The 550,728-nt window shown below is 32.7% G+C and overlaps 249 protein-coding genes, 9 non-coding genes and 3 pseudogenes across 258 annotated transcripts in view, besides 11 other annotated features; 135 read left to right on the top strand and 126 right to left on the bottom strand. All coding sequences in view use genetic code 12, as the record gives it.

Moving 5' to 3' along the window:
• CD36_21710 (Steryl ester hydrolase, putative) overlaps positions 1–663 on the top strand; it is a gene marked incomplete at both ends in the record, with an annotated part of 1,704 nt that extends 1,041 nt beyond the window's left edge. Inside the window, one exon of the mRNA XM_002418604.1 lies at positions 1–663. This exon is cut by the window's left edge and continues 1,041 nt beyond it. Within this exon, the coding sequence (XP_002418649.1) occupies positions 1–663 (663 nt within the window).
• Positions 664–1,545: 882 nt separating this feature from the next.
• CD36_21700 (Uridine nucleosidase) lies at positions 1,546–2,538 on the top strand (the record flags this gene model as incomplete). Its single annotated transcript, XM_002418603.1, has 1 exon — positions 1,546–2,538. One exon carries the CDS (start codon positions 1,546–1,548, stop codon positions 2,536–2,538), a length of 993 nt encoding a protein of 330 aa, XP_002418648.1.
• A 101-nt stretch (positions 2,539–2,639) lies between these two features.
• CD36_21690 (Phosphoglycerate mutase, putative) lies at positions 2,640–3,362 on the bottom strand (the record flags this gene model as incomplete). The annotated part of the gene is made up of 1 exon (XM_002418602.1): positions 2,640–3,362. One exon carries the CDS (start codon positions 3,360–3,362, stop codon positions 2,640–2,642), a length of 723 nt encoding a protein of 240 aa, XP_002418647.1.
• Positions 3,363–3,731: 369 nt separating this feature from the next.
• Positions 3,732–5,198, bottom strand: CD36_21680 (acyltransferase, putative; the record flags this gene model as incomplete). The annotated part of the gene is made up of 1 exon (XM_002418601.1): positions 3,732–5,198. The coding sequence occupies one exon, from the start codon at positions 5,196–5,198 to the stop codon at positions 3,732–3,734; it is 1,467 nt and encodes a 488-aa protein (XP_002418646.1).
• A 1,237-nt stretch (positions 5,199–6,435) lies between these two features.
• CD36_21670 (Vacuolar aspartic proteinase, putative) lies at positions 6,436–7,695 on the top strand (the record flags this gene model as incomplete). The annotated part of the gene is made up of 1 exon (XM_002418600.1): positions 6,436–7,695. The coding sequence occupies one exon, from the start codon at positions 6,436–6,438 to the stop codon at positions 7,693–7,695; it is 1,260 nt and encodes a 419-aa protein (XP_002418645.1).
• A 738-nt stretch (positions 7,696–8,433) lies between these two features.
• CD36_21660 (conserved hypothetical protein) lies at positions 8,434–10,650 on the top strand (the record flags this gene model as incomplete). Its single annotated transcript, XM_002418599.1, has 1 exon — positions 8,434–10,650. One exon carries the CDS (start codon positions 8,434–8,436, stop codon positions 10,648–10,650), a length of 2,217 nt encoding a protein of 738 aa, XP_002418644.1.
• A 315-nt stretch (positions 10,651–10,965) lies between these two features.
• Positions 10,966–12,912, bottom strand: CD36_21650 (Heat shock protein; the record flags this gene model as incomplete). Its single annotated transcript, XM_002418598.1, has 1 exon — positions 10,966–12,912. The coding sequence occupies one exon, from the start codon at positions 12,910–12,912 to the stop codon at positions 10,966–10,968; it is 1,947 nt and encodes a 648-aa protein (XP_002418643.1).
• Positions 12,913–13,504: 592 nt separating this feature from the next.
• Positions 13,505–14,545, bottom strand: CD36_21640 (conserved hypothetical protein; the record flags this gene model as incomplete). Its single annotated transcript, XM_002418597.1, has 1 exon — positions 13,505–14,545. The coding sequence occupies one exon, from the start codon at positions 14,543–14,545 to the stop codon at positions 13,505–13,507; it is 1,041 nt and encodes a 346-aa protein (XP_002418642.1).
• Positions 14,546–14,889: 344 nt separating this feature from the next.
• CD36_21630 (Trimethyl guanosine synthase, putative) lies at positions 14,890–16,335 on the bottom strand (the record flags this gene model as incomplete). The annotated part of the gene is made up of 1 exon (XM_002418596.1): positions 14,890–16,335. One exon carries the CDS (start codon positions 16,333–16,335, stop codon positions 14,890–14,892), a length of 1,446 nt encoding a protein of 481 aa, XP_002418641.1.
• A 260-nt stretch (positions 16,336–16,595) lies between these two features.
• On the bottom strand, positions 16,596–19,232 carry CD36_21620 (Protein involved in DNA replication, putative; the record flags this gene model as incomplete). The annotated part of the gene is made up of 1 exon (XM_002418595.1): positions 16,596–19,232. One exon carries the CDS (start codon positions 19,230–19,232, stop codon positions 16,596–16,598), a length of 2,637 nt encoding a protein of 878 aa, XP_002418640.1.
• Positions 19,233–19,538: 306 nt separating this feature from the next.
• CD36_21610 (Nucleolar complex protein, putative) lies at positions 19,539–21,230 on the bottom strand (the record flags this gene model as incomplete). The annotated part of the gene is made up of 1 exon (XM_002418594.1): positions 19,539–21,230. One exon carries the CDS (start codon positions 21,228–21,230, stop codon positions 19,539–19,541), a length of 1,692 nt encoding a protein of 563 aa, XP_002418639.1.
• An 899-nt stretch (positions 21,231–22,129) lies between these two features.
• CD36_21600 (Phosphatidylinositol 3-kinase, putative) lies at positions 22,130–29,578 on the bottom strand (the record flags this gene model as incomplete). Its single annotated transcript, XM_002418593.1, has 1 exon — positions 22,130–29,578. The coding sequence occupies one exon, from the start codon at positions 29,576–29,578 to the stop codon at positions 22,130–22,132; it is 7,449 nt and encodes a 2,482-aa protein (XP_002418638.1).
• A 249-nt stretch (positions 29,579–29,827) lies between these two features.
• CD36_21590 (actin-related protein, putative) lies at positions 29,828–31,087 on the bottom strand (the record flags this gene model as incomplete). Its single annotated transcript, XM_002418592.1, has 1 exon — positions 29,828–31,087. The coding sequence occupies one exon, from the start codon at positions 31,085–31,087 to the stop codon at positions 29,828–29,830; it is 1,260 nt and encodes a 419-aa protein (XP_002418637.1).
• Positions 31,088–31,470: 383 nt separating this feature from the next.
• Positions 31,471–33,117, bottom strand: CD36_21580 (Subunit of the cytosolic chaperonin Cct ring complex, putative; the record flags this gene model as incomplete). The annotated part of the gene is made up of 1 exon (XM_002418591.1): positions 31,471–33,117. The coding sequence occupies one exon, from the start codon at positions 33,115–33,117 to the stop codon at positions 31,471–31,473; it is 1,647 nt and encodes a 548-aa protein (XP_002418636.1).
• Positions 33,118–33,750: 633 nt separating this feature from the next.
• On the top strand, positions 33,751–34,122 carry CD36_21570 (DNA-directed RNA polymerase I, putative; the record flags this gene model as incomplete). The annotated part of the gene is made up of 1 exon (XM_002418590.1): positions 33,751–34,122. One exon carries the CDS (start codon positions 33,751–33,753, stop codon positions 34,120–34,122), a length of 372 nt encoding a protein of 123 aa, XP_002418635.1.
• Positions 34,123–34,203: 81 nt separating this feature from the next.
• CD36_21560 (Deoxyhypusine hydroxylase, putative) lies at positions 34,204–35,160 on the bottom strand (the record flags this gene model as incomplete). Its single annotated transcript, XM_002418589.1, has 1 exon — positions 34,204–35,160. One exon carries the CDS (start codon positions 35,158–35,160, stop codon positions 34,204–34,206), a length of 957 nt encoding a protein of 318 aa, XP_002418634.1.
• A 235-nt stretch (positions 35,161–35,395) lies between these two features.
• Positions 35,396–37,090, bottom strand: CD36_21550 (conserved hypothetical protein; the record flags this gene model as incomplete). Its single annotated transcript, XM_002418588.1, has 1 exon — positions 35,396–37,090. One exon carries the CDS (start codon positions 37,088–37,090, stop codon positions 35,396–35,398), a length of 1,695 nt encoding a protein of 564 aa, XP_002418633.1.
• Positions 37,091–37,330: 240 nt separating this feature from the next.
• On the bottom strand, positions 37,331–38,212 carry CD36_21540 (conserved hypothetical protein; the record flags this gene model as incomplete). Its single annotated transcript, XM_002418587.1, has 1 exon — positions 37,331–38,212. One exon carries the CDS (start codon positions 38,210–38,212, stop codon positions 37,331–37,333), a length of 882 nt encoding a protein of 293 aa, XP_002418632.1.
• Positions 38,213–38,805: 593 nt separating this feature from the next.
• On the top strand, positions 38,806–39,246 carry AnqutE (3-dehydroquinate dehydratase, putative; the record flags this gene model as incomplete). Its single annotated transcript, XM_002418586.1, has 1 exon — positions 38,806–39,246. One exon carries the CDS (start codon positions 38,806–38,808, stop codon positions 39,244–39,246), a length of 441 nt encoding a protein of 146 aa, XP_002418631.1.
• Positions 39,247–39,723: 477 nt separating this feature from the next.
• On the top strand, positions 39,724–40,716 carry CD36_21520 (6-chlorohydroxyquinol-1,2-dioxygenase, putative; the record flags this gene model as incomplete). The annotated part of the gene is made up of 1 exon (XM_002418585.1): positions 39,724–40,716. One exon carries the CDS (start codon positions 39,724–39,726, stop codon positions 40,714–40,716), a length of 993 nt encoding a protein of 330 aa, XP_002418630.1.
• Positions 40,717–41,424: 708 nt separating this feature from the next.
• CD36_21510 (succinyl-coa:alpha-ketoacid-coa transferase, putative) lies at positions 41,425–42,927 on the top strand (the record flags this gene model as incomplete). Its single annotated transcript, XM_002418584.1, has 1 exon — positions 41,425–42,927. The coding sequence occupies one exon, from the start codon at positions 41,425–41,427 to the stop codon at positions 42,925–42,927; it is 1,503 nt and encodes a 500-aa protein (XP_002418629.1).
• An 867-nt stretch (positions 42,928–43,794) lies between these two features.
• CD36_21500 (transcription factor with zinc cluster DNA-binding motif, putative) lies at positions 43,795–46,518 on the top strand (the record flags this gene model as incomplete). Its single annotated transcript, XM_002418583.1, has 1 exon — positions 43,795–46,518. One exon carries the CDS (start codon positions 43,795–43,797, stop codon positions 46,516–46,518), a length of 2,724 nt encoding a protein of 907 aa, XP_002418628.1.
• A 223-nt stretch (positions 46,519–46,741) lies between these two features.
• Positions 46,742–47,536, bottom strand: CD36_21490 (conserved hypothetical protein; the record flags this gene model as incomplete). Its single annotated transcript, XM_002418582.1, has 1 exon — positions 46,742–47,536. One exon carries the CDS (start codon positions 47,534–47,536, stop codon positions 46,742–46,744), a length of 795 nt encoding a protein of 264 aa, XP_002418627.1.
• Positions 47,537–49,356: 1,820 nt separating this feature from the next.
• Positions 49,357–50,658, top strand: CaTPK2 (Catalytic subunit of cAMP-dependent protein kinase (PKA), putative; the record flags this gene model as incomplete). Its single annotated transcript, XM_002418581.1, has 1 exon — positions 49,357–50,658. One exon carries the CDS (start codon positions 49,357–49,359, stop codon positions 50,656–50,658), a length of 1,302 nt encoding a protein of 433 aa, XP_002418626.1.
• Positions 50,659–51,033: 375 nt separating this feature from the next.
• CD36_21470 (DNA-directed RNA polymerase II subunit 9, putative) lies at positions 51,034–51,372 on the bottom strand (the record flags this gene model as incomplete). The annotated part of the gene is made up of 1 exon (XM_002418580.1): positions 51,034–51,372. The coding sequence occupies one exon, from the start codon at positions 51,370–51,372 to the stop codon at positions 51,034–51,036; it is 339 nt and encodes a 112-aa protein (XP_002418625.1).
• Positions 51,373–51,944: 572 nt separating this feature from the next.
• Positions 51,945–52,472, top strand: ScMNP1 (putative mitochondrial 54S ribosomal protein MNP1; the record flags this gene model as incomplete). The annotated part of the gene is made up of 1 exon (XM_002418579.1): positions 51,945–52,472. One exon carries the CDS (start codon positions 51,945–51,947, stop codon positions 52,470–52,472), a length of 528 nt encoding a protein of 175 aa, XP_002418624.1.
• A 242-nt stretch (positions 52,473–52,714) lies between these two features.
• CD36_21450 (conserved hypothetical protein) lies at positions 52,715–53,452 on the bottom strand (the record flags this gene model as incomplete). The annotated part of the gene is made up of 1 exon (XM_002418578.1): positions 52,715–53,452. One exon carries the CDS (start codon positions 53,450–53,452, stop codon positions 52,715–52,717), a length of 738 nt encoding a protein of 245 aa, XP_002418623.1.
• Positions 53,453–55,420: 1,968 nt separating this feature from the next.
• Positions 55,421–57,802, top strand: ScAFT2 (transcriptional activator, putative; the record flags this gene model as incomplete). Its single annotated transcript, XM_002418577.1, has 1 exon — positions 55,421–57,802. One exon carries the CDS (start codon positions 55,421–55,423, stop codon positions 57,800–57,802), a length of 2,382 nt encoding a protein of 793 aa, XP_002418622.1.
• Positions 57,803–58,153: 351 nt separating this feature from the next.
• On the bottom strand, positions 58,154–59,890 carry CD36_21430 (manganese transporter, putative; the record flags this gene model as incomplete). The annotated part of the gene is made up of 1 exon (XM_002418576.1): positions 58,154–59,890. One exon carries the CDS (start codon positions 59,888–59,890, stop codon positions 58,154–58,156), a length of 1,737 nt encoding a protein of 578 aa, XP_002418621.1.
• Positions 59,891–61,011: 1,121 nt separating this feature from the next.
• Positions 61,012–61,749, bottom strand: CD36_21420 (conserved hypothetical protein; the record flags this gene model as incomplete). Its single annotated transcript, XM_002418575.1, has 1 exon — positions 61,012–61,749. The coding sequence occupies one exon, from the start codon at positions 61,747–61,749 to the stop codon at positions 61,012–61,014; it is 738 nt and encodes a 245-aa protein (XP_002418620.1).
• A 2,062-nt stretch (positions 61,750–63,811) lies between these two features.
• Positions 63,812–65,578, top strand: CD36_21410 (serine/threonine protein kinase, putative; the record flags this gene model as incomplete). The annotated part of the gene is made up of 1 exon (XM_002418574.1): positions 63,812–65,578. The coding sequence occupies one exon, from the start codon at positions 63,812–63,814 to the stop codon at positions 65,576–65,578; it is 1,767 nt and encodes a 588-aa protein (XP_002418619.1).
• Positions 65,579–66,075: 497 nt separating this feature from the next.
• On the bottom strand, positions 66,076–66,882 carry CD36_21400 (replication factor A protein 2, putative; the record flags this gene model as incomplete). Its single annotated transcript, XM_002418573.1, has 1 exon — positions 66,076–66,882. One exon carries the CDS (start codon positions 66,880–66,882, stop codon positions 66,076–66,078), a length of 807 nt encoding a protein of 268 aa, XP_002418618.1.
• A 652-nt stretch (positions 66,883–67,534) lies between these two features.
• CD36_21390 (conserved hypothetical protein) lies at positions 67,535–70,027 on the top strand (the record flags this gene model as incomplete). Its single annotated transcript, XM_002418572.1, has 1 exon — positions 67,535–70,027. One exon carries the CDS (start codon positions 67,535–67,537, stop codon positions 70,025–70,027), a length of 2,493 nt encoding a protein of 830 aa, XP_002418617.1.
• Positions 70,028–70,154: 127 nt separating this feature from the next.
• CD36_21380 (conserved hypothetical protein) lies at positions 70,155–71,564 on the bottom strand (the record flags this gene model as incomplete). The annotated part of the gene is made up of 1 exon (XM_002418571.1): positions 70,155–71,564. One exon carries the CDS (start codon positions 71,562–71,564, stop codon positions 70,155–70,157), a length of 1,410 nt encoding a protein of 469 aa, XP_002418616.1.
• Positions 71,565–71,919: 355 nt separating this feature from the next.
• CD36_21370 (fatty acid desaturase, putative) lies at positions 71,920–73,500 on the top strand (the record flags this gene model as incomplete). The annotated part of the gene is made up of 1 exon (XM_002418570.1): positions 71,920–73,500. One exon carries the CDS (start codon positions 71,920–71,922, stop codon positions 73,498–73,500), a length of 1,581 nt encoding a protein of 526 aa, XP_002418615.1.
• A 266-nt stretch (positions 73,501–73,766) lies between these two features.
• On the top strand, positions 73,767–74,306 carry CD36_21360 (conserved hypothetical protein; the record flags this gene model as incomplete). Its single annotated transcript, XM_002418569.1, has 1 exon — positions 73,767–74,306. One exon carries the CDS (start codon positions 73,767–73,769, stop codon positions 74,304–74,306), a length of 540 nt encoding a protein of 179 aa, XP_002418614.1.
• A 27-nt stretch (positions 74,307–74,333) lies between these two features.
• On the bottom strand, positions 74,334–75,341 carry CD36_21350 (quinone oxidoreductase, putative; the record flags this gene model as incomplete). The annotated part of the gene is made up of 1 exon (XM_002418568.1): positions 74,334–75,341. The coding sequence occupies one exon, from the start codon at positions 75,339–75,341 to the stop codon at positions 74,334–74,336; it is 1,008 nt and encodes a 335-aa protein (XP_002418613.1).
• Positions 75,342–75,711: 370 nt separating this feature from the next.
• CD36_21340 (RNA binding protein, putative) lies at positions 75,712–76,491 on the bottom strand (the record flags this gene model as incomplete). Its single annotated transcript, XM_002418567.1, has 1 exon — positions 75,712–76,491. The coding sequence occupies one exon, from the start codon at positions 76,489–76,491 to the stop codon at positions 75,712–75,714; it is 780 nt and encodes a 259-aa protein (XP_002418612.1).
• Positions 76,492–76,654: 163 nt separating this feature from the next.
• On the bottom strand, positions 76,655–77,731 carry CD36_21330 (box C/D snoRNA processing protein, putative; the record flags this gene model as incomplete). Its single annotated transcript, XM_002418566.1, has 1 exon — positions 76,655–77,731. One exon carries the CDS (start codon positions 77,729–77,731, stop codon positions 76,655–76,657), a length of 1,077 nt encoding a protein of 358 aa, XP_002418611.1.
• A 213-nt stretch (positions 77,732–77,944) lies between these two features.
• Positions 77,945–78,760, top strand: CD36_21320 (ribosomal protein L9, putative; the record flags this gene model as incomplete). The annotated part of the gene is made up of 1 exon (XM_002418565.1): positions 77,945–78,760. The coding sequence occupies one exon, from the start codon at positions 77,945–77,947 to the stop codon at positions 78,758–78,760; it is 816 nt and encodes a 271-aa protein (XP_002418610.1).
• Positions 78,761–78,970: 210 nt separating this feature from the next.
• On the top strand, positions 78,971–80,152 carry CD36_21310 (conserved hypothetical protein; the record flags this gene model as incomplete). The annotated part of the gene is made up of 1 exon (XM_002418564.1): positions 78,971–80,152. One exon carries the CDS (start codon positions 78,971–78,973, stop codon positions 80,150–80,152), a length of 1,182 nt encoding a protein of 393 aa, XP_002418609.1.
• A 139-nt stretch (positions 80,153–80,291) lies between these two features.
• On the bottom strand, positions 80,292–81,462 carry CD36_21300 (conserved hypothetical protein; the record flags this gene model as incomplete). Its single annotated transcript, XM_002418563.1, has 2 exons — positions 80,292–81,345; positions 81,413–81,462. 2 exons carry the CDS (start codon positions 81,460–81,462, stop codon positions 80,292–80,294), a joined length of 1,104 nt encoding a protein of 367 aa, XP_002418608.1.
• A 230-nt stretch (positions 81,463–81,692) lies between these two features.
• Positions 81,693–82,385, bottom strand: CD36_21290 (hypothetical protein, yeast conserved; the record flags this gene model as incomplete). The annotated part of the gene is made up of 1 exon (XM_002418562.1): positions 81,693–82,385. The coding sequence occupies one exon, from the start codon at positions 82,383–82,385 to the stop codon at positions 81,693–81,695; it is 693 nt and encodes a 230-aa protein (XP_002418607.1).
• Positions 82,386–82,758: 373 nt separating this feature from the next.
• Positions 82,759–84,315, bottom strand: CD36_21280 (conserved hypothetical protein; the record flags this gene model as incomplete). Its single annotated transcript, XM_002418561.1, has 1 exon — positions 82,759–84,315. The coding sequence occupies one exon, from the start codon at positions 84,313–84,315 to the stop codon at positions 82,759–82,761; it is 1,557 nt and encodes a 518-aa protein (XP_002418606.1).
• Positions 84,316–85,604: 1,289 nt separating this feature from the next.
• On the bottom strand, positions 85,605–87,155 carry CD36_21270 (conserved hypothetical protein; the record flags this gene model as incomplete). The annotated part of the gene is made up of 1 exon (XM_002418560.1): positions 85,605–87,155. One exon carries the CDS (start codon positions 87,153–87,155, stop codon positions 85,605–85,607), a length of 1,551 nt encoding a protein of 516 aa, XP_002418605.1.
• An 883-nt stretch (positions 87,156–88,038) lies between these two features.
• CD36_21260 (adenine aminohydrolase, putative) lies at positions 88,039–89,106 on the bottom strand (the record flags this gene model as incomplete). Its single annotated transcript, XM_002418559.1, has 1 exon — positions 88,039–89,106. The coding sequence occupies one exon, from the start codon at positions 89,104–89,106 to the stop codon at positions 88,039–88,041; it is 1,068 nt and encodes a 355-aa protein (XP_002418604.1).
• A 521-nt stretch (positions 89,107–89,627) lies between these two features.
• Positions 89,628–90,521, bottom strand: CD36_21250 (spermidine synthase, putative; the record flags this gene model as incomplete). Its single annotated transcript, XM_002418558.1, has 1 exon — positions 89,628–90,521. One exon carries the CDS (start codon positions 90,519–90,521, stop codon positions 89,628–89,630), a length of 894 nt encoding a protein of 297 aa, XP_002418603.1.
• Positions 90,522–91,160: 639 nt separating this feature from the next.
• Positions 91,161–91,940, top strand: CD36_21240 (conserved hypothetical protein; the record flags this gene model as incomplete). The annotated part of the gene is made up of 1 exon (XM_002418557.1): positions 91,161–91,940. The coding sequence occupies one exon, from the start codon at positions 91,161–91,163 to the stop codon at positions 91,938–91,940; it is 780 nt and encodes a 259-aa protein (XP_002418602.1).
• A 931-nt stretch (positions 91,941–92,871) lies between these two features.
• CD36_21230 (sterol o-acyltransferase 2, putative) lies at positions 92,872–94,701 on the top strand (the record flags this gene model as incomplete). Its single annotated transcript, XM_002418556.1, has 1 exon — positions 92,872–94,701. The coding sequence occupies one exon, from the start codon at positions 92,872–92,874 to the stop codon at positions 94,699–94,701; it is 1,830 nt and encodes a 609-aa protein (XP_002418601.1).
• Positions 94,702–96,084: 1,383 nt separating this feature from the next.
• On the top strand, positions 96,085–97,602 carry CD36_21220 (conserved hypothetical protein; the record flags this gene model as incomplete). The annotated part of the gene is made up of 1 exon (XM_002418555.1): positions 96,085–97,602. The coding sequence occupies one exon, from the start codon at positions 96,085–96,087 to the stop codon at positions 97,600–97,602; it is 1,518 nt and encodes a 505-aa protein (XP_002418600.1).
• Positions 97,603–97,849: 247 nt separating this feature from the next.
• CD36_21210 (conserved hypothetical protein) lies at positions 97,850–98,611 on the top strand (the record flags this gene model as incomplete). Its single annotated transcript, XM_002418554.1, has 1 exon — positions 97,850–98,611. The coding sequence occupies one exon, from the start codon at positions 97,850–97,852 to the stop codon at positions 98,609–98,611; it is 762 nt and encodes a 253-aa protein (XP_002418599.1).
• Positions 98,612–98,758: 147 nt separating this feature from the next.
• Positions 98,759–99,409, bottom strand: CD36_21200 (GTP-binding protein, putative; the record flags this gene model as incomplete). Its single annotated transcript, XM_002418553.1, has 1 exon — positions 98,759–99,409. The coding sequence occupies one exon, from the start codon at positions 99,407–99,409 to the stop codon at positions 98,759–98,761; it is 651 nt and encodes a 216-aa protein (XP_002418598.1).
• A 767-nt stretch (positions 99,410–100,176) lies between these two features.
• CD36_21190 (aldo/keto reductase, putative) lies at positions 100,177–101,136 on the top strand (the record flags this gene model as incomplete). Its single annotated transcript, XM_002418552.1, has 1 exon — positions 100,177–101,136. The coding sequence occupies one exon, from the start codon at positions 100,177–100,179 to the stop codon at positions 101,134–101,136; it is 960 nt and encodes a 319-aa protein (XP_002418597.1).
• A 393-nt stretch (positions 101,137–101,529) lies between these two features.
• On the top strand, positions 101,530–102,927 carry ScPRB1 (cerevisin precursor, putative; the record flags this gene model as incomplete). The annotated part of the gene is made up of 1 exon (XM_002418551.1): positions 101,530–102,927. One exon carries the CDS (start codon positions 101,530–101,532, stop codon positions 102,925–102,927), a length of 1,398 nt encoding a protein of 465 aa, XP_002418596.1.
• Positions 102,928–103,513: 586 nt separating this feature from the next.
• On the top strand, positions 103,514–104,110 carry CD36_21170 (flavodoxin-like reductase, putative; the record flags this gene model as incomplete). The annotated part of the gene is made up of 1 exon (XM_002418550.1): positions 103,514–104,110. The coding sequence occupies one exon, from the start codon at positions 103,514–103,516 to the stop codon at positions 104,108–104,110; it is 597 nt and encodes a 198-aa protein (XP_002418595.1).
• Positions 104,111–104,553: 443 nt separating this feature from the next.
• On the bottom strand, positions 104,554–109,215 carry CD36_21160 (GDP-GTP exchange factor, putative; the record flags this gene model as incomplete). The annotated part of the gene is made up of 1 exon (XM_002418549.1): positions 104,554–109,215. One exon carries the CDS (start codon positions 109,213–109,215, stop codon positions 104,554–104,556), a length of 4,662 nt encoding a protein of 1,553 aa, XP_002418594.1.
• Positions 109,216–111,501: 2,286 nt separating this feature from the next.
• CD36_21150 (conserved hypothetical protein) lies at positions 111,502–112,113 on the bottom strand (the record flags this gene model as incomplete). Its single annotated transcript, XM_002418548.1, has 1 exon — positions 111,502–112,113. A coding segment is annotated over one exon (612 nt), but the record flags the coding sequence as incomplete, so codon positions are not given.
• A 418-nt stretch (positions 112,114–112,531) lies between these two features.
• CD36_21140 (exo-1,3-beta-glucanase, putative) lies at positions 112,532–114,103 on the bottom strand (the record flags this gene model as incomplete). The annotated part of the gene is made up of 1 exon (XM_002418547.1): positions 112,532–114,103. One exon carries the CDS (start codon positions 114,101–114,103, stop codon positions 112,532–112,534), a length of 1,572 nt encoding a protein of 523 aa, XP_002418592.1.
• A 903-nt stretch (positions 114,104–115,006) lies between these two features.
• Positions 115,007–118,438, top strand: CD36_21130 (fork head like transcriptional regulator, putative; the record flags this gene model as incomplete). Its single annotated transcript, XM_002418546.1, has 1 exon — positions 115,007–118,438. One exon carries the CDS (start codon positions 115,007–115,009, stop codon positions 118,436–118,438), a length of 3,432 nt encoding a protein of 1,143 aa, XP_002418591.1.
• Positions 118,439–118,770: 332 nt separating this feature from the next.
• On the top strand, positions 118,771–119,628 carry CD36_21120 (macropain subunit, putative; the record flags this gene model as incomplete). The annotated part of the gene is made up of 1 exon (XM_002418545.1): positions 118,771–119,628. The coding sequence occupies one exon, from the start codon at positions 118,771–118,773 to the stop codon at positions 119,626–119,628; it is 858 nt and encodes a 285-aa protein (XP_002418590.1).
• Positions 119,629–120,417: 789 nt separating this feature from the next.
• Positions 120,418–120,918, top strand: CD36_21110 (60S ribosomal protein L11; the record flags this gene model as incomplete). The annotated part of the gene is made up of 1 exon (XM_002418544.1): positions 120,418–120,918. The coding sequence occupies one exon, from the start codon at positions 120,418–120,420 to the stop codon at positions 120,916–120,918; it is 501 nt and encodes a 166-aa protein (XP_002418589.1).
• A 1,855-nt stretch (positions 120,919–122,773) lies between these two features.
• CD36_21100 (conserved hypothetical protein) lies at positions 122,774–123,574 on the top strand (the record flags this gene model as incomplete). The annotated part of the gene is made up of 1 exon (XM_002418543.1): positions 122,774–123,574. One exon carries the CDS (start codon positions 122,774–122,776, stop codon positions 123,572–123,574), a length of 801 nt encoding a protein of 266 aa, XP_002418588.1.
• Positions 123,575–123,621: 47 nt separating this feature from the next.
• CD36_21090 (pre-mRNA-splicing factor, putative) lies at positions 123,622–124,002 on the bottom strand (the record flags this gene model as incomplete). The annotated part of the gene is made up of 1 exon (XM_002418542.1): positions 123,622–124,002. The coding sequence occupies one exon, from the start codon at positions 124,000–124,002 to the stop codon at positions 123,622–123,624; it is 381 nt and encodes a 126-aa protein (XP_002418587.1).
• Positions 124,003–124,248: 246 nt separating this feature from the next.
• Positions 124,249–125,847, top strand: CD36_21080 (conserved hypothetical protein; the record flags this gene model as incomplete). Its single annotated transcript, XM_002418541.1, has 1 exon — positions 124,249–125,847. One exon carries the CDS (start codon positions 124,249–124,251, stop codon positions 125,845–125,847), a length of 1,599 nt encoding a protein of 532 aa, XP_002418586.1.
• A 45-nt stretch (positions 125,848–125,892) lies between these two features.
• CD36_21070 (conserved hypothetical protein) lies at positions 125,893–127,164 on the bottom strand (the record flags this gene model as incomplete). The annotated part of the gene is made up of 1 exon (XM_002418540.1): positions 125,893–127,164. One exon carries the CDS (start codon positions 127,162–127,164, stop codon positions 125,893–125,895), a length of 1,272 nt encoding a protein of 423 aa, XP_002418585.1.
• A 326-nt stretch (positions 127,165–127,490) lies between these two features.
• CD36_21060 (conserved hypothetical protein) lies at positions 127,491–128,732 on the top strand (the record flags this gene model as incomplete). The annotated part of the gene is made up of 1 exon (XM_002418539.1): positions 127,491–128,732. One exon carries the CDS (start codon positions 127,491–127,493, stop codon positions 128,730–128,732), a length of 1,242 nt encoding a protein of 413 aa, XP_002418584.1.
• A 453-nt stretch (positions 128,733–129,185) lies between these two features.
• CD36_21050 (conserved hypothetical protein) lies at positions 129,186–129,881 on the top strand (the record flags this gene model as incomplete). Its single annotated transcript, XM_002418538.1, has 1 exon — positions 129,186–129,881. One exon carries the CDS (start codon positions 129,186–129,188, stop codon positions 129,879–129,881), a length of 696 nt encoding a protein of 231 aa, XP_002418583.1.
• A 391-nt stretch (positions 129,882–130,272) lies between these two features.
• CD36_21040 (conserved hypothetical protein) lies at positions 130,273–132,780 on the bottom strand (the record flags this gene model as incomplete). The annotated part of the gene is made up of 1 exon (XM_002418537.1): positions 130,273–132,780. The coding sequence occupies one exon, from the start codon at positions 132,778–132,780 to the stop codon at positions 130,273–130,275; it is 2,508 nt and encodes an 835-aa protein (XP_002418582.1).
• Positions 132,781–135,430: 2,650 nt separating this feature from the next.
• CD36_21030 (integral membrane protein, eisosome component, putative) lies at positions 135,431–136,375 on the bottom strand (the record flags this gene model as incomplete). The annotated part of the gene is made up of 1 exon (XM_002418536.1): positions 135,431–136,375. One exon carries the CDS (start codon positions 136,373–136,375, stop codon positions 135,431–135,433), a length of 945 nt encoding a protein of 314 aa, XP_002418581.1.
• Positions 136,376–138,284: 1,909 nt separating this feature from the next.
• CD36_21020 (D-lactaldehyde dehydrogenase, putative) lies at positions 138,285–139,331 on the bottom strand (the record flags this gene model as incomplete). The annotated part of the gene is made up of 1 exon (XM_002418535.1): positions 138,285–139,331. The coding sequence occupies one exon, from the start codon at positions 139,329–139,331 to the stop codon at positions 138,285–138,287; it is 1,047 nt and encodes a 348-aa protein (XP_002418580.1).
• Positions 139,332–140,050: 719 nt separating this feature from the next.
• On the bottom strand, positions 140,051–141,202 carry CD36_21010 (oxidoreductase, putative; the record flags this gene model as incomplete). Its single annotated transcript, XM_002418534.1, has 1 exon — positions 140,051–141,202. One exon carries the CDS (start codon positions 141,200–141,202, stop codon positions 140,051–140,053), a length of 1,152 nt encoding a protein of 383 aa, XP_002418579.1.
• Positions 141,203–141,963: 761 nt separating this feature from the next.
• On the bottom strand, positions 141,964–143,970 carry CD36_21000 (copper amine oxidase, putative; the record flags this gene model as incomplete). Its single annotated transcript, XM_002418533.1, has 1 exon — positions 141,964–143,970. The coding sequence occupies one exon, from the start codon at positions 143,968–143,970 to the stop codon at positions 141,964–141,966; it is 2,007 nt and encodes a 668-aa protein (XP_002418578.1).
• A 4,174-nt stretch (positions 143,971–148,144) lies between these two features.
• Positions 148,145–148,792, top strand: CD36_20990 (conserved hypothetical protein; the record flags this gene model as incomplete). The annotated part of the gene is made up of 1 exon (XM_002418532.1): positions 148,145–148,792. One exon carries the CDS (start codon positions 148,145–148,147, stop codon positions 148,790–148,792), a length of 648 nt encoding a protein of 215 aa, XP_002418577.1.
• A 1,230-nt stretch (positions 148,793–150,022) lies between these two features.
• On the bottom strand, positions 150,023–150,859 carry CD36_20980 (acetate transporter, putative; the record flags this gene model as incomplete). Its single annotated transcript, XM_002418531.1, has 1 exon — positions 150,023–150,859. One exon carries the CDS (start codon positions 150,857–150,859, stop codon positions 150,023–150,025), a length of 837 nt encoding a protein of 278 aa, XP_002418576.1.
• Positions 150,860–155,879: 5,020 nt separating this feature from the next.
• CD36_20970 (serine/threonine-protein kinase, transcription and stress response, putative) lies at positions 155,880–158,009 on the top strand (the record flags this gene model as incomplete). Its single annotated transcript, XM_002418530.1, has 1 exon — positions 155,880–158,009. The coding sequence occupies one exon, from the start codon at positions 155,880–155,882 to the stop codon at positions 158,007–158,009; it is 2,130 nt and encodes a 709-aa protein (XP_002418575.1).
• A 470-nt stretch (positions 158,010–158,479) lies between these two features.
• Positions 158,480–159,310, bottom strand: CD36_20960 (exosome 3->5 exonuclease complex component, rRNA processing, putative; the record flags this gene model as incomplete). The annotated part of the gene is made up of 1 exon (XM_002418529.1): positions 158,480–159,310. One exon carries the CDS (start codon positions 159,308–159,310, stop codon positions 158,480–158,482), a length of 831 nt encoding a protein of 276 aa, XP_002418574.1.
• Positions 159,311–159,565: 255 nt separating this feature from the next.
• On the top strand, positions 159,566–161,251 carry CD36_20950 (pre-mrna-splicing factor, U4/U6-U5 snRNP complex component, putative; the record flags this gene model as incomplete). The annotated part of the gene is made up of 1 exon (XM_002418528.1): positions 159,566–161,251. The coding sequence occupies one exon, from the start codon at positions 159,566–159,568 to the stop codon at positions 161,249–161,251; it is 1,686 nt and encodes a 561-aa protein (XP_002418573.1).
• Positions 161,252–161,547: 296 nt separating this feature from the next.
• Positions 161,548–164,889, top strand: CD36_20940 (valine--trna ligase, mitochondrial precursor, putative; the record flags this gene model as incomplete). Its single annotated transcript, XM_002418527.1, has 1 exon — positions 161,548–164,889. One exon carries the CDS (start codon positions 161,548–161,550, stop codon positions 164,887–164,889), a length of 3,342 nt encoding a protein of 1,113 aa, XP_002418572.1.
• Positions 164,890–166,718: 1,829 nt separating this feature from the next.
• Positions 166,719–166,885: a mobile genetic element.
• Positions 166,886–167,401: 516 nt separating this feature from the next.
• Positions 167,402–168,655, bottom strand: CD36_20930 (conserved oligomeric Golgi complex component, putative; the record flags this gene model as incomplete). The annotated part of the gene is made up of 1 exon (XM_002418526.1): positions 167,402–168,655. The coding sequence occupies one exon, from the start codon at positions 168,653–168,655 to the stop codon at positions 167,402–167,404; it is 1,254 nt and encodes a 417-aa protein (XP_002418571.1).
• Positions 168,656–170,739: 2,084 nt separating this feature from the next.
• Positions 170,740–172,910: a mobile genetic element.
• Positions 172,911–174,317: 1,407 nt separating this feature from the next.
• On the bottom strand, positions 174,318–177,464 carry CD36_20920 (SR-specific protein kinase, putative; the record flags this gene model as incomplete). Its single annotated transcript, XM_002418525.1, has 1 exon — positions 174,318–177,464. The coding sequence occupies one exon, from the start codon at positions 177,462–177,464 to the stop codon at positions 174,318–174,320; it is 3,147 nt and encodes a 1,048-aa protein (XP_002418570.1).
• Positions 177,465–183,410: 5,946 nt separating this feature from the next.
• CD36_20910 (plasma membrane permease, glycerophosphoinositol and glycerophosphocholine uptake, putative) lies at positions 183,411–184,976 on the top strand (the record flags this gene model as incomplete). The annotated part of the gene is made up of 1 exon (XM_002418524.1): positions 183,411–184,976. The coding sequence occupies one exon, from the start codon at positions 183,411–183,413 to the stop codon at positions 184,974–184,976; it is 1,566 nt and encodes a 521-aa protein (XP_002418569.1).
• A 644-nt stretch (positions 184,977–185,620) lies between these two features.
• On the bottom strand, positions 185,621–186,370 carry CD36_20900 (mannose-containing glycoprotein, cell wall constituent, PIR family member, putative; the record flags this gene model as incomplete). The annotated part of the gene is made up of 1 exon (XM_002418523.1): positions 185,621–186,370. The coding sequence occupies one exon, from the start codon at positions 186,368–186,370 to the stop codon at positions 185,621–185,623; it is 750 nt and encodes a 249-aa protein (XP_002418568.1).
• Positions 186,371–188,085: 1,715 nt separating this feature from the next.
• Positions 188,086–191,754, top strand: CD36_20890 (ER membrane ion transporter, putative; the record flags this gene model as incomplete). The annotated part of the gene is made up of 1 exon (XM_002418522.1): positions 188,086–191,754. The coding sequence occupies one exon, from the start codon at positions 188,086–188,088 to the stop codon at positions 191,752–191,754; it is 3,669 nt and encodes a 1,222-aa protein (XP_002418567.1).
• Positions 191,755–191,892: 138 nt separating this feature from the next.
• CD36_20880 (conserved hypothetical protein) lies at positions 191,893–192,861 on the bottom strand (the record flags this gene model as incomplete). The annotated part of the gene is made up of 1 exon (XM_002418521.1): positions 191,893–192,861. The coding sequence occupies one exon, from the start codon at positions 192,859–192,861 to the stop codon at positions 191,893–191,895; it is 969 nt and encodes a 322-aa protein (XP_002418566.1).
• Positions 192,862–193,399: 538 nt separating this feature from the next.
• CD36_20870 (mitochondrial thiamine pyrophosphate transporter, mitochondrial carrier family member, putative) lies at positions 193,400–194,305 on the top strand (the record flags this gene model as incomplete). The annotated part of the gene is made up of 1 exon (XM_002418520.1): positions 193,400–194,305. The coding sequence occupies one exon, from the start codon at positions 193,400–193,402 to the stop codon at positions 194,303–194,305; it is 906 nt and encodes a 301-aa protein (XP_002418565.1).
• Positions 194,306–194,337: 32 nt separating this feature from the next.
• Positions 194,338–195,645, bottom strand: CD36_20860 (conserved hypothetical protein; the record flags this gene model as incomplete). Its single annotated transcript, XM_002418519.1, has 2 exons — positions 194,338–195,516; positions 195,583–195,645. 2 exons carry the CDS (start codon positions 195,643–195,645, stop codon positions 194,338–194,340), a joined length of 1,242 nt encoding a protein of 413 aa, XP_002418564.1.
• A 287-nt stretch (positions 195,646–195,932) lies between these two features.
• tRNA-Ile (AAT) lies at positions 195,933–196,019 on the bottom strand. Its single transcript has one exon. It is a non-coding gene; the product is annotated as a tRNA-Ile (tRNA).
• Positions 196,020–196,349: 330 nt separating this feature from the next.
• CD36_20850 (de-n-glycosylation protein, putative) lies at positions 196,350–197,531 on the bottom strand (the record flags this gene model as incomplete). The annotated part of the gene is made up of 1 exon (XM_002418518.1): positions 196,350–197,531. The coding sequence occupies one exon, from the start codon at positions 197,529–197,531 to the stop codon at positions 196,350–196,352; it is 1,182 nt and encodes a 393-aa protein (XP_002418563.1).
• Positions 197,532–197,760: 229 nt separating this feature from the next.
• CD36_20840 (trna (guanine-n(1)-)-methyltransferase, putative) lies at positions 197,761–198,726 on the bottom strand (the record flags this gene model as incomplete). The annotated part of the gene is made up of 1 exon (XM_002418517.1): positions 197,761–198,726. The coding sequence occupies one exon, from the start codon at positions 198,724–198,726 to the stop codon at positions 197,761–197,763; it is 966 nt and encodes a 321-aa protein (XP_002418562.1).
• A 248-nt stretch (positions 198,727–198,974) lies between these two features.
• On the bottom strand, positions 198,975–200,333 carry CD36_20830 (RTA1-domain protein, putative; the record flags this gene model as incomplete). Its single annotated transcript, XM_002418516.1, has 1 exon — positions 198,975–200,333. The coding sequence occupies one exon, from the start codon at positions 200,331–200,333 to the stop codon at positions 198,975–198,977; it is 1,359 nt and encodes a 452-aa protein (XP_002418561.1).
• A 971-nt stretch (positions 200,334–201,304) lies between these two features.
• Positions 201,305–202,687, bottom strand: CD36_20820 (RTA1-domain protein, putative; the record flags this gene model as incomplete). The annotated part of the gene is made up of 1 exon (XM_002418515.1): positions 201,305–202,687. The coding sequence occupies one exon, from the start codon at positions 202,685–202,687 to the stop codon at positions 201,305–201,307; it is 1,383 nt and encodes a 460-aa protein (XP_002418560.1).
• A 1,356-nt stretch (positions 202,688–204,043) lies between these two features.
• Positions 204,044–204,859, top strand: CD36_20810 (annotated as a pseudogene).
• Positions 204,044–204,859: a sequence feature (oxidoreductase, degenerate fragmented pseudogene, putative;~Similar to S. cerevisiae GRE2;~In S. cerevisiae, NADPH-dependent methylglyoxal reductase (D-lactaldehyde dehydrogenase); stress induced (osmotic, ionic, oxidative, heat shock and heavy metals); regulated by the HOG pathway).
• An 848-nt stretch (positions 204,860–205,707) lies between these two features.
• On the top strand, positions 205,708–206,442 carry CD36_20800 (ethanol metabolism and heat shock tolerance protein, putative; the record flags this gene model as incomplete). Its single annotated transcript, XM_002418514.1, has 1 exon — positions 205,708–206,442. One exon carries the CDS (start codon positions 205,708–205,710, stop codon positions 206,440–206,442), a length of 735 nt encoding a protein of 244 aa, XP_002418559.1.
• Positions 206,443–206,799: 357 nt separating this feature from the next.
• Positions 206,800–207,387, top strand: CD36_20790 (ethanol metabolism and heat shock tolerance protein, putative; the record flags this gene model as incomplete). The annotated part of the gene is made up of 1 exon (XM_002418513.1): positions 206,800–207,387. The coding sequence occupies one exon, from the start codon at positions 206,800–206,802 to the stop codon at positions 207,385–207,387; it is 588 nt and encodes a 195-aa protein (XP_002418558.1).
• A 1,571-nt stretch (positions 207,388–208,958) lies between these two features.
• On the top strand, positions 208,959–211,499 carry CD36_20780 (serine/threonine-protein phosphatase B-type regulatory subunit, putative; the record flags this gene model as incomplete). Its single annotated transcript, XM_002418512.1, has 1 exon — positions 208,959–211,499. One exon carries the CDS (start codon positions 208,959–208,961, stop codon positions 211,497–211,499), a length of 2,541 nt encoding a protein of 846 aa, XP_002418557.1.
• A 1,406-nt stretch (positions 211,500–212,905) lies between these two features.
• IMD1 (inosine-5'-monophosphate dehydrogenase) lies at positions 212,906–214,756 on the top strand (the record flags this gene model as incomplete). Its single annotated transcript, XM_002418511.1, has 2 exons — positions 212,906–213,356; positions 213,642–214,756. 2 exons carry the CDS (start codon positions 212,906–212,908, stop codon positions 214,754–214,756), a joined length of 1,566 nt encoding a protein of 521 aa, XP_002418556.1.
• A 223-nt stretch (positions 214,757–214,979) lies between these two features.
• CD36_20760 (calponin homolog, putative) lies at positions 214,980–215,546 on the top strand (the record flags this gene model as incomplete). Its single annotated transcript, XM_002418510.1, has 1 exon — positions 214,980–215,546. One exon carries the CDS (start codon positions 214,980–214,982, stop codon positions 215,544–215,546), a length of 567 nt encoding a protein of 188 aa, XP_002418555.1.
• A 299-nt stretch (positions 215,547–215,845) lies between these two features.
• CD36_20750 (66S preribosome component MAK16) lies at positions 215,846–216,799 on the top strand (the record flags this gene model as incomplete). The annotated part of the gene is made up of 1 exon (XM_002418509.1): positions 215,846–216,799. The coding sequence occupies one exon, from the start codon at positions 215,846–215,848 to the stop codon at positions 216,797–216,799; it is 954 nt and encodes a 317-aa protein (XP_002418554.1).
• A 393-nt stretch (positions 216,800–217,192) lies between these two features.
• Positions 217,193–218,905, top strand: CD36_20740 (4-hydroxyphenylpyruvate dioxygenase, putative; the record flags this gene model as incomplete). Its single annotated transcript, XM_002418508.1, has 1 exon — positions 217,193–218,905. The coding sequence occupies one exon, from the start codon at positions 217,193–217,195 to the stop codon at positions 218,903–218,905; it is 1,713 nt and encodes a 570-aa protein (XP_002418553.1).
• Positions 218,906–219,186: 281 nt separating this feature from the next.
• On the bottom strand, positions 219,187–221,310 carry CD36_20730 (nuclear regulator/transcription factor, cyclic AMP (cAMP)-dependent protein kinase (PKA) signal transduction pathway, pseudohyphal differentiation, putative; the record flags this gene model as incomplete). Its single annotated transcript, XM_002418507.1, has 1 exon — positions 219,187–221,310. One exon carries the CDS (start codon positions 221,308–221,310, stop codon positions 219,187–219,189), a length of 2,124 nt encoding a protein of 707 aa, XP_002418552.1.
• A 4,967-nt stretch (positions 221,311–226,277) lies between these two features.
• On the top strand, positions 226,278–227,885 carry ScAVT1 (aminoacid vacuolar transporter, putative; the record flags this gene model as incomplete). Its single annotated transcript, XM_002418506.1, has 1 exon — positions 226,278–227,885. One exon carries the CDS (start codon positions 226,278–226,280, stop codon positions 227,883–227,885), a length of 1,608 nt encoding a protein of 535 aa, XP_002418551.1.
• A 391-nt stretch (positions 227,886–228,276) lies between these two features.
• CD36_20710 (RNA binding protein, putative) lies at positions 228,277–231,540 on the bottom strand (the record flags this gene model as incomplete). Its single annotated transcript, XM_002418505.1, has 1 exon — positions 228,277–231,540. One exon carries the CDS (start codon positions 231,538–231,540, stop codon positions 228,277–228,279), a length of 3,264 nt encoding a protein of 1,087 aa, XP_002418550.1.
• A 4,077-nt stretch (positions 231,541–235,617) lies between these two features.
• CD36_20700 (GTP-binding nuclear protein, Ran family member, putative) lies at positions 235,618–236,262 on the top strand (the record flags this gene model as incomplete). The annotated part of the gene is made up of 1 exon (XM_002418504.1): positions 235,618–236,262. The coding sequence occupies one exon, from the start codon at positions 235,618–235,620 to the stop codon at positions 236,260–236,262; it is 645 nt and encodes a 214-aa protein (XP_002418549.1).
• Positions 236,263–236,705: 443 nt separating this feature from the next.
• CD36_20690 (U1 snRNP U1C (U1-C), putative) lies at positions 236,706–237,179 on the bottom strand (the record flags this gene model as incomplete). Its single annotated transcript, XM_002418503.1, has 1 exon — positions 236,706–237,179. One exon carries the CDS (start codon positions 237,177–237,179, stop codon positions 236,706–236,708), a length of 474 nt encoding a protein of 157 aa, XP_002418548.1.
• A 358-nt stretch (positions 237,180–237,537) lies between these two features.
• Positions 237,538–238,230, top strand: CD36_20680 (conserved hypothetical protein; the record flags this gene model as incomplete). Its single annotated transcript, XM_002418502.1, has 2 exons — positions 237,538–237,555; positions 237,922–238,230. 2 exons carry the CDS (start codon positions 237,538–237,540, stop codon positions 238,228–238,230), a joined length of 327 nt encoding a protein of 108 aa, XP_002418547.1.
• A 340-nt stretch (positions 238,231–238,570) lies between these two features.
• On the top strand, positions 238,571–239,761 carry CD36_20670 (conserved hypothetical protein; the record flags this gene model as incomplete). Its single annotated transcript, XM_002418501.1, has 1 exon — positions 238,571–239,761. The coding sequence occupies one exon, from the start codon at positions 238,571–238,573 to the stop codon at positions 239,759–239,761; it is 1,191 nt and encodes a 396-aa protein (XP_002418546.1).
• CD36_20660 (conserved hypothetical protein) lies at positions 239,753–240,910 on the bottom strand (the record flags this gene model as incomplete). The annotated part of the gene is made up of 1 exon (XM_002418500.1): positions 239,753–240,910. The coding sequence occupies one exon, from the start codon at positions 240,908–240,910 to the stop codon at positions 239,753–239,755; it is 1,158 nt and encodes a 385-aa protein (XP_002418545.1).
• A 217-nt stretch (positions 240,911–241,127) lies between these two features.
• On the bottom strand, positions 241,128–241,643 carry CD36_20650 (conserved hypothetical protein; the record flags this gene model as incomplete). The annotated part of the gene is made up of 1 exon (XM_002418499.1): positions 241,128–241,643. The coding sequence occupies one exon, from the start codon at positions 241,641–241,643 to the stop codon at positions 241,128–241,130; it is 516 nt and encodes a 171-aa protein (XP_002418544.1).
• Positions 241,644–242,026: 383 nt separating this feature from the next.
• Positions 242,027–244,213, top strand: CD36_20640 (DNA licensing factor helicase subunit, putative; the record flags this gene model as incomplete). Its single annotated transcript, XM_002418498.1, has 1 exon — positions 242,027–244,213. One exon carries the CDS (start codon positions 242,027–242,029, stop codon positions 244,211–244,213), a length of 2,187 nt encoding a protein of 728 aa, XP_002418543.1.
• Positions 244,214–244,306: 93 nt separating this feature from the next.
• Positions 244,307–244,706, bottom strand: CD36_20630 (small nuclear ribonucleoprotein sm d2, putative; the record flags this gene model as incomplete). The annotated part of the gene is made up of 2 exons (XM_002418497.1): positions 244,307–244,640; positions 244,702–244,706. 2 exons carry the CDS (start codon positions 244,704–244,706, stop codon positions 244,307–244,309), a joined length of 339 nt encoding a protein of 112 aa, XP_002418542.1.
• A 197-nt stretch (positions 244,707–244,903) lies between these two features.
• CD36_20620 (cleavage and polyadenylation factor specificity complex subunit, putative) lies at positions 244,904–247,267 on the bottom strand (the record flags this gene model as incomplete). The annotated part of the gene is made up of 1 exon (XM_002418496.1): positions 244,904–247,267. One exon carries the CDS (start codon positions 247,265–247,267, stop codon positions 244,904–244,906), a length of 2,364 nt encoding a protein of 787 aa, XP_002418541.1.
• Positions 247,268–247,615: 348 nt separating this feature from the next.
• CD36_20610 (conserved hypothetical protein) lies at positions 247,616–248,575 on the top strand (the record flags this gene model as incomplete). The annotated part of the gene is made up of 1 exon (XM_002418495.1): positions 247,616–248,575. The coding sequence occupies one exon, from the start codon at positions 247,616–247,618 to the stop codon at positions 248,573–248,575; it is 960 nt and encodes a 319-aa protein (XP_002418540.1).
• Positions 248,576–248,804: 229 nt separating this feature from the next.
• CD36_20600 (3-phosphoserine transaminase, putative) lies at positions 248,805–249,983 on the top strand (the record flags this gene model as incomplete). Its single annotated transcript, XM_002418494.1, has 1 exon — positions 248,805–249,983. One exon carries the CDS (start codon positions 248,805–248,807, stop codon positions 249,981–249,983), a length of 1,179 nt encoding a protein of 392 aa, XP_002418539.1.
• A 180-nt stretch (positions 249,984–250,163) lies between these two features.
• Positions 250,164–252,128, top strand: CD36_20590 (mitochondrial GTPase, putative; the record flags this gene model as incomplete). The annotated part of the gene is made up of 1 exon (XM_002418493.1): positions 250,164–252,128. The coding sequence occupies one exon, from the start codon at positions 250,164–250,166 to the stop codon at positions 252,126–252,128; it is 1,965 nt and encodes a 654-aa protein (XP_002418538.1).
• A 76-nt stretch (positions 252,129–252,204) lies between these two features.
• CD36_20580 (threonine dehydratase, mitochondrial precursor, putative) lies at positions 252,205–253,923 on the bottom strand (the record flags this gene model as incomplete). The annotated part of the gene is made up of 1 exon (XM_002418492.1): positions 252,205–253,923. One exon carries the CDS (start codon positions 253,921–253,923, stop codon positions 252,205–252,207), a length of 1,719 nt encoding a protein of 572 aa, XP_002418537.1.
• Positions 253,924–255,059: 1,136 nt separating this feature from the next.
• Positions 255,060–256,208, top strand: CD36_20570 (conserved hypothetical protein; the record flags this gene model as incomplete). Its single annotated transcript, XM_002418491.1, has 1 exon — positions 255,060–256,208. The coding sequence occupies one exon, from the start codon at positions 255,060–255,062 to the stop codon at positions 256,206–256,208; it is 1,149 nt and encodes a 382-aa protein (XP_002418536.1).
• Positions 256,209–256,747: 539 nt separating this feature from the next.
• Positions 256,748–261,061, top strand: CD36_20560 (sulfite reductase [nadph] beta subunit, putative; the record flags this gene model as incomplete). The annotated part of the gene is made up of 1 exon (XM_002418490.1): positions 256,748–261,061. One exon carries the CDS (start codon positions 256,748–256,750, stop codon positions 261,059–261,061), a length of 4,314 nt encoding a protein of 1,437 aa, XP_002418535.1.
• Positions 261,062–261,915: 854 nt separating this feature from the next.
• Positions 261,916–262,755, top strand: CD36_20550 (26s proteasome 19S regulatory particle non-ATPase subunit, putative; the record flags this gene model as incomplete). The annotated part of the gene is made up of 1 exon (XM_002418489.1): positions 261,916–262,755. The coding sequence occupies one exon, from the start codon at positions 261,916–261,918 to the stop codon at positions 262,753–262,755; it is 840 nt and encodes a 279-aa protein (XP_002418534.1).
• A 303-nt stretch (positions 262,756–263,058) lies between these two features.
• CD36_20540 (conserved hypothetical protein) lies at positions 263,059–264,663 on the top strand (the record flags this gene model as incomplete). The annotated part of the gene is made up of 1 exon (XM_002418488.1): positions 263,059–264,663. One exon carries the CDS (start codon positions 263,059–263,061, stop codon positions 264,661–264,663), a length of 1,605 nt encoding a protein of 534 aa, XP_002418533.1.
• A 34-nt stretch (positions 264,664–264,697) lies between these two features.
• CD36_20530 (chromosome segregation/replication protein, putative) lies at positions 264,698–265,639 on the bottom strand (the record flags this gene model as incomplete). Its single annotated transcript, XM_002418487.1, has 1 exon — positions 264,698–265,639. One exon carries the CDS (start codon positions 265,637–265,639, stop codon positions 264,698–264,700), a length of 942 nt encoding a protein of 313 aa, XP_002418532.1.
• Positions 265,640–265,803: 164 nt separating this feature from the next.
• CD36_20520 (conserved hypothetical protein) lies at positions 265,804–266,850 on the top strand (the record flags this gene model as incomplete). Its single annotated transcript, XM_002418486.1, has 1 exon — positions 265,804–266,850. The coding sequence occupies one exon, from the start codon at positions 265,804–265,806 to the stop codon at positions 266,848–266,850; it is 1,047 nt and encodes a 348-aa protein (XP_002418531.1).
• Positions 266,851–266,854: 4 nt separating this feature from the next.
• Positions 266,855–268,060, bottom strand: CD36_20510 (exopolypase, putative; the record flags this gene model as incomplete). The annotated part of the gene is made up of 1 exon (XM_002418485.1): positions 266,855–268,060. The coding sequence occupies one exon, from the start codon at positions 268,058–268,060 to the stop codon at positions 266,855–266,857; it is 1,206 nt and encodes a 401-aa protein (XP_002418530.1).
• Positions 268,061–268,329: 269 nt separating this feature from the next.
• Positions 268,330–270,597, bottom strand: CD36_20500 (dolichyl-phosphate-mannose--protein mannosyltransferase, putative; the record flags this gene model as incomplete). The annotated part of the gene is made up of 1 exon (XM_002418484.1): positions 268,330–270,597. One exon carries the CDS (start codon positions 270,595–270,597, stop codon positions 268,330–268,332), a length of 2,268 nt encoding a protein of 755 aa, XP_002418529.1.
• Positions 270,598–270,932: 335 nt separating this feature from the next.
• CD36_20490 (conserved hypothetical protein) lies at positions 270,933–274,046 on the bottom strand (the record flags this gene model as incomplete). The annotated part of the gene is made up of 1 exon (XM_002418483.1): positions 270,933–274,046. One exon carries the CDS (start codon positions 274,044–274,046, stop codon positions 270,933–270,935), a length of 3,114 nt encoding a protein of 1,037 aa, XP_002418528.1.
• Positions 274,047–274,246: 200 nt separating this feature from the next.
• CD36_20480 (thiamine kinase, putative) lies at positions 274,247–275,164 on the top strand (the record flags this gene model as incomplete). The annotated part of the gene is made up of 1 exon (XM_002418482.1): positions 274,247–275,164. One exon carries the CDS (start codon positions 274,247–274,249, stop codon positions 275,162–275,164), a length of 918 nt encoding a protein of 305 aa, XP_002418527.1.
• A 298-nt stretch (positions 275,165–275,462) lies between these two features.
• On the bottom strand, positions 275,463–277,616 carry ScFAA2 (fatty acid activator [2], putative; the record flags this gene model as incomplete). Its single annotated transcript, XM_002418481.1, has 1 exon — positions 275,463–277,616. One exon carries the CDS (start codon positions 277,614–277,616, stop codon positions 275,463–275,465), a length of 2,154 nt encoding a protein of 717 aa, XP_002418526.1.
• Positions 277,617–277,872: 256 nt separating this feature from the next.
• On the top strand, positions 277,873–278,239 carry CD36_20465 (annotated as a pseudogene).
• Positions 277,873–278,239: a sequence feature.
• A 499-nt stretch (positions 278,240–278,738) lies between these two features.
• tRNA-Met (CAT) lies at positions 278,739–278,812 on the top strand. Its single transcript has one exon. It is a non-coding gene; the product is annotated as a tRNA-Met (tRNA).
• A 175-nt stretch (positions 278,813–278,987) lies between these two features.
• On the top strand, positions 278,988–280,253 carry CD36_20460 (N-acetyltransferase, putative; the record flags this gene model as incomplete). The annotated part of the gene is made up of 1 exon (XM_002418480.1): positions 278,988–280,253. The coding sequence occupies one exon, from the start codon at positions 278,988–278,990 to the stop codon at positions 280,251–280,253; it is 1,266 nt and encodes a 421-aa protein (XP_002418525.1).
• Positions 280,254–280,265: 12 nt separating this feature from the next.
• Positions 280,266–281,696, bottom strand: CD36_20450 (conserved hypothetical protein; the record flags this gene model as incomplete). Its single annotated transcript, XM_002418479.1, has 1 exon — positions 280,266–281,696. One exon carries the CDS (start codon positions 281,694–281,696, stop codon positions 280,266–280,268), a length of 1,431 nt encoding a protein of 476 aa, XP_002418524.1.
• Positions 281,697–281,955: 259 nt separating this feature from the next.
• Positions 281,956–283,782, bottom strand: CD36_20440 (concentrative nucleoside transporter 2, putative; the record flags this gene model as incomplete). Its single annotated transcript, XM_002418478.1, has 1 exon — positions 281,956–283,782. The coding sequence occupies one exon, from the start codon at positions 283,780–283,782 to the stop codon at positions 281,956–281,958; it is 1,827 nt and encodes a 608-aa protein (XP_002418523.1).
• Positions 283,783–285,539: 1,757 nt separating this feature from the next.
• CD36_20430 (peripheral membrane protein, vesicular trafficking, putative) lies at positions 285,540–291,077 on the bottom strand (the record flags this gene model as incomplete). The annotated part of the gene is made up of 1 exon (XM_002418477.1): positions 285,540–291,077. The coding sequence occupies one exon, from the start codon at positions 291,075–291,077 to the stop codon at positions 285,540–285,542; it is 5,538 nt and encodes a 1,845-aa protein (XP_002418522.1).
• Positions 291,078–291,637: 560 nt separating this feature from the next.
• ScLAS1 (bud formation and morphogenesis protein, putative) lies at positions 291,638–293,104 on the bottom strand (the record flags this gene model as incomplete). The annotated part of the gene is made up of 1 exon (XM_002418476.1): positions 291,638–293,104. The coding sequence occupies one exon, from the start codon at positions 293,102–293,104 to the stop codon at positions 291,638–291,640; it is 1,467 nt and encodes a 488-aa protein (XP_002418521.1).
• A 692-nt stretch (positions 293,105–293,796) lies between these two features.
• On the top strand, positions 293,797–294,951 carry CD36_20410 (peroxisomal Acyl-CoA thioesterase Tes1p, putative; the record flags this gene model as incomplete). The annotated part of the gene is made up of 1 exon (XM_002418475.1): positions 293,797–294,951. One exon carries the CDS (start codon positions 293,797–293,799, stop codon positions 294,949–294,951), a length of 1,155 nt encoding a protein of 384 aa, XP_002418520.1.
• Positions 294,952–296,270: 1,319 nt separating this feature from the next.
• Positions 296,271–297,251, top strand: CD36_20400 (Acyl-CoA thioesterase Tes2p, putative; the record flags this gene model as incomplete). The annotated part of the gene is made up of 1 exon (XM_002418474.1): positions 296,271–297,251. The coding sequence occupies one exon, from the start codon at positions 296,271–296,273 to the stop codon at positions 297,249–297,251; it is 981 nt and encodes a 326-aa protein (XP_002418519.1).
• A 500-nt stretch (positions 297,252–297,751) lies between these two features.
• On the top strand, positions 297,752–298,648 carry CD36_20390 (Acyl-CoA thioesterase Tes3p, putative; the record flags this gene model as incomplete). Its single annotated transcript, XM_002418473.1, has 1 exon — positions 297,752–298,648. The coding sequence occupies one exon, from the start codon at positions 297,752–297,754 to the stop codon at positions 298,646–298,648; it is 897 nt and encodes a 298-aa protein (XP_002418518.1).
• A 724-nt stretch (positions 298,649–299,372) lies between these two features.
• CD36_20380 (Acyl-CoA thioesterase Tes4p, putative) lies at positions 299,373–300,269 on the top strand (the record flags this gene model as incomplete). Its single annotated transcript, XM_002418472.1, has 1 exon — positions 299,373–300,269. One exon carries the CDS (start codon positions 299,373–299,375, stop codon positions 300,267–300,269), a length of 897 nt encoding a protein of 298 aa, XP_002418517.1.
• Positions 300,270–300,692: 423 nt separating this feature from the next.
• Positions 300,693–301,751, top strand: CD36_20370 (Acyl-CoA thioesterase Tes5p, putative; the record flags this gene model as incomplete). Its single annotated transcript, XM_002418471.1, has 1 exon — positions 300,693–301,751. One exon carries the CDS (start codon positions 300,693–300,695, stop codon positions 301,749–301,751), a length of 1,059 nt encoding a protein of 352 aa, XP_002418516.1.
• Positions 301,752–302,022: 271 nt separating this feature from the next.
• On the top strand, positions 302,023–304,119 carry CD36_20360 (homotypic vacuole fusion and vacuole protein sorting (HOPS) complex subunit, putative; the record flags this gene model as incomplete). Its single annotated transcript, XM_002418470.1, has 1 exon — positions 302,023–304,119. One exon carries the CDS (start codon positions 302,023–302,025, stop codon positions 304,117–304,119), a length of 2,097 nt encoding a protein of 698 aa, XP_002418515.1.
• A 221-nt stretch (positions 304,120–304,340) lies between these two features.
• COX9 (cytochrome c oxidase subunit 7a precursor (ec 1.9.3.1) (cytochrome oxidase polypeptide viia)) lies at positions 304,341–304,526 on the bottom strand (the record flags this gene model as incomplete). The annotated part of the gene is made up of 1 exon (XM_002418469.1): positions 304,341–304,526. One exon carries the CDS (start codon positions 304,524–304,526, stop codon positions 304,341–304,343), a length of 186 nt encoding a protein of 61 aa, XP_002418514.1.
• A 366-nt stretch (positions 304,527–304,892) lies between these two features.
• On the top strand, positions 304,893–305,174 carry CD36_20340 (cytochrome c oxidase polypeptide viii, mitochondrial precursor, putative; the record flags this gene model as incomplete). Its single annotated transcript, XM_002418468.1, has 1 exon — positions 304,893–305,174. One exon carries the CDS (start codon positions 304,893–304,895, stop codon positions 305,172–305,174), a length of 282 nt encoding a protein of 93 aa, XP_002418513.1.
• A 279-nt stretch (positions 305,175–305,453) lies between these two features.
• On the bottom strand, positions 305,454–307,889 carry CD36_20330 (cleavage and polyadenylation factor (CF-IA) component, putative; the record flags this gene model as incomplete). The annotated part of the gene is made up of 1 exon (XM_002418467.1): positions 305,454–307,889. One exon carries the CDS (start codon positions 307,887–307,889, stop codon positions 305,454–305,456), a length of 2,436 nt encoding a protein of 811 aa, XP_002418512.1.
• A 774-nt stretch (positions 307,890–308,663) lies between these two features.
• Positions 308,664–309,837, bottom strand: CD36_20320 (conserved hypothetical protein; the record flags this gene model as incomplete). Its single annotated transcript, XM_002418466.1, has 2 exons — positions 308,664–309,619; positions 309,696–309,837. The coding sequence occupies 2 exons, from the start codon at positions 309,835–309,837 to the stop codon at positions 308,664–308,666; spliced, it is 1,098 nt and encodes a 365-aa protein (XP_002418511.1).
• Positions 309,838–310,504: 667 nt separating this feature from the next.
• Positions 310,505–311,806, top strand: CD36_20310 (isocitrate dehydrogenase [nadp], mitochondrial precursor, putative; the record flags this gene model as incomplete). Its single annotated transcript, XM_002418465.1, has 1 exon — positions 310,505–311,806. The coding sequence occupies one exon, from the start codon at positions 310,505–310,507 to the stop codon at positions 311,804–311,806; it is 1,302 nt and encodes a 433-aa protein (XP_002418510.1).
• Positions 311,807–315,671: 3,865 nt separating this feature from the next.
• CD36_20300 (transcription factor, putative) lies at positions 315,672–317,411 on the top strand (the record flags this gene model as incomplete). The annotated part of the gene is made up of 1 exon (XM_002418464.1): positions 315,672–317,411. One exon carries the CDS (start codon positions 315,672–315,674, stop codon positions 317,409–317,411), a length of 1,740 nt encoding a protein of 579 aa, XP_002418509.1.
• Positions 317,412–317,788: 377 nt separating this feature from the next.
• Positions 317,789–320,104, top strand: CD36_20290 (conserved oligomeric golgi complex subunit, putative; the record flags this gene model as incomplete). The annotated part of the gene is made up of 1 exon (XM_002418463.1): positions 317,789–320,104. One exon carries the CDS (start codon positions 317,789–317,791, stop codon positions 320,102–320,104), a length of 2,316 nt encoding a protein of 771 aa, XP_002418508.1.
• On the bottom strand, positions 320,097–321,377 carry CD36_20280 (diphthamide biosynthesis protein, putative; the record flags this gene model as incomplete). The annotated part of the gene is made up of 1 exon (XM_002418462.1): positions 320,097–321,377. One exon carries the CDS (start codon positions 321,375–321,377, stop codon positions 320,097–320,099), a length of 1,281 nt encoding a protein of 426 aa, XP_002418507.1.
• A 206-nt stretch (positions 321,378–321,583) lies between these two features.
• CD36_20270 (protein SHQ1 homologue, putative) lies at positions 321,584–323,110 on the top strand (the record flags this gene model as incomplete). The annotated part of the gene is made up of 1 exon (XM_002418461.1): positions 321,584–323,110. One exon carries the CDS (start codon positions 321,584–321,586, stop codon positions 323,108–323,110), a length of 1,527 nt encoding a protein of 508 aa, XP_002418506.1.
• A 45-nt stretch (positions 323,111–323,155) lies between these two features.
• On the bottom strand, positions 323,156–324,601 carry CD36_20260 (hypothetical integral membrane protein, conserved; the record flags this gene model as incomplete). Its single annotated transcript, XM_002418460.1, has 1 exon — positions 323,156–324,601. One exon carries the CDS (start codon positions 324,599–324,601, stop codon positions 323,156–323,158), a length of 1,446 nt encoding a protein of 481 aa, XP_002418505.1.
• An 878-nt stretch (positions 324,602–325,479) lies between these two features.
• CD36_20250 (conserved hypothetical protein) lies at positions 325,480–327,117 on the bottom strand (the record flags this gene model as incomplete). The annotated part of the gene is made up of 1 exon (XM_002418459.1): positions 325,480–327,117. The coding sequence occupies one exon, from the start codon at positions 327,115–327,117 to the stop codon at positions 325,480–325,482; it is 1,638 nt and encodes a 545-aa protein (XP_002418504.1).
• A 2,079-nt stretch (positions 327,118–329,196) lies between these two features.
• CD36_20240 (Golgi matrix protein involved in the structural organization of the cis-Golgi, putative) lies at positions 329,197–330,549 on the top strand (the record flags this gene model as incomplete). Its single annotated transcript, XM_002418458.1, has 1 exon — positions 329,197–330,549. One exon carries the CDS (start codon positions 329,197–329,199, stop codon positions 330,547–330,549), a length of 1,353 nt encoding a protein of 450 aa, XP_002418503.1.
• A 587-nt stretch (positions 330,550–331,136) lies between these two features.
• CD36_20230 (replication factor C subunit, putative) lies at positions 331,137–333,858 on the top strand (the record flags this gene model as incomplete). Its single annotated transcript, XM_002418457.1, has 2 exons — positions 331,137–331,184; positions 331,246–333,858. 2 exons carry the CDS (start codon positions 331,137–331,139, stop codon positions 333,856–333,858), a joined length of 2,661 nt encoding a protein of 886 aa, XP_002418502.1.
• A 615-nt stretch (positions 333,859–334,473) lies between these two features.
• On the top strand, positions 334,474–335,811 carry CD36_20220 (mitogen-activated kinase kinase (MAKK), putative; the record flags this gene model as incomplete). Its single annotated transcript, XM_002418456.1, has 1 exon — positions 334,474–335,811. One exon carries the CDS (start codon positions 334,474–334,476, stop codon positions 335,809–335,811), a length of 1,338 nt encoding a protein of 445 aa, XP_002418501.1.
• Positions 335,812–336,920: 1,109 nt separating this feature from the next.
• On the bottom strand, positions 336,921–337,862 carry CD36_20210 (hypothetical zinc finger protein, Candida conserved; the record flags this gene model as incomplete). Its single annotated transcript, XM_002418455.1, has 1 exon — positions 336,921–337,862. The coding sequence occupies one exon, from the start codon at positions 337,860–337,862 to the stop codon at positions 336,921–336,923; it is 942 nt and encodes a 313-aa protein (XP_002418500.1).
• Positions 337,863–340,246: 2,384 nt separating this feature from the next.
• Positions 340,247–340,579, top strand: CD36_20200 (conserved hypothetical protein; the record flags this gene model as incomplete). Its single annotated transcript, XM_002418454.1, has 1 exon — positions 340,247–340,579. The coding sequence occupies one exon, from the start codon at positions 340,247–340,249 to the stop codon at positions 340,577–340,579; it is 333 nt and encodes a 110-aa protein (XP_002418499.1).
• Positions 340,580–340,744: 165 nt separating this feature from the next.
• On the bottom strand, positions 340,745–341,995 carry CD36_20190 (ribosomal biogenesis protein, putative; the record flags this gene model as incomplete). Its single annotated transcript, XM_002418453.1, has 1 exon — positions 340,745–341,995. The coding sequence occupies one exon, from the start codon at positions 341,993–341,995 to the stop codon at positions 340,745–340,747; it is 1,251 nt and encodes a 416-aa protein (XP_002418498.1).
• Positions 341,996–342,509: 514 nt separating this feature from the next.
• Positions 342,510–344,051, bottom strand: CD36_20180 (integral nuclear/ER membrane protein, putative; the record flags this gene model as incomplete). Its single annotated transcript, XM_002418452.1, has 1 exon — positions 342,510–344,051. One exon carries the CDS (start codon positions 344,049–344,051, stop codon positions 342,510–342,512), a length of 1,542 nt encoding a protein of 513 aa, XP_002418497.1.
• Positions 344,052–344,839: 788 nt separating this feature from the next.
• GWT1 (GPI-anchored wall transfer protein, putative) lies at positions 344,840–346,306 on the top strand (the record flags this gene model as incomplete). The annotated part of the gene is made up of 1 exon (XM_002418451.1): positions 344,840–346,306. The coding sequence occupies one exon, from the start codon at positions 344,840–344,842 to the stop codon at positions 346,304–346,306; it is 1,467 nt and encodes a 488-aa protein (XP_002418496.1).
• Positions 346,307–346,839: 533 nt separating this feature from the next.
• On the top strand, positions 346,840–348,132 carry CD36_20160 (oxysterol-binding protein, putative; the record flags this gene model as incomplete). Its single annotated transcript, XM_002418450.1, has 1 exon — positions 346,840–348,132. The coding sequence occupies one exon, from the start codon at positions 346,840–346,842 to the stop codon at positions 348,130–348,132; it is 1,293 nt and encodes a 430-aa protein (XP_002418495.1).
• Positions 348,133–348,581: 449 nt separating this feature from the next.
• Positions 348,582–349,353, top strand: CD36_20150 (60S ribosomal protein L33; the record flags this gene model as incomplete). Its single annotated transcript, XM_002418449.1, has 2 exons — positions 348,582–348,600; positions 349,049–349,353. 2 exons carry the CDS (start codon positions 348,582–348,584, stop codon positions 349,351–349,353), a joined length of 324 nt encoding a protein of 107 aa, XP_002418494.1.
• Positions 349,354–349,656: 303 nt separating this feature from the next.
• On the bottom strand, positions 349,657–351,168 carry CD36_20140 (FAD-dependent oxidoreductase, putative; the record flags this gene model as incomplete). The annotated part of the gene is made up of 1 exon (XM_002418448.1): positions 349,657–351,168. The coding sequence occupies one exon, from the start codon at positions 351,166–351,168 to the stop codon at positions 349,657–349,659; it is 1,512 nt and encodes a 503-aa protein (XP_002418493.1).
• Positions 351,169–351,874: 706 nt separating this feature from the next.
• CD36_20130 (mRNA 3'-end-processing protein, putative) lies at positions 351,875–352,525 on the top strand (the record flags this gene model as incomplete). Its single annotated transcript, XM_002418447.1, has 1 exon — positions 351,875–352,525. The coding sequence occupies one exon, from the start codon at positions 351,875–351,877 to the stop codon at positions 352,523–352,525; it is 651 nt and encodes a 216-aa protein (XP_002418492.1).
• Positions 352,526–352,606: 81 nt separating this feature from the next.
• Positions 352,607–355,255, bottom strand: CD36_20120 (golgi transport complex subunit, putative; the record flags this gene model as incomplete). Its single annotated transcript, XM_002418446.1, has 1 exon — positions 352,607–355,255. One exon carries the CDS (start codon positions 355,253–355,255, stop codon positions 352,607–352,609), a length of 2,649 nt encoding a protein of 882 aa, XP_002418491.1.
• Positions 355,256–355,530: 275 nt separating this feature from the next.
• CD36_20110 (splicing endonuclease, putative) lies at positions 355,531–356,382 on the top strand (the record flags this gene model as incomplete). The annotated part of the gene is made up of 1 exon (XM_002418445.1): positions 355,531–356,382. The coding sequence occupies one exon, from the start codon at positions 355,531–355,533 to the stop codon at positions 356,380–356,382; it is 852 nt and encodes a 283-aa protein (XP_002418490.1).
• Positions 356,383–356,572: 190 nt separating this feature from the next.
• On the bottom strand, positions 356,573–359,443 carry CD36_20100 (peptide-n4-(n-acetyl-beta-d-glucosaminyl) asparaginase amidase n, putative; the record flags this gene model as incomplete). Its single annotated transcript, XM_002418444.1, has 1 exon — positions 356,573–359,443. One exon carries the CDS (start codon positions 359,441–359,443, stop codon positions 356,573–356,575), a length of 2,871 nt encoding a protein of 956 aa, XP_002418489.1.
• A 1,731-nt stretch (positions 359,444–361,174) lies between these two features.
• On the bottom strand, positions 361,175–363,985 carry CD36_20090 (vacuolar protein sorting-associated protein vps35 homologue, putative; the record flags this gene model as incomplete). The annotated part of the gene is made up of 1 exon (XM_002418443.1): positions 361,175–363,985. The coding sequence occupies one exon, from the start codon at positions 363,983–363,985 to the stop codon at positions 361,175–361,177; it is 2,811 nt and encodes a 936-aa protein (XP_002418488.1).
• Positions 363,986–364,769: 784 nt separating this feature from the next.
• CD36_20080 (myb-like transcription factor, putative) lies at positions 364,770–366,608 on the bottom strand (the record flags this gene model as incomplete). The annotated part of the gene is made up of 1 exon (XM_002418442.1): positions 364,770–366,608. One exon carries the CDS (start codon positions 366,606–366,608, stop codon positions 364,770–364,772), a length of 1,839 nt encoding a protein of 612 aa, XP_002418487.1.
• Positions 366,609–372,691: 6,083 nt separating this feature from the next.
• On the top strand, positions 372,692–372,773 carry tRNA-Ser (AGA). Its single transcript has one exon. It is a non-coding gene; the product is annotated as a tRNA-Ser (tRNA).
• A 448-nt stretch (positions 372,774–373,221) lies between these two features.
• Positions 373,222–373,434, bottom strand: CD36_20070 (diphthamide biosynthesis protein, putative; the record flags this gene model as incomplete). The annotated part of the gene is made up of 1 exon (XM_002418441.1): positions 373,222–373,434. One exon carries the CDS (start codon positions 373,432–373,434, stop codon positions 373,222–373,224), a length of 213 nt encoding a protein of 70 aa, XP_002418486.1.
• Positions 373,435–374,357: 923 nt separating this feature from the next.
• Positions 374,358–374,978, top strand: CD36_20060 (40S ribosomal protein S8; the record flags this gene model as incomplete). Its single annotated transcript, XM_002418440.1, has 1 exon — positions 374,358–374,978. The coding sequence occupies one exon, from the start codon at positions 374,358–374,360 to the stop codon at positions 374,976–374,978; it is 621 nt and encodes a 206-aa protein (XP_002418485.1).
• A 1,492-nt stretch (positions 374,979–376,470) lies between these two features.
• Positions 376,471–377,373, top strand: CD36_20050 (glutamine amidotransferase, putative; the record flags this gene model as incomplete). Its single annotated transcript, XM_002418439.1, has 1 exon — positions 376,471–377,373. One exon carries the CDS (start codon positions 376,471–376,473, stop codon positions 377,371–377,373), a length of 903 nt encoding a protein of 300 aa, XP_002418484.1.
• A 169-nt stretch (positions 377,374–377,542) lies between these two features.
• Positions 377,543–381,559, bottom strand: CD36_20040 (conserved hypothetical protein; the record flags this gene model as incomplete). The annotated part of the gene is made up of 1 exon (XM_002418438.1): positions 377,543–381,559. One exon carries the CDS (start codon positions 381,557–381,559, stop codon positions 377,543–377,545), a length of 4,017 nt encoding a protein of 1,338 aa, XP_002418483.1.
• A 3,120-nt stretch (positions 381,560–384,679) lies between these two features.
• Positions 384,680–385,729, top strand: CD36_20030 (oxidoreductase, putative; the record flags this gene model as incomplete). The annotated part of the gene is made up of 1 exon (XM_002418437.1): positions 384,680–385,729. One exon carries the CDS (start codon positions 384,680–384,682, stop codon positions 385,727–385,729), a length of 1,050 nt encoding a protein of 349 aa, XP_002418482.1.
• A 141-nt stretch (positions 385,730–385,870) lies between these two features.
• Positions 385,871–386,887, bottom strand: CD36_20020 (NADPH-dependent methylglyoxal reductase, putative; the record flags this gene model as incomplete). Its single annotated transcript, XM_002418436.1, has 1 exon — positions 385,871–386,887. The coding sequence occupies one exon, from the start codon at positions 386,885–386,887 to the stop codon at positions 385,871–385,873; it is 1,017 nt and encodes a 338-aa protein (XP_002418481.1).
• A 339-nt stretch (positions 386,888–387,226) lies between these two features.
• Positions 387,227–387,799, bottom strand: CD36_20010 (damage response protein, putative; the record flags this gene model as incomplete). The annotated part of the gene is made up of 1 exon (XM_002418435.1): positions 387,227–387,799. The coding sequence occupies one exon, from the start codon at positions 387,797–387,799 to the stop codon at positions 387,227–387,229; it is 573 nt and encodes a 190-aa protein (XP_002418480.1).
• A 55-nt stretch (positions 387,800–387,854) lies between these two features.
• Positions 387,855–388,979, top strand: CD36_20000 (U1 small nuclear ribonucleoprotein, putative; the record flags this gene model as incomplete). Its single annotated transcript, XM_002418434.1, has 2 exons — positions 387,855–387,857; positions 387,951–388,979. 2 exons carry the CDS (start codon positions 387,855–387,857, stop codon positions 388,977–388,979), a joined length of 1,032 nt encoding a protein of 343 aa, XP_002418479.1.
• Positions 388,980–389,267: 288 nt separating this feature from the next.
• On the top strand, positions 389,268–390,401 carry CD36_19990 (Ran-binding protein, putative; the record flags this gene model as incomplete). The annotated part of the gene is made up of 1 exon (XM_002418433.1): positions 389,268–390,401. One exon carries the CDS (start codon positions 389,268–389,270, stop codon positions 390,399–390,401), a length of 1,134 nt encoding a protein of 377 aa, XP_002418478.1.
• An 80-nt stretch (positions 390,402–390,481) lies between these two features.
• Positions 390,482–391,281, bottom strand: CD36_19980 (methyltransferase, putative; the record flags this gene model as incomplete). Its single annotated transcript, XM_002418432.1, has 2 exons — positions 390,482–391,172; positions 391,232–391,281. The coding sequence occupies 2 exons, from the start codon at positions 391,279–391,281 to the stop codon at positions 390,482–390,484; spliced, it is 741 nt and encodes a 246-aa protein (XP_002418477.1).
• Positions 391,282–391,712: 431 nt separating this feature from the next.
• CD36_19970 (chromatin assembly factor 1 (CAF1) subunit, putative) lies at positions 391,713–393,011 on the top strand (the record flags this gene model as incomplete). Its single annotated transcript, XM_002418431.1, has 1 exon — positions 391,713–393,011. One exon carries the CDS (start codon positions 391,713–391,715, stop codon positions 393,009–393,011), a length of 1,299 nt encoding a protein of 432 aa, XP_002418476.1.
• A 109-nt stretch (positions 393,012–393,120) lies between these two features.
• CD36_19960 (ATP synthase subunit, mitochondrial precursor, putative) lies at positions 393,121–393,822 on the bottom strand (the record flags this gene model as incomplete). Its single annotated transcript, XM_002418430.1, has 1 exon — positions 393,121–393,822. The coding sequence occupies one exon, from the start codon at positions 393,820–393,822 to the stop codon at positions 393,121–393,123; it is 702 nt and encodes a 233-aa protein (XP_002418475.1).
• A 223-nt stretch (positions 393,823–394,045) lies between these two features.
• Positions 394,046–394,489, bottom strand: CD36_19950 (conserved hypothetical protein; the record flags this gene model as incomplete). The annotated part of the gene is made up of 1 exon (XM_002418429.1): positions 394,046–394,489. One exon carries the CDS (start codon positions 394,487–394,489, stop codon positions 394,046–394,048), a length of 444 nt encoding a protein of 147 aa, XP_002418474.1.
• Positions 394,490–394,657: 168 nt separating this feature from the next.
• On the top strand, positions 394,658–394,912 carry CD36_19940 (conserved hypothetical protein; the record flags this gene model as incomplete). Its single annotated transcript, XM_002418428.1, has 1 exon — positions 394,658–394,912. One exon carries the CDS (start codon positions 394,658–394,660, stop codon positions 394,910–394,912), a length of 255 nt encoding a protein of 84 aa, XP_002418473.1.
• Positions 394,913–395,069: 157 nt separating this feature from the next.
• CD36_19930 (ubiquinone biosynthesis methyltransferase, mitochondrial precursor, putative) lies at positions 395,070–395,993 on the bottom strand (the record flags this gene model as incomplete). The annotated part of the gene is made up of 1 exon (XM_002418427.1): positions 395,070–395,993. The coding sequence occupies one exon, from the start codon at positions 395,991–395,993 to the stop codon at positions 395,070–395,072; it is 924 nt and encodes a 307-aa protein (XP_002418472.1).
• A 331-nt stretch (positions 395,994–396,324) lies between these two features.
• On the bottom strand, positions 396,325–397,839 carry CD36_19920 (pyruvate kinase, putative; the record flags this gene model as incomplete). Its single annotated transcript, XM_002418426.1, has 1 exon — positions 396,325–397,839. The coding sequence occupies one exon, from the start codon at positions 397,837–397,839 to the stop codon at positions 396,325–396,327; it is 1,515 nt and encodes a 504-aa protein (XP_002418471.1).
• A 1,579-nt stretch (positions 397,840–399,418) lies between these two features.
• Positions 399,419–399,850, top strand: CD36_19910 (mitochondrial DnaJ homolog, putative; the record flags this gene model as incomplete). Its single annotated transcript, XM_002418425.1, has 1 exon — positions 399,419–399,850. The coding sequence occupies one exon, from the start codon at positions 399,419–399,421 to the stop codon at positions 399,848–399,850; it is 432 nt and encodes a 143-aa protein (XP_002418470.1).
• A 295-nt stretch (positions 399,851–400,145) lies between these two features.
• Positions 400,146–403,622, bottom strand: CD36_19900 (peroxin, putative; the record flags this gene model as incomplete). The annotated part of the gene is made up of 1 exon (XM_002418424.1): positions 400,146–403,622. One exon carries the CDS (start codon positions 403,620–403,622, stop codon positions 400,146–400,148), a length of 3,477 nt encoding a protein of 1,158 aa, XP_002418469.1.
• A 578-nt stretch (positions 403,623–404,200) lies between these two features.
• Positions 404,201–404,288: a mobile genetic element (partial).
• A 586-nt stretch (positions 404,289–404,874) lies between these two features.
• Positions 404,875–404,963: a mobile genetic element (partial).
• A 342-nt stretch (positions 404,964–405,305) lies between these two features.
• On the top strand, positions 405,306–405,392 carry tRNA-Ile (AAT). The gene has a single exon. It is a non-coding gene; the product is annotated as a tRNA-Ile (tRNA).
• Positions 405,393–406,372: 980 nt separating this feature from the next.
• Positions 406,373–407,224, bottom strand: CD36_19890 (60S ribosomal protein L31; the record flags this gene model as incomplete). Its single annotated transcript, XM_002418423.1, has 2 exons — positions 406,373–406,657; positions 407,171–407,224. 2 exons carry the CDS (start codon positions 407,222–407,224, stop codon positions 406,373–406,375), a joined length of 339 nt encoding a protein of 112 aa, XP_002418468.1.
• Positions 407,225–407,667: 443 nt separating this feature from the next.
• Positions 407,668–407,969: a mobile genetic element.
• A 1,028-nt stretch (positions 407,970–408,997) lies between these two features.
• On the bottom strand, positions 408,998–410,422 carry CD36_19880 (conserved hypothetical protein; the record flags this gene model as incomplete). Its single annotated transcript, XM_002418422.1, has 1 exon — positions 408,998–410,422. One exon carries the CDS (start codon positions 410,420–410,422, stop codon positions 408,998–409,000), a length of 1,425 nt encoding a protein of 474 aa, XP_002418467.1.
• Positions 410,423–410,726: 304 nt separating this feature from the next.
• On the top strand, positions 410,727–411,161 carry CD36_19870 (conserved hypothetical protein; the record flags this gene model as incomplete). Its single annotated transcript, XM_002418421.1, has 1 exon — positions 410,727–411,161. The coding sequence occupies one exon, from the start codon at positions 410,727–410,729 to the stop codon at positions 411,159–411,161; it is 435 nt and encodes a 144-aa protein (XP_002418466.1).
• A 292-nt stretch (positions 411,162–411,453) lies between these two features.
• On the bottom strand, positions 411,454–412,566 carry CD36_19860 (conserved hypothetical protein; the record flags this gene model as incomplete). Its single annotated transcript, XM_002418420.1, has 1 exon — positions 411,454–412,566. The coding sequence occupies one exon, from the start codon at positions 412,564–412,566 to the stop codon at positions 411,454–411,456; it is 1,113 nt and encodes a 370-aa protein (XP_002418465.1).
• Positions 412,567–415,031: 2,465 nt separating this feature from the next.
• CD36_19850 (conserved hypothetical protein) lies at positions 415,032–416,627 on the top strand (the record flags this gene model as incomplete). Its single annotated transcript, XM_002418419.1, has 1 exon — positions 415,032–416,627. The coding sequence occupies one exon, from the start codon at positions 415,032–415,034 to the stop codon at positions 416,625–416,627; it is 1,596 nt and encodes a 531-aa protein (XP_002418464.1).
• Positions 416,628–417,170: 543 nt separating this feature from the next.
• On the top strand, positions 417,171–418,589 carry CD36_19840 (aminotransferase, class III, putative; the record flags this gene model as incomplete). The annotated part of the gene is made up of 1 exon (XM_002418418.1): positions 417,171–418,589. One exon carries the CDS (start codon positions 417,171–417,173, stop codon positions 418,587–418,589), a length of 1,419 nt encoding a protein of 472 aa, XP_002418463.1.
• A 144-nt stretch (positions 418,590–418,733) lies between these two features.
• Positions 418,734–419,711, top strand: CD36_19830 (conserved hypothetical protein; the record flags this gene model as incomplete). The annotated part of the gene is made up of 1 exon (XM_002418417.1): positions 418,734–419,711. The coding sequence occupies one exon, from the start codon at positions 418,734–418,736 to the stop codon at positions 419,709–419,711; it is 978 nt and encodes a 325-aa protein (XP_002418462.1).
• A 461-nt stretch (positions 419,712–420,172) lies between these two features.
• Positions 420,173–421,183, top strand: CD36_19820 (DNA-directed RNA polymerases I and III subunit, putative; the record flags this gene model as incomplete). Its single annotated transcript, XM_002418416.1, has 1 exon — positions 420,173–421,183. The coding sequence occupies one exon, from the start codon at positions 420,173–420,175 to the stop codon at positions 421,181–421,183; it is 1,011 nt and encodes a 336-aa protein (XP_002418461.1).
• A 582-nt stretch (positions 421,184–421,765) lies between these two features.
• CD36_19810 (conserved hypothetical protein) lies at positions 421,766–423,481 on the top strand (the record flags this gene model as incomplete). The annotated part of the gene is made up of 1 exon (XM_002418415.1): positions 421,766–423,481. One exon carries the CDS (start codon positions 421,766–421,768, stop codon positions 423,479–423,481), a length of 1,716 nt encoding a protein of 571 aa, XP_002418460.1.
• A 271-nt stretch (positions 423,482–423,752) lies between these two features.
• On the bottom strand, positions 423,753–425,630 carry CDC7 (cell division control protein, putative; the record flags this gene model as incomplete). Its single annotated transcript, XM_002418414.1, has 1 exon — positions 423,753–425,630. The coding sequence occupies one exon, from the start codon at positions 425,628–425,630 to the stop codon at positions 423,753–423,755; it is 1,878 nt and encodes a 625-aa protein (XP_002418459.1).
• A 472-nt stretch (positions 425,631–426,102) lies between these two features.
• On the top strand, positions 426,103–427,325 carry CD36_19790 (mitochondrial 37S ribosomal protein MRPS35; the record flags this gene model as incomplete). The annotated part of the gene is made up of 2 exons (XM_002418413.1): positions 426,103–426,591; positions 426,870–427,325. 2 exons carry the CDS (start codon positions 426,103–426,105, stop codon positions 427,323–427,325), a joined length of 945 nt encoding a protein of 314 aa, XP_002418458.1.
• A 447-nt stretch (positions 427,326–427,772) lies between these two features.
• Positions 427,773–428,414, top strand: CD36_19780 (protein ERP3 precursor homologue, putative; the record flags this gene model as incomplete). The annotated part of the gene is made up of 1 exon (XM_002418412.1): positions 427,773–428,414. One exon carries the CDS (start codon positions 427,773–427,775, stop codon positions 428,412–428,414), a length of 642 nt encoding a protein of 213 aa, XP_002418457.1.
• Positions 428,415–428,752: 338 nt separating this feature from the next.
• CD36_19770 (phosphatidylinositol N-acetylglucosaminyltransferase subunit, putative) lies at positions 428,753–429,373 on the top strand (the record flags this gene model as incomplete). Its single annotated transcript, XM_002418411.1, has 1 exon — positions 428,753–429,373. One exon carries the CDS (start codon positions 428,753–428,755, stop codon positions 429,371–429,373), a length of 621 nt encoding a protein of 206 aa, XP_002418456.1.
• Positions 429,374–429,654: 281 nt separating this feature from the next.
• Positions 429,655–432,693, bottom strand: CD36_19760 (importin beta-2 subunit, putative; the record flags this gene model as incomplete). The annotated part of the gene is made up of 1 exon (XM_002418410.1): positions 429,655–432,693. The coding sequence occupies one exon, from the start codon at positions 432,691–432,693 to the stop codon at positions 429,655–429,657; it is 3,039 nt and encodes a 1,012-aa protein (XP_002418455.1).
• Positions 432,694–433,238: 545 nt separating this feature from the next.
• Positions 433,239–435,872, bottom strand: CD36_19750 (conserved hypothetical protein; the record flags this gene model as incomplete). Its single annotated transcript, XM_002418409.1, has 1 exon — positions 433,239–435,872. One exon carries the CDS (start codon positions 435,870–435,872, stop codon positions 433,239–433,241), a length of 2,634 nt encoding a protein of 877 aa, XP_002418454.1.
• A 5,536-nt stretch (positions 435,873–441,408) lies between these two features.
• On the top strand, positions 441,409–442,728 carry CD36_19740 (aspartate aminotransferase, cytoplasmic, putative; the record flags this gene model as incomplete). Its single annotated transcript, XM_002418408.1, has 1 exon — positions 441,409–442,728. The coding sequence occupies one exon, from the start codon at positions 441,409–441,411 to the stop codon at positions 442,726–442,728; it is 1,320 nt and encodes a 439-aa protein (XP_002418453.1).
• A 247-nt stretch (positions 442,729–442,975) lies between these two features.
• tRNA-Gln (TTG) lies at positions 442,976–443,063 on the top strand. The gene has a single exon. It is a non-coding gene; the product is annotated as a tRNA-Gln (tRNA).
• Positions 443,064–443,236: 173 nt separating this feature from the next.
• Positions 443,237–443,484: a mobile genetic element (partial).
• Positions 443,485–443,594: 110 nt separating this feature from the next.
• On the top strand, positions 443,595–444,599 carry CD36_19730 (ribosome biogenesis protein, putative; the record flags this gene model as incomplete). Its single annotated transcript, XM_002418407.1, has 1 exon — positions 443,595–444,599. The coding sequence occupies one exon, from the start codon at positions 443,595–443,597 to the stop codon at positions 444,597–444,599; it is 1,005 nt and encodes a 334-aa protein (XP_002418452.1).
• A 446-nt stretch (positions 444,600–445,045) lies between these two features.
• On the top strand, positions 445,046–448,147 carry CD36_19720 (nuclear pore protein, putative; the record flags this gene model as incomplete). Its single annotated transcript, XM_002418406.1, has 1 exon — positions 445,046–448,147. The coding sequence occupies one exon, from the start codon at positions 445,046–445,048 to the stop codon at positions 448,145–448,147; it is 3,102 nt and encodes a 1,033-aa protein (XP_002418451.1).
• Positions 448,148–448,225: 78 nt separating this feature from the next.
• On the bottom strand, positions 448,226–448,612 carry CD36_19710 (DASH complex subunit DAD2 homologue, putative; the record flags this gene model as incomplete). The annotated part of the gene is made up of 1 exon (XM_002418405.1): positions 448,226–448,612. The coding sequence occupies one exon, from the start codon at positions 448,610–448,612 to the stop codon at positions 448,226–448,228; it is 387 nt and encodes a 128-aa protein (XP_002418450.1).
• A 221-nt stretch (positions 448,613–448,833) lies between these two features.
• On the top strand, positions 448,834–450,198 carry CD36_19700 (conserved hypothetical protein; the record flags this gene model as incomplete). The annotated part of the gene is made up of 1 exon (XM_002418404.1): positions 448,834–450,198. The coding sequence occupies one exon, from the start codon at positions 448,834–448,836 to the stop codon at positions 450,196–450,198; it is 1,365 nt and encodes a 454-aa protein (XP_002418449.1).
• A 109-nt stretch (positions 450,199–450,307) lies between these two features.
• Positions 450,308–451,255, bottom strand: CD36_19690 (thymidylate synthase, putative; the record flags this gene model as incomplete). The annotated part of the gene is made up of 1 exon (XM_002418403.1): positions 450,308–451,255. The coding sequence occupies one exon, from the start codon at positions 451,253–451,255 to the stop codon at positions 450,308–450,310; it is 948 nt and encodes a 315-aa protein (XP_002418448.1).
• A 364-nt stretch (positions 451,256–451,619) lies between these two features.
• Positions 451,620–451,817, bottom strand: WHS11 (white colony protein, putative; the record flags this gene model as incomplete). Its single annotated transcript, XM_002418402.1, has 1 exon — positions 451,620–451,817. One exon carries the CDS (start codon positions 451,815–451,817, stop codon positions 451,620–451,622), a length of 198 nt encoding a protein of 65 aa, XP_002418447.1.
• Positions 451,818–452,709: 892 nt separating this feature from the next.
• On the bottom strand, positions 452,710–453,381 carry CD36_19670 (conserved hypothetical protein; the record flags this gene model as incomplete). The annotated part of the gene is made up of 1 exon (XM_002418401.1): positions 452,710–453,381. One exon carries the CDS (start codon positions 453,379–453,381, stop codon positions 452,710–452,712), a length of 672 nt encoding a protein of 223 aa, XP_002418446.1.
• A 219-nt stretch (positions 453,382–453,600) lies between these two features.
• Positions 453,601–455,625, top strand: CD36_19660 (pumilio-family RNA binding domain-containing protein; the record flags this gene model as incomplete). The annotated part of the gene is made up of 1 exon (XM_002418400.1): positions 453,601–455,625. The coding sequence occupies one exon, from the start codon at positions 453,601–453,603 to the stop codon at positions 455,623–455,625; it is 2,025 nt and encodes a 674-aa protein (XP_002418445.1).
• Positions 455,626–455,643: 18 nt separating this feature from the next.
• Positions 455,644–456,906, bottom strand: CD36_19650 (peroxin, putative; the record flags this gene model as incomplete). Its single annotated transcript, XM_002418399.1, has 1 exon — positions 455,644–456,906. One exon carries the CDS (start codon positions 456,904–456,906, stop codon positions 455,644–455,646), a length of 1,263 nt encoding a protein of 420 aa, XP_002418444.1.
• Positions 456,907–457,140: 234 nt separating this feature from the next.
• Positions 457,141–460,521, bottom strand: CD36_19640 (cell division control protein, putative; the record flags this gene model as incomplete). The annotated part of the gene is made up of 1 exon (XM_002418398.1): positions 457,141–460,521. The coding sequence occupies one exon, from the start codon at positions 460,519–460,521 to the stop codon at positions 457,141–457,143; it is 3,381 nt and encodes a 1,126-aa protein (XP_002418443.1).
• Positions 460,522–460,768: 247 nt separating this feature from the next.
• Positions 460,769–461,887, bottom strand: CD36_19630 (oxidoreductase, putative; the record flags this gene model as incomplete). The annotated part of the gene is made up of 1 exon (XM_002418397.1): positions 460,769–461,887. One exon carries the CDS (start codon positions 461,885–461,887, stop codon positions 460,769–460,771), a length of 1,119 nt encoding a protein of 372 aa, XP_002418442.1.
• A 611-nt stretch (positions 461,888–462,498) lies between these two features.
• On the bottom strand, positions 462,499–463,818 carry CD36_19620 (alkylphosphocholine resistance protein, putative; the record flags this gene model as incomplete). Its single annotated transcript, XM_002418396.1, has 1 exon — positions 462,499–463,818. One exon carries the CDS (start codon positions 463,816–463,818, stop codon positions 462,499–462,501), a length of 1,320 nt encoding a protein of 439 aa, XP_002418441.1.
• Positions 463,819–464,153: 335 nt separating this feature from the next.
• Positions 464,154–465,464, top strand: CD36_19610 (eukaryotic peptide chain release factor subunit, putative; the record flags this gene model as incomplete). The annotated part of the gene is made up of 1 exon (XM_002418395.1): positions 464,154–465,464. One exon carries the CDS (start codon positions 464,154–464,156, stop codon positions 465,462–465,464), a length of 1,311 nt encoding a protein of 436 aa, XP_002418440.1.
• Positions 465,465–465,597: 133 nt separating this feature from the next.
• Positions 465,598–467,874, bottom strand: CD36_19600 (ATP-dependent RNA helicase, putative; the record flags this gene model as incomplete). Its single annotated transcript, XM_002418394.1, has 1 exon — positions 465,598–467,874. One exon carries the CDS (start codon positions 467,872–467,874, stop codon positions 465,598–465,600), a length of 2,277 nt encoding a protein of 758 aa, XP_002418439.1.
• Positions 467,875–468,077: 203 nt separating this feature from the next.
• CD36_19590 (conserved hypothetical protein) lies at positions 468,078–469,064 on the top strand (the record flags this gene model as incomplete). The annotated part of the gene is made up of 1 exon (XM_002418393.1): positions 468,078–469,064. The coding sequence occupies one exon, from the start codon at positions 468,078–468,080 to the stop codon at positions 469,062–469,064; it is 987 nt and encodes a 328-aa protein (XP_002418438.1).
• A 315-nt stretch (positions 469,065–469,379) lies between these two features.
• CD36_19580 (ferric reductase transmembrane component precursor, putative) lies at positions 469,380–471,629 on the bottom strand (the record flags this gene model as incomplete). Its single annotated transcript, XM_002418392.1, has 1 exon — positions 469,380–471,629. One exon carries the CDS (start codon positions 471,627–471,629, stop codon positions 469,380–469,382), a length of 2,250 nt encoding a protein of 749 aa, XP_002418437.1.
• Positions 471,630–472,583: 954 nt separating this feature from the next.
• On the top strand, positions 472,584–472,982 carry CD36_19570 (sulfiredoxin, putative; the record flags this gene model as incomplete). The annotated part of the gene is made up of 1 exon (XM_002418391.1): positions 472,584–472,982. The coding sequence occupies one exon, from the start codon at positions 472,584–472,586 to the stop codon at positions 472,980–472,982; it is 399 nt and encodes a 132-aa protein (XP_002418436.1).
• A 640-nt stretch (positions 472,983–473,622) lies between these two features.
• CD36_19560 (glucose n-acetyltransferase, putative) lies at positions 473,623–475,050 on the top strand (the record flags this gene model as incomplete). Its single annotated transcript, XM_002418390.1, has 1 exon — positions 473,623–475,050. One exon carries the CDS (start codon positions 473,623–473,625, stop codon positions 475,048–475,050), a length of 1,428 nt encoding a protein of 475 aa, XP_002418435.1.
• A 300-nt stretch (positions 475,051–475,350) lies between these two features.
• CD36_19550 (hypothetical membrane protein, conserved) lies at positions 475,351–476,220 on the top strand (the record flags this gene model as incomplete). The annotated part of the gene is made up of 1 exon (XM_002418389.1): positions 475,351–476,220. The coding sequence occupies one exon, from the start codon at positions 475,351–475,353 to the stop codon at positions 476,218–476,220; it is 870 nt and encodes a 289-aa protein (XP_002418434.1).
• Positions 476,221–476,722: 502 nt separating this feature from the next.
• CD36_19540 (Rho family GTPase, putative) lies at positions 476,723–477,445 on the top strand (the record flags this gene model as incomplete). The annotated part of the gene is made up of 2 exons (XM_002418388.1): positions 476,723–476,753; positions 476,844–477,445. 2 exons carry the CDS (start codon positions 476,723–476,725, stop codon positions 477,443–477,445), a joined length of 633 nt encoding a protein of 210 aa, XP_002418433.1.
• Positions 477,446–477,532: 87 nt separating this feature from the next.
• On the bottom strand, positions 477,533–477,982 carry CD36_19530 (early meiotic induction protein, putative; the record flags this gene model as incomplete). Its single annotated transcript, XM_002418387.1, has 1 exon — positions 477,533–477,982. One exon carries the CDS (start codon positions 477,980–477,982, stop codon positions 477,533–477,535), a length of 450 nt encoding a protein of 149 aa, XP_002418432.1.
• Positions 477,983–478,408: 426 nt separating this feature from the next.
• Positions 478,409–478,481, bottom strand: tRNA-Thr (AGT). The gene has a single exon. It is a non-coding gene; the product is annotated as a tRNA-Thr (tRNA).
• Positions 478,482–478,506: 25 nt separating this feature from the next.
• Positions 478,507–478,579, bottom strand: tRNA-Thr (AGT). The gene has a single exon. It is a non-coding gene; the product is annotated as a tRNA-Thr (tRNA).
• Positions 478,580–479,180: 601 nt separating this feature from the next.
• CD36_19520 (mitochondrial 54S ribosomal protein YmL10/YmL18) lies at positions 479,181–480,032 on the top strand (the record flags this gene model as incomplete). Its single annotated transcript, XM_002418386.1, has 1 exon — positions 479,181–480,032. The coding sequence occupies one exon, from the start codon at positions 479,181–479,183 to the stop codon at positions 480,030–480,032; it is 852 nt and encodes a 283-aa protein (XP_002418431.1).
• Positions 480,033–480,075: 43 nt separating this feature from the next.
• On the bottom strand, positions 480,076–480,888 carry CD36_19510 (mitochondrial morphogenesis protein, putative; the record flags this gene model as incomplete). Its single annotated transcript, XM_002418385.1, has 1 exon — positions 480,076–480,888. The coding sequence occupies one exon, from the start codon at positions 480,886–480,888 to the stop codon at positions 480,076–480,078; it is 813 nt and encodes a 270-aa protein (XP_002418430.1).
• A 425-nt stretch (positions 480,889–481,313) lies between these two features.
• On the top strand, positions 481,314–482,303 carry CD36_19500 (casein kinase II subunit alpha', putative; the record flags this gene model as incomplete). Its single annotated transcript, XM_002418384.1, has 1 exon — positions 481,314–482,303. One exon carries the CDS (start codon positions 481,314–481,316, stop codon positions 482,301–482,303), a length of 990 nt encoding a protein of 329 aa, XP_002418429.1.
• Positions 482,304–482,506: 203 nt separating this feature from the next.
• CD36_19490 (actin-binding protein, putative) lies at positions 482,507–484,345 on the bottom strand (the record flags this gene model as incomplete). Its single annotated transcript, XM_002418383.1, has 1 exon — positions 482,507–484,345. One exon carries the CDS (start codon positions 484,343–484,345, stop codon positions 482,507–482,509), a length of 1,839 nt encoding a protein of 612 aa, XP_002418428.1.
• Positions 484,346–485,661: 1,316 nt separating this feature from the next.
• On the top strand, positions 485,662–486,090 carry CD36_19480 (conserved hypothetical protein; the record flags this gene model as incomplete). The annotated part of the gene is made up of 1 exon (XM_002418382.1): positions 485,662–486,090. One exon carries the CDS (start codon positions 485,662–485,664, stop codon positions 486,088–486,090), a length of 429 nt encoding a protein of 142 aa, XP_002418427.1.
• Positions 486,091–487,120: 1,030 nt separating this feature from the next.
• Positions 487,121–487,987, top strand: CD36_19470 (complex III subunit cyt1, putative; the record flags this gene model as incomplete). The annotated part of the gene is made up of 1 exon (XM_002418381.1): positions 487,121–487,987. One exon carries the CDS (start codon positions 487,121–487,123, stop codon positions 487,985–487,987), a length of 867 nt encoding a protein of 288 aa, XP_002418426.1.
• A 1,081-nt stretch (positions 487,988–489,068) lies between these two features.
• CD36_19460 (myo-inositol transporter) lies at positions 489,069–490,733 on the top strand (the record flags this gene model as incomplete). Its single annotated transcript, XM_002418380.1, has 1 exon — positions 489,069–490,733. One exon carries the CDS (start codon positions 489,069–489,071, stop codon positions 490,731–490,733), a length of 1,665 nt encoding a protein of 554 aa, XP_002418425.1.
• Positions 490,734–491,140: 407 nt separating this feature from the next.
• On the top strand, positions 491,141–493,387 carry CRK1 (Cdc2-related protein kinase, putative; the record flags this gene model as incomplete). The annotated part of the gene is made up of 1 exon (XM_002418379.1): positions 491,141–493,387. The coding sequence occupies one exon, from the start codon at positions 491,141–491,143 to the stop codon at positions 493,385–493,387; it is 2,247 nt and encodes a 748-aa protein (XP_002418424.1).
• A 137-nt stretch (positions 493,388–493,524) lies between these two features.
• Positions 493,525–493,595, bottom strand: tRNA-Gly (GCC). Its single transcript has one exon. It is a non-coding gene; the product is annotated as a tRNA-Gly (tRNA).
• Positions 493,596–494,109: 514 nt separating this feature from the next.
• Positions 494,110–494,361: a mobile genetic element (fragment of copia-like Pol ORF).
• Positions 494,362–494,893: 532 nt separating this feature from the next.
• tRNA-Asp (GTC) lies at positions 494,894–494,965 on the top strand. The gene has a single exon. It is a non-coding gene; the product is annotated as a tRNA-Asp (tRNA).
• Positions 494,966–495,094: 129 nt separating this feature from the next.
• CD36_19440 (NADPH:adrenodoxin oxidoreductase homolog, mitochondrial precursor, putative) lies at positions 495,095–496,543 on the top strand (the record flags this gene model as incomplete). The annotated part of the gene is made up of 1 exon (XM_002418378.1): positions 495,095–496,543. One exon carries the CDS (start codon positions 495,095–495,097, stop codon positions 496,541–496,543), a length of 1,449 nt encoding a protein of 482 aa, XP_002418423.1.
• A 359-nt stretch (positions 496,544–496,902) lies between these two features.
• Positions 496,903–501,708, top strand: CD36_19430 (protein RLR1 homologue, putative; the record flags this gene model as incomplete). Its single annotated transcript, XM_002418377.1, has 1 exon — positions 496,903–501,708. One exon carries the CDS (start codon positions 496,903–496,905, stop codon positions 501,706–501,708), a length of 4,806 nt encoding a protein of 1,601 aa, XP_002418422.1.
• A 95-nt stretch (positions 501,709–501,803) lies between these two features.
• CD36_19420 (transcription factor IIIA, putative) lies at positions 501,804–503,033 on the bottom strand (the record flags this gene model as incomplete). Its single annotated transcript, XM_002418376.1, has 1 exon — positions 501,804–503,033. One exon carries the CDS (start codon positions 503,031–503,033, stop codon positions 501,804–501,806), a length of 1,230 nt encoding a protein of 409 aa, XP_002418421.1.
• Positions 503,034–504,307: 1,274 nt separating this feature from the next.
• Positions 504,308–505,693, top strand: CD36_19410 (LAS seventeen-binding protein 3, putative; the record flags this gene model as incomplete). Its single annotated transcript, XM_002418375.1, has 2 exons — positions 504,308–504,354; positions 504,433–505,693. The coding sequence occupies 2 exons, from the start codon at positions 504,308–504,310 to the stop codon at positions 505,691–505,693; spliced, it is 1,308 nt and encodes a 435-aa protein (XP_002418420.1).
• A 60-nt stretch (positions 505,694–505,753) lies between these two features.
• On the bottom strand, positions 505,754–506,611 carry CD36_19400 (hypothetical protein, C. dubliniensis-specific; the record flags this gene model as incomplete). The annotated part of the gene is made up of 1 exon (XM_002418374.1): positions 505,754–506,611. The coding sequence occupies one exon, from the start codon at positions 506,609–506,611 to the stop codon at positions 505,754–505,756; it is 858 nt and encodes a 285-aa protein (XP_002418419.1).
• Positions 506,612–506,734: 123 nt separating this feature from the next.
• CD36_19390 (lipase, putative) lies at positions 506,735–508,006 on the bottom strand (the record flags this gene model as incomplete). The annotated part of the gene is made up of 1 exon (XM_002418373.1): positions 506,735–508,006. The coding sequence occupies one exon, from the start codon at positions 508,004–508,006 to the stop codon at positions 506,735–506,737; it is 1,272 nt and encodes a 423-aa protein (XP_002418418.1).
• A 631-nt stretch (positions 508,007–508,637) lies between these two features.
• Positions 508,638–509,960, bottom strand: CD36_19380 (mitochondrial rRNA methyltransferase; the record flags this gene model as incomplete). Its single annotated transcript, XM_002418372.1, has 1 exon — positions 508,638–509,960. One exon carries the CDS (start codon positions 509,958–509,960, stop codon positions 508,638–508,640), a length of 1,323 nt encoding a protein of 440 aa, XP_002418417.1.
• Positions 509,961–510,206: 246 nt separating this feature from the next.
• On the bottom strand, positions 510,207–510,869 carry CD36_19370 (imidazoleglycerol-phosphate dehydratase, putative; the record flags this gene model as incomplete). The annotated part of the gene is made up of 1 exon (XM_002418371.1): positions 510,207–510,869. The coding sequence occupies one exon, from the start codon at positions 510,867–510,869 to the stop codon at positions 510,207–510,209; it is 663 nt and encodes a 220-aa protein (XP_002418416.1).
• Positions 510,870–511,197: 328 nt separating this feature from the next.
• On the top strand, positions 511,198–512,589 carry CD36_19360 (mitochondrial inheritance component Mdm10p, putative; the record flags this gene model as incomplete). Its single annotated transcript, XM_002418370.1, has 1 exon — positions 511,198–512,589. The coding sequence occupies one exon, from the start codon at positions 511,198–511,200 to the stop codon at positions 512,587–512,589; it is 1,392 nt and encodes a 463-aa protein (XP_002418415.1).
• Positions 512,590–512,834: 245 nt separating this feature from the next.
• CD36_19350 (mitochondrial 37S ribosomal protein MRP51) lies at positions 512,835–513,902 on the top strand (the record flags this gene model as incomplete). The annotated part of the gene is made up of 1 exon (XM_002418369.1): positions 512,835–513,902. One exon carries the CDS (start codon positions 512,835–512,837, stop codon positions 513,900–513,902), a length of 1,068 nt encoding a protein of 355 aa, XP_002418414.1.
• Positions 513,903–513,985: 83 nt separating this feature from the next.
• On the bottom strand, positions 513,986–517,450 carry CD36_19340 (SWR1-complex protein, putative; the record flags this gene model as incomplete). Its single annotated transcript, XM_002418368.1, has 1 exon — positions 513,986–517,450. The coding sequence occupies one exon, from the start codon at positions 517,448–517,450 to the stop codon at positions 513,986–513,988; it is 3,465 nt and encodes a 1,154-aa protein (XP_002418413.1).
• Positions 517,451–518,013: 563 nt separating this feature from the next.
• Positions 518,014–518,091: a mobile genetic element (partial ORF2).
• A 211-nt stretch (positions 518,092–518,302) lies between these two features.
• On the bottom strand, positions 518,303–520,951 carry CD36_19330 (N-rich kinase, putative; the record flags this gene model as incomplete). Its single annotated transcript, XM_002418367.1, has 1 exon — positions 518,303–520,951. The coding sequence occupies one exon, from the start codon at positions 520,949–520,951 to the stop codon at positions 518,303–518,305; it is 2,649 nt and encodes an 882-aa protein (XP_002418412.1).
• Positions 520,952–521,618: 667 nt separating this feature from the next.
• Positions 521,619–523,271, bottom strand: CD36_19320 (hypothetical integral membrane protein, conserved; the record flags this gene model as incomplete). Its single annotated transcript, XM_002418366.1, has 1 exon — positions 521,619–523,271. The coding sequence occupies one exon, from the start codon at positions 523,269–523,271 to the stop codon at positions 521,619–521,621; it is 1,653 nt and encodes a 550-aa protein (XP_002418411.1).
• A 1,069-nt stretch (positions 523,272–524,340) lies between these two features.
• CD36_19310 (cell division control protein, putative) lies at positions 524,341–525,168 on the top strand (the record flags this gene model as incomplete). Its single annotated transcript, XM_002418365.1, has 1 exon — positions 524,341–525,168. The coding sequence occupies one exon, from the start codon at positions 524,341–524,343 to the stop codon at positions 525,166–525,168; it is 828 nt and encodes a 275-aa protein (XP_002418410.1).
• Positions 525,169–525,209: 41 nt separating this feature from the next.
• Positions 525,210–526,781, bottom strand: CD36_19300 (nuclear pore complex component, putative; the record flags this gene model as incomplete). The annotated part of the gene is made up of 1 exon (XM_002418364.1): positions 525,210–526,781. The coding sequence occupies one exon, from the start codon at positions 526,779–526,781 to the stop codon at positions 525,210–525,212; it is 1,572 nt and encodes a 523-aa protein (XP_002418409.1).
• A 1,043-nt stretch (positions 526,782–527,824) lies between these two features.
• On the top strand, positions 527,825–529,864 carry CD36_19290 (annotated as a pseudogene).
• Positions 527,825–529,864: a sequence feature (in-frame stop codons;~Similar to C. albicans LPF29;~Similar to C. albicans FGR51;~possibly Candida-specific;~Similar to a C.albicans gene family identified as FGR (filamentous growth regulator) genes; designated FGR1, FGR2, etc.).
• Positions 529,865–530,679: 815 nt separating this feature from the next.
• CD36_19280 (protein ure2 homologue, putative) lies at positions 530,680–531,705 on the top strand (the record flags this gene model as incomplete). Its single annotated transcript, XM_002418363.1, has 1 exon — positions 530,680–531,705. One exon carries the CDS (start codon positions 530,680–530,682, stop codon positions 531,703–531,705), a length of 1,026 nt encoding a protein of 341 aa, XP_002418408.1.
• A 318-nt stretch (positions 531,706–532,023) lies between these two features.
• On the top strand, positions 532,024–533,049 carry CD36_19270 (U3 snoRNP protein, putative; the record flags this gene model as incomplete). The annotated part of the gene is made up of 1 exon (XM_002418362.1): positions 532,024–533,049. The coding sequence occupies one exon, from the start codon at positions 532,024–532,026 to the stop codon at positions 533,047–533,049; it is 1,026 nt and encodes a 341-aa protein (XP_002418407.1).
• A 518-nt stretch (positions 533,050–533,567) lies between these two features.
• On the top strand, positions 533,568–535,571 carry CD36_19260 (amino-acid permease, putative; the record flags this gene model as incomplete). Its single annotated transcript, XM_002418361.1, has 1 exon — positions 533,568–535,571. One exon carries the CDS (start codon positions 533,568–533,570, stop codon positions 535,569–535,571), a length of 2,004 nt encoding a protein of 667 aa, XP_002418406.1.
• A 642-nt stretch (positions 535,572–536,213) lies between these two features.
• CD36_19250 (mitochondrial import inner membrane translocase subunit, putative) lies at positions 536,214–536,678 on the bottom strand (the record flags this gene model as incomplete). The annotated part of the gene is made up of 1 exon (XM_002418360.1): positions 536,214–536,678. The coding sequence occupies one exon, from the start codon at positions 536,676–536,678 to the stop codon at positions 536,214–536,216; it is 465 nt and encodes a 154-aa protein (XP_002418405.1).
• A 1,637-nt stretch (positions 536,679–538,315) lies between these two features.
• CD36_19240 (dual specificity protein kinase, putative) lies at positions 538,316–540,706 on the top strand (the record flags this gene model as incomplete). Its single annotated transcript, XM_002418359.1, has 1 exon — positions 538,316–540,706. One exon carries the CDS (start codon positions 538,316–538,318, stop codon positions 540,704–540,706), a length of 2,391 nt encoding a protein of 796 aa, XP_002418404.1.
• An 809-nt stretch (positions 540,707–541,515) lies between these two features.
• On the top strand, positions 541,516–542,325 carry CD36_19230 (DNA-directed RNA polymerase II subunit, putative; the record flags this gene model as incomplete). Its single annotated transcript, XM_002418358.1, has 1 exon — positions 541,516–542,325. The coding sequence occupies one exon, from the start codon at positions 541,516–541,518 to the stop codon at positions 542,323–542,325; it is 810 nt and encodes a 269-aa protein (XP_002418403.1).
• A 444-nt stretch (positions 542,326–542,769) lies between these two features.
• Positions 542,770–545,700, top strand: CD36_19220 (U5 small nuclear ribonucleoprotein component, putative; the record flags this gene model as incomplete). The annotated part of the gene is made up of 1 exon (XM_002418357.1): positions 542,770–545,700. One exon carries the CDS (start codon positions 542,770–542,772, stop codon positions 545,698–545,700), a length of 2,931 nt encoding a protein of 976 aa, XP_002418402.1.
• Positions 545,701–547,125: 1,425 nt separating this feature from the next.
• Positions 547,126–550,167, bottom strand: CD36_19210 (SWI/SNF complex component SWI3, putative; the record flags this gene model as incomplete). Its single annotated transcript, XM_002418356.1, has 1 exon — positions 547,126–550,167. One exon carries the CDS (start codon positions 550,165–550,167, stop codon positions 547,126–547,128), a length of 3,042 nt encoding a protein of 1,013 aa, XP_002418401.1.
• Between the last annotated feature and the right edge of the window lie 561 nt (positions 550,168–550,728).

The following is a 550,728-nucleotide window of genomic DNA, read 5'->3' as shown; positions in this document are numbered from 1 at the left end:
TATAAAAAAGTGTGGCATTTTTGTTTTATTTTCAATATGAGTTATGCATCGGTTGAACTAATGAAATACTACTTGTCGAAGCATTCCGATTGTGGGTTTACCACTTTGTTACAACCAAAAGCTGCTTATGCTAGCGATGCCCATTTTACAGAGAATGTCACTGACGACAAAAAGAGTTATTTCCAATTTGATGCTACGTGGTTCAATGGCGTTAGGGTTCCCATGATTGTTTTTACCGGCGATGAGGACTTTTTAGTAGACGGAGCAAAGGTCGTTGCACATATGAGAAAGTATGAACCTGGATATAGAGAAGGCGGTAATTTGGAGACTGTAGCAATCCCCACTTATAATCATCTTGATATTGTATGGGCAGAAGATGTCATTGGAACTATCGGATATACTATATGCAAAAAGTTAAAACAATTGAACGCCTGTAATATTCAACAGGAGCTCAAGTTGGAAGGGCAGGTACCTGGTATGGCCAATGAAGAAGGATCTTCAAACGATCATCACCAACAAGAAGAGGAGGTTTTGAATGAAAAGATACAGCTGGTAACCGAGGATGTACACGACACTGAACTAATGATTAAGATAAAGCACAGTATATCAGCAGATATTCCACTCACAGAAACTAGAAAACTATCCACAACTGAAGTGTTCTAAGAACTGAAGTACATTGTAACGAAAATCTAAAAAAAAAAAAAAGAAAAAGATTGATAAAACAGTACAATGATATTGAGTATTGAAATGTATGTTACATTATGTCTAATTATTTATTTATTTATTTATCAATTAATGAAGATGTTATTCTTTCCCCATCTTTTTTTTTTTTTATGTATGTGTAAGGTGTCATTAAACTTTAATAGAAGACAAGAAAAAAATGATACTTTGGAGGTGTTCTGTGCAACGATTGGAACTATAAGTAGTAAAAGTTGATCACTATAGCGGGTATGCTTGTCATTGTTGAATCTTTATTGTGGATACGGTTTCATTTGGTTGTGATGCCATTTTTCATTGGTGCATCTGTGGCATATGTAATCATTGTGGTCACTTGTTGTAACACCATTATTATATCAATTTAATTGAAATACTTTGAATGGAAAGAGTTTGGAGTCTTAGTGCTAGCTGAAGTGGTGGGTATAGTATCAGGTCATTAAAAAGTGAAGACTACTTTCGCATTTTTAACAGTCATTGCATATGAACATACCCCACACATTACATAGACATATATCTGTATCTAGGCAAATAAATGCAGGAAAAGCATCAGTAAGAATTATGTCATATTTACATAACGGTTAAGAACTGAGGCTGTAGCTAGACGCATCCGACCAAATACTTCGCAGCATCTTGCAACTATTGAAACCTGTTTTGCGGAGATACTCTAACAAAACAAAAGCATCATGTTTTTATTCAGATCGACAGAATATAAAAGCGCTTGTATTTGTTGTGTTGAAAAAAAAGAAATGTGTAAATGAAAAACTATAACAAAACAAAAAACCACGTTATTTTCCTTTAAGTAACGTTTTTCTCTTTATCCAAATACCAATGACAAAACAGCCCATTCCAATTTGGTTAGACTGTGATCCAGGAAACGATGATGCGTTTGCTATCTTGTTATCCTTGTTTGATAGTCGATTCCAGCTTTTAGGTATTTCCACAGTCCATGGAAATGCTCCAATTAGTATGACGACACACAATACATTGGGATTACTAGACCTATTACAAGTCCATAATAAAATTAAAGTTTATAAGGGAGCCGAATTTCCACTCAAAGTCCCTTCTAAATTTGCTTTGGAAGTACATGGCAAGAATGGATTAGCTGGTATTGAATTTCCCGAGAACACAGTCAATGAAATTACTCAAGATATGGATTGCATTGAAGCTATGAAACAAGCAATAGACTTAAATTCTGAAAATGTCAATCTTGTATGCACGGGTACATTAACAAATGTTGCCAAGCTAATTACAAAATACCCAGATGTCAAGTCAAAGGTTAAGTGGGTCTCCATTATGGGAGGGAGCTTTGGTTTTGGTAATGTTACTCCCTACGCTGAATTTAACTTTCATACTGACCCCCATGCAGCTAAACTAGTAATCCAGGAGTTAAGTAACAAGGTAATTTTATCCCCATTGAATTTTACCCATAAAGTCATTGCCACCCCAGAAATTAGGAAACATATGTATGAAGATAATAACGAAAAACGAAATTCACCAATAAGGAACGTTTTTTTTCGTATCTTGACATTTTATTACAAAGTATATGCTGCAAACGGGTTTTTGGAAGGTCCTCCAATACACGATCCATTAGCTGTTTATAGTTTGTTGCCATTTATCAATTCATTTGAACAGTACGGATATAGCTGTGTGCAAAAGAATATTGACGTTATTACTGAAGGGGTTAGATTAGGTGAATCAGTGATAATTGAAGGAGGGAATACAAATAATGGAGTTTATATTGGTCAAGGAATAGATAATAAAAAGTTCTGGGATAGCGTTTTATTGGCTCTTCTAAAAGCGGATTTACATGCTAAAAGTTGATAGATAGAAATGGGATAAAAAAAAAAAAAATGTAGTTATAATAATAGAGTGTATGGTTTGATTTGTAATTAAATATGTAAAAGTTTATGTTTTTCTAAATGTTAAATATCTGCACCTTCTTCCTCAATCGGGACTGTAAATGCCCCAGCCAAATAAATTGCAGGTTCATCGACATTGTGATGTTGATAACTTAAAACACCAACACCACCAGCGTCCAAAATCAATTGCGGGTTGGTACTTAAATCACGCTTAACCCATCTTGCAACAAGACATCTTAATATGTGTCCATGAGCAACAACAATGATATCAGATGCTACTCCTTTGGCAAGAGCTTCACGATGAATTTTTTGGATTTTCTCAATAAAACGATCCAATCTTTCTGCAACTTCAAAATGCTGTTCACCCCCTTCACACCCTTTACCCCAAATAGTCCATTCCAGGTCCTTATCCAATCCTTTTTGTTTTCTCAATTCAATAATTTCATTGGTTTTTAAACCTTCGTATTCACCATATTCCCATTCTCTTATATCTTCTTCAATTTCAATGGGGATTTTGGCTCTGACTTCTGGGTCAACTTCTTCTAATAACAATTCCGAGGTGTGTTGTGCTCTTTTCCTTGGAGAAACGAAAATATGAGTTAAATTCTCCGGTTTGATCATTTGCAAGTTACCAGAACCAATAAGACCTTTACCAGTGTTTCTCATTTGTTTGACACCAAATGGAGTCAAGTCAAGATCGGTTCTCGAAGTATACTGTCCACTCTTGGACCATTCAGTTTGACCATGGCGGACAAAAATTAATCTTGGACAAGGACTTTTCGTCATTATATGGTTTCTTTCTAGCTTTATGAAGAATTGGAGTACGAGTGGAAAGAAATCTTAAAAAAAAAGAACACTCTCTGTAGCACGTTGGAGAAGTAAAAAAAAAAAAAAAAAAAACTGGACAAAAAAAAAAAAATATGGTGATGGTGAGGTTGCAACATTTTTTAATTGGCAGCATCACCTGCCATGTTGTTGTTCTTATCTAGGCCAAAAAAATATCCTTCACACATTCACATACTTTACATCAACATTAAGTTGGTCTAAGATCATTTTGTTTACATACAGTCGATGCCATAAATAGCTTTCAATATATGTTTATTTGAATATGTTGAAATACGATTTAAGGCACATACCTCTCTATCAACAACCAGACTACTCGTCAACCAACATACCATTGACTAATCTATCATACTTCCAACTTGTTTCAGAAATATCAACTGGTAGCTCAACTATACTTTCTTTGTCAACGTCGTATTGGTTTAAAACTGTCAATAATTTGCAAACAGGCTCGACGTACCATCTATCACCATTGATAGCAAACCAACCCAAGTGGCCACCAACACTAGTTGTAATTAAACTGACATATGGATTCAAATCCACTTCTGAAAAGGGTAAAGATCTAGACCCGACAACTGGGTCGTCCAAAGAACTTAAAATGACCATGGGCACTCTCACCTTTAGTAATCTTTGAATAGGACTTGCCTTTCTGTAGTATTCATCGGCGGAATTCAAACCAAACATTTTTGCAGTAAACTTGTTATCGAATTGCTTTAAGAATTTAATTTCATTTCGAGTGGGGTCTTCTTTATATTCCTTGACCAAATCATTAGCCAATAAAATGTGATGATTGTTTAACAATTTCAACAAGTTGTTTGCCATCGTGGGAGAATAAATGTAATGACCAATAACAGACTCACGCAACTGGAAACTTCCATCCACAAAGTCCCAGGGACATCCAATTGCCACCGACCCTTTAATCTGAGGACTTGCGTAGGCTCCTTCTTGTCCTAAATAATTTGCAAGTATTGCGGCTCCCAATGAAAACCCCATCAAGAAAACTCTTTTCCGGGGCCACCTTTTTGAGACGATCTCATTGATCACATACCTCACATCATTTGTCCACAACCCATTATACAATTGAGGTGATGTAATTGTGTGGTTGGCACATCCACGAGAATTAATAACGACGGCATCGAATCCAAAGGATGGATCGATGATTTTATCAACAACTGCTCGCAAGTACGCTTCATAGGACCCTCCTGACAACCCATGCAAAATGATCAATAGAGGCTTCTCGTCATCACCGATCAAATCTTCATTGGGGTTTTTGTATTCTGTACGGGGTGGAAGTGGCCTTGTTTGGGATTCTGGCTTGTATTTTTCATGGTTTAAATCTGGACCAAGTGCCGGATCCACGGCATAATCTAAAGCAATGGTACTTTCGCCTTTCCATTGATCATAATACAACTGATCTCCATTGGGCAAAGTGTAGGTCTTATTTTCAACAGTTATGATTTCTCTTTTGTAATGAACTTTATGTTGATTTTCAAATTTGTTTAAGGCGGTATATGCTGTTTGTGTATGACCCGATGAAAGCAATGGATTCACAAAAAAAGAATATTTGGAGTTGAACTCAGGAACAGCAGCTTGAATCATTTCAGGTATAGAATTAGGCAAATCATTATCCGTCTCCTGAGATGCTTTCTTTGGCTTGAACTTGTTTATCAAATTTGAAGTTGTGGCGATATTAGTTTCCTGAGATGAGTTTGAACGGGGTTTAAATTTAATAGGATTTTTTGAAAAGTGACTTTCTACTCTCGAGACAAAAAACCCTGACATTTTGCTTGCAAACGGTGAGTACAATAAACTAATGATTAAATTGAACCTAATATGAACAATATTGAACTTCTAATCAACCGAAAGCTGAGATACTAAAAAAAAAAAAAAATCAAAAAAATCGAATGTATGAAAAGAAGAGGTCATGATTTGCTTGTGATTGAATCAAAAGATATCAGTGAAGTAAAAAAAAAAAAAAAAAAAATGGGTCTGCCGGAAAAATGCACAAAAAGAAAGTCTTCTTTTTATGTTTTAAATCCGAGTCAACTACTCAATCATTAATTGTAGTATAATGTCTAAAAAAAAAAAAACCACATAAATAGCCATAAATGTGATATAAGTTGAATCTAATGTTATTGACCACTCTGATGTTGTCTAAAGATATTGATGGTGTAGGTCACATATGACGAAGGTACTTTCCACAGAGAATCACAACTCCATTTACCAATTATAACACTAGCAAATGTGAAGTCGTGTTGTGAGTGAATTGATTGCTCAGATATGCGACACTTTCTGGTCTCTCTTCCAATCATTTCATTTAAGGCCTAAGACAAGGAAAATTGTGAAAAAAAAAGCTACTCATCCAGTAGTCCATGTGGAGTTTTTTAGTTTTCCAATACGAGTTAAGATATTTCAGTACTTTCTGATTCTACTTGGTTTTGTAGTAATCATAAATCCAAATTGGGGCTAATTGTTTCCTTATCGAGAAAGCGAAAAGCAAACGTCCTTTGATAGTGGTTATGGCAACATTACACTACCACTGAATTGGTCAATGAGCTAAAGGCTACACAGTTAATGTTAGTGGAGAAATAAAACTACCATGATTGCCACGACTTCTCCAACCCATACTTTGATTTCAACACTTGTGTTTTTCTTTCTTGTAGTTTGCGTTGTTTGTACTCTAGTATTACTTCTAGTTGCTATGTTAGTAATATTTATTTTAATCGCCATTTTTCTTGTATCTTCCCCCACCAATGAAACCACCACACAAAACCGCAAAAGATATGTGTCAGTTTGCGTGCACAAATTTCAAAATTTTGCCTCTCAAATTTGCTCCTTTTTGTTTCGTTCCACACTTGCCTTATCCATAGTCGCTTATCCCCTCGCCCCCCCTTCTTTATCATTTCTTTCTTTCTTCCTATCTCACACACACTCTCTCTTTCAAAAAGTCAAAAAAAAAAGAGCTTTCTATATATTTCACTTTTCTTTTGTAGTACACCAATTAGCAGACAACAACATCATGCAGTTATCCTTGTCTGCTTTAACAACCGTAGCATTAACTTTGACTTATTCCTTAGTTGATGCTAAGGCCCATAGCATCAAATTATCTAAATTGTCAAATGAGGAAACTTTAGATGCCTCGAACTTTCAAGAATACACCAATTCATTGGCTAACAAGTACTTGAACCTTTTCAATGCCGCACACGGGAATCCTTCTAACTTTGGTTTACAACACGTCTTGACCAACCAGGAAGCTGAAGTTCCTTTTGTCACCCCCAAGAAGGGAGGTAAATATGATGCTCCGTTAACAAATTACTTGAATGCTCAATATTTCACAGAAATCCAAATTGGTACACCAGGTCAGCCATTTAAAGTTATCTTAGATACTGGTTCGTCAAATTTGTGGGTGCCTTCCCAGGATTGTACTTCTTTAGCATGCTTTTTACATGCCAAATATGACCATGATGCATCCTCCACCTACAAGGCTAATGGTAGTGAATTCTCAATTCAATATGGGTCTGGTTCTATGGAAGGTTATATATCCCAAGATGTTTTGACTATTGGTGATTTGGTTATCCCTGGTCAAGATTTTGCCGAGGCTACTTCCGAACCAGGTTTGGCATTCGCATTTGGTAAATTTGATGGTATTTTGGGATTGGCTTATGATACTATTTCGGTCAATCATATTGTTCCACCAATCTATAACGCCATTAACCAAGGCTTGTTAGAGAAACCGCAGTTTGGTTTTTACTTGGGCAGTACTGATAAAGACGAAAATGATGGTGGGTTAGCTACATTTGGTGGTTACGATGCTTCATTGTTCCAAGGCAAAATCACTTGGTTGCCAGTCAGAAGAAAAGCTTACTGGGAAGTGTCATTTGAAGGTATTGGGTTAGGGGATGAGTATGCTGAATTGCACAAGACTGGTGCTGCCATCGATACCGGTACTTCTTTGATTACTTTGCCATCATCATTGGCTGAAATTATCAATGCCAAAATTGGAGCAACTAAGTCTTGGTCGGGTCAGTATCAAGTTGACTGTGCTAAAAGAGACTCCTTGCCCGATTTAACTTTAACTTTCGCTGGTTACAACTTCACTTTAACTCCATATGATTACATATTGGAAGTGAGTGGATCATGTATTTCAGTGTTCACGCCAATGGATTTCCCAAAACCAATTGGTGACTTGGCCATTGTTGGTGATGCTTTCTTGAGAAAGTACTACTCCATCTACGATTTGGACAAGAATGCTGTTGGTTTAGCACCATCCAAAGTTTAGGCTGTATTGTGAGCGTCTGTGTGTTTTTCATGCGTATCATTCACCAGCATTCATATAATTTGTTAATTGCAGAATAAGAATTATTTGGCTTTATTATACTTTTAAATAAAATATGTATAGAAAAAATGAGTTTTCAAAAGGATTAACAAAACCTAATTCACTTCTTTTTTTTTTTCTTTTTCTCTATCGTTTCCAAATACAGATTTAGAAATGGCCTGTGAAAATAGAACCAAGTAAAGACCCGGCTTGGAATAAATCGTAATCAACCATAGAATAGATATTATTTAAAGTTAATAAGATGAAAAGAGGGATGGCTGGCTCATCAGAACTTTCCTGTGATCTACCAAGTGGTAGCGCCATTCATAGCCAGCCATTTTATTTTTTCTATTGGTTATGTACGAAGATTTGCGATTTATAAGAAATTAATGATCGGATCAAATCGATTGTGGACCTGTTTTTTTGTGTATTTGCTGGTGATGCCATACTTTTGGTGGTTATCTTACTTTAATATTACACTTGTGTTTCGTTCATACCTGTGCAAGTATCCGTTTCGTCAAAAATTTAACACTTGATTGTGTGAACATTGGTGTTCTTTTTTTTTTTTTTTTTTTTTTTTTTTTCTATTTTTTTCTTTGTTACATACTTTTCTTTTGCAAAGTTATCACCGACAATCATCTTTTGTCATCGTCTAATTGCCTACAGTTAACATTCTTTAGGAAAAGTAAATTATTTGTTGACATGACGATACAAGCCCTGTCACTGAACACCCTTGTTCAATATAAAAACAACACACAAGAATCATGGAACAAAATTACAAAATCAAATAGAGAATCAAATTCCCCAGTAAAACCGGCAGCTAATTTGGACCTACCGCCGCTTCCTCCACTTCCACCGTCGACTCCTCCCAATAATATAACTACTAATAGCTCGACCCAACCCACAATGAGTCGAGCTTCTTTGAACCGTTTAGAGGTTGAATCAGGCTCAAGCAAATCATTACCGATTTCATTTCCTTATTACTTTTTGGACCAAGGTGACCCACAAGATACTTTTAATTTATGGCAAAGGCAAGACGATTTGTTAACTAATACTAGCGATAGAAGAGAAGAGAATCCACCATTAAAATCACACACTCCCCAAGTTTACACAGAAAGAATCGAAAACACCAGGAAATTGAACAACGACGAGGTTTTCAACCCAGTACCTAAAAGATTCTCACAATTTATCATTGATCAACAAAACCCATACGTTAGTCAGAGATTGGACAATTTATCCACCGTCTCTCCTTCAATGCAAAGTGATAGACATATAATGAGAACCTTGACTCCGTTAACAGGTGCAAATAAAAAGCAGACTGGGCTGCTGGTAATGAATCCTGAACGACAGGAGAATGATAGTAAAAAGACTTCCGACCAATTGACACCACCACGAAGAGAAATATCTGACTCTATGGGCTCTCAAGCCACAATCTTTTCCACGAGACAAGAATTACACAATGTTCCCTTGGTCAATAGAGGTGTGAAGAAAAGCAACACTTTATTCCGAAGAAAGAATAAATCCAAGCGTACTAGTAATGTTAGAGTCCAGACATCATCAAGTGAAGCCTCGAATCTTACAAGAAAGAATGCTATAAGGTCAAAACAAGGAAGTTGGTTATACAGACTTAAAGTGCGTCTCCAAAGAATAGTAGCTAAATTCAAGTTTTATAGTTTCAAAGTATCTTCAAGAAGATCAGCCAGTATTAGGCGATCAAAGTCGACAAAATTGGTCCGGAAACTTCGAGAGAACCCCCAAAACAGAGACATAAAAAGAATTCAAAGTATACGTGCGTCATCGTCGCGTTTTAACCATATTTCAAACCCATTAACTAATCCACACTTGGGGAAACAACCTGTTTTCAAAGTTGCTACCATCGATGACAACTTGAAATATTTAGCAGGGGCACCCAGGGATATTAGTTATTTAGAAAACTACAGGAGAGAATCACAAGCGAAATTGAATCATTTATCAGAGTATATTCAACAACAAGAACAGGATTATATGCAAAATATGGTGGATAATCAAGCGGCTAGTCAAACAAGCAAGCTGATTTTACCATCTCCAGACTTTAATGATACTCGAAGCGAATTATTAACTGAGTCAGTAACAACTCATGTTAAGACAATAGACGAGCCCCCGTCCAGACAACCCCCGTTGCCTCCGCCACATTTAGATAACAGTTTCAATAGTATCAATGTCAACAGCCGCAATGTGTCCTTAGCACAACAACAACGTAAATTGCTGCATCAGTTGCACCAGAAATCACAAAATGGAATTAGACAGTATGAAGTTGCGGAACTATGGAATAGTTATTTAAAACAAGTACTATTTAAAAGAATCCAATTGCGACAAGAAATAAATATGTTTCAGAATTTTATGGCTACTTTGGCTACTTCCAACAATCAACCAAACATAAAACACATTATTGCTGAGTCAACAGTTGGGTCATCGTCATATAATGAATCTTTTATACTGGCACCACTTAAATCCATGAAAGGTGAGAAATCAATTGTTTCTTCATATTCCAGCCATAGTGCAACACACAAGTCCAATTATTCGTCATCTGACAGACAAGATGCTGATTCAATATACACCACTGGATCCACTGAATCTAATCAGGAGATGAAAGATCCGAATTACGAGGACGAGGAATTCAACAAAAAGGTCTTGAATAGAAGATCAATGTTGGGTGAGATGTTAGAGTATCTGTCGGAGGAAGAGGAAGATGAGAATTTTGAAGATCACGAATCAATTTCATCATTACAAAAAACGTATTCCGTTGTTAGCAGTGGCAAGAATTCCGATGTCTTGATGAAAACCTATGGTACTGTAATTAGAAGAAGTAATTCAAAACTCAATTCACCGTTGAAAAGATCATTTGGTTTGAATCATAGTCTAAGTTCTATAGTTAGTTAAATGAGATAAATTCTAATTCTAATAAATAAAATTCTGTTTTCTTTTTTTTTTTTTAAAAAAAAAAAAATCTTTTATTTACATTCTTTGTAATTCGGTTAAATAATGGTGACTTATATACAAGAATACTATATTTTGAAGCATATGGAAACATGATAGTCAAAGGTAGAAAAATGGAAAGAAAGATTCGATTATAACAACAAATATATATACAAAATTGAAAAAAAAATGTTAGTGTTCTACCTCTAATATCACATGTAGTAAACCCTTTGAAGTTTCAGTTATTGTGACACATGCAGGACAAACCTTCAATCACATTTAGTTCTTTGGTTGTTCAGAAGAGCCAGATGATTCACCACCGTCTTTGTACAAGTCTTTGAAAAGGTTGATGGCTTCGTTTTGCAATTCTTCGGTCTTTTGCTTCAATTCTTCTGGTGAAACTTCTTCACCGGCTTGTGCTTTCAAAACAATTTCTCTCAATTGTTGTATTTGATCTTGAACTTTTTGAACAGCTTCACTGGACAATTTTTCTTTGTGTTCATTCAATGAGTTTTCAGTATCGTTACATAATTGATCAGCTCTGTTGGCAGATTCAATGGCTTCTCTTCTAGCCTTGTCTGATTCAGCGAATTTTTCAGCATCGTTAACCATTTTTTCGATTTCGGCATCGGACAAACCGGAAGAACCAGCAACTGTAATAGAAGCATCTTTGTTGGTGGCCTTATCACGTGCAGAAACTTTAATAATACCATCAGTGTCAATGTCAAAAGTGACTTCAATTTGTGGAACACCCTTTGGAGCTGGTGGAATACCAGATAAAGTAAAGTTACCAATCAATTTATTGTCTCTGGTTAATTCTCTTTCACCTTGGAACACTCTGATTTCAACAGAAGTTTGACCAGCAGCAGCAGTAGAGAAGATTTGAGACTTTTTGGCTGGAATAGTAGTGTTTCTAGAAATCAATCTAGCAAAGACACCACCCATGGTTTCGATACCCAAGGACAATGGGGTAACATCTAACAAAACAACATCCTTAACTTCACCAGCTAAAATACCACCTTGAATGGCAGCACCCATAGCAACAGCTTCATCAGGGTTGATACCTTTGGATGGTTCTTTACCGAAAATAGATTTGACAGTTTCAACAACCTTTGGCATTCTTGACATACCACCAACAAGGATAACTTCAGAAATGTCAGAAGTAGATAAACCAGCATCCTTCAAAGCCTTTTTACATGGTTCAATGGTTTTCTTGATCAATGGTTCAACTAATTGTTCAAATTGAGCTCTTGAAATCTTTTGGTTAATGTGTTTTGGACCAGAAGCATCAGCAGTAATAAATGGCAAGTTGATTTCAGTTGATACAGTAGAAGACAATTCGATCTTAGCTTTTTCAGCAGCTTCTCTGATTCTTTGGATGGCCATCTTGTCTTTTTCTAAGTCGATACCAGATTCCTTCTTGAAGGCATCAACAATGTATCTAACTAAAGCGATATCAAAATCTTCACCACCCAAATGAGTATCACCATTGGTAGATTTGACTTCGAACACACCAGCACCAATATCTAAGATGGAAACATCAAAAGTACCACCACCCAAATCAAAGACAGCAACAACTTCACCATCTTTCTTTTCTAAACCATAGGCCAAGGCAGCAGCAGTTGGTTCATTGATAACTCTCAAAACATTCAAACCAACAATTTTACCAGCATCCTTGGTGGCTTGTCTTTGGGCATCATTGAAATAAGCTGGACAGGTGACAACAGCACTGTTAACCTTCTTGCTCAAAGCAGCTTCAGCGGTTTCCTTCATCTTGTTCAAAATGAAACCACCAATTTGTTGTGGGGAATATTGTTCACCTCTAGCTTCTAACCAAGCATCACCATTGCCGTGTTTGACAATTTTGTATGGAACTTGGTTAATATCTCTTTGGACTTCTGGGTCTTCGTAACGACGACCAATCAAACGTTTGGTGGCAAACAAAGTGTCACTTGGGTTGACAACAGCTTGACGTTTGGCAGGAATACCAACCAATCTTTCACCATCTTTAGTGAAAGCAACAATCGATGGAGTAGTTCTTCCACCTTCTGAGTTTTCTAAAATCTTTGGGGTCTTACCTTCCATAACAGCAACAGCTGAGTTGGTAGTACCTAAATCAATACCAATAACTGGACCGGTTGGAGCGGCAGTAGTGGATTGAGCACGAGTAAGTGCTTTAGGGAATTGACGACTAATATTCTTCAAGGAATTTCTAGCTGATAACATTTTCTTGAATTAATAGCTTTCTTTAGTAAAAAAAAAAAAAAATATGTTCAAGTAAGTAATACCTAAACTAATAAAGAAAAATGTATGTAAAGTGAAATGGAAAAGAGAAAAACAAAAAATTTCAACTGGTTGGAGTTTGGGGCAGCAAAAGTGAAAATTTTTATATTCGTGAGAAGGAAAAAAATGATGGAACTTTATGGAAAAAAAAAAAAAAAAATGTATAGCATCGTCGTCGTCGCCAAGTATATTAGACTTGGTGCATTTTGCACGACTAGTCTCAATTCCGAACTGTGGTAGTTGGACAATTGAGTGGCAAGTACAGCGTCACGTGCCCATAGGACAGGTTCTGACCATCCCCATCAAGTTCCGGAATGATTAACCGAACTAATATGCATTAATTAATATACAATTGACTAAAAACAACAATAACAAAAAAAATCAGTATACTACAGAGGGATGAGATACAGTACAATAGAAGGTAATAGAACAAAAAATAGTCAAGAATCAATAAAAGGTTTAACAAGAAATTTATAGTTTTAGTGGCAAAAAAAAAAAAAAAAAGAGTACCACTAATCAAACTGGAATCTTCTTTTTAAGATTGAAGATCGTCAGGCAAGTGACCATTCATCAACCAGGTTAATGACTTGTCCTTGCGGAAACTTTCAAGATATTCAATAATATCATCGGCACTCTTACCGTATTTGACCATACCTCTTTGAATGGCGTCACATAACTTCTTTCTTCTTTGAAATCTTTTTGATTCTTTGGATCTTGAATCTCCTCTCCATTCGCTCTTTCCATACTTTTCGTCTAATTCGCATAATGGTTCTTGTCCTTTATAGCCTTTGAAAAACTCATCATATATTTCCCTTACGTTTGTAGGATTGTGCACAAACGTGATATGTACTTTTCTGACAGGTGAAGACTTTGGCCTTGTGGGATCACCTTTGAGTCCTGTATTGTCGGACTTTCTCCTAGATTGTTTCTTGTTTGGTTTGCTCACTCTTGGCTGGGACAGAGATGCAATTCCAAGTGGTTCATTTGATTGAGAATGAGCCTGTGCTTGCTGAACTGCAGCAGTTGCGACAGCTACCTGGTGCAAAGCTGGATCCATATTACTTTCTAATTGACTGGAGATTTCCTGCAGCATATGAGAAGTTCTTTGAGAATGATGCTGTTGATGTTGGTTTTGGTTTTGGTGTTGATGTTGATGTTGATGTTGCTGGTGGTGCTGTTGGTGTTGTTGGTGATGTTGAAGTGATTGCTGCTGATTTTGTTGACGAGGTTGCTGGCGTTGCTGGGAGTTAAGTAGCTGCTGTTGTGGTGGTGGTTGTGGTTGACCAAGTGCATGATGAGATGTTAACTGGTCTACTTGTCTTTGAAGGTCTCCAACATCAACATCCTCTTGAAGTGCCTGTAATGTGTTGAGAACAGCTTCATCTTGCGATTTTTTTTCCAACAAATTGCTAATTAAAGTGGTTACCTTATCGATCTTTGAGTTTTGATAGTCAATGTATTGTTTCAATAAAACGATTTCTTGTTGTAATTCAACAATTTTTTCATTGTCTATATTCAATTGTGAGGTAACTTTATCAAGTTTACTATCGAAATATGCAATTGTTTCTGAGTCCATGATGGAAGGTGAGACTGACTCCAAATTATTTTAATACTAAATGAAAGCCGAATGGAACCAAGTGGATAACTTCTAGGTTTAAAGTAGATGTTGTTGTTGCAAAATGTCGGACGATGGGGTATTGGGAAAAGATGTCTCGTTGTTGTTGTTGTGTAATGTCTTACTCGACAAACATTTTGTTAAAAAAGGAAAAAAAAAAAAAAAAATTCAATGTGAGTTGATTGAATGAGGGAAAGACTAAGAGAGAAAAAAAAAAAAAAAAAGACAAATATCATTTGTTGAACAAATTCGTTTATATGCAGATCTCTAAATATTATATGGAAAACTGGTTTCCTCACAAAGCTTTAAACTTTGTCATCACTTTCATAGTCCTCTAAAACCTCTTCAAATTGAAATGTACTCCCTGAATTTACGTATTCTTGTATAATTTTCTGTAATTCTTCTTCAGACACCTTTTTGGTTGAATCTTTGCCTTTCTTTCTCAGCTTTGGTTTGTTGTTGACATTATCATCGCTAGCGGGGTCGTTTTCACTTTTGCTCTCGCTACCAACTTCATGCCCTGTGTCATCACTATCTTCAGTCATATCTTCATCGTTGTTGCTGTCCTGACGATAATCATATGAGGCATTTGTGGTACGTTCAACCATTTCGTTTTCACTAATTTGAATTTCATCTGAACAAATTCCATCGCTTGCATCACCTTCATCTTCTTTATCATTAAACATACTATCAAAATTCTCTGTTAGCTCCTTGCCTATCAATGCTAAAATTGCAATAATTCTACCATCTGAACGAAGATGGACAACTCGACACTTCCCTTCTTTACCAAAAGTTTTCAATACTGCTGTTTTAAGTTGTTTTAAGTTCAGCAGTCGCGGTAGGTATAACCCAACATTATTGGTGTATTGCTTTATCTGCTTTAGCATTCTTGTAATAGGAAATGGTTCCATTGAATTCAAGTCAAACACCTTTCGATTATAATTTGTTCCACCCCAAGGCGGAGAACTAAAAACAAAATCAAATTGTACTTTCTCTTCATTTTCAAAGCGGCGAATGCTCTCGGGAATCCAAGCTATGTTTATATTTCCATCCTTCAATTTGCTGACTTCATTCCAATCGGCTTCAATCATCCAGACATTATCTTGAACACCATAAACATTGCAGTTGTGTTCTGTACAATATAGATTTATGGGATTTATATCAAGAGCACCAATGTGGTCAAAAAGCTTAGCAAATTGTATAGTATTCCCTCCTCCTCCACAACATAGATCCAACCCTGATGTAGCATTGGGCAATAAATCGCGAAATAGACCTGCTGTATATTTGGCAATGGATTCTGCCGTTACACTATACCATAATTCGGATGATAAGTATATCCCTTCATCAAATTTTTCAAATAATGCATACCTTCTTTTCCAAAATTTCTTGACTGGTGCTGGAAGAGTATCAACTGTATGGGTCAATAATTCACCTTGATACCTTTTAAATCCTTCCTGAGACGTCTCGGATGGTAAAATGTACTGATTATAACTTAGAGGATCATAATCATAGGCTAGCGGAGCAGGAGATTTTTTTTCTTCGTTGTGAGGTGTTATTTGGGTTTCCTGTTCTATTCTATGTAGTTCTGAATTTCCAGTATTCTGCTTTCTGGTTTTCTTCTTCTTTTTCCTCTTCTTTTTGCGTTTTTTGGTTACTTTATTTGCTTCGAGATTGATGGGAATAGACTGAGGTAGCAATTTGTTATCTGTCGCATTATCATCTGCAGCGAGGTCGTTATTGGTACCATACATCGATGGTGTTATATAAATGTGTTAAGCAAGCAGATCGTATGCTTTCTAAAACCGTTCAAGAATCAATGGTTCCAAACACTTCTATTATTTCATGCTCACTCGAGAAGAGGTTGAAAAAAAAAAAATGTCAGAATCTTGCAAAATCAAAACAATACAATTTCATAATACAATTATAAAAAAAAAAAATACATAAACCAGACTATAACATACACATAAAATTACAAATCCCATACTCATCTACTTTATTTTAGCCTGCTTGCTTAAATTTTCCAAATCTTATCACTTTCTAGATAAAATTTGTTTTCAGAACTCATCACCTCAAATCCAGCAGTCAACTCTTGCTCTGAGAAAATGTCTTCTTGTTCCATTTGTTCATTGATAGCACGAGTAACATCACGATAGTTTGCCACAGCCTGTTCGTTTGCAAATAATGAAGAACGTGACACCTGGGCTAGTATTCTCTTGAAAATATTCAATCTTTCAATGCTGATTGCATTTGTGTTGGTAGATGATACAATGTTGCTTGATGATCTCTCTGTCAATGGCTGCAAATACTGTTGTTGTTGTTGTTGAGATGATGACAAATGGAATTGCTCCAATTCCTCACCAACTCCATCGTCATCTCCATCGTCTCGGTGTCCAAGTGGTGGCTCGGGTGTCGGCGAAGGAGATGCTTGTTGTTGTTGCTGTGGAGGCTGTGTTTGAGCTGCGGTTCTAGTTCTTCTAGTACTTTGTCTAGGAATTATTTCATCGTCAGATTTTTCCATTTCCGCGTCGGATTCCTCTTCCTCCTCTTCCTCTGAGTCCACTATGTTGGCAGTCTTTTGTCTCTTTTTTGTCTTCTTGGCTACTTCTTTGAATAATGCATATCTCAATAACTCTTCAGCAACCTTTGCATCTTTCACATCAACGGTTTTGGATAAACGGACTTTTGCGTGAGCTGTGGCTAAACGAATCAATGTCTCTAAAGTTCTTGCTGTTATTGGAGCAGTATTTCTTTGGTTGTTACCTATCAAATCGTTTCTCAAGGAGGAATATGTACTAACAATGTAGTCGGACGCACCTTTCGTCAACACGGGTTGCACTCTTTGCTTGGCGTACTGGACATATTTTTTCAAGAATGGAATTGAAAGAATATTATTCGTCTTTTTGTTTTGAATACCAGCATGCAATAATGTGTTGAATTTTTCAAACATCGGTTGTTCTAATAACTCTTGTTCGTTGGTTTCATCATCTCCGACAGCCAATGTTACTGCTGACTTTTCTCTGATTGGTTCTCCCTCCATCAATCCAGGTGGAACAAACCTGTGCATTCTTAAAACATGTTCAGAAATGACCCTGTCTCTTGTTGGGTTAACATCATCTGTGACCACAAATAGCAAATCAAAACGAGACAATAATGAATCGGGCAACGCAATGTTTTTGTGTGGATCTTTATGGACATCGTACTGTCCAAAAACAGGATTAGCCGCAGCGATGACTGAGCAACGAGCATTTAATGAAGTGTGAATACCAGCCTTAGCAATAGTGACTGTCTGTTGTTCCATCACCTCGTGAATGGCCACTCTATCAATATCTGACATTTTATCAAATTCATCAATACAAACAATACCTCTGTCAGCCAATACCATTGCACCAGCCTCTAATCTTCTTTCTCCTGTTTCCTTGTCAGTGGTGACAGCTGCCGTTAAACCTACACCTGATGATCCTCTACCAGTGGTGGCAATAGCCAACGAGGCAGTGTTCAACACAAACCGCAAAACCTGTGATTTGGCGGTGGATGGGTCACCAACCATCAAAATATTAATGTCACCTCTCAAGTGTGTACCATTGTCTAAGTTTTTCTCAACACCACCCATCAACATAAGCAAAACAGCTTTCTTGATATACTCAAACCCATAAATTGAAGGAGCCAACGAACGGGATAAAATATCAAAAATCTTTCTATCCTTTGCAAGTTTATTTATATTTCTAATATCTTGATCAGTTAACTTTTCTTGAGAAGCAACCCCAGTTGATCTGGCATGTAGCAAGTAGACAGAATTACTCAAAACAACTGTTTTGAAAGAAGAGCTATTGTTTGCGGCACCCCCTAAGGCACGATATACACCAACAATTTGAACACGATCACCTGGTTTTGTCAAATCCACCAAATCATCATCCAAAATAACGTCAACCGATCTTGGTAATTGACCTGGAGGTGCTGTTTCTGGCATTTCTTGTACAGAAATCTTCTGATAATCTCTGTAAGTGGAATAACCGTATTCTGTAGTTAATTTGTTACCTTCCATATCTTCAGTTGGATATATAGCCGGAGTTGCAATTGCATCAAAAGATGTTGTTTGGTCACGGTATTCACGTGCATAAAATCTCCCTGTCTTTTCAGCATAATGAACCGATCTTATAACCTTTGGTCTTACCAATGAAGCTCTAGTCACAATACCTTCGATGGAAACCATTTTGGAAAGAAAGCTGGAATCAATCGATCTAGGAGTAAGTGAGTGTCCTCCAAAAGCTCCTTTAAATGATAAATAATACTGTTGATTGGGGTCATAACTATCATGTGGAAAGCTTGGATCCTGTGGGTCGTAAATAGCCAAAACCGTGTCTCTTAAAGCTCTTTCGCAAGCTGGTAGATAGTCAGCTGGTTGGTTGAGCAACCCTAACCAAAATTCTCTGTCAAACTCTCTTATCTCATCAATTGAAACACTTAATCTAAACTTGCTTTTGATTAACATATCTTTGATAATGGATCTGTAATCTATACCTGTATTAGAATCAATTCGATCTAAAAACTCTTGAAATCTCCTTACTCTATCACCAAAGATGGCATCAAGTGGTTGAGTAGTATCATCTTGATCAGCTGTAGATGGTGGATTCAAAAATCGGTCATCCATTATTAATTAAAGTGTTTGAATAGTATAAAGAATAAAGAAAAGTAAACAAAAAAAAAAAAATAAATAAATCCAAAAAAAAAAGGAAAAAGTATAAGATATAATTGTGGGAAGCTTTCGTGGTCAAGAAAAATAAAAAATTATTTTTTTTCCCATTTATTTCTCATCCCAAGACGTGTCCCATTAGATTTCCCAAAAGAGACAAATTAAAAGGTGCGTGTACTTTCTTTGTAAATTGTTGCCCTACACACTCCAGTCGTGTCATTACCGGCTTTGTATCACAACTGTATAAATATCTTACATTGCAAATTAAACTAAAGTCCACCCTTCTAATAACAGATTTTTGCTGCCATTGTTTGGAGCATCAAGTACTTTATCAAACTCTTCGAACTCTAAAGCTGAGTTTTTATCTTTGAATTTTCTATCATACTCGCTTTGTAACAACGAATTATAACTCCAATCCAAGAAATCCTCCATGTTGTAGCTTGGTTTCCTGAAAGGCTCACCAAATATTTTCGCCAAGGTCGCAACGTTAGGATGGTAGTGTGTCATTAAAGTATCTAACTCCCATAGTGACGACTTGATGGCCTCAGTATGCAAAGGGTTTTTTTCTTCGCTGTTGAACGGATCTTGGTAACCAGTTTCCGTATCTTCCCTGTGCAACATGATCATACAAGTGGGGTGTTTTTTCAATAAATTGTATATAAATGGTATGATGATAACAACCCCCGAAGCACTTGCAGCTAACGATATTCTGGCTAACTTTTTAATAAATGACGCAACCAAATTGGCTGATAAATGAGTTGAGCTTAAAAACAAATCGCATAAACGGAAAAACCTTGAACGGTACTTTGTATATAAAAGCTCTGGCGTCAACAACGAATATAACTTGGAATAAAAGTCTGGATACTCCAAATTATAACTTTTCATCAACTCATACAATGAATTTAATGCTAGTATGGGAACAATTAAATCGTCAGTAAGATCATAACAATCAGTCAAAAAATCCATCAATGCTTGCGGTTGGGACATATATGGTATTATTCTCTTGTGTAAGATCATTAATACTGACTTGTACTGTTCTTGTGACAAAGGATATGATAGCATTGCAATTACTGATTTTTGGAATTGTGACTTGAACAAAGTGTGTTTGTACAATGAAGAAGGCAATTTTCCTTCCTTATTGGGTGCAATCCAAAGTGGTTCATCCTCTAATGTTTTTTCGTTGAATAATAAACCCTTTCGTAAAATGGTTAAAAAATTGGCAAAAACAAGCTGCAAATCTTTTTCAGACTTTTCTTGCTTCCATTCATTCAATACTTCTGACAAATTGTTGTAAAAGTAAAATTGTAAGTCCCAATACTTTTGAAGCTTATCAAGAAATTCCAAAATAATAAAATTTTCGGAAGTACCATCAAACAGAACTTTCCCATTTTTACTATTCAAAATGCTTTCAATTAATGACTTGTAAGACTGAGTAGGGAAGAATATCACTTCTGATGTTGACGATTTACGTTGACTTTCTGACTTAATGAAATTCAAAATGATGTCAAGCAAATCCAACTGTAATGAAGTCGGACCAGCCAATTTGTCTTTAATAAACCCACAAATAATGTCTTTGAAAGTTGTATATTTTTCCAGTAACCATTTGATGATTATTTTTTTATCCTCGGAAAGGGCAGATCTATCACTGTTACCACCGTTCGAGATTATTTCATCATTAATTTTATTGAAATTTCTGTAAAGTAAAAGTGCTAGCTTACGGGCTGTATTTTCAACATCGGAATCAATGTTTTTAATCAATTTCGTTTTTATCAATTTGAATTGTTCTAATAATGGAACTAAGTTGTTAAATTTTAGTGATTCATCGATTTCATTACTCAACTTGGTTAGTTCTTCCAAAGATAATAAAGTATCGGGATCCTTTTGCGGGATTATGGCCCTCACTTTTTTATTTTTAGGCTCAACACCACCTTTCACAGATTTTCTTTTCGGAGCCATGATGTTATTTGCTTTTGGTTGTTTGAATGTAAATAGACTAGAAGAATCTTAGGGTTTTGGTATTATGGATTTACTTGTAGAAAAGGAAAAAAAAAAAAAAAATTCGGTCTACATCCTGAATTTTCAGATGAGATGTTCTTGAACAAATGTGCACGACTTGCAGAGTGTATAAATATAACTTGATAGAAGAAGAAATTTTTTTTTTAACAGTTTTTTTTTTTCCCCTTTTTTTCTTTCTTTTCTTTGTATGACCTTCCAAGTTTTATACTTACATGATGAAATCTCGCGTTATCTTCAACGATTCGGCCCTTCTATTGACTGGTTTTCTTTTATGAGAAGTTGAGTTTTTTTCGGAAGATTCCTTTTTGTAAATTTATGGGGAAACTGGTTGGTAGAAAATGACTTGACCGTCAGGGTAATGAAGTTGATGAAGGTGTCTGGCGCAACCATTATCTTGTTACATATATTTCAGACGCTAAGGAGAACTTCTGACCTAGTTGATTCTTGTTAAGGTTATACCGACGTTATAGAGCATATGACTTAAATGTGTGTGTTAGATGTTGCGTCAACATCAACTGTAGCAAATTGATCTTCTCCTTCTTTTTTGTTGGCATAAAACAAGTGTCCTATTACTCTGTACATACAATCTTGCACATTTTTCAAAACGCATTAGAAGAGATGATTCAAGGGTGTTTGAACATACTACTGACTAACTATCGAGTCTATCAGTATTTTTCTTTTTCTTTTTTTTTTTTTTTTTGCAAAATTTCTTCCCAATTTACAACAATATTTTCAAACCAATTTGAACTACGGTATCAATTTTTACAATAGTTATATAACAATTCTTTATATCAAATAGTTACACATATCATACTTAACCGCATCTAACACAATTCAACCTACCAGAATGAACACCAACCAATATAATGTTGACACAAATTTTCAACACTCGTGGCTTGTTGAATCAACTTATCGACTTGAGTAGGCACATCCAATCCCCTTAACCGTTTTATATCGTTACCAGTTAACTTATCGGTAATACGTTTCAACACTAGCGCAGCCCTGGCATTCCTTATTTCCAACTCATTTTGTTTTTGCAACCTTACAGCTTCTTTTTCATCAATCTGTCCTCTCCGTAATAACTCTGCAGTGTTCACTTGTGGGACTCGTATACCCGTTGATTCAGCCAACGCCTTTGTTGGGAAATCAAACCCCCAATTTATCAAAGGATCATAAGCAAATGCTTCTAATATTGCCATTAGAGACTCTTTATTATCACGCAACACTCTCATGACATGTTCACATGTAATTCTGAAAGACCCCTCAATTCCACTAACTTCCATGGCGTAATTAAGCATCCTCGTCAATCTAAACGGTACTCTCTCTGGATACTTCTCACGTAATATTGCTGCCTCAAAACAGTCCCCAAAATCAATATGGATGACTTTCCCTGTAATACGGTCTAACATCAAATTTGACGGATGCCTGTCGCCCAAACCTAATATGTACCCAACCATAGACATTACAGCTAGTGATCTCGTGTATGTTGTTCTACGGTCCAACCAGGCTTCGGATGATTTAGATTTGAGCCATAACACTTTGTACAAATCCTGACCCTTACAATTATCCATCGCACTTGTAAATACTTCCACTTTTTGCAACAACGTCAATAAGTCATAGTCAGGCGCCATTTGCAACAAAAGCCTGTGTTCAATATTTAACATTATACTTCTTGATTCACGATACCCTTTAATCAAAACATGGAAAGTGTCACTATTTGGAACCCAACCTAACAATCCCACTTTTGGTGATAATGGAATAGCAGGATATTGCTGTATATCCAAATGTCTCTTGAAACATTCCGGATCATTTACCAACAACGTATTAACCAAACCAAACAATTGCATCACTAAATTGTCCTGTCTGATATCTTCATGCCCTTTCAAAGCATATTGATAGTCTTTACCATCACTTCCCCTACAGGATAATTTTCTAGGTCTTTGTTTAGACGAAATAATCGAAAAGGTTGGATCAAACTTAACTATCCTGATTACAGGCTTACCAGCTTGGTAAGTACCTGGCACAGCTAATTCCAAATCTTGGGCGTGCTCCAAGTCCGGAGACACATATTGCAACTCAAGACTAGCCAACAGTTGCACCTGCTTGCTTATTCTTCTGAAAACATTGTAGTATATATCCCATGCCTGATTCAAATTAGTTATATCTTTAGTTCTTCTAAAGTTGAGTACCCACTCATACGCGTCTGTCAATTCCCTGCCGAAAGCATTGGCAAAAGCTTGTTCTCGCATTGTTTCTGGTCCCTTTTGCAACAATTGGTGTAATGGTTCCAATGTTTCAAACATCTTCTCCGTATTGTGCTCGCCAAAGAAAAACCTGCTAGCATCTTCCAATGCATCATGCCATTGTTCGTGCCACAAAACAGCAACTCGGATAAGTTCTCGACTCACCAATTCTGCTTGATCCACCAAGCTAGGAGAGTGCACTCTCATTTTTTCAATGATGGACTGAGCTGCCCTTTTACGGCTTGTTGACTCAGAAGTAATCGCAACAGTCAAAGGATAAACTAATGCTTGTGGATGTGCTTTACCCAAATCAGTCAATAAAGCAAATAAGGAGCGACTCACTATTTCGTTAGGTTGATGGATCCGAGAAATCAATTGTGGTATTACTTCCAACCAGTTATCAATTTTTACCATATTAAACCCTTCTGTCATGGCCTTGGCTGCCTCAGGAATTCCACCAAATTTAAACCACAATGTAAGTAGTCTCAACATATCTTGAAGAGAGTTTGAATTAGATAATGCAATAGAATGAAAGAACCCTTTGATAGACGGTATGACATGTCTTTGAACAGCTTCAATTGGTATAATATTAGCTTGCTGCTGCTGCTGCTGCTGTTGTTGTTGTTGTTGTTTTTGCTGGTCAGTTTTTTTCAATTCGGAATGGCCATCCTCAATAGAACCATTGCGTTCGTCTTGTAAGATCTCTATTTTATTGTTGGCTGACGTGCTTTGACTAGTGTACAAGGAGATAACCTCAAAATTTGCCAATGCCCAATTATGCCAGGCCTTATACCATTTATTGTCAAAATGGGTTGCCAATAAATATGCACCCAAAATAATCTCCGAAGTCTCGGATCTCCAATTGCTATTTAATGCAATTTGCCATTCACCTTGCTTCAAGAAACACCTTGCCAACAATTTAGTGTATTCTTCAACATGCCTTGGAATACCTGGACCCTCAGAAGGTAATGGTTGAGTAATCAAATCATTTGGATTCAACCCTAAGTCTTGGGACATCCTAGTGGTAAAATCCACTAAATGACGCAAAGCCTCTGGCCTCTGGCCCTTGGCCCACATATACTTCAATTGAGCGTAAACAACTTGAGGAGGAGCTCTTGATGGATTTTCCGGAGATCCTTCTTCTAATAATAAATTCAAGGATTTCTCTGCCAAATTCAATCTTCCAGATTTTCTGCACAAATTGGCAAATTTGATCCACATATCCATGTCTTGTTTTGGTTTGATCACCAATGCTCTAACTTTCAACATTCTTTGCCATATATCCACGTTTCTTTGGCATCCCAATAGTCTTGTATTCCAAGTTTTGCGCATGACAGCTCGCTTTTCAGACCCTTGTGGCAAACACTTGTATTTGATAATTTCTTCCAACTCTGCAAGCATTTGAACTCGCACAACAACTCCATAGGCACGATTGTAACTTTCACTCACCAAAGCAGTTATTTCCGTCACAAGCAAATCTCTCGCTTTCAAAATATGCACTGAAGCATCATCAAAGTTATTTCTGTGGAGACTTAAGATAGCATTGAAAAAAGCCTTATCCGGTGATTCCGCTTTCATGACTTTAATACATGCATCCATTCTGTCCCACTGACTCAATCCCCAAGCTGCTGCTGCTGCAAGCGGTGCAACACTTCGTTTGATTTCGCTAGATGAACTATCCCATTTGCTTCGAGCTAGTTCTGATAATTGCTCCCACTCACCTAAAGCATGTAAACACCTCATTTTACCAATAGTAATTTCCATATTGTCTGGCTCGATTTTTTCTCTTTCGTTGTATGCTTTCAAAGCGTCGTCCCAACGTTGCAATTTCTCATACCAAGTTTCCTTCAATTGCAAATCATGGTGCAATTGTGCATGTTTTAAAATACCTATGGCAGCATCCGATTGTTGCAATTGATTATTGATACTAATCAACGATTCAATTGTGGGCGTTGTAGGTTGATCATAAAACTCCAATTCCTTATAATGTAAAGCCTTTGCAAACGCATGGGCACGTTGTGCATATTGACCCAATGTAGAAATCGCAATTGGAAGTGGTTTATCATCATGTTCCATAAACTCAGCTAGATTCAATAATGTTTGATGTATTTCGGGAGGATTGCTTGGTGATGAAAGTGCAATAAAAAACGATTCCACCAATTCCTCTTTATGCTGAGAATATAGCTCGCTCCAGCAACTAGCAAAACTAGCATTGAAAAGGTCTTTTGCAAGTGGGTAATAATCTGATGCCAATCCAGCACACGCCCTGATGGCATGAGAGGGACTCTGAAGCAAAAGTTCCTTACTCAACCTACCAATCCACTCTTGCCAATCTTCTTTAGTTCTTCGTTGGCTTACATCCCAAGCTGCCTTTAACGATGCTTGATTTACAGGCAATTTCTTAGACGGCATATCCGTATCTGCAACATCATATAGACTATAATCATAATCTTTGTAAATATCCAAATGTAGTGGTAATGGGTCTCCACCAATCAATTTTCCAACCAATTGCTCAAACTTGACTGCATGGATATTTTTCTGCAACAAGGTCTTTTTAATCACAGGGATAAAAACAGTAAACTCGGGACCCAACTGAACCAACATATATGTCAAAGTGTTTATGCATGGCTCGCGAAGCTCAATACTCCCTTGACCAAGAATTCTTAATATTGGATGGATAATTCTAGATGCCATATCGTTCAACATAACATTTTTCGATAACCTTCCTATAGTCTCAATTGCTGCTCTGCGCAATTCGACGGGACCTGTTTCAAATAGCCTAACGATATGTGGTACAATTATGTCGACAAATTCTTCGATATTACTTCCAAAAACAACAAAGCTTTTCAAAACATGCAAAGACGGGGAGCGTTTGACAGATTTATCTTCTTCAAAAACCCCAATCATTAGTGTCAAGACTTCAGGTAAATACATTTTGAACTCTCCATCCAAAGCACGCGACACAGATTGAACCACGTTAATTATTGTCACTTGAATATTCAACTGAGAGCCAACATTAAAGAACTCCTTTATGACTTTGAAAATATCATCTAAAAATGGTCGAATATGTTGTTTGACAATCAAAACAATATCTCCTAGCTGTTGGAAATAAAATTTTAACATAGATAATTGACAAGTATGCATAACATTAATAATTCCTGGAATGATTTGGGGCAAGAACGCTACACACCTCAAGCCCAATGTTTGAAAAATATACATTACAGCCTGAATAACCTTTGTATGGTGGATACTTAAGGATGGATCTTTTAATATTTTCATCAAGTTAGTAATTGCCACTTTAGGGTAATACTCTTCGTTGGAAGGTGACATTCCCTGCATTAACAAGGCCACATCTACTGGTGGCGCATTTTGCTCAACCGGTATATTCTTGGAGTTTTGTTCGACTTCCCTATGTTTGTAAGGATCAAGTGCCCCCAAAATACCCAACAATCGGACTGTTTCTCTCTTGATATCTGGAGAGGTCTCCAGTTTTAGTATTGCTACTAACATCCCTAACAACTGAGGATAATCAAGCAAGGGTTGAATGACATATCCTGAAGAAAATGCTAGTTGGCCCAAAGTCCTCAATGCCGCATCCCGTTTGTAAGATGAACTTTGATCTTGGAAAGTATCTAGAATTAACGGCATCAAGTCGGGGATAAATGGTTTGAGATCTTCACCACCGACCACCGACAATTCCCCCAAACATTTTATTGCACTAGAAGCTACGGAGGAGCTCAAATCCTTGGCCTTGGGAAGCAAAGCATCAACTATAGGCTTCACATATGGTCTGGTTAATTCCTTTGAATTGCTAATAAGTAAAGACAACAAAATTGCGCTTTCTTCCTTTTTTCTACTGGTGGTAGAATACTCTAATTTGGATAATAGCTGAATAAGGGTCTTTCTTAAGGATGGAACAATATATGCTGGATTGATGCACGACAATCTCCCCAAAATCTGTATAGCTACTTTTCTAACACCGAAAACCTCATCATTCAATGCAATGAACAATAACCTCACATTATTAGCTTGCGATAATTGTGGATCAAAATTTCCAGCTTTTATTAAGCAATTTAAACCTGCCAATCTAATTTCAGGAACTGGGTCAGTAATAGAAATAGACACCAATTTACCTAAAACTTCGTTTACAGTATTCAATGCATTAACACTGACTTGTTGACATATTGGATCTTTAATGAATATTTGGCACGACGTAACAGTTGCAGTAAGACGCACTTTTGCGTTGTTGTGTTCAAGGTACGTGATAGTGCAGTACCTGACAAATTCATTTAACTGATAATTTTCAAATTTGAAAAATGCTAACATTTCTAAAGCTTGAATCAATATCTTACTATCAAGTTTTTCATACTTTTCCTGATTCATCAAAATAGTGTTAGCGCTCATTCCCGTGTCTCTAGATATCATGATCAATCGGCAATCTCTGGCAAGCGAAGTATTGACCTTTATAGTCCCAAATGGCGATCCAGGTGGTTGAAATCCCTTACCAGACAAAACTAAACTTAGCAAGTTCAATAATTTTTCATTTATCAAGTTTGTTAATGTTGGAATGTTTTCTATCAAAATTTGAAGGACATCTTGCATGTGCTTTGATAACGAGCAGTTTGCAAACATCATATCCAAAATATCTCTTTGCAAGTGCTTTGTCAATGCTGGCCCTACTGCTATAGATAATTTGCTGATACAATAAAAAATAGCAGGTTCAGTCTCTTTTCTGCTGGCCGTGTATTTTGAACCTGACGTCAAGGATGCAATGTTGGTTGTGCTGATATTTGGGGATTCATTTGAAGCAGCCTTGGCCAAAATCAGCTGTACCACTGCAGTAGAAGTATACGATAAGCCTTCTCTAATATTATCCAATATTGCATCTAAATAAGTTGCAATTTGATTACCAACTTCCAAAGCAATCAATCCTATGCTTTTGAATATAGCGCTCTTATCAGCATTCGCTGTCTCGTTATTCTGAGCTTTATATTTCTTCAACTGTGACAAATAATAATACAATGTTCGGTGCAAATACTTCTCAACAAACAATTCTGTGTTTACCTTGCACAACAAAGGGAATATGTTTGTTAGCTCTTGTCTTATGATTGCAACTTTGTGGTTTTTGTACAAATATGTATTCTCATAAATCTGTTCAAATCGTGACACAATAAACGGATCTTTAAAATATTTGAGTAACTCACGGTACGTCAATAAAGATCCATGTATGTTTTCAGTAGACTGTCCGCTAAATGTGATATTGTATGAGGAGCTGGAATCAGCTCCATCAGTGGCGTCGTTTTCATTAAGTAACCTTGATGCCAGATCAATCATGCGTTTGATCCAAAACGAGCGTGCGTTAACGTCTCGATCATAAATGATATGCATGCATTTTTCAAGTGCTATAGCAGCATCTTCACGAACAATCAACTTATGGTCCCTTAAGGGTGTCCACAAATTTTCCAAAACTTGATTAATCAAAGGATACAATAAAGTGGGAGCATTATCTGCAAGTGCAGTAATGATCAATATGGCTGCATGCCGTCTATTCTCGTGTTGTTTGCTATCGCTCTGTAGCCATTCAATAGCTCTTTTGGCTTCGAAATCAACAAAATCTCCAGTGAGATTTCCCCCTAGAGTGGCTAGCTTACCCAAAGTACGAATTGCTTGTTTCATAATTACTAAATCATTGGACAATATCAAAGAACCAAGATAGTTTGAAAATCTTGCTGTTTTGCCTGCATTTTCTTTCCCCACTCCCGAGTCAAATTCAATCAATGAATTTAGCGCTGCTATACCACCTAATATCTCAGCAGTCTTTTCACCATGCAATAAATCAAATATGGTCTTGTTGATGTCGTTGTTATACCTGTTAAACTGTTCGGAGGATAAGTCTCGTGCAATTGAAGATAAGTAATTGTGTAGTTCCTCTGCGTACTTTGATCTCTCTTCTTCAGAGGTCGAAGTAAGCCCTCTGAATATCTCTGTTAGAGCAACACCATCAACCACTTGAAGCTGTGCAGATGTAGATGTAGATGCTGACATTGATTAAGATTTTGTTCCTTTTAGTTAATGTTTCTATCAAAGCTTGAAATATTATCTATTGGTGGTGATAGGTTTTTTTTTCCCTCCTTTACATCGTCACCCAAATTCACCCAACAGATTGACAGGAAAAAACCAAACATGAAAAAGAAAAAGTTTCATTCTGCGCACGACAGCTCCGGTCTATTCAATATTATCATATTATAACTACTACTTTGTATACTAAAAACAAACGATAGACTATACAAATATTTAAGGTACTGAAAATAAAGAAAAGTTTCTAACAATACTTGGTCCGTATTCGTCGTAGTCACTTTTCGTGTAGCAATAACTCTTAAATTCCGATGTTTGTGCTAAAAGAGACCCACCAAACCAAACTGCGTTTCTTTGTTTTTTGTGAGAGATAACTTGAACATCAACACCAGTACTTTGCAGCCCACTTAACCTTTCACTAAGTTGGATTCTCTCAGAGACTATGCTCTTCAAATCTCTCTGTAATCTCTTACCAAAATCCTTGAACATAGTTGATCCTCCAGACAAGACAATATTCTTGTACAACTTTTTACGAACATCTATTGGTGATGCTTGAATCACTTGGTCGACAACGGTAGGTAATGGAGTCAAGAAATCAGACGAACAGATTTCCGGGTTAAAAAATATCTCTGGGGCCAAAAATCTTTCATATCCAACATCAACGGTATTTCTCTTGTTCTTATCTGTGTACTCAACTATGTATTGAGCAAATTTTTCCTGTGGATACTGATCGAATCTGCTAAACTCTTGAACAATATCCGGACAGACATAACAAAACTCTTGTTTTATCTTTTCTGCAGTTTGCAAACTTGTGTCAGGTTCACCACGATCTCTTAGCAATTGTTGGATGAACAAAGTGATATCTCTACCTGCGAGTGGAATGTTCTTAATGGCGGCACCAATCACATACCCTTCGGCAACAGGGATAACGTGGGTCACCCCATCACCAGAATCGATAACGGTACCACTTAAAGATCTATCTTGAACCTTTGGTGAAGTCCACGAAGCAGCCAATGCTAAAACTGCTTGCACGGCAATGTATAACCCAGCACAATTGAAAGACTCAAACATAATTTCGGCAGTGCTTTCACGATTTTCAGGAGGGTTCAAAGGAGGTTCAGTTAACAAAAAATAATGATCTTCTGGTTCACATCTCAAATACTTGAAAATAGAGCTTTCCCAAAACCGTTCCATTTGGTCCCAATCTTCAATTTGTCCATGTTTGATTGGATAATGCAAGCCATATTGGGAGCCACTTGCTGCTTCTAATGCCTCGTCACCAATATAAAAGTCCAAATCCTCTAAACCTCTTTTTGATGCCAAGCTCGAACCGCGAGGCCCCTTTCCTGCTTTAGATGATGCAGATGAGGTTGCAATTGCTGTTGGGAAAACAAACGAAGGAGAATCGTTTCCGGCGAATCCTAATTTTGTCAAGCCAGTACCGTTGTCCATGACAACTGCAGGTGTGTTCATACTCATTGCTATATATGTATATGTGAACCTTCCCTATTCTCTAAATATTTCAAAAATCTAAAATAAAAAAATCAATCAATATGATATGATATAATTAATTGACAATTGTATGTTTGTTTTTTGTTGAGGTTCCAGTTTAATTGATTGTGATTGCTGATTTCCCAAGGTTTTTTTTTTTTCGAGATTTCCACCTACTAAACTTCCTTGTTCTCTCTTTTTCTTTTTTTTTTTTTTTGGCTGTGTAGCTCCAAGAATTCTCAACATGGCATGCAAACACGACCAGTTTTTAATGTCCTACTTGATTCCAGAAAGGTATACCAATACTGAATATTAATTGACTAAACACTTTATACACACAACACATTCATGTAGTAAAAAAAACAATCAAACTAATACTCATCCTTTCCGCTAATGATAACATCATTTATTTTTAAAATCATTCTCGTTAATTGGGTGGCCAATAACAATTGTTGTCTCTTTCCGATCAATGGATCAATGACGAATAATTCCTTCATATCATTAGTTCCCTTACCAAGGCAGTCAACACCTAAATGTGACGAGTTCTCGTTAACCTGCTTGGATTTCAAAGCTGATAAAGTTTCAATTGGATCTAAACCGGAATTCTCGGCCAATGTCATGGGAATCGTATCTAAGGCTGTTGCAAACGCTCTGAACGCATACTGATCAATACCCTTTTGTCTGTCCGCAGCCTCAGAAACTGCCAATGAACATGTCAACTCGGCAGCCCCACCACCGTAAACAACTCTGCTATCTCTCACCAAGTTACGCACAACACAAAGAGAATCGTGTAATGCTCTAATACCTTCAGCAGCAATCATTTCATTTGATCCTCTAATAAAACAAGTCACAGCTTTTGTATTTGAGCATTCTTCAATAACCAACATACGGTCCTTGGTGGTTCCAAACTCCAACTCCCTAATGACACCAGCGGTACCTAACTTATCAGCGGTTAAATCCTCAAAACGAGGAACAATACGACCATTTGTAGCAATAGCCAATAATTCTAGTTCTGAGCCACCAATCCATCTTATGGCGTTTAATCCGTTGGCTAAAAGCAAGTGGTTGGCTTCGTCGTCGAAACCCCATTGACAGGCAACAACATTTGCTCCTGATTGCTTCACTGCATCTATCATTTCTTGGAACTTTTTCTGTTCGTATTCTTGTAAAACCTTAAACTCTTCTACAGTGGAAATATCCAACTTGTGTTTGGTTTTTGGTTTGGGCGGTTCAAACGGACAGGTCAAAATAGCAATTTTGCAATCTCTCACTTCTTTTGGCATTTGTGGGTGAGAAAAGTCTTTATCCAATAAAACACCTTTAATCAACGAGGAATCTTCAATTGAACCACCGACTTTCTTTTCCATTTTGATTAATTCAAAATCGACATCCTTTCTATCCAAATCAGCAACTTCCAAAACAGCATCAACAGCCATATTGGCAAAATGGTCATGGGCTTTGGAAACTATTTTTGATCCAAGAGATGTTTTTGCTGCTCTTAAAAGATTTTCCTTGTCCTCTATCAATATATTATCAGCCACGGTGTTCAAATGTTCAACGGCAATTCTGCATGCCTCGTCGAATCCATTTGCGATCTTGATTGGGTGAATACCTTTATCAATCAACTCTAAGGCTTGATCCAATAATGCGCTTGCTAATACCACAACTCCAGTAGTACCATCTCCAATTTCATCGTCTTGTGATCTGGATAACTCGACTAATAACTTGGCAATTTGGTTTTCCAAATCCATTTGGGATAAAATTGTAGCACCGTCATTTGTAATAGTGATTTCACCATCTGGACTTATCAAAATCTTATCAAGACCTCTAGGTCCCAATGATGTCTTGACAATAGATGCCACTGATCTAGCTGCAAGAATATGTGATCTTGTTGCTTCAATTCCGTGTTTTCTTTCCTTTTTACCTTGATCTCTCACTATAATGAACGGTCTACCCATTTCATCTTGCGCAACAATTGCATTACTTAAATCAGGCATTCCCTGTGGTGCACGAGCCATATTGTCTATAAATAAGATGTGGAAATCGTTTTCTGTTTGATGATGCTGAAGTAGTTTCAGAATATCAAAGTGAAGAATTTTTTTTTTTTTTTTTGTAAGACTTGCTTTTTGGTGAATTTTTTTTTTTTTTTTCTCGTTCTTTCTGCTGGCGGTTTGGCTTCTTGAATGTTCTACATACACACAAAGTACTAGAAACAGATGTGAAATCGCCAGGATACCGAAACTATGTCAAGCTTCTGGTTTACCAGAGTTTTGTCTCGATAGAGTAGATGAATTGCATAATGTAGGTGTTAAGTTTGGTGATGTATCAATAAAATTCAGCGAGTTTGCATATTAATGAAAGACCATTCTTACACGACAAACGAAAGTGGCTCTAAATCAAAGTTTGTGTATTCTATTAAGATGTTTTATAGTATAGTAAACTCATAGACAGTTCATGTAGCACTTTTGGTGATGCTTTTGGTTGAACAAATAGTATTTAATCCATGCTTGTTGGTCTAGTTGGCATCTAACTTCATTATCAAGCTTTATACCTCATCGAGCGAGGCTAAAAAAAAAAAAAAAAAAAATCAAATAATAATTCAACACACCATTTATCTTCTATAATCTCATATTCGGTTAAAACCATTAGACATGTCGGTAGTTGGATCTTTAATATTTTGTAACTATTGTGGTAATTTGCTAGATTCTCACAGCTCCTCATCTGATATAAAATGTACTGTCTGCTCAGCAGCTTATCCCAAATCAAAATTTGCTAATTTAAAAGTCGTGACGAAATCATCAGACGATGCCTTCCCATCCAAATTAAAGCTGGCCAGGTCTGTTGTGAAAACTTCTTTAAAGAAGGATGAGCTAGACGAAGGTGCAACAATCAAAGAAAAATGCCCTAAATGTGGGAACGAAGAAATGCAATATCATACTTTACAATTAAGATCTGCAGATGAGGGTGCTACTGTGTTTTACACATGTACCAACTGTGGGTACCGTTTCAGAACTAACAATTAGGGTGTGTGCTTTATAGACTATATATTATTTATCTAAATAAAAGCCATAAAGACAATACATTATGCATGACAGAGACCATGTTTATTTTACTGTTGCATATTCTAGCTCATTGGAGTTTTCATATTCATACATATCTAATGCAACAATTGCAGAGTCTCTAACCACTGGCTCAGAATCATTAAGGAATGATTGCAATACTGGCAAACATTCGTCAGTGGCAATTGAACCCAACGCTTCAGCAGCTTCATGTCTCACCATTCCTGCTTGTGATTCATCTTTTAGGACCTTGATTAATGAAGGAACGGTGACAGGATTACACATTTGACCAAAAACATAAGCTATTTCATGCTTGAATAAAGCACTTGGATCATCAAAACCAGAAGCCAAGGCTAAGCATGCCTCATCAGTACCGATGTCTCTCAATCTAAACATTGCTCTATATCTTTCAAACAATGGCTTGTCTTGGTCATTTAAGATTTCCTTCAACTTTTCTACTTTAGATGTGGAGTCATTTGTGGCCAAAGGTGGTGCTGGGTCTATCGATGTGTACAATGATTTCTCCAAAACTTCACTTTTTGCCTTTTCTGAGTTTTCCCAGTGTATTCTCTCAATGGCCAACTCACAAGTTTGTCTAATTTCCAAGGAAGGATCATCCTTAAAATACTTTTCTAACAATGGTAAAGATTCTTTATCACCAAGAGCACCAAGCGCTTCGGCAGCCTCGTGTCTAACCATACATTGCTGGTTGTCGTTTTCCAACACTTCACGTAAAAATGGGGCAGCATATAAATCTTTAGTTTGGCCCAAAACGTAAGCAACTTCATGCTTTAATAATTCAGATTCATCGTTAAAACATTCGGCAATGTACTTGATTGCTTTGTGAGCTTTTTCTTTATCTGAATGCTCACTTCCAACAGACTTTAAGTTGAATAAAGCTCTGTACCTATTAGCCAATTTGGTATCTCCTGTTTTATTGATGAGAATATCTCTCAATTCTTCTAAGGAAGCAGCGTCGATGTTAACTTCGTCTGTGGACATTGGTAACCGTTGTTGGTGATGAGTAGAAGTAGGTGGTGTGTTGTGAAAAATTTAGTTCTTTTCTCTTTTTTTTTTTTTTTTCTTTTTTTTTTTACAGCCTTGGTGGTGATGATGATGTCTATACGAGACAAAAGAGATTTCTTTTTTTCCTGAAGCTAAGACCTCCCCTACACGGATATCCAAAATTTTAAAAAAGATCTATCGTAGAGATATCTATTCTTTAACGTCTATATAACTACTTATTTAATAACTGCACCACTTTTTTAATATCACCATTTATAACTACTGTGTTCTCTATATTGTCCAAAGGAACAGTGCTAGAGGGACCCATTCCAACTCTAATTAATTTAAAGTTAGCTGGATACCTCTCCACTTTATCTTCATTCGGCCATCTAAGCACACTTGGCGTGTTTAACCCCACTCCCAATTCCAATATGACTGCTTTTTTATTGGTGTTAATAATTCTGTTCAACATCTCATTGTAATTGTTTCTTTCATTTTTCACAATTGCTGAATTAAAATAGTTCCCCATTCGCAAGAACATAGTCATTTCAGACCCACAGTAATGGCATCTAGGAATTTGATCTTTGGAGGTTAGCGGATATTTGTCAACCATTTCATCCATTGATCTATAAGCATCAGGGCGACAGTTTTTCAGGCACTGGATATTAGCATAGTTTCCCTGTACGGTTAAAACTCTATCTTTTTCAAATCCATTTTTAACGAAAAACCCATCTGCATTAGATGTAATAACAAATGAGTCCTCAAATTGCATCAAAAGACCCAAAAGTTTTTGATACGTATCATTTGGTCCCCATTTTTTGTAAAGATTGGTGTAATGATAAATAAAGAAATTCCAAAAATCTAGCTTAGAGGGCCAGGGAAATCCGATTGTTCCATACAACGATGTGATTCCATACTTAAGAAACGGGTTATACTCTCTTTGGAAAAGTGCCTTAGATGAGTAGTCCAATCCTTCGCTTGCAGAAAGTCCTGCGCCAGCACTGATAATCAAACAATCAGCTTCTTGCAACCATGCTTTTGCCTTATCTAAATTGAGATTAGTTGGGGCATCTGATTCGAGCGAAATTTGAGACGAGTCCCGAGGAAGCACTTGCAAATTATTTTCATAAACTTCTTTATCTTCATTTGAAAACACATTGAACACAATATGCTTGATAGTTGAATTTGGATGCGTTTTCAAATAATCATGTACTGTGTTTATGGCAATCGTACTTGCTAACTCTTTTGGGAACGCAAACAATCCAGTGGAAACACAACAAAATGCAATAGATTTATCTTTCTCATCGTTCAACATTTCCAATGCTTCCAAACTTGATTGATAGCAGCTTGCTAATTGTTCTTGCTCTCTCTTTGTGACACTCTCATTATGAATAATAGGACCAACAGTGTGAATAACATACTTTGCTGGCAAATTAAAGCCAGGGGTAATTTTGGCTGAACCAGTAGGTTCAGATTTGCTTTGCATCAAATTATAACATGCTTGTCTTAAATCAGGTCCAGCAGCAATGTGAATAACATTGTCAATACATTTGTGTCTTGGTTGAAAGCATCCTAACAAGGTCAGATTTGCTGCATTCACTATCGCAGTGACGTCTGTTAAAGTGGTTATATCTCCCTTCCATAAGGATACAGTTGCGTTGGCCATATTGTAATTATTGGTCAATGATTGCACTGATGTGTGTAATTTGTTATCATTCTGCCAACGGATTAGCTTGTTGATCTCTGAGTTGATTTCTTCGGGTAAAGGAGTATTTGGATATCTTTCACACAACAAAATTCTAATTATTTCTTGTTGGTTGTAACTTTCCATTTGCAGTAAGGTACTGCGTGAACAATGTGACTTCAAGTGGGCGTTATTGCTCTCTTTGATCAAAAACTGTAAAATCTCTATGATATCAACAAACATTTGTTTAGCTTGATTAGTAGGTTGCAAATTTCGACCATGATGTTTTCCTGTTTACATTGTGTGTTTATATATTGTGCAAGTGGGTTTCGAAAATTTCAGCTTACAAATTGATTTTAGTAATCCTGGTTCATACGGATCTGCTTATGTAATGTGGAGCATTGCTGACAAATCGGAAAAATATTTATCCTCGCACAAAAAGAAAATAATATTAAAAAAACGAAGAATCTTTCTATACTGTGACTATTCTAACAATTGTTTGACTTCATTTGTGGCATTTTCCTTTTCAAAATCTGGTCTCAATTTTTCATAGCCATCGACCGTTCTGCCGTAGGTGATACCACCCAATCTGCTAACTGGCTTTAGTTTGCCAATGTCAAGATTATTCAAATCTGAATTGATAACATCTTCTCTAACATGAAAATTCACACCTTCGACAATACACAAAACACCAGTAGCTCTATTGGGATCGGTTTTGGATTTCCATTCATGAGATGTAATCAATTTTGCTTCAATGGAAAATGCTGATTCTGCAACGTGTTGTGGCTTTACTTTTGCTGATTCCAAAGGAGTCAATCCAGAAAGTTTCCATTCATCGACTCCCGGTGGAGCGTTTGTTGAACAATAATTGGCTGCTTCAACAAACCATTCACTGATAATATTAATTGTCAATTCTCCAGTCTCTAAAATGTTTTTGCATGTATCCTTTGGATTTTCTTTCCCACAGGAAAACCCCAATGTAAAAATGGGTGGGTCGTGGTTCACAAATGTAAAGTATGAAAAGGGGGCCAAATTGCGTTCGCCATTCTTGGATACTGTAGACACGAAACCAATTGGTCTAGGAACAACTGCACTGATCAATGTTTTGTAATTATCAACGGGGTTTCTGCCCTCTCCGTAAGGGTCAATTTCCAATTTCTTGTACTCTTTCCATGCTGGGTCGTTGGCCCCTGATCCAACTTTCCAGTCTTTGTTTGGGATCTGGGTGTAGGTCCAAGTGTTTTCAAAATCAAATGATGGGCGGGAATTTTCAACTTTGTTGAAATCAGGATGTGGGTTCCGTTTCACTTGATTTTCTAATCCGAATCTCTTAGGTTCTTCCTTTGGTTTCTGTGAGTTTGTCATGTTGGACTTGTGGTTGACAGAAGATGTAATAAATTGTCGAACATTCAAAAAATGTGGGAATTGTCTCAATTTATTTAGCCTCACTTGTTGGAGAAAACTACTTGTGGTTATTCCGGAAATAGTAGAAAACCGATTCATCATAGTCTTATGCAAAATGCGGGGGAGGGGAGATGTGGAAATACTGTAAAATATTGTTAATTAGTACGGAAAAAAATAAGATCAAACGAATCACCACATAAATCCAATGGTTGGAGATGGTTTGGTGAAATTGTGTAGTTTTCTTTCTCTTGAATATATATTGATAAAGCCCGGAGTTACGTATCAGATTTCTGTTCTTAAAACAAAAGAAAGAGTTGGATTGCTTTCTGACCGAAGGTAATTAATTGGATGAGGGATTTTTCTTCATTTGTGTGTTACATACACTTTTCGTGCTGAACTATGAGTGAATCTCACTGGACCGCTTTGGTCGTTCTACCAGAAAAACCGAAAAAAAAAAAGTGAAACAAGACTGAAAAATCACTCATTCAAGAAAGTTTCCCCATCTATCACTACATCACACAATCGGCTAACTCAATACTATTAAATAATACAAAATGGTCAAGAAAGTACTTCTCATCAATGGACCCAATCTTAATTTATTAGGTACCAGGGAGCCTGAAAAATATGGTACCACATCTCTTTCGGATATTGAACAAGCTGCTATTGAACAAGCAAAATTGAAAAAGAATGATTCTGAGGTCTTGACATTTCAAAGCAACACAGAAGGTTTTATAATTGATAGAATACATGAGGCAAAACGCCAGGGGGTTGGTTTTGTTGTGATAAATGCCGGTGCTTATACACATACATCTGTTGGAATAAGAGATGCGTTGTTGGGAACAGCAATCCCATTTATTGAAGTGCACATCACCAATGTTCATCAAAGAGAGCCATTCAGGCATCAAAGTTATTTGAGTGATAAAGCTGTTGCTGTTATATGTGGTTTAGGTGTTTATGGTTACACGGCAGCAATTGAGTATGCGTTAAACTATTAGACAGTACATTTCGATTTGCAACGGAGTGCAGGAACCTATAATACACAGAGGTTATATGACGATCTTTGATTTTTGTATATTTCCCCGTTTTCTCTTGTAGTAATTTCTTGGTTTCCTTAAAGTGAAGATTGATCAAAACGAGTTAAGCAAAAAAAAGAAAATGAGGAGAGCTAATTATTAGTAATTGAATTGCCGAACGTACCATTCCCAGCCGGTGTTCTCCATTTTTAATGCTACTTTTATTTTTTTAAAAAAAGTACATCTAAATACATCACTGCTATTGGAAATCAATGCTTGCTTCGGAAATAGATAAATTCATTTGAATTCACTGTACCAGTGCCATTTCAAATTTTGTATATAAATTCAAGCTAATGGCCGATCCAACTCACCTCAGAATCACCAGTAAGCAATACATATAGTTTCATCTTTTTGATTTTTTTTTTTTTTTTTTTACATTTTCTAGGATAGTTTGTTACCATGATTGCTCCTAATACAAGTACTCCAGTTGTTGCTGAGATGAGTGATGAAACAATTACCGCAAATACCATTGCTGTGAATTCGCAGCACAAGAGTATGAGATTGTTTTTCGTTTTGAATACGTTGGTCCAACATTTGCATGATTTTGCTAAAGAAGTCAGGTTAACAACAGAAGAATGGGAAGAAGGTATCAAATTTTTGACAGAGTGTGGTCACATCACTACAGATATAAGACAAGAATTTGTTTTATTGTCTGATGTTTTGGGCTTTTCGGTATTGGTGGACAGTATCTCCCATCCAAAGCCAGATAATGCCACCCTCGGGACATTATTGGGACCCTTTCACACACATGATGCTGAAATCAAGGTGAACGGAGATACCATTGTTTCAGAGGGCAAGGGCGAGCCTTTATTGATTGAAGGGAAATTGACTGACACTAAAGGTAATCCTATATCAGGAGCCACCATCGATCTCTGGCATTGCGACAAGGATGGATTCTATGATACACAGTATGAGGATCGTGAGAAGGCAGACTTGAGAGGAATCATCAAAACTGGAGGAGATGGATCATTTACCATTAAAGCATCAAAACCAGTACCATATCCTATTCCAAGTGATGGTCCAGTGGGTAAACTTTTGAAAAAAATCAACCGTCACCCATATAGGCCAGCCCATATTCATTTTATAATTGAGAAGCCTGGCTATGACAAACTAATTACAGCCTTGTACGAAAGAGGTGATCCTTATGAAACATCAGATGCAGTATTTGGTGTCAAGTCAAAGTTGTTGTACACGTTAGGTAGAGTTGGAAAGGAAAAATCAAAACAATATAATATGAGTCCAGATGATTGGTATTTGAATTGGGACTTTAAGATTATTACTGATAAAGAATCACGTGAATTGGTTTATGAAAAAAATAAAAAGGCTGTTGGTTCAAATAACAATTTAGTTCTCAATGAAAATGGTTTACCTGAGATGGCACCGTTAGATTGAATAGATATCTGATATAGTTTGAGATGAGTATTCGCAAGTTGTTTTGTTTTGCTGCGAAAAACTAATGAATGTATGCTAGTATTGGTTTTTCCTTGAAATTTTAATTTCTCAAATTTTTGGTGTAAAATATTCCGCAAAAAATATAAACAATCTAGGAACTCCATTATCAAGAAACTCTTCCGTGACTGTAGAAGCTAGAGTCTTTGCAAATATCAATTTAGTCATTTTTTTGTAGACTATTAACATGAAGGCTATACATACCGCTACAGTAATCTAAACAATTCACACTTAACCATGATTTACCGAAGTAAGAATTTGGGAGAACTTAGTAAAACACAAAGTATATTATGAATTAGTCATTCCATCATCTTTACTTCTTTTATCTCGATATCTACAATTATTAATTCAATATTGGCTAATTTTGGTCATATATTTATTTTATCTACTCCTAGAGCAAAAGCTAGCCACTACCCCGTTGTGCGCACACGAACATGTCAAGTTTTTTTTTGTATTTCCGATGAAAACTAATGATATTTCCAGACTCCAACGGAAGTATGCGTGAGTTTTCCGAACCATTATGAAACTATATCTTACCCCAAATTTAGGCCAGGCTATATAAATACAAGAATGATCGTCTTCATTTTACAACATGAGAACAATATTCTGGTGTGCAAACCATTATTTGTTACTTTGACAAGCTAGATCGTGATGAAATTGTTAGCCAAGAAAAGCACATTCCTTGTTAGATTTGTTTCTACTTCCCGACCAAAATCAAAAGTTGTAACCACAACCGATGAAGCCCTTCAAGGGATTGGATCCAATATCACTTTGTTATCGGGAGGATTTGGTCTTAGCGGTGTTCCAGATACAATTATAAATGCAATGGTAAACCACCCAGCAATAAAGAATGTAACTGCTGTTTCTAATAATGCTGGCTTGGATGGCAGAGGGTTATCCCAACTATTAGTGACGGGACAAATTACCAAAATGATCTCTAGTTATATTGGCGGGAATAGAACATTCGAAAAGCTATATCTTACTGGTCAAATTGATCTAGAGTTAACCCCACAAGGTAATTTAGCAGAGCGTGTTCGTGCTGGTGCAGCAGGCATTCCTGCTTTTTATTCATCTGCTGGGGTGGGCACCTGGTTAGAAGAAGGGAAATTACCAGTGAGGTACGACAGCACGGGTGAAAAAGTGTTGAAAACTAGTGATCCTCGTGAAGCTCGTGAATTCAATGGAAGAAAGTATTTACTTGAACCTGCTATTCAAGGAGACGTTGCTATCATTAAAGCATTCAAGGCTGACACAATGGGAAATTGTTGGTTTCGAGGAGCTGCAAGAAACTTTAACTCGGTTATGGGCAGAAATGCAAGATTGACGGTCGTCGAAGCTGAGCACATTGTTGAGCCAGGTGAAATTGCTCCTGAGGATGTCCATTTGCCAGCCATTTATGTTGACAAAATCATCCAATCGACTACACCAAAGGACATTGAATTATTTACCTTTTCAGACGAAAAAACTGATAATGACAATAAGCAAAAACTGGAAGTGGAATTGAAACGAGCAAAAATAGTGAAAAGAGCAGCCCAAGAATTTGAGGATGGATTGTTTGCCAATTTAGGAATAGGTATGCCCACGTTGGCACCAAACTACTTGCCCGACAACATTCATGTTACTTTACAGTCCGAAAATGGTATATTAGGATTAGGTTCGTATCCCAAGAAAGGTGAAGAAGATCCAGATTTAATCAATGCTGGTAAAGAAACAGTCACATTAGCACGTGGTGCTTCATTGTTTGGGTCTGAGGAATCTTTTGCAATGATTAGAGGTGGAAAGATTGATTTGACAATATTAGGTGGTTTGCAAGTTTCATCCAAAGGCGATTTAGCTAACTGGGGATTACCCGGACGGGTAAAAGGTATGGGTGGTGCAATGGATCTTGTTAGCAATCCATCTGCCACGAGGGTAGTTGTAGTCATGGATCATGTAGACAAGAAAGGTAGACCCAAAATTCTCGAGGAGTGTCAATTCCCATTGACTGGTAAAAGATGTGTTTCTAGGATCATCACTGACTTAGCTGTATTTGATATCGTTGATGGAAAGTTGATTCTTATTGAAATTGATCCCGAAACAACCGTTGAAGAAGTTGCTTCCAAAACCGGGGCCAAATTCGAAGTTGCAAAAGATTTGAAAAAAATTGAGGTTTGAAAAAGATGATGATGGTTTTAGTTGCTAAAAGAAAAGAACAAGTTATCTGAAATAAATATTGCATCTATTTTTGATAGTAGAAGTAACTGTAGATCTTATCCAATATTGGAAATTACAATTCTCGTATTTGTTACACAACATTCATAGAGTTCCGCTCTTGCTGATACCCATTTCTATCGTTTTATTTATCCAATACAATACTGCTTTCATGAGAAAGCTTATTGTAACTTGACAGAACAACTAGCACATGCAACATAGCTTATGGGATTTTGAGCACCTAATCAAATGAAAAACCAAGAAAAAACATAAGAAAGGGGTTATGTCAAAATATTCACATATGCTAATCGCTGTTTAAAGTGTGTTATCTGTGATTGTCTCAATGGAACGGACTAGACATTGCTTTTTGGCCACCTACCGAAGACTCTAATAGTCATTTTTTTTAAAAAAATTTGTTTTGCAGTCTAATAAGTAACATATAATCAAGATGGATAAAATAGCTGATGATGTTGGTAACATTACCCCCCACCGATTCCAAATTTCTTTTTGTAACTCTTTAACACCACAAATCATCATTAAGTCCAAAAAAAAAATGCACAAAATCTAAAGATTTCACTCTTTGCTTTTCTGCCAGAAATAATAATAATGAAATATTATCAACAATGAATTTTCGAGAGAACTATTGTTAATTTACTGTTTTAACCATCACATCTATTTTGCTTCCCTATCCTTTATTTTTACATTTTGTTTAGATCACATACAATTTAAACATACTTTGATAAAGACTTCCAGTGATACTTGCCATTTTTTGTTTTATTTATATATTTTCTTCTCATAAATAATCTTACAAAATTAGAAAATAACCACAGTATGCTGGAATCAGAGGATCCAAGCAAGAAAAGAAAAAGAATAAGACGAGCTTGTGATTTTTGTCGTTCAAAAAAGGCCAAATGTGATGGTAAGTCATCAGTTTGTTCAAACTGTCTTACAAATAAAGAGGAATGTGTTTATTCCCAGCCAATGAAGCGAAGAGGCTTGCCAACAGGATATACACATGATTTAGAAAAGAGAGTCCGACTATTTCAAGGATTGGTAGTCCGGTTGTGTGAAGATAAATATATTCAATCACGAGTAGAGATTATTCTAAATGAGGGATCATTGGTGGATGATCTTGTGGAACTAGAGAAATCATGGAGCAGTATTAACATTTCCCAACTCTTCGATCAAGTTGCATCACAGAATAATTCGAGAAACAATAATGCTAAATTTGCAATTCACAAACCAACACCAACTCTATCCGATTCATCACCTGTATCAATATTGGATAGCAACCCGCAATCGACAACACTGCAATGCCAAGTTTGTCAACAGAGTCAAGATAGGAAATCTAGGAAAATACATACACCAGATCCACGGCAAGCAATTTCCGCCTCACTGTCAACATCGTTAACAACAACAGTAACGGCAGATTGCAATCTTAATCCAGTTAACGCGAATAATAGACCCACTTCGTTATATCCCAGCGCACCTAGTCCTTTTGTTAATGATCTGTCTTTTTTTCTAAACTATGATGTCTTTCAGTTTATTTCTGATGAGATTGAAGGTGTCGAAAACCCTGAAAGCTGGGAACCGGTGGCCTTGCAATATCATGGATTGTCTTCAATAATATCTGGATTCACCAATAAAGTTGTACAGCAATACAATAGTAAATTGAATAATGTTTTTAAAAACCCTTTCCGAGTGGGTTCCATTTTCAATATTTCTTCATTTGCCATAAATGCAAGTATGACCAATAAATTTCAAATGCCAAAGGAGATATTCCAATTTCCCACAAACATTAGGGAGCTTGTTGATATTCATTTCCAAGTCCATCAATGCTATATTCCGATGCTAGATCGTGTTTCCTTAATACGGCATGTGAATTATCTACAACTGTTGCCAGAACATAAAAGATGTCTGATGGATGGTAATATTCTTGCCTTGGTGTGGGCGGTGGTTGCCCTAGGTGAGTTTAGTAGTATTGGTGGAAGTGTTAAACAGTCACTGATTTTTGCTAAAAATGCCATTATGGCACTTGAAAACTCGTTTACAACTACAATTGAAACCATACAGGCAATGATTACTCTTGGATTGGTCTATTACCACTTAGGTCAATGGGACTTTTCATGGGTATTGATTTCGTCAGGCACAAGAATGGCCATTGATGTTCGACTAATGCGAAATGCATCAGACGAAGACAATCCCAGGGTTCAAAGCAGCGCCAGTTTGAATAACATTATTAGACAAAGAACTTGGGCGACAGTATATTATGTCAATACTTTGCTATGTGCCAGAATGGGGAGATCTCCTGTAGTGAGAGCTCTGGATTGGCCTGTTCCAGAGATTAACAATGATGGATGGGAAGAGTGGCTGCCTTGGGAATGCTATTATGCACCAAATGATCTCAAATTAGAGAATGGCAAGTTTTTATCCACGTTCAATGAAACCCTCAAAGGTGTCTATATTTTAAATTTAGCGATTACATCTACGATTGATACTTCTAGAGGCTATTGTCAAAATGGAGAGGTAAAGTCAGAACTCAAAATTAATTATGATGACAGACAGAATTCAAATAATATGACTTTAGAAATGTTTAATGATATGATAGATGTGTGGATGAGTCAATTACCTGAATGCTTTAGAGATGACGATTCCAATACTCGATTAAAGTCGCCATTAACCACTATATTGATATTACTACGTGGACTAATCTGGTGTGTTCTAGCTGTTCGGTTAAGCTCTCTCAAACCTAATAGTGAAATTAAGGATCAAATCATTCAATTTAGAAATCAAAAGTACACGGAAGCGATTGTGGCAATGAAAAAATGCATCAATGAAGACAGCAAGAATATTTGGAAACATTATTTCTTATTTGATTATTTCTTAATAATGACATTTAATTTCCCAGATATGATGGATTTTGAATCTGAATTTATGAAATATGCCCACATTCAAGAAATGAAAAATATTCTTATTAGTTGTTCGGAAACTTCGATTCCTTGTAGTATATGTTGGGACTTGTTTAAAATTATGAAGAATGGGACCAATCAAAAGGACTCTTCTAAACTTCATGATACACCCAAAGCACAAGAATCTCCCACAATAGCTAATTTGCTTAATGATCAGGCTGAAACAGAAATAGTTGGACCTCAGCCACAGGCAGAAGTACAACCAGTTTCATTAGTACCACCAACGGCACCAGAAGTTACGACAGATCTGTCGTTAGCTTCATTAGCACCAGTGCAAGCACCTGGGCAAGCACCCGGGAAAGTGGCTGTATCAGCACTACCAATATCATCATCGGGAATTGTTCCGTATACTTCTCATGATAAAAACTGGGTAAATCAATTTACTCCATCAACATCCATGTTACAAGAATTACATCAAGCACAACCTCAACAAATACATCTGAACCCAAATTTCAATCAGCATCACAAGTATTACCCACAACAAGTACTACAAGAAGAACCAGTTCAGCTGTCGTTGCACGTGAATCAAATTAAACATGAAAACACAAATTGGTCATTCAATAACCATAATCCCAATGCAAAGTAGGATATCCAATCCACCATTTCATAGTTTCTAAAAAGGTCAACCAAGAAATAAATGTAAACAAGTTTATGTTATTCTTCTTGGAAGAATATTTGAATCAACGTGTATTGATATTTAAAAGAATTAGTACGATTTAAGAAAGTGGTGTTACAAAAAAAAAAAATAAAGTTATAGAGACGGGTATATATATATTTATTTATTCATTTATAATAAATCAAGTCACTCATCAACCATACAAGCCTTGTTCCATAGCATTAGGAACTGGTTTACTACCATATACTCCAGACCAGCTTATTGGTCTCACCCACTTTTCAACCTTTGGTAACAGTAATACACTATTTACTTTGTTTGCCAAATTTTCACCATCGTATAAGTTGTCACCTTCATAAACATAACTAACCAAAAGACTAATTGCAACATCTTTAAACTCATTTCCATGACTCTCAGTTCCATTATTAGATAAATGAAAACTATCAAGAAGGCATCTGACATATTTTGAATTGCGATTGTCTTCATGTTCATTTGTGGTAGATTTTTCTTTACTCAATTTCATCGATTCCAATGATTCACTCAACAAATCTTCTTTAGTGTACAATTCAATATCACCACTAGATACATGCTCTACCAACCCAGCGTCCAGAGAATCCAAAATTAATATTCTATCGAATTCGTTTGATTTGATAAAGGGAATGATAATTTTAGACACGTATAACTCGGTATGGTTTGGTATAATGGGTGCCCGTTGTTGAATCAATGTTAAATTTAAATCTTTATTATGATAGACTTCAGCTGCATGGGAAATTCCCAGTTCACGTTTTGTCACATAATCGATTGGAGAAGCAAATGGATATAAATATAAATCATCCAAACTGTCAACTAACCTCAATTTATGTGTGTAAATCAACAAGTCTACAGCAAATTGTGGTACATTTCCAATTGAGATTGAAGGAATTATTAAAGTAGAGTGCTTAAAATCAGAATTAGATACCGTCCTCAATGAGATGCCAGATGTGGATTTCATGGTTAAAAACTATCTGGTGTGTTGTGATAGATCAATGCTTGTATTCAACTATGAAGGAAAAAAAAAAAAAAAAAGAAGGGATCATTTTTAACTGTTTTTTTTTTCCCCGATTGGGTTTTGCCATTCGTGTTTTGAATTTTCGCAATATTGGTATTTGTTGTATTTTACACGATTGTTGGTGATCTGTAACACATGATTGAAGAAGTTGTATATTTCAGCTATTTTAAGTACTTGATTGGACACTAAGATAAAATGTAAGTTCTGTTGTTTTTAACCTAACACAACTTATAATATATGTGTATATCTATGGTGTTTTTCAGATAAAGTTACCACTAGCACAAACTGTATGTGGGATGCCATATTGCCCAACGACAAGATACCAAAACATTAAAACCAAGCACATAGTTGTTTATCGTAAGTGTACATTGGGAATTGTCGTTAACTCCCACACCACTAGTTCTTGCTGTCACTGATCTTTACCAATATGGTAGCGCTGCAAACTATATAACACATAATGTGATGTGATTAGTGTCAGCCCACTAAGGGAAGCGACGTAGAAGAAGACAAATTGTGGAACACAAATTCCATTTTGAAAACAAAGCTAGCATCTTTGTGGTTTGGTACACGCCAATTATAATTTGATGAAACAGGAAAGTCCAATTGAGTTGGGTTCCAAAACAAATAAAGTTTGTTCCTTAATCTCGAGATCCGCATACGTTTAACATCACTGGTGGTAACACCAAGGTTTATTTTTATAAAATAGACTTTTTCTCTCTTCTGGTTCTTCTTTTCTTTGTTTTTTAAGTTTCTAGAAGAATCAACTGTTGCGAAGAAGAAGATGTTGCCAGCCAACAGCCACAAATACAATGTTTATCGGTACGAACCTAATAATTAAGATATTTACATGGAAACAAAAAGAAAACAAAGTTTAAACCGTCCGCTGCGTCTTGATGAGCAGTTTGAGTATTCAAAGTATCAACAAAATCAAATAAGAGCCGTCTTGTTTTCATTCTGTATTTTTTTACGTCTTATATTTCCCAACCCCTTTTTTTTAGTCTTGTTTGGGAGAAGCGAGGGGGGGGGGGGAGGAGGAAAAACCTGCCATAATAAAAGTTATCATGGTGTCCTGTATTTTTATCTATACATTTTGATTTTTTTTTTTTTTGGGAATCTCACAAAATGAGTAGGAAGGAAGGAAAAAAAATGGAATAGAAATAAATTGCTGAATTTCAAGTTCCATTCCCACAAATATTAATTGTTCACCCCCCTCCTCCATGCCATACTAGTCTCATAATTTTTTTTTTTTTTTTATAATTCCTAGTTTTTTGTCTTTCTTTTTTTTTCTTCCTTTTAATCATATATCTAGAACTTTTCAATTTCCTGTGTTTTCTTTCAAGTTTGATATATCAATTGATCTAACTAGCTATTCCAGGTTTTGTGTTGTTAAAAATCCAGAACTTCAATTGTTTCAATTACTATCCAGCAAAAATCACCTTGTCATTGTTTGTGTATCATTTTTGCCTAGATAACAAACTCCCAATTGAGTTCAACCAAAGTACAAGTTGTATACTTTTACCACGTTATATCGAAGTATTTGCTACAGTACTTGACATATATCAACGTATCATTATCAGGATTCCAGGTTAGTTTAGTTTATAATTTCCAATTGCCCAGGTATTGGAATCAACATTTCCTGACTTGTAAGTGAACACAAAGCAAAAGACAAAGAAGAATCACCCACCCACCCACACAATTTCCATTCCACTTTTTCTTTTTTTGGTTTTTTTTTTTTTTGGAAAAAATATCCTTCCCCCTTTTTGATGGTGAATCTTTTGAAGAAACTTCATATCACCAAGCTGCATCAACTGAATCATTCCAATTCGGACAGTAATTCCATAAACTCAACTACATCAATGGACACACATCAACAACAACAACAACACCAACCGCAGCAGCTTTATCCGGGAGAACAAATAGTTCATCCTGCTGCAGCCCAAACTGGACAGAATACTACAAATGTGACAGCGGTGACCAGTTCCAACATTACCGAATCTGCTACATCATCACTCTATTCTCAACAATTGCTGCATACTGATGTTACCAAATCAGCTGCTGAAGAAGCCATCAAAAGATCTTTGTTGCCTGAACGCTCTACTATTTCAAAGGGGAAATACTCTTTGACTGATTTCTCAATTATGAGAACTTTGGGAACAGGTTCCTTTGGTAGAGTACATTTAGTAAGATCAGTTCATAATGGTAGATATTACGCTATCAAAGTGTTAAAGAAGCATCAAGTTGTGAAAATGAAACAAGTTGAGCATACAAATGACGAAAGAAGAATGTTGAAGTTAGTTGAGCATCCCTTTTTGATTAGAATGTGGGGAACTTTCCAAGACTCTAAGAATTTATTTATGGTTATGGATTATATTGAAGGAGGAGAATTATTTTCGTTGTTAAGAAAGTCACAAAGGTTTCCTAACCCAGTAGCCAAGTTTTATGCTGCAGAGGTTACGTTAGCTTTAGAATATTTACACAGTCATGATATTATTTATCGTGATTTGAAACCAGAAAATATATTATTGGATAGAAATGGTCATATAAAGATTACCGATTTTGGATTTGCCAAAGAAGTTAGTACGGTTACATGGACGTTATGTGGTACCCCAGATTATATTGCACCAGAAGTTATAACAACCAAACCTTATAACAAATCAGTAGATTGGTGGTCATTAGGTGTATTAATTTTTGAAATGTTGGCAGGTTATACACCATTTTACGATTCAACTCCAATGAAAACTTATGAAAAAATTTTGGCGGGAAAAATACATTATCCAAGTTTTTTTCAACCTGATGTGATTGATTTGTTGACTAAATTAATAACTGCTGATTTGACAAGAAGATTGGGTAATTTGATTAATGGACCAGCAGACATTAGAAATCATCCTTGGTTTCTGGAAGTGGTGTGGGAGAAATTATTGGCCAAAGACATTGAAACTCCTTATGAACCACCAATTACAGCTGGTGTTGGAGACTCGTCGTTATTTGACCATTACCCAGAGGAACAATTAGACTACGGAAGCCAAGGAGAAGATCCTTATGCTCAATATTTCCTCGACTTTTAGATGAATGAATAAATGAGTAAATGATAAGGATAGTATTCAAAAGATATAAAACCTATTAGCTTGAGAATGAAATCTACGTTTAAGTATTATTAATGCACTTTAATTTTTTTTTTTTGTTTTGTTATAACCTGACTGTCTTATTATATTGAGCCTTTGCTTCCTTCCTCCTTTAGTTTTCAACTTTCTTTGCCTTTATGTATCTATATTAAATGTACAAAATATGCAAGATATTGTAATTATCTTGTTCTTATAACCTACCCCTCCCAAAAAAAAGAAAAATCTGCTACCTCCTTGTATTCAACAGATACGTGGAATAATAGTAACAGAACTATTAATACACTTTAGCCAAAATCATTATCTTTGAACAAGAATTATTTATGCCTGGAAAACATGTTTACAATTCAAACAAACAAAAAACAAGATCATACTTGTATCTTTTCTTCGTTGTTGACTTTGGAAAAACACACATTCATGATGTCCACAATCCGGACATTCTTTATCTGATCGAGGTAAAGTGGGATCATTCCCAATATCTTCAACAACACCTGCAGTAGCACCTATATTAGTAATCAATTCATGACGATAAACTTTAGGGTTTTCTGCTAATTCAGTGTATCCACAATTACGACATGCATAAAGTAATCTTTGACCTTCTTTATCTTCTTTAGGATATAACATATTATTGCATTCTGCACAAAATCTAAAGGATGCCATATTTGATAACTGATCTATTCTTTTTTTTTTTTTTCTTTATTTATTCTCCCTGTCCCAAGAAGAGTCTAAAGTGTGATAGCAAGGTTGTAAGGTATATATTTATACAAGGAGATAAACAAACAGATTGCCATTTGTGTGAATATTGAAATTTATTTTCCCACCAAAGAAAGAAAAAAAGAAGAAGACACAATTGTAGATGTTTGAGCGATTTACACGACCTAACTTTGGTTGTGTTTGATATTTCGAACTTGACTTGATACGGGTCTATTTAATTACTTTTAATGGCCCAAGTAAATAGACAACCTGTTGTAATTGAGAGTGTAGAAAGTGTTCTGTTTAGCAGGTTTCAATTTGAATTATCTCTGTGGACCAACCATTCTTAAACTTCATGAAGAAGGTCGTGTTGGGTTAACAAATCAAATCTCTGTCGATTTGTTTTTCAGTAAGCAAAAATTTTTTCACCAGCTCCACTAGGAAAAGAAAAAAATTGAAAAAACTCTTTTATAAAACTCGTTCATAACAAACCTGTTTTCCAGTTCGTGTTTTAAACATATTCCATATTACTTTGAGTCATGTCTGCCGCCATAATTCGTCAAACTATAAGACCAGTTTTGAGATCAGTGTCTTGCAAAAGAATTGCCATCACTGCCTTACGTTATAACTCCACTGCTGCTGAACCAGCCAAAGCTCCAGTTGATGCTAAGATTACTACCATAGTGGATCAAATTTCAACTTTGACTCTTTTAGAAACTTCACAATTGATCAATGAATTAAAAGAAAGATTGAATATTTCTGATATTTCCTTACCAGTTGGTGGAGCTCAAGCAGCCCCAGTTGCTCAAGCAGCACCAGTTGAAGAAGAAGTTAAAGAAGAAGTTGAAGAAAAAACCATATTTTCCATTAAATTAGAATCTTTCGATGCTAAATCGAAACCTAAGATTATTAAAGAAGTCAAAGGAATGTTAGGTTTATCATTAGTTGAATCTAAGAAATTTGTTGAAAGTGCTCCAAAAATATTAAAAGAAAATGTTGCTAAAGAAGATGCTGAAAAGATTAAAGCCACTTTGGAAGGATTAGGTGCTAAAGTTTCATTGGAATAGACAATTAGAATATTGTCTAGTAGAGTAAAGCAAAAGCATAGAGGTAAAAAGGAAAAGAGTCCATATAATTCTTGCATGACTCTTTTTAAGAAAATATAATAAGAATAATAAAAAACTAAAAAGAAAAAAAAAGAGAACTTTATACATATTAGCTTCTATTTCTTGTAAATATACAAAAACATTAATTTATCGAAATTTCAAAACTATACTTTGAGTTTGTTGATTGATTCACGTTTAATTATTTAGTTAAATGAATTATTTCTCAATTGCAGTTGACTATTTTTTTGGCTCAAATTTAAATGGACTTGTAAATTAGGAGTACTTAACCTATTGCTCAAAAACATCGACGGTAGTCTTGATCGTCCTGGAGACAAAGAATGTGATGATCCATTGTAAATTAAATCTTGCGATTCATCTTCTTCAAATTCGCTTTCATCAGAGCAACTCTTTTGGTCTTGGTCTGGTAAAAGCATTCTGTTGATATCTTTTGATCTTCGATTAGCGGCAACTTCAAACATTGATTGGGTAGAAATTGATGGGGATAAGTTCGATACCCTATCGTGGAAAATTCCATATTTCCTGATTTGAAGATTTGGCGTACTGATGTGAGATCTTCCTGGGGTACGCAAGTTTGACAACGCTGGAAATGATAACAGTGGTTGTGGGTGCAGTTGTGGTAGCTGCTGTGGTCGTGGGAATAGACCTTGTGTCAGCTGTTGTTCATTTGAAGTAATTGCCATAATTAAGTTTTTATAGCTATTCACCAAACGAGTGCATTTGTTTATGAATTCGGTAGATAGTTGATTTGTTCGAAGAATAATCATATCAATTGTCATGCGAAACAATTTGACTAATTCTTGTCGCTGTATTGAAGTGAGTGTGGCTAATGATTCGGTGATTGATATCAATTGATTTAACCGACTGATCAATTGAGTACCATTATTATCTTTTTTGGGTGGAAATATTGTTGGTCTGGCCATTTGGGAATACTGATGGTGGCTGTTGTTCAAATACAAATACGACCAAAAAAACAAAAAAAAGACGATAAAAAATAAGTCTCAAAACAAAAACAAAAAACCCTAAAAGAAAGGAATCCTCTGTCAAATTTAAGAAGACAGGGTCAGTTGATAGTTTAAACACAAAAACCTTCGTTAAGTTCAATTAAATAATATCGAATACTGCAAAATATTTGTTTCTAGAGGAGAACAGTCAGTGATAGTTGGATTTTCTTTAGAGATATAGACAACCAGAAGGAACTCGATTATATGACGAGAGCCTGTGAAAGTATATCACAAGGGTTATGTAGCACTAAATCTAGTCCTATCAATATGTCTATACAAATCGAAACAAACCGTATCATTAAATATGGAATTGTTTAACTTGATATAATGTTTAATATGATCAATGGGTAAACAAATAAATCTCATTCAAATACTGTTGGGTTGTTCAAGAATTAATTTACCCCCTTTGACATTAATTCCGTTCTAACGAATTGGTACTAAATTTCGCCTCCTTGCTTTTGTTTTTTTTTTTTTTCAGCTTTCTGTAAGATGGGTTAATTAATTTTTCTAATAGAATTTATGTTATTGTATATTGATATTCACTTTTAATAGCAAATGAATGGAAGGTAAAAACAAAACAAAAAGGATCTTGTTGTTCATTTCCCATTTAATGAATTTTAGGTTAAAGTTACTGTTTTTGGTCTCAATTCATTAAAAATTGTAAGTAAATATCTATTTAGTTGATTCTAATTTTCAAAACCAAAAACAAAAACAAAAAAAGATCTATATTATCCAAGCCTATCGCATATCTTGTCTAGTTTATTACCAATTTGCTTTTTGAACCAGGACGTAAATACCCTGCATTTGATGGTTGATTTTCTTGTCAAATTGGAAGTGGAAAAATAATTACACGGAAAAACGCTTAACATTCTTTTTTTCTTATTTCCTCTTTGCTATTTCCTACTTCTCCTCCTCCTCGTTTCTATTATTTTGTGCTTCTGCAACATGATGATCAAATTTAGTTTGCTTGAGACACCACAATGTTGATATATATTTGATAATTCAATTATTGCTACGATAAACAATAATAATTAAATGAAAGCAACACTTTGATATTAAGTCTTCTGCTCCCCCTTCCTTTTCCCTCCTTCAATTGCTTTCATTATAAATAAGTAAACAACAACAAATTGTTGACCAATAGAATAAACGTTTTACCATCGTACTATTAATGGTTCTTGTGTCAATAATAATAAAAGCCTTTAAACCGAACCACCATCAGACCAAAAAAAAAAAAAAATTACAACTAAAATATTGAACAGCAAGAATCTACACTCTACGCACACACAAAAAACAACGTTGTTTTAGTTACTATTTTCTTTTTGTTTTTTTCTCTTTCTCGCTCTCTTAGTTCACTGTGTCTTTTTGGTTATATACTTGCGCTTTCTATTTCATTTTTTTTTTTTTTTTTTTTTGGTTTTCTTTTTCATTTTCATTTTGAATAGTATCAACTTCCACCCATAACATAATTTGTTCAAAACCCATCTTTTTTTTTTTTTTTGATTTCTAATATCAAATTGAATCAAGTTATTTCTACATATTTCTATATATATGTATATTGGGTGGTGTTTGAATCAAAAGGAATTGTTCAAATTGAAAATCGCAACACTGTACAAAGGTTGATATTTATCTATCGCATTCACATAAATATCTAGTTTCTGTGATTTCAACCTAAGTTGTTTGCACCTTGGTAGTCTCCAGTTATACAATCATACTTGCTTAAGTTGTATAACCTGTGCAGAAATAGAAATAACCATTTCTCCGGATCAAGACATTTGCATCAGTCCACCACGATTAAGAAAAAAAAAGAGACCAATATATATCATAAGTTTCCTAACAGCAAATACATAAGTGACATTGAATTCTGCCGAATTTTTAATAGCAATTTAAATGACTGATAGAGTCATTCATCGAGTATCCCTTGATGATTTGAAATTGGAGTGTCAAAAATTTGACTCCAAGGATGATATCAAACCATGGCTACAAGACAATCTACAATCTGCTAAAGGCATCAATGTGGTTATAGAGCGATCTGATACTTCAAAAATAATCTTCAAATGCAAAAATAAGGAAAAGAAAACAAAAATTGTGGAGTCTAAGAAACCTTCGTCTAAAACGATAATTCGAAAGCATACTAGTTGTCCTTTCAAAATTAGAGCCAACTATAGTGTGAGGAATAAAGTTTGGACATTACTGATAGTCAGCGACGAACATGATCACGTGGTAGACCTCCCACGACTGTATGTCAATAAGAATTCAATAAGTAATACCATATCAGAGGCTTCTTTGAATGTGACTGATTCGTTATCAGCGCCTGTGACTGTGCTAGCTTCTAGTGCACCGAGGTTGAATAAGAAAGGATTAAAACCGAAATCAGCAAAGATCAATAACTCCATAGTGACATCGTCCCCGCCCAATGGTCTGGTTAAACGAAATGAAAATATGGATGCATCTAATATTTCCCATAAAAAGACGAGGAATCCAGCTAGGAAATCGTCTTCACAAAGTACCAGGAGTTCACTGAGTAGTGATGGAAGTTCTATAGCCAGCTTTGGATCTACAACCTCCCAATCTAGTCTGTCGTCCATATCAGAAAGCTATAAGGGCCAAGCTCCAACATCTATGGGTCTGATGATAGTTCAGGAAAATTTAAGTGGAAAGAAATCGAAACCTGTTACAACCCACCCTGTGAAAAGGAAAAATACAAAAACAAGTACTTTAAAGAAAACCAAAAAATTAAAACCAAATCCAATTGTTGTTTCTCCCATTGAAGAAGACCTGAGTTTAGATGGATTTGATGACGCAGCCATCAACCTACAGCGACCGCAATCACTACAATCTCCTTTATCTCAATTAGTACAGAATCAAGATCCTATTTCTTTGGAACAAAACACCGAGGTACCTACAACTTACCCTCAGCAAAGACATTCAAAACAACTGCCGTCATTATCGAAAAAAAATCAACACCAAGATATACCACTTCAACCACAAGAACACAGTAGGACTTTGCAAAATTTCCCGTTGAACCAATTTAATACTGCTCAAATTCTCCAGAATGTACAACAAATAGTTAGGGAAACAGTGAAACTGGAGATTTTGGACAGTCCAAATATTGACAATACTTATAAAACTGATATGATGGATTCGTTTGTCTCTCTGGTCATTTTGGATTATAAAGACTATTTGAGCTCACAATTTTTGTTTTCGTTGAAGCAAAACCTATACGATAGACGAGAAGCTACTCATGCCAGTGTTGGGCTTGAACAAAACGGTTCCAATGAAAACCTTTTTGATGAACAATCACATCAGAAGCACAATCAACAACACAATGAAAATCAATTTCTGTATCAGCAGCAAATCCAAAGCCAGCGACAGAATCAAAATCAAACTCAAACTCAAACTCAAACACCAGGACAAAATCAGAATCAAAACGATGGTCAACCCCAAATTCCTATACAAAGTCAAACTCCACAGGATCGTAAATCTGCCATGCAACAAAATTGGCTTCCAGGCTCAACGCCTGGAGTTGGTGGGTTGATCAGATTGTCACCATTGCTTAACGATAATGATAATAATGAGTATGCTGCAGTAGCGGCAGCGGCAGTAGTTGGATCAAACTCGGGTAATCCAAGCGCTAATTCTTTGGAAAATTTCACACATTTACCAGGGATTAATTCCAGTACACTAAACTATTTAATGCAATTACCACATCCTTCTACAAATTCAAACTCAGGAATGGTCTCGGCTAGTCAGCCTTCTTCTTCAATGTCGTTGCAAACACACCAGGGGCTACAACAGCAGCAGCAACAACAACAACAACCGATGTTTTCTTTGCAGAATCTGGGGCAACAGTTACCCCCATTGAGTTCGATACCTAAGTTACCATCAAGTAATAACGCTAACGTAAATTTGAATCCATCAAGTACATTACCACATCCATTGAACAATCCTGGTCCAACCCTAAATCCTTCGTCATTATTAAAATCTACATCCAGAAATAGTACTAATTCTGGAAATAATAATATCAATAATATCAATAATAACAGTAATAGTGCGTTTAATAGCATTTTTTTAAATTCATCAATAACTACTAATCCTGCATTTATCTTTAATAGTCATACCAATCCTACTAATCCCAACCAGAACATGGTTAATTCTATGATGACAACAAATCTGAATAAAGATGGTACTTCTACTGGTAATAATAACAGTAGTGGTAATACAGGTAACAATTTGTTGAATGATATGCCTAATTATGGACCTGGTTGGTAAAAAAATAAATATATCAGAGACAATATTTAAGAGTGGGTTTTTATTTTTATTTTTTTTTTTTTTTCCATTTCAATTTCAATTTCATTTCTTCTTGTGTTAATTTTATGTGTATTTAATATATAATTTGTATTTTGATTAATTTGATTTGTTTTTAATTCAAATCTATATATATATATATATATATATATGTGTGTGTGTGTGTGTTTGTATATATATACATATGAGTAGTCTGATTATATTTTTTATATTTTTGCTTTACTTCCAACGAGGGAGGGTTTAGTTTTTCATCTTTTACAATATAGAGACATAAGACTAGCTGTATGACTAGGGTTATATATATTCTTGGTATATTTATCCAGATACACCATTCTTTGCCATTTCGTAAATTGCATAAACATTCAATGTGGAAACAAAAAACCAAATCACAACAGCAACAATTGAAGTAATCCAATTGTTTGTCATATATTTGTATCTTTTGGTAGAACCATTAGTTTCTTGATCGTTCGCTTCTTCTTCTTCTGCAACACCATCAACTTCATCATTTTCATCTAATTGCACTTTCATGATTTTTTTAGAGCAAGTGAAATAAATCAAAGGAGCAGTCAATGGAGGTAATAAAATGGATATAACCACTTGAGAAATATTTAAAGCTATACCTAATCCATTTCTTCCAATACAAACAGATATAATCAAACATGGGATAATAGAAATACCTCTTGTCACTAATCGTCTTAACCATGGTTTTAATGTCCAATTGATATGTCCTTCACTGACAATTTGTCCAGCAATAGTACATACTATACCGGCACTTTGACCACTGGCCAATAATGCCACCATGAAAATAGTACCGACGGCTGGTGCTAATGAACGACTCAATAAATCATGAATGGTGTATAAATCAGCATCTATGGCTTCTTCTGTACCGTACAATGTTGACCCTGAGACTATCAAAATTGCTGAATTGACAAAAAGGGCCAATGTAATTAAAGTGATAGTCAATTCTATTATAGAATATTTTAAGGAATATTTAATCGATTGATAGGATGGTTTATAATAATGATAAAAATAATCAGCTTCTTTTTCATACATTGATACTTTGACATTACTGTTGTCATTCTTTTTCTCTGATTGTATAGTTGTTGGTGTTGTTATCGTTGATGATTCGATAACTGGTAATTGTGATTGATCAGTTTTGTTGACAATATCATCCAAATTTACATATCCATGTTTGACATCAAAATCCCGTAATCGAGGCTGAACTAATCCAGAACCCAAAAATAACGAATGAATCATCACGGTAGATCCAATGATAGAAGTTGCAATGGTCATCCCATTACCATCAAACATTTGTTTTGAAGGAACGAATCCCCGGAAAATATCCTTTGCACTAGCATGTATTTGCGACAATTCAACAGCAAAACAAACAACCACAACCATAACCAATGCTCCAACTGCATATTCAAAAATTTTAACAAACTTCATCAGAGAAGTATCAGCACGATATGCCATAAGAACAAACAACACATCAATAATAGTGATTACTACCCCGGCAGGTAACGGAATCTTCAACAAAATATTCAAAGCAATGGCCGACCCAATGACTTCAGCAACATCAGTGGCAATGATGGCACATTCAGCCAAAAACCACAAGACCCAATTTAATTGTTTGGGTAAATATTCTCGACAACAACGAGCCAAATCATACCCTGTCACTGAACCTAATTTTATACAAAGACTTTGTAAAAATATAGCAATGACATTAGATAAAAACACAATGAATAATAAAGAATATTCATTGGATGCCCCAGCAGTGATCCCTGTTGCATAATTACCAGGATCCATATAAGCAACACTGATTAACATTCCCGGACCAACAAATGATCCGTATTTTTTAAGTACACTTTTGGATCTATTAACAACATATGCAAATGTGGAACTGTCTTTACTAATAACACTGTTGTTTTCGTTTTTCCTATAACGAGAAGTAGTTTGATTTAATGCTGTAGTAACTCCAGTAGTGGAAATGGTGGTGGTATCGTTATGTTTTGGTCTTACACCTGTTGGTTCGTTTGGAGAATTAGTTGTCATTTTGTAAAATGTTGCAGAAAATTCTTGTTATTTTTGGAATATTTATCACTAGTATGCTCTGATGAAATAAAATCTTAGACCATGAATATTTGTAAATTATAGTTACAAAGAATATTTATAATAGTATTTGAGTTGGAATTTAAGAACTTCGAAAACTGGTGTTATATATATATATATAATGTCCCAGCATAAAAAAAAACGAAAAAAAAAAAAAAAGAGATCTAAACGTATACTGTTCCGGTTTTTTTTCGAAATGAGGAGGAGTGGTTAAATCCAAAATGAGAAGAAGAGAATTTGCGCACAAAAAAAAAACGTTATTGTTCTGCCAAGTCGGATAAACAAACAAACAAACAAAGCACAGTTGAGATTTCAATCTGATTACTCTTGTTAGTGGCATAGTAAGTTCAAGTGTAGACTCGTTATTACTTGAAAGTCCTCTTTTTCAGCACACAAAGCTTACAATGGAAGAAGTTTTTTTATGGTGTTTTTGTGGGTTCCGTTTATCCGATCATCGAAATGAGTTTTGATTTGTCATTTCAATGTCAACAATCGAAATGTCTAGAGTCAATCAGATCATGAACTATGTGTATGCCAATTCAAGTTTAAGTTGAACGTTAATGTGTATCAATAATCAATTTTTGCCAGACAGTGCTTGTAGAATACTGATATTTTCTTGACAGCAACGGTGTTCTATTGTCCATTTTTCTAGTGATGTAATGTAAATGGTGGTTATAAAACAAATACAACATATGTATAGTTCTAAAGGAAATGCTCGGTGTTGCTTTGGTGACAATATAAACATGGATTGCAGTAAATGCGTACGCATATCTACAGCAGTGTGGGCTAATGAAATGTGATTTCTTTCGTTAATCATCAGTGGTTTATAAATTATTGTTGCAGATGTGCACACTTGAATTGTGAAAGTTGATCAACAATTTCGCATCTTTTTCGCAACAAAACTTGGACAACTTTTTGTTTACATCAACTGGGGTGGCGGAAAACTATCGAATTGATGGTAACAAGCAAACAAGACAGATATTTTATCCATCAAGCTAGACATTTATTCTAAAAGTATACAAAAATCTAAAACTATTCTAAAGAAGAAAACCTATTTCTCTCCACTAATTTTCAACAAAATCAGAAATTTTCTTTTCACCATCAATGATCTTACTCACTTTATTTAAAATATCTTGGAAATCATTGAATTCAGTATAAGGAATTTTTTCACGAACACAATATTTGATCAAATCTTTTCCATGTTTAGCAAATAATAAATCTGTTTCCTTGGCAGCACTTAAATCGCTTACACCATCACCATTGTAAAATAAAGTAGGTCTTGGTGTATCGGCATCACCTGCGTATCCATGACTAGTCAAATATTCTTTAATTGATTTTGCCTTGTCATGACCAAAACCCGATTCAGGGTCTTTGAATACAATCTCCCAATTGTCACCATCGACACGAACATCATTACTAATGATGTCAATAGTTTTGATTGCTTCTTGACCAATTAATTTTTCCAACAAGGCATAGATAATTGGCTTCATACCAGAACTAATCACAATAATGGGGATACCCTTTGATTGACAATATTGATAAAAATCTTTGAAACCGGGATCCAATTGAACATTTTGTAATAAGATTTCAATACATTCATCAAATGGCTTATTAATTGATGCTAACATTTCTTTGAATCCATCTCTAAATGATTGTTTCTCTTCCAAAATTTTATCGTTAATTATCATACGGTTATCATATCCCATACCAATATTGTCGGTAAGATAATCATTGGAATCTTGTAAAGTGATAGTTCCGTCCCAGTCGGAAAACACAATTGCTGGTGGTAATGAAGTTGACATTGTTTAAATTGTTGATATTGAAGCTAAATTTTTCCTTTTTGCCAATGACAATAATGCAAGCAAAAAGCAACAAAAATTGTGTTAAAAGAAGGTTTGTTGAAAAAAAAAAAAAAAAAGGACTCCTAAGTCCCACCGAATTCACAACATATCGGCGAACTTACAACACCAGCATTATTTGCCATGTGTACACTACATGAGCACGTGATGGACACGTATATTGTAACCAACCAAGTTACAAGTATATATGCATTTTTTAATAAGGTATAAACAACTCCAAATATAAAGAGAAGATTCATCAACAGATCGAGCCTCAAATGCACAAAGTTGGATAAGTTATCAGCTTAACCCCAGATATTCTTTTTAAACATAATATAGGAATTTGTATTGTGTTTAATTCTAAATTAGTGAATTTTTGTATCGTTCATAGAAGAGGTATTATTATTCTTGTATGTGTAAATCTGGATTTTCAAGAATCTTGGAATGTGATGTCATAATTCATCTGCCAAGATAATAAACACTTTATCTAGTTTTTTAGAAAAAAAAATTAGAGCGACATTGTTAACATCATCTTTAGAGATTGACATTTAGTACCAATAAAACCATATTCCTGTCAGATTTCACTTTCTTTTTACATGCCAACAATCCCAAAGAAATAGGCGGCTGAAATAGTGGAATATCTCTAAAGTATTAAGTACTTTCCTCCTATGATTCTGATTTGTTAAGAACTTTTTCTTTGTACTATTAGCACATGCGTATTTCTAGTTCTTGGGAACACGTTTTAGTGACCAATAGCATAAACCATTCGTCCTTTGTTTGTTGTAAGGGGGAAGGAAGATAAAGAAAATCCCAGATGTTCCGATAACATTGATTCTGATTTCTCTGGTTTCAACTGACGTAATAGCTAAAACAATCCTGCTGTATATTGGAAATGACGTCCTAGTAACAAGCAAAAAAAAAAAAAACCATTTATTATATAGAAATACAAAGAAACAATACACGTTTCACAATAAATCGCATTTGAACGGTATCGCCTCCCCAACTAAAATAAACCTAGAATGGCATTAAACTTTTGCTTTTGTACCAAAAATTTCTCTACAAAAATTCAAACTCTATAAACGTGAACGTCTATTGTAAGATGAGGTTGAAACGATTTCACAATTGTTGTAGTACACATGTGATGGATAACATTGTTTTAACCTAAGTTATACCTACAAAAAAAAAGAAATTTTAGCCACATATTTGAAATGAAATTGAGTCATTGAGTATGTGCTTTTCAGCATTTGATTGCTCTTCCTTAGCGAAGCCATGAGTAATAAATGTGTGAACTATAGATGTCGCGAACGACATCTAAAGCCCAACCAAATATTCAGTCTAAAATTTAATGCTTATTTGCGCAGAGGGAGAACTTCATATTTGCAAAGTTTTTGTAGTAATTACTTCTCTACTTTGGCCAACTACAAATATAGTCACCATAAACTTTGTAAATACTAATTGTTTTCAGGTTTTATTACAGTTTATTTTTATATAACGTCATAAAGTGTGTATCTGCTACCAAAAAAATAACAAATTTGAAACAAGGACACAGACACACACCCACAGACATCAAGTTAACATACATAATTTATCATCTTCATCTCAATTAACTAGTGCAAGATAGACACCGATACACATACACACATACGCAATCTACACACAAAACAAGGACAACGGCAGCAAATATAAACCAAAGAAAAAAAAAAAAAAAGAGCAAAAGCAAAAGCAAAAGCAAACCAAAGCAAAAAAATATAATACAATAGAAACAAAAGAGAAAAAGAGAGAAAGTGTGTGTGTATGTGAAAGAAAGAGAACCAGAACGAAAAAGACAGAAAAAAAAAATTCAATCAGAACAAGAAATAGGAAGAAGAGTTAATATTTTCTATTCTTCTGTTATCAACAACACACAATTATCTTTTTGTTTTCTTTTTTTCAAATACGTTTTGCTGGTGTTAATTCTATAGTTCATATATTTATTCCTAGTTACACTATCTGTGATTGTTTTATTGCCCCTTAAACAAAACTAGTCATGTTTGAGAATCTCAAAGCTTTTATTAGACACGGGAAGCAAGCCAATGATATGAAAAGGAAACAGCAGCAACAGCCGCAGCAATATCAGCAACCGTTTAGCACCTCCACTGCCAATGAAAATCCATTTCAACAAGCTTCCAACGAAATTCCAGACAGTATTAATGTTATCACTCCCAACGATATCATAAACGAGTATCAACAAACAGAACAGGAACCACAACAATACTATCCGCAACAACAACAAGACGCTTATCAAAACGAAACCCAATTCCAACAACAACAACAACAACAGGGGGTATATACCAACTATAATCAATCGGATGTTACTCTCGGTGACAAAAACGCAGATTATAGTAAAGTAGCCCTGCAACTTGTTGAAGAAGAAAATGAACAGAGAAAAAAATCAGTCAAATATCCAAACTTAGAAAACTATCAAATATTAGACCAAATGGGTGAAGGTGCCTTTTCAGTTGTTTACAAAGCCAAACACTTGTCGACCGGCAAAGAAGTTGCTGTCAAGATTTTGCGTAAGTTTCAAATGGACCAGGCTCAGAAGCAGGCTGTGCTAAAAGAAGTCACTATTATGAGGCAGTTGAACCACCCAAATATTGTTAGATTTATTGAGTTTATCGACTCCCCCACATACTATTATATTGTTCAAGAATTAGTTCCTGGTGGTGAGATTTTTACCATGATTGTAAAGTATACTTATCTTTCTGAGGATCTATCACGTTGGGTGATTACTCAAATTGCTCATGCGATAAGATATTTACACGAAGAAGTTGGTATTGTTCACCGTGACATTAAGCCAGAGAATTTATTGTATGTACCTATTGAATTAAAACCAAGTGCCAATCCTATAGCCAAATTGAGAAAATCTGATGACCCAAACACTAAATTGGATGAAGGTGAGTTTGTGAATGGGGTTGGAGGCGGTGGAATTGGCACTGTTAAATTAGCAGATTTTGGATTATCGAAACAAATCTGGGAGCATAATACCAAGACACCTTGTGGTACTGTTGGATACACTGCTCCAGAGATTGTTCGTGATGAGCGCTACTCAAAGGAAGTTGATATGTGGGCATTAGGATGTGTATTGTACACATTGTTATGTGGATTTCCACCATTCTACGACGAGAGAATTGAAACATTGACTGAAAAAGTAGCTAAAGGTGAATTTACGTTTTTGAAGCCATGGTGGGATGAAATAAGTGATGGTGCCAAGAATTGTGTTGGTAGATTGTTGACTGTGGACCCGAAAAAGAGGTACACCATTGATGAATTTTTACAAGATCCTTGGATGCAACAAGCTTCCCTTAGTCAGCAACCACAGGTTCCTATACCTGTTGCCAACCAATACCCACCAGTCACAAAAGCTGCCCATCCTATACAGGTTGCCAACAATAGATACTCCAAGAAGTTTAGATCTACCAATTCCGATTTATATTCTCCTGCTGCTGTTGCTTTGCGTGATGCATTTGATATATCTACTGCGGTCCACCGTATGGGTGAAGAAGCGGCTTTGCAAACTAAAAAGCAGGCCCCAATTGAAGGTTTGATTGAAGAAGAGGAAGAGGAGCACGAAGAAGCTGTTAGCAAGGATGGCAGAGTTGTACAGGATAAGTACAACCAAGTTCCAAGAACTCATCGCCATAGACATCATTTGAAAAATAACAACAACTCGAAAGCTTTTGATTTGAATCTCGGAGGTGCGTCGATAATAGAAAGGAGAAAGAACAAACAGATCCCCATTCAAAGCAGCTAGTAAAAGAAAATAAAGAAAGAAAAAAAAAAAAAAGAAATATACGTATTTATAGTAATTAATGAATGTGTGTTTATTAATGGTCTTGTGTATATACTTTATATCATTGTATGAACTTATATATACCTTTCTCGATAATTTGATAGCATAATCTTTAGCCCAAGCAAATTGGAAGACAGTGCAATAGTATCACAACTTTTTACTATCACCCACGATATAACTTCTTCTTGAATACTAAAGTCCATGCTAGTGATTCGACATTAACATTGACCTTTCTAGCACATATTTCACTAGGCGAGCTATTAACAAAAACTACAATAGAGATGTTTGCTACTGCAAATACTGTGGAACAGAGAATTGCCATTAACAAGATATCTGCTCAAGTAGAATTAGTCCTCAAACACAATTTATGGTCCAACCCAGTTGAAAATTCCAAAATAATGATTTCTTTATTCTTTTTAAAAAATTATACAAATAACCATAGTAGCACAACATACAACTCAAAGACAGACATAAGCGTTATCATCATAACCAGCAAAAACTTTGCCTTCTTCAAGCAATTTGCCAACATGCAAAAGACATTCTTCTTTAGTAATATTCAATTTTTCAATAATGTAGTCAACTGGAACACCTGCTTGCATGGTATTACTGCTTTCTTTCAATACTGCGAACACCTGGTCCGTCATTGACCCTGTACCTTTTGAGTGAGTAGTTGGGTTATCCACAAACAATCCGCTACCAGCACTGGTGGTAGCATTTGTTGTTTGTCCACCAGCACCAGTTGTCGAAATACCTTGAGCTTTCAAATGGTGCTCAATTGCACTCAAATGGTGATACACAATTTGATTGCTGTCAGTTATTGGGGAAATAGACGCATTCTGGACAGTTTTACGATTGCTAAACTGTTTCAAAGATCCACCCACAAAAACATATTTATCTTTCAACTCACTGTACTTTTGGCATTCCTCGTCGGCCGTGCTGATGGCTTCATCCACCCACTTACGTACATCAATAGACCCAGTTCCGTCTTCAATAGTCACCGAAATAGATGCATTCATATTTTCAACTTTACGTACAACACCAACAAATGAAATCATATTTAATTCGACATTATTAACTTTGAACTCGGCGTCTGGGACTGGTTGTGTCGCATCGTTGATTTGTTTGATTGTTACAGGGGTCAAACTCTGTCTAACTTGGGTTGCTGTTTGACGCTGCGATGATCCAGCATGCTCAGTAGTAAAACCACCTTGAGATGTATTGTTGAACCCTCCACCATGATAATTATCGAATCCAAAATCTGACATGATTGACTAGTCTCTGTTGAAATTATTGTTTGAATAAAAAATGGTTGCGGGTCAGACGCGTATTTACATGAACTGAGTTTTTTTTTTTTTCAAGAGGAAGCGTCTTTGGTGTTTTTCAAGAGAAGTCGTGTTCGGACTCAAATATGAGATGGTGTAGTTTTAACAACAACAAGATTGAAATCAAAAGCCTAGTGATGATTACACTTCGAGTAAAAAGTATTGATTATTGTAAAAATCTAAGTTGTGGTAATTTGAAAAAGAATGAACTGAATATTGAATACTCCAATGATCATTATACCTCTATGTTTCGGTACATTTAAATGTATTGATCAAATTTGCCATACGTTTGATTGATACTGTGTAGACACGGTTTGATTGTGCTATTCCCCTCCGTTTCTAAATATCTATATAAATAAACTAACATTATCTACGACATCAGTATCTAACTTCAACCAATAAGGTGCTGTAGACTATATGATTGGCGAATGGTTTGCACTTCATATTCTTTGTACAGTTCTTTCTTTTTTTTTTTTTTTTGTCTTGAAACTTCTAAACAAAAAAGAAAACAGAAACCAACAGATAACTCTAGCTATACTGGTAATTGAGTTTTATAAAATAATTATTATTTGCTATATCATCGAACTGAGATATAATGGATGTTCATATAGACCCTGAAGTGAGTAAACACCAGGAGATAATTGATGCTATTACTAGTGCAACTACTGCCTTAAGTCAAAGATCACCAGAAACACCAGCAAATCAACAACACGCTGGATTAACTGAAAAAGAAGACAGTACTCACAAAAATAATGAACTAAGTTACGAGTTTATTAATGAGGAGCAAAATAAAAATGAATCCACTGAAACTGCCGAAGAAGCTTTACATATGTTACTTAATGAACACCATGCCGACAGAGAAATATTCGAAGACCTTAATCAGAGCCATTCAGACATCCAAAAGCCTCCTATTAACAAAGAAGACGAATCGAAACCTTCCGAAGTGAAACTTGTATCATACGACCCTGATTCAAAACCACCTCGTTTAGGAAGACCACGACGCAACATAACAAATACCTTAGCTCCACCAGAATCATCCTCATCGAAGAATTATAACGAAGCAGTGATGTCTAAGTTCAGATTAGATTCCCAGCCAATTGAAGGCCCTGGATCACGTGGGGGCAAAGGAGGTCGAAAAAGTCCTAAAGGTAGAATCACTTCTGCATCAATTAGAAAAAGGACTACCCAATCTACTTTAAACTTTAAACCTTTAGGAGATAGCAATACAAAGTCCATTTGTCTCAGTCTAAGTAATGATGATACAAAAGACCATGAAAAAATTGACGAACAAGGGGAAGGATCTCAGACAAAATCGCCAAAGTTGATTTTAAAGCTTAATTTAAAGAAGCAGGTACCATCATCAAATAATCGTACAGCTTTATTGGAACAAAAGTCTGATTCGCTGAGTACATCAGTGAAAAATCTATCTTCAAATACAACGGGAATAAGTACCAATAAAAAGACAAGATACCCTCAAAAAGCTAGCAGAACAACCGTTTTGAACAATAAAAATAAGATTACTCGACAGTTACCAGGTCCTCTTGTTGGTTTATATTATGACTTATACGATGATGGTTTGGTTGACAAATATTTTGACGCTAAACATGAAAAAATTGCCCTTGGATATCCCGTTGCTAAGGCTCCATATGCCAATGACATCGTATTCATAATATCTTTTCTTTCAAAATTTAAAGCGATTATACCCACTGATAATATTGGTCCTCAAAATTTTGAATATGGCTTAAGCTTACCACTATTTGAGGAAGATTCTGAGTATGAAACAACAAACTACGTCAAGCGACATCAAGAAAATGAAAATGATGATTATGATCTGAAGTTTGTTTCGTCAGAAATGCAGGCATTATTTAAGAAATTACTTGGGTTGGTTTTGAATAGGAAAAAGCCAGTTTCTTCGCACATGAAGGCAATTCAAGAATTAAAACCGCAGAGTGTTAATTTAGGATTACCAAAGGAATGGAAGGTTTTAAAGCGCTCTGATAAAAACAACCAAGATGATCTTGATCAGGGACCTCCAGTGGACCCTTCTAACCCTGAAATTTTATTAAATAAACTTCCGGAAAGTGACAATTGGTTGATAATTTTTAATCCATTCTACACTCAGGAATTTGAGGCTCACGGTTTAGCAGGGTTGGAGAACCCGTTGGATAGATTGGTGATGTTGCGTACTCTAGTACACTGGGCACTAGCGAACTCGGAAGCTGTCAAGAGAGAGATTACTTCCAGTGTTCAACAGCAAGATATTCCAGGAGATAAGGATACTTACTATGCAGCAAGAGCCATTCTCAATGGGTTTAAGGATGCTCAGGAAGCAAAAAGGGTGGCTGAAACAAAGCTAGCTAAAAGAAAATCCGAAGAAGAGATTCGATATATTGACCCAACTTCTGACCCTATGGCTCATCCTTTTAAACTTCGATTAAACGAACAGATCGCAGGTGATTGTGGGTTTGGTATAGGAAGGTTTTATTTATGTCATATGGCCGATGATTTTAATGGAGGGTTGGCGTCGGTAAAGAAGATGAATAGCACATGGAGTGGCTCAGCTGGTTTGTCTGGTCCTTTACCATCACCCTTTAAATTATATGTTCAGGATGTTCACCAGATGTTAACAGAATCTTTGGTTGTTTCTGGCGTTGAGTTTAATGAAGATGGTGTAGAGCTTCCCTCTTCATTCAAAGAAACCGATGAAAGTGAATATTGGTACGAAGTAGCATCAAATAGTGCCGAGCTTCAGGATTTCATTCACTATCTTGAGTCTAGATTGTCTTTGAAAGAGAGAGCAGAATCACCAATCCCAATGGCCTCGATCATCTTTAAACCAGTTGTACAATTGCGTGATTACTTGTCAGCCTTACTACCATTAATTCAAAAACAAGAAGAATTGTTACAAACAAAGAGATCGACAAGAAAGAGACCAATAGATTATAGTGATAGACGTGCTGCTGCAAAATATGGTGATGTATTTGAAGGAGACGAATACATTGATGCCAACGACAATGACGATGACAATTATATGGAGGTTGAAGGATCTCCTGGTGGTGAAGATGAAGATGAAGAGTATTTGGATTAGTAAATGTTGTAATTATATGAATCACAATTTGATACATTTTTTTTTTAAGAGAACCCGTTTATTTAAAGTTGTAATAAAATAATACAAGATAGAACCTATATAAGGGTGCTTTAACATACTCTTTTAATTAAAATTTGTTTGAGCCTAACAAAAGTTCGATTTTTTCCTTGATGAGATTTTCATTTTCCTCGAAATACTTGGCTCTTCTAACGACTTCCTCATCGTACCCTTCATCACTTTTTAAGGCTTTCAATGTTTCGGCTTGGCTTTCAACCCAGTTCTCTATAAACTTCACTGGATCATCACTCAATTCTCTATAGAATTTTTCCCTCAGGTTTGCATTCTGCAAAGCTATTATCGCCAAAGATATTCTTTGATCTAATTGCAGAATAGTGGAGTCAGCCTTAGCCAAGTTTTCAAATGCAGCCTTGTTCACATCGAGCAACTCCTTCTGTGCCTTCAAAATATCGAGTGGCAATTCAACAGGTATATCCAAAACGACGTTACCCAAGGTTGTCGATTTTCTGGTGTCCACTTCATAGTCTATGATGATAGGTTCACGTGGTACAAAATGTGCTTGGGTTAATTTATAAAGTTCCGGGAATTTAAACGTCTTCACTTTAAACAATTCAAACAAGAGATCATCTGCTTCAATCAATGTTAAATCGTCGTCAATGGCATCCTTGTCATCCGCTGGGTTGGGCAATGTGGTAGTTTCTACTGCAGCTACCTCGGTGAAGGCAGTACTTTTTTTGAATAGACCTTTGAATAAAACATATTGCCAAACAATGTATAACAATTCTTGTTGTGAGCATTCTTGCTTACCAACAAACCTAGACATTTCCTCTGAAAGCTTGAGACTGTTTGAATGGTTTTTCACTAGCAAAGCGATTTTTGACTTGATATTGAAAATACCGTTTCTTTTGATATCCAATCCATCAAAACTAACGCTAGCAGGCGGCTTATTGGCATTGAGGCCATCATCTCTCCATTCTATGATATGAGATTGAGACTCTTGAATGTTAGGGTAATCCTCATTTGGAAGCAAATCAACCGAAATTGCTGATAAAAATGAACTAAACTTGAATGTTTCATCAATTTGCTGTTGCTCCTCAGGATTATCACTAATGAATTTGCCCTCTATGCGCAACGTCCAAGATGATTCAGCCACAGTGGGGTCGGGAACTGGTAATCCTCGTTGTTGTAATAACTGTTTTTGCCATGGCTGGTTTTCACAGGTATTGTAAATGAAAATTCTCAAAACCCCTGTAGATGGTCTGTATTCGTGCGGATGGATCGACTTTTGTTGTATCGCTTGGAAATCTAAGGACTTTCTAGCAATAAGCAAATCCAATTTTTTCTCTGCTTCCTGTAATCTTTTATATTCTCCTAAATTGCTTATTTTGTCATATAACTGAGTTGGAATAATAATATCTGTTGGTTGATAGGAAATGGTTGGCACAGCAGCAGCATTTGGTCTTGGTTTGTTGACCGGTGGAGGATGGTGTGGCACTTGCTGTGGTGGTATCAGTTGCATCTTGGGTTATCTTTTATTTGATGTTGTCGGTTGACTCAAGTATTTTGGATTGATACTTTAAAACAACCCAGACTAATCTCTTTACTGTTTATACTATGAAAACTATTGGGGTTTTTTTTTTCTTGTTGGTGCTTGTTTTTTTTTTTTTTTTCAGTGGTTGTTGTTGTTGTTGTTGTTGTTTCTAATAAATCTTTCAAAGCTTCTCGTTTCTGAACATCAGTACACGAACCGTATATTCTGTTAACATCACATTCACTAAAAAGATGTGAATCAGGAGAACTCTAAAAAAAAACGAGAGCAACATTATAACACCAGCAGCCACTGTGTTTGACAGGCAAAGAGCTTATTCTTAGAGATGTCTAAGCATTCAGAAGATCCAAGCAAGGGAGTGAAGGTACAAAAGAGGAAAGTTGCTTCTAGTGCATCAACCTCGTCGCTGTCTTCCACACATCAGCAGTTAATGAATCAAGCTACGAAAATGAAGAGAACTAAGATAAATGAAATGAAGAAACAGAAACAGGATTTTTTTAAACGAATAAACTATAGCCATTTGTTTACTGTTGTTGTGCTACCAGTATTGGCGGTTTTGTATGTGGTCCTTTGTAAACAAAGCATCGTTCCTGAGAATGAAAAAACGTTATACTTCACATGTATATATTATAACATTACAATGTTGGCATTCACAAGTGGCTATCACAAGTACTTTGCCCACAATTCCTTTAAAGTAAAAATTGAGATATTGAAGTATTACTTTTGCATTTTTGGAAGCAGCTGTGGACTAGGATCAATTCGATGGTGGGCAGGATTGCATAGGGCACATCATCATTTCACTGACGACACAGAACGAGACCCGTACCTGATTAAAAGAGGATTTTTGTTTAGTCATTACGCATGGCTACTTAAGAAACCTAAGCTCACAAAGTTTTATTTGGATTTCTTGGAACAGGAATTTCCAGAGCATCCAGAAAACCAGAAAGTGGAAAACGAAATTATTTTAGACAAAGAAATGGACACTGAATACAATGTTGAAGATATCATTAGACAGGATTACGATGAAAGCTTACGAAATCTTTTGATGTGGCAACAAAAGACTTATTTATTTTGGTTTTTCGTTACCACCATATTGATACCAGCCTTTATTACGAAATACGTTTGCGACGATTCGATAGTACATGGAGTTTTGTATCCCGGCGTTTTGCGCATGTTTTTATGTCAACAATCATTATTAAGTACAGAGTCAGTTTGCCATTTAAAGAGAATTCATGTAACAATTCCCACACAACCTTTTAACGACAAGAACTCTTCGACTAATTGCAACAATCCACTAGTATCTTTCTTAACGTATGGACAATCGCACCAGAACTATCATCATGAATTTCCACATGATTACCGTGTTGACAATAGTTATTTAACTTATGACCCTACAAAATGGTTTATTTGGGTTTTGGAGAAGTTGGGTGCAGTTGACGAGTTATCTCGGACTCCTGACAACTTGATTGTGCAGTTGAAATTACAACAGCAACAGCAAATTATTAATAGAACAAAGAGTCAGCTAAACTGGGGTACGCCAATTTCCAAGTTACCATTAATTTCACCAACTGATTTCAAAAAGATCATATCGTCAACCTCGAACAAGGATCGCATTTATATAGTTATCCAGAATATCATTCATGATATAACTCCATTCATGGACCAACATCCTGGTGGGGTTGCCCTTTTGAAAGCTTCACATGGAAAAGATGCTACAAAGGCTTTCTATGGTGGTGTTTATGGCCATCTGACTGCTGCAGTGAATTTATTAGCAACAATGAGAATTGGTGTCTTGGATGATGGTGATCACGAAGAAGTTTGGAGACGGGTTGCAAGAGAAGAAAGTGAAGTGTCGAATTCGACTGACTCTAGACCAGGCAACCATCACACTGCTGAAGCAGCATAGTTTAATTGGTGATATATACTCTAAACTGCTCTATAGATTAATGAATAATTATAATGTCAATAACATAGAACCAGCTGTTGGTATATTTTCTGCATGTCACGTGCATTGTAGGAATTAGTTAAAAAAGAAACTACCAATTAAACAAACAATCTTTCAGAGCATCCACAAAAAAAGAAGAAAAAGAAAAAGAGGTTTTGGTACATATAGAAGTTCATTCTCCAGTTATAATCAATAGCCTTTTTCTTCTCTACCACATATTTCAAGTAATGTCAGCAACTCCATTCTTATTCCAAACAAAAGATTATAGGGGTGCCACGATTGAAGATTTGAATATTCCATTAGCTGTTTCAATAAACCCCACCACTTCCATATATGAAGCAATTGGAATAGCTTTTGAGAATGAATTCACATATTTGCCAGTAATTCATGAACGCACAAAGAGATTATTAGGAGTAATAAATATTGAAGAATTGAAAAACAATGGAGATAGGCTAAATAGGAGTGTGCTTGCTCCAATAGTGAAAAGCTATATGATTTGGTTTAATCAATCTGCTAAAAGAAAGTACGAACAAGAGAATAAAGAAGTGTTATCTTCTAATAGAACTGCTCCCAAAACCACTATCTTGAAACCAAGAGGTAAAAAATATGAGGTTTTAACGCCATTGACGCCATTAGAAAAGCTAGCAGAGTTTTTTAATCTGAGAAACTATTTTGCCATAGTTACTAATGGTCATGGCGATTTTGTCTATGGAGTTGTTACTCCTCAAGATTTGATGCAGTACGAACAGTCAAGACCTAAATTGTAATTACATAAATATTTAAATATACTTGAACTATTGAGAAATCTTTAATGTCAACTTACCAGTGGTTTTTCTGCCTTCCAAATCTTTTGCAGCTTGAACATAATCTTTCAAATCGTAGGTCTTGAAAATATCAAACTTCAACTTACCGCTTTCAAATAACTTTAACAATTCTGTTGAGTAATGTTCCCATTCCTCAGCATTTCCAATATATGCAAACAACTGGGGTCTTGCAAGTTTGATATTCTTGGGGGAAAGAATAGATAATGGGAATGGGGTGACTGGTCCAGATGCATTTCCATAACTAATAAACGTGCCTTTTCTTTTGATTGAGTTCAATGAAATGTCAAAAGTATCTTTCCCCACAGAATCAAACGAAGCAGCAACACCTTCTCCATTAGTAATTTCCTTGACTTTCCCAAGAACGTCATCGGTTGTTGAGTTTATTAAGAATTCTGCTCCCAACTCTTGAGCTATTTTCAATTTCTCTGGTGTAGAGGCAACGGCAATCACATGGGCTCCGAGTTGTGAAATCAATTGAACTAAAATCTTACCAACCCCACCAGCAGCTGCCCAAACAAGAATATAGTCATCCTTTTGTACCTTGTAGGCTTCGTTAACGAACGTCAAAGCTGTTAAACCTTGTAAAAATAATGACCCGTAAATCTTCAACTCTTCATCGCTTGCGTTGTCTGATAACTTTATATACTTGTAGTTATCGTCTGTGATTTTAGTGTATTGGGCAAATGTGTTGGGGGATAAATACGCAATTTTGTCTCCCACTTTCAAAGTACTGACATCAGCTCCAACTGCAACAACCTGACCACTGGCTTCTCTTCCAAAAACATAAGGTAAACTTGCTTTGTAAATTCCTTTTCTGAAATAAGCTTCAATAAAATTAACGCCAGCATAAAAGTTCTTCACAATTATATCATGAGACGATTCAATCTTTGGAGTTGGAAAATCTGAATATTCAATTACATCATAATCACCGTTTTCTCGATGAAGAACAACTTTCTGGGTTTCGGGTAAAGTGGACATTTTTGACAATTGAGTTAGATTTAAAGAAATAAAATATTTGTTTTTTAAAAAAAAGAAGAGTAAAAGTGTATACTTAAATATAAATTTGAAGTTGGAGCGAAGTAAATTAAAAATATGGGGGCTTTTACTAAATTGATTAATAAGCACATACTTACTATGCGAAAAACTGTGGATTTTTTCCTTACTGTTCTTACAAACTTCGCTACCAAATGTATACTTCTAATACAGATATTTCAATGTTAAGTTTAAAAACATATAAGCTAAAAGCATCACATTGGTGCCACACCCAATTCAGGAAGTCTTAATACACCTATTGTTTCGTAAACTACAGTGAGGTTATACTCTTTTTGAGGTGTGACTCTTTTTTGTCTCACGGTTTGGTCACTTTATGTGGTTTATTCTTTCTTTTATTTCCCTTCCCTGTACTCGCCTTAGAGGTCTTTGTTACCAATAAATTATTCTTTTTTGCACTTTCAGCCAACTTCCGTTCTACTTGATCTCCATGTCGGGACTTTTTCCCATCAATAGTCAGGTCTTTGAATGCATAATTGATGGTAATTTTGTTATTCATCAAAATAGTGTTATTCATTTTTTGTATGCATAAGTCACTGCTTTCAAAGTCATCATACGTAAGAAACCCGTGTCCCAAAGAGTGGCCCTCTGAATCGCGTCTAATTATTGGGTTTCGTATAAGGGTTCCAAACTTACTAAAGGTATCCATCAAAAAAGATTCATCAACCAAGGGATTAAGATTGTTGATAAATAGCTTAGCTCCAACATCTATGTAATTCGGATTGATCAAATTTGATTGTACAAAAGTTCCTATTGTTTGATTGTTTGTGCTGTTTGTTGGTGCCAGAGACTTGGCATCAATTCGTTTCAATTTCAAAGCTTTTCCATAAAGTCTTACTCCCCGTAGTATATCCATTGTATATTTGGCATCTGCTGAGTTTTTGAATTCGACAAATCCGTACCCTTGGTGCGTTTTTAATATACGATCCTTTGGCATATTTATTGATTTGATGGGACCAAACTGGATGAATAACTCATACATTAGCAACTCTGTAACTTGTGGATCAATATTTCCAAAATATAACGATGCTTCTATATTCCTATCAGAGTCTAGTCTCTTTCTGAAAATTGTGGACATTCTCCGCTTATTGGTTGTGTTATGTGCTTAGAAGATGTGTTTGTGGAAGAGAAATGAAAAAAAGAAACAAGATCTAAAAAATGTTTAATCGATGGAACTCAAAGGTCGTGCGATCATTTCAAGTTTAGTTGGCACTATATAATATCAAGTATTTTACATATATTCATGGCTCTTCTACAACCTCGCTAGATCCTATCTCTTCTATTATTGGTTTCAGATCGGATCTAGTTTCAAAAAATGTCTGCGAAAAAGGTGGTAATTTCAGAGACGTCTCTTCCGGAGCAGAATCAGAGTCATTATCTTCATCCGAACTGTCTCCAACACTACTGGTATCACTGTCACTATCACCATCATCCGAGCTACTAGACTCATCTGTACTTGATCCAGTGGCATCATCATCTTCCTCGTCAGCTAATTGAAACTCGTCTATTATTCTATCTTGTAAACATTCATCATTTGCAGTAACATATATGGTAGGATACTCAAGTACAATTTTATCTTTCAACACGTCAGATATCTTTTCCTCGCTATTCAATCGTATCATTTTATTCTTGTGTATTACATCATGCAAATAGAACTTTAAATGGCTTTTTTCCACGGGCTGGTTGAGCTTATTATTGATAATATTCATTGGCACAGAGTCCTGCAAAATCAATGACTCCTTTAATCTGTAGCTTATAAATTTCGTCATTTGTTCGCCTTGGTCATTTAACACTATCCATTCTATGGTCCACACAAAGGAATTTAACTTTTTATCAAACCCAGTTTTGTTTGTATTTGACCTTGACATGCCGATGGGTAACAGGACTATTAAGGTATTTTCCCGTTTGATGCTGATGGTGGGCTCATTAAGAAAAACTTTTTTCACTGCCATTATTCGTTTATCGGTATTATCTTCATCATTACGTTTATGTCTCTTATTGCCTGGGGCTCGCAGTTGATTTCTGGTACGTTTAAACACATTCTTCGCCAGCTTCACTATATCCTCCTTCCCAACATGTATTTTCCTATCCACGTTGTTTAGGAAGTTATAGTCTCTATTTAAATGAACTGGATCAGATGCTAACTCACTTCGGTTCAAGTATTTATTAGAATCCACTTTCCCTGTACAATCTCTTTCGTATTTATGTTTATTGTAACACTGTAATGAGCATGTTTTTATTTCACATGCTGGACATGTGTATTTAGACTTGTTTTCGTGACATATCGTGCAAACGGTATTTTCTTCTCCAAAATCCATCGATAAAAACTGAATGTAAGCAAGTCGATGAGCCATATCAAAAAGCAAAGAAAAATACAATATTATGTGTGTGTATTCCTCTCGCTTTCACCAAACCAGAAACTTGACAAAAAAAAAAAAAAAAAAAAAAGAAAGGCCCATAGAAAATTTTTCTTTTATTTTTTTCAAAATAGGTCGAGTACTTCAGGTGAACATTTATCCCACACATTAGCAATGTTAAATTCTACGATAAGAAGTTCCTTGTTCTCAAGAAATTATGGTGTGTTGAACTCCATTAGAAATTACAGACCAGGAAGGCCAAAGAAAACTGTATCGAAATATGTTCAAGTACAATTATTACAGGACATACCACATGTTGGGGTCAAAGGTGAAATCAAACTTGTTAAACCAGGGTTTATGAAGAATTATTTATATGTTGCTAACAAAGCATGTTATGTAAATGCAAATTGTCCGCCAAAAATACCTGTTGTTGAACCTGAGGTAGAAGCCAAGAAAGAAAAAGTTAAAAAGACAAAACCAGAAGAAGAAACTGTTAACGAAATTGTCGAAAGTGCTGAAGAGACAGAGCCTACAGCCATGTCATTGGAAGAATTGTCGTCATTATTTAGTTCCATGAAAAAGACATCTACTAAAAAATCATCAAACAAAGTAGATAAACAAGACTTGCAAGTACAAATCAGTGATTTGAAATCAGATATCGCTAATGATGCTGGAGGAAACTTTGTCCACCCAGGACAAGAACTCGATGACACCAAATTTGATAAGATCTATGAGATTTCCGACAAATTACCAAAATTAATAACTATCGATGCTAAAGAATTGCCTTTTGGCAAAGATGTGGTTGTGCAAACCATAACAAAATTAACTGGCGAATCCCTTGATGGGGAAATTGCTGTATCTTATTTAGACACACCAGAAGAAACGTTATCGGAAATAACAGATGTTGGTAGATATCAAATTAAACTCATATCCGCAGATGGAAAAGATTTTGTTTTGCAAACATTAGATATTGAAGAAGTGTCAAAGTAATTGTATATATATGACATAACATAATAGGAGTACTTTTGTTACAATGTATATAGTTTGATGGAATAGAAACTAGATCATATTTCAGAAATTGTTGTACGAGCATTTGTAATTGATTTGATGCGATTCTATCTAGTCTTAGTTTTTTTTTTTTTTTTGTTTAATTTTTTGCCATTTCTTTTTTAAAATAATTTGGATATCTTGTTTAATATCATGGCACTACAGTACAGCCCAGCTAAATCATCAAAAGTTTCGAAGCGACCTCTGACAAAGTCACCTGTAAAGAAATTTCAAAAGGATGTTCGAAAGATACTTTTACCATCTACAAAAATTTACAAAGATGCGGTGTCTAAACAGAAACTGCAATCATCAACTACCCAAGACGACAGTAAGCTTACGATTAAAGATTACAATGTACGGTTAGACTATCAGCAATATTCAGGAAAGGATATTATGGTGGCAATAGATACTATTTTAGACAATAAATGGGCTGAAAATACAAATTTACATAATCGATATCCTACTAAGCAAGGTACACTAGAAGAACGAATTTTCGGGCTACGGGGGTTATCAAATACTGTGAAAACGGATATATTGAAATTCAGACGAAACCTACCTATGGACTTGGTTACAACTACACAATTATATTCTATATTTTTGAATGAAAGTAACACGTTTGTTGATAAATCGTTGGAGTCACACATTCTACTGGGTGAACTCAAGAAAATAGTGATTAGTAATGCTGCTCCGGTTATCCTGAGATCGGTGAATAAATTCCAACTGGGAAAAGTAACATATGGGTTTGAAAACGTTGAACTAGTTGTAAAGGCAGATTCATATTTTCTGGTTATAAGTAGTATGCGAGATGTGTTGGAACAAGAGCTTCAAAATAATCAATTACCTGGAGTTTTACAGAATAAGAAAAAGAGTTTGATTTCCAGTTTGGACAGGTTGCTGAGATATTTGAAGGAATATCCAACTGCTTTGTATATATCTAATTGTGTAGATAATGGTGGTTTTACAGATGAGGAAATAACTCACTTAGTAAACACAGGATTTGTTACTTTAGCTTCAAATCATTTGATTGAAATTGAGGCAAACATATACTCAATTTCGTATCCTGGATGTGGGACTTATTTAAAGTTGGTGAACTCTGGCCGTTCGTGGTTGGTGAAAGTCTTGGGTAAAAACAAACACAAGGAACTTTTGGAAGACCAAATCATATCCAAATGGGAAGGTGTGAATGCATCTGGTGAATCCAAAATGAACAATTTCAGATCTCCCTTTTTTGGATATGATTTAAATTGGGTTTTGGCAGATGCCTTGGGGGCAGGGGTAGTTGAAGTTTTTAACACGCCTGTGGGAAGAGGTTGGAGGCTAACTGGAAAGATATAATGAATACACACAATAATGCTTATAATGTTATATTATATAAAAAAAGAAAACAGTAGGCCGATTTATATGATATCTACGTACAGAATAACAAAGCAACACTGCCAACTTCGAGTTGTTTTGATGTGCACAAGAGCACCCTTTACATCTTAATTCTCTGTTTCTTTTGCATTTTCTTTTGTCTTCTTTCGGCAGCTTTTTTCTCTGCTTTAAGCTGTTCTTCTCTAGACATGTTTCTTAATCTATCACGTTCTTGTCTTTTTAATTTGGATTGTTCTTCAGCTAATTCTTCCTTTTTGAGTTCTTCTTGGATCTTTTTCAATTTATCGATTTCTGCTTCTCTTGTCTTGACTACTTTCTTAAGGGCTTCTGGTTTGAAAGTAATGGCACCATCAGCCAACTTATCAACCAAATTGAAAACTGCATCCAACACAGCACTCAACTGTTTCAAGTCGTTTTGGGAAGTAATGGCCTTAACACTAATAACAATTCTTCTCCTTGGCATCAATTCTCTCAATGACTCTGGCTTTTCAACTGCTTGATCAGTCAAAGCAATGTATTTTATATAATTAGCACTTTGTAATGTCAAACTATTTCTCAATTCAGGTGTTGTGATTTTTTCTTGAAATTCATTAGTTTCACTCATGTAAACAAAACTCTCTGGTAAGTTTGGAGAATCGGTGGTTTTACACAAGGATAAAAAGTAATTGAATTTTCTGGCATCGTTCATCCCTAATTTGGAAACAATAGCAGAAATGAAATTGTCATATTGGGCCAGTGGAGTAATAATAATTTCCGCTTTGTCTTCTGGGGCAACAACATTACCTGTGAAAAAGGAAAATCCTGTTTCTAAAATCCAAAGAAATATGTTTTGTCTTGGAACCAAACTAAAGTTAATATTAACGGTTGCAACATTAACTCTACCGGTGGCATAGGAAGAATAATTCTCAGAATTGTCTTTGATGTACAATTGGTCTTGACCAACACCATATTGGAAAAATTGCTTGGTCATGACTTCAGAAATACCTGAAAGAAATCTGGTCACAATGGATTTGTTATATAAATCACCAGCTTTGTAAATAAGCGAAAAGACTATGATAAATCCTAAAGTGAAAATTTCTAAACTCCAGTCTCTAATTTGAAGACGTTGCAAAACAGTCATGGCATTTAATTCATCCAAGGTGTAATCTTTAGCACTATCGAATCAAGGCGGGGTTGTTAGTAACAATTCCCAGTATTTCAATTGAATATATACTCACGTACCCTTGTTGGGCAACTATTGGAAGTAGCCTATTTAACATATCGTAAATCATGGTCTGGTGTTGAGTCAATGAAGCTTGGATACGAAAAGTACTGAATTCTGTTTGAAAAATTCTCCCGAAAATTTTTCTGGTGAACAAAGATTGTTGTTGTTGAACCTTTTGTGAGGGAGAATCTTTGGAGTTGATTTTTCTTTTTGGGCGAGTTGCTTCGTAGGTTTATGACACAACATTACAAAATTATTATTGATAAATAGTCTATACAATTGTAAAACTAACAATCCCTATTCTTTTCTTCTTTTACTTGAAGGTTCCTGTCCATAGTTTGAGGTATCTTGGTCTTGTTTGTACAGACTCATACCTTCATGAACAGCATTTTTAACCAAATCCCTCAATGCTTCCTCCGGATTATCACTTTCCAAAATAGCTTGAATTTTCTTTCTTCTTTCTTCTAATTCCTCTGGTGATAGTTTTTCTTCGCCGTCTTGTGCTGGTTCATTTTCCAAACTATATCTGATTTGGTGGCCATCAATATTTCCTGGAACAGGTAATGATTCTATAAACTCGTTGGCCTTGATTTCTTCTTCACTAACAGCAGGTTTATCATGAGCCAATGTTTTCAAGTATTGTGCTACTTCTGGGAATTCATCCTCCTCTTCAATGTATTGTTGGGCTGTTAACCCATCATTGTTTTTGATTTTATAATTGGCTCCTAATTTCTCCACCATATATTTTGCTGTTTCAACTTCCTCAACATGGTGCAAAGGTGTATCACCTTCGTTGTCCTGGACATTTATATCACCTCCCTTCTCTATTAAGTACTGTAATAAATCGACGTGGCCATATGAGGCGGCTGCATGTACAGCAGTATATCCATTTGGATCCTTTGAATTTGGGGTATACTCATTAGAGTCAATGTATTGCTCGACTATTTGTCTTTGATTATCAGCAGCTGCTATCCATATATTAGAGACCATCTTGATAACGAGCAGATGTCTTTGTTTGGTTGTTTCTCACTAATATGTTTGGAGATGAGTTGGAATTCTGGATGTATTTTTTTTTTCTTCTTGTTGTCACACAAAAACCTGTCAAATCCTTAGTTATATGTTTACTGAAATATCGAATTCAAAAAAGTGTCTTAATATTACTATATAAAGTTTTACAAGAATCGAATAAAAATGATCTGAATAAAAAGGCAACGGATATATAAATTGATGAAAAAAGTAGTTCAGCAAAAAGAAAATGTAAACCACTAGGAATTGCAAATTTTTCATACGATAAGAATTAAACAAATAAATAAGTAATAACAGTAAACATTAAGAATTTAATAGCAGCACAATGTGAACAAAACTAAAAGTTAAATTCGGACTCATTATCATTATCAAATCTTGTGTGTTGTTTATCGTTATTATAAACTGGGTATGGAGGCTCGTCTTTTTTGTCTTGTTGTGTGATGCCAAATGGTTGTGGTCCTGTGTCTTCTGTAGAACTGGACACTTTTTCTTTGACTCCACCAAAGTCCCATTCTTGAGAATCAATATCTTCAAAGTAGTCATCCTCGTCTTCATCAAATGCCAGTTCTTGATCTTCGTGGCCGTACGCTGGATGGCGATTTGGTGTGGCATTTCCGTACTCTGCTCTTCCACGAAGTTTTCCATATGTTTCTGGTCTGTCTCTATGGAACCCGTCTTCTTCTTCATCAGAGGATGGGTAGTAAGTTTGCTCAGCAGTAACAATAGATCTAACTGCGGCAGGCAATACATCTGGACGATAGAATCTGAGATCCACTCTACCAACGATGTAGAGTACATTGATAATGATTTCAAAAATCCCCCAACAAATGTACATAAACCATATGTTTGCCGCTGAACTTGCGTGTACAGATTGTCTTGCTTGGAAAACAACTATACATCTACCAATGTCACCAATTAAGATCAATAAAGTGGTGATAATTAATAATCCCATAGAGACATTGTGTTTCAAGTCACCTCTCTGGTTAGATAAGCCTTTAACCTGTTTGAAATGGTGATGAGTAGCAGCAATAACACGAGTGGCGTGTCTGTGGTTGGAGTTTCTTTTCATGAATGAAGCTTCTGCTTTCTGGGCTGCATTTTTTTCAACAAAATAGAATGGGGCAAAACTTTCAATCCACCATGGTTGGTAAGTGTATCTGAGCTCATCCTTTTTTGTTGGCAACCAGAAGGATAACCCAATCAATGCCACTGCGGTTAAACTGTAAGCAATAACCAAAACTGCTGTGAATTGTACAGTTTTGATCCAAGAACGGTAGGACCACCAACTTAAGAAATTCAAGTATGGCACAAACGAGGCCAAAACTGTAACTGCAACCAAAACGGTAACAAATGAATACAACGAAATCATAAAGAACCAGAATAATTTTCTGGAACCACCAACAGGATGTCTCCAAGTGAAAAGACGTTGAGCTAATATCAAGTTTGCGGATACAATCACCACTGCAGGAACAATTAAAAACACTTCTGAGGTTAAGCCAATCGCAACCAAAGTCTGATCAGTACCCCATTTGGCTCTCAAGGCAAACCCAACAACTTTCATCATACTGTACACAATCCAAATATATGAAAGATAAAAATGATGGCCCCTCGACGTATTAATTATTAGAATGGCAATGTGAATGAGCATAATTATACCGAATATGACTGCAAATACAATCGACGGAGCGATATCTGTTTTGGTGGGGTAGGAACCAAATAAATTGATCTGGGTGCCAACATTGTAATCAACAACGGCAGAAGGAATGTTTGGGCCTAACAAATTGTGGGCCTGGTCAACCAACTTTTTGATACCTGTTCCTGTCGTAGCTCCATTGTTAATACTATATAAAAGAGCCATGAGCCCTTGTGTAGCACTATAATCTGAAACCACCATTTTGAAAAAAAAAAAAAAAAACCTCTTGTGATGACGATGAATAGAACTGAAAGTTCAAATGACTAATGTGGTTGATAGATAAGTAAAGTGAATTGGAAGGTTAATCAAAAGAATGAAAAGGAAAAAGAAGAAAAAGAAAAAAGTGGTTAGATGTGGTGAATTTTGTCTTTAGGATGGTATTTGTTTCTTGAACTCGAAATCTGTTTAAGTAAAGAAATATCAAAATAAAAAAAGCAGATTGTATAGTGAAACACTAGTATTACTCAAAGAAGAAATGTAGTGAGATATATCAGATTTTTAATTTATACAGAAATCTGTAGATATTCAAAGTCTTTGTGGGATATATAGTCTTTACTAAATTGGAGAAATTATACCAAGACTAGGAAATGGGTTAATTTAGAGTGAGGGTTTTCTTAATTAGGTGAAAACAAGAATAATAATAACAAAAAATAGAAGAATAACTGCGAAAAAAAAGAAAAAAGAAATAAACAAAAAACCAAATCATGGTTTGCCCCACTTAGATTCTACATCACAACTGATTTCAAGGAGAAGAGAACATGTAATATCATAGTGATAATAGTTTAAGCTATCCCTTATTTAAGCATTTCTATTTTCCTTCATTTAGTTGTAATTTGATGGAAGAATTCAAGATTCAAATGGGTGTTTCCATACCTATGTATGTTGCTCTTTCTATATCATTATGCCACTTGGAAGGCTTCTTTTGATAGTAATCACTAATATTATTATTGTTGTTGTTGTTGTTGTTGTTTATTGTACTCTTTTAATCGAGAAAGATCTTGCTCTGTTGAAGAAATTAGATGAGATTTTACTTTTTTTTCATGTCGTTTTTACTCAAAACAGTTAATTACCCAATTGGGAAATGATCCCACCAAAAAAAAAAAAAAAAAAATATTGTCAACTCAAGAGGGGTTAAATTAAAATTATATTTTGTTGTCGTCGCTACCATGCCCCATGGTTTCTAATTAATTGATAATTAAATAGTAGACTATAGTAGTACAGTGTATTGAATTGAATTAAACTTGCAACAACAAGAAATGAACTTTTTGTCAAAATTGTATATCAGACAAGTATTTTTTTACATTGTTTCTAAAGTCGGAAAAGAGGACAAAGAGAACCAATATCAAGATTATAATCTCACCCAAACTTTTCTCTAATGGCTGAGTTAAAAGCCATCCAATGATCTTTATATACTAAGACTGACCAGCAGAGATAAGTAACATCAGTTATGTTTTGCAACCCAAACTGTTAAAATTGTAGTGAAGTAATAGTTAAAATTGAAATTCCATGTCTGATAGCTTTTCATTTGGAAATTTGATAGATTTGCTGCTTTGAGTTTGGGTTGGTGGGCTTGTTTTCTTCTCCCATTTAGAAGAACTGTTGACAAAAGATTGATCCGAACTTGTATTAGTTATGTCTTTTTTGACTTCTCCAAAATCCCATTCATTTAAGTCAATATCATCAAATTCTTCTTCATCAAGAACCAGCTTTTCATCCTCTCTAAATCCAGTAATGTGTTTACCATATACATGCTGGTTCTGGTATTGTTGTCGTTGTGGGTGGGGAATATCAACCATTTCAGGTTTATAGCAGTCATCATCGTTTTCATCACTTTCATTGTCTGAAGGGTAGTATGATTGTTGGGCGGTGATGATAGCTCTAACTGCTGCTGGTAATATATCAGGACGATAAAATCTAAGATCGACTCTGAAAACAATGTAAAGGATACTGATTATGCTTTCAAATACTCCCCAACATACGTATCCAAACCAAACACTTTCAGCAGAAGAAGAAACTTTGTGTCTTCTTGCTTGGAATACGACTATTGCTCTGACTATTGAACAAAATAAAATCAATATTGTAGAGACGATTAATAATCCCATAGACACATTATGTTTGAGGTCACCTCTCTGATTAGACAATCCTTTCACCATTTTAAAATGATGGTGAGTTGCAGCAATAACACGGGTAGCGTGTCTGTGGTTGGAGTTTCGTTTCATAAATGTTGCTTCTGCTTCCTGTGCTGCTCCCTTTTTCACAAAATAAAAGGGTGCAAAACTTTCAACCCACCACGGTTGATAAGTATACCTGTTCTCATCTTTCTTAGTGGGTAGCCAAAATGACAAACCAATCAATGCCACGGAGGTAAAACAGTATGCTAAAATTAACACCGCAGTAAATTGGACTACTTTTATCCACGACTTGTATGACTTCTCACTCAAGAAGTATAAATAAGGTACAAACGATGCCAATATTGTGATTGCAACAACTACCAAAACCATCCCATATGTAGCAAACATGAATCCCCAAAATAATTTCCTTGAGCCTCCAACAGGATGTCTCCAAGTAAACAAGCGTTGAGCTAATATCAAGTTTGCGGATACCATAACGAATGTTGAAACAATAAGGAAAACTTCAGATGTCAATCCACATTTGATCTTGAGTATATCAGTCGCCCATACTGCTCTTAAAAGAAACCCAAGAAATTTCATAATACTGTAAAATATCCATACATATGAAAGGTAAAAATAATGACCCCTTGATGTGTTGATGCAAAGAATGATTGTGTGAACAATTGTAAAGACTCCAAATAATACTGTGAATACAATTGATGGGGCCAAATCAGCATGTGTTGGATAACCTCCAAAAAGATTGTTCAATGTGTCAACATTGTAAGATATGAGTTCAGCAGGTAATTTCTTTCCTATCAAATTTTGAGCAAACCCCACTAGAGGCATAATTCCTGTTCCTTCAGCAGCACCATTATTAATACTGAGAACAAGATGGATTAATCCTTCTGATACTGAATAATCGTCTGTCATTCTCTACCAATTAGTACAATAAGACTTGATTGCAGAATAGAAAGGTAAAAAAATTTTATTTTTAACCGGATTTCCTTTAGTTCTTAAATTCATTTCTGAAAGTGAATTCACCCTTATCATGCTACCATCCTAATTCCTGGTGGGGTTATTGACATAAAAGTCTTCATTAAAATCTGGAGTAACCATGAAATAGATAAAGAAATCTCCATAAAGATCGGCATTCAATTCCAAAAAAAAAAAAAAAAAAAAACTAAAAGTCGAATCATTTGTAATGGTTTAAGAAATTACCAATATCTTTAGTCATGAGGGGAGTTTCTAGAAAATATGGACTAAATCCAATGAGGAGAAATATAAATTCTGTGAATGCACATGATGTGGATCTTATATGTATGTTATTATCAGTTTCTTAATAGCGAGTACCTCACATAATTGGAAATATAGTTCCTTATAATATTGTAAAATCCTTCCAATCATTATCCTCCCTCACTTTGAAAGTGATATATGGGAGTGTAACTTGTGGTGAAAAAGTATATTTTGAACATCACTAGTATCATTTGCAACAATCTAGGACTCAACAAAAAAAAAAGCACCCACGGAGTTAACATAGATTGAAATTCATCAGTTTTGCAATAACTTATCCCAACAAGGAAGCAAGCAAAATATGTCTAAAAATTCAACTAACCATTTTATGGGTATAGTGGGGTTTTATTTAATTCTTCAAGAACACTTGTTATGCTTGTAGTACAGCGTGTATTATTTAAGGAATGACGCAGACTAGTACATGGGAATAATATCCGACTATATAGTTCTACAAATTTAAATTATTACAGCTGTCTATATTACTTTCTATAATAAAACCTTTTATATATTTATCTCCAAAGTGTTAACCTTCAATTTTATATTTTTTGTAAACTTCTTCAACCAAGTTGATCAATTCATTTTTTCTTTGGTCATCACACCATGAACCGTTGATTCCATTTAATGCAATTATTCTCCATTGGTCTTTAGTAAACCCAAATCTCGTGTGGACAGCTTTATAATTGTCTAGTATGTATCCACCAAAATAAGCAGGGTCATCTGAATTTATGGAAAATGGCACGTTCATTTGGAAAAACTTATCGATTGGTAACTCTTTAACATCTTTAACCACTTGCAATTTGACATTTGATAATGGACACAAAGAAAGTAAAGTTTTCTGTTCTGCTAATCTCTTCATTAACTCTTCATTTTGATGAGAATTGACACCATGATCAATTCTAGAAACATTCAACAAATTCAATGCATCACTGACAAAAGTATGATCTCCTTCTTCACCAGCATGAGCAGTTAACCCAACTTGAGGAAAATTATTTTTGATATGAGCATAGCATTCAGTAAACAAATTAGGTGGGAATGGTTTTTCACTGGAATCTAATCCTAATCCATGAATAATACCACTTTGGTAATATTTAGAAGCTGAATGAATGGTTTGTAACCCATTTTCGGCTGGTAAATGTCTCAACAAACACATGATTAATTTATTGGTAGTACCGTATTTGATATTAGCATCTTTACATGCACGATTGAAACCTTGAACAACAACATCAATATCTATGTTTCTTTCAACATGACCTTGAGGGTCGAAAAAAACTTCTGAATGAAGACATCCATCAGCATGAGCTTTAGCAAAATAATCCATGGCTAAATCGTAGAAATCGTTTTCAGTAATCAAAACACCCATCCCAATATAATAATGGTCTAAGAAATCTTGTAAATCAGCAAACCTGTTATATCTGTCATTACATTCTTCGACAGTTTTTGGGAATGTTTGAGGTAATGTGATGTTATTTCTTTTTGCTAATTTGAACAATAATGATGGTTCTAAAGTACCTTCCAAATGAACATGATGTTCACATTTAGGTAATTCTCTAAGGAAATTTTCCATATGTTCTGAGCATTGGTATTGGGCCATATTGAAGGTATTTTAAAATTAAACAAACCAAGAAAAGAAAAGAATAAAAATAAGTCAATTAAATAATTGAAAAACAAAAAAAAAAAAATATGTGATACTAATTTCGTATTTAGAAATCGAAGACCATATCTCTGAATTAACGGTTGTTTTTTTTTTCGTTCTTTTTCTTTGGTGTCAGATTTGCATCGCATCTCAAATCGAAACCAAATATGAGATTTTGTAACTTGTTCCGTCGGAATAGCCTCGACCAGATTTTGATTCGGTAATCATGTCGAGTGTTACCCATCTAAACACTTTTTCAAAATAAACAGTGCTGGAATCATTAATAATCACCAGATAGAGGTTTCTTTCATTAATCCTGATCCAACAAGATATTACTAAATTCGCTGTCAGAGAGAAGAAAAAAAAAAAAAAAAAAAAAAAAAAAACGAAACATTCCAATCAGAAATTTACTATCATTGAATAGATACTATCATAAATAAGTAAAAAAAAAAAGTCTAAATCTTAATTAATGATCATAATTAGTCCTTTTTGTTCAAAACTTGATCGGCCCAAGTTGGCAAAACAAATGCAGCTTCATGAATCTTTTTGTTGTAGTATTTCAAGTTTTTAGCCACAAATTCATCGGTCCAATCAAATCTGATTGGTTTAGAAACATCAGCATTTGGATCTTTGGAACAAACCATAAAACCAATTGAACCTGATGGGTAAGTTGGGATCATAGTGTAAGCGTATTCAGCAACTGGGAAGATTTCATTACAGTCTTTCTTCAATTTAGAAATGATATCCATATGAATCCACATGTTTTCTGCTTGGGTAGTAATAACACCTTTTTCAGTCAAAGCATCTTTCAATAATTGAAAGTATGGTTTTTGGAAAAGTGATTCTGCTGGACCTTCTGGATCAGAAGAATCAGTGATAATAACATCAAATTGATTTTTGTATTCTTCCAAAAATTTGAAACCATCACCAATATGAACTCTAGTTCTTGGATCCTCATAAGATTTGGCCATGTTTGGCAAGTATTTTTTGGAAACTTCAATGACAGTTTCATCAATGTCACAAAGCCAAGCTTCTTCAATTGATTCATGCTTCAAGATTTCTCTTAAAACACCACCATCTCCACCACCAATGACAAGAGCTTTCTTGGGATTTGGGTGAGAGTTTAAAGCCAAATGAGTAATCATTTCTTGATAAGAGAATTCATCACGTTCAGTGACCTGAATACAGTTATCCAAAACTAAAACATTACCATAGGTAGTTGATTTGAAAACTAAAACATCTTGGTATTTAGATTTTTCAACGTGAAGTACTTTTTCAACTTTTAAAGACATGGCTTGACCAGGCCACATGGTATCGGAGATTTCAGCAAACCATCCATCTTTGATTGCAGGATGGGTTAATTCTTGAGCCATTGTAATTGTTAGGTGTTCAAAGTTATTAAGATAAGAAGACAAATATAAGGAATCTTTAAAACTTGACCTTGGATAGAAAAAAAAAAAATTTTTTCAGAATAGTAATTGGAAAACAAAGATTTTTACTAATCACAAAATTGAAAAAAAACTTCTGCATAATTTGAAAGTTAGCAAGACACAACAGAACAAAGCGAAAAAAAAAAGGTTGGAGAAAAAGATTCACTTGGTCGTGTGTTCGAGGATATCAGTTCTTATTTTAATTCAACTGAATGGGTGCTTTTTCTGGGGGATTTGGACCAATTTTGTAAACAAGTTGTTGGTAATTGAGGGTTCATAATGATCTTCTAATCAGTTATAACCTTTAGTAATGTGTAGATGACATATCATGGAAGATATTACTTTTTTGAGCCAGAATTATATACCAAAAACTGCCAAAAAAAAAAAAAAGATCAGTTTTAAAAGAATCATGAGGCTATTTAGATTTCTTTTTAGGCAACAAAAGAACTTCTAGCTTTATTCCAAGTTTATGTAAACATTCTTGGTGGAAATTATTATTTGATTGTTGTTATTATTAGATTGATTTGAAAAATCCAGTTTTTCCTGTATATAGTCCAGTAAAAAATTGGAGAAAAATTTCCCATGAGAAAGAGTTCAACTATCTTCTCTACAGTGACAACTACAACAGTCCAAAGTGAATCTAATATGTCAGCTGCTACCCCACAAAAAGATTCTTCTGAATTGAAGTTATCGCCGAACTCCCAACTTAATGGATTTGAATGGTGGAGAAGAACCCTTCTGTACCAAACCGGGTTAGGATTAAGTCCCGAAGAAAAAGCACAGTATGAGTTTGATTACAACAATAGAAATCTTGAGGAGAAATGCCAGCAATGCAACGAGTATCGTAATTGGATGTTAGAATATTCTCCTTCGGTTTTATTTATGATGGATCATATCAAAAAATTAACCAAGGACAAGCAACCAATAATAACCAAGGAAAATATTACTTGTGATGTGTGCGATTTCACAAAAGGTGGTGGATTTCATCCTAATGAAGGGATATTATTGTGTGCCAATTGGATAAGAAATAAGTGGCAATTGGAAGATATCCTAACCCATGAGCTAGTTCATGTTTATGATTACTTGAAGTTTGATCTCGATATGAACAACTTGAGACATCATGCGTGTACGGAAATTAGAGCTTCTATGCTTAGTGGTGAATGCAGAATTTGGCAAGAAATCAAGAAAACCGGGTTGGGGAATTTTGGAAAGAAATTTCAGGATTGTATCAAGAGACGTGCTGTTTTATCTGTCTCCAGTAATCCGATTTGTAAATCACCCGAAGAGGCAGAAAAAGTAGTCAGCACAGTTTGGAATTCATGTTTTAACGACACAAGACCTTTTGAGAGAGTCTATAAATAGAGTAGAGAGAATTAGAAATTAGACCTTGTATATAGTAATAGATATAGGTTGGATAATCGGAATATTGTGCTGCCAAATCTTTTCCGGTGGCGAATTGTAAACGTCATATTAAGTGAACATAGGTTTTGTGTAATTTAATCACACACACTCTCAAATACAAACTTAGACTGTATCTATCAAATCGTTTAAAACAAAGAGTGTCATGGAATCACAATTTCTCTTTGTTGTATATACGGAGAGGAGTATAATATAAATCGGATAATTGTATTTTCCCACCCCCCCTTTGAACAAGATCCGTAAATACCAAAATTCAAAGCTGACATGCGTTTCGGTTTCTTTTTTTTTTGCTATAGGGGTGAAAAGGATATAAATGGTCTGTTGAAACAGTTATCCGGTGGTCACTTTTTTCTCTCGTTCCCGAAACATCCTTTTGGTTTGGATGTTTCAGAGGAGATTGATAAACGATATCCTCTGAATCATATAAATGCAAAGGCAAAATCTCTTTTTTATTAAATAGGAGTAAAGAAGCAAAGAAAACAAGCGAGTTCAGAATCTTTTCACTATCCATTACCTACTACATATACGATATTAATAAACAGTACCAGAAGCAACAGATTATTTTTACTAATTTGTCACAGTCCGTTCCAATTTAAACTCCGATAGCAACTATTTTACTGTTTTTTTTTTTTGTAAAACGGTTCCAACTACTTTTTTGTCATTTTTCTTATATATACAGGATTTCTTTATTTTGTATTTTTTTTTTTTTTTGAGTTGCCCTAATCAGCACCGCCAATTGAACATCAGGCAACTGACATCTACAACATATACGCATCATATATTATAAAGTCCAATTGCAAAGACAGAACAACCCTCGGCAACTCTTCTAACCATTTGCCACATCAATTAGTAATCAGGTTTCCTAAAAGTGATCATGGGGAGAACAAACACGCTGGAGCACTTGAACGCTATCTCAGATAAGAATGCCAGAAGGAAATCTTTGGCATTGGACAACGAATATCATAGCAATTCTTCTTCCGAAGATGATAGCGCCAAGGTCGAGCTTTCATATACCGTTCCCGACAAGGATGGCATAATTCAGCAGGAAACTACAACTTCAGTAGAGGAGGTTATCGCTGTACCAACCACTGAGCAAAATGAGTTACGATTAAGGAAACAAAAAAGTAACAACCAAGACTCACCTGCTGACTTAAATGGAGTTATAGTTGATGTTTCAAAAAGAGAAAAGGTTTTTCTAAAAAGGAAAAGACAAATTGATAGCAAACATGCATCTGACAAATCCAAATACTTATCTAGATTCAATGACATCACGTTCAAAGCAAAATCTTCGACCATTTTTGAATCTGATGAATTTTATAAAACTGATTTTTTTGGAATGTATGTTTTGTTTTGGTTGGCGACAGGTTTTGCTATGGTAAACAACTTTATTCATACATATTTTGAAAACTCAACCCCAATTTTGCAATGGACAGTGGTAAAGGTGTTTAAACGAGATTTATTTAAAGTTGGGTTAGTCGATTTGGCAATGTATTTATCAACCTATTTTGCCTTTTTCGTACAATATGCTTGCAAAAATGGGTATTTATCGTGGAAAAAGGTTGGTTGGTGGCTACAGGCAGCGTTTGACGGGTTGTTCTTATTTTTTTGGTTATGGATAGCTCTGGAGTATTGCTTAGATTTCCCATGGATTGCCAAAGTGTTTTTAGTGCTCCACAGTTTAGTATTTATTATGAAGATGCACTCCTACGCGTTTTACAATGGATATCTCTGGCTGATTTACAAGGAGGGGTTATTTTCAGAGAAATATCTTGAGAAATTGAAACATGGAAAAGTCAAGTTACCAAAAGGACACACTAAAAAAGAAACAGAGAAAGTGCTCCAGGAAAGCATAGCCTTTACCAAATATGAATTGGAATATCAAACTCATGCCACTACTGAGAATCCTGAGGATCATCATGTATTTGATCTAGCCCAGACAGATAAGTCAATTGCCAAACTACAGCAAGAAGGGTTGATCAGATTCCCACAGAATATAACTTTGTTCAATTATTTTGAGTACAGCATGTTTCCAACATTGGTGTACACTCTAAATTTTCCGAGAACAGAAAGAATCAGATGGTCCTATTTTTTTGGTAAATTGTTTGGGATTTTTGGCATTATTTTCTTGATGATTCTTATCTCTGAGAATAATTTGTATCCCATAGTTCTTAGATGTGAAGTTGCACGCAAATTACCAGTACTGGAAAGAATCCCACAGTATTTCTTTCTATTGATGGATATGATTCCCCCATTCTTGATGGTATATTTGTTTACATTCTTTTTGATTTGGGATTCAATTTTGAATGCTATTGCCGAGTTGTCGAGATTTGCCGATCGTGATTTTTATGGGCCATGGTGGTCATGCACTGATTTTTCAGAGTTTGCCAATCAATGGAATCGTTGTGTTCATAAGTTCCTCTTGAGGCATGTGTACCATTCTAGTATCAGTGCACTTAATGTCAATAAGCAACTGGCGGCAATAATCACATTTTTGTTGTCCAGTTTAGTACACGAACTTGTGATGTACGTCATCTTTGGAAATTTGAGAGGTTATTTGTTATTGTTCCAAATGTCACAGATACCATTGATAATTATGAGCAGAAGTAAATTTATGAAGGATAAAAAGGTGTTAGGTAACATAATTTGCTGGTTTGGGTTTATCAGCGGTCCAAGTATTATTTGTACACTTTATTTAGTGTTTTAGGATGTGTGGGTTGGTGAATTTTTTGTTTACACCAGAAGTTAGGGCTTATTACACAACATATCAGAGTAATGCTTTTTGTTTATGTTTAGCGTCTACATATTAAGGTTTATTTTACCCCTTTTAAGTACAGGTTTATTTTGCTTTTAGGAAACGAAAAGTTTAAATTACTACTTTCTTTTTGTAAATCAGAGTCGTTAGGAAATATCAAAAGTTTGTTTTAATTAATGAACCCTTTTTGGAGAAAAGTCATCCGTCAAAAAAAAAAAAAAAAAACGAAAGAAACGAAAGAAACGAAAGAAAACTCTAAAGTAACGATAGTTTAAAGTAATACTGTCAATACGATCGGCAACATTTGTTTGAACATGGAATTGAAGTTTTTTACAGAATCTTTAACTTTCAATCGATATTTGTTGTATTAATGGTATTGCTGATTTTATAAACTATCTACATCAAATTCGTAACGTTCTTTCTACATCAGAAATTTGCCGACACGTCTATGGTACAAGCGTTCCAACAAAACTCAAACTGTTTGTTAGTGATTTACATAAGCCTCCAATGTAATAGATTTGTCAAGTTATAATATTGGATCATGAATGCTGCTGTTGAAGAAATCCACGTTGACTCATCAAGCATGATGTACTAACTTTTGTCTCCCAACTTGTCAGGTATATTTGTGACATATTGTGTACTGTCCCTTAAAAATGTCAAACTTCAAGATTGGCCAAGAAACACTAAATCAGATTGGCATCAATTCGACAGTGCGGTTAATTAGTTGTCAGTCCCCATAATTTAAATGAAGGGAAAAATTTTTATTTTTTAGACTTTTTTGTTATTTACCTTTCGAAATTCATAAAGATTGCCTAGTTAGGAAATCATTCAAACTGATTTTAATTCTTACAGAACCGTTTAACTAATAATTATGTCTAAAAAATTGTGAACCGCACACAAACGGTTGGACTATCTCTGTTCATTTAACCGATTTGGTAGAATTTTGATACTGGAAAGGCCAAAAAGAATTTTTTTTTCTTTCTTTCACATGCAATACATGTTTAACTACTAGGTTTCAATTGTTTTGTTATCAATACTTCTGGAATTATTGTAAGTTTAAAACTTTTATGCACCTGCTAAGCTCAATCAATATAGTATCTGAATAAGTACGCTATTATAAATGAAGACGATGCTGCCATTATATTAATATTCTCTTTTTTTCCATTTTTCGTTTTAAAAAAAAAAATACTCGAATGCTGGTACCATTTATAAACCATCTTAAAGTATTATTTGATCAGTCTCTGTCTACCGATTTGGTCCAATTCTATCCGATTAATCATCCATAAAAAAATAAGACCAGGAAACTGACAAATATTAATTCACAAGAAGTATAAAATGAGTATTGACTATGGGAGTGACGACCCATATTCTGCTACTAGAGGGTTATTGGAATTATTACTTCACGTATTTGAAAATCCCGATAGAGGCACTGGTGCCTATGTTACTGTCGCCAGAGGGAAAAACCTTGTTGGAGAAAATTTACCTCCAATTTTCATTCATAATGTCATGGGGAAGCAATTCAATTTACTTGGGAAGTACCCTCTTCACAATGATGTAGCACCCCTGATATTATTTGCCTGTATATTTCTTGTTATTTCAGTTATACATTTTGTTGTTTTTCTGATCAATTACAGTAGAGGTCATTATTTTATGTTGAATCTTGTATGGGCTTTTACCATGATGATAAGAATGTTATCATTTATATTGCGAGCTACCTGGGCTGTCAACATTGTCAATGTCAAAGAAGGTATTGCTGGTGAAGTTTTCTTTGTCATACCGAACGTGTTATTAGTATCTACCAATTTGATATTGGCACAAAGACTTTTCACATGGAGGCATCCTGTTGGAGGAACAAGGAAACTATTCTGGGTATTTATGATCTCGCTGTATTTGCTGGCAGCCATAATACTTGCAGTAGCTATTCTAGCTTCAGCAATTCCTTACATGTATTACTTATCAACAAAAAGATTCTTTGTCTACATTAATTTAAACCGTTGGGCATCTATTATGGTCATAGTTTATTCTTTGACAGCAACTTCGTTGATTGGTTTGTCACTTTGGTTACCAACGAAAAAAGATGAAAATAGATATACTTATCAACCGTGGTGGATCGAGAGTTTTGCACCCTTTTATTTTATTAAAAAGGGGGCAGCACAGGAAGCAGAAGCAACATTTATGAAACGAAACTCCAACCACAGACACGCTACCCGTGTTATTGCTGCAACTCACCATCATTTTAAAATGGTGAAAGGATTGTCTAATCAGAGAGGTGACCTCAAACATAATGTTTCGTTGGTGATCATTATAATTTCTACTGTATGCTTATTAATTGCTTCCATTCTTCGTTCTATAGTTGTGTTCCAGGCAAGAACTAATTTCAAAAGTGGACCAGCTTCTGAGCCAGTTTCAATGTATTTTGCTTGGGGTGTATTTGAAGTGATTGTCAACCTTGCCTACATTATAGGAAGAGCTGATTTAAGGTTCTACAGACCAGACAGATTGCCAAAGAAAGTTCGAGCTATTATAACTGCCGAGCAGACGGCTGTAGTAAGTTCTGCAGAAAGTGAAGAGGAAAATGAAGAAGAAGATGATGATGAAGATTATGAAGAGTACGCGGATTATGAAGACGGAAATCAAGACGAATATGCATCTGAATTCCCTGATGATGAGCTTTATTTTAAGAATCCCGCAGTGGGTCGAGAATCTGATAGTGGCTTGACACCAGTGAATAACAACTTTGAAAAGAACTACAGTACAGATTCATACGGATACAATACCCCAAACACTTTTCTTCAATCACCACATGTTGGGAAACCAACACCATATCCCGATAATGATGAATTTAAATTTTAGAACTACAAACATATAGATATATATCTACACTGAATAGGTGCAAAATTAATTAATAGTACAAGTAATACGAGAAAGGGTTGTTGCGGTTGTTTTACTTTGTGGGTAGAGGTCGTGCGATGTTACACAAAACCGCTCAAGAGGCTGGTTCTTGAACCACGGGTCTTCCCTGAAATTTCAGTTTCATCTGTAAACAAAAATTAAAGAGAAAAAAAAGGATACATACATCAAGGGGTGCCTTGTCTAAATAATGACGGAGGTTTTTAACAGAGGAGCTAAATTATTTGACGATAATAATCAACGTGATTACAATCATGCCACCGATTCCGAGTATAAACGGTTAAGAAGTGAGGCTGATAGATTATTTCAAAAAAGACAACAGTTGAGTCAACAATCACAAAGTGCATACAAACAAGGTGATGGTCAAAAGGCACACGATTTGAGTGAAGAGCTGAAACGCATTTTAGCTCAAGCGGAGGAGTGTAATCGTAAAGCTGCTGAGTACGTTTTCCGTGAAAATAACGAGGATAGTGGACCAGATGAAATTGATTTGCATGGTTTATATGTCAAAGAAGCTGAATGGATTTTAGAGAGAAGAATTTATTATGCTGTCAAAACAAATCAATCCCATTTGAATGTTATTGTTGGTAAAGGATTACACTCATCCAATGGAGTTGCCAAGATTAAGCCTGCAGTCGATGAGTTATGTGATCAAGTGGGATTAAAACATTACATAGACAAAAAGAATTCCGGGGTGTTGGTTATTGATTTGAAAGGTGTTAATCTTGATAGACTTCCAAGCTCATGGGCTCAAGGAACAACTAATGTCGCTCCACCTCAACAAGCTTATCATGGAACTGGCCAACCACAATATCATCAACAACCAGGACAACAATCACATAACCAATATCAACAACAACAACACCACCAACAACAACAAGACATTAAAACTGGTAATGATTTACTTGATATGGTTCTTAAGATTGTCTGTGGTTGTCTCAAGAGTAAATAAAAGAAAGAAAAAAACGATACTTGAAATTAAAGTGTGTATTAGATTTAAATAAAAAATAATTAAACGAATTCCAATGAAGACGCGATATCTATTTGTTCTCTTTCTTCGCCTGTGTGCTTTTTGTTAATGTTGTCATTTACTAACTTCTCAACAACCACATGCACTTGCTTCTGAGTCCAAATGGATATTTATGGCATCATTATAATCGTCATTTACATCATTGCCATTAGAGGCATTTAATTCTTCTTGTTGCAATGCCATTTTGGCAATCACTTCAAAGGCAGCTTCAACATTTACTCCGTCTTTGGCACTGGTTTCAAAAACAGGATAGTTTAAACCACCCATTTGGTTGTTTGTGATGTTGTTCAACTTTTTAGATAATGAGGGTATTTTTTTAGAATCATCAACATCAATTTTATTACCTATTATAATAAATGGGAAATCTTGAGGATTAGATACATTTGATTGAACCAAAAATTCATCTTTCCAACTGGTCAAGTTGTTCAATGACTTTTCGTTCGTTACATCAAAACATAACACACAACAATCAGCCCCTCTGTAAAATGCAACACCTAAACTTTGAAATCTCTCCTGACCAGCGGTATCCCAGATTTGTAATGTGACCAGTTTGTTATTGTCAATGGTGATCTCTTTAGTTAAAAAATCAGCTCCGATAGTCGCTTTATATTGATGGGAAAATTTGCTATTAACAAATTGTTGCATAAGTGATGTTTTACCAACACCAGAATCTCCTAATATGATGACTTTCAATAATGTTTTCTTTCTAGATGATGACATTGGGTTTTTAAATGTATATGGAAAATAAATTAAATAAACTGTATCGTTCAACGATATAAATAGTCAGCCTTTTAATTATCTCAATGGTTAATTTATTTTTTATCTTGGGTCCTTTTTTTTTTTTTGGTTGTTGTTGTTGTTGTTGTTGTTATTCTCTCTCTCTTTGTCAATTGTTGACGACACACACACCTGAGTAAGTTAAATGTAGGAAATGTAAGATTGATTATCTGCAGGATACAACAGGTTTTTTTTACCTCCCAACAACAACTGCAACTTCAAATATGGAACTGAATAATAAAAAAATTGGTCGGCTTTGACAAGATCAAGTTTTGGTAGTATCAATTTCAATTGTATGTTTGTATGGCATATAATGTTTAAAGTTGTAGAAATATTAATCAATATTAATGACCAAGCATTATTTTAGAAGACATTGTTTCATACATTCTATCCTATCATTGGTGTTGTTGCCTTCACTGGATAGGAGGAGGACCAATATTTTGTTGGTGTCACAAATGTGAGATGTATATGTTTAGTCAGCATCAAATTAGTGCATCAATTTCATGAAGAATTACGTAATTTCAAGTAATCAACGGTATTTGCATAATCTTGATGTGCTTCATTTTTTTTTTTTTTTGCCACAATTACCGAAGCTTGCTATATATAAACCAACAATATTGTTCAAATTATTTTCCTTTCTTTATGTTTCTATCTCTTTTTCTTTATTCCTATTTTTTTTGCTATAGTAATCAGAGTATTATCAAATAACCATGTCAAACTTAACTTCATCAATTCAATTGACTAGACAATCTACTTACAAATTAAACAACGGGAGCCACATTCCTGTTATTGGATATGGTACTTATTTATTAGATCGTTCTCAGGCTGCTGACTTGACTTATGAAGCTTTGAAAGATGGGTATAGACACATTGATACTGCACTTGCTTATCGTAATGAAAAAGAAGTTTCTCAAGGTATCAAGAGATTTTTGGATGATCATCCTGAAGTCAAAAGAAGTGATATTTGGTTTACTACCAAAATTGACAATCAATCACAGGGATACGAAGAGACAAAAAAAGCCGTTGAAAGAATTAAGAATGATGTTAAAGATAACATTGAGTATGCTGATCTTATTTTGATCCATTCTCCGTTAACTTCTAAGGCTCAACGTTTAGGCACCTATCAATATTTGCAAGAACTTGTTTTGAATCCAACTGACTCGCCATTGATTGTAAAATCTATTGGCGTCTCAAACTATGGTGTTGATCATTTGGAAGAATTGTTTAATTGGGAAGGGTTTTTGATTAAACCAGTTCTTAATCAATTGGAATTGCACCCATGGTTACCAAGATTGGAATTGAGAGAGTACTTGTACAAGCACGAAATTTTGGCTGAAGCTTATTCCCCGCTTACTCAAGGGTACAAATTGGATGATCCAGAGTTATTATCCATTAGCAAAGAATCTGGCTTAAAACCAGCTGAAATATTGCTCAAATGGTCATTCCTTCAAGGATTTATTGTTTTAGTCAAGAGTGATAAACCAGCAAGAATTCAGCAGAATTTGGATATTTTACCACAAGGTAAGAAAGATGATGATGAATTACAAGAGGGTGTGAATTTAGGTGTGGTTAGTTTGAATCCAGATATTATAGAAAAATTGAACAAACCAGAATCCCATGTGGTTTTGACTTGGGGAGGAAAAGATCCAACTCTTTTCAAAGGTGCATGAGCAGGATCAACCATATTTAGGAAGACATTTTATATAGAGACAATTAATTTAAAGCATCGAAAAGGATTTTAAACCCAATAGCAGATATCATGAGGTATGTGTAGAGGGTAATTACCAGCATTGATAAGGTAGGTCGTGTGAAGGAAGGAAAGTGCAAAAAGATAGGAGAGACAAAGGCAAAGAGTCACACTAAAAAAAAGTAACCACACATTTGCAAAACCGAGAAACAATCTCCTATCTTAAATTCTCTCTCTTAGTATTGTTGAGGCTTTTATATGCAACCACTCACCAACTATAAAACCCCACTCTAAAACAGAACAAAAAAAAAGAGACAGTTAAACCAACTTCTTCTTCTTCTTCATTCTCTTTATCTTAGTTTATTCTAATCAAACGATGAGGGTAAATAATATTATTTCGTTTACTGCAGTGGCTTCTACAGCTGTTGCTTTAGTGATTCCAGATATCACTTCATTCTTTAGCAGTTTTAATCAAATTTTGATCCCACACCATCCACAAGCGCCATTGATCAATCAAGATCAGCATTTACCTTCACATGACAAAGAACAAAATACTAAACCTAGTATTCTTTCTAATCCCTTGAATAAAATAATTCCAAATCATTATATTGTTGTTTTGAAAGATGATTTATCTCAAGCGCAGTTTTTGCAACACCAAGATTGGGTTCAAAAGGAACATGTTTCTATTTCCAGTTGCAAACTGGAGGTCAACAAAAAACCTTTGGAATTTTTTCAAATTGATAATTTTGTTAAAGGTTATACTGGGTTTTTCACTGAAGATTTGATTAACAAGATTTTGGAATTGCCGGAAGTGGCTTTTGTTGAAAGAGATTCTATTTTCCATACTGTTGAGTTTGATATCCAAAAAGATGCTACCTGGGGTATCTCACGTATTAGTCATCGTGAAAATATTGATGATGGGAAATATTTGTTTGATAATGATGGAGGCAGGGGAGTCACTGCGTATGTCATTGATACTGGTATTAAAGTTGGTCATCCTGATTTCGAAGATAGAGCCCAATGGGGTGCTTCAATAGCTTTCCCTAATATTAAGCAAGATTACAATGGTCATGGTACTCATTGTGCTGGTACAATTGGTTCTAAAACATATGGTATTGCTAAAAATGTCAACCTTGTAGCTGTTGGTGTGATGAACATGTTGGGTGCTGGATCGACATCTGACATTATTAAAGGAATTGAATTTGTTGTCAAACTGCATCAAGAAGATGTGAGAGCAAAGAAGAAAGGTTTTAAAGGTTCTACAGTCAATATGTCAATTGGTGGTGGTATTTCTGATGCTTTAGATTTGGCGGTTAATGCTGGTACTAAAGCTGGATTGCATATTTCTGTTGCTGCTGGTAATGACAATGCCGATGCTTGTCAATATTCACCAGCAAGAGCAAGTGGTCCGATCACTATTGGAGCAACAAATATTCGTGATGAAAAAGCTAGTTTTTCCAACTGGGGTAGTTGTGTTGATTTATTTGCTCCTGGTGAAGACATTGAGTCTACTTTTATTTGGTCCGACACCACTGTTATGTCAGGAACGTCGATGGCTTCTCCACATATTGCTGGATTATTGTCTTATTATTTATCGTTACAACCAGATATTACTTCAGAATTCTATACTCAAGCTATTGAACCAGCTGATTTGAAGAATAGATTGATCAAATATGGTACTAAAGGAGTATTGACTGGATTGGATTCTGTTAGTCCAAATATTTTAGCATTCAATGGTGCTGGTGGTAACTTAACCGAGTTCTGGAGTTTATAAATAGAAAAATAATAAATAGGCGTATATAATCAGTATAAAAAAGGGGAGAATTAGATTTGTGTTTTGTTAATTGTATGAGTTATATTTAAGAAGGGGTGATGTTGATGTGGTAAACTCATCTAAATTTCAATACCTCTTGGGTTATGATAAATTACAGTTTTTTTTTGAACTCTACTAATCGACAATGCTTTCTCCTCTTCCTTTCTCCTTTTCAAGTGAATTTACTAAAGAAAGCCTTTCCTTTACCAAAAAGTATGTAATTATCTAATTATTACTAAAATGAGACCTTTTTAGTTTGGGACCCGTTGTGTGCACAACTCTTTTTTTTTAGGGGTAGACGAATCGACCATTACAAGAAAATTAATAATAATAGCAATCAAAAGAGAACCTATACACACAACAGACACAGACGGACATGCAATGGTTGCCAAAATCCTAATACAGTTGAATTCCAATTGAAATTCCTCCCCTTGTTCCCCCCCCCTACCAAAAAAATTTGAACAAACTATAAATAGTTGCAGATATATTCCAAACTTTTTCTTTCTTGATTTATATTCAATTTAATTAACAAGAACAACTAGCACAAATGGCACAAGGAAAAGTAGCAATTATTATTTATTCATTATATCATCATGTTTATGATTTAGCTTTAGCAGAAAAAGCTGGGATTGAAGCTGCTGGAGGTAGTGCTGATATTTATCAAGTTGCTGAAACATTATCTGATGATATATTAGCTAAAATGCATGCACCTGCTAAACCAGATATTCCAATTGCTACTCATGAAACTTTAACTCAATATGATGCATTTTTATTTGGTATTCCAACAAGATTTGGTAATTTCCCAGCACAAATTAAAGCATTTTGGGATAGAACTGGAGGTTTATGGGCTAAAAATGCTTTAAGAGGTAAATATGCTGGAGTTTTCGTTTCTACTGGTACTCCAGGAGGTGGACAAGAAACTACAATTATTAATAGTTTAAGTACTTTAGCTCATCATGGAATTATTTATGTACCATTTGGTTATGGATATCCTGGTATGACTGATTTAGAAGAAGTTCATGGTGGTTCTCCATGGGGAGCTGGTACTTTTGCTTCAGGTAATGGATCAAGAAAAGTTACTGATTTAGAAAAAGCTATTGCTAAACAACAAGGTGAAGATTTTTTTAAAACTGTTTTCAAATGAACAAGGGAAGGAGGTATGAAGTTATGATTGGTATATATATATATATATATATATCTATAATCAGAGTAGCTTAGTTTTTTTTTTTTGTATATGTTTAAGCTTAACGAATAAAAAGTCTGGTATTTTTTTAGACAGCTCAATAGTTTCCTCATGGTCATCATCAAGACTATTGGTTTTGCTGCAATCTCGTTGTTGCAACCGACCAACCAGTCACAAAAAAACCTGTTGATACTTGCAAATACATAAAAACAATTAACGTATTACATTATAAAAAAAATATTAAATGGTATATATATAATTATAAACGACATCAAAAAAAAAAAAGAAAGAAAAAATCATTCCATTAATATTATTAGTTGTTGTTGTACTGCTGGTATTAGATTTATGTATTATTATTATTATTATTAATTGCAGTGTGGGTAGCAGTATTAGCAGTGGTAGCTTTATTTTTGATTACATTGAATACAATATTTCATTTCATCTTCGTCCAAACTTTTAATATAAAGACATTTTGATAATAAATCTGGTTGAACATTAAATTGATAATTACTTGACCATTCAATACATTGAGATAATGATTTAACAATATGAACTGAAGTTCTAAATTTAGCAAAATTAATTAAAGTTTCTAATTCATTATTTTCTTTAATTATACTTACTCTTTCAGCATTAAAAGTTAAATCACTTAAATATAATCCAACAAATGGTATACAACCTTTAGATGGTTTAATTTGATTTATAGTTAATCTAATATTTAAAAAATTTTTTAAAGGTGAAGCTAATTCTTCAAGATTTTTTAATAATAAAATATCACCAGGAATTAAATCTTTCCAAGTTTGTTTTAATTTTTGAATTCTTTGAGAAGTTAAAGCAAGTATAATTTGCATTAATGTAGCAAAATTTTGTAATTCTAAACAATGTTGAGCAATATGAATAAATCTTGATATTAAATGAATTCTTTCTTTTGGTGATTGAGTTAATAAAATTTCCGAAATTATCCAATTTACCATTAAATTAAATCTTGCAATTACTAAATTAACTCCTTTGTTTTGTATATAATAATCATCATTAACAATAATTTCTAACCAACTATTCACAGGAGTTAATTCTTTATTCCATTTTAATTCAATTAAATCTTTCCAATCAATTTCTTGTAACATATCTTTCTCAATCATGGTGAAATGATCAGCTAATGACCGTGAATCATACGATAAAACAAATGATATATGAGCATCATTAAACATAACATTCAGTACTGATAATAAATCACTCGAAGGAGCATAATTGTCCAAAATGATTTTCGGTGATTGATATTCAGGTGGAGTAGAATCAATATTTCTTGTTGGTTGTTGGAAATCAAATGTATCCATAATATTACTTCCATTGTGATTTTGCTTTGGTTGTTGCTGTTGTTGTTGTTGTTGTTGGTACTGTTGACTATTACGTGGAGTTGAAGTTATAGGATCAGATTCCGTCACATCTGAACTTGAATTTCTACGACTCATTTTGATTGGTGTTAATGGGGCATCAATTTGAGATATTTCAATACTTGTGGTACTAAGTCCAATTGCATCTTCAGTATTTGCATTATTAATTTCATTTAAAATATCTTCAGTATCATCAATTTGTGGTTCCACATATTCATGCTCATTTTCTTCATCTTCATCTTTTCTTTTTAAAGTCAGTTTAGATGATGATTTTCCTTCCAATTTATGTAATGCATATTGAATGGGGTCTTCAGTAGAAAGCATGGTTTCATCAGGAATGGCAGCTAATTCTTTTAATGCATAACTACTTATACCAGGTATAGCCACTGAATTATTACTAGAACTAGTAAATGCTGTTGATTGAGTTGATTCTTTATTAACAGTTCTAACTGAACTTTTCCGACTTTTCAAAGCTAATGAAAAAATCGAACTATTACCTCCATCTCCTGATGACAGTTTTGAATGATTACAATTAGTAACACCATCAACAATGGCAATATGTTCATGAAATGGTAATTCAGTTAATGCACATAAAGTACTGAATCTAACACTTTTCCTTGATCCTCTAGAAGAACTATGACGAGATAAATGACTGGAACTAACAACTCTAACAGCATTTTCTAAACTAGTAACATCACCTGCACCATCGCCTCCTCCTCCTCCTCCATTAGCTACTACTGAACGAAGATTATTAAACCCAGTTTTCTTTTTCAATCCATTATATTCGGTATTTTCAACTTTAAAAGAATTTGATTCATTGAAAACAGAAAATGCTGAATCATAACTAACGTATGATTTTATTGAATCTCGTTTAAATGCTGATCCATTAGAATTTTTCGACCAAATAGAAAGTCGTTTATTGTTGTTATTATTATTGAATCCATTACTAATGTTGGCATTTTCACAAAAACTTATTCTTTTCGGTTTTACCAGTTGTGGACTCATGGCTATACCTAATTCTTCAATTTCAGCATCATATTGAGTAATATTACTAGGAGTAGAAATAGATGACGTTTCATGTAATCTATTATGGGATTGTTGGAAACTGAAATTAGGTTCAGAATAATCCCCCTGTTGCAGTTGAAGTTGTTTTTTATCATTGCTATAGTTGGTAGTATTGGTGTTGGTTTCATGCAGAAAATCAAATCCTTCAAATTCTTCTTCTAATGGAGTTTTTTCAATTGATCCATCTAAATTAATATTCTCTTCGTCATTCCAATTAATACTTGTAGGACTTTGAAATGAAGATTCTTTTGAATTTTCATTTTCATTTTCAATTTCAATTTCATCAAGTAAATAACTTGTAGAAATATTTCTTGGAACTTTGACTGAATGACTATTATCAGTATCATTAACAAGATTATCAATTTTAACAATATTCAAATCTGATAAATCATTAATATCCATTTCAGTTTCATCTACTCCTCTTGTAGGAGAAACTTCTATAGGTTGTAAATCAACTTCACTTTTATCACCTCTATCTATTCCCATTCCCATTCGATCTGGCCTATCTTGTCTAGCATTTGCTATTTCATCATCATCATCATCGTTGTTATTGGTATCTTGATAATTCATCTCATGAATAACACTACTTGATTCACTACTAATATAATATCGAATCAAATATTCCAATTCATCAATTATTCTTGCACTTAAAACATCTACTCGTTTGCCAATTATTGTTTTTTCATTCATTACATTCATGGCATTATTTATTAGTCTATCAAGATCTTCAGTAGATGGTTTGGTTGACATGGTTCTATTAATTGGCATTTCTGATGATGAAGATGCAGATGCTGCTTTATGAACAATCAATGATTTTTTCCAATTATCCATTAATTTTCTAATGGACCCTCTTCTATTTAAATCTTCATTTTCAGTTCTAATAGAATTACTCGATGATGGTGGTTGAAATTGAGGATGATACATTTTTGGTGGTGTCATAGATGATTGAATATCATCAATTAATGGTCCTTCCATTTTCTTCACAGGGGTTGGTGGCACAATCACTGTTACTTTGGAAGTTGGTAATTTAATATTCCCATTAGTAGAAAAACCAACTTGACTATATCTTTTTGATTCTGAAAATTGTGATTCTGGAGATTTATCGTTTACGTCATCAACATCAAAATTGTCCTCTTCCAATTCATCATTTTCTTTTGTTTCCCCCTCTTGTTCTTGTTCTTCTTCTGCTACTGCTACTGCTACTGTTCCTGTTCCATCAAAAACTTTCAGAATAGTGGTTGTTTTTTTCAAATCAAGTGATGAATCTTTGATATTCATATGATTATGTCTTTTAGATTGCATTAATGCACGTTTATTTGATTTCAGACGCAACTTTGTTGGAGTTGTAGGACTAGGAATATTTGCAAGATTGGCATTCGACATTAAAGGAGATTTTGGTACATTAAATGAACTTGAAAATGTTGGTGATTTAAGTAATTTCTTTTGTTGTTGTATTGCCTTGATTTTATTATTAATAGAAACTCTTGATGAATGATGATGTAAAAGTAAATTATTGATTGAAAATTGGGGGTTTTCTTGAGAATTACTACTGGTATCGTCAAATATCAACATTTTGTGTTGTATCTTTTGGTCATATAAAGAAAGCATGGCTGATCGACGATATGATGGATTTGATCGAATTGATGCTTCAGTATTTGATTTGGATAATTTTTTAATATTATTTAAAGTCGATGTTAAAGGTAAAGTATAACTGTATGCACTATTATTAGTCAACATGGAATGTATATCAAGATCCAAGAGCCAAAACTCATTAATGATTTTTAACCAATGGATTTTCAAATCTCCAAGAATTTTCATAGTAAATAAGTTATGATGGTGGTTTGGTGATTCTGTTTTTGGGGTTGATTCTTGTTGAGAAATTAAATTAGATTCTAAAGTGATTTTATTTATGGTATTGGTAAAATAATCACATAATTCATTATTATTATTAAAATCATCAACAAAATAATTAATAATCCAATGTCTTAAAACAACAAATGTTCTTACCAATACTAATTTCCCAATTTTTATATTATCTTCACTCACAGAATTGATATATTGTAAAGCCCAAATTAATCTTGTAAGTAATAGATTCATAATTTCATTACTATTACTAAACATTCGGTAAGTAAGGAAAAAATCACAGATTAAACTATAATCAATAATCTCAGGTGAAGTCATTTGAATAACAAGAGCCTTTATGGTGGCATGATTAATTAATTCGGGATTGAATTCATCATATTTTACTAAATCTTCATTATCATTGGTGGTAGGTAAACAGGGGAATATTCTTTCATCGTCAAATATGGATTCATTATGTTTATTATAATAAAAATCCGGGTGAATATTAATTTGTTGATGAAGTTGATGTTCCTGAAGATTATGTTCATTATAACAAGTTGATGCTAATGTCGAAAGTATGTCATGAGTTTCTACTTGTTCTGGAGTTTTAAAAATAGATTCAGACTGTAGGTTTTCTTGAATATTATCTTGTATTTGGTTGTCGTGTTTGATGTCTTGTCCTGATGATGGCAGTTCAAGATTGTTTGGTTCTTCTTTGTTGTTACCAATATCACCAGTGAGATTGGTTGGTTCTAGATTATCTTGAGTCATTGAATGTGGAAGGGTGGGAAGAACTAAAAGTTGTTGGTTATAATACAAAAAATCAATTGATAATGAATAAAATTAAATTGATGGGATTAAGATATAAACAAAACAAAAAACAACTATTAATTGGAAATTAGTTTGATGAATAAGAATTAAATGATCAAAAATATAAACAAGTTAATTGTAACAACAACGATGAAGGGAAGGAAGAAACACACACACACACACAGAGTGAGACACAGATAGTTGGATACTATTTCAATAATAATAATATAGAAATATAGAAATATTTAAAAAAGTAAGAAAAATTTTTTGAGGTTTTTTTCTTTTTTTTTTTTTTTCGTTCTTCGTTTTTTGTAATAGTTGTTGTTTTTGTTTTGTTTATTGTTTGTTGATGGTTTGTACATTGTTACACTAAAATTAAATTACACACACAACACACACAGAGTATCTCTTTTCTAATTGGCTTTGGAGTTGAAATGAAATATTCAACGGAATATTCTTTCTTCCTGTCTCTCTCTCTCTCTCTCTTTCTTTCTTTTTGGGTTGAAGAATATGATATGGAATCACTCTCCTGGTTTTTAGTTAGTTGTACTCGTTAATTTTTTTACTGTTCCTAGAGTAACAATTAATGACTTAGTTAATTGAAATTGATAGTTCAACTCTTTCATCGTCTCATATAGATGATAGGATGTGATTGGGGGGTAAAGGGCACTTCAGAGTATTATAGATTCATTGGTGGTAACATTACTACTACGATCTTATCAGATTTGTGTTATAATAGTAACTATAGGAATTAACTAATGCGATTTTTAGTGAATTCTACAACTAATTTGAAGAATGATACAGACTGTATAATGTATATTAATGAGAGGAAGCAGAAGAAGAAGAAGAAGAAGTGTAAGCAAGCAAGATTATTATTGACATGATTAATTGAACACAAAATTAAAATATGAAAATGTGAAAATGTAAACAAAGAAGGAAAAAAAAAAAAAAAAAAAAATGTCGCCCGGGTGAGACGCGAAAAGAAAAAAATTTAATTGCAAATAAATTAACGACATTTGTTAGTGTGTGTATGTGTGGGAATAATGTCGTCCTTTCTTTTCTAACATTCTTCTTTTTTTTTTTCAATTAATTGTGCCATATTCTTTAAACACTTATCCTTAAGCCATGTGTTGATTCGAGTCTTCCTCAATTATATATATCCACAGTTTAAACTAATTACACATTAATATTTAGGAAATGACGAGGCTAATAAACTCAATTGAGTATGATAAATATATCTTTGTTGTTGTAGTTTAATTTCTGGAGAATAGATTTTTGTTGTTCGAAGAGGTTGAAATATTGTTGATTGACTATTATTATAATTATTTACACATTTTTTAAACAATTTTTGACGAGCGCAATAACAACAATAATAATAATGTAATCGGATTAAATTCTTGTGAAGGCGTTCAAAAGAATATAAATAAGCTACCTACGTACCACCATATCTTAATGCAAGTTAATTATTATGTGTAATTTGTAAATCTTATTTATCAAATGCATAATGTTCCGTTTGACCATTTTAAAAGTGGAAGAATAACAGAGAAAGAAAGAAAGAGCTCCCTCAACCAATCAAAAGTTAATACAACTTTGTGTGTGTGATTTAATCGGTTTTTTTACGCTCTTGACTGTTCCCCTTCGTTTTTCTTCTTGATCTGATTCAGGGACTACTACTGTATTAATTGAATACATTGAAAGAGTTGAGTTTTAGTGGGGAGTTTGGAATTTTTTCATTTTTTTTTTTTTTTTTAGTTCTTTCAATTCAATCATTTCTGTGGCTATATCTGTTTTGGGAAAGACAATTACCTAAATAAGATTACTAACTAACTAACTAACTAACTAACGAACTGACTGACTACGACATACATACATACATACATATAATTTTCTGTTGTAATTAACACTACTTTTTTTTTTATTATTTCTTTGTCTCTCGGCTTAATCTCTCTCACACATAATTCTCGGCCGAAGATTAATCAATTGATCCAAACTGGGTTAGTTGCAAACACCTGGATTTCTTTATCTATATATTACAATATCCATTCTATACATATTATCATTATGGACTATACAAACGGTTCTATCAATTCAATGTATATGTTGTGATAATTAACCACTCCCCCACAAAAAATTACTCCAACATCAAATGTGAAATCTATTCTTTATTCGGCTTCTTTTTTTTTTTTAAGACTCCTGATTTCATTCTTTATCTTTGATTAAATAATTCTTTGCATTGATTTAAAATATCTATTGGTGATTATTATTATTATTATTATTATTATTATTTTGTAAATTTTGTTGAATCATATTCTTTAAAGATGAAAAATTAGAATCTCTAATTTTTAAAGCATTTTGGAAAATTATACTTTCTTGTTTCATAATTTGTTTAATACCACTAGCTTTTGTAGGATTAGGAATATGATTTTTATTGATTTTTTTATTAATAAATATGGAATTATCAATTTTTTCTCCTTCTCTTGATTGATTAATTTGTTGTTGTATTGAATTATTATTTGTTGTTAAAGGTAGATTAGTTAATAAATCATCTAATTTTGGTTTTAATTGTTCTCGAGCTTTTCTTTTCCTTCTTCTTAATGATGATTTACTGATTTTAATTGAATCATCAATTAATTTATTAACAAATTTATCAGATTTCACTTGTTGTTTTTCTTTTTTAGTACTTTTAGCTAATTTTAAAAAAGGATTTTCATGATATGATGATGATATTTCTGATGTGTTAGTAGTGTTATTGTCATTGTTGTCATTGGCTATTTCTTGTTTAAATTGGGATATTCTATCTGATTGTGATCGTTTAGAAGATTTGTCTCTTAATGAACTTTTCTTTTTAATACCTGCCTGTCATTAAAAAGTTAGTATAACTATTAATTTATAATTAGTTAATAGAATAATAGATAGTTCGTATTACATACCATTGTGAGTGTATTGTAGGTGTTAGAAATAGATAGATAAATAGAATGAGTGGATCTTGCGATGATATTAATTTTTTTTTTTTTTTTTTTTTCCCTTTGGGATGTATTATTTTTTTGTAATATGGTGTGTGCACGTGATTGTTAGCCAGACACTAATAATCCCATATAATATATAATATAAACAGATTTTTGCATTTGCACCCATTATAACAACATTCAACTTTGAATGAGTATTTATATGTGTTATAATCTCATTCTACAATGAGAATTATTCAATTGTATTTAGAATATTGGATTGTTTCTTTTCTTTTGTTTTTCTTTTCTTTTCCTTTTCTTTCTTTTTTCAGCTAAAAAATTAACAAAAAATATATAAATATAAACTGCCATAAAAAATTACTTCCAAAATTTATAATTGAACAATTGTTTTTCTTTGAACTAGAACCAGTAGTAGTATTAGTATTAGTACTATAATCAAACTTTTGTTCTATCGATTCTTGTTCACCAACATATTTTGGTAAAGTTTCTTGAAAATCGATATTCAGTAAACCAAACCCATCCTCTTCTTCTGGTGATTGTGATTGTTTATCATCATTTGTAGATTTATATTGAAATAATGGATTAGGTAACATTTTCAATTCATTCAATCTTTTCATATCCCAATCCAATGTTGATTCAGTTTTCCAACACCAAAAAATCCATCCGTTACCTTTTTCTTCAAAAGTATAAAATTGTTCTTTTAAAAATATCATTGTATCAAATTTATACATTAAATTATTTGGATCATCATGACCTTGACAAGTTTCATTCCGGTTTAATTGTGATGGTTGATTTTTTTCAAAACTACCATCCCATCTTGAACCTTTACCAACTCCATTTAAATATTTAGTACAATCTGTAAGAGCACCAGAAAATTCCCCTACTATACTACGATGACCAGATTTATTAATACTTTCACCTTGATTTTTAATACTTTGTAAATGTTGTTGTAAATTTAAATTTATTTGCCAATCAGAAAATACCTCATATAAATGATGATCTAAAATATATTCTCCTGGGAAATCTTTCCAAGATTCAATATTTAAAAATGCATCATGAAATACTAATTTTGCTTTTATATTTTTTTTAAATGCTGTTTCAAGACAATAAATATAAAATTTCAGTAATTTTTCTTTATTTAATAAAATTCCTAATGGTTCATTAACTAATTGAATAGAATGGATAATTGAATTATTACCATATTTATTTAAAATATAATCAACTAATCGATAAGTTAAATTCATATTAATTTCATTTTCTAACCAAGTGGGAGTTTCAGTATATAAACCAGAATTATCAAAACCATTTTGTGATCCTGGTAATCCATGTAATCCAATTTGAATTAATAAATTATATTTATTAGCCCAATCAATGGCTAAATCTAAATATTTTTCTTGACCTTGAATATAAGGATCATTAGGTAATAATTCAAATGCCCAATATCCAATTGGTATTCTAATTAAATTTAATTTTAATTGAGAAATTTGTTTAAAATCTAATTCATTATAAAATTTTGACCAATGATTTTGTAAATAATTTGAACCATTAATATTACCTAATGATGAAGTTAAAGTATATTCATCAATTGGAATAGGTTTTGAATAATCACGTTCAACATTTTCATAAAGTGATGGAGTTATCCAAGGTTCAGTTACTAACCAACCTCCTAAACTAACTCCATATATTTTTTCAAGTTTATCATTATAAACTGATGGCATGGTTTGATACAGATGATTAATCATGTTTTCAAATAATACCGGGTTATTATTCAAATATTCATTTTTATCATTGAATCTGGTATCAGATATTTGAAGAAAGTATAACATTAAAATTAATACTAATAAAGGTAAAGATACAGATGTAGATGTAAAAGATCTGAACATCTTTTAGTTTATCAATTATATTATCGGAAGTTGGTGATGATGAAAATACTCTATTCTATTAGTTTTTATTAATATAAAAAAAAAGTGCAGTTTTGAGGAAGCACTGTTATTTGAAATAAAAAGTATATTTAAATTGGGTATCTGTTAATCTTTATAATTGGTTGTTTATTGTGGTTTCTTTAATTTTGAATATTGTTTATTCAGTTTTCAGTTTTTTTTTTTTTTTGCAGCAACAACAAACAAACAAACAAACAAACAATCAATATTTTTTGGAGGGGTACACAAATGAAAAATTCAAATTTTCTTTAATTACATTTGAGGAAACTATTAAGAAATATCTTTAATCTTGATATTTCCATATCTCAAGTAATAAGTCAAATATGAGGAAAGGGATGTCTTCTTTTCTTAGGGGTTTGTTGTTAGAGATAATATATCTTCTATATTATATCTATTGTTAGTGGGTTTGTGTGGGTATGTGTGGGTGTGTGGGTATGGTGTGTGTGTGTGTGCCCAAGTAAAAAAAAAAAAAAAATAGTTCTGTCTTTCTCTTCTTTAAAATGAAATCACAACAATTCAATTCCAATTCAATTCAATTCAAACGAAAAAAACGAGTGAAACTAATTTAATCAAACAAATCTCATCTCCCTTCCAGTTATATTCATTCCTATACATAACATTAATCAATAAGAGAGATACACCCATCTTCCTCCTTTACTAGATATCATTTATTCAATTCTTTATATCTTATAGAATTTTACCTACATTTTCACCAACAACATTTTCTTTGTTTTTTTTTTTTGAATGAATATTTGATTAATTTTCCTTTAAATACCATTATCACACAAACTATAAACAAAAGGAAATTCTTTTTAATATAAACTGATTATATTATTATAAATAACCATGAGTCATATAGATGGTGATGATCATATGACCCAAAATCTTATGGATTCTCTACAATCTAAAGATAATGATTTATCACTAGTAACATCAAATACCCAAATCCCTGATGTTGAAGTTGCCAATTTGACTCATGACACTGATGAAATTAATCAACTTTTTGATACTGCAACTACTACGGTTCTTCCAGATAACAACAACAACAACAACAACAACAACAACAACAACAACAACAACAACAACAACAACAAGAGCAACAAACCAATAAGTACTCAAGAGTTACATGAAGATGATCCTAAAGCAGTGCCGAAACACAAATCCACTACTTCAAACGAAGAATCAACTTCCAATAGCAATTCTGTATCTCCTAAACTCATTCCAAATGATGGGAAATCAACCCCTACAACCCAAAAAGAACTAAGGCGGAAATCAACTTTTGTTCCTGTGACATCAGATTCCAAACTGTTAGAACCATCAGAAGATGATAACACTAATTCAAGAATTTCAGCTTATGCAAGATTAGATTTTGAAAATTTCACATTTTTCGTTCAAACTTTGCAAGTAGTATTAGGAAGAAAATCAAATGATGAAACATTACAACAAAATGTCGATGTTCATTTATCTTCTAAAAAAGCCATTTCTAGACGACATGCAAAAATATTCTATAATTTTGGAACTCAAAGATTTGAAATCTCAATATTAGGTAGAAATGGTGCCTTTGTTGATAATGTTTTTGTTGAAAAAGGTTTAACAATCCCTTTGACAGATGGTAATAAAATTCAAATTGGCGATATCCCATTCAAATTTGTGCTACCTTCCAATGAACCAAATGAAGAAAATAACAATCAAAATTCTTCAGAAAAACAATTCAATCCATCTGATGCTATTAATTTAAGATCAAATTTATATTCAAAATCTTCCAGTCCTCAATCATCACCGAAAAAGAAAGTCCAGGTTTCCAAAAAAGTGAAGAAAGAGTCTATAAGCGCGTCTGATACTGCAAAGGAAACAAAACCTACACCAGGACCCGCTACCACTGCTATATCCCCCAAATCATCATCATCTCCAGCTACATCAACTACCACATCCACAACCACAGCTTCGACTTCGACTTCTGCGACTGCGCGGAAAAATTCAATCAATAGAAGGAATTCTCTACTAAAAATTAGACGATTATCAAATGCTAGAAGAAAATCGTTAGCAGCCAATGATGAAATTAACGAATTATTGAAAGATTTAGGTGTTACATCGATTGACGCAATAAATGAAGAGGATTCTGAATTATTAGATGCACAAATCCAAAGTTTATTAGATGAAGATAGTGAAAATTTGGGTGGAATAGAAGATAGTTTAATGAAGTTGGCTGAATTTAATGAATCAGCTATTGATGATGGCGATAATGATGAAGACGATAAGAACAACAACGATAATAATGACAATAATGATCAACCAGATATAGACGGACTTGTGAAATCCATGGAACATGATGCTATTGATGATGAAATCAAAGCAATAGATTCAAACTTGACTTTATTAGATGATGAAATTGCTAAATTGACACCTCTTATTAATGATACTAATCAAGGGTTATTAGAAGAAAAAGAAACTAAAAAGAAACAATTGGAAGAAGAAAAACGAAAGAAACAATTACAACAATTACAACATAAGAATTCATTGGCGAAATTTCCTCGTCGATCAGCACCACTTATGGGTAAACCTGCATCAATTCAACCACCGGCATCATCATCAATATATAGTCGTATCAATGGATTAGATAAGATTGGCAAAATAGTACCACCACGTCCACCACCACCAAAATTGATGGCTCCTGTGTTACGAGTTACAGCAGAACCATCAGCTATACGATCTCGACCACCTCTTCGTGCCATCACCGTTAGTGACTCATCATATATTGCTACTTTTTCCTATCCTAAAACAATTGAGGAACCTTCAAAATATCCTAAACCTAAATTGAAAAAAGAACATCACAAGAAACAATCCAAGAAAGTTTATTCTCTTGATGAAATACCAGAACCATATCGTTCGAAACCAAATATTGCTTTCCAAACCATGATTACTAATGTTTTGAAAACTGAAGCAGCAAGAAATGGATTAACCATCAATGAAATAACTGAAGCCATTAAAGAAGTATATCCATATTATAAATATTGTACTGATGGTTGGCAATTTTCTATTAATCATTGTATCAAATTCACTAAGATTTATAAACGACTTCAAAAAAGAGGTTCGGAATGGTTATATGCCATGGATGAACTTTATATAAATGAACGTGAAAATATTAGAATTAAACAAAGAGAAATGGCTAAAGCTAAGGCTAAAGCTGAGGCGTTAAGACAAGAAGAAATCCGACAACGTCAAAGATTAGAAGCACAAAAGGCATTACCTCATAATATTGTTGGAAGAAATTTTGCTCTGCCTTATCCTAACACTAGAGTTCCACCAAATCAATACAACCAATTTTCCCCGTCTTCTTCTTCTTCATCATCATCATTATCAAATGGTCAATATGGATCAACAACAATGGTGGGAGGAACATCACCTCAAACAGGCACTATTAGAGCTCAATTAGCAGCTGTAAGAGGGAATACAAATACACCTCTGTCTCCAAATCCTTCATTACCAGCCATGAATGATCCTAAAACTAAAAAATCATTAGAATATTTACAAAAGGAATTATTTACATTATACAAGGCAAGGAAATTAACTTATGACACTCAAACGGCAACATCACTTATCACTAAAGCAGTTGCTACCACTATTGCTCAAGTTAATAGTATTGGTGCTAAAGCAGGAGCCGGTGATAATGCATTAGTATTTTTGGTGGAAAGAGCCCCTGAAAAAGTTAGTAAAATTTTAGATATTGCATTAACAAAATCAATTAAAGAACATGAAGGAATTGCTTCAAAATCACCAAGTCAACCAGCAACACCTGGAATGAGACCAGCACAACTCACCACCACAACTTCGCAAACAACAACACCACAAACCAGTAATGTGCAATCACTTCCTATAAAACCACCAATATCAACTCCATTACCACAACAAGTTAGTGGGGTAGTTAACCTTCCAGGGCCAATTGCATCACCAAATATAGGAGTAACTAGTGGGTCTGGTAATTTAGGTACACCAACACCAACTACTAGTGTTACACCTGTTATGCAACTGCCACAAAAGCCGGTATCACCAGTGACTGTACCTGTGCCTTCAGCTCCTTTGGCAAGACCACCACTGTTTGGGAAGCCACCAGGATTGAAACCAGATTCATTAGGTCGTCCTAAAGCATTTGGGAAACCACCAGGTGCTGGTAGTTCATTATCTCGTCCACCTACATTTTTATCCAATAAACCAAGTTATAAAAGAGAACTTGAAGATGAAGAGAATGATCAAGCTAATAAGATTGCCAAAACAGAATAAAAAAAGCGAATAAATTATTTATTATATATTGTATATGTATGTATTTTTTACTATTTATATAAGTCTATGCTATTACTCTATAACTTTCAGTTTGTAACGTGGATACAGTGTTTGTAAATATTGTGTGGAAGACACTACTTTCATGCGTATAACTCAAACATCACCAATTTCATTCTTTTTTTTTTTGGTGGCAACAAATAAATAATTAACTGAGAACTAGTTCATAATCTAAACAACATTTGAATCTAGATATTTATCATTCAATTGGAATTAAAAAAGGAAAAAGATACAATTTATAATAACAATCAAATATACACTTACACATATTTACAATGAATAGTATTGCTCAAAGATATAGTCATGCCAATCAAAATGTTATTGTCAAAGAAATAAATTCCGTTCATGAATCACTTTCATCACCATCAAATATTCCTCAATTAGAATTATCACCATCAATTGCTATCCCACCAATTTCTCAACCTACAGATTTTTTAAGAGCTCATACTGATGATTCAGTTAATCCAGATTGTAAAATCAAAATTGCTCATGGTACAACAACTTTAGCATTTCGTTTCCAAGGTGGGATTATTGTTGCCGTTGATTCTCGTGCTACAGCTGGGAATTGGATTGCTTCACAAACTGTTAATAAAGTGATTAGAATTAATCCATTTTTATTGGGTACTATGGCTGGTGGAGCTGCTGATTGTCAATATTGGGAAACTTGGTTAGGTACTCAATGTAGATTACATGAATTACGAGAAAAGGAAAGAATTTCTGTTGCTGCTGCATCAAAAATTTTAAGTAATTTAGTGTATCAATATAAAGGTATGGGTTTAAGTATGGGGACTATGATTTGTGGTCATACTGCTAAAGAAGGTCCTACTATATATTATGTTGATAGTGATGGTACAAGATTAAAAGGGGATGTGTTTTGTGTTGGATCAGGTCAAACTTTTGCTTATGGGGTTTTAGATTCAGAATATAAATGGGATTTATCAGTAGAAGATGCTTTATATTTGGGTAAAAGAAGCATATTGGCTGCTACTCATAGAGATGCTTATTCTGGTGGTTCAGTTAATTTATATCATGTCACTGAACAAGGTTGGACTTATCATGGTAATTTCAATGTTGGTGATCTCTTTTGGGAAGTTAAAGAAAAGGAACAATCATTTGTAAATGTAGATGGTTAGAGTAAGTTGATTGTATGAAAATGTAAGCTCAATTAATATAAAATTTATAAATTTCATTGATAAGAATAAACTGGGAAAGTTGGTTAGTAAAGAGAGAATATATACATTGTGTCACGTGATTAGGGTTGAGAAGCCCTAACTGGACGCACGTGATAGAAATGTATAGACTCCTGCACATATAATTTTTATACTGAAAATTTGTTAGTGAGACGATGTGCTGCTCACACACACTTTACCTCCATACTGAACTATGTCGCACTAACAAACTCTTTTTCACACTATACACAAAAAAAATCTTTCTTTTGAAAAGTTTCAAAAGGTTCCCTTTTTTTACAATAGTATATCCATACAATAACTGCCAAAGATGGTATGTCCAAGTGTTTAAAAGATCAAAATGTTTTGTTTTAATTGGAAATTATGTGATAATAAGAATAATATGGTTTGAAGACGTGGACAAAGAGAGAGACAGAGAAAAGACAGAATGGATTGGGAGATGGATATAACTGGATTTTTCAAGATTTGGGAGTTAATTGAGTCAAATGTGAAAAGATTAAATACAACAACTAGTTGGAATTATAATGAATGAATGTAAGAATTACGATTATCAATTACAGTCAACGATTTGAATATTTGCCATACAAAATACCAACTCATATTATAGAATACCCATGATTAAACTTAATGATATCCAATTAAAAACAAAAATAAGACAATCTTCATCTCATATATATCAACAAAATACTAACTTACCTTTTTTTTTTTTAATAGTCTGACAAATCCCAAAATGTTATGCGTGAATTACGTATTGAAAAATTAGTTTTAAACATTTGTGTTGGTGAATCCGGTGATAGATTAACCAGAGCCTCCAAAGTTTTAGAACAATTATCTGGTCAAACTCCAGTTCAATCTAAAGCTAGATACACTGTCAGAACTTTCGGTATTAGAAGAAATGAAAAAATTGCTGTCCATGTTACTGTCAGAGGTCCAAAAGCTGAAGAAATCTTGGAAAGAGGTTTGAAAGTTAAAGAATATCAATTAAGATCTAAAAATTTCTCTGCTACCGGTAACTTTGGTTTCGGTATTGATGAACATATTGATTTAGGTATCAAATATGATCCATCTATTGGTATTTACGGTATGGATTTCTACGTTGTTATGGGTAGAGCCGGTGCTAGAGTCACCAGAAGAAAGAGAGCTAGATCTACTATTGGTAACTCTCATAAAACTAACAAAGAAGATACCATCCAATGGTTCAAGACCAGATACGATGCTGAAGTTTTGGAAAAATAAATTTAATGTATTAAATTGGTGTATAATAATAATAAAAATATATAAATAGTCATTGGTTTATTAATTTCTTTTTCAAAATTGTTGTCTGGCGTTTTTGTAAGAGGTGGTGGTAGGGTTTGTTTTGGGTGATGTGGTAGATGTTGAATGTTTTGTAAATGTATAATTTGGGTTTTTGCTGGCATTGTAGGGTTGAGGAAACGTAGATAAATTTGCAACCCGTTTTTTTCACTCCCAGTTTTTGACTACATTCGAACAACTACGTGGACTCATATTTGCATTGCAACATTCAAAAGAAATTTAGTAGTCTACTACTCCCTTAGTGTAGTCTGCTAGTTTTATTAACAAGATCATTTCACGTGGAGCAACTACAGTAAAATATTTACCACGTTTCTTTTAAAGATATTAAGCACGAAATACTATTCTTTTAAAAAAAGCGCAACCAACACAAGATATGATAATTGCAAGAGTCGGGGAACCAAATGATTAGACCACTTATCGGGGTTACATTTGAATCAAGAGTGAATAATAGCAACAGTGATTCGGCTCAAAACAAGTCCATATTTTACGGTACATGCGTCAATGGCAATCTATTCATACGGCACTGGTAGCACGTATAAAGAAAAGCATTCCGTGCTATCCTGCCATCCATGCCGATGCCGGTCGCTAGGCCTCAAAACATAAAAAACAAAGAGATGGGCAAAAATTTTTGGTTATCAAAGAAGGAATACATTTTTGATGCCGCTCGATTCGTGGCCAATTTAGTTATACACAAAATATATCACACAAAAGATGATTGCTTCTTTTATGGCATTTCCAAGATCATTCTATACAGCTACTCCAAGTTTAAGTTTTATAAGTGCTGAACATGTTGGTTGTAAGCTAGGAAGAATTCAAGTATCAACTGAATTGTTGTTTTTATAGCTTTCCAAAGCATAACTTTATGTCAAACCATATTTTCTCAAAAGCTTTGTCCCTTGCATTCAAGAAAAAAAGGTAAAATTTGACTACAGTAAACAAATTTATCTGATACGATTTAAACAGATTTGGTTGGTTCGTTGGTTGATTTTATCGATGAATGGAACTAACTAAATCAATTTGAATTAGTTAGTTAATTAATTGCCCTGAGAACGGAATTTCCGATTTTGACAGGCGGGAACGGCCCTTCCAAATTTAGCACCATTGAGGTTATCGAATTAAAAAAAAAAACGCAAAGCTACGAATTGCAAATCAATCCGTGCCAACACAAGGATTTCATAACAGAAGGCGCAGTATGTCTTTGTAAATATTTATTATAAGATTGATAAATTTGAAATTTAAGACAAAAACAATAGCCACAATTATTGCTTTGTTGTTTAATATCTTGTCTCCTAAATTGTGGAATCGGGTGAAATGGGTGTGGAGTTGGGTTCTTATCAATTCGTAAAGCCTTCTCCAGTTGTCTTGTCTTTTTTTTTTTTTTGAAGAAACAATGTGGAAGGTGGGGGGTTGCATTAAATTTTAGTACTCTTCAATTTTAATCTCTGCTTATAAACCATTATTCCCCCTTTTTGTTATTTCAAGCTCCATTCATTAACTAAAGACAAAGTTAGTAACTATGTGTGTGTGAGGCAAAAATCAACTTTACTAAAAAAAAAATTTAAGTAACAAGAAAAAAAAAAAGCATTGAAATGCCTTTCAGTCTCTTTATTAAATTTTCTTCTTAAATCCCAACATTACTAATACTTTCCCTTTCTTATTATTAGAGGGACTAGTTATTATAAATATTTGTTAATATTCCTTTTTTCCTATCATTCCAGAAGATTCATATTAGCTCTTTTTTGGATTATTCAATTATTAATATTACCTAATTAAAATTATGGTGACAATAAACTATGAACCTTTAGAACATTTACCTCATATTGATGAGAATATTAGTCCTGAAGAAAGATCACACGTTGAGCAGTTGATTCGATTAGAATTGGCAAATCAATTTAATAATAACATTCAACATATCACTCATAATGATCAGGTTATGGCCAACCCAAATATACTACTAGAACAACAACAGCAACAACCGCAACAGCAGCAGCAGCAGCAACAAGAACCATTAGTGCCGACACCTATGCATCCTTTAGTTGATCAGCTTTTACCTCTAAATCAAAATATACAACCAACTTCAATAATGCAATTAACTCAAGAACGTTTTGAAGAAGAATTTGGTGATGAAGACGACTATGATGAAGATGATGACGATGACAAGCATTTACCTCCAGGTATCGATTTAACCAAATATACCCAATTCAATATAACATCTCCTTTAGATGAGGAAGAGAACTCATCTATTCTAGATAACAATAATCAACAAATTAATTATACCAATTTATATACCACATTAGGACATTCAGCATTACAGCATAGAAATTTAGAATTATTATTGCGAAATCAAAATGATTTGAATCAATTACAACAACAAGATTTGGCAAGATTGGAAGAATTAAATAATGAATTAACTAAAAATATCAATAATAAAAGAAGTATGGTTGATGAATTGATAACAAATCGTAAGAGACGTCAATTGAATGATTTAAAACCACTACAGGAAGAATATGAACAATGTTGGAAACAAAGTATTAATACAGCTATAGAATCATCCATTAACTCTATGAACCAGAAATAAATTATACATACATCTATAAATACATACAATGACTTTTGAACTCGTTTTTAAAAACTTTGTAGACTTGATTTATTATTATTATTATTATTATTATTATCTTTCTTTTTCATATAAATCATATCAGTTTTAGTACCACCAACATTTATAATTCTTGGACATCCTTCTCGATGTTTTTCTAATCTTACACATTCAAGACAATAATAAGCGGGAACTCCATTTTCATTATTTTCTCCTAAATTATTAGCACATAATATACATTTATTAGAAAGATGACCTTGAGAACAATCTTGACATATTCTAACTTGTTCAGTAGGTTTAACAAATGAATCACAAATTGGACATTTCCCATCACAATTTGAACATAATAATCCTATTGATTTACCAGGTTGTTTCATACATTGAATTAAATCATATTGATGTCGTGACATAATGGGTTATGGGGTGATAGTGGTGGTTGTGGTGCTGGTTACACTTGTGTGTTGGTTCCAAAAACGTAAGTGAATAATAAAATTCTGTGTCCTCCCTGTTAAATATTTTACATGGTTAGTTTTTTTTTTTTTTTTTGCCATTGTTAATACCAACTGTTCTTTTCTTTCTTTCTCCTGTCATTTACTCTAAGTACAATACAAGTTAAATTCTTGATATATCTTTTCACAAAAAGACTCCTGACAATAATGGATAAAACTAATTTGAAAGAATCATCACTATCAGAAGAGTGTATGATTTGTTTAGAATCAATTTCTCCATTTGATAAAGTTGGTAAAGTCCCCTGTTGTTCCACAAAAATGTACCATGATCAATGTATACTTCAATGGTCTCAAAAGTCCAATAGTTGTCCAACGTGTAGAAACCGTTTCCATAAAATTGAAATATCAATGCATAATAAAATAATCAATAGTATTGCCATTAAAGATAAGTTACTACCTAATCCAGCAATAAATGATATACCGTCTCAATATATTATTAATGATCGAATACTATCGGCAATAACAACAAACAGAACCATCACTACATCAATAGCAGAAGAAGTAGAAGAAGAACTTATTGAAGGTGTTTGTTATATATGCTCGATTAATTCAAGAAATGGAATTATTTGTCAAAATTGTGGATGTAATTTCCATTTAAATTGTCTTGGGGTTATAGAAGTTAATGATTTATTTACATGGTGTTGTCCCATTTGTGATTGCAATCAAGAAACTTGGGTTCCACGACGGACAAGAAGGATAACACCTTGGTTAGAGGTTGATCATCAAGAATCACGTGGTTCAAGACGATCGAGGAATACTAATGGATTGGTAATACATAATGATAATGATGAATTAGATGTTGACTTTTTATATAATAATGATTATAATGATGATGGGAGTAATGGGGGGATTTTAGAAAACTCATTGCATAGACAATATCATGTACATCTGCATCATAATCCAGTAATAAATGGGGGTGTTATATCAAGAAGAGAACAAAGACAAAGAGAACAACTTACAAATGAAGAAGTCCAATCATGGGAAATATTTGATGAAGCTCGGAAGAATAGTGAAATAGTACAACACGTCGGTACAAGTGAATCTACCAATACCACTTGTTCTAGCAACGCCCCATTTCTTGGAAGTCTGAATGAAAGAACTGTTACTCGACAAAGGCGAAAACGGAAAAAAGTGACCCCAATAGAGACTATTACTTCTACCTCTAGTGGTATGAGCACAATATCAAGTGATGGCGGCAGTAGAATATCACAACTTATAGATCAAGTGAAAACATCTAATGGAAAAGTATCAACAACTTATAATCAACAAATATCACCGCCACCACAAAAACAACAGCGTGCATTGTTGGTGACTCCTCTGGCATCTACTACATATTACCCTCAGTCATCATCAGACTCGCCAATGTCAGTCTCTCCTGCTGCTAATAGTCCTATGGAACTGGTTTCTTATTCTAGTGATGACAATGATTATACTAGACTGCAACAACAACAACAAATGTCATTGCTGAATCAATTTAGGAGAGAATTAACATTAGATCAAAAAGTTGAAATTCAGAAACATATACGAAATAAATTGAGACCGAAATATAAACCTAATGAAATCAATAATAATACGGACAATAATAGTAGTGAGATTATAACTAGTGAAGAAGATTATATTAAAATCAATAAAACCATATCAAGGAAAATTTATAATTATATTTTAAAACAAAAATTGAATGAAATTGATGAATTTTTCACAAATCAAGATAAATTACGAAATTTAATTGATAAGTATATAGAATAATGAGGTTAATATATATATATATATGTATGTATATCATCTGTCCATTTATCTTCTTCTTGGACCTTTTGGTTTATTAAATTTCAATCCATTTTTAGAAGATAATGATGAATTGGTAGTGGTTGTATTTGCAGAAGATAAGGAATTGGTACTACTATTGTTATTAGTATTATGAATTAATTCTTGAGATTCTTGTAATTGACTCAATTCAATTTCATCTAAATCTCCAACTTCGATATTTTTATCAATAGTAACAATACCAACATCATCATCGACATTATCCCCATCATTTGAATTAATCTGAGTTGTGTTTTTTATCAATTGATTTAAATGATTAATTAAACTGTTTTTGAATGATGCATAAATCATTCTATCTTTTACTGATGATCCTGATGGACAAGAATATATAAATGCCAATTTCCCAATTTGATAATTATATAAAATATATTGTGGAGAAATTCGTGTTGATGATGATGATACGTTCAAAGTATCAATCAATTGATCAATTTCAATTTGAGTATCAATTGACTTCAAAGTTAATAATTCTTTGGTGGTATCAATATTAAAAGAAAGTAATGATTTATTATTTTTATTATTATTATTATTGGATTCAATTGAAGAATTTTCAATTATTGATTGTAATTGTTCAGTTAATTCTGGAGTGAATTTATACAATATATCTTGATTAGTATTACCACCACCACTGCTACTACCAGTAGTAATAGAACTATCATCAGTCATTGATGGCAATTTTTTCTTAAATCCATGATGATTCGTTGTATAAAGTGATAAATTATTTAATTTTTGTAATGTAATTTCATCCTCTGTCAATAATGAAGTTTCATCATCTTTATTGGTACTAGATTTGGAATCACCACCAATTGATTTAATGAAATAATCTAATGTCAATTCGTCTAATTCTGTCCAAGCAAATTTTTTCAATAATTTATTACCTCCTAAACTTGTAATTAATGAATTTTTCGTTGATGCATAAAGCATTTTTTGTTTAATTGGAGCTACATCAGGTATAAAACTAATGAAATATTGATCAGAATTATAAGATATTATAATATATGAAGGATGAGGAAATTCTTGGGAAATTTGATTAATTAATTTTTCAAATATTGGTTCAAGAATTGTGATATCTTTGGTGGTGGTGGTGGTGTTGGTGGTGCTACTGTCAGATCCAGTGATAATTTGATCAGGAATCAATTCCGTGGAATCAGATGAAATCTTAATAATTAATGCTGAATTAGGAGATAAATTTTTATAGGCATCATTTAATTGTGATGAAATAGTAATACCTGATTGAGTTGACATGATTTATATAGAAATGGCAATTGTTAGAGTTGGATAAAATCGTTCAAATTTTGAATATTGAATATAGTTGTTCAACTGTTCGTGATTAGTTGTTGGTCGACTTTCCTCAGTGGTTTGAAATTTTGTGTCAAGTAAATTATTAGGCGTGTAAAGGTTACCAAAAACCCATTTGTTTTTTTTTAATTAGGTTGCCAAATTGGTTCAGATTATAAACAAATCACCCTTCAATTCTTTCTCCTCCAATGATGATGATGAAATTTAATAAAAACTTATTCTGTTTTGTAAATATCAAGTATAAACACCCTGGTTGGTTTAGCTGTGTGTGAATGGGATTATTTGATTTGTTTCCATTCTCAAAGGGAGGTGGAGCGGTAACAGAAACTACAATAGGTACTAATATTCCAACATATGATTCAACAAAAGATTCTATAAATTTACAAGTCAAATCATTATTATATTTATTTAAAAGATTGAAAATCAACAAATTAGCACCATTTTTGAATCGTGAAAATAATTATGAATTGAAATATTTTGGAAATACAACTATTAATGATATTAATCCAATGTATAAAAAATTGGATAAAATTTATGATTTAGAGAATTTTTTACAAATTTTAATTTATCAAGATGAATATAGAATATTAGTTGATTTTATAAAGAATAAATTTCGATCTTTATGTTTTATGACAGAATATCCTTATGGTAAGGTTCTAGAATCAACCCTGTCGCCAACAACTAATAATTTCCCCCAATTTGTTGATGATGATGATAGTTGTAAAAATTTCAAATTCGTTTTATTCCCATTGAAAAATGTTACAATTGAACAAATGATACAAATATTAACTAAGTCAGATATTTATATTGAACATAAAAATGTATCATCTCTGAAACGATATCTGATTGCCATGGAATCAATTAATGATGTGTTAAATTTAAATGGACAACAATCTAAAAATGGTACCACATTTGATATTACCATGAATGAAAAGAATCAAATAGTGAGACAATATTTAATCAAATTGGCCATTCATATTCAATTAACAAGAATATATCAAGAATATATAAAGCAACATCCAATAGTGATAACGAAAGATCCTTTTATGACACCTCCATCTTCACCAACCAAGAAACAAAGTCTTCTGTCAATTTCACCAAATAAAAAAACACCCACAATAAGAAAATCAATGTCAAACTTAACCCTAAACCTCAATGGTAACTCCAATACTACTAGTGTTAGTTATAGTAAAGCACCCTCAATACCTTCATCACCAATAAAGTTAAGATCTAAAACCTCAATGAATAAATTAAACAGTAAACCATCAATACTGAAAATGAAATTAGAGGAATTATATAATCCTGTGGCATCACCTCGTGGGAAGATAAAGCAAGATAAACCAGATTATAATAATGGAAGTGGTAAGAATACCAGTTCAGAAAATTATGATATTGATATTGAGATTGATAATAAAGAAAATTTTCGTTGGGATGTCTATAATAAATGCAAATTAGCAATTTTGGAAAAATTAAAAATTGAAAAATCCAGAATTAAAGAAAGACTTGTTGTTTAATTTATTATTGTTGTTGGCAAGTTAGTGAGGTTTTTATTTAGATAATTTAATAAGTGGGAACTTGACGTTGACAAATATTTATTCATAGATATATATATATCTATATTGAAAATTTAATATCAAAGAAGAAACATTGGCAAATAATTACACTTAAAACTGTTGTACAATAAGATAAATTTCAATTATTTATTATTCTAATAGTATACTTGATTAACAGATTGTGCTCCAGTTGAAGCTTTTAATGGTTGTAAATTTTGATTTGTATTGTTCTGTATGTGCAATGCTACCAAATGAGAATTCAACCTGTATAAAAAATGTTAACCAAAGAATTCTCTCAAATATCATCAACAAATTATCAAATCAATTTAAACAGAGAAAGAAAAAGATCCCACCAAATATTATCTTTACATTCTTCCTTGAAATATATAATCACAACTTTCCCGCCCCGCCCCAATGTCAGCAATGATTCCATTAAAACAAATAAATTTTAATAAGAATTCAATATTTGCTAAGACTCTAATACTATCAAAAAAATTTTCCAATAGTTCTTTATCAATGTTTCAAAAACCTCATCCTGAACAAATATTACGACCACCACAAAATAAATCCCAAACTCCATCGACTAATCCTGCTGATATTTTAAAAAAAAATGATATTTTAATGTATTCTACAAAACCTATAAATTATATTGAATCAGTTACGAAAAATGGATTTCATTTATCTAATAATTTACTCATTGAATCGAAATTAAACACCATCCCACAAATAAATCGTTCCACTAATGGTAGTACTAGTAGTATTGATAATGATAATGCCATTGGATTAATGTTATTACATTCAGAAGCATTTGAAATAAAATTAAATTCTAATACAATAAATATAACTAATGATTGGTACGTTGATTTTATTATGGATGATGATAATAGTATTATTAAAATATTTGAATTAATTCATCCAAAACCAGAAATTTTGATTGTTGGATTAGGTAAAAAATCTCGAATGTTATCAATTAATAATAAAAATTTTTTTTCAAATTTAGGTATTCAATTAGAAATTACAAATTCTAATAATGGAGCTAAAATTTTTGATTTATTAGCAACTGAACGTCCTAATGTAATTGGTGCATTATTATTACCACCAAATATATAAATGAACCTTTAAAATTATATCAAAGGATTGTATGAACATACTTGTGTATTTATTTATTTATTTATTTATTTATAATATTAATATGTATATAAAACAAAAACAAATATAAATGTAAATGTAAATGTAAATGAATGAAACTAATAAAACTAATTGATATAAATATCAGAAATCAAATCAAACCAGAACAAAACTAAAACTAAAACTAAAACCAAAATGAAAAAAAAAAAATCATGAATAATAAGTATTAATAATACCTTTTAATATAAATAATTCAATAAAATATATCTAATCTTTCCAAGAACCCAAAAAAAAAAAAAAAAAATAAAAAAACCTCGAAAATTTTCCCCCTATTGAACTCAACAACCTTTGCCTCTCTCTCTGATATTCACATTTATTCATCATATTGAGGAAGATTATTATTAGTAGCAGTTGCACCAGATCGTGATTGACCAAATTGAATACCATTATGAAACATAGACATTCCTTGTGGTGTATTACCATAATTATATAATCCATCAGGTGAAGTTCCTTGACTACTATTACCATTACTACTACCACTACCATCACCACTAGTAGCAGTAGAAGAACCAATATTACTCTCACTAATGGTAGTGGTATTGTAAAATTGAGGAGTATAATTAATCACACCTTGATGTTGAGGAGTCGACATTGTCATTGTCATTAATGGAAATTGTGAAGCAATAAATTGTACTGATTGTTGTTGTTGTTGTTGTTGCTTGCCTGGAGGTGGCATTGTACTATTACTAGGCCCATCTTGTGTAGGTATCATCAGAATAATTTGTTGCAGTTGTTGTTGTATCTGTTGTAGTTGTTGCATTTGTTGTATTTGTTGTATTTGATGTTGTTGCTGCTGTTGTTGTTGTAGTAGGAAATAATTGGTTTGTGGTGATGGTTTTTCAAATATTTTATCTAATAAAAACTTGGAATTCGGCGTTGATGATAATCCACCAAATTCAAATGATGAATGATCAGTAGTAATGTTAAAATGACTAGTATTCATACTGTTATTACCTGCAGATATTATACTACTATGATCTTTAGAACTATTCATAGTTATATTGTGATCTTGTAATGATGACAGTTGATGAGTTAATTGTGGAGTTGTAGTTAATGTCGGTGCTTGTGATTGTGCTGGTGGAGGCGGTAGAGACTGTGTTGATTGTTTGGATACAATTCTTTTATCAGATTTATTATTATCTGTTTGTAGTTGTTTCTCTTTTTGTTTCTGTTGTTGTTGTTGTGGTGGTGGTGGCTGATGTTGTTTCTTTTGATCGTCATCTTTAGTATTCCTCTTTTTCTTATTCATTAATGTATGCACATCAGTCAATACAATTTGGAATTTATTCATACCTGCTTGCATTTTGGCTTTATTTGCCGCTTTTTTCTTATTGTTCTTAAAATTGAGAGTTGTTTCTGTCGATTGTGATTCTGATGCTGATGCTGATGCTGATGCTGGTGGTTGTGGTGCCAGTTGATGGTTTTTTGTTTTATTCTTCGATTTATCACTTGTTTTATTATTGGTTTTGTTACCACCATTGTTATTAAAATGACTAAACAAATTTTGATTACCATTAATTGAATTAGATTTCTTTTCTGAAAATACCCCCATTATTGGTTTTTTAGGTAAATTCTTTGCTGGTGTTGGACTTGGTGGAACCATTAGAGGTTCATCATCATCTTTGTCATCGTCAATATCAATAACAACACTACTTTTCCCCTTGTTGTCATCATTATTTTTATCTTCATCTTCGTCACCTTTGGCAGGACTAGAAATAATAATTGTTGATGGTGAACTTGCTGCTAATAATTTTTGCTTGGCTGGTGTTTGAAATTGAATTTTTGGTTTATTGCTGACATCTCGAAGTACTTTGGATGGTGTTTGTAAGAATGCCTTCTTATCAAAATCTTCATCGTCATCTTCTTCTTCTTCTTCTTCATCGTCTTCTTTTTCTACTTCGATTTCAATTTTCTTTTGAAGCACTGTCAATTTATTATTCTCTAAATTTGGATTTTGATTTTCTTTGTCATTTTCATTGCTCATATTTTCATTTCCATTTCCATTTCCTATTGCTTCATTTTGTAATTCAATTTCATTCTTTTCTGCCTTTGTAGTAATACTTAATTTATGAGGTTGTCTAGGTGGAGTATCAAGTAAAGCTATTGATCTTTTAGTGGCACTTTTCAAAGGATCTTGTAAGATTTTCTTATTGGCAACATTATTAAGATTGAATTTTGAAGGAGTAATAGCTTGAATATCTTGATTTAAAGAAAGATTTAGATTATTGTTATTATTAGTAGTAGTATTACCATTATTCATACCAAATCTAATTGGTGAATCAATATAAAAATCATTTGTATTTTGAAATATTCTTTCATGATAAGGAGTGAAATTAGGGTTGAATTGATTTGCTGATGTAGCACTGCCCAAAACATTAATATTATGATTTATAAAAGGAGTTAAACCAAACCCTTGAAAATCTAAATCATTTATAGACGTGTTGCCGTTGTTGTTGTTGTTGTTGTTGTTGCTGTTGCTGTTTGAAAATACAAGTTTGTTTGGTGTTGAATTAAATAATAATAATTGTTCACTAGAATAAGTTTTTGAAATTAAAGGTGTCCACCCACTCAAGTTTAATGATTGGTTAATATATTTCGATGCTGATGCAGTTATGGATGGTGTACCCATTGTAAATTGTTGCTGCCCCTGTTGTGTTTGTTGTTGTTGATTCTTCAAAGATAATGATGTTGATGATTTGGTTAATGGAATAGATGAGATTTTGTTATGTAAAGGTGTTTGAGTGGAAATTATAGGTTTCTTATTATCATAATCATTATCATCCCTGGCTGGGGAGGAGCGTAGAAACTCACTAGTTGACATGTTTTATTGTTTATTATTGTTGTTGTTGTTGTTGTGGTGGTGGTATTAAGTCTATGTGTACAATCCTGAGAAATAATTATTCAAAATATATAAACAAAATATTAGGTTCAACGAATGATAGGAATAGAATATCCAAAAGTAATCAAATGGTTGGAAACGACAGAGGATGCAGAGGAAGAAGAAGAAGAAGAAGAAGTAAACAAATAACAAAATGTGAGAATCACGAAATTGTTAAGGCAAAAGAAGAAAGAGAAAGTGAGAAGAAGAAGAAAAAAAGTCGTGGAATTTTGTTTTGAATTTGTTTTGGAATTTGTTGTTTGTTTGTTTTGGTGGTGAAGGGGCGCGGTAGTCGCGGTAGCTGCAACGGTGGGCAGAACTAATCGCGGTAATGATAAGTAGATTCTTAGATTGCTTTTAGGGAAATATCTTCAATACCAAATACTACACATTCAATAGAAGAAATAAAATTCTTCTTTTAGTTCAACACTTGTATAGATTGTACCTCACGTGGGTTGTTAAGGGGGTCGTTTATTGGCTGAAATTCATCTAAACTGGGCGGATGGTTGGGCGGGCGAGGACAGAATGAACAAGAATCATCACCACCATTATTACCATTACCAGCTCATAAATAAAAATACACAAAATAGCAATAACAAATCTTGAGCAAGAATTTTTAAACTAGAACTAAATGTGCTTTAGTCTGTTTATTTGTTTGTTTGTTTGTGTATTCATTTTTTGTCTTTATGAATTTCAGTTACAAAATGTTAAGAAAAATAGGTCTTGGTTCTTTGGTTGTATTTTCTTGAAGTGGTCATTCTGGAGGAATAACATCTTGGTTTGGGTTAGTATTTAACTTTTGTGGTGTTAATACTGTAGAGAATTAGCCACAACCGATAACTTCCTGGAGATAATAGGAACTCGCATACTTGATTTCTTATAGATACGATTGGGTTACTCATAACTTTTCTAAAATGGAGAGATAATAACCTTGACAACATGAAATAGAGTACTACTTAATTGCATTGTTGAATGAACAATGTTGATGTAATAATCTGTCTACTTTTCTGCTTTGTTCTAAAAGTCATCTATTCATAATTATTAATTGTTGAGTTTAAACGACAAGTCAGAAGTAGTAGTAACAATAATACTATGACTTTCTATTTCCCTGAGTGAAGACAGTTTAGGATTCATTTGTAGTAATAATAACAATGTATGGTTCCTAAATTATTAACTAAACTTCACAATCACTTGTTTTGTCTGTTCTAATTGAATTTTGTATATATCCTTATAATGTTTATACTTTCTTAAATCAGGTTTGATTATCAGTAGAAACGGAAGAATGGTTGGTTGGTATATAGTGTTGTAATAAATCACTTGTTGAACATGGCAAAAAACATCGGAAGGTTGTGTATATAGAACAAGCAAAATGCTTCTATTGCATTTGTAGAATGTTCATTCATTCATTCCAACTTTGTTTGAATCGGAGTTCCTTTCTTATTTGTTTCGGTAATTTCTTTATAATTAGTTAGTTAGTTAGGTTTAACAATAATAATTTCTTTCTTTCTTTCTTTACATTGTGGTGGAAGAATTTCAAAAACAAAATCACAAAATTAAGAGAAATTGTAAACAAATACTGCATATTAAGAGATGTAAATTTCAAATTTTTCGCGTTTTTGTGTAACTTTGGTTTTCTCTTCATCCTCCCCCCCCCCCCTGAAGAGATTTTCCTTCGTACAATACTGGGAGCTATTTGGTAGATTCGATTTGATATGATTTGATTGGGATGGAAATAGTAGATAGTTAATGAATGATCACCCGTAATGAATTAATCTATATTAGGTTTAATCGGATTATTGGTTCGAATGTCTAGTGATGTAGAGTCAAGGGGTACGACAACTATAGAATAATGTAAGACTACATATGATTCATTTGCTAGTTATCTAAGGTTGGGCATGTATTTCAAAGGTAAAATCAAATATCTACCTTACTTAATTACAGTAAATGGAAAACTGTAGAAAAAGACTTCATATGGTAGCGCCATTTCACGTGACTTGTATATGTGAAAAAAAAAAACATTTCTTAATAATTTGGTAGTTTTTTTTTTTGGTAGAAAAACCCACATTTGGCAACTTTTAAGAGATGAACAACATCAAACAAATTTAATCCTGTAGTTTTCTAATCAGGGTTGCATTATTGGAATTCTTAATTTCTCAATATTTTACAATTACAAAGCACCCAGAAGTTAGACTCGATACAAAAGCATATAATTATTAGAAGAGGATAGAGAAGTTGGAAATGGAAACTAATTACTTTGGTGGCGTTGGAACATCCCTCTAGAAAAACAAGATAATACATAATAATTAATACTATTAATATCGCTATCAAATGTTAAATAAAAAAAAAAAAGGAACAAGATAGATAGATAGATAGAAAGCAAGAATTCAAACAAAAATGAAACAAACAAAAAAAATAGTTAAAATATCAAAAAAAAAAAAAAAAAAAAGTAAAGAAAACTATCAATATCAGTATCATCAGTACTTTATTTTTTTTTTTTCTATTTTCAAGAACAAAATTGAATACTATAACCCAAAAAGATAAGGGGAACTTTTTTTTTTTTAAAAAAAAAAACTCAAGAGTAACTTTTTTTTTTTTAAGCAGCAATTTTAGCTTCAACTTCATCGAAATCTTTTTCAGCAATTCTCAAATTTTCAGCTTCATTAGCCAATTCATCATCTTCATAAGCACCTTCTTCTTCTTCTTCATCATGAGCAGCTAAAGATAAAGTTGGACGAACAACAGCAGAATCAAAAGTCCAAGAAGCTAAAGCATTTTCAGCATCAATAATGATTTGTTTAGAAGCTTCATAACCATCATAAGCTGGTCTAGTTTCACCTGGAGTAACTGGACTTTCATCTAATAATTCTAATAAAGCTTTACCATAACCAGCAATTAAAGCAATTTTTTCAGCGTGTTCTCTAATAGAATCAAATTGATAATTAAAAGCAGTTTTCAATTTTTCTCTAGTAATATTACTCAATTGAGCTTCAGCAACTAAAGATTCAGCTTCAGCTCTAACTAATTCTTGTTCTAAAACATTAATTTTTGGAGATTGAGGATCTTTATATTTCAAATAAGCAATTTGATCAGTAATTTTTTGTTTTCTTTCTCTACTTGGTTGAACTGAACCTTCAATATCTCTAATAGATTTCAAAGTGATTCTATATTGATCATATCTATCGATAAATTGATCTTCCAATTCACCAACTTCATAGATTAAAACCCCCAATTTATCAGTGATATCACTAATATCATCTTCATTGGCTTCACCCCATAAAGATAATTGTTTAGCAACATCTTTTCTTTCACGAGAAGTGATTTCAATTGATCTCATTAAATTTTTTTCCATTTTAATTAAAATTGCCAATTTTCTTGACAATTCTGGACCTAAAGCCCCAGCAGCTTGTTTACGGAAAGTATGACTAATGGATCCTTTACCAAAAAATTTAGATTTGGTAGATGATGGTGGAGGAGGAGGAGCTTGTAATTGAGATGCAGTTGGAGCTCTAGTGGATCTTAAAGAATAAGTTCTATGCATTGTTTAATATTGGGCAATATGATGGATGGATGGAAGAAGGGATTGGACCGTAAAAGGGTGTAATTAGAATTGATAAGATTTAAAATAAAATAAAAGAAAAGAAAATATATATAAAAAAAAAAAACAAGTAATTTTATATTAAATATAATAGAAAAGAAAAGAAAGAAAGAAAGAAAAAAAAATTTTTGGGGAGGAAAGAAAGAGGAGGGGGGTGGAGGAAGGAAGGAAGGAAAAAGGAATGGTTGGTTGGTTAGGGCGTCCACTTAATTTCTCTCTCTCTTTCAGAATTAAATTTCTTGGTGGGATTTTTGGGGAGTGAGGTGAATTCCCGGCTGATTAAAATGAAATGATTAAATTTTCAAGCAATCAATCACAAATTCTTTTTTTTTTTTTTTTTTTTTTTTTTTTCGTTTCCAGTGACGAGAGAAAGAAAGACATAGAACAATCACAAAATACATTATATTTAACCATCAGACACGCCCGACAGAACACACACACACGCACATATCATCAAAAAGAAATAATTAGAATTGTGGTGGTGAGAATTTCAGCCAGCCAGCCATCTTTTTTTTTTTTTTTATTTAGTTTAATTTACTTCAACACTGTTGCTGCTGCTGCTGCTGTTGCTGCTGCTGCCAAACTTCTTCGTAATCTATCAAAATTTCAAACACCATCTTTTGAAGCCATGTGTGTTATGAGTTCAATGACTTCAAATCCTTCATAACCCCCCCCCCAGGTATCATCACATCTACAAATATTACTTGATTGTTCTAATCAATTTTGTTATTGTGGTTTCCAAGATTACAATTCCCCCCTTCTTCTTCTTCTTCTACATTGTCCACACCTTTTCTGTTTATTGTTGGATAACAATTGATTAATTAGCAATTTAATTTGGTGGAAGTTTCTTTACACATATCTTTTCAATCTTGTTGATCATGGAAGAAAGGGAGAGAATTCCAAACTAGAAAGAAGAATACAAAATTTGAAAATTTCTTCTTCAACTGAAACAGGAAAGTTATTTTCTTAGTTTGGTTTGTAGAATGCTTTTTTTTTTTTTTTAAAAAAAAATAAAGAAATATTAGGAGAGGCGGCGTCAACATCGTGATTTGTAAATCTGTCTAATATTTCTTATCCGTTTAACTAGATAATTTGGTCTCTCTTAATTAATTAGATGATTATTAAGGTATTATCAATTAAATCTGGGACCTGAGTAAAACAATCATATTCAAGATTATAAACTCTTTCTTTAGACTTGTAATTTCTTGATACTAAAACTTCTGGAAATTCAGTCAACACCAAGTAAGAAAATAACAGATGATATCAAGACAAATGGGCGTATAATTGGGTTAATGTTTTCGCACAAGAAGGAAAACAATTCATTCCTTCATTTTCTTTCCATTTATGAAATTTCACTTTGTCAATACATTTATTTTTTTGTCTTCCCCGCCACCCACCAACAACAACAACAACACCGCGTCGTTATTCACAACTTACAACCTCCAGGGTTTTCGATTTCAAACCAAATATATTACCAAGACTAATAACGTGTAGCGATAATCTCTTCAGTTTTCGTTAATAAACTGGCCACCCATCAATGTCAAGAACTCTATCATTTAAGTTTACTACTTTTTCTCTCTTCTTCAATTCCAATTTGGTAATGCTTTGATTCGATTTTAAACATTAAGTAATTTAACAGTCATGTGATTCTCCCAAAATATAAGAAGCTTATGGACAACGATAGACCGATCAACCTGTCAAATATTTGAATTTCATAGAGTAGTTTTCTATTTACCAAAATAACCCCCACAAACACTAATACGATATTGACATACAATACTTTGCACATATTAACATATAATATTAAAGATAAAAATTACTAACGACACAACAACAACAACGACAAAAACTTTCAAATTAATTGATTAACAGTATCAATTATACTTTTTTCCAATGGAATATATTCAAATCCAAGAATTTTTTCAGTTTTAGTACTATCAACTCTCCAAGGATAATTTGCAATTTGTTCTTCACTTTTAACAACATCACCTTCAGGAATATCCAATGAAGGGAAATTCTTTTTAATTAAATGAGCAATTAATTCTTTAGTGAAAATTTCATTATTTAAAAGTAATCGTTGACCAATAGTATTATTATTTTCAAAGGCAAGAATATGAGCTTTAGCAACATCACGAGCATCAATAAATGAAGCCACAAACGAAGGAATTGAATCATTTGATTTCAATTTCAAAATTGAATTAACAATTTCTGCTGAAGATCTTAATACCGCTGATTTATCTTTAATACCAAAAGCTTGAGGTCCAAATACAAACAGAGGATTAACTACTGCAAGTTTAAAATTTATTTGATTGTCATTCCCACTTTGTTCATCAATAAATTTCCAAACTTCTCTTTCTGCTAAAGTTTTAGAAGCATAATAAGCAATAATTGGATTATCAAGACCTTGTTCAAAAGTAATTGGATTCCAATCTTTTTCCAGGATTATTTTAAGTTCAGTTTGTTCATCTCCAAATGGTTTAATAGCAGCAATTGATGAAGTTATAACTACTCTTTTAATATTATCATTACCATATTTTTTAATTGATTGTAAAACATTTTTTGTCCCATCAATAGCTGGATTTAAAATATCCCGTTCAATATTATCAGTAGGAAATGGAATTGGTGAAGCCGTATGAATGAAAATACTAATTTCTTTATGATTTTGTAAAATAGAATCAAATGCTCCAAATGAAGTAAGACTTTCCACTATAACATAATCAAATTTAGCAGTACCAGTAGAATCTTGATGATGAGCAGTAATTAATTCTTTCAATTGTTCACCTTTAGTATGAGAACGAACTGATCCAATCACTGAATAACCTTTAGATAATAATTGTTTAATAATATGTTGAGCAATATATCCAGTTGCTCCTGTGATAAAAACTGTTTCTCCAGACATTTGTTATAATGAATTTGATAAGTTAAATTAAATTAAAAGAAGAAAGAGAAAATTAAAAAACCACAAGATATTTGCAACGGCTTTTATATAGTTGAAAAGAAATAAACTCCTTGTTTGATTGTTTTACTTTGCCCTCCCCACCACCCCCTTCACTCCCTTCACTCCTTTTAAAAAAAAACTTTTGCCGTTGAATCCATTTAGTTCTTTGTTTGTTGCCAACACCACCACCACCACCATTCCATCAATTCGTCATTTATTATGATTGTGGTTTAACATCCACAACGTGTTTGTATGTATGGAAGTATGTCAACCTTTGGTTATTTAGCCTTATAATTAGTAAGCAGACATTTACGAATTTATAATTACAATAAAGAATATAAACGGAAGTAAAATAGAAAAATAACAACACAACCATTAGCATGTTCATACATATCTGTAAATTCCTAATTACGTTTAATGATAATTTGATTGCCACATTAAATTAAAATGCAAGTGCCAGGAGTTAACATCGGAGTTTATATATCCCTGAACGGACTTACTTACTTACTTACTTACTTACTTACATACATACATACCTCAACTAAAATTATAACCAATATGACCTACCTACAAATTCTATACCAATTACTTCTTCTTCTTCTTCTTCTTCTTCTTCTTTTTGATGTATTAATATATTCTTTATAGACTTTAATTTTTTTTTTTTTTTTTTTTTTTTTAATTTACAATTTACATTGAGAAGATTCTTTATTTTTAGCTTCAAGGATTTGATTAACTGAATCAATCACACTTTTTTCAATTTCAATATATTTATCACCGAAAATAGTTTTAGTTTTAATAGTATTCCAAGAATTTTTTAAATTTGATTTATTAATTTCACCTTTAATAAATTCACCTTTTGGTAAATTCAATTGAGGAAAATTTTTATTAATTATATTAAGTAATTTTTGATCATTATAAAAATCTTGAATTAATAATAATCGTTTATTTTTAGTTTTTTCAGAATTTTCAAATGCTATAATATGAGCTTTAGCAACATCTCTAACATCAATAAATGTATTTATTAATCGAGTTGATATTTTAACTTTATTTATATCATTGGTTGGTAAATTTAATAATCGAACAATTTCTTGTGATGAAGTATTCAATTGTAAATTCTTCTTCTTCTTGTTATTGTTATTATTATTATCATATTCAATATTAATGGGGAATGCTTGAGGTCCTAATACCATTCCTGGATTAATAGTTGTTATATTAAATTTTGGGGTTTCAAATTTTTCAAATTTCCAAACTTCTTTTTCAGCAAAAGTTTTCGAACCAAAATATCCATAAACAGGATTTTTCAATGCCATTTCCCAAGTAATTGGATTCCATGAATTTTCATCAATTATCAATTCTAATTTAGAATCATTATTTTGAGGAAATTTCTCAAATTTCTCAAATTTCCCAAATTTCCCTACAGCAACTACTGATGAAGTAATTACTACATGATTAATATTATGACCATATTTTTTAATGGCTAATAAAGCATTTTTAGTACCATTAATTGCTGGAATTAATAATTCTTGTTCAATATTTTCTGCTTTAAAATGGAATGGTGATGCTGTATGTATAAAAATTTCAATTTCAGGATATTTTTGTAATACATTATCAAATGCTCCTAATAATGAAATATCTTTAATAATTATATAATTAAATTTACCATTTTTAAATGATGATAAATTAGATTTAATTGATTCTCCTTTAATAATGGATCTTACTGATCCAATAACATTATATCCTTTTATAATTAATTGTTTGATTAATTCTTGAGCAATGAATCCAGAAGCACCAGAAACAAATACTGTAGTAGATGGTTTAATTTTATCAGTCATGAAAAAAAGATGGATATGAGAATGAATGAAAAAAAAAAATAAAAGTAAGGGAACAAACATTCAATTAATGTAATAGTAGGATATTGGTTATTATTTATAAATGTTGATTTGGTTGAATAATTATCACATTCATATTTTATTATTAATTAATTAAGAATAAGTTTTTGTGTGATGAAATTAAAATGTGAGAGAAGAATAAGAAGAAGAAGAAAACGAAAAAGAAGAAGAAAAAGTGTGGAGTAAATAGAACAACAACAATAACAAGGATTATAAACGATACAACACAAGTAAAATAATAATATGATAAACCAATCAAAATCAATTGTACTAAATTGATTGATTATTGATTAGTCTGATCGTTATTGAGATTACTTATTTAACCTGGTTATGTTTAAACTTTTGTTTATATGGTATCTCTAAACTGTGATTACATTTAACCAAACCAATTCAAAGTTAGATACTCTATATCATCTTACAACCATTAAAGATTGGTTAACATAATAGAAAACCGACTCAATCTTACTAGATTTAAGCGTATTCGCTTGAAACACCCAGAAATTTGACACTTTTTTCTCGTTGGTGTTCTTTTTTTTTTTTGGCTGCGAAAATTCGGTCCAATATTCTTTAAAAAAAAAAAAAATTCGTGAAAATAAATCGTATTCAATAATAATATTAAATAAACACATATTATACTAAAAGTAAATAAACAAATATTAATTAACAACAATAACAACAACAACAACCCACCACATCACATCAATTTAAATCTTATTTTTACAACAAGCTTTTTCATTATTATTATCAGCCACCAACACTGATTTATTAAATCCATTATTTGATTGAGGTAAATCTAAAGCAGGATTTCTATCAAAGAAATTAGCTGGAGCCAATTGAATATTATGAGTTTCTACTGGCATAACTGGGAAATCTTCAACTCTTGGAATATGAGTAAAACCCATAGTTGCCCAAACAACAATATCATCATTTCTAACTGAATCAATTCCATTAGCCCATTCAGTTATACCAGTATCAATTTTACTTTGATTAGTAAATTCTCCAGCGGCAAATAATTGATGATCTTTATATTTAGTCACCCAAACTTGTTGAGTAGCAAATTTTGCTCGTTTAGAATTAAATGAATCAGGATCAGCTAATAACATTTGTCTAGCTGGCATATTAATTTTATAACCAACAGGAGTTTTCGATATTGGATTAATAATATTTTCATTAATGATTTTATAAGTTCTATTATCAAATGGAGCTTGTTCAATATATCCTGATTTTTCAACAAAATGTCTATCAGTAACAAATCCAATTCCATAAGGATTAAATTCATCTCGAGGTAATTTAATGGCATCATCATAAACAACTGAATTCAGATGACCATCAATGGCAGGATCAATTCTAAAATTTAAAATATGTTGATGATAAGCTGCCATAACATTTGGACCAACAATTGTACCCCAAGGAACTTTAACATTTTCATCAATTGGCATAGTTGATAAAATCCCTGTAGCTCTAACTTCAATATCAATAGATCCATCAGTAACAAATTTCAAATTAATAATATATTCATAATTAGCCACCGTAGCAATAGTTTGAACAATAAAAATTCTTTTCCTAGCAACAACAGCATTATCAGTACGATAATTAACATGTTTATATAATAATCCATCATCTTGTTCATGCATACAAACCGTATTAGGAATTATAAATGGTTCACCATTACTATGAATACCATGACCATCTAAATATTTAATAACTCCTAAACAATCACAACCTAAAGCTAATTTATTACCATTAACTCCAAATCCACAATCACCTAAATCAAATGCTTGTTTTCTATGATAAGGAGCTCTTGGATCACCATAAGGAACTGTCATTTCTGATAAAGAAATTCTATAAAAAGTTTGTCTACCTTTAAACCAACAATCATAAATAGCAAAACCTTCTCTTGAATTTGGTGATACTCTAAATTCCCAACCTTGCCAAATAACTTTATTATTATCAATAATTTGAAATGATGGACCTTCAGGTTGTGAAATCAATAATGGTTTAACATTTCTCATTTTAGTTTCACCATTTAAATCAGGATGATATTGAACACAAGGAACTTGTTGCCAAGGACCAGTTGGAACAGTTTTATGATCAAATCCACCAGGTAAATAATCAATACGAATGAATTTTTTGGTAAAACATTCAAATACTGGAGAAAATTTTAATGGTAATGAATAATGATTAGATTCACTATGACCATTTCCAGCTAATACATACATATAAAATTGAATTAATGGTCTTGATTCATTAATATCATCAGTAGCATAAATCCAAGGATCATTTCTAACTGAATAACCTGAAGGTAATTTCAATTTATCAATTTCTGCTTTAACAATTGGATGATTATTACAATATTCTTCCCATTCCATCATATCATCAGGTAATAAAGGTCCAATAATTCCTTTTGGTAATTGAATTTTTGTAATAATATGACCAATAGTAACATTAACTAAAGCTTTATTAAATTCCATAGTATTAGTATAATAATATAAATATAAAATTCGAGGAATTTTTGGTAATGATAATCCTTCTCTTTCAGCAATAATATATTGTTTCATATCTTTTTTAGGTGGATCAACTCGATCAATTTGAACAAAATGAACATTAGCTGATGCTGGATAAGCATCTTTAACTAATTTAGAAGCTAATCTAATTTCATAATCTTTAACTGGTTGGAAAGGATGAATAGTTGATGATGATGATGATGACATGGTTATGTTTAATATTAATGAATAATTAATTAATTAAAGTAAAAAAAGTAAAAAAAGTAAAAGAAAGAAAGATCTCCTAAAATAGAATCAAGTTATGAAGAATTGCATAACTATTTATAGATAAATTTTGAAAAAAATAAAAAAAAAAAAGAAAACGGTTCATAATCCCATATCAATCTATCAATCAATCTATCAATTTATCTATTGGTGGTTATATTATCAAAACTGAAAAAAAATGTTTTAGTCCATACAAAATTGTTAATACTATAATGAGTCTCTTGAAAACTCAATGTATGAGTGTGTGTGTGTGGTTATCGGTTCGACGTTCCCAATTAGGAAGGTGGGATCTTATACTCCAAAAACAGATAAAGATTGCGCATTCTATCCTCCTCCTCCTCTTCCTCCTCTTCCTCCACCCAAATCTTAACTGAAGTAGATTCGCTTTTTTTTTTTATTGTATTGTATTATATTGTATTGTATGGGTAATAGAGATATCAGAGAGAGTCATAAAGTATTATTCTTATTATTATTACATATTATTATATATTATTAAACATCCCATTCCTTTGTTTATGCACATCTCTATCATTAAATTGATGAAAACATAATTTTTGATAGTAGTAGTATACTATACTGATTATCTAATAATAATGTTATTCTTTTTCTAATCCATTTATCGTAAGATGAGGACGGGGACGGGGACGGGGATTAGTTGATTAATAATATTATATTATCGGTTCTAATATCCTAATTTTCTTTCATTGATGGAGAGTTATTGATATACAATAGTGTATATATATACATATATATATATTATTTATGTAAATTGATGTATAATTCTGACAAACCCTTCTTCCCCCTCCCCCCCCACCACCCACTTTAAAGATAAGAATTGGTTTTTTATTTGTATTGAGAGATTGACTCCGACAGTACTTGATTAGTTAGTTAGTTAGTTAGTTAGTTAGTTTGTTTGTTTGTTTGTTTGTTAGTTTTTTTTTCACTTCTTATTAACTTGTTTAAACATACTTGTTTAAACAGAGTCATATATATATATATATCACCAACCAACCACACCAATAAGAAATTAGAAAAGTAAATCAAATTGCAAAAAAAAAGCGAATCTAAAGCGCATCTTGAATTACCCAATTTGAAAAAAAAATAAAATCATTAAAGAAAACGGCAAAAAATAAAACTAAAAAAAAAACTAGCCAACCAATAAAATACGGCAAAAACTTTTTATTGGATATTACACCATGATTTATTTATTAAATATTGACATTAATGGAGCGCAAAATAGTTTGAAAGGAATTCAGAGGTTATGTTTTTATTGATAATGAGATGATTTATTACATGATTAATCTTAGAAGAGAGACAAAGTATTTTTTTATTTTTTATGTTTTTTTTTATTTTTTTATTTTTTTATTTTTTTTTTTCAAACTTAGCTCTCTCTCTCTTTCAAAACAATCTTCTTTAAGGTTGATGGTTTTTAACTTCTTCTGGTAATAATATTAATAATTAGATAAATTAATTGAAATATTAAGTAATTGACAAAACAACAATAGTGGAAAACTTGTAAACTCTCCTCTCCTTTTATCTCTTCTCTCATCTTTTCTCTCTACCAAAGATAATTAAATATAATTGAGAATTCTAGTTGGTCAAAAGTTTGGTTCAAAATCTGAGTATTATAAAACAACAACACGCAACACACAACAGCAGCAGCAGCAGAAAGCAAGCAAGCAAGCAAGCACCAATATAATAGTAGCTAGCTAGCTTGTTTGCTTGTTTTCTTGCTTTATAAATCTACATTTTAAATAAATATTGTGAAATTTTTTTTTTTGATAAAATAAATAAAAAACCAGTTTATAAAACATATATTAAAAATCTCTTGATATATATATAAAATAAAATAAAAATGTCAATTTCTAAAGAATTGACTCGCTAGATTATTATTATCATTATTATTGTTAATAATAGTAATAATAGTAATAATATTAATAAATTAGTAAGTAACTATAGTTAAAACTAAAGTAATTAAAAATAAAATGAGGAAGATGCTTGAAAAAAAAAAGACTTTAAGATGGGGAAAAATTATTACCAATAAGCTAAAACATTTAACATTTTCACAAATGGATTATTATTATTATCAATGAAATGTAATTTAATCTTTCTTAAAAAACAATTAAAAAGAATAAAAGAATAAAAGAATAAATGAAAAAAAAAAAAAAAGAAAGGGGAATTTCATCCAATTTAAATAGTATTTGGGAACACTAATAATAATAACCTTTCTCGATCTCCTTGGGTTTCAATTTATGAGTATTGTTGTTGTTGTTGTTGTAAGGAGACAAGATGGGAGAGCGGAATCGGAATGGAAATGGGAATCACCTGATTACATTTAATTAAAGAATAAACAAATAAACCAACTATGCAGGCGAATGGGCGGGCAGGCGGCCAATTATAAATTAACATGTACCATCATAATCATCATCATCATCATTAATATTAATATTAATATTCTTGGAAATAAATTAAAGAGTTTGACAACTATTGCCGATGAAGCTATATTTTTATTTTTTTAAAATTGGACAGAAAGAGAGAAAGAGAGAAAGAGAGAAAGAGAAAGAGAGAAAGAGAAAGAGAAAGAGAAAGAGAAAGAGAGAAAGAGAAAGAGAAAGAGAGAGAGAAATTGTTTGAAATTTATTTATGTAAATTATTCATGATTAAATGAAACTAAAATAAAAAAAAGAGAGAGTAAGAGTAAGAGTAAAAGAGAAAGAAGAGAGGGGGGGATTATAATGGTTGCAATTTTAAGTTGCAGCAACTTACAATTTCTCTCTTTCTCTCTCCCTCTCTCTCTTTTTTTCTATAATAAAAATTAATAATGAATTTGATTGCGAAAAAGGGGAAAGGGGGGTGGACGGACGGAAGACTATTTTACTTCCTATAAGATCTCTTCTTATTTCAATCTACGCAATTCTGATTCAAAGTTCCAAAAAAAAAATTTATGAAAATTTATAAGTTGTTTTATTCAATATTTGCTATTAAGAGAAATACCTTGAAAATGAAAATAAGAAAAAAAAAAAAAAGCACTCATAGTGGTTTTAATTTAATATTTGTAATTTCTATTATTATATATATAGAAGTAAGTAATGAAAGTTAAAGTCTAGTTGTTAAAAGCTCAATTTTACAAACCAAAATAAGAAAAGAAGAAAATAAGAAAAAAAAGAAAAAGAAAAAGATGAGATAAGGAGGTGAAATAACTCTCCCCTTCCAATATATATATATATATATATGTGTGTTTGTACTCTTCATGACTATCTTAAATTTCTTCTATTTAGTAAAAGAATTTTATCAATTGATATCTCTCCCCCCCCACCTACTCTTCTTTTCCTTTTATTATCATTTAATTAAATATAGTTAAATGATCATCAGAGAGTTTAACAATCTTGACAAATGACGTAATATGATCAATAACAAAGAAGTATATATATATAGATAGATAGAAGAGATTAAGATCATATTCATTCATTGTGTTTAATCCGTCCACCTCCCCACCACCAATGTCAATACACTTTAATAAAGACAATTTATCTATCAATTGGAAGTTTTTTTAAAATGAATTTGGGGTGTTGATGATTAGTAAAAGATTCATATAGGGATAGGTATAGGGATAGGGGAAGGGATAAAGAGAGAAGGGTGTTAATCATGGCGGGGAAGATGGACCCAACAGTGTTAAAGTAATGGAAGTCCTAAGTTTAAGATGAAAAAGAAAGGGGTGGGTAGGGGGAGGGGTGGTGGTATGGTATAATATTAATACCCAACTATATTAAGTGGTTGCTTTTTTTTTCTCTTGTTCTTTTGTTGGGGAAAAGGAAAAGAAAAAGAAAAGTCTATAACAGGAGTGGCACGTGACTGGAGACCAATTGATTTGAGATTGAAAGATTGCACTCAGAAGAAGAAGAAGTGGCCTCGGAATTATTTAAGTGTTGTTGGGGACTTTTCTTTTATTTTCTTTTATTTTTGTTCAACAATTCTTTTTTTGGTTTTTCCTTTTTTTCTAATATCTTTCCTTTTCAACAACAATTTATAAATATCTTTAATAAAGTAAAGTAATTCAATATCATATCATTTCATATCATTTCATATCATAAATTCATTATTCTATCTTATTCAAATAATGATGTCAAGAAAAGCTTCTAGGAATCCTAAATTATATGTTTCAGCATTAATAGCCACTTCAGCAATTGCCATAACCTATAAACTATATTCCACTTATTTCACTACAACTTCTACCACTAATAAACAAGATGGAAATTGTGAATTAGAATTGAAATCAAATTCAAATTCAAATTCAAACTCAAATTCAAATTCAAATTCAAAAAAATTTACAATATCAAAACGATATTATAATAAATCAATTGTTATTACTTTATCATCAACATTTTTATCATCTAATTTACCATTAAATGATATATTAATAAATCTGGAAAATATGATATTTATAATCCCACCAAATTTAAATGAAGATGATTTACCTCCAATAATTGAACAACAACAACAACAACAACAACCTACTAATAATAATAATGTATCATTTTATAAAAATGATAAATCTAATTATAAATTATTAAAATGTTCAAATTTTCAAGGTTATTTACAAATTTTAAAAAATTTAAAACCAGATTTATTATTATTATGTAGTGATGATTTAGGTATAAATTTTAAAAATTTACAATCAGATTTATTAAATAATTTAAAATTGGATTTTATTAATATTGATCAAAATATTGATGCATTAATTCAACTTGAATCAATATTTGATTAATAAGTAAAAAGAAAGAGAAAAAGAAAGAGAAAGAGAAATGATATAAAGGATCATTTCAATTTATTTATTAAACATCATTGGATTTGAAAAAAAAAAAAAAAAAAAGAAAGGAAACAGAATATATCACATACAATATAGTATATAATACAAGTATATATATATATATATATATATATTTAAGTATAAAATTAAATTCAAATCATATAATAATATTAAGTAGATTCTTGGGATACAACATATAATAGAACACGTGTAAACAAATGATATTAGTAAGGCAAGATATATATTTATATATATATATATATATATATGTCAACCACCATCCATTCTGAAAAAGAAAACAAAAAAGGTTGAAATTAAATATAGTTAAACTCCTTTCAAGTTGTATATATGTATATGTATATATATATATATATATCTACTAATATTGTATTAATCTCCATCAAACGTTTATCCTCACCCTCCACCATCACCATCACCCGCATACAATAAACAATTACTAACTAACTAAGTAACCCCACCCCCACAAATTAAAAAAAACAATTGAAAACTAGTAATATATACACGACCAATAATATGAAAAACAATGAAAATCCCCAATTCATCAATTGAATTTGATATCTTAATTTACACCTACTCACCCAGCCACCCACTTATCAACTAACTAACTAACTAACTAACTAACTAACTAACTAACTAACTGGCAATATTTCCCTCCCTCCCTTCGTTCGTTCGTTCGTTCGTTCGGCCCGCATAAACACTAGTTTATATATCTCTGTCAATGTCTCTTTCTCTCTCTCTCTCTCTCTGTCAATGTCTCTCTCTCTCTCTCTGTCAATGTCTCTCTCTTAATCTCTCTTTCTCTCTCTGTCGGAGTTTCTAATTGCTTTAAATTTTGGTAAACTACTCATTTACCAAAAACAACTTCTACACTTAAATAAACTTATTTAACCATTGACTATTATGTATTATTATTATATAAATTAAAAAATAAAAAAAAAACGGGATAATATGGGATAAAATGGGATAATATGGGGGGGGGGGACTAATAATTATAAATGAAAAAAAAAAAAACAAAAACAGTGGGAACCATAATAAATAAAAAACAAAATAAAATAAAAAAAAAGGACATCATTATTATTATACAATCAATACCAGTATTGATTTGTTTTAGTAAATCTTATTGATTTGTTTTAGTAAATCTTATTGATTTGTTTTAGTAAAACTTAATTATTTATTTTTTCTTGTTGAATCTTGTAAATCTGGTAATGGAATAGCTTTAACAGTAATATAACTATTTTGAGGATTAGCAATACCAGCATAAGCATTATACCAAGCCACAAAAGCTGTAATTAAACCAAATACACCTCCAGCTTTTTTAATTGCCACTTTACCAGTAAAATCAGAAATTGCCAATAATAAAAATGTAATACTTAAAAAGAAAAATATTAAAAAAAATGCTACTGTTGATTTAACTGTTAAAAGCATTAAAAAAAATGTGAAAATAAACCAACCAATTAAAAATATTCCAACAGCATAATGCATTTCTTCAATATTATTAATATAAGCTGCTTTAATACCAAATGAATCAACTTGAATAGCTGCCCATGCTCCCCAAAATCCTCCATATGAACTTAATGCAACTCCACCAAATGTATTACCAACTGCCAATTCAAACATTCCTGCCACTAATTGAGCCGCACCACCATAAAAAAATGCTAACCCCACCACTATATTAGGAATAGTAACTCCTCTAGCTTCACAATTAATTAAACTTAAAACAAATGTTGTTAAAGCAAAAGCAGATAAACCTAAAGGAGCAGGATTAGCAAAATCATTTTTAGGTGGAGGAGCTAATCCTGGATTTAAAGTACCACCAAATGCTTCAACTAATTCTGAACGTAAATATTTTTCATTACCAAAAGTAACATAATCACCATCAGTTTCAATTTTAGTAATTGGATGATGAGGATCATAAGGTGAAGAATTGGAATTGGAATTGTTTCCTTTATTTTCAATAATAAGATGATGATCTTGTGGTTGTTGATTTTCTAAATCAGCTGACATGATTGATAAATATTAAATATAGTTAATTAATTGTTATTGTAGTTATTGTTATTGTTATAGTTGTAGTTGTTCTAATGTCTATTTTGATTATTTTTTGTTTTTTTTATCTATCTATCTATCTTGTTGTTTGTTGAAGATAATTCCAAAAAAAAAATAAAAACCAACTTGAACGTTATAAATATATATATAGAGTTGTTTAAAATAATAAAACAAATAAATTGAAAAAAAAAAAAAAAAGAGAGAAAGGAAAGGAAAGGAGAGGAATTGAATGATGTTTTTATAGTCTTGTTTCCACAAAAGGAACAAGAAGAAAGAAAGAAAGAAAGAGGGTGGTGGTTGAGGTGGTGGTGAAGAAATAAAATGAAATGAAATGAAATGAAATGCAAGTTCAAGTGTGGGTGAGAAAGAAAGAAAGAAGTCACCACAGAATTAAAATAAACCAGATGGTTTTTTTTTCATTCTTTGTGTTTGTTGGTTGAGAAAAGAAAAGAAAAGAAAAATTTCTTGGGTATGCTGCGAAAAGCAACGCCGCAAAAAAACAAGAAAGAAACAAGAAAGAAAATAAGACAATTTTTTTTAATTTTCTTTTGTTGGACAAGACAAAGACAAAGAGAAGAAGTGAAGAAGAGAAGAGAAGAGGGGGTTGGGAGGGCTTTCTTTTTTTTCCTTTTCCATTTCCATTTCCTTTTCCATTTCCTTTTCCTTTTCCCATTAACAGATCTTTACTGTTGAAAGGAAGGGTGGGGATATATTCTTTCTCCATCTCTGCTCTGTCTTTATGGAAATACAGAAAAAGTATTGATTGAGCTTTTTTAAGTTCTTTTTGGCTGGATATTGCTACTACTACTACTATGTTATAAATTTGTCTGAAAATCTCGTACAAAATTTAGATACATTTAAACGAGACACAACAACACCGCCGCCGGTGAAGCAGAACAAGACCGACGGATTATTATTAGTATTATTTTTTTTTATATATCGTTTATGTACTAAAAAAAAAGTGTCTGAATTTCAAAAAATAAAAACCCAACCACCCAACAACTACTAATACTACTAATACTACTACCCCAATTGTATAATCGTTTACTATACTTTTCATAAATCATCAACACAAGTTTACCAAAGATCTATCCAACTGACCATTCTCACCCCCCCCCCCTGTTATTAACCAATTGGTTATTAATACATGTTCAACTAATGAGAATAAAAAAAAAGAAAAAAGTAAAGTCCGAGAACAGCAGACCTAAAAAAAAAAAAAAAAAAAAGAGAAAAAAATACACAAACAGTTGCGGGGTTGAAAAAAAAAAACAAAAAAAAAAAATTTTCTCCTTCTAATCGCCTCATCTCAAATTGTCTTACAAAAAAAGGCATTTATTTGAACTCATTGGTTGTGAGTGGTTGTGAGCGGGTGGTGGGTGGGTGGTTGTAGACACATACTAATAATGTATTGTTAAACAATTTGAAACTAAATCCATCCATTGATTAAGGATATATTGAAATGTCATGGATGGATGGATGGATGGATGGATGGGATGTGTAAATATTACGTCACAATTGTATCTCTTTTCAAGTCAGCCAGTAAAAAACGATTGATAATAAACTAATCAAAGTAAAGACCAGAAGAAAAAAAAAACTATTTTTCTACTCAATAGTAGTGATTGTTTTTAAGTATTTAATTACTACCATCAATTATTAATTCATTTCACCCTCAAAAAGAAAGGGGAATCAAGTTTTATGATTTTGACTAAAATTCAAAATTTAGTCAACCAACTCGAGAGATGGTAGTGGTGGCAAGTGGTGGTGGTGGTGGCAAGTGGGAGTTTTGTTTATTGAAACATTATCATTATCATCGGTGATTAATACGCCTCCCATGTATGTATGTGTGTATATGTGTGGGTGTGTGTGTGGCGTAAACAAGATAAACAATGAGCTACCAAGATCATCATTACTAACTTTACACATGAAAAGTAATTTTTTCCATTTTCCCAACAGTGTACCATCATATCATATCAGGCAAAAGAAGTTATTTGAATCAGAATCATCAATGTAAAAAACACTATTGGTCTTTAAAGAAACAAAAAAAAAAAAAAAGAGGAGGACAGGTGGGGGAGGAGGAGGAGCCAAGGTAAATATATAAAAAATCAGACATTTAGCGGAAATACGAGACATAATTTCAAAACTCCGAAAAGAACAACAATTAATCTTCTTCTTCTTCTCAGAAAAATCTTTATAAAGTTACACATAATATGATATAATTATATTGATGATAATAAATAATAATAAATAATAGAATCATATATTTATATATTTATATAAGTAAGATAAATTTTAAAATATTGTCGTAATTATATTTAGTATAAGGAAAGGATGAGATATATATGGTACGATTTAATACTTTAAAAGAAAGAGAGAGAGAGAGTGAGAGAGAGAGTGAGAGTGAGTGAGTGTGTGTGAGTGTGTGTGTGTGTATGGGAATGTGGGGGGAGGGAGGGAGTCAGAGAGGAGGATTTTAACCATTATTGTCTGAATGAAATCCAATTATAAATTACTTTAATAAAATTGATTAGTTTATAAGGGAAATAAGAGCTACACAAGAAGAAGAAGAAAAAGAAGAAGAAGAAGAAGTAAGATGATGATGATGAAGAAGAATTTATTCAAATACCAAGAAAATTCTAAATTTTTTCAAAAATTTTTAACAAAAAAAGAAGAATTTGATTTGTGGAGAAATAAAGAAAGAAGTATATACATACAATGAATGAATAAAGGAAAGTTCTTCTTCTTCTGGTATACCCCACCACCCACCATCACCAACACCACCCGGAGTTTCATTCTAAATAATAATATGGGGTAATTCATCTCTTTTAACAACTATTGCATGCATACATACGTTTGTTCTATTTTACGATAGCAACATACCACAACCAACCAATACACATAGAACTTGGTTCGACATGCAAAAACAACAACGGGGGGGGGGGGGGGGAAGATAAGGAAACAGGAAATACTAGAAATACTAAATCGATCAATATCCTTCGTTTCTTCCTTCCTTCGTTTCTTCCTTCGTTTCTTTCTTTCTTTCTTTCTTTCTTTCTTTGTGTGTGTGTGTGTGGGGTTAATAATAATAATATCTACAACTTTTGTTTCCCATCAACTTTTCTATTTTCATTACGTATATAGAATACATGGCCAAAAAAAAAAAAAAAAAAAAAAAAAATAAGAAAATAGATTTCCCTTCTATTTTTCTTTCTCTAATAATATTCTATATTCTAATTATTATTAGTTTTTGGTATTAGTAAATCCAAAATTTGTCTTTTGCAATCATCATAATCATCATAATCATCATAATCATCATCATCATCAATATATTAGATAATTCAATATGTTGCTACCAATTGGGAGGGGAGGGAGGGAGGGTTGTTTCTTTTAAATAGTTTTAGTAATTAGTGGTTGGATAACGGGGGAAAATAATGGAAAAAGTTGAGTTGCTAACAATTTTATTAGTAGTCTTTTTTTTTTTTAATGTTTTGCAATTAATTTTTTTTTGAGGTAAAAGATTTTATTATTACAGAAATATTAATAGTATTTCCGAAATTTTTTTTTTTTCTTTTTCTTTTTTTTTCTTTTTGGTTCCATCCAAACAAAAATACTTTCATATCAACTCGATCTTTTCTCTCTCCATCAAATTGATTTTTACTTTATTCTTATTCCGATTAAGTTGATTATAGTCACTTTATTCATATTACTTAATCGAAATTATCAAGAGTCAAAACAATTTTCCTTCTCTCTCTCTCGTTTGCCTTTGTTTTTTTCAGTGAAACCCTTTTTATTAAATGATATTTTTTGGTGGGTGTACAAAGAATAGAGGGATCATCATTTAATCCCTTTATAAAACAATCATATATTAACATTATTAACATTATCAACATTATCAACATTTTTGTCATAAATTTAACAGGAATTTTATTGGCTTTTTCCCAGTACACTTTCAAGTATTTTGTTTATCACGTGACTCAAATCATAATATAAATCATACATTATTCAAGTTTTAGATTTGCTTCTTTTAACTTTTCTTTTTTATGATCTACAAAGAGAAGTTATTCAATTCTTCTACTACTGCATGACAAAAAAAAAAGAAAAAACACCACCACAACCACCAGAAGTCAGAATAATGTATAGATTACTAAGAGATGGGCATGATGTTTAAACCAATTTTGAGTGGTTTATATTTGACAATCTAAATCTAGCAAAAACCACAACAAAGCCTGATTAATTTACATAATCTTTTTTCATATTAAAGTTAAGTAAATAGTTGTATGACTTCTTCTTCTTCTTCTTCTTTAGTTTCTCTTCTTTTAATTGTTTCGGTTTTAGAAAAAAAAAGGAGGTTTAATATATTTACCTAATTAGGATGAAATGTAAATAGAAAAGAGATCAAAAAAAAAAAAAAAAAAAACAAGCAAACAATGAAACCTCCTTTTTTTTTTGGTTTGTTTAGTTGTTTCTCTTTCGCTTTGGCTTTCGCTTTCTAGTTTGTGGAAATTTCAAGTTGTTTCTTTACAACAACAAGTTACTTACAACCAACATACTAGAACAACTGATTCAATTTAAAAGATCAACAATATCCACTTTCTCATCAACAACAACTTCCCACTTTTTCTTTTTTCCTTTTTTTTTGTTTTTTTTTTCCTTCCTACCTTCCTTCCTTCCTTCCTTTTAGTTTGTTTCTGTCTTGTTTAACTTTCATCATTAGTTTATTCATTTCATTCAATAGTGACAAATCAACTCAACTCAAATCAACTCAACTCAACTACTATATTCCAACTTAGAAGAAGCCTAACAAGAAAAAAGAGAGAAAAAGAAAAAAGACATTTATAAATAATCAACATTTGCTTCTTCCATTTCCATTTCCATATCAAAATTTTTCTTCTTCTTCTTTTTTAACCTTCTTTCTTCCACAGAATATTATTATTGTTTTTATTATTATTCATTACCCTTTCTAGTTCCATATAACATACCTACCATGACTAGTTTTTTCAATAGATCACCAAAACATCAATCTCATCATTATCAACAACAACAACAACAACAACAACACCAAGATGTTACTGACATTTCATATTCAATGGAAAATGTCTCTATTTCAAGTAATGCAATGATGGATATTGATACTAGTTATCGTTCATCTAAGCCTACTTTTAACAATCCTCCTCAACAACAACAAGTACAAAACAATTTGTTTAATAAAGAAAATATTACTCCTTTGAATTCACCAACAAAATCAATATTACATAATTCACCACAAACCAAATCATCTACTTCACCTCAACATTTATATAATAAATTGGTAAATGCCAATTATAATGGTAATTCACCACAACCACCACTGCATCAACAGCAACAGCAAAATAACAATCGAGCATTACAAAACAATATTAATCAATTACAACCACCATTAAATAAAAGATATAAATTAACTGAAGAAGAATTTTATTCCAAAGCCAATAGTGCTAGAACTAAAAGATTAACTTCAATTGCTCAATTATATTTTTTAGATTATTATTGTGATATGTTTGATTATGTTATTAATCGTCGAGAACGAACTTGTATAGTTGAAAAAAATTTATTAACTGATCCAATTTATAAAAATGATATTATTAAACAACAATTTGAATGGAAAAATTATATTGGTAGAGAACGAGCATTATTACGTAAACGAAGATTAAAACCTAAACATAAAGATTTTGAAATGATTACTCAAATTGGTCAAGGAGGTTATGGTCAAGTATTTTTATCAAGGAAAAGAGATACTAGAGAAATTTGTGCACTTAAAATTTTAAATAAAAAATTATTAATTAAATTAGATGAAACAAGACATGTATTAACTGAACGAGATATTTTAACTAATACTAGAAGTGATTGGTTAGTTAAATTATTATATGCTTTCCAAGATCATGAAAAAGTTTTCCTTGCAATGGAATTTGTTCCTGGTGGTGATTTTAGAACTTTATTAAATAATACTGGTTATTTAATTCCCCCTCATGCAAGATTTTATATTAGTGAAATGTTTGCTGCCGTTAATTCATTACATGAATTAGGTTTTACTCATCGTGATTTAAAACCAGAAAATTTTTTAATTGATTCAAAAGGTCATATAAAATTAACTGATTTTGGTTTAGCTGCTGGTACTGTTTGTAATGATAGAATTGAATCAATGAAAATTAAATTACAAAATTTACAAAATTTAAATGATTTTAATGAACCAAATTCAAATTCAAATTCAAATGATAATGGTTATCAAGTACCTTCAAGTTTAATTTATGAACGTCAAAAAATTTTCAAACAAAGTCAACAACAACAACAAAATTCTAATAATACTACTGCTAATTCTATAGTTGGATCACCCGATTATATGGCATTAGAAGTTTTAGAAGGGAAAAATTATAATTATACTATTGATTATTGGTCATTAGGTTGTATGTTATTTGAAGCATTATGTGGATATCCACCATTTTCTGGTTCAAAACAAGATGAAACTTATTATAATTTAAAACATTGGAAAACTTGTTTAAGAAGACCACAAACTAAAGATGGTAGATATGTTTTCAGTGATCGTACTTGGAATTTAATTATTAAATTAATTGCATCACCAAATAATCGATTACAAAATTTTAAACAAGTTCAACAACAAAATTATTTTAATGATATTAAAGATTGGAATAATTTACGATTGAAAACTCCTCCATTTACTCCTCAATTGGATAATGAAGAAGATGCAGGATATTTTGATGATTTTGAAGATGATGAAATGATGATGAAATATAAAGATGTATTTGCTCGACAAGAACAAAATGAACAATTATTAGAAAAATCAAATAATAATAATGAAGGTATTACCACTATTAATACCAAATTTGGTAAACGATTTAATGGATCAAAATTTAATGATAATTTTATTGGATTTACTTTTAAACATAAATCAAATCCCAATAATAAATTTACTAATGGTAATACTAATCGATATGCTAACAATAATAATAATAATAATAATAATAATTATAATAATAATAATGGTGAAATAAATTTATTAAATATGGTAGAAAATGGAAATTCTCGATCAAGTAGATTAAATCCATTAGCTACATTATATTAAAAAAAAAAAAGTATCTTTGGGGAGGGAGGAGTTGATTAGTTAGGTATTATAGTTTGTTATAAGATTTGTAAAACTTTTTTTTTAAAAAAAAACAATAAAAGAGATTTGTTTAGCTTAGTTATATATATATATATGTAAATATGTAAATATTTAAATATTTAAATTTACCCCCTTTTTTTTTGGGGGGGGGGGGAATGGTTCATTTATATCATATGTTTATGGTCTGAGAGTATCAAAAGATGGAAAAAAAGGTTAGACACATAAATGATATTGTAATTAAAGTACATTTTTGAAATCCAATTGAATCTTAGTAATCAATAAACAATGACTTTACCAGTAATTCAATAACTGAATATGAACATGAACATGGACCTGAACATGAACATGAACCATCTCATTTCAAGCAACAACCAAACATTTTAATCAATTACTCCTCCCCCCCCCTTTTCCCCCTTTTCCCCTTTCTTCATTTATTCTTCTCTTTCTTGTTTCCAAATATAATCATTATTAATTTTATCATTAATAAATTGACGATGAATATTATTATGAAATTTTTCCACTTGATTAATACTTTTATCTAATACATTAAATAATTGTGATTCATTAAAATTTCCTTGACTTTCTAATAATAATAATTTATCAACTTTATTTTGTATAATTGAATAACAACATAAATGAATCGAATCATAATCTTGTAAATCATATTTAAATTTATATTCATATTCATATTCATATTCATTTTTTTCAAATGGAATAATTAAATTTCCTTGATGATCAATAATTATAATTATACTAACAAATGAATAATTCATAGCAATATTAGCATCAATTAAAGCAAAATAACAACAATTAATTAATGCATTTAAATCAAATAAATTTGTCATCATCCCATTACTACTATTACTACCACCATTACTATTATTATTTGATATTAAAAATTGAATTGATATTTGAATTAATTGACGAGGATATTTATAATTTATAATGATATTATTTTGTAATATTGATCGTAATTTATTTTCTAATAATTTTTCTTTTGTTGTTGATAATCCTATTGATGGATAAATATTGATTTCTAAACTGGCTCGATTAGGTAATTCTTGTCGTTGTTTAGGTTCAATAGGTCCATTAATTGATGTAATTAATTTAATAATACTATTATCATCGGTAGTAGTAGTAGAAGAAGAAGAAGTAGAATTGCTATTGTTGGAGTCATTGTTGTTGTAGATTGATAATTCTGCTGATCCATCAGCATTATCTATTATTGAAGTTCTTAATCCTATTGAAGAAGACGTAAGCATTGTGGAAGTTGGTTTTTTGTTAGTGGTGAATGAATGAATGAATGAATGAACAAAGTCTTTTATAGTTTTGATAATGTGATGTTGGTGAAAGAAAGAAAAAAAAATTTGGTGATGAGTTTGAGAAAGAAAGAAGAAAACAAAAAAAAAAAAAAGCAACTTTGAATCGTACTAAGATTAATTGCAATGATATAAACGCCAACCCAACCCAACCCAACCCAACCCCATCATTATCTAAGTTTATAGATTATCCCTCCAATGTCAACAGATTATGAACAAGATTTATTAGATGATTTAGATAGTTCTAATGATGAACAAGAAGAATTACAAGAGACAAATAATCAAGTCGAACAACAAGATGTGGATAATTCTATTGATTTTAATATTCAATTACAACAATTAATTGAATCTAATTCTTCAAATATCATTAATGATTTAATTGAACCAGATATTGAAAATTTAAATGATAATGATTTAATTAAATTATCAAAAATTTATCCATTAATTCCTCAATTAAAACAAAAAATCATTCAATATTCTAATGAACAAGAATTAGATTATTTAGAATTAATAGCATCAACATTATCCAATAATAATAATAACAACTTTAATGATAATTCTCAAGAATATAAATTTATTTTATTAATTAATGAATTATCAACAATTATTAATAATGAAATTGATCGATTTCATACATTAATTAAATTGAAATATAATTTAATTTTCCCAGAATTACAATCATTAATTATTAATAAAATTGATTATATCAAATTAATTAAAATTTTTAAACAAGATTTATCTAATATAAAATCTTATGAATCACAAATGAAATTAATTATTAATAATGAAAAAGTATTAGTTATTATAATGGCAGCATTACATCAAGTATCAAATAATAATTCCAATAACCTACTATCAAATCAAATTATGAATAAAATTTTGTTAGCCATTAATATAATTGAACAATTGAATGATTTATTACAATTATTATCCAATTTCATATCAGATAAATTAGCCAAATTTGCTCCTAATGTATCTGCCATTGTTGGTCCAATAACAACTTCACAATTATTAATTGCTACTGGATCATTAAAACAATTAGCATTAACTCCTTCATGTAATATTGCTTCCTTGGGAGTAAGAGATTTATCCACTAAAAAAAAAAATTTGGACCATAATTCTCATAGTAAAAATGTTAGACAAACAGGTTATATATATCATAGTGAATTGATAAAATATATCCCAATAGATATAATTCGATCAGTAATGAGAATAATTAGTGGGAAAATTGTTTTAGCAGCAAGAATTGATTTATCTAAATCTAATCCAAAAGGTGAATTAGGTGAGAAATATAAACAAGAAATTTTAATTAAAATTAATAAATTATTAACTCCACCTCAACAAACAATTGATAAATCATTACCAAAACCAATTGAAATGAAATCTAAAAAGAGAGCTGGAAGAAAATATCAAAAATTACGAGCTAAATTTGAAATGTCAGAATTAAGAAAAGCTCAAAATAAATTACAATTTGGTAAACAAGAAGATACCATAATAAATGGATTAGGTGAAGAAATTGGTTTAGGAATGATAAAATCTGGTGGTAATGGGATATCTATATCATCAGGAAGAATTAGAAAATTACCCACTGGCAATAATAATAATAATAATAATAATAATAATAATGGTAAAAGTAACACCACTAAAAATAATCTTAATGTATCGAAAAATATGATGAATCGATTAAATGAAAAGAAAGAAATTAATCCTATTAAAGCATTTGATGAATTTAATCTTGAATTGTTTTTCAAACCAGAAAAGACCACACTTGGAACTTCATCAGCAATTACTAAAACCAATAATAATAATAATAATAATAATGATGATGATGATAAACTGACTCATTCTAATAAATGGTTGAATGGATTTACCAATAAAAAATAATCTTTCTTTGTAGAAGAAGTAATGAATATAAACATTTCTTATTAATAGGAAATATATAAATAATTAGGTTGATAACTTTTGCATATGTGGTTTGTTTAGAATGAATAAATGAGTCAAATAGATTTTCGCAATCATCACCAGAAGTTAGACCACTCACACTCTCACATACAGACCAATAAATGCTAAAGACAAAAAAAAAAAAAAAAAATTTTTTTCACGAAAAACTTTCAAACCAACTTTTATAAATCTTTTTCTTATTTCTTTCTTTCTTTCCTTCTTTCTTGGTTTAGATTTATATGCTTTATAGTAGAAATCTACTCTTATCAAGATTAATATCACCATCATTATCCTTATTATTTAAAAGAAGAGTTGATTTTTGTATAAGAAAGTTATCATCATCAATTATTACAAATAACATGAGTGACTCATCAACTAATCCACCACCAGCTGCAACACAACCTGCTGCTGCTGCTGCTGCTGCTGCTGTTGCTGCTGAAGAAGGCCAACCAAAACAAAAAACTGCTAAAGAATTAGAAAAGGAAAGAAAGAAAGCTGAAAAATTAGCAAAATTCAATGCTAAAAAGGCCAAACAAGCAGCTGAAGCTAATAATAAACCTAAAAAGGATCAACAAAAAGATGATAAAAAGAATAAAAAAGTCAAAACTCCGGAAACTATTCCTGAATTTATTGATAAAACAATTCCTGGTAATAAGAAAATTTTGGTTTCATTAGAAGATGAATCATTTAAAGCTTATAATCCAAAAAATGTTGAAAGTTCATGGTATGCATGGTGGGAAACTCAAGGATTTTTTGAACCAGAATTAACTGCTAATGGAGAAATTAAAAAAGAAGGATGTTTTTCAATTCCTTGTCCACCACCAAATGTTACTGGTGCATTACATATTGGACATGCTTTAACTGTTAGTATTCAAGATACTTTAATTAGATGGAATAGAATGCAAGGTAAAACTACTTTATTTATCCCGGGATTTGATCATGCTGGTATTGCTACTCAATCAGTTGTTGAAAAACAAATTTGGTCTAAAGAACAAAAAACTAGACATGATTATGGTCGAGAAAAATTTATTGGAAAAGTTTGGGAATGGAAAGAAGAATATCATCAAAGAATTAAAAATCAATTTAAAAAATTGGGTAGTTCTTATGATTGGTCAAGAGAAAAATTCACTTTAAATCCTGATTTATCTCAAGCCGTTACAGAAGCATTTGTTAGAATGCATGAAGATGGAACTATTTATCGTGCTTCAAGATTAGTTAATTGGTCAGTTAAATTAAATACCGCCATTTCAAATTTAGAAGTTGATAATAAAACTATCCCTGGTAAAACTTTATTATCTGTTCCTGGTTATGATTCTAAAATTGAATTTGGAACTTTAACTTCATTTTCTTACCCTGTGATTGATAGTGAAACTAATGAAAAATTAACTGTGGCTACTACTAGACCAGAAACCATTTTTGGTGATACTGCCGTTGCTGTTCATCCTAAAGATCCAAGATATACTCATTTACATGGTAAATTTGTTCAACATCCATTTTTAGATCGTAAATTACCAATTATTTGTGATGGTGAAACTGTTGATATGGAATTTGGTACTGGTGCCGTTAAAATCACTCCAGCTCATGATCAAAATGATTATAATACTGGTAAAAGAAATAATTTAGAATTTATTAATATTTATACTGATGATGGATTATTAAATGAAAATTGTGGACCTAATTGGAAAGGAATGAAAAGATTTGATGCTAGATATAAAGTTATTGAACAATTAAAACAAAAAGGATTATTTGTTGATCAAAAAGATAATGAAATGACAATTCCAGTTTGTTCAAGATCAGGTGATATTATTGAACCATTATTAAAACCACAATGGTATGTTGATCAAAAACAAATGGCTAAAGATGCTATTGAAGTTGTTAAACGAGGAGAAATTGTTATTAATCCAAAAACTTCTGAAGCAGAATATTTCCAATGGTTAGAAAATATTCAAGATTGGTGTATTTCTCGTCAATTATGGTGGGGTCATAGATGTCCAGTTTATTTTGTTAATATTGAAAATGAAGAAATTCATGATAAATTAGATAATAATTATTGGGTTGCTGGTAGAACTGAAGAAGAAGCTTTCCAAAAAGCTCAAACAAAATTCCCTAATAAAAAATTCATTTTAGAACAAGATGAAGATGTTTTAGATACTTGGTTTTCATCTGGATTATGGCCAATTTCTACATTAGGTTGGCCTAATGAAACTAAAGATATGGAATTATTTAATCCAATGTCAATGTTAGAAACTGGTTGGGATATTTTATTTTTCTGGGTTTCAAGAATGATTTTAATGTCAATTAAATTAACTGGTAAAGTTCCATTTAAAGAAGTTTTTTGTCATTCATTAGTTAGAGATGCTCAAGGTCGTAAAATGTCGAAATCTTTAGGTAATGTTGTTGATCCATTAGATGTTATTAATGGTATTCCATTACAAGGATTACATGATAAATTATTAACCGGTAATTTAGACCCTAGAGAATTGAAAAAAGCCACTGAGGGACAAAAATTATCTTATCCTAATGGTATTCCAGAATGTGGTACTGATGCTCTTAGATTTGCTCTTTGTGCTTATAGTACTGGTGGTAGAGATATTAATTTGGATATTTTAAGAGTGGAAGGTTATCGTAAATTCTGTAATAAGATTTATCAAGCCACTAAATTTGTATTGGGGAGATTAGGTCAAGATTATATTCCACCAACTACAAGTGAATTAACTGGTAAAGAATCATTAGTGGAAAAATGGATTTTACATAAATTATCTCAAGCTGCTAAATTAACTAATGAATCATTAGAAGCACGTAATTTTGGTGATGCAACAAATCATATTTATAATTTCTGGTATGATTTATGTGATGTTTACATTGAAAATTCCAAGAGTTTAATTCAAGATGGTACACCAGACCAAAAGAAATCTGCTCAAGATACTTTATATACTTGTATTGATGGTGCCTTGAGATTAATTCATCCATTTATGCCTTTTATTACCGAAGAAATGTGGCAAAGATTACCAAGACGTGAACCAGAAATTATCAACAATCTTAAAACCATCATGAAAGCTCCATATCCAGTTTTCCAATCTGAATTTGATGATATTAAATCTTTAGAAGCTTATAATTTGGTTTTAGATATCACGAAAGGAGCAAGATCATTATTATCACAATATAATATTTTAAAGAATGGTCAAGTTTATGTTGAAACTAATAATGATGAAATTTATAAAATTGCCAATGAACAACAAGATTCAATTGTTTCTTTAATTAAAGGTGTGGAAAAAATCACTGTGGTTAAAACTTTAGATCAAGTTCCTTCTGGTTGTGCTTTACAAGCCATTGGACCTGATTGTACTGTTCATGTATTAGTTAAAGGACAAATTGATTTAGATGCTGAAATTGCTAAAGTTGAAAAGAAATTATCTAATGTTTTAGAACAGAAAAAGAAAACTGATGAATCAATTAGTAAATTCACAGAAAAGACTAAACCAGAAGCTAAAGAATCTGCTTATAAAAGATTAGAAAAACAAACTGCTGAAATTGAAGGTTATGAACAAACTATTGCCATTTTAGAAAAATTGAAACTTTAAAACAAGTAGTTAGTAGATAATTGTTAGAATGTTTGTGTGTGTGTAAACTATACAGAGTTTGATTTGTAAATATGTGTTTAGAAATGGATTTTTTTTTTTATGAAGAAATGGTTTAGAGATGGGGTTTTTTTTTTTTTTGGTTTATCTATATTTTGATGATGATAAAAGCAATGTCCGGGTAAATAAAGTAGTGTGAACTTGGATAATAGCAATGATGTAATTGTTCCAATTGATAGAACAATAAGAAGGTTGAAAAATGATCTTGATAATTGTGCTATGTGAGAACACAAAAGTTTATTAAGGAAACAAATCTATAAAAGAGAAGAAGCAGAAGTTCTGAAGTGTTTGTGTTAATTAGTTGACGATAGAAAGAGTGAAGTGAAGCGTAATCTGTTTTGAGTAGCACAGTTAGCACAGCAATTTCAGAAGTCTGAGTGATTTAAAAGCGGTCACAAAATTAACTAAATTGGAGAATATTAGTAGTGGTGGTGATAGTAACAATAAGCGCCCCTTTTCGGTGTAAGATCTGAAATTGGCGCCGCTTTTGGATGGATGAATTACGCTTCCCCTTTGGTTGTTGTTTTGACGCAATTTCATGTTGGGTCAATTCCGAACCCCCGTCTTTCAAAAGAAAACTATAAATTGACCATTGATTCCTCCACCAATTCAAATTTATTTTATTCTATTTTCTTTTTCTTCTCCTTCTTCTTCTTCTTTATATACTACTACACAATATTAATTAACGATGGATAACTTTATTAAACAAGGTCAAGATTTATACAAGAGTGGTAAGATCACCAATGAAGATCTTAAAGATGCTGGTGCTGCTTTCTCCAGTAAAGATGGTGGTGATTTCGCTTCTAAAGCTAAGAAAGCTTACTCTGAATATCAAGAAAACCATAAAGGTGATAGTGCTAAGAAAGATGACTCCAAAAAGGAAGAATCCAAATAAATCAATTCCTATAATTTTAATGATTTGGAGTATTAGCAATTGAGAATTGAGAATTGGCAATTGGTTATACTTCTTGAATGTATCTTGTTTATGTATTTATATTTATAAATATACATAAATTATAACTACAATTGACTTAATGTAAGCTAGTAATTGAGTTATCAAAATTTATCAATTGACCTTGAAATTGATCATGACTCAACAAAATTGATGTTGGCAATGATTCTTGGAATTCGTTGATACGAGGAATCGTTGACATTGCAATCTTTTACCAACAAATTTCAAGTATTTAACACACTAAATTAATTGATGAAACAATTTATTAAAATGAAATTCTTTTCCATATGTATAGCGGTTAAATGAATTTCTATTATTTGTAGTTGCATACACGACCTGGGAAATTTTTATGGTGCTACCACTTTATAGAAGATATTTAGAGATAAACGTTGAATATTAGATTCCCCAAGATCCAAAGATATCAAACTTCTGTCGATTTTGGTGTTATAAACAGAAAAGAGAGGGGTTCTTTCAAAAGAATAACTGTAGAGCTTTACTACTACCGACAATTGGAAGTGGGAACAACCACAACACTTGATTGTTTTTTTTTTTTTTTTCAACTTGACCTGGCAACGGAGACGCGTGTAGAATGATGATACACTAAATTAAAACGGGTGAGAAGTATTTTTATTGGAAAATCCTTATAATTTAACATTAATATATAAAAGGGATGAATATTCCTTCCTTTTTCTTCCAAAAAAAAAAATGAAATCTTGATAAAAATTTTTACATTAACCAACAGTCGAAATTCGCATTCTTCTATTAACACCTGTGCTTCATCTATCACAGCCAAGCCTAGCTTATTGTTTTCACTCCAGGGTGTGATGTTTAAACTACGTTAATAGCTTGTATTTTGTCTAGTTAAGTATATACCTATATCTTAGTTGACGGCAAGGGCGTCAGGGAGAGTATGATGATACTCAATAGTCCGATAACCAAGAAGCCTTTAACCAGACTAGGTTTGGCGTTGTTCCTTACTACCTCACACAGGGTAGTTTTCAATTAATCACTTTTAAAGTGTATTGATTGTTTATTAACAAGTTTAGATCTAGCTAAAAATTCAATAGCTCTTTCAAGAGCAATTGTGTTCTTGATTCATATGTATATATATATATTGTGAATATAAAGTATCAATTATTGTTATTGTTATTGTTATTGTTATAAACGCATATATGTATATATATATATATTGTAGAGGATTCGGTTTTATCCATTTCCTTTGCATGACCTGAATGAATACAATTGTTTATCACTTCCATTCACAGTTTACCCTTTATTTTTTTTCAATGAATGAACTATCCAAAGATATTCAAAACAAGGAACGATTGAATTGATAGTCAAGTTCTATCTATTAATATGTACATATTCTGCATTGTTCATAATCTGAATCATTTGTTTTAAAATGGACTGAATTATTTCATAAATCTTACATACTTTTAAAAATAATTGTAGTTCTAATCAAATAACTGCTCCCCCCCCCTTTATAAATCCTTCTCTCTTTAATTACCTATTCTTAATCTTTACTTTAGATAAATTCCTTAACCAATCTGATTCAGGTATAAGATCATCACATACCAATTCTAATAAAATTATAGGTTCGAAATCTAATCCAAACCCAGTCAATGATCGACAAAGATAAATCAATTGTAAAATCAATCCATCTATTGAACTTTTCAATTCAAATTCCGATTCAATAGAATCATCAATTTTCTTAGTTTTGATATCAGGTAAATACTGTTTAAATTCTTGACATAAAAGTTTAACTAAACTTTGAATAAATTGATTTATCAAAATGATTTGTTTCTGTTTCTGTTTGTGTTGACTTTTATTTTTATTTTTGAAAATTATATTATATATGGATAATGAATTAAACATAAATTCACGGTATATTTCAATATATCTTTTCAAATATGTTAATTTATTGAATTTTATTAATGGTTTTAAACTGGAAATTTCATTAATAATAAATTTAAATCTTGAATTTAAAAAGATTTTTATTAATATTGATTCATTATCAATAATTTGATTCTCATTATCATCAAATAATTTATGTAATATTTGAAATATTTTTAAAATATGATTTTGTTTTAAATTGGTGTTTAATAATTTAATTAAACCTTTAATCATCACTTTCAATTCATAATCAATTTGTTCATTTATGGTTTTAAATAATGTGATTTTAGGATATCTAATCATTAAACTTTGAATATAAGTTGAAATTTCTAAACTTTCTTGATAATTCCCTTGTAATATACATAATTTACATAATGTTGGTAATTCCAAAATATCCAAAACTGAATCAATATTATTTAAAATGGTATTATTTATACTAACATTGGTTTTTAAATTAAAATGATTTGAGGTTGATAAATCGATTCTAAATTCACCAGTTATACTTTTCACTAAATTTTCAGTATGGTGACTGTATTCTTTAGTTATTTGATGATTGATAAATTGTAAATCATTACTAATATCAATAATTAAATCTCGATTACTATTGGTGATTGTACTAAGTTTGGCGTTGATTTCATGTTGAGACATATCCAATTCGGCAATCTCTTCAGTTAATGTTTTTTTGTGATATGATGATTCACCAGAAGCAGTAGTATATGGATCAGTTGATAACAAATCGTCATTGACTAATAATTCCAGTAAATATTTTTCTGCATCTTGAGCGAAAGTTGAATCCAGATTCAACAATTGAATATATTCGTCATCTAGTCCTTCTTGTAATGTTTCTAAAAGTAACAGACTCATTTTGATGAACAAATGATGGTGAATAATATATTCTTTATTCGGTTGTGTTGATGTTTTGGTTTTTTTTGTTTTTTTTTTTTTTGACAACAAAATTTCTATGATTTAAAGTCGTGCACTGCTAATATATCAAAAGATGCAAAACAGTATTCTTTTGGTAAACCACAACCAACGCTGGTCATTGGGTTGAGTCATAATAGAAAGGAAATAAGATGTTTCAACCCTAAAGAGTAAGCTGAATTTATAACTATAGACTATTTTACAATGTAGTTGAATATTATACTCTAATCATTCATATACTAGTAACTTGTACTCAAAATGCTAAACTCTATAAAAGGTAAGTAGTACTGTATAACTTAGATTTAAAACCTGCTACAAAATACTCTTAATATGCTCTCACTGATGGGAGCAGAAAATTTGAATATCTAATGACTTCTATCTCTACTCACCCAGTGTTAAAGAAACAAACAAATTCATGGGTGATCACACTAATTTAGAAATCTCTGGAAACAAAACCAAATATAACAAGGCCATTCTGGTACAAATAATCACTTTTTTAAAAAAAAAAAAATGGCACTTGAATTTGAATCCAAACTTAAACAAAAGCGGGAAACCATTTTACTCACAGAAAGAAAACAAAACAGATGTAGAATTTAATTTTTATTTCAAGGATAGTCAGGGGAGGAGGAATTAAAAAAGTATTTATAGTCTAGCTATTTGGGAATTCATACAAGAAGGTGTAGAACTTTAAAATGAACAACAACAACAACAACAACAACAACAACAACAACACTCATCTTTATACTATGTATCTAAACGTGTTCTATTAAAACAGAAATAGTATTCAAGCCAATTCTTGTTTTAGAATTGTTTTTTCTTGGGTTTCAGAATAATTTTGCCGTGTTGGTGATACGAGGCCGATTTTTTTTTTGTACTTTCTTCTGTTGTTATTGATGGTGGTGGTAGTGGTGGTATTAAGATTTAGATCAACCTAATGTTTGAATAAACTTTAAATTAATTACAAATATTTTTCTGGAATTGATGTCTTTTACATTTTCCTACCCTCTAGACCTAGAAATAAATTTTAAATAGAAATGTCGGAGTTGGATGACTTTATAGACAAATCAATCGACTTAGATAATCAATTGAAGGAGATGGGTATGAGAATAGACTATTCAACGGGTGAAATCACCAAAGATGGAATTTCATATATTCATGACCTCAAAAGTTCAAGTACCGAAGCATTAATGAATGATTTAACTAAAGGGATCTTCAATTTAATCAGAAAATATTATTGGCATGATTCTTGATTATGTTAATCAGATGGATATTATACATCTAGCATTAATCCATAGATCATTTCGTGAAATATGCAAAAAGAAATTAAGGGAAAACAATTTGTGTTTATTTCTTTGATGACGTTTCATTTTTGCTACCCAAATATTGGTATTTACCGGTGTATACCAATTATTACTTTTGTCCATGAACAGGCATTTACCAACAACTATTTCGTCAAAATGATGGGAATCCCAAATATATTAGGAATATATATATTTCCAAAACATATCATATGATTTATTGCAACGTATAATACAAAGCAAACAAATACAACAATTAAATTGTGATATCAATTTTGGTGCAATAATTGAAACCTATCATTTGTTGTGGTTATCAAATTATCAAAATAAGACTAAGCCAACAAGGTTAATTTTGAATGATGAGATGAACCTTCAATTGAGCAATTATCCATTAGAATTAATTAAAGAGTTGGGAGTTGTATTGTTCTATTTCTATTATGACTCAAGAGAGACTTTCATTGATTGGAAAAATGTCCAAATTTGAAAAAACTCATATTGATTTTAATCCTCCAATGTTTTGCTTAACAAAACCGTTAGATATTTTGGATTTACATATTCGATATGACTATTATGAGATACACATAATGTCTGGAAACTTCAATGTACGAAAAAATTTAAAAAAAAAAAAAAAAAAAAAAAAATTAACAATTTATAGCGTCAGAAGATCATTTTCTATGGCACCAATAATTCAAAATGCTGACAAATTTACTTCATTCAAGAGTTTCAATAGATGCTATCTATTTTGGCGGTGAATTGACAGAAAATTGCCAATGGCGATAACATGCATATTTGAGCATAAGAATTCTGCATGTTGTACTCCTTTTGTTTACATTTTTTTGTTTACATTTTGCTTACCTCCAAAATATCTTTCATCCCTTGCTCTGTCCTTTTTCTTCTTCATGATGATAAATGCCAGGCTGGCGTGACCTCAATTATTTTCCTCTCACCACCACTTTTTTCTCCTTCTTCTTTCACCATTCGTTCATCAATCCATCAGTTTCCATCATAAATCAATCAAATAGTTACTGCTACTGGGATTGCAGATACTTTAAGTCATGATATGTATGATTAATACCCTTGTTTTTGAAGATTTGTGCTTACTAACTAACTAATATAGATGAGTTATTGATTTTTGTTTGACCAGTAGGTGTCAAACTTTTGGAATTGCTATTTGGTGAGTTATAATAATTCAAGAATGGTGTACTTCTATTTGACAATTTCTGTCGGATGTTATTGCTCAAATTGCTTGATGCTAAAGTGGGTTTTTATGTTGAGGATTGAATAGCGAGTGGCATGTTCATTATCCATGAAATCTTATTATTAGGGCTGTTGAGTGGATCATTTAACTTGAATTGGACAGGGGCTTAGGGCTATTAATTTGCATTTACTTGAAGTTATGGTATGATCTAAACTAGTTTTCCACTTCAACAATTACAGATAGATAAATTGTTAGTGTGATGTACATTTTCCAGCCAATTTGGATTTATGATTCAATATCAAGGGCACAAACGAGTTTTTATAAAGTATATACTTGTTTATAGAGGTTTTGTATTCAATGAGATGAATTTAAGTTAATGATTTGATCATAATTAATGTGTCATATCACATAAAGTAGCCTAAGGTTTCTCACGGTCACAAGAACGCTGCTGTGGAATACGAGGAATACCACTGCAACCGTGGTGATTCCTATACTCAAACAAGTTTAAACCATCAACAAAATCAAAGTGAAGCTGCGAATGAAAACAATATCAACAATGTATTTGCTGTGAAAAAAAGAAACAGAAAAGAATCCATAAAAATAAACTGTCCAGCAAAAATCATAGTTCAGCAGAAACATAAAGGGGAACAGTGGTTTGCTGATTGGATTTATCACCATAACCATGATTTTTCAAATAGCTACTACCATAATAGTCGGCTAAGCAAAAAATTGGTTAATTCAATGTTGGATCCAATTTACAGAAGTTGCCAAAATGTGGCTCTGAAATTAAAACAAATTGTAGTTTTTGAAGACAAGCAGCGACCAAAGGCCACTCATGACCTGATAATAAAAGACTTGCAGCATATTTTATTCAATCCAGAAAATACTGAAAATGATATCCAAAGTTTTCTTAATAAATATGCATCTTTTGAAAGATTTATAACCTATTTTAATTGAGCTGCTCACTTCACTGCCACCTCCACATCACAATACAACAGCTTTAGCAATTCACAATACAGCAGCCTCAACAAGTCAGAATATGCTGAATATATCAAGAATAAGTGCAGATAACTTTGAGAAACTCGATGATATGGAGAACGGTCTCCCCCAACTATGCGAATTAATTGCTGATATTAAAAGACGAAAGCTATACGAAAAAAGCTAGTTCAATGATATTTACATAACGTACCTTGTACTTAAGAAAGATTTGAAACATTTATCTTCTGGCAAGAGAAACTTATCATATACTAACAAGTCAGAAAAACGAAGGAGATTAAATGAATGAGTTGTTCTTATTATTTTATATAAAGTTTGATTTTATATGTAGTTGTTTGTTTTATTGAGTATAAATTATTAAGACTTGAAGTGAGAAGCCGAAGAGATGGGGCCGAGTTCAATTCTCTAGTGCGAGGAAGTAGTACCACTTCGACCTAGAGTTGTCGACCTAGGCAAAGATCAAGGGATAAAGAATCCAAAAAAGGAAATTTAGGGGAGGATAATTGCATATTTTTTCTATTTATAGTAATAGAAATACTAATTTCGAACCGGCTCCATACATATTTTGCAGTAGAAAAGATGACTCTTTATTGAATTTTCTTCCTAAACTAGTAACTGACAATCTGAAAATCACACGAGAAATATGCATGCAGTAATTAAAAAAAAAAGAAATTCCTGTCAATTCACCGCCAAAATAGATAGCATCGTTTCAATACATATTTTGTATCAATTGCCACAAAATTAAAAAGAAACTCATTAAGAGAAATTGGTGTTCTTGATTATTTGGATTCATTTAAAGACATTTATCCAGTTTTATTATATTATAAAAACTCATTAACATCAATTTTTGAAAATGAAGATTATATTCAGACTAATTTTATTGATTGAACAATCGCTAGGAATCATAGTGTGAATATTGATTTGAATCTTATCGAGTTTTCAAAATTGGAATTTGTTGTCAGATGCCGTAGAATTATGTTGGCGGAGAGAAGTGGTATTATCCTTCAATTTGTTCCTGTTGAGTAATATCCAGAGCAAGAATATGAATCTTTATGGGAATCATAATAACTACCACAAATTAAAAATGTATCAGTTAATGAAACTTATTTATTTAATTACTAACTGATAAATTTAAAATATCAACCATTAATCTTCTCTCTTATATTTATTAGCAATTGCTCAATAATATACATTTAACTACTGAGTCTAAATAGATGAAACTCTTTACAAGATATCATTAGTATTTAAGAGAGACAAACTTTAACACATCAACCAACCAACCAACCAACCAAGTGGTATAATTGTATAGTTATTGTCCAATGTACACGACAGGTTGTCTTGCATACTGTAATTTTGTGCTTATGCACTACCTACCTGTACGTCTTTTTTTTTTTTTTTTTTTTTTTTTTTTTTTTTTTTTTCTCTCTCATTCGTTCTTCGCACCTTCATGATGGAAAATCCACCAGATTATAAATATTTACAAATTTCTCAATCATTCAATCTTTGATTTTGTTTGAAAGGGTTAGATAACCACAAACGTATAACCAGTGAATTCGTCAATTATAGTTGTGATGTATAATTTTTTGAAAGGACCCATGGTGTCGGTGTGAACTCTTTGCAGACTTCTAGTTGCAACTACAACTATTTAAAATGATGGTTCCAATGTCATTTTAAATGATATTGAGAATCTGATACTAATTAATTAACTAACGTATTATTCACTTTATGAGTGTTTAATATTTCCTTAAGATAGGATACCAATTCTTTAGAAATTGGTCTCTAGTATATATATATATATATATTAATACATGTTTCAGGTATAGTTAGTTTTTTTTTTTTTTTTTTTTTTTTTTATTAACAAATGAAAAGATATTGTAGTTTCTTTTTGGATAAATAACATCTTGTAATAGAGTGTTCATTCACAATCTTGTCTAAACCAGCAAAAGGAATTATAATTTAAATAATAATATAGTCTTTGGTTGCAAAAGATGTAAATTTAATCAATAACAGTTATTGATTGAAAAACAATTAAACAACTAAACATATGTATGTATGTATATATATATATATACTTATAATTGTAAATCAAATCGCAATATAGTCCTTAATAGTTTTATATTTTACATTCACAAGTATAACCTGGTAAATCATCATGACAATTTGGTAAATTCTTCAATATATTTTCCAATCCAACACCAACACCACCACCACCACCACTAGTAGTAGTAGTAGTAGTAGTACTATTATTAAACCAAGGATGTTTTAATAAAGAATTAGCATCATATCTTTCATTTAAATCATATTTTAAACATTTTAAAATCAAATCACAAATTAAATCAACTTCATAATCATTTTTATTAAATTTATATTTTTCAATTAAAACATCTTTTAATTTCCAAATTTTCAATTGATCAATATTTTTAAAAATAATTTTCAGTTGATTTAATTTAAAAAATTTCCCAGTTAATTTACAATTTAATAAATAATTATCATTAGGAAATTCACCTAATAATTCAACAATTTGAGCTAAATGATCTTCATCTTTATCAAAAAATTTCCCATCATGAGGATCAAATAAAAAATCTCCAGTAATTAATTCAAATATTATACAACCAATTGACCATAAATCAGTCAGTGACCCCCAAGATTTATATTTTAAAATGATTTCTGGTGATCGATATTGTCTAGTTTGTATTTGATTAGTAAAATGTTCATCAACAAATGTTGCATTACCTAAATCAGCAATTTTAATCGATATATTATTAGTATTATCATCAATTAATTCTTGATTTTGATCTTGATCTTTTTTGTTGTTGTTATAATCAAAGAATGAAAAATTTCTTGGACTAATGGCTTTAGAAATAGATTTTTTCCTTGGTTTAGATTCACAACAATTAAAATTTACATCTTTAAATATTGAATCAGATGATATTGATGAACTTAATGGTTTAGAACATCTAATTGGTGATTCATATTTACCAACAATTGAATTTTTCAGTTTTTTATAAAAATATGATGATTGTTGTGAACTATTTGAAGTTGTTGATAATGTTCTTATATGACATGAAGATGAACAACAATTAGATTTTTGTTGTTGTTGTTGTTGTTGTTGTTGTTGTTGTTGATTATGATAATGTTGATTTATTTGTTTACTCAGACTTCTTCTTCTTCTTCTAGTTGTTGTTGTTGTGGTGGTGGTGGTTGCAGTTGTGGTTGCAGTTGTGGTTCTTGAACATGTACTCATTAATGATGCTTTTCTACTTGATAAACTAGCTCTAAATTTAGATAATTTTTCATCTTCAATAGTACGAATTAATTTATTTATATCTTTAATATCAATTAAAATATTTTCTGGTTTTAAATCAGTATGAATAACTCCACAATGATGCATATAATCAATAGCTAATAACATTTGTTTAACAATTTGTTTAACAATATGTAATGGAATTCCTCCAACAGTTTTTGAAGTTTCAATTAATTTCATTAATGATTGAGAATTTAATGATTTGATTTTTTTATCTAAATCATCTTCCCATGAATCTACAGTTGTAGTTGATTCATTATCTTGATTTGATATTGAAGATTCAATTAAAAAATCTTCTTGAGGATTTGAATTTAATGATGATGATGATGCAGTAGTTATTGATGTTTGTCCAGTACCATTGTTATTGTTATTGTTATTTATTGTGAAATTATTATTATTATTATTATTATTATTATTATTATTATTATTATTATTATTATTATTACTTGTATCATTATTGTTATTGTCATTATTCTTATGGGTATCTTTCTTATTGTGAAGACCTAAACTAAGCATTGATTTAGTACTTTTCTTCCAATTTTTAGTATCCCATTTACTAAATTTCATTTGCTGTTGTTGTTGTTGTTGTTGTTGTTGTTGTTGTTGGCTTCCATCACTTTCTTCAGCACTTTCTTTACGTTTAATTTCAGAATTGATATTACGATATAATCTTTTATAACGATAAATTAAATTTAAAACATTTTCACCCAAAATTTCAAACACCATACATATATGAATTCCATTAGGTCCAGAAATTTCAAAATCATCTTTCAATTGCATTACATGATTATAACCAGGATGTGATTTATTATCATTTTTAAAATATAAAATATTTTTATTTGGGATATGATGATTATTATGAATTGGATCATTTAATATATTCATAATTTTAATTTCATCTCTTGCCGCTTCAATATAATTTTTATTTGATTTAACAAATTTAATCGCCACATAATATTCATCAGTATCTGGTACTGGTACTGATATTGATGATGATTCTAAATCATTCAGTAATAAAGTACCATTATATCTTGATTTAGCTAACCAAACCGTAGAAAAATGTCCCCAACCTAATTTACGTAAAATAATATATTCTCGATTAGGTATTTTTTTCGAATAATAAATTTCTCCTTTAGAAACAGGATGATAACCACCAGTTCGATAATCTTCATGTGATTCTTCAGATTTAGGATCATAATTAAGATCAGATTCCAGATCAGATAAATAAGCAATTTCATCATCTTCTTCTTCCTCTTCTTCCTCTTCTTCCTCTTCCTCCTCCTCTCCTTCTTCATCAATTTTAACTTCAATTTCTCCTTCAAGAGCTGTTATGGAAGGATTTTTGACATGAGGATTGGTAGAATGAATATGAGGTTGATTATTGGAAAATGAACCAATTCGTAGTAAACTTTTCAAGTTTGGACGAGATGAGGAGTTTGAAGGTGTTGGTGTTGATTGTCGGGAAGTAATACTAGCTAAAGTTCTTGGAGATGTAGGTGAATGTTGTGATTGTGAATGTAGTTGTGGTTGTGGTTGTAGTTGTGGTTGTGGTTGTGGTTGTGGTTGTTGATTATTGATATGCTTTTTATTACGTGATTGTGAGTTTGTATTTAGTTTGAAAAGAGATGATGCCTTTTTAAGAGCTGATGTTGATGATGATACTTTCTGTTGTTGTAGTGGTTGTGGTTGTGGTTGTGGTTGTGGTTGGAATTTTGTTTGAAATTGGGAAGAAGGATTTGAAATAAGAGGTGTGTGTTCTTGTTGTTCTTGCAACTGTGGAGCTATATTTGTTGTTGTTGTTGTTGTTGTTGTTGTTGTTGGTGTTGGTTGATATCTACTTTCAATAGTCATTTCACTATTAGCAAGTGATATTACTTCAGTGGAAAAATCTTCCACTTGAGTATAACTGGAATGATGAGTAGTATGATTTGAAGGTGAATTATCAATAGCTAACATAATGATAATTAGGGTTTTTAGTTAAAAAAAAAAACAAGAAAAAAAATTTTTGGGCAAGATGAGGAAACTAATAAAAGATTGTTCTTGTATTCTTTATATGAATATATGTAACATTAAAAGTACAAATAAACCAAAAAAAAAATAAAAAAAAAAGAAGTGGAATGAAGGTTTGATTGAATCAAGAAAGAATAACAAAATAAAATTAAAGTAGAAACAAAAAGAGAGAGAGGGAAGGAAGGAAGGAAGGAAAATAAAACAAGTTGAAATTAAAGATATATATAAAAATTGTGGATTTAGTATACATATATTAGATATGAACTATGTATGGTATGTTGTGTAAAACTCTTTTGAAAAATAATTAACAGGGAAAACGGAGAAATTTTCTTCTTAAAACAAAAAAAGCAAAAAAGCCAAAAAGAAAAAACTTTACACAAAATAAAAGGGGGCAAACCGGAATTTAAATTAAATTAAAATCAACAACCATTAGTTAAAAAAGTAATTGTGGATGTTGTTGTTGTTACGCAGCTTTTCTTTTTGTTTTTTTGATTTTTTGATTTTGGACAAAATTATTTGTTTCTGTCATCTTTACACTACCACTTCTAGACTTTTTTATCTAATCTCTTTCATAACATAAATCTCCAATTGATTATAATTTTAATATCCTCTTTTTTTTTTTTTTTTTTTGGTACAAGGATGGCACTTAGCTGTTATGAAAATAATACAGATTGTTGTTTACAAATAAAAAAACAAACAGCCACCACCACCACCACCACCAATTTAATAGCAAAATTGTGAATGGGGGGTTAGATTTTTTTGGTGGTGCTGATGGTGATGGTGGTTCCTCACATGGTAGTGCAAAACACCACAGAAAACATAAAACATAAAAACAAAAAAAAAAATAAAGTCATCCATTACGTAACACAAGATATTAAGTTTGATTTCTAAAATGGTGTGGTTTCATTATTGCTTTGAATGATGATGATGATGGCTTTGGCTTTTAATTTAAATTTATGTTCAATCTATTCAAAGTTTTAGTAGAATTGCTGGTCATTACTTACCATTATCATATTTTTTGTTAATAAAAATGCCTAGTGGATTTAAAGTGTAGAATCAATTTCTGGTGGGGTGGTGAGGGTGGTGGTGGGTGGAGATTTTATATGGAGAACGGAAATGTCGCAATTTTGTTGATGCCAAAACAAATCAGAAAGACGTGACATCTTAAGAAAAGCTAATGATTTGTTGAAATAAGGAAGGAAATAAGAATACAATGGGAATAGAATAGGTACACGACATTTTGTGTACCTGTCATGGGCATTCCTGTACCTAAATATATATTTCCTTGCTGATTATAGTTACGATTGTGGGTGGTGGTGGTGGTGGTAGCGGTGGTGGTGGGAAATAGATAGCTGGCGGCGGTAATCGCCACACCCAGTAGTTTGATTTTTTTTTTTTATTTTTTCATCTTATTGTCACGTTGAGATGAAATCTTTCGCGCCGGTTGACAAAGAGATTTACGGCGATGATGGATGAAATAAAACGACAATACAACAACCATACATTCAGGATAAACATTTATCCCTTGAGCTTGAACTTGAGCTTGAGCTTGAGCTTGGTGTAACCCAACACAAACATTAATAAAACCAATTTCTCCTCCTAAACTCTATAGCAATGGTTCCATTACCCCCCAATCATTTTGAAATAGGGTTTTTAAGAGACTTTTAGGTTTGAAGAATCACCCAATAATTTCCATCTAAAATTGATTCATCTCCACTCTCTATATCTCGCTCTTTCTTCCCCCTCCTTCCCCCCCCCCCCCTTAATCGACAAAACTCGTTAGGGGTATAATAATACAAAGGTGGAGCGAAGGCGGCGGTTAGATACATATTTTAGCCTTAGCCTAGACAGATTAATGTACCATATCGAAAAAAAAAAAGGAAAATTATAATACTATAATATAATATAATACTACTAAACAATTTTGTCCATTAAAATATATGTTGATGCGTTCTGTTTCCTAAAATTGTTATTTCACGACATCACGACATTTTATTTCATGGCCAATAATCTATCAACAACAAAAAGAGCACAACAACAACAACAACAATCCTAGGAATTGTGGGACAAATAATTTTGTCAACTGATATAGATAAAAATCATGACATTTATGTGTGTATGTATGTATATTATTTTCTTTCTTTCTTTATCTAATTTGGATTGATTTGAGGAAATATATTTTGTGGTGGTTACATTTATTATTATTATCTAAATCAAATCGTAAATTAATTGACAAAAAAAAAAAGAAAGAAAGAATAATAGAACAACAACCAAAAAATAAAATAAAAAATAAAAAAATGCCGTTCGTTGGCACTAGTCACGTGTGAGGCATTTTGTTTTTTCTTCTACTTCTTCTCCTCCTTCCTTCCTTCCTTCCTTCCATGTCTGGCCCCATTATATATGGAACCCAACAAATAATTCTCAAACATATTCTCTCTCTTTTTTTTTTTTTTTTTTACTCCACTTTCATTAATGCATCAATAATGTAATCATACGTCATTTGTGGTGTTACAACAACAACAACAACAACAACAACTTAATAAACTTGATCAGAGAATATTCAAGACAAAAACAGATTAATCATTATTACTATCCTATCCTATCCTATCCTATCCTATCTATCATTTGAAAATATTAATTTGAGCCAAGCTTTGGAATGGCTTCTTCTTTTTTTTTTTTTTTTTTTTTTTTTTTTTTTTTTTCTAACAAACTGTGGATGATTGGATAGAAAATATATTTCCCGAATAAATATCGGCAATACAACAACCGTTGTTGTTGTTGTTAATAAATCATGAATCGTTGAAAGAGATAAGACAATGAAAAAAAGGGAACAACAAATGAAAAAAATCGCCGTAAGGGATTACGTAATTGTTAAACAACTCTCTCACACACACATACATACATACATACATACATACATACATACATACATACATACTTTTTCACTCGTGTAAAGTTGTTATTATTGTTGTTGACCCGTTTTTCTTTTTTCTTTTTTCTTTTTTTTTTTTTTTCTTTTTGTTCTTCTTCTTCTTCTTCTCCGTACCACCGTTTCCTGTATTATTAATCTAATCAAATCGATCAAGAAATGATTTTGATTGGGTCGAGTGGTACCACCACCAACACGCCGCGGGGGGAAAAAAAAAAAAAAATTTTTTCGGACTAATTTCCACACACAAACCACACACACAAACCACACACACAAACAACTGCCGAAGTTTCCGATTCAACCTAGTCCTTTACAACCAAAAGTATTACCACTTTTAAACAAATGTAACGTAACAAATATACATATATACATATATATATATATATATAGATAGACTGTAATCATAATGGTTTAGATTGATCCAATTATGATATTCTTGAAATCGGTAAATGACGGTTGAGGATTGGTGGTGGTGGTGGTGGTGTGTGTGTGTGTGGGCTATTAATTTTAATGTATACACAGTTTTAATAATAGATTTCCATTTATTCAAAGTGTAAGATATTCGGATTTTGAAAACTCTATAATTTAAATGATCTTGAAAAAAAAAAAAAAAAAAAGAAGAAGAAAATCAAAAGATTGTACGCCTAATTCTTCGGATCAATTATTTTTTTTTTTTAGTCTTTATTGTGTTGTTATACTTTTACTACAAAGTTGCAAATTTGGATTTATTTTTCGCAACAAGTCTTGACCCAAGAAAGAAAAAGAAAAAAAAGAAGAAAAAAGAAAAAAGAAAAAATCATCATGTAGTTATTTATTAATTTCCTATTAAATTTGAAATACTAAAATTGATGTTGATTTTCTTTTTTGAAATTGGTAGATGTTACATTATTCTGACCTCATCACATCACATCACATATCATCATATCTCATCTCATCTCATGTCGGTTTTGTTACAGGGTTCATTAATGTTACATTTTTCTATTATTTCATAATTGTCTCTTCTTGGTAAATTAGAAATATTTTTTTTTTTTTTTCAGCACATCATTATTATACTAACCCAAATGATTAGCGTTTCATTACTTAAAAAGATTATCTAACATATATATATATATATATATATCTTTTTCTATTTTATGTTAGACCTTAAAAAGTTGATTTGCTCTTTTTAATAGTGTTACTTTGACCACATTGTACTTAACAAAAAAAAAAACTGCCCACTTACTATTGTGTTCTTGTCACAAGCTACTCTTATTGTAAACAACACACGAGTTATATACTTTGTACTTTGGTTTATGAATGGAAATATAAATTGAAAATTATGCCAATAATCTCATGATCTGTAAATTGAGAGGTTAAAGAAGAAGATTGGAGAAGAAGATTGGAGAATCCAAATATGACAATAGGTTAACCGGAATGATTTTAGTCGATGATATACGAATAGTTTCTTAATTCTTTATTGGGAATATTAATTAAATAATAATATTGTATAATAGATTATTGACCCACATGGTTCAATGGAAAAGATAATCAATTCACAATAATCACAATAATCACAATTTTGATTTTAGATCTTTTATAACAATACAAATATAATTATTCTAGTTCCCTCGGAATAATAAAAAACATAGAAGTTAGACAATCAATAAAAATATCCATATATTAAAGTCAACGTGTTATAACATAAAAATTCCAAATCCATAAAGCTTAATAATTGGCAATCTTGCGATAGACTAGACTAATTGTATTCTATTTTGTTTTATTTTATTTTATTTCTTTTTTTCGAATCTGACTTTAATTTCTGGTGTTTATTTGATTATTTGTTTATTCTAATTCACGGCTTTATAACACTAAAAAAAAAAAAAAAAACGGGATATGAAAAATTCTTTTCTTGTTTTTTTTTTTTTCTTGGATTGACATTTGACAGGAAAAAACGTCTAATTTCTATTTTTGCAACAACAACAACAACAACAACTACAAACCACAATAGTCGTATAAGATTTATACAGTTTAAATATACTTGGTATTCATATATATATATAATAGTTAATAGATTTCTAATATTAAACCCAAGTCTATCTGATATTGATGATTATTTAAATTATATATATGAACCAACAGGAGCACACGTGTGTGTTCTATATATATATATATATATATATATTTTTGCATTGTTTGACAAATTTCAAACCTTCGAACCGAAATTTATAGATAACGCACAAAGGGGTAATATTTAAAGAGAAAGAGAGAGAGAAATAAAAAAAAAAAAACAAACAGGACATAGACACATATTGAAGAGGAGCAGCAGGAGCAACAGGAGCAGCAGGAGTTGTTTAAATTATGAAATTTGTCTAAAAAAAAAAAAAAAAAAAAAAAAGAATAGACCTAAATGACAAACGCTCAAAAACCTTTTTGTTAATTAATTATCCCTAATTGGATAATATCGGGAAGAATATGCAATTACCAAAATTTCTTAATTGGATCAAACAATAAGTATAAGGAAATTGTGTTATTCATATACACACACGGCACAAAAACAGTTTATATTATGTAAATGATGGAAAAATATATTTATACATGCATGCTCTTAAACAACAACAACAACAACAAGAACAACAACAACGTGGGGATGTTGTGCAAAAGTAGAATAAAATCACCGAGATCATAGTGGTAATTCATCTAGGAACAGTTTTGAAATTTTGATTTCCTTTCTCTTCTATTATCCTTTATTGTCGTTACAGGAGGAGGGATCTGCTCTACATTGTTTGATTCAAATCAATTCCCATTAAATAATGTTATACTGGATTAACTTACGAAAATTATTACATTACTTTTTTTTTTTTTATTTATTTATTTAAATAGATTGTCATATCTCTGAAAATTATCTACTTCTAATCTTCCTTTTTGTATTTCATCACAATCATTGATCTCGCCCCCCCCCCCCCCCCTCCTCCTCCTTTACTATCATGAGTGATCTTGTTAAATCATCTGAAGTTATTGAAACTACTGAAGTCCCACATAATAATAATAACAATAATAATAATAATAAAAGACATTTTAAATATGATTCTGAACAACGTAAACAAAGATTAGCTGGTGGTGTTAAATTAAAAGATGCTTTAATGATTTTATGTGCTGGATTTGCTTTAATTTCCGATGGATATCAAAATAATGTCATGTCAATGATGAATAAAGTATTTGCACTTGAATATCCTAAAGAATATACTGCATCATTATCAACTCAAGTTTCTAATGCATCTTTAGTAGGAACAATATTTGGACAAGTGATTATTGGATTAACTGCTGATTATATTGGTAGAAAATGGTCAATTGTTACTGCTACATGTTTTTTAATCTTTGGTACAATGATGTGTGCTGCTTCTCATGGTAAAACTATTAATGGAATGTTTTGGATGTTGACTATTTTCCGTGGAGTTACAGGATTTGGTATTGGAGCAGAATATCCATCTTCTTCTGTAACCGCAAGTGAAGCTGCTAATGAATCAGTGAAAAAACGTGGTGGAGCATTTATATTGGCAACTAATTTACCATTATCATTTGGTGGTCCATTTGCTTTATGTATTTTTTTAATTGTTAATCGAATTTGTGGTAAACATTTAGATGCCATTTGGAGAACTATGTTTGCTATTGGATGTTTTTGGCCCCTTTCAGTTTTTTATTTCCGATTGAAAATGGTGACTTCGGAATTATATACTAAATCAGCTATAAAACAACGTGCTCCTTATTGGTTAGCTCTTAAATATTATTGGCCTCGTTTAATTGGTACTTGTGTTGCTTGGTTCTTATATGATTTTGTTACTTTCCCTAATGGGATTTTTTCAGCTGGGATTATTTCTAATGTTGTGCCAACTCTGGAAAAAAATAATTTAGAAAAAATTGCTGAATGGAATTTACTTTTAGGTACCATTGCTCTTCCTGGTGTATTTATTGGTGCTTATGTTGTTGATATTTTGGGTCGTAAATATACTATGATGATTGGATTTTGTGGATATATTGTTTTTGGATTAATTGTTGGATGTGCATATCATCAAATTAAACCCATAACCGGATTATTCATTGTATTTTATGGTTTAATGATGAGTTGTGGTAATTTTGGTCCCGGTAATAATATGGGGTTAACATCTTCAGAATCATTTGCTACTCCAATTAGAGGTACCGCTTATGGTATATCAGCTGCTATTGGTAAAGTTGGTGCTGTTGTGGGGACTAAAACTTTTAGTCCAATTCAAAAAAATTTAGGTGATAAATGGACTTTTATTATTGCTGCCATTTGTGGATTAGCCGGAGTTTTAGTAACATTTATTTTTATCCCTCATTTAAAAGATGAAGATTTATTAGAAGAAGATGTTAAATTTAAAAATTATTTGATCGATAATGGTTGGAAAGGTAAATTTGGTATTCAAGAATACGATGAAGAAGAAGATTTGGAAGGTAGTGGTGAAGAATCTTCCGATGGTGAGATTATCAAAAATAGTGATAATATGGAAAAAGTGGATGCAGCATTAAAATAGGTTTGAATCAACTTCCCCCCTTCCCCCCTTTTTTTTTTCTTTTGGTTCACTTTCCAATATACTTAATGTACTAATAGATATTATTGATTAATTGAGTTGATATGAATAATTATGTGGTATACTCGCTTGCTCTTGTAAGTTCACAGATTTTTGATTATTCAACTTCTGGTGTAGTGTATTGTGATTTCGTTATTAGTCACCATTGGAGGTCGTAGTTTGGACAAGCTTGTTGAATTAACGTCATTTAGTAGATAACATTGTACTACACACGGTTGGTGCTGGTAAGTAATCTCGCACGTCAACAATTTTTTTGCAGCTTAAAATAAATAGGAGTAACCTTACAAAATCAAGCACAAAATTTTTAGATGTAGTAAGTATTCATATATTTCGTTACAAACTAATAAAATACTATAAAACACCTAAAAAATTTTAACCCTGAAAAAAGAGTTGAGCCGAAAAAATAGAAAGTAAAATCATTTCTACCAATGAACAAAGGTATCACTTTTCAATTAGTATGAAACGAAGAAATAAAATCAAAATTTTGAACCGAAAATTTCTAGAAAAGAATGCAAAAAAAAAAAAATAAAATAAAATCAACCCTTTATTTGAGGACAAGTTATTCTAAATCCAAATTGGCACGAATTTTACCAAGATGTATGCTTCTTCTTCTTTTCTTCTTCTTCTTCTTCTTCAAATAAAATAACAATGATTTCAATTTCCTTACATTTGGAATCAATGGCAGAATTATATAATTTGTAAGTACCACAATCATCAACTGGACATTCCCAGAAATCAGTACAACCATCAAGAGCTAACAATTTAACACAATCTTTTTCAACAATTGACCAACCACAAGTATATAAGGCATCCTTTTGAACTGGATTATCAAATTGGAATTGATGATTGGAAACAATTGAACCAATAGCTGAACGTTGATCTTTCAAAACACCATCACATAAAGTAAAATGATCTTGACAGAAAGATTTCTCAATAGTACAGTAATCACAAGTAGGAGTTTCACATGGTTCTTCAACTTCACCACGTTTATATCCCTTTTTTTTGTGTTCATCATCACAATCTTCATCACATTCGCCGTCGTCACCACCACTCCAATAAGTTTTACTTGGACGTGGGGTTGGATAAATAACTGGTTCGGATTTGCAGTTGCAATCAACTTTCTTATCATTACGTTCCAATTGACCATCATCAACTTCATAAACTAAATAAATGATATCTTCATCACATTTTTCTCTGACTCCTAAAGCAAACTCATAATCAACAGTTTCAACCCCAGTAACTTCAGTATGTTCTGGTTTATAATAAGTAGGACTGGAAATACCAGCTTGAACCATAGCAATTAATGGCAAAGATAAAGCAATAGTGGAAAATTTCATGGTTATTTAATGAATTGAGGTAATCAAGTTGTGATAATGATTGGAAAGAAGTAACAAATTCTAATATTTTTGGGAGGTATCTACCCTGGTATTTATAGTTTTTTTTGGTTTAATAGCATTTTGAGAAGAGTTGTCAAACTTATCATGTTATTAAAGATAGTTGTTGCCAGACAACTCAATACTCTCACCCACAAGTGTTTAAAATTGAATTCTGGTAGTTATAGCAACTATCTTTAAAATTAAACTTGCAAGGCTTGGGGGATCTCCATTTTGTTTAGTGTTCATTTTTTTGAATGACTTTTTTGTTTTTTTTTTTTTTTTTCTTTAAACACACGATTGGTTGTAAAAATATTATACTCTAAGAGAAGTGAATATTGGATTGGTTGTTGTTCAACAGTGCTTTTTTTTTTTTTTTTTTTTTCGTTGATCTTCTTTCCTTGTAATGGTAGCGCTTACCTATTCTGCAAATCCAACTGACATTTCCTAGTGTTAGAAAGCCATCAAACAAGCCTTTCAATTACAGTCTTGGCTTTATTTCTTGTTAAGATATATGTTAGTGACAAAATTGTATTTTACCTCACACCAGGTGGCAAATGAATATGTGTTTGTGTTGATGTTTAAACTGGGTGATCGTAGTGTGTGATAGTAAATTCAACACACATTTTTCATACGTTTGCTGTTTTCTACAAGGTTTAAAATAGTCTAACACTTATCTTTTATTTTATAGCCATTAAAGATTTTGTTCATCCATTAGTTATTGAATGACATAGCCAAAATGAAGACATTTATAGTTCTGATCTCCAAACATTAAACAAATGCCTTGTTCAAAAATATTGTTTTGTAAAATTGAATATAGAAAAGGTTTAAATTTATAATTGAAAATCAAAACAGGCAGTGTTTCTACACTCAATCTCCTTGTGTGTAAAATACCATAAACACATTAAATCAAGATAAGACTGTAAGTATATTATTAGATATATATGAATTAGTGTGGGGTTGCCTGAAAATTCCAGCATTGTACACTGATAATCAACATTACCGCCCTTTGTAAAAGTTCATGGTTTTCACTCAAACGTTTTCAAAACAACAGTTACTGATGATATTAAAACTTTATCATAATCTATATACGGAGTCACGTGCTGATATCGATTACACAAAATTATTTTTTTTTTGGCAAAGCTCTTGTTTGCTTAACCAGTGGTTGTCGCTTAGGAGATTGGTTAAGAAAGTCTTGATTACAGGTAGATAACATTGATAAATTGACCTGGGTTGAACCAATTTAAAAACAATCCTCCGATATGAGTGTTGCTTGACCTTGAGACCTAGTTTTCGCATCAGTATTAAACTAGTTGACTATCAATCCTAAATCTTATATGACTTTAATTGATAACATGAGCAGTAGGATGATTCTGTTTAATTCTTCTTAGCGTGATATTGTTGCATTACCGTTGCAAGTGGCGTTGGCGTTGGCGTTGGCGTTGCTTCGTATCCGTACAAACAGCGCACGAAAAATGTTTGAGAAAAATAAACAAAGTGAAAGAAGAAAAAAAAAAAAAAAAAATTTCAATGTTCGTTGGAAAAAAAAAAAAAAAAAAAAAAAAAAAAAAATTCTAAATCCCGTTGGATTTTGCCATTTGACCCTTTTCTTTCCCATATTCAATACAATCAAGAAATTTTATATATAAAAAAAAAAAACACATCCCTTTTATCAAACTATGTCTGATTTAGTTGCAAATCCGGCGATTCAAGGTGCTGAATTGTTGGTACCGAAGGCATTTTTTCTAAGACCTTATGTTTGGCCCTTTTCCATTGTATATCCGATCTTCTTACAAGTTTATTTCCAACAATATGATAAGTACATTGGTGGTAAAGAATGGACTTTTGTATATACCATTGCTATTGTTTCTGTGAATTTATTGTTTTGGTTGATGCCACATTGGAACATTGATATTAATGCCAAGTTCAATTATACTAAAGTTGACAAGATTTCTGATGCTTCATATATAAAGATTACTCCAGCACCAAATTCCGGTATGGGTGAAATTTGTGAAATTAATCGTGAAACTTTCCATGATGGTGAAAAACAAATTAGTTTCTTATATCAAAAGAGAAGATATTTATTCCATTCTAAAATTGGTAAATTCTCTCCACCAGAATTTGTTTTCGATGAATCACCAAAATTAACCGTGTATCAAAATACTAAAGGTTTATCAGGAGATTTAGAAAAAATGATTAGAAATTATGGATCTAATAAATTTGATATCCCAATTCCTACATTTATGGAATTATTCAAAGAACATGCAGTAGCACCATTTTTCGTTTTTCAAATCTTTTGTGTTGCCCTTTGGTGTATGGATGAACAATGGTATTATTCCTTGTTTTCCTTGTTTATGTTAGTTTCCTTTGAAATGACTACTGTTTTCCAAAGAAGAACCACTATGGCAGAGTTCCAAAGTATGGGTATTAAACCATACGATGTGTATGCTCATAGAGATGGTAAATGGATCAAAATTCCAACTACAGAATTATTACCTGGTGATTTGATTTCAATTACAAGAACTAGTGAAGGAAGTGCCTTACCATGTGATTTATTGTTAGTTGATGGATCAGCAATTGTCAATGAAGCCATGTTGTCGGGTGAATCTACCCCATTATTGAAAGAATCTATTAAATTAAGACCAGCAGATGAACAATTACAACCAGAAGGATTTGATAAAAACTCCATTTTACATGGTGGTACTATGGCTTTACAAGTTACCAAACCTGAATCACCAATTGTCCCTGTTGCTCCAGATAATGGTGCCTTTGCTGTTGTTACCAAGACTGGGTTTGAAACATCTCAAGGTTCATTAGTTCGTATGATGATTTTCTCTAGTGAACGTGTTTCTGTTGGTAATAAAGAAGCATTCTTTTTTATTTTGTTTTTGTTAATATTTGCCATTGCTGCTTCTTGGTATGTTTGGGTTGAAGGTACCAGAATGGGTAGAATCCAATCCAAATTAATTTTGGATTGTATTATTGTTATCACATCTGTTGTTCCTCCTGAATTGCCCATGGAATTGACCATGGCAGTGAACTCATCATTGTCCAAATTACAAAAATTCTACATCTATTGTACTGAACCATTCAGAATTCCTTTAGCTGGTAGAATTGATGTTTGTTGTTTCGATAAAACTGGTACTTTAACTGCTGAAGATTTGGTATTTGAAGGATTGGCTGGTTTTAAAAATGATGATATTCATCATTTATACATTTGTGACGATGCACCAGAAACTACATCTTATGTTTTGGGTTCAGCCCATGCATTGGTTAGATTGGATGATGGTGAAGTTGTTGGTGATCCAATGGAACAAGCAACATTAAAAGCAGCTCATTGGAATGTTGGTGCTCATGACACCGTAGAAAGGGAAAGCAAAAAAAGTAAAGGCAAACAGGAAAAAATTAAGATTTTACGTCGTTTCCAATTTTCATCTGCCCTTAAGAGATCTTCTACTATTTCCCATATTAATACAATTTCTGGTAAGAATTTTGTTGCTGCTAAAGGTGCTCCTGAAACTATTCGTAATATGATTATTGATGCTCCGGAAAATTATGAAGAGATTTATAAATCATTCACTAGATCTGGATCCCGTGTTTTGGCACTTGCTTATAAGTATTTAGATTCCAATGTTAACGTCAACAAAGTTAAACGTGAAGATATTGAATCTAAATTACATTTTGCTGGGTTTATTGTTTTCCATTGTCCATTGAAAGATGATGCCATTGAAACGATTAAAATGTTGAATGAATCATCACATCGTTCTATTATGATCACTGGTGATAATCCATTAACTGCTTGTCATGTTGCCAAAGAGGTTAATATTACCACTAAAGAAGTTTTGATTTTGGATGCTCCTGAAGACCATCATGAAATTGGTGAATATGACAATTTGGTATGGAGAAATGTTACTGAATCAGTTGTTATCCCATTTAAATCATCAGATAAAATCAATCTTGAATTGTTTAGCAAGTATGATATTTGTATTACCGGGTACGCCTTAAATTATTTGAGTGATCATGAACAAATTTTGGAATTGTTAAAACACACTTGGGTATATGCTAGAGTTTCACCAACACAAAAAGAATTTATTATTACTTCATTGAAAGATGCCGGTTATAATACATTAATGTGTGGTGATGGTACTAATGATGTTGGTGCTTTGAAACAAGCCAATATTGGGGTTGCTCTTTTGAATGGTACTGAAGAAGGTATGAATAAAATTGCAGAGAATAGAAAGATTGAAGCTACATTGAAAGTTTATGAAAAACAATCTCAAATTTTCAACAATTGGGGTAAACCGGCACCACCTGTGCCAGCAATTATTGCTCATTTATATCCACCAGGGCCTTTGAATCCTAAATATTTGGAAGCCATGGAAAAGAAAGGTGTAACTATTACTGATGATATGAGAAAAGCTGTTGTTGAAGCCATGAAGGAGCCAGTTAAAGTTCCAGAAAAGAATGCCAATGGTGGGTTTAATACTAATAGTAATTTTGCTGATACAATTCTTGGTGCCATGAATGATGCAGAAGCTGAAGATGAAGCACCAGTTTTGAAATTGGGTGATGCTTCTGTGGCAGCTCCATTTACATCTAAATTGGCTAATGTTAATACTGTTACTCATATCATTCGTCAAGGTCGTGTTGCCTTAGTATCAACAATTCAAATGTACAAGATTTTGGCATTGAATTGTTTGATTTCATCTTATTCCCTTTCCGTGTTATATTTAGCTGGGATGAAATTTGGTGATGGACAAGCAACTATTTCAGGTATTTTATTATCTGTGTGCTTTTTATCAATCTCACGTGGTAGACCATTAGAGAAATTATCTAAGGAAAGACCTCAAGATGGTATTTTCAATATTTATATTATGGGGTCAATTTTAGGACAATTTGCCGTTCATATTATTACTTTGATTTATATTACTAGGGAGATTTATATTCTTGAACCAAGAGAACCAAAAGTTGATTTAGAAAAAGAGTTTAGTCCATCTTTGTTAAATACTGGTATGTTCTTATTACAATTGGCTCAACAAGTTTCCACTTTTGCTGTTAATTATATTGGATTACCATTCAGAGAAAGTATTACCTCCAACAAAGGTATGTATTATGGATTATTGGGAGTTGCTGGTTTAACATTTTCTTGTTCCACTGAATTTATTCCTGAATTGAATGAAGTCATGCAATTTGTTCCAATGACACTTGATTTCAAAACTAAATTAACTGGATGCATAATATTAGATTTGGTGGTTACTTTTGCAATAGAATACGTTTTGAAATATTTCTTTATGAATTCTAAAGCAGCTGATATTGCATTAAGAGAAGATGATGAAGTTGATGCATAGATATAGTAATAGATAGTATTTTCTCTCTTTCTTTATTTTGTTAAGTTACATTTGGATTGTATTTTAGGTTTTTTTTTTTTTTTTTACTGATATATTATCATTCATTATTTTATTATTAGTCTCTATCTATGTGATTTCCTAAGTATCGAATGTCTTTAAATCTTGATCTCTATTTAAATTGGTAACACGAATAACTTTAATATCATTCTTTTCAATCATATCAAGTTTTGTTGGTAGTTTAGCTGATAAAAGTTTCATCCCATCATGAATTTCGTCAGGGATTACCGGATAAGAAGAACTATCTTGGATGGTTTGGATAAGTTTCTTTGTGGAAAATGTTTTACAATTATTTGGTTGACATTGATATAATTGATAAATGGCATTATAAATCATGGGGATTTTCGTTAATAAATAATTTTGATATTTATCTTGCGGAGTTTGTTGCATCGATAATTCGTCTTGTTCTTGTTGCTTACGTAATTTCTCTTTTAATTTAATTCTTTCTAATAATGATAATCCATTAAATTTACTACTTTCTATTGATTCCAATTTTTCTTTAAATTTGAATCTTGATGAATCATTTTTCAAATCAGAAAAATTTAATGATCGATTCTTCATTTTTGTTGGTGATGAATTGGCTGATCGAGGTTTAATGATTTTGTTAGGTGAAGTTTTCAAAAATGATACCGGTGATGACGGTAGTGATTTACACAATGCAAATGTTGCTTCAGTAGTATATGATGACTTTTTTGGTGGTACAGTATTCAACTGTTGATGGGTTTGAATCCACTCATTGATATGTCTTATGAAAACCTCTCTACGTTGAGCAAGTTGAGTATTTGAAGTAAACTTAATTATTAATTCCTCATCTAATCGATATATCTCATACAATGAATCGGTTATTTCCATGATTTGTTCTAAATGAGTAATGGTAACTTTTGTTTGAGTTAATGAAGACGCTTGGCCTAATATCTTGTTTAGCAATGGATTTGAGGTATGATTAGTATAATGTAAGGATAAAACATTATCAATAGCGTTGAAATTGTTTCTTATAGTAATGAAAACGTGTCTCGGTATCAATGGGTGTTTTTGAATATCCATTATCATGACTCTTGGTGAAAGAAGTTGTGATAAATGATAGTTGATGTGTAAGATGCTGGAAAATAAGAGAAAATAGAAATATTTTTTTTTGACGCGTCACGGAGAATTATGGCTTGCATTAAAATGATAAGTAACTTTTTTTAGGTGTTTATTAATATGCGGGCCGCCATAGGATTGACATCCTACATTAAGAGAAAATACCAACCATCAAGAACTATAATGTAATAGCAGATTGAGAAGAAGCTATGACGGCGTTGAATTAATGCTATAACAAATCAGAATTCTACTTCAAGCTACTAACACTTGTTTTTACTCTAAGTTACAGTCTACCCGGAGTTTGTAGTTGCCAGCCGGAACGCGTGCAGGGGACTGGCCCAGAAGAAAAAAATGGAACCAGAATTGGCCCCGCACATAATTCTAAAAGCCATCTCCAAACAAAACAAAGAAAAGTGTGAGAGAGTGGAAGAGAAATTTTAATCGGGCCACAGCAAGCAAAGAGATTTAACGAACACACATATTACATTTTTCCCATTTATATATATGAATGTCAACTAAAAGAGAAGACCATTTAAAGAAAGGAGCAGATGTCACACCTACTGAAGCTTTAGCGGCTGGTTCAATAGCAGGGGCTATTTCTCGTGCATTCACTGCTCCATTAGATACTATCAAAATACGACTTCAATTACAACCTAAAGGGTTTAAACATCGGAAATCGGTGGTCACAATAGTGAAAAATCTATTAGAAAATGAAGGGATAATTGCATTATGGAAGGGTAATGTTCCAGCTGAGATACTATATATTTTATATGGAGGAGTTCAATTTGGTTCATATTCAGTAATAAGTAAACTGGTTTCCAAATTAGAAAAGAATTATCGTATCAACTTATCTTCAGCTAATCATTCATTGATTGTTGGTACAGGTTCCGGGATTGTAAGTACTTTAGTTACTTACCCGTTTGACTTATTACGAACGAGATTGATTGCCAACAAAAATCGTGGTCTACTATCAATGACAGGAACAATAAAAGATATAATTAAACTGGAAGGAATACGTGGGATTTATGCGGGTATACGACCAGCAATGTTATCGGTTTCAAGCACTACAGGACTAATGTTTTGGTCATACGAATTAGCGCGTGAGTTTTCCAATAGTTATCAACGAGTTCCATTTATCGAGGCAATTTGTGGATTCATAGCTGGAGCTACTTCCAAAGGTATCACATTTCCTTTAGATACTTTGAGGAAAAGATGTCAAATGTGTTCTGTGGTCCATGGAAGACCTTATACAGCTCTGCATATATTTGTAACCATACTAAAGAATGAAGGTGTTTTCGGGTTATATAAAGGGTTTGGAATAAGTGTATTGAAAACTGCACCAACAAGTGCACTTTCATTATTCATGTATGAGTATTCGCTATCGTTTATTAGGAGAATTAGAGTTATAGAGTGAGAAACAATTTAAAGATAATTAGTTTCCATGTATTATATTTTAAATAAATAATCATCGTGATCATCACCAACATTAACAAAATCATTTTCCTCCTCTTCTTCTTCTTCCTCAGAATCATCATCTGCATCGTTATCTGTATTATCTTCAGCTTCTTGATCTTCATGTACTCCAAAATAACGTGTTAGCAGATCAGGCAGTATATACTCTCTATTATCTTCATCATCGAGCTCGTCAGAATAATAACGTAATCGTAGATCTGTATCATTGCTTGTGTGTGTGCTTGTTTCTGCACTATTTGCCGGATCTTTCGAATGTACATATAATGACTGCGAATTAGACAATAGATTTTGTATACGTGAAGATCTCTTGTAACTTCCACGAGGTGACGAATTCGCTGGTGATGAATTTTGAGCAAACTGGTGCTTCGATGGTTTAGGGGTGATTGTTTGTTGCGGTCGATTCTTGGTCAATTGTTTTCTTATATACAATGGTAATTGTTCATCCACAGTAGATGTTCTCCGTTGGCGAGGTGCAGTGTTAGTTTGTTGTTCCTGTTGTCGTTTGTTTGTTGATATTGTAAACTTGGCTTTATTGAAAGTAAATTTTTTCTTTGAAGGTAGATTTACTGGCGGGTTTAGGTCTGATGCTGTTTCTTGTTGGGCATGTACATGAATATTGGTAGTACTTGTGATTGGTGGTTTTACCAATTGTGATTCTTGATTTAGTCCAAATGAAGGTCTTGGGTGCATTAAATCAAGTGATAATCTTCTTTCTGTTTTGGTTAATTTTGGAACTGGTGTAGATGACACTCTTTTAGCTGTGGTTGGTGTTGTAACAATTGTCTCGGTCTTGGTCGTAATTTTAGCTGGTGTTTGATTCGAACTTGATTCTTCTAGAGCTTCTAGTTTAAATGATTCTAATCCCAAGGACTCCACTATTTGTACAACTTCTTGGTAAATGGGATTGCTTTTCGACTTCCAATGGTCCACGAGTTGATTTATATTAAAGTCATCTTTGAAGTACACATTTATTGATTCATCATATATTTCATCAATCTTTAACATCAAAAACTCTTGATCGTTAACACCAACTAAATTAAAAATGTAATTCCAATCTAAGTTATTGTAAAATAATCTGGTGTCATTAAGTTGTCCATTATAATTCGTGATATAATTCTCTAACAAAAGTTGTTTTTCTGGATTCCACTCCATCTTTATCGATTCGGTTTGTTAGTACTTCTATATCATTTGCAATTACTTTGTAATCGTTAAACATACATCATCCATGTCAGAATTCCCAAAAGTGTCATCATTATTATAATGGGGTGATAAAATAACCATAAGTGCTTTTAGAAAAAAGGAAGTTTTAAGTATGGAGTAAAGTAAAGAATTGTGAATCAAAAGAAAAAGCTCAACACACAGATTGAATCTCGTGCGATTTTATTGAGGTCGGTGGTGATTTATTTTACAAAAAAAGAAATACCACAACTTACCCAAGATAGGATCTCTTACCCTACAACCCTACAATGTATGATATGTTTGTTCTATATTCAAAGAATACTGTACTGATTTCATTGTCCTAATTTGTATTTCTCGTTTTGGTTGGTTTGTGTGCAAAAAAAAATGAATGGTCCCTAGCAGGATCGAACTGCTGATCTTGGCGTAACAAAATGAATTTATTAGCACCACGCCTTAACCAACTGGGCCAAGGGACCTTTCTTGTTGAGTTGGAAATGTACCGGTTCTTTATACTAACTAGATTTACCAAATTTTTTGTGGCATTCTTACTATTGATTATAAAAGGCTAAGTTATTAAAAACAGTCTTAATCGGATATATTTAGCTCTAAAATATACAGCGGTTATTGTTATTTGTCAAACCTGACAGTTATTTCCTGTTTATGTAATTTTTGTAGAAATTTGGTTTACCTTTGATATCAAAAAAATTCTCAAACAGAATCTTACAGACAAGCCGCAAATAATCAACCTATGCATATTCATAAACTCAATACAAACATTCTAATATAACTAAACTCAATAAACTAATTTAGGATTCTCCATTTTCACCACGAGTCTTAGTCCATTCAGTTGATCCCGATTGTCTACCCAATGGTAAATCCGACGATGGTGTAGTTTCTGTTGATTCTGGTTTTATTTGGGCGATTTCCTTGTTATATGGAACAAGAAAATTACGATAAACCTTAAGTAAACCCAATTTTTCCTTCTCTTGTACATCAACTCCTTGGTAATGTTGTTCAATTGTCTTAAGGTAGGTTAATTGTTTGACACTGTTCAAATATGATATGGCAAAATTCACTTTTTCGGAATTTACAATTGAATTCTTGGGGATTTGTTTCTCTGGAACAATATATTTATCACTCAAATCAATAATATAATTATGATTGAATCCAATGACATAACTCATTTTCTTCCCCCAATTATTGCAGTACAACAACGGTTCATCAAAAACACCTTCACAAGGATCCAAATGTATCCAACGTTTTGAGCTTAATGAATAGTATTCACACCAAACATGATCTTCTTGGTTCCACACATATCTGATTCTATCACTGTCTTCATCGCCACCACCGATCAATGCTTGTAATATCAACATGAAACAATTGACCCATTCTCCGCATCTTCCACGACGACTAGTCAATAATGTAACTGGATTGTTTATTCTCGGGAACTCAATTCTTTGATGACATTTCTTACATTCATGGATTTCGACAACGGATATTTGATCGATTTTAGCCTCGGATTCCGAAATTGTTGTTGATGATGATGGTTTGATTGCTCCTAATGATTGAACTTCCTTGTTAGAACCACAAGATGTACAGTCAGGACTATTTACCCATTTAAAAAAATCATTTTTAAAATAATTCAATAACTCAAGTACTAATAGATCATCATAATCTAAATTTTTATCTATATTGGTATTGTCTCTTATTTCAAGTCGTTCATAAATTTTTGCTAAATCAATAGTATCCAAAACAATATCTAATCCAGTATGGTTGTTACGGTATTTATCAATAGTATCAGATAATGAATATATTGATTTAACCACAGGCTGGTTGAAAAGTTGATTGAGTTGTTGGCGGTGTTGGTCGAACTTTCGCAAATTGCGTTGTAGTGTTTCTTTAGTGTATGCTGTCATAAGTTGTTCAGATAACTTCTCGTAATCAATTAGAGAAGAAGAAGAAGAAGGTGACTTGATTGGTGGTGTCATAATTTAATTCCGATGCAGATGTTATATGTGTAATGAATATAACATTAAACTAATGGCATTAATTTGATTCAGTTCATTTTTTTTTTTTTCTTGCCCGTCTATATAATACTATGGTTAATTGATTGAGTATAATTAACAGATAAGTTGCAAGTTTCAACAAAAGGACAAGGTACTTAGTAATGATATTTACACATGTTAGACTAAACACTATAGAATGACAAGTATATACTTATGAAGGGCTTTTCAGTTTGATCTTTCTTGGTGGCAACACTTTATTGAACGCTTTTTCCCAATCACCATCATTTTCAAACCATTTACAAAGCAATTCATAGACATGACTAGTGACCAAAACATGTCTACCATTCATCTCTATATATTTACCAATTGGTAATCTTGCCACTTTTATACCCAATTCTTTGGCTTTATTATAACAAAGATGTTTATGACGGTTTTTATCGACTATCCCACCAATAATATAGGTATGGTTTGGTTCCAATTTAGTAATTTCTTCATCAGTATCAGCAGTAAGATAAACCAAGTTTTCCATGTTGATCGTATCTGCTGAACTAGTGGTATTATTATTATCTTCATTATTGTTTGATTCAGAATTAAGGGTAGTAGTAACATATTCAGTCAAGGATCGACCAGTAAAGGCTATATTGCCTTGCCAAAGGTGGTAATCATGTAATTGTGTTTCAAACCTTTGCTTGAGTCGTTTGTTGAATGATGTGATTTGTATGGGGAGTTTATATTTACAATGTCTCATGGCTGAATAACATGATTTGATTTGGTTTGAAAGAGATACAATCTCCTTATCATGCATTAATTTATCAAAATCACAATCAATGATAACTGATACATTATTAGTTGTTTTTTGTCGGGATGGAATTCGTTGAGCTTTACGTAACTCATCATTTTCATCAAGATCCTTCATCCTTTCTCGTTTTCTTTGACGTGCAAGTCGTTTCTTTTCCCTTTGAACTTCAAGGTACTCTTGTTTTGTATCTTGCCATCTTTGTTTTTTCAATTCTCGTTTCCATTGTTTTCTTGATAATCCTTCTGGAATTACTTCAAGTTGTTTCAATTTCCTTCGTTCTTCAATTTCTTCAGGAGTTGGTTTTTCTCGTTTGATACGAGGAATTGTGGGTGTGGGCGGATTAGTATCTGCCACAATTTCCAGAGTTTGTTCTGTCATCTATGTTAACTAAGTTTGTTTTTGCTAGATTCAATGGAAAGATGGAGAATTATGTTTAAAACAAATTTTTTTTTTTTTCGATGACTTTTGGCACGCACATTTTGATAATCGATGGTGAGGGAGAGATCAGGCTTTGAGTTTTTTACGATCCATTATAAAACCCTGTACACCCAAGATTAGCTCTATCAGAACAACCTGTTTATTGAATCTATCATCTATCTAAAACAATACTTAATCTAATGCATAACTTATAACTTACTATTTAAACAATGGACATCATTTGCAGCCACGTTAGGATTGCCTTCCGGTGATTCAAGATCATCGGTATACTCAACCCCTTCATACTTTTTTTCATCTAAATTCTTTTTAATGGTTGCCAACTTGACAATATTCTTTTTACCAAATACCCAAACTGGATGGAAGGGAATGAAAACAAGACCGGCAATAGCAATCATAGCTGCATCCAAAATCATAAGATATGGCTCGTGAGTAAACAAATATCCAGACCATCCTTCAGATAATTCTGCCACTCTATAAACACAACGAATATAGACAACAATGACAGCAATTGTCATAGCAAGCACCATATAATCAAATAATGGGATTTGTCGAATACCAGCAAATTGTTGGTTGTAGTACTTTTCTAAATGAGTATGTCGGTGTCCTCTCACTGATTTGACGTTTAACAATAATTTAAAATAATTGCTTACTGAACGACGACCATAAGGACAATCCGAAATTAAATCAGAACGGGAATTCTTAAAATACAAACGATTAATAAACTCAAACCAAAACACCAAGAAAGCGGTCATCGCAGCAACTTGAGCAGCAATACCAGCTATCATAATGTTAGTCCCGGTTGAAGTATCTTCATGATTAGTTGACGCCACAGAGGCTGCAGCTCCGCCAGCAGCTTGAATCAATAGTGAAACCACATCTGCAGTAATGAAAAAATAAGAATACCACATTGGTTTCAAAATTGAATATTGTCGTCCATGAATGACCACCAACTGTCCAAATAAAAAGTATACACCTGCCATAATGAATGCTGGAGCAATGGTTAAACAAACAGATTGCATTATATAAAGACTCCTATTGGAAGTATCATTAAATGACAACACTCGTCCTAGAAACCCAATAAATTCTAAACCATATCCACAGACAAACGTTACATTAAACCACCAATATCTTGATTTAATGCACATTACAATTGTGTAAGCAAAAATTATTGCGTAAACGACTAAATATATGATATTAGCAGCATGATTTAATTCATAACCATAAATATTTTGTTCCATAGCTAGATCCTTAAGATTTAAAGTAGCATCAAAAATCGCTTGTGTGGCTTTTGATTTTACTTGACTGTCTGTAGCTGTAGCTAGTACTTGTTCGGCAGAAATGATTGTCAATGAAGCTTGAGCACCACGATATGCTTGTGACAATGACCTTAAAACATACCAGGCAGTTTCAGTGGGGGCGTCAGAAATTACTGAAGCAACAGTTTGAGAAAGTTTTGAAGCATGGGATGTAGCTATTGACGATAATGTAGTGGATGTAGGTGTGGAAGTTGGGGTCCATGAAGATAAATAATTCAAAACTTCACTCATAGTTGAAGAAGGGGGGGGGGGGAATGAAAAGATGATAGAAAAGTTTCTTAGTTGTTGATGACGAAAAAGATGCAACGAATTTGAGGTGGTTAGAAAAAAATCACTTTATTTATAAACTACGGAAAATCATTTAATAAGATGCACTATGTTGGTGGTGGTAAACAGCGGTGATAAAGTTGCTAATAAGCATCTATTGGGTGGAAGAATAAAACACAATTCGGAAAAATTTCTTGGCCAGTTTGAGGCGAAGCCTAGGGTACTTTTATTTCTTCTTTTGTTGTTCTGTGTTTATAAAATTCGGTAATAATTTCCACCCATCTTATTTTTTTGTGGTGGTGCCAAATCGCCTCCAATAATATATAGCTCAGCTCAGCACAACACAGCACAGGACCACATGCTATAACAAAGATTCATACAATTGCTCTTACAATAAAGCCTCCTTTTGATTTTGTATTTTAAGATTAAACTTCAAAGAGATTGCTGCAATATAAGATTTTAAACAACTAACTCTCAGCCTACTTAGGCTATAAAAGTTAATGCGGCTAATACCCTTTTTTTTTTTTCTATTTTTATATGCTATTCTTGGTAGTTTAGTTTCTATAATCTATATTCACTGCAAATCAAGCTAAACTAAACTCAGCCTCGATGTTGATTTCCAATTGATAATTTGTAGTTGCAAAAAAGTGGAAGGAAAGAGAATTTTGCCCATTGAGACACGAAAATGAAACCACTGGAACTTTGGCCATCTCTTAAACTTACGAAATTCAAAATTCCGCTTAAATACAATTCTATTGGAAATACCGCAACATCTCCCCACACCACCCCCCAAAAAATTCCTTAATTTATTGACCTGTAGTAGTATTATCACGTTACAAATCCAAAGCCAAGTACCCTTTAGCGACATAGCCACATTTTCCACTTGCATTTAGCTAGCTAAAAACCATCATACCGCACTTAATTAACATTCAAAATCACTCCTTGTACTCTTGATTAGGTTCACCCCTGAAAACATTTTGACCTTGCAACGTCGATTCTTCATTGTCACTAACAATGTCATTAATTTTTTCTTTGTTAAGATTGTCCCCTGTTTCTTGATCTTTGTTTTTCGCAATACTTCTAAGCCCAATAGCGATACTTGATCCCATGACAAGATGTGGATGGAAAAGAATGAATATTATACAACAAATGCCAATCATTGTCGCATCTAAGGTCATTATATACACCTCATGAGTGATTAGATAACCGGAAAACCCTTGTGCCAATTCGACAACCCTGTAAATACAACGAATATAAACTGCAATCACTGCCAATGTAATAGCTAGAGCATAATAATTATACAATGGACGTTTTCGTAAATCTTTATACCCAGGATTATAATACTTATCCAACACTTTAAGCTTGTACATATTGGCATCATCCCCATTCAATAGCAATTTAATAAATGTGACTAAAGATTTCTTTTGATATGGACTTTGCTTGGTTTCTTTGGCAGTAACATCAAGGAAATAGGTATTCCAGCAAAAGACAAGCCAACATAATAAAAACACTGACATGGAAAACACTTGGAAGGCAATACCAGCAATCATGGTATACGTTCCTGGGTTAGCATCTCTGTATTCTTGAGCAGCTATCGCAGTCATACCACCTCCAACTGCTTGAATAACCAATGAAACCACATCACAAGTAATAAAAATATATGAATAATGTAGTGGTTTTAACCATGAATAATGTCGACCATGGATAACCACTAATTGCCCAAATAGGAAATAGATCCCTGCCATTAGGAAAACTGGGGACAATGTAAGGGCAATCAATTGCAAAAGATAATAATCAAATTTTTTCATATCACTAAATGACAATACTCGACCTAAATACCCGAGAAATTCTAATGCCGTACCACAAGTCCAAGCCACATTGAACCACCAATATCGGGATTTAATCCACATTAAACAAGAAATGGCAAATGTAATGGCAAACAACACTAAGAATATTATATTAGCTGTACGATTTAATCGAGGTATATCATAAACATTTTCCTCCCATGCCAAATCCAAGAGGTTCTCTGTTGCTTGCCAGATGATTTGTGTCGCTTGTGCTTGTATATTATTGGCAGTGGCTGTTTCAAGTACTTGTTCCGCTGAAATAATTGATAATGACGCTTGTGCACCACGGATTATTCGCGAGGCGCTAATGTAATCCATATTAGCAATGGTTGATCCCTTGGATGTTAATGTGTGGACTGCATCGGATATTTTGGATTGTAAAGCTGGGACATATGTAGCAGCGATGGTTGATAAAGTAGTTGAAGTTGCCGTGGTGGTGGGTGTCCATTCCGTAATTGCTGCAAGATCCATGCTATTTCGTAAGAGTAAACTTTGTTTGAAGAAGAAAAAGTTTTGAAAAATTATAAATTTGAACTCACTACATGATTATATATAGTGTTTGAGACAATTAAAAGTGGAATAAGTAGGATAACGGCTAGATTTTTTAGATTTATTTACTCGATGGAATAGCCGGACCAATGAGGTTTACTTGAGCGGATGTAAAAATTTTTTTTTTTTTTTTTTTTTTTGGATTGCTTTCTAAGTGTTGTACAATCGTGATATTATGAAATACAAAACAATCGATTTTATGTCAATTTTGTGTTAAGAATTGCAACTAATGTTGCTGCAACAACCACAATCATTTTATCCGTCCGGTCGGTTATAATTAGTGCAGGGGCTAATCAATAAATGACAGCCCTTTTCCCACCATCGAGAAATCCAACTTCATTTTTATAAACCCAATTTCTGACGGAACCCATCGAATATATGCTATTCTAACCAATCACTACCTCTGATGGTTCTTTAAATGCTGCTTACGAAATTATACCCGCTACATAAACTCAGAGTCCTATGTGGATTTACTACTATTCTATGGGTAAAAATGTTTCTTTTTTTTAGCAGATTATATAAACAACTAATTTCTCAGTGGAATAAACATTTAGATTAGCTATCAGGGCTATACCAGAATCATAACATAGCCTGCTCAAAGTTTATCGCTCACAATTGAAAGATTTGTGAATTACGGATGAGCTTATCTCCGCATTCAAAGAAACTTCCGCAAAATATTATCCGTGTAACCTTTTATTTTATTTTCTTGCATCCATTTCCACACACAAAAAAGTAGCAAACAATTACGGTAAGAAGTTTAATTATAATAATAATTTTGGTCCACACATTCTGGAGGCGCATAGATAAGAGTTCTTATCCTAGAACCATTGCATGGACGTATATTTTATAATATCCCCTGTTAAATTGCTCACTTTATAACCATCATTTCAATTATTTTCCCCATATACATGAGGGATTAAAGAATCAAAAGAAGAATAGAGGGATTGAAATCAATAGTAGGAAAAGAAAAGTCTGCTCTACTAATTCATGACCCTACTTTACTGATGGCGATTCTAGAAGAAGAAGTATTGCTAGGGTCGTTGACAACTGATTTTCTGTGTTAAGAAGAAAAAAAGTGAATTTTAAATATGAGTAAAGATCCTTAGCGATTAACCACTGGAAAACTATCCACGATTTCGGATAGATAATAACAGACAATATATGATACTTTGCAACTTTCGCCAAGAGTTCTGACGATTTCTCAATAAACAGCATACAGAACGACATAAACATTTTTGTGGCTTTGAGAAGCATCATAACATCCCGGAAATTTAATTAATGAAAGTGAATTTGTCAAAGATATATCTGTACAAGGAGCTTTTGACGATACCTTAAAGAAAAAAATCCTGGAATCACTGTTCTCTCGCACACTGCTTCTCCATTCTATTTCAATGTTACTGATATTGAAAGAGAATTAACTCCAGCTGTTGAAGGTACCAAAAAATGCCTTGCAAGCTATTAAAATGTATGGACCACAAATTAAGCATGTTGTAGTCACATCATCATATGCAGCTATTGGTACATTCGATGACCAAGAAGGCCCATCAATTATTACCGCTGAAGAATCATTAACTAGTCCATTCAATGATTATTTCGGATCAAAGAAATTTGCCGGGATGGTCGCTTGTGAGTTTGTTGAAAAGGAAAACCCAAATTTCACTCTTTCTGTTATTAATCCAGTTTATGTATTTGGTCCACAAGCTTTTGAAATCAAGAATAAATCACAAACAAATCATCAGATAATCCTTAATGGACTTTTGAATTTGAAATCTACTGACACGTTTACTAATTGGTAATTTCAATGATTTTAGAGATGTTGCTCGAGCTCATATTATTGACTTTGAAAAAGATGCAAGTCAGGGTAAAAGATTACTTTTAGCAGAAGGTCTATTCACAACTCAAAGTATTTTAGTTTTAATTTGTAAAGATTTCCCTCAATTGGATTCTCCATTACCTAAAGGCGATCCATCCAAAGCTGAAGATTGGAAGAAAGCTGGAAGTAAAATTAAAAATGAAAAAACTAGAGAATTACTTCGATTCAAATTTATTGATTTCCAAAAATCTATTGATACAGTTAGTCAAATTATTCCTTAAGTAAATGGGTTGTAGTTTGTGCTCTTTAAATACAATTTAGACACTTTAGTACCATTTTACAATTTCAGTTATGTATGAGTAAGATGGTTTTGGAATCGTGCAAGTCGACAAACAGCGGTAACAACGAGTTTGGCTCGTTGTCGGGAACCCTCAACAAATAACTACAAAGAAAACAGAAGACAATAGAGAGAATGCTTGGTTGTCTATTCCTAGTCGCAAAAGATATTTGAGACAAACCGATACACTCTTTATATAACTAAATTGAAAATTTCACGTATGAGTGGATAAAAAAATGTACAATAAGAAGTATCAGTGCTACCATTGCCAAGTTTCTGGTGTAAGCCGTTAGTTAGAGTATCAAATATTTGTAATAAAATTTCTTTTCTTTTTGACACAATCGGCATGTCCTTCTGTTGTGGGTGAAGAAAAAAAAAGAAATTTTTTCATTCTCATTTAGTTGTTGAGTCCGATTTCGGCTCCTAGTTTGAAGAAGTTAGCGCCAAATTCTTTGTCCGAGGGACTTTGCGATTGTTAAGTTGAGATGGTGGTAACTACAATATTCGGAACGTTGACTCGTTTACCATTGATTGGGGTAAATTAGTTTTCGAGGTTACGGTAATTTCAGGAAGAAAAAGCGAGGCATTATAAAACTGTTTCTTTTCCATTTTTTCAACATTTAAAAAACCACAATATTTTATTTTTTTTTTTTTTTTGATTCCGATTTCGATTTCGATTTTTTCTTTTTTTATATCTTTCTGGAATTCCTTTTATAGAATGGATAAAATATTAGTGAGGTTTTCATTATCATATTCTTGAATGAATACTAATAGAGGTTCAGCTAGTAAATAATGCCAACTTTATTCCATCGATACAATGAGATTTTACGAAGATATCCATTTCGAAGTAATATGATCACCACCGGAATTTTCTTCGGTTTAGGAGATTTCTTTGCTCAGCAATTATTTCCTCATAAAACCATCCATAAAGAAGTCAACGACAAGGGAGAAATCATTGAAACTGAACAAGCGTCTGGTTATGTGTTTGCTCGTACCGCCAGAGCATTAATTTACGGAACTTTTTTCTTTGCTCCAATAAGTGTTCTTTGGCATGGTAAAACATTACCCAAGATTAAAAACCCATTGATTAATTTTTTGAAACGCAAGAAAATGGAACAAATCCCTCATGAAAAGAAAAAATTGCATTTTTATGATAGTGTTTTCCGATTGGGAGTGGATCAATTGATTTTCCCTGGGTTAATATGGATCCCACTCTATAATACTGTGATGGTATTACTAGCACAACATGAAAACCCATTTGATGTGATTGCCAATAAACTACATAATAATTGGTGGACAGTGTTGCAAGCAAGTTGGACTGTATGGCCAGGGTTCCAATTGTTTAATTTATACTTTATCCCAGTACATTTGCGTATTGTGGCACTGAATATTTGGGCTACTGGTTGGAATGGATTTTTGAGTTTTGTTCATAATACTAAAGGTCATGGGAAGGGAAGTGGTAGAAAGATTGAAGAATTAGTTGATATTGAAGACGACGCTCAAGAAATCACCATGGTTTATGATTAGGAAAAAAGTGATTGCAAAACCTCAGGTCTATACCTCTGACAAAGAGAGTCTTTTTCTGTATTCCTTGTTGTATTTAAATATTCATTTAATCATTAATAACACTTTTTTTTTTTTTTTGCATACAATGGAATATGGTAGTGTTTTTTTTATTTTCTCCGCCAAGGCTTACTTCCCTTTATCCACACTACCATTACCGCCTCTCCCTTGTTTTCATGGCATCCTGATGAACAATTTTTTTTTTTTTTTAGTTCTTCGATTTTCCCACTTTATAAGTCATTCAAACCTTTACACAATCACAATTACCATCTTTTTAGACACATTGATAGACCAAAATACTCCTTTTTATTTAGATATACAATGAAGTACATATTTAATAGATATAATGCATTATTAATTAAAAGACCATTGATCACCAATATGATCACCACTGGGTTATTAGTTGGTGGTGGCGATGCATTGGCCCAATTCCTCTTTCCCAACAATACCAACACACTGGAACAACTGCAACCGTTTGACTATTTAAGAAACCTTCGGGCCATTATATATGGATCGTTAATATTTGCCCCTATAGGTGACAGATGGTATAAATTTTTAAACACCAAGGTCGTATGGACACGGAGTGCTCAAAAACCTCATTTTCAACGATCAATGTCAACTCTATTACGAGTAATTGTTGATCAATTGGTGTTTGCCCCATTTATTGGTATCCCATTATATTATAGTGCCATGACAATTTTAGAAAATAGACAAGCAATCTTAGACAATATAATTGATAAATTCAACACAAGTTGGTGGATTACTTTGAAAAGCAACTGGCTAGTATGGCCATTATTCCAATTCTTCAATTTCTATTTGTTGCCAGTTCAATTTAGATTATTGGCAGTTAATATTATTAGTATTGGATGGAACACATATTTGAGTTATGTGATGCATAGCCAAAAGTAGTCCAAACCAACCAAATAACGATGAGGAGAAAGCATGAACCAAGGATTTAACTTGTCACCACCCACCAAAGACATGATGCAGAAAAGAAATAGGTGTGTGACGTCACATATTAGAGTAGTGTGTATGACCAATAGTTAACTCAAAGAAAGACAATCAAGATTTCTAGTTAAAAAACACACTAACAAAGATCGAATTCTTGTATATTGTAGAAACACAATAGAGAACGAAAATGTCGAAAGACATTGATTTCCCCAAATATTCTTACTTTATTCTTTTGTTTCAAAATTGTTAAGAGACTATTATAACTGGGAAGAGGAAAATGAGCCTGAATTGTAGATGTAGTTCTAATGTTCTTGTTGAAAAATGTGAAAATAACTTGTCGTTTTTCACATTCAGTTTAACGTGCATACACTACCACACCACATTAGAATCAGATCAGACAATATTTCAAGACTCAGAAGTTTTTAGTAGATTATTTTGTCAATTGAGATATTGCGCTACATACCCTCTTAGGAACAGTATATATTCCGTTCTATTAAAAATTTCTGGAATATCTATACTCATTAGAGTGTAATATTTTATTGGCGAGTGGTAACGAATGGTAGTTAATTGACATGGAATGACTTCAGTGTTTGTTTGTTCCTAATTTCAGTATACTTATATTAAACATACTTTTACATTCGCTAACGTACCCCACTCCCCTCCTCCCCTGTGTATATCCGACCAAAAGAATTAATCGATATAAGAATAGTAATATTAATAACCCTACTCATAACAGCTCTTGTGTTGACTCGAAAAAGAAGCCTTGTTTGATATATTAACACATTCCGACGACATATTCTCATTCAACAACATACAAGGACACGCCCAAATTCTTAGTTCAATCGTGTTAAAGAAAAGTACAGCCTACAAATACTATTTGTAAGAACCACCACCGCCGCGACAAACAACTTAAAATGAAAAAAAGTCCACCACCGCGACATTTAGAATTTATAATTTTGTTGTTGACATTTAATTTTCTTTGGTGGTTCCCCTTTGGTTTGCTTTTCCACTTTTCAACAAACAACAGTCTTTTTTTTTTCTTTCTCTAATTCAATTCAATTCAAATTATTCTTGTTTTCTATTTTCAAATTACAACCTACACAAATCAATCATCATTTGTCTAACTTTCTCTTTTTTTTTTCATATCTATTTATCTATCTATCAATCTTATTACTTCTTTGATATTTGGATATTGTTTGAAAGTTGACTACTATTTTGATATCTGATTGGAGGATTACTTATATTTGTTGTCATTTTTATTTCTCCTGAACTATTATCTTGTGTCACCAACATACTATATTCAACCTTCTACCGAAATATACCCTTGTGAAGTCATTTTATTGCTTCCTTTCACTTGTATACTGCATTTACACACCTTATACAACTTCCTCAAAAAGTGAATTGATATTCAAGACCAACGTTCATTTTTTTTACTATATTTGTTTACTCCACTCACAGTCTTTTTCATCCTCCCCTCCCCACTATATTACATTCTGGGTGTGTTCGATTATTATTGAAAAGTGTCCAAAATGATGAAAGGATTCAAAAACAGATTGACCCGAAACAAGGGTCAATCAACTAGCAAAAAAACAGAAAAGAAAGAAAAGGAAAGAGAAAAGGAACGGGAAAAAACTGAGAAAAGGTCTTCTTCACCAAGCAGTTTAAGTTTGAATACATCTTCTTCTTCCCTGCAAAGTTCGAAAAATTTAATGACAAACACTTCTGGATCGTTGAAATCCAATTCTCCTAGTCCATCCAGAAATAATAGCTCGACAAGTGCTGGGTCGATAAAGTCTACTGCCAGCAATATAACCATGACATCAGCGTCTTCTCCTCAAGGTCTGCCTTCTCAAGGTTCTCCCAAAATTGTTGTTAATAATGATGAGGACACTTCTGGTAATGTTTTTGGGTCTCCTTCCCAACCAACTAACAATAATGCATCAACTTCTTCTGGTTCTTCTTCAACAGGAACAGGAACAGCATCCACGTTATTACCAGGATCTTCAACATCCTTGAATGCGAATGCCAATGCACATACAAGCAATGTGCCCTCGATTGTGGCTTCTGGTCCGGCACCATCATTCAATTTGAATCACCCAATTACACCAACACCAACATCTCCAAACTCGTCTATGGGATTTCATAATCAATTTGAGGGTAAAGCGACTCATAGCCAACATTCTGCCCAGTCTCATTATTCCCAATTGACTCCTAATATTGCTTCTCCAGGGAAAGAGAATATTGACATTGATTTGATTGTCACCCCCAAAAGACATTCATCTTCTCGATTTGAACCAACATCTTCGGATAGATACCAAGAAATTGTTAAATTGCCCAATTTCGATGAAGTGTTACCTGAAGAACAAATTCAATTGTTTATACAGAAAATTGATCAATGTAATATCATGTTTGATTTTAGTGATCCAACATTTGATATTAGGGGCAAAGAAATCAAAAGAATAACTTTACAAGAGTTGATTGGGTTTATATCCAACAACCGTTTCACATACACTGATGAAATGTATAAACATGTGGTCACTATGTTTAAAAAGAATCTTTTCCGACCAATCCCGCCCCCAGTTAATCCTATTGGTGATATATATGATCCTGATGAAGATGAGCCGGTAAGTGAATTAGCTTGGCCCCATATGCAAGCCATCTATGAATTTTTCTTACGATTCATTGAACTGCCTGATTTCCAACATCAAGTTGCCAAACAATATATCGATCATGAATTCATTTTGAGGATATTAGAGTTGTTTGATAGTGAAGACCCTCGAGAACGTGATTGCTTGAAAACCACTTTACATCGTATTTATGGTAAATTTTTAAGTTTAAGAAGTTTTATTAGAAAATCGATAAATAATGTTTTCCTACAATTTGTTTACGAAACAGAAAGATTCAATGGTATTGGTGAATTATTAGAAATATTGGGGTCAATTATTAATGGGTTTGCATTACCATTGAAAGAAGAACACAAGATTTTCTTGGTTAGAGTATTGATTCCATTACATAAAGTAAAGTGTTTATCGTTATATCATCCTCAATTGGCATATTGTATTGTCCAATTTTTAGAAAAAGATCCCTCCTTAACTGAAGATGTGATTATGGGTTTGCTTAGGTATTGGCCTAAAGTTAATAGTCCTAAAGAGGTTATGTTTTTGAATGAAATTGAAGACATATTTGAAGTGATGGAGCCAAATGAATTTGTTAAAATCCAAATTCCTTTATTTGCTCAATTATCTAAATGTATAAGTTCGCCTCATTTCCAAGTGAGTGAAAAAGTGTTGTGCTATTGGTCAAATGAATATTTTTTGACGTTAATTACAGAGAATGCTGAAGTTGTGTTACCGATAATTTTTGCATCGTTATATGAATTGACAAATGCAACTCAAGCGGGTATTGAAAATGGTATAATGAATCAAAAACTAGCTCAATTCCCTAATGCTACTACTGATGCTAATGGTAATCTAATTGATAATGGGTTAGTATTACAAGATTTACAACAAGGAATAGCTCCAAGTATGAATAATCCTTCTCATCCTCACTACAATATTTTCCAAGCTCATGCTTCGATAAGCAACAACAACAACAACAACAATAGTAATAATAATAATAACAATGATAACAGTATAAATAATCCAGATAGTATGAATATTAATACGGATTCCAATGGTAATGAGATGTCTGATGAGGAGTATTATGATCTGTTTACTGGCATGGGTGGAGGAGCAGGAGGAGCAAATCCCAATAATCCATTAGGTGATGATTTTGGTGGTGCATTTGATGATGGTACTGGAGGGTTATTACAACATAATTCAGCAACATCAAATTGGAATAGAAGTATTCATTCGTTAGCTTATGGAGCATTAAAAGTGTTTATGGATCATAATCCAATCTTGTATGATCATTGTACTGTGCTTTATCATCAATCATTAGCAGAACAAAAGCAACGTGAAGCAAATAGAAAAGAAGGTTGGAAACGAGTTGAAGAATTAGTTCGACAAATTAAAAATAAAAAGAATTTGGAACTGCAACAACCACAACATCCAGCTAGTGGAGTGATTTGAAATGAAAATCAAAAAAGAAAGAGACATTCCAAGGAAGATTATCAGTTAAATAAACATGCAAAATTAAAAAAAAAAAAAAAGAAGCAAACAAAGGGGAAGTGTTTTCTAGTATATTATGTATTGATTTACAATGAAAATATAAATTTCTTTCATTATTGTTATACAAGTAAATCCTATTTATTTGAAGTAGATCTTATGAAGAAGGAGAACCATTTTTAGTAATATTAATTGAGTAGAAGTGTCTTTTGTAGCACAATTGTTACGTACTTATGTAGTTTGTTGTTTGAGATTACCAAATAAATTATGATTACCATCCAGTCAATCAATCCTATACACCAGAAGTTGGTGAATTGAATTTCTCACACGACTCTTGTATTTTTTATGATCAACATCATCATCACATCAAAAATGAAAAAGTTTCATCTTTTGAATTTACTTTTTCTTTCTCTAGTTTTCCTTCTTTGCAGTTTTCTTTCAAAGCAGTTAATTAATTAAACTATATAAAGAGTATGTTAATCGACTTATACGAACTTTCTTCTTCTACCTTATACCTTGGATATATGTAACTACTGTGATGATAAAGCTTTATACCTAAATTAATATTGAACAATTACTATTAGTAATGAAATACAAATAAAGAACCGCTACACTGATTTTTTAAGAATATTATATATTGAAACAAGAAGAAAGGAATGGAAGAAATCAATGAATAATGGGAGTTATTGAATTACTAACTAAGCTTGAAAGAATAGAACAATAGATTTCTCTACAGTACAGTGAGGGGGAGAAAATCATTTACTCTGGGGTTCCCGATTTTAGGGGAAAGTGACACTGATGGTTATAAATAGATGATACGGAACTTACCACGGAAAGTAGAATCAAGATCTCTGATTGGATTTCTCCTTCCATCGGTAGATCCGAAATTACCGCACAAATATCTATTAAAAAGTATCCAAACTCTTTCCCTCTAACTAATAAATACATATATTATTTTTCCAATCAATTAAAGTAGATTATCAGACTCTTATCAATGCAACTAAATCACTACTCAGTTGTGTGTAATCAACACTGTTGTTTATAGTTTGTTTTAGCAATATCTCTGTGTGGGTGTGTCAAATGTCCTGCACATAAATTTTTTGAATGGATTATGCGATGATTACAAATTGATTGATTGAAAACATTTCTTTTTTTTTTTCCCTCGTCCCATACAAAATCTGACTCCTTCAAACTGTAGGCATCTCTCTCCTACGAAAAAAAATTTTCAATCCTAAAAATTTCTTTCCCTTTCTTTCCTTTTCTTCTTTTTCTTTTCTGGCAAAGTTTGTCCCGTTTAATAAGCATATAGTTCTTATTATCTTCAAATCCTTTCTACTTATATTATAAATTCCCCTCCTACCACCTCAACGATGGTTTTTGAAGCCTCCAAAGCAACCTCTTATTTGAAAGATTACCCTAAAAAAGATGGTTTATCAGTCAAAGAATTGATTGATTCTACTAATTTTGGTGGGTTAACTTATAACGATTTCTTAGTATTACCAGGTTTAATCAATTTCCCTAGTTCAGCTGTTTCATTAGAAACCAAATTGACTAAAAAAATCACTTTGAAGTCACCATTTGTTTCATCACCAATGGATACTGTTACTGAAGAAAATATGGCTATTCATATGGCATTATTGGGTGGTATTGGTATAATTCATCATAACTGTACTGCTGATGAACAAGCAGAAATGGTTAGAAAAGTTAAAAAATACGAAAATGGATTTATTAATGATCCAGTTGTCATTTCTCCTGAAGTAACCGTTGGAGAAGTTAAAAAAATGCATGAAACTTTGGGGTTCACTTCTTTCCCTGTTACTGGTATGTTTATTTTTTTTTATCTGTGTGTGTTTGTTTGTTTGTTTCGAAAAGGGTATCACATTAAGTATACTCTGATGATTATTCTTTAAAATTTATTAACTTTCGTTCTACCGAATAAAAACTATGTTTTTTTACATCAAACGATGTTGGGGAAAACTTTATTAATCTGATTCTTTTTTTACATTAATTCCATAATGTGATACCTAGAAACAAATACCACTAGAAACCCAATTTTTTGAGAATTAAAAAAAAACAAAATTTACTAACAAATATTGTATACTATAGAAAATGGTAAAGTTGGTGGTAAATTAGTTGGTATTATCACTTCTCGTGATATTCAATTCCACGAGGATGACAAATCACCAGTTTCTGAAGTCATGACTAGAGATTTGGTTGTTGGTAAAAAAGGTATTTCATTAACCGATGGTAATGAATTGTTAAGATCTTCTAAAAAAGGTAAATTACCAATTGTTGATGATGAAGGTAATTTGGTATCTTTGATTTCTCGTACTGATTTACAAAAGAATCAAGATTACCCAAATGCTTCAAAATCATTCCATTCTAAACAATTATTATGTGGTGCTGCCATTGGTACCATTGATGCTGATAAAGAAAGATTGGACAAATTAGTGGAAGCTGGATTAGATGTTGTTGTATTAGATTCATCTAATGGTTCATCAATTTTCCAATTGAACATGATCAAATGGATCAAAGAAAAATACCCAGAATTACAAGTTATTGCCGGTAATGTTGTCACTAGAGAACAAGCAGCATTATTGATTGAAGCTGGTGCCGATGCCTTGAGAATTGGTATGGGTTCTGGTTCTATTTGTATCACTCAAGAAGTCATGGCTTGTGGTAGACCTCAAGGTACTGCTGTTTATGGCGTCACTGAATTTTCCAACAAATTTGGTGTTCCATGTATTGCTGATGGTGGTATTGGTAACATTGGTCATATCACTAAAGCTTTAGCTTTGGGTGCTTCTTGTGTTATGATGGGTGGTTTATTGGCTGGTACTGCCGAAACACCAGGTGATTACTTCTATAGAGATGGTAAAAGATTAAAGACTTATAGAGGTATGGGTTCCATCGATGCCATGCAACAAACCAGCTCCAGTGCCAATGCTTCTACATCAAGATATTTCTCGGAAGCTGATAAAGTATTGGTTGCACAAGGTGTTTCCGGTTCAGTTGTTGATAAAGGATCCATTACTAAGTTTGTTCCATACTTGTACAATGGGTTACAACACTCTTTACAAGATATTGGTATTAAATCGATTGATGAATTGAGACAAAACGTTGATAACGGTGAAGTTAGATTTGAATTTAGAACCGCTTCAGCCCAATTTGAAGGGGGTGTTCATGGTTTACACTCTTATGAAAAGAGATTACACAACTAAAACAGTGTTTAGTTTTGCATGCACCATGTATTCTAATTAGAAGTAGAAAGAGTTTTGTAGTAGGTATTTGTATTTTTTTGATTTTTAATTAATTATGGTTATTTTAGACGCACGTGACTATACTCAGCCTACTAGAGATTTAGTAGTTTGGATTTTTTTTCTTCGTTGATTGAAGCCAACCACACATTACACATTATACACAACCTTTATCTCAAATACAATAATGCCCATTCCTCCTATATCTACGGAAAATAAAAACTTAGATGAAGATATACTGAGTTCAAGATTAGCTAGATACAATGCCATTCAACCAGAAGTCAAACAATATCTTTATGATATTTTATCACCAAAATATCCTGATTTATTCATTCACAAATTCTCCATCGACAAAACATCAGGGAAAATCTTACAAGAGATAGATTTATGTGAATTATTAAAGGATGGTGAATTATTATGTAAACTAGGCCAATTATTAGGTCGCGACAATAATAATATCATTCCCAATAATCCAACTTTCAAATTTAAAAATTCACAATTGGCATTTCATCAAATGGAAAATATTAGTTTTTTCTTAAAATTATGTGAATTGATTAAATTACCTCATGATGAAATATTCCAAACCGTCGATTTATTTGATGAGAAAGATCCTTATCAAATATGTATTACATTAATGTCATTTTCAAGAATTGTTCATGATTTGGATAATCAAGTTTTTTATAAAGTCATAGGTCCCAAAATTGTTAAAGTAAAACCAACAGTGCCGATAAAACCTTACAAATTAAGAGCATGAAAAGGATCTTGGATATATGTGAATGTATAGGATTAGGGGAGTAGTTGGTGAAGTATTCCTCCAATCAGTTTATTGTCATTAATAATTTGTTTTGTAGAGTCGATCAAGGTTGTGTTTATATACAGGAATCCGCTTTTTTTTTTGGTGTCCTCATCTCTTCGCTTCTCTCTTTATTTCTTTTTTTAGTGTGGTAAGAAAAAAAAAAAAAAAAAATTTATTTCAAAATTTTCTTCTATATAAATCTTATCAATTATAACCAACCGTCTTTTCCTTATAGAATCAACTCCATATAATATATCATGTCTGACGATATAGTATGGCAAACCATCAATCATCAATTCTGTGCTTTTAAAGTGAAAACAGACAAGGGACAAAATTTCTGTCGTAATGAATATAATGTCAGTGGGTTATGTAATAGACAATCTTGTCCTCTTGCTAATTCACGTTATGCTACTGTTAAAAACGTTGGTGGGAAATTATATCTTTATATGAAAACTGCTGAACGAACTCATATGCCAAATCGATGGTGGGAAAGAATCAAATTATCGAAAAACTATAACAAGGCATTAAAACAAATTGATGAACGATTACAATATTGGCAAAAATTCTTAATACATAAATGTAAACAAAGATTCACTAGATTAACTCAAGTTGCTATCACTGAAAGACGATTGGCATTACAAGAAGGTGATAATGAAAGGCATTATGTTGGAGTTAAAAATAAAGTTAAACGAAGAGAACAAAATCGAGAAAGAAAAGCATTAGCTGCTGCTAAAATTGAAAAAGCTATAGAAAAGGAATTACTTGAAAGATTGAAAAGTGGTGCATATGGTGATAAGCCTTTGAATGTTGATGAAAACATTTGGAAGAAAGTTATGGGTAAAGTGGATGACGAACAGGAAGAAGAAGAAGAGGAATTTGAAGATGACATAGATTTGGTCAGTGGAGATGAAGATGATGAAAGTGATGTTGGTGAAGTGGAATATGTAGAAGATTCTGGTGATGATGAATTGTTAGATATGGAAGATGTTGAAAAATGGTTAGGTGATTCTTCCGATGAGGAAGAAGGTGAATCATCATCTTCGTCCGAAGAAGAAGAAGAAGAGGAATTATCCGATGATGAAGAATCTGGATCAAGAAAGAGAAAATCTGAATCTGATGAAAAGGCAAAGAAGAAAAAGAAGAGAAGACCAAGAGTGGAAATCGAATACGAACAAGAAGAAGAACCATTGCATACCAATATTGCTGTATAGAAGTATTTTTTTTGAACACTTATTAATGTACACTATTATTAATGAATTATATTTGAGTCTACAAGTATTGTTGGATATAACTAGAAGAGTTAACCAGCAACTACCTAAACTAGAATGAGGATTAACTCACAAGCCATTATGAAGAATTTAAAGTCCTCTATTAGAGCGTCAAAACTTTTTGTGTTGTTCCGTTTTGTGTTGATGTTTTTATAAACGGCAAACTAGCTGCAAATATATTTAGCAAAACAATTTTTTTATAAACTATCCTGATCTTTCTGGTATTTTGTTATAATAAACCTCTTACTCGTAACAGAGGCTATCACTTGCTTAGCTTATCTTGCTAATTAATATTTAGACAACTATCTTACTTACTTTCCCAATATTTTTTTGCTAATGATACTTAACAAAGAGAACTTGTCTTGTTCATGTGCTAATGATTCTGATCAAACAGTTACACTATGTCCATCAGAATCAACTATTGATATTAATAATCTAGACTTTATATTAACTACTGAATTGCCATTTTTCTCCTTAGATTATCAAGATTATCCTTTAATGGATCTTACTACTGAAGAATTATTGCAAGATAAATTCCCTAATACAAAATTCCCATATGATGGGTTTATTAATTTCCATTCCTTGAAAATTTGTAGTTCCAATGCAAAACAAATGTCAAAATATTTACAACTTGCAATGGGGTTTAAAGAAGTTGCCTATAAAGGGTTAGAAACGGGATCCAAACTAATAGGTGCTCATATAATGCAAAATGGATCAATTACATTAGAAATCATTAATACTTTAGAAACCATTGATGATGATAACGTTTTAAAATTTCCATTTTTCCAAAATGATTTAAATAAATTCCGAAATATTAATCATGAATATTTTTTAGAAAATTTCAAATTAACTACTGATGATTTAATTTTCGATTTTGTTAATACTAGGATTGAAAGTTTATCATTTAAATCAGATTATCTTAAATTTGGCAAACAATTCTATAATAATATTACAAGGTCAAACGATTATAAAGAATCAATGACTAAAGTCAGTAATTTTATTGTCCAAACAATAAATAATTCAGAAGAAATTTATAATGATATGATGGAATGTACATTGATTCAAAAATTCTTGAAATTACACGCTGAAGGGGTTATGGATATAGCATTTAATGTGAATGATGTTGATTCAATTTTCAATCGAGCAATTAAAGCTGGTAGTGGGATAATAAGGTTACCGAAAATAATATCTGATGAGAATGGTGTAATTAAATTGGCTACTATTAGTATACCCAATTCTGATATTCAACATACATTAATCGAGAATATCAACTATACTGGACCTTTCTTACCAGGGTTTTCCCAACCAATATACCCATTAGCTGATTATTATCAAGTACAATTAAATATGATGCCCCCAGTTAACCTAACAGTATTGGATCATTGTGTTGAGAATTATAGTTGGAATCAAATGATGGAACAAGCGAAATTATACGCGGATATGTTTGGATTTCATAAATATTGGTCAGTTGATGAAGATGATATATCCACAGGATTCACGGCATTAAGATCCATAGTAATGTCTTCAAGTAATGGACAAATCAAAATGCCAATTAATGAGCCAGTTAAATCAATTATGAAAGGACAAATTGAAGAATTTAATGATTTTAATGGTGGACCAGGGATTCAACATATTGCCTTCAGAACAAATTGTATAATAGAAACAGTAATGGCATTATTGCAACGAGGAGTTGAATTCAATCATACTTCGGAAAAGTATTATGATAATCTAAAGAAAAGATTAAATAGTGATGGGATTAAATTATATGAAGATTTTGATACTTTAAAATCATTAAATATATTAATTGATTATGATCCATCAACCAAATCGAAATCGAAATCAAAATCAAAAAGGAAAAAGAATAATAAATGTAATTATCTATTGCAGATATTTTCTAAACCATTGCATGATCGTCCAACGTTATTTATAGAAATAATTCAAAGACATCATCATAATGGGTTTGGAAAAGGTACATTTAAAGGATTATTTGAAAGTATTGAAGAACAACAAAAATTAAGAGGGACATTTGTTGAATCACAGGATAATTGAATGGGTAATATCCCAAAAAGAAAAAAAAGTCTATATGTCTCCCAACATTACTGTGTAGATGTATACATATATGTGCTTTCTTAGTTAATAATACATAATCTACAACTAATCAAAAAAGATGAATGGATATAATTAAGTAAATACACACATACATAGATGAATAAATAAAATAAATAAGTAAATGGATAAATAAACCTAATAATAAATAAATAAAAATAAAATAACCAGAATATTCAAGGAAATTAGTCTTTGAAATGGAAAGTTCCTTTGCTTTAGTTGTATCATAATGTTTTGTGAACAGTTAGAGGTGTATTATGAGATGAGCCATAATAAAGGTCTTCTTCCTTTATAGCAGTGGATTGTGGAGATCTTTCAAGGTATTCATGAACATATTTGACTTCTGAGACATTAGCTGTGGTTGAATCCCCTTCTTCAACAATGCTCTTGATCACGTCACGTGTTTCTAATAATTTTGAGTCTGAGTTTTTACTGCTTGACATTGAAGTTGAAGACCCATCTTCTTCTTGTTCATCATCGTCATCGTCATCATGACCTTCCTCTGTTTGTGTCTGAATTCCTATTACTTCTTCCTCTTCCTCCTCTTCTTGTTCATGAAAATCACCAACCCCATTTGACCTTCCTTCTCTTTTCACTTCTTCTCTCTGTCTTGTCATACTTTCATCTAAAATATCTTGTTCATCATCTTCACTCTTCAACTTATGTCCTTTGGTTAAAAAATATTGCTTTATATCTTTGACAAATAAAGGGTATAATAAACTATCAACTCCTTCGTTTCTAGCAATTTCATATGCCCGATCAAAAGGAATCCAAACTCCCTTTAAATTCATTGATCCAACTTTAACTACATTTTTAATCTTTTCTGTCTTTAGTATTCCATCTCGTTTACCTCTTGTCATACCAATAACATTTAACAATTTTGTTCCATTGATATAATTGGTATCTTCACGACGAGAAACTAAAATATTTCGAGCTCGAACTTGATAGCAATTGGTATTTTCATCATCCCATCTTGTAGTTGCAACTTTTGGTCGAATTACACGTTCTGGATAATCAGTTTGAGGAATACAACTACTGATTGAAGTAGCTCTGGATTGACGCCCACTGCGAGTAGTGATTGATGATGCTCTTGATTTGGTTGGAGTGGAATTTATCAGAATGTTTTTACTCGAAATTTGTTGTGGCAATTGTGTCATTTGCGACATTTGCTGTGATTTCGGTTGTTGCTGTTGCTGCTGTTGCTGCTGTTGCTGTTGCTGCTGTCTTTGATATAAATACATTTGATTAGTTTTTGATGGAGACACTTGTTGGGGTGAACCATAAGTGAATTGAAATTGAGAATTGGGTTGACTAGTTGTAGCAATTGTTGTTGGAATTGAAACGTTTGAAGCCACTGGTGATGACGATGGAGCTCCTGCTTGAGAATACAACATGAAACCTGTATTACCATAAGGTTGAGCTGTTTGGTGCTGATAATGTTGCAGTTGTTGCTTTTGTGGGGTTGGTGGCGACTGCTGTTGCAGTTGCTGCGGATAGGAAGTCTCAGCTAGTTGTTGTTGTAATTTAGAATTGGTTTGAGGTACAAGTGTTTGATCTCCACCACTTTTTCTAGAAAACTCTTTTTGCTGTTGTTTTGATGTAACATAGCCTCCAATTGTATTGCCTTGAGTATAAAATATATCTGGAACTTGCTGTTGATGCTGTGGTTGCTGGTACGAATGTTGTTGTTGTTGTTGCTGCTGCTGTTGTTGTTGCTGTTGTTGTTGCTGTTGTTGTTGTTGTTGCTGTTGTTTGCTCCGAATGTTGGGATTTTGGGTGTCAGGTGTAGAAACGGAACTCATTTGGAAGGAAGGGCTGATAATCAGGTTCATTGTGGAGTTTTGATAATCATTGGCAGAAGTGGTTGGAGTAGTATAATAATCAGCAGCTTGAACAAGAGGAAATCCTGGCTGTAATGTATAGTAGTTAGCATTTTCCAATAGAAAGTTCTTAGGTACTCTTGCTTGTTGATATGATCCTGTGAATTGTTGATATATCGAAGGAATTTCATAACTAGTAGAGGATGAACCTAAGTTTTGTTGATTTTGCTGCTGATGTTGTTGTTGATTTTGCAGTTGTTGCTGCTGCTGCAAATGATGTGATTGTCTTGATTGTTGTGACTCTGGCTGATTCTGCTGAGTCGGATGATGGTGAAGGGGTTGATGCAATAGATGGTTTTGATGAGTGGCTTGAGATTGGTCATGCTGATGGTCATGTTGGGGAGAATTATTCTGGACAGGTTGATCCTGAGATGAAGTAACAGGAATATGATCTGAGCTTGAAGGTGCCCCCACTAAATCCTGGCTGTAGAAGTTTGAATGACTCGATGTCGTCATAATACCATTCATTTATAGAATATGTAAATATATTTATAACGAGATTAAAAGTTGAAGCAAATTATTGATAAATAAATGATTCTGGGACAGTTCTTCTTAATTACTATAGGAACCAACAAGAATGTACAAAATCAACTGAAAACAATAGTGTCAAGTCACAAACAAATTAAAGAAAAAGAAAAACCAACAAATTCAGTAAAGATATTTGCTCTGGATGGTATATTATCTATCAATGTATTAATAAAGATCAGTGATATAGATTCCCTTTTCTTTTATTTGCTTTTTTTTGGGGAATCTCTAAATCAAGGAAAATTCAACGCTATGGCGATCTTCAGAGTTTAGTATTTGAAATAAATATCCCACTAAAAAAAATAAACTTAGAGGTTCTTTAGGAAGATTGTAGTAATTTCAAATATAGGAACGTAAACTTCTGTATTATAGACTCTTGTATTTTTTTTTAACTTCTCAAATAATTAAGGAAACTTCTACTGTTTATCAATTGTTATTTTGATTTCTTCAAAAACTCGTATTCGCTTTGACCTATTTTTGTATTTTTTTGTCTTTTTGTATGAAATGTTTTAAAATACTGTGGGCTCTGAAATGAATATGACAATAAATAATATGGAATCTCCGTTTTCTTTCGTTTATTATTTTGTTGTAAATGTTTTGAGTATATTATTTTGCCTGAAACTAAAACCAAATTGAAATCATAGAGGTGTGATATTATTTAATAAAACCTAAATCCAATATAAGAGTATACTCAAAATTAATTGATAATAACTGCTTCTGGGTTTGATGCCAAAAAAAAAAGAGGGGGGGACAGAGAAATTGTTTAGATTTTATACGTCAAAACTCTTGACTAATAAAATAAAAATATTATTTTCAGTTTTCTGGTAGTCGATTGTTTAGAATTAAAACCCAGTTTTTCTAAAAAGGGTGATTATTATTATTGTTATTGTTATTGTTATTGTTATTGGCGATGGTGTTGGTGTATTTCTTGTTTCTCATCAGAGTAATAGGGGGAATATTGGTAATACCTATAAAAATAATTATTCTTGAATACTTAAATATAATAAATAACCAGGAATGATAATCAAATCAAGCCTAGAAGCAAATATTATTTAAGTTTTGTTCCCTTTAAATTTTAAGACTATAAAAGATCGTGGTCTCTAGAAACTCTAGGAAATTGGAAGGCGTAGATTAAAATGAGAGCAAAAAAAAAAGGATAAAGGAGTAGAAAATTGCAAAAAAAAAGAATCGTGCAACCATAAACAATAAAACTTTTCGTGTTAAAAATGACATCAAAACAAAAAAAAAAAAAAAAGAAAAACTTTCACAAACACTAAGTAAACGTAAAAACTTGAAGAGTAAGATGAAAGAGTAAGAGTGAAATAATAATAATAATAATAATAATAATAATAAAGGCTTTATAATAATCAAATAATACCCAATAAAAAAATTAAACTAGAACTGACCTAAGCCTTATTGATAAAGCAAATATTATTTTTTTATTACTGAATGATACAATAATAATATGATTTGGTTGATGAATTTGTATGAAATAAATCTTCACAGCAGTATTTTAATAAAAATATCAAAATATTTCTTAAAAAAATGAGTTAATAATAATAATAATAAGTTTGATAATCTGGTGACAGAAAAATAATAAACTTGAAAAGAAATTTTAAAGCTGAATTATAATCTCGTTGTTGACATGATACGTGAAAGTTCTTTCGTTGTCAACAGAATTTTATTCTTGTTTTCCCGTGTTCCGTTACCAAGTTGATAAAAACTGATAGTGGTCGATCAGTATTTTTTGTTAATCTTTCTGAAATTCTATTTTATTTCTTAGCCTCCTCAAGTGTAATAACTAAACAACAGTTTTTCTTTGACGATTAAGGGTTTGCTTGAAATAACAGTTTTTTTTTTTAAAAGAAAAGACGCATGCGAAGAAGATACTGAAACTAAATTGGTCAAAGTTTCACCAAAACCATGGGACAATTTAGATTTAGTTTGAAGTATATTACTGAACAAATTATATTTCGGGTAAGGTAAGGTACATTGGAAATACTATTTCCATCAATGTATTGTGGCTAATAGTTCAATTCTGATCGGATAGCGATTTGCCACTTGTCCGATAATGAAATTAAAAATCACCATACTCCTGCGAAATAAAATATAAGAAATCCATAATATTTACATAATGCCTTTTCGGTGGTTTCTCATTTGGGAATTTTCTATATTTTATTTCAATTATACTTGTTCTTGTTGTCTTTCAAATTTTTATCCAATTATATCAGAAATGCATGATCCGTATTACAAAACAATCCAAATAAAAAATGTCTTGGTTGAAATACATTCTTTTGTCGGTAAATAAATATTCCTTTATAGTCCCTTTTTTTGGTTTAATTGGTGTTTAGAGTGGTTCGTGTATTTTTTTTTTTAATTTCTTGTTCGACTCTTTTAATGTTGATAATAGAAATTTAACTATTAATTCTTGTCTTTTTAATCGTTCGTTGGAATGTATCTTATTGTGGAAAACTAAACACTAAACAATGGCTGCGAAAAAAAAAAATAAAACAGCCTTTTAGCAAAACTCAATTTCAATAATATAAAAGTCAAAATTTTAAAAATAAAGTTTAATGGGTTAATTCTGTTTGTTATATCATTACCAGATAGGTTTCCAGCTGCCTAATATCTGAAGCAAATAAAACGAAACAAACGAATACTACAAAAAAAAAAAAAGGACGGAAAAGGAAATAATAATAACGTGCTAACTATGAAAGAGGCGAAGTGTTGATAGTAATCATTTCAGTATATTTCAGCTATTGCAAGTTCAAGCAGTCATCTGCAAGGGTTGTCATCATTATTATAATAATGAGATGTTTTTTTTTATATATACATTTTTATTTTGTTATATTGTTTTTTTTATTACAAGTCCGTTTCCTAGGAAACTGTGGGAAGTTGTTTTTATAATCATTATTTTTTCAAATATCCAAGAGTTGTCTAATAACTATGTTAACAAGATTTACGAAACCCTCATATTTAAGACTATATTTTTTCTTGGGAACAAAAACCAAATCGAATGCAATGGGGAAAGGAATGATCGGAAGTGGCGTAGGTAAACAAAAAAGAAAGAAAGATAAAGCAAAGGTAAGGGTTTTTCTCTGTACGGTCACTTGCAACAACTTGCATGAACAAACATTTTCTCTGACCTGTTGTCCAACCAAGGCGGGGCCTATTCTTTTATTTTGCATGTAGGTACAGCATTCCACAGAAGTGTTGCTTTCTTATATTATTATTTTATTCCCTCCTTTCTCCCTCGGCTATTATTTTAGACACGGAGCTTTTCATAATGTCTTACTTAATATGAAGACGGAAACTTTAAAACAAGAAATACTGTAGAAAAAAAAAATAGAATAAAGATAGTGAAGAAGAAGAATTTACTAATGAAATAGGAATTACTTGGATAATTACTCATTAGAAGCTTGATCACCCCTGCCCCTTAATTCTTCTGGTTTTTCTTAGCTAAAAAATGAAGAAGTTATTAGAAAATCATCTGAGATAGAACAAAAATGAACCAAAATGCAGCAATAGAGTTGCCGTCAAGTGTTTGATTGATTTGTGTACTGTTCTTGTGAATCTTGTGAAATATATGATTGGGTTTTTTTTTTTTTTTTTTTTCAAAACAGCTATATTATATTTTGTATTACTACGTGTTTGAGATAAGTTTTAATATACTAGAATTTAGATAATTTTGAAATTATTTTTGTTTCGTTTAGAGTTATGTATAATGTAGTTAAGGAAAGTACGAAGTATTTTGATAGCGAGGAATTACAAATAAGATCTTAAATTTCATTTATTTTTTTGTTCTAATAGTCCCAGATTTAGAATATCGTAAGATAATGCAACTTTATTCATGCGTCAAGTGTATAATAGATAATAAGTATAAAATAAGAAGTTGACATGTGATATAAGTGTAATATCGGTTCGTCACCTCTCTATGTTGTTGGTATTATTATTAGCAATATCGAATTATATTAAACATCATTATTATTAAGATTTCAAGAATCGTTAAAACACTCCCCTCCTCCCTTCATAGAGAAGCGCATCCGATTTTTAGGTTAAGATCTTTGTCCCATCCGATTCCCATTCAAATTCAATTTATGGGGTTACCATATTGTCATATTCTAATCCACAATGATTACATCCGTTAAAAAATAATCACCCACCGGTTGGCAATAAAACAAGTTAAAATTTAGTTCAAAGATAATGCGTAAGTAAGTACGAGTATATCCAAGTAGGTTTGAGCTTGTTACTATAGTTGATACTTGACTTTAATAAAATGAGCAGAAGAAAGGTATATATGAGTTTGTGGTTCTAGGGGTTTCTGGAAAAACAATTTCTCATAGAAACGAAACAATCGAACAAAGACGCGGCTAAACCTGGGGTCAAACAATGCACAGTTTGCAATTGAAGTCTATTTGTGGTATCCTTGTGCCAATCAGTCAATCAGTGGGGTTCCCTTTAAATTGGTCTCGTTACCAACTATAATAATACTGCCAAGAAATTAACCTAAAGTTATTTCAATTTAAAGTTAAGTTGATCAATCGAAAAGAGAAGATACATAAACAAACTCTTGTTATTATTATTATCACCAAAAGTCGTGTATTTCCGGTTAAGTGTCACGAGACTCAACTTGTACCAAAACAGAAAGAAAAAAAAATTGTTTCATTTTTTTTTTTATATTCATCTTACCCTACCTTGGAAAAATATTCGACCAACAAATAATCTTATTCACCAAAACTATTTCCATCTATAAAATCGACATTTTTCTGTTTTTACTAATATTACAATTTTGAAAGTACCCACGAAGGTGGAGTTTTTACCGCATATTTTAATTATTATTTTTTTTTTTTTGTCTATTTATTTACTTATTTTGTTAGTCCTAATTACAAGTCCTTAAACTATTGGACAAAATGCCCCTGCCTGATCTTACAGACCTTCCTAGTGCACCCAAACAGCGACGCCAATCGTTTATGGATTATGGTGGTCCCAATTCTATAAACAACTTTGCATCATCGTACTCGAGGGCCCAGCAATATATTGGTACTTCATTTATGGAGCAAGGAGGTGAATATATGGAATCTCCACCACAATTATCATCAAGACCTTTACGTGACGATAATGAAGCATTCCTAAGTAGTGATGACAACTCGATACGTTCGGACAATGATAGTAACAACCAAACAGACCACATGGATTTCCCACTACCACCCCCTATTGACTGGTCAAATAATTCCGTATTTGATGAAACAAGCGAATTATTACCGGCTTTATCACGAATTTCTACCAAAAGACATTCATTCAGTATAATAACCGGGAATTCCACAGCAGCACAAACTATATTCAATTCAATAAACACGTTGATTGGCATTGGAATGTTGTCTTTACCGCTTGGATTTAAAATGTCAGGTTGGTTATTTGGATCCTTGTTGCTTGTTGTATCGGCATTTTTAACAAACACAACAGCTAAATATTTAGGGAAAATATTGTATCGTCATCAAGAATTAATGACTTATGGGGATATTGCCTATGCATACGGCGGTAAATATTTTCTGTATTTGGTCACTCTATTTTTTGTCGTTGATTTGTTTGGTGCTTCTTTGACATTAATAATATTGTTTGCTGATAGTTTTACCATTGTTTGGCCCCATGTTCCTGCCCTTAAAGCAATTATTGTTACGGCAGTATTTGTGTTATCTTTATTACCACTAAGTATGTTATCTATTTTCAGTCTATTGGGAATAATTTCGACTGTTGGTATAATACTTTCAGTGTTTATATGTGGATTTATAGTTGATACATCTCCTGGATCTTTGTTAATACCAGCAACTACTACTTTATTACCACCAAACCCCATAAATTTATTGTTCAGCTTGGGAATATTTATGGCTCCCTGGGGTGGTCATCCGGTATTCCCAGAATTGTATCGTGATATGAGACATCCTTCCAAATTTACCAAGTCGAGCAATATCTCATTTCTTGTTACTTATCTTTTGGATTTTTCTATTGCTGCCACTGGGTATTTAATGTATGGATTAATGGTTGATGATTCAATTGTGAAAAGCATTATGCAAAATCCAAATTATCCGCCAATTATAAATTCAATATTATGTATCTTAATGGGGATGCTACCAATTTCGAAATTGCCATTAGTCACTAAACCAATCATTACTTCTTATGAAAATATTTTTGGCATCACAGCAAAATACGTTAAATTGGACGAAAATGGGAAATTGATTGATACTTATGGACCAAAAAGGGTGTTTAGTAGAATTGTTTTCTGTTGTGTGTTATTGATAAGTGCATTATTATTAACTTCATTTGGGAAATTAGTGGCATTTTTAGGAAGTGCTATTTGTTATACTGTATGCTTGACATTGCCATTATTGTTTTATTTAAAATTAAATAGACCAAGCATTGGCAAGTTAGAAGGCTTGTTAATTAAAATTGGAATCATTTTTTCAATTACTGCTGCTATACTAGGAACTTATGCATCTATTGGATTGACAATACCTGAATAGCATCAATTATGTAAATGATTTAGAAAATAAATTTATATTTGTAAACAGTAATTCAATTTCATAACAGTTGTTAGTAACGTTGAGATCAAAAAAAAAAAAAAAAAAAGTAATTCTACGCAAAACCAACAATTGTCATTTGTATAACCCCCTAATTATTGAACCCTAAGTCTATTGTTTGAAAATTAAACAATGATATCAGGGCACGGCAACAATGATATACCAAAGAAAGCCAAACTATAATTCTTTTTTTATATATATTCAACCTAAATTTTTTTTTTTTCGTTATACCTATTAACTATATTCGAAATTCATACTAACTTTCGTAAAAACAAACTAACCTTTTATATATATATATGTATAGATACATATATAACTTTACTGTAATGCTTGATTATTTTCTATATCCACGACGAAAGGAACCTTCACTTCGTCTGCTTGAGTACAGGCCATTATCATTATACGAGCTATCAAATGTATCACCATTCTTAGGCACCATTCCATACATCATGTTATCCTGTTGAGACTTGGCTAAATATTGTGCCATAACCTGAGATCCAGAACTTGAATAAGGATTGTTGACTTGTCCACTTGGAGCCTGCATCATTTGAGGGTAACAAACTTGGGCTTGAGGTATAAATTGGGGAGGAGAAACAAAGTAAGGATGAGGTGGTGGAACATTAGCTGGAGGACCATACATGTTACTAGACATAAAGCTAGATGAAGAATTGTTGCGACTAAGATGTGGCAAAAAATAAACAGGTTGTGGCTGCATATATGGTCCCTGGCTGTAATTCATTGAACTATTCAATGACACATTTGAAGAGCTTCTTCTGAATGATGGTTCAGAATAACTATGATGGTATATTTTTTGGTATCGTGGTCTTGTTCTTGATGCTTTACCTTCTCTTTTAGTTTGCTTACTAAAACTAGCGTTAAACGATGCAGTGTCATCGGATCCAATGATTATAGATACATCGTCATAATCGTCGTCGTCACCATCATCCTCTTCTTCTTCTTCTTCGTCATTGTTGTTTTCTTCTCTATCTTTATTATGAGAACCGTTTCGTTGTGATTTCTGTTCCTTGACATCCCCCAATATATTTACTTTATTATCCTTATCTCCATTTTGAGTAATGGCGCCTTTATGTTCGTTCGATTCACCTTCTTCTTCTTTTGTTTCTGGTAAATCTGACAATTCAGTAGATGTGTTCCCCTGGTTTTCTGCATTAGTTTTGCTCACAATACCAAATACCATTGCTGCCTCTTGTGCAATCACTTCCTTATTATATTCATCTGTACTATTCTTGTTGTTTGTATGAGGCTCTTGGTTACCTCGCAGCTGCCTGAAACTAGAAGTCGAATGGCGTTCGTATTGCTGATACATGTTCATATCTTCGGTACCTCTTTTCTTAAATGAAAACTTTGGGGGGTTACCACATCTGTCTTTGGCAAAACTAACCTTAAAAGTTTTGTACTTGTTATAAAACTTTTCGGCTTCTTCTTCCAGTTTGAGAACTCTTTTTAATCGTTTCATGCTATCAGCAATACCATACTCAAAAATAGAAACGACTTTAATTGCGTCAGCAATACGCAAAAAATTCATAAATCCACTTTCCCTGTTGTGAATAAAGTTGATTTGTTCTAATGGACCAAACTTTCCAAAATCATCACGCAATTCTTGTTCAGATGGCAATGGAATTTTTGTTGATTTCTCGGACGCATCAGTAGCACCGCTGCTATTAAAAGTTTTAATTCCAATATACACATTTCTTGTAGCACCTGAACTGACAGCAACTCCAATATCACGTGGCAATGGTCCACTAGGTTGATTTGCCCATCCAACAGTGACATCATACCCATGAATAACTAGTTGGTGCAACACCTGGTGGCTCATATAGAACTTGTAAGCAATATTAGGGTCAATAAAAGTAATGAAACAAACTCGTTTCTCTGGTCGATAGTTAATTGATTCAACTAAACCACCAGCTCTAACGTTGTTAGCAATTTCTTCTATAGTTGTGCCTGGATGCAAATTTCCTAAATATATCGATCTATTACCAAAGGTTTGTGGATCAGGTCCAGATAATGACACAAGCGATACGTTAGAGTTTGTCAACATAGGGTTTCCTGGTAAATAAGGAGCTTGAGGAAATGAAGAATGGAATCTTGGACTAAATGAAGCCACTGAATAATCAGCATTGCTTAAACTGGGGGATTCTAAACCATTCTCGCCGTTAACTATTGGAGACTTCATGGGCGATCCTCCTTCGACATCAGAGGAATTTGGACTTATTGGATCAGCAATGTTTAATGTACCAGGGACTCTTTCAATCTCGGGAGAGGTGATAAATTCTTTCAAATCAGAAGTGTCTCCAGGTTGATCTTCTGTACCGGTCTCTTCATCCTCTGGAATGCACTGAATTTGACCTTTCGATGATGAGGAATATAAGACGGGTCTCTCTGTATTTATGACGTTCTTGTCACATCGATCTTTACCAAACTCCACCCCTGAAAATCTAATATCATTCAAACTACTAAAACTCTTTGTAGAAGAATCATTGGTTGTATCACTACGGTTGTTGTTGTCCCTATTTTTATAATGCGAATTCTGATTTATTCTTTTTGAAAGACTCTCATAAGCTTTGATTGCAGAATCAATGGAGCAAAAATGCACCACAAGCTCGCCACAATTGTCCTTACCAGTTTCCATGTTAAATACAAAATCTTCAACTTGGCCAAACTTTTCACAATGAGTCAATATTGACGATCTAATGTTCTCGTGAATCGAATCAATGTTGGCATTCTCTGGAAATTCATGAACAGCGCTGAATGAGATGGTTAAACATCTTGTCGCATTGAATTCCAAAATATAATTGAGTGTTTTCAACTTTAAATAATCCTGGTTGGAATATGAAGTGGATCTGTGTTTGCCTTGTGTATCATTCAACTGAATTTTCAAGTAAGTCGAGTTTTTCAACTTCTCTTTTAGCCCATTCATAAGATTGGTATCTTGTGTGTACTTAGAGTAGAATGCCAACGCGATTCTGTAATTACTAAACGACACGTAGCATACTTGCATGTTGTCAGGATACTCAGGAAACTTTTCTTTTGTGAATCTTGGTGTTGGTTTGGAAAATATTTTACAATATTCTATGGGGCCAAAATCTATAGCATCCAAGAACTCGTGCATTGACACGTTTTCAGATATGTTTCTGAAAATCACTGTTCTCGAGCAACTTGGCTGATCAGTCACATGGTTCATTGACACTGCGTTTTGGAGGTTACCATTATTCAAGGAAGATATATAATGCAATTTCCTGGTATTTTCATGTTGACTGTTATTATGTATACCTTTACTACCGTTCAAGCGCAATTTTGAATGTGTACCTCTCGGTGACGACGACTGAGATCCAGTACAAGAACTGTTTCTTGAATACTGGGGAGGGAAGTATTGGCTTGCCGTTGGAGGTGGTGTAAAATATGGTGAGTTCATCAACAAGTTGGATGGAATCATAGATTGGCCATAGCTTATGTCAAATGGTGTAATCGGAGTGTATTGACTAGGAATCTCGTTATCTGATTGATTTGATAAATGTAAAGGTGGCGGTATGTCCATAGATCGACGCATATTAAAGTACATTGGTTGTTGATACATTTTATAGACTGCTAGCCAATGAAAATAAGATTATGGGATACGATTTGTAAAAGAATGAAAGGGTTGAAACAAAAAAAAAAAAAAAAATTAGACAAAAATGCTTTGGAATTATAGTAGACTTTCTTTTTGTTTTTTCTCGTTAACTTTATATCTCGTGGCTTTAACCCTTGTGTTTAAATCAGTTTTCTGTGTATGAAAAAGGTGTGAAAAACGACTGACTGGTGTAACTATCTCGAGGGGTGGATGAGTTAACTAAGGAAGAAGTGTTAGCAAAAAGAGTGTATGGATTCTTTATGTGTCTTCCCAAGGAAATAAAGAAAAGAAAAAAAAAAAAGTGAGTTGTTGATTGTTTCTATATTTAATCAAAAAAAAAAAAAAAAAAAGGATAACAATATCAAATACTTCAACAGAAACTCGACTTCGTGGATTCCTATAAGAACAGAACACAAAAAAAAAAGCCAAAAAAGAAAAAAAAGATTTGTTGTTTGAATTCCAGACTGAATTAAAAAAAAAATTGAAAAAATTAATTAAGGGAAAACAATCGAGTGAACCTAATGAAAATGTAAATTGCACAAAACTAATTCATAGAACAAAGGACCACCTTTCTTTGACAAATACCAACGTAATTCGGCTTTGCTTTTCTTTTTCTTTTCCAAAATAAAATTCCACTTGAACAGATATATGATGGTGTGGAATGAATTCAAGTGGAAGAGGTGTGTTTATATTTAATTAGTTTTTTTTTATAATGTATTTATTTCAATATGAAATTTGAAATTTTTAAACACTTGCTGTTAGGCAAATGAACAAAGAAAATTCTTATACTGAAACAAAATACTTCTGAACACTCGAATCGGGTTTTTTTTTCTGAGTTTGGAATATGCACAATTTCTTGTTTGATTTTTCTTTTTTTCTTTTTCTTGCAAGTGAGGTCTAGCAATTAACCACTTGTTTGAATTTTATCAGATTATATATTCTTTGGTTTTAATTGTAGCTGAAGATAGCTCAATGTTGTTTCTGTTTTGTTTATGTTTTTGTATGGTGGTAGTATTGTTGCTGTTGGTGCAGTTTATGTCCCCTCTCTAGTGCTTTGTTAATTTATCGTCCCCTTTTTTTGATTAATTAACAAACAAAAAAAACGCTGTAGTGCTTGCAAATTATGATTGTTCGTATTTCTCTGAGCAAAGATAATTCTTTTGAAAATACCTTAAAGTCTATTGTTTAACGAAAGAAAACATTTGAGAAAATTCTATGATTGCTATGGATGGAAATTTCTGAACTGATTTCCTGGTATTGATCGATTGGATTGTTCAGAAATAAGCAAGATTTAGAATCCAATGTGTGTGGTGGGACTAATGTGGATATGTTTCTGTGGTATGTGGGTCGCAAACTTCTTTCTCTCTGGTTGTAAAAAAAAAATGAAATGTCTCAGTATATATGCGTCTGTGTTTGAGATACAAAATCAGTAGGCCGAAAGGTCGATCAAAGGTGAACAGCAATTACAAATTATGTCCTAAACTTCTACACAATTATCGAGTGATTTTGCTTTTGACTATTCGTGTTTGATTGATTGTTGGGTGTAATCTTTTTCACACTCTCTGATTGGTATTTGATAAACGTAACTTGAGAAAAAGCAAGAATGCGTGTGTAAAAAAAAAAAAAAGAAGAATGAAAGAACAAAACTAAAGGCAGTTAAAGAATAATTTGGCTCACAGAAAAAGAAGAAGATTTGAATTTCATAAAAGAACGTGTTTTAATTCTCTATCTGAGTTTGTTTGCTTGTTTTCATTCTTATACTTTTATGGTTTCCGAGATAGAGAACTTTAAATAGGATGTACTTGTGATTGACGTTAAAATTGGCTCTTGCTTTCATTTATATAAATGTCTATTAAATGTAGTAAAACACAAAGTGACAAATCTTGCTATAGAAAGATATAGTACTCATAGAGGTTGAGTGAATGACTCTGTGTTATCACAATCAATACTTCCTCCAGTCACAAACTGCCACACAAATATTTGCGTGTCCTTGAAGTTACACGGGTCATTTTGGGTAATATCATTACTGTAATGCACGAACAATCAACGTAACTACGGTATCACCATAACTCCATTCTAATGTTTCATATCAATTATAATTAACCCTTTTGTTTTAGTTTTAGATGAAATTTACACTTGAAACTGTCCTGATAGTCAATAGATTATTTTCGTGAAACCCAGATCTAAAAATAACCAGCATATGCAGCATTGCAGATAAATTGCAATATGAAAGGAGAGCTCTCCTATTCTTTCCACTCTTCTACAAAACTCCAATTTCTTTAAAACAAGCGATCTGTCCTGGACCATACAATATGTTTTAAATTGGTTTGCAATATTTGAAGATAATAATAATGAATTCACTTATGAGACTTGTTATTCCAAGTTTAACAAGTGGTTACTTTGTTTACATCAACATATGAGTCAAAAGATCTACTTACAATTGAAGTGAAAATTTTTAACTAGTTTCAACAATTCTTGAGTTTGGCCTTTCACTTGCAGTATAAAAAGTTTCTAGTCTGTAGTCGACCATCATCATCAGAGCTTCCTGTAAGTTGTGTCTTTGCTTTCCATTTTCAGAGTAATTCATACTTTTATTGTTTTTTTCCTCCGCTTCTACTTACCCGTCTATTAATAAACCTTATAACAATTTATCTCTTCCACTAAATTTAAGGTTTAGTATTCACCAACCTAATCCATGTTTAATTTATATTCGAATTAAGGAAAGTGTATGCATGGGTTGGTCTAACAAAAAGGTTATTTTTTTTTCCACTATAAAACTATAGTCAGGTTTCTTTTGTGTGTTCGCTTAGGATTAGAAGCACGCATTGAAATATAATATTATCCAGGCTGAACATGTGTCTGAAAGAATCCAAATCTGATAATACTGTAGCATTTCAAATATGAGTTGAAACTCCTTAATATCTCGGATAATGACAATATAATATGGTAAATAACAAAACCTCGCTTTTAAGGAGGCTTTTATGACAGTTCAAATAAGCCTCAAAAGCCGATCTCAAGTATAAAATGTTCAAATGTTTCCAAATATAAAAAATAAAAGAACCCCGAGTAAGGTGATTTGTGCAGATGTTGTTGTTTTTCAAGTTTCGTCAAACTGGATTATTCATGTATATCCCATTAGTATTGTTCTTTGAATGTGTTATAGAATATATATGAAATCTGAAAGTGGTTACAATAAAGTGAATGAAAAAAAGGGAATCCTTGTGACTCCTGTAAGCAAAATTTTAGTAACTCGTTGTGAATAGTGCTAATTTATGATTCAAATGAACTGATTGGGTACTAAATTGTTTGTTTCTTCTGTAATACTAATGAAATGAATCATATAGATAAACGTTAAATGATTCAGGTATCATAGTTTAATCCCCAGTCCAATAGTAGCAGCTATATTACAAAACTATCTTGATCTTGAGTTCATTGATTCTGATTCTGATGATTAGGTAAATACAGTTCTTTTTTCCCTTCAAAGTGTTACTAAAACCAACCAAAATTTTTTGCTTTTAATTACTATAAAACATTTTCAATATTTCAGTCCACCTTAACCAATAATTGTTCAGTAAAGTTCGAAGTGCCTTTCCCCTTCTGATTCTCAATAATAGTAGATATTTTGCAACATTGTACCCAGTACTGCCTATTTTGCGACCAATTGTAATTACTAATCACTAGTTGGTTGGTAAGAACAAAACAAAAATGTCGTCTGAAATAAACGCACACTTCATTTTTCCCTATTATTGTATTGTCGTTTGTCGTCGGTCGATGAGAGTAACAGAGACAGAAAAAATTTTCTCTCTTGTTTACTGATGAAAAAATATATGGATGGGATGATGATGAGTGTAAGAGAGAGAGAGACATTCAAAGAAAAAAAAAAACAAAACGACAAAACGACAAAAAAAAAACACAACAAACAACAAAGGCTTAAAGGACGAGCAAAGAAAGAAAGAAAGAAAGAAAAAAAAAAATTTTTGATTTCTTTTCTTGTTCATCGAATCTGATCAAATCAAAAAACCAATCAATCATATAAAGTTAAAGATGGCTCAAGAAGTTCCTACATTCAAATTAGTTTTAGTTGGTGATGGTGGTACCGGTAAAACCACTTTTGTTAAAAGACATTTAACTGGTGAATTTGAAAAAAAATACATTGCTACTTTAGGGGTTGAAGTCCATCCATTAGGATTCCACACCAACTTTGGGGAATTGAAATTCGATGTCTGGGATACTGCCGGTCAAGAAAAATTCGGTGGTTTAAGAGATGGTTACTATATCAACGGTCAATGTGGTATCATTATGTTTGATGTCACTTCAAGAATCACTTATAAGAACGTTCCAAACTGGCATAGAGATTTGGTCAGAGTTTGTGAAAACATTCCAATTGTTTTATGTGGTAACAAAGTTGATGTTAAAGAACGTAAAGTTAAAGCTAAAACCATCACTTTCCACAGAAAGAAGAACTTGCAATACTACGATATCTCTGCTAAATCCAACTATAACTTTGAAAAACCATTCTTGTGGTTGGCTAGAAAATTGGTTGGTAACCCACAATTAGAATTTGTTGCCTCTCCAGCTTTGGCTCCACCAGAAGTTCAAGTCGATGCCGACTTGATGCAAAAATACCAACAAGAAATGGAACAAGCTACTGCTTTACCATTGCCTGATGAAGATGATGCTGATTTGTAAGCAAAGTGAAATGACTGTTTTGCAAAAAAAAAGAGAAAATAAACAAAAACAAAAGGAATGCAACACTTGCTTTTCTTTGTTCTGCAATATATATATATATATATATAAAATAAGGGAATAAGGCATCCGTGAATGTATAATTTTAAATCTTCATCTGTACAAGGATATCATATATCCTTCATGTAGATCATCAGATCTTGATAATTGTGCAATTGATAAGAGACAGAGAAAAAGGATGGTATTTCATAATTTTATAAATTTATTGCCTTAGTGGGTTTTTGTTTATTCCTCTATTCTTTTGATAAAGTATATAGTTTTTTTTTTATAATACATAATATAAATTCTAGGTTTTTGGTTTACTTTATTAGATAAAAACAAATAAAGAAAAACACAAGATAAAATTTGCAAAAGCTAGACAGGAATAAACACACCACATAATACATTCAGCTGTTCGTTAATGTTTGCCTTAGTATAGCCTTCTGATATTCCTTTTGATTGTTATATACTGCTGGTGGAGGCAAAGGTAATCCAGGCAAGTTGGGTGGAGGTGGCAAAAAAATCATCTCATCATCATCTTCATCGTCGCCATCATTGCCATTGCCATTGCCATTGCCATCGTCACCATGATGAGCATCATTTCTTGAATTATGATCTAGACTACTCTCCTTCCTGTCGATATCCATATTATCTTCATTTGAACCACTAGATTTCTCCCCATCACTATATCGATTCAACTTCTCTAGAGTCATTTCATAAGGTATGCTCAGAGGATTCCAAATATTAGTTTCCTTCGCCTTTGCTTCGTAATAATCACAATAGAATTTGATATGATTCCTCCCCTGCAAATGTGATTTTCTCACACTCATTGTATCATGGGTCAAATATGACTTACAATAATCACAATAGTATTTCGGCATACTCTATAGATCTGGTTTGTGGTTGTATAAAATAGGTTGACGTGCAAGAAAGAAGAGCACTAGTGACAATAATCATCCTGGTAGCAATATACGAGAAAATATTGTATAACCAAAACCAAGTGATATTGGTATATTATACACGACTAACAAATTTGAGTTGACCAATGGAAAATTGTTTTCAGTTGAGAAAAAATACATGTCAAGAATTGCACGACTGAGTAAAAGAGTTACCGAATCGCACACACAGTTGAGTTGATTTGTGGAAGGAAAAGACAGAAGAAAAAAAAAAAGTAGTGAAGTCGAAAAATCCTCAATCTGAGAACCAATACAATCTTTAGACATATTAATAGAATCAAAGATGTTTAGACCAGTTGCTGTATGTATACCATGAAGATAGAACCATATTGAAAATGATAGAATAGGGAAGACTGGATTAGGTTAGATGTCAATGAAGGAGACATTATAGAGGAGTATAGTAAGAACTTGGATTGGAGTATGGTCAATGCAATGGAACATGAAAAATTTTAACAGTGTATGGGATGAAGTGTAGTACTATTAGTTTAATTGTGATATTTTCAAAAAGTGTTTATTTGAAGTATCATATGTCAAAACCCACAGATACAATTAAGAATTGATAGAATTAGTTATCAACACATCCGATATCCATTTCAATATTATCTTGTCAATTGATATTTCAGGATTGTCATACTAACAGAAGTAACATTCCTTCTTTTGCTTTTAGCGTTTATCTTCAAGAAGATTGTTTTCAGTTACCCCAAGAAGATCCAATTTGATTGGTGATTTATACATTCAACATATCAAAGCTTTCAAACCAAAAGCTTTGACTCAAGCTGATATTGACAGTGCAGTTAAAGCTTTCCAATTACCAGCTAAACCATCTGTTCCACAAGCAGATGTCAATGCTGAAGCTGTCAAAGAATACGAAGCAAGCGATGTTGAAACTGCTTCTCCAAGCACCGTTGCTGCTGAACAAACTAAATCCGATGAAGACTGGTTTGTTTTTGAAGAAGTTGAAGAAGCTGCTCATTAGATATAAACATTACAAAGAGAACATTGTGATACTCTTATTTGAAAAAAAAAAAGGAATGCATTATTTAAGAGAAAACTTGCAAAAATTTATTATATATTTAAATATTCAGTAATATAAATGGATACATTAAAGACAGAGAAACTACAAGAAAGTTTTTCATCAGCAGATATAAATCGTAGAATACTTTTTGGTATATAATCAATCGAGGGTGGCTTTTCCTTGTATTTTTTTTGTTTTGTTTTGAAGCAAAACCTTGAAAGAAGGGGGAAAAAAATACCAAATTGTTTACATTTTGATTTCACATTTGTTTACGTTTCTTTCCCTGCCACCACCATTAAATATGCCACCACAACAGTTACCACCCACTGATATACAATCTATTCGTAATGCAGCACATGCTTTGAATTCAACATTATTGTCACGTACTTATATCGATGAAAACCTTCAATTTAACTGTATAAATTGGAACAAATTAATTAGTGACCAACTTGAAGTCAACCCTAAATTAGGAGAATTAATAATAACAGAGAAATTATACAATAATGATAAAAATACCATTAATTTGATTCATGCATTAGTGAAAATAATTGATAAACAACGATCTCAACAACGGGTTTTCAATGAAAATATTTTATCAAAAGATAGTAAGATTCAAACATTAGAAAAACAAGTTCAAGAATTATCACGAAAATTACATACATTAGAAAAAGGCAACCAAAATAAAATTGTTAAGTATAATTCATTACTGAAAGAAATTAATCAATTAACTAAGCAAAACAAAATATATAGTGACGATTTACAAAAAATGAAAAATTGGACTTTGGATACTAAAAATAAATACAAGATTGAAATGAAAAGGAAAAATCTTGAAATTGAAAATTTGAAAAATAAATTATTAGAGAAAACTAGAAATCTATCGTCAAACATTGAATATGGCGGTAATTCAGATGGTTTAGTAATTCAAAATAATGCACCAATAATTGAAAATTCAACAGGAATTATAATCAATAATCCTAATTTAATTATTGATATGTCATCAATTATAACTAATGAAGTAGAAGAAAATTCAATTCAATTAGTGAATATTGTGGAAAGTATAGCGAAAGAAAATTTTAAATTTACTAAATTCATGTCTAGTATTAAAGAATATTTCACCAAGATGAATATATCATTAGCTGATTTCAAATATCGAGATTTGGAAACAGAAAAAATTCCCACACCAACTGATTTAATTGATTTGAAAGAAATTACTGCTGATCCAGAAACTATAAAGGAATATTTCACTGAAATTGAACCAAGTGAAATTATAGCGAGAACAATATTAAATGAATGCTATAAATTATATCATAATATTGAAACATTAATAAATTATATAAGTCAAAATGATCCATTGGATAAAAATAATGAATCAGCAATAGCAAAATTACAACAAGACTTGGAAGTAATGAAATCAAATTGGCAAGATGCTTTGAAAACATCAGAAAATTGGAAAAAATTGGCTGAGCAACAACAAAAACATCTTTCAACCTAGTTCATCTCCCTCCTCCTCCATTTCCTCCACTTCCCCCGCCAATACTGATTTGACAACAGTTGTCTCCAAAGAAACTATGTTTAATGGAAACTCTTTAATTAAATCCTCAGTTGCTTCTTCTTCACTAGAAGTTTCTTGTACTTTTAATTTCAATTTCAATTGATCATTATTGAAATCTAGATAAGAATTGAGTAATAAACCTACACAATAAATATTTTTGTGAATGGGATCGGATTTATCAATTATAATCTCACTCGAGAATGATTCATTAGAGCTCTCAAGGGTGATCGCTGAAGTAGGTTGATAATTTTGCTTTCTAGTTTTTGTGGGGGTTTTAGGAGCCATTCGTATAGATTTGATAGAACCTGCTGCTTCATCTGAATCTTCACTATCATGAACAATAAATTTAATAATTCTCAATAGATCACCAGTTTGTAATGATGGAAATTCACTATCAGTTTTCCCAATGAATGATTTCACAATAACAACTTTTTCACCAACACTAATATAATTGTTCAGAAATGGATCACTCACTTTTCTAATAGCTTGATCGTCAGGCTTTGTAGAAGTTTGTATTAAATATTGTAACAATAAAGTAAGCGAATATGTATCAAATTCACTTTGAGCTATTGATTCTGCGTTCTGTGATGGATGTGCAATCAAAGTTTGCATTAAGTCCGATTCATTTCGACTTTCTTCTACAAAATTATGTGAATTACTGCTTGAATCAGATTTATCAAAATTATCTAAAACACTTTTAAAATCCAGATCGTGAGTCTCATCAATGTTGGGAGAATTCCCATTAGGAGCTTGTGATTGAGCCACATTACATACCTTTGCTGAATGGTTCGAATCCATTGGATAACTATTCAAGGCAATTTTCGAAGCACTGTCGGTATTTTGTTCTATTACGACTGGCTGATTCTCTAGGTCGTTTAATCCCTTGGAAGTTGGAGAAACCAAATTAGAAGAACTGGGCGGATTCATTAAAAAGTTCTTTAAAGTTATTCTTGCCTTTCTTCGTTTAGAACAAATAAACAAGAACGGACACCAAGATGCAAAGCAAAACCCGACTAAGAAGAATATGCCTAGTATTAATACAAAGGTGATAATCAAAATCACAAGCAAAACAGTGTTGGAAATGGCCATCTTCTGTGCACTATAGGAAAATTAAATCACCGACAAAGATAAGTATATTAATATCTATGGTTTACTTTTAAACAATTGGAATGAAGAAAGGTGTAATTACATGCCAACAAGATAAAATATATTCCAAAATCTCTATTTAATTAAAAAAAGTTGGTTGCAAAAGTGTAGATGAAAAATAATAATTTAACTACTTGGGGTATCATGTGGAACGCACGACTTATAAATCCACTTTGGCATTCTTAATAAAATCATCAAATTCATCATCAATGTCTTTTATATCCAATGATTCTTCTAGTTTCGATAATTCCACCTGTTTCTGTAAATTTTCATCTTCAATTTTTTTATATTTCCGACTGGACTTTTTCGATTTACTTTGTTTCACTTTTTGAGCTCTTTCCATTAAGACAGCATTCCTACTAGTTCCAGGATTATAATAATCATCCAATTTTAAAGCCAATTTCTCTCTTGCAATAGCCCGATTTTGTTCTTGAGACCTGGTTGCTTGACAAGATACTACCATCCCTGTAGGAATATGCGTTAGTTGAACTTTACTATTTGATTTATTGATTTTTTGACCACCAGGTCCTCTCCCCCCATGCAAAAATTTTTCTTCTAAATCCTCCTCTTTAATTAAATGCTTAGGTCTTGGAGGTAGCTTATTTTTCTTTGGTATTCCATATTTTAGGGAATTTGATGTGAACAATGATCTGAAAAGATTGATCCGACTTGACATGTCTATATGAATTGGGGGGTTGCTGTTGTATAATGCTAATGATTTGATGAAACAAGAAAAAAAAGTGATGACAAGTACACTACCCTTCTCTCTATGACACGTCGCGCACCATATAAGAAGATCATCTTTACAATAGTAGTAATAATAATAATTTACCTCAAAAGGGAAAGCTAATTAAAACGTATATGCAGTCTTCTATTTTTCTCAGTTTTTTTTTCTTCTTTCAAAATTGAGAGATTACTTCAACACGTCTTTAAATTTTTCCATAAATTTGTTTACAAAACTATCTTTCTTGAATTTTTCTTTTATATATATTATATATTGTATAACATCTTTTTTCTTTTCAATCTATTAGATTTTAATTCAACAAACCACTTCAAATCATGTCTTTTGAACGTCCAGAAGTGTTTTCTGCACATGTTTTACCTGGTGAAGAACCAGCTGAAAACTCGTACAATGAGATTACAAAAGCTTTCCGTTCTTTTATTTTGGAATATAGAATCGATTCTCAGTTTATTTACAGAGATCAATTGAGAGAAAATTTGCTTATCAAGAATTACTTTTTAAAAGTTGAAGCTGATCATCTTATTTCATTCAATGAAGAGTTGAATAAAAAATTGAGTGATGATCCTGCTGAGATGATTCCGCTTTTTGAAAATGCCATTACCGACATTGCTAAGAGAATTGCTTATTTGTCTAATGATGAAATTCCTCAAGATTTCCCAACTTGTCAATTAATTTTATATTCAAAAGCCAATGAGATCTCTATAAGACATTTAGATTCTGATCATATAGCAAAAATTGTCAGAGTAAGTGGGATTATTATTTCTGCTTCAGTTTTAAGTTCTAGAGCAACACAAGTGCAATTGATATGTCGTGCTTGTAAACATACCATGAAGATTACTGTCAAGCATGGGTTTGGTCAGATCCAATTACCACCTAGATGTCTAGCACCTCATAATTCCGATCCAAATTCCACAGAAGAAAAATGTCCCAACGACTCTTATGTTATCGTTCATGATAAATCAACCTTTGTTGATCAACAGGTTTTGAAATTACAAGAAGCACCAGATATGGTTCCAGTTGGTGAAATGCCAAGACATATTCTTTTACAGGCTGATAGATATTTGACTAATCAAGTTGTCCCTGGTACTAGAGTCACCATTGTCGGTATTTATGCTATTTATCAATCAAAACAAAGTGCAAGAAACAACTCAACTTCAAATGTTGCTATTCGTAATCCATATTTACGTGTATTAGGATACCAAACTGATATTGACAATGGTGCCAATGGACAAGGAATCATCTTCAGTGAAGAAGAGGAAGAAGAATTTTTAAGAATGTCAAGAATGCCAAACTTGTACGAGACATTTGTCGATTCTATTGCTCCATCAATTTACGGTAATGAAGATATAAAAAAGGCAATCACTTGTTTATTGATGGGTGGTTCCAAAAAAATTTTACCTGATGGAATGAGGTTAAGAGGTGATATTAATGTATTATTGTTGGGTGATCCCGGTACTGCTAAATCGCAATTACTTAAATTTGTCGAGAAAATTGCTCCAATTTCAGTTTATACGTCTGGTAAAGGGTCATCAGCAGCTGGTTTGACAGCTTCAGTTCAAAGAGACCCGCAAACTAGAGACTTCTATTTAGAAGGTGGTGCTATGGTTTTAGCTGATGGTGGTGTTGTTTGTATCGATGAATTCGACAAAATGAGGGACGAGGATAGAGTTGCAATTCACGAAGCCATGGAACAACAAACCATCTCTATTGCCAAAGCTGGTATTACAACTGTTTTGAACTCCAGAACTTCTGTATTGGCAGCAGCAAATCCAGTGTTTGGAAAATACGATGAATTTAAAAGTCCTGGAGAAAATATTGATTTCCAAAGTACTATCTTGTCCAGATTTGACATGATCTTTATTGTCAAAGATGAGCACAATGAAGGTAGGGATATTTCAATTGCTCAACACGTTATGAATGTTCATACTGGTGGAAGAACACAAGATTTGTTACAAGAAGGGGAAATTCCAATAGAGAAAATGAAAAGGTACATTCAGTATGTTAAATTGAGATGCGCCCCACGTCTTACAGCAGAAGCATCAGAAAGATTGTCGTCCCATTTTGTGTCCATTAGAAGACGATTGCAACTCAATGAAGCAGAAATGAATGAAAGATCTTCTATTCCAATTACCGTTAGACAATTGGAAGCTATTATCCGTATAACAGAATCATTAGCCAAGTTGCGACTTTCACCAGTTGCTACAGAAGAACACGTTGAGGAGGCAATCAGACTATTCACAGCCTCCACAATGGATGCTGTTGATCAAGGTCTTGGAAGTTCAAACGATGTCACCTTGAATGCTGAGATCAAAAAAGTTGAACAAGAGTTGAGAAGAAGATTACCGATTGGATGGTCTACTGCTTACAAAACTATACGTAAAGAATTTGTTGATTCAGGTAAGGCTAGTGCTTCCGCATTAGAAAAAGCTCTCTATATAATGGAAAGACACGAAGTGATTAAATTCAGACACCAGAGACAGAACGTTTTGAGAGTTGGTGTTTAAGCTTGGTCGCCCTTTTTTTTTTTATTTTATTTTACATTTGGTTGTTTTTATTTCTCTTTTTATGTAATATTATAATACAAGTACTATTTAATTTTATGCCTTTAAAATGATTATCACCGAATCTCCTCTTAAAAACAATTTTGAAATGAATCGCTCCTTGGAAATGCTTTTGATTTTTTTACCCTTGTTGTTTTTGATATCCTCAGTCCATAGTTCTTTGACATTTTCCAATACCAAATTACAGTGTCTATCAAAAGCTCTCACTTTCCCTATCAATTTATGATTGTTACGACATGATATTATTATGGGAGTATCATTCTTAACTGCGTTATTCAAAATGGACATTGGACCATGATTAAATTCATATTCTTCTAAAGTTTTCAATTCTAATTCAGTTAATTCTGAACGGGGTCTATCTATAAGTTCACTAAACAAAAAAACACTGTTAGTATCCTGAAATTTAAAAGCCAATACTTAATCACACATACCTCATAATGCCTTTTATTGTAATGTATTTGTAATCCACAAGGTTATACTGTGTCTAGTAAGATGAAATAGTTTGTTTGGTTTATATGAGTTTTAAAAAGCGATAAAACAGAACAAGAGAAAAAAAGAAAAAAAAATCTACAAACAAAACGAGAAAGCGAGAAGAGGGTTATAACTTTGTTCAATGTACACTACTATACAATCCTACGTAAATTTCGAATTCTGACTTAATGGGGCGGTTAATTGACAACCTCTTTTGATGACATTTTCCACACGATCCTTTAACACTTTTGATGAACATTCAACCTCTAAACGCTTGTAGTCCACATTAGCAACCGTTTTCCCAATTTGAATAACAGCTTTTTCTTCCGGTAATTCTTTTAGGGAATCGCCAAATTGAGCTTTTAATAGTAAGGCGATTCTTTCAATTCTACTTTGAACATCACTCTTCGCATGTGCTTCAACTGGTCTATCAATTTCCATGGAATCTTCCTTTTTGACTATATGGTTATCACCATGAGTATGATTCTGGCTCGATAACTTAACAGATGCTGGTGACGAATCTATCGAGTACAAAATAGCAATAACACTATCAGCTAAAGAATCAGCCATAAGGTTGTCATTAATCCATTCCACTGTAATAAACAATCCCGGCCCCTTTGATCTGTCAATGAAAATGTCTACCACATCCATTATCACACATTCCCACTCTTCTTCGTCGTCATTAATAACATTAATGTAGCCAAACATTTGTTCAAGATGCCAAACCATCAACGATATATCAGCATTTATTTTCAAATGCATCTTTGATTTAACTATTGATGTAGACAATTGAGTAAATTCATGCAAATCCTGCAACTGCAAAAGATTCAAGTTGAAATCCTTGGATACCAATACACCAGACACCACTTGGCCAGTTTTCAACACCTTTATAGATGATTCGTTTGGCTTTTGAGTTATATCTGTTTCGCCCTTGCTTTCCTTTATCTTATCCCCTTCTTCTTCTTCTGCTTCTTCTTGAGTGAGCTCAGTTATTTTGGAGTTCTCGGCACTTACTTCATCTTGTATTACTTTCTTTAGAATCTGCAATTGTTCTTCAGCCAACGATCCCAAAACTTTAGCAATCTTTAATCCCTTAAACCCAATTTTCAATTCCTCACAATTTTTTGGATTATATACCTTCACTTCTTGATCTGTTCCCTTACGAGAAGCGTATTTACTTAATAAAGCGGATTTTAATCTACCCATTGGAACTGAATCACCATGAACTAAAATAACCTTCGAAGGAGAAACCTTTTCGATAAACTCAGAATTTTGCTGGAAATCCACATGGGCAGCAAACGAAATCTCTTCGATGCCTATACGTCTGGGGATCGTCAAATCTGGGTTCGTGGCCGATTGTATCATAGTTGGTTCCTTTAGAAGTTCTTTTGCCATTGTACCTTCTACTGAATAACCGGTCAATATCACCAAGTTCTTACCATCTGGAGCCCATTTCTCTAACAATTGTCTCGAGACCCCTGCTTGCAACATACCTGGCGTGGCAACCACCACAGAAGGTCCCATATCCTGGAATTTCGATAAATCCTTAATGGACTTGATAAACTTGAAATCAAAAGGATTTGACTTTTTACTTGATGCTGATGAAAGACGGATTTTATCATTCATGATCCCCGTATAAGTTTCATACACAGCCATACATTTTTTTGCCAAATTGGAGGCATAAAAGACATTCACATTTTGCAAATCTTCATTCTGACTCCAATACTCATCTAGAATCAATAATAATTCTTGAGCATTACCAAGTGCAAACACAGGTAATAGCACTCTCCCACCTTTTGCGATTGTTGCATGTATATGGGTAGTCAATTTTCTCTCTAGCTCTAGTCTGGGTTCAAGAGTCCCTGTACCAAAAGTTGATTCACATATTAAAATATCCGGCTTCAATGGTGGAACTTCAGCTGCATGCAAGTGTCGATTCTCTTCCCTGGAATAATCACCAGTAAACAAAACTTTTAGTCCTCCTATTTCGACAAAATACATACATGCGCCTAAAACATGCCCAGCATGATATGCTGTAAACCTTATTCCGTCAATCTCCATGGTGGAATGATAATCTATGGTTTCAATTCGGTCAAATGATTTCATGATATCATCATCGGTATATAAATTGCTACCTTCACCACCACCACTACCATCTCCAGATCGTGAATTTCCTATTGAAGTAACTCGAACAAAATCTTGCATTAGCCACCGGTAGATAGCTTTTGTTGCGTGTGTCATAAATACTTTCCCTCGGAAATTAGATTGTTGCATAACATATGGTAACGACGCAGAGTGATCGACATGGAAGTGGCTTATCAACAAGATATCAACTTTGGATATATCATACTCATCAAAATAAGGAAACGATGCATGCCCACTTAGAGCTGGATGCATCCCAGCATCCAACATTATGACTTTGTTTTTATATTCTATAATATGACATGATCTTCCAACTTCATTACAACCTCCAAGACCAAAAAATTTGAAATTCTCTTCATCCGAAAACTCGTTCTGCTCATTCATTGTTTAGTACACGTTGTATGTGATTTATTAACAGAGCTTCTTTTCAACTTTTGAAGTTTTACGAAGCTTTCTAAGTACTTTTTCACTATTAGAAGTGCTTTCTTTTTTTTTTTTTTTTCCACTTGTTTTTCTTTTTTTTTTTTTAATTGAAATGTCGCTTTTTGGAAGATGGCGATAAAATGAGTGAACTCTTCTCTGTTAACAAGACGCGGTATTCTACATGCGCTTTAAAGTGAATCAGATTGTATACACTTATCTCATACATTTTATTCCTTGACAAAAGAACAACTAAAACAAGCTGCAAGGAGTGTATATCTTATTTCCCGTTCATCATCCAATATTTTGAAAATGAAGTTGAAATTGATGACAAGAAGTTCTGAGAAATTGAAGGATACTTTATCTTTGATATCGCATGTCCGTAAATTTGTTATTCTAAAATTCACGCCAAGTGAGCTTAGTGTGATTCTGGTTAATGGTCAATCTGTAAAACTGGAGCCGCAAGTATGGTGTAAACTACCTGTTTCTGCGATATTTGATACCTGTGAAATACAGAGTGTGAGAGACAACACAATTCTGATGGAAATCAATATAGATTTACTTGTGCAGACGTTGAAAAACTTTGATAAAGCAAACAGTGAAGGATTAAATATACGGTTACAGCGTACGGATACTTCTGGAGCTAAAGGCACGAGCACTACAACAGGACGAACAGCATCATTGGCTTTGTTTTATTCCAATTTGAATATCAATGCCAATATTGTCAACCACACATTCAGAATACCAGTTAAGATACTACGAGACGCACAGGATATGCTACAAGAGCCCACACATTCTGACCTTGGATTGATAATGAAGTTACCTAATGAATTTGTAACCATGTTTAAAAGATTGGAGAAATTCAAAAAAGTGCCGTCCAGTGAGGCTTTTACAATTAAAGCTAGTCGAAGAAATGGGGGATTTCTAGGATTTATATTACAAGAAACTGGGAAATTCAAGGTGACAATTAGCTGGAACGATAAATTGGAAGTGCACAAACCAACCACCACAGAAAATGATTCATTGAGAGAGACACTTCGAAATGGACCTAGTCAATTGGAGGAACATGAGGAAGATATTATAAATGATATTGATGAAATTGAGGTAAACTTGAAATTGAAAGATTGGCAACTGGCTTCCAAAATTGTTGGCCGATGTCGAACAGTGATTCTTTATATTGGGGAAAGAGAGTGTAGTTTACATTGCTTGCTAGATGATACAGATGATGTTGAGATTGTATATTTTATTAATGGTTCTAGAATAATACACTAATAGATCGGAGTCATTAATCAAGTTATATGACTAATATTTTCTGTGCTCAACAGCACATTTTTTTTTTTTTTTTTGTTGATAAAACGGGGGGTTGCAGAGAAAACTGTTTATTTTTTTTTTTTTTACAATTTCTCTTTCCCTGTCTGTTTTAATTAACTGTCTTACACCCTAAAGCAATCAAGACAGTGATTCTTCATTCAACTCAGTTTAATAATTCGAAGAAAAAGACATGTCAGAACAAAGAACTTTGGACCGTGAAGAACCAAATTACTTTGGTGCTGGCCCAGCATTATTACCAACTTCAGTTTTACAACAAGCTGCCTATGATTTGATCTCATATCAAGGCGATAACATTGGAATTGGAGAAATTTCACATCGTTCAAAACCTGCAATCAAAGTTATCGATGACACTAAAGAAAATTTGACTAGATTGTTGAATATTCCAGACACTCATGAAGTGTTCTTTATGCAAGGAGGAGGCACTACTGGATTCTCATCAATTGCCTACAATTTGACCGCTAACTACGCCAAAAGAACCGGGAAGAAAGGGAAAGCTGCCTATGCAATCACTGGATCTTGGTCCAAGAAAGCTTCCGAAGAGGCTCAAAGATTAGGCTTTGATGTGGATATTGTCGTCAACACAAAAGGTGAGAATTTCGGAACCATTCCACCATACTCGGAATGGAAACCAATTGGAAAAGACGTCTCTTATTTGTATATGTGTGATAACGAAACGGTGCATGGTGTTGAATTTAGTGATATTCCAGGTACTGATTACTTGCCTGAAGGTGTTGAATTGGTTGCCGACATGTCCTCGAACATTTTATCTAAGGAAATTGATATTAGTAAATATGGTTTGATTATGGCTGGTGCCCAAAAGAATATTGGATTGGCTGGGTTGACTATTTACATTATTAAAAAGAGTTTGTTGGATCAAGCTACTGACGAGGAATTAAAAAGTTTAAATATTCCCTTATCGCCCATTGCATTCCATTACCCAACCGTCGTCAAGAATAATTCTGCTTACAATACAATTCCAATTTTTACTTGTTATATCTTGAAACTTGTGACTGATAAATTGATTGCAGATGGGGGTATCAAGCACACCGAGCAACTCAATAAGAAGAAAGCAACAATTTTATACGAAGCCTTGGAATCTTATCCAGACTTTTACAAGTTGCCTGTATTCAATTCTCAAGCAAGATCAAACATGAATGTTGTTTTCAGATTACCTAACGAGGATTTGGAAGCTAAGTTTATTGCAGAAGCTGCTAAGAGAAAGTTGGCAGGATTAAAGGGACACAGATCAGTTGGTGGTATGAGAGCTTCTATATATAATGCTGTTACCTTGAAGAGTGTCCAGTCTCTAGTTGACTTGGTAAATGAATTTGCTAAAGCCAATGCCTAAAAAATATGTACTGTTTTAACAAAGTAGTTTTACATGTCGCAAAATGTATGATTTAGTATGTGTGTATTTTCTTTTTTTTTTCTCTCTCCCTCTCGAGATTATGTGTACTATAACAGAATTAAAAATTTTCCAGATTGAAGCGACACATAGAAATATGAAAATCACTCCCTTATTGAAGAGATGCTACTAAGGCCGAAATCTGGGAATATTTTAAAGTATGGCCATTTTTTACTGAAAAGATGGTTGACAGCTCTGAAACTACTATACTCTGTGGAGGAGATGAAGATCAAGATCAGTCAAGATCAATATCGAAAGGCACTTGAAGAAAGAATAGATAAAATACCAATTGAAAACTATCGGAACTTCAGTATTGTAGCACACGTGGATCATGGTAAATCCACATTATCAGATCGATTGTTGGAAATGACGGGGGTGATTAAGCCAGGATCCAAGTCTCAGGTTTTGGATAAATTAGATGTCGAGAGGGAAAGAGGAATTACGGTTAAAGCCCAGACAGTGTCTATGTTTTATAACGATGGGAAACAAGATTATTTGTTACACTTGGTTGATACACCTGGGCATGTTGATTTTAGAGCAGAAGTATCAAGGTCATACGCATCCTGTGGTGGAGCATTGTTGTTGGTCGATGCATCTCAGGGGGTGCAAGCACAGACAGTAGCAAATTTCTACTTGGCATACAGCATGGGATTAAAATTGATTCCTATAATAAACAAGATTGATTTAGATCTGGCTAACATTGCTGGAGCTAAGGAACAGATTGAGACGACATTTGAGTTAGACCCTAATGATTGCATCGCAGTAAGCGCCAAAACCGGTTTAAATGTTGAACAGATAATTCCCTCTGTTATTAAAAATATCCCTTCTCCTGTGTGTGACGTGAACAAACCTTTGAGAGCCTTATTGGTGGATTCATGGCATGATCCATACGTTGGCGTGGTAATGCTTGTTCATATTGTGGATGGGAAAATGAAAAAAGGTATGAAAATCTTGTCAGCACACACAAATAGGACATACGACGTTAAGGAAGTTGGGATAATGTATCCAGATAGAACCCCAACCAGTTTTATTAAAGCAGGACAAGTCGCCTATATTATACCAGGGATGAAGAACCCTCGAGAAGCCCTTGTGGGTGACACGTTTTACCAAATGGGCAAGCATGAAGATCTTGAACCATTACCCGGATTTGAAGAGCCTAAGCCAATGGTGTTTGTTGGGGCATTCCCAGCAGATGGCAAAGAATTTAATGCTATGGATGACCAAATGCAGAATTTAGTTTTGAATGACAGATCGGTAACCTTGGAGCAGGAAACATCTAATGCATTAGGGCTAGGTTGGAGATTGGGATTCTTGGGCTCGTTACATGCATCAGTGTTTAAGGAGAGATTAGAAAAAGAATATGGGGCAAAGATTATTTTGACAGCTCCTACGGTGCCCTACAAGATCATTTATAAGAATGGTGAAGAAAAAATTGTGACAAACCCTGATGATTTCCCAGATAACCAGAAACATTATGATGTCGAAAGCTATATGGAACCATATGTTGAGGCAATAATGACTGTTCCAAACGAATATATTGGAAATGTTATGACGTTGTGTTTAAATAATCGAGGAGAACAGAAAGAAATCGAATACTTAACAACAGGACAGGTATTGCTAAAGTATGAGATTCCAACTTCACAACTTGTGGAGGACTTTTTTGGGAAACTAAAGGGATGTACCAAAGGATATGCTTCCCTTGATTATGAAGAAGCAGGATATAGAAAGTCAGATATAGTTAAAATGCAGCTTTGTGTGAATGGTGAACCTCAAGACGCGTTAACTACAGTTATACACAGATCACAGGCGCAAGCAAGGGGGAAGGAATACGTTACGAGGTTCAAGAAATATTTGAGTTACCAATTATTTGAAGTTGCTATTCAAGCAAAGATTAATAATAAAGTAGTGGCAAGAGAAACCATTAAAGCAAAAAGAAAAGACGTTACCCAAAGGCTACATGCAGCAGACATTTCAAGATACAAGAAGTTGTTGGAAAGACAAAAGGAAGGAAAGAAACAGATGAAATTAAGTGGTAAAGTGACAATCAAGAACGACGCTTATCAAGCTTTTTTACGTCGAGAAGATTAGACTATAACAAAAGAGATACCATAATACCTTACAAGATATACATGTATATAGATTGTTTATTCAACTAATAGAATCATTATTTTTGTGAGCTTCTCAAAAACTTTTTGTAAAAGATGTTGTCAGATTCATCGACAAAAGTGTAACCAACGTTCTTTAAAAATTCTTGGAAATCTTTCTCCGATCCTTCAGGAAGAGTAAATGCACACAAGATTTTCCCAACATCATGACCATGGTTTCTGTAATTAAACAAACTGATATTCCAATCGCTCTTTAATGCTTGCAAAAAGTTGAACAAAGCGTTTGGTTTTTCAGGGAACTCAAATTGATAAATTTTTTCATTCGATTGTGTTGTAGATTGTGACTTACCACCAACTAAATAACGTCCATGAGACTTTGCCAATTCGTTATCCGAAATATCAACAACTTCAAATCCACAGTTTTCCATTGCTGTTATAACTGATGATTTTTCTTTCTTTTTATCCACAACATTAAACGACACAAATATATCAGCATTTTCCTCGTTATTATATCTGTATGAAAATTCGGTGATGGCACGTGGATTAATAACTTTTTGCAATCTAGCAAACTCACCAGGTTTCTCGGGAATGGTAACAGCCAACGACACTTCTTTTCCTTCACCCAAAACTGCTCTTTCGCTTACAAACCTCAATCTATCAAAATTCATATTAGCACCTGACAAAATTGGAACATATGTTTTATCCCTGTGATCAATCTCGGGATGTTCTTCAATGTACTTTTTCAATCCAGCGACAGACAATGCTCCAGAGGGTTCGACAATCAGCCTTGTGTCTTCAAAAATGTCTTTAATAGCAGCACACAATTCATCAGTGTTGACAAGAACAACGTCATCTACATACTCTTTTGCTAGTCTCCAGGTTTCATCACCGAGTACTTTCACGGCAGTACCATCTGCAAACAAGCCAACTTTATCCAAGGTAACCAGGCGGTTGTTTTTCAAAGACTGATTCATCGCATCAGCGTCATACGTTTCTACCCCTATGATTTTGACATGAGGGGCAATATGCTTCAAATACACTGCCACACCTGCAATTAAACCACCTCCTCCAACAGGAACAAATATGGCGTTCAATTTATCTAATCTCAATTGTCTGGCAATCTCTAAAGCAATTGTACCCTGGCCAGCAATAACGTACGGATGGTTGAAAGGTGGAATATTAATTAAATTTTGCTCTGAGCTCAACCTTTCACACTCTTGTTTTGCTGAATCAAAATCGTCACCATATAATACAACTTGGGCACCCAATCTTGAAACATTGGTGTATTTGATAGAAGGTGTTGGAGTTGGCATAACTATGGTGGCTGGGATATTCAATTTACTCGAAGAAAATGCTACTCCTTGAGCATGGTTTCCTGCAGAGCAAGCAATAACACCCGAAATAGGTTGTGGGGAATTTGAATGCAAATGAGCAATCATATTATATGCACCTCTCAACTTGAACGAAAATACCGGTAAAAGGTCCTCTCTTTTAAGGTAAATGTTGGCACCACATCTATGAGATAAATTGATAGCATTGGTTAGTGGTGTACCAGCTTCGTCCACAACATCGTAAACTCTTGAAGTTAATATCAATTTGACATAATCTGGTTGTCTCTCACCTTGTGAATTCACTATGAAATCCGAGTTCAAAAGTTCAGGCCATTTTTGTCTAGGGGTAAGGGGTTTGGTCGTTGTACTATTTAATCTTAGTACCTGTAGTTTGCGTGATGTGCCATTTAAAAAAACCTTAGCACTTGAAAGTCGAGTGATTGACATGGGCCTTTTTTTTTGTATTCAGTTGAAGACTGGGGGGATACAACTAGAAAAAGAAAAATCAGATATGCTTGAATTGCAATTTCCTAGTCCTGTGAAATAATATTGGTAAAATGAAAGAACAAGAATTTATTGGGACTTTTTTTTTTTTCACTCACTAATTCCATTGTTAGTGTGTTGATGTTTTTGACTCATTGAAAAATTTAGTTAATGGTTCCGTACCTTCTACACGACCTATATATTAAACTAAACATATTTCGGAGTAACTGCAAGTAATTGTTGAAACCATACTCTCATTTAATATCGTTTGTGATATTATTCTTTCAAAATATCTTAATAACAAAAGAAATCAATTAAAGGCCATTGTTTTATATCAAGATTGAATACTGGTGATGCTTTATAGTTTTATCATGTTATTAGGCACCCTAATCTTGAAGGGTAACAATTTGGCTGCGAAAATGTAGACGGAAAAAAAGTATACAGAGTTCAACTTTGAACGTACAAAAAAAACAAAAAATAAAGAGTAAAACGAAGATGGAAAATAGACTCTCAGGTTTGGAATGAAGCTTAAAACTTTAATACAAGATCAATCCAAATTTAACTAATTTTGTGGATCACTCATATAATCAGTATTTTTTTTTTTTTACATTTAATTTGGGTAGCAAATTATTGTCAAAATTCTCTTCATTGTATTTGTTTGTACTTTCCCAAATTTGAGCACCTTCAACGGTTTACCTTACTTTTTAGGGGATAGCAATTCTCTTCCAGATGAATTTTCTTACTCTTTTGTTTTCATAGAAAACTGTGTTTTTGAAATGTAAAGTAAGCAGATAGTTTGGAGCTCTTTTTATTTTTTTTTTTTTTTGTTATCTTGAAAACATTGAATACATGGTTATATTTCCTTTATTTTTTTTTTTTCGATATTCACCTGTACCTGATATTGCTTTTGTCCTAATTACTAACCAACTTTTTTTTTTGTTTAGTTGTTACCACTATCACTATTTGGATTAAACTTTTTGAAGTTTTGAACAGTTTAGCTTGGTGGTAGTCAGTCCTTGCATCAACGAATTCAACAGAGAAGAAAATAACAAACAGTGAGCTGGTCTATTTTAGTTTGGTTGTTTTCTTTGGGGAAGAAAATGGTGCTAAATTTTGATGATGAATTGAATTTACAAGAGTATACAATTTCTAACCAAAGCTTGGAAAGAACTAGTAGTATTAAGCCTGATAACATTAGTAATATACTTGAGGAAGCACCAAATGAAATACCGAATAATCAACCGCACGTTGACTTCACAAATTCAGAATTAGAATACTTGACCTGTCACAGTTTAACAGCACATGCGTTTGAAAACAGCGAAATAGACGTATCACCTGCCATTTCAAACCAAACACATCAGCTGCTAAGGCCCTCGTTTTCTTCCGAGTATGATACCGACACAACCGATCTTATAGGGATTGTAGAACAGAGTACTCATCATACAAATGCAACTTATAACCACTACAACAAATCATCAGAAGAATTGGCATTTCAAGAGAGTATTGACTACTCGACATTCCTTGAGAATGTACTTGAAAAGGAAAACAACAACAGCATAGGAGATATAGATTCAAATAAAGAGTTTGAAAATGCAGCAACAAACTTATTCAGCTCGGAAAACTGTGAGCACGATTTGTTACTACTACAGCACGAATTGCAGGAAACCGGTATACCTATAGAGCAATTTCAGCCCCAATCTTACATGTACAACGAAGATAATGCTGACTTGATAAATCAAAGTCCAGCACAAGTCAATACCGCCGCCACCGTCACAACAACAACCACACTGCTGGTTCTGGTTCTACTGTTAGTTAAATCTCCTTGTCACGTGATTTCCAACTATGAGGATTTTGTTACTTCGCCAATATATGAATGGCCAAATGACGAATCGGGCGTATCAGTTAACCTTTTGAACACAATTAATGTACGAGTGGCGAATTTGGAGCCAAAAACAGTCAGTGATGCCGTGAGGAAAACGATACGAGAGGAATTTGTTATACAAGATATGTTTCTCAATGGGAAATCTCTCCTCCCGCCAGAAATACCCAAATCTATTAGGAAAAAGTCAGATAGAGATGTTGAATGGACTCCCCTCAGTGTTTACAAAGCGTATACAAACATTAAATCACCTACTAACGGTAAAGAAGCATATAACCATTTAGTGCCCTATACTTCTTGTATTGGCACGCTAAATTACCGACCAAAAGATCACGCTGCTTGGAAACGGGCTCCGAATAGACGTCGCTAACAGTCACAAAACAGACAAGTGTATAGTTACAGATATATGTATATATATATATATTGGTCTGTATTATTTAATGTTAAACGATTCATGGGATTTCACAATTAATGATTTCTTGTTTGGTTCCCATTAACGGGGTTTGTATATAGATTCTTGGTTTTAGCTTAACATTGGCAATGTTGTAACATTACAGTTTTGATAGGATTTGCTGCAAATCTGTTTTTTTTTTTTTTTTCTCAAATCCCGCCGTGGAAATTGCTGATTATCCACATGTGAGAATTTCTCAAATTTCACTGTGCTCGTATACTTAAACCAATCAAAGGAACAATTTTTTATATTACGCATTACTCACGTGCCAGGTCGCAATATATTTTCAGCCTGTACATAACTGTATCATCTCCACTAAGATGGTTGACTAACATTAACCCATATATACCATGATAGATCCAAAGCTAAATTGACCCAAAAAAAAATTTTTTTTGCTTAAAAGGTCTTTCTGGAAATAGACTAACTACTTTAATATATAAAATATTACTAGAGTTCTAATGAGTTTACATCAGGAAGAAGCTATTGCAAGAGTAGTGAAAAATATTGGAGGTACTGTGTTTGTCACACAACCTGCCAAATCCGTTGAGTCATCATTTACAAACTTGTTTCTGGAAAAAATCACATTGTTGAACTCAAATGAACCATATTCTAGTGTACAAGAATATGTATCACAATTGAACAACGTTGAAGATGAGGATGCTGAAACAGAAGTTGTCACTGTCACCACTGATGGTATCACTCTTTTGAAGAACTTACCATCATTTTCATCTGAAGTTTTCCAAACAAACAAGATAGTTTCTCACGTTGAGTTGAATAATTTTGATTACGCAATTGTTACCGCATTAAGGGATCTACAGTATCCTGTTTTGGTTTCGCAAACTTCCCAAGAGGCTTTCACGTATGCAAACTTGGCCTACAACTTGGCCACCAAATTCAACACTTCTGTTTTCCATTTTTTTGCTCCAACAGATTATCAATCAAAGAAGTCAATTAAATTAGCGGAAGGAGTATTGTTAGAGAAATTAGAAAATTTGTCATTGGATGCCATTGTTTCGAAATTCAATGTCAAACCATTTGAAATTGTGAACAAAGCTTCGAATCAAAAAGATGCTGTTTTGTTTTTGGGTCAATTGAATGATGAATTGATCAATGCCGCAAAGAAAGAGAATGCATTATTGATTAATATCAAAATTTACAAACCTTTCCAATTGCAATATTTGCTTAATATCATTCCCTCGAGTGTTGAAACAATCACGATTGTGCAGCAATCTACAACTCCAATTGTTACGTTTGCTCCATTGTTGCTTGATTTTTTTTCGGAATATTCCAAGTATCAGGCTTTGAAAAACTTTACAAAGATTGTTTCTGCAACTTTTGGTTTGGTTACAGATTATGCTACTGTTGTTTCACAATTGTTGGCAAACACTAGATCTGAAAACCCTAAACAAAACTTATCTTTTGGTAAGGTCAATACAGTATTGACAACCAAATCTTCAAAGAAGAGATATGAGAATTATTTAGAAGCCGTTTCAGAAGCCCATAATTTAGAACAGGCTTATCTTAAAGTATTGCAGCAAATCAACCTGGCCAATTTGAAAGTATTGAATGAATTCCAAGCTGCTGATGCTGGTCTTGAAGTCAATCCGGAATTTGGATTTGGTTCCTTTTTGTATGACCAAGAACAACAAGAAAATTTGGTTTCATTGGTTCAAAAATCCATAAAGGAAAACAAGTTTCATTCAATAGATAATGGTAAGTTGATTGAACTCCTTTCTCAGTGGTTGGTGCAGATACAAGACAGCGGTGAAGTAGAAAATAGATTGCCAGTCGAAATAGTGGACTTGCTAAAAACCGACGAAACAACTACCACTGCTCGTGAATTGTTAGCATTATCTGGACACTTCAGGACAGAGAAGAATTGGTTAATTGGATCAGATGCCTGGTCTTACGATTTAGGGTCATCTGGTGTGCACAACGTGATAACTTCTGGAAAGAACATAAATATGTTGATTATTGACTCTGAGCCATATTCAGAGAAATCATCAAATAAGGCCATTAATGGTTCTCGTAAGAAAGATGTTGGTTTATATGCAATGAATTATGGGGAATGTTATGTTGCCTCAGTTGCCATCTACTCATCTTACACTCAAGTATTACAGGCTTTTATCGAAGCAGAAAAGTTCAATGGTCCATCAATTGTTTTGGCTTATTTGCCGTATCATAGAGAATCAGATAGTACTTTAACTGTTTTACAAGAGACAAAGAAAGCCGTCGACAGTGGATACTGGCCATTGTATAGATACAATCCAAGAGTTCAAAATGAAACTGATGCCTTCAAATTAGATTCTTCCAATTTAAGAAAACAGTTATCGGACTTTTTAGAAAGAGAAAATAAATTAACTATGTTGGCATCTAAAGATCCATTGTTGTCTAGAAACTTGACAGCCAATGCCAACACTGAGGCAAAAACCAAACAATCTAAGATTGCAGACGAGTCATTTGCTCAGTTGTTACAAGGGTTATCTGGTCCACCTTTGACGGTTGCATTTGCATCTGATGGAGGGAATGCAGAAGCTGTTGCTAAAAAGGTTAATAGACAAGCTTTGGGTAGAGGTTTAAAGTCAGTTGTTTTACAAATGGATGATTTGTCAGTTGAAGATTTACCCACTGAAACTAATGTTGTTTTTATTACTTCAACATCAGGACAAGGGGAATTCCCCACTAATGGTAAACAATTCTGGGACGGTGTTAAAAACACCACAGATTTGGATTTGTCTGGTATTAGATTTTCTGTTTTTGGTTTAGGTGACTCTCAATACTGGCCAAGAAAAGAAGACAAACATTACTATAACAAACCTGCCAAAGACTTATTTGCCAAGTTAAAGCTTTATGGTGGTGTTGAATTGGCGGATATTGGGTTAGGTGATGACCAAGATGCAGATGGATTTTCTACTGGGTTCAATGAATGGATCCCAAAAATTTGGGCAGCCTTGGGTGTTGACAATGTTGAAGGTGTTGAAGAGCCAAAACCAATTACAAACGAAGATATGAAGTTAGGTTCTGATTATCTTAGAGGTACAATTGTTGAGGGTTTAAACGATCAATCTACGGGAGCTATTTCTGCTGTTGACCAACAATTGACCAAATTCCATGGTATCTATATGCAAGACGACCGTGATGTTAGAGATGAACGCAAAGCTCAAGGTCTTGAACCAGCTTACGCTTTTATGGTACGTGTTCGTTTACCAGGTGGTATTGCTACACCTGAGCAATACTTGAAAATGGACGAGTTGGCTGATGAAAGAGGTAATGGTACATTGAAATTGACTACCAGAGCAACTTTCCAATTACATGGTGTAGTAAAGCACGATTTAAAGCCAGCAATCAGAGGCATGAACTCAGCATTGATGGATACATTGGCTGCTTGTGGAGATGTTAACAGAAATGTGATGGTGTCAGCTTTACCACATAATGCCAAGGTTCATGGTCAAGTTTCTCAAATTGGAGCCTTGATTTCTGAATTTTTGTTGCCAAGGACAACTGCATATCATGAAATTTGGTTGCAAGGTGATGATCCTGGTGATAAACCTGGCTATAGAGAAGCTTGGGAGAATCGTAAAGAAGGGCCAACCAAAAAGAAAACCTTGGTTGCTGGTAATGTCTTGGCAGATGTTGAACCACAATATGGGGTGACATATTTACCTAGAAAGTTCAAGATTGTTATAACAGTCCCACCATATAACGATGTTGATGTATATGCCCATGATGTTGGTTTGATAGCTATTGTTGAAGATAATGAAGTGGTTGGCTTTAATGTTTTAGCTGGTGGTGGTATGGGTTCGACTCATAATAACAAAAAGACATATCCAAGAACTGGATCTATGTTGGGTTATGTATCCAAAGATCAAGTTCACATAGTCTGTGAAAAGATCATGTTGGTACAGAGAGACTTTGGTGATAGAACAAACAGAAAGCATGCTAGATTGAAGTATACTATTGATGACCTTGGTGTTGACGTTTTCAAGGGTAAAGTTGAAGATTTGTTGGGCTATAAATTTGAAGAGCCAAGACCATTCAAAATTGAATCAAATATTGACTATTTTGGCTGGTGTAAGGATGAATTAGGATACAACCATTTCACTGCATTCATTGAAAATGGTAGAATTGAGAATACTCCAGAATTACCACAGAAAACTGGTTTGCGTAAAATTGCTGAATTCTTGAAATCAGGAAATAGATCAGGAGAATTCAGATTGACTGGTAATCAGCATATTCTTATTTCTAATGTTTCTGACCAAGATTTGGACGAAGTGAAGAAATTGTTAGCTCAGTATAAATTGGACAATACTGATTTCTCTGCTTTAAGAAAATCTTCTGCAGCTTGTGTTGCCTTCCCAACATGTGGTTTGGCTATGGCTGAATCTGAAAGATACTTGCCGGTTTTGATCACCAAATTGGAAGAGGCTTTAGAGGAGTATGGTTTGAGACATGATTCCATAGTGATGAGAATGACTGGTTGTCCGAACGGTTGTGCTAGACCTTGGGTTGCTGAAGTTGCATTGGTCGGTAAAGCATATGGAGCATATAATTTAATGTTGGGAGGTGGTCATCATGGTCAAAGATTGAATAAGATTTATAGATACTCCATCAAAGAGGACGAAATTTTGAACATTTTGAAACCTTTGTTCAAAAGATGGAGCTTGGAAAGAAATGACAACGAGCCATTCGGAGATTGGTGTATTAGAGCAGGAATTATTGCAGAAACTACAGAAGGGAAATATTTCCATGATGACATTGCTGAAGACGCATAAGCTCCCCAAAAACAAAATAAAGCACTTGTACACATTCAATTCTGGTGTTCAACTGACTGATGATGTTAGATAATTGTTTTGTATGTTATTTTAGATTATATTGATAAAATTTTTAGATAAATTATTGCATAAACGTGAGGTTGTTAATTGGAAACTAAAAAGCAGAATACTTTTAGATTTGTGAAGGAAGTAAAACTGGGCGATCAGATTTTGTTATCTACTACTTGTTTTAGTTGTCTTCACTGGACTCTTCTTTTGGTCAAGTATTAGTTTTCGTCTCATATCTTGTACATCTCTTACTAGGTTTTTGGCAACTAGTTTCTTTGATCTTTCCACTTGAAATATGTCTTTCAATTTTATGTCCCACAACGTTACACTGACTCCATTCAATCTTCGTAGCACCTTTTGGAAAGTCTGGTCTGCTAGTTTCTTCTTGGCCATTTCATTCCGTTTCGCCACTTTTGCTCTTTCCAATCTAAGATGATTCAATATTGCCTCCTTCTGTTTTTTTGTATAATTCATAGTTTGTGTTAGACCAGGAATACACTCTAATATATTTGTAATTGCTAGACGTGTTGTGTTAATTTGAATGGGTAAAAAAAAAAAAAAAATATAAATACTTTGATTCAAAACTGCATATAAGAAACTTCCAGATTGTCTTTTCAGTTTATGGAAATTTGTACACACGCACACACACAATTTTATTTTTCTCTTTGCTAACTTTTTGGGGATTGTTTTGAGATTCGATTCTCAAAATCAGTGGCAATTTAATCAGTTTTACTAAATACTTCCATTCTAAACAGTGTTTCCTTCGACTACTTATCCAATTTCTAAGACATACAATACTATAAAAAATGGTTCTTGAGGCTACTATGATTGCCATTGACAACTCAGAGTATATGAGGAATGGCGATTTTTTGACATCTAGATACGAAGCTCAATTAACTGCAACAGAATTTATTTTCCAAAATAAAATTAACTCAAACCCTGAGAATACAGTTGGATTATTAGCCTATGGTGGTAGTGGTCCCCAAGTTTTATCGACTTTGACTACTGATTTTGGTAAAATATTGGCTGGAGTTCATGAAACAAAAATTCAAGGTGAAAATAACTTTTCGAGTGGAATCCAAGTGGCTGCATTGGCGTTGAAACACCGTCAAAATAAGGTCCAACAGCAAAGAATCATTATATTTGTTGGAAGTCCAATAAAGGAATCTGAGAAAGAATTGGAAAAATTAGCTAAAAAAATGAAGAAGAATAATGTGGCTGTAGACATCATAAATTTTGGTGAAGAGGGCGTCAACACCGCCAAGTTAGAAAGATTCCAGTCAACTATAAATAACCACGATAATTCACATCTTGTTACAGTATCTCCAGGGCCGAGATTATTGTATGAGGTTGTTGCTTCTTCCCCTATTTTAGTAGAGGACGGTGGATTCGGTGCTGGAGGCTCAGGTGGTGATATGGATTTCTTTGGTGGTGCCGGTGGTGCTGGAGATATCATTGATCCAAACATGGATCCAGATTTGGCAATGGCATTGAGGTTATCGTTGGAAGAAGAGAAGGCCAGACAGGAAAGAGAGACCGCAGATAGAGTTAAAGCAGAAAGTAGTACGGATTTGGAAAAGATTGATGAAAGCAAAGAAAACAATAACGATAAGGACAAGGATGTCAACATGGAAGATGCTAAATAAGCTGTATAGAATTGGGAGCATAATAAAAATGATACTATATGCTGTTTAATAGCGGAGACTATTGCATAACTTTTGAATGTTGCAAAAAAAAAAAAAAACAATTTTTTAAAAAAAGCGGTATTTTCTATACATCTATAGACTAGAAGATTGCAAGAACCACGATCTTATACACTTGCAACCACTTTTTTCTTTAAAGAACCTAGTTGGTTTGTCGAAACAATTCTATCAGATTGAATATACTATAGGGTTTTAGTTCCACGACCTCTTTTTTTCATTTTTTGAGAATCAAGAACATCAGATCTCATGATTGGTAGAAGTTCCAGAGATGCAAGCCACCAAAACAAAAAGTTTAGAAAACTGCCAATTACAGGAACTGCTTCAAATTCCTCACATTTGAATATTTTAAAAACACCAAAGATAAACTTAATAGCCACTTCATCTAAAGATTTGCTGCTAACACCCATTATACTGACTAAATCGCACTTTATCGATGCCTACTCAAAAGGAAAGTGGAATTTGTCCAAAGTTCCGTGTCCTCCGTGTATGCCAAATAGCGGTTACATGAAACCTCCCGAGAGTTACAATGAACCGTCAAGGTTAAATGCTGTATCACAGTTTATTGAATTACCGCATTGGCATGAATTGGCAATTTTCAAACGGTCTCTTTCAAAGTTGCGGAAAACCTTCCAAGTACCAGGAGTGGCATTGTCGATGATTGACAACTACAAGTGTCACTTTAAAATTGAAATCATGTTAAATACTAGCTACGTGCCAAGATGTATTGCAATTGACTCGCATGCCATACTCTCACAGGGGTATTTTTTGTTATTGGATGCCACAAAGGATTGGAGGACTCGAGCTAACCCATTGGTTACTAGTTCTCCGTATATCCGTTTTTGGTGTGGAGTTCCCTTAGTTACATCCACGCAAGAGGTGGTGGGTATTTTATCAATATTTGACAGATTTTCAAAGGACAACTTTAATGAGGAAAATTGTTCAGTGTTAGCATCTGCAAGTAAAGAAATTATGAGTTTGTTAGAAACCCCTTTGTCAGAAATAATGTTCAAGTTTAGTGGATACTCTGCAAGAACCAACAATACAGATTTTGTGTATGTGAATGAGGACTTAAAAGACTTGCAAAAGCAAATTGGTAGAGCAACTAGCAGTAAATCTTCTTTGGTTTTCGAGAAAGACGGATCCGGTGGACGTTACTCACAGAACAATAATTACCGCTTTATAAAGTATGGTCCCAGTAGCATTAAACTGGGTACTGCTTCAAACGAACTTGAAAACGAGGGGCATTCGAATGCACTTATCAAAGAAAGAGACTTGTGGCAGTTTTTATTCTCGGTGGGATCTTTGAAGAAAGCAGGATCAGTGTTGTGTAGGATTTTGGCAACGAATTATCAGTTTGAATTGGTTTATATTCTTGAAATAAGAATCGCCGAGCCATACCTGATAGCAAAAGAATTGTTTCCAAGTTATGCAGATAATGTGGAGGCAGAATCGTTCCAACACTTTAATAAATTGACCAAACGCAAAAACGTACATGATGAATTTATGACACGGGTTATTGGCTTTTATGGTACTAACTTTACGACTCAGCATTTTGAAAGTTCTATTCACTACAAGGCATTCATGTCAGAATTTGGGATAGAATACAAGAATTTGAGAGGAAATTCTTTCTATAATCGAGGAATATTATTGCCATTTTTCAGGAACAATTCTGTACTTGTTAAGAAAAAAAGCACAGGGGTGGACAAGAGGTATTCAGATGTTTACTTGAGAAGTGGAGGGTTTCTTGTTGCATTATTTTCTGTTAATTTGTATAAGGATATCGATACTGACTTGGTATCGAATATTTTTAATCATGCTAGTACATATAGAAAAATATATATTTGTACATGAAGCATATACGGGGGGGGGAGGGGGTTAAAAAAATTTATACACTATACTCTCTCATTAGTTCTAGTTCCAAGGCTTCATCATTTCCATCAATTGTTTCCTTGGAAAGGTCTTGATGTTGTGTACCGGATCCTGGCTGCAAATTCTCAGTGTCAACATCAATATTTATATCATCATTGTCACTAAAAGGGTCATCAGAGTCATCCTCATTATTGTGTGTGTCTGAAGGCGTAACATTTACTTGTTCAATCTTATCTTCATTAGATAATGGTGCCCTGTTCGTTGAACTAGCAGTATCTACTGCATCAAAGTCTTCATTACTGTTGGAATCAACAAAGAGACCATTGTGGTTGGAAGAATCTGGTACCAAAGCTGACATGTGCATAGAATTCCATTCATCATTACTTGGCTCGGCTGTATTCTCTTGTTCTGGGATATGTGGCCTGTCTTGGTTTTCATCTGTTATTATTCCCTTGGCAACTTTTAATTTATGCAACTCTGCTTCTATTAATTCTCTTCTATACAATCTAAGCTGTGGTGACCTCGCACCGAGCGCCCGAATTAAGTGGATGCAATCTTTGAAAGTTGCCTTTGGAAACAAACCATGACACCACAATTGATAGAATTGCAATACTGAACTCAAGTTCTCATACTCGTGGTCAAATTTCTGGCTTTTCGAAATTGAGCTTCTTGGCTCTGAATAAAAACTTTTGTCATTTTTCTTAAGTGTCCGTAACAATTTGGAATGTGTTTTCACAAGTAGTGGTATACCATTATGATTGAAAATTCTCTGATTATCAACTTTAGCTATTTTGACACGCGTTTTTAGTTTGATTGGTTTGTCCAACCCAAGTAAATCACCGTCATCTTCTTGTGTCTGTGGACGTTGTTGAACTGCAAAATCTCTATCAAGTTCTAGATCGTGTTGTGAATTGTCTACGTTTATTCCTTCTTCTGTTTCATCCATCACGTATGACATTGTTGGTATTAGTAGAAATAACACAACAAAATAAAAAAAAAAAAAAAACTGAACGCGTTAGTTTATTATGTTCTCCAGTGTAATGAGAAAATGGGAAGGCTAGAAGAAAGAGAAGAAAAAAAAATTCTACAAAGCTCTGTCTGTATCTCTTTCAGTAGCAAAAGATGTATTTCTCAGAATACTTGCCACGTTTAAATTCAATATCAGTGGTACTAGACGTCAAAAGTGACTTTAAAATTGATGACATAAATCGTATTAGTATAGTTGGAGAACTGCTCTCCATTGAGCTAAAAAATAACACACCAATACGTGTTAATCTACCAGATAAAGCTTCACAAACTAGCATCACTGGAATGAAGTTAACAAATAGCACTTTATCATTTGGGGTCAAAATGCATGAAAAAGAACTAGACTCAACCGTGCCTTTTACAGAGGAAACTATTGATAAATGGTCATGTAAAGACCTTTCTCAAACTCCGAAAATAGGTAGACATCATAAATTCAGATTTGTATGCAAGAATTGCAATAGCGAATTGATTGATTCATCACAGTATGACTTCAAAGATATGCCATCCGAGCAATGGTATGAGATGATGGATTTTTGGCACTGCCACAAGCCAGAGAATCACGAAGAACATAAGAAAGAATACAAAGGTGTACTAAAACCGGACAATAAAACTATTATCATTGGTTCTTACTATCTTCTAGAAAAGTCTAACGGACACATTAACAAAATGCAAAATTCAATCACTTGCAAAAAATGCGGTCAACTACTTGGTGAAACATTCCAGGATGCTTTGAAACTTTTCAAGTGGTGCGTGGAACTACAGTTTGAAAGCAAAAATACTATCCATAAGGAGCAATATCGTCCTGGTATATTTATTTATAATACAATTTTGGATAAAATTAACTTCTCTGCCGTAAGGAAATTCAAAATAGAGGTTGAGACTCAAAGTAAATTCATCTGGATTATGAGCTTAGGTTTAAATGTGGTAATTGATGGAAAAGTTTGTCATAATGCACTTAAAGTACTATATGCGGACAACGTGTCTAAAGAAGAATCTTATGAACCTTTGGACGTACCGTACCCAGAAGTTGCAAAGCTGTTTTTGAACGATATAAACATGATAAACAGCTTAATGCCGGTTTCTATGAGAAGTGTATCTATTGGTACGGATAATTATCTAGTTAGTTATCTAAGTTACACCTAAAGTCTCAATTCTCGAGAATCTCCTTTACAATTGGAACAACTTGCTTTCTTGAGGCGCTTATATTACCTTGGTTAAATACTTTGAAATTTCCCCGGTTGCCTAGAGTTTCAAGTGTTGATTCAATCTTGTCAGCGCCATAAATATCATTATTAAGTTGCAATTTTTTCTCTGCCAAATTGTACAAATTGTCGAATTTTTCATTTCCCAGTTTTTGGTAATAGTAACCAAATTCTCTTGTGTACTGACCATTGTCTTTCCTAGTGAAATGCGTTCCAATGATCATTAAATCAATATTGTTCCCTTCAAGAGTTTCTATGAATGTTCTTTCAATTTCGTCCTTGGAATAATTGGCCACGATCCATTTGAATGACTTAGTAACTGAACTGAATCCTACTTTGTCACCTCCATGAAATGTAAACTGCTTGTAGTCCTTGCGCAAAAGGTCAACAAATTTGAATCCTGAGACATCCTTCTTGGCTGCCTTTAAAGTAGAATAGTAATTGGCATATGGATCTTTATCTCCGGAATCTGCAAATAATTGAATAAATTTCTCGTCACCGGCCAATGCCTTTTGGTAAACAGAGAAGGCAGCTGTATCTGGTTCTTCAACTTTTTGGGTCATACAGGATGTGTCAATCAATAAAGGTCCCATCAATAACTTTATAGCTTCAAGCTGAGTCTCTAAGAATTTTGGGTCCTTACTTTTAAAAAACTCATTGTAAAAATAATTGAAAACCAAACTGGAGTTTGATCCACAAGTACGTATAATTCTTGGTTGGGAATCAACAAACTGTCCTTCATCTTCATGATGGTCAATAATTCCTACCACTTTGAGCTTTCCGGCTCCAAAAGCTTCATGTTGCTCATCTCCTTGGATGTTATTGTGATCAACTAAATTGATTAATAATTGATCTGATTCTTTGACAAAGATTTGGAAATCCTCTACAAAAAATAAAAGATCCTCGGTAATAGAATAATACTTTAATAATATCACTATGTCTCTTCTTAATTTCAAATCATTTCTAGGGATATTAATCAATGGAATTATATACTCCTTGGTATGCAAATTGGAGAAATAAGCAAAAGCTAAAGCACTAACAACTGAATCCATGTCTGCCGACTGATTACCAGTGACAATGGTAAATGGATAGCTTAAAGACTTGGATTTCAATTGCTGTCTTAGATTTGTCAAGTATGATTTAATTGACATTACGGCTCTATCTGTTTAAATGCTTAGCCTGACCAACCCACAGTTCAATTTTCAAGAAAAGAAAGGATAAGTTGAAGATCAACAAAAAAAAAAAAAAAAAATTGAATTCACCAAAAAGAACCGAGGCACGAGTTGTATCTTTTGAATCAATAAAATAAAAAAGAACATTATCATTTTATTATTTTCACTTTACATATACAAAGAAAACAAATGCAAATACAGGCTTTAAAGAAAAAGCAATGAAAGTCATTAGAGTAAACACACTAACTCTATTTACCATAATGCAACTTGATGTCTAACCATTGTCTAGCTTTAATTTCCTCAGGAGTCAAGTAAACATCGCCGTAGGTAAGTGGTCTGAAATAGAAAAAGAACCAGATAATAGAAGTAGAACAAACTGCAACAACAGCAATAATCTTGTATTTGTTGACCCCAATAGGCTTGCCATTTGGTCTGGCTGAGTTGTTGGAGCAAATGAATTCAACTAGTCCACCAGAAAACAATGCAGCCACTAAATGTGCTGGTAAGTAATGATGCAAGAACTTTTGACGATTCATCAAAAAGAATGGCAAGTAATGGGCAGCCCAGCCAACAAACAAAAATCCCAAAGTGTTGTACAATCTTGATCTTGCTCTGTCACTCAACACATGTATGTTACGACGACGTGTTATTTGATCAGCCAATAAAATACCAATATAAATTGACAAGAAACAAACTTCTAACCAAAATCCAAAGATGTTACCAATAAAGAAAATTTGCTTTTTCTCGGTATTATCGTTGTAGAAGGAAACTCCCGACAATGCCAATGGCCATTCGCCAGGTTGTGTTGCAAATGGATGTTCTGATGATAACTGGTTATTATGATGAAACATTAACATTTGCAATTCCCACCACTTTCTTAAAAATGGCAAAGTCTTGACTTTTTTAGGAACATATTGATTTCTTGGATCGGTACTTTGCAAATTGGTGATCAAATCGAAATTCCAAATATTGTCCTTATCTGGGATTTTTTTATTACCACTGACTTCTTGTTGGTTGAATGCCCATTCTGGTAATAATTCATCATTATGGGTCCACATGGCAACTACAGTATCAACATGCAAAATTCTCAAGTCAGTTGCCAATGTTTTAATTTCTTTTTTATTCTTTTCTTTCTTTGGGTTTGATCCTGGAACATGCAATCTCAATCTAAATAATGTCTCATTGTAACGTTGTTGGGCAGCATCGTCATAAACAACAGTAAACTCTTCATTGGTTGGTTTCAAAGGTGAAGCCACATCGTGAGTTAATAAATAACCACCGGTACCAATGTGTCTGAATCTGACAATGTCATTTGTGTAAACTTTTGTACCCTTGTTGGCTCCTTCAACAGTTGGAACTATTTCCCATTGGTTGTTTGGATCATTGGCTGCGTTTTCATCTACTACACAAGTAACTTGCTGTCCATTGGAAGAAATTCTTCCATCTTCGTAACGTAATGGATATTCGTGTTGGTGTGAATGTAAAAATGCACCAGTATCTTTGTGTTTGATAGTAATTTGATCAAAATATTGCACTTGCTTGGAGTGAGCAGCTAGCGGTGACTCCAACAAAGTTTCCTGGAATTCACTAGACATAAATGCGTCACCAGGACCAGATCTAGTCAAAATTGCAAAATGCAAGTAGAACCAATACAAATAGATGCAAAATGGAACAATTATGAGAGCCCATAATCTGGCAAAAAAGTGCTTTGCAAATTCTTGTAAGGTCAACCCTTTTCTATAGTCTAACAAAATCCACAATTCGTGAATAACGGCAATACCAATGGTAAGATATGTGAAGACACCAACATATTTAGTGGAAATGACACATGATAAGGATACACCTGTGGCTAACAACCAAGTCCACCATTTCGAAGAAAAGGGCTGCTTTCTAAATGTCGAAAATTTGGAATACGAAAAGATAGTCAATGCAACACTGAGAATTAAGGTGGCATCTAATAAAATCAATCTTGAATCAGTGACCTGGGCGTTATCAAAGCAAACAATTATGCTGGAGAACAAACAAGCTGCAACAGAGAACCCCAAAGTTTTCATGGTTAAAAACATGATTGGAACGATTGCTGCACCTTGAATGGCCAGTAAAGATCTGTATGCAATATAGGGAACATTATTTTCAATGTAAGAGTCACCAATAGCTTCGAATTTAAATTTACCATCATATCCAATAAGCCATCCGACAAATGCAATTAACAATTTGGCAAAAGGTGGATGCAAATCAAAGAAATAAGTACGTTCCAAATAGTAGGACGCAAACTTACCGAAATGGACTTCATCAAAAACAACTTTGTTTGGAGTGCCTAATTTTGTGAATCGAGTATAAATTGCTAGAAGGGTTACCAAGGTTAGAGCTGCCAAGTATTTATATTCTGGTTCTTTTGAAGGGACAACTGCATTCAAATCAAACTCGGGTTTCTTATCATCAAATTCAATGGTAGAAGCTGCTGGCGATTTCCTCCCAACACTGTTACTGCCTCTCTTTTTTAAGGTCTGTGACATGTTTACTAGAATTGACACAACTCGATCTTAAAGGAATTGTAACAAAAAAAAAAAAAAAAAGAAAAAGAAAAAGAATTACAAGAATGGTGGAGTTCTATATATTATTTGGAGAGAGATTTCTTGAAAAAAAAATTTCAGTGTGTTTTATCAGACAATGCGAAACACAACACGTAAACCAAAATAGAAAAAAATAATACCAATTAAAAGTTGCGTGTCGGCTTAGGGGAATCAATTATACACGACTATGTCGACAATGTTGTTAATCCGCATCCTCCAATTCATTACATTCCCTATTCTCTATTTAACATTAACATCTCGTCAACGTGCCAATGATATCACATTAATTTCTTAGACCTCTTTTGATAACCACCTCGGCCTCTTATAATTGGAATTGCGGGTTGTGAGGCAGCTGGAGTACTTGTAATAGGCGCAGAATTGTTGCGGAGAGGCTGTGGTGGGAAATAGCTACTTGATACTTGTCCCATAGGAGTAGAATGTTGTGCAGCGGTAACGTCATTGCCTGAATTATGATGATGAGGTAATTGCGGTGGTGGTTGTGAGGGTGAATAAGCGGACGAACTAAATATATGATCATACGAGTCATTTCTTGACAGCTTGTTACTGCTGGTGCTTGGTCTTGGTGTGGAAATAGGTATCGAAATAGGTTTTGATGAAGACAACTGTAGTATTTTTGAATTTTTCTCTTCAAGAAGATTCTCATACTTCAATATAGTCGTCAATAAGTCTTGAATCTTCTTTCCGTTCTCTTTCGTAAATGAATTTAGGTTCTCGTGAAGATTCAATTTTGAAGTCCTTAGTTTTTCTTCGTACTTTTTAACCATCTTATCATAGGCCTCAGTAGATGATTTAAGTTCCTGTGCAGTTTGATTATATTTTTCAGTGACAAGTTGCAACTTTGTTTTCAACTCGTAGATAATAGCATCGGTATCTACATATGACTGAGTCGTTGTATTACTATCTGTGGTCTGCATTGCCTTGGGCTTCTCTTTCAATTTTTCTTCCAAGGCTGACAATTGCAACCTTAAATTCTCAATCTCATAATCTTTACTTGGAATAACATTTGTAATTAGTGATTCGTACTTCAACAAATTGGAAGTTGTTTTATTAATGGTGCCATTGAGCTCTTTGGCCAAGTTTTCTTTCTCCAAATTTAAATCTTCTAACCTTTTAATCAATATTTTCTTTTCTTCGTCATGCTCCATGGATAATTTTGTCAAGTTTCCTTTTGCCTCCTCCAATACAGCTTTTAAACTTTCATATTCAGAATTAACTCCTCTTTGAATTGTTTCTTGTTGTTTGTTTTGCTTCAATTTCAAATAGTAAAATTTATTCAAATGTTTCATGTAGCTTGAAAATTCAAGTTCATTTTTGTACAACAATAATTCCCTTTGATAAAAGTCAATGGCAGTTCCACTACTGGTTTTTGGAATATTGACAGAGTTTAGGGTAACTGTATCGGCATTATTTTTCATACCATTTGATAGGGGTGATGCCTTGAACACACTTGATGTCTCCACATTTGTGGTTGGAGAAGAAATTGGTCGAGACAATCTTAGTTCGTATTTTCCCTTATCATTAATGAAATTGTTTACAGATTTCTTATCGTCATTATTGGAAGAATCAGTCTCTCCTTGTTTTGCATATAGTTTTTCATGCGTAGATAGTAGCTCTGGAATAGGGTCAACTGTTTTGTGGTGTTCCTGAAAATTTCGAAGTGATAAAGACGAATTGCCCATGATATTGTCTGACAGTCCACCTGTGTATGATATATCTGCATCAGAAATGTTGTCGTCGCTAAACTTGACTTCTTTGAATTTAACTGCACTACTGGAATCCTCTTCAATCATTAAGTTGGTAGGTATTATAGACATTTTTCTGCCATTTATGGCTTGCTGTGATAGCTGCTTGTTTGTTTGGCTCTCTTTAATATTGATATACATTGGACCAGCCAACGATGAGTTTCTCGAGAGTATATGGTGTGACTCATTCTGACTGATTGAATCACGTTTTGAAAACCAAATTTCATGTGGTATGTTGTTTCTCTTGAAAGCTTCATCTGCCATGATATGTGGGTTCAAACTTAAACATGAAAGAGCTATATCTTCTGAAGAAATTGATGACCCTGTGTTTTGTTGTAGAATCCATTCAATAGGAGCTTCAAGTTCACGTTGCACAGAACTATCTAAATTGATCATTTTTGGATGTAACAATAAAGATTGCAAAAACTCTTTACTCCTTGTAATGGTAAAATATTCCATTTTGGTTGCATGTTCGATGTTGGCTTCTATTCCCTCAAGCAATACCAAAGAAATTAATTTTGGTTTATGTTGTTGCAAGTATTTTAATGGGGCTGTAGAAAATTCAAGAAAGTTCAAGGCAAATAACCCATACAACAAAGTCCCATAATATTGCCAGTCAAAGACTATTTCAGTTGCATGTGCTTCTTTCCCTGTATTATCAATTTCCCATGACAAGAAATCTTCACTCATGTAATTCATAAACAATTCATAGCGGTTTGTTACGTATTTGTTCAATTCATGCCAATTAAGTAGTCTTAAATAAATGGCGAATAAGTCCGGCAAGTATTTGCCAAGCTTAGCGCTAACTTGTGGTATTAGCATCACCAACACTGTGGCAGAAGCACAAACCGATGCATCATTAAAATCATATAGAAGGCATTTCAATAGATCTGAAAACAATTCTGATTCAATAATACAAGAAACCTGTGAGCTTTGTGTAGCAACCAATTTCAGAAATAAATTTAATGTTTCTAATCTTTCATTTGGATCCCTCAAATGTTGATCAAGTAATTTGCTGTAGTTGGATATGTGCTTCAACCCATACTCCTGAAGCAAACTTAAGCAATTGAATTTGATAAACCGCACCCTTTCTTGATATGACTGACTGTCATTTGGTTCCAAGTTTAGATACTCAAGTCTTTTATTGTTGTTGAGGTAAATCTCCATGATTTGGTTCATTACCCTACTCCCAATTTTTTCTCTTTCAAAGTTTAAACTCTCGTCATCTGTTTGCAAGTAGTTGTTAGCTATCTTTCTGATGAGATCTCTTGCTTTATCGACAAATTGTGAAAAGTATCCGGCACTATCCAAAGCTGGTTTCAAATATGTCTGTAGCCATAAATTAACTTCATCAATGTTAAAAACTGACAGAACTTCTTTGAGTATATCAAGAAACACATACTCACGCAATATATCTTCAGACGGCTTTATGTATTTGTCATATATTATATATAACTCATTGTTCATGCTAGTTGTCAGTAGAAGTGTTGCCAAGTTATTATGTTTGTCCAAATACTGAGCCATCACTTCATTCAATTTTTGAAGGTGCTCTTTCTGTTTTTCACTGTCTGACCAATCTAAAAATAGCGTTTCTATGGCCTTGAGAAGGGACTTTGATGACCCTGACATTATTGGTAAGGTGACTAATTAGTATCCTGTCTATATCTAGTTTAGTATTTTCGTAATGATATCAAAAAAAAAAAAAAAAATCAAAGAAAAAATTCTCTTTGTTTCTAATCTGGAGAAAGTCTATGGTCTTCAAGACGAGATACGAATTTACTTAGTCTGGCTTACAACGTCTTGGCAAATTGCTTGACAGAATAATCGAAATGACATTGTCTTTGATAGATGTTATAAATGAAGTTGATTCTTTTCGATTTAACAATGCTTACTACAAATTGTTAACTCACGACTCTAGTGCAGTTTTGGGGTACATTGCACCTTTTGTTGCGCAGTTCTTTCAGCACACTCCATCATTTGAATTTGATGGCGATGCCAAGACCATAAAGATAGGAAGCGAATATGATTCCTTTGAGAAACGGAATGCCCTTTTCCAAAATGTTGGTAATCAATGGAGACAGCATCCTGAGTTTCACGAATTGCTTGACAAAGGCTGGAGAAATGAGTTGTACACTGTCTATAACCCGAGCAGTGTCCCGTACGTGTTAATTGAACGTGCATTCTCGGTTTTATTGGGGGTGGTGACGTATGGTGTACATATAAATGGATATGTACCTCCAGAGAATTCATCAAATGGGAAATTGAAATTCTGGGTTCCTCGAAGATCAGCAACAAAACCAACTTATCCAGGAAAATTGGACAATACCGTTGCAGGTGGATTGGGATATCCCTATGGTTTGAATGAAACAGTCATTAAGGAATGCTTTGAGGAAGCAGGATTGAAGGAGGAATTTGTAAAGTCGCATATTACCAGTACTGGTGTTGTATCATACATGTATTTGACAAAAGATGGAAGAGTACAGCCAGAGGTAGAGTATACTTATGATCTCAAATTTGACAATGAAGAAAATATTATCAAACCGCAAGATGGGGAAGCTGAAGATTTTCAGCTTTTGGAAGTCGATCAGGTATTGGAAAAGCTTCATAATAAGGAGTTTAAACCAAATTGTGGGTTGATAATAGTCGATTTTTTGATTAGGCATGGGTATATTACCCCAGAGAATGAGCCAAATTATTTAGAAATCGTATCTAGATGTCATGTTTCAATGCCATTTGCTTGTAGGTAGAATACAGTAATGGAAAGACGTTAGACAATCAAATTACATTGTTGATTTATATAAAGCTGCTTGGTTATAGAAAGTATAATGCAAGCTGTAAGCAAAATTGTTTCTGTTAGACACAACCATGACTCATTCCGCTTGCTTCTCGGTTTCGTGGGCGAAAATTCACTCATGAAATAAACAAGAATAAGATTAAAACACTAGCATTGAGACAATGATTTGCAAACGATTAGCAAATACATAAATTACAACAGAACTCTTGACTGTAATATAAATAAATAGATCCTATTCCACGGCACAGACCCTATAAACCTCCATTTTTTACCAAAGAACCTTCTTCGTACATTTGATCAATTTCATTTTGGAAGTATTTTGCAGCAATTGGTCTTCTGATTTTCATTGTTGGTGTGATAACACCCTTTTCAATTGTCAAGGGTTCAAAAGACACTGTGATATTATGCAATTTTTCAAATCCTTGCAACTCTTTAGCAATGACCTTGTTCATATCCTGTAACATGATTTTTTTATTCTGGGGGGAGTTCAAAAACTGAATAATATCTTCCTCTTTTTCAATCTTATCATGGAATCTCTTCTTAATGTAACTGGCAATAGTTGTTGGGTCTAGCCCTACAACACCAACAAGATATGTTTGTAATGAATTACCATGAACAAACAATTGCGAGATATAAGGGAACTGTGCCAAATACAACCCTTCGATCTTTTCTGGACTTACATATTCCCCTTGTGCCAATTTGAAAAAGTTTTTCACCCTATCAATAATATTGATTCTTCCAGTGGTTGCATCAATGTGTGCAACATCACCAGTGCAGAACCAGCCATTTTCATCAAAAGTCTTGGCTGTTTCCTCAGGGTTTTTGTAATAATGAGGGAAAATTTGAGGTCCTCTTAATAACAATTCTCCACGAGGACCCACTTCATCTTTAGCAAAGTATCCCATTTCTGGAATGTCTCTCAATCGCATTTCAGTTGACATACCCATTGGCCCCGATGAGAATTTGTTGGCATGGCCAGGAGATACTGAGCAACCACTAACACTTTCGGTTAATCCATATCCTGAGTGGAATCCGAGTGGTAAATTCAAAGCTGCCCTCAAGAAGAAATAAGTTTCCTCTGCAAGTGGTGCAGACCCTGTAACAAAAAACTCTACATTTTTCATACCTATTTTTTTCCTTAACATGTTCAACAACCAATCGTAAGCTAAATTGCTAGGATTTACGTGTTCTTCTTGTTGTTGCAACTCTAATTTATTATTAATGGCATTTGTAAACAAATACCTCATCAACGGCTTGTCACTTTCCACTGTTTGGGCTTTAATTGCTGCCTCCAACTTTGTAAAAACCCTTGGCACCAAGCACAAAAATGTTGGTTCTAATACCTTAATGTCCTCCAACAAAGTTGTTGGCAGTGGACCTTGTGGGTAACCAATTTTCATACCAGATAATAAGCCAAATTGAAGAAACACTCTCTCGTATATGTGAGCCAAAGGCAAAAAGCTGTAATGAACACGTCCTGGCACCAAACGAAACCCAGCAATGTGAGCAGTAACTCCGCACACCAAATTTTTGTGGGTTAAAACAACCCCCTTAGGCGCAGCACCAGTGGTACCAGAAGTAAACGAGATGGTAAAAGCATCGTCAGGTTTTGGTGGAATTGGTTCCAACGGATGGATTGACCCTAATTTTTCAACTTGCCCAATATCAAACAAACTAATTGAGTTTTCATGGGCTAAAGACTTTAATCTGTTATCTTCCATTTCCAATTTGTCCATGGAGATGATAGCAATCAAATTCAGTAATTTTTGGGGGTTGTTCTTCTTTAATTTGATTAAATCAATAACTTTATCTTTTGTGCAAACAACTATTGGGGACTCAGTCAATTCCAAAATGTATTCACTCGTATCTGGACCTAGTGTACTATACAACGCAGTATTGGTAATTGAGTAGGCAACACAAGTCAAGTCACACAACGCCCATTCTGGACGATTATGTGAGTAAACAGTAAGTACAAATGAATTTTTGCCCTTATCTGAATCATACCTCAATCTTTGATGAACATCGCTGCTAGTCTTGTAGGGATTATTCTCCAACACATAGAAAATACCTGATCCAAGGTTGTTTCTTCTTTCACGTATTTCATTGTATGTTTGAAACTCGTATGCTCCAAAAGTGCCGTCGCTATTTTCAATTCTACTACCAAGACAAGGTTTGTCACCATTTACCGCAGCACTTAATTCAAAAGTATCATACAACGTGTCGATTCCAGGGTATGGAGTTGCAAACAAGTGCTTAGGGTTATAAGCATTTCTGTAAACGTGGGAATGGCCTGGTTCTTGAGAGCTGGTAATGGCCACATTGTTCGAGATTTGCCTTGGGTTGAGATTTTGTCTTTGGATTGTATGGTAGATATGTTCTGGGGGTTCTTTTAATAATACTGGCATGATTTACTGGATGATCTCAATATGTTTCACTTCGTATGTATAGGAGGAAGGAATTTATAAAAAAAAAATGTGTTAAAATCAAAGAATTATTTTCCAGTTTTGTTGTTGCCCTATGTATATATATATGTGAAAATGCAATCCGTGTTTAAGCTCCACTTTTGGAATTATCGCTGTCAGTATTTTTTCTTGTCTGGGGTATATTTCCAATTTTTCTGTCCCTCCCCACATTCATAAATTATACAAGCCATTACTATCAATGATTGGAAGACTCAGTACTACAACCTACAAATCAAAAAAAAAAGGCTTACCGAAATCTACCCCACCCCACAAAACATACTTTTTGGAGTTTGAGCAGATTAGTCCGGATATCAATTATTTTCCGCAATAACAATATATTAATCTTGGTGCGCCCAATTTTCTAAAAGAATTCCTGGATTCTCCCATTTCCTTCTCCACAGTGCAATTTATTACATGATTTTTTTGATTGGATAACTGGATATTCGAATTATAACTTATACTCAATTCAGTTGAACAGAAATCGTATCTATGAATGTCAATGTTATATTTCAGCTACAATTTATTTTAGCAAGAGATATTAAGTCGTAAATTTTGAAGTAAATTCCATATTTGTGAAAACATCTTGTGTATTTTTTAGCTCAGTGAGATAATTTGTCTATTTCGGGGTACCAATTTTCTGTATGGGCTTTATACTTGGGCAAAAGTATTTTTGTATTTAAAAAGATATCAAAACTGTAGTCTATATTTTTGGTATTCTTGATGTATAGATTGTGCTTGGCTGAAGTTTTTGTGGTATGGGGTAACATTTGTCTATTTTGCGATCAGTCTTTTTTTTTTTTTCTCAACATTTACACCAAATTGTATCAAAATACTTGTTTCCGAAAAACATACAGTACAAAAATCATGACATAGAGAATACCAAGTGACACCATCTATTAAGTGAGTCGATCTATCCTTTCTATCGCATATAATTACTTTTTTTACATTCACTTGAATTACCCATATCTTAGTAAAATCTGAAACACAAAACTGCATTAAACGTCTCATCACAATTCAAGAAGAAAAATACTTTCATCAAATATCATTTTATAATGTCATCAAATTGCTTCGGTGGCTTAGTTGGTTAAAGCGTAAGTCTCATAATCTTAAGGTCGCGAGTTCGACCCTCGCCCGAAGCACTTTGGTTTATTTTTTTTTTGGTTTTGCTTATCAATCTTGTTATCTCTGTTTGATCTCTTTTCTTTTTTTTTTTTTTTTCTTTTTTTTTGAACAATAAATCTTGATTTTATTGTGGTTTTTTATGGACTTATCCATCAAAAATATCTTATAAATCTTTTCAAAGTCTAGAACAACATGATAAGCTTACGTAAAGCTTCATTTTTTGAAAGATATCAAATATGCCGTACTGAAAACAAGTATTATCTGAATTTTAATGTAACTGTTGAATACCCTTTCCCTATATCAAAAGCGAAATTATCCCATGCTATATCAAGTCTCATTAGAGATAATCCAATTCTAGGTTGCAATTTCTTTGGTAGCACCGACAATGATTATAAAGATTATGTATTGAAAAGTATCCCAATTACATTTGATTCTGTTGTTGAATATACGGAATTTGATGTGAGTCTGGAATTCTTTGAATTTTTAAACACTATTTATTTTGAAATGAATTGCACCAAACCTTTATGGAAATTATTTATTAAAGACAATAGAATAACTATTTGTTGCAACCATGGGTTTTTTGATGGTAATGGTGGAGCATTTTTCCATAAAGAATTATTTCGATTGTTGGAAAATACCACTGATGATGTTGAATTCAAAGATATTTTGAGTAAAGAAGTGGATTTATTACCCAAATCAGTAATGGAGACTTGTCCCTTATACAAAACACCAATATGGTTTTTAATAAGAGGGGTTTTACAATCATGGATACCAAATTGGGTAAAAAAGTTGATGTCTTATTGCACTTATCCAAACATCAATAAATATCCTATGTTTAAAAATAAACCTATATCATTGAATCAACGTACAAAATATAGTGTAATTAATTTGAATAATGATACAGTGTCAAAAATGTTGGCCATTACCAGATCCACATCAACAAAGTTAACTCCATGGCTCATCACCATTGCCTTACAGACATTCCAAGAGTTTCACCCCAATAGGTCAATGTCCATAGCGATTCCGTTAAATGGCAGACGATACTTTGATTTAGATATGTTTCAAGTTGCTGTAGCCCAAAGTAGTATAGATATAGAACCAATCACCAACCCAATTGCTACCACAAACTATATTACAAAACATTTACAACGCGATCTTGACTCTCGTCATCCATTTTATTTAGTTGGGTTTTTGAAATACATTAATATTGGATCTTTTCTTAAATCAAAAATCGGTACCCATTCACGGTCAACCATGGAGATTTCGAATGTTGGGAAAATGCCATTGCCCTGCTGGTTCAGCCAAGATAATGGATTCCTGTCTCATTTGCAGTTCAACGTGGTCTCATCACCTCAAGGTATGAACATAGTGATAGGGCTTCTTGATTTAGACGTTGATAGTTATACCAAAGCGTTTTTAAAGCGCATAATGGCTGTTTTAGATGCGCATGTAGATTAAATTAAATCTAAACTATAAAATTAATAATTCTTCTTTAATCTTGTTAGTTGCATGTATCAACCTTTCTACAACTTTATTCGACTCAACATAACTATCATTATTATCAGCAGTTTTGGTTTTCAATTCTTTCACAAGTAGATTAGGAGAAAGTAAACATTCACCAAAATTCACTATTAATCGTAGCTTTTCCTTATAGGAACCATTAAATATAACACTACCCAAGGAACTGTATTTATATTTGCTGCTTGCCAATTTCTTCTCAATTTCCAATTTTCTTTCGATTTCCATGTTATATTGTGGTATAGATACCATACTTGATCTTGTACTTGTTGTTTGTGAGGCCAATTTATCGATATCTTTAGAAAGCGATAAGGAAACGCTATCAACAAGGAATAAAAATTCTTTTTGATACAATTGAGATGACTCAAGTAACTTTCGTAACGACCCAACGTCTAAAAGATAATTTAATATATACATCAATGAAAGTTCCTGTCTTTCCAATAAGTTAACAATGAATTCATCGCGTTTGTCTATAAACAGCCCCTTTTCATCTTCATCTTTAATGAATAAATTCAAATTTAAATTAGGGAAAGCTAACAAAATTCTGAAATAAATTTCTGCCAACTTGGTATATTTTCTATCATTCACTGATAAAGACACTAAATTAAATGAAACATAGCGATAAAAATTCATCACATCAACCAAATTGATTGAACTTGAAGCAATCAAATCCATAGGTAGTTCAGGATCAAATTCTTGTAAAAGTGGTAAAATCAATGGTGATTTGCCTAATTTATAAATGGCTTCACTAAATCTAATAAGAATTTCAATGTCAAGTTTATGATTAATTAAATACGTTTGAATCAGTTGTAATATTGCGTTAGAAATGTGCTCAAATCTATCATCTTCCATTTCTTCAACTAATAATAATTTTAAACATTGTCCAATCAAACTTTGCATTTTATTTCGAAATGCAACTACTATTGAATGGGCATTATTGAAAAACTCACACATAATTATACTCCATTCTTCCGTAGCTTGCATCAATTTAGTATTCAACATAATTGCCTTGGGACCAATGGAGTCAATTTCATAAGGTTGAACATGTAGATACAATTGACTAAATGATTTCTTTAATTTGACCAAAGTAAATGTTAATCTATAAATTGCTTCCAACCATAGATATTGAAAATCGGCCAAAGGTCTTTCACTAAACAAAGTCTTGGCATTAGATAAAAACTCGTGATATCCTTCAATATACGCTTGTAAGTTATCTGCAGTTGTTTTGGTAGATGGATTATTGAGATTCTTGGGGGTTATAAGATCAACAGTTTCAATAGAACTACGCACAATGGCGTCTTCTAATACCAGTTCATTAGCCTTCTTGTGACCTGAACTTGAGGATGAAGATGATCCTGATAACGATAACGGCTCTGAGGACATTGATGACTTGACAACTAATACAAAGATTGAGAGTGTGCCTTGGAATTTGCCAAAAAAAAACAAAAGTTAGATTTGTGTTTTTGTCTTTCTTTAAATTGAACTTATAACTCATAATCGTCTTATTGAACAGCCTACACGACTGAGACACATGTACATCTTTAATTACATTGTGACAGTAACTTCAACACGAACATAAAACCTAAATTTACAATGCTAACGTAACTGACGTTTACACACGGATAAAAAACTGATTAAATAACTAGTTAATGTGGAAAGTGTTTAAATCATGCATGACCATACCAGCAATGGCAGCAGACAACATGGTGGCAATTGCCCCACAGAACAAAGCTGATATAATACTAGAAGAAATATCTTTGGCTCTAGAATTGTTTGTCAAAGTATTCAAGACACCCAAAGTAATACCCAAAGAACCTAAATTGGCAAACCCACAACAAGCATAAGTAGCAATCAATGTTCCTCTTTTGGACAATTCATTATAGGGGGCTTCATTTGTTAACAAATTGTAAGCAACATATTCATTTTGAATGAATTTATAAGCAATCAATTTACTAATGTGCAAGATTTCATCACGCGGAGTACCCAACAAGAATCCAACTGGATAAAAAATGTAGGAGAGCATCAATTCCAATGTCAAATGATCGATGTTCCAATAGTTACCGAACCATGTCAAAATACCATTACATAAGGCAACAAGCCCAATAATACACATACACTGAATCATCATAGTCCCGGCAATTCTTAATCCTAACGTGGCCCCATTTGAAAATGCTTGTAACACATTCTGAGGTTCATCCTTTGATTTTTCCCTTGCTTCTTCAGAATCATCAACTTTTGGAATCATTACCGTACCACTGGAAATTGGGTTTTCAAGTTCAGGATATCTTAATTTTGATACCGCAAGAGATGCAGGGATTGACATAACACAACTACTAACCAAAGCTTGTGGATTAAGACCAAGACCAATGTAACCAACAAGAACTGCACCACTAATGGTACTGAATCCTGAAGTCATGATTTGATGTAATTCTGCTTTAGTCAAATAGGGCATCAAATCTTTAATTAAAATGGCACTTTCACCAATACCGATAAATGGAGAGGCAGCAGCAGTGATGGCTTCAGCACCAGATACTCTTAATGTCCAAAAGAAAAAGTAAGCAAATTTTCTAATGGCCCATTGAATAACACCAAAATAATACCAAATGTGAATAAAGGCTACGAAAAAAGCCACTGAAGGTAATACAGTGAAAAAGAACATACCTAATTGAGAAACGTCTTTATTGGTTAAAAATGCCACCCCATCTTTGGCAAATCCCAATAATTCTCTTGCTAAAGTGGAAATAAAGTTAAACACATCGTATCCACATTTAGTTCTCAAGACAAATAATGCAATAATAAATTGCATCAACATACCACCAATGACGGCATTCCAATTGATTTTGGAAGGAGCTTTGGAAGTGACAAACAATAAGAATATAGCAACAATACAACCGAAAAAGGAAATAGCTCTATCTTCTCTTTTGGAATATTCAGTTTCAGAAGGAACAAATGTACCTAACAAAACAACAGCAATAGTAATGATGGCACCAGTGATTAATCTTTGATATCTTTTTGACAAGACTTTATATATATAATCAGTGACAAAATCCCAAACTATTTTAACCTTGTTTAACAACCATGGTAAAATTTTTATGTGCCAGGTAATCAACCTTACCATAATCATACCCCAAATAACAGTTGGAATTAACCATTGATGTCTGTGTTTGGGTTGAATGACTATAGATAACCACCAAGAAGTGAAAAAGCAACCCACGAAAATATCAATTGCTAATCTATAATATGGGAATCTTATTTTCAATTTTTGGAAATAAGTTAACTTGGATGCGGTATTGCTTGACGAAGTTTCATCAATATTGGTTGTATACTCGTGTGATTGTAAGGCTGATTCATTTTGAAGTTTTTTTGCACCTGCTTCTAAATCAATCGAATCTGAAGAAACATCCTGTTGATATGTTTCTGGTGTCAACTCAACAATGGAAGGTGTTTTATCAGTGGACGGAGAAACCATATGGGGAGGATTTCAAATTAAAAAGAAATAATTAACTTAAGGAGTAAGTAGTAGTTTTTCTTGTTTAAACAAGAATTAATGCACTGATTGAAGGTAAGATTTATGATTATGTGTCAATAAATAATATGACATGTATGACTTTGTTATATTTTAACAATAATCCTTTTGGTAGATAGAAAATGAAAAATGAAATAAATGAATAAAAATAAACAGAAAGAAAGTAAGTATTTTTTTTTTTCGTTTTTAGCAAAATGAAATTCTTCCTGTATTATATATAAATGATGAGAAGGATCGGAAAATCTTTAGAGATAAAGTTTGAGTATTAATTAAGAAAAAAAAAAAGAAAGAAAAAAAATCTGCAAACGGCATGAGAAGAGGAGGGAGGATTACAGTAATCATCATTATTGTGTAGCCTATTAGTTTTACTAAGAAATAGGCATTTTGGATCATGTTTAATAGAGTGAGTTGATAAAAATTTTTTTTGAATGTGAAGAGGTTAATGTTAGAATGTATGAAATTCTTGGGTCGTTGTTTTATAACTTGCATTTTCTTTGTTATCTTTTGTTAGTTGTCGTTTGACGTGTGTTTTTGTGTTTTTGTGTTCATCGTATTCTCTCTCTGTCTTGCCTTGGCTGTTTTTTTTGACACTCCTTTTTTTTTTTTCCGAACCATCTACACATTTGAATCTTATAGTGTTTCTTGTCATACCACTGGGTAAGATCCACACTATGTTTTACCTATAAAATTTAAACAGATTATGTGAATCATAGTTACAAGTTGGAAGTTAAAGATAATATATAAAATGTAGATAATAAAAACTGAATGGACCGCCACATACATGGTGAAAAATTTTTTTTTTTCCTCTTCTATGGTGTTGGTGCTGCATAATTGACAATTAAATTGCCGTAAAAGATTTTAGAGCAAAGAAAAAACAGAAAAGAAATATTTAAATAAGCCAAACTAAAATTCACTGATGACCAATATAATATTGATAAGAAAAAATCTATAGATGTGTAGTTGAGAAATTAATAGTAAAGTGCTTTCCCATTACCCAGTGCAGCATCCCATCACACCCACCTATGTCCTAAAAATATTGCAAAGATAAATGGTTAGGAAAAGATCTGCAAAGCTCAATTATAATAAGAGGGGAAAAGGTGCTTTTGAAAGGGATGCTACATTAAGATCCTTTTTCTTTTTTATCCCCTCATGCAAATGATATGATAGAATGGGATATCCCAATCAACAGTACCAGTCGATCAAAAAAAACTTTCAGAATTCACAGAAATATAGGGGTCAAAGAAACCCAATGGAAAATAGTACGGAAAAATAATTAGATAGATGAAGGTGCATCAACTCACACCAGAATTTCTTTTCTTTTTTTTTTTCTTTTTGCTTTAGTGCCGCACACACGCACTCATTCTCCTCATTTTTCAATATTTAGATCAAGATAATAAAAATATCAGATCTTACTTTCGCCCTCACACGATGGAGATGTAATCGCCTCATTGCAAAAAAAAAAAAAGAATATTTACTACCAAAATGACACAAACAAACTGTATCCAGAAACCTCAAATTCCAAGAACTACTCGGTAATCGAAATCTTATGATTAACTAAGCAATATAATTGAGTTCTGGAGAACTGTAATCGTACAATAACACACATCTATATACAAAATAGACAAATTCTAAATGCAAGAACACATATCAATCAACTAAATAATAACAAATATTGTGTTGGCAACAGACACCAACCAAAATTAGGTAGGATATTTGTCTTTTTTCTCCACAAGTTTTTTACCATCTATTTGATTCCCCACCCCCATCAATAGTTTAGAGACCGCCTCAGTAGATCCAATCAATGGGCGCATCAAAATAATTGGAGAATTCTTCAACACTGTCACCATAGAATCCTGTATCGTGTCAGTCTCAGCCAATTCTCTCCTCAATTTAAGTAGTTGGTTTTTGGTGAGTTTTAAATTAGTACCCAATGACTTGTATGCCGATTTTAATCCTTGCTCAATTGTTTCTGGTTGATTCGAATAAAGACTAACCAATTTTTCTTGTAATTCTTCTTCATTTTCATAGGCATAAAGTTGATACTCTTCGTCTTCATCTTCATCTTCGACTTCACCTTCAATTAAATTCGCACGATTGTCTTTGGTACGTCGTTGTGATTTGGCTAGTTTCTCTTCTGCTGGAGCTAATAAAAATATCGATTTACTAAGCAATTCTTTATTGATTCCATTATCATCCATATCCTCATCATCTAACTCAACATTGGAATATAGTTTTTTAGTGCCGTAACCCTGAGTTTCCATCCTTGTTGATGCTTTATTCAAAATTTGTGAACTAACAAGTAGATTATTTTGGGGTTTGTGTTTTTCAATTTCGACAGGTAATTCATCTGAAGCATTGGAATTACGTCGATTATCCAACCCACTTGAGCTTGGACTTCTCACACTAGAACCTTCTCCACCTAGCATTTCTTCTCCTTGCTCTAATAATACTTGTGTTCCAGAAGCCAACTTAACTCCTAAATTCAAGATTTCATAACCTGTAGTCTTGGCAAATGAAACAGTACCCTTTTGGATACTTCTCCACAACCGACCATCTTTCTTATATTCTGATATTGGAATAGCAACCAAATCTTTAAAACCACCACCAATGTTGACCACTGACCTCAATGGAGACACACCTGATATAATACCAATAACTTGCGTCAGTTGAAACACAGGTAACCACGCCTTACCTAAACCAACACCAATTTTGGGAGCTCCAGGTATGCCAAATAATTTGACTTTAGGTAAAGTTAGAGTAGACCCATCCAAAGTGAAAAAGTTGGCAAATTCCCCCGCCTTACCAGATCTCAACCCTGCATAATCAACTTTTTTGGGTTTGTAATCTAATTTCAACTTGATTGAACTTATTTCAAATTTTTGTATATAAACCATTTCATCAGGTGGCAATTGAAATCTTTCATCTTTAAATTCAAAAAATCTAACCAAAAAATCAAGGGTGTCTTGGTCTATATGCAATCTCAAGGGTAAAACCGATACATTCATTATTGCTTCACCAGATACCATTGTAGGATCAGGTCTAACATTCAAAATTGAAACTTTTACCATGCTGGTTCCAATTTCTCGATCACCAAGTATATTCATATAGCTTAAAAACTTGTTCCATGTTGACGTAGATACGTTATCATAAATGTTAACTGTACCCACTCTTAATTCAATAAAATTCAATAATTCGTATTTCATATTCTCATCGGTCTTATCACGTCTAGGATCTCTTGTGGAATAAACATTCACCCCAACTTCTATACTTTTTAAATCAAAAAAAAGCTTGTACTTTACTGACCTTCTTAATTTTAGATTCTTATAACTCTTACCAGGGTTTGTCGTTGACACATCACGACTTTCATTATCTTTATCATTCTGAAGATCTAAATTGATACTGGTAGCCATATCACGTGCATTCTGGTTACGAGGAGCAATAACATGAATCGATTGAAACAATGTCTCTTGGAAAATTTCTTCTCGAACTTCAATATCTTGAGTTTCAAATTCAACTTTACGTTTTTTCTCTTTTTTGTTGTCGTTGTCATTAGCCATTGTTTGTTTTGTTTCAAAATTCTTAACGGCTCCACGGATTGCCTTTCGAGTATCTTTCCAATCATATCCATCGTGTAAATATATTTTAACTTTTGACAAGTTGATGTTTATATGAAGAGGATCAACATGTGAATTGTCATATAGGGATCGATTCCCCTTGTCAAAGTGTCCTTCTTCAAATATTAATGACGACGCCTCTTGTGAACTGCTTTCACTGGTAGACCCATTCTCTGTGTCATTGAGATTTAACTCCGTTAATGTTTCTGTCAACCCTTTAAAGATGTTCCGATCAATATCCTGCATGACATTAATACCATCAGCAAAATCCACTTTCATTTTATCTTCATCTCGGAAATTCAACGGTAATTTTAAATCGTTAACCAATTGAATCAAAGTGTTTGCAGTATCAGCACACAAGTTAAATTGGCATTCATCTAAATTTATTTTTAGATCCACAAATGTCAAACTATCTTTAATTCCAAGTTTCTCATTTCTTTCCTTTAATGCTTGGATATCAGTATTAAATGTAATGCCAACATGGGCAACATTAATCAAACCAACATGAATGTACCCTAATTTTGAGTAATAATCTAATGGCTGAATATAAACATAGGGTGTTTGATGATTAGCAGATGATATACTGGGCTCACTAAATGGTACGATGTTTTTCACGTCATCAATTAAAACCATGGATATGTTTCTAAACGAACATTTGACATAAAACTGATTAACACCAAAAGAAATATCAGTGTCACCTTTACCAATAATCAAATAACTTTTACAGCTCAACCTTCCTGGAGTCAAACCAACCACACAATCAAACATTGAATACCTGATATCTAATTTATTTTGGGATGAAGACAGTTGTGAAGGAGTCACTTTTTCAATAATTTCTTCCTCAACTGCGTCAATGATAGATTCCTCCTTATCCATCAATAATAACCAATTTGTATAGTATTCAAGTAAAAGATTTCTGGCAGTGATTTCGACTTTAGTTGTTTTGTCTCCAAGTTTACATTTGATCAGTAGCAATGGGAACTCGAATCTACTAGATGGCAAATTTTGATACTGATGTACCAAATTCTCTACCAAATCACCATTCCTTCTCTGGACAAGGACGGAGAGTACATGCCCCAAAATACTATTTTTCAATTTGTAAATAGAAATATCCAACATTTTTACACTCAAATCCCCAAAGTTTGGAAATACATCAGCAATATTAAAAGTTGCCTCCTTTAAACAGACTTGGAAACTTGCCATGGTAACCCGACTTGACCCCAAAAAGACACTAGGAGAATTATTGAATCCCAAACCGAGTCGTCTTCCAGGCCTTCGTGTAGAAAACAACGAAGAGTTCATATGGAGTGAACTTTCTAATCGCTGCACTTCCATTGGTTCAGTTAAAAAGGAATTTTCCAAAGAGTTGGACTGTGTTGGCGATCTCTCTATAAACTCATTGAAAAATTTTTTTAATCTTTCTCCAATGAATTTCAATCTAGACATGGATAAATTCAGCGAAAGCTTTTGAACAATCAAATTAAGTTTGGAATTAATAGTGGTTTTTCTAGGTAATGGGTGTGTGCTGGAAGATGTGGTGGCTGATTGCAAATAAGCTCTAAATTCTTGGTTCTTGGTAATCAAGCTAATATCTGTTAAAGTTATTACACCCTCTGTTTGAGTATCTCCATGAGTACAATTAAGTAGGATTTTTGATATTGCCAATTGGTCTTGAAGAAGATTAAACTTGATAGGAAACACAATAAGCCGGAACTGGCAATCGTCTGATATTTTTAAATTCATAAAAATTGTCGCTGTCTGTAGAATAAATTCACTCTTTGACAGGGTTTTAGAATTATTGGAACCATTGTTCCATTTCCTATCTCTTGTATCCAACTTATCAATCACAGATTTGAGAAGTCCATATTCACCATACATAGAACCAGCAGCTTTGGCAAAATTGGATAAAATCAATAGGCTTTGGAGATCAAACTTGAAATTTGCACTTTTAGCCATTAAAACAGTCACTTCTAAATTATCAGAATCTTCAGATTTTTTAAAGACTTCAAAACGAATGTCAGCTTTCGAAGTGGCACTACCTGTTGATGATGACGACGATGTGCCTGTCATATCATTTGAAACAGAATGTGATGCTGCTGACGATGGAACACTTTGTGGTTTTTCAAAATGAAAAATATCGTAGGAACCATCATCCTCAAATCGTACAATTCTAAAAGACTCGACACCACCATATAGTAATAATTCATTCTTTTGTTTGATGTTGATATTCGAAAAAATTATATTGACGCCATTCTTGTTTGCAAATAAACCATTCTCAGATAAAGCAGAGGTTGCACTTATGACAAAACTATTGACTCTAAACCTATTAAAAAAGGATTCATGCAAGGAATCGTCTGATTCAGACAGTTCTTCAGGAATTTCATCACTGTCATTCGTATACTGTGGGAACTTTTCATTCCTTTGAGTTTGTCTGCTCTTTGTCTTTTTCTTTTGTTGATAATACTTTATTTTTAAACTTTTTGCAACTCCTTGAAATATTGACACCAAAGTTGGAGTTAAGGGAGTAAATGCTAGATTTATGTTTCCAACTTCTACTTCAAGATTAGAAATTGTGGACAAACCATCAAATTCAATTGTGCAATCATCCATATAAAATATTATTGGGGGATCCTTAGAATAATCTTCTTTGTCTGTTGCTTTATTGTCCACTTCACCAGGTACTCCCGTTGCTGTCGATTTTTCGAAAGATCGTGATGTTGCACTCATATATATCGAGCTTGCTTCCTCATGGGAAAAAACCATACTATCCATTAAAGACTCGTTACCATAGTCATCATCATCATCCTTACTATTACCCTCACCGTCGTCCTCATTCATTGGTGAATCACTTTCGTTACCTTCTTGTTTCTTCTGTGGTGCATGGTCAGGGGTGGGGTGGAATCCTTCACCTGGATTCACATTAGGTTTCAACGTCCTCAATTTGACTCCTTTTATACTTACAGTCCTTGTTCCATTTGTACTGTTTATACTAACAGAATCAACCTCCATTTGAAGATCGGTCAGGTCAGACACAATTTTTATTTTTAACGAATTGATTCTTATCAGTAATCTCAGCAATGCAATTTCAACTGCTTTTTGCATTACTCCACCTAATGCCGTAGTTTTGTTACCAGTAACAGAGCTTGTTCGCCTTTTTGGTGGTATTGGCTTAGTAATTTTCTCATCTATATCATCATCATCATCATCATCCAGGGTCTGATCAGACGTTTCGTTAATATCAGATCCGTCGTTTGTATCCAACATTATAGTGTTAGCTAAATTGGCAGTACTCTGGGCCAACAGGAATGCTACTTGATTAGTCATACTTTCATCAATATCAAAGTCAGGTGATATCACAATCTCTGCATCATTAACGTCTATGTTGACACCACTTATACCTGATATCGTTGTTAGTTCCAAGGATCCAATTTGACCATATCTCAAATTGCATCCAGGTAGTTTACCCACTTTTTCAGGATCAAGTGCAACATCTTTTAGAATTATATTATTTAAGGACACTTCTTCAAGATTTGGCAAATCTATTTCGGAAAATAATGATAGTTGTTGTAACACATATAGAAGTAGTCTTTTCTGTATATTCTGGGGTATCCATTGAGGAATCATTTATATTAGTTGTCGAAAAGTATTACTGCTGTGGTGAGTACAATATAAAGACAAATACAAAATTACTTTCTTGTAGTGATGTGGAGCAAGTTCTGATTTAACTTGTGTGGGAAAAAAATGGGCGGGAGGGGGTGAAAAGAAGGCAAATAAGATTCTGTTTTATCTATTTCGAACAAATACCAATATGATTGTAAAAACTAGTTTATGCTACTATAATATGCAAACAGAAAATAAAAATAAAAATAAAATGAATTTAGTTAGGCGATATAGAGATATACACTCTTATTTATTTAATCGCTCTCTAGTTTTGATTTTTTTTTTTTTTTTTTTTTCTCTGACACTTACTCCTACTGATAGAGAAAGGAGTTGGAGTTGTACTGTGGATCAAAGTTGCATTCACAACCTGATTTGGAATCGTTGTTTGTTTTTTTTTTCTGTTCCTATTTCTATTTGACATCAGTACACTACTTCATGATAAATGACTGTTTTGATAAGATAAGAAAGGAACATCTTACGTCATACTTATTAAAGATTCATATACACATAAGCAATAGTAATCATTAAATACATGTACCAAAAGGAACAGGCCTCCAATTCTTATGAGCTTTCAAAAAATAAGTCTTAGTATCACTCGAGTAGTGTTGCTTTTTAGTAATACTTTCCTCTTTATCATCTAAGACACGCTTCATTGGGTTATTGGTAGCGGTTTCCGGAATTGGACCAGGCGACGGCGATAGCCCTAATAAGTCGTCTAAAGACGGAGGCAACTCAAAAATCTTCTTTGTATTTTGTAAATTATTAACCAGTTTGTTCCAAGAGTCCAACCTTTGCGCAGTTTCTGGATTAACTTCAGATTTAATTTCATCGTTCACCACATCGCAAAGACCTTGCAAGGTTTTTGCAAAATTGGATAAAAGTGATTGTGGTATTTTTTGTTCTATCAGCTTGAGATTGTCTAGAAAGAAGATCGTCAAGTCATTCTTGTTGTGAACTTGCTGAGGAACATTCTCTTTTCCCAAAAGGTCTTGCATAATGTATAACATCCATTCCATTACTTGGAAAAGTTCATCATTTTCAAATTTTTCTGCAAAACCAAGTTTGCAATATACTTTCTTGTCCACAAAACCTGAAGGAGTCCCCTCAATCAATTCTATAGTTTTGGAGAAACATTTGAACATGATTGACAACCCCAATGCGTCAAACAACGGTTTATACAATTTTATAATCAATGGGTTGAATTTCAGTTTCTTATCTTTGAGTTTTGATGAAGGGTATATAAGGAAATTCTTGAGGAATAAAATATCAACTAGTAAATCAGAATCTTCTTCGCCGAACTTGACTATATCCCTAACACAATTATGATACGCTATTGCTGAATTGCTGGTAATATCATTCGGCTCATAGACCTTGTCTAAATCTTGCTTTCGTATTCGCTTGAACATTTTCAAATTATTGCAAATCTGGGAATCATCAATTCTTGTCTTTAGATCATTGCTCCGAAATTCAATGGCATCAGTTAGTGGTTCCTCCATAAAATCTTGTACAGCTTGAGCTGGTTCCTCCACATGACACCAATAATTGTCATAAAGCCAAGCCAATGCTTTTGAACAAGTACTCCTCAATATATCTAAGCTTGGTAAGGTTTCATGAGTTCCCATATGTCGCAATTCTACAAAATATGTAGGTAAGTTCAATTGCTTTGCCAATAGATGCATAGGAATAGCATAGTTTGACTGTTGGTAAGGATCTAACAACCCATTAACAAATCTAACCAACGCCATAGTGTATGACAATTGTAATACAGAAGAGTCAATGCCATTTCCATGCAAATCATCCAAGACTATGGATGTTAGAAGTGATGTTGCTTCAACTCCATGTGGTAGTTTCCCTCTTGTTAACAATCCTTTCACTTTTAATATTGCATTTTTCCTATTGTCTGTTGTGTCATTGTAATCATAGAACCAGGTTTTTAACAGTTGCAAATCATCTATGCTTTTGTATGCTGTGACAAGTGGATGTTGTTTCATGAAAAATGTGGTATTAGTTCATCACGAAATCTCTTATACTGCCAAAAAAATTTTTTTTTTTTCTCTCCCAGTTTACTCTTCTTTATCTTAGACAACGCATTCATTGATCCAAACAAAAAAATAAAATACTAAACACCCAACAATAATAAGCGTTATAGTTGTTAAGATATGTCATCATTTATTCTGACTTATTATTCAAGTACATCAATATTGATTGCTGGTTGAATTTACGTAAACAACTAAGACAGTTTCACAACATTTTTGTTGCGATATCATTATCATCTTTTAAATTGAAAACTTTCACATGTAGATCAAGAATAATTTTCATTTAAAAAACATTCATAACCCCCAAAAAAACTAACCACTAGCGGGCAGGTTTGTTGCAGTACACATTAAACATAATGAATTTATTGTGACAATTACTACCACCATTTTTTATAGAGTTTTTCACCAAAAGTGAGGAGGAATCCTTTTTTCTTCCTCTGATGGTGTTTCGGCCTTTTCTTTTTCTGCATCCAAATGTGGGGGTAACATTACTTTTAATTCCGAATAAAATACTACCACTATTTTCCCCCGCTCACAATTTTCTCCAACAGATATATAAAACTTTATTTCTCTGACAGTATCAATAAAATCTTGATTCAAACAGAGTTTTCAAAGTAGAACTATAATTGATATTACCTTAGTTTGAAATGCTCGAGTTAACTGCTGGCCCAAACCCCGTTCCAGATTTTGAAGAGGCACTTCGAGTAATAAAACTAGCCGATAACCACTATGTTGGGGCCCATCCATTAAGATTACCAGTTACAGGAGGACGAGGTGTGTATGGTGGTCACATGATTGCACAGTCTCTACTTGTGGCGATAGAATCCACACGGGATTCAATAAGTAATCAAGTCTTTATACCAGACTCCTATCACCTGTATTTTATCAATGCAGGAAACTCCAAAACCCCAATGAACTATACTGTGACTAAATTGTACGACGACGCAGTTACAAGCAAACGTTTCATTGTTGTTCAACAGAAGGGCAAGAATCGTTTGACTTGTTTAGTCAATTTACGAAAGCCTGGCACAAAGACATTGCATAAAGTAGGTGACACTCCAGACATTAGTGTCCCGGTTCCTTCAATTCAACAAAAATACCCAAATCCCGATAAATTGCACCAGGTTCAACACACAGATTTTGTTAGAAATGCCTTTGGCAAAGAGTTTATTGATTATCGAGAATGTCCCGAAGAAAAAGACCAGTACGCTGCTGAACGATGGCTAACAGTATTCACCGGGTTGAGAAACCATGCCGAGCCAGGTGCTTCTCTAGAAACTGTGATCGAAGAATTACCGGATGCCAGTGGGAAGATTCATGAAGTCAAGAAAGTCATATTGCGACCAAAAGATTCTCAGTCAGTGCGGGATCCAATCTACAATTATGTGGGGTTAGCTGATTTATCTGATTCTGCATTTCTTACAACAATGGCAAGGATTTTGCACATTCCTTGGGCCCCGTCATTGGAAATTGATGAAACTTACGACGAGAGTAGAGATGCCACATATATAATGAGGACTACTTTGAATGCTGCCCATATTTTCCATTACAACGCAATGTCGTTAGACCATCACATATATTTCCATAATAATAATTATACACCCAAAGATGATTCTGATTTTGATATCTGCAAAGATTGGTTAGCATTCACATATCAAATGAAAAGACTTTCAAATAATAGAACGTTGGTTCGTGGCTTCCTCTTTAATGAAAAACATAAATGCGTTGCGACAGTGGTTCAAGAAGGGTTAACCATTGTTTATAATGGTGTTGGTAATACAGCAGATAAATCACGTTTATAGAGCTAGGTATACGAACTTTTGGTTGTTCTTTTTTTTACCTTGAAGCAAATGTAATTAGAATTTTCATGACAAACTAAATTCCAATTGCAAGAAGTTAAAACCAAATATTTGTAGATGATCACCAGCATCAACGAAGGTGGCAAAGTACTTTCTTATCTTTCCATGCATGAACTGACACTCCTTGGAAACAAGTCTATAATATTAAACTTTAGTGTTCTAAGTTAATAAAGATATAGGATAAATTGTGTGTATGGAGATTATGTTTTTCAACGGAGATAGCGAACCCGCCGGAGATAATCACCACTAATACCATTACTAGCCATAAACTCTTCCAAAATAAACTTTACAGTTCCGTGCTGTAACATTAAATTGAATGAGGGGTTGTCAAAAGTTTTCAGTGCAGTTTCGATATGACTTACGGGATGTAAAGGTCATACGAATAAAAGTATAAATATGTGTAAAGTGTTGTGCTTTCTTTCTGTTATTCAAAATCCTCGTAACAAGTAAAAATTTCAATTCAAAAAGTTATGTGTTATTAATGTTTTGTATTGGAATATGTGTCTAATCTATATTTACAGTTGCTAGATGAATTAAACAGAACATTATTTGATTTTAATTTTTGCTCCACATCTCGGGTATATCTACACTTTAAAAATTGGAAGTCAACCCCTGTATTCCCTGCATTCATAATCTTATACTCTGAAACCTCGTATTCATACCAGTTTTCAAGCAAAATGCAACATTCATAATTGCTCGCTTTGGAGTCAGCGCTTATCTTGCTAGATCATAATGAAGGTCATCTTGTAGTTGCAATTTAAAGAACAGAAAAGTTGAAACTACAATGAATATTGAGTTGTGACGACCGTGACTATTTCTGAATGAAACAAAATAGAGGTTACATTCAACAACAAATTCTTGTGGTACCCAAATAATCTATTATTTTCTGTCAGTCTTATTGCTTATAGTTGTTAGTGAATAATGGAGATTTCTAATCATTAATTTGCAATCATTCACAAATTTCACATGGAGAACTGTGTGCACACGCCCATCTTGAGCCTCGCTTCAAAGTCAAAAGAGAAGAAAAAACATATCCGCGCAACAAACATTTATCCACAACTGTTGTTATTGCTATTACCGATTACTTTTTTTTTTGTTACAGTTAACTCTTCCCCATTATAAATATCTCCAAGGCTGTCTACATAATCAATTCTTTTTTTCTTTTTTTTTTTTTTTTTCAGTTTTAGTTTGACGCTGCTTTTTTTTTTTTTTCAATCCGATTAAAACTTAATCCAGTTTAGATTTGGAAAACTTGTTACACTATGATTCAAACTGTTACTCGAGATAAATTGTTCCCAGCTGATAAACCTGTTGATTTAGAAGAAGAATTTGGGGTTGAAAAAATTGGACCTAATTTATACAAAGGGAAAAAACCAATAGCAAAACCAGATAAACGGTCCAGAGGTGCATTTGGTGGATTTTTAGCTGGACAAGCCATAGTGGTGGCAATAGAGTCAGTTCCCAAGGAGTTCAAGCCACACCTGTTTCATTCGTATTTTGTGAAAGCTGTTGACGACTTGGTACCTTTGGAATGGACCGTTGAAGAGATTTCAAATGGTAGAAATTATGCCAACCGCTCAATCAAAGCCTACCAATACGGAGATATTGTTTACACCGCCAGTGTGTCTTTGACGAAAAAGATTTCTGCTAAAAAGGCTTTAGAAGAAACCGGGGTGAAGCCATTTGAATTTCAAACACCAAAGCATGAATGGTTTAATAAGCATAAACTCGAAGACTTGCCAGTGGCGGATGTCAATTCCAGACTTTTGGCATATCATAAGTTTTTCCCCGAAGTGGTGTCATTGGAAGATACCAGAGAAGAAGATAAGATATCACCAGCAGAGAGACAATTAAGCTGGTATTTTAAATGGGGTATTGAAAATGAGGGTGATTTCCACCAGCCTTTGGCAAACTTGAATTCCAAATACCAGTTTGTTGGTATGGCTTCATTAACAGACACAGTGTACTTGACAAGGTTGTTGAGAATTTTGAGGATTGAGGATGCGGACCATAGTCAATTCATACATTATTTTTCAGTTTCATTAGATCACACAATATACTTTCATGATGATGATTTTGATGTGACCAAGTGGATGTCCTTCACATTCAAAGTGACGAGATTTAGTCACAATCGTGCATTGTGTCAAGGTGAAGTATATAATGACAAAGGTGTTCATGTGGCTACTATTGTTCAGGAAGGATTAGTAATGCTTAATGGTCTTGAGGAAGGTGCTAAGTTATAGAATTATTTAGAAGAAAACAGAAGATTTTTGGGAAGATGCTACCCTTATTTATGTTTTGTATCTATTAGTTATTGATTTATTTATTTATTTATTTATTCTATTTTATTCTATTTTGCGATTAGATACGAATTTTTTTTTTTTTGGATATCCGTTGTATATTCACGATGAGGAAAAAAAAAAAAAAAAAAAAAGAAACGAATTGTTGTAGGTCGGTCGTCGTGTTGTTGTTACACCATGCAACGGTCGGGACGTAGTTCCTCGGATCTTTATTTCTCTCTTTTTGATTTCCGCACCATTGATAAGAGAGAATACATTGTTGGTTTTTTTTTTTTTTTCCGTCTTGCTCCAGTGCTAAGACTTTTCTTTATTGTGTACAATGTATATAAAACGATGAGAATCGAACCATTTAATCAAATAAAAGTTAAACTTAATAATCAAAGTGTTAAAGTGCCCACTTTTTTTTCTTCCAATTAAATTATACTTATTCATATTTGCATCACATGAGAGAAGAATATCAAGCAAACAATAGCCACGTTGAGCTAATCAATTTAGATGAAGTTTACGGAGTTACAAAGATAGGGCACAATACTTATCGCGGGAACAGACCATTAACCAAACCTGACAGACGATCAAGGGGAGTTTATGGAGGCAATTTTTGTGGCCAGGCCGTTTTAGTTGCTATGAAATCTTCACCACCAGAGTTCAAACCTCATTCCTTCCATTCATATTTCGTCAAAGCTGGTCGTGATGATGAGCCCGTGACTTGGAAAGTAGAAGAAGTGTCTACTGGTAGGACTTTTGCTAATCGATTGTTGCAAGCAATTCAGTTTGGCAATATTGTTTTCACCGCAGAGGTGTCTTTGACCAAGAAAAACTCTATTTCCAAAACTAAGTCAGCTGAAAATAAACCACCCATTCTGTTCGAAACTCCCATAGGTAAAACTTTTGAAGCTTATAATAATGTTTCCTTACCGATTATTCCAAATGACTCAGTTTTAATTGATTATAGACAATTTCCAGAACAATTGGATTCTGATAAAATATCATATTCACTTAAATGGGGCAATAACAATCAAAATAGCTGGGATATGTTGCATGCTAATAAGGATTATCAGTTTGTTGGGTTGGCTATACTATCAGATATACTTGATGTTAGTGTCTTTTTGAAGCATTTAGGATACCAAGGCAAGCCACAATTTAATGCATCTTTGGATCACAGTGTTTATTTCCACGATGACGATTTTGATGTAACAAAATGGTGCACAACGTTTATGAAAGTTTCTAGAATTTGTAATGATAGAGCATTAATCAAAGCTGAAATTTACTCAAATAATGGACTGCATATTGCTTCTATTGTTCAAGAAAGATTATGGATTACCGGGGGTGCCAAATTGTAGATATGGTTATGATTTTATGCATTGGTGTTATTCACAAGCAAGCGGGTGAACGGTTCTGATATTAGAAAAATCAATAGACCAGTGAAAGGTTTTAAGTGAGGCTTTGATGCCAGATGTTTCTGAGTTATACAAATAGTAAACAAATGGGAAATCTATACTTTGTCCTTAAAATTAGTATTTTCAAGGCTTAGCTTGTAGATTCTTTTTTTTTTATCAATCGTATTTTGTATTTGCAACTATAATAACAAAGCAACGTAAAAAGATAAAAAGAAAAGAATAGAACTAAACTACAGGTACATGCTGTATCTAAAAGCCCGGAGTTATGCCAAGTTAAGCTAAGACGAGATAATTTATGCCAAATCACTTGCTAAAGATAGGAAAGGCAAAAATTAAACTTGGCTGACAATAACTTGAATTTTAAAGATAAACAATGGTTTCCAGTTTTCTTTCACATGTAAGAGCATTAACCGCGGTAAATGTATGTAAACTGATAATGATAGTGAAGCACGTACAGTATTGACAGCTTTAAGGAGATGAAAAAAAATAAAAAAAAAAAAGTAATAAAAAAAGCATTTACGAAATATCAAGTCAAAACCATATAAATAACATACCGAAACACCTCTTCCTATTTTATGCATATTGTCAATTCTTCCATATTTTTTCTGGGAAAATCTATAACTGTGTCATAAAGTCCCGACTCTACTAATCGATATATTCTGTTATTATGACTGATCTTACAACCACCCACCAGCTACCATATGTTGACATTGCATCTGTGTTTGACGTCAAGCAAATAGAAACCTATAAATATCGAGGGATAAAACCATTGCAAAAGCAGTCTTCATTACACCGAGGTGTCTTTGGAGGTAATTTTGTAGCACAATCGTTACTAGTTGCTATCAGATCAGCGCCCCACGGGTTTCAACCACATACCATACACTCCTATTTTGTTAGAGCTGGCGATGATAGGACTCCTATTGAATGGGAAGTGGATGAAATTTCCAACGGTAGAACATTTGCAAATAGAGCGATACGTGGATTCCAGAATGGTAAGGTTGTGTTTACTGCCAACGTTTCTTTGACAAGCAAGAATTCAGCTAAAGATATCGCTAAAAAAACAAGCACCACTCCATTGATATATCAAAAAGAAGTCGATTCTGAATATCATGATCTCAGAAATAGTATTACAAAGTGTCCTTTATTTTTGGAAAATGCAAATGCTCATTTCACCGTGAGAACTTTCCCAATAAATCTTTCTAGGGATATCTATGCCTTTTTGCTGAGATTTGGAGCTGAAAGCAAAGAAACTATTGTTGGATTATCCACCGAATACCAATATGTTGCCTTGGCAACAATATCTGATTTTGTGAGGCTTGAAGAAGTTTTCAAAAGTATGGGCGTAGAGGTCGATGTTTCCTTTAATGTGTCCTTAGATCATTCCATATATTTTCATGATAATGATTTCGACGCCACAAAGTGGTCTACTTATTTGGTTGAAGTAACCAGATGGAGCCATGATAGGGTTATGATTGTTGGTAAGATTTATAATGACAAGGGTATCCACGTTGCTAGTATCTCCCAAGAACGTCTCTTTGTTAGCAAAAACAAACCAAAATTCTAAGTTTATTTATTTTTTTTTTCTACTTTTGGTTGTATAATAATTATATATATATATATATATTTATTTGAAAAAAAAAAAATAAAAAAATAAAAAGAGAAAAATACAATTTAGGCTCCCTATAGAAACGATAAAGTCAGTTTTTGTTGCAAATTGATGTGTTGTTGGTGCTACCAAAAACTTGACATGTAAGTGTAAACGAAGGATTGGAAACGGATATATCCGGAGTTAACGAAATAGATTTCCCCACAACCAAAGATCTTGTCGGTTTTTTTTTTTTTTTCGGCTCACTTTTTACTCTCTCACATTTGCTTTTTTGTTTCACAAGGTATAAATACAGGATAGTATAAGTTCTGATTTCTTTTCCCTTTGACTTTATGTAATTTTCACCTTGAAAAAGTTTAATTCAGTTTTCCCTTATTAAGAATGTTTGAGTACAACTATAAGTTTGGAGAGACAGTCGACGTACAAAAAGAATTTGGGGTCACCAAAATATCAGACAATAAATATGTTGGTGTCAAACCTTTGATCAAACCCTCACCCCAGTCAAGAGGTGCTTTTGGTGGTAATTTAGCAGGCCAGGCATTATTAGTTGCCATTAGATCTTGTCCTGAAGGCTTTTCGCCTCACTCATTACATTCGTATTTTATCCGTGCTGCTAGTGTGGAGATTCCAGTTGAATGGGAAGTTGAAATAATTTCGAATGGGAAATCATTTAGCAACAGAGCTGTTAAGGGGATCCAGGAAGGCGTTGTGGTGTATATGGCAAATATATCTTTGACAAAAAAGAATTCCTATAAAGAAGCTTTACAGAAGCACGAAGAATATTATGCAAAAATACAACAAAGGGGAAAAGATGGAGACGTCGAAGAAGATATAGACGAGGATGACGAGGAACCTGGTCCACCAAAACCATTTGGCTTCCAAACCCCACCAAGCAATCTGCTTAAGAAATACGACATAGATCAGTTGCCAGTTTCAGCTATGGAATCAACTTTGTTGTTATATTACAAGTTCCCTCCTGAATTTGTCAAATTGTCGGAATCCTTGCAAGAGAACAGTTTACCTACAGCAGAGCGCAGATTGACGGCGTTGGCTAAATGGGGAATTGAAAACGAACAGGGCTATAATCAACCTTTGACCAATCTTAATAAAGATTTTCAATTTGTGGGATTGGCTAATGTAACTGATGGGTTGTATTTAGGCACATTACTTAGACTTTTAAGGGTTAAAGATGTTGACCCAAAAATCCATTCAAATGATTATTCAGGGATTTCATTAGATCATGTGATATACTTCCATGATGATGACTTTGATGTCACAAAATGGATGGAGTTCAGTTACAAATGTACCAGATATGCTAACGACAAAGTGGATTTTGAAGGAGAAATCTACAACAACAAGGGTGTCCAAGTGGCATCATTTTTCCAACAAGGTTTGGTGAGATTTGAGAATGGAGAATTCTTAGAGAAAGCAAAATTGTAAAATGCCGACATATCATTATATATATATATATATGGTTATAAATATCATTTTTCTTAATACTATGGTAGTTTATTTAGCAATTGATAAATGTCTACATTTGTATCGTATATTACATGGTTTCTAGTAAACCGTGGCAGAAAAAAAATGAGAGTCAGAGAACAAAAATGCTGTCACGAAGTAAAAACGGTGTTTTATTTTATTTTTTTTTTTTTTTTTTTTGAGTGGTTGTCTAACTTTTGTTCTGGAAGTAAACTCTTCAATTATAAGGAACATGAAAGACACCAGTGCTACTGAAATCGATTTGGTATCTCAATTCCAACGGTTCAATGAAGTGACACTTGAAAATTTAACTGATCAGATTTCAAAGATCTATTCATCGAATAATTTACTAGTGTTAGATGCTGTGTTATCACCACTAATAAACAGCTTAACAAATTTTACAAAACTAAAAGAATTAGGCAAATTTCAGAATATCGTGTGGTTAGATAATGAGCTAGTAAGCGTTGGGTCAAATGTATTAGCCAAATATGCGAGTTTGATTGTTGTTGTACCGACCAATTCTTTGGAGAACATCAATATATTGAACAAGTTAATACACTCGCATCCTGATTTGCACAGTTTGAAACTTAATATTATTGTCAAGGATTTAAATATGAGTTTCACGTATCAAATTAACAAAGTTTTCAATGGGATCGTCAATTTTGAAAATATATTGTCTCCGGAGAAATATCAAAAGCCCATATCTGTCACATCTCGAATAAAGATTTATAATTGGAAGACTTTCCCCATATACACCGACGAAATCTTGGTTACTGAAATTAACAAGTTTAATGGAATTGATGATTATTTTAATAAACCGCTTAAACAAGTTAATCAGCTAAGTGAGGCTCTAACACAATTGCTTTTCATGGGGATTCAAAATGGTAAGCACGAACATTTATTCAAATTACGAAACATCTACGGTAAAGGAAATCATTCGAAACTTTTAATAGACCAGTTGCAGAATTCAAAAATGCCAGAGTTCATGAACGAGAACATGACAAACTTGGAAATTGATTTTTATTCAGATGTACTTCACAGCAACACCGACTTGGTTGTTTTGGAAAGAAATCTCGATTTTATTTCTTGCATATTCAATCAATTAAACTACCATGGGATAATAGACGATATTTTTAGTATTAGATTTGACAGCATTGAACAATTACTGAGCAACGAAATTAGCAAGAGCTTAGCAAATGATAAGTTATATACACAAGACTTGAAACATTTGAATTTCTCTTCAATTGGGTTGAGATTAAACAAATTGGCAAAGTACATCCAACAACAATTCAAAACGTCATCTGCTCAAAAAAATTCAAATACATCCGAACCAAATATAAGCGATATAAAACAATTGGTGTCCAACCTTGGTACTTTATCCATACAACAAGAATTGGTGAGGAAGCATACCATAATCGGAGAGGAAGTAATGGAAAAGATAAATAAAGAGTACGAGCAGTTTCTTACATTTCAAAATGATGTTTTTGAGATGGACTACAAATCCCAAATTGCCAAACTTAAAGAGTTTGTTAATTGCAATTATCCGATTGAGTATGTTCTTTCGGCAGTTTTATTGATTGGATATTTGAATGATGGGATTTCAAGCAAGGAAATTGATTGGCTCTCTCTAGAAATACAAGACAATTACGGGCTTGAGGCTGTTTTTACGTTGGAAAAATTGATCAAACTCAAAATGATTCGAGTCATTCATGGATCTTCAGTAGACTTTTTCAGTAGCTTGGGGTTCACTAGCCAAAAGAAGAAATCCACAAAAAGCAACCAACCTGAATTTGAAGATGACAAAAATGTGGGGATCAGCGGGAGTGGAGATGTTTATAGAAACAACTATACCTTGATCAATAAATTTTGGAGTTTGCATCCGTTGGATGACGAGGAGTCCTTGTCACAAAATTTAAAAGAATCAGGCGGTAATGAACTGACAAACTTGCTAGATTTATATCCAAACCCATCTTTTACATTACCAGGTAACACCGTTCCACTTATTTATCGTTTTGTTGAATCATTGTATTTCCGAGATTTCTTAAAACATAAACCAATAAATAACCTCAAAAGACGACCAAATTGGGATAACTTGGGCATAAATACAATGTTTGCTGGTAAAACCATTGATTTGAATTTGGATAACATAAACGATGATAGATCCAAGTATTTGATAATTGCTATCATTGGAGGTGTGACCCGAAGTGAGTTAACTTGTTTTAAATATTTACAAGAGAGATTTAAGAAACAGGGCAAATCAAAAGAGATTATTATAGTTTCCAACGGCATCGTTAATAATAGTAAACTAATGCAATTTATGTCGAACTAAATAGAAATGGAAGAAAAATACATTTTTTAACCATAATTTAACGTAATTTTATATTTGTAGAATATATGTAAAACAAGAATACTTATAACATAAATGAAGTCTGAATGCAAAAATAAAACACTAAACCATCAACAGTATTGATTTTCTTTGTTGTAGCTTTTACTCAAAGGAGACTAATCCATCCAAAACATGAAAGCATATCACTTCTTCTTAAGCTTGATTTAAGCACCTTCTTCGATTTCCTTTTGCTTTCTTAATTGTGCGTAATAAGCATCTCTCTTGGCAATGATTGGTTTATGTTCGACCTCCCAGTATAAGAAAGCCAAACCAAAACCAGCGGCAAAACCGATGGTGATATCAGTTATGATTTTTCTTTTTAAAGTACCTGTGATTGGAGCAAGAGCCATTTTGTTTTGTAGTTATTAATTATGTAAGTAGATGGATGAACTAATGTCAAACTTGTTCTATATACATACACAATTTTTTTTTTTTTCCTCTAGGTTTTGGTTGTGGGTTTTCACAGTTTTATTTTTGGCTGTGTAATCAAATTCCGTTACATATAAAATCAGCTCATAAAAGAAAGCGAAATTTGCTTCCAGCCAATAAAAATTTAGTGGTTTGACTAACAAACGATTATCTGCAAAAATCGCACGACCCAACCATTTTTTTCATCAAACTGAGAGTAGAAAAGACCAAAAGAAAAAAAAAAACCAGACCACACTCATTTACAAACTGATATCATCAATTTAGTACAGCATTTATTTCTACACAACATGTTTGCTCAATCAGCTTTAAGACCAGCTAGAACTCTTCCATCAAGAATCCTCACTAGAAGAAACTTCCAAGTTTCTGCCAGAAAATTTGATATTAACACCATTGTTTACGGTGCAGCAAAAGAAGGTCCTTACGAAAATTTACCATTTAAAGTTAAGAACAGAAAATTTATTCCATTTTCTGTCTGGTACTGGGGTGTATTGGGATTCTTCTTTGCTTTCCCATTCTTAACCTCATGGTGGCAATTAAAGAAATCTGGTGCTTTCAACAAGACTGAATAGATTTTCAATCATTAACCTACAGATGTTCTTATTACCATTATAATATTTTATGTTTTAGTTTGTTTGGATTTTTCAATGAGGAGAAAAGAATTTTGCATTTAGCTATATCTAAATATACATATTCGTGTTGTTATGAAGACTACATTTGTTGTACTGTATAAACGTAGATACTACTTCAATTCATTTTTCTATACAAACCAAAATATTTATATGTTTTCTCTATATTGAACTAATCCCCGACTGTTGAAAAAAAAAAAAAACTTATCAACAAACCACAAATCATGAGTCAGTGGTAAATTTTACGTGTTTGGTCTGTCTAGGTGTTTCATCACTTGATCCTTTTCTCTTTAAACTTGATCTTGCCCGGTTAGATGGAATTGCCAAATTTGAATACAACAGGCGATTAGTTAAACGAGATCTATCTGACCTTGTGTTTTCAGTACGGGGATCTGATGATTCATTATGAGGTGAACCATGTGGTGGAGGAGGTGGCGGTGGTGCTGATAGTTGTGACGTTGATGAGTGGGAGGAAGTTGATTGAACCAACTTGGTTTTATTATAATCATTCAAACTGATTTTTCTCAGTGGTAAAACAGCAGCACCTTGTGGTACTTCTAGAGTTCCGTTATTTGCAACAGATGAATTTGCAGGTTGGACTGGTGAAGTAATGTATTGCACTTCTTTTTCATTTGTAGATGATGTGCTGTTTTCAATTGTAGATCGACTTTCGTTTGTTGATACCAGTGGCTGCACTTGCGGTGCTTCTGAATCTTTAATTAATTCTCTATTGTTTACCACTTCTGTATTCTCGACCTTTTCCTTCTCATTTTCTGTTGCATCTTTGTGATATTCAATTTGTAGAACCTCATTGCCATTGCTATTTGATGAACCATCCAAATTCCTTTCATTTTCTCTAAACTCTGGGATAATTGGGAAATGATTTGGGTGTGCAAACTTTGGAAGATTAACATCGATCTCATATTGTTTATAAAATTCGGGGATATGCTTCAAAGTGAGATCTCCAATGGATTGTGTTTGAACCAGTCTTCTGAATACTTTTCTTGGATGTTTAAAGGAACCATTATTTACCAAACTTGGTTGATCTCCAAAAATCGGATAATATATTATTACCCCATCAATATCTTCCAAAGATTTTGGTCGATCGTTTGAAAGCACCGGTTGTGGATCTGGATTCTGTTCACGGCTTTGTGTTTGTGTGATTTCTAAAGCATCATGAGAGGATAATTGCAATTGCATATCATGTTGTGTGGGCTGACCAGAAATCAGGGATTCTTCTTCATGAGTTCGATTATCTAAAGTGTTATTGGGAATCCATACAGGTTGGAGTTGTTCCTCGGACGTAGGTTGATCAATGGTAGGTGTTGAAAATGAAGTTAGTGGTAATGGTGAAGAAATGGATAAATCTTTCATTGGTTGTTGATGCAAAGGCAGCTGTTGCAACAATGCCAAATCTTGTGATTTGTCTGTATACCCATTTGAATTTTTGGTGCTGTCACTGCCAGAACCTAAAAGACTGTCCAAATTAATGGAAATCCCTAAAATAGATTCTTGTGGTTTATCTTGAATAGCTGCTGTTTTCTTTAGGGTATCGAGATCAACAGGGAATCCTAAGAAATTTGAGTTAATTTGATGATCATGGGTTTCTTCTTCTCGCGGGATTTCCGTCAACTGTGGTTCGTTAACGAACAATAACTCTTCTGGTGTAAACTTAGTGACCTTTCCAAACTTGTCAATTAAATCAATGAACTCTTCCGATTCATTCAAAACATGTGAGAAAAACCTTGAATTGGGACGCTTTTCTATGACAAATCTGTATTTCTTAAGGTATTTTATTTTTTCTCTTTTCTCTTTCTTCAAAATATAAGCCTTGTGCAATCGCGGCTTGCAAGTAGTAAGGAAATCGGTAAACGACTGCTGCTGTTTGAACATATCCTTTTGGTTTCTAACAATGTCAACTTTGTACCTCTCTGCATTAATTTCGAATTGAGGGGTACTGATCAACCTCTCCGTCCCATTGTTACTAGCACCACCATATAGATTCACGTCCTCGTAAATGTGACTGAGTATTTCATTAATCAGGTCGTACAATTCTTTTTGGATGAGCTTAAATTGGTCGATAAAATGAAAATCTTCCTCCGACAAAAATTTATGATAGTCTCCCTTGACAAAATTGCTGACTTGCAAAATCAACTGATCATGCAATGTCAACAATTCTTTGGCATTTTTAATAAGAACTCGGGGGGTTAAATCAGATTTTGATGTGTGTTCTAGTCCAGGAGAAGCTGAACGAAGATTTTGTGCTTGTTGAATAAATTTCTCAATTTTTTGTAAAACCTGCATATTAAAAACAGTTGTGTGATCGTCATATTGTTTCCATGTTGTGAACAATTCTATCAACATGTGTCGTGTACCATCATCAACATGAACATAGGTACTTCTAAAGAGTTGAAAAAGCCCATTTGCTAGAAGAATGTTGTAAGGGTTACCGACGGTTTTGCATATGTTATCCAAAAGGTAGAATGCAAATAGTTTGTGCTGTGGAGGGCACGTGTCGATGTGTTCTTGAATAGCTGCCGCTATTTCCTCAGCCCCATCGGCTGAATATTCGTCAGCAAAAGCAGTTAGCTCATCGATGATAATCCTTTTATTGACAGTTAGTTTCTTAAGACCAGACTTGAACTTGTTAATATTCATGTTTTGGCAAATAATCAGAGTCTTCCGGAAGATAAGCACGTGACAGGTCTCTTATGTCAGGTTAAATGCAAAGATGATTTGTGTTTGTGGTGCACAACATAGATATATAAATAATGTGTTTGCTCTCTTATTTATATAAATATGTTATTATTATGACCTTGTTTGGAACGTTTTTTTTTTTGTTGTATAAAACTAATAAATTATCAATAATAAAGAATGTAATCAGTAAAGAGTGTTTGATGGGTCAAATCAACTAATTTATGTATAACCACACAAAACTCTCTAATGTATAATATTCTTTATTGTTAATACTTTCCAACAAGGACAATCTAGTGATCTAGTTACAAATTCTGTAAGCGACTCTAATCTATAAATAAAAGTCGGAGGAAGGAAGAATCTGATTGAAGAAAAGAAAAATCAATCTAAAAATCAAACGCATGGAAGGAAAACAAAAGAAAACGCCCTCTTTAAATAGTTTTCGGTTTTTTTAGAAAATATTTTGTTATGCTAGGGCGTGCACTTCTGGCTAAAAAGAGAGTTTATATTTCACCTAGACAACACCCAAGTCTGACGAGGCGACAGTGGGCCAGTCTAGAGAATTCTGGATAGAAGGGGTTAAATATGATCTGGATGATAGTTTAGCAAAGAGGAAAAGATAGTAACAAAAGAGTTTAGAGATAATTTTTTTTTTTTTTTTCCTTCGGTTTACTTAATTTTATAATGGGTAATGACTGCTAAAAGTGTATGTAAGCTTTCAACCAGCAATTTCAAGAATTAACGTTTATACTGGTGATGATGGTCATGGTTGTTATTTTTAAACCCTTTAAAGTATGGCGATGATTCGCTGGCTCGTCTCATAGTTCTCATCAATATAGGCTCTTTGGAAGCTTTGTGCACATAGCCATTTTGATAGCTCCTGGACAGTGCATTGGATGCACTCACAGGGACTCCTAGTTTCATGTTGGCTGTTATTCGGGTTGCAAGCTGACTGGTAGCAGATCGTTTGCCTATTGGATTTTGTAAGTACTTCTTTTTGGGACTTTCAAAGCTAAATCGTTTTAAACTATTGAGCGAATTATTAGATTCGTTGCTGGATGAAATTGACCTTGAATTGATTTCTCCTAGTTTTGTTGACTCAGCGAAAAAAGACCTCCTTCTTGTTGAACCATTTCTTTCACCAGCATCTGGTTTTGAGATTGGTATTACTTTCTGCGAAGATTCTCTATGCACTTTGTTGATAAATGTGTGCAGAGCTGTTTGGACTGGACTTGGTTCGCGTGTAAAAATATTGTTTTCAAAGTCTCCACTATTTTCATTTTCATCTTCATTTCCATTTTCATTCGATAGATCGAAAGTGTCTGGCCGTGTTCTATTTTGTAGCTGTTTTCTAAGTAAGTCTATTTCGTCATTTAAATCATGAACTTGATGTTTATATTTACTTAGTTGGGTTATTTCTTCTTTTGCCGCATATAGAAACTCCTTTTGTTTTTTCAATTTTTCATCCATTTTGGATATGGTGGATCTGTAATGGTTAATTCTTTCAACTAGTGAGCAATATTGGAACTTCCCAGAACTGGTTAACAAATCAATTTGCTGTGGTGTCGGGATGAAAAAGTTTTTCAATTCAACAGGCAACATTCTGTTGATGGGAACAGTTGATATTGGATTAGATCCACAAACTGGACAGGATGAGTTGGTATCGTTCTGGGCCAAGTACAGCTCAACGGTCTCTAATGTGTGGTTAGTAATCAAGTTGTAAACTCTCTGTGTTATTTTTCAGAAAAGAAAAGCAAAGCAAAAACATACTTGATTGAACATGAATGTCACAGGTTATATGGGCACAGGATGTCAATAGTAGCTTATTTTCTAGCCCTTCAACATCATGGTTGTCTTTGAAGCATATACCGCAATAAATGTAAGGCAGGTTCTGATCGAATTCTTGGTTCATTGTTATTAGTCTTTGAACTCCGGTTCAGCGGGATAGAAACAGAAAAAAAAAAAGGAATCGTATCTGAAAAACTCAACTTTGCAACCAGTGGAATAAGGTTTCGAACTGTATGAATTCAAAACCATATGAAGACGCATTTCAAAAGTCACCTCTATGAATGTACAGTTGTGAAGTTAAATTAGATATTATTAGTGGTCAGGATATACTGGCATTTAAATGAGAGTATGCATTTACAACAATTTTTTGAAAATTTCTCACGGTAAATTTGTTCATTGGTAAATAAGTTAGAGCAAAAGCCAACTATATCACTTTAAACAATAAAATTATCATCTATTTGATCTTGATGTGGATGCCTTTTTCTTTGGTTAGCAACTCTACAACTGTAAAGGCTGGATTGACATATAATAATTCTTAGATTGAATCTTACCAAAAACTCCTGAATCGGCGTTTAATATTTGCGACAATGGAATGAGTAATCTTTTTTTTTTTTCTTCTCTTTCTCTTCCATTTTCATTATTAAATTTGTCGGCCCTGCCTATCGCGCTAAACATAAATTAGATTCTTTTTTTTTTTTTACTTCGCCCTTTTCGCCTCTCCATTAGACTTTTCAACAATTCACCAACCCTACCAAACTGTCTGTTCGTGAACATTTACAGAAGCAAAAACCATGATTAGAACAACTACTACAAGAACTATCAACCGTACAGCCATGTTGCTGAAACACATTCGTGGGTTTTCCAGTACCGCTTCAATTTTAGATAAGATCAAAGTGAAAAACCCCATTGTCGAATTGGACGGGGATGAAATGACTCGTATTATTTGGCAAAAAATCAAAGATCAATTGATCTTGCCGTACTTGGATGTCAACTTGAAATATTATGATTTAGGAATTGAGTCTCGTGATGCCACTAACGACCAGATCACCATTGATGCGGCAAACGCAATTAAAGAACATGGTGTCGGTGTCAAATGTGCAACAATCACCCCCGACGAAGCTAGAGTCAAGGAATTCAACTTGAAGAAAATGTGGCTTTCTCCAAATGGTACTATTAGAAATATTCTTGGTGGTACTGTATTTAGAGAATCAATTATTATCCCATGCATTCCAAGATTGATTCCTGGATGGAAAGAACCAATTGTTATAGGTAGACATGCCTTTGGGGATCAATATAAAGCTACTGATTTAGTCATTACTGAGCCAGGTAAATTGGAATTGAGATTCACTCCAGCCAGTGGTGGGGAAACCCAAACTCATAAGGTCTACGATTACACCGGTCCCGGGGTCGGATTAGCCATGTATAACACCGACGAGTCTATTAGTGGCTTTGCTCGTGCCTCCTTCAACATGGCATTGTCCAAGAACTTGCCATTGTACATGTCAACCAAGAACACTATTTTGAAAAAATACGATGGTAGATTTAAGGACATTTTCCAAGACATTTATGAAAATGAATATGCCAGCGAATTTGAAAAGAAGGGGTTGTGGTATGAACACAGATTGATTGACGATATGGTTGCTCAAATGATCAAGTCCAAAGGTGGATTTGTTATGGCATTAAAGAATTATGATGGTGATGTTCAATCGGATATTGTTGCTCAAGGTTTTGGATCATTAGGTTTAATGACATCTGCATTGATGACTCCAGATGGCAAAGCTTATGAAGCTGAAGCTGCCCACGGTACCGTCACCAGACACTACAGACAACACCAACAGGGTAAAGAGACCTCCACCAACTCAATTGCATCCATATTTGCCTGGACAAGAGGATTGGCCCAAAGAGGTAGATTGGACGAGACACCAGAAGTCGTTGACTTTGCAAACACACTTGAAAAAGCCACCATTGACACTGTTGAAGTAGATCGTATCATGACCAAAGATTTAGCTTTGGCCATGGGTAAAACCGACAGATCCGCATATGTTACCACTACTGAGTTTTTGGATGCTGTTGCTGATAGATTGAAGAAATAAGGGAAATAATATTTATTAAAATGTACACTATTGAATAGGTTTACCAGATTCCGGCTTATCTAGGAATTCCCATAAATATATTAAACTGTAATATGTTCCAATTGAAATGAGACAGATCTTTGTAAACGGTTTGGCAAATTGTCTGTAAAATACAGTCTTAAAAAAAAAAAAACACAAAAAAGTTAGTATATCCAATTCTCTTTTGACTATTTGATGTTGGAAATGAAGTGCTTAAAAACATACATGTGGGTTGATAGATGGATCTTTGTTGGTGGGTTCTTTTGTGCTCAAGAATCTTTTCCCAAAAATAAGTTGATTGCATACGTTAAGGCGGTAATGTGAATACACGAGGTTTCTCTGAAAAGTGAGCAAAGACATTGGTTGTTTAAAATGCAATGAGATGTGTTGTACTAATTAATTGTTATTCCAATGGGATAAAAAAAAAATACAGACCAAATTAAAAAAAGAACGAAAACAAAATGCGTGCACCAGTTCAGATTCTTCAGTCCGTAGTTTGTTGCAAAGTAAAATCTCAACCATTCTTACCCTGTGGGCTTTTGAGAAGACAAATCTCTCAAACTAATACTTAAGCATGAATAATGATAATGATGTAATTGAGGGGGGGGGGGGAGGAGTTAATTAACGTTGAGAACAACAAAAATCATAAATCATATCAACAAAAAGATTACGAAATTTACGTTCCTTGTTTTCTTCGTGCCGTTGTTATCATCTTAATTTTTTTCGTAAATCATAGAAAAAACCAACCAACAACCTTAATCTGCCACCACTCCCTAACGGTACGAATAATATCCCTGTATAGATCAACTTCAGAGAAACAATTTGGAAAAAATAAAATACAAAAAAACGTACCAAAATGGGAATTGAACAACGTTTTGGAGCTCAGTAGAAAGCTAGAACGTTGACTACTCGATATTATTGTATTTAAAGTGTCCATCTTTCCTTTAGTAATTACCCCAACATTTAAACGAGTTGCTCTGTAAAATAGAAATCCATAAAAAGGAGAAAAATACTCAAAACTTGTAAGGAAATGGAGTAAACTACACAATCACAAAGTAACATGATGCATTGGTTTTTTTAGTAACCCTTCTTTCTTTTCTTTTTGGGGAGCCACAAGATTCTAGAATTGATCGGTGCAATCTCATTATTAGTATGTGTCTAGTACTAACTAACTTATAGTGAAGCAATCAAAGCCTCGGATCTCATATTCAAGAACCAATGCTTGAATTGAAAAATGTCAAAACACCAACTAAACTTTCTTATCATTCGTCCTGATGTGTGGCATAATTAAACTCTCCTTATCTCTGGCTTGTTTCTTCTTGTTTATATTAAAGTTTAGAAGCAAAAATAAGTTTGAACGTTTGTCCTTTTGTGTGAAAGTTCTATGTTGGGATGGTTATGTAAAATGCTTAAGTTGATTAGTACAACAAAAAGAATGCGTGGATTAAGGGAGAGAGCAACTAAAAGCAGGGGTGCAAATATTATTGAAATTTGAAAAAAAAAAAAAAAAAAAAAAACTAGAACAAACAATCTCGCAACCTAATTTGATGGGTATGTTCTGCAGTTAGAATGTACTCAAACTACGATTGAACATGAGTAGTGGACAAAATCGATTATTCTAAGGAGTTGTTGTCAATTGGCAGTTCTTCCGCTTACAAATTCTATGTTCGGACTGGTAGGTATTCTTTATTGACTTTCTATACCTTTTCTTGTTCTGACGGATTTCGGACTACAAACCTGAAATTTGATTTTTAACAGAATGCAACACTGTTTGGGAAGGAAAAAAAAAAAAAAAAACTAAACCTACATACAATTCCTCGAATGATCTTCACAATTCCAGTGGACTAAATCATGCTCGAAACATTTTAATTCAATACTCGAAGTCTCAAAGCTTTTTAAATGTGTTAAGCTTCAACTGATCCTTGGACCTAGATGGATTTGAATTTATTAGTAATACGGTGATTAGTAATTTCAATTTCTACCTTGCCATCTCTAGTCCTTTTTAGCTTTTTTCTTTTTTTGAGCAGAGTTCGTAAGTTATTCTTTTTTCCCTGGCATCTGAAATTTAAAGGTAGAATATTGTTGAAACTTTTCCCATAGTGATAACCAAAAAGCCTTACACATTGTCTTTGAAAAGCTGCCTTTGTAACTTTATTTACATGCATCAATAGAACAATAGCAGCAATGATGTGTGATCCACATTGCTTATCGAGACAAGTATGTTTTCAGCTCATCACTAGCCAGTATCTGGGGACTGCTTCCTTTCCCCCGGTTTTCTTCCCTTTCATGTTGAAGATTTCTGAAATTTTAGCTATAACCATAGAATAATTTCTTCTTGGTATTGGTATTCATGCGAACAAAGTCCAAGATAAGTTGGGGGCAGATTGCGTTTTATCAAATTGGCGGTTATGCATTCGTAATGCAAAATAAAAAATAGTTTTGTGGTGCCAAAAAAAAAAAAAAAGAAATCAAATAAGTGTGCGTGTGAAAACACATCTTTCAATAACTTAAATTGATGAACAATCGGATGGATACTAAAATTGGCAGAATAAATAAATAAAAAAAAAGGTTAATAAAATCAACATGATGACATGACAGATTAAACTGTTTATTGTGTGGTTATTAGCTTTGTATTATATTTACTAATATTACGATTCTGTCTTCTCAGATTGATATTTTTACAGTTGGTGGCTTTTATTTTGGTCTATTCCTTTTAGGAGCCACCAGGATTTAGTGTCAAATATAAATAACTTCAAATATATTTGAGAATCTAGAGATGTCTATTATTTTATTTTATTTGCTCTTCTGCTAGATATTTATTCCATCAGCAAAGCAACTCTGGTTCCAATTCAAATCAAGTTTTAGTGGACATACTAACAATTTTTTATACTGGCACTACTAAAAAAGAAACGACACTCAGAGCAACTATCATTTTTTGAACTCGCTGAAATCTTGCTGCTTTAACTATTGTTCACAAGTCCGGCACTCAAATATTTACAGGATCTACAACGGAGCCCACCGAGTTGGTATATAAAAGAATAGTCGAAGAACCCTCCAGATTTGAAAATTTTTAGATTGGTTCTTCTGGAGAAACATAATTAATAAGCCATTTTTTTTTTGTTTGCTATTACAAGTTGTGAATTATTGTTTCCATAGCTAGAAATATTGCAAAGAAGTACCACAGGGGACCAGATAACAACACTTGCTCTAGAGTTGTTTTTAGTAATTGTATCCGTCTTTTGGTGAATGGGAAACTGTCAAACACACTGATAATCAGAACAGAAAGCCATTTCAGTTGATTGCACTTTCGATCGGCAATTCCATATTCCGTTTTTTTTTTTTTATTTTTCAACTTTATTTCCTTGACGGCTTAATAAGAGCAAACCGAAGAAAGCTTTTAATTTTTCAATTGATTTTAGTTTTCTCATTTGCACTCAACAAGAAATAGTGCAAATAGTGCAAATAGTGCAAAAGAAAAAATATTTTTGCACCCCTTGTGAATTTCCGTTATTGCTGTTGCTGTTGCTGTTGTTGCTAATTCCTGCTCACTTGCTGGTATTGCTACTACTACTAGTCTTTCCCAACATCACTTGCTGCACAAATTACTTTCCTTTGGTCACAATACCCTGGTTTTGTCGTTCCTGTAGGATTCTATTGGTGCCACGAGACGTCAACAATAATTGGAACGTACAGTCTTTATTTTTGTGTTTCAACTTTTAGTTACAATTTCCGATTGTTCCAAAGTCGCAGTTATTTTATTTTTTGTCTCGACTGTTATTTATTTTTTTTTTTTGTCTACTAACTACTACAACGTTATACGAGAGAATTATAAAGTTAGATTTACCACATGAAAATTATGATGATTCCTACCCATCACCAGACTTATAACATCAACACACACCAACCTCCACAACAACAGCAACAATATTTACCTACACCAGGTACACTGTATACATCACCAAGAGTCCCACAATCCATTCAGTTACCTCCTATTCATTCCTTTACTAAATCGCAATCCTTATTTCCTCAAGCTGTACGCGACTCTCCTGCTGCAAATTTCAATCCATACGGGGCAGATTCAGCAAGGGTGTACACAATATACTCTTCAGTTTCACCGGAAAACTTACCATATAATACGAGTCAATTGCAATTGAACCAGCAGTTTACAAATTCTTCACGTCTTTTAACAGAACCTGTCAGAAACATACCCAGTTTTTCATTTCCTACTACGAATTCTGGAATTTCTAAAATTGACAAAGTGGGCAATTTCCATTCACCAACGATGGATAAGAGGATTATGAAAAATGGACCAGGTAAACTAAATGACAAGAAACAAAGCTTTAAAGGAAAAAAGAATGACAGGAAACTGCCCAAATTTACTACGAAACCAAAGACAAAGAAGCCAAAACGCAACCATTCTTTGATACCAAATAATACAATAAACTTTCCTATTCGCATGGTACTGTCTAATGATACTTTGTCCATTGAAAACAATAATTTTCTCAACACAGTGGTATATCCAAATATTGAAATCAAAAAGTATTCAACATCTGCCATTGATCCTCAGAGAAATTACTTGACCGCATATGAATATCCTTTAAATAATCATTGGGTGATTTGGGATTACGAAACAGGATGGGTGCATTTAACCGGTATTTGGAAAGCATCATTAAGCACAGATGAATCAAATGTTAGTCCATCTCACTTGAAAGCAGATATTGTCAAATTATTGGAATCAACACCAAAAGAATACCAGCAATACATTAAGCGGATAAGAGGTGGATTCTTGAAAATCCAAGGAACATGGTTACCATTCAAGTTGTGTAAGATTCTTGCTAGAAGGTTTTGTTATTATTTGAGGTATAGCTTAGTTCCTATATTTGGAACCGATTTTCCTGATTCTTGCTTGAAACCAAACGAAAAAGGGTATGGTGAATTGAAATTGGACGATTTACATATTTTTGAAAAGAGAGACTTGCCTGCTCCAATGTTACCAGTATCACCTCCAATAGAACAAGTGGTACAACAACAACAACCACATGGATACAAAAAAGATGATGTAGCAACCACTGTTTCTTCATTTCAACAAACGGGCTCTTTATTACCTTTGCCACAGAATTATGAAATTTCAGCTACAGCTAAGAACTCAGGAAACTGTCTTACATTAAATAATACTCCAGAAACACCAATTTTACACCACTTTCCTGACACCACCAGTACTAGAAGCGGATCGTCATTATCATTATCGTCCTCATCATCATCATCATCGATGTTATCTGTAGCAAGAACAGCTTCTAGTGCACCTGAAAGGGAATCATTAGAAATCCCGTCATTCAATGAAATGATCGATATTGTAAATGCTTCAAAATGTTTGCAGACGTTGAGTCAAAAAGTCCAGAGTCCTCGTAGTATACACATGGATGAACAGAATGGTGGTCAACAAATATCGAAAGATCAAGACAGGGGAATATCGGCAATCCTAGTGGCAGCTGGAATAAACTCTACTCAGAATCAAGCTGGCAATGTTTCTGAGTCACCTCAATCCTTCAATAAAGGATCTATGGCAATTAGTGATATGTTAACATAAATCATACTTTTCAGTAAAAGGTTCTTCCTATTCTTTAATTTTCAAATTTTATTCCTAGTTTCATTCTTATTTCATTTCTTCTTGGGGTTTTTTTTTTCTAGTCTTTGTTATTTCACATTCAATATTATAGGTTAAGTAGATTGGGTTTAATAGATATTATAGTGTCAGAACCAACCAACAGTTAGTAGATTCAAATTTATTCGTAGTTAAACAAGTCGCAAAAATAAAAATTTGCAAGAAAGCCAACGGAAAGAAAAAAAATAACAACAAAATTAACATTGAAAAAGTGAACTTTGGTGCGGATTTGTTTGTTGTTGTTGTGTTCATATATATACATTTCTTTCATATTCATCCCAACGACAATAACAACATCAAGAATGGATTTCATAGACTTTGATACATTTAGTAAGGATGTATCTGGTGGCGATAACAGTGTTTTCCCACAACCTCAACCTCCGTTGCCATTACCCATAACTTCGAATTTAGACCAATTTAGCAAGAAATTATCAAATCTTGTACTACCTAGTAATATATTAAATGAGGACAACACTAAACTGCCAAATGAGATATCTGAGGTTGATCATGTTATGGAGAAATATGCTAAAATGTCAATCGATTTGATTAAACGAGAAACTGGGGATGTTCAAGTTGAGGATGAGGAGGATTCTAACGAGTCTGCTGCTCGTACTTCATTGTCAACGAGATTGTCTCGAGTGCTTAATGATTCATTAGGTGATGCCAAAACTCGTGAGATTTTTAGCAATTTGCAAGATAGATTTGATAAAGAGTCAGATGGTTATGTTGTTGATTTGATAGAACTGGGAATTGTTGGATCGATGTCAAGAAAAAGATTTAAAGGCAGAATTGAGAGTGAAATCATTCGAAATCAACTGAATATAGTTAAACAATATCAACCTATCATTAAACAGTTGAAACAAATTGAAACCAAGCTTAACAAATTAAATGAACTTAGTGTAAAAACAAATGATAAAATCCATAGAAATTTTGATTTTTCCAATAAATTGAACCTGGAAATTAAAGAGTTGAATGATAATAAGAAATTGATTGGATTAAAAAAAAATTTATTAATAAGTTTCAAAGAAAAATTTACATTGAATGAATATGAAGAATTTGTGTTGAATTCGGGTGACTTGAATGACGAGTTTTTCACTATTTTGGCTCGTGCTGAACGTATAAATGAAAATTGCTCTATATTGTTGTCTTTAGATAATCCCCAATTAGGGTTGAAAATAATTGCCAAAAGTAATCACATAATCAAAAGATCTATTGACAGAATCGTGAGTTATACTAATAAAACTTTGGGAAATGTGTATTCATTGAGTTCAAAGTCTAGATTGGCAACTTTACACCAATGCTTCAAGTATTTACAGAACAAATTGAATTATTTCAATTCTATTGTGAATACATTCAGTGAATCAAGATCAAAAGTCTTGGTAGATGAATTCAACAGACAAGTACAAGGTGATTTTGACGTTAATGGACAAGGCCGACCAGGTTCAATATCTAGCGATTCAAGACCAATTTATATGACAGCACATGATCCAGTGCGATTTGTTGGAGATTTATTGGCTTATGTTCATTCAGTATCTGTGAATGAATCTGAAACAATAACAAGTATATTTACTATGGGTGACGATAACGATAAAGAGTTTGAGAATATTATACATGATGTAATTGACAAAATATTACTGTCATTATCTCGTCCAATAAAAGCCCGTGTGGAACAGATCATTTCCACCGAGACCAAATTATCTACACTTGTACAAATATTTAATCTTGTTGAATTATATAATATCATGTTTACCAAGCAATTGGGAAAAGCAGGTAACATTGTTGAAACTGTCAAACAATTGGTAAAAGTGTGTCAAGATCGTATATTTATGATTATATCAAATAGATTGGCAACTATCAAAAACAAGAATCTGACCAAATTGGATTTGAATTTAGATTTACAACCACCAGAATGGATTATTGAGTTTTATTCTGACATATTACCTATTGTTGATCAGATAACAACCGAAACAATACTAAACTTGTCCCCTGAAGAAAACGGAAACTTTTTGAAGTTGATTATCAATGAACCAATTCAAGTATTTAACGAACATGTTGATCATAACAAAGTATTTTCTGAAAAGAAAGATGTTTTGATTATTAAATCAAATTTCCTTGATTTGATATTGTCAAAAACTATACCAGTTTCACTACTCTCAGAAAAAGTATTAGAGATAAATGAGATGATAGACAAGTTGACGGAAGAAATCACCCAGTTAGAACTCAATAATATGTTGGTCCAGTGTGGTCTTTATGATTACTTTAACATTATTAACATGATATGCCCATTTTCTGATGATTTTTTTGAAGTGTCTATTTATGAACCGATTAAAGAAAACAAGTTGTACGTGAGAGATAATTTTGTCGAAGTTGATGAAAAAGTGCAAGAATTTTTCCCTAGTGCTATGATTGAAATGCAACAATCTCTTTTAAAATTAAATTCACCAATTATCGTTAATCAAATTATAGATAATTCGTTTATGCAATTTGTTAAGTTCTACCACAAATTGAATTTGATCAACAAAGAATATTTGGATTTTTCCTTTACATGGTCTGACATGGAGATTGCAACTTTAGTTGGTATTGAAGATGTATATTCGAAAGAAATATCAATTATGTAGTCAAATGGGAGTGATCAGGTATTGAACCTCTTCCATACCCATCTTTAGAATAATAATCCATAGGATAAACTTTCTCATCACCCATTGTATCTTTCTCTAACATTACCATTGCTTCATAAGGAGTCAATAAAGGTTTGTTAAAGGCATAGCCCCAATCGATCGATAACCTGGGACAAGCAACTTGAACAAAGGCGTCCACATCATCAAACATAGCCAACTTCTGAGGCAATATTTCACTTAAAATGATTTTCACCACTTGTATGCCCTTTTCAGATAATGCCTTTTCCAATTTGTCTAATGTTATAGGGTTTCCTTGTCTTCCCAAAGCACCTAGTATTAGCCCTACTTTCTTGGCATATTTTGTTGTGGAAATAGCATCTTTTCTAACATCTATCATTTGTTTATGATCATAGTATTCTTGAGTAAACTTTCTTGAATAAGGATCATATCGATATGCTGGTATCTCCGGATTATGAATCATAGAACTTTCTAAATGAAATCTCCCATCGCCTATATAAATCATTGCTTTGATATGCTCTTTGTCTAGCCTGGCTGATGTACAACCCAAGACTTCTCCTTTAGATAACGGTCTTGTTTGTGGCGGAATTAAGTACATTGGTTTATCAGCATCATTCTCCAATTTTGCCTTAACACTGTGAATGGTAGGGTTGAATTGAATAGTTCCAAATATAGCTATTTGTGACCCTCTTTCAAAATTCAATTTAATAGTGTTTATCAAATGAGTCTCATCAATATTAATAGTGACAAATACATACAATACTTTAATGGACATGATATCAATGGGGACTAAACAGGAATGGGCATAATGTACGATGAAATCACAATCCAAAGATCTAGCAGTATAATCATCTATACAACAGGCTCCATATGACACATCACCCATGACTATTGTTTCAACTTGACAAAATTGTTCCAATATATCAGAAATAATCAAAGAATAAATCAATAACCCTTCAGGCATTTGTAATGCTACTCTTTTACAATTCCTTTTTCTGACATTCCAAATTGTTTTATGAATTTCAAAATTATAGTTTGACGGTAATAGTTTGATGGCTTCATTTAATTCCTTATCATTCAAAATATCTTCTGGGATTTGATTCATTACTCTACCGATATGTCTTGTTGGATTGACAATTTTAGCTAATGGTTGTTCGCCCTCTTTTATAGTAACGTTTTGAGGTTTCTTTCCAACAAACCTTCTTTTAGGCATTTTTGGCTTTTCGACCTCCACAGGTTTCTCTACTGGACTCATGATTTATATTAATATTGTCTCCTATTGTAGTACAACTTCAGGTAATGACTTCAGTTTTTTTTTTTTTTTTTTTTTTTCACGTATGTGTGGATTTCATTCTTATTTTTTTTTTTTCTAGAATGTCATCGCATAATTTGTGATTCATTGAATTCTAGTTAATAACATTCATATCCGACTACTATTGACCCGTTATTCATTCAACTATAATGATTACCCCATTTTTCACAATATCACAGGATGATGAATTTATTTATATTGATGTGAAAATATCACACATTAGGTTCAGTGCACCAAATATTGAAATGACGGTGGAAAATGAATTGTTCGTATTTTCCTTACCTCCATACTATTTACGTTTGAGGTTCCCATATCCTTGTATTGAAGATGATAGATCACACGCAGAATATGATTCTAAAACTGAATGTGTAAAAATAAAAATTCCAAAGGAAACTAAAGGGCAATTCTTTCCTGACCTAGACTTGACAGCAAAATTGTTAGCCAGAACCAATGAGTCAAAAGTGGGTAATATTGGACAAGTTAATTCATCAAAGCCAATGATTGAGGAATTAGATGTTGACAACACAAACCCAAGCACCCAAGCAGAAAGGGATTTAGCAGAAGGTGAACAATTTAATTGGGAGGTAAAGCAAGATGTTCCAACCAACCCTGAATTAGCACTTTCAACCGAAGATTCTGATGTTAATTTGAAGCCGATAAAGTATGGATTTAATAACCAATATAACGATATTGTTGGTGTATCAGTTGCCAACGGCAATGATATCAACGAATTAGCTGACCCAGAAAATACACCAGAAAGTGCACGTATAATTGAAAGGTTAATCAAGGAGAACATAAAATTCGATCCTGAAATGTATGCTGCTGATTACATAATGAAAGTCCATCCAGAACAGGATGATGAAAATAAGAATTTTAAGGAATTAATTGATTGGAAAAATCCATTAATTCACAAATTTCTTAAATGGTATAAATCAGATAAACAATTACCCGAGGCTGAAAGAGCATCAATTATGCCTGTCGAATTTTCAAAAGAAGAGCAAGAGAGAATGATGAATTTACCAAGGAAATCATATTTGATAGATGATAGTTATAAGCCAGAGGTTTTGCTTACCATAATTTGTTTATTGTTTGCTTATCATTTTGATCTAAGGGAAAATGAAGGTGATCATAATATTGAAAGTGCTTGGACAATTGGTAAAATAGTTCCTCAATTTTCATTTCTTGACTCCAAAATTGTAGTTGAAAACAACTATAATGTTTTAAGAGCAGCCCTAATAACATGCACAAGACGTGCATTAACTTATCCCTACCACAGAAATTATGACTTGATTACTAAAGTATGGGAGGATGTGTATTATAATTTGCGAGGGGGGAAACGACTTGTGCTCAAAGCATTATTAGACTTGAAGGAGTTGTTTCGTTTCCATGACATTTACTATGTTTATGATAAAATATGGTTAGAAGATTTATGTGCTTATTTGATAAGTGATAATGTTGCTGAAGCAACTATTAGGAATCTAGCACATGATGTGCAAAAAGAGATGTCAGAGATCAAAAAGGTGGATATCACATTTGAAAAAGCTAATTTAGACAGCACTGAAACTGTTGATGATAATGATAATAACGAAGAAGCGAACGAATTGATTGCATTAAGTTTGCCGGAAATAGAGATCATGGCTGAGGAAATGTTCCAAGATGTTCAATCACAACAGTAATACAACCACGGAACTATAAAAAAAAAAAAAAAGATGCATGTGCATCTAATGTTTAACCATGTAACTCAATCCTTTACCCACTAACCCTCTCAATTTACTTGGTTGCAGTCTAGCATAGGCTATCAACACTGCAAAACTTAAACTAAAAGCTATCACCTCGGTTGCTATGTTTGTTTCAGTGGGGGTTGGATCGATAAAAGTCCCTAATGCCTTAGGCAAAACAAATAAAGATAATTCATTCCGACGACTTGGGTATTCCAATAAAATACTGGTTCCACACAAGGCAGACCCTGCTTTTGGGGCTAAAATGTCCCAGAATTTTTGTCCGAACCAATTTGGGTGATTATTTCTAATGAAACAGAAAGCTGCCCAATGTATACCAGTAAATGCACCTAAAAATGAAGCCGATCGAATTGTTTTATATAAATTTTTTAACGGACTTCCCCTGAACTTTTTAATAAAGACAAATAAAAAAGTATTTAAAGTGGCATACAATTTGAATGCAAACTTGAATTGAACCCAAAATAATAACAAAACGTGTTTCCAGCAACTTTTGGTGGTGAACTGATGTAGAATTTCACACGGAATTTTATCAATTTGATTCAAATCTCCTAATTTCGGATCTTTATTATATTTAATGCAAAAATCTTCAAAATGTTTTTGATGTGGTAATGGTTTGGCAGGATGATAATCTAATTCCCCATCTCTAAGATACCTTATCCCTAATAATACATTTTCATCTACATGTGATGCTTTGGAGATCCATTTGGCATAATGTGGGGTCAATTTTTCTGGTTCAAAAAACCAGGAATCCATAATAAAGAAACAAGCACATACAAATAAAACTATATCTCCATAAGCACCAACTCTTTTAGCTGTTTTCAGATTTGTGTGGAAGATGGATTTGAAATTGGATATAATCAATGTATCTAATGCTCTAGTTACTAGGATTAGAGTCCAGTCTAACGTGTAATATCTATCATGTTTCAATTTGTGGTGTTGGAAACTAGGGAAATTTAACAATGCCGAGGTAAATGCTGCCAAAAATGAACTATAAAAGGACAATTTGTTATTTGACATATGCGGCAGTAGGATTGAACTGTAAATCGGGGTAAATGCATTTAATGTGGCCACTAGTTTTGTCATGAAAATAGGTAATCTTTGTGGATCTAATGGACCAATTAAAATCTTTAAAGTTTCATTCCCTAACCCCTTCATTCGTAATTGAAATAAATGATAAACTGTATTTGTTAATAATTTGGGTAGAACTTCAAAAATATAGGCAAATGCAAAGGTACTCAAAGTGGATCTCTGCAAGAAAATCACTCTGATTATTTTGATAAGTGATTTTCTCGATAAACTGATAAGAAATCGTATAGTCTGCAACAATCTCTTTGAATAATTGAACAACATTTCATGTTCATTCTTTTTTAGCAATGGCTGTGATTGTCTGTATACTCTTTTGGTGAGTCTAACTCCAGGATGTAACATTAGTAAATAAGAAAGTTGTAGCAATTATAAGTGATAGTGATAGTAGTGTTTCGAAGTAACCTGGCTGAGGGAAGTGAATTAAGGGGAGAAAGAAACAATAAAAATAGCGAAGGGTTGGTTGTATTTGAAACGAATAGTGTAGCTTTATATAAGCTGATCTGGAGCATCAAAGAGAAATAGAGAAAGAAAATAAAAATATAAAATCTTACGATACGAAAAGAATATATTTGGCCCCGCCACATCGACGGACGGAAATAAAAAGCAACAATACCAAATCAAGCTCAAAGATCGGCTCAGTCAATTTTTCTATTTTTCTTTTTTTTTTTTTCGTTCGCTTTCTTCTTTACAATCAGACGACATTTTTTTGATTCTTTTTGGTTACCAACTCCAATACAAACCTCAAAAAAAAAAAAGAAATGACTTATCAGCTGAGGTTTATTTGCAGCCAACTTGAACCTCGGCTAAAACCTAAAAAAATACTACATCTTCTTTTTTAAACTATCAATATAATACAATTAGTTAATAAATGCCAAAAAAAAAAAAAAGAAATCAAGTATAAAAATCCTAAATAGAACCAAATGACAATAAGAAAAAATGAAATGCGGAGTGATGGACGATGTAAATAAACCGAATAAGATACATCAGCAAAAACGATATATGTGAAACAATAGTTGTTATTATTAATGCAATCACGATACTATGATAAACAGTGACAGTAACGACTTCTATAAGTATATCCAAGCTTCCCTTGTTACCAACAATTACAAAACCAGTAGCATATTTGAATGAATGAAAACAAGACAATAACAATAACAATAATAATAATAATAATAAACAATAAGAAATAAAAAAAAAAAGGTGGAAGTCACTGATTCATATCATTTGGTCGTTGATTCCTTATCCTTGGGAAATTTACTAAAGTTCAGCTCCAGTCGACGATGTGCTTTTGGTGGATTCGCTTGATCATCAACTTTCAGTTCTGTCATTTCACCAACTGAAGAATCAATAGAAAGATCAGGATCTGTTTCCACCTCGTCCTTATTCCTGTTGTCAGACGTGACTTTTGGTGTTGATTCCGCAAAAAATTCTTTCTCCTTTGATGGCGGTAACATTTTTTGCTCTTGGAATGGTATGCTAGGCGATGACTTGCGCCGTTTATGAGAAGACGACTGAGACTTTAATGGACTTCCACCTCCAACACTACTAGCAGTTGGTGATCCCGTTGTAGGTTTCCAATGATGAAATTGAATGACGTGTTGAAAAGAAGTCATTGATTCCTGCAGTGGCTGTACTTGCAGCTTACTCTGTTTATGTAATGGTTGGGCAGGTATTGGATTCACTTGTAATGTTGAAGTGGCTCCTGTCAATGGCGATTGTAGTACATGGCTTCTATTCAATTCACCTGATTCAGGACCACTCGTTACTGAACTAAGTCTGCGAGAGCTGCCAGATGTATCAAGAGGTAAGGAGCTATGTCGGTGGTGTACAGCACTTCTACGAGTACTTGTGGATGCCGAGGAAGAGGTGCCACGGTATGGTGTGGTTGGTGTAGCTAAATTTGCTACAGCTGCAGCTCCAATTTTCGCGGGGGATAATGGTCGTCTTCCGCTAGTGCTGCTGGCACTGCTACCAGCACCAAATCTAAAACCCAAAGGTGGTCCTGGGTTAACATTGAATGTGTCCTGTTGGGAGCCCATACCACCACTGCTTGCTCCACGTGTATGTGATTTTTGAAATGGACTTGACTGGGAGAAAGATCCGCCTTGTTGTTGTAGTTCTTGTTGCATTCGCTTTTGGTTTGCTTGTATGATTTGGATTTGTTGTTCCTGCAGAAGACCTGGTTGAATTCCCACAAAAGGTTGCTGTTGCTGCTGCTGCTGTTGTTGTGGTGGTGGTGGTTTCTGTTGTTGAGAAGGGGGGAAGTTTGATGGTTGGTGATGTTGTTGCACTTGTTGTTGCTGGTGTAAATAAGAGGGAGCACCGAACGTTGCTTGCTGTATCAACATTTTCATTTGTTCTTCTGTCAATTCGGGTGCGTTCCCAACGCACAACAAAGGGATCATATTAACAGGCATCTGTGCCCGTAATGCTGTCTGAAGGATGGCAAGGTTTTTGTTGGCAGTTTCTACCCTGTAGTACTCTTGCTTTGTGCGTTCTTGCTCCGCTCGTAATTTTAATGCATTCAGAAAGGCTTCTTCGGAGAATGGGAAAGACGCAACATTGGGGCCTAGCAATGCTAATAACCCTTGATCTTCAATCTGTTTCTGAGGGAACTTGTATGCTGATAATGAAGGTGTATTGGTATGCTGGGGAATCGATTCACTTAGTTGCGAAACAGAAGGTATCGATGTACGTTTGTTTTGACCTTGGAATGGTGGTTGCAATGAAGGTTCGGATCCTAGCTTTTCTTCCACTATGGTATCACCACTCGATGCAGATCTTTTTTGTGGTATTGCCTTAGCACTTTCGTTCTCATCGTCCTTTCCAATGAGTGAGTTAACACTCATAGAAGACATGCTGCTTTATGGTAGAAATCGAATGGTTCAGTTGGGGTATCACAAATACTATTTTTGAAGGAATGTGGGAACCAAAAACTCTTGGTTATCTAAATTGGAAAATTCCTGCTTTCACCTTTTGAATAAATCAAGTAAAGAAAATTTTGTAAGAAAAAAAAAAAAATAATAATAATCAAATTTAAATGAAAAAGAAAAGAACAGGTGAAGGTTTTGAGTAAGGAGAATGTTGATAATTATAAGAACCGAAGAAAAAAAAAAACAATTGAGAGAAGAAAATGGTTGATTGTGTGGGACTCTCTAATTTTGACCTTTCTACCTGAAATACGTTAGTCATGTTAAATTATTTTTATAGATTACTTTCTATTCCATGTACGTATGTATGTGAGGTAGATTTCTTGCCATCTTAAAGGCAGTTTTTGTCAGTTGTGTAGAAGAAGTGTCTTTTTTGTACCATTTGATTTTGATTCTTTTTTTTTTTTCTTCTTCCACTATATTTGCTTTTCTCTACCTACCGCCCCACCCCCACCCCCCCTTTCCCATCCTTTCCTATCACCATTAACTTAATTACTTTTAACACACACTTAGTTACACTTAAATGTTGTGATTGCTTTGGTGTTGTATACGTATTCGTATTTGTGTGTTCTTGTTATTTTTTTTGACCACTCACTTTCTTTCTAGAGAAAACATAAATTGTCATACTGAAGAATACTATCTGTAGCAGGGGTTGATCAAATACAGAGATATAACGTGAATAACAACAGAGTGAAATAAGGATTACTATTATTAAAATCTTTGGCGGAGCAGCAGCAAATATGATTGGCTTCTATTTTAGGAACAATTTTAATTAAATTTGGAAATATCCAAACCACAAATAAACGAAGATTACACAGAAATGGAAAACCGATGTAAATAGAACAATCAGGTTTAATTAATTTACTTAAAAGAGAATATTCGGAAGTTTAATAGAAGAAGAAATATGCATCTCTGGGACAAAAAGCTAATCTTTCCTGTCCTGCTCACACACACACACACACTAATAAATAATAATTAGGAGAATATGTACACGTTTCAAATCAAGCCAAAAAAAAAAAAAATACTCGCTTACAGCTTCAAATTTATCCCACTTCCAGTTGCAGGATTTCACTGACATATATATTAAGGATAATCAATATTTGACCAATCCACACAATCAAGTTTCGTGTTAAGAAAAATACTTAATCTAGTGGATTCTCTTTTTCTGCATTAGTTCGTACTTTCCAGTATCAATCTTCTCAAATATTCATGGGTCAGTTTCATCTTGAAAAAGCACGAATATACAATACAGAAAGGCAAATTCTTACATGACGATCCTAAAGTTGCCTTATTGATTTATCTAAAAGATTGGCACGTTAGAGGATCCGGGATTCTTTCCATATTCATTTGAAAAGAAACCATAAATATTACAAACTATACTTATTTCAAGGAGGTATCAGAAAGTCACTGTATCATGTGTACAAATTCTTGCCCAATGTGGGGTTTTGCCCAAAATTGAGTTCTCTCTTATTACTCTCTGGTGTTGAATTTTATAATTTGTTTAGCAAAATGGGTGTTGCCATATTATATCAGTTATACATTACATGACGAAGATGCCACTATCTGGTAAAATCTGTGGCTCATTAGGTGGGAAGATAACAGTTCGTACAAGATCATGTGGGAAATTGCAAATCTGCTGTAAACACGGAATCACTCTTTTTGGAATGTTATACTCATATTTCCAATATTGTACAAGGTCTAAAGGGGTTACTTTGCAACATTATAAGCTCTTATGTTAGACCAAAATTGAGAATTTAAGTATGCCTCCACCTTACACTTCTGTTATTCTAGTATTGTTTTGATTCTCTTTAAACTGTTCAACTCGGTTTTTGCACTACCAAAAAATATATGCGTAGAAATTGATCTAATAACGAAAAAAAAAAAGAAAAAGTCAAGTAATGAACAACTCATTCCCAGCTTAAGTACAAACAACAGTGCAAGCAAGCAAATACATTCGTGTATACTGACAATAAACAACCTTTAATTCACAAGTAGTGAAAGCCAATTATGGGAAAGAATAAAAAGAAACAAAGCAATTTATCGCTGAAGAAAACAGCTAAAGAAGATGTGGAGCAAAGTAAACAAACTACTGACAGTGTAAATAAGGATGGAGAAATAGAGGACACAGCACCTTCCGAAGGCACCACTAGTAATGAGTCAGAGGAAGAGTCTATAAAATTACAACAAATAGATCAACCGGACGAATTAGACTCATCAACCAATAATCCTACTGAATTGCTTGAAAAATTGCAACAAGCCGAACGAGAACGAGATGAAATACAGCAATCTTATGACAATTTGGTCAACAAACTTTCATCTATGAAGACCATTTTCAGTAAAATGAAACAGTCAGAGGCTGAGCTAGAAGAGAAAACCGAATTGGTGGAAAGCTTGACTGCTGAAAACGAGGATTTGAAGAAACAATTACAAAGCGCAGCTAAAACTAAAGTTGACTCAGACATCATTGCTAAGTTACAAGAGCAGAATACCGATTTAAACAATGAATGTGAAAGGCTAAGTGATTCATTAACTCAATCAAGGCGGGAATATAATTCTACTCTTCAATCATTGCAGGATGAGAATTACAATTTGGAAAATCACAATTCCAAGTTATCCAAAACAGTACAAGAATTAAATCTGGAAATTAATGACTTGAAAATAACGTTAAACGAATTGGTAATGGAACAAAAAGGTTACACAAACACTATTGAAGAATTGACAGAGAAACTTGCTTCAAAAACCGACGAAGTTACTGAAGCTACAAAAACAATAGAAGATTTCCAAGCACTTGTTTCATTAAAGCAATCAAATTTTGACAAGGAAACGTCTTCATTAAAGAACACAATCATTCAGTTGGAAGAAAAAATATTAAAACAGGAAAAAGAAAACAAAGATCTAAACCAATCACTTGATAAAAGCCATCAAGAACTACTTGAACTTAAAGAAGAGGTCAAAAAAATAGACGAATTGAAATCAGAGATTCATAATAAACAATTATCTATAGGCAAGTTGCGTCATGAAGCCATCATATTGAATGAGCATTTAACTAAAGCGTTGTCTATGCTTAAACAAGGCGGGGATAGTTCCAAGAAATCAGTAGATAAAGAGTTGATTTCCAATGTTCTCATAAGCTTTTTACAATTCCCCAGAGGTGATACGAAAAAGTTTGAAGCTTTGGGATTGATTGGTGCATTGTTGGAATGGGACGAACTGCAGAAATTGGCGGCTGGTTTGACCCATGTGCCGAACACTAAAAACCAACAAACCAAATTAGATAAAGATGGTAATGAAATTCCTGTAAGGCAGAGTTTTGTTTCCTTATGGACTGAATTCTTAGAAAAAGAATCCAGTGGGAAATGAAGAAATAGGTTAGCATTAATAAATAACAGTAATACAACAACAACAACACAATATTAGACTATTTTTTTTTTGTGCGATGTGACGCGTAGTGATCTGAATTGAAAGGTTTGGTTGATACAGATCAAGAACACGTGAAAATAGCCTGACTATAATGTGTCGTCACTTGCAAGCAAAATAAATGTTTCATAAAGAGGATCAGAGATCTCTACTGAGCTAAGTTATTTTGGCAATTGATTTGTTAGATTGTATAATAATGAAACCAACCAGTCAGATAATTTGAAGCTCAATACTAAACGTAAGACTTGAATTGGTTTTCTTCAAACGTGTGTAGATTATTCTATATCATGTCTTCCATTATACTACTAATGGCTCATCATGCTATCCATTATATATTGTCTTCAATTTCACAGAATATGGTACTTGTATTACATTTCAATACTTTTTTTTTTGCTAAGAAGACAAATTGGATTTGATTTTCTCAAACTTTCTTTTTTCTTGCGTGTTGTATTAGTTTTTTTTTTTTGAATACAATTTTGTTTTGTTTTTTTTTTTTTTTTCATCCTGAAAGATCATACAACCCATCAATTATGGTGAACATCAGTGATTTTTTCAAAAATAACCCTCAATCGGGGTCTGTATGTATATTGCAACAGGCATTTATCTAATTTGGATAAATTCTAACTTGGACAAACATAGAAACGTAAAGCGCAAGGAGCAACTTCGCTGAACGCGACGAAGAGAGCCAAAACTGCACCTCCTCAACCAGAAACAGAGGTTATCGTATTGGACGATGACGATGATGATGTGCAAGTGATTTCAAAACCTGTAAAGAAGGAGACGGATAAAAGACTGACAAAAAGAAAGGCATCCGCAATTGACGATGATGAAGATGATGATGACTACGACAAGCATAACAAGCAAAACACCCAAAGATCACCCAAGAAAGAAACAGTGTCTTCAGTACCGAAAATGTCACCTAAAAAGAAGGCCTCATCGTCATCAAAATCAACTTCAGCTACAAAAAAGACTAATGTAGCAGCAGGTGGTACATCAACGGTTGACACAGCTCAACAGATTCTATCAACTATCCCTGACGCCGAATTGCCAGACGTTGACCCTGCAAAAAAGGTTAACTTTTTTGCTCTAAATGCAGCACGTAACGAGACGACGCAAACAGCAGTGGATCTTCCAGAGGCACAGCCAAATTGTTTGATGGGATTAACAATTGTTTTCACTGGTCAAATGCCTAATTTGGATCGTGGTACTGCAGAACAAACAGCAAAACAGTACGGTGCTAAAGTAACCAAGTCCATTCTGGGTAAAACAAGCTTAGTGGTACTTGGAGCAGATGCTGGTCCTTCAAAAGTTCAGAAAATTAAGCAACTCAAAATTAAAGCAATTGATGAAGCAGGATTTATCAAATTGTTGGAACTGATGCCTGCTGATGGAGGATCAGGTGCAGCTGCAGAAGCGGCCAAATTGAAACGTCAACAGGAAGAAGCCAAGATTATTGAACAGGCAAAGGAGGAAGAGAGAAAAGAAAAAGAAGCGGAAAGAGCTAGAGCTGCCGAAAGAGCCAAAGCAACCACCAAAACCACAGGTGAAACATTTGGTTCCCAAAAGCAAGAAGTCGCCGCTAAGGATAAATTGTGGACAGATAGACATGCTCCCACTAATATTAGTCAATTATGTGGTAATAAAGGACAAATTCAAAAATTACAAAGTTGGTTGGAAAACTGGTTTCACAATCAGGCAAGAGGGTTCAAGGGAAATGCATCAGACCCTGGTTCTTTCCGAGCAGTTTTGATTAGTGGGCCGCCAGGGATTGGTAAAACATCTGCTGCACACTTAGTTGCCAAAAGTCTTGGGTTTGATATTATTGAAAGAAACGCGTCTGATGTTCGTTCCAAGGCTTTGTTAAACGCTAATGTTAAATCAATTTTGAACAATACTTCGGTTGTCGGATACTTCAAACATCGCGATGACGCTGAAAAGAGTTCAAACAACAAAAAATTTTGTATAATTATGGATGAAGTTGATGGTATGTCTAGCGGTGATCACGGTGGAGCAGGGGCATTATCTCAATTCTGTAAGATTACCAGTATGCCAATGATTTTAATTTGTAATGACAAATCCTTGCCCAAAATGAGAACATTTGATAGAACCACCTATGATTTACCGTTCAGAAGACCAAGTGAGATAGAAGTCAGGAGCAGATTGATGACTATTGCATTCAGAGAAAAAGTCAAGTTAGATCCAAGTGTTATTGGACAAATGGTGCAAGCAACATCTAATGATATTAGACAAATGATCAATTTATTATCAACTGTTTCCAAGACACAAAAGCAAATTGGTGCAGACACCATGAAGGAAGTTAAAGATAGTTGGCAGAAGCAGGTTGTATTGAAACCGTTTGATATTGCTGCAAGATTATTGAATCTGGGTATATGGTCGGATCCGAGACTGTCATTAAATGACAAATTAAATTTGTATTTTAATGATTTCGATTTTTCTCCATTAATGATTCAGGAAAACTATTTGATAACCAATCCAAGATTGCCTGGTAAACAAATTGATCTTGTGGCTCAAGCAGCAGAGGACATCAGTATATCAGACACTGTCAACTCGTTGATAAGATCTGGTGAACAACAATGGAGTTTGTTACCTTTCCATGGTATTATGTCCACAGTTAAGCCTAGTTATGAGGTAGCAGGTCAAATTACTGGTCGTTTGAACTTTAGCAGTTGGTTAGGACAGAATTCGAAACAAATGAAATATCAAAGAATGCTACAAGAATTGCAGTATCATACAAGGGTTAGAACTTCAACCACAAAACAAGAATTGCGTCTCGATTACTTAGATGCATTGTGGCAGAAAGTAGTTAAACCTATTTATGACAATGGAGAAGAAGGATTTGATGAAGCAATTGCAACTATGGATGAATATTATTTGACAAAAGAGGATTTTGATAATATTGGGGATATGATCAAACAAGATTTGAAATTAACTACTACAGCTAAGACTGCGTTTACTAGAAAATACAATAACATGGTGCATCCAACCATTATTTTCAAAACCGGGAATTCGTTGAATGTTGGTGGAAAAAGGGCTGCTGCACCAAAAGTTGATTTTGAAGATGTCATTGATGATGATATGGAGGATGTCCCAGACGATGATGAGGGTCAGGATACTGATAAAATTGATACTAAAAAAGACAAGTTGATCAAAATAGTTCCCGTTTCGAAATCTAGGTCCAAATCAAAATCAAAGTCGTCTACTGGACCAGCTAGGAAGAAACAAAAGAAATAAGGGAGAGATGCATAATGACAATTTACTTTATTATTTATGAACGTTTTACTAATAAATATCCGTGCTGTTTTACTATAATCCCTTCCGTCGTTTCAGATGTAGGAAAAAAAAAAAGAAGAAAGGGAAATAGTAACAATAAGAACAATGGTCTAAACTATTATTTCATTTTTCTTTGAGGGAGGTCGAGATATGACACATGGAATTAAAAAAAAAAAAGAGAGAGAAGCAATATGTAGAATATGAAGAATTCACACATATATGTGTCGTGTAAAACTGGTCGATTTTAGAATAATCAGACAGTCACTGGTAGTAATTCTAGATTGCGAATTTAGTGTAGATTTGCTCTCGTCAGAACATTATTATTTTTATTTTCAAGATTTCACACACATCACATAATACGAACATCAACCTTTTTTTTTTTTATTATTATTAAAACGTAGTTAGTTCCGAATTTGATATTTGTTCTCTTTCTTTTTAAAAAAAAAAAATATAAAAATTAAAGGAACACCCTATTTACACCAAGAAGTATAAAACTCCTCTTAAATATTTCAAGCCTGAATTGAAGATAGGAAAAAAAGAAAAGAAGTTTAAAGAAATTAGTCCACGTCAATTACCATGACCCTGATACCTCCGCTTTTCAAAGTCCCTAATACAAAACGAACATCAAACAATAGAGTATTACCAAACTTGTCAATCCCACCCACAACCAATAATAAAAATGGCAACCCAAATACAAAACCCGGTCTACTGGTGAATCAGAACATTATTAACCATGATCTACAACATGAGAATTTGAACCCCTTGTCATATCAACCACAACAAAATCAGCATCAACAATACCAAAACCCTGAAGGACTTAAATTGTCGGTCTCTCCTTCATCTGCATCATCATCGAAATCAACAAAAAGAAAGCCACCACCAATAGATACCAAAGTTAGTGATCACTCTTCAGATACAATGGATGCTGGTCAACAGGGCTCGACTGATGAACCGGAAAAAGTGGACGAAAACGCATACACAGTAAAGCATCATTTGGAACAACTCACACCATATGACTGGCATTTGATTGCTAACGCTGATAAGATAGTTGAGGTCAGTAGTTTAGGTGAAGGTAATGGGGGAGCTGTAACCAAATGCTATATTCCACAGTTGCCAAATAAACAAATATTTGCTTTGAAATTAGTTATGTGTGATCCTAATCCTGATTTACAAAAGCAGATATTCCGAGAATTAGAAGTAGCCAAAAAATGTCAACATCCCAACATTGTGAAATATTACGGTACTTTCCTATTAGAGAAACAATCAATGATGGGTATTGCTATGGAATACATGGATGGTCAATCATTGGATTCCATATATAAAGAAGTTCTTAAACGTGATAAAACCAATCGAATAAACGAAAAGGTTTTGGGCAAGATAGCTAATTCTATCTTGTCTGGATTGGACTATTTGCATCTGAAAAATATAATCCATCGAGACATTAAACCTTCTAATATTCTATTGGATACCAAAGGGAATGTCAAACTTTGTGATTTTGGAGTCAGTGGAGAAGCAGTTAATTCATTCGCTTCTACCTTTGTTGGGACTCAATATTATATGGCACCAGAACGTATCACTGGAGGGAATTATTCTATCACCAGTGATATATGGTCGTTGGGTATGACTCTATTGGAAGTAGCTAATGGTTCTTTTCCTATTATTCTGTCGTTGGGTCCCATTGAAGTTGTTGAAATAATACTGAGGAGTAATTTGGAATTGAAAGACTGTGAAGAAGACAATATATTTTGGACTAGAGAGTTTAAACAATTCATTGCAAAATGTTTGACAAAAGATTACCGAAGACGACCAAGACCAAGTGATTTTTTAGCTCATGATGAATGGTGCTTGATCCAACTGAAAGAAAAGGTGAAGATGGACAAATTTGTTAAAGTGGTGTGGGAGTTGAATGAGTGAAAAAAAAAAAAAAGAACCTCTCTATTTATTGTTTTTAGAATAAAATCGATGTTATAGAACTAATTACGAAAGAAATGGTCCCATCTCTAATATATATGGTTTCGGTAGAAATTTAGAGTTGTTAGCAGTTTGTTTGTAATAATAATGGTCAAACTTTAATGTTATCAGAACCATCAAAGTTATATTTTAGAGCAGTGTGAAATCGATATGTTTACTTTTTATTGGATTCAACTGTTGGGAGTTATCATATATCATAGTTTAAAGTTTGTGTTGCAAATGAAAAGATGGTGGTTTAAGTTCTTCTAGAATGAGGAGAAAAATGTTAAAAAATAATGTTGCAGTTAGAAGAACCAACACTGTAATTAAAGTTTCTTTTGTTACGTTTTTCGTGCTTTGATGACGTTTTCCATCGTCCTTGATATAGTTTGAACTTTATAGATTATGGAAATATATATCACATTTGTATAACATATGAAATAATGAGGAATATTACTTAAAGATGTTACTATAAAATATGGTTTACTGTTTTGTGTATTGAGCCTTTGCCAATCTTACAAACACAAAATGAACATCATCATCATCATACTGATGCAATTTTTCCACCTGACTCAATTAAATTGGTTGAGTTTACTTTCTTCTTCTTCTTCTTCTTCCTGGAACTGACAGTTTAGATTACAATCAACTAGATATTTGTTCAGTGATATTTGAGGATTATATTAGAGAGTAGAAAGGTATTTCCTATAGAAATTAAAATCACCACATATTAAACAAGACAAATTTCTAGAAAATAAACATTAAAACAAGAAATATTTTGTTAATGTACGAGATAGTACTAAAGGAAGAGTATACAGTGAGTTCAAATCTCTGATATTAATTAACGGTTATTATTGTACTGTTACTTTTTCTGATTTCTTCGACATTGGAAAAATTAAACCAACGTTATGATATGATAGTTCCATTTGCGACCGACTAGTTTTCTGAGTATTCAACATCTATTAAAACTATCTGGGTCAAAAATGTACTAAAACATTACAAAAGAGTAATAAAGGAAATACATATATTATGACTATAGAATATGCGTATATGTGTGTAAGTGTGTGTCTTTCCAGTTATTGTATGCTCAGATTTAAAGAGTTCGTCTTTTCTAAAGTCCTGATGTACATCTCCAACCAACTTAGATCCATAAGTGGCTCACATTGCTGTAATGGATGAAATCGTGACATATCGCCAAAGTCAACCACAAAGTTAGTTCGTGTAACCAAATGGTATAATTCTCTATCAATCGGGTAACTAAAGTCTCCATATTTTCTAAAAAAATTGGTTTTGAATTCCATTATGTAATCAACAAAAATATTGTCATTTCTGTTCAAAGATATTCTGGAAATCACGCAGAGGCATGAGTAAATAAATAGTAGTCTTAGTGCAAATTCATCTCCATTGCGAAGTAATTGTCTGTATTTGTCACTAAAATTCGTTAGGCATGCAATTAGAGGAAATGGGAATCTCACTATTGCCATGGCATAGCAGGCGTCCTTTAGTAATAAAAAGGTATCCTGAAGTGTTTGGAAATATTCTTCTAGATTATTTGATTTACTCCCATTTCCCGATGTGAAAGTCATTATTTCAAGTTCCAAAATTCGTGTGAACCAAAAATTGGTTCCTGGTGGACATGTCAATATGGGGTTTGCTTTGGGGAAAAACAAAGATTCTAATCGTAACCCTGTCATCAGTAGAGAGTACAAATTCCTAGTATCACTATATTCTTTTGCCATGGAAATCACATCGTAACCAGTAGCTGAAATTAACGGTACAAGTTTGTGGTTGTAAATCAAAAGGCAGCCAAAACTGATCAAGTCATTTACAATTATGCTTTCAATTCCAAAACTTGAATTGTCCTGTAGCAAATGCTTTCTCTCATCAATCAGTTCCTGTAGATATTTTGTTCCGGTTCTGAAAAAAGCCTGAGCTTCTTCGCTTGAATCCACAGAAAATGAGCTGGTTAATACCGCGGAGTCAACAGTATTTAAATTCATAAAATGCAGTAGCAACATTGATGATGTGGCTAATAATGTTTTTTTAACTATAGGAGACTGAAACAGTAGTGGGTTGATCACAGCTTCCCAGTTATCTATGTATCTTTGATTTTTGTATGAAACAATCCATTTACCTGTATCATTGAAAAACTTTAAAGCCTGTAGCTCTAGTTGGGACACTGAAAGTACACTCGTTAGTTGCGTGAGTGGTAAGTCTCGTCTAATGTCTTCAACAGCGGAATCCGTTTCCGGTTTATTCTCTGGTATGGGGATGTCGTTTGGATAAATACATTTTCTGTTGGTATGGGCACAATATTCACATTTGGGACGAACTTGGTCACACTATACCATAATAATTGAAATAATGTCAGTAGAAGTTCTTAAGCAAACTGTTCTCGTACATGTTTAAAAAGCAAGCATGCGTCAAAAAGAAACTATTAATAGATTTCATACCTTGATTCGTAACTTCTTGCAGCTTAGACATCTGACGACCTGTTTACGTCCTTTCTTTGCTGCCATCTTCAATAGGAAATGATTTGAATATATTGGATAATAATTATTAAATTGAAAATATGTTCTGTGAATATTCAAATTTATAAACTCTTGGAATACTAATTTCAAATCACCGAAAACAGTTTAAATTTATTTAGTTTGTTCTTTTATTTTAAAATTCTCTTACGTTGCTTTTTTTTCGCCATAATTGGCGTTTTTTTTTTTTCTTGGGCTACTCGTCATAAGTCGCCTCAATTAACGTAAGCAGAATCTCACCCGCCTCAGTATTCTGCCTCGTCTCATTGCCCCTAAATAAATAAATCCGGGCAAGGAGTTATCTGTGCTCGGATTTACCCCATATCATTAATTTATTAAACGGAATTTCTCTAGACTCTTGGTACTTTTTATTCAGTAGCATTAATTAGAAGTCACCCCAGTTACATTGTATGAGATAAATTTCTTCTGTATTTTCCGCGGAAACTTATATGTTTTCAGTTTAGGATTCGGTAGAGTAAATTTTACTAACTTAATTTAATTATAGTTAGGTTTCAGAATATAGATCAGGAAAAACTCATCCGAATTTCTGAAATTTATTATTTTGTGTCATGAAGCAAATTATTCCAGCACCACTATAACATGACATCAATGACAAAAAAAAAATACAAAAACAAAAAAAATTGAAATTGAAATTGTCAGTGATTATTCTTTATTATATTTGTAGGAGATCTTCATTAAATCACTAAATACAGCGGTACTGGATTTTTGGACAGTATTGAAGTTTGCTTTATTTTATATAAGATCCTTAAATGTATAACAATAGCTACCAAATTGTTAGTGTTGTTAAATGTTTGCAATGTAATAACATCACTCAAAAATGTCTCTTTCCCACGGGATTTATAGACACTGAGAAAACTCGTAAAACAATACCAAAACGAGAAGGCATGAAAATTAACAGATTCACAGACCTTCTCAAATTCATTCTACTAGAGTACCACTAGAGAACCAATTCTGGCCAACCTTACTGAATTAACCAAATTATTTCCGTTCCAATCCTAATCCGAACCCTCGTCCCGAAAGCTTTGAATAATTTTGGAAGTTACCTTTAAAGTAATTTATGTTGATCCAAGACAGTTAGAAATGGCTACTCTTTTTCTAGCTACTTCAGAAACTGATAATCTGAAATGGAGCTACAGAAAAACTTAGTAAGACAATTCACCCTAATTTTTCTGGTGTTTAATTTAATTAACGTAATTAACAATGTAGTTCTACTTTGTTCACTTAATGTATTTGTTTCTTATGGAGAATTTAGAATTGTAGGTGATTAAAAAATATGTGGTAGGATAGAGATTCCTTGAACAGACATTATAATGCTTGAAATCCAATAAATAATAATACAGGTGGCTAGACGCATTTAAGATTAACTTGTCATAAATAAGTTGCTGGTGATTGGGGGTATTTGGTACTATTGATTGTAAAAATAGCTTTGCTTGAAAATAATTGACAACGCAAACTTCCCAATTTCAAACAAAAAATAGTTCATTTTAAAATAGCTAACACATATAAACCTCAAATTCCCAAAAAATCTAATGCCAAACTCAGTTTTCAAATATGAACCCACTTATTCTCAACTTTACTTGAAGCTATTTTTCTATCTACACTTTGCTCACTCACATGATTAGCTATATTAGCAATACTCTCTTTATTAGTTGTTGTCATTTTGCATCCAAAAAGAGTCGTGTGTAAAGACAATTAATTGTCTGTTTTTTTTTTTTTACCTTCTCCTTCTCATACATTTCGTTAACCAATCAAAACCCAACTGAAAATAATTTTCTCACTCACTGCGATAATCATTCTCTAGTATCACTATACTTTTACATATTCTCTATAATAAATAATTTGATACTTAAACAATGCCGGTTCCATTTGAAGGGTTGTTACCATATGCTATAATGACTGCATTTTTTGGTTTGGCAGGTCATGGTGTCCAATTCATTAGATACTGGGATAATGGCTGGAAGAATGATAGATACCATTTGGACGAATGGGATGACAAAATGATGGCCAGAGATTTGCTATTGACTGGGGTCAAACGGGGTCAAAGTAGTGAAGCTGTTGCTCCTGAATCATTCAAGACCGCTGAAAAGATCGAGCAAAGGTACTGGACTCCATACAGAGACGAATATTTCACATTAAGAGAAAGATTATTCAGGGGTTATGCATTTGGCGAATGGGAATTATCTTAGGTTAAGAGAAGGGAGTAAAGGTTTTGTATTAGACGTTGAAACGAACTTAGCATGTGTATATTACTATGATATAGGTTAAAAAGAACAGAAAAAGAGAATAAACTAGTTTATTTATCGAAACTTGAAAGTGGCAAGACAACATGTATATGAAACACAAACGAAGCTTTATTTGAAATCTTTGTAAGTCCATTTTTCAGTGATTTTTTTCGAATATTTTCTTTTCTTGCTAACAGGCACTCTGGATTCGATTTTCCCACTGGATTGTAAACTCAACATTTGATCGTAGTACAAATTACCTTCTGGTTTCAAATTCTTCAAATTCCCACTCAACTCATCTGACAATTTAACTTCTAATGGAGTTTCAACAAGCGAATATTTAAACAATTTTTCTCTTCTCTTACGTTTCTTTTCATTTGGTTGGTTCTTATCTTTAGCTACTTGTTTTTCTAATATTTCATCCAAATTCGACAAATCTTTCAACTGCTTCTTCAATTCTTTGATTTCTTGCTCCAACTTGACTCTTTCCTTGTGCTTTAACTCTTTATTTCTTTTGGTCTTAGTTTTGATCTTGATTTTATTAGGTTTATTAATAGATAAGGAATAATCCTTTTCACCATTTTCATTCAACTGCTCTTCTTCTTCCACTTTGTCATCGTCTTCGTCATCATCGTCACTATCGGATAACATATTACCATCTAAAGTAACCATCAACTCCTGGATCTTATTACGATGTTCCTCAATTTGTTGTCGAGTTAATTCGTGTTTATATTCAATGTCATATTCCTGACTAATCAACTCTTTCCAAGACTCTAAAGATGGATTATATGATTTACCAGCATGAATCTTTTTATCGGTCAATTCATTAGTTGTGATTTTAATTGGTTTCACCTTTAAAGTTTTAGGAACAACTGTTGCCTTAGTAACCTCTGCTGTAGATTCGATAAAGTCGGGAATCTTCTTCTTCTTCTTTTCATTAAAATCAGCATCATCCCATAAATCTTGACTTGACCCGCTCACAATTCCATCCTGTTCCAAACGATGAACGTATTTATCCTCGCTTTTGAATTTCCCCCCATTTAGTTGAATCAATCTTAAAAGATCAGTTTTTTTGACCCCTTGAATAGTGTTTTCTCCCCTTTTCTGATGTCTTTGATTGATTAATGCAGGTATTTTAGATTTATTAGTTAAAATCTCTTTGGTTTTCAATTTCTTTGGTAATTTCCCAGCTTTGCTACTAGGTGTGTCATCAATAACAAAATCACCAGTTACTTGTTTCCCAAGCACAATTTCTTCATCTCTTTTGTCTTGTAAGTTTTGTTCAATATCTTGAATATCAATATTCTTCCTCCATGCTCTTTTACCTTTTCTTGATGACTGAGGCTTAGATGAATTCTTTGGTATTATTTCCTCACTCATTGGCACTGTTAAATAATTTTTGTAAGTATAAATAAATTAGTAAAAGTTGGAAAACAATCTTGAGATTATATTTTATTGAGATGAGGTTGGTTAATTTTTTTTTTGTGGTTGCGAGATCAAAATTCTTTTCTTCCCTTTTTTGTGCAATAACAATATGAAGTGAACCAACTCTCTGAATGAAAGACGAATCAATAAAACTATTGGCATGTTGAAGACCAAATCAGTAAAGGGTGAGCCCTACGTAATATTCTTAGATATTCAATGTGAATTGAGTTTACATTTATCACTCACTAAAAACTACCAGAAACACAAGATTTTGTGATCGAGTCTATTCAGAGTAAAGGAGTGCACTGTTGAGACACGCACCAAGTCAGCTAACCGCAATGTTACCCATCATCTTTATATATTGTCCATCTTTATATATAAACCAGTTATACAAATGTATACAAACATATAAAATGCAAAATGCAAAACAAAAAACTCAAATCATCATTAAAAGTATATTACGAGAAAATTAATCGCTAACCAAAGTATCTGATCTTAATGGACTGCTTGTTTCACTTCTGAGATCAATATTATTATCATTGTTATAGTCAAACCCACTACTGAGTGCCTGCAAGTTCTGCTCACTTAATGAAGCGGAGATACTCTTTGGTTTAGTGGAAGAACTATTGTTATCGGGTTTTCTTTTTCTTCTCTTCAAACCAACAGGCTTCGTTATAGGTGACCCAGAAATAAAGGAAAGCATATTATTTCTTCTTCTTATACCTTCATTTATCCAAAACTCACTTCGATACATTTCCCATCCTTCCCTGACATCAATATTGAAAACTCTTGCATTCAACACTAACTTAACGTCCGTAACACCAATTCTTGGCTGACATTGAGACTGACAAGTTACCAAAAATACTTCTATTTTCGAATTCTTATTTTGAATTGACCCAGGTGACAACTTATGGAAAACACTTAAATTGAAATTGACAATTGCCAACAGAATTTCTCTAATCAAATCGGTCAACTTATCGAAAAAGGGTGTCTTTATTTTAACTAACCTAACATTTAGTTGTCTTAAACCTTGGTTTGTCAGTGATAGAAATTTTCGTGGTAGCACAATGGTCTTCTGATATTCCCCTGACAAATGGTACAACATCAATGTTACTATTGTTGCCAATAAACAAAATTGCAAGATGACCCTCAAAGTACCAGTAGATGAGTTATCTAAGAAGAATAAATGATGTGACAATGCTGCAATGATGGAGCACAATATACTCAAAAATGTCAAATACTTGCGTCTCATGGCTCGCTGTTGTATAACCTGCTCTCTAAGATTTTCCTCCAATATTAGCAAATTCCTAAATACTTTCCCAGATGTTGGCATAGACGTATATCCTGTACCAAAGAATTCGGACCGATGAGACTTATCACTGTCTTTTGATTTTCTACGTGACTTGCGTTTGCTTGTGGAAGATGTTTTCCCTTGAGTGTTTGTGTCTGAATCAGGTGAAAGGCTGCTACCTCTTCTGCGACCTTTGCGTGCTGGTGATGCCCCCCTTGACAATTTTATAGGTCGTTTGCTAGGACTCTCCTCGTCTGATCCACTCTTTCTGTGACCTTTATGGGCGGAAAATCTCAATCTCGTGGAATCAAATTCTGTATCTTCGTCATCAGAACTCTGATTTACTTCCATACGTCTTGATGGAGTTATCGTGCCACGCTCTTGTAATTCCAAAGAACTTCTCTCGTCTGAATCAGAAAGCACCACTGACTCACTCAGTGATCCCATGGGAGATGTAATCGACATCATTTTAATCATCTTTTTAGTATTTTCCAAACGTGGAGAATTCGGTGGTGAAGGCGGTGGTGATTTTGTTGATGAAGATGACATATAATTTATGCTACTGGTTGGTGACGAGATATCTTCTTCGTGTGATAATCTTTCCAATGAATTGCGTCTTGACGAGGATGAGTTCAAACTCAGTGCCGAGTGCAGTTGTTTAACTTTGGATGTTGCACCATCAATTGTTTCGTTTTCCTCAAATCCAATTGAATTCGACATTTTAAGGACTCTATTTAAACGAAGTAAATGGAATTTGTTGTTTGATTTGTAAACCTTTCTTTGTTATCTTTGTTAAAAAAAAAATGATAAACTAGCCACAATTTTAATATACAATTCTTATCAAATGTGATTGCTAGCTATGGCAAAATAAAACTATTGGGTAGTTACCTGAATATAACTAAACAATAACGATAAATTAACTTGAGTACTTAATTTGATCTTTTATAAGTATTCGTTTATTAATAAATGGGAATTTATTGTTTATTTCCTTCCCCATTTTGAATCTCACTCAAATTTTTTTTTTTTTAACCTCAAAAGTAGAAAAATTTTCTTTTTTTCCCTTGTCAGGCTATCGCACTAACTCAAGTCGTGATCTACAACCCATAATATATTTTCTAGTTTAATAAGATTGAATTGACAACAGTTTTCCCTTTTCCTTTTTTTTTTTTTCACAGAACCCGAATATTCTTACTTGAAAGGAAACATTTGAATCTCAATTGGAACAACAAATTCACATCACTGTGTCGATTTAATTAAAGCATATAAATAAGATTTATCCAAAGTTTGATTTTTTTTTTTTTTTTGACACCCGATTTTAAAATCGTTCTGTGCATATACAAAGACTCATCAAATTAAACAATTCCTGATCTCAGCCAAACTGTTCACCAAACAACCAATTCTCCTCCTTCCTACCACCCACCCACACACACCTTTAATTATTATTTTCATAGTTTAAATTAACAATTTTCTTTTAATATTCAAATTCCCCGCATAATTGAGTTGTTACCATGACATCGTCTTTAAAACACTTAAAAGAACAATTTGTTTCGGATTTGACTGGTGGTACAATTGAAGAAATTTACGCTGTAACCAGTATAGCATTGTCATCTTATTTGTCCTTTAGATTGTTGAAGAAGTCTCTTGGTGATTTGGCTTTGGTTTACGACTACATTCTTAATGTGTTGACAATACTAGCATCAATTACTGTTTATAGCAACAACCCTTCTTATTTACATTATTTTATTGTTATTCCATCATTGATCATATATCTAGTGAACTACCATGTTGAAAAACCGTCTTCATCTCGTACGCAAAGTGGTGCAAAAGAAACTAAACTGGATGAACTATTACCAAGAAAACAATTTATAACCGCGTATCGCTCTCAAATGATGATTATTACCAATCTAGCTATATTGGCAGTTGATTTCCCTATTTTCCCAAGAAGGTTTGCCAAAGTGGAAACATGGGGCACATCCATGATGGATTTGGGAGTTGGGTCCTTTGTTTTTTCCATGGGGTTGGCTAATTCTCGACAATTGATCAAAAATCACACAGACAACTACAGATTTAGTTGGAAGAGCTATTTGAAAACGATTAAGGCAAATTTTATCAAGTCAGTGCCTATACTTGTTTTGGGGGTTATTCGGTTTGTCAGTGTTAAACAGTTGGATTATCAGGAACACGAAACAGAATATGGAATCCATTGGAATTTTTTCTTCACTTTAGGGTTTTTGCCAATCATTTTAGGAATATTAGACCCATTATTGAATTTGGTTCCGAGATTCATCATAGGAATTGGAATTTCAATTGGTTATGAGGTAGCGTTGAATAAGACTGGCTTGTTGAAATTTATTTTGAGTAGTGAAAACAGACTTGATTCGTTCATCACCATGAACAAAGAGGGTATGTTTTCGTTTATTGGATATCTTTGCGTTTTCATAATAGGTCAGTCTTTTGGATCATTTGTTTTAACAGGCTACAAAACAAAAAACAACTTAATAACCATAAGCAAAATTCGTATTACAAAAAAACAACCCAAGAAGGAGCTGCTGGTGGTGCTGCTGTTTTTCTCAGTTACGACTACTCAGGGACTATATATGGCATGCATCTTTTATCACTTAGTCTTTAGTTTGTTTATCAACAACGTATCGTTTTTGCAACCAATTTCAAGAAGACTAGCCAATTTCCCGTATGTCATGTGGGTTGTTTCGTACAATGCCACGTTTTTATTATGTTACGATTTAATTGAAAAATTTATACCGGGGACTCTTGCTTCTACTGTATTGGACTCTATTAACAACAATGGTTTATTTATCTTCTTGGTTAGCAATTTATTAACTGGGTTTATTAACATGTCTATCAACACTTTGGAAACTAGTAATAGGATGGCAGTAATTATCTTGATCGGTTATAGTCTTGCTTGGACATTACTTGCTTTATATTTAGACAAAAAGAAGATCTACATCAAGCTTTAGAAACATATGGAATCATACAGAGATGTATATAGTAGGACAACTCAAAAATTAATGTCGGATTTCAATGATAAAAGTTGTTTCAGGAATATCCGAAATATCCACATCCCGCGCACTTTCAACACAAATCACAAGAGCGTTAAGAAAATTTGCCCTAAAGCGAACACAAACTTTAAGATATCTCTCCCTTAACTTTCCCATTTTAAATCTCTCCCGCTCTCTGTCTCTCTTCTATTTTTCCCTCATTCTTTCACCGAACGCGCCAAACGGAAACGACAAGGGCGAAAACGAACAGCAAATTAATCTTAACAATCCTTTTCCCAAACGAAATTTTGAATATCCTTTAGTTGTGGCATATTCTTTTTTTTTTTTTTCTTTTTAATAACGTATAGCCATATCTCTATAAAGTTTGTCAAAAAAGAAAAAAAAAAACTACAAAAAAAGAAAGCAAAAATCTTGCAGTAGTTGCATTTTATTGATTATCTATATTTTATAATAACACATCGTCTTCAGGCCAACGGTATATATTTTTTGTCATGTCAAACTCCAAATCCACTTCCGAAGAAACAGCCAAATCGTCATCTTGGACTTCGTTTTTAAAGTCCATTGCTTCGTTCAATGGAGATTTATCATCTTTGACTGCACCACCTTTTATCTTATCCCCCACTTCATTGGTGGAATATTCTCAGTATTGGGCTGAACATCCCGATTTATTTATTGCCCCAAGTTTAATCAAAACCACAGAAAATCCAGCAAAAGAAGAAATTGAAGCTATCAATTTACAGCAAATGATAGCCGTAACTAGATGGTTTATATCTACATTAAAGTCTCAATATTGTTCAAGAAACGAAAGCATGGGTAGTGAAAAGAAACCTTTGAACCCGTTTTTGGGCGAGCTTTTTGTGGGAAAATGGCAGGACGACAAGACAGGAGAAACCGACTTGGTGTCTGAACAAGTCAGCCATCATCCACCAGTGACTGCGTATGCCATTAAAAACAAGAAACACGGGATCGTTTTACAAGGCTACAATGGGATTACATCAAGCATCTCTACTACTTCTATAAACATCAAGCAATACGGACATGCCTTGTTGAAATATCCAGAAATAGATGAAACTTTTTTAATCACCTTGCCACCTTTGCATATCGAGGGTTTGATTACAGCTGCCCCTTTTGTTGAATTAGAAGGTACCTCATACATACAAGCCTCCAGTGGACATATTACTGTGATTGAATATAGTGGACGTGGTTGGATTTCCGGTAAGAAAAACACCTTTAAAGCAAGAATTTACCGTGATGCGTATGCTAGTGCCAGTAAAGAAAATGCCTTGGTTGCTATTCTGGGTCAATGGTCGGGGAAGTCATATATTGGTAAAGGTTCTTCTACTCCAACTTCCAAAAATGAAGTATTTTACGATGCAAGCAAAACCCCAACTCATCACTTGCAGGTGAAGCCCATTGAAGAGCAACACAAATTAGAATCTAGAAAAGCTTGGTATAAAGTTGCAGAAGCTATAAAGAAATCCGATTACAATTTAATTGCAACCGAGAAGACGTTGATTGAGAACGAGCAGCGTGAATTGAGAAAACAGGAAAAAGAGGCAGGCATAACTTGGGAAACTAGATGGTTTGATAAAATTGATTATTTGAACAAGGATGCGGACACACCGGTTAAGGATGATTTTACAAACTTGACCAACATTTCTAACTTGTCGATCCACAATGCACCTTCAGGAACTTTGAAAAACTCAAAGTACGACCATGGTGAAGCCAAGCATTGGCGTGTTAACTTGAAAAAGTTGGAAGATGAAAAAGAAATAGTCTTTTGAATCAATCTAGAGTAGGTTTTCAGTTATGTAAAATAATGATTTTAATAGCAGTACATCATTTAAATATAAACAGTTCACTATAGAAGTTTTGCAAATCGATAGATTATTTGCAATCAAGCTTCGAATAAAGCGCAATCTTTTTGGTGGTAGACATGCTTAGGGTTATCACGTGCACTCAAGTAGGGCTATTATATACAGGCAAAAAGAATTAAAATTACACAGCATTCTTGGTCGCACTGACTTGTGTGCACGCACATTTTGCCTTTTGTATTTTTTTTTTCGTTAGTGGTTTCTGTAGTAACAGTCTTTCCATACAGTACTGTAGAGCGGGAGAGCGTGTGTGACTGAGTACTGCGAAAAAAAAAAAAAATCAGTATCTAATTTTGTCATAAAAAATTTCAAACAACCTTGTTCTTATATAACCATTTAAGATAACTAAACTATTAACAATGGCTGAATCACACAGATGTATGTTCAAGAATGAAAGCAGAATATAGCAAACTAGTGGAATCAAGAAGGGACTATGAAACCTAAGTCATTAATGAAACAAAGGAGAATCGAAAATCAAGATTTGACAAAGACAAGCACCAAAACTGAGTATAAGAGAATTCCATGAATTTGTCAAACTAATGTACTACAAAACGTTTAATAAAAAGCAATTTATAAAGAACATTTAGAATACCAACAATAGTTAAAGAATATATGGTTAATATAGTGCTTTATTTTGGTGATATTCAACTATAAAGTATTTACAAGAATCGATTCAAAGAACTATGGAACTATCAATCTACTTAAATTTATTTAAAATAATGACTGTTTACAAGTATTTCAAGTTTCCTTCTTATTGCCATTAGTTTTGTTTCAATAAAAATAAAGATTTCAGAAATCAAATACTAACATTTCATTTTTTTTATAGTATACGTTAAAGGTAAACACATTTCTTACCAACGTTCTAAGAGCGTTACCAACCCAAACGTGTCATTGATTCAAATTGAAGGTGTTGCTACTCCAAAGGACGCTAAATTCTACTTGGGTAAAAGAATTGCTTACGTTTACAGAGCTCCAAAAGAAATCAGAGGTTCTAAAATTAGAGTCATTTGGGGTAAAGTCACCAGAACTCACGGTAACAATGGTTTAGTCAGAGCTAACTTCAAAAAGAACTTGCCACCAAAGACTTTCGGTGCTTCTGTTAGAATTATGTTGTACCCATCTAACATCTAAGTTTTGTTGTTTAAATATATAGGGGAAGTTAAAAAAAAAAAGAGAAAAGAAAATAGTTACGATGAATTAAGAAAATAATGTGGTTCGTATCCATTATTTGGTGTAATATAATGACTTGGTTTCATACAAATAAAAGGCATTTATTATTATTTTACTTTTATTCAAATAGTAAATACATATAATATAAAAATATTAATAATAACAGTAATTTATTGAGACTAACCAGAAAATATGTTCAATGCATGGTGTAACATATACTCTAGGACAAACTCTTACTCTTTACGACGTAATATTAACTATAAACTAGTTTTTACCAGCAAGAATATTCTCACTAACAAATCTACCAAATACAACACATTCAAGTAAGGAAGATCCTCCCAAACGGTTATTACCATGCACACCTGCACTTACTTCACCTATTGCAAACAAATTGGAAATTGTATCTCCTGATTTGGTGACAACCTTTGCATTAGATGGATTAACTTTAATACCACCCATAGTGAAATGTACAACCGGTGTAGTCACACCAAAATACAATTTCTTCAAATCTCCAAATTTGCTTCCGAATTTTGTTCTTCCTAAACTATCCTGTTGCGTAGCCTCGATAGCTGCGTCATAAACGGAAAATTTATCCTGTAACTGGTTAAGTGTTAATGGCAATTTTGGATTTAATTTGATCAATAATTGATACAAATCCTCAATCGATCCTTCTTGTAATAATCCCTGAGATTTGTAAAACTCAATGTGAGTAGTGGCTTTTTGGTAATCGTTCCCACTAATGACAATTACAGAACCGTATCCATCCCCATTATCAGACTTCAACCCAATCTCATTGTCTTGACCAACCTTAGAACCTTTCAATACCGCATCGGTTACAATGTCTCTTGGTTGCAATTCGTCAACAAATCTCCAACCAGTAGCTGGCGAAAGTAAAATACCCCCAATACCTCTCATAAGTTCACCACAAAGGAATTTCCAATTTTCATTAGGATTGGACACTTTCATAAATCCAGTAGGGTGTATTTGAACTTTGTCCATATGAATCAACTCTGCATCGACATCACGTTCGGCAATTTTCTGTCCATCACCAGTTGTTTGTGCACCATTTGACAGAGGGAATCCAAGCAAGTCTGGTCTGTACTTTTGCAACAATGATGTTGGGGAGTCGAAATCAGCGGAAAACCCACCAGTGGCCAAGACGACATTGTCTGCGTGCATTTGCTGAGTTTGCTTTTCACCATCCGTAAATTCTATTCCCTTGACTTTGTTTCCTTCCGTTAAAATCTTAGTCAAGGTAGAACTCTTTAAAATTGTAAGCTGGTTCGGGTTTTCTGCTTGGATACCATCAAGCTTCTTAGTTAATGCAGAAACTATTGCAAATCCAGGAGGTAACTTGTCACCCTTGTGGGTTCTGGCATGCGAATGACCTCCTAATAAAACAACATTAGACAAGTCGACATTTATTTCGTCGTTAAGCCAATAGATGGCATCGCGGGAATTCTTAGTTAAAATATCAACCATCTTCTTATCGTTCAAGTTCTTCCCAGTTTTCAAAGTATCTTGAACAAAAGACTCAATAGAGTCTTGCAGTGGTTGTTTTTGGTATTTTGTGGGAACACCATTGATACCTGATGAAGCCTTTATGGAGTTACCCCCTAACTTGTCGCTCTTCTCTAACAAAGCCACCTTTTGTCCGGCTTTCAGTAATTGATAAGTTGTTGTTAATCCAGCTAACCCTGATCCAATCACAATTGTATCGTACTTAGCAATTGATTTACTCATGTTTCCTGAAATTGATGACAAGATTTTGGACATGAACGATGAGGCGAATGTGTGTAAAGATGTATTCCAATAAACTAAAAATATACTGATACCTATTATTAATAGATATCGCTTGAAAATTCGGACCAACGTGATGACTGACCTAAGCTTTTGTTTTCCTTCCAAAATAGTTTGAATTGAGGAAGAACTTTATAGGATTTCTTTGAATCAAGAAGGTTAAGATAAAAGTGGGAGAGTGTCAAATTTATATTTAGACATCAACCGTTCTGTGTGCGGATAACCCCTAATAATAATGGTATGATTTTTTTTTTTTTTCTAATAAGTTGCGAAGTTTACGTGTAAGTTGGTGGTGCTGCAACCACAAGGTGATGGTATGAGATTTACTAATCCGCCACGCAAAAGCTAAATCTCGTTCCGTAGCCGCAAATAGAAACAAAAAAAAAAACCATTCCTGCATTTACACTAACCTCAATGGGACGAAAAAGAAAGAGAGAAAAAAAAAAATAAACAGGATTTATACTAGAAAAATCTTTGTATTATTTTGAGGTCATTCATCATCGTTATCACTGATAGGCCAATCCTACTACAATTATTAATCAAGAATTGAACTGCGATAAACGAAATTTATCTATTTATTCATTACTTTCTTAATCTGTTACATTCAAATCACTTACTTGTTATTCTCAATATCAAGCTATCACTAGATCAGAACACATTACCAAGACTTTAACATTTACAAATGCTACAGCTGAATCCAGTAATACACCCAAACACATCAAATAGACATTTCAAGTTTGAACCATTTTTGCGTCAGGAATACAATTTTGGGCTTGATCCCGATCGTCCAGTGTGTCAATTTTACAATCCATTAAACCCTGACAATTCTTGTCCACAGGGCAACAATTGCCCTAATAAACATGTGTCAGCAATGTATTCGAATAAGATTGTATGTAAACATTGGTTAAGAGGATTGTGTAAAAAGGGTGACCATTGCGAATTTCTACATGAATATAATTTAAGAAAGATGCCGGAATGTTTGTTTTATTCCAAAAATGGCTATTGTACTCAAACATCAGAGTGTTTATATCTACATGTTGATCCACAACTGAAAATACCTGAGTGCTTGAACTATAATCAAGGATTTTGCAGTGAAGGTCCCAATTGTAAGAATCGTCATGTTAGACGAGTGCTATGTCCTTTGTATTTGTATGGATTTTGTCCTAAAGGTCCTGAATGTGAATTTACTCATCCTAAATTTGATTTCCATAATTTGAATTTGAGAATTAGACCCGATAATTTAATACAAATGACAAGTAAGCATGTGGAAAATGCCAAGGAAGAAGAGTCGGAAATGAAAGATGATTCTGAACCAAAGGAAGAAAGTGTATAGGATGCTAGTTTTAGAGTGTATAGAAAGGGAATTACATGATCAATTACAACATTAAGCAAATGTATATATTGAACTTGTTTTCTAAATCCTGTATTTACGTATTTGAATTCTCTCATGTGGTGTTAACACCCAATTTATGCCACCAATTTCATCATCAAAATCATCTCTTTCCCTTCCATCTTCTTCAGTTTCTGGAGCTTTAGTCACTGGTTGATTACTTTCCTCGTACTCTTCATCATCCATACCTACCAATAATACTATTTGAGTTAGTCTAACAAACTTTTCACGCAAATAGTAGTTATCACGGCAAATTTCGTTAATTAAATACGAAACATCTTTCTCTAACTTTATAGCACCCAATTCATTAATTTTCAATTTATTTAATATCATGAACAATTTCTTTTCTAACAAATTGGTTAAGTTAACCACAACTAATCGCAATAATTTACTCCAAAGAGCCTTGTGCAATGTTTGTAGATATGGTTTCATTAAGGACTGCCAGTTTGAAGTGAATTTAATTAAAATTGTAGGATCATTTATGTTATTGGTAGAATAAATCACATAGTTTGTTTCATTATTTGCAGTTGGAGTTTCAGTAAAAAAGTCATTAACAAGCATAAGCAACTTATTCTTGATCAGCTGATTGTATAAATTAATTAAACTTTCGGAAATGATTTTATTGCTAACACTGGTGAATGGATCTAAAAAATCTTGTTTTAAAATATTTGCGATTTTATTCTTGTCCTTACCAAAAGGATAATAAGACTGTAAATAACTGTCCTTATTTATATTCTGGAACACTTTGGTGAAATATTCTTGAGCCATGGCCACGGTGTTCAAATAAATAATGAAATTCAACAATTTTGGATTATTTGGAGTGGTCTGTAAACTACCTACAATTGCACCAGAACCACTAACAACACTTCCCAAGGCACTTGAAGCACCCTTCAAAAATCCTGCCCCGGTTGATAATCCACCACTACCTCCATGTACGTCGGGAGTTCCGCTTCTACTAATTGGACTGTTGGTGCGGTTGATAGTACTGGCAGGGTCTATCAATGATAACGTTTGGTTATATCTTGGTTGATTGTCATTCAAGTTTTTAATGAAAAATCCATTCAAGAAATCTTGTTGAACAATACGGAAACTTTCATTGATAAAACTCTTCACAGCTGTAGGCAATCCAGATTGAATAATGTTACGTAAAGTGGTGTTTAAAACCAAAGTTAAATCTTCAGCAACAGAAGATATGGGTACCTGTTCTGGGTGAACTCCAGGCTCATTATTTAATACCAAATATGCATCTAATGATGGCAATTCTTCGATGGTGATTGATTTTTCTATCGAACGCCGGAAATAAAACTTGTGCAAGATCTCAAATGAAGGCAAAAGCTTTTCATTGATTTTTCTTGTAAAAGTAGATTTGCGAATTAAATCAGGTAAAAGTAACTCTTGTTCTTCTGTTGTTGCTTTCCCATTTTGTTTATTTTGGGGTTCTTGTAAATATTTGACGGTAATAAATCGGCAGTATAACGTCCAGTTTTCAAAAATTGAAGATAATTCTTGTATTAAATCACCAATTAATCTTATTGGTAATAATTCGTCTGATGTATCAAAACTAGTTCTTCTGGACTCCTGATCTTGAGTTGTGTGATCTTTTAGTTCTGCCAATCTTCTAGTTAATAATGGAAAACTATATAATTTGATATCTTGGAAGTGTTTATCTAATCTTCTCAAATCATAAAAGGTATCAGCAATTATTCCAACTTGTAAGTCGATTTCTCTTTGGATTTTGCTAATAACATATGACAATGCCAGTGGATATGTGGCACTATAATACTTTTTAATTAAGGGCCCATGCTGAGATAGCATCATTGAAATATTTTCAAATAATTGCATGACAACATTAGAAAATATAGCTGGCTTCAAATCATGGGCACTCTCCAACCCTGCTGTTAGACTTTTAGATGTTTCATTGATGATTTCACAGATAAATTTAGAATAACAGTTAAGACCAATCTCTTCCTGGTTGATTAGTGGGAATAATTGGAAAAATTTCGTCAATTGTTCAACATTTCTAGCTTTTGCTGCCTCAGTGAATTTTTCTTTAAACACTTGTGTTAATTTATCTGTCCAATTGGCGATTGCAACCGTTGGCATTACAGGTAATTCGGTAGACGGAATCACGACCGATGCATATTTCCCAGAAATCAATTCAGGGGGGATCTTCGAGCTGATGGTATGTATACATTGAGCTGCTAATTCCCAATTTTTGTGTTCGATAGCATAATTTGCTTGGTTGATGTTATTCTTCAATAATTGAATGTTTGTCACGTATTCCAATGTTTTGTTTACGTTGCCAATTTCTTGATCTAACGATTTGATTTTAAACGTCAACTTGTGGCCCAAGTCATTTGCCTGTGAAAAAATTGACGTCAATTTATTTGAATTCGAGATTGCTGATGATAATTTAGTGGTTCTTGCCAACTCTATATTGGTTATATCCTGTTGGAGTTTACTAGAATTCAAAGCTGTAAAATTGTTAAGATTATTGTCTATCTTAGCCATGGCGGCATCAATTTCATCAATTAAGTTATACAAATCATTGGGAGTCGAAGATGATTGGTATTTTGCTTTTAACTCCGCTGTTGTTTTCGCTACTTCTACCTCATTTAATGCTTTAAATGAATTCTGAGAAATAGAAGTACCACTTCCATTACTCTCTTTCATGTTGCTAACAAAACCAAAAAAAGAAAGTTATAAAAAAAAAGGGAGGGGGAGGAGGGGGTTTGCTGTTAGGTAAAGGATTGAAGGATGTTGAAAGTTTCACTTTACACTTGAAAAAGAAATAAGCTCAACTGTTTTTGTTGATTCTAGTGTGTCTCACCAAACTCAACCGGAAAAACAACAACAACATCACTAACCAAAAGAGAGAAAAAACTGTTTTGCAGGACAAGTCGATGCTGTGTGAAGAAGAGAAAAAAAAAAATGCTCCGATCTAACATATGGCTTCGTTTTTCTTGAAACCTTCAAGCAACAGTTTGGTCTCACCTCTTATAATGGAAAATAATGATAAGCCTATAGCTACTACCACTGACAATAATTTTGTAAACCCAATTATTTTACCAGTCATTAATCTTTCTCACCAACCAGAAGTTTTGGTATTTAATGTTGATGATATAAAGACTCTACGCAATGATTACAATATACTTGGTGTGTTGATGGGGACATTGCAACATTATCCACAACAAAATATATTTCTTTCTGTTCCCCTTAAGTTAATAATTTGGGAAGTGATCTGGTTACTTCAGTACAATAAAGCTATTTTAGTTGATGAATTAACATATCGTGAAGCAAAGCTTAAATTATTAAAGGGAAATATCAAAAATAACAACTATCAAGGTAATTTGATAACAACGCCTAATTCAGATAATGATTATAATTTAGAGTTAGCCAAACATCATCAATTGAGGATTCACAATTACATCACCAATTATTTACAGGATTCGTCAATGCTGATTAACAAATTTATCACCTACTATAAGTATTACAGTTATTTACAAAACAAAGGTTACTTTATTAACCCTGGAATAAAATTTGGTGGTGACTTGGTTATTTATCCAGGAGATCCTTTACGTTATCATTCCTATTCGATTGTTAGATTCGAGTTTTTTGACATTCATGACATTGTTGTGGGTGGAAGATTGGCTACTAGTGTTAAGAAGAATTTGGTTATAATGGGCTATGATAAAGAAACGGATAAGGTACATCAGGAACTAAACGATGAAGCTTTATGTGATCTATTTGATGAGTCTGTGCCGTTGACTTTTTCTATAGAATGGGCTGGTTTTGGTTAATTTTATTCTGCGATGTTGTGAAACAAAAAAAAAAAGAACAGTACTTGTCAATAATAAAAACAACTTATGTAAAGTATAAACAAAAAGAAATATAAAAACTTACTGCCAGGAACAACAGTATTGTAATAAAGAAAAGCAAAGGATAAAAGCGAAACAAGTAGCAAACCCCTAAACTAAATAAGGACCGATCTTAATGAGCGTCAGATACATGTTTTCTCATCTTATGCTTCATTTTTTTATGGTCATCTACATTTTCATGGTGTTTCATGCCGTGACATCCAGGCTTGGCACCAAAAAATCCTTTAAAAGAAGCTCTTGAAGCATTCATAATGCTCTGTAACATTTGTGAAGCATTCTTGTAAACTGACATATTTTCCATTGCTTTCATTACCGAAGACAAATGAGCTTTACCATGTTCATCCTCTTCGCCTGATTTGGACTTGTCTAAAACAATGGTTCCATTGACTGCATTGACAATTCTTTTATACTTTCTTTCATGTGGACCAAACTTGAACTTTGATTTGTACTTGCTAAAAGTTGATCCAAACCCATGATTACCTTTTGAAGACAAGAAAAATCTTGAAGTGCCATTTTGAGAAGCAGTTGTATGAACGCTACCATGGATAGCACCAAATGAAATGTCAGTTGATGAAGAATGGGCCAACTTGACATCATAATCAACGAAAAAATTATCGCCAGAACCAATGTCTTTTGAAATTTGTTGCAAATGGAGTACCAATGGGTAATTCAATGTGATGTTAACAATAGAAATAGTATTATCTGGGATTTCTGGTTTGTGGTGTTTAGATTCGTGCTTAGCAACCTCTTTAGACACTGGAGAATCGTTGTCTTGAATAATAACCGAACGTGAAGAACGACCAGCATGGACAATAGATTGGATATCTCCAGAACGGGAATAGCTTTGAACATTTGATACTTCAGCTTTGGAATAACTACTAATAGTTGTATTCAAAGTTCTGTTATTTTTCAAAGTCAAGCTGACTTGACTGATCAATTGAGCACTGAAGGAAGCATCAATGACTTGTTGTAATGAACGGGTGTAAGGTGGTGCAACTGTAAGAACAATTCCGGAACTTTCATGGTCAATATTAATGACTTCACCAGTAGCATCAATAACTTGGTCATTTTGGTACGTTAATAAGTTAGCAGATGTAACCCAATTTTCATTTACTGAAGTAGTGGTGTCCTTATCGATTTCACCCAACCCATTACTGACTTCAATCTCCAATATTTTGTCTTCGATAGCTTGATGTTCCCAAAGATATGGCAATAAACCACTGACATCAACATCAATGGAAGGTACATCGAATGCATTGAATGAAACAACAGGTGACCATAAAGCCGGTGAAATGCCACCAGTGAAAATGACAGGTTCAGGGGTTTGAGCAGCAATTTTCTCACCATTGAAATAAACATTGACTACTCTAACTGGTCCTTTACCAATAAATGGATTACCACTATCAGCAAAAATATCCTTGTATTTGTCAACGACATTGGTGTACCAAAATTCATCAGCGGCATTACCAGAAGTGAAAATCGAAAGCGTCAAGCGTGTAGTGTTTTTGGTAACTTTTGGTAAATTGACTGAGAGTTTATTGGATGCAAGGTAAACAACTGGAGGTTGATTAGGGTTCTTGTTGAAAGTCAAAGGATAAATCACATCTGCAGGTTTGGCTTCAGTGAAAATTCTACGTTCTTCGTGGTATTTTCCATGATGATGATCTGGGTCATGCGGTGGATGGTGTGGTGGTTCATGAGGAGGATGGTGTGGTGGTTCATGAGGAGGATGGTGAGGTGGTTCATGTGGTGGATGGTGAGGTGGTTCATGTGGTGGATGGTGAGGTGGTTTGTCACCTGGTTCGTGTGGTGGATGCTCTGGTTCTTTGGGTTTTTTGTGTTTTCCATCTTTGTCCTTGTGGTGTTTATCTTTATGGTGCTTATCTTTATGGTGCTTATCTTTATGGTGCTTATTTTTATCATGCTTTCCTTTGTGAGGTTCATCATGATGGTCTTTTTCATCTCCTTGGAAGTCACCCTTTTGATGGTCAAAAGCATCATTAAATTCTTTTTCATAGCCTTGATCCTGATGTTCATCATGGAACTCATTCAATTTATCATCATGACCACAACGTTTTTCATTGTGTTCATTTCTTCCATCATGGTGGTGTGGGTGTCTGTGGAACTTGTAAAAATCTGCGGTTAAAGTAACATCGAAAATACCTGTCAACTTGGATGTAACTAAGTTGTCCAATTGGAATAAGATTTGTACGTTTTCTTTTTTGAAAAGATTGGAATACTTGCTGACATCCTTCTTGAAATCACTAAATACTTTACGACCACCAGGTTCAATAGTTGAAGTTCTCCAAACTTGAATACCATCAACAAACAAATTAGCCAATCTATCAAATTGTACACCGTCTACTTCAGTGTGTAAAGTTAAAACCACTGCATCAAAGGATATGTTTGATGGAGCAGTAAAATTGACAATTGCCGGTTGGTTCCAACTGTTAGCAAACTTATGGTTCTTAATCAAAGTCGTGGTGTACAATGATTCTCCATAGCGAGGATTAGGTGTATATGGATTGGTGACAGAAATGATTTCTTTAGCAGTGTCATTGCCTTCTTGTTGACCAGAGTATGTAGTATCAACCACATCAATCAAATTTCTGAAAATTGGATGATGGTCAAGTTTAGCTTCTTGAAGGGGTTGCTGCGAAGCTAAGGAGCTGCAGTTAAATTTGAAATAAGATGACATTCCATGAGAAAAGTCATTACGATTGATGTATAAAAAGTTTACCAAATAAAGGACGCCAAATAATGATAAAATTTGACAAAATCTTTTGAATTTATTGGAATGGCGAGTTACTCGATAACTTGTTGGAATTGCCTCCAAGTCACATTTTTCGTTATCAGGCAATAACTGATGTTTTTCATTGTCCGAATAAGGTGGTAATACTTCGTTATTATCAATAGAAACGTCGGGTTCCATTTCAGAATCCAATAAAGGTTTCTTGTCTTCACTGGGAATTGTTGATGACATGATTACCTTTGGAAAAATGGAAAGTTAAACTTAACAGTAATCAAATGAACAAAAGAAATGTGGTGGCAGTTGTGACAGAATTGAAAGGGTATTATATATTATATTTAAAGTTTTAAAGTCGAAGTGAATATGAATAATAAAATAAGAGGATTAGTTTTATAAAATAATTATGGCAACTGAGGCTTTTGTTTCAACCATTGGTTTTAATCCTCAGAAATTATTATCGGGTGGGCTTAAAATTACGTGACGGGATTTCAAATTTGCTAAAACAAAAATCCCTTCTCAATAATATTTAGCTGCGTTCTTCCTCTTCATCCCTAATTATTATTTTTCTGATGTACATTGTGGCCGCAGCAAAGATTGAGAATATTTTTTTTTTTTGCAATTACTAACAATTGATCTGTTTTTATTTTTTAGCTATGCTTACTTATTGGTAGGATAATTCATGAACCCATACAAGAATCATCAATACTACAGTTTAACATGATCGTTGTATTGTCAGTGGGAATAGAGGATGAGTTGAAGGAAAAAGAAACAAGAGATATGGATTAAAAAAAATCCCACATATGGCAAAGTCTATTTACATAATATTAACAAGGCTTTGAAATCTATTTTTTTTTTGTTTGGAATAGGGGATGAACTAACGAAAATATCAATCTCTGTCTATAGAAGATCTCCGAATAAAGTTCTTGGTATTTGTTGATTGGTTGAATTTTCACTGTGGCAATCCCAAATAGAGTTTTTACTTGTCTTTGTTTTGCCGTCCAAGGTTTCCATTCAAATACAACCAGTAGTTATTGTTGTTACCAGATTGGGGGGCTGAGAGGTAAATACAAATTTTATTCAATGATTATCGAAGATAGATATACAGTTGCAACTACTTTATCGCTTCCGTTCACACTTCCTTTCAACTTAATACTAACTCTAATTACATCTGTTTGTTTGTCTCCCTTCAAAAGTCAAATCGTAATAAAGTAAAGTGTTTTCAATTTAGAGTTTTACTCACTGGTAACTCCGTGTCAACCACACAAGGGCAACGGAGTTATCGTTAGGATGATTGCTGGGTTTTTTAACATCAAAGACCCATAAAAGCACATATTACTGACAAAAACGATTATAGCAAACATGTTTGATCAACTCTCAAATTAATTCAATGATGCTCTTTATTAGTTATCCTACCAAAAACAATACATAAATACGTCTCTTTCTCATTTCCACCAATAATTTTAAGTTGGCTCAAACAATGAATATCCTTTTATTATTCTGATGGCTACACAGTATATGAAAGAAGTTAATTAAGCTTTAGATATAATCTTAATGTTCATGTGAGCGTGGTAGTAGTAGTAGTAGTAGTAGTAGTTAATTTAGTAAACCCGTAAAGTCTGTGGCGATTAGACTTTCACACATCAGTCATTCATTCCCATATTATGCCTCCCTTCACCACCACGTTCCCATCTTGTTCTCAAATACTGATATCACACCTTTCTATTTTTCTCCTATTCTCAATTCGGTTCTTATTCCGACTCTATCTCTACATTTTAAACTTTCATATTTTGTTTTAACTATTTAGCCAGCAAACTACTTTTCATGATATCATATCTATATATTTACAACTATAGAGATGGATCATTGGTTGATGATAATCTCTTTTTTTTTACTACACAACTTTTATGTTTGTGAATGTAAACTATATCTTCATCGTGTATGGCCAACTTGTCACTTATGTTACCTTTAAATTAAACTTTGTTCTGAAATATATGATAAAGTTCGCTTGAGAAACCTGCGACATTGTTTCAACAATACTGCCTCTTTATTATCTTCACTTGCAGTGACATTATCGTCAAAGTCTTCATCATGACCCTTGTCGTCGGATAAGTTATCAATATTGGTATTTATCAAATCAATCAACCCATTAATGTATCGAGTATCAATCAAATTGTTGCCATAAACATTGAAAATAATACATCGATTGAGTATTTCAAGAAATAACTTAAGGGAAAGATACGGATCCATACATGAATCTGCAACTCGTAATGATTTTTGAAGACATTCCAATACTCGTTTAGGATCACGATACAATACAAGTTCATCATTAGATTCCTCTAACTCAGGCTCCCCTTTGGAGCCAACTTCTGGTTCAGCTTCAGCATCAGACTCCTTAGGTTTGTCGCTATTATCCTGGAGATTGGCTTCATCTTTATCATCACTTATTGTAGGTGATTTCTCACCTGGAGGTAACAATGTTTCACTCCACCACCATAAATGGGCACATGAATACACTGCACGACATTGATCTTGTTTTTTCAATAATTTTGAACCATATAATGTCAATTTGGTGATTAAATTCTCGTAATTTTCTTTGGAAAAGTTTCTTGTTTTCACTAAAGTGTTGGCAATTGATAACACCGATTCATAAGCCAATGACCCGCCTGAAAGTGAATCATGAGGATCGATATGAGTAGTTGTTGATGAGGTCTTGTACTGATGAGGTGTCAAGATAAGGTTTTCTTCATAAACGACAAAGCATTGGTTGAACAATTCATAACATATAGATTCTAATTTCAATTGATCAGCAACCGTAGCAACGTTTAAATAGATGTTGAGGATCAACTCAGAAGAATATTCTTGATGATATTGATACAATTCATCAATAATCACCGATAGATTTTTGAAATTTGATGTGATTTGTAAATCAACCGTATCATTTTTCATTTTCTTTCGTTGATGTAAATTAACATAGCCAGCTAATTTCAATTTGAATAAAATTTTCGATATCAAAGTGGGATACGTATAAATGATATTCTCGAAATTTTTGTTTAAATATTTTTTTCTAATATACATCAAATTAGAAACATTTTTAATAGGATCATCACTAACTTCAACAAGATGAATTAACTTGCAAATCTTCTCTTGAGTGTCAAGAAATTCTTCAGTAATTAATGTCTCGCCATTGTTTACTTTGATCGTTTTAGTGACCCCCAAATGCTTAGCCGTGTTTAATTTACTTGGTGACACTTTAATTAATACCATAAGATATTTGAAAACTCCATCGATTTCATCAGTGTTGTGCAATAATTCTTTATCATTATCATTGGCAATCTCTAAAATTCTATCGATGATTGCAATGGCTATTTGCTTCTGTAAAGCTTTGTTGTCCAATTTGGAATAAAATTGATAAAAGTTCTCTAACGACAATAAAGTTTTAATTGATTTGAAATGTGATATAGGGACAAGCAACAATTGCGTCCACATTTCCTGCTCAACTTCGGTATTATTCCCTTGAGTCGCTAAATTTTCTTCAGCAAATTTATAAATAATATCTAGGTTTGAGAAATCATTTGGTTCAAAAGTCAATAAAAGATTAATGAATGACTGCAAAAGCATTGAATGTTCTTCTGGTGGTAATGGGGGGTCTGCAGTTGTAATTAATTTGTTATAAAATTGCCAAAATGATTGAAACAATTGATCAACATTGATTTCCAGTGCATTGCCTCCAGTTTCTTCTATTGATAATTGATTCATGTCACTGGAGAATTTATGATAAGCAATAAATCTATCAATTAAAGTTTGTACCAATTCACTCTTCTTCAATAAGGGGTGTAAATTAACAAACACTTGGTTCAACAAATTATCCAAACTGGCGAAATGGAAATCGTCGGGGAAAACTTGTATTAAAACATCAATCAAATAGCTTTGAGCTAAATGATCACGACATTGAATGATTTGTTCAGTAATAGTGGGGAAAATCTTGTCCTTATAATATTCAATTGCAGAATAATTGGCATCTCCATTGTAATCATCGATAATTTGTGATAAACGAACTAAATTTGATCCAACAAGAATCTTCAATTCCTTCCGTTCACGATATCTCAATTCACGTTCTGATGAATGTCCCTGGTGTTGTAACCTAACCCAAAGTTTATTCATTTCAATAAAATTCTTGATTAAAAATTCCACTGTCTCTTCAAAATCTATTTGGTTTTGGAAGGGTAATAAATTCTTTGTTCGTTGAGATAAATAATACCGTAAAAACAACCCACGAATTGGATGTTGCACTCCATGACACATTTCTATCATATCTTTCATTAAATCCTTTTTCGGCGATCCTTCAATCGACATATAGGTTGTACCAATAACAATCATCATGTATAATCGAGGCACGATATTTCCTGAATACTGAACGATTTCATACAAATCTGCTAAAAACACCGATGCCCCTTCCCCATTATCTTCTGTCTTCCCGTTGTTGATAGAATCGTTGCCCTTAGCCTCATTATGCTTTGACTTTTGTCTTGCTGTATGCGAGTTTAGCAAATATGTTGATAAGGTCTCTAATGAATCGAAAACTAACATATAAATCTCATAATATTGTTTTGGAGACAATGAGTTGGTTCGTAATTCATTAAGAAAATTGGAACAATGTTTCAAAGCTGGCAATAATTTATTTTCATTCAAATCATGTTTCATAAGATTAGATTGTTGATTGATATTGGCGATACAACTTTGAAGTATCGAATTTTGTTCTGTCGCTGATAATTGCATGATACAAAGAAATATATTGTAAAAATCAAAGTCAAAGTAAAACTATATGGCTGTCAAATGACAAAAGGATTGATATCTAGTGTTGCTTGAATAAGTTTGTCAATTATTACTGTTGTTGTAGTGGGCTTTTGTTCTGTCCTTTTTTTTTTTTTTTGTTTGTTCGTCTTGGTTGGGTTTTTTTCGGGTTGTCTGGCAAGACAATCAGTTCAGGAGTCTAATTTCTTCTTGGTGTAATTTATCAAGAACTATGGAGGAGGACTTAGCGTTGTAAATCTACATCTCATTCCAGCACCTCTTACAATCAAGTACTTTCATTTTTCTATTTGTATGTTTTTGCTAACTGTTCAAGTTCTATATTCAACATGAATTCCAGGCTTTCGACTATGTAGTCTATACTATCACATTATTAAAAAAAATTATCAAGATTAAAAAAAAAAAGTAAAAATATACAAACGAAAAAGTCTACCACTCAATAACTCTTGATTCTCCTGTTTCTGACAAAAACTTGCAAACTAATTAACAAGTTAGAAACCAACTAAAGTCTACCAACGTTGGTGGTGCAAATAAAATACAAAATTAATACAGCAACAAGACAATTCAAATCACTTATGTAAGAAACCAAAAAAAAAAAAAAAAAATAATAAAACATTTGACAATGAGTAACAAGTAAATATACAGATATCGGAAACAAATATATTGCAAGAAATGGAAACATAAAATTACAAGTCGCAGTTGGGGAAGTTGATAATAAGGTGGAACCAATGTACAAAACTAGGTATTACCATTAATCAAGTAATGAAGAAACCGCCATTCTTTTTTTACCAATATTCTCGTCACCGTTTTGTTCAACTGTAATTTCATCTCTGTTGGGTTCATTGGTTTTATGTTTATCAACACCAATTTCTGACTCCTCTTCAACTGGTAAATTTATTGATGTGCTACTACCCGAATATGCATTTTTAAACGATGTGCTAGGGGATGTCACAGAAGAAGAATTGTAATTGTGTATAGTTGAATTATGTGCTGACGTGATGGAAGACACCGAAAACCTTGTCAGTGGTGTCAACATTGGAGAATTAAAAGATGAATTTTGTGACTCGTGTCGTTTATGGTTATTGGCACTATTGTCAATGCCATTGTTGTTTTCCTTGGCTAATGGATTAGGGAAAAAATCAGAATTAAACGTACTTGATCTTCTTGAAAGCACCGTTGAATTGTTGATAAGTTCAAAATGAGTGATTGAATTGTTTCTTGATGCGGCTGTGCTCATCAGTAATGGTGATCCATTGTATGATGGGGACCCAGGTCCATAAGTACTTCCACTAGGTCCACTAACAGAAGTACGGGCAGAATGGACGAGAAGTAAATTAGGATGAGATACATTTTTTTGATTATGGAAAAGTGTTGAAGAAACACTAGAATGTCTACGACCAAATTGATCGTCAATCAATCTTCTCTTATTAGATTGAGAAATGGGTGGCAATACATTGGAATTCATGTCAAAACTTGCCGATCTATGACTGGTTGATTTTAATGGTGAACTGCCAGCAGCAACTTGATTGTTTTCTAATGGTGGTGGGGTTGATGATGAAAAGGAGTCTGGATGCAATGATTTAGATAAACTTGGAAGAGTGTTTTTCTCATTGTCCTTACCAAACATGGATGTTTTAAATGCAATTTGGGGTAGTTGATGGAAACTAGGCAATCTCTGTGGTTGTGCATGTTGAAATGGCTGGGGTTGATACAGAGAAGAAATTGATGATGGTTGAGCAGGGGCACTTGCTGGTGGATAATTAGCAGTCGACTGCTGTGGTTGTGGCTGAGGTAATACCGACTTATTATGAGTAGAATCTTCTTTATTTGTCAGTTCAGCGTCAGAATTGATAGTGGAAGTTTCTGAGGTTGGGGATTGTCTCTGAAGGTCTCCGACGTTTGAATTACTTTCATTGAGAATCAGAGTTGTGGTGGCCAAACTTGCTCTTCTTCTCCTATTAGCACCGCCATTCCACCAGTTCTTAATGGCATTATCAGAACGTCCTTCCAAATGACGAGAAATCTCAGCCCATTTCTTACCATGAATTGCAACCAATCTCTCGATCTTGGCACCCTCTTCTGCAGTAATAGGAGATCTATTTAATGATGGCTTCAAATTCTGATGATACCTTTCACGACATTGTTTGGCAGTACGAGTTTCAAGGCTGCTGGATATCTTAACCCAATTTGAAGCACCATGAACTTTGATTAAATCGAGTAATTTTTCATCCTCCTCGCGGGACCATGGGCCTCGTTTATGGTTAGGGCTGGTATTTGGTTTGTGTTCATGTGTTACCACATGGTTAGCTTGGTGGAAGACTGGTTGTTGGTGAATATAATGTTGTTGCTGTGCTAATGGTGGCTGCTGTTGTTGGAGATGAAGAGGAAGTTGACCATGAGATATAGCTGCAGGTTGCGGTACTTGCGGTTGAGCTTGAGGTTGGTAATGAGCATTCAGTTGTATCATCATTCCTATTGGTGGCAACCCATTGTATTGATGTGGATAATTGAACGGTTGATGATGTAAATTTGGATCCTGGTGAGACCGGTTGATATGTTGTGGTGGATAATGGTCTGGTTTATTAAACATAACTTGGATATGCTCTTGTCAAAGAAAAAAAAAAAAAGTAAAAGACAAAAAGAATGTCGATGATAATAGATTGGTCGTGGTGAGACTAGCACTTAACCGGTTGTTATTTGTGGAATGGGGGGGAAATATTATCCGAGAGTTTTCCTTTTTTTTTCCTCTTTCTTTGAAATAACAATGAGAAAAGATAGAGAGAAAGAATGAAGTAAAATAAAATCCTATTGAAGTTGTGTGATGGATAGGCTGGATGGTGTTTGTTTGTGTGTGTGTGTGTATGTGTATGAATTGGTCAAGTGATGTGCTATGTGTAGTGTGTGATGTGTACTAGTAGTAGTATAGTAGTATGGTGAGTAAGGTTGTGGTAAAGTAGGTGTGATTGATTTAGAAGATATTTCGTGAGAGTTTTATAGTTTTTTTTTTTTTTTTCTTTCGTCCTCTTCTTTTTCTTCCTCTTGTGGGTTTGACCTGATTGTCGTTGTTGTTGTGTGTTTTGCCCTTTGGTGACTGTTTCTTTTCCCCCTTGTGCATAAATGGCTATTTCCGCTCCCTTCAGGTATTGTGTTTTCTCATTTACTTTAGTAGAACGATTGTAAGAGGAAAAGAGTGACAAAACCAAGACTAAATTACACTAACCTAAACTATACATTTAGTCCAACTTGCAGTAGTAGCACCACCACCACAATCTGCATCTAAAATAAAACCTTTTTTTTTTTTGTTTCTATTTTTTTTTTTTTTCTGTCATTTTAAATTGTAATGGGAAAATAGTGATATTGCCAGTGATGGTTGAGCGGATGGGTAGATCGGGGGTGCCAAGTATTCTAACAATAAGTTTGTGATGTATATTTTAAATTTTTTTTTGTATCTTTCCTGCTTTAGACAATTGAAATCTTGGTTTCAAATTAACCGAACATAACGACCAAATATTTTATTTGATACTCTTTCTTTTGTGCAAACTCCAAAGTAAGTTAGGTAAACTAATTATTAGCGAAAGATTGGATGGTTATTGGTTAGGAAACAACTAATTGCAAACCATTATTGGAAGTGAAAACATCTTATGAAATACTTGACCAATGTGTGTGCGGGTTTATAGGTATGTTAATGTGGCAAGAAAACGTTTTGAATGGTAGAAAGAAGAATAGTAACAATAGTGGATTAACGTTAATTAAAAACTTTTTTCTATTTTTTGAATGCACAAAATGGTAAAACAAGAAAATAGATAAACAAGAAAATTTGAAACGTATGAGGTACCCACGGCAGAGATACACATCACAAAGACCTTTACCATATACCCTCCTCTCTTCCTCTAGCACCCACCAATCCAGAAATCTCCCCCAAAAAAAATAATTTACCTAACAGCCAACTCTTACTTCTACCCTTAATTTTCCATTAAGCTAAAGAAGAAAGTTGTTTTTTTTTTTTTGTTTCTCCTTGTTTATTCATTTCAAAAATAAGAGTAGTCAATTAGTTGTGACAATAATGGGAAGCAGTGACTAATCGAGCTAAATGAAATTCTAAATAAGTTTTAAACCTGTGTGCATTTATCATTCACCACGCATTTTGAACTATGAAACTCTTGTTGTTTTCTTGATAATAAACTATGTTCACTAACAACAAAAATAGATAACTTTATCTTTCTAACAATTAACAAAGCAACCAAAGTAAAATCTAAACTAAGTTGAGAATCTTTATACCTGGAAATGCTAGTTACAGTCTAAGTCTAATTTATAAATTTTTATGTTTTGTTGTTGAAAGAACTGAATTAGAAAAGGCAATTGTACTGATGACAAAGTCAATTTTGCGTGTAATAGGTTAATTTGAAATGTATCAGTAAACTTCCCAAATAGGTACTCGACAGATTCACTTTTGAACCCAAGAATTTTAACATAACAACCACAACAACAAGTACGATTTGAATCTTACATTTCAAAAAACAATCCAACAAAGACAACAAAAAAAAAAACTCAAAAAGCTTTGAACTATAAGCGCTTGTCATGATTATTGTTGTTGTTGTTGATGGCAGTTGTGTCATTCCAAAAAGTTTGACAAAGAAATAAGCTACATGTATGTATATGCATGTGTAATTTCAGTTTGAGCAAGAGAAAGTAACAACGATAATGCATTATGTTACTGATCTGTAGTTTCTGTATCCATCTAGTTGAATCTCATATCAATGCTCTTTGATGTTTTATTGCAAAATTCCAATACATGTTGATGTAAAAGTGGTGGTTTCTTGATGATCTAGAAGGTTGTCAGTGTATGTTGTGCAAAATTGTGAGGACAAGAAATCGTGCATAATGAGAAATGTTCTTTCTCTCCTGTCTTGTCCGATCTTAATCCAATCTGTTTAAGCAAAAATCTCCCTGATGTTGAACTTGCAGCTGTCGTTCGTCCGTTTGTTTGTTCGTTATCGTATAAATTTCAAGTTGATATCTGTTTCCATCAATTTACCCCTCAGTACTACCGTCATCATCTAAGAAGGATACTCAAAAAAAAAAAAATTGCATTACGTAGTTATCTAAACACTTGTAAAAAAAAAGGTATACCTGTTCAAGTGTGCTTTAGAATCAAATACATGGAGGAGAATAATTGATCAATCAACCATTTATAAGTCCTTCCTTGTTTTAATTATTAGATAGATGGATAGATAGAACCGGGTATTTCCTTACCCCCGCCGCAACGACATACTTACACAAAATAAAAAATTCCGAGACGGATTTAATGTTGACTTTTTCTTGATCCTTGATCCGAAAAATGATCTAATTTCTCCCTTCCTCGTAGTTTTCAACCCGATATCTAATCACAGTATCACTTCATAGGTGTATACTTCGGTTGAAATGAAATTTAAGAATCACATGTGGGTACTATTTTGCTGTTGGTTATTGAGTTTTTTGTTCGCCTGAACTATCTTAAATTAACTTAACGTCACGGAACGTTTTGAATGGTTATGTACGTTAGATGCATCTACAAACGCAACTGAAACTGCAAGTATATTATTTGTCACGGCGTGAAAAAAAATCGGTGTCAAGAAATATCTGCATGGACTGGGTTGGACTGATCATACTCAAGGGGTGTTCTATGAATATCGGTAAGTTCATTAAGCACGTATTAAGAATTAGCTTGATTGATTAGAATAATTACATCCAATAGTTTTCATTCACAAAATCCCTTTTTTTTTTCTCTTGTCTTGGATTTTTCCATTAAACAATAAAAATTTCATCTTTAATCGACCTAATAACATACTACAACGACGACAACAACAACGACGACAACGACTAAGGAGCTAACAATACTGTATTGTGTGATGTATATTGTTTTTTATTTAGTGCATTCTCTAAAATTAATAAACAAACTATTGCATTTTGCGTTCACAATGGAATTGTTTTGTGTGTGCTTACTCACCAGGGCAACATATTCCAATAAAACAAATTATCCTTGTTTGTGTAATGTTTTTACTTGCGGGTATTTATTTCCACTGACACAAAGTGTTTAATTAGAACTTTGGCACAAAACATTCTTTTTCTACAATTCGAGCCGGAGCAGTTAAAATAAACAGGCCGGTCGGTCCACCCTCGGTACAAAAGAAAAAGAATTCTACAGTCACCATACAGCTTCTGAAAATGTACTTAGCCATTACCTTCTGACAAATGATAGAGCATTGTTATTTGATATGAACAATTTGTGAGGTTTTCTTTTTTTTTTTTTTTAATACGGATAAGTTTAGGACAATAAGCTGTACCCAAATGAAATTGGTTTACCTGTTAAAGAAAAAAAATAATTAAAATTGTGAGACAAGCAAGTGGTTACGTGGCATTCAATAATAATATACCTTAAAGAATTATTCAATTCCGACATCGATAATAATCAACTCAATCCAAAAGAAAAAGCTCGTAATTTCTTTCCGAAATTTGGATTTGGGGCACTTTTGTTTTTTTGGGATGTTTATGCCTAATATGGAAAAACAATCCATTTCTCTATTTTTAACCAATATTGCAAAAAATAGTTTTCTGCCCGCCCCAAAAAAAAAGAATTGTAGCAAAGCCCTCTTCTGCAGTATTTTGTAACCGGTTTTAGTGACAGTTTAATAAAAAGTATCTCTACGGTTGTCTAATTTTTCAAAGTGCCCTTTCATGCTTTCAATTATGATATTGTTTCTGATAGAGTATAATGGGTAAATATGTATTTCAAACGTTTGACAATTTAACTGAATACTGACGCACAAATATGGATGTTTCTTATTTTTCATCAAACTCATACCACCTTCACCAAAATCTGCAACTTCAACTATTTTGCATTAACTTTTCTTTTCCTGCGTTTACAGATAATCAATACATTCCGAAAAACTTTCCGAAACAAGAACATGTTTTTTTTTTTTTTTTTGGTTGTCGGGACAATAAATGGAAATATGACACTGTAGATTTAAACTTTTTGTTCGAAGCATTTCTCGTTTATAAGAATGATAGTTATGATATCAGAACAAATATAAGATTTAGGATGATTTTAGTACCAGAACAACAATTGAGTGGGGGGAAAAGAAAGACAAAAAGAAAAAAAAAAAAAAAAGACTGGTTATGAAATTGTGTCATCTTTTAGTATTTGTACCTAGTTTGAATAATTCCGTTCCCACAGTAAAGCATTAAACAAACTTTGATTTTCTTTCTCTCTATTGATAGCCAATCCAAAAAGACAAAACAAATATCCATTACGGTAGGAAATGAAAGTATGTTCACTAAATTGTTCAAGTAAGTGCGCTTACGTAACTTTGTTATGGTTCATTGTTACAAATAATAATAAAATTCCTTAAATCGAAAACCTTTCGAGGCAAAAAAAAAGACTGAGAAAATATTTCGATCCAAAATTAATACAAAAATAGTTTGAAAAAAAAAAAGCCGCCTTTAGGTTCCAATAACCATACAGTTGACTAGGCCAAATTAATTCTTTCATAACAGTACCAATATCTATTTAATTAATTTGATTTGATCAAACTATTTGGATGTTTTCATTGTTGTTCACGAAGTAGTGGCGATGATAACTCTAAAAAGTCTAAATCCATTCTACTTTTTAAACATTTAATCTTGAACTAAACTTGAAATTTTAAACAATTGACGTTGATCATATTTCTTGTTCTCTACACAATTGAATCGTAGTAGTTGCCAAACAAAAAAATTAGCTTTTCTTATTAACCAAAGCAAAATAAAAATCCAAAGCATCGACATTGGTACTACTGGTAGTTGTAATATTAGTTGAACAAATTCATTTGAAATACACAAAGAGAAGTTTGACAATAACTATTTATCAAACTTCAATTTCAATAACCAAGAATCTGTAACAAAATCGTAACATAAAAGTTAAATTCACCTTCCATCTGCACCGTCAGAATTCAAGGTACAAATATGGGAAAAAAAAAATAGTGAATCCAAAAAGTTACTATTAATACACCAGACACGGCCAAAGAAAAAATAACGCAAGTACGATTTCTTACATTATATTTACCTTCTTTCCATGCTTGATATACCCGAGGTTGTGAGAATCCATGAAAATAATCTCAAAAGAAATGGAGAAAAGGCTAAAATCTTAATGTTGGTAATATATGATGGTTTTTATTAATATTTTATGACGTCTTCTATCATCATTTCTTATCTATAAGGTTTGACACAATAAAGATGTGGTTGATATGTCCCGATAATTTATATTTTAATCGTGCACGAAAGAAGCAAAAACAACCTAGCCTGCTTTCTTCCCTTTTCCCCATCACCCAGCCAGGTGGTGGTAAAAGTAATACCAATATATCACTACTAGTTCATGCATAATCTCAAAACTACAGATAAGCAAAAATTAATCTTTGGAAACGTGTAGAAAAAGGAACAACCCACAAATTAATGAAGTTTGTTTCTATGCTTTAAGAATATCTTTATTTTTATAAACATGAAACCGTCTTTAAAAGCTGCCGTTCTAATGCTAGCTTGAAATTGAACAGTAACTTGAAAGAAATACAGATGTTACTTGAATGAAAACCGATTACACAAGATATCATTTTTTAAGGGTTTTAATCCTCTCAATAATACATGAAATTTCAAATTTTCGTAATTGGCAACTTGTCCGAGTGGTTAAGGAGAAAGATTAGAAATCTTTTGGGCTTTGCCCGCGCAGGTTCGAGTCCTGCAGTTGTCGTTATTTTTTTCCAACTTTTTTTGAATTTTCAATTGAAAACAAAATATTTACCATGATGTAAGTGAATACTTTTTGATATTAAAAATCTATATAAAACTCCCTATGTAAATATTTTGTTTTTATAAAACCCAAATATTGTTCCAACACTAGCTTTTTGTTTACTATTCTTGCCTTGAATGAAGCTTGATCGTGTGGCTTTTCCAATTTTATACATTTTTGGTTTATCACATCCAACAACTATTTGAAAAACATCCTGATCCTGGTATGTGTTGATTGTACTCTGACAAAGTTGAGTGGAGACCCAGTCAAGAACCTGATACTTATCTCGTTTCAAGTCGAAATCCTAAACATTAACACAACGGATCAAATACATATCTTCATTGTCCATCTCATCTCATTTTTCTTGCATTGAAATCATAAACAACACTTTTTTTAAAAAAAAACCTTATCATCCTTCTAGATACTCTTCTAAATCTTCAGGTTCAAATATCACTTTAACCATCAATGAACAACTAGGACAAACAGCTATATCTTCTCCCTCTTGCATGTCATATAAACTAATGGCAAATCGATCACCACAGGGACATGGGTATTGAAATATTTGTTGGACTGGATCAAATGTAAAATCTTCAATCTCTATTTCGTCATATATTGATTCCATATTTCCTTTACTTCTCCAAAAATGAACGTTTAGCTATGTGTGGGTATGATTATGGCTTTAGCAAAGATCTACCTTTCTATCTTTATTTTTGTTTTGAATAGTTTTTTCTTTCTGTTTTGACATCGGGGTCACGTAACACAAAGCTGCGTCATACAATTAAATAAATGCAGCCCATAATAGAAAAAAAAAAGCAATTTATAAAATTAGGGCTTTAGCCCTGTGATGTTTTGTTTACACGTGGGCAAACAATATACAGGCTCTTGTATTGCCCAGTATTATTTTCTATTCACCACAATAAAATCTCGCACTTAACTATGTAAATCGCTACCACATGCACTCATAGTATTTTTTTTTTTTTGGTTAATGCTACACGCACACATAGTCTTATGTGGAATTCTATGTAACACACACAATACTAGTACTGTTGGACTGAGCGAGCTCTTTTTTCTCTTTGGTTTCTCACTCAGTTAACAAAATAAAAAAATTTTTCATAATTTAGAAGTTTTATTTACAGTCTTCTTTCAATTAACAGTGATACAAGAGTGTATGTAAAGACAACATGTACTATCAACTATAATATGAATTACCAATGATTAGGAATATAATGGATATTTTGATATGAATGGGAAAAGAACAAGGAATAAGAGATTATGTTAGAATAGATTCACCAAGTTCAAAATATTGTACAATTAAATGGAATCATCTTCTAAAATACAACTATCACCATTACTACTACAGCAACTTTATTGAAGAGAAGATAACTTGATTAAATTTTGGGAAACCATTACTGAAAGCATTCCATCAGGAATCAAAAATTTTGCAAATACAGTTTTCCTAATTGGTTATATTCCTATTATTTGTTTTAGTTGGAATGCGATTCCATCATAGAACAAAGTTTACTAACAACATTGCTATAGGTAAAAATGGGTATTTCTAGAGATTCACGTCACAAAAGATCCGCCACTGGTGCCAAAAGAGCCCAATTCAGAAAGAAGAGAAAGTTCGAATTAGGTAGACAACCAGCCAACACCAAGATTGGTCCAAAAAGAATCCACTCTGTTAGAACCAGAGGTGGTAACCAAAAATTCAGAGCTTTGAGAGTTGAAACCGGTAACTTCTCTTGGGGTTCCGAAGGTGTATCCAGAAAAACCAGAATTGCTGGTGTCGTTTACCATCCATCTAATAACGAATTGGTTAGAACCAACACCTTGACCAAATCTGCTGTTGTTCAAATTGATGCTACTCCATTCAGACAATGGTACGAAAACCACTACGGTGCTACTTTAGGTAAAAAGAAGGGTGGTGCTCACGCTGCTCACGCTGCTGAAGTTGCCGATGCCAAGAGATCAAGAAAAGTCGAAAGAAAATTGGCTGCTAGATCTGGTGCTGCTGCCATTGAATCCGCTGTTGACTCTCAATTCGGTTCTGGTAGATTATACGCTGTCATTTCTTCAAGACCAGGTCAATCTGGTAGATGTGATGGTTACATCTTGGAAGGTGAAGAATTGGCCTTCTACTTGAGAAGATTAACTGCTAAGAAATAAACAAACTATTTGAGGTGAGGAATAATAGTAGTATATTATATAATATCTTTTTCTTGGGGAATGGGTTCTTTTTTCATAGCATTTTAGTCTTCGATTATTATAAAATATATGCAATAATGGAGATACACATGTTAGAGTAATGACACCACGAAATCCCTATTTAGGATATATCATGTATTTTATTTAGTTAATATTATAAAAAAAAAAGTACGGACTTGTGAAATTTTGGCTATGTGACAGGAACACCAATGGTGCATCGCCAAAAATAAGAATGTGCTCTGCTCTACAATTGAATCATAATTTGTTGGTAATTTAACTGAATTTATTCTTGAACTATAACATACTATATAACCACTTGAAATAAAACTGTTAGTAACAATAATTCAAATCCAATGTATATATGTATATATGACAAATAGATTTTTTTGGGGAAAATAAAAATATCAGCTAGAGGCATGTCGTTATCCTTCAAATGAACTAACATAACCGTTCGTCCACTCAGTACAGGTCTGTGTAAACATTTGATTCATCATTATCTAAAAAAAAAATTATTTGAAATATAGAAAGTCAATAAACATAAATAAATAAAACATACTAATTGATCCTTATGGAAGTATATAAAGTTTGATTGAGTTGAAGGAGAAAGAAAAAATTTGCAAAACTTGAAAAATTTTTTTGTCTTTGGATTTTTTTATAGTGGGTGGTAGTGGGATTCGGGTCTTTTTTTTTTCTGGTGTACTAGTCGTCTTTTTACCACGATTATTCTGCGAGTATTGTACGTGTAATTCCTGCGATGTCTGGCTACAGTTTGGTAGGAAATTGCAGATGTTTATAAAGCCCTAACAAAAAAAAAAAAAGAAGAAAGTGTCAATTTAAACACGACAATAAATTCTACCTCTTCACACAAATCAAACTCTACACAATTCTAAACTAATCACTTGTTTTCTGTGAATGGTTTCCTCTTACATCCTAATATGGTGGGGGAAAGGAGGTACTGTCCAATGAAGAACTACCCCGCTGTTTCTAAATAATACCTGTCAACCAAAAAAGAAAAGAAGAAAAAGGATTGATTGATTGATTGATTGATTGACTGATTTGGGTTATTTTTTTTCTGAGTACATTAGCCACAGCTTTGTTGCATTTACTTACTTAATTATTGACCCGTTATTGTTATTGTAGTTCTGAGTGAACTAAATTGAGTTAAGTTTATCTCGCTGTCAAGTTTAACACTACTAATACTTTTTTGTTTTTGTTTTGTTTTCGGATTTTCTTTCCTCACCCTCGCTGTCCATTGTGTATTTCGTTTGTACCTTTTATTTCCTTTATCTTTTGGCCCTGTCTACACCTGATCACATTCAACACTATAATTGTTGTTTCCCTTCTTGTCTAGTTTTTCTTTCTTATAAAACCAGATAAACTCTATTATTTATTTATTTTTATTCTTATATACACATATATACTGATTTAGCATTCGTTTTAATCCAAATACTCCATGTCCTCATCGTCACCACCAACAACAACAACAACTACAAAACACATTGCCATTTTAGTCTTACAATCCTACATTCCAAATGTCACTGATAAACATGGTGATTTTGGAGATAATATAATTGATCTTTTGAATCGTGCCCAAATCAACTATCCTATGATTAAATATCAACTTTGTACTGATGACGAAGCACAATTATCTCAAGCATATCAACAATTAAACCACAATCTTTCGGCAAATCTAATTACTGGGGTTGTTTTGAGTGGGTCGAAAAGTGACGCCTTTGATAACTCAAAATTATGGATCAACAAATTAGATGAATTTATTGTGGAAACATTATTTAAATTATCAACAAAATTACCTATTGTGGGAATTTGTTTTGGTCATCAGATATTGGCCAAAAATTTAGGTTGTAAAATTGGTAGAAATGAATTAGGTTGGGAAGCAGGAACCCATACTATTGAATTGAATCAAGAAATTTTCAAAATAGAAAACACTCCATTTTTACCGGCTTTATTATCGCCAAAGGATAACAGTAATAACAATAACGACGACAATCCTGAAAATCAAGTATTATTAGATCATTTGAATTTAGTTGAGTCTCATCAAGATATAATCCATGGATTGCCAACAATTACTGGATTTGAAGACATGGTGAGTATTGGATCAACTGTGAAATGTAATATTCAAGGAATGATAACCACCAAAACTTGTCCTATACGATTATTGACTTTCCAAGGTCATCCAGAATTTACTACCCCAATAGAATTGGATATTTTAAAGAACTCTTTTGAACATGGTGTATTTAATGAACAAGAATATGAAAAATTTAAATACCAAACTAATAGTTTAAATAATCAAGGTGATTTAATTGGTAAAGTGATTGCAAAATTTTTATTAACTTAATGTGAGGTTATATAGAGGCAAAAATAACAATAACAACAACAATAATAACAATAATAATAGTAATACTTTAAAATAAAAATATTTAAATAATATACAATTAATGAAACCTTTATCCCTTCTTAACCAATCTATTCTACTTTATATAACTTGACATATTTTTTTTTTTTTTTTAATCATCAAATAGCTTTTTGGTTGGACTCACAATACTAAATCCATTCAATTTACCACCTTTTTTACCATCATTCACATTTCTGTTCGTTAATCTATCATTTATTTGTTTCATATCATCTAATTTAGACTGTAAATGTTTGATTTTTTCTTGAGCAAGTTTCAATTCTGCATTATTCAGTGATGTCAACTTATTGATAACTTCCCTTAATTCATCTCGTTGCATCTTTAACGTTTGAATTTCTAATTGTGATTCATCATAATCATCAACTTGACTTTTCTCTGCCAATTTTCTTTCTAAATCAGGAACGACATGTACTTTCAAATTAGTGTTTTCTTTCAACAACTCATTGTATTTTTCAAGTAAATCAATATCATGTGAAGGCCTTTCATGTTGTAATAATCCACTATTTCTTTTCTCATATTCAGATAATTTATCCTCTAACTGATGAACTAAATCATTTTTAATTAACAATTGCTTGTATAATTCAGTTTTTTCATAATTTAACTTCAAAGCTGAAGGTGCTTGTCCATGTTCACCCAACAAGGCATGTTCTTCACTAATAAATCTCAATCTTCTTTCTTTGCTCAATTTTTCTTGTAAATCAGCAATAACCCGAGATTTTTCAGTGAGTTCAGATTTCAATTCTTCATCTAATTTAGGAGAATTCTGTTGCTGTTGCGGACTGCTTCTCAATTTACTTTCTAATGCTAATTCTCGTTTAATTGATGAGGCCAACTCTGTAGTGACCAACTCCAATTCATTCAACAAGTCATTATTACAATTCATGATACTCATTTCTTCTTTAGTAAATGTCAACGGTTGTTTTTGGCTAGCTGCAGCCTTGGCCACAGATGGATCCGATAAACTCATATTCCCAGAAGATGATACTCGTCTGCTAAACAAAGGCTGCTTTGAAGTTTGTGTCATTGAAGAATTTCTTGACGAAATAGGGTTCATTGTTGAATCACCTTCATCTATAGAACTCGTTCTTTTGCTCGATTTCGAAAATCTTTTGAAGATATTCTTTGTACCATTAAGTGAAAATGATGAACGCTTATTCACAGTTTGTCCAGATGCTGGTGTTGCTGACGATAATTTAGTGACACTACCATGAGACGATAATAGCATCTTTATCGATTCTCCACTAGAGGAACGACGCGCCAGAATTGATTTCGGCACCGAATCCCGTTCCAACTCAATATTTTCATGTTTATCCGTGTTAAATTGGGTGAAATCAGGGGTTTTGTCTTGAGATCTTCTTTGTTCTTCAGGTATATCATGAATGGGTTCGCTGAAATTTTGATAGAAACTACTATCATATGAATTTCTCCTGCTGGAATGGGTATTAACTCCTCCCTTTTGTTTCTCTTCTTGCTGTGAAGGTTCCAACAGAGACCCAAATTGATCAAGACTACTGGCGTTGTTCCCTTCGTGTTCTTCACCCATGTACATATACTTTTCACCCACTTTATGTGAAATATTAGATGTCGATGAAGTTGGCGGCGTGGTCTCGCCATTTGTGCTTTGTTCGAAAACCCCATTTTGATCTCTTCTTCTTACTTCACTATCGTCTGTGTCCGAATTGTTCAAATCATACTTCAGCATTTTTCTAGGAGTATTGCTCTCATAAACAGAAGACGATTCCGATCTTTGCTGTTCATCACCATCAGCAAATCGGTTAGGAATAACTGGACTAGAAAATTTTGGTGTTGCCTCAGCTGACGGGGATCTAAATTTACTGAAAACAGTATTTGCCACAATATTTCGAAATTTCAGATTAGAATCCAGGATGTTGCGATTAATTGATGGATTATTGAGTGGTGGAGACGTCTTAGGGGTTGTGTCTTCAGCCGATGTATCAGCACCTGCAGAATCTTCTTGCAATGTGGATTGTTCGTCACTTTGATCTTTTTCAACATTAGGCGATGGAAAATCAGAATTGCCCAGTATGCGAGACTTCTGTGGGGATGGATGAGGTGAGCCTATTTTCATGGATTTGTTACTCTTTTGAGGAGAGTTGAAATCCAACGCAGTAACAAATACATCGTGTGTAGAGGCTCTTGCGTTTGCACCTAACGCTTTATATCCATCGTTACTAGGATTGGTATCTTCGTCATCAAGGTAAGACTCTCTAGTAGGAGGAGCAACAACATTAAAAGTGGGTGAACCGGGTAGTTCGTTAAGATCCTCCTCCTCCTCTTCTTGTTCTTCATAATCTGGGATTGGAGATTTTTGTGGCAATGCTTCGTTTGAAGTATCTGGTATTCTAGGTAGGTCCTTTACCGAATTCTGTACACTGTCGTTAGAGCTCACAGGGGCAAAATTGGCATCGGCAGGACTAACAGGTGGCTTCTTTCTGGAGAGAGTTTTCTTGCCAGTTTGTGGTTTTTCATCATTGAATAAGTTCAATTTACGAACTCTCATGGAATTATTCTTCTTTAATGTTGACTTACGAGACAAGGCAGCATTTGGATCTTCATTCTCAAAATTGTAAATTATATTCTCTTCATTACGCGTTTCAGATTTGTCTTTGGAAATAGGATCTGCATTATAATTATTAGGCTGTAGCTGTTGTGGTTCTTCTTCTTCTTCTTCAACAATTGCTTCTTGAAGGGAATCACTTGAATTTTGAGATAACTTTTGTGGTTGCGGTGGTAAATTTTGCCATTGATTATATTGTTGTTGTTGTAATTGTGGAGCATTTCTAGGTATAAATGGCTGTTGACCCGGACCGTATGCCTGCTGAATTGGTTGCGAATATTGCTGTTCTTGCGGAGGCGCCCCATATGCTCGGTCCATTTGTTGTTGTTGTTGTGGTGGTGGTTGATACTGCTGTTGCGGAGGATTGGCAGGAACTAGATTCTGACTTCTTAATGGTGGTCCCTGATATCCTAATGGTGGGCCCAGCGTTCCCAAGGACTTAGTTCTAGGATAGCTTTGAGGCATGCCACCATTCATTAAAGACATGCTTCTTGGACCGTTATTTGGCATTCCACCGTTCATCAATGACATGGTTCTTGGGCCATTTGGTGGCACACCATTACCCATGGGTACTTGTTGTGGAGGATATGGGCCAGTTCTTAAAGATTGTGCTCTGGGTCCTGCCCCTCCTGGTCCATATGCTTGTTGTTGTTGTTGTTGTTGTAGTTGTGGGTTGTAAGGTACCCTTTGTGGGAATGGGCCTGATCTCATGGACATAGTTCTTGGTCCTTGGGAATTTAATGACATCGTTCTCGGGTTGGAGTTCACCATTGACATTGTTCGTGGGTCATTGGGCCCGCCACCCATATACTGAGACTGTTGCATCATCATGGGATTACCTGTTGCCAACGAATTTGCCCTGGCACCGTTGATCATCGCTAGTTTCTTCTGTTGGTTCATTTGTTTCCTATATTGGACATTGTTAACTTTTGAGCCAGAAGCTGGTCCTATTCCACCTAGTGCTCCGCCACCTCCCAATGTAGGAATTATTGGTGCAGTATCAAGGGCCTTATGAGAGCTCATGGCGTAGGGGCCCCTGTTCCTCATATGAGTGATATCCTCAAAGGATACACTGCTTCCGTTGGTAAGATCCATAATGTCTGCCCCTGAATCTTCATTGAAATTCAAGTCCGCACCTTTGTTTCTTCGAAAGAATCGATTTACTCCTGCTGCAGTTTGGGAAGTCATGGACGATTTTCTTGAAGAGTTCGTATTGATGTTTGTATAGCTTGGGTTACTATTGGAAGTGAACGGTGATCCTGTGGCAGGCAAAGGTGTCATTATATCGTAATTTGTGGTTGATGCCGAAGTTATCAGATTTGTGTGGGATACTGCGCCTGGAACATTCATAAATTGCTGATGTTGTTGTTGTATATAAGCCGGCTGAAATCGGTTGTATTTGGGATTCTGTTGTTGTTGTTGATATTGATGTTGTTGTAAGGATTCACTTAGTGTATCAATGTCTTGTTCTCCGTCTAATAGGTGTTGTCTTAAACGAACTTTTGATGTTAAAGCCCCTGTGCCTGCATCCATGATTGGTAAATTTCAATAAAAAAAAATTAAAATCGTACTATAAAATACAACTAACAAGGACAATGAAAACTTTCAAGTTCTAATAATGGGTGATAGTTGGAACTGACGGTGAAAACCAGATGAAATATGTACAAAACTAAAAGAAAAAAAAAAAAGTAGGGAAGGAAAAGAATATGTGAAACTGACTCGACTGGTTTCTTTGTTGAAAACCAAAAAAGAAAAATTGCAGGAGAGTTAATTAGGATTAGTTTTTTTTTTTTTGCTTCCCTCTTCTTCTCTGTATGAGAAATACCAGATTCAACATTTTTTGTATTCCTATATTTGAAAAAAATACTAAAAAAAAAACGACACGATTTTTCCTGGTTTTACCTGCATGTCTTCCTAGTATTCTAAAATTCACATTTATTATGTGTATTTAGCTACGTGTAATTTGTTTATTATTCACCATCGTTTCATTCTAATCGTGCTGTTAAATTGACTTGACTACAGGTGGGTTGGCCAGTATTATTGTGTAAGATATCTCCACTACCCAAGGGTGGACCGTGTTCAAAATGGATGTAACGGGAAATCTACACCAAGTGTTTATTCAACTACACTAAACACTGCCCACACTTAGCAAGTATAGCTGGTTGTAAATCTGTCCTTATCGTGTAGCTGAATAGTAGTCAAACACGCTCAAGGGCTGAAATCTGGGAAACGAAATTGAATCTGGAATTCTATGTACTGCATATAGTCTGTACTTGAAAAACTGCATATTTTGCATAGCTATTTTTAACTCATTCCACTTGTTACTTGGTTACTTGTTAAAATTACTTCAATATGATGATAGCAATGAACAATCATCCGAGTGTGCCTATTTATAATAGTGGCTAGTCATCTAATTGTGTTCTAAATTTGAAAAGACAAACACAAATTAAAAAAAAAAAAACAATGGTTTTCATCAAAATCCGAATTTGAGTCCTCGCATCTATAATTCACCCACCTTGTACACTTTATTTATTTGATCTCGTTAAGCTTATGGTGTATTGGATTAGCGAAAGCAAAAAGAAAAAAAAATATATAAGAGAATGTTGTAAACATGTGGTCAATCTGTTTGCCGAAATAATAACAATAAAAGAGTTGGTGGATGAAGTATTTAGATCGGTTGAAACATTAATGATAAATAATTACCAATGATATCGGTTAAGTTGTGTGTGTGTACCTCAAAGTGACTAACAAGGGAAAAAGAAAAAAAAAGGGAACAAAGAAAAAGAAGAAAAAAAAAAAATTATTTTTCTCAGGGCACAAAAACGAGTTTCTAAGAGAACTACTTTATTATTATGTATGGTGGTGTTGTTTTTATCTTTAGTATTACACAAATAGGTTTGTTTTGTTGTCGACTTACTTCCACCATCACCACCACCACCACTATCTTCCAAAAACAAGAATTACCTGTCCTCTTCAACAGTAGTTAACCCTCATTGTTTCAACAACTACACATACTTCATTTGCATAGGCACTAAACTATAACACCGATAATTAAATTAAAAAAAAAAAAAGCAAAACAATTAGAGAAGAAAGAAAAAGGTTATGAACCCAAAGACAAGATGCAATTCTTCCGTGTTAAATCCATTTTTGTATAAAATTCGTAGAAATCACTAAATGTTAGATTGCTAGCTGAGTTGTTTAAAGTGTATTTCTTTGTTTCTCATACAACTAAAAACTAAGCATGCCTAAATACATAATAAAAACGGGCTATTCGTCATTCACCTGATCGTTATTTTGTTTCAGGGGCTCCATGGTCAACAATAACCTTTGTTAGTTTGTTGAGTATTCGGATAATCTTCTAGCTTTGCTTTGTTCTTGGTGGATAGTAGTTTGGACTGTCGTCGTAACTGTTTGGTTGGAGAGGTGCGTTTGTGCTTGTTTCAGGTTTTGCCGATTTCGAAAAAAATTAAGGCGGGCGCGGATTGTAAAGCAAAAAGAAAAAAATATCTAAAAACACCACCTATTTGAGATAAAAAGTTTACCAGTTGAGACAAATGAGTAACGTGCAATCGTGTATTTTTTTTAGTTTTTGTGCTGGCAACAACTAAAAGAAAACGCAACAAGCCCATCACTGTTTCAACTTTGCTGGAATGGCTATTGTAATGCATCCTTTTACAGGTCACTTCCAGTAACAAGGGTGGAATACAGCTCACTTGTAGACGATTATAAATGAAATTGAGTACTGCTAATTATTTAATACCTCCTGTGAGACCAAAAACGCTGAGCCTAGTTTTGTCGTAAATTGGTTTCATTTCCGGACCCAAAATTAAACAAAATCAAAAAAAAAAAAAAACCCAGAAAAATATTACCAAACATGTAAGGGATATCATTTATTCATTGATATTAGCATCAACCCAGAAGTATTAAGCTTAGAAGTTTTGATCTGAAAAAAAAGAGATAACAGTTAATGAGAATACCCATTTAGTGCATGAGTTCCAACTTTGTTATAAGAATTGTTTATATACTATACTTTTCAAACCAGTCTTGCATTCAGTTCATTACTCAAATAAATTGGTAATGCCATTCCAAAAATATTTGTACTTCAAGAGAGGACGAATAACGGAACTTGCTTATTTTGCAACCAAGCTGTTGTGGTTGCTGTTATTGCTTCTCGGAACTACACTCGAACTTTGACAAAACGGAATTTACCCGCATTTCCGAATTTCCGCATTACTAATACACGTTTGCTCAGTTATTAACTCGACTTAGAGACAAGGAACAAATGGGTGGTCACGTGAAAATGACACTTCTGCAAAAAGCGGAGATGGTTCTTGTTTTAAAAAAATGGTTTCCGCTAGCCGTACACAGTTTGTAGTTTCTTTTCTCTTCTAGAAGTTTAAATCCCTTAGGCTGTTAGTATAGTCCTGTTCAAGAGAACTTTAATGAAAACTCATTATCATTCAGAAAAAAAAAAAACATACCAAAACTGGCAAAAAAGTATAAATTAAGCAATGCTTGGGATAATTCAATATAAAAAGTGATTGATCCTTTTATTTTCAAATTTTCAAATTTTCCTTTTTTTCTGGTTTATTAATCATATAATCAATAATTAAGTCAACTATTAATTGATTTCTTTTCGTCTACACCACAAAAATGACACAGTTAACTTATAAAAGATATGGTTTTAAAAATGGGGGTTCTCCATTAAAGATAATCACTGATAAATTCGATTTTCCCACTGATACTCAAGGTAACTTTATCATCCCCAAGAATAAAATATTGATCAAAATCTATTATGCATCATTAAACCCAGTTGATTATAAATTGAAAAAAATCACTTATTTCCCACCTTTCTCAATGCATGGTATTGGTAAAGACTATAGCGGTGAAATTGTTGGTCTTGGCTCCAACGTCAAAAACTTCAAAGTTGGTGAATTTGTTCAAGGGTTTCATCCAGGTGTAATCACTGATGATGGGACATTTAGTCAATATTTGTTAATAGACACCAAAGGGTTATTCAAAACCGAGATTGCCACCGTGCCACAAAATATCAGTTTGGAACAAGCTGCTGCTTGGCCATTAGTTTTGGGTACTGCCATCAAAGTTATTGGTGACTTGCCTATTAAGGGGAAAAAAATTTTGGTGTTTGGTGGGGCCACCTCAGTGGGAAGATACTTGGTACAATTGTTACAAACAGAACAAGCTGGAGAAATAGTTGTTAGTTGCTCGCCTAGATCTCAAGAACTTGTCACTGAATTGGGGGCAACAAAGATTATCAATTATAGAGAAAACGTCTTGAACCAGGTTTTGGAAAATGTCAAGGATAAGCCTTTCGATTATATATTTGATACTTGGGGAGGTAATGAATTGTTCCCACATTTGAAACAAATTTTGGTCAAGAACGGTACTTATCATACCATCGTTGGTGATGATCCTCACTCATTTTTTAAAGGCACAAGTAGATCATTCTTTAGAACATTTTTGAGTTGGCTTCATATGTTAGATTATTCGTATCAATATGTTTTATTGGGGGCAGGTGGCAATGGATGGATTAACAAAGCAAGGAAATATGTTGCAAATGAAGATGTTCAAATTTTTATTGATAAGATTTACAAATTCGAAGATTTAAACGACGCAATTGAATATAATAAGACCGGTACAGCTCAAGGTAAGTTAATCATTAATGTTAAAGACTACAAATAAGTGTGAATCGAGATATTTTACATGCTTGTTTAACTGTTTTCTTTTTTTTTATTCTAGTTATTCATACAGAATCATATCAATCTAGTAGTAATATATATATATATATATAATTTGATAATTTTCAGCTTTTAGCAGAATATTTCAAGCGTCATAGAGCTGTTGAATAGTATCAAGGATAGTTTTCTCCACTGGTATATAGTCAAATCCAAGAATTTCTTGAGTTTTTGTCAAATCTGTTTTGATACAAGATTTTTGTATACATTCTTGACTTCTTTCCAAATTACCTTCGGGAATATTGAGACTAGGGAAATTCTTCTTAACGATATATGCAAGCAAATCATTACTAAACGGCTGATTTATTAACACCAACCTTTGATTGATTGCTTCCTCTTTTTCAAATGCAACTAAATGAGCTTTAGCAACGTCTCTAACATCAATGCATCGACTGGCATAAGGTGGGATCTCGTCGTTCGGTTTCAAAGTAAGAATATCATCAATCATTTCAATCAGTAAATTCAATTTCGATTTATCCTTGACCCCAAAAGCCTGTGGTCCAAAAACAACTGTTGGATTGACAACACTTACTTTAAAAGTTGGTGATTCAGTTTCAACAAAATCCCAAACGGTCTTTTCTGCCATTTTTTTGGCATAAGAATATGCTGCTTCAGGATCAGATAATGCCTGTTCTAATGTAACTGGATTCCAATCGTTTTCTGTGTAATACTTATTATGATCAAAATTCTTCCCCAGTGCAATGGCTGTAAACGAAGATGTCACAACCACTCGCTTAATTTGAGGCCCATATAACTTAATTGCATTCAAGGCATTCCTTGTTCCTTCCACAGCAGGTTTGATGAGTTCATTTTGAACATCTTTTGCTGAATAGGTGACGGGAGAAGCTGTATGAATAAACACCGATATTTGTGAATTCAATTTCAAGACGTCATCGAATGCTCCAACAGCACTAATATCAGGGATAACAGCAAATTCAAAGTCCTTTGATTGTATAATATCTGTTAATTCTTTGCCTTTCGATTCAGATCTTACTGATCCAATGACTTTGTATCCATTAGCCAACAATTGCTTGATAACATTTTGCGCAATAAAACCAGAAGCCCCAGAAACAAAAACAGTTGTAGTAGATTTTGAAGCAGACATGGTTTGATAGTAATGATATATAAATAAACTTCTCCAATCAGGTTACGCAATAGAAGCAGAACAGAAGAATCTCTCAGAAGTTCAATACGAATCGGTCTGTTGTTGTTTTTTTTTAGTGGAGAGCGTATCCACAACTTTTTTTGTACAGTGCCAAAATGGGTGCCTACATGATATTACCAATACTGTTATTTCCAACTCTAAACAGGTTGAAACCTTGATTTAGAACACTGAATCACTATTATTAAACTCCATGTATTCAAACTATCATATAGCGCCTATTAAAAAAAAAAAATACAAAATATTAAACACAAACTCAAAACAGCTAAACTTCACTCTTGATCAATTATGATCAACAATAACACCGACAATGTTGTATCTCATTTTAAAAAACTTGACCCAATCATCAATTATTCCTTGTTGCTTTTCATCTAAATCATCAGTGTACCAAGTATCTTCATTACTATCCTCTGATAATTTTAACTTATTTAACCCTAACAATCTGCTCACATCTTTTCCAACCAATTTATGATAAGCCTTGCCGGGACCATAACTATTGGAATTAGGGGTAACATCATAAATATATCCTCTTATACCAACATACAATTCTGGTTTATCGGTTCCATTATATTGGGCTAATTGGGAACGTGTGAAAATAGGAAGGTCTTGAATGCTCAATTTCTCATTGTTTTTGAAAATCTCAGTAGGTTCTTTATCTTTTGATCCAAACATTGCAACTAAACACTTATGAAGTAAATAACAGGTTGTTAAGTATGAATTGATATTAATAAAAAAAAGTGTGGAGTGACTGTGAATTGTGTGTGTGTGTGTGTTCTTTTTTTCCCTTTTTCCTTTGAGTATTACTACGCAAGCAAAATTTTGAATATTATACGAAAGTAACAAAAGTTTTTTCATTGAGAAGACCACTTAATCAGACCACACCGTACTCGACATTCTCAAGTAATATGAAATGGTAAGTGAATATATTTAGAATAACATCTATTTGGTTTTTTTTTTTTTGTCTTTACAATACTAACGATTTCGTCTGCTTATGTTTTGTATTTAGAATGATAACACTGAAAAATACCCACCGAATATACAGAAATTGTTTCAACCGAAACCACCATTTCCATATATATCACCAATAGATTACCCACCAGAGAAACGATCGACGAAACCCATATCTCCGATATCATCACTTAAACATGAAATTGAAAAATACATATCTCAAGAACTACCGGAACGTGAATCAAAAGCTCTGGCGGTGCCGAAGAAGATTTCAAAAATCGTGAAACACAAGCAAAAACAGCACGAAGCAAATTTGAAACGTTTAGCCAAGGACAAAGATCATGAGCGACAATTAGAAGAATGGAATAACCCGACACTTTTTGCAAAACAAGAACGTGAATTTATGAAAGATCCGTTTAGAACAGTTTTCATTGCTCGATTGGATTACAATTTAACTGAATTGGATATATCTCGTGCATTTGCTAGATATGGAATGATTGAATCTATAAAAATAATAAGAGATAAACAAGGTAAGTCACGAGGGTATGGATTTGTGGTATATGAAAGAAATCCCGATGCCGTAGCTTGTGTTAATGATCTAAGTCGAACTGGATTAAAGTTGGGGAACCGACCAATTCTCGTTGATATTGAAAGAAGCAGAGTATTGAAAAATTGGCGACCACGCAGACTAGGTGGAGGAGAAGGTGGAAGAGGTTATGTTAAAGAGGGGAAAGTACAATCTGTAGCTGCTACTGCAAGAAGAACTATCATTGCCAATAATCCAGCTTTTAACACTGCACCACCACCGCAACATGACCAACAACAACAATTTCAATATCAACAGCAACAGCAACAGCAACAGCAACCTCAATACAATACTTATCCAAGTTCCTATCAGCCGCAATTTCCACAGCGTTACTCTTCTGGACCAAGAACTGCACTGGATGTGAGAGCTCCAGCAACATCAATAAAAGACAAGTATGCAAAGTACTCGTCTATTGGGGATGATCCATCTATGGAAAAGACCTACAGCTACAAACCTGCAAGTGATGATAGATCAATTAGGAATATAAGGAGAAGAGATTGATAATGATGATAGTTGTTGCTTTCATTAAGTAGGTTTTGTATTTAATTAAAAACAAAAAGTTAGTGTCGCAACCACCAATCTCTCAACGCGGAAAATATTTGAGTGATTCAGTTGCTTAAGAAACTCTTTTTTCGTTGTTCGTTGACAGCTTATTATTTTTTTTTTCTCTCCCTTTCTTTCCCATCTCTATTTCATTTAACCTCCTGGACTTTTCTATTTATTTGTTTTTGGTGCTATTCAACTTAGACATTTAGAAACGGAATTAAATATAAACAACCACCCAATCCAATGCCAGACGAGAGTCCAAGTAAAAGAAAAATCGATTCAGAGGAACTGTCCTCAGTTCAATTGAAAAGAACAAAGTCGATTGCTCATGATGATTTACGACAATCCATTGTGAAGGAAATTACAAAAAAATTTGAGGACCGAATTGTGAAGTTGGAAACAAGAATCCTGAAATTAGAGGAGGAGTTTTCAAATGAAAAAGAGAAAGAACAACAACAACTACAACAACAACAAGAAAAAGAAACAGAGAAGAAAAACACAGTAAATATAGACACTAAACAGCAAGAAAGAAGGATATTAAACAAAGAACCACCACCACTCCCTAAAAGACAAGCAACTTTTGGATCTAGTTCTTTCAGCTTTTCCCCAGGAAAGATCACACCATTAAACTCGTTCAATGATGCAACTACTGTTCCCAGCAGTCCTAAACCAGTATTTGGCGCCACTACATCGTTTGGAAACATGAACACATCAAGTGCTAGTTCAACACCGGAACCAGCAAAATCAACTACAACAACATCAGCCACGTTAGCAAAACCAACAACATCTACACCAGCTACTTTTGGATCCACATTCGGCGCCAACACTCGATTTTCCAACGCGTTTCAAGATTCGATTAAGAAAAAGTCATTCCTTGACAAAGAAGATGACAAACAATCATCTACTGATAACAACAATAAAGACAGCAATAACAATAACAATCCATCGATACCACAAGAGTTCAAACAAGTTGATTTGGCACCAGTGGAACAAACAACTGGTGAGGAAGATGAAATATCACATTTTAACTGTACAGCTAAGATATTTGAGTTGAATTTATCGAAAATTAACGAGGGTTGGAAAGAGAGAGGTGTGGGTCCATTGCATCTAGATCAATCCAAAGCAGATAAAAGACAAATTAGACTAGTCATGAGGTCACAAGGGTTGTTGAGAGTAGTGTTAAATTATAAAATAACTGCAGACACTGAGATCTTGAAAGGATTGGAAGCAAGCTTAACTCCAGGTAAATTTCTCCGTTTGAACTCGGTCAATTCTGAAGGTACTCCAATCCAATACTTACTAAAATTTGGTTCAGAGAGCTTGCGCAATGAATTAGTAGATAAAATTGATGCTTTAAAGGAGCAAATCAAAGAATAGAGCTATTTCCTCCCCATTTTTGCTTGATATTTGTTTTGAACTTACATGAATCTGGAAAAAAGAAAGATGTATATTAATCATTAGTTTCTAACAAATGCAATGCTCACAACTGTAGAGCCCTTGACACCACCAAATTGGAAACTTGGATAATTTATCTCATCCCAGACTTCCAATTTTGTATCTTTTGTAATAATTTTAATAAGTTCGTCTTTTGTAAAATTACATGACGTTATCAATAGAATAGATCCTTTTACCATCATCTTTTCAACTTGAGAAGCGTAGACATCCATCCCTATCTTTCCATTGAAGTCAGCCAACGGGTCTTGATTAAGGGCAATGGCATCTAGAGTACCTTTATCTAGCAATATGTCAAATTTGTTTTGCAAAAATGAACAATTCACTTGCAACAAGTCAACTTGATCAAAATTGACTTTTAACTCAGAATGCTTTCTTTTAGCAACTCCTTTAGCAAATTCTACGGAATCCGGTGAATAATCAATCCCTATATATTCAAAGGTTTTATCGCCTTCATTTTCTTCATTTATGTCTTCCAGAAGTTGAAATAGTAAATGGCCATTCCCTGTACCCAAATCTAAAAATCTGATAACTGATTGAGAACTTATTTCTTCAGGCAACTCTTCATCATTTAGCTTATCGATTATAAATTGAATCATTTTGGATTCAGCGTCGGAGTCGTCAAACCAGCATTCTCCTGTGTCTTCATCATTTTCATTGAAATTCTCTTGTTCTTTTTTGTAGAAATTATTCCAACTTTAAGATTTCTTGTTAGTAACAAGTTTCACAAACTGTATTGGTAGATATGCACTTACTATTCTTGACTTCCTAATTTAGATGAGTTTAATCTTATTTCTTCAGTCATATTGGTAAGGCAAGACAAAGTTCAAGACGAATTGTAATGTTAGATTAGTTTTTTGACTTTTTTTTTTTTTTCGAAATGGCTAATCACTCCGGAAAAATATTCCGAATGCCGCTACCAAAAAAATGGATGTCCACCAAAATTGATACCAGCCTTCAATGTTCTTGAATTGTGTATGGTTTTGTTTATAATTATCCAGAAAACTAGAAATAATGGATAATCCTTCAATTAACCAGTAGTAGCATCTTAAACACGGTAATTGATGTTAAATGATTCACTTAAATCTGTGAGTTTGAGATGAACCAAGCATTTCTGTCGTGCACTGTTGAGAAATCAACAATAATTAGCGAAGCAAAAAATAAAAATAAAAACTCAATACCGCGTCTTGAATTTTTTAATCAAGTTTTGACATCAACAAGATATCATATGAACCAATGTCGATTGCTATAGATTTAACGAATGACGAATCTGACAAAAGAAATGAATTGGAAAACAATCACGAAGATACATTAGTCGAAGAATTTGCTATTGATGAGAAAACTCAACAGAACTATCGCGTGTGGAAGAAGAATGCACCTTTACTATACGATTACTTAGTTACAAACTCTTTGCTTTGGCCATCTTTATCAGTTCAATTTTTCCCTGATATAACACATTTAAACGATTTGGATGAAAATAAGAACGAGGAACAAATCATAGCCCAAAGAATACTCCTTGGTACATTTACTTTGGGTCAAGCAATTGATCATATATCTATCTTACAAATACCCAGTTTTAAAAACCTTAATCAAAATATAAAGATAAATAAGCTTGATTTTAATCCAGAACGAGAAGAGTTTGAATTGGCCACTCCAACACTAAACAAAACCAAAACTTTGCAAAAGATCAACCATTTAGGAGATGTGAACAAAGTCAGATATATGCCTCAAAAGCCTAATATTCTTGCGAGTGCCAACAACCTAGGAGATTTGGTAATATATGAGAGGACCAGACACAAGAGCTTTAAAAATACTATACTAGATGATACAGAATTGAGCAAAGTGCAAATAAGACTAGTCAATAAGCATATTCCATCCACAGCAGACATATTTGCCATTGATTGGAACAGAAACAGCGAAGGGCTTTTGTTGAGTGCTGATATGAATGGAGTCATTAACTTGTACGATTTGAAGAAATATGATTCTGAGACTTTGAACGAACGCCAATATTGGGAAAATAATGCCATTGGGGTAAATGATATTGAGTGGTTTCCAACCCACGACTCGTTATTTTGCACTGCTGATGATAACGGGTGTTTAAAAATTTACGATACTAGAAGTGAAAATTCTGTTGTTCAAAATAAAAGTATTGGAAATAGTGTCAATAGTGTTGCTTGTAATCCTGGGTATGCGACTGGTTTAGCTACAGGAGACAGCACTGGAGTAATTAAGGTGTGGGACATTAGGAATTTTGACAATTCGCTTAGTGAATTACATCGTCATTCTGATTCAATTACCCAATTGAAATGGAATCCTAAATGCCACAATATTCTAGGGTCTTCATCTACAGACCATCTGGTTAAGTTACATGATATAAACAATGATTCAACCATATTCACTCATTTGGGTCATATGCTAGGGGTTAATGATTTTGATTGGTCACATGCGGATCACTGGATGGTTGCTAGTGTTGCAGACGATAATTCTTTACATGTCTGGAAACCAACGCATTCTGTTACAGACAAATTCAAATAGCTACCCAAGTACTACTAGTAGATAATGATAAATAGTATAATAAAATATATATTGTGCAACACTCTTTTAGGCATCAAACCTTTTTGTTCGTTATATATAAAAGATCTATCTAGTTTTTAGCAAACAACTTTTCGATTTCGTTAAGAGATTCAGCCAATACTTTATCTTGGAATTTTGGATTGGCAATTTCTTTGTTAACTTTATCGATGACTTCTTTGGCCAATTGTTCTTGTTCCAATTGTCTTTGTTGTTGTTCAAATCTAACCCAAGAGTCCAAAACAGACTTGGCTTCGTGGGAAACTGCCAATTTTTGTTTTAATTCGAATGAATCAGCTTCGAATTGAGCGGTTTCTTTAGATAAAGCAAATAAATCTTCAGTGGTTGAAACAACATTTTTCAATTCTGAAACAGTTTCAATTCTCTTGTTAACGGCTTCGATATGGTTGGTTCTTGATTGATTCAATATATCGTTGACTTTTTTGATTTCACCATCAGCCCATTCAGTGTATAAAGGAGCAACGAATTTGGCGACCAAAGCTGTGAAACTTGCAAAAGTAACAAGCAAAATGGTTTCATCGTGTATAATAAACACTCCATTGGAAATACCGTAGATGGCAGCTGCTGCTGAAGTGGCCAAAATACCAGTCTTAGACAATAAGTTGTTACCTGGTAATGCATCAATGATTGAATTGGCCTTTTGTTTGGGGTCAGCTGGGGCAGACAAGTATCTCAAACCCATTGGAGTTGGACGGAAAGCCATTCCCATGGCTGGGCGAGCACTTCTCAATGCAATTCTGTTGATCATGGACATTGTGGGAATAGTTATTACGTTGACGTGATATGAAAAGTTTTCAACACTATGTAGTTTTTTCTTTTTTTTTCTCCTTTCCTTTCACTTTCACTTTTACAATTTTGATTTTTTGGTTGTTCGGACAGGCAAGAACGAGAAAAGCGAGAAACAAATATGATTGGAAGATACTAGATTTCCTAATTAAGTAATTAACTACACATTTAATCAGTATAACTAAAACCAGTTACTCGTGCATTAGTTTGTCCAGTATTATTTTATTAATAGCTCTATTTGTCCTTATTTCAGCCTTGTGATAATAGCTTCGCAAGTCCTCTTTCATATCCTTGGTATAGGATACTTTAGGTTTCGTTGATTTGTCCTGTTCAAAAAACTCTGATATTGTTTCGTTGTGGACTCTATTTAGTATTTCATTATAGATTCTTTGTGAAACAACTTCTACAGTCTCTCCATTTGTTAGTTGCAAGGTTGGTGGCAACAAAGATGCTGCTTCTTCTTTATCTTCAGTAGCTTCTTGTAAATTTTCATGAGCAGCCACAGACAGTGTCTTTGTTAGTGAAAGATCTTGAGGTTCTTCTTCAGATTGTGGAGATGTTTTTATCAGTGATCCTCGATTGTTGGCTCTGTTCTTTCTCAATTCAGCCAATCTTGCTTTTCTATCTTCAGACATTTTTAACTAAGGTTGCTGAGAAATGTAGGTGGAGTTATCCTAATGATACTTCTTGTATAGATTTATCTTGTATCCTCTTCTCTAAATGTTTTGTTTTAGTTTTAATTTTTTTTTTTTTTCAATCTTTGTTCCTTTTTTTTTTTTTTACAACCCCGATACAAACGTAGAATGTCTGAAGTGAACGAAACATGCAAACCCCAGGCATGTGCTATTCAGAATTGTTTACAGAAAAATGGGTATAATGAATCCAAGTGCACTAAGTATATTGATGATTTATATAAATGCTGCAAAGAATTCTATGAGTGTGAAGGTCCCGAAGCAACAAGTGTATGTTGTCCCAAATTTAAATTGCTCCAGTTGAAATTGAAACAGAGGTCATTAGGTGAAATTGATGCAAAGGTTTTAGAGACAAAACGAGGATAAACGAAGTCATTCTTCGAATAAAAAAAAAAAAAAAAATAATCTGTATAGACTGGTTAGTTTGTATTTATTTGTTATATTAATACATATCATAGATATATTTATGTACATGAACTAATTCTACGTTGGGGTTTTCTTCTTTGATTGGTTTGAAATTATTTTAAATTTTAACACCAATATGGATACTGGCAACACCAAAGGTCAAGTTTTCATAACCTGGTTCAGGAACATAAAATCCAGCTTTTTCAATCATGCCTTTGAATTCTTCTTGTTTAGGGAACTTCCTGATACTTTCAACCAAATATTGATATGAATCTCTATCATTGGCAATCAACTGGCCCATCAAAGGCAACAAGGAGAAAGAATAAGCTTGGTAAGCATAGTCCAAAAGCGGGTTTTCCACTTGTGAAAATTCTAAACAGGCAAAAATACCACCTGGCTTTAAAACACGGTAAGCAGTATTCAATCCTGCTTGTATGTCTGTAAAATTTCTAATACCAAACGCAATGGTGTACACATCTTTTGAATTATCGGGGATTTGGTCCATAACTTCACCATTCTGAACTAAAAAGTTCACTCGGTCGCTGTTGGCCCATTTGGTCTTAGCAAACCTTACTTCTCCTTCTTTCAACATATCGGGATTAATATCTGCGATGGTCATCTTACTCACCGTGTCACCGTATTTCTTTTCAGCATGATCTAATAAGCCAAAAGCAATATCCCCAGTACCACCAGCCACATCTAAGAACTCTAAAGGTTCGGTTGATCCTGGCCTCATACCAGCATCTAATCTTTGAATAAAGTGGTGCTTCCATAATCTGTGAACGCCCATTGACATGACATCGTTCATAACATCGTAATTAGAAGCCACTGATGAGAATACCCCTCCAACAAGTTTTTCTTTGTCATCTTTGTTAACTGTTTTGAAACCAAAATGTGTTGTTTCATCTGTTTTTGGAGGTGGTGTAGGTTTGTTCGATGTGTTTTCAGTTGCCAATGATCTTGAAATTGAAAGCAATGATCTTGGTGTAGCAAATTTTGCTGATCTAAAAATAGATCCTCTGAGAGTAGTATGAATCATCATTGCGTTGAATTACCTTAGTTTATCAGGGGATGTTGAAAAATTAATTGTGTGGTATAAAAAAAATCTTCGTTCTTGCTTCCTCCTGCGAAAAATTTGCGAGGCACTCCCTAACGTCAGGTCATATACGACACAAAACATGAAAGCTACGCCAAGTTGATTTATTCAACCATATCATCAAAAACCCATATTCTTTCTACAAAGTCTTAAAATCTTAGACTGATAAAAGCATTTTTAAAAAAAAAAAATTTCGAATTCTCAATAAAGACGCAGTCTATACATTATTATTTACTAAGTCTAGAACAATATACTCAGGATCAAGACTCTTTTCAACTTAAGCTTGGACAATTCTAACAGTGTTAGAGTGACCAGAACCTCTAGTCCAACCTTGGACAGTAACAATTGAGTCACCTTTAGAAATGATACCCAATTCAACAGCTTCAGAAACAGCCCATCTCAATCTGTTTTCAACATCTTCTTGCCAGTTTTCGATACTTGGTTTATCGAAAATGAATGGGTAGACACCTCTGTACAAGTGGGAGAATTTGGCAGCTCTTTCGTTTCTGGTAACCATCAAGATTGGAACATCTGGCTTGTATTTGGAGACCAATCTGGCAGAAAGACCACTGGTGGACAAGACAACAATAGCTTTAGCATCTTGTTCGTAAGCAGCAGAAACAGCAGCAACGGCACAAGTTTCAGTGGTGGCAGTTGGTTTCTTGGCCAATGATCTCAATTCGTTGAACAATTGTGGGTAAGCAATGGCCTTTTCAGCGGTAAGACAGGTGTTGTGCATCATAGAGACGGCTTCAACTGGATAGTTACCCTTGGCGGTTTCACCAGACAACATAACACAGTCAGCACCATCCAAGATAGCGTTACCGACATCAGAAACTTCAGCTCTGGTTGGTCTTGGGTTGTAGGTCATGGATTCCAACATTTGGGTGGCACAAATGACTGGTTTGGCGGCCAAGTTACATTTGGCAATCAATTGTTTTTGAACAACAAAGACTTGTGGAGCTGGAATTTCAATACCCAAATCACCTCTAGCAACCATAACACCATCAGTGACTTCCAAAATTTCGTCAAAGTTGTTGACACCTTGTTGGTTTTCAATCTTGGAGATAATTTGGATGTCTTTACCTTCTTCACCCAAAACTTTTCTGATTTCCAAAACATCGTTGGCGGTTCTGATAAAGGAAGCAAAGATCATGTGGACTCTGTTTTTAACACCAAATTTAATATCAGAAATATCTTTTTCTGATAAAGCTGGCAAGTCAACATCAGTACCTGGCAAGTTGACACCTTTGTGAGAAGAAATCTTACCAGCGTTAAGGGATCTGACTTTCAAAGTTTGGTTATCAGCAACGGAGACAACTTCAAATGACAAAACACCATCGTCAACATATATGATTTTACCTGGAGCAATGACTTTGGTAATGTTTTTGTAGTCAATGTACATGACCTTGTCGTCACATTTGGTTTTGTAAGCATCATCAGTGGTGAAGATCATTTCGTGGTTTGGTGGAATTGGGTAGTCTTTGTCACCAACAGTGGTACCAGTTCTGATTTCTGGACCTTTGGTATCTAAAGCAATGGCTAATGGTCTGCCTTTGTAAACTTCTTCGGATTTTCTGGCATTGTCAATGACGGATTGATGGTATTCATAAGAACCATGGGAGAAATTCATTCTGACAACGTTCAAACCAGCTTTTCTCAATTTAACCAAAACGTCCACGTTGTTGGTTTTTGGACCAATGGTACCAATGATTGAGGATCTTCTCAAATATTTAGATGGGACAGTTTCAACATTGAAGTTGGCTAACCAAGATAAAGATGAGTGAGACATTGTTTATGTAGTTTGTAGGTAATTACTAAGTTAATCGATAACTCTTATTGAAAAAAGAAGAAGAAAAAGAAAAAAAAATACAAGAAAAGGGAAAAGAAAAAGAAAAAGAAATATAACAATTATAAAGAAGAGGAAAAATTATACCGATGTCGTGGGTTATTTATATCAAATCTATGTTGGAAAAAAAAAAATTATTGATTGGGGATTTTGTGCACTCCGCGAACGAGAGTGTGCCGAAGAAGTAGAAGTAAGAAGGAAGAAGGAAAATTATTTTTAATCAACCCACGACAGAGAAAGAGAAAAAAAGATTGATTGTTGTGTATCTCCTTATTTACTCGCTTTTTGTTTTTGTTCTCTCTTAACTGCTGGTGCTTTTTTTTTTTTTTCATCACCAGTTGCAATTGGCACAATACAATTCTAAACTCGGAACTACAATAAATTAGTTTCTACGTTGTTGTTTCATTTCAATTGAGTTATATGCCGGCCCGGACAGGTTTTTATGCAATCTAGAATCTCATGATGTATTCATTTACAATTGAATCCTACTATTCAGAATAAGGAAAGAAAAAATCACTAACTCCAGTGAAAATATGTAGGATGTCCCGTCAACAAACGGATTGATTCTAAGACACAAGAAGTTAGTGGGGGGCCGGCGTACATAATTTCAGTCTTTTGGGGTATTGTTATTATAATTGTTTATTTTATAAAAACAGGTTTCATGGGTACTGAGGAGATGTTCTAAGTAGCATTGTACTTTTGATGTTACGTAATGTTGTTTTATCGAGCTTGGATATGCAATGACACTGAATTTCGTTTTTCTATGAGATGAGGCGCCTTGTGACACAAAACCCAACAAGAATTTAGACAACGTTGTTACAACAAGTTGCTAATGTTAAAAGATTTGTATGAGTAAACACGAAATAGAACCACACTCATACTTCTTGTTATCAACTTAAATAAACTAATCAGTTTAGTAGGCTAATGAAGGATTCGGGTATTCCATTGATATTGGATGCCGTCTGTGTTCTTTCTTCCATTTTTGTAGAAAGACAAAATGGCGTTCCATGGAGAAACAAAGTATTGAAAATACTATCAGGTAGTCTGTAGTTGTCCCTAAAGCAACCAAATACCTTCCAAGTCATGTAAATTGAGTTACCCAGAAGACACAATAGCGAATATTTAGAAGAGCATTCTAAGCTGAAAAGTTTTTCTATAAAATTGCTGCAAAATATGTCAGAAAAAAAACCAAAGTATTGCCTAGAATATAATCTGGCTAGAGATAACTTTCATTAAAGACAAATTTGATTTCATCGCTATTTAAGAATCTATTGGATATTCCCATCTGATATCAATCAAACTTGAACATTGATTTGGAGTAAAGAAATGTCTCTCAAGTACAAATTTGTTAGTGCGTGTCAAACGACATTTTAATTTATTTCTCTCACCAATAGACTATGCGATAATAAGTTTTGATATTAAAGAGCAGTCTTAACTAATTTACCTATTCTTAAAGTCACATTGTCCCCAACATAATTGTTTTCTGTGACTCATAAAACAAGATTAGAAACCTAATTTCTTTATGGTATTACCTATAATTATTGGATTAGGGGCGACGATAGTGGCGCTAACCACGAAAGCAACAATCACCGCATATAAACAATATCTTCATCTAACACCTCAAATGATAGCCACACTCAATAATATAAAGTTAATTAATTTAGAATCTTCAATGTCGATAAACAAGTCTGATCCACGATATGCGCATTATAAATATTTACGACTGAAATATCCCAATCGACCGTTTCTTGATCCAATGACTGAACAAGAAGCATTATTGATTTTAGGTATTGAAGGCAATGATATTTTAAATCTTGATAAGAAAATGATTCGAGATCGATATAGAAAATTAATGATTTTGAATCACCCTGATAAAAATGGTAGTCAATATATAAGTCAAAGAATAAATGAAGCTAAAGATATTCTTGATAAGAGTTATATGGTCAACAAATAGAATATGATGACAGATCCCATAAACCAACTATTCCAAAACCAAACTTTCATAAGAACTCGAAAAAGTAACAATTATGATGAGAATTCAATTATCAGCTTAGATTGTTAAAGTTCTAATGGTGTATATAGTTACACAGTTATATAAAAGCTGCAACATATAGAATATTCGAAACGAAACAAGGACACGCTCTTCCAGATAGTAGAAGTAGTAGAATATTTTGCAAGACACTTTATCAGCCTACAATCAGATTTTCCTTTTAAATGCTTCATTGTGTATTCACTATAAACTCCAACATTTAATGGCCATTACCATTTAACTTGAGAACATTATTTAATAAATCCTCCTCATGGATGATCTCAGGGGTATCTTGCTGATCTTCGTGATTCTGGATTTGTTGCTCTTGTTGTTGTTTTGCCTTTTCTTTACCTCCTTCAAAATTTTCTCTAACTCTCAAATAATGTTGCAACTCTTCAGCAGAAACAGAAGGTATCAATTCATTTTGTGCCTTGATAAAATCTTCCATTTGCACCAAAACAGTCGTATCCTTTTCAGTAGCAACATTATCAAACCACCATCTTGTATTTACTTTTTCTTTTCCTTGTTGGCTCAATTGCAAATTGTATTGTTTTATTTTTTCATCAACTTCATTAGCAACTCTAGTCATAGCATTCAACATCGAATCAGAACACAAGGCATAGAAATCAGCACCAGTAAATGTAAATGAACATTTGGCAGCAACTTGTTGCAAATTCACATTATCTCCCAATTTGAATTTTCTAGTCAAAGCTTCCAATATTTTTGTTTGTTTTTCATCGGTATCTGAAATACCTAAATATAACATTTTATCAAATCTACCAGGTCTTAATAAGGCCTCATCTAACAAATCCGGTCTATTAGTAGCACCAACAACGAATACACCATCTCCACCTTCACTACTCATACCATCTAATTCAGCCAATAATTGGGATACAATTCTATCCATAACTCCACCAGAATCACCTTGATTACCTCTTTTCGGTGCCACTGAATCCAATTCATCGAAAAAAATAACACATGGTTTGGCATCACGAGCTCGTTGGAACACACGACGAACATTGGCTTCTGATTCCCCTATATACATGTTCAACAATTCAGGACCTTTGACAGAAAAGAAATTAAGGGAAAAGTTGGTAGCAATTGCTTTTGCCAACAAAGTTTTACCAGTACCTGGTGGACCATAAAATAAAATCCCACTTCTTTTCTTCAATCCATTATTAAATAATTCTGGATGTTTCAAGGGCATATCAATTGTATCCAAGATTTCATCTTTGACAAGATCCAATCCACCAATATCTTCCCATTTGACATTAGGAATACGTGGTGCACCAATAGAATCACTGAATTGATTACGTGCTTCGTTGATAGCAGCATTAAAATCATCAGGTACCCAATTAATCACCCCGCCATTACCAATGTTAACTATATTTTGAATGGAAATCTTGGAATCTTTTGATAATTTGATTAATCGTTTGATGGCCAATTTTTTCGATTTTTTAATGATGGATATCAAGTCTCGTGGAGTTAACCCAGCAGATTGCAATGCAAGATTTTTATAATTGATATCTTTTCTGATTATGAAAGGATAAGAATTAATATCTTTGGTAAAATTTTTATTCTTCTCATTGTTAATTAAGAATTGAAAAATTTCTAATCTTTCATTTTCACTAGGAACAGTGAATTCTATGGTGAATTTTATTATTGATTTCAAATTATCATTAAGTTTATCATAATCATTACAACTCATAACTACCACTAGATTTGGATAATTTTTCAAATAATCATGCAATACTTGAATAATTTTTAAAGACAATGATGTGAAAATACTTGAGTTTTGATCATTTTCATCAGTTTTGGGACACAAGTTTTCAATATGTTTGAGATAAATGACATGGAATGAAGAAGTACTTTGAACATTAGCAATTAACTTGTCTATTTTACCTGTTAAAAGCCCAATAGTTTTCAATTCTTGACCTGGGTTCAACAAATCAAAACAATCCAACTCAATTAAATTCAAACCCAATTCTATACATGAGTTTCTCACAAGAGTTGTTTTACCAATACCTCTACTCATTGATGTCAACAATATCGAAGTTTTCAAATTAATCTTGGAGGAAAGACAAGTAGATAAAGTTTTCTTAAACTCTTGAGCATATTTGAAATTTGTTCCTTCTTGGTAATTAAAAATTGGGGGTAAATTCAAATATTGATACCATTTCACAAATGAATTTTGTGGTAATCTAATGCTTTCAACACCAGATGATACTAGCATTGTTTTCAAAGGATCAATGAGAAATTGGTTGGTGTCAATACTATTTGCTCCCTTTACCTCGGTTATCTTAAACCATGCAACAGCATCTGGATTACCAATAGGAATAGCATCAATGCCATCACCAGACCCAGCAGTTTCTTCATTGTCATTACCATCTTCAATCAAATTATCAAACATAGTTTTCGCCAAAACAGTGTCAATTACAACGGGGAGATAATCACCCTGCTTGACACATTTTAATCGAGTACTCAAAGTTGTCTTTAAACTCGAGAAAAAACTCTGTTGATAAGTTTTATCCATGGTGATTTGTGAACTAACTCTTGAAATTGTCACTGATTCTGCAATAGGGATTGTGTTAGATAATGTATCTAATTGGGTGACCGGATCAAATTCAATATAGGAATCACTTTGTAATTTAAGATTTATCAATAAAATTGGAGACATATAAACCGTGCCAATTTTGAAACTGTTTTGAGGTTCAGTAAATGTGAATATTCTAACAACAACTGTTTCTGTCCCTGTTTTAACTTTCACTAAATCACCATTGAATATTGGAAATCCCAATTTAATAAAGTCAATATTATTAATAAATACAAACAATTCTGTATCATCTTTTTTCCAATTCAGAGGTAAATCATCGATATTGAATTTTTGTGGTAATGGACCAACTTTAAATCTATTGAGCTTGTCTGATTTTGTAAATTGGTCAAATTGTAAACTTGATGATAAGTAACCAGACAAATCGAGACTTTCATCTTGATCAAAGACTAAATCTTGCTCGTATTCTATATCGATATTTTTGTTATTATCGGTGCTATCTTGTTCACTAGGTTTATCTTCATTTTGATTAATCAACACAATATTGGTATTGTATTCAACTCTACCTTGAGTCAAAGGTTCACATAAATTGACTGTACCATTAATTAATCTCAACGAATCTCCTTCATTTACAACATTCCCATTATCAACCAATAATTGTGTTAAAAATTTCTGTTTTATAACTTGTGGTGATTTTTCATGTAATAATTGATAGATTTCATGAGGTATAGAAACAAATATTTGTGATAATTTAGGTATATCATCATAATCAATAGATTTTATGACGGCTTTGTTTAAAGTCAAAGAATCATTATTAAATTTTACTAAATTTGAATCATTTGTAATCACTATGGATTCTCTTAATTGATAACGAACTTCATGAAGTTTCATAATTCTAAATTTGTTAAAATAATCAGGAGCACCTAATAACTTGACTAAAACAAATTTATTATTGACGATTTGAGTAGATGAATTTATTTCTTCTTTAGGGAACAATTTGGAGAATAATTCATCACCTATATCTAATGTATCATATTGGTTAAGTGAAGGATCATTGATTATTGAAACATTAGCAATGGTTGTAACAGACTCAAAAGCTTCCTGTGAAATAGAAACATCATTTGAGGAAGATGCAACGGATGGCATTGTAATTGATGTTTATAATGCTAAACTAGATTAAAAAAATAATGGTTTGTTAAAAAGAATGGGTTGAAAATTGTTTGAATTTATTGCGGGACGAACCAGAACGAACAAAATATTAACAGACAGAATTTAACTGTGAGAGTGAGTGAGTGTGAAAATCTGTTCCGCTGGATAAAAAAAAAAAAATGTGGGGGTAGAAAACGAAATTAAATTATAAGGAGGGGAAGAACTACCACATTAGCAATTTGCAAAATATTCAACAAGTTTCCAATTTACAATCACATCAGTGATATAAATCGTTGGCTGAACAGTGGCGTAAGAGCATATTGATTAAAGAATACAGTATATTAGGCTCTTACTATACATTTTTGACGTAATCAAGTATTTAAACGCAAGGTGTAAGATGTAAAAACTCAATTGGATTTGAGAGTTCACTTCTGTATCAATATAAATAGAAGATACAATATGAAGCAAAACAAAACATATATATATCAAAAACTTATTTATATGAAAATGTGGAGTTTTTACAAGCTTTGTTGTATAATGAGCCTCCCTCCGTCGCACTGAATTTGGTTGTTTCAGAGTGATCTGATGACTCCTCGTCACTCTGCTTTTCGGTCTATATAAGGGTTCTAATTTCCCTTATCTTTTTATATATATTTTGGATTTAGTTAGTTAGTGAATCAGTCAAGTTTAAGTTTAGTTTAATTTAGTTTGAATAATAAGGATCACAGTTAGAAGTTACGTTAGTGGTTCCCCATTCTAGATTCCCGTTATCAATATCAATAACCCACATCACATTCTAGGCAGGAAATACATTATCTGGTAGCATTGCGGTAAAAGATCCAAACAGTAGTCATGAGTATCCCAGGGTCAATGAACTTGTCCAAAGAAGCTCCCATCGTTATGAATCAAGAATCATTAAGATACCTTGGATCCGTTATTGCTGAAAGTGTGAGTAAAGGCAATGACGTGGTTAAGCCTACAAAGTTTAAAGGTGGAATTAGTGATGACCCAGAAATTCTTTTCGTTTTTATTTATGAGATGGAGGATTATGCGGAATCTAGGAACATGGATGTTGGTGGCAAGGAACTTACGCGTCTTAGTGCTAGGTATCTAACCGGGGAGGCATTGATTTGGTATAAGACCTCTAAATTCATATTTGAACAGTATCCATGGCCAAAATTCGTGGATGAATTGAAAAATAGATATTTAGATACCCGGTTTGAATCCGGGCAAATCAGAAAATTAGAATCCTTATATAGACCGAAAAGCAGAGTGACGAGGAGTCATCAGATCACTCTGAAACAACCAAATTAATAATATCAGAAACTCGTTGACGAGTTTCCACCGAAAGTGTAAATAAGTAAATACCTTAGACGATCAGAGATCGTCCTTGCACAATAACATGATAATGCTATTGTCAGTGCGACGGAGGGAGGCTCATTATACAACAAGCTTTGTGCTATAATTAGGTTACCTCTTTGTGTAGTATTTACTCTTGCTGAATAATTATGTATTACTAATTACTGTGATGACTCATCACTGAATTAGTAAGCTATTTGGTCTTTTTCTCGATTATAGATTTGTAGTTTGTGTTTATATATATAGGTTTGTTTCCTCTTATATTTTGTTTAGCAATTTAAAATAGATATCAATCAAGTTTTAGATCAAGCTTTCGTAAAAGGTCCCTTGGCCCAGTTGGTTAAGGCGTGGTGCTAATAAATTCCATTTGTTACGCCAAGATCAGCAGTTCGATCCTGCTAGGGACCAATTATTTTTTTTTTTCATGTAATTTTTTCCATGTCAATATCAGAAGATAATTTCTTTAGCTTAATTCAAACAATACATAGAGCATTTAGAATTAACTTACTTTAACATGTTTAGTTTTGTAGTCTAGTGAGCCCTAATAATTGCCTATGTTTTTTTTTTTTTTTTTCTTTTTACCCGATAAAAAACCAAAGAATCTTAACATCGAGAGAAAACAAAAAAGGCGATGAAGAAGAAGAAGAAGAAAAAAAAAAAAAAAATTTCAACACCATTTCATTTAATCTTAATTTTACTTACTATCCAATTACTTTTACAGAAGAAACAACCAGTATGTTAGACTAATAATAATAACCATTGTCAAAATTTCAAAAAAAAATATATTAATGAATGAATTATGATGATAATTTTTTAAAAATTTTCGTACCCATTAATTGGAACAAGGGGAAGATATAATGTCTTTTCGTTAGATTGATTACCGTTTTGGTATGTCAATTCGACTTTAATTTGTAATGATTTGGTACATTTAATAGTCATAGTTACACTGATCATTCATTAATAGTATATCTCAAAAAAAAAAGAAAAGAGTTTAAATTGAAGATTGATTTACTAACAGACTCGTAGGTTATTAATTTAGTTTAGTAATTTGAAATATACATTTTTCCACTTTTTTTTTTTTTTTTCAATTGTTGATAGATTTGATGTAGACTAATTGTAGTTGTAGTAGTTCGACCAGGATTCACTATTTTTAGAGTATTCAAGTTTATTACTGATTATGGGTCATTGGATAACTCTTATGATTTACCTAAACCTGGAAACAGAAATAATTTAAGATTATTTTCTCTTTACGTATTATTATACAAACTATGTGTGATATTTAAAATAAACCCCTGAATAAATGATAAAAAACAAAAAAACAAAAAAAAAACAATGTCATTATTAATGCCATCAACTTCTCTTTTTTTTTTTTTTATTTAGTAAATCATTTATTCATCATCTTCAACAACAACGGTTTGTAAACCTTTAGTAGATGGGACAATAACTGGTTCAACGTAAGCGAACAATTTTTCTTTAGCATCTTCTTCATCATTTCTTTTTCTAGAAATTCTTAATCTCATTCTATTTTCAACACCTTGAACACCTCTTTTCCAAATGGCAATGTTCAATTTTGGGTCTAATCTAACATCAGTAGTACCCATGTGTAAAGTGGCGAATTTCTTGATTTCTTTGACAGCTTTTGGGGCTCTCTTTTTGAAATGAACACCGTGTAACTAATAAGAACAAATTGTTAGTATTTGATAATTTCCTTTTCAATTTTTGCTTTTTGTCAGAATGTATAATAGATAGATGAAAAGAAACATTATTTGAAGAAGATTGAAGGTGGTATTTGTTGATCATTCATAGAAACAATAATCTAATCCAAATCACAAACAATTGATTTATCGTCCCCATTTGAAATTATTGTTGAATGTTTTCTCTTATTTTAAAAGATCTCATGGTTTCTTCCTTTCCAAATACAACTGCTTATACTATTCAACATCTTATAATTCTCCAATTTATATAATCCCCTATAAATATACTATATTTCAAAATCAATCTTCTTCCTCCCCACCTCAAACACATAAAGCTCTTTTAAAAACTTAATATCCTCCATTATAATCTATCCTTCCCATGTTTTCCCATTCATCAAAAAATGATTCTTCATGTAATCTTATTATAACATCTTCTTTCAAAAAAAAAAACCAAAAAACAATCTAATAATAATAAATAATAAGAAAACATACTCTCTTGTGCAAGTTGATGGTGTATTCTCTAGTAACAACGTCTTGTAAAGCCATTATGGATGCTGTGTTATATCGTACGGATGTTAAAGGGTTGGAAACTATTATTACTGGAAAATTTTTCTCTCACTCAGATTTTTTTTTTTTTCACCAAAAACCAAATGATGTTTTCGCACCAAAACAATGCTCAATACATTTTTCACGTACGCACACTGTGGGACTTACTTAAGTAAACTTCATTAGTGTAGTGAGTAGTGCATTGACCAGTTATTGTTTTTGTGCGACATTATTCTTACTTCATAGTTACAGACAATCACCATCATCACTAATTATGCACTAACCAAAGGGACAAAAAAAAAAAACAGAAATCTCACCCACACAAGATGTGCATATAATATTCAGTCACGCGCAAACAATTAAGAATTAGGGCTATAACCCTTGATTGCAAAAAAAAAATGAAAGAGATTTGAAATTGTAAATATATATGTATATATATATATTATTAGGGGTAAATTCGTTGATATCAATCATTACCACAAGATGAGTAACCAATGATCAGTTAATTACTAAACTATTAATAAGCAAAAAAAAAGTGATCATTAGAGGTCATGAAATCAATTGTTTAGGTCATACTATCACGACCCATATTTAGTAATCAAAGTGGCAAATGAGAGGTTTGGTACTTCAATAAGTTTTGCCACCGACTCCTATCTATCTATCAACCCAAAAATTATAAATAGATTTGATTTTTCATTCTTGTTTTGAATATATACAATCATATCTAAATTACTCATATATAACATGTGGTATTTAAACAAAACTTGCTTAAGGCTCTTTGAACCTGTTTATTAAAAGTACCTTTCTGTTTTTTTTTTTTTTGGGAAGAAGAAGGAGAAGGATTATTATTATTATTATTATTGGCACCAGAAATTTTTGTTTGACGTAAATAAAGTCAAATTTTAAAATCAGTTAAGGTATTGAAATATGTTGAATCATGAATCAAAAGAAACAGCTCCTCATGAGTTTTAACAGTAGTAATAGCTTCAAATAAGGATTCTTTGAGAAGATGAAAAGGATTGGTAATTATATTCAACATTTCAATTGCTGCAAACTGATAATGGGTATTTGAAGGTATAAAAACAGTACAAAAGAAAGGACAAGTAGGTAGGTAGTATAAATAATGTTAAAGCAACAACGCTGGATTGCGACCCCTTTGTAACTTGTGGAACTGGAGGAGGAGGTGAAGGAGGAGGAGCATGTTGTTGTTTGGTAGCGTCCGATTTAGAAAAGTTGTCAACATAATTAAGAATATAAACTGTGGTAAGTTTGTCCATTGGAAAACAGATGAGTAGTTTGCATTAGTAGTGTCAACAGAGGATGAAGTTTTTGAATGTTGATGACAGTATAAAGTGGGAAAAGTAATATACCTAAAGAACAGCAAATGATAATTTTAGTACCAGGTGTGTTGATAACAAAATAAAATAATTTATAACTAAGGGCAAGTAAGGGAAAAAAAAAAATAAAGTAAGCTGTATATGCCTAGGCATTGAAGTTATCATGAATAAAAGTAGAATAATGGTTGGAATCATCAGTAGTGATGAAGTTGAATTGGTGGCGAACCTTTGATGGTTGTTAAGAAACCAGATGGCAAAAGTTGTTGTAAAAAAAAAAAGTAAAATACCGTTAACATAATAGATAACAAATGCAACAGTTGAAGGAAATAAGTTGTAGGAAACTATGGGCTCCATGTTATACGATCATATCTTAATTATTTATATAACATATAACATATATATATATATATATATATATAATTCTATAAATAAAATTTTATTCAAGTCCATATACTTTATTGATATATTTACACCATTGATCATTAAGTAGATGACAACATTTATTTATTATTTCATCATTTGATAATGTATTAATATCCAATTGTTGTTGTTGATTTTCTTGGAAATTATTCTTCATAAACCGTAACGTATTATTATTATTATTATTATTATTATTATTATTATTATTATTATTATTATTATTATCATTATTGGATAAAATAAAACCAAAAGTATTAGATAAATCCCAAATTCCTAACAATGAACATATTATTCTCCCAGTGATTTTCCCTTGTTGAATTAATTGACCTAAATCTTGAATTGAATCACATTTGAATTGTAAAATTGATTCTTGGGAATCATTATTATTATCATGTAAGGAATTTGTCAGTGATAAAGATGGAGAAATATGTTGTAATGTATAAATTAATGAATTTTTAGTTGTTTGATTGATTTGAGTATTCCAAATATGATTAAATTTTGTATCACCATCACCATCATTTATAACAACATCTATATGATTTTGATTATGATAAACAATTAAATTAATTATTAAATAAATCAAATTTATATTTGAATAATAATTAAATTCATAATTAGAACAATTAATCATATTTTCTAATTTATCATCTTTTTCATTTAATTCTTGTAATTCTTGAATTAAATTATTTAAAAAATTAATTAATGTTAAATAATTCTTTGTAAGTGTTAAAATAACAATATTATCATAACTCAAATTTTGTAAATTTTTAATTAAAATCAATTGATCATCATTAATGCCATTAGTGTCATTATTATTATTATTATTATTGTTGTTGTTGTTGTCATTTCTTTTCAATCGTAATTGATATATTAATTTATATAATTCATTAATTAAATTCATATTAGGAAAATTTTTTAATCGTAATAAAAGTATCAATAATTTGAAATCTATAATCAATTGATTATTTTTGGGTAATGGATATATTGGATTATTAGTAGTAGTGGTGGTAGTGATATTTGGTGTTGATCCATTTGATAATGATAATGATGATGCTGAGGCGGAAGTGGAAGTGGAATTGAAAGTGGAAGAGACCCCCATTAGTGGAGGTGGAGGTGTAATATTATGATTTTCATGTAAATATAATGTATTATTTAAATTAATCAGTTCCTTTTTAGCATAATTTAATTGATTATTAAATAAATGACAAGTTAATCTAATTTGCCATAGTTTTAATGCAATGGAAACATCATTAATTGATTTTAATAAATAATAAGTCTTATTGATTATTGAATTGTATATGGTTTCCAGTGTTGTTGTTGTTGTTGTTGTTGTTGTTAATGACGATATATCATGATATAAATCTTGTAAAGAAATTTCATCTATAGATAATTCAGTAGGTAATTTCAAAAATAAAGAATCTTTAGACAAATATTGCGTCATTGATAATCTAGATAGATGAGAGAGAGAGAGAGAGAGATGCTGTTGTTGTTGTTATTGTTGTGGGCAGAATTGGATTTAGAGTTTTTCCTGTTTGATAAAAAGATAGTTGGAGATAGATCAGATTTTTTTTGTGTGTGCACAACAAAGTTAAGAAACTTCCTTTTTTTTTTTTTTGATCTCAAACAAATTATTTACAACCCCAATCACCACCACCATCACTACTGCTCTCCCAAATCAAAACCATAACAGAAGTTAATCTAGAAACCTGTCCTTGCTCCATCTTTTTTTCTATTTGCTTTATTAAATGACATTACTGAAACTGCTGCCACAACCATTGCAACTGCAACTGCAACCACTACTGCATAATGAACTTTTACAACAAGCTAAATTAAATCAAATCAATGATTTAAAAAACTCTCAATTATATTCAAAACAATTAATTCAAACTTTACAATCATTAATTAAAACCAATTCTAATACATCATTAGCATCATCATCTAATTTAATTGATAAAATAATTACTATTCATCAATTAAATAATGAAATTGATAAACAATTAAATCATGATATAGCACAAAATTATTATCAATTAATTCAATATAAACAAAAATTACAAAAATTAATTCAAGATTGTCATTATATAATTAATGAAATTGATAATTTACAATTTAAAAGTGAATTAATTGATCAAAATTTACGAATATTAGAATATACATTAAAATTAATTAATAAAAAATGAAAAACAAAAAAGACAAAAAAGACAAACTGGCATTAAATATAACGTATATATATATATATATATATATATATATCATTTCCAATAAACAATTCATAAAAAAAAAAAAAAAAAGCATTTCATGATATTTCTTTTTTTTTTTTTTTCTATATATATACAAATGATTAATAATGACAAATATCAAAATAAAAATTAGTTTATGCAATTATACCCTCCTCCCCCTCTCCAGTTTGAATAGATTCAAATACCTTGATAATTTGATAATTGTGATGTTTTTGGTCGGTGTAGAATATAATCATGGTAATCCTCGAGCTGCTCTATCCCATTTCTCTTCAGCTATCCATCCAGCATTTATTATTTTTACTAAATCCAGTAAATTAATATGTTTATTATTTTTAAGGGTTTTATTCTTTTCAATTAAATTAGTATAAATCTTAGCATATGATTCTTTTGGAATATGAGATATAGAAGTTTCTTGAAGTCGAGTTTCAAATTTTTCTGGATCATTACAAATTAACCATTTATTTCGACGATATTCCCATAATGTAGTTCCAATATTAGATTGGGAAAATAAAGTTGATTTAGAATCAGTATCACTAGTATTTTTACTATTCACCCACATTTCAAATTCTTTACGTAATTCAATCATGTCAATATCATTATAAACAATCTCAGCTGCTGTGGATTCACCATCTTCATCATCTTCCTCTAGTATTTCAAATTCATCTCCATTCGGTAGAAGAGCATCTGAAAATGGTCGTTGTTGCTGTTGCTGTTGCTGTTGCAGCAGCAGTTGTTGTTGACGCATAACATCTTGTAAAGTATAATGAACCTTGTTTGAAGAACCAGTAAAATTAGATGACATGTTTGTTGGTTCCGATACGTGACTATTACAAGTCTTAATCTCGTTGGAATATCCACTATTGTTGGGTTTGTTGTGATGATGATGATGATTCTTTTGGTAAGCTGCTGCCATGGTGTCCAAAGATTTATATTTTTTATATTCTTGTAAAAATTTTTCTTCTGTTGAATTATAGCCTCTATGGGATCTCATTAATTTATCAAATCCAGTATCGTCACTATCTTCTTCAATAAAAAACTCTTCAGCTATATCGTCTGTGGTTAATACGTCGTCAGATATAGATTTTAATTTGGATAAAAATGAACTCCATTCAGTAGATAATTTCCGGAAAAATCCCGGTATGCTTCCATTAGTCGTGGTAGAACTTTTAGTAGATTGTTTCCTCTTTTGTTTCTTCTTGGTGTTGATAGTGGGTAAAGTCGATGAGCTTGTAGCAGGAGAACTGAAACCTCTTAGTTTAGGAGTAGATTTAGATTTACGTAGTAGTTCTTGTTTGGATTTTGTAGATATTGGTAAATTGTTAACACTTTGAACTTCGTTAGTCATGGAAAAGTCGAAAAAAAAAGAATGGGATAACAAAAAATTTTCTTTTTAAAAAAACAACCGTAAACTGAGACAAATATGCTGCTATATTAATACAAATTATAATGAAAATGAACCGTAGTTGTTGTAGATGAAATTATTGATATTGTAAACAAATGCATAAAAGAATGAAATCCTACCGGGTTTAATATCTTGTCTGGTGGCCCCCCCTAGTATTTATTCAAATATATATGAGAGATAGTAAGATGATTCTGATTGTTTTTTATGTTCTGATTTTCTTTTTCCTTTTTCCTTTTTTTTTTTTTTTTTGTATTTTCTTCTTTACTATTTCTTTTTCCCTTTTTCGGTTTGTGATAATTTGCTGATTTAAATTGTCACTATTCTAGTTTCTTGGATTTCTTATTTTTCTTTTTTTCCGGGGTTACCCTACTCCACCACTATATTAACTTTGATTGAAATAACGGTAATAAATTCGAATAACGGAAATTGGGGGGCGTTGGTTGTATAGAAGTTAAGTTTTTGAAGTAAGAAAAAAATTGACAGTGACTAAAAGTTTATCCTCCTGGGGAAGTTGGAGAAGTATGATGAGAAGGAGGAGAAGGAGATATGTATGGACACAAACCAAAGGCCTTGTTTTCACACACACACACAGAAACAGACAGAAAGAAACAGTCGAGATGTAAAAAAAACAAATACTGTATGGAGTTTTCAATTCAAGAAATAAGAAAGAAAACAGTGTTAAAGAAATAGAAGTTAGAGAAGAGAAGAGTAAAAAAAAAACAATAGGAAGATTTAATTGGGTTTTCTTTCTTTTTTTTTACTTTATTCAAAATTTTAACCGCTGATGATATCAAATTTCCCCCCCTTCCCCCTTCAAAAAAGAAACACCACAATTACTAACAATCCCTCCACTAAATACATATGTTAGTATATTATTGGTTGATTGATTGGACTAAAAACAAAAGTGGGCAAAATTCAAACCCCACACACACACCCACTACGTATACGCATTAACAATCTTCATCGGTATATTTCACACATAACAATTACGATTACGATTATTAATCAAACTATTTCTGTTCTTATTCTTATTCTTATTCTTATTCTTATTCTTATTCTTATTATTTAACCTTTTCTCTTATTCTTGTTGGGTTGACCCTTTTCTACAAACTAACTAACTAATTACTACAACATAATAACTATTAAACTTTAATTTAAACTAATTCTTCTTACTTCTCTTTGTTGAAAATGGAGGGGGATGGGAGATTAAAGGCGTGTTAAGTTGTCATATTTATTTTACTGTCTTCCTCTAATTCTATTCGTATAATTTAATTGTCTTGTGAGATCAATCTTGTCTTGCATTAATTGACTACTACTGTTTCATAGAAGTTATTTATCTCAAAACATCTTCAGCGAGATGTCTTTATTATTATTGAAGTTTATTTACTGCTTTTTTTTTTTGCATTTATGTCATGTCCATTAAGAAGACAAGAAAGTAAACTTACAGTTCCATTGTATTCGATTAGTAAACTTATATGCCACATCAAAAATAACGGTATTTTCATTCGAAACATAACCAATTTTCTTACTCTTGGACTATTCTTTTTCCATTGAAATACTGGAATTATTAAGATATGTAATCTTCAGATGTTTGATTGGTGTTGTTTAAAACAAAACAAGAGAATTAATACTTTTAGGCTAAGACTATGGAGTAGTTTTCTCTCATTGAAGTAATAACTATTAGTTAAGATAGATTATTTTGCAATCCAATATTTTGTTGCCACCAGGGCGAGAAACAAGACAAGGAAGGAGCGAAGGAAAGGAACGGGAAAGGGAAGGAACTGAGTCGTCGCATTAATCATCTTCCAATTGGGTGGGACACAAACAAAACATGGGCGCAACTAACAACAAACACAACGGAGATAGAAAAAAGAGAATGATTGAGAAAAAACCTTAAACAAAAATAATAATAATCGAAGAAGAAGAAGAAGAAGAAATCTTTAAAATAGCAAGACACAAGACACAAGGCAAAAAATAAAAAACAAAAAAAAAAAAAGTCAATGAGCCAAAAATTGCCCAAAGAACAAAAAAAAAAAATTATTTTCAAAAGTCTCCCTCCTCTCTTTTCTTCTCTCTTACTGTAACACCCCCCCCCCCACTTTCTTCATTTTCAATTCTTCTTAAACTCATTTGTATTGGAATACTTAATGAGGTGTTAATTGTTTACAATTACTCAATTAGACACACACATACACACATACACAATTAACAATTACACTGAAAAGAAATAAAATCTTAATTTGTGTTTGGACATTCTTTTCCAAGAGATTCTTTTCTGATTTTTTTTTTTTTTCTTCTTCGCTTTTTTGTGTCTCCCCACTCTAAATCCCAACCACCATCAAATTACTCACTTAACTACCCAAGAATAGAAGTATATCAGTCACTGTCATACACAACGAAATTGTACAATGTCATCTGATCGTAACCCAGGCATACGATTGCCCCCTATATCATTCTTATCCAATCAATATCTGCAAAATTATCAACAACTGCAACCACAACAACAACAACAACAACTGCCATTGCAATCACTGTCATCACCACAGCCAACAACCACCAAACTAACCTCTGCTTCCAACATCGGTATACAGATGTATTTGAATAATCCAAATTCTCAAACACCAAACACTGCATCATTATCACCTCCACAGTCTCATGATGATAATGTAAGCAAAAAACAGGAAACATTGGCATCACCACCTCAAATTCTTTCATCAGTGAGTCAAAGTCGTCCACCACAACAGTCTCCAGTTTATTCGCAGTTCACACTACCACATATAAGTCAACCACCACCACCACCACCACAATCTCCACCACAGCAACAGCAACAGCAACAGAAACAACAGCAGCAACAATCAGCACCAGCATCTACATATCCACATTCAATAATACAGCAGAGTTATTCACCACCTCAATCAAGTTTGGAAAACCGTACAGGTCAAGAATCTGTAGAGTCAAAACCTAATCAAATAACAGAACAACAACAACAACAAAAACAAAAACAAGAGAAAGAGAAAGTGCCACAACAAGAACCACTGACTCAAGCACAACAGAAACAAACCGAGGAACAACAGGAGGCACTTCATTTTCATCACCACCATCACAATCCACACCACCATCATCATCATCACCATCACCATCACCATCATCGCCTTGACAACTCTAATGAAACCACGGCAATTACAAATACTACTAATGGTTCATCAAAGAGGAAAATTGATGAAACAGAACCAGAACCAGAATCAGAACCATTAAAACCTCATCGTCAGATATTTAAAAAACGTTCAATCCCTAAACTCAACTTGAATCCAATAAAACAAATCATTAAAGAACTTTTCAATGAAAGACATTTTTTGGGTACTTTAATTTATAATCCAACAACAACATGGGAAACATTACAAACATCTCAATTATATGGATTAAAATCTGAATTACAAAATCGATTTAATGAAATCAAACATGAATTTATCAATCGGAAAAATCAAGAATTAGGAATTAGATATATACCAACTTTACCTCCATTATCATCAGAATATATTAATAATATAATTGAAATTAAAATTCCATTTAGACATATTATTTTATTTAAACAAGATATAATTAATGAATTATTTACTCGAGAACTTTGGGGAGGTGCTAGTGGGATATATACTGATGATTCAGATATTTTACAAGTATTAATGCATTTAGGATTATTTAATAATACTATTGATTTATCTGTTTGGAATGAAAATTGGACTATAAAAGATTTAATTAAACCATTAAATTTACAAAAGAATAATAATAATAATAATAATAATAATTCAAATGTTGGAGTTGGGGTTGATAAAGATATTTATGGAGATTTATCAGTAGAAATACTTTTATTACCTAATTTACCTAAATATTATGGATTTTATCAAAATGGAATTAATTCTCGATCTTGGTTAACTAGTTATCATTCAGGATTAAGTTTTGCTGTATATAATGTTAAATGGGAGACTAGACAATATAATTTTATTTAAACAAAAATAAAATGATAGAAATTGAAATCAAAACTGTGTTTATGATAGTTGTATTATTTATATGTTAATGTGTTTTAATTATGAACCTTGTCTTCTTAGAATTTTCTTTTCCTTTCTGTTTCTGTTTCTGTTTTTTGTATTAGTATTATTAATAAATTTATAATTCATTCATTAAGAGATTACAAAAGTTTTTGGGGGGTTATCTTAAAGATTGTAATAATATAGATAGACCTTAATTTTTGTTGTTGTTGTTGTTGTCCTCCTCCTTCACTTCTTATACACACACACACACACACACACACAGTGTATGTTATTGTTGCCTAAACAAAGAACTAGACACGATCGACCACCACTCAAACTATTGTCTTTTCTTATCATGCAAAATCATATAATCACTTCGAGTTTCCTAATCAACTTTCCTGTCTTTCTTTTTTTTTTTGTGTTGGCTTTTCCTTCTTACAACAACAAGTAGAACCCCATTTTTATCAACAATTGACTCTTGTAACCAACCTTAATCACTGATACAATCCACAAGTAATAAGAATGACAAAAAAGTATTCTACAAACGATCTTAAACTGTCTAAATTACTTCATCGAGATTTAAACTCTCCTCCAATAGTTATTGATCATGCCAATGGTAATAATTTATTCACTCAAGATCATCATCAATTATTTGATAGTGTTGGTGGTGCTGCTGTTATATCAGTTGGTCATAATAATAAAGAAGTCATTAATGCCATTACTACTCAATTACAAAAAGTTTCTTATTTACATACCGGAGAATTCACTGTACCAATTGCTGAAGAATTAGCTTATGAATTAATTAATGGATATAATAATGGAAATGATGAAATTGATTTTAATCGAAAAATTGTTAAAGTTTATTTTGCCAATTCTGGAAGTGAAGCTAATGAAGCAGCAATTAAATTAGTTTTACAATATTTTTATGAACAAGGAAAATTTACTAAAACACAATTTATATCTCGACATCAATCATATCATGGGAATTGTCTTGGTGGGATGAGTTTATCAGGTCATATATCTAGAAGGAAACCATATGAATCAATTATTGATAATTCACGATTTTATAAAATTGATCCATGTTATGAATTTAGATATAAACAACAAGATGAATCAAGTGATCAATATGTGAGAAGATTACTTGAACAATTTGAAACAAAAATATTACAAATTGGTCCAGAAAATGTGGCAGGATTTTTCGCTGAAACTATAGTTGGAGCAACTACTGGATGTGTTTTAGCAACACCAGGTTATTTCAAAGGAATTCGAGAAATTTGTGATAAATATGATATCTTGATGATACTTGATGAAATTATGTGTGGATCAGGTAGAACTGGGACTTTTTTCGCTTGGCAACAAGAAGAACAAGGTTCAATTATACCTGATATTACTACTTGTGGTAAAGCCATTACTAGTGGTTATTGTCCATTATCATGTGTTTTTTTTAATAAAAAAATACTTGATGTTTTATCTCATGGTTCAAATTGTTTTAATTGTGGTCATACTTATCAAAGTTTCCCTATTGCATGTGCTGCAGCTTATGCTGTGCAAAAAATTATTAAACGAGATAATTTATTAGATAATGTTGTTAAAATGGGAGTCATTTTACAAGAATTATTAATGATGAAAATTGATCCTTTGGATATTGTGGCAAATATTCGTGGTCGAGGATTATTTTGGGGTATAGAATTTTGTAAAAAAAAATCAACTTTACAACCATTTGATCCTTGTTATAATGTTGGTATAATGATTGGAGAATATACTAAAAAGAATGGTGTTGTGGTTTATCCTGGTAAAGGAACAATTGATGGAATTGAAGGTGATCATATATTAATTGCACCAAGTTTCACCATTACCAAAGAAGAAATTGAATTTATTGTTGATATTGTTGCTAAATCAATTAAAGAATTTATAACTAATGAAGTTGATTGTTTTAAATAATTAACACAACAATGAATAATTATCATCAATATTTATGTATAGTTTTTCTTGTTTTATTGGTTGTAGGAAAAGTTTCCCTTTTTTTTTCAAAAAAAAAAAAATAAATAAATAAATATCCTCAATTTAACATTTTTAGTATCTGTTATGGAGAAAAAACTAAAAAAAAACCAAAAACCAAATCTCCAAATCACGAAAACAAAAACAAAAACGAGTATTAACATTAACCAACTAACCCCCTCCTTCTCCATAGAAACGTCGATGAGTAGTAGTAGTAGTAATAACAACAACAACAAGAATAACAACAGCAACAACACTCCAGCAATAAACTTGCAAGCTGAACTTCTAGAGTTTCAAAATCTGAAATATCCAACAATTCAAGAAACAATCATTAATAATGCATCAATTTTATATAAACGAAAGAAATTCTTTTTAACTGAATTACGAGAATCAATTCAATTTCTTGAATGTTTTTTAATAATATTAATATATTTACGAGATTTATCATTTTTTAAATTATTAATTCGTTCAACTATTCATTTATCAATTATAAATATAAATCCTCCATTACGATTACAAATACAATATCTGGATGATTCTAAAAAATCATTAATTAAAATATCATTAAGAGGATTAATAATTGGGAATTTATTTTGTTTATTAACTCATTTAATATTTGGTATATATCAAGAAAGTCCTAATTATGATGGATATTTACATGGTGGAATAACTATACAATTTATTGGTGAAAGATTACCTTATTCACGATTTGAATTAATTATATTGGATATAATGGTTTTCTTTGTCCAATTGTTGTTTCATAATCTTGTTGGTGTTATTGTTGATTCTGAAGTATTACAAGTGACACCAATACAAACAGAAAGCAATAATGATAGTAGCTTAGGAGTGGATGAACAATTAGATGGTACATTTGGAATGGATAGAGTTCATATTGAACAAGATGGATATAATGGGAATGTCTATTTATTGACAATAGATATACTAGGTAATATTAAAAAAGTGCTTGATTATCAAATTAATTTTCAACCACCAGGGAGATCTGAGTTGGAAGCAAATCAAGCACAAATGCCTGGTGCTTTTCCTGGTGCAAATTTTGCCCTATAGAATATAAGTTATGTTACTAGAAGTAAGCTATATTGGATTGAAAAAGAAAAAAAAAAAAGAGTTATAGGTATATAGATACCTTAGGTTCATGGTTATAGATGTAATGTTTAATTGGACGTGGGTGTCTACAGTTACGATTTAAAAATGATTTGACAAATCGTTATTTATCAAAAGTTGCTTGATCTATAGGCCAACAAGCAATAGCCCTTTGCTTTATGTTGTTGTAGTCATTTTATTAATGTTGTTGGCAACAGTTATATAGGTTGATGGTGATGGTGATGGTGATTTTTTGTTCGATCTATATTAATCTGAGTTGCTTCAAATATCTTTGAAACTGAGAGAGAGATGAGAAAAAAAAAAAATTTGTATAACATAACATTCGTCATCATCAATTTTTTTTTTTTTTTTTTTAAATTCAAGTATTAAACTTACCGTCCATACATACCAAAAACAACAATAAAATGTCAGATAATAATATTGTTGGGATAGAATATAATAGAGTGACAAATACAACTTCTACGGATTTTCCAGGTCATCAACAAAATGGAGACTATGCATGGGACATTGAAAAATTTAAAAACAACTTTGAAATCAAAATCACAAATTTGAGTGAAAGGACGGGGACTTTTGATTTAATACATATTGATACATCAATAGCCAATGCATTCCGTCGTATCATGATTGCTGAAGTTCCTTCAGTTGCTGCTGAAACTGTATATATGTTTATGAACACTTCAGTTATTCAAGATGAAGTATTGGCACAAAGAATTGGGTTAATTCCTTGGAAAATCGACCCAGATAAATTGACTTGGGTAGATGAAACTGTTGATATTAATGATCGTTTTACCGAAGATAATACAATTGTTTTATCATTAGATGTTGCATGTTCGAAAAACCCTCATGCTCCTAAAAATTCTACTGATCCTAGAGAATTATATAAAAATTCCCATGTTTATGCTAAAGATTTTAAATTTGAACCTCATGGAAATCAAGAAGAAAAATTTAAAGATACTCCTGTGGTACCTTGTGATCCTGATATTTTGTTAGCTAAATTAAGACCAGGTCAAGAAATTTCATTAAGAGCTCATTGTGTATTAGGTATTGGATCTGATCATGCTAAATTTTCTCCTGTGGCCACGGCATCATATAGATTATTACCAGTTATAGATATTAAACAACCAATCACGGGGGAATTGGCAAAAAAATTCCAAAAATGTTTCCCACCGGGAGTTATTGGCATTGATACTAATGGTAAGGCATATGTTAAAGATGCCAGAAAAGATACTGTTTCTCGTGAAGTATTAAGACATCCAGAATTCGATGGTAAAGTCCAATTAGGTAGACAAAGAGATCATTTTATATTTAATGTCGAAAGTACTGGTGCTATGCCTCCAGCAGAGATTTTTTTCAAATCAGTAAGATTATTGAAAAACAAGGCTGAATATTTGAGAAATTGTCCAATTGGTCAATAATGGTATACATAACGTAAATAGTTGAAAATTGTATATTAAGAAATTTATTAGAATCTACGGCAAAGATATAGCTAAAATAACCAGAGTTTCACTTTTGGGTTCTTGGATATTGTAAAGATTTGCTTACGAGATGAGCCCTGGTAAGAAGAAGGATGTTTGGAGCATTAGAACATGAAATACGACATTGTACAAATGTACACGCATCAACAGAAAAAATAGAAAAGAGAAAAAAAGAAACTTTTGTTTTTTTCTTGTTCTTGTTCTTCTCCTTCTTGCTTCTTTTTTTTTTTACTCCTTCCCTTTTTTTTTCTTTCCTTTCCTTTCTGTTTTGTTTTGTTTTGTTTTTTCCTATCACAGATAATAACTACTATCAATTATACAACAACAGCATATATATATATATATATATCTATAACGGTTATTATAGAGATCATTATATTATTTTGTTTCCCCCCCCTGTACCTTCAAGATAAAAAAGGGCCTTTTTTTTTGTTTCACAGAAATAGATAACTCAAAGGACTTTCTCACAAAGTATTCTTCAACTAAACTAGAGGATAATAAATATTCACAAATTATTGAATCATGACAGTGACGTTTTCTCGACAACGATCGTCATCAGTAACTTCAATATCATCAAATCGTTCATTAACACCAAGCAATAACAATAACAACGTTAATAGTGGCACTTTTACCCTGTCATCAGCTCCGACACCAACTCCGACATTACAGCCACTTCATCTCCCTCCTTTATCTATGTCTACTGGTAATGACCAAAATCCGCAGCATGTATTACCGAGTCAAATTACCCCACCATTTTTAGTAGTGCCAGTATCAGTATCAGGACCAACTTTATCTGAAACAAGAACGTCAACTACAACCACAACCGCAACCACAAACACTACCACTACCACTACCGCAGATACAAACCCAGTACACACATTACCATCGACAACAATCGCACCACCACTACCGTCAGCAATTTCATCTTCAACTAGTAATACTTCAACAACTCCAGTGCTCCCAGTAACAAACCCTACTCCAACTTCTGTACGAAGTATGTCTATTGTTAGTTTGGATAGAAGTCCTCGAAATTCAATTGTATCAATTGATGACAATTTACGTTCGCATACCAGAAATAACAGCACTACCAGTTTGGCATCATTGACAAGTCATCCGGCAGCAGTACATGGGTTAAGTTCTGTTAATCTGCCCCATCCTTTAAACCCTTTACACACTCATCATAAACAAATGAGTAATAGTAGCGCCATTATATCGGATGATGATTCAGAATTGGACCAGACAACACCATCAAGAACAATATTAAAACCAATTCGTCGACTTAAAAGAAGAAGCAATAGTAATGATCCCATTAATCGAGATTTCAAACTTAAATTTGATGACAAAAGTGTACATCATGTAAATCAACCACAGCAACACCAACAACAACCCGCTTCTCCTACTTTAATGGCCACTAACCCACAAAGTCTCAATGCAAGTCCAACCTCAGTTGCTCTGTCACGATTTCAAGACCTTGCCCCAATCACTATGGGGAATAATCCCAACAATACAAATCCACTGCTAGACTCTAAAAATTTGAAAAAACTAAAATCAACAAATTCAATTCAACAATCAATGTATATTAAACGTAAATTGGCAATTTCAAAAGATTTACAACTTGAATATTTCAATAGTGTTTCCCATAATAATAGTAATAATAATAACGGACATTCACTAACCACAAATGCACCTTTGTCATCATTATCATCACCATTATCATTGTCATCTTCATCCCCTCCACCTCCACCACCGTTATCTCCACCTTCATTTTCAAGTGAACTATTGGATTCCAAATTTTTTCCTCCTTTACCACTGACATTAATGTCTCGGAAATTAACATCATCACCTCCAATCCCTATGTCATTGATTCCTCCAAATCAACCAATTTTGCAAACTTTACAAGAACAAAATGAATTGATTATTAAATTGAATCGACGTTGGAATAAAGCTAGTGTTAATGAATCCAATAAGGGGAAACAACCTTTAAAACCAGACAATCCAGGATCTCCAATATCAGCTGGTCTGATGAGAACCACAACCACAATCACAACTACAAGTAGGTTACCACCATCTACTACTACCACTATTAATAATAATAATAATAATAATAATAATAATTCTGATACTGCTACTATTGCAACTACAAATACTTCACGAAAACGATCACGACAAGTTCTTCTTGATGAAGATTACGAATATCACAGTTATGACGATTATAATTACGATAGTTATGATGATTAAATAGATTTGAATTCTTTTTTTTTTTACTTTTCTTTTTGTTTTTTTTTTATTTTTTCATTTCGTGTTTTCTTAAATTGATTTGGTTATAATTATGAGGATTTCTTTCTTTGGGGGGGGGGGGTTTATACAACTTATTAAAAGTATTAGTTTTTCTAGTGTTTCATTTTTTTTTTTTATTATTTTTATTATTATTATTATTATTATTATTACTGTATATGTATTAATTAAATATATGTCAACTATAGATTATAGATTATAGATTAGAAGGAGTTTACTTGGATAGAATTACTTCATCTTCATTATTTTGAAATTGATGATGAATTAATTCATCTTGAGTATCATCTTCACTTATTTGTAAAATTTCATGGAAAAATGGTAATTGTAATATTTCTCTAGCACTTAATCTTTTAGAAGGATCCATTTTAAAACAACCATATAAAAGTTCCATTAAATATTTATGATCTTTATAATCATCATGTCTTTTAGTGAATTCTTCATTAATTTTCATTTTTTCCATATCAGAAATTCCTTCACGAATTGTATAAATTGGTTTAATAAATTTTTCTCCCAGATCATTTAATAAATCTAATGTATCATAAACAACACTATCAGAAGGGAAACATCCATTAATATGTTCTTTCATTAAAAAATCATACATGATTTTAATTAAATTACCATTTGATTTATGAATTTCTGATATAGATATTTCAAGTCCACATCCATGAAGTTCAGCACATTTAACCATTTTATCATAACCAAATATCCATGTCAATTCTAAAATAGCATCAGTATCAGTTGGTGAATTAAATATAGGGAATTTTCGAAGTAAAATTGAAAAACCAATAATTCCTGCTGACCAAATATCAATCTTGGTGGTTTGATTGGTACATTTAAATAACACTTCTGGAGCTCTAAACCCTCTTGTTCCAGCCCTATTGGCTCTTCTTGGTGGTCTATTATCATTCTTTGGATAAGCACCTTTGACATTTAAACGTTTAGAATGAGTACGGTTTATAAGTTTCTGATCTTTATTCAAACAAGGACATGCTGTAGATATTGATGAAGAAGAAGAAGTGGTATTGGTGGTGGTGGAAGATTCAGTTGTTGTATTTTTCGATAAGTTTTCTCTTTCAGCTAAACCAAAATCAACTAACACTCCCTTCCCCTTGAATGGATCATAAAGGAAATTTGTTGGTTTTAAATCACGATGAATAACCCCTTTGCCATGAATATAATCCAAAGCTTGAAATAATTCCCACAAGTATTTTTTAATACCTTTTACGGGTAAGTCACGGTAAAATTCACGGAAATCACAATGATTGTAATAAGGTAATATGGCCACTATTTGATCTTGAAAACGTAAAACATCCAACAACGGAGCGACACGAGAATTCCCAGAAAGCATGTAAAGTAAATGTAATTCATTAAATATTCTATTGGGAGAAGACGTGACATAAATTTGTTTTAAAGCAACTATGGGATTTTTTTTCCTTGTTTGTTGGAAATTTAAAGTGTTTCGATTCTTCCTCTTTAAAGGTGGTGATTTCCAAATATCTGATCCCAACCGTATCTTCCCAGTTAAAGATTCAGCCTTGTACACAGTGGAAAATGTACCTTCGCCAATTTTATCAATTAATCGATAATCAGTAGCTAATATGGGGAAATTATTCTCCAATTTTTGCATATTTTCTAGTACTTCTAAAGTGACTTCCTCCTCCTCTTCCATTTCTTCTTCTTCTTCTTCTTCTTCGACCACTACTTTTCCTGCTACCTCTAGCTGTTCATCTAACCGGTTTAGTGTTACTAACTCTTCTGTTTCTGTTGTTTGGGAAAAGGTAGTGTCATGCAAATTGTTATTGATACCTTCTATTGGTTCGTTAAACCTGTATGATTTATTCAAGTTTGAATTTCGAATAAATGTACTATTAGAAAGTGACTGTTGTAGCCGTAATAAGTTTGTTGTAGATGCATCTTTTCTCGATTTATAGTTTCTATCTTTAAATGGGTCTTCACCTTCGCTTGATTGCTTTCTTTTCATATTACTCAAGGGAGTCGGTGTTGGAGTCGACGCGTGTAAATGCGACTGTTGTGAAGGTGGTGGTGGTGGTTGATCCAGACGTTGGTGGTATGTAAACAAAACTTCTTGCATCGTAAAAACAAACCAAGAACAACCTAAGAAGTTCTAACTATAATCACAAGTTTATAAGTTGAAGTTTATAATAGAAGATGACTTTTGTTTTCCATCTAATAATCAATGGTCAAACTTCTGGTGTAAAGAAGGAGGATGAAAACAACCAAAAAAAAAAAAAAAAAATATTCAAACAAGGCACGCCAGAGACGAATTCTTTTTTTCCTTACAACAGCAATAAAACTATAATATACAGTAATAATAGTAACAGAAATGTAGACATTGTAGACATTGTAGACATTGTCGACATTTTTGTTTTTTTGCAAATATGTCGTTTGAGTTTGTCTTTTCTCATAAAGAAAAAGCTGATTGGGGGGGGGGGGAGGACAACAACCCAAAGTGTGCGAGAAAGAAGAACAGAGAAAAATTTTCAACACTCATCTTGTGAACTGTTATTCATTCATTTCAAATCAATTGTGATTGACAACACATCATGGTTGTGGGGAAGTCTAATATAATACTGCAGTCGAGACATTTATCTTCTACTTCAACATGTTTAAGATTTAATAGAAGAGCAACAATGGATAAGACTGTATTGTTGAAAGAAGCTAAACAGTTTTTTGGACCAACTAATGTCAAAGGTGATCATTGTAAAAACAAATTTTTTTATCCATCCCAAAACAATAGACCAAATTATATAGTGAATGATGGGAAACCTTTGGTTGGTGATCAATTTCCAACCAAAAGACCAGGAAGAAGTTATAATAATAGAGAAAGAAACCCTACAATACATCCTTTCCCTAATAATACTTACACGAAAACAGCATATTTAATACCAGAAAATATAAAGGATAAAATGGTTGAAGACGCAACTACTAATGGATTACATCCTCAAGAAATTGCTCATAAATATAGTATCAATCTTTTAAGAGTAGAAGCAATTTTGAAATTAAGAGAAATTGAAAGCAAATATGTTCCAGATGTATGTATATATGATTGATGCCGAGAAGATTTTTTTTTCTTTTTGTTTGTTTGGTAGAGTTATTTGTGATTGTTTCAAGAATGATGAAATTGCCTTTTTATTTATATATTCGATTAGTCTTTAAGACAAACTATACATGGTTAGATTTTAAGCCCTGAATTGAAACACAAACAACTCCAAACTCCAAACTCCAAACTCGGGCAATAATGATATATATATTTTTTTTTTTATATATATCTAATAAGAACCTCATTTACTAACATTATTTTGATATTTAGGAAAATATTGCTCAAGATTTAAACCGATATGCTGCCATTATGAAGCGTATGTTCCCATTATTCAAAGGTGGGTATAGTGCTGATAACTTGACGGAAATTCCAACTCCTCATAAAACATTACAAGATCGATTTTTGACCATTGAAGAATCTGAACCTTTTGGTCCAGTTGATGCTGCTAGAATATTGAAATTAGAACCTGCTGAAGATACATTGAAGAAATTAACTGAATTTGATGTTGAACAAGCTAAAGCTCAACAAGAAGAATTGGATAGAAAGAAAGTTGATGTAATTTATGGTAAGAGAAGAGAAGGAGAAAAATCATTATTCAAATTCACTATGAAAGAAGTTGGTAATTTTGGTCATCGTTATGGTGCCTCTAGAAGAGATAGAAAGAAAGATAGAGCAATTGGTTTTGACGCTTCTGGTAAGATGATCTATCTCCACCCTGAACAATAATTTCTAGATCTAAAAAAAAAAAAAAAAGAGATGTTTTAGTAATGTATATATTCAATCTTGTAAATATATTTTAGCATGATGATCATAAATAACTTTTGGGTTAATGTAATGGGGTTGGGGTTAGTTTTGGTTTAATTGGATCGGTTTGGAACACGACCTTTCTTTTTTTTTTTTTTTTGTTTTTTCATAAATTGACCACCGCGTTCATTCCATACAAATTTTTTTTTTTTTTTTTTTTTCACGATTCACCAACACAACACAACTCTGAACGCAACACAATACATAATAAAATTTCTTGAAAAGAAACAGAGAAAAATTTTTTGTTAATAATAAGTTTACTTCTTTCATACTAGTCCAATATTTGTCCAAGATTGTATTAATTTAATCTGACAAGTATATTCCTCAAATTAAAATCAATATCCAACCCCCCCCCCCCCCAATTACAAAATGTGGTCAATTATTTTATGTATTTTAGGATTGATTCAATTTATTTCTGCATCAGCATTTACTTTTATATTAGGAGCTAATCAAAAATCATGTTTTTATATTTTCACTGAAAAACCAAAAATTCCAATTCGTTATTATTTTGCTGTTCAAAGTGGTGGATCATTTGATGTTGATTATGAAATTGTTGATCCTAATGGTAATAAAGTTATATCAGATTCAAAACAAAGACAAGGAGATTTTGTTTTTAATGCTGATTTTATTGGTGAATATGAATTTTGTTTTTCTAATACTATGTCAACATTTGCAGAAAAAGTTATTGATTTTGAAATTAAATTTGAAAATGAAGATAATCATGAAAAATTTAAAGCTAATTTACCAAATCAACCTGATATTAAACCTTTAACTCATGTTGAAAATATGCAAACTACTATTGATAAAATTGATAGTCAATTGGATGTATTATATAAATCTATGCAATATTATAAAACAAGAAATAATAGAAATCAAGCTACTGTTGTATCTACTGAATCAAGAATTTATTATTTCTCCATTTTTGAAGTGTTATTAATGGTAGGAATGGGATTTTTACAAATTACTATTGTTCAATTATTCTTTAGAGGATCAAGAAAACAATTAGTGTAAGGAATTCTACATATATATATATATATGTATATATATAGTTTAATGAATGAATGGTATTTCATTTCAAATCCAAAAACCGGATTCAAGTATCATGTAAAAACAATATATGTAGGTGGTGATAATGACCAAGTATTGAAAATTTGGGCTAAGTAAGTAGTAGAAATCTAATTATCCTATTTGTTTTAGTATCTTAAATTTAAATACCAATTATAAAGATGTAAAAAATAAAAGAAGAGAGAGAAAAAACATCAAATTACTATTCCTACTAAAAGAAAAATTCAATTAAATCAATATGTAATTCATTTCCATTGCCAATCTATTTCCTCATAACATAAACAATGTCATATCATTTAAATATATTATCTGCATTATCCCGAACTTCTTCACCACAACCAGAAACTACATCATCATCATCTTTACCACCACCACCACCACCACGGAAACACCAACACCAACATCTATCATCTTCTAACCTTACACTTGAAGATGATAAACTTGCTAGAGAATCCGATGTTACTGTATCAAATATTACTCTGCTGGAAGCAGAATATCGAGGATTTTCTATTCATATAATAAGTTCTATTGGATTAATTATTTGGATAATTTGGACATTATTACCTGATTATTTATTAAATAAATTATCTATAAATTATTATCCTAATAAATATTGGAGTATAATTATTCCTAATTATTCATTAATATTAATGATATTTATTTATTGGATATTTGCTTTATATAATATTGAAATTTTAACATTACCTTTGAATGATATTCATTGTATAATTGATGAAAATTCTGTATTTCCTGGTGAGAAAACGACTAGTCATAATAATAATAATGATGATGATGATGATGATGATGATTCAATTATGAAGAATTCAATTGAATATATACATAAAGCACCAAGTGGAGTTTGGGATTTACCTATAACATTAGTTAATGATGTATTATATGAATAAAGTATAATAATACCGAGTTTTAATAAAAAAAAAAAAAACATATAATATAATATAATATATTATCCCAAATAGAAGGAAAGACAAATACAAGATAATGAATGATAAATAAATGCACAATTATTAAATTAATGAAAATCAAAACTATATATGTATATATGTATATATGTATATAAGTATGTATGTATGTATGTATGTATCGTGATGATAAAGAATACCCAACCCAAAATGAGAATTTATTGTAGACTATGAGTTTTTGTGAGTTTCTGTGTGTGAAGTTTAATTTATATACTATTTAATCGATTTCTAATTTCTGGATCAATAAATTGTAAAATTTCATTCCAATTTTCATTACCTAATAAAGATTTATAATTATTAATTAAATTAATAAATGAAAATTGTAAATCATTAGGAATATTTTGATAATTTCCAATACAAGTTAAAAATTTTGCTAAATTTTTTTTACCATATTGAGTTGATAAATTACCAAAACCTTTATTAGGATTTAAATTAATCATATTAATAATTCCTTGAAAACCAGTTTCTTTTTCATTATTATCAATTAAATATAAAAAATTTTCACACCATTTTTCAATAAATAAATCAAGTTTTTCATTAATTAATTCTGCTCCATTAATACCCATTCTACCTAAACAAATAGCAACATTTTCTATTACTGTTGATTGAATATCATTATTATTATTATTATTATTAATAATAGGAATTAATAAATCAACAAAATTATTAAGATATGATTTAGTTTCTTCTATTGGTAATCTAATAATCATTTCTCCTAATGCCCAAATAGCATTATTATAAACTGGATAAGTATCATAAGTTCTTTGATTGATTTCATTACCAATAGATATAAAAATTTGTTGTAAATAAGGTTTTAATAAATCAATAGTGAAAATGGCTAAATCTCCTAATAATGCATAAGTTGATTGTCTAACATCATTATTATAATCTTCAAAACAAATTAATATTAATTCAATTAAATTAATTTTATGATTTTGATTAATTAAATCAATTGAATTATATTCAAATCCTTGAATTAATCCATCAATTAAATCTAATGATGTAACCATAAAATCTTTTTCTGGTGGATCAATTGATGGATTAGTTTGACATTCTTGATCTAATAATATACAATTTGATAAAATTTTAATTGCTCGTTGATAAACTGGAATTGCAAATGGAGCGAAAAAATTTTTTAATGAAGCAGCAATTGATGCCATACATTCTAATAATGGCCAAAGATCATTATCATCATCATTTAATTGTTGCCATTTATTTAATAAAGGAGGTAATAAAATTTCAATATATTGTGGATTTTGAGAAAAATTTTCATAACCAATTTTTTCAACAAATGTTTGAACACAATCATATAAAATCATCAAATTTTTCCGTTGATAAATTTGGAAACATTTACTAAAATGTTGTAATAAAGGTTCTAAATAAAATTCAATTAAATTATTATTACTTTCTTCAATAAATGATGATAATGCTGAACATGCAGCTTCTTGAACAATTTTTTTTGAATCTAAACCACAAGTAATAATTGATTGAAATGTTGGTTGGAAATAATTGGCATATTGACCTCCTTCATGAGCTTCTTCATTAACCCAAGTAGAATATCTTGATAATGTCCAACATGTAATTTGTCGAACTCTTGGTTCATTATCTTGTAAACGATCAACTAAAAATGGTACTAAATTAGGTAATTCATTACTAGCTAATTTCATAAAACTATTACTCATAGCTCCAAATGCTAAAATTGCTGCTTCACGTATTGGCCAATTTGGTGAAACAATTTTTTCTTGTAAAATAGGTAAAGTCACTAATAATACTTCTTGAGGTAATGATTCACTTAATACATCTAAAGTGGCAGCAGCACATTTTCTTAAACTCCATTGTTCCAATTCACCAATATCATCATCGTCATCGTCATCATCGTCGTCATCATCATCATCATCTTCTTCTTCTTCTTCATCGTCATTATTATTATTCTTATTATTATTATTATTAGTATTGACATCCTCATCAAAATTTGAATTTGAATTTGAATTTGAATTTGAATTTGAATTTGAATTTGAATTATGCAAAGTACCATTTCTAGTTTCTTTAGATTTAGCATTAATGGGTTTAATATCTTCATCTTTATCAATAATATGAGCATCATCTTTAGAATCAGCAATTTCAATAAGAAAAATTTCTTCTTCTGAATAAACCATTTTATCTAATAATATTGGTAAAATCAATTTTAATTTTTCAGGGGTGAAAATATTAAATTTATTATTATTATTATTATTAGCTAATGCTAACATAAATTCACAAGCTTCTAAAGAAACTTCATTATTAGTATCTTGTTGAATTAAATGTAAACAATAATTAATTACTCCATCTAAATGAGGTATTAATTTATCTGGTCTATTTTCCATAATTAATAAAAATGAAGTACAAATATTTTTCCTAATTTCATTATTTTTATTTTGTTGATTAAGATTATGATTATGATTATGATTATGATTATGATTATCTTGACTAGCTAAATTAAAAATTTTATTAAGATAATCATCTAAATTAATTAAAAAACTTTGAGTATTTAAAGGAATAAATTGATTTATACAATGAATTGCACCAGATTTAATTTTAATATTTGGATGTTGTTCAATTAATTTTAAAAATTCTTTAATTAAATAATTTAATGGACGATTATTTTGAAATTCTCGATCTAATTCTAAATAAGAATCTTCACAAATTTTACTTAAAGCACTCATGGCTGCTTCTTGTGGGATATAATTCTTGTTATTATTATTATTATTATCACTTTCAATGATAGGTGGTTGATGAATTAAATTTAATAAATCAGTTAAAATTGATGACCAATTATTTAATCCATAAATTGAAAACATTGAAGTTATAACATTCCCAGTAATATTTCTTACTAATGAATCTGATGATATTAATCCTTTCATAATATTATTCATTAAATAAGTTCGATCAATTATAGATTTATTGTTTAATATATTATTTTTTAAATTAATTCCTGCTGCTGCTCGAACATCTGATGGAGTTGAATTTTTTTTTGAATTTAATAATAATAATGATGATGATGATGATGATGATCCATCATTATTAATACCATCAATACCATCATCATCAATTAATAATGTAAATAAATAATTTTCAATTTCTGGTTGTTGTTTTGCTTGAATTAATGCTTCATTGGCTAATCGTCTTTCTTGATTATTATTTGATAAAGTCCCTTTGAAAATATGTTTCAATTGTTCTAATGCTTGTGGATCAGGTTTCCAAGACATATTTACCCAAAAAAAAAAAAAAAAAAAAAAAAAAACTAGAAACTCAATAAACTATTCACACTCCTTCCCAAGGTTAAATTTTCAAGAATAATAAATGTATATATATATGTATATATAGATGTAATATGTTTAACGTTGGTTGTAAAAAGGAAGAAGACGAAAAAGTAGAACTCAAAACTCAAAACTCGAAAAAAAAAAAAAAAAAATGAAAAAAAAAAAAAAAAAAAAATTTTTTTTTTAGATGAGATTTTAAAATCAGTAATCTTTTATTTTACACAATTTTACACTACCCTCCCCCCGCCCTCTCAATGGTTATTAATATTTAATTAACACACACACACACACACACACATATATGTATATATATATATATATATATATATATTTAAACGAATGAAAGAAAGAAAGAAAGAGTAAAAGAAGTAAACCATTTCGAAAAGCAAAGCAAAGGGCAAATGGCAAAAAAAAAAAGATTTCTTTTTGTAGTATAAATTCTAAATAATAAAAGTAGATTCCCCCTCCCCCTTCACCTTCTTCTCCTATTATTAAAGTATATCATCTAATTCTGCCAATTTTTCAGCAAGTTCATCAAATTTACCTAAAATTGGCATAAACATTTCATGTACTGGTTTCAGTTTCCTTCTTTCTTCAATTGGTGTTAATGAATTCATACTTGTTAATGGAGTTATATTATCATTTTCATCATCATCATCATCAGTATCATTATCAGTATCATTATCATTATTATTATTCTCTTCAGTACTACTTGTTTCATCATCATCAATACTGGTGGTACTTCTTGGTAAACGATTAAGATAATTTAATGGTGATACTGCTGCATACAGTTGTGGAGGAGAACGATGAGAACGATGAGAATTTGGTGAAGTAAGTTGATTGACTGGATGAGGATGAGGATGAGAAGAAGAAGGAGGAGGAGGAGGTGGTGGTGGTGGTGTACGATGTTGTACAGAATTCAGTGATGGACTCAACAGTCTCTGGAGTTTTGGAGAAATAGCTGATGTTGAATGAAAATTTATTGGTGTCTGTTGTTGTTGTTGATCTATCAGTTGTGGAGTATGATCGTCATTCAGGTAATTAGAATGATTATTATTATTATTATTGTTATTATTATTATTATCTTGTACATTAATGTCATTTTCATCATAATCGTCTTCACTAGTAAATTGTTCACTTGATTCCTCAAAAGAAAACCCATGGACTTCATTGTCATTGTCATTGTTTATATTATTTTTTTGATCAATATCTGTATTTTCTTTCTCTGTCTCATCGTCATCTTTATACTTGTCTTCAGCCCTGTCTATTGTTTCTTCCTGTTGTTGTTGTTGTTGTTGTTCTTCTTCTTCTTCTTCCTCATTATATCCATCTAGTTGTAATTGTTCTTGTATATCACTCGTCATTTGAGTTAATCTATCTAAAATTACTGATCGTCGTAAACTTGATATACTAGACAAACTATTGTTTCTTCCCATTTCATCATCATCATCATTATTATCATCATTATTATCATCATCATCTTGAATCTCTACTCTTAATGGAGATTTAACTTTGACTGGAGTATCTGGAGAATATGAACCAATTGAAGCATCATCAAATAATCCACCATTTCTCTGTTTAGGTTGGACAAATACTGTATCAAATTTATTTGTCATTTGAAGTGTTGGTGTCACTGTTTTGTTGTTACTATTATTACTATTGTTGTTGTTGTTATTGTTATTGTTGTTGTTGTTGTTGTTGTTGCTGTTGCTGTTGCTGTTATTTTTGGTAATTATTAAAGGTGTTTCCGCTGGATAAACATCACTTAAAACTTCTGGTTCTTTAATTTCTTGTAAATGAGTAGGTGGTTCTAAATTATTATATAGATCCAAATTCTGTCGTATATTTTCATGATCACTTTTTATTTCTTCATCAGAATAATCATCAATTATATCACCCAAATTTTCAAATGTAACAGATTTTTTAGTAGTAACAGTTTTACGATAATGATTTTTAAAATTATCAATTGTTGATTGTTCAATTGTTGATTGTTCAAATGTTGATTGAAATAATGAATTTTTTTTCTTTTCTAATTCTTCATTTTTAAAACAATTTAATCTTGCTAATCTTTCACCATGAGTTTCTAAACATTCAGCAGGAACAAATCCAATTTTCCCATCTTCTTCATCAGATTCAATATCAATATCAATATCAATTTGAATTTCTTGATTTTTCATTATTCTCATTCTTTTCAATCGTTCAAGTTTAGTCAATTTTCGAATAAGCCACCAATAATTATCTTCATCATTTATTAAATATACTGGTTCATCAACCAGAAGAGTACAATGAGAAGGATCAGGTCCAGAAAAATCATAAAGACCATATAATTTATCGGGATCTAAATCTCGTGGTGGAGATCTTGGTGGAGAAAGAGGTATATCTCCTTCACTATCAGAATCATTACCAGAATCAGAATCCTCATAATCATCTCCACCATAAAATATTCCATACCTAGGTTCTTCGTGATTGTTGTTCATGTTGTTGTTATTACCTTCTTCTTCTTCTTGAGGCATTTGAAGATGATTGGCTAATAGATCTTCTTCAGATTCAAACATTGATGGGTCATCAACTTCATGAATTTGACTGATTGACTTGTTAATATCATACTGGTTATTTTCATCTTGTTGTTGTTGTTGTTGTTGTTGTTGTTGTTGTTGTTCTTTTTCATTATTCTGTATATCTTCTGAAGTACATGAATTTCGTTCTAATCTTGATTTAGATATATTTAATGAATTTTTTCTATTCAATTTATGATTTTTGGTTAAATTATCATCATTATAATTTTTAGTAAATTTAGATGTCATATATTTATTATTTTGTCTCTCTTGGAAAATTTCATCAGGATTAAAAATACTATTATGAATTCTTTGATGTTTATCATCTTGATTATTCAATTCTTCATCATTCATGATTTGATTCAATACTTGACTTTGAATACTTTGTCTCCCTAGTCCCAATAAATGACTACTATGAACTACTGATGATGTATGGGTTTGTTGAGATGATGTGTTGGAAGTTAATGATAATTTTCTTTCTAGATCATATAATAAATGATTGGTATCATCCAATGTGGTTGTACCATTCTCTGTTTTAAATCTATCTCGACTTGTCATTGTAGAAGCCATTATTATTATTATTGTTATTTTCTTGATGTGTGATGTATAGGTGGTGGTTGCTGGGAGTAAATGACTTGTGTTGTTGAAAATAAATGGTTTGTGTGTGAAAACAAATGATTGTTTAAAAAAGAAAAGAAATAAAGTGAAATAAAATAAAATAAAAATCAAATGAAATGAAATGAAATGAAATTTTTCTTTTTAAAAAAGGATAGGATGGATAGGATGGGATAGGTTAGGTTAGGATAGGTGAAAACAAGGTTATAAGAAGAAGTTAGTTTAATATTAAGGTGTAATTCAATTTGTGAATTGTTGTGAATTGTTGTGAATTGTTGTGAATTGTTGTGGTTTTGGTTTGAGTTATTGCCCTTTCAAAAAAGAAAGAAAAGAAAAGAAAAAGAAGAGAAAAAGAAGTCACAAGTCTGTTTTTGTTTTTTTTTTCTGTTGTGTGTGTGTGTGTTTGTGTGTGTGTGTGTGTTACTTGTTGTTGTGTTGTGTTGGTAGCTAGTGAGTGAGTGAGTGAGTTAGTGAGTGAGGTGGATGCTTGTTTTGATTTTGAGAAATTTTCTTTTCTGTCTTTCTGTCTTTCTGTCTTTCTGTCTTTGTGTGTGTGTGTAGAGAGATAGGTTACTAAAACTTAGTTGTTGTCGTATCAACTAATTCTTTTTCTTTCTATCCCTGTCAACAATTAATTCAATTAATTCAATTATCAAAATATATATATATATTCTTTTGTAGTAGTAGTAGTAGTAGTAGTAGTAGTAGTAGTTGTTGAGTTTCTAAACAAGAAATGTTTCCTTTTTTAAATATCAAATAGACAAGACAAGTAGGAGCAAGAAGAATGTATATATAAATTGTTTCCCTTTCCTTCCTTCTTTTTTTTTTTTTTTGAATTGAGTTTACGATTTGATAATTCATTTCTTCAAAAAAGAAAAAAAAAAAAAAAAAAAAAAAAAGATTCGATTTTTATGTGTAAACTAAAAACTAAAAACTAAAAAAATAAAAGATAAAAGACAAAACCAACAACAAGAAGAACCAGAACCTTACATGAACATTCTGTGAACATTACTTGTTACAGGTTTATTGAGATGAAACTTCATTGTATCAATTGTAAAAAATGTTGTTGTTGTTACTGCATTGTTTTTTTTTTTCAATCTGTGCATGCAACAAATTTGTTTGAGAATTTTTTTTTTTTTTCCATTTTAAACACGACCCCTTTTTGCGTTCTAATTTTTCTGTCTTTGTACACCTTACATATATGTAGACTTGGGCTACACATACACCCATGGTTAACACAATTTTCTTTCCCCCATTCTAATCTATCCTATCAGTCAAATTTTTGTCATGGTTATCCCCCCCCCCTCGTCATCATCATCATCATTACCACATTAGACATATGATCGTCTTATTCACAACAGAAATTTATTCAGTTTACTCTACAACCAAATTAGAAAATAGAAAAAAAAAAAAATTTGGTGACTTTATGGATTATGCAAAATGACGATAGGAAATAGACAACACATACCATTTTGATACTAAATACTGAGACATCAACTTCCATATTCTTTCTTCTTGAATTTAATTCCCAGGAACAGCAACAGGAGCAACAGGAGCAACAGCAGCAGCACATAATCTAAAAATCAAGATGTTTCAACTCATTATTTAATTACTGTTACATGATAGGTAAGCAAGCAAGTAAGCAAGCAAGTAAGCAAGTATCAGTTAAGCATTTAATAATATTACTGTTACTTGACATAAGGAACAAAAAAAAAAAAAAGAAGAAAAAGGAGTGAGGCGTGTACATGTGTGAATACGTGCGTGCATATGCATACAGAATTTCATTCATTCATTCACTAACTAACTAACTAACTAACTAACTAACTAACTAACTAACTAACTAACTAACTTGAAATTTTTCATTTTTCATTTTTCATTTTTCGCGTTTTCTAAATCTTCTATTTCTTTTTTACCAGTTGGTTAATTGGTTGGTTGGTTGGTTGGTTGTTGTTGTTATGGTGATTATGATGTCTGTCTGTTGCGTTGGTGTTAGGTTAGGGTTTTGTAACTGCCTTCTTCAACTCCACTATTCCCTATCGTATATGATTTAACGTCTAATAGTTATTAAGTACTTACCCTCCCTTGACCTTGAAGTTGTTTAAGATAATAATGTAGTAGTAGTAGTATTATTATTATTAGATCTTTTGCTAATATGACTATAGTAAGCTTTTCATACAATTTGACAGGATTTATTTCAATTTTTTCTTCTTGCAAAACTTGCCAAGGATTAGTCTTAACTATATCTTGATCTACTGTAGTTGTTCCTTTTATTCTAAAGTTTAGTTTAGTTTATTGTAGTTTGGTGTAGTTTAGTTTAGTTTAGTGTAGTTTAGTTCTTTATTAAGAAGAAAAAAAAAATAAGTTTAAGTTGATTATTCATTGATGAATAAAGATTGACATATTATTCACTTACAGATTAATAGAACGTAAACTATGGTGTTAGAAGGGGGGGGAGGGGGAGGGGGAGGAGAGGAGCTCAGCTCAACTCAACTTAACTTAACTCCAGTCCACAGTCCAGTCCACAGTCCAGTCCACAGTCCACGGTCCAGTCCAGTCCACAGTCCAATTAATTTGAAACAAATCTAAAACTTTAAAATCTAAAATTCAAAAAAAAACAGAAAAAGAAAAAGAAAATTACTTTCACTACTACTACTACTACTACCACTACCACTACCACACGATAACATGAAAATGTTTATTTTGATGAATCGATTTAAACAAAAGAAGTTTCATAATAATTCTTTTGTTTTAAGGTTTTTAAGGTTTTTAAGGTTTTTTAGTTTTTTAGGTTTTTAGTTTTTTAGTTTTTAAGGGGGGGAGTGGGAGGGAGGGACAGGAAAGGAGGAGATGATTATTGTTTAACTAATAATAATCAACGATTCTTTAATTTATAAATCACAAGAGACGATAATAACGACAACAACAACAATATCATCATCATCATCATCATCATCATCAGCGGGCCCCTATTATTTGGTCCCTTCCTCCCCCTGTCGTTGTCGATTAACGTAGTCGACAAACAAATAAACAATAATAATGAGGTATTGTTTGTACAAATGCTATTTCTCAACTCGGTTAATTAATTGAAACAAGATTATTATTATTATTATTATTATTATTATTATTATTACAAACGTGTAGTATAAATTGTACAATACAATACATGTCAATTGTTTTCATTCATTAACTAGTAGTAGTAGTAGTAGTAGTAGTAGTAGTAGTTACTTTCCAAACAAACAAATAAACAAAAGTATTTTTCAATAATAATCTATAATTTAGCTCATTTATTATTGTTTGATATTTTCAACCTCTTGTTGTCTAGAATTGCTCAATTATGTTTGATTCAGAGGTTTGGATCTGAATGAACAAACAAAACAAACAGGGGGGAGTCGGGTCGAGTTTATTAATAGAATACTATATAATGGCAATGAGACCAAAAAAAAAAAAAAAAAAAAAAAAAATTAGAAAACCACACCTCTTGTTTTTTTAACGCGTTTGTTTTTGTTTCTTTTGGCCACCTATTGAACTGTTTATGATCTACGTATTCAAAATTTCGTATTAATCTTTATTCGAATTGTAATTGTCTAGTAATTATTATTATTATTATTATCATCATCATCATCAATGAGAGGTATTTTTTTTTTTTTTTTTTTGGTTCTATGTAATATATTGTAACTTTTTAATTCCATTATAAGCCGAATTTTATCTCTCTAGTAATATCAATTTATGTTTACAATAGAATTGTATTATTTTTTGTCTCTGAATATGAAAAGAAATATGGCTTTTTGAAGAATATTCAAATTATAACACAATATCTATTAATATTATAACTTGGATAAAAGAATTAGTTCAAATTGAGAGATATTCTTTTTTTTTTTTGACTTGATTGTTCAACGAAAACTAAATGAAATCTCCCATCTCACTATATAAATAATAAAATAAAAGAAATAGATACAAGATTTACTATTTTAAAAGGCAAAATTAGTTGTTTTCTATAGATATTACCAAATGTAATGACAACCAATAAGTTGTATTGATAACCAATAATGCCATTATCCTTTTTCTTACAACTTGTGGTTTTCCCTTCCTACTAAAAAACCTATATGTATATGTATATGTATATATATATATATATAGATTGACAATTAGTTCTCTTCCCATTCTCTATTTTTATATTTTTGTTTTTAATGGATACTCACCATCACCACCACTTTTATCAAGACTACAATCTAATGCTTCTTTCCCACTTCTTATTTTTTTTGACGATAATAATAATAATAAATGGATACTTTAAAACCCTGGAATCAAGTATAAATTGGTTTACTAGGCGATTTTTAGAGCGTTAAGTTAATATCACCCCATTTTGACAGACTTGTTACGTTTTTCACTTCTTATTTTTTTTTTTTTAAGCTTGTGACAAGAATGAAAGAAAGAAAGAAAATTACTATTACTACTACTACTACTACTACTACTACAACGTTAAGAAGAAGAAGAAGAAGAAGAAAAGTGGGGGTGGGGATATACATACATACATACAAAGGAAATAAGAAACAAGTTGAATTAACCCGAGAATAAGTAATATATATAAATACGGATAAATTAGGAAAAATTGGACTTCACGTGCAAGTTCCGGTCCACCGAACGCCACAAACCGAAAAGGAAAAAAAAAAAAAGTAAGTGGAAATACCCGCACATCGGTTTTACGATGAATGGGAGAATAAATGATTAAACAACAACAGTTAATGAGAGAGGGGGGAGGGGCAGGGGTTAGATATATCTATAGTATCTCAATAGTTAATAAGCATTTAGTGAGAATTGGAACTTATTATTACAGTATAAAATAAAAAAAAAAATAGAACAACCTGTTTGTTTGTTTGTTTGTTTGTAGTCAATTATCAAATGTTGGATTCCCAGAGTCAATAATTGTGGTTTTTATTAGAAAGTAAGTAGTAGTAGTAGTAGTAGTAGTAGTAGTAATGTTCAAGCCGAATGACTCAAACAATACGAAAAGCCAAGTACCAAGAAAATGAGGGGATTAGTCGTACCACGACAACGAAGCACGGTGAAAGTTTTTTTTTTTTTTTTTTCTTTTCTTACTGTGTCCTCCTCTTCCTCTCTTTCTCTCTCTTACTCACTCACTCACTTGCTGAAAGTCAATCTACTTATATCTTAGGCCGAAATTTCACAATAAATTAATTTAAGCGGATCACAATTACTAACTAAGTAACTAAGTAACTAAATAATTAATTAATTAATTATTGAAATGAAAAAAAGAAAGAAATCATTTTCCACTTTTGGAATGGACGTTTTTCAATTCTCTTGAAATAATTGTATATAAACTTTGATTTATAATTTGTATTTTTCTATTCTTCTTAAAATTCTTTTTTTTTTTTTTTCTTTCCTTTCCTTTCCTTTCTTTATTCTATCAACTTAACATATTCTTCAACAATAAATTTGTTATAACTTGATTCTATACTTTTCATCATTCATCATGTACAAGACTCAATTGATTAAATCTTCAACTTATCAAACTACTAAATTTTTGACAATTAGACAATTATCATCAACTAATCAATTATTGAAATGGAATGAAATTCCATTAGCTCCACCAGATAAAATTTTGGGTATTTCTGAAGCTTATAATAATGATTCTAATCCACAAAAAATTAATTTAGGAGTTGGTGCTTATAGAGATAATTCTGGTAAACCAATTATTTTCCCATCAGTTAAAAAAGCTGAAGAAATTTTATTAAATAAAGAAACTGAAAAAGAATATACTGCTATTATTGGTTCAAAAAATTTCCAATCAATTGTGAAAAATTTTATTTTTAATAATTCTAATAAAGATATTAATGGTAAACAATTAATTGATGATAATAGAATTGTTACTGCTCAAACCATTTCTGGTACTGGATCACTTAGAGTTATTGCTGATTTTTTAAATCGATTTTATTCCAATAAAAAAATTTTGGTTCCAAAACCAACTTGGGCTAATCATGTTGCCGTTTTTAAAGATGCTGGATTAGAACCAGAATTTTATAATTATTATGAAACCAATAAAAATGATTTAGATTTTGATAATTTGAAAAAATCTTTAAATTCAGCTCCAAATAATTCAATTGTTTTATTACATGCTTGTTGTCATAATCCAACTGGTATGGATTTAAATTCTCAACAATGGGATGAAATTTTACAAATTATTCAAAATAAAAATTTTTTCCCATTAATTGATATGGCTTATCAAGGTTTTGCTAGTGGTAAACCATTTGAAGATATTGAATTAATTAGAAAATTAACTAAATTGGCTAATGAAAATAAAATCCCTTCATTTGCTTTGTGTCAATCATTTGCTAAAAATATGGGACTTTATGGAGAAAGAACTGGATCAATTTCTATTATTAATTCATCGAGTGAAGATTCTAAAGCAGTTGAATCTCAATTGAAAAAATTAATTAGACCAATTTATTCTTCTCCACCAATTCATGGATCTAAAATTGTTGAAATTATTTTTGATGAAAATTCTGGTTTATTACCTCAATGGTTAGATGAATTAGATAAAGTTGTTGGAAGATTAAATACTGTTCGTTCTAAATTATATGAAAAATTAGATAAATCTAATTATAATTGGGATCATTTATTAAAACAAAGAGGTATGTTTGTTTATACTGGATTATCACCAGAACAAGTTATTAAATTAAGAAATGATTATTCAGTTTATGCTACTGAAGATGGTAGATTTAGTATTTCTGGTATTAATGATAATAATGTCGATTATTTGGCTAATGCTATTAATGAAGTTGTCAAAAAATAATTTTTGAATGAAAATTTGATAATATATATATATATATATATCTATATATATTATATATATGTGAGTAATATAAAATAATATAAAACAATATAATATAAATTAATGAATTCAATTAATTATGATGATAAAATTTTTATCTGAAGAATAAACCAATAACATAATACAAAATACATATATATATATGTGTTTAGTTTTGGAAATTGCAAGTTGGTATGAATATGCTAAAAATTTAACAGACATCAAAACGGGTCCTATAGTGTAGTTGGTTATCACCCAAGGTTTTGATTGTTACAAAAAACTTCCTTGTAACTCCGGTTCGAATCCGGATAGGACCTTTCTTTTTTCACCTCCTCTCCACTCCTCTTCAGAGGATAACAATCTTCTAACTTTGCAATTTTTTTTTTATTATTTACATATACATTAATAAAGCAACCATGTTTTATGTGTATCATCCATAGTTAATTTTCTTAAGTAAAAAAAAAAAAAAGAAAAACCAGGTGCATCTGTATTCACATTTGGTTGCAAAGTTATCAATTCAAATCTTACACTATATATAAAGCCTTACTCCCCCCCTTTCCCTTTCCCTTTCCCTCTACATTTTTATATTTCTTTTTTTTTTTTATATTGGTCTTTCTTTTTAGAACAAAAAATCAATACTTTTTTTAAATCATGTAGATACATATCTTTCATTTATTAATGGATTATCTTTCTACATATCAAAACACAACCCAGTCACGTGCCAAAGAGGGAACTTCACATATCCTCTCCCTCATCTCACCAAAACAAAAACTACAAGAAAAAAAAAAAAAAAAAAAAAATTTCAAATTTGAAAAAATCATTCTTCATCTCATATCAATATTGGGAAAATGATTAGAACAATCAAACCAAAGAATGCTCGTTCCAAAAGAGCATTAGCTAAAAAGGAAGCTAAATTAGTTGAAAATACCAAATCAGCATTATTTGTACCAGGATCAACGGGGAATAAATTTTTACATGATGCTATGTGTGATTTAATGGCTTTTAAAAAACCTTTTGCTAAAAAATTTTCTAAAAAAAATCAAATTAGACCATTTGAAGATTCAAATCAATTAGAATTTTTTGCTGAAAAAAATGATTCATCATTAATGATTTTTTCATCAAATAATAGAAAAAGACCGAAAACTTTAACTTTTATAAGATTTTTCAATTTTAAAATTTATGATATGATTGAATTATCAATACAAGATAATCATAAATTATTAAAAGATTTTAAAAAATTAACTTTTACAATTGGATTAAAACCAATGTTTGTTTTCAATGGATCAATTTTTGATAATCATCCAATTTATCAACATATTAAATCATTATTTATTGATTTTTTCCATGGTGAAGAAACTGATTTACAAGATGTTGCTGGATTACAATATGTTATTGCTTTATCTGCTGGAGAAATACAAGATTTAAATAATGATAAAATTTTACCATTAGTTCATTTTAGAGTATATAAATTGAAATCATTTAAATCTGGTCAAAAATTACCTAGAATAGAATTAGATGAAATTGGTCCTCGTTTTGATTTTAAAATTGGTAGAAGAATTACTCCTACACCAGAAATTGAAAAAGAAGCTACTAAAAAACCAAAACAATTGGAAGCTAAAATTAAAAAGAATGTTACTACCGATTTCATGGGTGATAAAGTTGCTCAAATACATGTGGGTAAACAAGATTTGAGTAAATTACAAACAAGAAAAATGAAAGGATTGAAAGAAAAATACGATCAAGAAAGTGAAGAAGAAGAAGAAGAAGATGATGATGATGATGTGTATGTTTCTGATGAAGAATATTTTGGTGAAGATATAGAAGAACCAGAAACTAAGAGACAGAAAGTATAGGATTATAATATATGTATATTCATTAGTAGATTTTGTAGAAATGAAGAAAAGGTTTCATAATTTAGTGAAAGTTGATAGATTACTCTATATATAAGTTATTTAGTAGTACAACTTCTATAGTTAGGAGTATATGTGGCTTGGGAAGTAAAGTAATACAACATAACTGTGTTATTATTGTCTATTCGAATAATATATCCAGAAATGTTAAGGTTATCATCTCTTTGGCTTTGCAAGAGGGATCATCTCATAATACATATTAATTTATTGTCTAATACTGTATATAATTCCTACTAGTAATGTTTGAACGATGAACAAAGAGGGAAAAAAAAAAGGTCAAAAAAAAGGTCAAAAAAAAAAAAAAATAAAAACAAGAACAAGAACAAGCTTTCACACCATCAACAGTTATAAACAAACGATTTGTTTCATCTATATTTTCATAAAAAAAAATGTCAATATTCAAGCCACGTACAGTTGCTAAGCAATCAAGTAATTTACCTACAACAATTGTTCATGAACTTACAAAGAACCAACATTATTGTGTATCAAAGTTACCAGCATTACCTTCAGTATTCAAATCTCAAGCTGATTCATTCACCAATGCTTATTCTGATTCAGAATCAAATTATTCTTTAGTGATTAATGAAGAATCAATTTTTGTTTGGTGTTACAAGTCGACTGATGCAACTCCATTATCCATCGAATTCCCAATTGATAAATCTATATTTCAATTACCTATGGCTATTTTGACAAAACCATCAAGTGGTACTGGTCAAGATCCAGGTTTAGTTATATTAGATTCTATATCAGGATTAATAAAGTTTTATGAAAGTGTACAACATGCCCCCACATTAGGATTGATTAATGACAAATCTTTAGAGATAAATATTCTTTTGAAAAAAGATGAATACATAACTTTAGCAGAAAACGTTGAACCAGCAGGAATAATGATTGCCACTTCATTACAAAGATGTATTTTAATTTCCCTTAGGGATTTCAAAAGTAAACCACAATTAGGATATATGGAACTATTAAATAATGAAGGGTTTTTACAAAGATTTTTCAAATCAGAAACCAATGAAATTGTCGCGATCAGATCAGGGAAAATTACTAATCATGGAACAATTCAAGAAATAATTGTATTGGATTCATCTGGTAATTTTTATTTGTATAATTATAATTTGTTTTCAGCAACTGCTTCTCCTTATGTCGATAAGAAAAAATCATTTAGACAATCTATCCGAGTTGAATTTGATGCATACCCAGGATCAAATCAATTTGTTACATTTCTAGATATTTGGCCAGTTGATGATATTTATGTGGCTCTTTGTCAAATAGAAAAAAGCTTATATTTGGTAACTTTAAGAATCGATAAATCAGGTGCCTTACCATTCGGGTCTCACAAGTTGAAAACAGCCAATTTCCCAACTTCCAAACCTAAACTTTATTTACCTAAACCTGGAAAGACAGCATTTGTCATCATTGATAATTCAGTAATACTCACCGATTTGAATACTTCATATATTGAATCGAAAAATACTTTGACATATTATAAACCAAGGTGGGAAGATGTTGTTAGATTCAAATCTTCAGTTGAATTTGTTGGTAGTGGATTTGAAAATCAATCGACTAATTCTAATCCAGCAATAATTTTGATAAGTAAGAATTTTGGTGTTGTTAGAATTGAAAAATTCCCTGAATCTCAAACTGATAAAGTCATTGAACCTTTAGCTATTGTTAAATCTCATATCGAACAAGCAATTTTTTATTCTGATATTAATGAAATAGATTTTGATTTGTCACAAAGATTTGAAAAAGATGTTATTCAGAACGCTATAGAATCAATTGTTGAAGAAATCTTAAATTCAACTTCATCATATTTCCCCAAAACATTACCATCAATATCCGATTTAACAAATTTAAAAGTTAAATTATACAGAAAACTTATTGAATATGTAAAGAGAAATTTTGATATTCCAATAATCCCCCAAATTGTCGAGAATCTAGAAAAATCCGATGTTGCTCATCAAATGTGGACCATAATTGACACAAATCAAGAAATGAAAACAGTGTTGGAGACTCAAATTGGTGATATAAGAGAGTTTTTCACTCATAATGTTGTTGATATAAATCAAGTACTTACAAAATTTATTGAGAATTTAATGGAGAAAAGTTTACCAACGGTTCCATTGGTGGTAAATACATTATACAATGGAATATATTTAAATGAAGTTGAATATGTGAACCAAATTTCAAAATCATGGGTATTCACAACTAATTTGATTATCAGAACCGAAGAAATTTTCACTCGTAATTTTGTTGAATCTGAAGGTGACCCTAAAGTAGCTTATCATTTGGTACAAGTCTTGTATTATTTTGTGAATAGTGCAATTGCTTATATGAAATCAACCTCAGATAATGTTCATCTCCAGGATTATCAAATTTGGTATAACAACCGTAAACATTATTGGATTGGAGTATTATTAAAAGCTGGCCTTGAAAATGAAGCCACGGAAATTGTCGAAAAATATCATGATTTTGCTTCTTTAGCAAGAATTTTAGATATAGAGCAAGAAGAAACTAATTCAATTGACCAATCAATTTATACTAAATATTTTGAAGAATTTGGTTATAATTTCGCCAGTTGTGTTTATGATTATTATTTAGAAACGAACAAGATTCAGAAATTACTATTGTCTTTCACGAATTATAAACACTTTCTTTTGCAGTATTTTAAAGAGAACCCCAAGAAAACCGCCAACGTATCATGGATTAGATATTTATTGGATAGTGAGTTTACTGAAGCATCTGATTCTTTAATTGTGGCAGCTGAAGAAAATGACAGTTTAGATAATCAACAAATCAAGTATTCACTTGCCAAACTATCATCAGTTGCATCGGGGAATAGTGACAATTTAAAAGATATTAATCATGAATTGCTAATCATTAAATATCAAAAAATTATAAAACATCTGATTGCAGAAAATGGTAGACTCGAAGCCATTACAAAACCAACGTTTACAAAGAATTATGTCAACCAAGAAATAACTAAACAATATATTGAACCAATTGTTGACATTTATTTTGATAAATTTGTGAATGGGTTTGAATTAAATAACAGTGAAATTATCAACTTGTTGACTACTATCAAACCATTAGTTTCAAACAAATTGGGATTCTCGTATGCTTTCAGAATTGCTGAATCAATCTACAATGAAAGTATAGCTAACTACTATTCAAGTATGATATTAGTGCGTTTATTAGTTTTGGGTAATGAAAAGTTATATCAATCGAATGATAATGATGATGATAAAACCATTAAAAGAAAAGCTAAAAAGTCAGCTTTATATAAAACTTTAAAACAAAACCCAGGAGCTATTCCTAAACTTGATCAATTATTGACCAATCCGGAAATAAATAATGCTGAATATGAAGATAGTATCATCATCAAGGAATTCAATGAATCATTGTTAAATCAATTAACAAAACAACTTGGAAATACCAAATTCAAATCTTGGGTTGAAGCAGTGAAAGAACAAGCTAGAATTTAAGTCGTCATATACCCATTTTTAATACATATGTAGTAGTAGTAGTAGTAGTAGTAGTAGCAGTAGCAATATTATTCTTTATTATTGCATGGACTCTTCAATTTCTTCATTTTCTCTAACATCTTCATCTTCATCTTCTTCATCATCTTCTTCTTCTTCTTGATTTTCATCATTTGCTTGTCCAACACGAACTCTCACTAATGGTTCAGGGAAAGCCTCTTTGTTATTATCATTAGATTCTTTCATTAAAGCTAAAGATGCTAATGAAATAGATTGCACCACACTTTTCCAATTTGCTAAAATTAATGCTACACTTGCAGTTCCTCCATTCATTGTCTCTAATTTGTCACCTATAGACTCTAGTTGTAAAACCAAATCATCCGTCAATTCTTTAAATTCTCTAAATCGTTCCAAGTTTGCTCTTTTCTCAGTAATCTTTTGGTATATAGCAGTATTTGTCTTCAGCATTTAGGGGTTTTGTTGTGGTAATGATGAATGAAATGTTTAGTGAATGTTTTGATTTTTTGGCGTTGTTTATAATTTTTTTTTTTTTTTTTTTGGCTTTGGTTTTGTTTTGATTTGATTTTTTAAGTCCTCGAATTTTCCTCTTTGCTTTTTGTTTTTGTTTACCACCTAATTCATTTGGCCATTCCATCATTACCAGAGATATAATTCAAAACTAGTCAAATATGGCAAGGAAATCTGAAATTCCTGTTAGTGATAAGGGCACAAGACGACGTCTGTCGATAAATATAACACCTAATCTACCCACAAGTTCATCATCATCATCATCATCATCATCAAAGGAAATTAACTTGGGAGAAGATGAATTAATTCAAACATATGTTGATCAAAACAGAATATTGGCTAAAAGAAATGCAATCTACTCTACCAAAATAACAGAATTGGAAAATAGATTAAACCAATCTAATTTAGAGAATACTAGACTACGTAATACCCTTTTGTCTTTAGTGACTTCCATTGAGTCGAATGTGATGAACAATTTCAACAATGTTTTACAACTGATTCAACAATCAAGAATTACTAATGGATTACCAAGAAATGTACAACTAGATTGTTTAGTCCAGCTGATAAGACCAGAAACCTCAACACCTTTAAATTCAACTACTTCAACACCAGCTTTTGATATTGAGGAAAAAGTTGTCAAAGAAAGCAAAGCAAATAACTATGGAGTCCCTCAATATTTCAAGAAAAAATTACCAGAAGAAAAGAAAGAGTCATTAGAGAATTTTTCAACGATTTTAGAACAACTGGAATCGGATGATTTGGTGACAATCGCTAGTAATAGTACTACTACAACTACCACAAAGAATGAAGATAAAACTACTTGGGATCTACCTCCTGTAAGTAGTGAATCAAAATTACCTTTGGAATCGACATTCAATGAGAAAAGCTCAGTATTACAGGAAGACCTGGGCGACGTAAATACTAAATTGAAGGAGTATCCAAGTTCAAGCTCAAGCTCAAGCTCAAGCTCAAGCTCACAAATCAACAGTGATGAACCCATATCAACACTCAAACTGAAATCGAAGACAGCCAAAGAAAGCAAAGAAAAGGGCAAAAAATCTGCTAACAAACCAACTAAAAAATCCACTTCTTTAGTTAAAACTGAAGAGAAACCAGATCCTGAAACTGTAGGATCAGAACCACCGGCAAGTACACGTGCATCATCAGAAGAACTTCCTCCAAGAAGACCTTCACGGAACAGAAAAGAAGTGAACTACAAACCTTTGTCTATGCGTGCTAAAATGAGAAGGGAATCTATCAAAATGTTGGATGCAGTTGGTGATAATGTGTTAATAAACTATACTACAAATTCGAAGAAAAGAGCCAATGAATCACAACAAGAATCAAAGGATCAAGAAGAACCTCAAAATAAGCGCAAAGCATTATCTAATATAACCAATACAGCAAAAACCACCAACAAAAAGCGTCAATCATTAGATGGATTCGATCAAGCTGATTTATCCATATTTGATTTCCAGGAAGATAAAACATCACAAAGAAATCGCAGATATACAACTATTGGCTAATACAATATCCTAGGGCAATGACTGTATAGTCTTATAATTTTTTTCTTTTTTTTTTTTTGACTTAACTTCTATCTCTCTATATATACCTAGATATATCAATATATGTATCTCACACACTCATTTTCATTTTTATAGGTGGATATGGTTCGTATCCAATTATTTCGAAATCCTCAAATTTAAAGTCATCAATGGATTTAATTTCTGCTTTTCTTTCCTCTTTGATAACCAATTTAGGAAATTGTTTTGGAATTCTTTCAAATTGTTCCTTCAAGGCATCTATATGATCCAAATAGACATGTGCATCACCTAAAGTATGAATGAATTCGCCACAGTCCATATCCACCACATGTGCAATCATCTTAGTTAACAACGCGTAGGATGCAATATTAAATGGTACACCTAACCCCATATCACAAGATCTTTGATACAATAAACAAGATAATTTTGGTTTGGCGGTTTTAGCTTGTTTGGGATTATTTGAGTCTGGTTGAGATGTAGGGAAGTTCACATAAAATTGACAAAATACATGACATGGAGGTAATGCCATTTTAGCAAAATCTGGTGGATTCCAAGCAGACATGATAATTCTTCTATCATAAGGATTTGTTTTCAATTTTTTAATAACATCTTGTAACTGATCAAATCCTTGGCCACTATAATCAGAATCACAATCTTTATATTCTGCACCAAAATGTCTCCATTGGAAACCATAAACTGGTCCCAAATCCCCTTCACGACGATGAGTCAATCCTAATTTGTCTAAAAACTCACGAGATCCATTGCCTTCCCAGATTTTCACTCCCTTTTCGCTTAATATTTTAGCATCAGTAGACCCAGCAACAAACCATAATAATTCATGAATAATCCCTTTTGAAAAAACCTTTTTAGTGGTTAATAAAGGAAAGGTATCATTTGATAAATCAAATCTTAACTGTGGTGGAGCAAAGAGTGATTTTGTACCTGTACCAGTTCTATCAGGACGATGTTCACCTTCATCAATAATTTTTTTACATAAATCAAGATATGCTTGTTCTGCAATGTTAGGAGAAACAGTCATCTGTATTAATTTGGTTTCGTTGTTCACTATGGAAGAAAACTAGTGATATGTATTTTCATTCATGTTTTTCATTATTTTTTTTGTTTATTTGATTTACGCGCATTAGTATTGAAAAAGAGAACGAGAAAAGAAGTGAGACGCGACACAAACTTTACATTTGGTAGCAACACTCACTATGTTTTTCCCCCACAATTTTACAGTTTTGACATTGATTGATTAATAGCTTTAAATTTATTAAAGAATATAAAATAAACTAAAGAATATCAAAAAGTATTTATAAAATAGATAGCTCAATAGCTCATCTAATAACCGAAAAAAATAGTAGCTAAGACTTCAACTCAATTGAGGCCCTTCCAGTCATTGTTTATTTGGAATCACCAAAAATAGCGTCAGAAGCTTTTTGGACAAATGACTTGTCGTTTTCAGAAGTAGCTTTACCAGCAGCACTGTCAAGGGAGTCAGTAACCTTATCCTTGAATTGTTCAGGAGTGGATTTTTGAGAATCTGGAGTCAATTTAGATTCGATTTTATCACCAATATCTTTTCTACCTAAGTCGGACATGTTTAATTGTTGTTTTGTTGTTTTGTTTTTATAATGATGAGAAAAAAAAAGAATGCAAATCAAAATCTAAACTGTGGAACTTCACCTCTATTTATACCCAAAATCAATCTTCATCAATTGAAGGCGGACATTGTTATTACTCACCATAAATGATCATAGCAACTTAGCAACAACGCCACTAAATTTTCTTGAAGTACAGTTATGGATTTATGCTCTTTCCAAACGTCATCAAGTCTCGAAATGCTGAGATTGCTAAACTTGGAAACAAACCATTAATTAATTAACATAACGTAGCAATCTACTAAAATTCAAGTGCCACACACACAAACACACACCATAGTCAATTTCTTGATATTGCTTGGGAATTATATGCAGAACAGCAAGTACTTTTTTTAACTTGTTGTTGTTGTTGAGGCTATAATAATAATTAATTTATTGATTGATTAAAATTTAATACCATTTCGATTTTGTGTAATTGAGCAATCAAAAGCAGTACTATCAATAAAGTGTTAACATGTTCGAGAGCAACTTAGTTTATGCAGATCCCGAGGATTTCGAGCAGGGTCACAATTGTTCAGGCTCAACAGCGTGTCCGTTAGTTGTAACCTATGAAGAAAAAATTTGGGGAAATGGTTAATATTTGTCAGTCCAAATTTTGTTTTACATCAAGTTTTCGAGTAATTACCGGTCTGCTGAGTATGAAACAAGATAGGCTTATGTTTATTCTAACGTACATACATACAATGTACATATCAATGACGTAATAGAGCTCCTTAATAGTTTACTAGTCTAACAAAAATTAATAACAATATTATTATAATAAGCGATAACAGCTATAAAGCACCTGTAATAATGAATTCTGATTGATGTTTGTGAACACGTACAATGACGTCTAGACTTGCAACCAAGCAAAGTACTTGAACCATTTTGGTTCAACAAGCACACACTTGGACTCAGCAATTAACAATGGTGACTCTGATTTATTCAATGGCAAAGTTTCCAAGTAACCTTCAATGACAACTTTTCTACCCTTGGCCTCCTTTACCTTTGCATGTAGCACTACAGTACTTTGTGGTGGTGCTTGGTTTTTGAAATCAATCAGTAAACTGGCAGTAACGCCTTTCTTCGATGGCAATAATGGGAATCCTGCAGAACACAATCCTTCATCCAAAATTGTGGACACGATTCCATTGTGGATTTGTCCATCTTGGCTAATAAGCTTATCCCCCAAATGATAAAAACTGGTCAACTCCCCCTTCTTTTCATCAAGAAATACTATCGGGTCTATTTCCATCAAATCAGGTCCAAACAAAAGTCCAGTGTTTACGTAATTTTTATGATGCTGATCTGGGAAAGCATGACTTGAATTGTAATGTTTAAGATTAGGGTCATTGACCAATTGCTTGTATCTCTCAGATGACCGAATTTGCTCTAGAACTGAATCATTGATGACCAACAACTTTTTATCACCAAACTGACCTTTTCTCCAATCTTTGGGAAATGCTGCTATTCCTACTCCAAATGCAAGCAAGGGTGTTGTTTTTCTGACTAATGATCTGAACATTTCTAAAGTGTGGAGATAACCCCTTGAAGTTATTATCTGATATTAATTTTTGTTCGTGTCTAAAGTACCACCAATACTTTTTGAAAGTCGCATTTTGACGGTTGACACGACCAAAATGTTTACGATGCTCATCTGAAATATTTTTCTATTTTTTTTTTTTTTTTTTTTTTAAACCCAAGTCTTACCAAGGTCAATTATTAGGAAAGTAAACTATCACCAATGGGTAACAAAGTTAAGGGAGTGAAGCGTTCTGCGGACAAATACAACAATAAAGCTTCCAAGAAGGCAAAGTTAGCTGAAGAACTTCCCTCACCTTCTTCTGAGAGCGAGCATTCAGAGGATCAAATCCAAGAAAGTGACGCAGAATCCAGTTCTGAGGACGATTTGGATATCAGTGAGGATGAAGATGAATTAGATGACTTGGATGATGAAGATGTGAAGGGAGATAAAGATGAAGAGGACGAGGGAGAGGGAGAGGACGATAATGATGAGGAAGAGGAAGAGGACCAAGAAAATGGAGATAATGACCACATTGATCCAAACAAAAAAACATCGAAAGAACAACATTCAGAACAGAAAAAGATATTAAGTGAACGTAAATTACAGAGGAAAGCAGGTATTCAAGTACAGAAAATCAAAAGCTTATGGGAAAAGTTGAGAGTCACCAAACCAGCTCCAACCAAAGCACAACGTGATAGATTATGTGACGAAGTCTGGGAATTGTCTCATGATGTAATCAGCGATCTTGTTATGAAACATGATGCTTCTCGTGTGGTTCAAACTTTAGTGAAGTATTCAAATAAAGAAAGAAGAGACATTATAGTGAATTCGTTGAAGGGTTCTTTTTACCAGTTGGCAACTTCTGCATATGGGAAGTATTTGTTGATTAAGCTTTTGCATTATGGATCGAAAGAATCTAGAGCTATCATTGTTGATGAATTACATGGTAAATTGCGTAAATTAATGAGACACAAAGAAGGTGCCTATGTTGTTGAAGATTTGTATGTGCTCTACTCCACTTCTGAACAAAGACAACAAATGATTAGAGAGTTTTGGGGATCGCAATATGCTGTTTTCAGAGACTCTGGTAAGGGGAAAACTGTTTTAGATATTACTAGAGAGCTGGCTGAAAAGAAGCAATTGATTATGAGTAATTTATATGGTACCATTAAGGCTTCAGTTGAGAAAGGTTCTACCGGATTTCAAATTTTACACGCAGCCATGAAGGAGTATGTTACTGTATTAAAAGATGACATTGACGCTAACGATTCTGCTATTCGTGACTTTATTGATTTGCTTGGTGAGCAATTCGCAGAGTTGGTCCATACCCAAGAAGGTTCTGATGTCGCTTGTAATTTAATTGCCCTTGCTAACGCTAAGGAGCGTAAAGTAATCATCAGAGGTTTGAAAACCCACAGCAATGAATTGATCAAAAATGAATATGGTAATATTGTGTTAATCACCTTGTTCATGACTGTTGATGATACTGTTTTAATTTTTAAATCATTTGGTACAGAAATATTTACTTCGGAATTAGTTCCTGAGTTAATTCAAGATAAATTTTCAAGAAGACCCATATTGTACTTGTTGAAAGGTTTAGATGGCAAGTATTTTGCTCCTAACGTAAAGAATGCATTATTGGGATATGAAGAATTGGCTTACAAAAAAACTTCTAAAAAGGACAAAGAGCAAAGAAAATCGGAACTTTTGGAAAGATCAATAGTACCAATTTACAAGGCATTATTGGATGAAGAGTCTATAGTCAAATTATTACAAGTAAACATTGCTGCTCAAGTAATAACTGAATTAATCCTCACATCAACCAAAGTCGAGGAAGTTAATAAAAATTTGAGACCTCAGTTGGTCGATATGATTTTTCAAAAAACAATTTGTGGCGATGTGCTCGAAGATTACCATTTACTCAATAAAGCCCCATTTGTTTCAAGATTGGTGAAATCTTTAATTCAAGGAAACGAATTCAAATTCGACAATGAGTCTAAGAAGTTAGTGAAAACTGGTCAAGCTGCATCTCCTGGTATCGGTAGCGAGTTTGCAGAGAGGGTGGCTGATGAAATCAACGTCGAAGATTGGGTTTCTGGGCAACCAGCCTTTGTTCTTGTATCTGCTATAGAAGTCTTGCAATTGGAAAAATCCCCTAAAGCTGAAAAATTGAAAAAAGCTATAAAGAAATTATCTTTGTCTGACGACGACAAAGGAGCAAAACTTTTAAAAAATATTGTTTAGAACTTGTATATTAAATGCTTACATCATTTCATCGGCATCGAATTCCTCTTCTTCACTATATTCATCCTCACTGAACTCATCGGCACTCTGGTTGTCAAAAATAGTCGATCTCTCACTCAAGTGCCTTTGAATCCGGTTTTGGCCAAGTTCAGGCTCATAAGAATGTACCTCTTTTTCACTTGTTATACTACCCTCTTCGTCCAGCTCCTCTTCCAGCTCTTCACTTGCATCGTTTTCAATACTCAATACAATAGCATCTTCGTCAACTGCACCATCAGCCAATCCAAATTCCTCAAACCATTCCAATCTTTTACCACAACGAAGACAGGGCATATCCTCGCCATTTACTTTGATTATGTTAAACCGGGTTGAAATACACACATAGCAATAGATATGCCCACAATTAGTGATGTAAGGATTTGTTACAGGCCCCGCCGATGGAAAAGTTCTACCACCTGTTTGTGATGCCTGATTGTTATTGTCGTGACAAATGGCACATTCTGAAACTGGTAAATTTGTGTATGAAGTCAAAGTTGGAACATTCCCCGATTGAACGTCCAATGAAGTTTTTGATCTTCCCAATAGCTTTCTTGTCATTCTTCCTAGTTTCCGTAATTGTAACAACGGCAAAATGAAAACAAGAAATTCTGTCATAACATTCCAAACCAATTGTCTATTTTGAAACTCATAATTCACATTGCTTCCATTGAATTTTAACAAGTCTGATGATATTGGAGTCTCTATTATTCCCAATACTCTATTAACCAACGATGAATACCTCCCGTTTACTAAAAAGAAGGTGAAGTTGACCAAATTAGCAATCTTTAAAGAATTCTCCAATCCAGAAAGAATTGATGTTTTATTGATCAACAAGTAGTTTTTCAATTTATCCAAAGTTGAAGCAGAATTATGTGTAGATGATTCATCCAAAGAAAAAAGATATGATTCTAATTTTTTGTACAAGTAACCACCAATAATAACTGCTCCTAATAAAGTCTTTCGAGAGTTCCCGATGATTTTCCCTGATTTTGAATCTGTCAACTTCAAATTTTGCAAAGAAGAACCGTACGAGGAGCCTGATTTCCAGATAGTGAGTCTAAAAATTAATAAATTGAGTAGCAATGAATATAGCTCCAGGTGCTGACTAAATGAGTATCTGCTTGTATTGTGTAGTTGAAAAATCGACGAAAGTTGATCTTTCAACAACGAAAATAATTCGGAATCTAATATACCCGCATCGAGCTGTGAAACTCTGGGAGAAGGGTAAGATATTGGGATCATTCTTTTTTTTTTGGAACCTGATTGGTTGAAAAAGTGTAGGCAAACTGTTCCAAATTTGGCTTTAGGAAAGACAAGAAGTGGAATAGAGTAACTTTTTATTGTGGAGAAGATTTTATTTTATTTTTTTTTTTCTTTTATAGAATCTACATATGTTAGAGCCGCGGTTTCGTAGCTGCCCTTTTTTCTCTACCATATAGTAATAATTCTTAGTGGTCTCTATAATATATACACACTCTATTTTAGCATCAGCAAAAGTTCTGTAGTGACTTCTTCAATCAACAATGAACTCTGTCTCAGCTTTAATGATTGTAATGTATTTACCACGGGTTTTGAAAATGGTAACGAACTCTTAGAATCAACCAAATATATTATCAAGCACTTCAAAACTTTCAAATACAGAAGTTGAATAACTGGATTCTTTTTGTCATGAAGTGACAATTTGATTAGTATGCTGTTTATAACATTCATATTCAGCATATAATTTGTCAACGCAAAATTATTTGTCAATAACTTGAAATATATTTCCAAAGTACTCTCCAAATTCGAAACCTTAGGAAGCAAAAACCCTCCAACCAAACAGTCAGCTGCCATAGGAGAATTCAAATCAATGTAAGATGGTTCTAACTTGTACCAACAATGTAGCGAGTCCAAAGCATTTGATTGCCAGTAAGGATCCAACAACAAGTTGTAATATATTTTGGCTATGTCATTCTTTTTCAACTCATTTACGACACTAGCATCACAATGTACAAATTCACATATTATTGGCAAAATGAATTGTCTGAATGGTAAGTTAATTATAGACAAAGTCTTTAAATAAGGTAATCCTCCTAAGTTGACAAACTCCGACTCCCTTCTATGGTTCAAGGCAAGACTATTGTACAATATTGGAGCTAGAACATTAATAATCTCTTTGTAATTACCTTTAGAGGGGACATAGCTTTTCAACAACTTGACCAAAAACTCCAAAATTTCAGCGTGATATAAATTCTTCAAAACTTCTGATATGCAAGACATGGATTTTACAAACTTGAGCAACGTCAATTGGTGAGACAATTTCAAATTGTCAAACAATTTGAATATCAATTTGAACAAGTCTATCGATCCAATGGAAATTCTAACTTTCGTCTCAGATTGACTAAAGTATCTAATGATGTCTATAATTCGCTCTATTGTTATTTGAACTTGTTCTTTGGACACGTTTTTTATTGGTGGTTTTTGATCATACTTGACCAATCTGTTCAACAAAACCACTAACCAAAAAATCACGCCGTGCTTTGATAAGATACGACACAAATCAGATTTTGATCTGCTCAAATCTTTGGCTAATATGTTGTGAATTGACTCTATTGCAATCAATGGGAATGTAGGGGTGGTATCAAAATCTTCTTCCACAAATTTACTCACCAAACGAAGCCCTCCGCAAGAAACAAACATCGACAAAGCCTTTTCTGATAAATTCAAAATGCCAATAAACTTAGCAACCTGTAACCGTACTTGTACTTCATAAGTTGCACTTCGGAAATGTGCTACCGTGGGAATTCCTCCTAAAAAACAAAAATTTTCAAGTGTACCTAAATTGCTTTCAAAAACATGATTCAATATAGAAAGACAATGATACCACAATTGCTGTTGACTTGGAATATCTTGAAAACTCTCTAGGAGCTCTAGCAATGACAAAACGCCGTGGTCTCGAATCAAAGTATCATGCAGTACCAGATATTTCTTTACAAGATGTAGCATTCTTCCAGTAACTTTGATCAATGCCGGCACTGCATCTTCGTAGCCTAGATGAACTTGCTCTAACTTGCGGCTTAACCGTAATACCAAATATTCCATTTTGCTCTGTACTTCTAATTCATTTGTATCAAAATTCTCAATGTCGATATTCAAAAAGGGGTCAGATTCATCCATACTATCTGCAACTACTGCTAGCTTATTTGGGCCAATAGTCTCAAATTCAAAATTGTTCAGGGTGTCCTCTTTATTGTCAGCAAATAAAGTTAATAAATCCTTTTTGGAATACTTTGTAAGTCTAAATTGTTTTTCTGTATTATCTGGTTTCAATTCTATTATAGATGATGTCGAGTTTTGAAGGTTGGATACTTTTATTTCCTCAAAATCTTCATCCCAATTTTCATCATTTGATTCAGAATAGATTTTGATTGACTTCAATTCTCTGCTAGGTTGTCTTAACAAGGTGGCCATCGAAGTCTTTGTTGTTGCAGTTTGATTTAGCCATTTGTGTTTCAAAAGTAATTTTGCACTTATTCTAAGATTGGCTTGTTTTTGAAAACATTCCAACAAAAAATCTTTTGCAAGAGTAGACATGTTTTTTGGTAATGGTGGATGTTCATCTGTCCCAATGGCGTGTAATGTTGCCATTGGATTGAGATCGTGGTATGGTGGGTTTGTGGTAAACAACTCAATAATAGTTGCTCCTAATGACCAAATGTCAGATGCGGTACAAATACCTTCTCCTCCAAGAACGGTCTCAGGGGCCATCCAATTGGGAGTACCAACAACCGTTAGATGTTGAGACGTGACTTTTGTTGCAACTCCAAAATCGGCCAACTTGACATCTCCTTTATCTGTTAGTAGTACATTGGCAGCCTTGACATCCCGGTGAACCACCCCCTGTTCATGCAAATAATTTAGTCCCTCCAAAATCTGTCGAACATAATTGATTATCTGATGCTCAGGTAGGCCCTTCTTCAACTTCTTGTACAACTGTCGTAACGATCCTCCCTCGCAGTACTCAAGTAGGACATTTAATGAAGTTGCTGTTTTCACAAATCCGTGGTACTTTACTATATTAGGGTGTTTCAATATCTTTAACAAGTCAATTTCCCCCATTAACACGCCGACATCCTGATCTTTCTCTATTCGAATCTGTTTAATTGCTATGACTTGATTGGTTTTGAGGTTCACTGCTCTATAGACACTTGCAAAGGCACCATTCCCTACTAATGTAGTCAATTCAAAATTATCTAATGCATTGTGCAGACGCGTACTAGTTCTTTTTTCAAACTTTTGAGCTGGAGTCAAGGATACTTTAACCGAAGAAGTTCGCTGATGTTTAGGTGTGGATTGCAACCTGGTATATTGATTGTTCTGCTTGAAGTTTTCTCCAATTTTTGATTGTTGTTGTTGTTGTTGTTGTTGATTGCGGAGTTTCTGACCACTAAGTTTCTGGGCAATATTTCCTTTTTCTTTTTGATAATCTATGAATGGTGAATCACTGTTTTCATCGTTGTTTTCAAATTCATATATTGGATACACAGTGGGATAATATGGCTTAGCACTGTCGCTGGTAAACTCGACATTTAAATCTTCCTTTAGTTTCTTTGCAAACGGCGAGTCTAGCGTTGAAGTTTTGGATTTTGAGTCATTTCTAACTATAATTGAGGCTTTGGAAAACTTGGAATATTTTGAAAATGATAAATCATTCAAGTTTTCAAACCCTTCTATTTCGTCGCCTTGGTTGGTTTCTTCATATTTGGCAAGGACCGATTCTTTGTTCAATCCGTTTATTGAGCTGGGATTCTGGCTTGTGCTTAAGGATGTTTTTTCATTCAAACCTTCTGTATTCAAATCAAAATCATCTAAAACCATTTCAATGATTCTATGTACATAGTTGAAAACAAAAGGGAATGTCACGTATTTTGAAAATCTTAGAAGGAAAACCTTGTTTGTGTTTGAATGTAAACGCTTGGTGTGCCGGTTTTTGTTATTTACATTACTATGTACAGGTCCGCAACAATAGTGCCAACCGAAAAAACAACAACAATAGGAAAATGGCAATTTCTTAATAAATCATGTATTCTAATACTGTCTTGTCTCTCTAATAGTGATATAAAACCTATATATCTAAAGCTACTTTAGTGATCATCTTTCCATTTGGTTTGTTGTCTTCGAAAAGCTTGTTCCATATTTTTGGGATATTTTCCAATCGATGGATAAGGTCATGTCCGTGTAAGTTCTCAACGTGATAAGCTCCGTCAGTACGAATCTTTCCACTTTTGACTGCTTCGGTAAGAATGCCAATAGCTTTGGGGAAATGTTCTTGGTAATCCGTTACAATGAATCCTCTAACTGTTAATGAGTTCACAGTAATTTCACCCCAATTTGAGACCTTCAGTGCTTCGCGGTTATTGTATCCGGCGATAGAACCACAAGCAACAACATTTCCAAACTTCTTGACCTTTGTCAATATAAAGCTGAGGATCTCTCCTCCAACATTATCAAAATAAGTGTCAATAAACTCATCACCAAGAAACTTTTCAATTTGATCTTGATAGTTTGGGTCCTTGTAATTCACACATATATCTGCTCCCAATTTCTCGACCCATTGACACTTTTCTTTAGATCCGGAGATACCAATTACTTTGGATGCTCCCAATAAGTTCTTTGCAATTTGGACTACTACAGATCCAGTAGCACCTGAAGCCGCAGATACACAAACGATAGGGCCTTTTCCATGTGGATGATTCAAATACTGTTTCAAATCGCCTGCCTCTGTCAACCCGAAAAAGGCCGTTAAAGAAGTCATTCCCAAAACAGAAAGATAATACTCCAAAGGTAATCCGAGCGATGTATCGATCTTGTTAAACAATGAAGTGTCCTCCAAAACAGAGTAGTCTCCCCATAAAATGATTCCATATACAATGTCTCCGGGTTTGAATCTGCCGGAATTGGATTGAATAATCTGGCCTAAACCCAAAGACCGCATTGGAGTTCCTTCTTCAACTGGTTTGGCATAATGTCTTCTTTTCTCAAGCTTGCTTCTGATCCAAGATCGTTGGGTAGGGTCGTTGGAAAGATATAAATTCTTAACTATAACCTCTCCCTCTTTGAGCTCCTTGGGGAAAGTTGCGTGTTTAACAGCAAAAGTTGAGTCCAATTTGTTAAATTCCGGATTGATGAAACCTGTAGGGTGTTTCTTCAATACTATTTGTGTTGCAAGTGATGGAAGAGTCATGAGCGTATTTTGTCAAATCTTGTTTTCGTCCAAAAAAAGAAAAAATAATAATAAAAGAAAGAAAGAAACAAATAGAATATAATATAGGCCCGATAGGATATAATAATATTGTACCTTGAAGAAGTATCAAAAAGCAAGGAAAACCTAGTAGGTGATTATCAACAAGTGTGGGGAATAAAAGAACACCACATCGGTTCCTGTTTTTGCCGACCAAAGATAAAAAATAAAAATGTTACACAAAATGTTAACCACCGTCGCAATTTATTTGGAATGATTTTGACATTTTGAATAAAAGATACAAATATAAATGTACTGCAACAATTCTTCGCCATTCTGATAGTAGGGAAGGATTCGGAAATCAGTATTACTCAATGACAAATTTTACTTGTTTGCGAGCCAATCCACGTTGGCCTAATCATCTTTGGATGATGATCAGCCTCAATTGCTGATCATGGTCTTTTAATAAAATGAAAGTTTTGCTTCTACAATTAATGTGTTCAAGCATTGTCATAGATGATCAACTAAGTACAATTTCTAACACCCAACATTTATTACAACACAATCTTTAATATAATTCTCAAAAAAGAATCAAATCCCAAAAAAAAACAGCCTCATTTTTCAAACCCAGTGGTGACACCTTCGGCAGCTGCAGCACTTTGTTCATCTCTCTTTGTTTTCTCTTGGTTCCAACTAAGCAAATTCACATCTCCGGTTTTTCTTGGTTTCACAAAATTAATCACCAACAAGGCTAATCCTAATACAAAACAAATACCTCCACCAACCATCCAACTGATACCTAAAAAGTCATTCTTTCCTCCAATAACCGATCTTTGGGTGATGTACAAATATTTTTTTCCCTTATATGGTAAAACTGGGAAATGTAATCCAACACTAATTTGGTATATACCACGCTCTAACGATCCAGTATCATTACGCAAGGCTAACTTATTGAATGTAGCTAAAGCTGACGGACGCATCCAATTTTGAAATTGGTACCAGGTAGATATATCTGGAATGTTTGTCTCATTGTATCCATTTGGAAATTTCTTATACCAATTTGGTGGTGGCACAACCTCAGTATAGTTGTATTGGGTTTTCTTAAATCTATTCTTGTCGGTTGACCAGGCAATTCCTTTATCTGTCAATACAAGTGTATTGTCACTTGATGTCCCGTTGACAGCTTCGAATGCTTCCGTAAATGTATCGTTAAATAAAGAGTTGGCAATCAACCCACATGGGTAAATTCTTTTCCCATTGATATCTGAGAGAGGCTGGCAGTTTTGTCCTACCGTGTTCTTTATAGTATCTAAGGTTGCTGGCTTTCCATTCAATTGGTCCTCACTGAAAGATTTAACATAACGTCTGTGATTAGCATAGAAGTTATGTAAACGATAGTAAAGATAAATTGGACCCTTCATTTTCTCCAATACTTCGAACTGCACCTGGCACACTAACTTTTCATCGTCGAATTGCTGCGATGTGTCATTTGTTAACTTCCATGAAAACTTTGGCTTTGGCTCGGTGTTTGCATTGATATTTCGGAAGTTATAAGTAGTAAAATTATCAGGAATATCTGACCAGTAATCAAAGCTAGCCAAATTTTGACATTGGCTGTAATCAATTGTGATATCTTCAATTCTATGCGATGCATACCACATGGCTGCACCCAAAGGCACAAATACTATGGCAATGGCAACCAACAACGGAATAACCGTCTTTGCAGTTAACACGGGGTTTATGGCTTTTAATCTTTGTTGTGTGAATGAGTTTTCTTTCGGTCTCCTAGACTTTTCCTTTTTGTCAACAAACAGTTCGTCATCATAATCTGAAGATGATTCATATTCTCCCTCTTGGGCATACTCATCTAATGCACCTTCTTGCTGCTGATCTCCATTCTCAATTTGTTGTGAGTCATTTGCTGTTCGTGACATGACTGTGAGGTGAGGTGTTTTAAATTAAAGAAGCAGGGGCTATGTGTCCTGGTTTCTGTCCTATTGGTTAGAAAAATTATATCCGATCGTCCCCCTGTATAAGCATTTTTGTCCTGTTCAAGTCGTGTTAACCTAACCAGATTCACTCTACCAAAGATGAGACAAATCTACACGACCATATGTATTAAAAATTTTTTTTTTGATTTTTTTCCATCTGTTGCAACAGTCCAGTTGTAGCTATAAATTTTTTTTTTTTTTTCAGTTTTGTTTGCTGTCATTATTGAATATATAAGACCAGAATAATAGAAAAATAGGACTAGCACAAGAACAAGAGAATGTCTGAAACAGAAGCTGAAAAGAATATTGAAATTTGGAAGGTTAAGAAGTTAATCAAGTCTTTGGAAATGGCCAGAGGTAATGGTACCTCCATGATTTCTTTGGTTATACCACCAAAAGGTCAAATTTCATTGATCCAAAAAATGTTAACAGAAGAATATGGTACAGCCTCGAACATTAAGTCAAGAGTCAATAGATTGTCTGTCTTATCAGCAATTACTTCGACACAACAGAAATTAAAGTTGTACAACAGTGTCCCAAGAAACGGGTTAGTTGTTTATTGTGGTGATGTCATAACTGATGAAGGAAAAGAAAAGAAGTTGAACATAGATTTTGAACCTTTCAAACCAATAAACACATCTCTTTATTTGTGTGATAACAAATTTCACGTTGAAGCTTTGAATGAATTGTTGGAAAACGACGACAGGTTTGGTTTCATTATTATGGATGGTAATGGTGCGTTGTTCGGTGCTGTCAGTGGTAACACTAGAGAAGTCTTACACAAATTTACAGTGGATTTGCCAAAAAAGCATGGTAGAGGTGGTCAATCTGCTGTTCGTTTCTCCCGTTTAAGAGAGGAAAAGAGACACAACTATGTCAGAAAGGTTGCTGAAGTTGCAGTACAAAATTTCATTACTGCTGATAAGGTAAATGTCAAGGGTTTGATTTTGGCTGGTTCTGCAGACTTTAAGAACGAATTGTCAAAATCTGATTTGTTTGATAACAGATTGCAAGCAAAAGTCATCAAGATAGTTGATATTTCGTATGGTGGGGAAAATGGTTTCAACCAGGCTATTGAATTGTCAGCTGAAACTTTGGCTAATGTCAAATTTGTTCAAGAGAAGAAATTATTAGAAGCATACTTTGAGGAAATCAGTCAAGACACTGGGAAATTCTGTTATGGTATAGAAGATACTTTGAAGGCTTTAGATTTAGGTTCTTGTGAAAAGATCATTGTTTACGAGAATTTAAACACCATCAGATACACATTAAAAGATATTGAGGGAGAAGAAGTTGTTGCACATGTTAATCCAGAATTGCCTGATAAATCATGGCAATTAGACAAAAAGACAGGAACAGAAATGGAAATTATCAAGGAAGAGTCATTCTTGGAATGGTTAGCTGAGAACTATAAAAATTATGGTGCTGAATTAGAGTTTGTCACCGATAAATCATCTGAAGGTGCCCAATTCGTACAAGGGTTCGGTGGTATTGGTGCCATATTGAGATACAAGGTTAATTTTGAACAATTGGCAGATGAATCAAGTGAAGACGAATATTATGATGATGACGATGACAGTTTTATTTAGATTGGTGTGTTCCTTATGTTTTCTTTTTTTTTTGTTTTTTTTTTTGTTTTTGTCATTTGTTTAGCATATTTTAGTTTCCCTCTTCTTTCTTCTACATATATTATTATACGGTAATACACTAATTTATTTAAAATTACTTCTTCTTTGAAATTCTCTTCTTTTCTATTTTTTTTATTTTATTTTTGGAACCTTTCAAATCACTTAATGCATTGACTTTTTCATGACCCAACACATCATCATGATGAGCACCAGTAACCATTTGATGAGCCAAGTTCTGGAGACCACTTGTGATGTAAGATTTACGGGCATTTTTCTTGATTGGATTGGCCAAAAGACTTTTTAATTCATATCTCAATGCCTTGGTTTCTTCTTTAGACAACATTTTCCCTTCTTTTCTCTTACGCTGCTTTTTTATGATATCGTCTTCAAAATCCTCAAGCCCAGATAAATCTTCCACACCTAAATCTTCAGCTGCTTGTTTTACCCAAGAATCTTCTTTTCTTGTTGCTGTAGATGAGATGCTAGCATCCGCTAACTTAGATGAGATTTCCACTCTAGGCTTTATTTGTGATACTAAATCCATTTCTATTGGAAGCAACTTGACATCGTTATGCATATTCAATCTCGATTCTTTGTTAGAGTTGCTAGCAACTAAACGACGCAACTTTCGTAAAGGTCCTGAAGCTTCCTGAGGTGAACAAAACATAACTGATACACCTTCTTTCCCTGCTCTAGCAGTTCTTCCCGATCGATGAATGTATACATCAGCGGATCTAGGTAAATGGTAATGAACAACATGGTCGATATTTGGTATATCTAACCCTCTTGCAGCCACATCCGAAGCAACTAATACTGATACTTCGTTCTTTTGGCTTGCTTCCTTAAATTTCTCTAATGCCCTCAATCTTTGCTTTTGAATCATTGAGGAGTGTATGGAGAATGCCGGTATGTTAAGATTGTTTAACAATGGAACCAATCTCTTGACAGAGTCTATTGAGTTAGCAAAAACTAGAGTTGATCCTTTGTACATTAACAAAAAGTAGTACAAGTATAAATCACGCTCTGTAGGACCACATTCAACCAATGCCTCTGTGATTTGGCCCGAAACAATCTCCTTCGGGTTGGCATCAATGAGAGTAGGTTTTTTATCTTTGAATTTCAACTTCTCATTTAACAACTGAACAATCTCGTCATTTCCCATCAATGAGCTACTTTTACCTTTCTGATGCCTATCTAATTTCCGAAATAAATCTCTCGAAAATGTTGCACTGAAGACCAAAGTCTGCCATTTCCATTCAATGGATTTGTTTTCCGGTCTATTTTTACCAAACAACTCTAATATTTTCTCAAATTCATCAAAATGGCCATCTTGCAACAATCTATCTGCCTCATCTAATACTATTATGTCGGTGGATGCAAGTCTTTTGGCCAATTCTGAGTCTCCTTGGATCAATTCTAACATTCTCCCTGGTGTTGCTACAATTATCCCAGGACCATGGCGTAATAATCGTTGCTGTTTTTGTATGGAAAGACCTCCAGTTATACTTACAATTCCTCTGGTGGATAACGGTGAATATTTTGCCAAACTGTTCAAGTGGTCAACAACTTGGTGAGCCAACTCTCGGGTAGGAGCAAATATAATCCCAGTGGGATGGTTAATTTTGTTATCCTTATTGTTTTGTTTGATTAAGTTCAAAGATTGAATATATTTTTCCAAAATTGGAATCCCATATGCTAAAGTTTTACCTGACCCGGTTGTTGCCTTGCCGATGACGTCTTTTCCCAGCAATGCAATTGGAATGGTTTCTTTTTGAATTGGTGTTGGCTTTTTAAAGTTCAACTGCGATAACCCATAAAGTGTATAAGCACTAATAGATGATCCTAAATCCCCTTCCTGCCAATTTGGTAAGTTTATTTCGTTATCGTCCGGTAAAGGTAAATCAAGGTTGGCAAATGAAACAGCATTCAATACATTATTCGTTTCTGCTAACTCGTATTCTTTGTTGTTGTTTGACACTCCTTCAGTAGAATTGTCATTTTCTTGATCATTTTCGTCATCATCAAATCCAAAAAATTCTTCTTCGTCCTGTTCGGTTGGCTTCTCGTCTTCAATTTCTGGTGTTTCATTCTCTTCAACATCCATGTGGTCTTCATCTTTTTTTGAATCATCAACCACTCTGCCTTTATCGCGTACTATGAACTCGGTTTTCCCATTAACTATTTGCACATCGACTCCATCGATTTCCTCTAATCCATAAAACCCTTCATAATCACCCAAATTGTCTGGGATATCAACTGGTTTCCACTGTAAATCTTTGGCTTTCACTACTTTCGACTCCTTTTTGAGTTTTTGTTTTAATGTAGGTGGTTTTCTTGGCTTTGACACCTTTTTCTTTCCCTGTTTAACCATTTTTTAATAAAAGTTTAGTATAGTATTTTATCAAACATAAAAAGACAAAAGTCTAGAGATGGAAAAAAAAAAAAAAAAAGAAGAAAAAAATTGCAATGCTCATCTGAAGTGGTCCTGATTGCAAAGAATGATGTATCGCAGATTTTTGATGATATTTGAGAATCCTCACACCAACACTATCCCCAAGAGCCAATTCTATCTACATGGCAAAAAAGAAATCACGATCAGGTTTACTTAAAGCACCTAAAACCATTACTGGAAAACATGGCATTCCTAAAAGTTTAAAGCCACAAAGGGCGAGAGAAATTATACGAAGATTTCATGTGTTACAGAAGAGTAAAGATTCCGTACTAGCCAAACTTCAAAAGATCATTTCACAAATCTCCAAAACTGACTACCATCAAGTTGAAGAAATGTCTACTTATCAAGAAGCTTTTAAAGGGTTTGTTTTACCTTTGAAATATTCGGAAAACCCAATATACAAAATAGACAACACTCTCAATAAGAATGATCTAATCAAAATATTGGCATGTATAGATGCTGAAATCAAACAGCGTGGAGGAATTGAAGCCTACCAATCTGCATCAACTCAAGGACAAGCGGGCAAAAGAGGTGGAGATTCTTCTAAAAAGTTGGTAGAATGGTTGAAACTGGACTTGTACAAACAGAAACTTCAGCATGTGAATGCCTTAGAAATTGGCTGTCTTAGTCCGTATAATGCAATATCCACAAGCTCGATATTTGAAGATGTCGTTCGTATTGATTTGAATTCCCAAAACTCATTGATACTTGAACAAAACTTTATGGATCGACCTATTCCCCAAAAAGAGTCGGAAAAGTTTAATCTAATCTCCTGTTCTTTGGTTTTGAATTTTGTCCCTTCACCAAAAGAAAGAGGAGAGATGTTGCTTCGAATAACTAAGTTTTTGAAAAACCCTAAAAAGTCAATGAGTGCCTTGTTTTTAGTATTGCCATTACCTTGTGTTTCTAATTCCCGATATTTCGATAGCAAGAAGCTAATAGAATTAATGACCGTATTGGGATTTACTCAGACGTTTTCTTATGAGGGAAATAAGGTGGTCTATTGGTTATTTGATTGGAATGGGAAAGTGAATTTGAAGAAAAAATTTTGCAAGAAAGAGCTACACTCGGGATCTAATAGAAATAACTTTTGCATAACACTAGCATGATACACTTAGGCAGGGTTATCTAAATATAGAAGCGGATGTTTCACTCTCGACTATCAAATATCATATAGTTGTTGAAATTTAACGTTGCTTTATTCCAACTTGGCCCCGACTTCATTCCAAAGCTAGATATAAGCCATGATTCGGGATTAAAGCAAAAATTTCAAATTTAATTTTTATTAAACTCACATTATATTATAACCACAATCTAAAAAAGTGTATACATTTGTTTAATTATTTAAATAGAACTAAACTACCTTAGACATAATGCAAATGTGTGTATCTATAAACTTCCCCCCTCCCAAAATAAAAAACTCACTATGCCCAAACCTGTAACTGTTCATAATAATCTACTCTTTTCCCTTCTTTGTTATCAATATTATTAGCTACTGCGACTCTTATATCGTCTACCATTGCGGGATGTCCACACGTAACAAAGCATGCTGATCCTGAACTTTCCTCAATGCATGTTTCAATTACTTTTTCGATATTTGGTCTTCCTTCAATCATTTTTATGTGAAATAGCTCTTCCTTTATTTTGTTGAGTATTCCGTCGGTTGAATTCACTGGTTCTGAATTATAGGAAGCCGGTACCGATTTCTGCAATAAGGGTTGTAGTTCATTTTCCATACCTTGGCTTATTCCTTGCATTCTTTTTTTAAAATCATCTTCATCTACCAATATACCAGGTCGGGTAATATATATAGTTGTTTTGATTTCGGTATTTTTTAGTGACATCAACTCTTCATAAAACCAAAGCAATGAGTTATATTCTCTGACCACCCAAATCAACTTCACTTTATGTTTCAGCTCTTGGTGTCTATTTATATCAAGTGCCTCAGCAAATATCCCAGGTATTCCATTTCCACCAGCAATGAAAACTGCCATATCTGCATTCTTTGCAGGGGTCGACTCGCCGTAAGATCCTTCAATTGCTACTCGAATACTAGCAAAGCAGTTTTCTTTGGATTTCAAATACCGAAATAATGATAATGTGACTCCCTTCTTTACCTTTATGAATAATGCGATATCCTTTTCTGATGTGGTGTATGTAAATGGATGGCTTTGCCAAAAGCAATCAAATTTCAAGAAGTGGATAAATGCATGACCACCAGGAACAGCTTCCCAATTGTCTGGCTTTGGTACAATCACTTTAAGTGTCTCATCTGGTAGCAAATAAACTTGTGCTTTTGGAAACCCAAAGGAAATAAGTCGACAAATCCTGATTATTCTATCAAATGCCCAAATTGCAGCTGAGGTGTAATAAAACCAGACACAATATAATGCCTCGACGTGCATCCAAGCCCCGCCAATGAAAACTACAGCCAAAATAATATGCAATATTAGAAACAATTCATACCATCTTCTTCTCAATACTAGCAAACCTTGAACCAAAATAATAAGACCTGCCACCATTGCAGTAAACCCCCAATAAATATACGCCTCAGGCTTTTTTGAGTGCTGTTTCAAATATAATGTGTAACACACCGTGTGCACTAAGGATAGTGCCACAATGATTCTTGATATCCATCTATGAAACATAACAAAGGTTGAATAATCCCATCGAGTCATCCATTGAAGAAAATTGTTTCTTCCTGCAAATAGAATCAATAAAGGCATTAGAGCACTTGCAAGCAAACCTGATCTGACACCATAAAACCTCAATAAAGCATTGGTTTTAGAATGAAAAAGTGGATTATTCTCAGCGTATTGAAAATCCCCAATGAAAAATTTTAGACATAATACTGTCATACCTGTTAATATTATTGTTTCAAACCTTGAAGGCGCTAACATATCAAAGCCTCTTGCTATGTGAAGCTCTTTAGTTTTGTTTCTAGAACCTGTGGCAGGAGTGCTGATGTGTTTTCTGTACCAATTACTAACTGGATCTGTCAAACTTTTGGTGAAATTAGGAAAAATTATTTTACTCCAGTTACCTACGCTTACTACTGCTAGCACAACTACCCAGTATAATACTAGGTACCACCCGTAATCCACAGACTCGTCGTAATTCCCCAAGAATTGTTCATATGATTGTTTAAAAATGAATACCTCGGACTCATTCAACTGCACAGGAAAATCAATTTGGCTATAATTAGGAAGTTTGTGAAATTCATCTACAGGTTTTGCATGGTTCTTGTAATACTCCTCGGCATGGTTAACAGTGGACATTGTTATGGTTTTGTTGAATGGCTTGCACATGGAAATCAAGGATTCTATTTCTTTAGGATGACCCACTTGATAGCAATGAGCAAGAGTAGCAAATGCTGGAAAATTGTTGCAATAACACCATTCAAAGGTGGCGTTTGATGGGCAAAATCGAGCGGTAGTTAACATTATTTGGTAGTTGCATCCAAAAAATGCAATTTTTGACCTTCCATACTTATGAAATGGAGCTCCTATTTGGGCTGTTTCTGGGGCTACTGCTGCTAATATTGAAATAATCAAGCCAACTATTAGTGAAGCTTTAATTTTGCGACATACGGGGTTTTTTAGTCGGATAGGAATCAAAAATGGTAGTAAAACAATTGCTATGGCAACAGATATACATATTGCTGAATAATACATGTTGAATGGTTGATAATGGTTTGGAATAATTAGAAGTTGTATTCTAAAAAGAAAGGGGATGGAATTCTACTTATCTATTCCATCTAAAGAAAATATTTTTATATCTCCTAAGAAAAAATCTTTAAGAAAAATGCGATCTTGTCGGGATCGTTACCGTGTTGTTTTTTTGGTGGTTTTTTTTTTCTTGTGCAAAATTGATTTCCGATCGGAATTGCATACATCTTTGGCTGATAAAAAAGATAAGCGCGAACAACAAAATGCCACACCATTATACTAATCTTAGCTTTCAGGAGAATTATGTGGAGTCCACACTTTATTCCCTAAAATCAGTAATAATTTTCTATCTGTTTATATTAATATTAAAGATTTTGAATCAAGGAGTAAAACAAAAGAGAAAGTTTTCTCTTACTAGATGAATTAACGATGGTGTAAAGGTATTCTAGAGAGTTGGAAGAAGGAAGTTCTTGACACCATAGGAAGTCGAATAAATGAGATATTATTGGTTCCCACTTTAATTGACAATGGAGCATCACGGAATGATAACCAGGTGAATATCGGTTACAGATTCCTCTATATCTTGTGCCTTGAATTTCTACGTTTGCTTCCACTACCAAATAAAAAGAAATGATGATCAATACAGGCACCGATTGAGTTATTTGGTAACAATCGTAGAAATCGGAATCTCTACAGATGATTCGATGACTAATGGAAACAACGAATCTACGACAAAATTGGCTTCTGCGACATTTGTGAGTGTGAGAAAAAATGGTCGCGACATCCCTGACAAATCAGCAAGTCTGGAATTACAAAATGTCTGAATAATTATCGCCCTTTGTGAAACATTTAACATAGACTATAAAAAGATAGCAATATGTCTTTGAACATAACTATTTCAGGTTTACTCAGTAAATACATCATCCGTTACCAGATACATTAGTATTCCCAATATTCAAAATGTCTATGTATACGTCGAGATTAGCAACTGAGTATGTTCCCTTATCAGAAATCAAAAGACCAATTCCACCTGTGTTGGACTATCAGAAGATAGATGCAATGCTTTCCACATTGAAAGGAGTGCCAATGGAATCAGCAACTTGCAAGGTAGAAGACATAACTGCTGGAGAGCTACCTCCAATAGATGTTTTTAAGATCCGGGAAAATGGAAAAAACTTTTATTTTGCATTCGGTGGTTGTCATCGTTTTCAAGCATACGATAGAATAAGCAAAGAGACCGAGAAAGAAGTTATGGTCAAATCCAGAATTCTTCCTGCAACTAGAAAGTCGTTGAGAATATATTTGGGAGCTTCAGTGGATGCTCTCTTTGACAGTGTAGATTCAGGAGCATCGAATTAGTTGATTGGGTGTTATTTATGAAATTGTTTAGAGTGTGAATAATGGGATCACCTCACTAGGTATTCTTATATATAATCAAATAGAATAGAAATATATTGAATGAATCAAATGTGAAAATTGAACTTGTACTTGTAGTAGCCAGTGATAGTTTACAACTTTGAATACGACGTTATGGTCAGTAAGCGCTGCAGTATTGCAAACATCGTTATATGGTCAGATACAACATAAACAAAGTTTGTATCTTTGAAAATAACCATTTGTGTTTATTGTGGGCTTATGCTCTGTTTAAGAACGGATTGATTTGGGATAGTTTCCAGCACCTTTAAATTTGATACTTAATTGTTCTTTTAGAACTCGAACAAGATGTGAAAGTTATTGCCTACGTTACGGTATAAAAATCAAGAATCTATATGTTTATTATTCTCTTCAAGAATTATTTTGCTGGTATGACCGTCAAGCAATAAAAAAACACCTATTAATTGATCTGGGTTTTGGCTTCCAATAAAATTGTTCATTTGTTGAAATAGTCTGTTAAATAGACTTGATCCCGTTCTGTCAATTTGGTAGCGTTTGTCTACTGAAGTGAATAATCATAATCCATGACGCGACGATCTTGGAAAAAAGGAATCAAAAATTCTAGATGCTCTACAAGAACAACACCAGAAGTTTGACTATACAAATGACACTAAAAGGTCTGTCCTGGAAAGCATTATTGAAGAATTGGGAGTTCAAGGTTGCGGCATTTATTGGAATATATTTTCTTGTTTCCCACGTTTTACTTGAAACTACTGATGTAGTTAAAGAAAAGGGCCTAAAGTCTCATCTTAAAGTTCTTCCAGAAGAAGTCATTGACTACTACGGGAAACAGCCATTTTCAAATGTGGATAATTATGCGTACATGCAGTATGCAACTAACTATGACTATTTGAATCTTGCTATAATTAATTTTATTCACTTGCGTAAAGCAAACACCGAAATACCCAACTTGGTAATTATTTATGACGAAGTCCTCCATTACTATGCCAGTGATAAATGGAGTGAGTTGTACCAAGTGGCAAACAAATACAAAATCACCTTAAAATCTGCACCTTTGATAAAGGCAAATTACCAGGATGAGTCCAACTGGGCAGCTTCGTTTACTAAGTTCCACATCTTCAATCAAGTTGAGTATGATAGAATTGTATTTTTTGATTCGGATTCAATGCTTGTTGATATTCCCGATGTAATTGATTTTGAAAATATGGAAAGTAAATTTAATCACATTGATGAGTTGTTCAAAATTCCACGGGAATTATCGTTTGCACTGCCACAAGCTTATTGGCTAAATAATGTTGTGGAAGGTAAAAGTCCAAAACCTAGAAAGAATGTTGAAATACCAAATAAAAAGCGATATTCACTTAGAATGAAAAAACTTGTTAATGATTTGAGCATATATCAGGATTTCAATTTGTTGCCGCTGCTTATTTATGAAAATCATTATTTCGACAATGCTAATCATTTTTTCGCTAATCATATAATGGTGCTAACTCCATCGAAGAAAATATTTCAAGAATTAATGAGGTATGTCCACAATCCATGGTGGTGGTCTATAACAAATCGGGGTAATTTGAAAAAGCCAAATGATTATGACATGGAGATATTGAACAAATTTTTGAGCAATGAACTAAGGAGAAAGAGAATAAATGTTGGGATTTTACCTCATCGAGTGTATGGTGTTTTAACTGGGGAATTTGGTGAAGAATGGCACGAACGGTTTGTAGTAGAACCACAGTATTTACCATTCATAAATAAAAAGTCAAATAAAGGATGGCTGCCATTAGAGTTTTTCAAGAAAATCAAGGTAGTACATTTTTCTGACAGTCCAATACCCAAACCATGGGAAGAGGAAAGCAACGAAGAGCATTATAACACCAAAAAAATATACTGCGCCAAAGGTGATATGGAAAAGTACCACAGAGACTATCCTGTCTACAAACCTCGATTAACTGATGATTGTGATAGTGTCCTGATATGGAATTGGTTTAGAGAACAGTTTTACAGAGAAAGACTGGGATATTGGTTTGCCTAGTATTAGAATAGATTAGACTACCGGGTAGAGAATGTAGAAATATGATTTGTGGTACTATTTTTTGCCTGTATATAAGCATTTTCTTTTTTTTTTTTTTAGTTAAAATTCTATAAATGGAATCAATAACAATACAACAAAAGAAAAACAAATCATGAAACTTGAAGAAAAAAAAATTTGCTAGTAAAATACAACCTAGATCATATATTCAAATAAGAAAGAACTCCATTTTCTTTAAAAAAAAAAAACGTTGATCTCTTTTATTCTATCGCTTTGGTTTATTAATTTTTATCTACAGCTAACATGCCCATGAATGATAATGTTGTGATACTTACTTTGGAGGCGGCTAATCGTATTACTCGTCTCAAACGAGCTGATTCAACCACATCGGCTGAGGCGATGCCAACCTTATCAGATCCCAACGCTTATACTACCCCATCTATTTCTGTCCCACCCAATAACAATAATCCTTTTATAATAAGACAATCAAACCCATCCGGTACAGTCTTCATTGCTGTGGGTGCCATTGTGGGTGCCATTTTGTTGGGATTTATTTTATACCATTTGATTATTTCCTTGACTGCATCAAAGTTAGCTAAAAAGTCTAATGCCGATGATAGAAAATTATATGAGAAATATCAAAGCAATAATACAAACGCCTATGGATATTCTGGTGTGACCCCTCAAACAAGTTTGAACAATTTTACAAGCGATTATGGTGGTTCTGTTTCCAAATTACCTTTGTTGAATAAGTCTTTTGCAAATGTAAATGGTTCACAGGCGGGTGACAACTCCACAATTTACCAGTCTGAAGTTGGAGCTGCAGTAACGTCTAAACATGATTTAACCAAGATGTTTGTCTCTCCAACAGCTGAAGTTATGCAACATAAAAGGATCAGATCTAGTCACTATAATCCTTCGTTGAGTAACTTGTCTTTCGGTGGCTCCACCAGCAATTTGGTCAACCCTGCACCTGCTACTAATAGACACTCACAAGCGGTGCCTAATTTGTATATCAACCAGGAGGTCAATAACAGTGATTACTCTTTATCTCAACATGGTCTGGTTACTGCGTCACAACAACAACAACAACAACAACAACAACTTAACACCCCAGCCAATAGAAAAACTCTTCCATCGATGTATCTTGAAGATTTGATTGATAAAGAATAGAGAAGAGGTGTAAAACTTGGGAATTAAATAGAAATATGTCATTTAAGGTTCTATTTTATGTTTAAATAAAACAAAGCAAATATTATATTATTGAATACCAGATTTGAAACCTGTTTAATGTAGATCTTGTGTTGTAGTAGTATTTGGACACAGCCTTTTCACGGTAAATTTGTGTGCGTATGTGTCAAATAGACCAAACGAGAAAAAAAAAAAAAAGGGTAACGGTGAATCAAACTTGTCCTATAAATAAACAACAGAACAACAGAACAAAAACAACATAAAAAAAAAGAAGAAAACCTAACAACAACAATATATTCCTGAAGTGAATATTACACAACACGACAATTATCAACAAGAAAATCTGTTCGTCTTTTTTGGGAACTTTTTCAAAATCATTAAAAGTTATCTTGCCATTTCTTTTTTCAGTTCTTTTATATCTATAGTCTAAGCGGAGGGACTACTTTTCTATTTAATCAGAGGTCACCTTGAATATCATTAAAACATGCCTCTTTGTGGTGGTGGTCAAAAAACAAGTATGTATCGAGAAGAAGGTGAAAGGAATAAGATTTATCACCTGAATAAACCTAGAACAGGCGTACTGACAATATATTTTCTATAACTAGTTCAAAGAAAGATTGTCATTCTTGGAGATGGTGCATGTGGTAAAACATCACTTTTGAATGTCTTCACCAGAGGTTATTTCCCCCAAGTCTATGAGCCTACAGTGTTTGAAAATTACGTGCATGATATATTTATTGATGGTCAATCAGTTCAATTGTCCTTATGGGATACAGCAGGACAAGAAGAGTTTGATAGGTTACGATCTTTATCATATTCTGATACCCACTGTATTATGTTATGTTTTTCTGTTGACTCGCCAGACTCACTTGAAAATGTTCAAAGTAAATGGGTAGGGGAAATTGCAGATCATTGTGAAGGAGTCAAGTTGGTATTGGTGGCTTTAAAGTGTGATTTAAGAAACAATGAGGATATAGAAGACCAGCAACAATCAAATCCTTATTCTTCTCAAAAGAGATTGATTACATATGAAGAAGGGTTAGCTGTGGCTAAAAAAGTAGGGGCCTTGCGATACTTGGAGTGCTCTGCTAAAAAGAACAAAGGTGTTAACGAAGCATTTTCTGAAGCTGCGAGATGTGCTCTTAATGCTAAACCAAAAGGTGCCAATGACAATGAACCGCAAAAGAAAGGCTGTGTAGTTATGTAAATTTTATGTTACTGGTGTGTTTTTTTTGGTATTGTTATTATAGTTTTAATCATTAATATTAATATGCGTACATTTTAAATCCTACATTTATTTCTTAAACGGGTTACTTAATAATTCCTCACGTTTGTCCCAAATATCCTCTGAGCTTCCCTTGGCCTTATCTTCAAGAAATCTCTTTTTATAAAATTCTTGTACTTTGATACGGTTGGTCAACTCCCTTTCACTTAATTCTTCGAGTGGTCTTTCTTCCTGTTCTCTAAATGACCCATGTTTTATAGCAAACCAAAATTTTTCTCTCTGTCTCGTACATGAATCATAGGTACCATATCTATAATAGTTTTTCACTTGACCTCCCAAAGCAAAGCAGGCGATTAACTCGTCTAATGCTGTCATCAATGACACCAGTCCAGGATACTCATTCAAATTTGTATCTTTTTGAATAGCTTTTGTTATTTCTTTTCTTCTCTTCTGTACATCTTCATTTGAATCTTGAAACAATTTCCAAATCTCCTCTAACTCTTTATCATCTTTACCCATGTTGAATAATAAGGTGTGGGAGTGATTAACAATTGTCTGAAAAAAAAAAAACGACTTCTTTTTTCTTTTTGTTTTCCAGTTGAAGAATCTTAAAAATTGGAAATTTTTCACAACTCAGAATCACTATCAAATTACGGAAAAAAGTTGAGTAATTCCAGCTCTGTAATTAATAAAAAGCCATTTCCTCACTTGATAGGAGAAAGTTAGCTCGATTGATCTGGGTCTTGGAAGAGAACTTTATGCCTTTTGTTCCAGCTAGTAAATAGTTTTGGTGGCACTTCTCATATTATTGGCGAGAATAATCTTCTGCTTTTGCACAAATCTAAATGGACTAACAAAAACCAAAAGAAAAACCCAAGCACACACAAAACAACAACCATATTGTTTCTTCTGTTCCAAAGAAATAGCAAAAAAAAAATAAACACATGCTCTCAGCAGGATTCGAACCTACGATCTCCTCATTACTAGTGAGGTGCCTTACCAACTTGGCCATAAGAGCTGGAAAATTGTGTAGATTTTGTAATTGCTCTCAGCAGGATTCGAACCTACGATCTCCTCATTACTAGTGAGGTGCCTTACCAACTTGGCCATAAGAGCTTTACATGTTTGCGAAAACGGTTCCCAGTTTTTTTAAAGGTTAATATTATTATTTCCTCCTACTTCTGAGCACGTTATTTTTGGTGGATTTAGGTTACACGTGTGTTGTTTTTTGATGCCAATAACAAATAATGCTTCTTTTGCTAGTACTTGTGACTTTAAGTTTGAATTTGCATAGTAATACTTCTTAACGTAGTAGTTGTTTAATTATCTTCATTTTAATTGTTTATTGGTAAAAATTGATCAGGTAAATATTGCGAATACTTAATTTTCTATCTAATTGATGGTAGAATTTTCTGAAACTAAGAGTGAATTTTCTTCAAAAACAATCAAGAGGGAGTTTTCTATTTTGCTTTATTAGTCACAGACTATTACATAATCTTAATAACTGAATCGACTCTTTAATAAACCACTTTTAACTGAGAGCTACCAAATTCCGCTGATTCACAATTTATCAATTCCGCACGACAATTGTATATATATATTTTTTTTCTTCTCTCTCAAAGACTGCGAGTATCAAAGTAAAAATTTTCTTTTTTTGAACAAATAATAACCATCGGTTTACTACGATTCTATATTCCACACACAAACTTGTTGTCCAATGTTCAGTCTACCTTCATTAACACAAAAGCTTGGAATAAGTAAAGCAAGTTTCTTAACACCAATTAGACAACTTGGTGCTTTAGGTTATTTAAAACCTCACGAAGGTTCGACATTCAATTATAAAAGGTTGGGTCGTGGTCAATCATCAGGTAAGGGGAAAACTGCCGGACGTGGGCAAAAGGGTCAAAAGGCTAGAAGTAAAGTTCCATGGTGGTTTGAAGGGGGTCAAACACCATATTACAAGCGTTTCCCAATTACTGGTTTTAGAAAACCATATCAAACAGTATTAGAAGAAGTTAATTTACTGAAAATTCAAGATTTCTGGGACAATGGTAGAATTCCATTACAAAAAGGTGAAACTTTGAATATAAAAGTAATGAAAGAATGTGGACTTGTGACTGGGAGTTTAAAAGACGGTGTCAAGATTTTGGGTAAAGGAGTTAAGAATTATAATGTTCCATTAAATATTGAAGCTTCTAGAGCTAGTGATATTGCCATTGAAGCAATTGAAAAATCCGGCAATTCTTTTACAGCAAGATATTTTACAAGATTAGGATTAAGAGCTCATGTGAACCCAGAACAATTTCTTTTAAAGAGAGGTTATGTTCCATTACAAGCAAGACCAACACATAAGAGAGATATTGAATTTTATTCTAATCCCGACAAAAGAGGATATTTACAAAAAGACAGATCAATATTGTTGGATCCTTTGGAAAAAGCTCGTGAAGAACTTACCAATAAAAAGCCAACCAAGAAGTTATCTAAATTCAAATCATTGGAAGAACAATTAGAAGAAGCTTCTACATTTAGTTACAAACCATCGAAAACAGTCAGTGTTATGGATGTCTAGATTATCATCATGTACATAGTTGAACATAAACCCAAACCTAAACCTATTCAACATCAACAAATAGTTGTAATAGATTTTCAATAATATCTTGTAAATCATTCAATCGTAGTGGCTTCTTTGTTTCTCTTTTGTTAAAACTATAGTTGTGTTTTCTCAATGCAAATTGTGTTGCTTTGAATGTCATTTGGTGGATTTCCTTAATTGTAAGTTTGTCATTCAAAGAAGATGCAACGTTTGATGACAATCCACGTATTCGTAACCCAGAAAATATTATTTTATTAATTGCAGTATTGATTTGTTCTTGATTTGTTAATACCAGTGAACTACTAGAAGTATTCCCCTTAGTTGTGTTTGGATTAGCTATAAACAGATTCAGTCGTTGCTTTTTCTTTTCTATGATCTTGTCGATAATTGTTGTGTTTGTTCGTATTCTTTTAGGCGGTCTTAAATCCAATAATGTATTCTTAGGAATCGATTGAATATCCAACTGTGGTAATGTTTCAAGGAATTTGGAAAAACTCAAAACCAACACCTTGACATTATCTTCGTAGTAAAACACTAAAAAAGTGTTGGAATCCACTTGACAAAGCAAACCAACACCACTCTTTCCATTTGATAACGGAGTTTCCACTAATCTAGTTTTGAAATAATCAGATGTATCCGGATCATCTGTATAAACAGTTATTGGACAACAATATACTAAATACAATGGCAATGAAACGTGTTTGATGTAGGATATTGGGTTGCAAGAAGTGATGCTAGGCAATTTCAAAGTTTTATTCATAGACCATAGTTGTATATCATTTATGACATTTCTCTTTGATTCATGTAGTTGTATAGTTGTTAAGTAATTCATAAAATTGGATAAGTTTTTGAATAATAAAATCTTCTGGAAATGATGATAATAATATGTGTATATATATAAACACACCTTTCACTAACAAAAAAAAAAAATAAAAAGAAATATGTATGTGTGTATGTTTCAATCTCTATGTATGTATGTATGGTGTTGTGGTTTTCCTATTTTCTTTTTTTCTGCCTTGAAAGTGAGAAAGAAAAAGAAAAAATTTGTCAGAGACTATCTCACTCTCATCACAACAACAACATCAACGATACACTGATCAACATTACCTTGGAAAGTTGCCATCGTATTATTGGGCATACTAATCAATTATAATAAATAATTTTTAATTTATCACAGATTGGATTAATATATTTAAATAATATTTATTCCTCGATTTATACATATTATACACATACACATATCAATAATTATTAGTGATGATTAGCTCAAAATCAAGACCATACTCAATAGCCAGGGTGTATGCTGATGTGAATGAAAATAAGCCTACTGAATATTGGGATTATGAGAATCATAAAATACAATGGGGGCTTATAAAGAACTATGAAATTGTGAGCAAAATAGGAAGAGGCAAATATTCCGAAGTTTTCCAAGGTGTTAATGTTTTAAATGATGAACCATGTGTCATCAAAGTATTAAAACCAGTTAAATTGAAAAAAATATATCGTGAAGTGAAAATATTACAAAATTTAACTGGAGGACCAAATATTATTGGATTATTGGACGTTGTTAGAGATGAACAATCTAAAATTCCTGCATTTATATTTGAAAGAGTTAATAATGTTGATTTTAGAGTTTTATATCCTAAATTCACTATTAAGGATATCCAATATTATTTTACACAACTTTTGATTGCATTAGATTATTCTCATTCTATGGGTATCATTCATAGAGATGTTAAACCACAGAATATTATGATTGATCCCATGAACAAAAAATTGCGTTTGATTGATTGGGGGCTTGCTGAATTTTATCATGCTGGAATGGACTATAACGTTAGGGTTGCTTCTAGATATCACAAGGGACCAGAGTTGTTGATTAATTTACAGCAATATGATTATTCACTTGATTTGTGGTCGGTGGGATGTATGTTGGGTGCAATAATATTCAAGAAGGAACCGTTATTTAGAGGAGACTCAAACAATGATCAATTAGTGCAAATTGCAAAAGTTTTGGGAACAGAGAATTTAATGAAATATGTCAATAAGTATGGGATAAAATTGAGTTCAGAATATGATGATATTTTGGGTAATTATCCAAGAAAACCATGGAGAGCTTTCATCAATAATGATAACAGACATTTAATCAGTGATGAAGTACTTGATTTAATAGACAGATTGTTAACATATGATCACCAATTGAGACCAACAGCTAAAGAGGCCATGGAACATCCATTTTTCAAGATATAGAGGTATAAATATAAATACAATTAGTCATTGCTGCATATAAATGTGTCAAACACCCAACTGACACTAAAAATATTTATTGTCTAAGTAAGTAATAAAATGAAAATTGATACACCAGAATTGAAGGAGAAGGGGGGGGGGGGGGGAAAGAAAACAAAAAAATGTATGCAATACAAATAGAAACGCCTCTATTATCATAGTTATCATTATAATTTAAACCCATTCTCAAATCTTCGTATAAACTCTTGAATATCATAAACTTTATTGTTGGTGAGCAGTAAATGGAAGTCTAATTTTTGTTGCAACTCATCAAAAATATCATCACCTTCATCAGTAGATGTTGAAGAAGTTAAATCGAAACTAGAATCATTATTCGAAGATATTGGGGAAACCTTTATAGGTATTAGTCTAGTGAAAAATTCAAGAGTTGTATTTGAAAAGTCGGAAGGAACCAATTGTTCTTGTAACACTCTAAAGAGTTTATCATGATGGCAATTATTGTGTCTTAATATAACAGTTTTAAATTGATCAAATAATTCTGGTGTGATATTATTAAAATCAGGTAAATCACAAGCTTCAAAATATTTCATGGGGAGTGTTGTTTGCAAAGAAGATTCAAACATTTCTAATTTATGGAAAAACCCTAAGAAATATTCAATTGTAGTTTCACATTCAACTTTTACCAACTTGTGTTTTGTTTTCACTTGTTTGAGTTTATTTAATTTGGCAAATAACTCTTCACTATTAGTGTTTAAGATAACTTCAGTGATTTCTGCTAAAATCAAAGAATCTAATGTTATCAATTGTTCTAATTTAGTGGAAATAGGATCTATGTTTAATGTCTTGCTAGCAGGAATATAATCAATATCACCAAATAACCCTAGCATGCTTTTAATTGAGCCAAGGGTTTGGATAATTTGTGGATAACTTTGGTATACCAAGTCAGATTTAATTTCAAATCTAAAGTTTTGAAATCTTTGTAATATATTGACTAATGAAGTTAGTTTTATATTTAAACAATCAAAATTTTTTTGGAAATGAGATAGTTTTGTTGAATCTAAAAGTGAATCTTCCAACAATTGTAAACAAGACAATATATCCATGGTAAAATCATCTTTCAAATCAGAAATATCCAAAGATAATTGGTTGATTAAAGTGTTTAACTGGTTCGAAAGTTTCAACGCATCTGACTCATATTGACTTTTTAACTTGAACATTTCAACTGTTGCTTTAATTATTTCATCAAATCTAAACCGATTATCAACAGTAACATTATTGTAACTTTTTTCAATTTCAAAAATTTTATATAGCTCGACCAAAAACACAATCATACATTTTTCGTCATTATATTGGAAATCATCTGGCTCTATTAGTTTGGGGAACGCTATAGACTCTTCAAGATAATCCAATAATTTTGATAAACTAATCCCACGAGGTATATTGGGATCATAATTAGATATTATCTCACATAAAATTATTTCTGGTTCATTGGCCCAGTCTTTACTAAAATTTCTTATAGATGTATCAGTTAAAATTCCATTAATCCATTTTAATAAAGTGGTTTTGATGCCCAGATAAGTTGGAGTTCCAGGAAATACACTTGAGGTATTGAATATAAATAAAGACCAAACCAAGCCCAATGTTAGTTTAAGGTTACCATCAAAAATGTTCTCTGGACTTATGGAAGTGACATTGATACTGAGAATCATATTTAGAAATTTGAGTAAATCCTGGAGATTTTCTAGTTTTTGTAATTTGAAAGTTGGTTTATTGTATATAGGTGTGAGATAATATAAATTGCCTTTTTTATTCATTGGATGGTCAGGATTTAAAGTAACTTCATAAATTAATCTATTGACAAGCTTAGTCAATACTAAACTATCATGTAAATCACTGGTTAGATTGTTGATTGTTTGGGAAATGTTTTGGCAGGTTGAAGTAGGTGTTTGAGGGCTTAAAGTATCTTCAATAAGTTTTGTATTAACCCATCTGACTAATGTTGCCTCTTGTAAATATTCCCAGGGTGAAGCTTGTTTTTGAAACATGGTTTGAAATGACTGAAATGAAATTTTTTTGGGGCGGAGATGATAGGAGGATTTAATTTTCGGATTGAAGATGAAAAATTGATTAAAACAGACTAATGAATTAAAGGAGGAAATAAATAAATAAATAAATATCCAACGTATATGTATTATCAAGGATTATCTCGAAATGTTAAACATATGTTTCACAACTGTTTAAGTAAAACTCTAAACTTTTGGTGGTTGCGAAATCGAGTTGATTCAGTGAAGGGTAAAAAGTAAAAATTGAAACAGGGAAACCTACTACAATTATATATATATGTATGTATGTACTTGAAAGAATTTTAATAACAATTCAAATTCATTATTAAAAAAAAAAAAAAAATAAATAAAGAACATGAAATGTCTGAACTGTGCATGCAATTGAATGATGATTATCGTACTTCAACAAACCATGCATTAAACTATTGTTAGGTGAATTTTGTCGTGGCGAGAATCGTTACTAAAATACAATACATTTTGTGTAAGAGAGGAAATTTATAATGATAAAATTTCACGCGATTCTTTCTTTGGTAACAATAATTCATAATCTCCATCAAACGCCATTGTATAGTAGGAGTAGAAGACTTCCTTTCATCTTTAATTAAAGCATTTTTCTATATATTGCTGGTCTACACAAAATGCATTGTTTAGATGAAAATATCGATTCACCATAAAAATTTAAAGGCAATGGGACCAATGACATTACATTACGCGTTTAATATTTTTGGACTAAAATAGAAGAATAAACAAGGTACAAGCAATCATATCTTTGTATTCACATTACTTCAATGTTTGCAAGTTTTAAACAACAATATCTATTTCTTTTGAATGAGCAAATACTATTACTACTACTACCAAGGCAAAGACAAACAAGAATACTAAGGTATTGTTCACATGAAACACAAGATGGAGAGCTGAAAAAAAATACCAAGGTCAAATTATTATAGTTACATCCTGGAATGTTAAGGGTAAATTGGTTCGGAACAATATATCATTATCATAATCATCATCATAATGTAAATCCTTTGGTGGGGGGGGATCACCTGTCCCAAAATGGAAACTATATTGACGTTTTGGGAGAAAAAGTTTTTAAATTTTTTTTTTTCTTCCTTCTGCAGCTATTAATAAATGTCAACTGTCTTTGATCTTTAATGTATCGACTGGAGACAAAATATTAACAACTTTTACACGACTCTTCTTTTCCCGTTCTCAGATTGTATTTGAAAACTAAAAAAAAATTTTGAAAACTGTGGATATCAACTTCTATAAACCTGGTTGTATTACTAACAATATTAGCAATGTCATCTGATCCATTAACTTCAAACGCACGTCCAGCAACAGATTCATTAATTACAGTCCGAATCATAAAATCATTTCCTTATAGAAACGTGAAAAACCATATTATCAAAGATATTGATTTGAAATCAACCACTCCCAAAGAACTATTAGAAAAATTGCATGAAATTATTAATACTACAGGCGCTTTAAGACCATATAGAAATGTTGAATATAATTCAATAAAGATTTACACAAAAGCCCATGGATCAAAATCTATGAATTTAGTTATAAATTTTGAAAATGATGAAGATTGGGTTTTAGTAAACCCAAATAAAAGCGGAGATAAAGAAAGCTTGTGGGATTTAGATATACGGAATGAAACGGAATTAAGTTTATTCAATTGGGATGATTACCTTGCATATAAAGAAAATCCCGTTGAGAAATGGTAAGATGAGTATGGGGTTTCTGGGATTTTGGATAGAATAGAGAGAAAATGTGTCATGTATATCTGGATGATAATAAAGCTAGAATTCAGACTATTACTTTGTATATAAAACAAATGTCGATAATTGCTTATAATGTACAATAAGAATCAGTAGATTACGTAATGTATGATTCAGACTACATAGTGTCTGGAATACTAATAGATACTTAGCAATTCCTGTAGTGACTCCTCTATCGTTTGTATACTTTTACGATTTTAAACGGATCATCTTTGATTTGCTTCTACGGGATACTGACACACAAAAAATGGTGATAGTGGTGTCTACTTGTTGGTACCAGAGCAAAGTCCACACCAAATAATAATGCGGCTTACACTGAAATACCTCAATCGGCATCAAATATCGAATCAGATTCCACATATCCTACAAATACTTTGATGTTGCAAAATGCGTTTCCGTATTCAAACTGGGTTTAATACTGTTTGCGTGTGTGTGGTCATGGAGGAGTCATAGTATCTAACAAAGTGAAAGTAAATGTGCGTGCCAATTTATATAGTGTCGCACTGGATCTTCTAAGTGTAGTGTTGCATTCATTCTTAAGATGGTTATTTTTCAGCCAATAATATTGAGGGTTTTATAATTGTTAACAAACATTTTGTCCCGGCTATATACAGTACCCAATAAATTTTCATTCAATGGAAAGAAAATGAAGAAGAAGAAGAAAAAAAAAACCTGAATAGAAAACAAAATTCAATAATCACTTAAATCCTACAGTTTAGTCAGACTCTTTAACTACTACCTGTGATAAGAAAAGAAAGTAGGAATTGTTCTAAATAATTATTCCAACCTGTTTGATTTTTTTTGTTTTCCCTTATAAAGATAATTTGAAATAAGAAGTTGTTTCAATCTAGAGAAAATATATCATTATCAACAACAACTACAGCAACAACAACAACATTAACAACATCTATTCCATCGAACACATTCCAGTCCTCACGAGTTTACTATAGTATAGGTTTAAATATTAAGTTTGACAATGTTTAGAACAGCATATAAAACTATGAACCAATCAATGGTTCAAAAATTCATTGCTGGTGGTGTTGGTATCACTGGTTTAACTGCATCATATTTGTTGTATCAAGATTCTATGACTGCTGATGCTATGACTGCAGCAGAACATGGTTTACATCCACCAGCTTACAACTGGCCTCATAACGGTATGTTTGAAACATTTGACCATGCATCAATTAGAAGAGGTTTCCAAGTTTATAGAGAAGTTTGTGCTGCCTGTCACTCTTTAGACAGAATTGCTTGGAGAAACTTGGTTGGTGTTTCTCATACCACTTCTGAAGCTAAAGCTATGGCTGAAGAATTAGAATATGACGATGAACCAGATGATGAAGGTAAACCAAGAAAGAGACCAGGTAAATTGGCTGATTACATTCCAGGTCCTTATGAAAACGAACAAGCTGCTAGAGCTGCCAATCAAGGTGCTTATCCACCAGATTTGTCTTTGATTGTTAAAGCCAGACACGGTGGAAGTGATTATATCTTCTCCTTGTTGACCGGTTACCCAGACGAACCACCAGCAGGTGTTGTGTTACCAGCCGGTTCCAACTATAACCCTTACTTCCCAGGTGGTGCTATTGCTATGGGTAGAGTTTTGTTTGATGATTTGGTTGAATACGAAGATGGTACTCCAGCTACCACTTCTCAAATGGCTAAAGATGTCAGTACTTTCTTGAACTGGGCTTCTGAACCAGAACATGATGACAGAAAGAAATGGGGGTTGAAAGCTCTTGTTGTTCTTTCTTCATTGTATTTGTTATCCATCTGGGTCAAGAGATTCAAATGGACTCCAATCAAGAACAGAAAATTCAGATTCGATCCACCAAAGAAATAAATTTAGTTGAGCATGATAGATAAGGGGGGAAGGTTTAGGATGAAGTAGATTTTCAGTCATTACAAAGAAAAAGAGAAAGAAAAAAAAATTATAAAAAAAGAAATTGGAGTCTATGGGCTTTCTGTTTTTATCTGTAAAAAGAGTTTTGTTCTTTTATATTTTGTTTTCTTTTTTTTTTTTTTTTTCTAAAGTTAATTTAACCGTTTTGTTTATATAAATGAAAATCTTGAAAAAACAAAAAGAATATACGAATATTAAAGTATTTATAAATTTGTAAGTTGGTTTTGACTCAGTTCAGATTTATCTGATCTTTCGTCTCTTGATTTTGTTAATGGCAACACGACCTTCTTCTTTTTCTCTTCTGGCGAAATTACAGGTGAATTTTTTTTTATTTCTCGCCGAAAGTTGCTCTCTGATTTTCGTGTTACGTTTTTTTCCTTCGAATTTCTATGCAATTCGATTCTTTGTTCATGGATTCTGTATTGATTTTATAATTTAGGAGAATATACCCATTTTGTTGTATTACTTTTCCAATAAACTCACCAATAGTCTTTTCAAAAATCATTGTTAAATTTTGTATATGTAGAATTTTCTGGAATTTAGTATCAAAAAGAAAACCCCACTTCAGTCTAAAAAGTGGTATGGATGGATGTACATATTTACATTTAATACCAACACAAAAAGAAAAAAAGCACACCCACCACCCACACACCCACTCACTCACTCAACAAATTCTCGACTATTTAAATCATCAAACTTTTCTTCCCTTGTTTTTTTTCGTACTCTCTCTCTCTCTCCCTCCCTTTCATCTTCGCCGAAAAAATTCTCCTTAATTATATATTTTTTTTTTAATTACTTTTCTTTTTTTGATCACTTTGTTGTGTTTTTCCTTCTTTCACAGATATTATTTAACTTTACTTTTTTGCTTATTTATTTTATCAACGGTTGTTCCAAATACCTAACTTTAATATATTCGTCATTGTTACTACTACTGTCATAGTTTTATAAGTATCACTATTATCATTTATTTTATTTTTTGCTTTGCTTTGTTTTGTTTTGAGGGAATTTACAAAAAAAAAAAATGGGAAGTTCATCCAATAATGTCCAACAAAAAGCTACTACTAGCGTATTAGAAAATGAAGTCAACAGCTCAAAATCATCTGTTGTTTCATCAACATCTTCTGCAAAAGGGTTGCTACGTGAAACTACTAATCATGGTACTATCGAAACATCCTCGGTTCAGATATCTGAATCAGAAGCTCGTCCATCAAAAATGGTACTTGCATTAACACTTGCATCATCAATTTCTGGATTTATGTTTGGGTATGATACTGGTTATATATCTTCAGCATTAGTTCAAATTGGTACAGATTTATCAAACAAAATTCTAACATCAGGTGAAAAGGAATTTATAACTTCTGCTACATCCTTAGGAGCTCTTCTTGGTGCTATTATTGGTGGTATATCAGCAAATTTGATTGGAAGACGTAGAGTATTATTGGGTTCAAATATCATTTTTGTTGTCGGTACAATAATACAATTGGCTGCCCATACTGTCTGGACTATGATTGCGGGAAGATTTGTTTTAGGTTGGGGAGTTGGTATTGCATCGTTGATTGCTCCTTTGATGATTTCAGAATTGGCTCCTGCTCAGTATCGTGGTAGATTAATTGTTACTAATGTCATTTTTATTACTGGTGGTCAATTAGTGGCCTATTTCATAAATTGGGGTCTTACAAGAGTGGACCATGGTTGGAGAGTATCTGTTGGTTTATGTATGGTACCTCCAGTTCTACAATTTATTTTATTTTGGTTTTTACCAGATACACCAAGATTCTACGTGATGAATGGGAACTTTGAAAAGGCAAGACAAGTTTTAAGAAAAGTACACGTTGACCCTTCAGAGGCCTTTGTTAGTGCCACTATTGACGAAATGATTGCCTCCGATTCAACTGTCCCAGGTAATGGACCTTTACAAAAGGCATGGAAATCTATCAAGATTATTCATACCACTCCAGGAAATTTCAGAGCTTTGATACTTGCATGTGGTTTACAAGGTATACAACAATTCACTGGGTTTAACTCGTTAATGTATTTTAGTGCAACCATCTTTGAAACCATTGGTTTCCATAATGCCACAGCAGTTTCTATTATCATTGCTGCCACGAATTTTGTGTTTACAGGAATTGCCATTTGCATTATTGATAAAGTTGGTAGAAGAAGAATTTTGTTGGTAGGAATGCCATGCATGTGCATCTCATTAATTGTCTGTGCTGTTGCCTTCCATTATTTAAATGTCGATTTCAGCACTGGTACAGTTGTATCTAGAGGGATCAATGGTTGGGGAATTGTTGTGATAATAGGAATGATATTGTATGTTGCTTCTTATGCTATAGGTATTGGTAATGCTGCATGGGTTGGTGTTGAATTGTTTTCAGATGTCAATGTACGTTCCATCGGTGCAATGTATGCTGCATGTACAAATTGGGCCGGTTCCTTGGTGATCGCTTCGACATTTTTAACAATGTTGGAGAATATAACTCCAACAGGGACATTTTCATTTTTTGCTGGGTTATGTTTTATTGCCTTCTTCTTTGTTTATTTCTTGTTGCCAGATACTGCTGGTTTGGAATTGGAAGAAACCACAGATTTCTTATCCAATGGTTTCAATGTAAAACAAGCTGCTAAATTGTCAAAGGAAAGAAAGAAACGCTCTAAGTTTGCTAAATCAAAACCAACTGTATAAGTTCAATCTAGTAAGTATACTAAATATGATTTGCATGATTTTAAACATTATAATAATATTATATAATATATTATAAGAAAGAGAGACAAATCTTGGAAGTATCATCTGTCGTGTGAGCATGTTCAATAATATGCAGAATTTATCAGATTGCGAGAAAGCAAGTCAAAGAGAGAGAGAAAAAAAAAAGATGATTTTGGTGATGTAGTTGTTGTGTCTTAATTTTTTTTTTTTTTCCGCTTTGTCTGTGTTTTCTTAAAATTTAGGATTGATGTTGATTGAAGTGACTTTGCAATCCTAATTCCACTCAGCATTGTTCAAGTATTTCATTTCCACCACCTTTTCAGAAAATTACATATATATATAATCATAGACATTTATTTTTTTATTTATTGGTTTAAGAGAAAATAATGTCTGTTATTGCTAGTCATCATGTGGCGAGGTCAAATGATCAAAGGCAATATGATACACCGAGCGTACCAATAAATATCGCACCTGATTCAGAAGGTCACATTCATGAAATGTCTCGATTAAAGGATTATGAAGTGATAGAGAAACTTGGTCAAGGAACATTTGGGGTTGTTCAAAAGGCAAGATCCAAAAAAGATGGTCTGTTAGTTGCAATCAAGCAGTTGATCAACCATTCTGCAAAGGAAGGTTTCCCCATCACTGCTATGAGAGAAATTACTATCTTGAAGCAATTAAATCATCAGAATATCTTAAGTATACAGGATATGATATTTGAAGAGCCAAAAATGAACAATCGAGCCGATATTATAACTACAAGAGGCTCTTTTTATACTGTGACCCCATATATGTCAAGTGATCTTGTTGGATTACTAGAGAATCCCAAAATTAAACTTGAAATCGGGCAAGTAAAATGTATTATGCAACAATTATTGACAGGTATTCAATATGTGCATAACCAAAAGTTTTTGCATCGAGATATTAAGGCAGCTAACATTTTGATCGGTCAAGATGGTGTTTTGAAAATTGCAGATTTTGGTTTGGCAAGAGTATATCACGGTAACGTCCCAAGACTAGGGATGGGTCCTGGTGGAGGGGAAAAAGCATATACCGGGTTGGTTGTGACTAGATGGTATCGACCACCAGAAATATTATTAGGAGAAAGAAAGTATACCACCGCAGTTGATCTTTGGGGGATTGGATGTGTATTTGCCGAATTATTTACTGGGAAACCAATTTTGGTGGGGAAATCAGATTCACATCAGGCTCAAATTGTTTTTGAATTAGTGGGGTCACCATTGACATGGACAGATGCTGCAAAACTACCCAATAAAAATGAGTATAGTTGTGGTTTGGCTTGTAAACGAAGCCTAGAGGCAAAGTTTGCCAGTATCATGCCTACTGAAGCTATTGATTTGTTGAGTGGGTTATTAACATTAGATCCTTATAAGAGACTTAATGCTTTGGATGCTTTGAATCACAGATTTTTCAGTACTGATCCATTGCCATTATTACCAACAGAAATGCCCAAATTTGAAGAAAGTCACGAAATTGACAAAGAACGGTTCAAAAAATTAAAAGATAAAGAACAAGCTGTCAGTGAGTTAAAGCCACCCACTGAAATACGTTACGACAATCATTCGGAATCAAGATACAATGCGGACCATTCTATTTTTGGTAGTGGTGCTGGTGGTGCTGGTGGCAAAGAAACAAGTTTTAGCACTGGGAAAACAGACTATAACGACCATTATGAACTGAGAGCACGCAAGGACTATTACGAACTGAGAATACGAAATGACAATAAGGATTCATATGATGCTTGGGGAGAATTTGAGCCGACTACAAGACAAGAACAAAGACGGAGGGATGCTCACAATAGAATTGACACAGGTGGAATGGATACCTACATATCAAAGACTACCACAGCAAAGCTCCGAGAACACATTGGCACAGAGTCTTTACTGAAAAAATATGAAAATTATCAACCAATAAATGTTTCCAAAGAATCAAAACCTTCATCTCCGTCCAAACTGCAGTTTATTTCACAATCAAAGGCAGATTTCACTAGTAAGACAGCAGTTCAAAAGTTTGCATCTAGAGAAAACTCACTTGAGAGGAAACCGGGTTTGAATGGTGTTCGTAGCACTGCCGATGTGGAGCCACCAAGAGCAAGGGCTCGTGGGCCAACTGACATATTTGGAAGACCCATGGGTCCAAGTAGTACTCAAGTACAACAGACCAGGAATAAATCGTTAGAGCGACAAAAAGATCCTATGAAACCAGCAAATGGTCTGAATGATGACAGGAGTAAGAAACCACCTTTGGAAGAGAAGAAAGAAGTTGTCAAACCAAGTTTGGCAATTCCAAAAATTAAAAAAAGCAGTTCTTTAGTGCTGTTGCTGTCCAAATCGGTCACAGCACCTGCTGCTTCTAATCCATTGAAGGTTACAAAAAGGTTGGTTAGTAGTCTGACACCACCAGCACCATTAAAGAAACCAAAAATATCCAAGACTAGTCTGGAAAGTGATGTGAGTGATGTTGAAGATGACAGTAATTTCACTGGTGAGAATGCAGTTGTATTTGAAAGGTTTATGGCATTTGAACAATTACAAAGATTGCCAGTTTATAAAAGAATTGTAAATGAGAAAATGAAGTTTAAAAAATTATCAGAAAGTCACAAATCTATGTAATCTTGTATAATATTTGTAATAGTGTGAATTAATAGAGTTTATAAACAAAACAAAAAAAAAGAAGTTGGAATTGAGTTCCAATGTTGTGAGGTTATATTGAATGTAAAAGTTCAAAAAGAAAGAATGAAAAAAATAAATGCAGGAACCGGGAATCGAACCCGGGGCCCAACGATGGCAACGTTGGATTTTACCACTAAACCATTCTTGCAACTGAGCTATTGAAGTACTCCGTTGACAACTGAAACTTACTGGTTTGTCACATTCATAAGTTATCAGAAGTTTGACAATTTTGAGATTAACACGTTTCTTTGAGTTCTTCTGTTGATTTTTGTATTTAATGGTGGTTGTAACGATTTAGGTAGTATATTATTATGTGTTAATACGAGACACTCTGGTCAACCAGTAGACAAGATTCAAGAGTAGAATTTGGACTTTACATTACATAACATATATAACAATAATTAAATACATTAACCAAAATTAACTAAATTCTAAACTAATACCAATTTCTAATGAATTGGTTTGCTAATTTGTAATTTGTAAGTAATCTCAAGTACCTAAACAAAAATCAATAGTGGCAAACAAATACTGGAACATGATTCATGATACAAACAGTCCACAATTCATAGTTACTGCTTGTTCACTTGTACATGACTCTTTTGGTATAGTCGACCACTCTTGTGACTTCCATATAGATACTTTCGATGGAATGATTAGTACATTCAGAATATGAGGATAATCAATCTGCTAAAAACTTAGAACACCCGGTCCAACATGATAGAACAAAACATATCGACATAAAATATCACTTTATTCGAGAACACGTCGCAAATGGTATCATAAAATTCAAACATATGCCAACAAATGAAATGAAAGCTGATATACTAACAAAAGGACTTGACAAAATTCAAATTCAAAAAAATTGTGGTATCCAAAGTGCTTTGCGAACTTTTTACATTGAGGGAGAGAGTGTTGTTGAGAATTAGTAATCTCAAGTGTGTGAAAAAAATAATAAAAGTAGTGCAACACTGCACAAGAGGAATTGCATTGAATATAAAGAAATAATGTATGTGTCAGATTTCAGTGGCTGTAAACATACTAAACTAGTTATAAAGCAAATGTTCTATTAAAGTATAAACCAAATCAAAGAAGGTCTATTTCTTGGAAATTAGCAGTCAAGTTTATTTAGAAGTAAATCTACTGTTGTTATACAAAATATAGAAACTATTTTTATGAAAAACCAAGGAAGAAAATTAAATTTGGATCAAATTTCCGACTAAATACTGTCAAAATCATGAAGCCTATAGTGACACAATTTCATTAATAGACTAAAATAAACTGTCTAATACACCATAAAAAGTCCAATTTACAATCATAAATCAATAAAACCTGGAAAGTAGTGTAATATCATCCAATTAGCAAACAAACTTTTGAATATTATTTACCTGTATCAAAATCCCAAAACATTTCTTGTCAGCAAGTTCACTGCAATAGCGCAGTTGAGTTTCTCTTGTAGTTTAACGGTCAGAATACGCGCTTGTCACGCGCGTGATCGGGGTTCGATTCCCCGCAAGAGAGTTTTTTTTTTGGTTTCCTGTGAAAACAGGACAGTTTTATATTTTTGTGGACATCGATCCTAATTTTTTTTTTTACTCTCCATTGTAATCTACAAATTGCCTTTAGCCCTAACAGTATTCCTTAAATATCATGAAACCAAGGTTCCTATCACATACCACTCGCCTTCTTGCCAAACCATTCAAAGTTGCAATTGTTGGTACAGGACCTGGAGGGTTCTATACTGCCCATCATTTGCTTAACAAATCCTCACCAGATGTCAAATTGAGCATTGATTTTTTTGAAAAATTGCCCACACCATATGGGTTGAGTCGATATGGTGTAGCACCAGATCATCCGGAGGTGAAAAATTGTGAAGATCATATGATTAACATAATGAAAGATTTTGGAAATTCAGAAAGCCGCCACAAAGTGCGGTTTTTGGGTAATATTGAGGTTGGGAAGGATATCTCCTTAAAGGAATTGGAAAACAATTACAATTCAATTGTGTTGGCTTATGGGTGTACATCAGCAGATAACAAGCTTTCTATCCCAGGAGCAGATTTACCAGGAGTTGTTCCAGCTAGACAATTTGTGAATTGGTATAATGGACACCCAGACTATTATGGCAAGAACAAGTATATCCCTCCGCCACTAGATAAAATTGATACAGTTTCAATTATTGGAAATGGTAATGTTGCATTGGATGTGGCTAGAATATTACTTGCTGACCCTCGTAAACATTGGGCTAAAACGGATATTTCTGTCGACGCCCAACAATTGTTGGAAAAAAGCACTGTCAAACACGTTAGAATAATCGCCAGAAGAGGAATTTTGGAGTCAGCCTTTTCTAACAAAGAAATAAGAGAGTTATTAGAATTGCCTGTTAAATTTGTACCATTGGCCAAAGATTTATTAGATTTTGATACAAAAAAGTTGGGAAGAGTTGATAAGCGAAGAGTATCACTTCTTGAAAAATATAGCAAGCAACAAAAGGGAGATACCAACCGCTCATGGGAATTAGAATACTATAAAAGCCCAATAGAATTCATACCAGGTGAAAACAATCTCTTAAAAAGTACAAAGTTTGTTATAAATAAACCAGCAAATGATCCTTTAGCTCCTCACAAAGTCGAACCTACGAATGAAACAGTGACAGAAAATAATGAACTAGTTATTTTATCAATAGGATACCAAGGGTCTCCAATCCAAGGTTTGGAGGAGTTAGGTATATGGTATGAAAAAAATAGACTTCAAAATAAAAGTGGAAGAATATTATCTACGAAATCGAAGGACAAAGACGAACACAATGCTGTTTTCAAGCCAGGTTGGTATGCTGCTGGATGGATCAAGAATGGACCCAAAGGAGCAATCGCATCGACAATGATGGATTCATTTGACACCGCTGATAAGATTCTAGAAGATTTAGCAAATGATGCATATATTAAAACCAACTCCGACAAGGAGTTAGAGTTCTCAAATGCTATGTATTGGGATAAGTGGGAAAAATTGAACACTTACGAACTTGAAAAAGGTGAGGCATTAGGGAAGAGTCGCCTCAAAGTGTGCAATAAAGATGAAATGTTGGATGTGATGAAGTAGGAAGTTAATTAATCATTCCCTACAAATCTATTTTTATTATCAGAAAGGGAGTACAAATGTATAGACTATTTATAGAAATTTGGTATCATTACAATTCATATCAAACCAGAAAAGATAGATTGGGTAGTGGTATTCTGTAGGTTAAATGCCTCCTTCACTAATGTCAGAGCTACCAGTTTTTAATTGTTGATTGTAAGAGCACGCATTACCGTTTTGAGAAAAATCCACCAAAAGGTTTGCAAAAAAAAAAAAAAAACAATTGACAAAGAGAGAAAAAAAAAAACTAATCACTGAATGAACAACAACTTCAAGTCCAACTGTCAAGCACACTTTTCACGAATAAATTTATCACCCCTACAATGTCTTTACTGTACATTACTGAAGAGGTGATTGAAAACTTTTCTGGTAGTGGAATGGATCTGCTATTTGAAGTGTTGGAGTCATACCAAGAAAACGACGCAGAATCAGAAGAGATTCTTGCTCAAATTTTCACAGAGTTATTAATAACATTTGAAGAAGATAAATTGGATGTCAATGATATCAAAAAGTTTTTCACTCATGCAATAAAGTCGGATGATCATGCAAGAATCTTTTTCCAAGTTCTCAATTCGTTTGCTGTATCGAAAAATATACATGACTTGTTGCATTTACTTTTCCGAGACAATAAAATCAAAATAGAGACATTAGCTTTACACCTAAGTTCGGATTTTTTAAAATCAGTGGAAATTGTTCCAAAAGATTATTTCCAAAGAACTTTAAGTCACAAGATTAGGGATGAATATTTCACGCAAAAAAAGTTCAATTTGCTTCATGAAGAAGTGGAAGGGTATTCAAAGTTTGTGTCAGAAATGTATTATATTTTAGATAGCAGCGATGCTGAATTTCAACTTGATTATGCTATTCAAATTATGGAAAAATTGATTGGTCATTATGATCTTGATCCAAACAGATGTTTGAGTTTGTTATTTCAAGTATTCACGGCAACCATAGTGCCTCATTACCATTTCATATTAAATCTTTTGAGAAAGAGTAGGTGGTGGCCAAATATTGAAAGCGATAATTCCTCATTATCAAGCCTTGGCATTGGAGGAAGTGAAACAGCAGCCAAAGTAATTGGCCTAGAGCTTGTGGGTGAGACTGGCACAAGAGACTTACCTGAAACATACAAGTGTCTTGTGGCCATTTTTATCAAAGAAGGATTTGTAAGCTTTGGATCATTGTACAAATTCATGGGCTCAGATGAATTGGAAATGGATGAATTAGAGGCCGAGTACAAAAAGAAGTTGGATCGTGATGTATTAGTTGCTGGGGCCACTGCTCTTGCTCTTGCAGCACCACTAGCTGACGAAGAGGATGAAGAAGGAGAAAAAGGTGAAAACAAGACGAAAGGAAAAACCAGACAAGCAGCAACAGAGAAAGATTTGGCTAGCTTATTAAAAGTGAACATGAAATACCAGTTTCTTAAAGTATTCTTGGGAGTTGGACTTTATTGGCCAGCGATATTCATTTTGACAAAGTATCCATATTTGGCTCAAATTGACGAAGAAATCACATTTTTAATTAACAGATTATTTGCAACTATGATTAATCCATTATACTGCAAGCTAAGAATTTTCAGTGACGAAGAGATAGGTAACCTTCAAAAGCCCAAAGGAACAACAATTAGTCGTCCACATAATACAGTTCTTATTGAACATTCACCTGTTACCAATTTGTTAAGTTTTTATCCATTAGTACATGGATATGGCAACAAAAAATTTACTTATTTTTATAGGGAGTTTTCAAAAGATCTTCCCAAAATAGAAGATATCGATAGTTTGATAGCAGTTTCAAATGAGCTTCTCAAATTTAACGGACCAAATCTTGCGAAAGACACAGATATATTTATTGAAACTTGTGAAGTTACGCGGTACTTGTTGTGCAAAGAAGAAGATAAAAGCAAAGTTTTCTTTTATTTCAAAAACTTTATTTTCCCAGCAATGCCATTAATAGAAGAGAATTCCATTGCAATAAACAAAGCTTTTGAAATATTATTGTTCTTTCCAATTGAAGACAGATTCAGTCTTTATGGGGAACTATACAACATATTAGCCAAGAATAATCCACTAATCAAAATAGCTTATAGCAAAGCTGAAAAATCAACTAAAGATGTTTTAAAAAGATTATCAAAGGAGAATGTTCGTCCCATGATGAGAAGATTAGCCAAAATTTGTTTTTCTAATCCATTGCCTTGTTTGTTAACAATTTTGCAACAGATTGAGAGTTATGATAACTTGAACACCTTGGTTGTTGAAACTGCTAGATACTTTAATGCGTATGGGTGGGATAATTTAACTGCTGCCATATTGATAAGATTAGCTTCTAGCCGAAGCAGTACCTATAACGGGATGAGTGAGCGTCAGTGGGTTCAATCATTGGCTTCATTTATTGGTAAAATTTGCCAAAGATACCCTCATGCTATTGACATAAAGACTATACTAGCGTTTATATTGAAATCATTTTACTCAGGAGACACTATTGGTTTACTAGTACTCAAGGAGATGTTTATTTCAATGGGAGGTATTCAACATATAACAAATTTGACAATAAACCAAATTGATATGATTAATTGTGGGTCATCTTTACAAAAAATTGTTTATAACACTATAGACGATCTTCGATTTGAAAGAAGAGCCACTGGGAAATATCTTATTAAATGTATGAATGAGATTGATGCGGTTAACGAATTGCTAGTGTTGCTTTGTCGTATATCGAATGACGTGACTTTTACCGGGAACGAATCATATTTGAAAGTTTTGGTTAGCAAAAGTGATGACGTAAATGCAGTAATCCGATTATTTGTTACATTAATCAACTTATATGATGAGAGTTTGAATTTGATGCCGATAAAACAATTGTCGGATTTTGGTGTACCATGGTCATGGGCATACGAAGTCTGGAGATTTAGAGACGAGACAGATAAGGATAGTCTTTCACTTGAGTCCACGACTTCAATTTTTGATAACTTTTGGAAGCTTTCGCTACATGATATCAACTACACAAATGAACTTTATGATAATGAAACTGTTAAACTCGAATCAAATATCAAAAGCTTAAAGGATTCTATTGTCATTAATTTGAAAAATAAAGAATTACCCCGTACAGTAATTGATAAACAACGAAAAGAGTTGGAAACCTGTGAAGAATATCAAAAAACATTGGCAGATGAGAGAGCCAAACATAAACATGAAAATGAGAAAATCGAGCAACAATTAAAGCTGATTTCATCCAATTGGTTTATTGATTTAGGTTTTGAGGAGTTTATTCAGAAGTGTATATTTCCAAGAGCAATCACTTCTTCGTTTGACGCCGTTTATTCTGCAAGATTTCTTTTCAAATTGAATTCCATGAGGATTGACAACTATTCGTTGGTAAATGTTTTAGGCTTGTTATTCAAATCAGAAAGTTTATTTGGGACGTTATGTTCATCAACTCCTACAGAAGCTGAGAACATTGGATTGTTTTTTGCTGATATTTTGAGAACATTACAAGGGTGGAGAGATGAGTCTAAATATGGAGAAGTTGGTTTGCAAGATCAAGATGGAGATAAAATTGCTTTTGATAATTTCAAACAGCTCCTTTACGATTATCATTCATTGCTTTTGGAAGAAATCAGAATAGGATTACAAGCACCTGAATATATCTCGCGTAACAACACCATTATATTTTTGAAGAATTTGTTAGCTGTGTATCCAAGTGTTGATGACCATGGTAAACAGATTGTTGATTTGATTGAAAGAATATCAACAACAGAAAAGAGAAATGATTTGAAATTAGCCTCGAATGCATTGTTGGTTCATGTCAAATCGAAATCGAAGAACTGGGTTCCTATTTGGGACTTTATTTCAATGAGTGAAGAAGAAAAAGAGAAAATAATCAAAGCAAAGGAGGAAGAAAGACAAAGGATTATTAAAGAAGAAGCAGAAGCCAAAAGAAAAAAGGAATTAGAATTAGAGAGGGAAAAACAAATGAAATTAGCCAAAGAGGAAGAAGAAAAGAAAAAGCTTTTAGCTGCTGCATCTTTGAATTATGATTCACTGGCTGCTGGTACCAGAACTCAAACAAGAAGCACACCAATTGGAAGATCATATGAAAAGTATGCAGTTGAAACAAGATCAGAAGCTCATTCAAGACAGACAACTCCAATTCCAACACAAACACAAACACGGACTTTAACATCTGTTCCAACGTCACCTAATTCATTGTCTAAAGAGAACAAGTTACAGGAACGAGTAAACAAGATGAAACAAGCTTATAAAGAATCTCGAATCTCTTCAGACACAGGAAATGAAACTTTGAATTCTGAGCCACTTGGCGGTGAAACAATTGATGATGAAAAGGATGCCAAACAGGAGGACAGCAAAGATCAAGAAAAAATAGACTCAGAAGCAATGGAGAAAATTAAATCTGTCCAGAATAACGGTGAAACACAACTGACTACCAAAACAGAAGACAGTACGGGTGACAATTCAACAAAGACATCGGATTCATCAGTACCAAAGGATTCTGGCCCCAAACGAACTCCCTTGCCTCCACAGAATGAAACTAAAAAGTCAATCTCACAGGAAGATTTTAAGGGCCCATCTGAACCCAAACGTACACCATTACCTCCTCAAAAAATGGTTGCCAGAAATAAAGACGACTCTTCTGGGCGGTCAGAAGCTAGACGTGCTCCTTTGCCTCCTCAACATACAATCAAAAAACAATCATTAGGTGCAGAATCATCTAATGGCGCTGGTTCTTCACGTCCACCACTGGGACAATCAAATGCCAATACATTTAGAAACGACGTAAGATCTAGTAAAGGTGTTAGTTCAAGTAGTCAACAAAACTCAAGACAACCACAGTCTGCTTCAATCCCCCCTCCACCACCATTACCACCTGTACAACACCCTAGAGGAAGAAATGATTATGGGAATTCTCGAGGGTATCAATCAAACAGAGATAATTATGGACGCCACAGCAATTCTAGAAATGATAGTAGACCAGCTACCAACCGGAATCCTACTTATGACAATAGAGCCAGAAATCAAGGTAGCAGAGACAGTAGAAACACTGGAAGAAATGACAAGAGAAGTGCTGATGGTTTTGGTGGAAGAGGATACGATAAGAGACCCAGACATTAAGCATGCGATGTATTGAGAGCTATTTATTAGTTAACTATGTGAAATAAGCTACAAAAAAAAAAATAATAATCTTTGTATTCTAATTTTAATGTATATTATCGGGAAATCACTGAAGTTTCGTTGGATAGTAAATCTATCCTAGCTTTTTTAGCCAAAGGTTCACCTTCTGGAGTTTCCTCTTTTTCTATACTATTTAAGAATAATTCAATTCTTTGCAAGTTATCATCATGCCATTTCAAGTGCCTACGTAAATCATATTCCCTTGAAAACAATCTGTCGCAATTATTTTTAGGACAGTTGATTTTCCCACTATTCAGAATAAGTTGAGAAATATTCTTTGAATCTTCCAAAGAAGCAGTAAATGACTTGATTGATCTTCGAGCTGATACTGAATCTGATCTAGCATCACTTCTTCTTTCGTCTAGACAGTCATATTCTTCATCATCATTGTTGACTGATTTTACTTTTTGTAATTCATTCAAATTATTTAATTTGGATCCTTGGTCTAGTAGATCTTCTAGTTTTTTCACATCAGTTTCCTTTAACAAATCATCTGGGATATTACCATCATGGAAAATATTATAATGCTCTATTAATTCATTTTTCTTTGCAAATTTTCCCACATCACAATAATCACAAGTCCAAATCTTAATCATGGTAGAATCATCATGACTCAACATATGTGATGATAAACCTTTTTTCCCAACACAACCTTTACCACATAAAGGACATTTAATTTTTGGGTGCATTTGCTTTATATGAAATTGTAATACCGACCAAGTTTGGAAATTTTTAAAGCAACCAGGATGATCACATTGATAAGCAGGGGATCCACCATGATGCTTCAATTTATGTTGAGCCAATTTCGAAGGTCGCGTGAAAACCTTATTACACTCTTTACAAGTCAACGTTTTCTCATGAACAGATAATATATGATGTCTTAAAGATTGATGTTTATAAAATGCTTCTTCACAATTTTCAAATGTACATTTAAATGATTTTGTATGAGTGATTTCATGTCTTTTCAAGTGTTGTCGAGAATTAACTCCTTTACCACACACTGAACAGTGGAAGGGTTTATTTTCAGAATGTGATACTATGTGTGTTTCTAAGTGTGATTTTCTAAAAAATGCTTTATCACAATCTTCCACTGTACATTTATACGGTCGATCATTGCTATGTGTTCTTGAATGCTGCTCTAGTAACGATGGTCGATTATAAGCTTTCTCACACCCTTCATATGTGCAAATATACTTCTTAGGACGTGATGAAGATGATGCTGATATTATGGATGATACCGATTTGGTTTCATCGCTTTCACTCATAGAATAAAGTAATGGAAAAAGTGTATTTAAAAAGAGATGAGCTACAAGGTGTTTAGTTTTTTTTTTTTTCTTTTATGGAGAGAGGATGCGTCTCATGAAAAGAAATAAATCGCGATGTTAAGGAGTCGCGACTGGTACAAAAAAAAGCTCAATCTATTTGATAACATCTTCATACAGAACGACTTCCACAACAAGGAAATAAGCTAAGTGGTTACGATATATTACAGAAAGAGAACCTGGTACTAATCCCACATGACGAAAAACTCTATGTGCTAAACGAGATACAAGCTACTTCATCTTGGGTAACCCTTCAAAAACCAGCACGCAGTACAAATATGAACCACCGAATTCCAAAAACAGAATTATACAACTTCCAAAGCAAATGATGACATCAAGAAGATATAGAAGGGTCTAGATCACTTTTAATACATTGTAATCACTTTGTCTGTTCTAGGTGGGCCATTTAATTTTTTTTTTTTTTTGGTTTTTTCGGAATTACCATGGATAAGTCTTGCAGCCGAGACATCCTGAGATTTCTTGGGTGAGGCCTGCGCCTATTTCTGCACCAAGAAGAATGTGACAACCACAATCATGCTAAGGAACAAAGACCGGATATTACTAATAACAATTACATTTGGAGACTATAATGACGTATTGTTAAACTCACATCCAAGTAGATATGAACATCCAAGTGAACATGCATAGAGTTTGTGAAGGGACATGGCCGCTTTAATCAGAAGAAGAGCTTAATAAATAGTATTTACAATACACAAACACTTTATTGGTATCCCCTTTTAATCACTTGGAAGAAGATTAGTACACACATACACACAATTTGTTTACACGTTGATGCAAACTATAATTGTGGTTGTTGATAAGTGGACTTGTTCAATTCAATTCAATCAACACTCTTTCATTTTTTTCTTGGGTGGGAAAGAATTAACTGACCACAAAAAATTTAGATTGATCATTTTTTTCGTTCCCTCCCAAAATTAATTTCCCTAAATTTGCTTTCTACTTCTTTTTCCTTTTTCTCCCAGTTTTTCTTCCACAAGACTTTCTTTCCTCAAAATATTTGATTCAATTTAAGTCATATATACTCAATCTTTATTTTGATATTTCCAACCATTGACAGGCTTTCTTTTTTTGGTTTAATAAATTCGTTTTGGTTTGGTTTTAATTGATTTCTTTTCTTTTCTTTTTTTTTTTTTATTTCCCACATTTGTTATCAAGAGTAAACGATAGGTTTTTTAATTTGAAAATTTCAATAAAATATGGGTATTAATAATCCAATTCCAAGAAGCTTGAAAAGCGAATCAAAGTATGTAACTCAATATCATTAGCAATAGTTTCTGAACAAAAATTATCTACAGGATACTAACGTCTTTCAATTGTTTAGAAAAGCAGCAAAAATCTTATCATCATTTATCAAACCCAATCAAATAGCTGGCCCTGATCAAGTTATCCCTCCAAGAATTTTGAAAAATGCCAAAGGATTGGCAATTATAACTGTTTTAAAAGCAGGTTTTTTGTTTTCTGGTAGAGCTGGATCAGGTGTGATAGTTGCACGTTTGCCAGATGGATCTTGGTCAGCACCTTCAGCAATTGTTACTGCTGGTGCTGGTGTAGGTGGTCAAATTGGGGCCGAATTGACAGATTTCGTGTTTGTATTAAATACTAAGGCTGCAGTTGATACTTTTGCTCAATTAGGATCGGTGACTTTGGGTACTAACGTATCTATTGCTGCTGGACCATTGGGTAGAAGTGCAGAAGCAGCAGGGACTGCCACTGTTGGTAGTGTATCCGCAGTTTTTGCTTATTCCAAAACAAAAGGGTTATTTGCTGGTGTATCATTGGAAGGTTCAGCAATTGTTGAAAGAAGAGAAGCTAATAGAAAATTTTACGGAAGCAACTGTAAGGCAAGAAATATTCTTGCCGGTCAAGTGGATATCCCTCCTGCTTGTGAAGCATTGATGAGAGTATTGGATTCAAGAGTTTTCAGTAACAAACTCCCTTATGATGAAGATGATCTTTACAATGATGACTATTATGACGATATTCCAGATGATTTTTCAGACACCACATCAGATTACTCATCAGCTTCTAGAAATCGCCGAGGCACTGTTTCATCAAGCAGATCAAGGAGACGTGGCAATTCCAATGGCTATTATTCATCTGATGAAGATCAATACTCCTCAGAGGATGACTATGGTTACTCTCGAAATAGGCGAACATCAACAAGAGGTACATCTTCAGGAGGGAGTGCTGGTGGACGGAAAACAGCCAATTGGGAAGATGATATATACGATACTAATTATAATAACAAATCCAGGTCAAGAGGTAACAGTGATGTGGATAGATTGGGGTCACGTTTAGGAAGTACTAGATTGTCTCCAAGGAAATCAGATCAAGGATCATCTGGTGCACCATCGCGGCCATCAGTTGCCTCAAAACCCAATTTTGGTGGTGCTCAAAAATCAAATGCAACACAAGCAATTGCCTTATATACATTCAAAGGAGAACAAAGTGGAGATTTACCTTTCAAAAAAGGTGATGTAATTGATATTCTTAAAAAAACTGATACTATTGATGATTGGTGGACAGGAAGGAACAATGGTTTAACTGGTATTTTCCCAGCAAACTATGTTGAATTGATTTGAGAGGGGTGTATAGTTTACTAATTGAGTCAGAGAGAAGGAAGGAGAAAGAATTACTATGTATTATAATACAAGATCACTTGTTTTCTTTTGTTTCTTTGTAAGTGTTAATGCCTGTTTTGATGATAAATAGGCAGATTTGAATTTTAAAATTTGAGATTTTATAACTGTGAAATTCAGAAATCTAGAGAATTGTAATGATATAACATGAAATTTTGTTAATTTCCCAATTGGTGCAAATTTGATTGAAATCAACTTTCCTAATTTTTCAAAAAATGAAATCAACTCCTGTTTATTCACCAGAGCTGGTATCCCAAATACTGACAACACCACTCTTGGAAATCCAAAGTTATAATATTTAACCATTTGTAAATTCATTTCTTTAAATACAGATGTCATCATATAGTTATTAATCAAATATAACCACTTACTATTAGAAATAACCATATTTATTACAAATATGGGAGAACAATATTTAAGCATTGAATAATGAAATGATTGATTTGATGAATGAATTAAAATAGCAACCTCATCTAATTTTTGATAATAATCAATAAATTCTTTTATATCTTGATATAATTGAGTTATTAAAGAATCTCCATTTGTTAAACAAACATATATGAGTAAATATGTTTGCCATTGAGGTAATAATTTCAATTTCCAATGATAATCATGGAATTTGGGTTCTTGAAAGACATCTAATAATGGCACTCTGATATGCACTGTTTTAGTTATTGTTGATGTAAATTGGCTGCAATGCTCTTCAGCGGATGTGTCATTGTTATTAGATTCTTCGTTCGGTTTCGCAACTATAGTTGATGATAAAGAAACTTTATCCTTGAACCCAAATAATGATCTCAAGGTGGAAGATTTTATCCCAACATGTTCTTTATCATTATGAAACATTGCTTTATCTTCCATCTAAACAAATTTAGCAGCAAATTGCGTAAAAATTTGATTTTACAACTCAAAGCTGTTGCCGAAAAAACTCAGAAGAAATCTAATCGTAATATGTAATAATAAAATATCTAGCAAACTTTAAAACTATTCTAACTTAAATACTTCCTTAACAAAATGTCTCACTATAACTTCACCTTCATCAAAATTCGGATCATAATGCTTTATAATAGCTGCACCATGAGTACCTTTAGTGTGTCTAATAATAATGGGGTATTTCTTCCAACTAATTGTATTTAATTTTTCAACAATATAGGATTGATCACGATCTAATTTTATGGGTGGGAAAGCTGATGAATGACTAACTCTCCAATTCATGGCGTCATAAATGTCTTCAACCAATGTTTCTTGTTCATCATCAACTTTATTAGAAATATCTGCAAACACAGAAGGATGCTCTTCTTCTCCTCCTTCATGTTCATACATGTGTAATAAATCATTTGATTCATTTTTGAAAAACTCACTTACTCTTTTCCTATTATATATCCTTTGCACAATTGAAGTTATAATAAAAATCGGTGAATATACAGCAATTGTTCCTATCAATTTGATCCAATTTAAAGTCTTCCAAAACCATTTGAATCGATAATTTGTCGTTCCCTTCAAGTTGTTAGCTTTATCATAATAACATGGTTTGGTAACATCAATGACATTTGGTTGGTATCCCTTTATATATTTGCAATTGATATTTTCTGGGTTTTTATTATACAGTGAATTAACTTTATCATCTGGAGAGATGGAAGCAGTATACCACGAGCACCGCTTATCATTGACAACATTGGCATAAAGTGATTTATACTTGAATTTTGCTAATGCCTTATAGAATTTGGATCTAGGATCGGCCATCCATACCAACAATGGTTTACCAAATTCTCCAACTTTATCTCGAAGGAAAAACTGAGCTCCAGTATCAGCTAGAAACAATGGAGCTATTCTATTGTATAATCGGGCTGAGAAATTATGACTTTGAGGTACCAGTACTCCCACGTGTGGTGTACAGAAGGTTGTAAAGTTTATTGGCTCGACATCATCAAAATAGCCTTGACTACTGAGATAACCAATACAATATCTCGAGATCAAACCTCCCAAGGAATACCCGACAACGGAAAACTTAATAACCTTACCACCTTTTTCTTCAATCAATTTTGTTTGTTCCCATACTTCATCAGATATTCTTTTCCCATTAACATCAATTCCATCATAAGTCAAATAACCCAGGTGTGATCCTGTCTTGTGGGTATGAATTATAGTTCCATCATAAGAATGAATGTTTTCATGAATTTGTTTTTCAACATAGGCAAGATGAGAAGAATTACCCCAAACACCATGAACTAAAATGACTAAATGATAATTCGACATTATTCTAAAATTAAATATAAAACGATTGACTCAGGTTGAAAGAATAAGAAAAAGAGAAAAAAGAAAGAAAACAATTTTTTTTTTTTTTGGCAGGAAGGGAGGGTTTGTTAAATGGTTTAGATTTTAAGATAAATATTTTGCATTCTTTATAAACCGACTGTGAAAAATCAAATCTAATACGAAGACGAGGAGGAAGAAGAATATGTTTTGTGATGTGGCCCCCTCCTCCTCCTCCTCCCTCTATTTTTATCTCCTTTTCTCGTTTCCTTCCTCCAGCGGATTATTTTTTTATTTTTTCGTGTCCCACCGTTTTTATATTTTTAGTTCTATTAAATCCGCCCTTCACAAAATGTCTTGTCTCGTATTATTTTCTTTTTTTTTTTGGGTCGGCTTAATCAATTTTTTTGGGTCGTTTGAATGTTTATCAACGGTAAAGGTGCAAATAACCAAACTGTTACTACTAACAAGCAACCTCAAAAATTTTTTTTTTTTTCTCTTTAAGTTTATCTTATGATATTTTCCCATTTTGTTAAATTGTTCTCATAACCCAACAACACATGCATTAAGGAGTTCCTATATACAAGACCCAAGGGATACACACTTTCTTTGGCTTTATTTAATTTAATCTAATCTAATCTAGACAATTTTGCAAAATGACTCCAGTTGCTACACCAGCATTAAGTGAATCCACAATATTATCATTACGCCTAAGTTTAGGAATACCAACAAGATAATCAGATCTCATTTTCATATTTGTTCTTACACCTGATCCTTCGCTTCCAATGATCAACATAACTGGAGTTTTCCTCAATATAGTACGTAAATCTTGTAATTCAATGAATTTATTCTTCAAATGTGGTTCAGGAATTTCCAAATCATCATTGACTTCTTCTCTAGGCTTTGCACCAGTTGGTCTACCACTAGTACTAATAACATGCCAACCACTTTGACGAACAGAATCAATAAATTTCAAACTTGAACCAGTTTGATATATATCAATAAGATCTAATGCACCTGCAGAAGCTTTGTTTGCTACAGGACCCAATTTGGCAGTACTATGATTGGGGACAACTATAAAATCAACACCAAAAAAATAAGCTGATCTTAAAATGGACCCCATATTTTGTGGATCAGTAATCTCATCCAAATATAATGATAATGGATATAATTCTTCGACCTCTTCATTGCCATCTCTAATCACAGTCTTTGTTTCAATATTAACCGAATCATCTTCTAAGCTTTCAATCGCCAATTTATATTCACCATTTTCTGCATGGCCAACTTCTTTAATATAAGGAATTTCCAATTTGTTTGTCTTTAACACAACTCCATTATGAACACCATTTTTACAAAGTATATTCAATGCATTTTTATCCTTTAATCTTTTGGGAGTAATACCATATTTTTCCACCGCAAGTTCAACAATATCAGGATCATCATTATTGAAAGTATACAAATCAAGCATACGACGTTTACCGGCTGCTAACACTGCTTTAACTGGATGTGTACCAAACACATAATCAAAAATCGTGTCATTTCTGTCAACCACAGTATCATAATTAGAATTACTAGTTTTGAAACCTTTGGCTTCACGAGCTAATGCTCTTGCCCTTTCTCTTTCTTCATTAGCTTTTTCTTGAAGTGATTTCTCATGAGCAATCTTCATAGCTCTAAATCTTCTTTGTCGTTCAACTTTTGCGTTTAAAGCTTTCCTATCTTCTGGTGATATATTACCGTATTTCCTTTTAAAAAAAGCATCTTTCGAAATATTTTGCTTTTCCCAAGGTTTCAATTCAACTGTGGTTTGGGGTAAATTCTTTTCGAAATGTTGTGGTTGTCCTTTATTCGAGTTCAGATGACGAGGTTTGAATACCGGTTTTAAATCACCAGAAGCAATAGATTTGGATTTCAATAGAATAGATAGTATTGAAAATGTTCTTTTTTGGGAAATCATAGAAGATTTTAGTTATTTTGGTTGCAATTAGTATTTTGTAGTGATGAATATCTCATCATAAAATTTTCGTACACTTTGATTCTTTTTTTTTTTTTCACTCACTTCTACTCATCACATACACGCAATATTGCAATTAAGAACACACTATATAAGTTACAATGATTGAAATGATTATTCATCAGTTTCTATTTCTATTTCAAATAAATAAATAATAAATATATGTATAGTCTTTATACCCCCATCTACTTATGATAATACACCTTTAGTGCTTGGAATATCGTTTTTCCCGGTTTTAGAAATAGCTTCTTTAATGGCAATGGCTAATGCTTTAAATGCACTTTCAGCTCTATGATGATCATTGAACCCTCTTAAACAATCAACATGAATGGTAATACCAGCAGCACCTGCAAAACTTTCCAAAACATGAGGGATCATTTCTGTTGACAAATCACCAATTTTTTCTCTTTTCAATCCTAATTCAATGACTGCAAATGGCCTATTAGATAAATCAACAACTGCTCTACTCAATGCTTCATCTAAAGGAGCAAACCCATGGCCAAATCTTTTCACTCCCTTAATCTGTCCTAATGCTTGTTTAAAAGCCATTCCTAAACTTATACCCACATCTTCAGCAGTGTGGTGGTCATCAATATGTAAATCCCCAATACATTCAACAATTAATGACCAGCCTGAATGTTTAGCCAACGCATGAATCATATGATCAAGAAACCCAATACCTGTTTGCACATTGATATATTGTGATCCAGAGACTTGTTTAGCATGATGTTCATCAACAGATTGATTTGGGAATATAGATTCTTTCAATTCAAGTTTACCACCATCTAAATTGATAGCAATTTGAATCTTGGTTTCATTGGTTATTCTATTAATTAAGGCTTCTCGTGACATATGGAATATTTAGGTTATGTAATAAAGAATAGATTGAAAATTACTGGTTGAAACAAAACCAGAAAAGTGCAGAAGATGAAAAATTGATTGATCAAATAAATTGAGTCACACACACACACAAAGAGAGGGCGCCTAACAATAAAAAAAACAACAACCTGCTTACATAATACGCTGGTTATGAGACAACCAAGAATAAACCCAACCAGAAAAAAACAACAACAACAACAACATTAAACACCCAACAAATATAAACCATAATCACCAATTTCAATATCCATTACCTTGTTATTTAAGTGCTTTCCCTCTTTTTTTTTTGGTGATCTTCCCAATGTATACATACATGGAATACCTACAGAAATGTTTTTATAAATCAACTAATTGGAATGAAGACAACATATATTCTAATATTACTGCCACATCACAAGCTCTTTTAGATTTCCCCATACCCAATGGGTTTAAGATTGATTCTTCTTCCAAGACTACAGATTATCTGGCGTCGTCATTCACATTATCTAATCATCACCAAATAAATGGATCATTAGCATACTTATACTCATCCATTCCATTAACTAACACAATGGGGACTAAAGATGTTTCATTACAAGATGCCATTGCTGGATTTCGAATAATTGAACCCCTGGTTGGGTTAAGTTCCAAATTGACAAATAATATTATACAAAATCGAAGCTCTTTATTATACGGGAGAATGTATTTCCCAGGATCAGCACTTGAAGCTATGATAATCAAACGAATTACGAAAAATAGTCAATTATTAATTAAATGTGTCAATAATCCGCATCTAGAAAAAAATGGAACCATGATTGTATATTTGCAAAACAATACAGCAAAATATCTGCGAGAATTAATTTATTCCACCAACGAAGCATTGATTGGGTTGCGATGTTTGTATAATCTTGGGAATGATGCTACTTCACATAATTTTCCTCATGTGAACCCAGCTGTGATTCCTAAATTTGATAATTCTGTGATATCAATAGGAACAGAATTATGGTATGCGGCAAGAACAATGAGTCCTGGGCTATCAGCAGCATTAAGATATTCAACCCGATCAACATCAACGGGGAAACCTCTCACCATGACATTGGCTATAAATCCAATTGTTGGCCATATTTCATCAACTTATACAGTTAAAACCTCTGTGGCATCAACTTTTTGTTCCAAATACGATTTCAATGTATTTTCTTATGCCAGTAATCTATCGTTAGGATTTGAATTATACAGTTATGCCAATAAAAAGAAAAATACCTTTCCTAGTTTTGAACATCATGAAATCTATTCTTCCAGCGAAGAAAATAAATATCTCAAAAAGCATCCAGAATTACAAAGGCATCATCGTGTTCCAATAAAATCTCATAAATATCAAGGTAACAGAACAATAATAAATCCAATACAGAACTTAGATAATGTATATCATATCAATCCCACCTTACTATCATCTACTACCAATTCTCCTACCAATAATGATAATAGCAACACTAGTGAAACCGTGACCGCAGCATTTCAAAATTTGGTTAATGAAAGTGATTTCTCTAGTGTTTTTAAATTTTCAACTAGTCTAAATGATAAAGTAGTGAAGATTTTATGGGAAGGTAGATTAAAAGATTTTTTGGTTAGTACAGGAGTTAAATTATCTTTAAATCCAATCACAAATACCCCTGAATTCAACAAACTAGGAATTTCTTTCTCATATGCTCTTTAAAAGAAGTATTTTGTTAGATACTTTTTGGTTAATCATATAATAATATAGAAACATATTAGATAGGGATAGATAGGTGTATGTAGCACTAAATATTTACTAGACATATTATAGCAAGTTTTGCACGACCTTTTCTTTTTTTCGTTTTTGAAAAACGAAAAGGAAAGAGAAAAAATTCTTTTCAACAAATAAGAGAAAGTTTTAAAAATATATTCAAATCAACCAATACCACCCCCACCAAAAACACTATGTCTGGAAGTAGTAGTGAACTATTTAATTTGGTGAAGAATTCCCGATTGGCACAAGTTGCTAAACCACTTCTGAATAATATTCGTGGGAATTCCAAAACACCTACTCATCAAATAATTTTTACTCCTAAATCAAGTGCATTAAGATCTGATTATGGGTTAAAATCAACATTACCAAGTAAAATTGGATCATCACATATTTCATTTAATGATATTGATAATCGTCAAAGTATGCCTGATGTTGAAAAAAATTCTGGGTTCCATTATAAACAATTAATGTTTCAAGAATTGGGATTATGTGTCAAGACTCATTTCACGAATAAAAATCCATTATTTTATCATGAGAATAATAAATCTAATAGATCAATGAGAGATGGAAGTTTATCAAATACATTGAATTTACCTACTAAAGTTCAAATTCTGGAAATTAATAAAATTTTGAAAAAAAATCCTCAAATTTACAAAGAATTTCGTCAATATTTAGTTGATACTTATCCTAATATTTTATTATCATCATCATCCTCACCAACTTCACAACTGGAAATCATTGAAGCATTAAAAAATTTTTTATCAACTTCTTCACAAATTTCCAAGAAAAAAATCAATTTATTCACTACTCATAAAATTGATCCTAAATTTCAACAACAACAAATTCAAGGTACTGGAGGATTTTCTTATAATCAAAAAGGTCGATTGAGAAACACTCCAAATGGGATTAAATATGGTACGGTAGTTCCAGGGAGAATCATTGCTAATAAGGAAGCAGCAATTACTGGGTTTGTTGCCAGTGTTACTGATCGTTCAATTACTTTACAATCAAATTATGCTAAAAATGCTCCAGGAAAACATCATCGTCAATTTACTGTGCCATTCAAAATCAATGAAGCTGAACTTGCTGAAGATGGTTCCGTTAGATTATTTGCCGAAGGTATTAAGACTGGGAAATGGATGGAAGCCAATGATAGATATGTTCCTACAAAAACTAATTTCGCTAGTTCTTCAGAAAGAAATAAAGCAGATGGTAAAAGTTTGGAAAGTTTATTGAATTTAATTCTTCCAACCAAATAAGAAAGGAATTAAGACATTCTCTTGTATATAATACATAAATTTTTTAATACATTACAATTGTACAATATATATTCTGCTATTTACTATTTGGTTGAAGAATCTTCTTTAATAGGTTCAAGCGTTTCTTCAGTTTGATTAGTGACTGAGGAATCCACAATATCAGATGCTGCTGTTGTATCTTCATTTTGTGGAAGTGGTTCATCCTTATCATGATCTTTCAGTGCAGATTCATTTGATTCACCACTTACTTTACTTTCACCACCTTCATTTTGTTCAGTATTTTCTTCTAAAGTTTCCACTTTTATTTTCTTACAATTGTCTTGTGACTCATCACCCTGTTCATTACCAGCCTTTTTTGGTTCTTCTTTAATTTTTCTTTTCTTTGGATACTTTTTCGGTTCTGGTGGAGTTTCATGTTGAGTAGTTGGGATACCAGTCATTTTCTTTTCTTCTTGATTAAGCAGAACTCGAATATTTTCTGCCAATTCTTCATCTAATTTCCCATCTACTTGATACCATAAATAAAATGAAGAAGTACGAGTCCCCACTTCAAGTATATGTTTCATTTTTTCTTGAACTTCCTTTACCGGGTTCACACTATTCATAAATATTGGAACTAATTTTGATGGTATTCCATGTATAGTGAATGATAATGTTGTAAATCTATATTCTGGTTCAATTGGTGGTTCCAATGGTTTGGGAGCAGCTGGTTTCTTTGGAGGTGGGACTCTACGTTTCTTTTTACCACGTCTTGGGGGTGCCCTTCTTTTGGCAGGAACTGTTTCTTCAATTTCTTGTTTGATTTCTTCAGGTTCTTCTGTAGGTTGCGGATTGTCAGAAATTTCAATCACCTCAACCTCAGATTTTACAGTATTACTTGTATTATCTTCCATCTCAACATCTTTGGATTGATCTTCCTGTACCTCATCAAGATTTTGGTTTTGCGTTTCTTTCAGATCTTCTTCAACTTTAATCTTCTCTTGCTCTTCTGCTTCTGCTTGTTCTTTTTGCTTTCTTTCTTCCTCTTCTTTTTGTTTCTTTTTCTCTTCTTCTTCAGCTTTTTTCTTATTATATTCTTCCAATTTCTTTTCATATTCATCAACTTCCTTCTGATTATGTATCCAAATAAAACTCATCAATATATCTCTATTATCAGAGTTATTGCCATTTTCAGCATTAATCATAGTACTAGCAGGAAGAACTTCACATATTGCATCTTTAGGGAACAAGAATCTTACATTTGGATTTTCAACAAATTCAAATAACAAAGTAGCATCTTCCAAATATCGTTCTTGAAATGCAGTCAATTTTTGATCATCTGGTATCTCTGCTTTGGATTGTTTTGATAATTTTGGTTGCTTGGGAGGTTTTTCCTTTTTCACTTTTGATGGTTTTTCAGATGATTTCTTTTTCTCTTTTGGCGATAATTCTTTCAGGCCTGTATCCAGCTTACCTTTTGGTGGCATTTCTTTCTCATTTGCATCTTCTTCTTTGATCTCTGATTCAACTTCCTTATCTTTTGTTTCAACTTCTCTCTTTTCTATCTTATAGTCGCCCTTCTTCAGAGTTCCCTCATCTTCTTTTAATACTTCAATCTTCTCTATAGATTGTAGTTCTTGTTTTTCAGTTTCTTCCTCACTTTTTTTTGGTTCTTCACTTTTTTTTGGTTCTTCACTTTTGTCTTTGTTTAGCTCTTCATTCTTCTCTACCTTCTCCTTATCTATTGTATCTTCTTCATTCTTATCTATATCCTTTTTATCTTTCTTTGGATCTTGGGGTTTCTCTTTCATTTGCTCCTCTTTATCATCTGGCTTAGATTCTTTCTCTTGATTCTCAACCTTATTTTTCAATTCTGATTCATTATTTTCTGATTTCTCATTCTCATTCTCATTGTCTTTCAAATTCAATTCTTTTTTCTCTGTTGGTTCCAAATCTTTTGATTGTCCTTCTGCCATTTCTACTTCCTCTCCATTTTTTGAAGAAGTTTCCTTTGGCAGTTTTTCCTTGTCACTAGATTGTGTCGCCTTATCAACTTCCTGTTTAACATTCGATTCCACTTTATTGTCTTCCCTTTCTTTCTTGTCATTCTGACTCGATGACGGTTTTGGTTCTTGTGAAGATCCAAGCTCATTCTTGACTGCAACTTCCCAAATAGGAGTTCTAAATACCTCTGCCCATACTGAATCATCATGAGGTGGAGGCCCCATAGCTCTAGCACGTTTAATATATTCTTTGAATACAGCAATTTGTTCCATTGATGCCCGACCCACAGCCACTGTATGCATAAGTGAATTCAATGAAGAGTCTCTGGCAGCAATAAGATTTAAATTTTTAATCATCAACTGATTTTCTTCTGAATTAATATTATATTTATGTGTATTCTGAGTAGTATTGCTATTGGTGGTAGTATTTGTATTTTGAGGGTTATTGTTAATGGTTTTAGCCACTTTTTCAGTTTGTATCCCCTTCAGTACTTTTAATTCTTGATTCACATTATCAGTTTGAGAAGTTGCACTCTCCAGTTTTACCTTAAAGTTGTTTGGCTTTTGTTTGGATGCATATTTAGTTTGAACATTGACATTTGATTGTTTGGTGGTCTGTTTCTTCTTAGTTTGCGATGTCTTGGAAATGCTAGTATCCCCAGTTCCAATATTTGATTTCTGAATAACACCAACAATTAAAGTATCCTTGCCATTATTTCCAGTTCCTTTATTTTCGGTCAACTTCTCTTTATCCTTTTCCTTTTCCTTCTCTTTCTCCTTTTCCTTCTCTTTCTTCTCTTTTTCCTTCCTCTCTTTCTCCTTTTCTTTCTCTTTCTTCTCCTTCTCTTTCCGTTCTCTTTCTATTTCCTTTTCTTTTTCTCTTTGTTCCTTTTGCTTTTGTTTCTCTTCCTTTTGTTTCTGTTTAAGTTGTTTCTCCAATTCTTTCTCTTTCAATCGTTCCAACCGTTCTTGTTCTTTGATCAATCGATTTTCTTCTCTCAATTTATCTTTTAATTCCTTTTCCTTTAATTTATTGATTTTTTTCAATTCCTTTTCTCGTTGTTTAATTAATTTAATTTCATTAATATCTGATCGTTTATCTTTAGCTATAAATATTCGAATTTCGAAAAAATGAATCCCAGAACTAAAACTTATCCCACCATCACATAATTTCACCATGATATCTCTGGCACTTGAATCATTATTTAATACCATTTCTCGATTTAAATAAATATCATTTTCCATGGACTTAGGTAATGGTTTATCCAATTCTAATAATTTCCTCACGTATGATGATTGCTTAACCCAAAAAAGTTTAAACATGGGACACATTGTAAGATAATTGTTTCGAGATTTTATTAAGGAATAATATAAAACCCCAGTATCTTTAATTGTTAATGGATGAGTGAAAATTGATGATGATGAAGTTGGTGGTTGAGAGTATGACACTGGTAATGATTGAAGAACATCATAGGGACGAACTATGGTTTTAGATAACTCTTCTTGCTCTTTTTCAATCTCTTCTCGTTTAGAAGAAGTTATCCTACGTCTAATTCGAGGTGGCATGTGGTAGTTGTTGATGTGATTAAAGAACTAATTACAACAGATACTAAGAAATGAAATGTTGCTTTAAAAAAGAAAAGTAAAAAAAAAAAACAATTGAGGAGAACTATTTTATTTTTTTGTGCTGAACAGATATGATATATAATGGAAGAAGAATCTATAATGTATTCCAGAAAGATTCACTTAAAACTCATAAACTATTTAGTATTCAAGGTGGTATATAGTCAAGGTTTTTTTTTTTTCATAAAATCTGTATTTAACAGTATAGGTGGGGATCTACAGACCATATTTGCTGCTCTACTTACAAAAAACCACAAATTGTTTGATTTCTTAACATCTCCTTATTTGCTAGCATTCACTGTATTGTCAAATCAATGATTGCTTCATAATATTACCATGTTCTATCTCACCTCAAACTTCCTTAAAACAACTAAAGCAGTCATCACTTTACCTTTTCAAGTAAAACAAATAGAAATAGGGAAATCGCATGACATTGTGTGTTGTTAAGATAAGCATTAACAAGTATTGAAGTAATTGTTCGAGACAAAACCCAAAGTGGTCAGTCATAGCACTATTGTTTCGGCACAGATGAACACATGATGTTCAAGAGTGTCTTGTCCATCCTGATTACAAAATCTACATGAGAACCTACTACTATCTTATTTTGATTCGTTCCCACATCGATATTCAGTTCTTCACAACTGAATATCAATAGAACTAGAAGAGAAGTAATGTATAAACTCTTACAATTCTCTTTAAACTTTCTTCTTTCAATGATTTACCATTCATTACAACGTATACATACATACATATATATATATATAATAATAAAAAATAAAGTCTCTTAATACAAATCTATAAAATTTCTTCAAGAACCTCTAATCCTTGATTGAAAAGTGTAATCATCACATCTAATTCATTAACTAATTTCTGTTTAGCAACTGTATCGGAAAATACATCACCGTTAATATTGGGTATAACTGGAAATCCACCTGAAGTTTGAATACCATTATTATTACCATTTGATGTAGTTCCTCCACCACCATTTAGACTGAAATTAACTTGCAGTTGCAGAATACTATTGGAACTTCCTCTATTTGCAAACATAGTAGGAGGTGGAGGAGGTGGAGCAGTAGTAGGATTATTATTACCATTTGAAAATCCCAAACTAGATAAATTATGACTTGATAAACTAGTAAGTGATTTCTTTTGTGACAGTAAACTATTCTGATGAGATCTACTACTATTAGTCTTTTCTGAAGATTCATCATTATTAGTGTTTGGAAATAATTGTGAATGATCCTTTTCAGTGACAGGTGTCATTGAAACAGGCATACTAGCCGCTTGAGCAGGGTTTATACCAAATTGGTTAACATTATTATTATTATCTCCACCATTATTCCCATTCCCACTATCTTGGTGATCATTTGTTAGTGATGACATGTTATTTATTAATGTATTCGATGGTGTTGGCATTTGAATAAATCCTGGTTTATTGCGTCGACTTTTCATATTACCGGTTGTTGCTCCTGTTGTTGTTGATGATGATGATGATGTTGTTGCCGTTGTCGTAGGAAGAACGGGCATAGATTGTTGTGTAACTAATTGTGGAGGAGCTTGCATTGGAGGATGACTACCAGTACCACCTGTGACTGCTGCGTTCATATTTTCCAGTTTCATATTTATTGGTTGTAATAACGGGTTTGAACTTGATTGTAATGCTTTCATTTTTGATGGCGATCCTGTCTTACTCATACTAGTGGCATTTAATAAGTTGACAGAAGATGGTGGTTTAGGAGATGGGGTTCTAACTGAAGCAGGTGTAGTATAAGGTGGTGTATGAGGTACAGCTGATGATGCCTGTTGAAATTGAGCATTAACGGTCCCACCAGAAGTATTGGATATAGTTTTCTTTCTTGGTCTACTTATGCCACTATTATTATTGTTAATTCCATTCCCATTATCCTTTGGCGACGTACTTAACGAAGAAAATCGACTTTCCAAATTTCCAGATGCAGACTGTGAATGATATAATGCTGGTGGTTTGTTTAAATGAGGATGATTAGTTGTTGATGCTGATGGTAATTGTGAAAGACTATCCATATCTGGGATTTCTATCGTCGGTGACTCCATTCTTTCCATGACGCTGACATTGCTTTTCGGAGGTGCTAAATCTTCTTGTTCCTCTGAATTATCTTCAAACAACATTTGTAGAGATTTAGGAACTTCAGTGGTAGACTTGCTATTATTTTTCAGTGCAGTCATCGAATTTTTGTTTGTAGCTGCTAATGTATTATTCTTAGTAGTGGGCGCTTTTAATGTTGGTAAAGTAGAATAAGTATTTTCTTGTTGGGTATCAAAATTGTTATTGTATTGTTGATTGACTTTATCCAAATCAATATCATTTTCCATAATATATTCTCGACTACTCAAAGAATCGAAATCCCATTTAACTTGTATTTGATTACTATGTCCATCATGATCTTGGTCATGGCTTTGGTGGTTGTGTTGCTGCTGTTGTTGTTGTTGCTGTTGCTGTGGATTATGATTATGATATCCACCATCGAGGTTTTTATTAACAATATCATCAACAGAGTCTTCTTGTTCATTTTCCAAATTAATGAAAACTGAATCACGAGAAGAATTTTTATCTCTCCACAACAAGTATCGTGATATAACCTCTTTAAGTATCGATGTAGGATGATTTTTATAAATTTTAACTAACTTACATTTCATTAAATCATCAGCTGAAGGTCTTTCTTCAGGGTTTTCATCAAGACACAAGGCGATACATTCTTTTAAAGCCAGAGAGAATTCTCTTCCTTCCAATCTAGGTGGAGTCAGTTTGGAAATTAATTGCATTGCCCATGATGCATCTTTATCACAATATGGTGGATTACCCGTGGCAATTTCATAAATAGTTATCCCCAATGACCATATATCAGCTTTACTATTATACGTATCTCCAGTACGTATAACTTCAGGTGCCATCCAATAGGGAGTTCCTGCCATTGTTGTACGTTTAGAGGAATTGGCGGTTATTTTGGCAGCAACACCAAAATCACATAATTGAACATTACCTTCTTTTGAAATCAATACATTGGCTGCTTTTAAATCACGATGAATAACTCCTAATTTATGAACTGCTGATAATGTAATCAATAATTCACGGACAATCACGGCAACATATCTTTCTTCTAATACCCCTGCTTTTAATAATGTTCGTAATGAACCACCAGCACAATAATCCATAATGATCCATAATTTTGTATCATTTAAAATACAACCATAATAATGAGTGATATTAGGAACATTTTTCAATTCACTTAAAAATTGAATTTCTTGTTGAACATCAATAACTTCATCTTCTTCAGTATCAAGATTAAGTACTTTTATGGCAACTATTTGTTTTGTTTGTTTATGTTGTGCCTTATAAACAACCCCAAATTTCCCTCTTCCAATAACTTCTGTACGTTTATATAATGATGTTGCATTCATTTGCATCAACCCACAATAAGAAAATGTTCAATAATGTTTAGTTGTCTAACAGTGTTGGGTAGGGGGAAGTAATATTGAGACCTTTCTAACTATAGTCTAATTTGTTTTAAGTAGGTTGTTGGATGTGAAATGGGAATGATTAGTTTTCTTTCTTTTTGTTATTAAAAAGAAATGGAAGTAAAAGAGAAGCCCCGTCAAAAGTAAATAAGAAAATTTAGATGCGTTTAATTTTAAGTGAGCAGATTTCTTGTTGGAAGGGAATGGATCTCAAAACAAAGAGTAGAAAAAAAAAAGGTGGAAGGAGATGGGCGACACGGCAGGACGGACAAAAAATACTTTCTCAGACGAAGAACTACCGCGACAACCACCTACGACTGAGACGAGAAAAGTAACTGTCTTGTTTATGCCATGCGATATGTTACAAACTATCAACAACGACACTTATTCAATAATGTCAAAGTAAAAAAGGATTCATCAATATATTTTTGTTTCGGGGAATAATGGTTATTAAAACCAATTATAAAGAGAGACGTGATTCCAAAAAGTCTAGTTACCAAAAAACATCTCATTCATTTCATAATTTATTCATCCATGTGATATATAACCTTTCTATATATAAAGATCATCATTTTAACTTTTCTATCAAGCACATCTCATTAAACTTCTAATCATTCTATTTACTCAAATCTAACAGGTTTAATAATTGATTTTGTTCAAAAGACAATCTCTGGTTAGTACTATTCTTAGACAACATGGAAATTTCAGCATCAATGGCCGCTTCATCATTTAATTCAATCAATGCCTCAATATTAGGTTTTTGTTGTTGTTGTTGAATAGTAATAGTGGCCAGATCCTTTGTGGGTTCATCACTGTATGGTTTATAAACATCTAATGGACCACTATCAGCTGAATTATATGAGGAAGAAGAAGAAAGCGGAGTTGATCCTGATCTTGATCCTTCAAGCAATTCTGTTTGTTCATCAACACGACCAAACAAGTATGATTGATGGGGATCAACATTATTATCGTTGTCAATACCATTACCACTATTATTGTTGTAAGGAAATTTCATACTGATTAAATCAGTGCCATCTTCGATTCCAATTCCATGATCATGTCCATTTTTAAAATTCCTTTGATTTTGATTTGCATTAAATGCACTATCCCAACTTAATATTACTACTCCACATAATACCCCAACTAATCCAATAATTATCCATACTAATTGTAACCAAGTCATTTTGTGACTTGTTATTAATGAATTAAAAATTAAATCATTAATCAAATTAATGAAATTATAAATTAAAAAGCATAAGGGATATAATATTGCCGTAGTGATTTGAGCTAAACCCAAATTAAATGCAGTTAATTGTAGTCCAACAATTGATAACATGGTTAATAATAATAAATATGGTAGGGCATTAGTAATTGTAAATAAATTTTTAAAATTCTCATGAAGAATAGTTTCAATAATTACATCAATAATAGATTTGGCAAATAAAAAAGTATGAGCTGTTAATGTACCACTAATAATTCCATAATTCACACCTTTAAAAAATTGATATTTATTGTTACATGAATTTACAGGAATATGTTTTGCTTTATTGTTATTATTATTGTCGTTACTCATTGTGATTATTGAAAATGGTTGTCGAGATTGTAATTGCCGGATTTTCTTATTCAAATAAATATAATTCACAAGTAATAATCCCAACATCATAATAAAAGTCCCAATAAACCAAACAACAAAACTTGGATTAATCAATTTTTGTAAAATCAAATGAAACCTTTCATCAATAGGTGGCAATGGTTTTGAAGGTGAATTTGGTGGCATTGAATTGACATTACCATTATAAGCAATAATTATTGCTCCTAAAGATATTATCCCAGTTCCCACCCATAATTTATTAGTGAAATGATCACCAGGTAATAATAAACAACTTAAAATAGAATTAAATATTAATCCAATACTTTGTAAAGGTGATAGTATAATCAATGGTAAAGTACTTATTTGAATAATTGACCCTAAAACATTGGCTATAATAAATAATAAAAACCCGAAAAGCCACATATTTCGTTTATATTTTTGTTGTTGATGATTTAAATGTATTTGACGTCGTAAATGTTGTTCCTGTTCATGTTCTTGCTGTTGGTCCTCTATATTGCTAGTGTTGGTATTTGTTGGAATAGTTGAATCTATAGGAAGATATTGAATGTGTAATAAATGTGATTTTCTTTGTAGTGTTATACCTAATGATTGCAAACCAGATGATATCACTGCTACTGAACATCCTAGTATAATAGAAGAAGTAGAAGATTCAGACATTTTGACGTTAAGGGATAAGGTGTTCGTTTGATAATCTAATGATTGGATTGGATTTGGAAGTAGTAAGGAAACTTATAATAAAACAAAATAAAATGAGAAAACAAATGTAGAAAATAAATAAAAAAAGAATGAAATAAATAAATAATACTTGAAAAAGAATGAACTGAAGTATAGATTTATAAATAATATAGTCTGAGGGAAGGTGAATCGTATAGATCGGAATCTTGTGTATTGTTTGTTGGAGTTGGTGTTCCTCTTTTTTTTAAGTTGATACCTCAAAGTATGTGTGTGATAAATAATAGTTGGTGGAAGCGAAAGGTCGTGGTAGAATTACTTTTTTTTTTTGTCGCCCTCCGCCCATAGCCCACCAGACTGTTTTCTCTGGGCCCAACTAGCTTTCCCCCTGTCAATCTTCTGGTGTACGATCGGAATCAACAACAATAATACGCAAACACAAAACAATCAGCAAGAAGGAGGCGGTACCTCCCACAACCCACAACGCACGCACACCAATCTACACTACACTCATTCATTCTTTTTTTAACACAGTAACCAGCATCTAATACTTAGTTCTGTTAAAATATACATATAAAACTAAATCATGTGTAGATTGATAATGAACTGTTTGTTTGAATGACAATATTGTCGTTGCTGTTACATATTACAACATTGTCTACATAAATATTATGCATAATGATAGTTATGTTGTATTGACACCCACATAAAAAATATGACGTGGTTTCAGAGAGAGAAACAGATGGGAATCATCCGTTAATATGGTGTTATACTTTTCATTGTTGTTTATACAATTGTGTTTAAAATAAATAGGTCACGTGGAACATTATAGCCCATCAATTGGTAGCAACACAATCCTTTTTTTGGTACATAATCCACGACTTCCATTCCTACTATCAACAACAACATATTTTTTGATTTTGTTTGGAGGATGGTGTGGTGCCAATTTCAATCGTCTATTTTCAAACCACCACCACCACCACTACCAACTTATATATGAATATCCAATATTAAAACCATCATAAACTTACTATTTACTTAGACCACTTTAATTATGGAACAAGAATTAATTCAAATCATAAATTTATTAACATCAAATGAACTACCGACAGTAATAACTGGATTGGAACAAACTCATCAATTGTTGATGAGTTTATTACCATCGATTAAACAATATCAAAACTTATTAATGAATACCAATAATAATAGTGCATCATTGATGTATAATCAACGCCATATTAAACAAAATCGAGATTTACAACAATTGATACAATTTCAAATTTCACAAGATAATTTCCAATATAATTTAATACAATATTTATTACCAATTTATGATAAATATAAATTATCTTTAAATGATTATCTATTGAGTAATCAAATAATTCAAGGTATATTATTGATTCATCCCAATTCCAAAAGAATTTTCAATATTAATCAGCATAATATGAAAATTATTCTTGATTTATTAGATGGCTGCAACAACAAAGATACTACTAATGATAATATAAAATTATCCATATCATTAATATCAACTTTGATTCATGTTTTATTGAAAAATTATGATAATTACCGAATATTTGAAAATTTAAATGGTTGTAGTATATTAATTAAACATTTTAAATTGAGTTCATTTGAAAATATTAATGATCAAACCAACACAAACACAAACACTAACAGTAGTAATAATGAAGATGAAGAATTAAATAATAATTTAAATTTTAAAATCATTGAATTTTTAATGCTTTATTTATCAGAAGAAATTGATAATACTAATCCTAATGGTGGGGGTAAATCAATTCAAGAAAAATCTCAATTTTTTATTAATGATTTTCCAGAAATTGATTCATTAATTGAAAATCTTAATCAATTAAACAATTTATAAATTAATAAAAATAGAGCTACATATATGTCTATAGTTTACTTTCAATTACAATTGAATTGAATATCAAAATTTTTTTCAAATTTAGATTGTGCTTTTTGAATCGTTTGTAATGAATATTTTGAATTCATATTCTTATTTTGGACTCCAAGAACAGTTTGATTTCCTAAAAACTTCAAACCCAGAGTCGATACTTGATTATTCAATTCAATAGGATTATTAGACTTACTACCACCTTCATCATGTCTTGGTTGATATAAACTTTGATTTTTAATCAATGAGCTATCTTTATTCTTATCATTAAATTGAGGATTAATATTAAACATAGAATCTTCCTCTGCTTCATTAACACCATCATAATAAGATGAACAATAATAATCATTTAATTTTTTATATTTTGGTATTGATTGTGGTTGTTGTTGTTGTTGTTGTTGTTGATTATTGACAGACTTACCTTTATTCTTTAATAAATCATATCTTCTTTGTTTTAAAATCATTTCAGCTTTTTCATCAATTACATAATCTTCTGGAACATCATTAACTTTTAATCCTAATAATTTCCGTTGATGGATAGTTAATGGTAAATCATAACATTGATCTTGACCTTTTAATAATTTGAAACCAGAAATAATTATATTAATAATGAAATATCCCATAATTAATTTTGTTATTAATACAAAATAAAATGTCAAATTTGAAGTGGTATTTGATAATGGTGACGATTGAGAATTTATCATATGATTATTATGACTATAGTTATATAATTGAGAATCAGATTCTGTTGGTGATATGGTTCTGGCAGTTAATAATAATAAGAATAATTTTGAAATTGATGATTTGAATAAAATAAATATCAGTAAATAAATAATATTCCGTATTAATGATTTCATTTGATATTCAAGATTAATTTGTCTTGAAATTGCTTCTTTTACAACAGGATTTTCCCAAGATCCTCGTGGATTATCAGTACTATTAGGATCATCATCATTATCATTTATATCATCTTCATTCAATTCATTTCTTATACTTTGTAATACTTGTGCATGTGTTTTATTGTCTTTTGCTCTTTTTGCTGTTGCTGCATTAATAAATATTGGAAACTTGGTTGCTTTATTAAAGCTATTATCGTTTTCCTCTTGTTGTTGTGGGGATTGATCATTAAGTTTGACATTTGGAGGAAGACAATCCTTAATTCCATAAAATCCATCTTTAAAATCATGACTTGGTGGTTTATAATACATTGGACGATCTAATCGTTTGACTACTTCCAATTCTTGTTGTTTCCATTGTTTATCTTTTTCAAGAGATAATTTTGTTTGTAAAATTTTAAAATTAACATCTTTCAAAACAGTGGATGATGACGTTGATGATGGATTAACATTCAGTAAGGACATATTATTAAAGTGCTCTCTTTCAGATGATAATGATTTAGAATTGAAATTAATAGTAGAAACTAGTCCATTGCCACTCATACTATTATTTCGTGGTAATCGTTGTAATGTTACTGGTAAATTAACAATTGATGAATCTATTTGAGGATAAACAGAATCATATGGTTTAGTAGTAAAACTAACAGCATCTTCATATATTGAATCCTCTAATACTGTTTCAGGCATATTCTTTTATTGAAACCAAAAAAAACCAATCAAATAATAACAAATTAGAAGAATTGATGTAATAATTTAATGAAATCTTGTAATATTTGCTTTATGGGGGTAAAAAGATATTTTTTTTTTTATGTTTCTGTTTAATTCACTCATCAAATTTGTTTTACTCAAGTCGTGTATTTATTACCAATCTCCATCAAAGCAAAATAAAATGAGTTTGGCAACACAATTCGAACATCAAATTATCATCAATTATGAGAGGGCTACTACAACAATTACTACCACCCAGTGATTAATAAGTTCATGTAATCGATTAAATCTATATTAATTCCACAACTAGAATCTTTTTTTTTTTTGTTGCATTACTTGGAGGGAACGATTTGAATGAAAAACAGGCAAATGTATTAAATGTCAAATCAATTGAGAGACGGTATATCTTAATTACTTCACACAAGGTCTATACATAATGAGAGAACATTGATAGAAAATTCCAATTAACAAATTATAGATAAGATCAACTCATGCATTCCAACTGGTCAATTTCAATGTTCTGATTTTGTTTAAAAAGGGATCAAAAATATCATTACACCAAAAGTTAAAAGTTAGGATTTGTGAATATGAGTAAATGAAGTAAGAGTATCACTTATATAAGCTTATAATTTACAATAAGAATGACGAATTGAATATTGAGAGAATTTGGTAGTCCGCAAACACTTTGTATCTTGTGATTTAAGGTATTTCCAACAGAGCTTTTTTTTTTGTTTCGAACACCAAAAGAACTTTCAATCTAATATACTCATAAATTATTCAACATTTGGCTTTTTTCCTTTTTAAAACTTGAAATTGTTTTCATTCAAACCTACTTTGAAAACACGAAAGATATTACATAATTCTTGTATTTGAAGATCAATCAATCATTTCCTTTTCAAAATTTCTTGGGGTTGCTAAATGACAAATTAAACTACGCGTCAACAACTGCTGGACCGGTATTAATCAACAGCAAATTTCATATTAATTTTGTAAATTTCCAATTACTATCTTGAAGTATTATCATGGTTCTCATAGGTGACGACTCCAAATTTTTTATCAAGTTATAAGAACTACCATCTGAAATTATTACTACAATTATTGATTTTATACCAATATGTGCATTACCAGAGTTATTATGTTTCCTACCAATTCAAGAGGTTGTAGCATCTAAAATTTTGTCAAACGTAAGTATTACCGATCAGGTTGAAAGACACAAGTGGAGTAATGAACTAGGTGTTGGTTACTCAAAATGTTCTTGCCAACAGTTCAAAATCACACTCAATAATTTGAAGGAGGGTATTCATCAATGGAATGTGTTCCCAAGTTGCATTCAAATAGACAATGGGGTCCAATTTTCACGTGTTGTGACCACTTTCCCTGAAATTTTAATTGATGCTCTGAGTATTAACTGTTCTTTTAATGGGAGAAACGATCAAACACCAGTGGTGTTGTTAAGGTCATTTTTAGAATCCAAAATTAAGCTTGATTGTTTGAGTTTGTCAAATTATCTAAATCCAATAACAATACCTCCTGTTGCTAAAAGCATTCAATTATTGGCCGTTTCATTAGCTAGTTATGTTATCCCTGGTGTAAAAAAATTGAATATCACCACAGCAAATACTAGTGTGACAAACCAAAGATTCATATTTTCTTCTGATTTAGAGGATTTAAAAATCGTTACTAATCGGTTAATCGAAGTTACATTACCTCCGATCTTGCGAAAATTAGAGATACTTGCAGAACTAGTCTCAGTAAATGTTGTATCTGAAGAATTGTTTAATTTAGAGTATTTAGTACTTAAGTTGCCAAATATTCAGTCTTTTGATGAAACAGGAATAATTGCTCCAAATCTACAAAAGTTAACCTTGCATTCTTGTGAAAAGTTGTCTAATTTTGAAGGCTTACGACAATTCCGACATTTAAAACATTTGGAATTTCAACAGTCTAATTACCCCATTGGTTTGTTTAATGAAGACTCCTTTCTGAAGCTAGAGAACTTACAATGCTTGGAATGTCGTATTCCAAGTTTGGAAGGTTCCGACAACTCACTGTTAACCTTTCCTCCAAATTTGAAGGTATTAAGAATTCAAAACACTGGCTTTCAAAATGTTAATTTCAGTAGTTTGGTACTCCCCACTAGTTTAGAGGTTTTAAATCTTCGTGGTATTTTTTTTAATGACGGACATTTGGGCGAGAATTTACGGAAAGTTAATATTCATACTTCAAAAGTAACATTGGAAAGTGACTTTAGAATCCCTCATATGGTTGAAGAATTTATATTGACTGCCAAATACCTAACTTTTGTAAATTCAGATTTCATGTGTCATTTGCCAACTAGTCTTGCAGGTTTGCATTTAATTGCAAGCGAGCTGGGAAAAATGAACTCTCTTACCCAAATGGTGAAGTGGCCGTTGATGTTGAGTATTTTGGTCCTCAAAAACTTAAATATTGATCATCAGACATTAAAGTTGTTGAATTTGAAAGAATCTAGACTTCAAAGAATTGAAATTCATATAGGTAATGTCAAAACATTAGATGCTGGTTTATTTCCCGTTAGTGTTAGGAATTTATCCTTACTGTATATGGGAATACGACAATTACCAGATTCGTTTGAAGAGTTGGAAAATGTGCGTTATTTGTCATTACAAGGAAATTTGTTGAGAGAATTAAATCCTGTTAGAATGCCAATATCATCATTAGAGGTTTTAGATTTAAGTCACTGTAACCTTCGTTATATTTCACCATTCTTGGTTTCAATGTTGGATGAAAAGAACAAGAGGGCCAAACTCAGGGTCAACGCTAAGGGAAATTTGAATGTTAGTGTTATCGATATCAGGAAGACATTGAAAGCGATTAAAAGATTCTCATTAGATCTCAGTGGATTTGATACAACTTTAGTTGAAATTGCTAAACGTTCTTCTCGTTTGCATTGTAGGGCAGAATCCCTTGACCCTTACATTAAAGGATCCAAAACAGACGATCTTTACAATGGAAGTGAATAAATCCTTCTGGATGGAGAATCTAGTAGTGTTAAAAGGAGAAGAAGAAAGACTTTGGAATGATGACTAGACTAATCGTTTGTTATTTTCAATAATTATTGTACTATGAATAGTTTTTTTTTCAAGTAGAAATGAATCAAAATTATTCTATAATTTAGTTTACACCATAGTAGGCATTATGTATTAAGATAATCGATGAATAATAAGTTCCCATTCATCCTATAAATGTATAGACCAGAAGAAGGTCGTGTACATTTGCTGCAAAGATAATCAATTCAATAAAAAAAAATCAACGCAAGAGGCACGTGACAATGATAATATTGGGTTTAACAGATATATCAATTTAAAATATTATCAACTATTCTTGTTTTATAATCCATTTAATTAAGGGTTCTTTAATAAAGAATTGGATTGTATATATAATATAGTTAATCTTTTATAATCTCTTTCTTTATTTCTTCTTTTATGGTTTGTTAAAAAAAAAAAAAAAAATTTGAATTTCTCCCCAAAAATTAAATTCTTAAAATTTAATCATTAAAATTTTTTTTTTTCTTCTTTTCAATCATTCATTCATTCATTCAATCATTCAATCAATTTGGGCCGTTTTTAATTTAAATCAAACAAACAAACTCATCCACAACTACCTACCACCTACCACCACTAAATCAATTCATATTATTCCATCAATTACCCAAGGATTAATTATTTTTTTCCAATTAAGAGTTTGCTTTTCAATTATTTATTTACACATTTACTTATTTATTTGCAAACCATTCTAATTCTTCCATTGATATAATTCATAGATTTTGACATTCTAATCAACAATTTTTGATACAACTCATTTCATTTTCTTTAATTTTCAAATTATCAACAATTATATGATGTCCATTGATCAACGTGTACAGCAAACCATGAATGACAATAACAACAACCCCAGTAATAATAACAATAGCAATAACAATAACACTAACAATCAGAATGTGAATAATAATAGTAATAACAACAACACACATACCATTTCCAATTTATCAGCAGGATTAAAATCAGTTTCATTAACTGATCAACAACAAAATGAAGTTAATTTGAATTTATTACAACAACAATTACATCAAGAAGCTTCTACTCAACAACAACAATCAAGAATTACTCAATTTTTCCAAAATCAACCTACTGAAGGATTCACATTATTTTCTCATCGATCAGCACCTAATGGATTTAAAGTTGCTATAATATTATCAGAATTAAATTTACCTTTTAATACATTTTTTTTGGATTTTAATAATGGAGAACAAAGAACTCCTGAATTTGTTACTATAAATCCTAATGCTAGAGTACCAGCATTAATTGATCATTATAATGATAATACATCTATATGGGAATCTGGAGCAATTACTTTATATTTAGTAACCAAATATTTAAAAGAAAATGGTGAATGTTCATTATGGTCAAATAATTTAATTGAACAAAGTCAAATTTCTTCATGGTTATTTTTCCAAACTTCTGGTCATGCACCAATGATTGGTCAAGCATTACATTTTAGATATTTCCATTCTTGTCCGGTACCAAGTGCTGTAGAAAGATATACTGATGAAGTTCGAAGAGTTTATGGAGTTATTGAAATGGCATTAGCTGAAAGAAGAGAAGCATTAATTATGGATCTTGATGTTGAAAATGCTGCGGCCTATAGTGCTGGTACTACTCCATTATCTCAATCAAGATTTTTCGATCATCCAGTATGGCTTGTAGGGGATAGAACTACTGTGGCTGATTTATCATTTGTTCCTTGGAATAATGTCGTTGATAGAATTGGTATTAATTTAAAAGTTGAATTCCCTGAAGTTTATAAATGGACTAAACATATGATGCAAAGACCAGCAGTTAAACGTGCCTTACGTGGTGATTAGTAAAATATCTAAAATGAGGTGTGTAAACGTAAATATAACAGATGTTGTGTGTATATTGTGTATTGATAGTTAACTTTTTATATATCTTTTTAATGAGGTTCCTACATGAGTCTTGAAAAGGTTGATGGTGGGGGGGGGGGAGGGAGGTATTGTAGTTTGTAAAATGGGAGGCATCTTATATTCCTCACCGAAAACACTCACTCACATACAAAATAAAAAAAAAAAAAAATTTGTACATCTTCTCTTTCAATTCTTTCAATAGTCTATAACTCATCTCTTCACTCTTCTCATTAACAAACATCAATAGCAAAGTCAAAAATGAAACCATCAGAATTCCTATTAGGTGACACAGCTTATAAAAATGCCAAAAAATCATTACAATCATTAATAAATCAATATAGTACGCAAATTAACACCTCAACTAATGATGATAGTACCCATATTAGTTCTACCAACAATCAAGGTATGGCAATTCATTTAGTAATTAGTATTAAAATCCCTTTATCAAGGAAAAAAGATTATATACCAAGAATAATTCCTATTAGTTATAAATTAGATGATATTACAAATAAATCAATCTTATTAATTACTAAAGATCCATCAATTCCTTATCGATCTAAATTAATGATTAAAGATTCTCCTACGGAAGATCTATTTCTGGATATTTATAGTTTTAAAAAATTGAAATCTATGATTAATAGTAGTAAAGGGAAGAAACAAAATTTGATTAAAATATTTAAAAATTATGATATAATTGTTTGTGATCATCGAATTATGAAATTTTTACCAAATACATTAGGAGAATTATTTTATTATAAAAATAAGAAAATCCCATTTTTAATTCAAATGGCAAAACCAATAATCACAGAAATAGAAAGGAAAAAATTCAAAGCTCAATTGAAAGCTAACAATAGTAGTAGTAGTAGTAATGATATTGATGGATTGACAATTTCTAAAGAAAATAAAATTAAAGATAATAGATGTGATCCTAAATATATTAATTTACAAATCAAATCAATTGTTGGAAATACAAATTATTTACCAAGTAATGTAATTAATAAAGGAGATTGTATATCATTAAAAATTGGTTATACAAATTGGTCAATTGATAAATTATTAATTAATATTAATGATATTATTGATTATTTACTTAATAAAGAATATTTTACTTCAATTGGTGGTGAAGGACTTATTAAAGATTTAAATAATTTAGGTAATATTCATGTTAAAACTAATCAAAGTATTAGTTTACCAATTATTGATACTACCAATGGGATGATTAACGGGAAAGATGGTCATGATGATGATGATGATGATGGGAATGATAGTGATTTTGATTTTTAATACTATATAATAGGATAATAGATATATAGACAATCATTCAAATGCTATTATTGTAGACCAAATGAAATGAAATCAAATCAAAGCATAAACCAAATGATTGGGGGGATTGTTGTTGTTGTTTATTGTTTATTGTTTATTGTGTCTGCGCCTATAAATCTTCATTTAAAATCCCGAAAAAAAAAAAAAAAAAAAATTGAACTGAGCTTCAAACCTTCATCACCAACTTATAACCCATCTCCTCATTCTTACTTTCAATTACAACATTAATATTATACTCAAAGGCTATCAACGTACTAGCTTCTGGTCTTTATAGAAAGTAATTTATTTATTTGCATCATTAAGAAGAATAACTTCTATAAATATTATTATTATTAACTACTACTCGAAATACCCACGTTTCACATTCCATTGTTTCCGATTTTGCATTCACATTATCCGCCTTTCATCAATTAAATCTAGGTCTAGGATCATTTCGCCTCATTTTCCATAATAGTTAAGTAAAGACTACATATACAATTATGACGACAATTTCACCTTCTTATGAACCAGTGCTACAGCAACCACACAATAATGATGATTCATCTCCACCACCATCTTATGCATCACATATACTACATGATATTGGATCGCTGGCTCCCATTCGATATATTGGATCATTAATTGAAGAAGCCAATAGAGAAGGCGGTAGTGCCAATGATGACCATGATGGTATTCTTGATATGGTTGAACAAGTGGAACATTTTAAATATAAACAAGATTTAGAACGTAAATTAACTGTTACATCAGTCATTGGATTAGGATTTTCATTAATGGGAGTTCCATTTGGATTATCATCAACATTATGGATATCATTAATGGATGGAGCTAATGTAACTATATTATATGGATGGTTAGTAGTTGGAGGATTCTCACTTTGTGTGATATTAAGTTTATCAGAAATTATATCAAAATATCCAACTGCTGGTGGAGTTTATCATTTTAGTTCAGTTTTAAGTGATGAAAAATATAGTAATATTCTGTCATGGTTTACTGGATGGTTTTTATTAATTGGGAATTGGACTTATGCTATTAGTATAATGTTTTCTGGATCACAATTTATATTATCTATATTTGGAATGAAAAATGTTTATATTTATAAAGAAGATCGATTTTTAGTATTATCAGTTTATTTTATTTTATTAGGGGTATGTGGATTTATTAATTTTAAATTTTCTAAACATTTAGAAAAAATTAATAAAGCTTGTATATTATGGACAATTTATACTGTTTTAGCAATTGATTTTTTATTAATTTTTTCATCAACTAGAACTAATTCACTTAAAGATATTTTAACAAAATTTGATAATTCAAGAAGTGGTTGGCCTGATCCATTAGCATTTATAATTGGGTTACAAAGTTCTTCATTTACTTTAACTGGTTATGGAATGTTATTTTCTATAACTGATGAAGTTAAAACTCCAGAGAAAAATATGCCTCGTGGTGCTATAAGTGCTGTATTTATGGCAATTATAACAGGTATAATTTTCATTATCCCCATATTAACCATATTACCAGAATTAGAAATATTATTAGATGAAAATCCTAATATTATGCCAATTGATTTAATTTTTAAATTATCTACTGAACTGTATTTAATATCATTTTTAATGGCTTGTTTAATGATTGGTACTGTTATTTTCCAAAGTATTGGGTCTTTAACTACCGCATCAAGAAGTACTTATGCATTAGCTCGTGATGGAGGATTACCTTATGCTGATTTATGGACTCAAGTGAATTCTATTGAAGATTATAAATTACCGAAAAATGCTTTATTTTTATCAATGGTTATATGTGCAATATTATCATCATTATCATTAATTTCTCAATCAGCTTTTAATGCATTTATGGGAGCTGCAGTTATATCATTAGCATTAGCTAATGGAGTACCAATATTATGTTTAATGATAAACAAACGGAAAAAAGTTCGAGGAGCAACATTTAAATTAGGGAAAATTGGTTGGATTATAAATGGATTATCAATTTTTTGGATATTATTATCAGTATTTATTTTATGTATGCCTCCAGTGATTAAACATTTAACTTGGTCAAATATGAATTATGCAATTTTGGTGATTATTTTATTTGCTATAATAGCTACTTTTGGTTATAAAACTTGGGGTAAGAAAAGTTTTACTGGTCCAGTTATTGATAATGATTATTTTGAGTTGAATAATTTAGAAACTAACGTTAGTAGTAGTAGTAGCCGTCAGGCTGCAGCTGATGCTAATGTTGACGTAGATGAAAATGATTTTGTTATTATTGGCAACGATGAGGAAGAAGATCCAGATACTTCTAGCAGTAGTAGTCATACTAAAAACAAGAACTGGGATCAAGAAGAAGAAGAAATTAGTATTGAGAATAAATTACCACCAATTAAGAATAAAAAACGAATTAATGATTATCAACCATTAGAAGAAAATGGTTCAAATGAGAGTAGGACTAGTAATGAAGGAGAAGTGATTTTTGATATTGATAAGAATTGAATATAAAGCATTAATTAGATATCAAAACCACGGAGTTAGTATGATTGATGTATGTTTGTTTTATAGAGTTTGCTTATTAATGGTTATATGCATATATATATATATATATAGAGAGAGAGATAGATAAAATAGATATATTAATAACAAATAATTCATTAAAAATAGAAACATATACATATATATAAACCCCAAACTCGGCTCAATCAAGCTAACTACCACAAAATAAATAAGAATAAAAATCTATGAAATATAATCATTTTCCTCTGTTAATTTAATCAATTGAATAACAAAGGGAATTGACAAGAATGTGTGTTTTGAAATAATCCATGGAGTTGTTTTCAGGGTCAAATAGAAAACAGAAAAAGAAGTTCATTAACAAAAAGTCAATATATATTATGTACAAGGGGGGGGGGGGGAATATAACAATTTACATTGCTATTGTTGTTGTTGTTGTTGATGTATCAAGTAATTCAAGTTGTTTGTTCATTAATTAATTCATTCAGTTGTTTGTTTCTCTTTATCAAACATTGCATTCCATTTTATTTCATTAAAGGGCAATCTCCTCAAAAAAAAAAAAAAAAATAAATAAATAAACACCTCCACCTTTCCTTCTATCAATGATCAATTATCCGATAATCATCTTTAAGCAGCAAGGGCGGTAGGTTCTTCTGGATAAACTGGAGCCATAGTAGGTTGTGCTTGTAATCTTTGCATCATCATACCAACCCCTTCGAAAACTCCTAATAAACAAGCACAAGTAATAGCAGAATTTCTTGTATGTTTCCAACCCCCTCTAATAGCTAAAGCTCCACCTGTGAAAAACCCAGCTATAACGGCATTCCAAGCATCTTCTCTTTTACGTATAGCTTTAACTGTACAATCAAATGTTGAAAATAAACCACCCCAAACCCCAAAATTGCCTCCAACAACTGGTGCTCTAGCTTTAATGGCTGATAATGCACCATAACTTCTTTCACCATATGGAGAATTTCTAAAACCTTTTATACCATGCCATACACAACCACCAATGACTCCCATGGCAAAAGCACCACCAAAATCATTTAAAATCACTATTGGACATGGATCTCTAGTATGATCAGCTGACATATTTGTATGACGGTTCTTATTATTATTATTCTATAAGTATGGAAAAAGGTGTGAAGCGTAAAAAAAAATAAAATAAAATGAAAAAAGGGAGTAATAAGTAGATATGAAATGTAGTTAAATCAATAATGATATAGTAATTCCCAATAGAAATCCAATCCGACAAAAAAGAGAAGAAGAAGAAGAAGAAGAATAACAACAACAACAAATTTCTGTTGAAAAATTTTTTTCTTTCTTTCTTTCTTTCTTTCTTTCTTTGCAATTTGGCTGCCAATGCGTTGGATTGTCCAATCTACACGACACTAATTAGCTTTCATTCATTCATTCATACTTCTAAACACTATAAACTAGATGATTCATAAAGGATAAGTTGAGCTTATATTGATTATGGAGGTAGTTATAGAAATGGCAGTTGTTTACAGTTATTAATCAGTGTTGAAAAAAGAGGTTTTGTCAAAGGTTTATTTGAAATTGTTTTGATTAATTTTTTAGAGTAAAATAATTGATTGTGTTGTTACCGATAAGAGGCAAGTTCACTGATTCAGATCAAGAACGATAGTAACCAATCAAAGTATAAAGAATCGCTTAAATATCAAAACAAGAGGTCAATATGTGAAATCAATTCAAAGACTGGTGGTTAAAAGGTAGTTCAAAAGTTTGCAAAACTCTTGCAAAATGTGCCTTTCATCCAATTACAGTTAAGTTCATTGTTGCAATTAATTGATTCAATTTCTAGTAACACTACTGAGTGTGGTTTATGAATAATTTATATCTTGTTTAATTAACCAAAATTGTCTCCTGTTTTAATTGTTAAATCAAGCAAACAAATTGATCTCCTCCTGTTTAATTCTAATCTATTAAAATGGAAAGCAATAGAAAAAGCAAGAGAAAGAGAAAGAGAAAATAAAGGAGGTGAGGTGAGGGGGGGAAGGGACGAATGATGATGAATGGAATAAGGCGGGAAGAAACAGACGAAATTTAAAAGGAAGGAAGAAACGAAGCGCAAATAAAAAAGTCCTTCTTCTTCCCCCCCAACCAACATTTGTGATTGAATGATTCTTGCATAATTCAACACCCGTCAATTTAATTAATTTAAGAAAGAATGGGGGGGGAGGGGTCTTGTCCTCTATCATCATTACCACCACTGTACTAGCACCCGTTACTTGATAATTCCCTATTCTGTTTAATATAAATTATTGATTAAGAATGGATTAAGGAGAGAATAAAAGTGAATAAAATGTGTGTGTGTGTGTGGGGTGTGTAAAAATGTAAATTTCTTGCCCTCTCTCTAAATATTTTTTTTTTTTTTTTTTTATCAACACAATCATTTTTTGTTCAATTCACATACAACTACAACTACAACTACAACTACACCAACCACAATTACAACACATACACATACATAGCAGTTTCTTTAGTATTCATTTCAATCTCAATACTTTATAAATCATTACTATTTGTGTACCATTTTATACAATTAAAAGCATTCAAGTATTAAACTTATTCTAATAGCATTTACTCGATTACCCAATATTCAAAAGAATAACTCGATCCCCTTTCCCACAAACAAAAGCAAGAGTTAATAATACATTTAATAATATATAAACTCAACCACACCAACATCAGAAAACTCAATCATAATGGCGTATAATAACAATAATAATAGTGCCAATTATAATTATAATTTTAATCGACACAATTCTATAGGAGGAAGTTGGCATTTACCCCCACCACCACCACCTCAACCTCAACCTCCTTCTACAGGTGCATACCAACAACATTTATCACCTAATAATCCTAATGGTCAAGATATTTTATCATCAGATTCACAATTCCTGCCACAATTGAAATCAAATCAAATTCCTGGATTCCGTAACCCTTGGTTTTCTCAACAACAAAACGCTACCCCGAATATGTTATCATCTTCTTCTTCATCTACATCAACATCATTATCTCAATCACCGACTAAATCACATCAAATACCATTATTACAACAACATCAACCTCCATTACTAAATAAACGATTATCATTTACTAATAATTTGCCCATAACTTATGAACATGAAAGTACTAGCAATAACAACAACAACAACAACAACAACAACAATAATAATAATAATAATGATAATGGGAATAATGGTAACAATAATGTGCCACCATATATACATCCACCTACTCGTGCTGATAATCCATTTAATCATTATTTTGCCAATCAAGAAGTTACTTTAAGTAATAATGATCGTAGAATGTCTGCTGCTGTAGATGGAACCCATTATAATCCATATGGATTCAATCAACAACAACTCAATGCTTATCCATCTGGTCCTGCTGGAGTTGCAGGTGCTCAATATCTTAATAATCCTAATTTGGGTCCCCTGATAAATGCCAATAGAAGATCATCTGTAGGTGTATTACCCAATTATTATCGTCAACAACAACAACAACAACAGCAAGTACAAATACAGGACCCATCAGCAGCAGCAACAGCAGCAGCGGCATATTATCTTCCACCAGCTAGATTAGGAAGATCAGCTCTGATTGTTCAATATCAACAATATCAACAAGCATTACAAAATCAAAGAATAACTAAACATAAAAACCCTGCACCTAAAGCGAGGAAAATATATAATAAATTGGATTTAACTCCTAAATTTCATCAACAACCTAAATATAGACGATGTTCTATAAATTCAATTCATATATCTCCAGTTAATGCATTATCAATATATTTAACTGAATCATATAGTTTATGTCAACCAAGGAAATTCCAATATTCCAAATCAACTAATCCTAAACGAGTTCTTACTAAACCACTGGAACCTAAATATAATAATGGATATGATAATGAAGATAGTGATTATATTTTATATGTTAATGATGTATTGGGAAGTGAAGAAGGGAAAAAATATATGGTATTAGATTTATTAGGATCAGGAACATTTGGACAAGTTGTTAAATGTCAAAATCTTATTAATCAAACAGTTTGTGCTGTTAAAGTGATTAAATCAAAACCAGCATATATGAATCAATCATTAACTGAAGTTCGATTATTAGAATTTTTAAATACTAATAGTGATGGGAAAAATTTCATTAGATTATTGGATACATTTATGCATAAAGAACATCTTTGTTTAGTTTTTGAAATATTGGCATCGAATTTATATGAATTAATTAAACAAAATCAATTTCAAGGTCTTAATATGAAATTAGTGAAATTATTAACTAAACAATTATTAGATTCAATGGCACAATTGAAAAATTTTCAAATGATTCATTGTGATTTAAAACCAGAAAATATTTTATTATGTCAACCTGATAAACCCAATATAAAAGTTATTGATTTTGGTAGTGCTTGTTTTACTAGAAATACCATATATACTTATATTCAATCAAGATTTTATCGATCACCAGAAGTAATATTAGGATTACCTTATACTGAATCAATTGATATGTGGTCATTAGGTTGTATAGTAGGGGAATTATTTTTAGGATTACCAATGTTTCCTGGAACTTCAGAATATAATCAAATTTATAAAATTGTTGATATGTTAGGACTTCCTCCAAGGCATATGATTGAAGTTGGGAAAAATTCATTAAATTTTTTTAAAAAAAAAATCATCACCACCACCACCAATACCACTAATCCAGATACAAAACCAATTTATGAACTTAAATCATTTGATGAATATTGTCAATTTTTAGAATATAAACGACAAAAACAAGAAGGAAATACTACCACAAATACCACCACCACCACGAATGGTCTGCTGCAACATCATAATCATAATTATAAAAAGGAACAACCGAATAAAAATTATTTTAAACATAAATTATTAAAAGATATTATTATTAATTATAAATTACCTTCGAAAAAAATGACAAATTCAATGATTGAAAAAGAATATCATGATCGATTATTATTAATTGATTTTTTAACTAAAGTATTAAATTTAAATCCATTAGAAAGATTAACTCCTCAAGAAGCTTTAAAACATCCATTTATTATTGATGTTAATACCAATGATCTATAAGAGAGAAGTTGGGCGGGGAGAGATGGTTCTGATACTACTTTTTATTTAAATTTGATTTATGAAACAATATTTTTTTTTTTTTTTTTTTTTTTGATAATTTTTTGAAAATTTTAATGAAGTAAAGAAGGTAATGGTTATATATAACTTTAATAGCAATAATAATAAATTAATATTGTATATCACTTTTAAAAACATTCAACAACAAGATTCAATAATCATAATCTTCATCATCATTATCATCATCATCATCAGTGGGGGGATGAAAAAAAAAAAAAAAAAAAAAAGACAAGGTCGTGTAGATTTGTAGATTGTTTTTTATTATCAACAAAATTAATTTTCCACAAACCAAAAAAAAAAAAAAAAATGAAAGAAAGAATTTCAAACACTCTTAAAAGAGAGAAAGAGAAAAATCTTCAACCAACCAACCAACCAACAAGTAATACTTTCATTTCAACAATATCTGCATCTTATTATTAGTATTATTATTATCAACGGAATAAAGTATCAACACATTGTTTTATAATAGAGAATAATTATCATTTTTATCAATTCACTTACCAAACAAACAAACAAACAAAAAAAAAAACAACCTTCAATCAAATCTGTAAATATCATCATCACCATCATAAATTTATTAGTTTAACATATATATCCAATAACTTCAAATTAATTACAATCCATATAAACATTATTATACATTTTGAATAAAAAAAAAAAAAATCAATTTAAACTATCACCCTTTCTTTACTATTATAGAAACATATAAACATATACACACCCACACACAAAAAGTAACAATTTTATCAATTATGAATGTATCAACTAGTGCATTAGGAGTAAGAAGAAGAAAAGTAGCAACTCAAAATATTGATGATGAAGAAAATGCTGCGGTATTAAAATTAGGACCAGAATTTCAACTAAATCAAATTACTAATGATGGAGAACAACAACAATTAATTGCATTAAATTTATCTGAAGCAAGATTATTAATTCGAGCAGCATTAAAAGAAAGAAAACATAATAAAAATAAAAATAAGAAAAAGAAAAGTAATAATAATAATAATATTAATAATAAAAGTCGTTTGAATGGGAATGGAAGTAATGATATTAATAATAATGGCAGTGGGAATGGAAATGGAGATATCACAAATGATGGGAATAATATAAGTAATAATGATACTAATACTAATACTAATACGAATGAAGACAACATAAATGGAGATAAAGGAAATAATGAAAAGGAAGAAGATGAAGACGATGATGACGACGACGACGATGATGATGATGATGATGAAAATTCAAAAGAAGATGAAATATCAAATATGGAATTAGCAGGACCAAATTCAAATGAAATTGTTCATAAAACATTAAATTTTTTAACTAATTTTGCTAGATTTAAAAATCGATCAAGTTGTGAAACCGTTGAAAAATTATTAAATGATTTTAGTGATCATTGTAATGAATCATTACATCCATTTGAATTAGCTCAATTAGGTACATTAGAATGTGAAGACCCTGAGGAGGCAAAATCTTTAATACCTAGTTTACAAAATAAAGTATCAGATGTACAATTACAAACTTTATTAACTGAATTAAGAAAATATCAAACATTATCATAATTTTTTTGTTCATGGCCCCATCCCATCAAAATATTTTACCATTAAATAAACATAATCATAAACATAAACATAAACATAAACATAAACAAAAAAAAAAAAAAAAAAAACAGTAATATATTATTCTTTTAAAGATATTTTTCTTTATCATCAATTTGTACTATATATATATATATATATATATATCTAAATAAATATTAATTGTTCAAATTAATTGTTCATAATTGATAAATGTAGATTTGAAAAGTTTTTAAAAACACACACACATAATGGATTATTCTCTTTTTTTGTTTATATAATATGGAAGTGAGAGATGATGTTGGATGAGTTGGGTCAAAAAAAAAAAAAAAACAACCACCACCACCACCACCACCACCAAACAATCAATCAAACAAATAACTACTACTACTACTACTACTTATTCATTAAATTATAATACATATTAAAATGGATGATGAAGATTTATATGATGAATTTGGTAATTATATAGGTGATTCATTAGATTCATCTGATAATGATGATGATGATTTATCATCATTTCATCCACCATCAATAAATGATAATGAATATCTGGAAGAAGAAGAACATGAGGAAGAAGAAGATGAGGAAGACAATAATAACACTGCATTGATTAAAAGTAATATAGCTACCAATCAAGGAGAAACTATTTATATTCAATCACAAACTCAATCACTTTCTAATCAACCAATAATTCAACCCATTTATGAAAAAAAAATGAAACTTGAATATACTACACAAAGTTCAACAAATAGTAATGGTGATGAATTCCCAGAATTAACTTATTCACGAGATTATTTAATTTCTTTATTAAATCAATGCCCAGAAAGAATTCGTAATATTTCTATTATTGGAGATTTTCAATGTGGTAAAACAACTTTACTTGATCAATTAATAATGTTTACTCATCCAACAATTTCTAATAATACTAGCAATACGAGATATTTAGATAATCATAAATTAGAAATTGAACGAGAATTAACTATAAAATCATCACCAATAACATTATTATTATCAGATCTGAAATCTCGATCACAAATTTTCAATTTAATAGATACACCAGGTCATATTGATTTTGAAGATGAAATATTATCAGCATTAAATATTACTGATGGAGTTATATTAATTATTGATGCTATATTAGGTTTAACTCCACAAAATCAAGATTTAATTGATGAAATTTTACAACAAGAATTATCAATGATTATAATTATTAATAAATTTGATAAATTAATATTAGAATTGAAATTACCAATTAAAGATTGTTATTATAAATTAGTTGGAATAATTGATGATATTAATGATTATATTAAATCAAATAAAAATAAAAATAAAAACAACAAGACAAAAGAATATAAATTTTCACCAGATTTAAATAATGTTTTATTTGCATCATCAAAATTTGGAATTATATTTAATTTAAAAAGTTTTGCTAAATTATATATTAATAAACAAAATTCATTAATGAATATTAATGAATTTAGTCGTCGATTATGGGGGGAAAATTATTATGATCCTGAAAATCATAAATTTATTCATCATAATAATAATAATAATAATAATAATAATAATAATGGTAGTTTAAATCATCTGTTTATTTCATTTATATTGGAACCCATATATAAAATTATTACTTATACAATTACTAATGAACCAAATGATAAACGATTATCGAAATTATTATGGGAAAATTTCCAAATTTCTTTATCAAATAAATTTGATTATAAAAAAAATGTTGAAGATTTATTAAAATCAGTATTTCAAACTATTTTTAATAATTATGAATCATTTGTTGATAGTGTAATTGAATGGATACCATCAGCAGTAGAGGTAGCGACTAAACAACAACAACCAGAACAACCAGAACAACCAGAACAACAACCAGAAATAGATAATTCATCAATTGATAAGTTGGCTAGAGTGACTAAATTAATTGAATCTAGTGATGGGAAATCATTTAGTTCATTAGTAAGAATATATAAAGGGAATTTAACTATAGGAGATAAAATTAAAATTTATGGAGAAAATTATTATCAAGATAAAGATGATTATAAATTAGAAATTATTAAAAAAATTTATTTACCTGGAGGACGATATAATTTCCCAATAAATCAAGCAAATTTTGGAAATATTGTTTTAATTGATGGTATTGATTCAATAATTAAAAAAGGTACAGCAATAATAACAACCAATAAGACAATAAATGATACAACAATTATTAAAAATTTCTCATTATTTAATTCATCAAAATATATTAATAAATCTATATTTAAAGTTGCTATTGAACCAGAAATTCCATCAGAATTACCAATTTTATTAGAAGGATTAAAAAAAATTAATAAATCATATTTATCATCAATTATTAATGTTGAAGAAAATGGTGAACATATTATATTAACTAAAGGTGAATTATCTATGGATTGTATATTACATGATTTAAGATTTTTTTATTGTGATGATTTACAAATTAAAGTTAGTGATCCAATGATAAAATTTTCTGAAACTTGTATTGAAAATGGATATACCAAAACAAAGGCAACAACAAAAACGGTTAGTGAAAATGATTTATTACTGATAACTATTATTGTTGAACCAATTAATGATATTAAATTAAGTCATGATATTGAAATTGGGAAATTAAATCTTGATATGGATTTTAAACAATTAAATAAATTTTTGAAATTAGAATATGGTTGGGATTCATTAAAATCAAAATCTTTATGGTCAATTGGATCAATTAATGATTTAAAAAATCCAACTATTTTATTAAATGATATATTAGAGAAAAATAACATCAATATTGAATCAATTAAATCATCAATAATTTCTGGATTTAAATGGAGTATTAATGAAGGTCCATTAGTTGGAGATCCAATTAGAAATGTTCAATTTAAAATCATTGATATATCTACCACCACCACCACCAACAACAATAACAACAACAACAGTTCAATTTCGTCGGCACAAATTATTCCATTAATGAGAAGAGCTTGTCATGATGCAATTTCTAATGCATTACCAAAATTAATGGAACCAATTTATCAATTGAATGTTATTTGTTCATATAAAGCAATCAATGTTATTAAACATTTATTAAATAATAATAATAATACTAATAATAATAATAATAATAAACGACGTGGTATAATTGATAAAGTGATACCTATTCCTGGAACTTTATTATTTTTTGTTCAAGGTTATATACCAGTAATTGATTCAATAGGGATTTTAATTGATATTAAATTAAATACTCAAGGACAAGCTATAGGGTCATTAAAATTTAATCACCATTGGGAAATTGTTCCTGATGAATTAAGTGAAGAATTTATAATTAAAACTAGGAAAAGAAAAGGTATATAAGATGTATAATTAATGTTAGTTGGAATAGTTTAAATTAGTCAAAAAAAAAAAAAAAAAGAACCAGAAGTTAAAAACATAAATAATAAGATATACATATATATATTGAAGTTATTAATATAGTCTACTATATTAAATCAATAACAATTTTATTATCCTAAATTCAATTCATATTAATTAAATTAGTAAGAAGTTTTAACATATCCCATCCATATCTATATTTCATAGAAATAGTAATATCAAAACTTCTAAAGAAAAAAAAAAAAAAAAAAAAGAAAGCAACCTCTTGAATTATTAATCCCTTAAAATAAAACAAGACATTAAAATAAGAATAAGAATAAGAATAAGAATAAGAATAAGAGAGTAATAGACCCGACCTTATATATCTTCACCTTTCTACCACCCACCCCCCCTTTTTTTGTTTTTTGTTCATGATCCTCCTACAAGTTATTAACAATAAAATTCAATCAATATAAATTAAATATGTTTCAAATGTACATTAATTGATAATAAAATAGGTTGTTATTATAGTAACAATACTAATACTAAATGATAACAACTTTGTCCTAAATAAAAAAAAAACAATTAAACGTATTAAACGTATTAAACAAGTAAGTAGAATTCTATTATGAATTGATTATAGAACATTCACCAGAAGTTAGACATTAAATCAGCAATACCTAAACGCATACTTAGAATGATACAGAAATATTAAATGTCCAACCTCCAAAAGGATTCAAACCTGGGGATTACATAAATCCATTTCAATAAAAAAAAAAGAAGAGAAAAGAAGAGAAAAGCAAAGAAGAGAAGAGAAGAGAAATGGAAACAGGATTGAAATTTTTCAAATTTTTCAAATTTTTCATTTTTGTAATATTTTACACGCCCCCCCTCCTCTCCACATTTTCTATCTCTTTCTGTCTTTGTTTTTCTATCTTTGTTTATTTATAAAATTCACATCGCCAATTTTCTTTCTTTCTTTCTTTCTTTCTTTCTTTCTTTCTTTCTTTCTTTCTTCTACCAAAATTAAAAAAAAAAAAAAACTTTTATTTATAATCATCTCATTCAATACAAAATACAAACAAGGAAAAATAAAAGGAGGTGGATTCTTTTCGAAGAATTTTTGTTTTTTTTGCAATAATTGTAGTCTTTCTTTTTCTCTTTCCCTTGCCCTTTGCCTTGCCAATTGAAGTTGAGGAAAGTAGGGTTGTGTTTGAATTATATATAATAATAATAATAATAATAATAATAATAATAATATAAACTGTCCCTAAAATAAAATAAAAATAATTCTTTTATTTATTTATTTATTTATTTATTTATGTATAGATATAACAATAATACAAACATATATATATATAAAATAACATTATACTTCTTCTACTTCTACTTGTTCTTCTTTTATTACCGTTTATTATCTCTTGTTTTTCATGGTGCCCAAATTTTAAAAGTTTGTGGACTTTTCAAAGATAATGGTTTAAAATTATCATTTTGTAATTCAACATCATTAGGAACGGCACTACCACTACCACTACCACTTGAATTTATTTTATTAGAATCATTATCAATGGTATTATCATTGTTGCTATTGTTATTATTATTGTTCGTATTATTGTTGGTACTATTATTATTGTTATTGCCATTTTTAATTTGTTCTAATACTCGTCTTGTAGGTTTATATAATAATGATTTAGCTTCATTTAATAATCCACTAATATTATTTATGTTATTACTATTACTATTGCTATTGTTTGATTCTGATTTTGATTCTAATTTTGATTTTGATTCTGATTCAATTAATTTAATGGCTTCTTCTAAATTTTTTATTATACCAATAGTTGATTTTGTTAAAGAAATTCTATCAATAAATAATTCTTCTTGTTGTTTTAAAATATTTTGTCGTTCTCGTTCATAAATTTTTTCCAATTGTTCAATTTTATTTAATTTAGTTTCAATTTTTGATATTTCATAATTAATTATATTTGAACTAATTTTATACATTTCTCTTTCTTCATAATTTGAAAATAAATGACTTCTACCTCCAATTATACCAAAAGTTGTAGCAATTGCAACATCTTTTGTATTTGATTCACGTTCAGTTTCTGCATTAATATCAACATTCCCATGCCCATTATTATTGGTTGTTGTTGTTGTTGTTGTTGTTGTTGTTGGTGTAGTTGTTGTTGAATTCTCCTTATGGTTATTATAAACTTCATTAATTTTTTTGACAATATTTTCATCCATAGCTTTTTTAGCTGCTTCACTAGCAGCTTTAGCAACATTATTATCAACTAATTTTGTCATAAATGCTAAATTTGCTAATACTGGATTATCAATTGAATTAATAGGATAATTATAATTAGATGCATATTTTAATAATTTAATATTTGATTCATCTTCATCTTTAATAGGATTAAATTTATCTTCTAAAGGTAATTTTAAAAATTTAAATATACATTGTTCAGGAGTTTTATTATTGCCAACAACTTGAGCAATTTTATACCAATCATTTTTAAAAGTTTTAATGGCATTAATTAAAGTATCTTCTTCTGTTTTGGTCCAACCATCTTGATGTTTTTTCTTTAATGGTGGCACTTCTTCTTCACTTTCTTCTTCTTCTAATCCATGTTTCTTATTCTTATTATTACCATTTTGTTGTTCCACCTTTTCTTGTTGTTCTTGTTTAACTTCTGAAGAATTATTACCATTTTTTTCATTCAACAATTGTTGTAATTTTTTTACATCAATTCTTTCAACAGGTATACGTGAAGTATCAAAGGGGAAAAGACCTCTTGGTGTATCAAATTTAACATGATAATCTCCTGTATAAGGTAAATCCATTGATTGACCATTAGGCATTTTTTCAAGGGCATAACCAGGTTTAAATTGAGGTCTAACTTGATAATTTATTAACCCCCATTTATTTAAAAATCTATGAACTCTCATTAAAGTTCCAACATCACCAACTAAATTACGACGACATGAAGTTAAAGTTAAAAATTCATTAGGATTTAATCGATAAGAATTAATCATAAAATTTCGATAATTAACATATAATTTAGGTGATTTAGATGGATGAATTGAATCAAAAAATTCTGGTAATGATTCTTTTTCAATTTTATGAATTTTTTTCATATTAAACCAACTGGAATATGAAGGTATAATGATTAAATGAGTTTGTTTAAATTGAGGTTTTTCTTTTGGTGGTTCTTCTTCTTCTTCTTCTTCTTGTTCGTCCTCATCGTCGTCATCTTCTTCATCATCATCTTCTTCTTCTTCTTGTTCTTGTACTTCTTCATTTTTATCTTTTGATTCTGATTCTGATTCTGATTTTTGTTTTTGTTTTTGTTTTTGGTCCATATCAACATCTTTATCAGTTGTGTTTGTTTTTATTTCTAAATCAGCAGTATTAGTGTCTTGATTTGAAAAAGTAGATTCAGTTGCTAAAGCATCAGCATCAGCATCAGCATCAGCATTAGGAACAGAAGATGAAGTTAAAGTTGAAGGTATTTCTGTGGATTGTTTTGATTCATTTGGTTTTTTAACTTCTGTACTTTCTTCTTTAACCTCAGATTCTTTCTGATCATCTGTTGATTCAGAATTATTATTCTTCTTCTTATTCCCTTCTTGAATTTCAATTTGTTGGTTCTTAGACTCAGATTCTTGATCTTTTGAATAATCTAGTTCATCAATTTCCATATTGAAATCTTCTCCATTTATTAAAACTGATGTATCAAAATCATCATTAGATTTATCAGGATCATTAGTATTATAATTCTCATCAAATGAAGGATCATCTTCTTGAATATGTTTTAATTCTTCATCTTCACCCAATTCTTGTTTAGATTCTTCTTTTTCATATTCTTCAATATTGGAATTTTCTGTATTTGTTGTAATAGCAATTGATGTTTCTTGAGGAATATCTATATCCATTTTATCTTGATCATCATTAGTATCTTCAGCATTTGTTGGTTCTTGTTCTTGTTCTTGTTCTTGTTTTTCTGATTCAGAAGTAGGTGCATCTGGTGCATCTGGTATATCAAGTTTCATATCACTATCACTATTATTGTCTTGTTTACTATCCTCATTGTCATTGTCATTGTCATTGTCATTGGAATTGTCTTGATGTTCATTAGCATCATCTTTATTTTCAAGTTCAACATCATTTTGTTGTTCATCATCATTATCATCTGCTGGGTTTGTTTTTGTTTCTTCTGATGACTCTTCACCCGACTCTTCAGTTGATGCTTCTGATAAATTATCATCTGCTACATCTTCATTGGCAGCATCATTATTGTCTTGGATGGAATCAGATGTTTGTTTTGTCTTGATATCTTCTTCTTCTTCTTGCTCATTGTCTTGATATTCTTTTGATGATTGTGGCAGTTGTTCTTGTTGTTGATCAATACATGAGGAGGAGGTTTCCTCATGTATTGAAGGAGTAGTATCTGGTGGTGGTGAAACACTCATAATTTGTCAAAAAAAAAAAAGGCAGTAAAATATTCTATAAGGAATGTTATATGAGGATAAATAAAAATGAATAAAATTTTGGTTGCAAACTTTAATAAACAATAAATTTGAAATGAAAAGTAATAATATTAATATTAATAATAAAATGAAGTATTAGTAATAGATGATCTTGTTGTTGCTATTTTAGGGTTAGTTTGAGTTTGTAAATTGTTATGTGTTGTTGTTGTTGTTGTTGTTGTTGTGGTTTTTTTTTTTTCGTTCAATTTCAATTCACTGGCCCTCCCCCTCCTCTCTTCTCCTCTCCTTCTTCTCTGTTGGTATATTTGATCACTTGTACACGCACTTGACCTAGTTACACTCCCTCCTCATCCTCCTCCTCCTATTACTTATTATTACTTATTACTACTAGTAATATGGTTAACACACCCAGATTGAGAACAACTATATTTATTCTTCTTTAATAATTAGAACTAGAACTATCTTCTCTTCATTGATAGTATTCCCTAGTTAATGATTCTCATTATTCTTATTGCCCTGATAAAGTTAGTTCTAATAGTCATC

Source organism: Candida dubliniensis, chromosome 2, assembly GCF_000026945.1.
Source record: "Candida dubliniensis CD36 chromosome 2, complete sequence".
Lineage (NCBI taxonomy): Eukaryota > Fungi > Ascomycota > Pichiomycetes > Serinales > Debaryomycetaceae > Candida > Candida dubliniensis.
The sequence above is the reverse complement of the archived record's forward strand: the minus strand, read 5'-3'. Positions and strand labels throughout refer to the sequence as shown.